The 491,197-nt window shown below is 39.4% G+C and overlaps 3 protein-coding genes across 17 annotated transcripts; all 3 read right to left on the minus strand.

The window, feature by feature from the left end:
- Positions 1 to 1,031: 1,031 nt before the first annotated feature.
- Positions 1,032 to 30,637, minus strand: BCLAF1 (BCL2 associated transcription factor 1). 9 transcript variants are annotated; one of them, XM_079939881.1, is made up of 13 exons: positions 30,492 to 30,637; positions 24,136 to 24,239; positions 22,261 to 22,374; positions 20,491 to 21,396; positions 18,545 to 18,691; positions 18,232 to 18,401; positions 15,762 to 15,867; positions 14,579 to 14,663; positions 11,925 to 12,100; positions 10,632 to 10,812; positions 9,402 to 9,548; positions 3,840 to 4,052; positions 1,032 to 3,685 (listed from the first exon to the last, which is right to left on the minus strand). In XM_079939881.1, exons 3-13 carry the CDS (start codon positions 22,362 to 22,364, stop codon positions 3,680 to 3,682), a joined length of 2,241 nt encoding a protein of 746 aa, XP_079796007.1. In that variant the 5' UTR covers positions 22,365 to 22,374; positions 24,136 to 24,239; positions 30,492 to 30,637; the 3' UTR covers positions 1,032 to 3,679. The 9 variants fall into 9 exon arrangements, 8 of the variants coding, with proteins under 8 accessions (XP_079796007.1, XP_079796003.1, XP_079796006.1 ...); XM_079939877.1 differs by having other exon boundaries at positions 18,545 to 19,210; XM_079939880.1 differs by having other exon boundaries at positions 20,491 to 21,402.
- Positions 30,638 to 72,762: 42,125 nt separating this feature from the next.
- Positions 72,763 to 239,906, minus strand: MAP7 (microtubule associated protein 7). Of its 6 annotated transcripts, none has more exons than XM_079939822.1 (18): positions 238,172 to 239,906; positions 136,308 to 136,409; positions 129,015 to 129,092; positions 113,360 to 113,523; positions 112,439 to 112,556; positions 108,440 to 108,550; positions 102,874 to 102,987; positions 97,958 to 98,085; positions 91,756 to 91,871; positions 91,137 to 91,420; positions 88,515 to 88,725; positions 86,969 to 87,140; positions 86,628 to 86,729; positions 86,179 to 86,229; positions 86,018 to 86,075; positions 83,439 to 83,541; positions 79,203 to 79,426; positions 72,763 to 77,402 (listed from the first exon to the last, which is right to left on the minus strand). In XM_079939822.1, exons 1-18 carry the CDS (start codon positions 238,236 to 238,238, stop codon positions 77,392 to 77,394), a joined length of 2,214 nt encoding a protein of 737 aa, XP_079795948.1. In that variant the 5' UTR covers positions 238,239 to 239,906; the 3' UTR covers positions 72,763 to 77,391. The 6 variants fall into 6 exon arrangements, with proteins under 6 accessions (XP_079795948.1, XP_079795949.1, XP_079795947.1 ...); XM_079939823.1 differs by lacking the exon at positions 238,172 to 239,906 and adding an exon at positions 237,741 to 238,144; XM_079939821.1 differs by lacking the exon at positions 238,172 to 239,906 and adding an exon at positions 215,710 to 216,031.
- Positions 239,907 to 244,084: 4,178 nt separating this feature from the next.
- On the minus strand, positions 244,085 to 457,466 carry MAP3K5 (mitogen-activated protein kinase kinase kinase 5). 2 transcript variants are annotated; one of them, XM_079938911.1, is made up of 30 exons: positions 456,905 to 457,466; positions 389,397 to 389,536; positions 375,321 to 375,344; positions 369,066 to 369,259; positions 368,128 to 368,296; positions 366,854 to 366,960; positions 364,406 to 364,573; positions 338,571 to 338,683; positions 332,769 to 332,928; positions 330,185 to 330,338; positions 317,358 to 317,465; positions 311,577 to 311,626; positions 308,932 to 309,027; positions 305,224 to 305,305; positions 291,630 to 291,763; positions 284,262 to 284,389; positions 283,477 to 283,613; positions 282,448 to 282,553; positions 277,914 to 278,071; positions 275,280 to 275,457; positions 274,543 to 274,563; positions 271,483 to 271,660; positions 271,224 to 271,392; positions 265,409 to 265,594; positions 261,910 to 262,015; positions 252,769 to 253,012; positions 248,320 to 248,432; positions 247,185 to 247,297; positions 245,566 to 245,642; positions 244,085 to 244,853 (listed from the first exon to the last, which is right to left on the minus strand). In XM_079938911.1, the coding sequence occupies exons 1-30, from the start codon at positions 457,326 to 457,328 to the stop codon at positions 244,793 to 244,795; spliced, it is 4,098 nt and encodes a 1,365-aa protein (XP_079795037.1). In that variant the 5' UTR covers positions 457,329 to 457,466; the 3' UTR covers positions 244,085 to 244,792. The 2 variants fall into 2 exon arrangements, with proteins under 2 accessions (XP_079795037.1, XP_079795036.1); XM_079938910.1 differs by having other exon boundaries at positions 364,406 to 364,576.
- Between the last annotated feature and the right edge of the window lie 33,731 nt (positions 457,467 to 491,197).

Consider the following 491,197-nt stretch of genomic DNA (forward strand, 5'->3'; position numbering starts at 1 on the left):
GTTAAAGGATGTATCACAATCTACTACTCACAGACTGAGTCTAGTCAAATACAATCCCATGAAGGTGAAGTTTATTTCTCCATGTCCCTTCCCTATTCAGCAACTTCATAAACTTAGGTCTCTGTACTTCTCTTTCTGAAAGTGAAAGAAATACTGTTCCATATGGAACAAAGTATTTCCCAAAGGGATTCCAGTTGAAAGCCAAAGCCACTGGCGGTCCAGTGGTTAGGGCATTGCGCTTCCACTGCAGGGGGCAAGGACTGGATCCCTGGTCAGGGAACTAAGATGCCACATGCCGTGCCCAAAAAGAAAAATGGAAGAAAAAAAAAAAATCCAAAGAGAAAAAGAAAAAAGCAACTAACTCTCTTTAAAAATAAATGTCCCTAATAAATAAAATAGCACATTTTTATGTAGGTAACTGGTACATAGTGTTAAAATTACCCAGTATAGTTCAGCATACATGTACAGAGTTCTTACTTCTTTAACAAAGTTTTGAGGAATAACTTGTCATTTGTATTAGTTAAAATGTATGTCTTAGCACACAAATTTCTGTGAAAATGCGAGGGGCATGGTAAGAATCACACCAGATCTAAATCAAAGTGTACAAAGACTAAGTTAAAAAACCAAAAAAACAAAAAAAAACACTTTTTAGTTATTGACTGACTACTATTTCTAGAAAGAAAGAGAAGTAATGCTGATTTCTCCATCATAATATTATGGCTGACAAGTTCCTGTATGAACACAGGAACAGGAAGGCTAGACTAGAAGTCTGAAATTCCTGTATTAACAATGGCTTAGAATTACCCACTGTAAAATTTCCCATTTTCCCGGGAGAAAAAATAAAAAATGGGGATTTGAGCAGTTTTATAAAGTATTTATCAACCCTCAAAAAGCCACATCATCCCTGTTAGTAATTTTACTAACAGATAAGCTGGTATTCTAAAATGAGACATAAGCCATTGCCATCAGTTGTACAGAACACGCACAGAAACAGTCTCAAAATCAGGTAAACAAACAACAGCTATTACCACTTATGACATTTTATTGGCATATGACAATTTACAAGGGTCCCTGTTGCATTATACATCACACTGAGTAAGAATCAGTTAGCCATCTACATTCATTCTTACTGGATATATTTTTACTCAAATTATAACTGAATTCCCAACACTTGATTTTAACTGTGACAAAAGGGGAAAAACAGTAATTCCTTAAAGTAGGCTACAACTGGAAAAACAAATTTTGCTTTTTTAATTAAAATTCCTACGATGTTGAAAGGTGTACACACCTAAGGACTGAGTCATGGCCTTCTTAAAACAGCTTTCTTAATCCCTTCTGGAAATATCCTTTGGTTCATTTTTATTTTCCTTCTCTAAGCAAAAGGAAGTGTGTTAATGCAGGTTATCAAGGAGTTACTATTTTCTAGCACTTGTAAACAAATATCCTTACCAAGAGGAACCATTCAGCTTTTATAACACGTCATGAAGTAGGGTGTTAAATTGCGGTTTAAAAAAATTCACACAGGCTTTTTATATGCTTGGCTCTAAAAAAAAAATAACATCCACAATGGCATTCTATTGCAGTGTTTTCACAATCACCCTTCCTACTGTATTCTAATAGGATACTCCTTCCTCAATTTTGTTTAATAAAAGTAACCAAATCATTAACATATTTGGGTTAAAGCAACGCATTTGCACTTAAAATATAACCTGCTGGTAGGACTTGGGTAGCTTTATTCCTACTCCCTAAAGTAATTTCTCAGTAGGTTCCCCTTTCCTGTTGTCTTACATGGAAAAGCAAAACTGCACATTTATAGACATGCATAGAGATTCAGTATCTAACCAAATAATAACTGTTAAAATAAAAGCTAAATTTATTTGTATAAAATAAAATGGTCGTGAAAATTCTCCTGTGTCAGAGATCAAATCCATGTTGCTTTAGCATGTAATTAATTATTATTCTGACTAGGAGAATATTAGTTATGCCCTGATTAATGCAACACATAGTTCCTTTGACAGTATTTCCTCTGCTCAAACAATTTCAGAAAGACAAAATAAAAATAATGATGCAATACTTAAGGATCTTAGGGCCATGAACATCACATATACTGAGTTTTGTTTTCATGTTTTTCCCTCATACAGCTCTTAGCTAATGCCTCTGACTGCAGTTAAGGTGCTAGAAGAGCACCTGTAAACAAACCATCAGTGAGGATGAAAGAGCCATACACTTAAGATGTTTAAAAGTTTACACTAACAGAATAAGCATTATCTCCTTTTAATGCAAACATAAAAACTAATTCAGTTGCTGAATTAACAAGTGAAATTTGACTACTTTTTTATATGCTCTAAGAGCAGACAGACTTAAACACTGAAATTTACTATTTTGGATTTTCATTCCTTCTAAGAGATATCATCATAAACATAAAGGCAATTCACATTTGAAAGATTATCTTCCTGAACAATAGAACCCTTGGGAAGAAAAAGAAAACCCATTTTACAAACTGCAACTGAAATATGGAAAAAAATAAAAAACAAGTTAGATCAATGCTGTGACAAACTTCCTGTCAGATCTTTTTATTGGTGACATATGAAAAACAAGTTACTTAAAATACCACTAATGAGCAGTATATTCTGTTCGCCTATTTTTCCTTATGGTTAGACTACAAACTAATGATTTGGCTGTCCAAAAGCTCAAATAAATATGTAAGGTATGACATCAGGTACATGTCTTTTTAATGTATCAAGTTACTCTGCAGAATAATCCTCTTCCATACCAATGCCAGGATTACAGGTTTTGTTCTGCTTTTTTTTTTTTTTAAAGTCTAAGACGTTCAGTAGGAAGGGAGTTTTTATTTGTACTATTGCAAACCAGTTTCCTCTCTCAAACAATAGCTGATATCTAAGACCATGACTCAAACTTTCAGGAAAGAATAGAAAGAGAATATTGAATTTTGAACTCAAATAGTAAAGGCTCCTAAGAATGGTTTGTATATAGGCCACTGCTTGCTTTCAGTTAAAAAAAGAAAAAAGAAAAATATTCTCATACTTTTCAATCTAACTTTTAACAGCTTGTACTTTTTTCACGATTGGCAAAGTTTCTTTTTCCTTCTTAAACATTTGCTGAGGTGTTAAACTAGCTTAGTTTACCAAAATAACAACTTTTTCCATGGTACACTTCAAAAATTAGTCACCCTACAATGTAGTGTGTTTGAATTAAGGAGAATGTTAAACAGATGTATACAGTTAAAATAGTTAGTGTGGTTTCTATAAACAACTGCTATTCAGGGATTTGTATGTAGAGCTAACGTTTACTTCAGAATAAACATTAACAAACAGGGAGGGAAGAGAATCATAACTTTCACAGAGCTGTACTTGACCATATCTTATAGACAAAGCAGAATTACAATGCATGTAACAAAAACAGTAAAAGTATTTTTTTTAAAAGTTGATAGTTACAAATATGGTACGTAACAATTTTCTACTTTATTTCAGTACAATTTCCAACATACAGTCTACTATTTTTCAGGATATTTGAAGACTTAAAACAAAATTCTCTAGACTACTACTTGCAAACAGTAAAATTTAAGTAAAATGCTTACATTCTTATTTGAAAACAAAAATCATGTAAAAAAATGGTGGGTGCAAGTTCTGTTCTCTGTTGCAATCTCACTTCAGATTTACTATTCCTAAAAAAAAAAAAAAAGAGAGAGAAAGATTAGCAAAGATATGAAGAGTGAAAATGATCCAAAATAATCATCGTTCCTAAAAATTAATTAACTGGCCCACCAAACCCATAACATAAGAAAATATAAGAATCACTAACAAGTTGGAAATTTCTACCTTTTCTTCTTTGCGTCTGTCCTTCTTTTCTTCATTATTTTCCATGGTCTCTTCTTCATCTTCAACAATCCCGTCCCCTTGATATTTGTCATGAGTCCATTTTGGACTGCTACCTGATTTTTTGAAGTTAAAGCGCCCTCTGCCACGTTGAAAAGTACCACGACCTCTTCCTCTTTTGGCCCAATAATCCACACCATCATCTCTGTCATCATGCTACAGAAAGGTTAAAAACAATCATCAATGAAATGTCTTTCTTGTAAGGAAGATGATTATATCCCCAATCATAAGTCATGGTATAAATTGTCTGAAGATTGGGTAAATGAGATTGGTACTGTTCCAAAACACGAAACAAAACCAATAAAACTGAATTTTTCAACAAAAACATACTCCATCATGAAAGCAAACAGTTACATCATTGCTTCGTAACCCAAGCATTTGAGAGCTGTCCAATTTTTTTGGAGAATCTCAACTGCTAAATTACTGCCAATTTTCAAAATTTTTATTTTTGCTTTCCGTTTTTATTTCACTCTAAGTCCACTTATTATTAATAAGTATATTATACTGTGTATAAATGATAAAATAACCGATATTTTTCCCCAAAAAATTACCTCAGTCATAAATATGCAACAAAGCATAAAAATATCATTACATTATCAGTAACATTTACTAAATAAAACAGGTGATAAGAATTATAGTTTACATATAGCAACAGATTTTAAAAATCCTACTGAGATTTAAATCTAAATCAATGTGTATTACACATCAGTCTTCTTGGCAAGGAAATTTCACAAGCCAAATCATGATGGCGTGGTCCCTAGAGTAATATCTCAACTTCTTTCTTCTTCACTAACCTAAAATACTGCAGTTATTACAGCCCAACCTTAATTTTCCATTAGCTGCATCCAAAAACAGATGTTCCCCAAGTTACAAATTGTTCCTTTAATCAAAACATCTGCAAAACTGAAAAGTACTTGACTTTGTCGACAAGCAGAAGAGTATTACATCCCAAAGTACAAAACAAAAAGCCAAAGTTCTCCTGTAATGTAATTTAACTGCTGCCCACCTCAAACTTACTTTTAAGTTCGTACCTACAAAAATGGGAGTGACACCCCTTTATGAGACAACAGGCATAATGCAAACAATGTTGCATACTGTACACAAGTACAATCTACATACATTAAGTACAACTTATGGAGTACTGATATTGATCAACTGTCCAAAGGTCACTAAAACTTTTCAAACACATAATATGAACACATTTTCAAAACATGCAATGTGCCTTTGTGCATATTCATGTAATACAGATCACCCTCCTGAATCACTTGAAAAGTTCACACATGTAATTAACAGACTATATGAAAGAGTCCTTACCCACTTCTAATAATCTAGCTTTATCAAACCAATAAAAGATGACTAGGCAGAGGTGTGCATGACTCAAACAATGAACTTAGGAACTATCAAAAGTGTAAATTTCAGTATGTCAGAAAGTTCAATTGTAAACCCAAAATAAACTATTTTAAAATAGTCTGCCACTCAAAATAATATGCACACACAATTACATAATTTCAGGCTCCCTTTTGGTATTAACACAACTAACTCTATATAGCCTTTATGCTTTCTTGTTTGTGGTGTTTACACAGTATTCCATGGAGTTGTAGGAAGAAGCAAACAGCCACTGAAGCCAGAGGCATAGGTTTAAATCTTAACAGAAACTGTGTGACTTTACTTCCTCATTTAAAAAAACCAGAGATAGCCTTGAAGAAACATAAACGATCTGATAAAAAGTGCCCAGCCCAGTGCCTGACAAGCAAGCAATCAGCGGTGGTGATAAAGTTTATATGGTGCTTATTACTCATCTAATTCTCACAACAACCCTGTAAAATACTGTTACTAACCCCATTTTAGATATAAAGAAACTGAGGCACAGAGAAATTGAGTAACTTGCCCAAAGCCACAGAGTCAATCTTTTCTACTGCCCCTTATGCCCATCATCCACAGAATACGTTTTCTAGGTATCTTCGTGACAGTAAATAGTTACCGTATGAGGTAGCTAAGAGCTGAAACAGAAAAAGCAGTGGCAAAGCCAGACACTACAGTTAAACTAGCAATTACTTTTAAACATACAATCATCTGAAATTAAAGAAAACAAAAGCTCCAAGATCACACTGTGTTTTTCAGAGGGTATCCCGGCAGATACATAAGTGACATTTTGATGCTAAGCACACTAACTTTTTAATTTTTCTTTTCACCGCGCCAAGAGGCATGCGAGATCTTAGTTCCCTGACCAGAGATTGAACCCATGCTCCCTGCAGTAAAACCACGGAGTCCTAACCACTGGACCGCCAGGGAAGTCCCTAAGCATACTAACTCTTAATCCTCAAATTCTTACATCCAAGATTTTAGTCCTGTTACAGACTAATTAAAATTAATTACTTCATAGATGACAAAGAGGATGTCAGATAGTTACAATACACAGCCAACAATATGTTAACAAAGGAGGCCATGTTAGAACCAAGACCTTCTGAATCCTCTGAACTCTTCTGTATAGAATGATCAAGTTTCAAAGAGTGAATTTATTAAAGCGCCAACCCAAACGTCCTTCCCCACAGGGATTTTCTCTTCCTCAGATGACTTCAACTCAACATGGAGAACTTGCCCATTTTAGTACTTTTCCACTTGCTCCAACTCTTCACGTACTCTCACCTCTCCAGAGAATTTCAGGTTCTAAAGACTATTATCTTTCCTGGAATACTTATTATTGAAAACATTACCTTATCTTTGCATAAATCAAACTTCTGAGAAGGTAAATTTCAGATTAAGAATGCAACAAATGTTACTATTACTCAGTACTGGAGGAAAAATGATACGAGCTGTAAGAACCTTTTGGAGCCCAAGGCATGGGTTCAAATCCTGACCCCACTCCTACTGGCCATGTACCTTTGGTCAAGCTGCTCAATCTCTGTACCTCTGCGTTTTCCATCTATACAAGTGGAATAATGGTCCTACCTCAAAAGGACTTCATGAGCATGAAAATAAATTCATATATGTGAAACACTTAGAATGGTGCCTACCATAATATATGCTCAATAAATGCTATCCATTATTTTTACTAAGTATTAAATGCTTCATTACTCTGGACAAAATTTCCATGTGTGTCAAAACCTAGGGGAATCTATAATTTTCAACTTCATTTAGTCTCAAATTTTTTTTAATATTTCTATTCTCAACACTAGCTGTCTGAAAAGTCAGACCTATTCAGACTACGCAAAATATTTTAAATTCCCAGGTAAAAACCAGAGTTGTCATTCCAATAGCTCATTAATTAACAAAATAATTAATTTTGGAAACTGATTTATAAGAAAAAATGTGATGCGTTAAGTTTACTTCTAGTAAGCATTAGTCTGTGACAAATGCACGTGTATGCCTATATTTATATAGAAATGGAGGTTTTAAAACATAACCCAGAATAGCAACATATAAAATGTTAAATAACACTCTTCTTAATTACTATAACGCCTAGCTGTATGACAATAAAAAATAATTATGTCCCAATTTAAGATAAAAACTATGATACTGGAGACTGAAAGAACACCATAGAAAAATGAAGGTCTGGCCTAAATTAAATATTCGTAAAATGTTTAAGGGTGCTAAACAATTACTACCTACTTGTTCACCTCTCATTTCCCTCTTAACTTTTTGTCCTTTCACATTTGCTCTATTTGTCTGGCATTTTTACAATCACTCACTCCTCACCCCTCCTTTGCAAGGTTGGCCTTTTAATCTCTTCTGACTGGATGATCTTACTGTGGCTTTGTGACTGAATGATGGCTCCTAGACTTTTTTCTCTCTCGATCTGCATTAGCAACTGCCTACTGCACACTTCCACTTAATTTCTGCCTGGCACTTCAATAACAGAACTTAATCTTCACCTCAAATTAGCTGCTTTCCCCTTTATTCCCTATCTTTGAGAGATTCCATCTTCTCACTACCAACACCCGACTAGTGGCTCCCTGAATAAGCCTTCATAAATGTTCCTTAAACTTTTCCCAAACCTATAGCCCCTTAGTTCAAACAATTATTTCCCAGATATGTTTGTCACAACATTTTCCAAACTCTGCTTAACATCCAAATTTATTAAAGTATTATGGCCTTCTAAAATTTGGCTCCCGCTTTTTCTTAATTTTCCCAAACTTACACCAATCATCTAGCCATCTGAGTATTGGAGTTCTCTATTTAAGGATGTTTCACTCCTGCTTTCTTACAGTACACCTGCTCATCTTTTAAGCTCAAGATTCAATCCAATATCGTCTACGAAGTCTCTTCTAATCAGTATCTCCTTTGCAATAATCCACCATATGTATTTAGAATGTTCTCCATTACTAGGTCTCGTAAGCCAAGAATTGAAATCATATTTATCTTTCCATCTACAGCATAAACAGCAGTCTATTCATAAATTCTTAAATCGAAAAGGAGATAGGTCTTTTAAACTTTTCTGTAACTGAATAAAATGCCTTTCACTTTCCAGACTGTCAACTCAAGCATAAATTTCTCCTCACATGAGCATATGCTGTGCAAACATTATGCTTAACTTTTTCAGACTCTTGGTCCTTAAAGTATCCCAAAAAGAGGCAAATGGAAATTAGTTTTTGAAACAGCTACAATGCCCATTCTTCAAACAAAATATAGATCTACTTCAGAATACAGCTCTATAACTCTAATTTAGCTGATGGCATGGACATTCAGGTTTATTCAAATATATTCATAAAAAGCCAAATGAAAGATACATTTCTATAAAATCCAGTACTATTTTCCTCCCTGCTTCGACAAAACAATTAGTCTTCAGAAATAGTCTCTAAAACATGACTTCCCTGAGAAGCTATGACAAAAATGAGTATTCTGGTAATAGTTTTTGGTGTTTCCTCAAGTTTCTATAATACAGGAAAAAACCCTCTTCTCCCATGCCAAAGTGCAGAAAATTTCCATCATTACCTAGAGAATCTTTCAGGACCCACCTCCTCTGGCTTCATCCCTTATAAAACTACTTCAGAGAGAAGAGCATCACAAGGAAGCACTAAATTAATGTGTATCTAGAAACTTTTCCATAATGTAATTTTTCATCTTCCTTTTACTCCAATAAAAGTTAACAGCCTCCTGAGAACCTTAATTACATGTACTGTGAAAGAATTCTTCTCCTTGTCTTTCAATTAAACAAATAGCTGCGATGATGAAAAGTAAATCTTAATTAGAAGCTTCTACAACTTTTACCGTCTTATAGACAGATACGAAACAAGTTACTGTTCTTCTCTGAATGTGGCTATCAAATCAGGTATATTTTTACTTTACCCTGATCAGCCCATAGGTGATATCAATAAAGTATAAACAGGACTAAAGGGACCCACATTTTCAAAACTTCAAAATCATCTGGGTAATGATTTATTTTAAAAGTTTCCTATATGATGGTGAAATCTTCTCATAGTAGTGGATACCTGTACTCAAATGTATTCACCCAGTATGCTTTGAAAATTAATGCAAACCAAATAAACAGAGATTTCTAACACCCACCAAGAAGTACTTCTTGCTCTTTGGGGTATATTCTGGATCCCATTCCTCTTCCTTCGGTCTCTTTTGAAAAGTAGTATTTGAGTTGTTTGGACCAGTATTTGTCCCAGCAAAAACTCCTCTGGCTCTTCCTCTGCCTCTAATTCGAAACTGATTAACATTAACAAAGTTGTTTAGTAGTGAAATCAAGAGGTATTAAGTTACATGCAAACTCTAATTTTACTGCAGTAACAAAAAACATTCCCTAATTTCTTTCCTAAATCTCAACTTCATGGCCACTGAGGCCAGTAAGGAGGCAAAAAATTCTGCCTACTGAAAGCTGAGTAGGTTAAGAAGAAATGCAGTCAACCTAATTAGTTAACAGTGCAGTCAGAATGCTGCACTTTCAAGGCCTGAACTAAAATTTTTAAATAATCAAGTTGGTTTGTTTCCCTTCTACTAGCCAAAAGAGTTGTCTAATTCCTAACACTAACATCCCAAGTGTTCAACTACACCTATCACCATACAGGCAAAGCTCTTCTCTTTCCCAAATCATCTAATTAGTGAACCCCACTAATAACAAACTGGATACTTGCTCAAGGTAGGAATCTGAATCTAGAAATTAAAGAGTCAAGAAGATGCACTACTATGAAGTCATTAAATTAACAATTGTAACAAATTTATGGAAACATGGGAATAATGCATATGCTATGTAGAATAAAAAGAAAAGATATAATTTCTATGACTGATACACGGATAAACAAGAACTTGAACATAATAGGCAAAAATGAAAATAGCTGTCAATACAGAGATGAACATATGGATTTTTTTGTTTGTTTCAAGACTTTTTTCAAGGACTAAGTGATTAAAGAAATGGATCTCAATCACTAACTTTGCTTGACTCTTGGGTCTCTAAGCACTATGTACAGTTACTGATTCCAATGTTAGGAAAAGTTATTTCGTTTATATAGATGCTTCTAAATCTCAAAATGGCATTTTATTCTTTTAAAATCAGGCAAAAACATTTATTTTTTACTTTATATACAAAGAAAGCATCATCCCAGCTCCAAGCCCTTCCTCACTCCCCCTAAATGGCATTTCTTAATGACGATATATCAAATACCATTTTATTTTTCAAGGCTATACGAGTAATGACTCACACAACAATGTCTAAAACATATATTTTACTTTCCTTATGTATAGTACTCTTAAGTAAAGTTCTACCAAATGATCAAAGATAATTTTATTACTTACAAAGGTTCCTCGTGGTCGGCTAACTCCTCCAAAGCCTGAGTATTCTTTCAGTTCATGGTGAGTTTTAAATTCTTCTTCTCTTTCCTTCTTACTCTCCTTTTCTTCTCGAGAACTGGGAGAAGAAGGTGATGCTGAAGAGGATGAAGATCGAGAATGATCTTGCTCTCTACTTTTATGTTTACTGCAAAATAAAGCAAACAAAAAATGTGTGCTATTTTTTAAAAAGATAAAAAGACCCCCTGTTGAATCTTATAATAAGAGGGATATTTTTCAAGTCAAAAAAACTATCCCCTATTAAAATTATTATGCAACTAAAATGATTGGGTGTTAAACTCTGACATAGTCTGTTTCCATTCTCCTTCAATATTTGTTTTACATGACTACTGAAAAACATGGTATGACATGCCAGTTAGAAACTAGCAGTCTGGCAACTTCAAGAATAAGGTTCAGTTCTTCAATATTTTAAACTTATTTTTATTTTAAGAAAAGGAAGAGAAGAGTAGGAAAAAGTAAGAATGGTCTTAAGGCCATGTTTCAACATGAATGCAGTTTGTACACCCTGGGTGAGAACAGTTGATATCGTTTAGGCCATAACTCCGTTATTGAAATAAAAAGCATATGACATTACAAATACCAGTCATAAATTAAAAAACACAAGTAAAATCCACCATTTACCTAATGAATAGCAAGGAAAACAATTATCTATAATACTTCTTAGTATTCCTGTTATTTATTTGACTCTATGATGAACAATTTTACATGATTCTAATCCAACACCCGAAAAGGTCATACCTGCGATAACTCTTACCACTTCTAACAGTATCCATGGAAACATTACTTTGAAAGACTAATACACATTGCTATTTCAAAAAAACTAGTCCTTCCTCCCCCCATCTCTCCCATGTTAAACCACTAGACATCAGTTTAAAATTCTTGTACTCTGGGTGTTATGAGTTGAAAAAGTGCGGAATCAAGCATAACGAACCAAAGTTCTTACACAAACTGTTTCTAGAAATGCACTGCATTGAAGTCCAACCTCCTGATGTAGCCTGGATAATAGGACACATTAATTTGTCATTTTTTTTTTCAGTGTTAGCTTGCTATTCCAAAGTTTTTGTCCTCATCCACCATAAGCCGTGTAAAAGACAAATATATTTTTGCTGTAAAACAAATAATTTTAATTGTTTAAATTTAAACATTCGATTACACAGTCAAAATTGAAAGCAATTAAGCTGACAATTATTAAAGGCTAATTAGAAGCTAAAACCTAACTCAGACAGTTTTAACAGTTACCTGTCATCTTTGTAAGATTTGTATTCCTTGTAATCTTTTGGAGTTTTTTCCTGCTTTCTTGATCCACTGGATTCCCTGGAGCCCTTGGAATCCCCCCGTTCTTTACTTCTTTCTTTTCTCCGACGATCAATGTCATGCCGAAGATCAGCAGAATCACACCTTAATTTTTTATCTCCCTATAAAAGACAGATATAAAATACAGATTTCAGGGAAACTATAGGGACAAAAATACGTATATATGTGCGTGTATGTATGTGTGTGTGTGTGTGTGTGTGTGTATATACACACACACAAAACCAAATTTTATGCCAATTTCTAAGCTGGCATTTTAGTATCAGAAAAGAATGAGTAACATACTACTTCCATACTTAGTTTTTGTTTAAAAATGTACTTGATGTTTTCACTAAACATTTGTGTACGCAAGTATAATGGGACTGGGGAAATTATTAAAAGGTAAATCATCTTGAAAATGTCATAGGTTTTTGTTCAAAGCAATCCATAATAAACTTTCATACAGTACTATGATACAATTATTTTTGTACTCAGCACATCCTCATTTATCATCCTTCAAAACGGTTTTTTATATAGTTTAACAATGATAGAGGTTATACTCAGTTGTGGGTGTAGCCATCTGCCTATAAAGCTAAGGGATCCTAAAGTAATGGTTCTCATTATTTAAGCCTCGTTGTCATCAAGCTCTTCCCATATAAGTTGACCAACCCAATAAAAACCGCTTCAAAAGTTAAGTATTCTGTAATTTCCATAACATGCAAGCGTAATATGATTAATGAAACCAACTGAGGTTGAACAAGGGTAGAAACAAAGCCAGAAAGATATTATTCCCAATCCTGTACTCAGTATCTGGGCCATATACTGCCCTTTCTCAATTCAGGTATTGCAACGGACATTAGTTTAACTGGGTCACAATTCACCTCCTTCTTGTTCCATTGCTTTTTCAAATACTATATAATTTAGGAAGATGGAAAGAGGCATCTAGGAATGAAGAAAAATTATACATCAGTAAGATGCTAAGCAATGTGGACATCCTTGCTACTATTCAACAATAAGAAGTACTCTGGGAAGTCTAGCTATAATGTTCATAAACATTCATATCTCCAAATGATACCAACTACTCACCCATTTGCTCCCACTGTAACAAGAAAAATCTAATCAAGAGCAAAAATCTTCCTATTCACCTAGTAATACATTATTACCAAGTCCACAAGTAACAATAAAAGTGAAAGTATTTTGTAAAGGCCAAACTATATATACACACACATATATATATGCATACATATATATATACATATATATAAACAACATAATACTAAATATATGTTAATTGTTCACTCAGATAGGAAGATAAAGGATAAAAAGCAATGTCATATCCTCTTGTCCTTCCATTAGTTATCACTATTTTCTCTCCTCTCGATCAAAATCGGTCTGAGTAACGGAGAGAAGGAAGATACTCACTCTGTCAGAGTACAAGAATAGACTAAATTGTGGGCAAAACAAAATTAACCAACATTGAACCCAAGGTATTGAAAGTAAAAGCCAAAATTAGCATTCACTTCTCAGAATCTGGTTTTCCAAGATTAATGTGCCCCATGCAAAGAAACCACTTTCTTCCTAAGCTCTAAATTTCTTATCTAATGAATTAATAGCATGCCTAATTAAAATGGTTATATACTACAACCATTAATAACAGCTTCTAGTAATAAAAATGCCAATGTTTTCATAACAGCCCAATTATTCAACTCTGCAAGATAGATGTATTCTCACTCTTCCTATTAGAAAACCAATGTCCAAGAAGCTAATTACTTTCCTAATATCACAGAGACAGTACTTGGTGATGGCCAGAATTGGAACCAAGCAATACGCTTCCAGGTTCCCTAGCCTTTTCACTACAACAGACAGTTGCTCCCTTTTAACCTTGCTCCATATTTCAACTAGACTTTTATGGACTGTCATATAATCTACTTTGAAAATGTCAATTTCAAATTATCAATTAATCAGAGTCCCTTAACGACTGAATTCCATACTCAGAGTCCTCCGACCCCAACGCCAGTAATTCCAGTCATTCAGACTCCTTTCTCAAGTTTAAAAGCATTCTTCCCCACAATCCACAAAAACTATAACACAGTTTTTGTTCCAAATGTTCATTTGTAAACCAGTTCTTAGAATGCTTATTTCTTAGTCCAGATCAAAAATGCCCAGTAGCATGGAGATTACTTCTTGTTCTCTCTGTGAAGAACCTAGAGATATTAATTTAGGCACACATAAATCAAGGAATATTCTGGCTCATCCATTTCACCTCTAACAGAAACCCTAATATAATTTATATCTTTGCTTTTATAATTTTCCTTTGTCTACTCATTGATTCTTTGCCCTTTTCTTAGAACTAGTTTCTTCCTTTCAGTAGCATTTAAAAAAATTATTCTTGGTTTAACTTAGATATATAGTACAAGTGTCAGCTTAATTTCTTCTAGGAAAGTACACTATATATGCTACCATAAATATATACATAATGTATTTACAAGTTACAGATGATATCCTTAAACATTTTGCCTAAACAAACTATGCTTATTAGTACAACATCATTAACTAAGCTGAAGTTAACATGAGAAAAAAAAAAAGCTCCATTCAAAACATACCTTTTGATTTTCTTCTTTAAAAACTCTCTCTTCCCCTGCTAAACGCGTGTGCTTCCTCAGGGCACTTGGAGAGATGTCAATTCTCCTTAATGTAAAATAAAGTCTATTTGTAGTCACATTAACTTTATGGTTCCACAAATTCCTAAAATTGTCCATTTTTGTAAAGGAAATACTAGACAGTTGTTTCTCTCCCAGTTGTCTAATTTAGCACAGCAAGATTATTAATCTAATTCCTAATAGATAATTAAGAAATAAAAACTATATTAAAAATGAATTAAAATGCTTCAACCAATTTTTTATATATAAATGAAGCCTGACCTTTTAAGATATCAAGCTTACTTTAACCATCAAAAAAAGGAAAACATGTTTTGATTAAATTGGACATTATCATTTTAAGTGTTAATCATCATACAATTATAATCATTGTGTATCAATGAATACACAAATAGGATTATTTGTTAAGTATCTCCAATATTTTTACAGATTCAGTAGATCTTTAGTTTTATTCTGTGCCTCTCCTTGCCTTTTTAAGCTAGTGTCAGTTTCACCTTCTCAGTGCCTCTTCAGCAGTGACCACCAAAACCATACCTACTTTGTATTAAGCACCGAACTAGATATTTTATAATCAATACTAATTGTCACCACCATCCTGCAAAACAGGCACTGTTATTCTTGTTTGTAGATGGGAAAAACTAATGTTAAGCGATTAAATAACTTTTTTATCACAACGCAATTAAGTGAGAGAGCAAGGACTGGAATACAACCGTCTGACTTCAACATTCACGATCTTTTCATGAAAAACAATTCTACCTTTCACCAAGCATTTTAATTTTACAAACTTACTGGAAGTAAATCTAATTCAAGGGTTACTTACTCTAGGCATCCAACCCCCTCCCAACATACAGATGTTGTAACTATTTAATTTCATACTGGCAAGTGATAAGAATTAGTGTTTTAAGTTCTAACAACCAGTTTAAACCAAATAAAACTGAAAATTAAAAAGAAACAGTAAATTACAAACTTTTCAAGATTGGAAATATATTTATTCAAGCTACAAATCAAAGTTCGTTTGTGTCATAACATCCACGTAGTTCCATATATCTTGTCTAAAGTTCCAACATAAACTTGTTTGAACAGCGTCTTCCTATCAAAACAACATTTTTACATATCCAGTATACATTACCTGTGTATCTCAGGGCTCTTTTGCCGGGCACTATGTTCTTCAGTGGCTTTCTGATACGAGGTGAACCTCTCGTTTAGAGTCACTGCAGCTGATTTGAAGTATTGCTCTGTTGATTTAGGAGAAACACTGCCCAGTTAGTTATCTTTACTTTAAGAGCGATTTTCATTTGTGACAGAAGGGCATGTAGCAGGTGAAAAGAAAAATAAAAATACTCAAGAAACCTAGCAGAAGAGAACCAAGTGTTACAAAGAACTCCTACCCTGTCCCTTGTAACTTCTTGTACCTCAACAGGTAACTGATGCAAAGTTCCTCACAGGTCCCTGTCAATATTTCATATAGACCAAGAACAATAAATATATTAAATTGAGTCTCTAATTCCATTTCAATAATGCACTACACTTCCTCAAACAGAACAAAAAGGAACAATATGTGAATGTCCTTAAGCCTTGCCAATATGAACCAATGAAGTTAACTTCAAGTAATCATTTGCAGGAAACAAAAAATGCTACGGTAACTACACAGCTAGTTTTAGTAAGCTAATCAAAGTATTTCAGCAAGAACTGTGTTGACAACAAAAACTGGATTTAAGAAAAAACTGAATACTGCCATTTCAATTGGAAAAATATTTTTTAAATCAATTAACACTAATTACTCCAAAACTCTGGCATCTTGGCAAACCTGACAGCACATTTGATATTATTGTCTTGTCTTTCTTTTAACAACTTTAAAATTAGTAATAGCAATACTGATTAGTTTTTAAACCATTTCAAAATATGCTGTAGATGTAATATAGAAAGACGTATAAAGTCATGAAATGTTACATTATGAAGCAAGCTATCTGCTTAACAGGTCAACATACATCTGTGTCAACTTACCGCCCAATATCCAGCACATGTCTCATAACCAATCATTAAAACTTGAAACGGCCACTACAAGGGTAGTGCCTCAATCATAATTCCATGAAACCCAGGAATTTGAGCTAGCAACTCAGTTTTTATGCCATTTTTGCCAGGAAGACAGAAGATTCAACTTTGCCTGTATCTTTCAACAGCTATTTTACTTTGAAACATGGATTTGCCATTTCAAAACATATTCCAGGACCTAGTTACAATGAAAAAGAAAACATCACTGGGCATTTTCAGCTCTATGTTAAGTAAGAGCTGTTCAGATCGGTTGCACAATACGAATAATGAAACATAACTACAATTCTTTTTCTTTTTTAAAAAAAAAAAGGAAAACGAAAAAGGAAAAATTTTATGAAAACCTGATCTCAAAATTCACCAATAAATTGTAAAATGTGGAGACAGGTCAAAAAAAGGTGAAAAAAGAAAAAATGTTAACGTTTCATATTCTATGCACCACAGTAATATGGTCATAAACTGGTTCACAAACCTAGTTATAGCCAAATAACAAAACTCTTTTGTTACTATGTTTAAATAATTACAGTCAAAATGAAATTCATTAACTAGTCACTGTTTTGAAATATCAAATGCATAAAGAATTTGCTAAAGGCAAGTTTCAGCTATTATCAGTTGTTCTCACATCCAAAGACAAACTTTTCAGAAAACGGCTTTTCAGAGCAACAGCCATGGAGATTCCTGGGTAAGAAACTATTTCAAAGTAAACTGCCTTTCAAACACAAAACCAAAATAATAAAAACAAGTTCTATTTGCCCAAAAAGTCACATGCTAAAACCTTTGAAAATTATTAGTAACTTTGAAACTAAAACTACGTACTAGTGAAAATAGAACATCACTACTCAGTTGAAACGAACACCCTTATCAACCCCAGGACCTAAAGAAATGTCATAATTATTATCCTAATCAGTCACTATTCACAGAATCACTACTTACCCAACATACCTATAAATTTCTTGAAATTCTTCCCCTTTAAAACTCCTAATAATGTTTTTTCTTGTTTATTTATCATATAAAAAAGCCAAATATTATAACAAGTTAACTAATACAAAATTAACACAGGAAATTAATACTGTTTTTCCCCACTGGTTTCAAGTTTCTTTAAAAGTTAAAAAGAAATTCTTAATAATAACAATACTGCCCCACTTTGTTATAAATCCAATGCCAAGAGTACATTAATACAAGTCCCATGCATGCAATCAAAGATAATCTGTAAGCACCCTGCACTTCAAATACAGTATTACGGTACATTTCAGAAAGACTTTTAGCATTGTATAAATCTACGTCATGTTTTATCATAATACAGATTTTTAGGGTATGTTTTAATTCTATTTAGCATTTTAATCACTTTATTAAATATTAAAAATCACTTTACTAAATAGGTCTTAATGTTAACCAGACTGTTAGCTCTTTCGTGTAGTGCTATTTTTCCAAAAATTTAATAGTCTATATATACTTGCTAGTTCTGGGGTGCATTAATCATTACACATAGCTGTTCATTTTTTTACTTACAAGATAACTTTAATTCACGATAAGAAACATACTAAACATACCTTTAACATGATGAACCAAGGACACAATGTGTTGAATAAATGACTCTGAAGTGCTTTTGCTGGCCTGTGGCAACTTAATGTGGTCAAAGATGGATCGGAATTCTTGCTCCTTCTTGACAGAATGGACAAGTGTACTAGCAAGTAGCCTGTCTTTAGTCAAGGAAGCAGGTCTGGAGCATATCGGTAACAGACACATACAAACAAAATATACCATTGGTTTGAATATGAAAATGGTAAGTACATTCAGAAAATAATTAACTGGATTATTAACTAACCACCCACAGATTATTTATTAGGTATCAGTGTGGATTACCTGTTAGAATCATCAAGAGGAACAGGTGCCATTTTGAGTTTGACTTCAGGACGATGAGAATCACTGGCTATCATTTTGATCCTAAGTGGACTCTCCTCTCTGAAGGTAGACTTTTCTCGTGCATCCAGATTCTTGTGTAGAGGGGGACTGTAATCAAAGAGGTCTTTGAGCTTTTCAGACTTTACCTGCTCAGGTGACTGAGTTTCTTTCTTTACTGTTATTCTTTCAGAATTTTTGTCGTCTTCCTTGTGCTTATCTTTTGTAGTGCTAGGCCTTTCCACTACATATCCAGTCTCTTTAAGTTTATAATTTTTTTCTTCTCTAAATCCATCACTTTCTCTATTGCCTTTCAATGAAACTTTGGACTTGTACTTGGGTCCTTCCTCCTCAGTATTCCGGTGAGATGTAGTAGCAAAATTTTTACCCTGATCTGCAAGAACTGACTTCCTGAACTGTCTATAATCCTCTGTCTCCTCTGTGTCATCCCCTTCTGAATCATTAAACTTTTGTTTTCCAGACTCTTTATCACTGAAGTAATCTAGAGCTTCCTGATCTTCCCATTCTCCCTCTGCCCTCCCTTTCTCTGATCCTTTCTCCTTTGGAGCCTCTTTATCCCTGGTATTACCCCTATCAAGCAGGAATACTCTAGACTCTTCATCTGTGAACCTGTGAATAAGCAAAGAAGAGGATGGTAACTCTGGATTGCATTCATTGCAGATCACTTGCATACTTAATTGTGCTTCCCAATATCACAGGACCAGTAATAAGAGGAAAAAATCCTACTGAAAAGTGCTTTTTCAGATTCCACTTTTAAAAAGCATTAAAAGCATCCATACAGCTTATGTACTGTTTTTAAATAAATTTACACATTAGACTTCCTAAAGTTTAAAAAAAGTAAAGCCATCTCAAAAACCTGTTCTATTTATAGTCCACAATTCTGCACTAACAAATCCAAATTTCCAGAGATTCTAGAACATACAACACAGCTTAATTTCTGAGGCTAAAAACCACTAATAAACAATATACTTATCTATTAAAATTCTACTTATGATTATACTCAAAATCTCAGACTATTTCACTTATCTAATATAAATAAGAGTTCAAAAAAGTGGACTTCAAGGTAATTAATATTAGATATTTAATAGTCTATCTAGACCACAAAATAGTTCATATATACTTTGCAGTAGAAAATGATGCTTTCTGGCAACATTAAGTAGAAACTATGTATCAGTCCACTAAGAAAATTAATTTTAGATTGTATAGCACTAAATCATAAATAGCATGCTTGCAGTATTCCCTCACTTGTAAGTCAATCACACTACCTTAGCAACCCATTTTCATTAAGCTTTTTAGTAACCTTTAGCAATGCTTGAAATTAGAATTCAAACCAAGTATCTCTCTGAAATGTTTACTTGAGTAAGAAATACCATTTATTATCTTTTCTACAGTCAGGCACATTCGTTAAAAACTGGTAGCTGGATTGTTTATAATACCACACAAGAACATGTAATATAATTGCATTATTTATGTAGGCCACTTTATAATGGTGAAGAGTACAAAATAAGCTAACACTTATAAAATTAATCTGTTTTTACAACATGTTAACCATTAGTTATATTGTTTTTACTGTTTTTACAACATGTTAACCATTAGTTATGCTTTATGCTACTCAATTTCTCATTTATACTCTCAATTCTGGACTGACTAAAAATGGCTAAAATGAAAAGGAGGAATATGAATTAGCTTCATAAACATTTATCAGAATACTTCACTTCCAAAGTTAACAAGATACGAATAAAACCAACTCGGAATTATCTTATAAAGAAGGAAGTCAGGAGTAAAAATAGCTAAATACACATCACAATGCAATTTTTAGCCTTAAAATCCAAAAAGAATTCAAAGATCAGAAGTATTAATATTATAATCTAAATTCTCTTAGTTCTTACCTTTTTAAGAATTTTCCTGTCTTTGCAGTTTCCTGATCCCCACCATCAGGATAAAATGAGGAACGTCCCCTAGCCTCATCTCTTGGAGCATTCTGTGGTGTGATTGTCTTTGCAGGGCTTCTTCGTGAAGGGATGTGATGAATTGGACTATTCTGAGAAGGACTGTATCTACTAGATCCATTTCCAACAGAACCAGACCCAGACCTTTCAGGACTATGCTGAATGGAATGTGAATGCTGAGAGGGGGTGTTTTTTGCAGAGTGTACTGTACTGAGCATGGGGGCATCAGAGCAAGATGAACTCTGACTAGGTGGTGTAGCAATTGGTGAAGGACTATGGGGTGATCTGGGACTATTATCATATGCTGAAAGGCCAGGCCAAATATCACCAGATGTGGCTGATGATTTATTAAACTCATCAATAGATTCAGATGGGTCATGTTCAAATGTATCTTTCGGTTCCTCCTGTGACTTGTTTTTCAAAGGACTCTCTTCTTGGGGCTCCCCTTCAGCTTTTTTGGTTTGTTTTTCCTGAGACCCTCGTCTTTTAGAGACAGGAGACTTGCTATACGGGGACGAAGAACGAGAAGAGGATGATCTTGGAGACCTAGATGATCTATATGACCGGCGAGATCTGCTTCGGGATCTTTGAGAAGAAACGGATCTTCTTTTTGGACTCCTGGAACGTGAACGACCTCGTCTAGGACTCCTGGAGTGTCTTCTATTCCAAACAGGTCTATATCCACCTCGATGATATCTACCTCCTCCTCCTTGATAATACCCTCTACCCCTTCCTCTGTACCCATAAGGTCGTCTCATTCCTCTATTATTTCTGTAATCTCGGCGATAATCTCTAGAATACATGCGATCTCTACTACGAGATCTTGAATATGTCCTGGAACGAGACCTAGAACTAAAAATGAAATAAATATCAATCCAAGAAAAATAAACTATTACATCCTACCATCCCCAAATACTTCTGGTTGAATATAACACGTAAATGAAGTGTCAAAGCCAAAAATGTATTATTTTTTAAAAAGCCCTCATTTATACAAAAGTAAAAGTTTACTGTTTTCAATGAAGAAAATCTCAATTCTAAGGTAAATATTGAGAAAATAAAGGGCTTAGGAATGAAGGCACAGAAAACAGGGGAAAAAATTGACAACCAACAACAGGACACACTAACAAATTACAGTACCTTTATGCAGGCACTTAAAGTGATAGTGTTAAAAGAAAATTTAATGCCATGGAAGAATATTCACCAGTGAAATACCATTGGCTAAATGCATGCATAATAAAAACTTAGGCCTAGAAAAATAGTACAGGAAAATCATAAACAAGTATTAATTCATAATGAAATTATGGTCACTTTTATTTTCAACTTGTGGTCTCTATTTTCTATGTTAAGTATGTATTACTACTTAAAGAAAGACAACCAGAGTTTATAATTTTTAAACAATAAACCTATTGAGACCTCAGAGTCAGAAATGAGAAACTATGAAACACTATGCAAAGACTGCTTACTGTCAAATAATTCTTACATTATCCAATTCATCTCTTAACATTACAGCAGTTCCCGCTTATCTGCAGGAAATACATTCCAAGACCCCCAGTGAACTAACTCTAAAACAAGGATAACAATAGATCCATTCACAGGGTTCTTTGAGAATAAAACATGTTAATGAATGTAGCACTCTGTGTAAGCACTTCATAAGTATTAGCTGATATGATTATTATCATTATTTAAGGAATTAAAAGCACAGTAATTCACCTGTATCTCTTCTTTCTAGAGTGTGATCTTGATCTTGATCGTGAACTAGACTGTGATCTAGACTTTGATCTTGAAGAGTGTGATCTAGAATTGGAGCGACCCATTTCTTTTCTCCTAGTCAAATGAGAGAGTGAAAAAGGTTAAAATCACAATACAAGTGAAAATGTTTCAATTATTTAACTTATTTTCGGATACAAATTGAATTTACAAGACGTAAGTTTCTCAAAGGATATTACTCATCATTATTCATATGAGTACTAAGACAGTCAATTATCCCTAACTAAAACTGTATTTTCACCTACATGACAGGTACTGTATAGTGAAGACACAACAGAAGATTTCTATGGACTGCCCCACCTATGTGCCTCAATCCAAAAAGGCAGCAGCTGCAGAAGCCAGAAAGAGCAATGATATCAGACTACAGCAGCATGTTAGATGTTATTCCATGCCCAATACAAATGCCTACCTCTCCTGTAAAAAAGATAAATAACATCAGAGTATTACAGATAACGAACCTGAAAAAAAGAAAGTACAAGTGGCGCAATACTAAAAAATACAGAATAAACCTACCCGACTGCCATCATAAGTGCTTTATGGCCTTGAAATGGGACTAAATTGACCACTCCATGTATACAATACTGCTTGGAATGGTGATGGATAGTCTCCTAGTAGAATAAAGGTCACTAAGTCTGAACAGCTGGAGCCATGGCTCTGCTTTCAATACTCATGACTGCAGAATAAAAATGGACTTATGTGACAATGCCTAGGTTCACCCTGTAGCCTTCTGGTGAGAAGATGAAAAAGGATAAAAGATGAATAAACTGAAGAGATTGCTGCAAGAAAGAGATAATTTGGAACTACACGAAAAAGAGAACTTGGGCACCAGTATTGTAACTTTTCTAAACACTACCTAGTATCTAATACAATAATCAGACCTCATAGAAATCAGTAACAGGACTAAATGATTTATAAGATCTACTCTTCACAAAATTAAACATATACATATGCCTCCCAACTTTATTCCTGCTACACTATTTCCAAATTTCCACTAACTTATACAAAATAAGTAATTTTTTCCATAAAAAACAACTCATTAAACTTTCTTAATAGCCTGCAATTGCCATATATTTAAACCATTTCTCCTACTACCAAAATGTTTTAGGGCACTTATTTGACCTACCTAGACTTTGCTCAGTATTATGAAATACTATTTGAAAGTACTAAGATGAGCTGAATTATAGAGGAGACAATGATGTCTGCATACTTCCTCACCAAAAAACCACATAAATGACAAATTCAAGGGGTGTCAAGTATTTATTTTAAAACAAAACATATCTATCTTCAAAGAGACAAATACCAGCTTTGTCTTCTCTCACTCTTAATTCCAAGTAACTTAGGAAATACATAAAGACAGTACTCTCCTCAGAGTTATAGTGAGGATTAAACAAGTTGATACATGTAATATACTTAATACAATGCTTAGCACATAATAAGCAATCAATTTTCATTACCTTAACACCCACATAAGGGGAAAAAAGCTAAGTTACAGACCTCCTCTTGCATGCATAAAGGAAGGTAGTTAAATAAGCAGAGTTATTTTGTCTTGTTTTATTTTTAAATAACTTTGTGTGTTCTGAGTCTTTAAGCAGATGTGTTTATAGAAGTAGAAGCAGGCACACAACCTAGAAGCAGAAGAGATAGACAATCTTTTCCTTAAAACTATCTTTTAAAATCTGGCTTACTTCATACAAGCCACCAGAAAGCCCCCAAGAGTTTCAGACCACATCACTTTTAATCAGTCTAAATCATGAGTTCAGAAGTCACATTTTCTTAAATAAGCCAAAACTGAAAACTAGAATAAAGGATATTATTTACCTTGGGTTTTACGCAGGATCAAGCAATCAAGTGAAGTCTTTGAGATACTGTAAAATTCTTCCTGGAGAGAATGTTCTGAGAAATTAAATTCTAAATTCAAACTCCTAGCAAAGATAAAAAAAATATGAATTTGAATTATGGTAAATTAAAAATCCACTGTTTACAAGGCATCACACTCAACACTGCTATAAAAAACTCTTAATAAAGGGACTAAATATTTCAGGGAATGGAAAACTGATTAAGGAAATAAATTTTTAACCACAAAAGCTTAAAGGAACTTAACTTTTTTTGTTTCAATCAAGCAGTGCATTATGAAACTGAAGCACCTTTAATTCAAACACCTGAATTCTAATTTTAGCAATTTGGGCTTTAGAAAACAGAAGCTATGCTGTCATCCTATCAGAAAATTCCAAAGTGGCTGGCATAAGTGGCCATCTTGGTATATCAAAACATGTCGTGTATCTATAGTTAGTATTCATAACGCTACAGTTCGTAACTTAAGTACAATATGAGTTTATTTTAGTGCTCTGCTATTTACCTTATTCTCTCCTGGTCACTTCCTTTCATACAGTTTAGTTTCATTTGAAGCTGTTTTTTTAAATTCGTGTAACAGCCATCACAGTAATTCTAATTTTGTCCCTAAAAGCATTTTGATACATGTACAGATGTTCCAATAAAAGAACAGCCAGTAGATGAAACAAGTATCTATTGGAAGCCAATGCTCTTCCTAATTTACCATTACTATGCAAATAAATTTAAATTCTGCACAGACTATTAAGCAGTTTCAGTATTTACTGAAAAACTTAGCCTAATGAATAACATTCAGTGATTATCAATTATGTGCAAAGAACAGTCAAAAAACACTAGGGGAGCAGAAACTAAACAATTAACATTGTACATGCCTATACTCAAGGAATTCATAAACCAGCTTGAATGAAAAAAAAACATTAATATGAAAATCTGTGAATCTTACCAAGTTATCAATCCAATGAAAAATGTAATAACAATGAAAATACAAAGTAGAAGAAATTAAAATTAAACTGGTAAATCAAGAATATGTCCCCTAAATACCCATGGCCCTACAGCTGAGGGGATTAAGAGATCTGAGCTTTCAGAAACTTAGCAATTAAGGGAAATACACCAAAATAAAAATTAGCAAAAACAAAAGGTCATGGATACAGAAACAAAAAGATTTCTAAAGTCCTTGCATGTTTAGTTTTAAAAATATCAAATCCCCCAAGTGGGCAGAGGAAACCTCTCATCATCTAAATTGGTGCGTTGTTATGAAACTTTATGCTGACCTAGAAGTCCAATACTACTGATTCACTGCTGGAAGTGATACAAGGCTCATTTTAGCTAACTCTTCCCCCAAACAATTCTAAAAGGCTAATTTTAATTTCTATATATCCAGAGAAGAACCAACTGCCAAATCTCTCTTTACTCCAAGTGATGATTTTCTGAAGTTCCAAGAAAATATACACTAGAAATAGCAGTGAGGAAGGAGGGGCTGTAGGCTGTTAGACTAGTAGATGAGACATACATTCTTGTTCACAATCTATGAATACATTCTCAAGTATCCATACCAAGAACTCAATGATCATATATAAAATGTCACACAATATACTTAATAATATATAATGTAAATTATATTTAACATTTAATAATATATTAATATTTAAGATAGTACAAAGACTGTAATCTGCTCCATTTTTTTTTAAATGAAATCTATGTACAAAGCACTGTGCTAAATATTATGGGAGACATAACTGTAAAAGGTCCCTGCCCTCCCAAAAACTAAAGAAGAACAGAAATCAACAAATTACAGCAAATTTAACTACCAACCATGTGCCCAGAACTGTGCTAGGTGACTTTAAATAAAATCACCTGATTTAATCCTCATAATCTTAGAAACTACATATTTAACCCCATCTTTCAGATGAATTTAAGCTTTCAGAATTCATATGAATTTACAACAAAGGTGCCTATCACAAGCCAGGCACAACTATTCTAGTGTAGGAAATATAACACTTTAAGTGAGACATTAAGTTCCCTACTCTCTTGGAGCTTATGTTCAAGCTAGGGGAAGAGAAAAAACAAAAAAGTAATATGTCAAGAGGCGAAGAGCAGGACTACTACGGTGGGTCCTTGAACCGTGTTTAAAGAGGTAACAGTTAAGCTAAAGACAAGGAACATTGCAAAGACCCAAGAAAAGAAAAGCATTCTAGGCAAAGGACACAAATGTAGCAAATTCAGGACAAAAGACCAGTAAGAAGGTTGATCAAGGAGAGGGTATAAGATAAAACAGGAGAGACAGGAAAGGAGCAAATCAAATAGCATCTAGTAAGTAGGCCAGAGTAAAGAGTCTAGATTTTATTCTAACTGTAATTGGAAAGCCCTGGAAAGCCTGATCAGGGAAGTCACACCATATGATTTAAGATGGCTGCTGGGTAGAGCATGAACAACTTGGAAAGAAGAACTTGGAGACAAACTAGAAGGTTGAAGTTCAATATAATGGTTGCCTGGATAAAGTGGTAGCAATAAAGAAAGAAAAAAGAAGCAAATCCAGAATCTGGTTTGGAAGTACATAGAGTCAACAGTACTTGCTCACAGATTGTTAGTGGTATGAAGCACAGGGAATTGAAAAAAAAGAAAACGAAAAATCAATGGTGCTCCTAAATTCTAAGTTTTGGGCTCAAGTATCTGGAAGAAGTGCAAATTTGGGGGCAAAAACAGGAGATTTGTTTGCCCTTTTAGGCTGCCCATGGTCACAGACTGTAAAAAGTTAATCCAGAACTTGACCAAGATCTCCTGTGCTCTCTCTGATACCCTGACAGGTGCCTGATGTGGCCATAACCTACATATATAATTCAAAATGTCAAATCAATCTTCCCTCTATTCTAAACAAGATCACTTACTAACACACTGTAAAAAGAGATAGAGAATAAAGTGCTTCATGCACCTTTATCCAAATGATTCACCAACCAGTGAAGAACACAAGAGAATGAGTCAGGCTTTATTTTTTTAAATAAAGTTCTTAAAGAGAGTTCCCTGGTGGCCTAGTGGTTAGGATTCTGGGCTTTCACTGATGTGCCCCAGCTCAATCCCTCGTCAGGGAACTGAGATCCCTCAAGCCAAGCAGCAGGTCCAAAAATAAATAAAGTTCTTAAATATCTTAACAGAGCATATCGTTTATGGAATAATAATAATAACATAATGATCAGCTAGAACACAAGTGATGGAAAGAGCAAAGACAACTGGGCTCAACAAAATACACAAGTTGAAGCTCCTCCAGAAGAGATTCTTTAGGTTACCCTATCAAGCATACTTGAGCTGTCTTAATTTGATCATACTCAGGGAATCTGGGCTCCAGATTTTGTAAACAAATTATTGCTATTCACATCTTCAATAATCCTAAAATTAATATCCCATGACTCTTACTCCAACTGACTAGGTTCAAAATTCTGGCTTGACCATTAACTAGCTGTCCAACACTGGACAAATTACCTTAATCTCTTCCAGCTTCAGTTTCCACATTTATAAAATAAGGTTAATTACGATACTTACTCATAGGTTTAAAATTAACAAACTGAATAAATGTAAGCAACTTAAAGTTTGGCACATGGTATGCATTCAAATGTTAACTATCATTATTGGTAAACCTGGTCTGTGACAGTCTTAACTGCAGTTTATTAATTCTGCTTCAAATGATTACTATATTTAAGTTTGATATTTTTGATATGGCATTAACCAGCATTACAAAAAAGTAATTTTGCTTTAAAACACTCCAGAAGAAATGAATCTGAAGAATGGGTATATGTATATGTATAACTGAATCACTTTGCTGTACACCTGAAACACAACACTGTTAATCACCTATATGCCAATATAAAATAAAAATTTTAAAAAACAGAAAAAAACAAATATTAAAATTGGTAAATGCTGATAATTATTTAACCTAGATAACAAACAGTTCACTATTCTACTTTGTGCTTGAAAATTTCCACAAGTAAAAGCTTTAAAAAATGATAGGTTTAGCTGCAAATTTTTAGTTCTTTGTCCAGCTCCTTGTCAGCCTGCTTTAAAAAAAAAAAAAAAAAAAAAAGGCGCACAGAACTGAGAAAAAGAAAGAATACCTTCATTCTAGACCAGGGTGTGCCAATCCCTGGTTCATGTAGCCCTAAAAAGTTTTCTACCTTTTTTGGCCTCCACCTAGTATAAGGACAAATACTGGATCAAGTAAAATTAAAGTGTTTGAAAATTCCAAAATAATACACAAATGTAGGCCTGTATTATTACTACATTAATGTTTGTAGACTGTTTCTTTCCCAGCCCTGAGGACAAATAAAACATTAAATATTTAAGACTCCGACGTAATACTGATGACCACTGTTTAAGAAACTGGAGTTGAAAAATGAACAAATTCCTAACCTACAACTATAAACAACATTTACACTTACTACCCAGAGATATAAGTTGGACTTCTTGATTCCCTTACCTACTTCTTGTTATTTAATAAATCACTGTAAGTTACACAGGAGAATTCAGCTAGTAGTCAACTAATGATTTCGAATGTAGCTTCTGGAAACTCCCAATCCAAAGCTCTATGTAGAACTGAAAAGACTTTCTTCGTTTCTGTTAAGTCGTGACTCACATAGTTAATCTAGTACAGCTAGCTGCCCACATTAAGTCATTCAATAAACTCAACTAGACCTGAGCCTACCAAGTGACAAGTTTTTACAGGTCTATTTCCAAGTACTAAAATACTATTGTTCTTCCAAGTCAAGAATCAGCTCTGCCTAAAAAATTTCCTTTGCCACCATTTTAATTATCTGAATCAAGAGGGATTTCAATGTTTACCACAATGTATCAGTGAAAGTGTGGTATTTAAAAAAAAAAAAGCTAACTGCCATCAGTAAACAGGCTTTAGGTTGTTCACCTAAAGTGAGTTATTTCAGACACACAAATCTTCGATTCGATTACCTACCCTAAATTGGCTAGGATCACATAATAATGCAAATAAACTGGTAGGGGTTTTTCCTCTGTAAAGGTTCTTTATTGTCTGACCTGCAGCCCAATCCTTCTTCCCAGCTACAGTCCAATCGGAAGGAAAATTCACATTGAGAGATAAGAAATTTTGTTTTGCTTTTTAATACCAAAAAAATTTTAAAGGCGCTGCTGCAAAAAGATACAAGTTGAAGCAGCTAATCTCTGTACATCATTTCTGGTCATATCTGCCTCCAACTTTAGTCTCAGTTTTTTCAATTCAAAATGATTTATAAAAAAAAAAATTTTGACATCGAAAAGTAGCTGCCAGTACTGCTAATTGATTCTGACGAGATAAACCTTAAAAGTAAATAAAGCCAACTACGGACTTAAATAAAATGAGGGCAAAGTCCTTAACCTCAACTCACCACTCCGCTCCATGTATACCACCAACTGTACCAACCACGGCTACAACATTTCTAACGAGGTACAAGGGGCTGAAACTCTCGAAAAAAGGACGTGGCTTCGCGTGTACTACACAACTGCCCTTTAGGCCCGGGGGTGGCGGGGCCGTTCTTAGATCCATCGACTAAGGCCCGCTGCCCAAACTAGGAAACCGTGATTAGGCACCAACTCCTACAGTCAAAAGTGCACTTTCGCTTCAAAGCAGAGTTACCGGGGGGCCCGATTAGATTAGCCCCGAAGACAATTTTCCCGCAACCCCGGAGGCGATGCCGGGGTCTGAAGAGCGGAACAGGATCCTAAGACAAAGTGAGGTAACCAAAATAAGGCGTAAACCGACTGGGAGCGTGAAGCCGGGGAAAAGGAGTTCAAACGACGCGGAAAGGGGTTAGCTAACCTACCCAAAGCACTTCGCTGCACGTCAGTGATCCTATCAAAGCCCCAAAGGCCGGGAAGAAAGGTGGCGAGAAGCGAACACAAGTTGTACCTCGGGCCGCCTCAGGCGCCGTAGGCGGCGAAGGGAGGGAGGAAGCGCGCGTGCGCGAGGCGAGCGTTCAGTCGGGCGCGAGCAGAGGTCCGGGCTGAGGAAATGGGGGAAGGGATTAAGAGAGAGATCTGCGCAAGCGCATGAGAAGGCCGCGCGGTCTGTGGGTATCGAGCCAGGCTCGGAGCCGCGTGCGCGCGCGCGCGCGCACACCGTTCTCGCTGCTCACCCCACCCCCACCTTTTCGGGCCGTAGTGCCTCGAAAACCTGAGGGAAGCTGACCGGGAAACGCATAAATAACGGCGCAAGGTCTCCTGGGTTCTCCTGTCGCCGCCAACCCGCCACTACCAACAAAAGGTTCAACAATATTCATTCCTCCTCGACATACACTGCCCTTTGAATGATTTGAATGCAACGCAAGGCCTACCTGACACGCCGAAGCACGGTTCCCGGGACTTATCTTCCTCGTAACTACACCGCGGCCATTTCCCGACTCAAGCACGGGAGGAAAAACCATAGAGGTATCTTCGACGCGCTAGCTCCTCTCCGTCACTTCCGATTTGGGGCGTGGCCTCCGGTGCCGCTAAATATATGGGCAGGCCCCGCCCACCCCCTCCGCCCTAAACCGGCTCCCTGGCCGTTAAAAAGATGTTTCCCGAGGATTTCTGGGAAGTCGCGTGGCTGGTCTCGCGCGATGATCTGGCGGCCCCGCCTTCCGGCCTTTAGCAGCCGCCTCCGCCAGGGTGGCGGTAGACAGTGGGCGGGGTCTTGTCGCTCGGCCCTGAGGTCGATGGTCCACACAGTTGGGTACGCTGGCCTCTCTGCCTTGCGTTGAGGGAACCCTCCGGACTTTTCTGTCGCCCCCACTTTTTGTTCGTCTGGTCCATGCTTTCTGTGGCGCCAACTCAGACCAGGCCAGAAGCAAAAGGATAATCTCACACTGAGGAAAAGACGCGGAGGCAAGGGGCTGCTCTGTTCGCACACTGCGTCTCTACGCCAGGAAGCGCCGAGTTCTCCGACGCCAACTGGAAACCAGGAAGTGCTGCTTATGTCAGACGCACTTAGAAAGGAGAAAAATGGCCACGATCTAAGTCCCTTTTTTGAGTGGCGTCACACCAAGTCTACCGCGCGTAGCGGAGTTCACGCCGCAGTGCTCCGAAGCGGCTTAGGCTTCTTGGCTGTTTAGCGTCAGAGGATGCTGCTTTTTCTCGGACGTGGTTGAAGCGTTACCACTTCGGAACCTAGGGACGTTGGCATGAGCATGAAAATAAAGCAGAGCACGAAGCTTAACGATCAGTTGTGCCGGCCGAGAAACACAGTCTAATCTGCCAAAAATATAAATCAGGTTATAAATAGGCAAGCCACATTTGATTTGGATAGAATTTCAGCAGGAGCCATATAGCACGTTTCCTATTAATACTTTGCTGCACTTACTTCCTTTGGGCCTAAAATCGTTATAACTTTGTTCTTTAGGCACGTAAACTGCCTTAAAGGATTTCAAAGTTGTAATTAGCAACCAGTCTTCGGTCAGTTAAATGTAGTCCAGTATTGGGCCCTAGTTGTGAATTTAACACTGTACTTAGGGGGTTCTCTCCTCACAATCCAATATACCAGCTCAATTGGAAAAAATACGTGATTTTCATGGGATGTATTCTCAGTTTTCTCTTGTTGTACAGCCTGCCCCTCACCCCATCACCACCATCAGAATGTGGAAACAGTAATCTTTGGCCTATGTGGTGCACTGATAAGTCCCAAGCATTTAGTAGGTGCTCAGTAAATATATGTTGAATGGATAAACTATATTAAAAGGGAAAAAAAAGAAAACCTAACCATTGATGGCTTAATACAAAACTCTACTATTCTGCAGGTAAAGGAGGGGGAGGGTGGACCCCTTAGGGCTAAAAGCCCTTATCCATTTTTTCAAAATACACAAAAATCTGACAGCAGTGCTTTGCAAGCTCGGATATTATCTTAAGCCTTTTTCTGCAATTCTATTGCAAATGCATTGAAAATGAAGTCACCTTTCAATGTGAGGTAGTATAACTGTGCTTTCAAATAACCTGAGGTAATTAACAAAGGAGACAAGACACATTGGAACACTTTAGCGGTATTCTTGTCATTACAATAATGACTGCAAATTGGTTTATACTCACCTTCTCTCAAGTAAAATCTACCGAAAATTCCTCTGTATCTGGTGTGTGTAAATTTTACTGCACTTAGAGTAAACATAAAAACTTTCTAAATTTAGTAAATAGTAAATACCTCAAAATACCTAGAGGTACGTCTCAACCGCTAGTGGTGTGAGAATTGTTTCAGCTCTCTGCTTTAGCGTCTTCAAATACATTTTCTATAACAGAATCTTCATTCCAAATTAATATCAGGTATTTCGAAATCAAAAGAAAAAAGATCAGTTCTATACCAAGATACAGGTGTTACTGAATACCTGAAGAATTCAATAAAAAGCAGTCCAGGCTTCCCTTGAATTAAATCCATTTGATTTGAGATACTTGCTTTTACCAACCTCCAAAATTAGAGGATCTTGAATTTAGATCATGTTTTATGTACTTCACTGTATTGTCTTCTTTTACTTTCAAAACCTGAAATTCCACCATTACAGTTGCATTCTTTGTTCCATTCTCTTGTTTCCTGTTGAAAATACAAATAATGTGGAGAGAAACATACGGGGAAAATCAAGAGCCCATTTAACAAAAAGACATTGAATAAAAATAGAAAATTGTTCCAAGAAGAAATATAAATTGTAAACAAATGACTAACCTTATTAATAAGATAAATGCAGGCCTTCCCTGGTGGTCCTGTGGTAAAGAATCCGCCTTCCAATACAGTGGATGCAGGTTCTATCCCTGTAGGGGAACTAAGATCCCACATGCCTCCAGTCAACTAAGCCCCCGCACCACGACTACTGAGCTCGCGTGCTTCAAACTACAGAACCCACGCGCTCTGGAACCCTTATGCCACAACTAGAGAGAAAACCTCCATTCCGCAACTATAGAGAAGCCCACGCACCACAGTGAAGATCCCACAGTGCAACGAAAGATCCTGCATGCCACAACTAAAACCCAACACAGCCAAAATAAACTAATTAATTAAAAGCAATTAGTAAATAAAAGGTCACTTAAAAATAAGATAAATGCATACAAAAGAAATACTGAAATATTTTACATCTAATAAATTAGTAAACTAATTTTAACTTATAACTCATTGACAATTTACCACAAATGTATTTATAAAACTCTTTCCTTAGGGTTTTGGTTTTGGTTTGTTTTGTTTAAGATAATTGAAAGGGAGAACAGGAAAAGACGTGATGTCTGAAAAGGACAAAGAAGATAGGAATGAAAATGGGGTTGGAAGGCTAGACCACTAAGGCAAACTCCCTCATTCTACTAGTTTTGCTTGTTTTATTTTGTTTGTGCTTTTAGGCTGAACAATATTGGAACTGTTTTCTTATTTGGGGAAATTAAAGTTGAGGGGGGATTTGGAGTCCCTGTCTCCTAACTCCCTGAGAATAGTGACGTTGCTAACCCAACAGTAGTAGTGAGAAGCAGGCAAAAGAGGAAATGGGGCCAACAGAGGTTCCATTAAGACTGGGGGCGGGCAGTGGGGAGGGGGTTGGCTATCGTTTCTGCTGCCTCCTCTGTTCCTATCCTTCCCAAGGATTTGCATTCATTCCTTTTTTTTTTTCTTTAGTCGTGGTAAAATGTGCATTGTACTTTGAGCTAGCTGATATCTTTCAGTAAATTTCTTTTCTGAGTGAGTTAACCAGAGTTGGTTTCTGTTGCTCACAAACAAGAATCCTCAATTGCATACTTTGAGTAGAGTCAGTTTCTGTTTATGAAGACATTTTTCCAACTGGTCTGGCAGTTTTCCCTATTTGTACTATTGAAATAAATGTTTCCCCTTGCCTAATCTATTTCACTTCCTACTGGTGAACACAAGTTGACTGGGTTTTCCATCCCCCACTCTTTCTATCCTCTTTTGCCTACTAAGAATGTGAAAGTTTTTTGTTTTCCCCCAAGATTTAAAATTACAAAAATTATTTATTCAAGAATTATTTATTACAGTATTGTTCCTTAATATTCATTTCTCCATTTTGAAAGATAATTAAAATATCAAAGTGCAACTGGTAACCATTGTTCGTAAGTCCCACCAAGATTAACGTGCATCTTCCTCACAAAGATTATTGCAACAAATGGAATATGTAATACTTTCAAAGTTTTCATAAGAAATCTTTGCCCCAAAATTATGCCAACTGCCTATTTAATGTAACTACTAAAGAGCAGAGAGGAAAGTCTACTTAAAATGTGGTAATGGAATTATGATTAGATTCGTCACCAAAAATCATTTCTCCCTTAAGAGAGGCTATAAGAGGAGCAGAGCATCTCCTTCTTTTAAAGCAGTTGTCTACACAACTGCAGACAAATATTTCTGTGTCTGTTCCCTAAAAGGTCTAAATTCTCAGTTCTACACATACAATTAAAAAAAAATCAATTGACATCACAAGCAGAGGGCTAAAACTACATAGAGGGCTCAAAAAATATGGTGATATGCAAAAATGGGGAAATATTACATTGGGGGAGGGGGACAATAACCCTTTGCTCTCCAGACTTCTTGGGGTGTTGAAATTTCACCCTCATTGCTTATGAGAACTAAAAATTAAGCCTGGTGTAGAGGAGTCACCACAGATATTGACAGGCAGTACCATTTTTTTCTCAAAGTGTGATACAAAAATAACCTGGGTTGCTTATTTTAAAAATAAACCATGACACACACTGAATTTCAGTTCACACTTACTAAGGCAGAATCTGTGAGGGCAGGCACACACATTGAAATCTGAGAACCACTGATTTATTGAGTACCTATAATCGTCCAGATATCATGGGAATAAGACATCGTTGCTTCTTCTCTGTTGGAACTCAAAATCTAGCAGAGATAGGGTATAACTCTCTAAACAAAGGAAACAAAAGGATAGCTTCATGGGAGAAGTGCCAGTGGTGAAAGAGGGAAGGCCTAGCTTTTAAAGAATTGGTGGGATTTCACCACATGCTTATTGATTCATTCATTCATTCATCCATTCATTTAACACACGAAAATGAAGTATGTGCAGTGTACAGACACTGAGCCAGGTACTTGGGACAGAGTGGTGACAAAGACTAACATTGACACTGCTCTCCAGGAGGCTGCCAATCTAATAAGTGGGACAGACAGAACACACGGAAACAGACATAATACAAGGTCTGATACTGGTAAGGAAGTGGCAGAGAATATGAGAGGGAGACTTACTTCAGAGAGGATGCTTCATCAGGAAAGTCCTCATGAGGAGACAAGATTTAAGAGAAGAACTAAAAGATAAGGAGTAGGAAAAATAGGAGGAAGAATATTCCAGTTAGAGAAACTGACCTGTGCAAAATACCTGGAGCAGAAAAGATCTCCTTATGTTTCTGGAATGGAAAAAATGGTACTGAGCATAATGAATCAGGAGGAAGGTGGTTCAAGATGAGGGTAAATAGATAAGTGCAGGTCATGCAAAGCCTGTAAACTACATAAGTGGTTTGGATTTCATTCCAACTGCAGTAGAAAGTTATCGAAAGATTGTAATCAGAGGTATGACATGATTTATTTGAAAAAGATCATTCAAGCTGCTATCTCTGAGAAATGGATTGACAGTGGGCAGGGAGACCAGTTAGGAGGCTGTTTTAGTAGTTTAGGTGAGGTAACAATGATCATTGTGAGAAAAGGAAAATGTAAATAATTGTAAATCTATTTTGGAAACGGATGGACAGATCTTGCTGCTTTATTGGATTAGGAGTTTAGACAAAGAGGAATTAGTGTTGCTATCTAGGTTTGGGCCTTAATTAACTGGATTTTGATACCGTTATAATAATTAGGAAGATTGGAGAGAATGATAGGGAAGGAAAGAATGAACAGTTTGGGAGAAAGAAAGGAAATTAGGAATTCCATTTTTAATATGTTAGGTTTAAGATGTCTGTGAAACGTCCAAGTAGAGAGGCAAGATACGAAGTCGAATATGTGGGTCTGTAGTTCAAAGGAGAATTCCAGCTCAGAGATAAAGCACAAAGATGATACTTAATATCATAGTATGACAGATATAGAGAGACAAGAGATGACCCAGGACTGAATCCCAAAGGATTTCAACCGTTATAGATTTGTTAAAAGAGGAGGAGGAACCAGTAAGGAGATAGAGAAAGACCAGCCAGGGAGGTACGAAATAAATGAAATCAAGTGTATTAGTTCTCTGCATAACAAAATTTAACAGCTTTAAACAACAGGTACTATTTCACAGTGGCTGTGGGTCAGGAATCTGGGAGGGGTTATCTGGATGGGTCTGGCTTAGGGTCTCTAATGTAGTTGCAGTCAAGCTGTCAGCTGAGACTGCAGTCATTTGAAGTCTGGAGATTCACTCCACGATCACTCATGTGGATGTAGGCAGGAGACCTCAGTTCCTCATCACATGGACCTCTCTATAGGATCCCTGAGTGTCCCCATACTATATCTGGCTTCTCCCCGAGTTAATGACAGAAGAAAGGGGAGCCCAAGACAGAAGCTGCAGTGTTTTATAAGCTAATCTCAGAAGTGGGACACCATCACTCTACTGTATTTTATTGGTCACCCAGACCAATCCCTGGTACAGTATGAAAGTAAACTACACGAAGGTGTAAATACCAAGAGGTGAAGATCATTGGGGACCATCTAGGAGACTGACTACCAGACCAAGGGAAGCAAGTGCTTCAAGTGTGTGAGGTCAAAAAGACAAGGACAGAATATGCTTATGTGCAATCTTGTCTGCAGGAATTACTACATGAATGCAGTAACTACACCCCACTGAACTGAACTGGGTTGGAATACTGAAACATACAAACACCTCCAACACCTACCAGCTACTTCAACTCACACTCATCCTCCGTTCATGTTACATCTTTCCTTCTGATTTCAGATTACTCTCCTTCTACCACTTGACAACAACTCACAACCCTCCTGATACCCATCTCTACAAGTAAACTTCAGGTATTTTTAAGATAAAATATTATTTTATTTTAGTATTTATGTATTTCTTAACCACTTAACATGTGTAAAAGTCTGCTACCATATTTGTTGGGTTCCTATTTTTTTTTCATGTGTAACTGATGAAGTTTTTGAGTATTATACCCCAAACCTATTTTTCCCAAAAGCCTGGTGGTTTTTATTGTGATTTTGCCTAGCACATTTATTTTTTTTAATTATTTTATTGTAGTATAATTGATTTACAATGTTGTGTTAGTTTCAGATCTACAGCAAAGTAATTCAGTTATACATATATATATGCGTTCTTTTTCAGATTCTTTTCCATTATAGGTTGTTACAGGATATTGAATATAGTTCCCTGTGCTACACATTAGGTCCTTGTTGCTTATCTATTTTATAAATAGTAGTATGTATCTGTTAATCCCAAACTCCTAATTTATTCCTCCCCCTCTTCCCCTTTGGTAGCCATAAGATTGTTTTCTATGCTGTGAGTCTGTTTCTGTTTTGTAATAAGTTCATCTGTGTCATATTTTAGATTCCACATGTAACTGATATCGTATGATATTTGTCTTTCTGTCTGACTTACTTCACTTAGTATGATAAACTCTAGGTCCATCTGTGTTGCAGCAAATGGCAATATTTCATTCTTTTCTATGGCTGAGTAATATTATATTGTATATATGCATATATATATATATATATATATATATATATTCACACCACATCTGTATCCATTTATCTGTTGATGGACACTAGGTTGCTTCTCTGTCTTGGCTATTGTAAATAGTGCTGCTATGAACATTGGGGTGCATGTATCTCTTCTTATTAGAGTTTTCATCTTTTCCGGATATATGCACAGGAGTGGGATTTCTGGATCATATAGTAATTCTATTTTTAGTTTTTAAAGGAACCTCCATACTGTTCTCCATAGTGGCTGTATCAATTTACATTCCCACCAACAGTGCAGAAGGGTTGCCTTTTCTCCACACCCTCTCCAGCATTTGTTTGTAGACTTTCTGATGATGGCCATTCTGACTGGTGTGATTGATTTGCAGTTCTCTGGTATTTAGCAATGTTGAGCATATTTTCATGTGCCTGTTGGCCATCTGTCTTTGGAGGAATGTGTTTCGGTCTTCTACCCATTTTTTGATTGGGTTATTAGGTTTTTTGATATTGAGTTGTCTGAGCTGTTTGTGTATTTTGGAAATTAATCCTTTGTCAGCTACATCATTTGCGAATATTTTCTCCCAGTCGGTCGGTAGGTTGTCTTTTCACTCTGTTTATGGTTTCCTTTGTCGTGCAAAATCATATAAGTTTGATTAGGTCCCATTTATTTATTTTTGCTTTTATTTATTTTGCCTTGGGAGACTGACCTAAGAAAACAATGCTATGATTTATGTCAGAGCATGTTTTGCCTATGTTCTCTTCTAGGAGTTTTATGGTGTCATGTCTTATATTTAAGTCTTTAAGCCATTTTGAGTTTACTTTTGTGCATGGTGTGAGGGAGTATTCTAACTTCATTGATTTACATAAGGCTGTCCAGCTTTCCCAACACCACTTGCTAAAGACACTGTCTTTTCTCCATTGTATATTCTTGCCTCCTTTGTCATAGATTAACTGACTATACGTGTGTGGGTTTATTTCTGTGCCCTAGCACATGAATTCTTATGAACAGGTATGTTTCATTACAGCAGAACTGACTGTATATAGTCTCAGTTTTAACAATAAGGAAATTGAAGCTTGGAGAAGTAGAGTATCTTGCCAAAAGTCACATGAAAACTAAGATTTTTTTTTTTTGCGGAACGCAGGCCTCTCACTGTTGTGGCCTCTCCCGTTGTGGAGCACAGGCTCCGGGCGCGCAGGCTCAGCAGCCATGGCTCATGGGCCCAGCCTCTCCGCGGCACATGGGATCTTCCCGGACCGGGGCACGAACCCGTGTGCCCTGCATCGGCAGGTGGACTCTCAACCACTGTGCCACCAGGGAAGCCCGAAAACTAAGATTTTATCAAATGTCCATCTGTCTCTAAAGACCACCTTCTTTCCACAGCAGTATTTAACCACATAAACACTTATAATAGAGGTAATATTAGATCAACCTGACCTCGTTTTGTTCCTCTTATATGCAACTTGGTTAATAGTTCCCATATGTCTTATTCTAGGTAGCAGGATATATCAATATATTCTAGCATGTGTACATATACATATATATTTACTTATCTGAACACTTCTCTTATTACCCCAAAATAAAGAAATTTAGAAATTTCACAGTGTCCAAGTAATGATTAAATTGTCTTGATAGATGAATGATGCACAATATAATTCTACCTTAAGTAATTTAATTTTAAGTATTAGTGTTTTCTGTCATTTCAAATTTCTTTTTTCATTTATGCAATTAAGGCGCAAGGTAAGTAATAATATTACGATTCTCCCTGCCGTACTGTGCTTTCCCAGCAATGACAGTGTTGGGAATATCCAGCTCTAGCTCTTACCTGGACCACTCATCTCATATACCACACACTACTGACGTTAGGGAAGGCTAAGTAGTCCCCAGATCTGGGCCACAATGATGTGCTGCACAAGGGTGTACAAAAGGATAGATGTGAAATGGAAATCTGTAGGGGGGTTTCAGGTCAGTGTATTCATAAATGCTGTAAGAAAAGACATGAGAGGTAACAAAATGAGCAGAATTGTCAATTCACTGGTCCAAGGGGACTATATGGTAATGATATCCTCATTCAAGCCTAGACAGCTCAAGGGTGAATTTAGTGTGCACATTAACTGGAAATTAAATGTTTAAAGCATTAGAAAAATGAGGCACTAAGGGTATACACAATGGAATGACAGGTGTGGGAAAGAAAGCAGAATTAAATAATCTCTCTGAGAGGCTGGCTCAGTTATAAATATATGAATTACCTGCATGGAAGGCATATGCCCTCCAACTTTCCAGAGATAAGCAATTGTGTCAATGCCAAAAAAATGATAGAATTTTGAAAAGTAGATGAAATCAGCTAGGTGAATCAGGATGCCATATTTTAGTGTGTTACTCGACACATTTTTCATCAAGACAGAAAATAAATTGTCAGTGCCATACCTGAATCCTCTATTCTGCCAAACCTTAGGTTATGCTTTGTTTATGAAAATGCCTGACTCTTGCCCCATGAAACTGAACGGATTTAAAGAGCAAATGTAAGGAAGGGGACTAAATCTTCATCTAGGCTTTAAAGTTACTGGGAGTCTTGAGATAAATCCAGGTCACATAAGCAAAATTCTGGCCATCTTTGCAGATGGCTTGTCTTTCCAGTGTAAGTTATATGATCTTATACAGGCTCATAATAATTTTACCTTGAATATTATCTTAGATGTTCTACAAGCATTATCAGAGACCCAACAGTTTAACTCTCCATCCTGTAGCCATTCATAAAGAAAACTGCATTAGAATTTTATAATGAACTAGTTATATAATGAGAATATACATATATAATCATTCTGTAACACAAAATTTTTTCTTTTTTTCAATGTAACACAAATTTTTTCTTTTTTTTTAATGGAAAAGACAAGGACTTCCCTTAACTACTTTATCTTATTTCTAATATTATGAGTCTCATGTTCAATAAATATTTATTTACCACAAGAACCAAAATGTAACACTTTGTTCTATAAAATAATTGTTTGTAGTATACTTCACCAAATCTAAAAAGCCAGTTGTTAAGATGCACTATTATTTTCGTACCAGTAAGAAAGAAAAAAATCCTTCACATGAATAGTGTTGCTCACTTCTAATATGCGTCTCAGTTTTAGAGTTGTTAAAATGTGCAAAAAAGCACATCTTAAAATAATGAAATATGGTTTTTGATTATATCATAAAGTTAAATTGTTAGTATCCATAACTACAGCGATTACAGATAGAGCATTCTCATAACAAATTTATCATGAGTTTACCTCAATTTATATATTTCTTTGACTTCGAATGAGTTTTCCACGTAAGTTAAAGAACCTTCCAATTAGTTCATAGTTTACTAAATGCTATTTAAAGAAGAAGATGAGTGAAAGAAGTGAGCCAAGGAGAAAGTGCCTGAACTGTGGAAACAAATGGCAAAAGTGACTAAGTCCATCTTAAAACAGAGTAACCAGAAAGTTATCAACTCATTCCACGCTTCAGAAATGGTAAGAAGTAAACAGCAAGAAATTAAAAAGCTACAAAATTAAGAAAACTGATCTTATTAAAATGACTGGGAGAAAAGAAAGTCTCTTAAGCCAAAGAAACAATTGGGGAAGTTACTTTAAAATATTTGAAGAAAAATTAAATAAATAAATAAAATAAAATATTTGAAGAGGGCTTCCCTAGTGGCGCTGTGGTTGAGAGTCCGCCTGCCGATGCAGGGGACATGGGTTCGTGCCCTGGTCCGGGAGGATCCCACATGCCGCGGAGCGGCTGGGCCCGTGAGCCATGGCCGCTGAGCCTGCGTGTCCGGAGCCTGTGCTCCGCAACGGGCGAGGCCACAACAGTGAAAGGCCCGCGTACCGCAAAAAAAAAAAAAAAAAAAAAAAAAAAAAAAAAAAATTGAGTTAAGTGGTTAGCTTTCCTTTGCTTCTCTAGAAAAGTGAAACGGTGTCAATTTGAACAGCCAATAGAGTTATCCTTAGCATTAAGGATTGGGGTTGGATTGATGAAAATGGAGGTAAAAGGGAATGATATCTATTAAATAACTACTTTGTGCCACATTCCGTGTTAGTAGTTTTATTCAATATTCACAAACAATCCTCAAAGAAATATATCCTCAAGCTCCATTTTATTGATGAGGAAACCAACATTTTTCAGTTTGACCCAAAGCCTATGTTCTTTCTACAACTTTTTGGTTGAGAATTTGCCGTATTGGAATGGGAGATTGTAATCTCCATCCTTCCAGATGTGTTTGAGATTAGGTCAGAAAACACTGTTGGGTAGTATTTTGTGAGCGTTATGCTTGGAAGCAGTCTGAATGGATGTCTTTCAAATTACTAAGCAGCTCTAACCTTTTGGAAAACTGCAGAGACAATTGTGTCTGTATTTGAGTAGTTTAGGAGAAATATCCGTTGAGCCCAAAAGGCCTGTTTTTTTCTCTTGTAGCTGAAGTTCATTTGCTCACTTATTTTGTTTGAAAATGGCTTATCTCTGAAGGCGAAGTTAGTATCTGTAAGTTGTTAGATAGGGGTTTTTGTCATGTGTGTTTTACCCTTTTCCTCTTCAACATCCTGATGTAATAAACTGGAGCAATAGTATGAACTTAGCTTTAAAAAGGCAAGGGTTTTATGGTTGCTCAACTGTAAAATTACATCTTAAAAAAGTACATTTGTGGAAACAAACACAAAAGTGAATAAGTCCACCTTAAAACAGGGTAACCAGAAAGTTATCAACTTGTTCCACACCTGGGAAATGGTAAGAAGTAAACAACAAGAAATTTAAAAGCTAAAAAATTAAGAAAACTGATCTTATTTTGCTATAACTTCTCAGGAAAACAATCACTAAACTTCAGAGCAAAAATAATATAGCCTTGATCCCAGTGAAAATCACAAAGAAATAAAAGACAATAATAACAAAGCATTTTGAAAAACTGTACAAAGACAAGATTGTCTCTTTTATCTATTAGTTAATCCAAGTGAGGATTACAATAAAAATCCCTAAAACACCCTCTGATTTAAGAAGTTATATGTATATTTGTACAGAACTAGGCAAGAAGAATAAAGCTCAAAATGATACTGTAATTCTATTTGGTTGCCCACATTATAGGTAATTTTTAAACAATTTTCTTCCTTTGCTTTTCCATATATTCTAACATTTCTACAATAAGCATTACTTTTATAATACAAATTTTTTTTAAATTTTAATAATTTAATTTTACTTGAATTGTATAAGATAATAAGGAACTAAGAAAAGATTTTTTTGTATGGGGTTCTTATAAATCAGGGCCAAAACTATACTTTAATAGAGAAAAATAAAATATTTGTTAGTAAATCACCGTTTTGATAAACCTAACTCAAAATTACTGCTAGGGGGATATTTGCTTCCAGAGAGAACCTTTGAGTTTGTTTCTTTTTCCCTATGTCCTATAGTACTTTTTTTGCTTAATGATTTTTTTTTTTATGATCTTTTTCCCCCATTTATTTCTAGTATCTTTTTTTAAAAATATTTATTTATTTTATTTTTGGCTGCATCAGGTCTTAGTTGTGGCGTGCAGACTCTTTAGTTGTGGCACACAGGCTCAGTAGTTGTGGTGTGTGGGCTTAGTTGCCCTGGGGCATGTGGGATCTTAGTTCTCCAACCAGGGATCGAATGCGTGTCCCCTGCATTGGAAGGCGGATCCTGGACCACCAGGGAAGTCCCAGCTTAATGAATCTTCTCGAACAATGAAGGGGAGTACTATAGTTCAGTGAGAAAACTATAAATGTTATATTGTTTGCTTCCATTTAAAAGGAATCTTTATACTGAATTCCAACCAACCATGATATATATGCCTAAAAATGGCTTGATCTTTGGCAAAACAATTATTTTCAAAATTCATTTTGTGATACTAGGATCTGGCTAGTTGGGTTTAAAGCTAACACCACTGCCTCGTTTTTAAATTCAGTTTTAGAAAGGATTGTAAAATTATGGACCTGACTTTGTTTTTCTAGTGGTGTGCCATTATTTTTTTTTTATGTCTATGACAAAACAAAAAAATACAAAAAACCCCATTAACATTGTACTGTAACTAGGTTAATTTCTGCCAACACAAACCCATCCAGTAGCTTTGCCTAGACACATTCAGTCTCCATTACTTATTCCAGGGAGATATTTCTGGCAATGGCGTATGGGATAATCTGTTGCCTCTATGATAAGATGCTCATGGTTTGAAAACAAGTTCATCAACATGCTTAAATATTATTTAGGAGCAAGGGTCATAAAAATATTTATCATTATTGGTCATTTACAATTTATTCATAAGGATCCAGCTGGCAACCATCTGGCGTAGAAAACTGAAAACTGGAGGAAAAAAATAGAGTAAAAGTCACTGGAAAAACATAATTTAGTCTCCACATGTCTTTGGTAAATATTAAGTTAGTGAACTAGATGTTAGTGGAATGAGATGAATCCTCTACAGTAGAGATACATATATGGAATTCAACACAAAGGTAAGTTGAAGTTTTACTCAAAAGTGTATGTTGAAGGACAAAATGGAGAAAGTAGTAATAATATTGTAATTAACTGGCAAATGTACTAGGGAGTCTAGGGTAGGCTGTAGTAAGAAATAAACTCTAAAATATACAACTACTTATGTGCAATAGAGGCTTTTTCTCTCTCAACAGTTCAAGACAATTGTGTTAGGTTGGTAAATGTTTCCTCAAGCAATGATTCAGAGCCCTAAGCTATCTGTGGCTCCCCAGCCTCATAGGGCCCATGGATAGAATTCAAGAGTCCACCAAAGGATTCATGGGTAGAATTCAGGGCTGCTGGTATACTTGTACGGGAAAAATTACATCCTGTTAACTTTGACCCAAGATTTATCATTTCCTTTAATTATGAATGTAGGCAAAAACTACAGAAATATTTGCAGTACTTGCACCTTTGTAGCAAACAGAAATCACAGATTTTTTTTTTTTTATCATCACTGTTGTTGCCAAGCTTTCAAAGAATCATTTATACTCAGCGCTCTTTCAAAGTTGCAGTGGTTATTAGACCCGCCTCTAGATCTTGTATTTTAATACAAAACAAAGACAAAAACAAAAAACTCACTGTGGTAGGCAGCTTTAGGATGGCCCCCAGCTTCCCGGCACTCATGCCTTTGTGTAATCCTCTTCCAATGAATAGAGTTTGGCAAAAGTGATTCGATGTCATTTCTGAGATTAGGCTATAACAATTCAATGGATTCTGTGCCCTCTCTCGGAGAGAGTGCTCTGGGAGAGGTCATGCTGCCATGACATGAGGCAACTCTATGGAGAGGTCAGTGTGACAAAGCACTGAAGCTGGCCAGCAGCCGCTTGAGCAAGCTTGACAGTGGATCTTTCCCCAGTCAGGCTTCCAGATGATTGTGTTCCTAGCTGTCACCTTGAATGTAGCCTTTTGAAAGACTCTGGACCAGAAGCTGCTCCTGACCCACAGAAACCATGAAAAAAAAGTTTTAAGCTGCTAAGTTTTAGGGTAATTTGTTATATAGCAATAGATAATGAGTATACACAGATAGGTTATCATATCACTGATTTTCTAAATATTCTGATAATTGTATTCACATAATTTGTTTCCTTTATAATTCTAGTATTGCATACATTTAAAAAACATTCTGTGAAGGGATCCAGAGGCTTCTAAAGTGTGCCAGAGGAATCCATGGTACAATGAAGATTACCAGCCTCCTTGTTGCCCTGTGCCAACTGTCAAAAGGAAAAAAGATTATGGAGGAGTATACTCGTTATATTGGCCTAGAAGAAGAAGATATCATTTCTGATCACATTTTATTGGTGTGAACTAGTCACGTGACCACCACTTGATGCAGCGGGGGCTGAGATATGTAGTCCTTGCTGAACAACCATTTGCTAGCCATTGCTCCATATAAGGGGAGGATATATATATACACACATATATATATATATTTATATTTTGACCACACCACGTGGCATGTGGGATCTTAGTTCCCTGACCAGGGATCGAAACTGTGCCCCCTGCCTTGGGAGCGTGGAGCCTTAACCACTGGACTGCCAGGGAAGTCCCAAGGGGAGGATATATTTTAATGGATAGTGCCAGAGCAAATGCCCAAAATATTAAGATAAGCAATGATAATAATATCTACTAGAATAGAATCTTAAAGCTCATTTGAAAAATAAACACAGAGTCAAATGAAAGAAGCAGATGATAATGACATAAACCATTTTCTGTAAAGTGATTTTTATTCCAAGTGATAAGACATCTATAAATCTGAAGATGTGGAGAACTAATTTGGGTCCAGCGCCTAGATCAGAAGATCAGAAATCAAATTCTTCTTTAGTGTACCTTAAGAATAAATTTGTGAGGTTATGAACACAGAATCTTAATCTTTCTGAAGTAACTGAACAAGGAATGGAATAGAATCATTGGTGTTTCATTCATTCAATAAACATTTGCTGAAGGCCTACTATATAACAGAGACTATAGGAAGTACTGGGGAAAATGAGATTACCAAAACTGAGACAAGACCCAGAGACCCTAGGATGAGGGAAATAGCTCAGCCAACTATTGATAAATCCATAATGTTCTCTGCTCAGTACTGTGACATACATAACCACAGGGTGCTAAAAGCGACGTGCTGACAGAAACATAATTCATAATTACTTGTTTCATTTCAACATGCCTTGAGCTAAAAAGATCAAATTAAATTGCAATGTCAAGCTCCAGTTGTTAAATAGGGTAAGATTCCTCTGGGGATTATTTATCGGGCCTTCCCAGGATCCCTGAATCCACAATGTAAAGCTGTCCATCAATGTTCACAGAAAAGAGTCCAATCCTCTGCTGATGGGGGCATGGCAAGAAAGAATTCTTGGTGGTCCACCATGGGGTTCCATACACGAAGCGTTCATGTGAAAAAATTAGTAATCCTATGTACCCTCCAACATGTACAAGCTGACTGATGACTAATATATGACTCCTGGAGAAAAATCCGGGCACAGGGAAGCTGGGCTGCCAACAGCTCATCAGTACCTTTGAGATTAGGCAAACCTACTCTTTCTTAGGCCCGTGGCAGCCCCATGCTCAGGTACATGCCGTGATGAGCTGAAGAACAGAGTGCAGGCTGGATCTCAGTCCCCTTTGACCCTCAGCTGCACATTCTGATGCAGACAGTAACCTATGTAACCAACAGTCATAGGCAGAGACCCTGCGGGAAGTTCCTCAGAGAAACAGCCCCTCTCCCTACTATGCTCTTCCTTCTGAATATCTCTCACTTTGTGACCCTCCCCTTAACACCTTGGAGATTTTAGCACCATGTCTATTCTCTCTGCTTAGCCGACAGGACTACACAAGAATTACACTCAGTTTTATAATGTTGAATATTCATTCAACAAATATTTATTGATCAACTGTTCCTTGGGTGAAGAAATGAAGTATTATACATTCATGACAAATAATGATAGGAAATGAATTATCTCATCAAACACAAGTAATTTCACATCAAGTAAAGAAATAGAAATGAAGAAAACAATAGCAAAGATCAAGAAAACTAAAAGCTGGTTCTTTGAGAAGGTAAACAAAATTGATAAACCCTTAGCCAGACTCATCACATGTTCTTAATAGAAGAAACACAAAGGCTATAATACAGTATTTTGAAGAACATCAAGTTTTTAGAGCTTCTAGAATTTTCCAGCTAGGAAGAATTCAAGTCCTAAAAAAATGCAAGGTAATAAAACATACTTCATACTGACTGAAAAAGTTTGGTCTTGGACCTTGTTTCGCGTGGGTAAGATTCCCCATTTATTAAGCCATTGATGTCTGTGTCACTGTTTCTGGGCTCTTTCTTTGGTCTTGAGGTTGGGCAACTACAAGGCTTGGGCCTGGGAGATGCAACCCAACAATTGGAGAGCCAGCCAAGAGGCCGAGGAAACTCCTGGGAACGCCGAGATGCCAGGAAACAAGGACGGGGAACAGAAAGTTGCAGCAGTGGTCCCAAGGTGGTCATCCCCTAGCAAGCAGTGCCCTGTGGCAGCGGTGCCCTGTGCCCTCTACTATGAGAGATGTCTTTCTCTTCCATCATACTGATGATATACTGTTAACCTAGGTCTTTCCAGTTTAAAAGTAGCAGCCCCACACTCATGGTTCATCTGATTGCACAAAGATGGCTGAATACAGACAAAACCTGACCTGGATTAGCTACAAAAGACAAGCATTCCCCCAACCCATCACCCCTAAACAATTACAGACCCAGACTTTAGGGACATTAACTCAAGAGCAGGCTTGTGAATTGGACTTCCCCAGTTACCCAGGAGGGCTGGGTTGGGGCCTGTAGCAATGGCAAAATAATAAGAGTACCTTGGGCTTCTGGCTTTACCTGTGGAAGGGGGCAGAGCAGTGACATACCATGATAGCTGTTCTTCCCTGTGCTGTCTACAGTGTGATAAAACAGGTGGAAGATATTACAAAAGGCCTACCTGAGTCCTCAAGCAACGCAAAAAGAAAAAAAAAAAACAGTTTGGGGTCTAGAACAGCTGTGTGTGACATAAGGACCCCCAAGACTGTAAGGGTTGTGCAGGATATGTAGGGATGGAGTGTAGGATCAGGCCACACAAGATTGCTGTTCTCATGCTCTCTGAGGCCCTGCTCGACCCAATTCCTGCTTCACCTATGTTCTATTCACATGAATGTGTTTGCCCTGTAGGCCGGAATGGCTCCACCTGCTAGTTTATTAAAGGGAAATACCTACCCTTGTGATGGTCATTAACCCGAGGAGCGACGAGGGATGTGTCCCAGCTGCTGGTTTCCCTGGTAGCTGATAAGCCAACCTGATTTCAATTCCCCCTATAAATTGTAGCCTCTTTCTCCCCCACAGATAGCGAAGACTGCTCCCATGTCTTGCCCGCCGTCTGCCACACATGGCGGGGTGTTGCTCCAAGACCTGCTTAAGGTATGTAAGGTCTCCCATCTATTAAGCCATCGATGTCTCTGTCCCTGTCTTTGGGTTCTTCCTTCAGTCTTGAGCTGGGCAACTACAGGGCTTGCAGGCCTTCGGGGTGCAGCCCAACATACATATACTGCTATACCCACTAGTTGATCCCTGCATTTTTACCAAAATACAATATCTACTTCTCCTTGCCTTTGTTACTACCTTAGCTTCTCTTTGAAACTGCATTTGTTTACTTTCCAAAAATATTTTTTTCTACTCCTTTGCCTCCTGACAAAAATGGTGCTGCCTTTTTGGCACCTTTCCTTCAATTGATGGTTTCTTACTACTCATACTAGGTGCTCATCTTGGTGCCCATCTCCAGCTGGCTCACCCACTTTCCTCATCCCCAGCCACTGACAATCAAAATATTTGAAAAAGCAGTGGCCTGTGGCACCAACTAGCCATAATATAGATCTGTAAGTCCTCCCCACCCCCACCTTGGTAATCAAGTCTTGTGGACCAGCCTACCTGAGGTACCCATAAGCACGATTTCATACACATGTGTCCACACACACATTTACATAGTCTGCTTTCTTTTTCTTTGAGACCAAACTTTTTCAGTCAGTATGAAGTATATTTCATTACCTTGTATTTTTTTAGGACTTGAATTCTTCCTAGCTGGAAAATTCTAGAAGTTCTAAAAACTTGACATTCTTCAAAATACTGTATTATAGCCTTTGTGTTTCTTCTATTGAGAATATGTGATTAGTCTGACTAAGGGTTTATCAATTTTGTTTATCTTCTTAAGGAACCAGCTTTTAGTTTTATTGATCTTTGCTATTGTTTTCTTTGTTTCTATTTCATTTATTTCTGCTCTGATCTTTATGATTTCTTTCCTTCTACTGATTTTGGGTTTTCTTTGTTCTTCTTTCTCTAGTTATTTTAAGTGTAGGGTTAGATTGTTTATTTGAGATCGAATTGTTATAAACTTCCCTCTTAGAACTGCTTTTGCTGCATCCCCTAGGCTTTGGGTTGTCATGTTTTCATTGTCATTTGTTTCTATGTATTTTTTAATTTCTTCTTTGATTTCTTCAGTGATCTCTTGGTTATTTAGTAGCACACTGTTTAGCCTCCATGTATTTGTGTTCTTTACAGTTTTTTTTCCCTGTAATTGATTTCCAATCTCATAGCATTGTGGTCAGAAAAGATGCCTGATACAATTTCAATTTTCTTAAATTTTCCGAGGCTTGATTTGTGACCCAAGATATGATCTATCTTGGAAAATGTTCCATGTGCACTTGAGAAGAAAGTGTATTCTGCCACTTTTAGGTGGAATGTTCTATAAATATCAATTAGATCTATCTGGCCTATTGTGTTATTTAAAGCTTGTGTTTCCTTATTTATTTTCTGTTTGGATGATGTGTCTATTGATGTAAGTGGGGTGTTAAAGTCTCCTACTATTATTGTGTTACTGTCAATTTCTCCTTTCACGGTTGTTAGCAATTGTTTTATGTATTCAGGTGCTCCTATGTTGGGTGCATAAACATTTATATTTGTTATATCTTCTATTAAACCCTTAGCCAGACTCATCGAGGCAAAAAAGGGAGAGGACACAAATCAATAAAATTAGAAATGAAAAAGGAGAAATCACAACTGACACCGTAGAAATACAGAGGATTATAAGAGACTGCTACAAACAACTATATGCCAATAAAATGGACAACCACGAAGAAATGGACAAATTCTTCGAAAGGTAAAATTTTCCAAAACTGAACCAGGAAGAATTAGAGAATATAAACAGACCTATCACAAATAATGAAATTGAAACTGTAATTAAAAATCGTCCAACAAACAAAAGTCCAGGACCAGATGGCTTCACAGGTGAATTCTATCAAACAGTTAGAGAAGAGCTAACACCCATCCTTGTCAAACTCTTCAAAAAATTGCAGAGGGAAAAACACTCCCAAATTCATTCTATGAGGCCACCATCACCCTGATACCAAAACCAGACAAAGATATCATACAAAAAAATTATAGACCACTATCACTCATGAACATAGACACAAAAATCCTCAACAAAATACTAGCAAACAGAATCCAGCAGCACATTAAAAGCATCATACACCATGATCAAATGGGATTTATCCCAGGGATGCAAGGATTCTTCAATATATGTAAATCAATCAATGTGATACACCACTTTAACAAATAAAGGAATAAAAACCATATGATCATCTCAATAGATGCAGAAAAAGCTTTCAACAAAATTCAACACCCATTTATGATAAAAACTCTCCAAAAAATGGGCATAGAGGGAACCTACCTCAACATAATAAAGGCCATATATGACAAACCCACAGCAAGCATCATACTCAATGGTGAAAAACTGAAAGCATTTCCACTAAGATCAGGAACAAGACAAGGTTGTCCACTCTCGCCACTCTTATTCAACATAGTTTTGAAAAACCTAGCCACAGCAATCAGAGAAGAAAAAGAAATAAAAGGAATCCAAATTGGAAAAGAAGAAGTAAAACTGTCACTGTTTGCCGATGACATGATACTATACATAGAAAATCCTAAAGATGCCACCAGAAAACTACTAGAACTAATCAATGAATTTGGTAAAGTTGCAGGATACAAAATTAATGCACAGAAAATTCTGGCATTCCTATACACCAAAAAAAATATATAAGAAAGAGAAATTAAGGAAACACTCCCATTTACCATTGCAACAAAAAGAATAAAATACCTAGGAATAAACCTGCCTAAGGAGGTGAAAAACTTGTACTCAGAAAACTATAAAACACTGATGAAAGAAATCAAACATGACATAAAGAGATGGAGAAATACACCATGTTCTTGGATTGGAAGAATCAATACTGTGAAAATGACGATACTACCCAAAGCAATCTACAGATTCAGTGCAATCCCTATCAAACTACCAATGGCATTTTTCACAGAACTAGAACAAAATATTTCACAATTTGTATGGAAATACAAAAGACCCCGAATAGCCAAAGTGGTTTTGAGAAAGAAAAATGGAGCTGGAGGAATCAGGCTCCCAGACTTCAGGCTATACTACAAAACTACAGTAATCATAACAGTATGGTACTGGCACAAAACCAGAAATATAGATCAATGGAACAGGATAGAAAGCCCAGAGATAAACCCACGCACATATGGTCACCTTATTTTTGAAAAGGGAAGCAAGACTATACATTGGAGAAAAGACAGCCTCTTCAATAAGTGGTGCTGGGAAACCTGGACAGTTACAAGTAAAAGAATGAAATTAGAACACTCCCTAACACCATACACAAAAATAAACTCAAAATGGATTAAAGACCTAAATGTAAGGCCAAGCACTATAAAACTCTTAGAGGAAAACATAGGCAGAACACTCTATGACATAAATCACAGCAAGATCCTTTATGACCCACCTCCTAGAGAAATGGAAATACAAACAAAAATAAACAAATGGGACCTAATGAAACTTAAAGCTTTTGCACAGCAAAGAAAACCATAAGCAAGATGAAAAGACAACCCTCAGAATGGGAGAAAATAGTTGCAAATGAAGCAACTGACAAAAGATTAATCTCCAAAATATACAAGCAGCTCAATATCAAAAAAAAAAAACAACCCAATCCAAAAATGGGCAGAAGACCTAAATAGACATTTCTCCAGAGAAGATATATAGATTGCCAACAAACACATGAAAGGATGCTCAACATCACTAATCATTAGAGAAATGCAAATCAAAACTACAATGAGGTATCACCTCACACCAGTCAGAATGGCCATCATCACAAAATCTACAAACAATAAATGCTGGAGAGGGTGTGGAGAAAAGGGAACCCTCTTGCACTGTTGGTGGGAATGTAAACTGATACAGACACTATGGAGAACAGTATGGAGGTTCCTTCAAAAACTAAAAATAGAACTACCATATGACCCAGCAATCCCACTACTGGGCATACACCCTGAGAAAACCATAATTCAAAGTCATGTACCACAATGTTCATTGCAGCTCTATTTACAATAGCCAGGACATGGAAGCAACCTAAGTGTCCTTCGACAGATGAATGGATAAAGAAGATGTGGCACATATATACAGTGGAATATTACTGAGCCATAAAAAGAAATGAAATTGAGTTATTTGTAGTGAGGTAGATGGACCTAGAGACTGTCATACAGAGTGAAGTAAGTCAGAAAGAGAAAAGCAAATACCATATGCTAACACACATATATGGAATCTAAAAAAAAAAAAAAAAGAAAGGTTCTGATGAACCTAGGGGCAGGACAGGAATAAAGATGCAGACGTAGAGAATGGACTTGAGGACACGGGGAGGGGGAAGGGTAAGCTGGGACGAAGTGAGAGAGTGGCATGGACATATATACACCATCAAATGTAAAATAGATAGCTAGCGGAAAGAAGCTGCATAACACAGGGAGATCAGCTCGGTGCTTTGTGACCACCTAGAGAAGTGGGATAGGGATGGTGGCAGGGAGATGCAAGAGGGAGGAGATATGGGGATATGTGTATATGTACAGCTGATTCACTTTGTTATAAAGCAGAACCTAACACAGCATTGTAAAGCAATTATACTCCAATAAAGATGTTAAATATAAATAAATAAATAAAAGGTGGTAAGGACTCTAAAGATAACCTGTTCCAGAGCCATCATCTTGCTTATAGAAAAACTAAGCCCTGGAAACTTTAAGTGACTTGTTCCAGATCACAAGTCAAAGCTAAAAAGTGTTCATCCACTTTTCTATCATATTGAGTCGTCTCAAATTAAGAGAGATATTCTACCTTAGAATTCAGTGCTTGGAATGTATAAAGCCTCACCTCCATTGGTTTTATATCTTTGGTCTAGCTCAAAGGTATTTCCAAATATTTCAGGAGTAATTTATTATGTAGATTTATTATGTAGGTAACCTGTAATTTCCCAAATTACTTGGTTGATGCAGGATTAATATTATCTTCATATATACAATGTATAGGATTTTAGGATCAACTGTTTGAAATTAAGAGAAGTCAATCAATAATTCTTTTGTTTATTCCAATAGTATAATGATGGAACTGAAATAATTACCTGGCTATTTTAGAAATTATATACTTATAGCATGCTTTTTTTTTTTTGGTTCTTTAGCTAGCTTTAACTTTAATTTAGCTGGTATTAACTTTAATGATCTTTTCTACTTTATCTCCTTTACCTTTCATTCTTTCTATTTATCTATATATCTACTTTTTATTATTGCTGTTGTTTTTGTTGTTATATTTACTAAAGAGATTTTGCGGTTTAAAAATAAGAGATTTATTTTTTCATCGTGTAATTGTTTTTTTTAATAAATTTATTTTATTTTATTTATTTTTGGCTGCGTTGGGTCTTTGTTGCTTCACACAGGCTTTCTCGCTTTCTCTAGTCGCGGCAAGCAGGGGCTTCTCTTCTTTGCGGTGCGCGGGCTTCTCATTGCGTTGGTCTCACTTGTTGCAGAGCATGGGCTCTAGGGGCATGGGCTTCGGTAGTTGCGGCTCATGGGCTCTAGAGCGCAGGTTCAGTAGTTGTGGTGCATGGGCTTAGTTGCTCCGCAGCATGTGGGATCTTCCCAGACTAGGGCTCGAACCCATGTCCCTTGCGTTGGAAAGCGGATTCTTAACCAGTGTGCCACCAGGGAAGCCCATCATCATGTAATTCTGAAGTTAAACTTTGCCATGCAGACTTATGAGGTTGATGACGTGTGAATTTGGACTTGTTGGTTATAATCATAGTGGTGATAGTGTTGCTGCTGATGTGTGTCCAAAACATTTTGTAATAATGGTATTAATAATAAAGAAATGGCATTTGTTGAGTGTTTATTATGCATAAAAAAAACAAAACAAAACAAGAGAACTATAAATACATTGCTCCCATCCTACCAAAAAGAAGACGGATAAACTACAAAACATTTAAAGCCCACCAGAGCTAAGGTTGAAAACCTAATGAATTCAAATCCAAAAAGTGAAAGTCCCTCCTAAGAGAGAAAAGTCCTAACAACTGCCTTCATCTTTGGCAGGGCTGTGAACTGGACAGGGAGGAGGAAGCTTCCACAGATGCAGGTAAGGAGAAAACAGCTGAACTTATAATGAAATTTACCTGTGGGTGACATGGCCTCTTTATATCCCTGGGAGACACAACTCTCTTCCATGGGATTTCATGCAGTACTCATGAGGGACTGGGGGCAAAACAGAACTGAATGTTACACTGGCTGAGGCACACGTCCCTGGGGCCTGTGGAAATCTGAGGGCAAAACCAGAGAATAACATAAACCCACAGGCACGCTCAGCCTTGTGATTCTTATCATAGTTTTCAGCTATGGAGAGACCCCCTCCCACTGAGGTACAACGTGGGGCCTGCCGCAGAAGGAGAGCAGGACAGAAGAACTAAAAAAACTCTTCACGCATACAGATCCCAAGTATGTCAGAAGATGTTTTGATAAAACCCTCGAATAACTTAATCTGTGGTGAGCTGAATCTAACTAAAATAACCATAAAGCCCAGGTCCAGCTCAACTATAGACTAGATTGACTCAGCCTCTCACACTAACATCCTGGTGGAAAAAGATGTGCCCCTTTCTGGATATAAAGTTTATTTCAGCCTCTTCAATTTTTAAACATGCTATATACTGCATTCCACCAACAATATGAGGATGCAAGAAAGCAAGAAAACATGGCATTTTCAAGAGAGGAAATGTCAATAAAATCAAACCCAGCTATGACTGAGCTGTTGAAATTACCAATTAGGGACTCTTCCAAAAAAAATTGATAAATATGTTAATGGGCCTAGTTGAATAGGTGGACAACATGAGTAAACAGATGGTTCATTTTAGCAGCGACCTGGCAACCAACAAAGAGCCAAAGGAAAATGCTAGAAATAAAAAAGAGTCTCAGAGATGAAGAATACTTTTGTAGGCTTATCAGTAGACTGAACGCAGCTAAGGAACAAATCGGTAAACTTGACAGGTCAATAGAAATTATAGTAAGCACAAACAGAATGAAAGATAAAAAGGAATAGAGCATTGATCTGTGAGTCATTGTCAAATGGCCTAACTTACTGGTAATTGTGGTCGCAGAAAAAGAAGAGACAGAATTGGGTAAAATAAGTATTTGTATTTTTTAAAATTGATAAAATAATCAGTCCACAGATCAAAGAAACTCAGGTACACACAAAGACAAAGATTCAAGAACTATAAACACAAAGAAAACCACACTGAGACACATCATCGTCAAACTGCTAAAAAAAACAAAAATAAAGGGAAACCTTGAAAGCAATCAGAGGAAAATACTCTACCTAAAGGGGAGCAATTATATAAATGACAGCTAACGTCTCATCAAAAACCATTGAGGGGCTTTCCAGGTGGCGCAGTGGTTGAGAATCCGCCTGCCAGTGCAGGGGAGACGGGTTCGATCCCTGGTCCGGGAAGATCCCACATGCCGCGGAGAAACTAAGTCCATGTGCCACAACTACTGAGCCCGTGTGCTGCAACCACTGAAGCCTGCGTGCCTAGGGCCCGTGCTCCGCAACAAGAGAAGCCACTGCAATGAGAAGCCCATGCACCGCAACGAAGAGCAGTTCCCGCTTGCCGCAACTAGAGAAAGTCCGTGAGCAGCAATGAAGACCCAACGCAGCCAGAAATAAATAAAATGAATAAATTAAAAAAAAAAACAAACATTGAAACCAGAGGGAAAAAGATAAATGCTTAGTCAAAAAGTAAATGCAATTGTAGTTTTATTAAATATTGCCAAAATGCCCTTTAAGAGAATTGTGCAAATTTGAAATCCCACAGGCAATGTAAGAGTGCCTATTTCCCCACAGCTTTGCCAAAAGGGTATGTTATACTTTCTCCAATCTGATCAGTGAGAAATAGTATCTCAATGTAGTTTTAATTTGATTTCTTATGAGCAAGGTCAAACACTGTTTTACATATATAAGGGTCCTTATTTTATTTTTGGATGAATTGTTCATATACTTTGTCCATGCCTTTTCCCCTTCATTTTTATGTTTTTAATATAGTAAACATATTGACCTTTAACTATGATATATTTTGGAACTTGTCAGCCTGACTTTGACTTGGTTTACGGTATTTTTGCCCTGAAAACATTGTGTAATCAAATGTGTCCATTCTTCTCTTGCTGCATCTGGACTTTCAGTCATAGTTGAAAAGCCTTTCTTCTCATTCAAGATAAAGATGAATTTACTCAAGTTTTCCTCCAGTCCTTGTGTGGTTTCGTTTTTTACATTCAAATCACTGGTCCACTTGGAATTTATTCTTAGATTTATGCTTCACACCACATATAACTTTTTCCAAACAGCCAACCAGTTCTCGCACCATTTACTAAAATTCCTTCTTGGTCTCAGTGACTTGAAATATCACCTTAAAGATTTCATATGAGCTTGGATCAACTTCTAGACTTTCTGTTCTGTTCCACTGGTATACCTGTATATTCATGTGCTATTACCACAGTTTTAATTACAGACTTTACAGTATATTTTTAGTATGGGAGGGCTAGTGGGCTAGTCCTCATAAACTTTCTTAGTTCTGACTGTTAACTTCATATGGAACAACATGTATCAACTTGTCTAGCTTCACAAAAAAGCTAGAATTTGGGGGGAGGTCTGAATTAAATCTATGAATTAACTTAGGGAGAACTGACATCTTTATGATGGGGAGTGATCCTATCCAAATATGAGAGATAGCCTTTAATCAAAATTAATTTTGTTTCTTCAGAGTTTAAAGTTTTCCTCATAAATTTGTACATTTTTGATTAAATGTATTTCTAATATTTTATCTTTCTTGCTACTAGGATTTTCTGTCATGTCTAGTTGTTTACTATTTGTATATATGAAGGCTAACGACTTCCACATGTTCACTTTATAAACTGCTACTGAGTTAGTTTTATCATTGATTGTCTAGGGTTTTCCAGGTATATCATCATATCATCTACAAATAGCTAACAAACTTTATTGTGGAAGGGTCACTGTGGAAACGGTCAAGTTGATTATAACATTTGTATGAAAATGCAGTGAACCTGGAAGAGTCAAGACAAAGAAACAAATATGGTGGGCTTTACATTACCTGATTTCAGGTTTCACTGCAAACCACAGTAATTATAGTGTGGCATTGGTATGAGGATATTTAAATAGATAAATGGAATAGCACAGACAGCCTAGAAATGGACCTATACATATATGGTCAATTGATTATCAATAGTCACCAACATTAAATGAGAGAAGTCTTTAAACAAATAGTGCTAAATAACTACATACAAATGTGGCAGAAAAAAACCCTTGATTATTATTATTACTTCCTGATCATTACTAATCTTTTGTTGTCTTTTATCTTCTGAAATATTTATAAGGTTCACAATTCCTTATCTGTAGTTCCAAAATCCAAAATTCTCTAAAAGCCACAAATTTCTCTCTAAATCTTTTGGTGCCAAAACCCAACCTAACCTGAATTTAATGTGGCCACAAACTGAATCTGAAATGTGTTGAGGCAATTTATGTAGCCACTATGTATTTTACCATACTCACACATTTCGCTGCAGGTATATAAATGTATTTGATTACAAGTTGTTAACAGACCCTACTAATTGTGTTCCATACTATATAATATATGCAATTCATCACCTTGCTAAAAACCTCCAAAATTCTGAATTCATACATATATACAAATGAGATAATACATGTAAAACAGTATATTATTGGGCACAGAATAACTCCTCAATATGTTTACTACTACACCACCACCATTATTATTACCATTATTATAAATTGTAGGAGTAGCCAAAAAAGTGTTGGCTTTTTACTAATTACACTAATTACTTTTAAGTGTTTAGTCAAAATAACAGCAAAGGTTAAAGGGCTGGTTCACGGTCAATAGGTGAATCAAGTCTCTGGCTTCCGTGGGCAAGTGGCATTGGCGATTCCACAGAGACCCCGTGAGGAGGAGGTGAAACAAAGCCAAATGTCTTCCAGGAAACCTACCTTCCCTTCCAAGGTGGAGATTCTTCCTGCCTTGCTAATTTTAGAGAACCTGCAGGGATTAGAGGAGGTGGCAGTAGTGGGATTGCTGGGTCACATGGTAGTTCTATTTTTAGTTTTTTAAGGAACGTCCATACTGTTCTCCATAGTGGCTGTATCAGTTTACATTCCCACCAACAGTGCAAGAGGGTTCCCTTTTCTCCACACCCTCTCCAGCATTTATTGTTTGTAGATTTTGTGATGATGGCCATTCTGACTGTTGTGAGATGATATCTCATTGCAGAGAAAACCATAATTCAGAGACACATGCACCCCAATGTTCACTGCAGCACTATTTACAATAGCCAGGACATGCGGGCAACCTAAATGCCCGTCAACAGAGGAATGGTTGGGGAAGATGCGGTACATAGATACAATGGAATGTTGCTCAGCCACAAAAAGGAACGAAACTGGGTCATTTGTAGAGACATGGATACACCTGGAGACTGTCATACAGAATGAAATATGTCAGAGAAAAACAAATATCGTATAAACACATATATGTGGAATCTGAGAAAATTGGTATAGACAATCTTATTTACAAAGCAGAAACAGAGACGCAGATGTAGAGAACAGATGTATGGATACCAGGGGGAATGGGGGGTGTGGGAGAATTGGGAGATTGGGATTGACATATATACACTATTGATACCACGTATAAAATAGATGACTGGCAAGAACGTACTGTGTAGCACAGGGAACTCTACTCAGTGCTCTGTGGTGACCTAGATTGGGGGGAAATCCAAAAAAGAGGGGATGCGTATATACATGTGGCTGATTCACTTTGCTATACAGTAGAAACTAATACAACATTGTGAAGCAACTGTACTCCAATAAAAATTAAAAAAAAAGAAAAAAGAGGTGGCAGTTTTCCCAGTAGAACATAATCAGGAAAAGATTGTTACCATTCAAAAAATATTTACTTTTCGGGGGGAGAGAGAGCAGAAAGAACAAAATTCGTAGAAGGAATAGGGAAGGGAAAGAGAAAAGAGGGAGGGCCAGAGAGGACAGCTCTTTTCCAGAAACAGCACCTTTTCATGGGTCAGTGATAAGAGTGAGTCATGACCAGTGAGTATAATTGTATGAACGTTAAGGTCCAGTGAAAAAATTAAAGAAAAAGTTAGCCATAGCAAAAGCTGTAAATATTTTCTCCCACCCCATAGTTTGCCTCTTCACTTTGTTCGTGGTTTCCTTTGCTGTACAATAGCTTTTAAGTTTGATTAGGTCCCATTTGTTTTTGCTCTTGTTTCTTTTGCCTTGGGAGACTGATGTAAGAAAATATTCCTACGATTTATATCAGAATGTTTTGCTTATGTTCTAGAGGTTTTATGGCATCATGTCTTATATTTAGGTCTCTAAACCATTTTGAGTTTATTTTTGTATATGGTGTTAGGGAGTGTTTTAATTTCATTCACTTAGATGAGGCTGTCCAGCTTTCCCAACACCACTTGCTGAAGAGACTCTTTTCTACCTTGCATATGGGGGTGTGGGTTTATTTCTGGGCTCTATTCTGTTCCATTGATCCATATGTCTTTGTGGTATTCTCTGAAGTCTGGGAGGTTATGCCCCCAGCTTTGTTCTTTTTCTTCAGGATTGCTTTGGCCATTTGGGGTCTTTTGTGGTTCCTTATACATTTTTAGGATTCTAGTTCTGTGAAAAATGTCATGAGTAACTTGCTATGGATAGCATTAAATCTGTAGATTTCTTTGGGTACTATGGCCGTTTTAACAATACTCTTCCAATCCAAGAGCGTGGGATAGCTTTCCATTTTGTCAAGTTGTCTTTCAATTCCTTTATTAATGTTTTATAGTTCTCAGAGTATAGGTCTTTCACCTCCTTCATTAGGTTTACTCTGAGATTTTGTCTCAATGCCATTTTAAATGGGATTTTAAAAAGTTTTTCTGATATTTCATTGTTAGTGTAAAGAAACACAACAGATCTCTGTATGTTTTGTACCCTACTTCCTTGCTGAATTCATTATTAGTTCTAATAGTTTTGTGTAGAGTCTTTAGGGTTTTCTACATAGAATATCATGTCATGTCATCTGTATATAATAGTCTTACCTCTTCCTTCCAATTTGGATACCTTTTAATTTCTTTTGGTCTGATTGCTGTGGCTAGGACTTCCAATACTGTGTTGAAAAGAAGTGGTAAGAATGGGTATCCTTGAATGAAAAGACAGCCTACGGAATGGGAGAAAATATTTGCAAATGATGCAACTGACAAGGGTTTAATTCCAAAATATACTAACAGCTCATACAACTCAATAACAAAAACAACCCAGTCAAAAAGTGGGAAGAAGACCTAAATAGACATTTCTCCAAAGACATACAGATGGCCAATGGGCATACGAAAAGATGCGCAACATCCTTAATTATTGGGAAATGCAAATCAGAATCACAATGAGCTATTGCCTCATACTGGTCAGAATGGCCATCATCAAAAAGGCTCAAATAATAAATGCTGGAAAGGGTGTGGAGAAAAGGGAACCCTCCTACGCTGTTGGTGGGAATGTAAATTGGTGCAGCCACTGTGGAAGAGTATGGGGGTTCCTTACAAATAGAGCTACCATATGATCCAGCAATCCTACTCCCAGGCATATGTCCAGAAAAGACAAATTCTAATTCAAAAAGTTACATGCACCCCAGGGTTCACAGAAGCACTATTTTCAATAGCCAAGACATGGAAGTGTCCGTTAACAGATGAATAGATAAAGAAAATGTAATATAATGGAATATTACTCAGCAATAAAAAAGAATGAAATGCCATTTGCAGAAACATGGATAGACCTAGAGAATATCATACTAAGTGCAGTATGTCAGAAAGACAAATGATATCACTTATATAGGAAATCTAAAAAATAATACAAATGAAATTACTTACAAAACAGACATTGGTAACCATAAGTTTGTTTTCTAAGGGGAAAGGGATGTGGGGAGGGAAAAACTAAGAGTATGTAATTAACAGATACACACTACAAATAAAATAGATGAGCAACAAGGATTTACTGTATAGTTCAGGGAACTATATTCAATATCTTGTAATAGCCTATAATGGAAAATATCTGAAAAAACATATATAAGTGAACCATTTTGCTGTATACCTGAAACAAACCATATTATAAATCATTGTACTTCAACTAAAAAAGACAAGTAAAACAAAACAAAAAAGCTGTAAAAGTTTATTGTCCCAGAACACTAAGAAAAGTAGGTGGCTTGGAGTTTGCAGTTTAGTGGACTAAATAAGCCCACTTAGTCATCGTGTGATTAAAATACTGTTTTAAAGGGAAGTTCGAGAGTAGGCAGAAGGAAGATAACAGATTTTTGAGTAAGAAGGGCCTTGATAAAGGAGTTCTCCAGTTTCAGGACAGATGGAACAGGACAAAAATAGGCTCAGATACACAGTGGAGGATCAGTGAAGAAAAGAATGGAGACTTGATCAGAAATGCGTCAATTCTCTTCATTTGGGCTGAGAGCTTCTACCACCTCCTTCCTGAGATCCTTTGCAGTTAGTTGTCATGGACTAAATGTTTGGGTCCCCTTCAGATTCACATGTTGAAGCTCTAACCCTCAACGTGATTGTGTTTGAAGATGGGAATTTGGGGAGATGAGGGTTAGACGAGGTGATGAGAATGAGGCTTGTGATGGGATTAGTGTCCTTATGAGAAGAGACACTAGAGAGCGCTCTTCCTTTTTGCTGTGTGAGGACACAGTAAGAAGGTGGCTGTCTGCAAGCTGGGAAGAGAGCTCTCACACCAGCCACACTGATCTTCAACTGCTCAGCCTCCAGAATTGTAAGAAAATAAATTTTCTGTTGATCAAGCCATCCAGCCGATGGCATGTTGTTATGGCAGGCTGAGCAGACTAAGTGTGTAGCAATATACCGATACTTACTTACATCTGTTCACTCATTCCAGCATGTGAGTTCAGTCATTTCAAATGAATCCTATTGTCATTATTCCAAAGCAAAAGAGCCCCTTAATGTATTTTTATATTTACATGGATTGAGTGCACCCTGAGTATTGAAGCCCAGACAGATCAAACCAGGAAAGCAGCATCCCTTACATAACGCTGCATTAGTTAAGATTATTTCTGCCTGGGAATGCTACAAGTAAGTGAATGAAGATAAAATAGCTAAATAGGCCAACTTCTCTGCACAATTCAAACTGGTAATAAGTGTTGGAAATCCTAGGCTGAAGTCTTTTTAGTGGCTCTCTTCCTCCACCTTCTGGACATTTGGAGATATAACAGGGCTGTTAGTTACGCATTTTTTTGCTTTTTAATTCTTTATCACCACCCTTATTGTGTACCATCTATTCATGGTAAAAGCTTCAGTAGACTTAGTAGTATGAGAGAACTTCCTTTATATGATAGTCTATTTACAAAATATCTACAGCAAACTCTATTAAGAATAATCACATGCAGACTACAGTAAGAACTCCTACCAATCAGTAGGAAAAAGACGAAACGCAAAAGAAAAATGGGCAAGAGCTATGCATATCGAAAGAGCCACTAAAAATTGAAGTGCTCAGTCTCATTAATAATCCAGGAAATGAGATAGCACTCTATACCCACGGGAATGACTAAAATTAAAAAGTCTAACAAGACCAATTTGGGGTGGGAATGTGGAGCAACAGGAGGTCGCATCACTGTTGATTAGAGTGTAAATGGTACATTGATCTCAGAAAATACCGTGGCATTGTCAACTAAATTTGAATATTTGCGTTTCTGTTATCAAGCAATTCCACTCCAGGTATATAAAATGTGTGAGTGAACCCCAAGACACTTGTTCAAGAGTGTGGATAACAGTAATATTTTTAATATCCAAGTGTCCATCAACAGCAGAAACAGTACAATACGTTGTGGCATATTCATCCAGTGGAATACAGAAACAAACAAAATGTGGAATCTTACAAATGCAATGTTGATCAAAAGAAATATACACACTGTACAAGCCCATTTATATTTGCTGTAAAAAGACAGCAAGACCGCAGTACAGTGTTTAGGTATGCTTAGGTTTAAAGAATAAAAGAGAGCCAAAAAGATGACTACATTTAAGTACAAATAGTGGCTACTTTTGAGGAGGGAGGGATTTGTGTTTTGGAAAGGGCATGCAGAGGTTTTCTGGGGTTCTGATAATATCCTCTCTGACCTGGGAGATTTACATGGGTGTTAAATTTAACATAAATCCTTGCACTATAATTTATATTTTACCTATGTTTCTGCATGTATATTATATGTCACAGTACAAAAAGGTTAAAAGATATATTTTCTTTTAAAACCCAAGGCAAAACCATCAGATATGTGCTCTTTGCCCAAGCTAATGAATCTTGCAAAATACTCCCACAAATTCAGATACTATATCTCCAGGCCTGGCACAGCAGCTTGAATCTTCCTTTTGCTGTCGTAATGATAGTAATATTAATAGCAAAAACAATAATGGCTAATATTCATGTCAAGCACTACTATTAATGCATTCCACATCTCATGTCATTTAGTCCCTATTCACCCTAGGATAATAATACCCTAGGAAGTAGGTATTACTTTTATGCCCATTTTACAAATGAGAATACAGGAACAGAGGAGTTAGTTGACAGCTTGTTAGTGGCACAGTTAGAATTCAAATACAAGGGTCAGAATTCCAAATCCTGTACTCTTAATCACGACAGGTAGCTTCAGGCTTCCTATGGCCTCAGTATCCTACAGGATGTTTATCCCTGCCGGTTTGATTCTAGGTTTGGAGATCTCTTAGACTTGCAGCATTAAGAACAGAGAAGGCTCTGAGGCCATCCTGCTGAGCTGATTTGGCCCCATTTGTATCTGAGTTACTGGTCCCAGATGGGGTGATATCTGCTAGTGAGAATTAGATGCAAGAGGCTTTTCATGTCCTAATAAGATCATTCCCTGGCCAGCTCAGAACAAACCACTTAAAATGTGTAAGCCTTAGTTTTAAGTCCTGAGTGAGCAAAAGGTTGGGTTTTCTTTTGAGGTGAAATATATTGTATCTTAATTACTCCATAGTGAGACTCACTTTCTTTGTGGATTTTTAAACATTGCTTTTGCAGTGAATTCTGAAAGTGTTTAGAGTTGTGCTAGATGTCATGAAATTTTTCTCCCTGAAATAAGGGTGAACATTTACATTAATTAAAAAGATTGTTTTTAGTTAGCCTGCAGAAAGTCTTAACAAGATATTCACTTGTGAGAAGATATAAGAATGGAGGGATGTAGGTAAATAGAACACTGGTGCAAACTACAATCAATAACTATTAACTACATGGTATAAAGGAGTTCAATAAAATTTGAGGGAGAAGAGAAAAAGGAGGAAGAAGAGAAGGAGGAGAAGAAAAATTGGTGATGATATGGTTGTAGGAATAAAAGAAGGACACAGACATTTCATTTGAAATAACCCTCAAAAAGCAATACATATTTCAAGGGACAAGCCTCCTCACAGAGCTGCTGAGAAACATTAGAGCCCATGTTGAACAGGCCTTTGGTACCCTGGGGTCCTATTAATGACTAGAACAAAACTGTGCTTACTTCAGAGTCTTATGGGTCCTCCAAATAGTACAGATCTGGTCTTTGAAAAATACACACATTTGCATAGCATGTGATTCGAAGCAGCCAGTATTACCTGATGTAACTGTGGAAGTTTGGTTGTTTTTCAGTTAGGCAGAAAGCTGGAATAACACATTCACCCTGTTTATATTCTTTCTTTCTACTTCTGCTGTTTGTCATACATTTCCTGAGAGGATAAATCTCAGTATAGAAGAAGCCATGACAAGGGCATCCAGTACTTAATAAAGATTATATGCTGTGTTCAGAAAATGCCCAGCGTTAAAATGAAGGTTAGAAAGGATTTCTTGGCTGGCTGTGTTTCCTTTAATCCCATTATCTGTGGCCTTGAATAGGATTAAGGCTCGGAGGAAGGGATAGGAGGAGGTATGGATAGAGGGGGAAAGCAGGGCAGTGAATGGTGTGTGGCAGTATTTGCCACAGAATTGCTCTGCCAGCCTGTAGTGAGAAGACTTTCAAGCCAATGCAGGTGCATGTTAAAATATATTGCAACAAGGCACTGAAATTCTTCCATGTATATATATGACCAAAAAAATGTACTTTGTTTAATTTTAAGCCCCTTTCTATTTATTTGAATAAAAATTTCAAAAAGAAGGGAAATAAAATAAAATAAAATAAATTGGTGGAAATTTCTAGTACAAGTCGTTACTCTCTCTGAGGGAAGAGGAACTAAGTTTCGTTTCACTCCTATTTTGTCCCAGGCACTTTGTCATGTTAGAAGAAAATCTTCCAAATCTATTCCCTTTAAACATACCTGGTTTTAAGGTTTAAAGAAACACGTTCACTGTATCACCATGTTTCTTATACTTTGGATGCCTACGTGCAGCAGCTGAGGGACAGCATGGAGTAGTGGAAAAAATATAACGTTTAGAATGAGATACACCTAGGTTTCAATCCTGCCTCTGGCTTTTACCAAACGTGAGATTGGGGTACTTTCCTTAATTTTTCTGAGCCTGTTTCTTCATTTGCAAAATGATAAAAGGCTCTACTATTGCCTATCTTGCAAGAACGCTGTGAGAATTCAATGAGAAATGCAGATGAATAGTTTAAAAGCCAGGCTCGTAGCAGACACAGCCAGTCTTCAGCCTGTAGAAGCTATGATTACTTTTTATTTTCCTATTCATGAGATATTCATATATGAGGTGAGGACTAAACTTTGATTCCCAACACTTTCCAATTTTAAGGTAATTTATTCTACAGGCAAGGCAAAGAAGGGGTAGGAACTTCAATCACAAATTCATAAAAGTCTTCTCTGTAGGTTTATGAAGACAAGAAAAAAGAGAGAAACCAAAAAGGAAAATGAAGATAGGAATGAATTATAGTTTTTTCTTCAAGATAATTCAATTTGACTTTTATTTATCACTGTCATTAGGTTTTGCCTTTCAACACTAAAGTTTTTTGTCATTCACTCGTCTATCAAGAATTTTTCATTTTCAAAATTTACTGAGTATTGACCCTTTGAGGGACAGCAAAATTTTTTTGGACCTAAGTTTTTTTCCCCCCATACCTGTCTTGAGAAACAAGAAAATAGCGCCAGAATGGCCAAATTAGAAATCTCACTTGAGATAAAAACACAGGGCGGCATTTGACAGCACGTTAGACCATCTGAAAGTGATTTTTTTTCTCAAGAATCTGTACTGTTTGAAGGGAATGAAATATATCTCAATGTTAAAATGGCAGCGTAAATGTTTTAATTAAGCCAGTGCCCAGTGTGGGTGTGGAATGTTTAATTAGACCCCGTGGGTATCAGTAATGTCTACCAGATCTAGGGATGGTTTCTACCCCTGAGAGGATAGCTTTGCAGAAAGGTGTCTGTAGGCTTGCCTACAAATGGCCGGTCACCATAGAGGTTTCTTTTTCTCCCTGAGAATGTTTACAAACGGAGAAGAATTTTATTGAGTCCATATCTCATTACAGAATCCATCTCACCATCAGTTTCTAATGAAAATGGGAAGGGGAGAAAGAGCGAGAAGGAGAGGGGCTGAATGAACTCAGGCAGGGGTTGAAGCTTTACACAGCGCCTCCCTCTTACTGGGCCTCTCTCAAAGCTCTCACAGTCACATCCCCTGGGCGGTTTGAATTCCAGATAAATTGAGGAGCTATGTCTCCATGGGAACAGCATGGAGAGAACAAAATGGGGAATAAAGTTAATATTTATAGCCCATGACTGTTGATTTTATGTGCTGGCTTTATTCATTAAGTTATCTTAGGGCTGCGATTGGCACAGGAAGATAAGCCTCATGGGTGCTTTAGTTCCCAAATCTATTTTTTCCATTCCTTTTCCAACCCATCCCTAAAACGTCAAGCCCAAATAGTGAGCATGAACTGTAAAGTTTATTTGCATAACTTTCCTTGGGCAGTGTTTTGTAGATGAAACATAGGCTTTGGAGTCAAGACGATGTGGATTCAATCCCAGCTCTGGCACTACCCTGTTTCTTCATCTCTAAAATAGGAATAACGATACTTACCTCTGCCAGCTGGTGGGGGGATTCAAAATGATGCGTGTTAAGTCCCTGAGTCTGTTGCAGGCAGAGTCAGCCCTTCACAAATAGTTGCTATTATTCATATTATTGACCCTCTGCTCACTTAAATAGCTCGTCACATTTTGATTTGTAAAAAAAAAAAAAAAAATAGGGCTAAGGAAGAGAAGGACAAATCATATTCTTTAGCAGAGTTCAATGTTACCAGGAGACCTTATATCTAGAACTGGAAGAAAACATTTTATAATTAAACATCTGGATTCTTCGGGCCTAAGAAGCTTAAATAATTACCTCTTTTCAAGGCATTATTGCTTTGATGTATGTTTAAAATGTATCTTGGCACTTCCCTGGTGGCGCAGTCTTTAAGAATCCGCCTGCCAGTGCAGGGGACACGGGTTCGCGCCCTGGTCTGGGAAGATCCAACATGCGGTGGAGCAACTAAGCTCGTGCGCCACAGTTACTGAGCCCGCGCTCTAGAGCTCGTGTGCTGCAACTACTGAAGCCTGCGTGCCTAGAGCCGGTGCTCCGCAACAAGAGAAACCACCGCAACGAGAAGCCTGTGCACTGCAACGAAGAGTAGCCCCCGCTCGCTGCAACTAGAGAAAGCCCGCGCGCAGCAATGAAGACCCAACGCAGCCAAAAATAATTTTTTAAAAAATCTGATATCGCCTGTGACATCTGCATTTTACTATTATTTCCAGGCTGTTAGAGAGGCCCATTTCATCCACCCTGAGAGTCAAAGGCACAGAGGATATATACACCCACATACAAAAGCCTCTGCCAGCAGAGTCTGTTTTGTCATGGAAACCCTTGTCATTTCCAGCTGGAGAGTGAGTGATGATGTCATTATCAAGAGAGGACCAGGGACCAGGCTGAGCACCCAGTCTGAGCTGCAAGCCTATAAAGAATTATATTTCATAGTCAAATGGTCATGATACGAAGACAAGCCATCGGCACGAGGCGCTTAGGCTTTACATAAACATGTACTGTCTTTGGCAAGGAAAGTATTGGGCTTGAGAATTTGACTTGATGAGCAGTATCTGTATGTATGTGATTTTAAGAGAATGCATGAAGCTCTGAAGGATCTGTACTGTGTTTAGTGAAACTATAAATGACTCCTGTGGTCTAGTGGTTCATTAAAGGCTTGGGGACAAAGTGCAACCTGGTCTGGTCAGAGATCCTCTGATTAGAGTTGGGGACAGACCGGCTGCACAGGAGACAGACTGCCTGTGAGAGGCTCTGACAGCCAGACCAGGAAGGAGGGCTTCAGCAGCCTGATGACAGGACCTGTGTCCAAACAGAGACCCTTGGAAGAGGAAAAAAGGGGAGCTCATAGTACCTTTCCCAGGAGGGCAGGCTAAATGAGGACTGTTCCAGCAAACCAGGGTGTGTGGTCACTGCACGTGAATCATGGACACGACCTGATTTTCTCATAGAGAGCAGCTCTGCTGTTTTAGCTCCAGAAGTGTGCTGTGCAGCAAAGGATGGCTGAGAGGGGAATACTGGTCACCTACATGCAGGTCAAAAGAAAACACCAAGCTAGGGGTCCAGATATCACCTCAAACAAATCAGCCCTGGCCGAGCCGTCACACACACACGACCCCAGCAAGTCTCATTCTAAGAGTCACCCAGGACACCCTCACCACCACACCAAAAGAATCACAGTCTCCAAAAAAGAAACCTGGAAATGTGCCTTATAGTATCTCAGGGCTAAAAAGATGTTTAGCAAGGATTTAGTGCAATTTTGTCTTTTTATAAACTAGGGTAGCAGAGCGGTTGTAGCCTGAGCTGTGCACGAGGCAGGCCTGAATTCAGAGCCTGCCCCTGCCCCTTTCAGCTGGGTGGGCCTGCGCAAGGTGCTGAGGCCCCCTGAGCCTCTGGGCTTTGTCGGGAGGATGTGTACTATGTATAAAGCGGTTTGGGCACTGTCTCCACGTAGAGTAAGACTTCAATAGATAGAAGCCACTGTTACTCTTTGACTCACCTCGCGGTCGTGGTGCTGGTTCAGGGCACAGCTGTGAATGAGATCTTTAAACTAGGTTACAGTTGTCATATTTTCTGTGCTAATGTCAGGCAGAAGGAACCGATATCAACCCAAAGTTATGTACATATATTTAAACATTTTTTCATTTGGAATAATTTCAAATTCTAGAAAAATTACAGAAACAACACAAAGAATGCCCACATACCCTTCATGGAGATTCCCCGGTTAACTTTTACATTTGCCTCATCACTGGGTCTCTATACGTACGTAAGCACACACAGATACACACCCACACACATATATAAAATGCCTATGATATGTATGTGATGTATATTTCCCCTCTAAGCTATTTGAGGTTTACAGACCTGCTCCCTATTACTCTTTAATACTTCAGTCTGTAATTTCTAACAAGAGTACTCCCCCACCTGATGACAGTACAGTCTGGAAATTAACGTTGATACTCACCACCAGTTATTTCACAGACCGCCCCCCCCACCCCGCATTTGTTTTGGCTGTTGTTCCAACGTTGTCTTCTTTAGACAAAGGAGCCAGTCAAGGAGTATATGTTGCATTTCGTTCTCAGGTTTTCTCTCTAGTCTCCTTAGATCTGGAAATGTTTCTGTCTTTCCTTATCCTTCACGGCCTTAACATTTTGAAGAGTACAGGCCTGTTACTTTGTAAAATGCTCTTTATTTTGGGATTGTCTGATGTTTCAGCACCATTAAGCTTAGGTTACGCATTTGGGGCAGGTATGTCAAAATGCCGTGTTTCCTCAGTGTAACATATGAGGATACATATAGAGATCTGGCCCATGAGTTGGACTAGTGTTAATGTTATCACTCACGGTGATATTTGACAGGTTTCTCTACTTTAACGTTAATAAGTATTTTTTAACTTTTTAAATGAATAATATTAGGTATTTTGTGGAAAGATACTTTAAGACTATATACGTATGCTGTTCCTCATCAAATTTCCACCGTTTGTGGTATTCATTGATGATTATTGCCTGAATCAATTATTATTATAATTGCAGTTTGATGATTTTAAGATTCCATATTCTTTCTATATTTATTACCTGAAATTTGACTGTGAGTTAGAGTTTTTTCTTCTATTTTTAATCAGTATGGCCTCATTAGTTTCTTTTATTTAATGGGTCACAACCTATGACTATCATTATTATTTTGATGCTCAAGTTGTCCTAGATTTGGCCAGTGGAAGGACTTTCAAACTGGGTCCTGTATCCTTTTGACATGTTCCCATAATTTTTAAGGCATTTGCCCACTTTATGGGGCATAAGATATATCAAACTCGTACTTTCCCTGCCCTTGCCCTGCAAGTAGCCGTTTCTTTAAAGACTCCTCTTTCCTTTTAGTGGAAGATGATATTTAGTAACCAATATCTAGGTCCTAGATGTGATCATTGCTAATAGATTGTCATTGCTACTAGGTCCTCTCAGGAGGCAGAGCTAAGAAATAAATGTATGCATATACATATATATGTACAGAAATCTCATCTATCTATCTATCTTAGATACTGTGCATTCACATCAATACCTCCAAATCTAGTTCAACACCACTGGGTTTCCATATTTGTAACTATTCTGAGAATGAAGAACCTTACTCCAATTATCTCCAAATATATTTACTTATTTTTCGATCTCTGTGTTTAATCAATGATAAGTAAGATGCATCTTCCTTTTTTTCCCCTCTTGAGAGTTTACTGTTAAACTAAAGCAGTAATTCCCTTCACACACAGAGCACATTGATTTCAATGAACTCATTTTAGAGGTCACAACATAGATGGAGCAGAGGATATGAACTTGGGCCCTGGAAGCAGACCTAGGCTCTAGTCCTGGCAGTGTACTTACCAGCTGTGTGATTTTCAAAGAATTCTTTACCTCTCTAAGTCTCCGAGGATAATAGTATCAACCTCAAGAGTGTGTTGTGAGGATTAAAGGAGTTAAAGGAGCTAATGTATAATAGCTGTTAACACAGTGACGAGCACATAGTAAATACACAATGAATGAGAGCTACTTTAACTATAATTGTATTTTCTACTTAATATAGGAAATTTTCTCTAACTTTCTAGGCCAGGATACAATTTTGGAAAGACAATTACCAATAAGCTTCAAAATTCATTAAAGCTTAGAGATAAGACAAATCGTAAAAACATTTTTATTACTCGTATCTCCATATGAGAGAAAGAAACTGTACTTAGCACATAAAAACCTATTCATACCTGACTTTCTTGGTCTCTGTTGAACATAAAGGGAAAAATTGTGCTCGATGTTACATCATCTTTTTCTGATCTGGAGTAATCATCTACCTTGAGTCAAAATCGGTTGATGAATTGCCTTTTAAAGACCTTCAGGGAATTCCCTGGCGGTCCAGTGGTTAGGACTCAGCGCTTTCACAGATGTGGGTCTGGATTCAATCCCTGCTTGGGGAACTAAGATCCCGCAAGCTGCGTGGCGCAGCCAAAAAAAAAACCCCAAACGAAAAAACCTTCATCAGCTTTTATGAGGAAACAAAAGCTTTTGAGCATGCTCCGTGCATTAGATATGAATGTGATCGGAGTAGAAATGAAGATGATGAGAGTAGGACCATAAAGGTAGACTTTATTTCAAAAGTAGTGGCCAGCAGTTAGCGGGAAATAGTGGACATAAGACGACAAATGAGTACGTACATACTTGTTCAGGTTCCCAGATGCCTACGCCCCGTATTTTTTATGTTCTCCCACTGATATGACAGAGGAATACAGGTAGCAAAAGGTGGATAACAGGCAAACCATAATCAGAAAAGCTTCCTGGCAGAGCTGTGGGCATGGGGGTGGATTTTTCTGTCTTGAGGGTCTGAGTGGGGACTAGACATGCATAATCCCACAACAGGCAAACTCAAGGAACGGGCAGACAAAGGCTCAGAGTTAAGACACTACTCCGTTGCTTTCCTTTTGTATTAGCCTGTGTGACATTCAAACTGAGTGAGCCTTCAAAGTGAGTCAACCGTGTCTGAACTTTCAATCTTCTGAGGCAAAAGGTGCTTCAACAGCAGCGTGCAGCCGCAAGGGCAGCAGCAAACAGAAAAGAAACAGTTCAGAAGTTGTGTAAGAGGGAAGCCTGGAGACTGAATGTGGAATGCAAAATAAAAAAAGAATATCTGATGTCTGAAGCGTGGATGATTGAAATGGTGGTGGGATAAAAGACAGGGATGTCTAGAGGTAGAGCTGATTGGGGGAAGGAATGATAAGGTTGATTTTAGACACGGTGAGTGTGAAGTACTGGCAGGATGCACAAGTGGTATCAGCTGACAGGCACATGGACCAAGAGAACAGCCTTAGGAGGGAGGGCAGGGCTGGAAATTAAGATTTGTAAATTGGGCTAGGAAATGAATGTGGGTATGATTGCTCTTCAAGGCAATTTCGGGGGAAAGGGATGATGATTTAGGGTAAAATCATATCGGGTGGGGTGCTGGGAAGAAAAGGAAGACTCAGTTAAGAGGACAGAGCTGGGGCTGAGGAGGGCCAGGACAGCGGCAGGGCCACAGGAACTGAGGAGGATCCTGGGGGCTGTCTTTTTTTTTTTTTTTTAACATCTTTTATTAGAGTATAATTGCTTTACAATGGTGTGTTAGTTTCTGCTTTATAACAAAGGGAATCAGTTATACATATACATATGTCCCCATACCTCTTCCCTCTTGTATCTCCCTCCACCCCACCCTCCCTATCCCACCCCTCTAGGTGGTCACAAAGCACCAAGCTGATCTCCCTGTGCTATGCGGCTGCTTCCCACTAGCTTTCTATTTTATGTTTGGTAGTGTATATATGTCCATGCCACTCTCTCACTTTGTCCCAGCTTATCCTTCACCCTCTCCGTATCCTCAAGTCCATTCTCTAGTATGTCTGCATATTTATTCCCATCTTGCCCCTAGGTTCTTCTGACCATTTTCTTTTTTTCTTTTTTAGATTCCATATATATGTGTTAGCAAACGGTATTTGTTTTTCTCTTTCTGACTTACTTCACTCTGTATGACAGTCTCTAGGTCCGTCCACCTCACTACAAATAACTCAGTTTTGTTCCTTTTTATGGCTGAGTAATATTCCATTGCATATATATGCCACATCTTCTTTATCCATTCATCTCTGGGGGCTGTCTTAACATCCAATCCACCATGAGTCTAGGATGCCTTTCTGCAGTGTTAAGACTGAAAACTACATTTCCCAGATTTCCTTGCAACCAGAGGGTCTGGATGTGATGCAGGTTCTGAGAATCGGGTGATGTGAGTGAGGCTTGAAAGATGTAGATAGCACTTTTGGGCTGCTTCTGCTGGCAAGAAGGTCATGGGACTGTTGGCTCCCTCTGCCCTTCCTGGCCAGTGTTCAGCATTCCCACATCAGCTTCCCGAGGGACAAGAGGCAAAGGCCTGGGAATCCATGTTTTGCTTGTGTGGCTCTAGCAGAAAGTTCCGTTGTGGTGGCTTCCTGATCTCTGGATCTCAGCAAAGGCAATATGTTCAGTGGTTCCAGAGGTGGCTTCCTGAATTCTCATCTTCCTGAGTGGAAGAGGTAGTAGCTCTCCTAGTGAGTTCTATCTGCTGTGATCTGGGAGTCATTCCTGAGGGCCCAGTCTAGAGCATGCTCTTCAGTCCTTCCAACAATTTTAACAGTGTTTAAATCCCCCTCTGCTGAAAATACTGTGGTGGTTTCTGTTGTCCGCAACTGACCTCTGATTTGATACAAAATCCACTGGAGAAAGGATATTCCAGAATAAAGGGCTAATCAATAATTCAAAAGCTGTCAAAAAGTCAAGATGAGGATTTCATGCATGCATGCCAGCATCCATCCATTATAACAATTAACATTGCTAAGTCCCTAATGGGTACCAGGTACCACACTGGACATTTGGGAATACTGTACAAAGATGAATAAAAGTCTTTCCCCTCAAGGATTCAGTCTAGTGGGGGAGAGAATCCTGAATATAAATGTAATAGATTGTGGCAAGCACAATGATAGAGGCATATTCAGAGAGTTAGCATTAGAAAAGAGGAAGGGCACCTAACCTAGAGTGAGACTCTGGGAGGAAAGTAGGTTTCTTGAAGGGAGAAACACAAGCTAAATATTGAAGGATGAGTCTTTTTATTTAGTTAATAAATACCGAACGCTTACTCTGGGTTAAGCATGGTGCTAAGATCTTTATATGCTGGACCTCATGGAATCCTCCAAACATTCACATGAAGTGGAGAGTATTATTAGCAGAGGCAACAGCATTAGCAAAGGCAGGGATGAGAAACACTGTTCCAGCTGACACCTGCAGATAGGGCCCCATCTCCCACCCTCTGCAAGACGGTAAGAGCCCAACTTTGATAAGACAACAAACCCAGATGAGTTTCACATGGACCAGCACCTCTCTTCCAGCTTTTTGTAGTTTTTTACCTCTCTGGCCTGCTCAGCCTCCTTATTCCCTCATTCTCCCCTTAAAACTCTGTTTTAGATTTGCTTTTATCATAATATACCACCAGGTACTGATGTTATGCAGGAGGAGACGTAGAGCCTTAGCTGCCAGCTTTTACCGGAAGGTATCTACCAAATGAACTTGTGACTGGTGATTAAATTGGCCTAAAACAGGCTGCAATGTTGTGGAAAAGGAAACTAAAAGCCCGTGCACCCTCATTCCGTGGAGAGGGTCATATTTGATCCCTGAGACCTTCCCTTAATGTAGTGCCTACTGAGGGCCTCTTTAAGATCAGTAGGTGAATACTGATCTTCAAGGGCTGGACAGAAAGCATTCTAGCCATCGTAAAGGTCAAGGTCATCCTCTGGCAGTGTAGTTAACAAAACAGAGTTAACAATTTTCTACCACTTCTAATTAAAACTTGATTACTTAGAGGCATTCAGTTTGCTCATGATTGCTTAAGTTAAATATAAATGAATAGAGGAAAACCTAGCCAAAACAGAACTCCTGCTCTAAATTTTAAATCAACCTATTCTGTACGCCTGTTCAGAGGAAGCTGGTTGAGGTTAAATGAAGAACAATTTGAAAACTCAAGAATCAACCTAAGTGAAGTTATAACATATGAGAAACCTAAAAGTAAAAATATGTCATACACATTTTATTTGGTGTTTCATGCTAGGTCGATTAAAAAAAAAAACAATTTGGTTGAACAGATTTTTCTTTTAATATGACTATGTGTACATGGACAACTGAGAATAGGGAAAAACCCCAAATTAATGTTTTTAACAAATTACAGCTGTTACTAAAGACGGTATGCTTGGATTTTAAGGAAATGGTCCAATAAATGAACAGTCCCGCATTCAATCTAGATTAATCAATCCCACTTTGAATAAAAACACATTCTAGTGGCAGAAGTTTACCTTTTTTAAACACTCCATAATAAAAAAATGCGTTCCCTCAGTGTTCTCTCTCCTTCAGTATTTAGTTATTAGTAGTCTCTCAAATGGTAAAATAAAATTGAATTTATATTATCAAATGAAAGTGCAAGTTTGTACAGCCAAGCTCAGCAGCGAAAGTGAAGAAGGATGAAGGGTGAAAGCTGATGGATGCCACGCAGAACAAGGACCTTCATGAAGGTATCATCCTGCCGTGTCCTGGGTGCCAAACACAGTCCACATTCCATCATTTTTTCATTGCTCTTAAACGAGCAAAACCAAATTCTCTTTTTTATTTAAAGAAATATTAAATCTTTATTCTCCCCCACCTCCAAATAATTTGTGATCAGGTAAGGCAAAGGTAAGTCCCACCATCACTGGGGACAGCAGCAATAAACAGACTTCAGAAATAGCCCTGAATCATCAACAACATTCTTTCATGGTAACATAAGGAATGCATCTCATAAATCAAATTCTGCAACGTTGTCACATTGTTCTAATTTATTTGATTAGTTTATCTGAAAAAAACTTTATAAATACATTATTTAAGAGGACAGTAAATTATTTTCTTGCTCTGAAAAAATAATGTTCTTTTTTTTCACATTTTAAAACTGTTGAGAATGTTTTGCAAAAGGAGATGCAAGAAGAATGGGACAGTGGGGTTTGCAGAATGTCCACGTACAAGTTGCATTTACAAGAACCTGGTAATCTGCTTCTACAAATAGAGCTCTTTGCAATATAATATTTAAACAAACAGGCTTAATTTAAACATCTCTCCTATTCACTCTACTTGTTGAACCAAGAGGTACTTATATTTCAAGTATTACACTGTAAAAGGTAAAAATTTTTGTGCCAATTTTACATGTTAGCTTTTAAAGTCCAAAATATCTATGTGAAAAATCATGCCTACTCGGCCCATTTCTTTTACAGCCAAATGCTCTCATCTTTTAGAGAATGCAGAAAAATATTGATTTCCTAAGAAGGAGCACACTGGAAAAAGCTATTTTAAAGTACTGAAGAACAAGGGAGGATTTCTTTTTCTCTATTGGCGAAAATTATTAGAAAAGCTATCCAGTCTGTTGTCTTTAGCTGGTTTTAATAAAGTCTTTCCAAAATGATGGTCAAGAAACCTTTAGAAAACGGGGGAAGGGGAGATGCTCCTTTGTAGCATGGAAGGAATTCCATTAATTGTAGAAATTCTTATTAAATTTCTGCTTTGGTTCTTTAGAAGAAATGCTCATATAACTTCTATATTAGGAGACAGAAAAAAGAACAGATTAATATGACATTTATCTAAAATCTTAAAGAATACTACAGTAATATCTTACATTCCTAAAACTTTACCATGCTTTTATATACATTGTCTTATATAAGAATAGGCAATTTTATCAGGATCCGTGGTCTTATATGTAAGTGAATTCTACCACTAATAGGAAAACATGTCCTTTTCTTTAACTTAGGCTATATATCATTTCCTTTTCCAAACTGCGTTAAGTCAACTGTACTTTTCTTTGAGAACAGGGACTTTACATTCGTCTTGAATCCTCAGTCCCCGATACTTCGGGTTCCAGCCATACGTTGGAGGTTACATAAATGTTGGTTGATAAGTAGTCATGACCACAAAAGAAACCTAACACCACTTAATATCACAGACACTGGACTATGTTCCTAGAGAAGGTATGGAAGAGTGAGAATGAAATGACAGGTACATCAAAAGGTGATTTAAAGCCTGGCGAATGAAGCAGGAAGTCACCTGAATGTTCCTTCCATCTCTCTGAACCTGTGACATGACAAAGCAGGAAGCTGTACCAGGAATGTTTCCACCAACACACAGGTAATCAGATTGTTCTCAAAGGCTTAAGAGTCAGAATGTCAGGCTTTATAGCTTCCACTCACAGCTGGACCTTCTTCCTTTTACAATCTAGAAAAGTAGATCACTAAAGGGAAGTTACACTCCCCAGGTCAGTATATTAGAGAAGGAAAAAAGACTAGCTTCATTTGGATAGGAGGTTCAAAGTTGGCTTTTTCAACCAGTTTTAAAGTGGGAAATATGTTAAAAGTGCACAGATGGAATCTAAATGACAAAACAATTTGACCACAAATAATGCTTTACTGACTCATCTATAAACATCCTGAATTTGCTTGGCTCTCTTCATAACAGTATAAAAAGATGCTGGTCAATACATGAAAGTGAGGTGCTGGGAGAGAAGCTGATAGAAATCAAAGAGGTTTGAAAAGACATGGAGCTGGATTATCCCACTTGTTCTTGACACTGATGGGACTGTGCTGTTGAGTTACTATGAGCACTGCACTGGTAATTTTTTTATGTTGCTATTTCTCTGGGTCCTGTAAAGCTATTGTTCTTTTTGCACAATGACTTCAGGTTAAGTGTGAGTTCCAGAGACAGGGTATAAGAGAGTCACTTGCAGTTTCAACAGCTACGGTCACTCAACAAGGGATGGAAGGCCCTTGGGCTCAGTATGCTCCTAGTCTGGAATATTAGTCGCATTACCTTAAATTGCAACTATCTTATTACATTTAAAAGGGACAACAGTATATCATCCCAGGTTGCTAAACCCAAATGAGAGAAAAATGGTGGGAGAACATGTTGGCAGTCTTAAAATGTCTGAAGAGCTGAGAAAGATGGAATAGAAACCAAATAAACCTTTTCTCTAGTGGACAGAACTAGGTTCAATGGCCACTCAGTTATGGTCTTCTGTCTTAATATGAAGCGTGATCTGGGCACACAATATGAAGCACTGCCACTGGGCAATGAGTGCCGCTCCGTGAGGAGAGGCCCATGGATACCCAGTGGGTGCTGCGGGCCGAATTTCTACACTGAGTGGGAGAACAAGAGCGGCCCTAGAAGTTGCCCAACCCAACTCAAAATCGAACTTCTAATGACCCATGCACAATCTCTTCCACGTGGCTTATTTGGTCCCTTGAAGGACAAAGTGTGCCACAGTCACACAGCAGAAGGTTCATTCCCTCTTGGGTGTCACATATTTATTTCTGATGATTACTGAAGGGAGTTCGAGGCAAGCTTACCTGCTGTTTGCTGTGTTTGAACACCATCTACCTGAGGCAGGGTCCCAAGTGTCCCTTCATCACCAAAGGCCAAAATAGGATTCAAAGGAATGTCTGGACTCTCGCTGTTGGTGACCTCTAATCTGGGTGGTTTAGATCCAATGGGTAAATTTATAATTTCTTCAAAATCTTCATTCTGAACTGATATTCCATTTTCATTTGGTTGTTTTTCCAAATTGGGAGTACTAGGGAGTTTGAAACATCAAAATCAAAAGGAGTTCATATTAAAACTGGAAAACATTTTTAGAACAAACTGTTTTATAATAAATACTTTTATAATCTTACAATCGAAATGTTAGAATGATTGACCTCATCATTACTAACAAAAATGGTGAATTCTGACATATTTGTACTTTAAATTCTTATTTAAAAAAACAGCTTTTAAAAATAAAACTTACCAAGTGGACCAAGTTATCAATTAGAATAGATCCTCATCATCAACAGTTCTACATATATTTAACATGCCTGTCTACTGCAGGCATTTTATATCTCTTTGTCTTATAAAGAATAGCCCTTATTAGGATCTGTACTTCAAAGATGAGGGGATTATGGGGGGGATAATTTGCACAAGTCACACAACTACTGGGAGACAGTCCAGATTGAACGCGTGATCTCTGGTCCTATGTTTTTCTCATAATGCCATTTTTTATAGTCCCAGCTATTCAAATTCCAGCCCTTCCTGGATGTCTCCAGCTTCCTAAAACATGTGCATAATTTTATAGGTAAATTGTTGAAGACCAACCTTCTCATCTTTGCCCCTTAAATATGCCTCTGACCTCACCTTATTCTTATTAATTCATGGTTAATATCTTGGATTTTTGAGCTACATTTTTTTTTAAATAATTTATTTTATTTATTTATTTTTGGCTGTGCTGGGTCTTCGTTACTGCATGCAGGCTTTCTCTAGCTATGTTGAGCAGGGGCTACTCTTCGTTTCTGTGCGCGGGCTTCTCACTGCAGTGGCTTCTCGTGTTTCAGAGCACGGGCTCTAGGCTTACAGGCTCAGTAGTTGTGGTGCATGGGCTTAGTTACTCCAAGGCATGTGGGATCTTCCTGGACCAGGGCTCGAACCCGTGTCCCCTGCATTGGCAGGCGGATTCTTAACCACTGTGCCACCAGGGAAGCCCTTTGAGCTACATTTAACTGGCCAACAAATTCTTAGTTTCTACCTATAGTTTCTCTTAGGGTTTTCTTTTTTGGCTGCGTTGGGTCTTCGTTGCTGTGTGTGGGCTTTCTCTAGTTGTGGCGAGCGGGGGCTATTCTTTGTTGTGGTGTGCAGGCTCAGTAGTTGTGGCTCGTGGGCTCGGAAGTTGTGGCACACGGGCTTAGTTGTTCCACGGCATGTGGGATCTTCCCGTACCAGGGATCGAACCCGTGTCCCCTGCGTTGGCAGGCAGATTCTTAACCACTGCACCACCAGGGAAGTCCCTCTCTTAGGTTTTTCACTCCCTTTACACACTCCATAACCAAATAGGCAGCCCGTTAGGTTATATGTTCATTATTATGCTTTACAATGCAGCAAAACAATGCCTGTGCACCAAATGAACGCTAGATTAATTTTATTGTTCACTTGATCTGACTGCAGCAGTAAACATATTTGCAAACTTCATAATTTGTTCAGTGGCTCATGTATAAAAAATGACCCTATCTGACAAAATTCTAGAGTTAAAATTTTCAAATGGAAAATATTAATAAGACTAAAAATGTGAAACAAAAATCATGACGGTTTTAACTTCTAATACACACTCATCATAAACAATGTTTACCTGCAGACAGAGATCAGAAAGTCAGGTCTCTACTGTCAGTAATGCCAACAAATTGAACTTTCGTAAGTTAGTCTTTTTCCGTCTCCTTCCCAAATGGTGAAAATGAAGCTAATAGACATCTAATCTTTCCATTTTTTTTTTTTAAGGAATCTTTGCTTTTTTTTTTTCCCTATTGAGGAAATAGTTTACTTTCCCCAGTCAGTGAGATACATTGACTTTGTGGAACATATTCTAAAACATTTCTGATTTGGGTATTATGGTATTTTTTGTTAATTATTAAACCCTTTCTTCTAGAAAAAAAATAAAGATGCCTGACCTAAGTGCTTCACAAGGTATTGCAGGGTATGTTGAAAATATTATTTGTAAAAGTGCCGTGGAAGAGAACATAAAAATATTATACAGATTCAGACTATAACGGTGCGTTTCCGCTATTTCACTAAGGAGGGGAGAAGAGGCTGGGCATCACAGTAGCCTACATTAGCGCGTGTGCACTCGCACACACACCCCGTCCTAATACCCGCCGTTATAGTGCTTGCGCTGCCACGCCCTTCCTCCTGCTCTTTCCCAGTGCCAATGCGCTTTCTGTAATCAGGGGAAGAGTTTTGGTTCCCATCCCAGAGAGATTTTTAAGTATAAGTTTTGGCAAAAGAAATGCATCTTCAAAGCCCTTGTTCCTTGACCATGTCAACTCCTGTCACCTTCCAGGCCTGCGTGTGCTGACAAGCTGTAATGGCAACGCCAACCCCAGGCTTGAATCAACAGCTGACCTCATTTCCCCTCCCACTCTTACCCAACCACCCCACCCATTCTTACTTGTTAGCAATTAGAGGAATAATCATGCCCTATGCTCTGGATGAACAATTATTAAATGTTCAGAGGACACTGTGACCAGCAGAAACTATAAAACTGAAGCTGAAGTTGCTGGGGTTAGGGTTTATGGATCTGTGTGTCCTCTTAAGATACAAGTATCGGCTTTTGAATTCCCCTTCTTTGGCTACTCTCTGGAGGTTGAAGTTGGATGCAAGACTCTTGAAGATATGTTTCAGGTTCTTATACAATGATTAATCACTTGATTTTACCACCGAAGAGAGTCAGCTAAAGTATAAACTAATTTAATTCCTCAGAGAGAATTATCAGTGGCTTAAAAAACCTATCCCTTGTTATAATAATGGGGTTCTCTGTGGTACTTTTTATCCTTTTCTAAAAATCTCTGACATCAATGAACTAAATGCCATAAATTATAGTAGTTGGAAATGAGTATTTTATTTGAAAATAAAACTATAACTAAAAAAATGAAATATCACTTAATATATCTCTTGGGTAATTATGACAATAAATTTATTAAACATAATCAAACGCTTATTAAAATCTCTCTTAGGAAAATTATTTTCTTTGGTATTATACTGGGCAAATTAAAAAAAATTTTTACTGTCCCAGACAGACATACATAGATACCTTATGACTTACAGATATCTTAGGATGTCCATCTTAGGACAACTTGTCTTTTCATGGCTTCCAACAATATAAAATGTTGTATAGTATGTGTTTTTAGATGGAGAAAAGAATTTATGTATATCAAATCATTATGCCATATGCCTTAAACTTATACAGTGCTGTATGTCTATTATATCTCAGTAAAACTGGAAGAAAAAAAGATCTTAGATCTTAAAAGACATTTTTCTATCTATTAAAAAAGTTAATGTGAGGAGCTTCAATTCTCTTATGGTAGCAAAGACTCTGGCATTAGAGACAGAACTCATAATTCAGTAAATTCTGATAATTAAAAAGTTGCAGCTGAAAAATTTGAACATTATTATAAATATTTCTACAAGTTCTCTATGACTGGATTTCTAAGCACAGGCTATGATTACCCTTAATTTTCAGTTTTGAGAGCACTCTTACAATGCTGTCAGTATAAATGCAAGGGAACAGGAAGGCAATCTTTCTTTAACCCACACTTCTTAACTATTGTTAGCAACCATCTGTTTCCTCAATAAGAAGCTCTACTACTAGTAAAAGAAATATTGGCATCTAAATTACTTTTACTAAGGAACAAACCTGTGACTCACTATAATATTATATACAGTGAAAATACAGCTGCTGTATATCATCAAAGGGTGTGAAGATGGTCCAGGGTCATGCCAAACACATACAAAGGAAAGTAACAAATTATTCCCTGTAATTTTGTTTGATAGCCACACAAAAACCTCACCATCATATTTAGAGATTCAAGAAAAAAAGACATTTTCCTTTTCTCAGATTACAGAGTTACTACTAGCTCTACCAAACATTAATGAACCTAAATAAATCTTCATGTTAAAACTCAAATTCTGTCTGGCCCCAGAAAACTCTGGTGGGATTGGTGAGGCAAAAACAGTCGTGCTTTGCTCTAATGTGCATCAGTAAGAAAGGCTGCAGTTGTCTAACTCACCTCTCCACAGTCACTTCTGATTGGTGTGAGGTAACCACATGGGGGCTAGCTGCTGGTTCTCCTTGTCCTGGAGAGTTTGTCATATTTGGAAGTGCAGATACCGCTGGACATGGCAAAGAAGATGGAACAAAGGGTTACTACTACTCTACTATCAAACCCAAACCCCAGGAGCCAGAATGCCTGGATTTATGTCCTGGCTCTGCTAGTTACCAGCTGTGTGACCCTGGGCAAGCCACAAACGCTCCGGGCCTCAGTTTCCTCATGGATAGTAATAGTACCTAACTCATAGGCTACTGTGAGAATTAAATGTATCAACACATGCAAAGTACTTAGAACACTGCCCAGCACATTGTAAGGGTGGAAATCAGTGCTGTGATTATTTCTGCTTGCACCACATTGACTTTGGACAAAAAAGTATGTAATACTGAAACCAAAGCAATTGATGAAGATAACAGTAAGTTGATTTGGTCAGGCCGATGCTGAACAAATTATTACTGAAGGCTTTGGAGCAAATCACCAAGAAATACCCTAAGTGATGAAAAATATTTTGGAAAATTCAGTTTTAGTCCCACTTAAGAATGGTAGGGATTTCATGCATGGAAGGCCAGTGAATTGTACCTAACTGTGCTACCTAGTCATTCAATATTCCCCACTGGAGTCTAGCGTGAGCAAACAATATGGATGACTGACTTTAAAATCTGGGCCAGGTTTACGTAAAATCTTAAGAAGAAGAGACTAATAACTTAAAAGCTGCCAACATTTGCAAAGCTGGTAATAGGAATCTTCTGAGAAGACTTCTGATAGGTCTGCAAACTTGCCTGCCTGCCCAGCCTAGAATTCTCTTGGGAGCACTGGTGATACCATTCAGTCCTCAACCAAATGTGGGACCAGGAGAAGAGGAACATACGTTAGATAATCCTCAGGCCTCGTTTTAGCACTATTAACTCAAACCAAATTTATTATGAGAGTTGATAAACACAGGTGTGATGACTGACAAGTTACACCTTCCTTCTGGCCATTGTTCATTCTCGAATTGAGGTACAAAGAATAATCGAAAGAATTGATAGGGGAAGAGCAGGAAGAAGACACATGGAAAAACAAAAAAACCAACAAGGAGCCCGGCCATGTACAAACTACAGCATCGGCTCCTCAAATAATCCTGGGTTGGTGTAATTTACATTCTAAAATGCTCATTCTGATGACTTACTGGGTGCCATGCCTGCTTTAAGCCTGAATGTATCACAACATTCTTGGAGGCAACCTGTTAAAAATGCAGTGGGGTTAATATGCAACCATTAGGCTATTCTCCAAACAAAGATAATTAGGGCATCTTTAAAAGAGAATGAAAAGCCCCACACTGAAGGGATTATGATGTAGAGGAACTCAGATAGCCTCTACTGAAGTAAAACCAAATCCCCAAATACCAGTATTTTACATTTGAAAACCCCAGAACAGAGAATGTTCTTGCACATAAATCATCTCATTTGATCTTTACTCCAGTCTACAATAAACAGTAAAAGAAACTGAGGTATCTCTGGTCCTTTCTTTTCATGTTGATACTGCAGATGAGGAAAGAGGAAGACTGAATAATGAATTATCGACCAACCACCTGTATGTACAATCATGAAGACCACGTGGAATCACGGAAGGAGCCAAATTACAAGCTGGTGACTTGGACTCCAGCTGTGCAAGCTGGGCCTGTCACTCAATCTGAGTTCTCCTCGGGGGTAGGGACCTCGGCTGACCTGCTCTCACTGAATCCTAGCACCTACAAAAGGGCCTGGCACACAAAAGTTTTCTGAAAATGCCTGCTTACTCCAAGATAAGGCATCTCCTATCTCACAGGCCTGCAATGGAAATTAAACAAGAAAATGTATGCAGATGTATCTGACACAAGGAAGGCATTTAATAAATATTAGTTGAGTGTGAGTACTAAAATACTAAGATAAATTTTACTTTTATATACACCAAATTTGGTTTAAAATCACCAAGAAATTAATCATCTTTGTCCAAAGCCTATGGCATATGAACAACTTTCTAATGAAATTTCAACAAATTTCAAATTTTAACTCTATTCTGAAGTCAGAACTAAAAGAAATAACATTTAAAGCCTTTTCTGAGAAATGACGTAAGTACAAGTTGTCAAAATGTTTAAATTTAATGTCCTTAATAGCAAATATAAACACAGATTCCTTTAGCAGATAGTAAATGACAAATGAAATTTAATTTTATAAACTCAAAGAAAATTCTTCTAATCGTGTGTGTATATACACATATACGTGTGTATACATATCTATAGAGGCATACATACACATAGATATATAGAGAGACATATATATGATATAAAATGACTTAAGATATTAAATACTCCATTAGAGTATAAACAAATGTGAAAAAAATCTGCTAGAAATGCTAGAGATTTTTAGATAAAGGGGATTATTTGTGGACTAGATGAGAAACACCTAAGCTTCTGTGAGTCAATGAGTATTTTTATTTTAAATCAATGTTTATCTTGACCTCCACAGAATAAATTAAAAAATTTTATATTTGTATTGATTTGAGTTCACTGAAATAAGTACCTGTTTCTCTAATGAGCGCTCCCTTGGTTATATCTCCATTTCTCTGATCAACGGTTTTCTAACAAAGAAAAAAAAAAAAAGACTTTTTAATGTTAAACTTACAAATGAAAGTTAAAAAAAAAAGCTATTAAGAATAGTTAAAAAAAAGGCCATCTCAGTACCTTATCTGAAGCTTCTGTTCTTCTGGTTCTTTTCATTATCTCCTCAAGCCGCTACAAAAAAGGCAGAATTGAGCAAACACATCAGATATGGAAAGAAAGCTAGCCTGGCGCATTTCACTGACTAAGCAAATAGCAGGGTATTGAAACATGTCCATTATTTTGGGAAAATATAATTGTCTTTGTCTTAACTGGAGTTACTCAAAGAAGTTGAAATTGGCTTAAGCCGCATGAATTGCAAGCAACTGTTTTTGGTGAAGCCTGAAACACCAAGAGCTATTTCTTTGGAGGAGAACATTAATACTGACAGCTACTTTAGTTAACCTGGAATGGGCAGGACACTTTTGTTTTCTGATGGCAGTGAGCTAGTCTCTTGGTCTGGAGCCGGCTTCAGTCTAGGCAGAATCAAGAGCAGCAAGGGCGCCAGGCTGCGGGGGCAGAGACGCAACTACCTTCTTCCTCTCCAGGCGCTCCTGCTCTTCTCTCTGGAAATGCTTCTCCCGTTCCTGCCGGACCCTCTCTGCTTCTTCCCGAACACGAGCTTCTTCTTCTTTCTGAAAACGGGAAGTCGGTATCTGCTTCTTACACACAGGCCGTCTTTGCCCGCTGCCCCCAAGGTCCCGGGGCGCCCGAGGACGGAGAACGCGAGGACCACGAGCGCACACGGGGGAGACACAAGCACTCCTAACCACACGCTCAACAGCTTCCTCTTCCCATCTGGGCTGCCCCTTGCCCCATCTTGAGCCAAGGCTGCGCCGACCTGCTTCCCGGGCGGGAGCTGGCCCCCCGCTACCTGTTTCTGGATGCGCTCCATCTCCTCCCGCTCGCGCCGGGCCCGCTCCTCCTCCTGCCGCCGCAGCTGCTCTTCCCTCTCCCTGGCTTGCCGAGCTTCCAGCTGGCGGGCTTCCTCCTCTCGGCGGGTTCTCTCTTCAGCCACCCTTTGGGCCAATTCTTCTCGCTTTTGTCTGGAAAAAGACAAAACAAGACGAAGATACGTGAGGGGACTTCCTTGGCAAGGCGCGATCGAGTTTGTGGTTACCGCGAGAACAGTTTGTTGGGAGGTCTGGCCAACAGCATCCACTGATCCACGTGAGGCTACCCTCTCTCCTTCCTCCTCCCCTTCCAGCCTCCCGTTGCCTCGTGGGAAACAGACGCAGAATGTATCCACTCATATTCTGAGGAGAGCTTGTTTTCTTTCTTTCTTTTTTTTTTTTTTTTTGCGGTACGTGGGCCTCTCACTGTTGTGGCCTCTCCCGCTGCAGACCACAGGCTCTGGACGCGCAGGCTCAGTGGCCATGGCTCACGGGCTTAGCCGCTCCGCGACATGTGGGATCTTCCCGAACCGGGGCACGAACCCGTGTCCCCTGCATCGGCAGGCAGACTCTCAACCACTGCGCCACCAGGGAAGATCCTGTTTTCTTGTTTTTTTTTTTTTAAAGGATCTGCAATATAACTATCTTTAAAGGCTGAGATCTGTTTAATCCAATAATGTGACTTTTTAGTAACGAATTTAACGCTCCCCTCCAAATCTCTGTAAGTAAATAAAGGTTATAATGTTCTGTTTCAGTACAGGGACAAGATGGACCATGTAAGCTCCCTGTTGGGACCAAGGGTAGGGCATGTCCAAGATGGCGGCCCAGCACTGGGGCTGCCGTCCTTTCTGGAGAGGCAGTTCTGCTTATTTGAAGAACAATTATATTGACATTAGCCTTATTAGCTCCAGAAGGAGGGCAACTAAGCAAACTGCCCCTGGCATACTGTCTGGCAGGCAGTCATGGGGCACTTAACTATCTCACGCAGCTACCCTCTGAGAGGAATACTATCTGGAAGAAAACATGAGCTGTTAATATGCAGCTTTAAGATAATGAGAAAGATAATGAGGAAACATGGAGATGAGAGATACGTTAAATAAAAAATTAAGACTGCACAACTGTACCTCTACTGTGGTTACAATTATGCAAATCTATGTGTGTATGTATATATTTATGCATGTATATACACCCACACACTGTTCAGAGACTGGAAAGGGTGACCCAAAATGTACACAATTATTGAAATCTGGTAAGAATATGGATGATTTTTTTTTTCTTTAAACCTTTCTCCCCAGTCCTTCGAAAACAAAACAAAAAACCCCTTCTCCATCAATTTTGTTGCACTGTCATTATAATAAGAAAATGTGGCTTACAAAAGTCGCTTAGTGCTCAGAGGAACACCAGGGGAGACTAATTCTGAAACAACTAAATAGATTCACCTTCAACACTACTATTACCTCTTCTCCCTGACTGCAGGCTTAATCCAAGGTGTCACTAGGGTGTCACTGAGCAGTGTCACTCCTTTACCTTTCGAGCTCTTTCGTCTCCCTCTTCTCCCTTTCCTCCTTCTCTCTCTGCTCTCGGGCCAGCCGCCTCTTCTCAGCTAGCAGCCTCGTGGCCTCTTCCGGGTCAGTGGTGCCCGCAGAGGTCTTCAGAGAAGCGATGGCAGTCACAGTGGATGAAGGGGCCGGAGTGGAGGCTGGAGCGGAGGCCGGTGCTGAGGCTGCCTCCGGAGCAGCTGTACAAACAAGTACAAGGAGAAAACCAGTTGGAAACAAAAGCCAAAGAACAACACAAAAACTAGCATCCCCCGCACCCCAGGCCTCGAATTCATCGCTATAAAAGAAAAGGGAATGTTTATTACTGCGCGTTCTCACGGTTTCACTGTATTCTATCTGTAACCGGGCAACAGATAACAAAAAGCCGCGTGTGTAAGTGAGACATCCGAAGCTGACACTCTGTCACCAAGCCTTATTTTTATACAAGTTAAATCAGTTAACAACATATATCGAATGTGTACTAAATATAGAGGCTCATGTTAGGTTCTGTGGGAAGTTATACCCCAGGAAAAAGGAAGATGAGATCTTCCATTTGCCTTTCATTACGTTAAAAAAAAATTCCTTCTCTTTAGTGACTATTCATCACTAGAGGACTCAAGCCTTTCTGTGACCATGCCCAGTGTCCATACCACTGAGCCCGGACTCAGGCGGGAAGAGACCAAGGAAGAGGCCTCTTCTGTCTACCCAGAGCTGCCTCCAGGTCTGAGGAGGGAGGAACCAAGAGCCTCTTCGGGAGATGGCACCTGTGCTCCTTAGACATTGCAGGTCTCCACTGCCAGTTCTGATGCCAACGTGCAAGATGAGAGTAGTTCTCTGACCTTATTTGGATTCAGGAAAAGGACCTAGGGAGCTGGGGCACCCCTGCCATAGGCACCATGGTGAGGTGTGATCCCTGACCACTCCAGACCCTCCTTTCAAGATCTGCATTTCTCCTGCTGCTCCCACAGATTTTTCTTTGCCCTCAGGACACTTTTTGGCCTTTCTCTTCTCCCTCTTTCCATGCAAACAGGTATTGGACTCGTCCATTCCCTTACTATACTATCATTTGTCTTGAGTCACTATTCTTTCTTTGCCCCCCACCCTGTATCTTCAAATTAAGTCTTAAAGAGAAAACTCTTGAATGAAGACAATTTTCAACAAGATACATTGAATTTCTAGTTCCAGGTGATTTTAAACTTCTAAACAGCATCTGGTTAACTTGGTAGAGATGAGATCCACTGCGTCTTTTGGAAAAAATTCTGACCTCTGTCAATCACATACGCTAAGCCAGTGGTCCCCAAACTCCAGTACACACAAGATAACTGCCACTCTATTTTATCTGGCAATCCTGCACAAGAGTCAACAGATGAGCTTAGTATCCTTCAGAGTCCTTGGACCCACCACGTATTCTGATTCAATAGGTCTGAGGTAGGGGCAGGGTTCTACAGTTTGAAACATTATAGATGTGGTTTAAAAATATTTCCCTAAATTCTTCGAAAATCCTCCCTTTAAAAGATGAAGGCTAATCCCCCCAACTTGAGTGTGAGCTGAAGCTAGTGACTTGCTTCTAACGAATAGTATGACAGAAACTGTGATTTCTGTGACTTCCCTGGTGGCACAGCGGTTGGGAATCTGCCTGCCAATGCAGGGGACATGGGTTTAGTCCCTGGTCCGGGAGGATCCCACATGCCGCGGAGCATCTAAGCCCCTGTGCCACAACTACTGAGTCTGAGCTCTAGAGCCCGCGAGCCACAACTACTGAGCCCGTGCACCATAGCTACTGAAGCCCGCATGCCTAGAGCCCGAGCTCCGCAACAAGAGAAGCCACTGCAATGAGAAGTCCGTGCGCTGCAATGAAGAGTAGCCCCCGCTCACCGCAACTAGAGGAAGCCCGTGGGCAGCAACGAAGACCCAAAGCAGCCAAAAATAAATGAATAAATAAAAAGAGAAAAGAAATCGTGATTTCTGTGTGTGTGACTTCTGAGACTGGGCATAAAAGATACTGTGGGCTCCTCGTGATTCTCTCCCCCAGCTCACTCATTCTGCGGGAAGCCAGCAGAGTGGACAGACTGTGAGGACATCCAACAGCCCTATGGAGAGGTTCATGTGTCATGAAACGAAGGTCACCTGCCGACAGCCCTGTGCATGAGCCATCCTCTAACAACCCAGCTGAGCTGCTCCCAAATTCCTGACCCAAGACTCTGCGTGATATAATAACTGTTTGTTGTTGTTATTAAGCTGCAAAGTTTTGGAATAATTTGTTACACAGCAATAGGATAAATGATAAAATGATTCTGATGCAGGTGCTCTGAATACCACATTTTGTCAAATTATTGGACTCGGCCAATGAAAGGACTCATAAACCACACCTGAATTAATATGCTGTGGCTCTGACCATAGGCTGTAGGATGGATGATTCTTTCTTTGTATGTAGGAAAATTATATTCAAGGAAAGTTCCCCAGATTAGCCTTAGAGTAAAATTTTCAAGTGCCCAACAAGGGAAAAAAAGAAAGAAAGAAAAAGCTAAGTCAAAGCAGTGCAGGAGGAAAAGGAAGAGTGAATAAAGAGAGCAAGCAACCCACACTCCACCACGAGTCAGTGGATTCCTACCAGGAGCAACCTCTGGTTCGACAGGTGTCCCCTCTTCAACTGTGGCTTCTTCTACCTTCACCAAAAGTGCCCTGCCCTTTAGTGAGGGCTCATTGGCAACTTTCTGAGGTTCCTTCTCAGGGTCTTTTCTCTCAGGTTCCACTCTGACTTCTCTCTTGATGGGGCGGATGTTGCCGGGTGAGGGGGGCCGGACCTGAGCAGGGGCAGGTTTGACTGGTCCAGGAGGCATGGAGGATGCTGGTCTGGGGGTGCCAGGCAAGTGGGGAAAGGACTTGGATGGGAGCCTGGGCAACAAACAAAGTAAAGAGAAAGGGGCACATGAGAACAGGCTTGCCAGAACCTTCCTTTCCCCATACCTCCACCATGTAATAGTCTTGGAACACCAATACGGAAGAGAAATGAAGATATTTAGCTGTGTGAATGTGTCTTTTATGCGGCAAATGCAGAAGTACTCACTTTAGAGGCTCATTCCAGGTTTCTTTTTTCTTTCCTTTGAGGAAAAATATTACTCTCCAAGTGAAGGCCAAACAGTGTGGAGAGAACAGTTTCTTTTCAGAGGACAGAGGCTCTTAATTCTCCAACATGGAACAACCCTGCCAGCCTCTTACATTTCACTTACCAAAGTCGGGAGGAAGCTGGTGATCTGGCTTTGGGATGAGATGGAGATAGAGCCCTTCGGATGCTGGGTGTGAGGTGGAAGGGTAAGTTTTCTCTCTCCCTTTCTCTTTTATAGCCCTAAGTTCAGAGGAACACAATAATTAGATTTTTCCATGAGCGGGACAATCACATTCACAGTATTCAACAGTGGAGCTGCAATCCATTGAATGGCTTTTGGGAAAATTTCCAAGCTTTGCCATGTATATCCATTCCACCCCAACAAAAGGCCTTTATTAGGTTAAAACTGAACATTATAATTGAATTAACACAATCTGACACAAATAAGAAGGTTCTGGATGTGTGATCTGGACTTACATTGTAAAAAAACAAAACAAAAACACACTTTTAGAAAGCACCTATACTTTGTATCTAAAACTACCCGGAGCAAAATTTCTCAGAGTCTGGTTTAGCCCACACAAATGTCAAAATAAAGGTCACTTTCAGCTTATTCCCCCTACCTTTATCTCTTTTAATTCTTAAGCAGTTTTTTTTTTTTTAACCCTGGAACACACTATAGCTCAGTTAATATATTTTTTTAATTTACATGTCTGCTATGTCAGACATTAATTCATTTTTCTCTTTATATGGGTGTTATACAAACAAGTCTTTCCTCACTTAGTGTCCTCTTGCCCTTGAAGGAAAAGTCAGGTTCAAGGTGAGGAATTTCAGCTATTTTTAGGCTTCCTCATTAGGGATGAAATGGAAATCTCTGAGGTTGGGCCAAAACATCAGCCCTCCTATGACTGCATACTAGGAATTCAGCCAGAGAGGTGACACCTTTCCTAGGTAGAAATGGGCAAAAGGAAACCCAGAAGTGTTCTGATAGTCTCAAGTCAACGAAGACAAAAATAAACAAACAAACAAACAAACAAACAATAAAACCCCCCAAACCAAAACACAAACAGAAACAAACAAAAAGACAAGGCACAGGGCAAGGGAGAAAGTACTCATTCCAAGTATCTGAAACACGGCCAACAGTGTTCTGGGATGGGAACAGATGCTGGCTGGAGGGACCTGTGTGCATGCCTGTCAGTCCTTCACTCTGTGGGATCCTTGCAGGAAAGCAGACTGAGGGTGCTAGGGAAGGGGCAGAACAACACCTAGCCTCAGGGCCAATAAGCTGGCGTGTACCTTCTTTTCTTTCCTTTTCTGCCTGGCTCAAACATCACGCCCCTTCTTTCTTCCCTCCCCTTTTGTTCCCTTCAGCGTCTCTTCTAATTGCTTCTATTTTTCTTAGTAGCATCCTAGTTGATGGACTGGGCTATAGGTGGGGGAAAAACATCTCAGTGTCAAATAATACTCAATGTCTCCCCAGAATTTCTAAATAAAACAAATGCAGGATGAGGCAGGAAAGAGCTTCACAGGGTGTGTGCCACCTCTATATCACTTGCAGCTGCATGACCACCCTTTGTTCCCGTCTCTGGTAGTAGAAGGCAGGAGGCAGGTTATTGGAGAACAGCTGCAGTGCTTGGGTAGCAGAAGCAGCAGCCACCATATGGAACCCTCTTGACAGGTGTACAGGATGGCAATTATGCCTCTGGCAGATCAAGTCCCCAGAGTGGAAGGTACAGGCCTCTTCCCGAGGGAGGGTGGGGTTAAGCCCTTGAGTTGCTTTTCTTTCTTTTTCTCAAAACATTTTAATTTGGCTAAAGTCAGATCAAGGAGAGACCTGAATGGGAAAATAAGTCAGGAAAGGTAATTTGTTGTGTGGAGGATTTGGGGACTAATGTCATCATCTATGTCTTGATAAGACAGGCATCTGGGAATAAATCTACATTAAAGTGTATAATCCTCAGAGTCTTCTTTTTGTTAAAGTGCCACTGAACCAATTCTTTCTTTCTTAAAACTGACCTCCCTTTAATCACCTTTAGGGAGTAGGGGGAACAGGGAGAAGCAGTTTGGAAAAATGCTCAGTATTTGACATAACACCCTCCCAGGCAGGTAGATAGATGCTTTTACCCTCTTAGTTCTTTTAAATATCTTTCCACTGGTCTTGGACCCAATCACCTATTTGAGTTCCACACATGTAAAGATGCTCCTGATTCTCATCCTGATCTGAGTTAACAGCCAGTGGTCTGTACAATAATCTTTCCTGTTAACACGTTCCACAAGGCTAAGGTGGAACACACACAGCAAGCCCATGTCAGTGGTCTAGGCAACTTACCAGCAGGACAAAGACTTTAGTTTTACAACTAAAGTTAGGTTTAGAATACAAATAACCCACAAGAGAGGCAATATAAACAGATATTCAAAGGCAGCACTGTACAAGAGAACAGTGATGATAGAAATGTTCTGCACCTACACTGTCCAAAATGGTAGCCACTAGCCACATTTGGCTATTTGAATTTAGACCTAAATTAATTAAAATTAAATGTTAAGTTTAGTCTCACAAAACATATTTCAAGTACTCAATAGCAGGCAGTTGAATTAATTAATTAATAGCAGGCAGTTGAATTAATTAATTAATAAATTAATCAATTTAGATTAATTAATTAATCTAAATTAATTAAAATTTAATAAAATTGAAAAGGAAATTAAGAAAACAATCCCATTTACAACAGCATCAAAAAAAGAATAAAATACTTAGGAATAAACTTAACCAAGGAGGTGGGAGACTTCTACAGAGAAAACTAGAAGGCATTGCTGAAAGAGATTAAAGAAGACACAAATAAATGGGAAGACATCTAAAGTTCACAGAATGGAAGACTTGTTATTACTAAGATGTCAATACTATCCCAAACAATCTACAGAATCAATGCAATCCCTATCAAAAGCCAACATCATTTTTTGCAGAAATAGAAAACTCCATCCTAAACTCATATGGAACCTCAAGGGACCCTGAATAAACAATCTTGAAAAAGAAGAACAAAGTTGGAGGTCTCACAATCCCTGATTTCAGAACATATTACAAATCTATGGTAATCAAAACAGTATGGTACTGGCATAAAGACAGACATATAGACCAATGAAACAGAGTACAGCATCCAGAAATAAACCCTTGTGTATATGGTCAAAGGATCCTTGACAAGAGTGCCAACACCATTCAATGAGGAAAAGATAGTCTTTTCAACAAATGGTGCTGGGAAACTGGATATCCACATGCAAAAGAATGTAGTTGGACCCTTACCTTACACCATATACAAAAATGAACTCAAAATGATTGAAGACCTAAATGTAAGACTTCAAATTATAAAATTCCCAGAAGAAAATGGGAAGCATCATGATACTGGATTTGGTAATAATTTCTTGGATATGACACCAAAAGCACATGCAATGAAAGCAAAAATAAACAAATGGGACTTCAAACTTAAAAACTCCTATGCATCAAAGGATATAATCAACAGAGTAAGAAGGCAACCTACAAAATGAGAGAAACTATCTGCAAATCATATATCTGATAAGGGATTAATATCCATAATGTATAAATAACTCCAACAACAAAAATTAAAAATAAGATTAAAAAACGGGCAAAGGACTTGATTAGATATTTCTCCAAAGATGATATACAAATGGCCAACAAACTTATAAGATGCTCAACATCATTGATGATTAGAGAAATGCAAATCAAAACCATAATGAGGTATTATCTCACACCTATCAGGCTACTATTTAAAAAACAAACAAAAAAAACAAAATGAAAAAACAAGTATTGGTGAGGATGTGAAAACACTGGAAGACCTTGTACCCTGTTGGTTGGAATGTAAGTAAAATGGTATTGTCACTTTGGAAAACAGTATAGCAGTTATTCAAAAAATTAAAAATAAAATTACCATAAGATCCAACAATTGGGTATATATCCAAAAGAACTGAAGGCAGCATCTTGAAGAGATATCTGCACACCCATGTTTGTAGCAGTGCTATTCACAATAGCCAAAAGGAAGAAGCAACTCAAATGTCCGTCAACAGATGAACAGATTAACAAAATGTGGTGCATCTATACATGTACACATGTGTGTGTATATATACACATACAGAAATATATATGTATAGACACACACACACAACGGAGTGTTACTAGCCTTAAAAAGAACAGAAATCCTGTCACATGCTACAACGTGGAAGGACAGACCTTAAGGACATTATGCTAAGTGAAATAAGCCAGTCACAAAAAGACAAATACTGGGCTTCTCTGGTGGCACAGTGGTTGAGAGTCCGCCTGCCGATGCAGGGGACATGGGTTCGTGCCCTGGTCCGGGAAGATCCCACATGCCGCGGAGCGGCTGGGCCCGTGAGCCATGGCCTCTGAGCCTGCGCATCCAGAGCCTGTGCTCCGCAACGGGAGAGGCCACAACAGTGAGAGGCCTGCGTACTGCAAAAAAAAAAAAAAAAAAAAAGACAAATACTGTATGATTTCATTTGTATGAGGTATCTAGTGTAGTCAAATTCATAGGAACAGAAAGTAAAATGGTGGTTGTCAGGAGCTGGGGGAGGAGGATGGAAGGTTGTTGTTTAGTGGGTATAGTTTCAGTTTTGCAAGATTTAAAAAGTTCTAGAGATTGGTTGCAAGACAATGTGAATACACTTAATACTACTGAACTGCACATTTAAAAACAGTTAAGATGGTATATTTTGTTGTATGTTTTTTGTCACAATTAAAAGTTGCTTAAAAGAAAATTAAATTTCAAATTTGATCCGTCAAGTCTCATTTGCCACATTTTCAAGTGCTCAGCTGAATTCCACAGTGCAGCTCTGGAGTATAAATGATTTGTGAGTCGTTTTCTGGCAGTAGGTATTTGCCTAAATATTTAATTGCAAAGAAGTGAAAAGGCAGCCAATAGATCAAATACAGAAAGAAGGCACTAAAAAGACAAAAACAAAACCGGTGAGAAAATATAGGTTTTGGATCGTATGATGACAAATCCCTCTCATTTAATCTGTTGGCCAAGGATCAGCTCTCACCCTTCCCTCCTGGAGTGTTCATTTTTGTTTTTATCCGTAACAAGGTATCTTTTTCTTTGGTACACGCTTTTCTCTACCCAATAAGTATCCAACATTTGGGGCCAAAACTGTTCTGCTTAACTACTGCTACTCGTCCACAGCTAGGATCTCTGAGGCACCAAAGTGCTAATGATGGAAGACTTCCCAGACATCAAAGGTAGTTTCACTTCTGGCTTGAAGGGCTGGAGGTCTGATTCAATCATGAATTAAACCTTGACTCCTGAAAGCCTGAAGCGCTTGAAAGAAAACTGCCTGTAGGCAAAGCCACCAAGCTCTCACAACCCTTGAATTATCCTCAAAGGTCTAAGCAAAATCCTTTCCGGTGTTCATCAGCTTTATAAATCGGAATTGCTCCGAGAAGCTAGGATTGAAAAAAATTGTTCCAGCCTCTCATGGGTCATGCTATTGCCATGAGAGAGGGGCAATGAGATCTTCTGGTGGACTGGGAAGTCCTTTAAGACTAAAGCACAACGTCCGAAGACCACAGAACAATGTCTATACATTTCAGCGGCTACCAAATAACACACAGTTTAAATAAAACAAAGAAGAAGAAAGATTCTTGGAGACATACAAGTGACCTCATTGCAGTTGTAGCATCGTGAAAATTAATGTTAGTTCAGCCACCTTGTCAGAAACAACAGGTACAAATTATATTCTTCACCTGCAAAACGTGAGTCTGTAACACAGCCCAACAGCCTTTCAAGAATTACTTAGTGAATAACTAGTGTTTTCTATTCTTTGTCACTATATTTTAAGACCTGGGCCTTGACACGGATGAGCTAAACAGACAAAAATTCCTTATCTTGCTTTTTAGTGAACCACATTTAGAGTTCAGCCAGCTTCTGGACGGGGTTGGAATAAAATGCAAAGGCAGCAGTCCAGGCCCACTTCCCCTTCAAAGGTTTTCTTACTTTCAAAAATAAAGTATGTTGGCATTGCACTTATTCGTGTGGAGGCACCCATATGGCAGTTCAGCCACTCAGACATGCTTGAACAAAGAACCATTTTCATCTTCAAATTCAGATTTTCAGGGGGGAGCAGAATCGCCAAGTGGGGAGGAAGTGTGGGGACAGCACCGCTCAGCCAGCCAGATTCAAGACTGGTGGGACGGATGGGAGGACGGATGTCACCATCGCCTGGCTTACATCCTCACTGCACCTCGAGGCGGTGTCCACTACGCACAGAAACAGTGCAGACTCGCCAGGCTGCTCCCAACAGCTACTCACCGCTGCGCCGTGAACAGTCCTCCTTCGCGCGGAGCCCTCCGGTGGCGTTACAAAGAATTTTGGTCGCTCCATCGGATTTCTAGAGTGTGCGGCTTTGTAGGGCATGATGTTGATGGGGCTGCAAGATGCTGAACGAGGACACATGGGGGTAACTAGGGTGCAGGTGATTGTTTTACACGCAAGAGTGCCAGAGGAGCAGTTGAAGGAAAGCCAAAAGCAGGATCAGGAAAAGTAGCAAAGCGGAGATAGAGAGAAAAGTAGGGAGAAGATGTTATTACCTAAAGGTGTCCAGACCATCATACTCAACTCTCCTCAAGGTCCTATTAGTTTACAGTGTGTCCAAAAGGAGGGCATGTCCAAATGAAAAATCTGGAATATAGAAACTATTTGGCTATTTAAATACTTATTAAAGATATAGATGTAAGCCAATAATTACAGAGAGCAATGGTCTTATAGTCCCATAAACAGATGGTTCTGGTAAAATGCGACATTAGTGACAGATAATTTTAAGATAAGGATTGTTTATAATTAGATTTTTCCTAATAGCTTTAAGATGGAACAAACGGTGGAAAGACAGCAAGTGAGCAAGCAGGCAAGCAAGATATACTGCAACTATTTTGGGAGTAAAATTCAACAACCACTGGGGAAAAAAAGCAACTGAAATTTTAAGATGTTAAATGACCAAGTCTTATCATAGGTATTAAGACCTTTTACAAGAATAACTAATAATTTCCAGAAAAAAAAATTCTGTAAGTGTTTTATCTACTTAAAGGCAAATCAAATGCACGCTTCTGGGTTTTCCCCAAAAGCCAAGGCATTTGATGGTTCATAACAAGCAGCAGAACGTATGGGGAAATGGGATGTCATCATTTAAAACGGTGAAGGGAACATAAATATGTTAGAATTGCCAAAAATAAAGTTGAATCACGAACAGCTGTTGCAGTTTTACTCAAGATAGAAATATTTTTTTGAAAACCACGTAGCTTCTGACCATTCACCTTCAAAGGAACATTATCATTAATCAAGTGATTCTGAGTAACAGTGGGTTTAAAGAAATTCACAGAACACTGCGTAGGTATCAAACATGTGGGTACCAATGTTCCAAGGTTCATTTTCAGATCTCATCTGGAAATCTTGTTTTCCAGCAAAAAATAAGACAATTAAACATGACTACTGAGGGGAATGCTATGTATTCGGACCATGTTATAAAATGACTTTACCCGACCCTAGCCATTGTAGTAGCAACCCTTTAAAGAGACTGTTAGGTAAACTGAATATAACAGTATTAATAAATTAAAAACTCAAAAGTTAACAGGACAAATTCAAGGTAATCTCAATTTCAGAATTATAGTTAAAAATATTTAAGTGCTTTTTTGGTTTAGTCTACAGACAGAAAGTCCATCAGATTGCATCTGTATTCCTGTGTTCTCTTTCATTAAATGCCTTGCAGTATCTTCTGGTTATCACTGCATGGTCAAGGTGGTGAATCGACTGGAAACTGCACTCTCTTCTCCCATCATCTGAAAACAGAACCCTTATTTCTTGGATAAGCTGAAACACTTTGCATTCCCTCAGTTCTCCTTAAAAGGTATATGTCTTACTTCCAAACTGACATAAAGCTTTGCCTCAGACCTTAATCGTGAAGGAAGTTTCCTTTGTGTTGTGAAGAAGGAGACCCTCTCCTCATTTGGCTTATCGTGATCACAGGGAAAACTGTTGGAAAACAACGTTTTTTCAAGTGCCACAACAAAGCAGTTGCCCTTCCCAGACAAAGAAAGAGCTCACTAATGCAAACCTCTTCCAAGCCAATCAAATGCCTTTAAAGAAGAACATCCTGGCACAAGGAACTTCTGTGGGATTAATGACCAAGAGCGGCACACACAGCCCAGGGCACAGCCAGAGGCCATTAACTGCTCAAGGATCAAGAAACCCTAGATGACAGCCCTGCTCTGAGGCCATGGGTCTGACACTGAAAAAGGAATGAAGCACAGAAATATGATTTCTTTTCCCTCTAGTGGAAAGTAATAATTTCAGGGGTATCTGTGGAGCACTTCCTTGGAGCATTTCCTGAGACCACCGTGGATGTAACCAATCTCATCATGCCTCTGGTTCATTCTTTATTATAGTGCTGAGTCAATGTGAAGGAAAGGGAAAAAAATATCCTTAAACCTACCTAATGTAGTCCATACAAAAATCCTCAAATTTAATTCTTCAAGAAACATCGTCTGGCTAATTCTAAGGATACTACATTTCATGGAATTCATCGCTGTTCTTAACAGCAACTACTGAAAACCCTGAAACCTTTAAATCAATTATTCTAATAATCTTGCCCTTCTGAAGAAATAGGAAGAGCAATATATGATGGTTGTTTTCTTTTCCCTCCTAGAGTGCCCTCCATAACCCAAAGTAGTTTTATTAAACATTTCTTTTATGGAAATGTCTTTGAGAAATCCTTCCACAATATCTGTATTTCTTTCTACTATTGGTAGCAAGCGTGCATTAACTTAACGTATTCAGGATTTTCTATGTGAAATAATGGCTGCAGAGAAAAGATAATGCAGTTCAAGTGGTTGGAGTGCAGCAGAGAGAATAATTACATAGTAGAATAATAACAACATTTATTGAGTGCCTACTATGTGCAGGTACTATTCGAAACATTTTATACATGTGTTAACTCATTTAATCCTGAGTTCTAATAATCACATGTATCATGAATGTATTTTTAAAAATGGGCAAGAAAAAAATCAACCCAAAGCAGTGGTCACAATGAAACATATGAGACTCTGATTTCCAATTTTCAACTGCTCTTATTACTTGTTCTGGGAATTTGCAATCACCAAACACCCTAGGAGTAAGGATGGCTGTTTTGATTTGCTACTGTAACCCTGGCTCTGGATGTAGGTCACCCTCTCGCCAATGGCAACTGGATATGAGGTGAACTCAAGGGACGACACTAAAATGGGAAGACAAGAAAAAATTATCAAGGAGACCAGATGGAAAAATAAAAGTGATGGGAAAAATGTTTTTGAGGAGATAAGTGTAAGAGACGTTTACATGAATAATTTCAAATGGAAATTTCTAAACACAACAGTTTTGGTTCATTAAATATAAGCTGTTATCAATGCAATAATAGGTAACAATGATCTAAGGAATGTATTAATAAAACAGGCAACTCAAATAAAGGCTATGTATGCATTGCTTCACACTAAAATACATTACAAAAATGTATCAATTTGTGAAGAGGAGAATGGAAAAGTTGCAAAGTAAAGAAGAGCCAGTTAGCAGATTAAAAAGCACCTTGGTTGAGCGCCAAGGAAGGTGGGAAGCTGGGCAAGTCGAATGGGTGGAAGATGAGGAAATGGTGTTGGAAGAGACTAGAGGAAGAGTGAAAGAATTGACAAAAGTTAGTGATGACAGAAATAGCAAAGAAAGACAATTTTTTAGCTGTGAGGCAGTCCTTTAGTATGAAACAACATACAATGTGGAGGTTCAGAAGCATGAGAACCATAAACTATTTAGATCCGATGAATTAGGACTGAAAAGCAGTTTTAAAGGTTTTTCAATTAACTGGACATAAAGAACAGCTTTCAGGACTTATATGAAAGTATGACAAAATGGACATAAAAATAAAGTATCTTGAAATAAACTGTAGTTTTTTCCTTCAGAAAATTCTCAGATGCAATGTGACAGCTGACAGGAGAGTTACTTTATAGAAAACACAGATCACTGTGGTCCAGCTAGTTGAACGCACAATGGTACAGAGAGCATCACGAGGGTGCCGAGGATAGAAGCACGTTTAAGACCTAGTCCACCAATTTTCTAAGCGCCTCTGGTATAACTCACTTATTGTCAATCTCTTGTTTTCCACAGGCAGGTGGTGGGAATGCCTGCACTTGCTTTCTTGACTGCCTCCCAGGGGTACTATGAGAATAAGGGTTGATACTAGCTCATTGGACACCACAGATGAAAGATATCATAAAACAACCAAGAATTATTATTTAAAAAGAGGGCTAGTGAACATGAAGTGGCTTGCAGAGGCAAAGCCTTTTTAAAGGGAGCTTTATGAAGAGGCTATGCAATTTCTCATGTGCCAAACATGAGGGCTGGTTACATAGATACACCAATTGTGCCCAAAGATATTTGGGAAAGTCAAAATCAACTCACCATGAGAGGGACACTGCCAAAAGCCTAACAGGTATCTTTCTCTCCAGCCAGATGTAGACTCTATACTAACTTCTCATTAAACTAATTGGCTCATTCAGGGGTGTTTTATATTTCAAAAAAGTAGAGGAGTTATAACTAATTATAATAACTAGTACTTGGCACATTTTACATATTTTCAAAGTATGTAACAAATAAGAACACTGTAATTAGCCTTCTCCACAACTCTTTATAGAGTTTTGAAAGGGTACTATTCCTCAATTACAGATAAAAGACTAGCCCAGGGAGGATAAGTGACTAGTCCACAGCTACATTATGAAACGCTACGCTTAAATTGGCTTGTGCTTTGAGTTTATCCCCAGGCCCACAAATTAGTATTAGATATTAAATTATTTCTACCTTTGATCATCTGCTCAGATGCAGGGGCAGAAAGAAAGGTGGGTAAGGGATAGGATTTTCTGGTAACACTATGAACAGACAGAGGCCTCTGAAGCCATCTGATCACAGGGAGGGGCATCCTTTACCTGCCCGGCATCTGGTGTCCAGATAAGATGCTAAGACGGATGCTCAGAGGAAACGATACCAGGGGCATGAAACCAACACCAACAGACACATTTCCAACGCCATTCCACCAGGAGGAGGAGAAGCACGCGATGGGAAAAGTTGAGATGGGATTAGATGAAAATGGGTGGCTTAGAGACGCTTCTAAAGGAGGACTTTACCTCACGGAGAAAGTTGCACCTTGACAGTTTTACCTGTATCTCCAGACAAGGCAGCTGTGCTTTTACTTCTGGCCAGGAACGAATGTGTGGGCGTCAGCAATCTGTTAACCACGCTGCTCTCCCATGGGCTGAGCTGCAGGCGGCGAGCTAAACGTCACCACATAAGTGAGATGTTAGAAGCATTCTTTCCAGGGGCGAGGGGGTGCAAGGCATCACCCCTATCGCTCCCACACGCCGGGCCTTCGCGAGAGACCTCGACAGAGACCAGGCTGTCTGGGGAGGAAGCTGGTGGAGAGTCAGGGCAGGAGGGACTCTGCTCAAAGGAGCAGCTATTCCATAAGGTGCCTCTCTTCAAGAGGTTAAGTTTGTGGCAGGTTCTGTATTAGTTTTATGGACACAGATTTTGCTAACCACCCTCCTATGGATCCAACAGGTAACAAAACAGAAGAACCATTTCCAGCAGGTTTGGCATGTATCTCTGAGTCTGTTGAACCCATCTGCCTTGTCAGGATGGGCGGTGAGCAGACAGCACACACCTCAGCCAAAAGGCGTCCTAAGTACCCTGAATGTCAACTTCAACAAAGTCGAAGCTTCATGCAAGACTGGAAATATGTGGATAGAGAAAAGGTCTCCATTACATTTTGCTACATCTCCATGAATTGCTACTTGGGCAACTGGAGGAAATTAGATATAATAAAGTGAAAGAGGACTCATGCAACGTTCTATGTAAGTTTTTCTTTTGACTTTCCCATTTAGCAAGCAAGTTCTTTCAGGTCCCTGGTTTGGCAAAAACATAAAAATTCTGATGGAGGATAAGGGTAAAGCTGAAGATAAAATTACGATAGAAAAGCCAAAATTCAATATAATCATAATGTCAGAAATTACTAGTGGGTGTGTGAAAAGTCAAGAAAATAAATTTAAAATGATGCAATGAAGTGGAGTCCCAAATTGTACTGGGGCTTCGCAAGACCACCGTTAGGAAATGCATACTAATTATAAATTAATTACTTTGCTTATACTGTTAGCTTCCAGTGATGGTCCATGAAAATATAGAAGCTACTTTCCAAAGATATCAGGAAAGAAGCTTGCAAAATCCTACAAATATCACTAAAATAAAGTGATCATATACACTTGACCCTTGAACAATACAGGTTTGAACTGCGCACGTCCACTTATACGTGGATTTTTCCACATTTTATATTTCCCAGTAAATATACCGTTGGCCCTCGGTGTCCATGGATGCAGAACCGGCAGATACGGAGGGCTCACTGTGGAACTTCAGCATGTGAGGACTTGGGTATCTGCGGCGGCTCCTGGAACCAACCCTCTGCAGATACTGAGGGAGGACTGTATCTCTATTTTAGAAAACACTTCCAAGTCGCTTATAAAAGTCTTTCAAACTGTCTAAACCTGACAAGGCCACTTCTGTTCTGCACCATAAACAGCAGGTGCAAGTCCTCTGGTCTCTGGAGCAACTGTCCTTATAATAAATTTTTATATATGTTATATTTTAAAGAAATGACTTCTGAATTCTAGGAAATTAGTTTTAGTTAATAGAAGCCATCCGATGTTAAAGGCTGTTGTAGAAAATATCCGCTCCTATTTGAAAGGAAGTACCAACCTCCAATAAGTACGTTAATTATCGGACTTTATTTCAAAAGAGTAGCTATTTTGATCAAGGGGCTGGTGAATTTAAGAACTAGTGAATTCTTTATTCGAATTTCTGTTTATTGGGAGAGTCTTCATGGTTAAAATCAATCTGCTGACAAATAAAAAGATCTGTTATAAAAACTATTGTAATAGTTACACAGTTAGTAGAATGCACAGTAGGATAAGTGCTATTATGAACTGTAGTATGGCAGTGTGTGTGTGTGTGTGTGTGTATGTGTAACAACAGCAGAATATAGTCTAACCTAAAATTAGAATACATTCAGAGAATTAAATCAGTGGGAAAAGTGATTAGGATTAAATTAAAATCTTCACTAGAATTGTATTTTCAGTAGATGATGAAGGGAAGAAGAGGTGAATGTTTCCTTTTCTTAGATAAACTCTGTAGGATAACTGGCTTAGAACTGTAGAGATGGTTTATCAATGAAAAGCCGTGTCTTTTTTTCCCCTTGATTGAGAAGCTCAATTACTTTATTTCTGTTGGTCTTTAAGGCATCAACCAAAGCATCTGCCTCAAATGAAGATCATTAAACACTCTCTTTGACTGGTGTTTAAAGCAAATCCACAGAGATTTGTTTTATAGCTTCGAAACTGTGAATGAAAGATTTTGCGAGGAGAAACGTTTCCACATCTATCACATTCATAACTATGCTCTGAGCAAGAGAGAAACAGATCTCTTCCATAACTTTTTAGTAAAGGTTAGTACAGGAGAGTTACTTTATTGTTTTTTTTTTTAACCTAGAGAGGCCTAATCGTGAGATGATAAGCTCCCGAAGGAAAGGTATTAATTCTCATGAAACAACTACAGTATTGATCCTACTTAAGCACTTAAAATGAGATATTGACAATTCCCATAAAAGACCATCTGGTCCAAGGACACAATCAAACATTAGAGATATTTGTGCTGCCCTGTTCCTTCACAAGCAGGAAGTCACTGTTCAGTCCCAGATGACGGGTGCCATGCAGAGATCAGGCAAGTGTTGCCACATCCTGACCTAAATGTCATATGAAATCTTACATTTTTAAATATGATGGCAATTAATTAGATCTAAAACAGGAACAAAAAACCCCTGCTCCGGTCAAACAGAACACGCGGGCAGGAGTCAGCTTTAGGTCCTCCACCATGTCCTCTAATCCAGATTCTGGGGAAAAAAATGTATGAACTAATTTTCAGCAAAGAGTAGCCAATTTCCTTCTTACTTTTTTCAAACGCCCTATTCTTCTTCCTTGAGAAAAAAGCTGGTTAAGCAGGAAGCTTAAGATAATATGCAATACACATTTTTAATGCAAAAATTTCCAGGGGCAATATTCTCTCTGTTGCAGCGATTACAGAAATCTTTGGTAATCAGGGGTTTCCTTTAACTCGGGCATTTTATCAGTTTATGTGACACTATATTCAGGTGTGATGATCAAAATATTTAAAAACTGGTGGGGCAAGGCACCAGTAGAGCTCTCCTAGTAGAGCTAGTAGATAACACTCTGTAGGGCCTGGGGAAGCACAGCTCGGGGAAGTGGATATTTACCAACTGGTATGGAAATATTCCAGCATTTTGAATAACCAGCAGAGCATTCCAGCTGAATGTCAACTTTAATAGTATCAGAGCTTCAGTTTAATATCAGCTTTAAGGCCTGTGCTGTAGGGCTGAGAAAGCTCAGACAATCTAGTAATGGTGTACACTATGATCAGACTGTAAAAGCCTCTAATAATTTGATAAGAATGCTCTCTACTTTGATAATAAAGCATAATCGAATTTAAAAAATAGCAGAAAAGAAATTATACTAACGAAATTACTTAAATCTCTAAATTAGAGAAGTTCAAATGCAGAAGATTTCTATTCTCATTAAAAGACAGAGCCCTCTCACTGTGCTAGGGTTCTGCCTAACTTAAAAAAAAAAAAAATCGCTTCCTGGACCACACGGGAGCCCCTGGATGAAGCGGATCTTTCTTCCAGGCTGACCTCGTCAGTAGACCAGAACTGGTTCACAGTTCTTTTGATAAGGGGGGAGGAGACATGGAACCCATAAATTTAGTGCTCTCCCCCTTATCCTTTTAGTCCAGCTTAGCCCTGGGTTTTATAGGCCTGCACCATAATTCAAGGGGCAATTTCCTGGCCCCAGCTATGAACCGCTTATTGAACTGCCCCTGGCCCTTAACCTCACCCAAAGGAAGAGTGCATGGAGTCAGGATTGATGTAAGGAAGGACATCCATGAAGGAGAGAACTACAAATGCAGCACAGCAGCAACACGGGTTGGGAGCTGGTGATCTCTGTTCTAGTCCCTCTTCTCCAGCGATTAACTTGTAGGATTTGAAGTCAGGCCCTTCACCTCTTAGGGACTCTATCATCCCAACTGAAGTAGATGAGCCAACCAACAAATTTTTCCCAGTTCTAAGATCCAATTACTTAAGGATATTCAATCAGATATTGTCATGCAGAGTTTACAAAACATCTTATTTCTAGTTGACACGGCACTGTCAATCCACAGAAGTGTGGACAGTACTCTGTTCGGTTTATTGCCCATCTGCCTACCCCCAACCTTGTCCCAGTTTCGGCTACGGGATTGTAGGAGGCAATAAGCCAAGGTTTAACTGAAAACTGCCGTGAGTCCCAGTTACAGTTTGTCTTAGACCCACGTTCACAAAAATATAAAATTCAAGTGCTAAGTGACCAATCCCAAAGAAAAGATGAATACACAACTGTTAAGAACAGCATGCTATATTTTACGTTATTTTAAGGGAATTGGTTTGAAAATAAAGGCTACTTATGAAAGGAACTTCAATTCATAATACTTTTCTCTAACATATAAAAGGCCATTAATTTGACTACATGTCTAATATCAACGACTTAGGCAAACTAGGTTAAAAAAAATGATTTAGGTTAAAAGGCAAGAATAGGCAGTTGATTCATTTACTGCTTTAAGAGATTAATTATAACATCAACGCATTATATTGTACATAACAATGACACCATAACTTTTATACAATACAAAATATACAAATACACATACACACATATAGAACATGCACACATTACATTCTTTTTAAAGACTATAAACACTTCAAAACCAATCAGTTTCTTAATAAAGGACTCAAAGTCACCACAGTTTGTTACTTTCAAAGAGTATGTGTTTTTATATTGCACAATAATTCTTTGGTTTTTTTAATTTAAAATCATTTCAGTTATGTAAAACAAGTAGCTTATCTTAAAAGCTCGATTTTTCATTCTATGATACGTAAATATGTAAAATAAAACTTTCATTTCATAAGTAACTCAACATTCATGTACTGTAAATCCATGGGATGAACAAAACTCAAAATTCAAATAAAATGTTAATTGGAGGACTATGAATATTGAAATTTTTAGGAGGCTTAAATAATGATGTTCTTGAAGTTAGGCCAAATCCCTTTAAATGAATGGACACCAGAAAACCAGTCACGCACATACAAGAAATGCAGTAAGAAAGGTTTGGTTAAAGGAGAAATAAATTAGCAAAATGAAATCTATCAACATGAATCATTTAAAAAGGTCTTTTAGAAAGTTAAAGCCTGGAATTCCCCAAGTACAGATGAAAAGTCAAAGACAATCTGATTGAAGTGAAATAAATGTTCATAACAAAGATTATTTGCATGTTGGTGGATAAGTGGGTGATTTCTGGAGCTGTAAACGCATGTACTAAAAACTTGAGAGAAGCACCGCTTTCATCACTGCTAAATGCAATCATTCAGCCAAGTTCTAAAATGAGAACCGTTCTTGTCGCAAGGAAAATGCTGCTCAGACGTTTATTGCTTTTTTACTCTGAAGTTTTTTTCTTCCTATTTAAGAAACGTAGGGAAAGCAACTTCAGATGCTTACTTTTATCTGTAAACATCCAGAAAAAAAAAAGCATTAAGGAAATAACAGAACACTTTTTTTGTTTTCCTTTTGACTGTACCTCTATCTGGAGAATTTAGTAAAGTTGCAGATGAAGAGGAGAGCCGCTTGCTAATGACGGGATCAACATGTTTCGAAAGATTCATGGTGGAAACTGACCTCCTGTCTGGATCTAAAACAAATGGAGATAATGCTAATTGACAGCCAGCATGCAGGATTGCAATTTCCTAGTTCACTGATGGAAGGAAAAACTAGGATTGGATGCTTTCAGCTCTATGACTAGATCTTTACTATAGCACAGTTTTCTAAGTGGACATTTTAAAGGTAACTTAAAGGCTAGAAATAATACTCATTTTTCTTATAGGAAAATAAAAATATAAAATAACTATTCAGCTCACCAGTTAGTCAGCTAGGGAAATTCAAGCATATTGTTATAATACAACAAATGTAGGAAGACCAAAGGAAAGCCAGCGGAGGACAACGAAAATAATGGAAGGGGACTGTGAAGCACAAAGGGGCCCATAAAAGTGAACGCCTTGGGCTTCCCTGGTGGCGCAGTGGTTGAGAGTCCGCCTGCCGATGCAGGGGACACGGGTTCGTGCCCCGGTCCGGGAAGATCCCACATGCCGCGGAGCGGCTAGGCCCGTGAGCCATGGCCGCTGAGCCTGCACGTCCGGAGCCTGTGCTCCACGACGGGAGAGGCCACAGCAGTGAGAGGCCTGCGTAACGCAAAAAAAAAAAAAAAAAAAAAAAAAAAAAAAAAAAGTGAACGCCTTCATGATTTCCCAAAGTGTGAACAATGGGGTAGTAATAGTGCTGGTAGGCTAGAATGCAAACACTAGAATAAAAAGAACACCAGGTTCTGTGCGTCTGCTGATACCTTTGCTTGTAGAGTCATTTTACCCAGGGCATTGAAGTTCATTATAGAAAAACAGATTAAAAAGGAAGAAAAAGAAACCCTTTAGGTGTGGGAAGAATGGCCCCCAGAGCAGTTCTTTTTTAAAGTACACTAATAACCACTCCTCTGTGACTATAACACAGAGTTTAGTGTGGTTTACAGATGTAGAATCAGCCCACAAACCTGCCTAACAAAACTGGCAGCAATGCAAAGAAAATCAGAATTCTTTCTCTTTAAGTTTATTAATAATATTCTTATTGCTGTTGGATAATTTTAGGGTAATTCTTAAAGTTCAAGTCAGAAGAGAAATAGTAGCTGTATAAAAGGCAAAAATCAGCTCTGATAGTTTGCTCTCCTTACAGTGGAACTAAGCTATAACCACACTCACTAGCGTAAATCACGTTCCCTGAATAAAACTGTGTATAAGGAAAAGTCTAAACATCTCATCATTATATTTACGTAGGATGCAGGGAGTTTTTCTGGCCTATAATAGCCAAAGTTAAAGAGGTTTTGCCATATTTTATTTTATTTTCTATGGTTAGCTTCTCCTAAAACTGAAAACAAACCAAAATATTCCTTGTGAGAGAGGCCTTCAAACCCCGTTCCCACTGGTCTAACTAACCCTGGCGGTAAAAATGTTAAAATTTCCCCCACAGAATAACCATTTGGGGCCATTATTTATAGTGTGCAGGAAATAAGCAAGTCTTCCACCAACATCAGACATTCCTGTCTTCTACAGGGACTCATCTTTACGGTTGAAGCAATTTAATTAAAATTTTTTTTTATTTATTTAAGTATTCTTGACTTACATGAAGCAATTTAATTATTAAAAGGAAAATAACCAAACATCATTTCTGTGACTCAAATTTACACTTCACTGATGGGCTCTTAGGGCAATCCTAACAAAGAAAAGATTTAGGGTAAAATGTCAAAAGGAACATCTTAATGATAAAATGTGAGGTTCAAGGGCACAAGGAAGGAAAATGAAAGTCACTTCTAGGAGATCTTACAGCAATATCTTTTCTGATATTGCTTTATATGTTAAGCTTCAGTTGGGGGGAGATTGTGTCTACATGCAGGCCTAACATGCATCATTAAAATTATGGAGATATAATATGTATTTATTATATTACTTAACATGTAAGAATTTTTAATCTTTTTCTTTTCCTCTCTGAACAAAACACAGATCCACAAAAGGATTCATGAAGAATCGGTTTAAAACGTATAAAGTTTTACAAAGCAGTGCGAGCTGATGTGGGAGCAGTGAGACAACACACTGATTTAATCTGGATGAAATTCAACTTCTAGGATTTGTTTGTTGTACCTACTACAAGTTAGGCCTTGTGGTGAAGTAAGGGGTACTCAAAGTGATCAAGACCTGGTCACTGCTCTCAAGATCTCAGCACATCATTCTGACCTTTGAGAATTTTGGCAAATTCCCATTATTTTCAAACTACTCTGTTCCAGTATAAGAGCAATTTTCTCTAATTCACAAACCTTATAAAAAAGGATTTTATCCAACAGCTCACAAATACAATGCTGGTTTCTCTTGCTCTGAGTGGCAATAACAAAGGTTATATATTGAACTGAGTGTGGAAGCAAGAAGTAAAGCTAAGTAACTTGAGTTCCCCTCAAAAATGTTTGAAAATCTGTAACAGGTTTACATGTGTAACGTGCACATGTAAAACAGGAAGCCAGGTAAAAGAAAAATAAGTAAGGTTTTAAAGTACATACCATGACAGCTTTTTTGCATGGAACAAATATGCAAAATTATCCCTAGAATGAAATATCACATGTAAATGATCCTTATGACCACAGATTTGATATGTGCCCCACAGCACATACCACTGGGTCATGAAGAACCAAGGGAAAAAAACATGCTTTCAAATTTGGTTCACTGCAAAGTTGTGGCAACATGCTTTTAGATCTTTTTAAATGAAGGGGTTATAGAAGACACACTGAATGTTAGGAATGAAAGAGAATAAAGCAAACGAAAATCCATAGTTATTCAGATTAAAACTGAAAGTGGCAGCAGCTGTACTGATGGGGCGGTTGGGTGGATAAAGCCACACTGGATGTACTTTGAGCCCTGGTGATGTATTAGTGAAAACACGTTTTTTTAAGGTTTTATCCAAAAGGATCATTTAAAAAGAAAGTAAACATAGCACATGTAATTACTTTATTTCAATACCTTTAAGTCACCTGAGTCATACTATCAACACTTGAGAAACACTGTGCCACGTCCCAGATCTAGGTCTATGCAACAGGATATTAAGCATGCATTATGACTAAGGTGGTGATGGTTCAGCTATTGATGAACTGGCCCTAGGTCTGAGGTGCTAGCTACAGGTCAGGCAATCAGCAAATCACAAGGATGTCTGTACCAGGTTTTCTAGTACCACCAAAAGTTGTGAAGTGGTGGTCCAGTCCTGCTAAATCGAGAAAGGTGAATGATGACTCAACAAAACCACCTGGGAACAGAATGTAAGACAATGATTTTCCAAAGTAAATTAAAAAAAAAAAAAAAGCTTATTAGACTCACACAAATGAAAAAGAACTGACACACTATATAAAATTCAAGGTGTATTGAATTTACAGTACAAAAATAAAGCCTTTCACTAAATCCAAATTTCAGTACGATTTTATGTCAATTGAAGAACAAGGGAACATCCATTTGCTTGGACATCTACTATTTCTAGCTTCAGAAATCTGTATTTTCTCTTGAAGAGCCTTAGTGTTGCATATACTTTAGGGTCAGAATACATAAGCTCATAGTATTGATTCTGATTGTCAATATTGCTATGGTTCTTCCAGAGAAAAGGACGAAACTGGTTAACCTGTTCCATAATCCTGAAACCACTATGCAAATGAATTACTTAAAATAATGTAGAGTTGAAAGTAGTTGTTTAGAAACATTGCATAGATTTCCAATTCTTTAAAGAATTTTGAAAAGGATGAGAAAATCAGCCTGTGTGGAGGGAGGGAACCTTATCTTCTTACCTCCATCACCCTCTTATCCTCAAACAGTAGAAGCATCGTTTAAGTGTAACTTAATTATTTCCGCAGGATTTTTGTTTTGCAAACACAGAATAAAGAAGCAACTGTGACTTGTACTGTCCAGAAAACAAGAGTGATTTTTGAAAGCGGTTACTGTCTGCTTACCTGCGCTGTGGGTACTGGGGCTCCCGTGGAGAGCGCCTCCCCATGACCACCGGTTATGTTTCTGTTTTGGCTTCTGGCTCCTCTCCATTGTACGTCGTACAACGGCTTCATGGCGTTCCTTCAAGGGAAGAGAGGAGCTGATGATTAGATTCCACCTGGATGTCTGAGGAGTCTTCGACTTCAGGCAGAGTGGAGAGAGAGGTACTACTTAAACTTCCTAAGTCCTACACCTTAAGGTGAGAGTAATATCAACCTGGGTGAGGGGTTACTGAAATTATTAGGTGTCAGTTGATAAAGCGCTTGGCATACAGCAGGTACTTAAATAAATGACGATTACTATTAGTACTGGGAGTGTGATGCTCCCATCAACTCACATAAGCCTGGTAGTGCAGGTCTTAGCTTAAACACATGTGGTACTGTATTTTAAAAACAGCATATGGAATCTACGGATGTGGGTAATCCTAACCCCACAACTTAATGGATTGTACGACTTTCTGTAACTTACCTATTCTGAGTCTAAATGTCCATTTTCACAAAAACTGACAACACTTACTCAAGGATTGAGCAAGAGTTAAATGAGACAATCTATGAGAAAACGTTTGTAAATGGTAAAGTCCTACAGAAATCCAATTACTGGGAGTAGTCTTAAGACTTCAGTATAGATGAAGTAAACATAAATAAGTTATAGGTCTAGACCAGAGAAATGAGCTTTTAAAGTTCCTGGGGCAACAGTGACAATCATACCATTCTCTACCTGATTTCCACACCACAACCTCCCTAGAAACTATGACTCTGTAAATCTGCTGCCTCTGAGACATTCTTGGTGTGCATGCCAGCACCTTAACGGGAAGCTTCACAGTAAACGTGCTGTGTTTCTGAAACAGACAAGCCTCCCACGTTTCCCCCAGAGCAGCATCTCACCTTGTCCTCCTCGAGCCTCTGCCTTCGCTTCTCCTCCACAGCAGCCCTCCTACGTTCCTCTTTCAGCCTCTGCTCTTCTAACTTCTTCTTCCGCTCCTCCAGGTGCTTTTCGTAGTGCTGCCTGGCTCGCTCTTCTCTCTCTAACCAGATTATTTCTCTTGCAGCTTCAGGAAGAAAAATGAGGGAAACCAAACACAGGCAGGTTTAAAAACTTAACAGTTAGGGCTGTAGAAACGGCCCACATTTAACAAACATGGATGGGGTCTTTGGTTTTAATTAACCAACCATGGCCTTTGCTTTTCTCAAATTTTCAGGAAAAAAATATTACTGTTAAATTTTTAGCATAACGTAATATGCAAACAACGAGGCCAAAGAAGATGCACTGAATTCTACTCTTTGGGAACTGGAACAGCCCTCTAGTTGGTATATTATAACTGCAGAAGAGTGCATGCATCACATCTCAATGCTGATAGCGATGTGATGCCCTCAAACCCACAGTACCATCTGTCTCTCTCTCATTAAAACATGTGATATCCTCCAGATCAGAAGTGTGTGCCTTGGGCTTCCCTGGTGGTGCAGTGGTTAAGAATCCGCCTGCCAATGCAGGGGGCACGGGTTCGAACCCTGGCCAGGGAAGATCCCACATGCCACGGAGCAACTGAGCCCGTGTGCCACAACTACTGAGCCTGCACTCTAGAGCCCATGAGCCACGACTACTGAGCCCACGTGCCGCAACTACTGAAGCCTGTGTGCCTAGAGCCCGTGCTCCGCAACAAGAGAAGCCACTGCAATGAGAAGCACACGCACCGCAATGAAGAGTAGCCCCCGCTCACCGCAACGAGAGAAAGCCCGCACGCAGCAATGAAGACCCAATGCAGCCAAAAATAAATTAATTAAATAAATTTTTAAAAAATTTACGGAAAAAAAGTGTGTGACTTCATTTGTTTCAACATAGCATTGGTTCTGTAAGTGTTAAAAGGATTTGGGAGAAAATCCCAAAGATTGATAGTTGATGAAAGATATGCCTCACAGGCATATCACACCGAATCAGTAAAAGGATGTCAGGGATCAAATAAGCAGCCGACCTTGTGTCTGAAGAGTTCATAATCTATTTAGGTAAGACTTAACAAAAAAGCCGAATGAAAATATACAACTCAAAAAATATGGTTCAGTGATGGAATGCTTCCTTCTTCTTTACATATATATGCTCCTTCCTCATTTCAGGGAAAAATAAATCCCACAAAACTTTAAAAAATATGATGCTTCCTTCAGCCGTGACAGCTAAACACATTTTTAATGTGAGCTATTAACATTGTTGGCAAAAGTGTCCAAACAAGATATCAAGCATAAACCTGGAGGACACTACGGTGGTATATCAATTAAAATGTTACTTTTTTAAGGGAAAAACAATAAATTCAGAACATTTTGCTTCCTCTAAATATTTGATATTAGAGATTCTGTATTTCTGCTACCATTAAATCTTTCCAGAGTTATTCATTTCAGGAGACAAATCTACTGAAATGGATCTGAACTGGCTTGACTTTCATGGAAGGAAAAGCATGAGGACAAACCCACGGTAAGTTTGTCCTCTGACATCACTCAGGGTGGTACACAGAGATCTGGGTTTTCCCAGCAGCTCTGCTGTTAACACATAGTGAGACCTGAACAATTTCATTTGGATTTCTGTTTACTCTTGCCTAAAACATGAAGAAATTGATCTTCAAGGTTCCTTCCTTCCAATGTTAAAAGCCCATGTTTTAAAGAAATTCTCAGGCCCAAGTTAAAAGTTTACTCAGAGAAAAAGCACATAGTATGTGCTCAATAAATATTTACTGAATGATTGAATAAATTAAAAAAATACTCTGAGAACACATATTAAAAGTAACAGATAGACAGCATTATTCACAATAGCCAAGATATGGAAGCAACTTAAGTGTCCATATCAACAGATGAATGGACAAAGAAGATGTGGTATACATAGGCCATGGAATATTACTCAGCCATAAAAAAATAATGAAATCTTGCCATTTGTGACAACATGGATGGACCTAGAGAATATTATGCTAAGTGAAATAAGTCCTACCTAAACTTGGCCTTAATATCTTTATTTGGTCTTGTTCTGCATTGCTCTCCAAAACATCCTCGTCAATCTCCCTGGAGACCTTTCTCCTTACTGTACCTCCTAAATAAACCGTACTTCCCCCATCTCTTTGCTCCTGTGGTTGCCTTGCTGGGAAAGTTGCTATCCTTTTTTTTTTATCCAAACAGATCCATCCTTTAAGGCAGTAGCCTCATGAAAACACAGATTGCTGGGCTCCAACCCTCATTCATTTCCACTTTTTCTAGGATGGGGCCCAGTAATCTTCATTTTAAACAAACTTCCCAAGTGATTCTGGTCCCAAGTGATTCACTGATGGCATATGGAGGAACACTGCCCTTAAGGTCTTCTCCAGAAGCTTCATCTCTTCAGGGCTCATTGCTGCTCTTATGACATCTACCACAAACTTTAGCATTTCTTATACTCTGATTTCTAATGTAGCAAAGGACTACCCCCCCCCCACTTTTTTTCCACTCACTATAGTGTTTTTCACAACTTGCACATAACCAAGGGTCTTACTAATTAATTACTTCCTGATTCATTGAGAACTACTTCTTGACTCATTTACCCATAACTGTCTGGTCTTAGGCAAATTACTTAACTTCCTTATGCCTCACTTCTGTCAGGGTAAATTCTGGCTACATATAGGACCTTCTCATGGGTTTACTGTGAGGATTAAAAGAATCATTACATCTAACACAGTTAGAATAGTCCTCTGCACTTTGTAAGCACTCAGTAAATATTAGCCATTATTGCTAGATTTGTCATCATCATAATTCCAATTCAGAAAATTAAAGGTAGCTCGTAACATTGTGTTATCAGTCACAACAGGGCTAGACATTATTACAACAATAATTAGTTTTATCCCAAATAATCTTTTAAAGGAAGAATATTTCTTTATCAAACTCTTGAGTTCCACTTCTAATTTTCTACCAGGACGTGGAGATCCTATTGCAGTGCCTTTTTAAACAACTGTCGTCTTTAAACAGCCATACAGAGAACAGGCAAACAATGGTGAAATAGCAAACAGCAGTTTCATATTATTGCAGAGTATGCTGCTGACTGCTAGGATTATTACCAAGTACAGATCATGCAATCTTTTAAACTGAAGGATAATGTAAAATATTTCAATATTTTAGTAAGAATTGAAAGTTAACTAATTCTAGGAGGTTTGGTTATTTAAAATATTCCCTGTGGATAATAGAAAATATCAAAGTTTTGTATTTTCTCATTAAGAAATGAGACTTTTGAATGCAAGAAAAAACATCAACAATTGCTATGGAGTGAATTGTGTCCCCTCCACTGCAATTCGTATGTTGAAGCCCTAATGCTCAATGTGACTGTATTTGGAGATAGGGCCTTCAGGAGGTAATCATGGTTAAATGAGGTCATAAGGGTAGGGACCTAATCCAATAGGATTACTGTCCTTATAAAAAGAGACACCAGAGAGCTCACTCTCCCTCTCTCTTCACGCTCAGAGGAGAGACCACATGAGAACAGAGCGGCCACCTGAAAGCCAGGAAAGGAGCTCTCATCAGAAACTGAAGCCTACCATAGCCTTGATCTTGAACTTTCCAGCCTCCAGAACTGTAAGAAAATAAAGTTCTGTTGTTTAAGCCATGCAATCTATGGTAGTCTGTTATGGTGGTCTGAATAGACAAATAAAACTCATTCAGTATTTAAATCATTAACATTCACTAATTTCATAGCGGCAGCTCTATAAAAGAATAACATGTCCCAAAAAAGGACCTGTGATGAATATCATTAACCTTTACTTTTGTGAAGTTATCAGTTTCTCCTGGACTCTGAGATCATAACATAAAAATGAAATGCAAACCCACTGTGGCCCCTGGACCTTAACAACCCAGTCCCATCCCTGAGCTGCTGCCACCAGGATTATACTTCAATGACACTGTAACAGTATGTCAGTGCCACACAAAGGGGAAATTCGCCATCAATCCGAACTCTGTTTAGAAACACACAGTGACTCGTGTACTAAAAGGAGTTTGAAATGAAAGGGTATAGGATAGAGTAGAAGCTCCGGCTTCACAGGAACCTGAGTCCACCCCCCACTCCTGCCACCCCCCAGTATGTGTCACTGAGCAAGCAGTGACTTCTGTGGTCTCGTTTCCTCGAACCGTCTTCCTGAAAGGGCTGCCAGGTGGGCTCGCGGTAACATATAAAGTGCTTAAGGCAGTGCCAGGTACATGGTAGGGACTCTGTACATGTAGATAATTATAATGAGTGAATCTTTATGATCGTTATACTAACTCCTGTCTTATCGCTACAGAAAAAAGGCAGCTAAACAGAAGAACACAGATAGGACAGAGAACCAGATGGTGCACTCGTGGGCTGGGTCAACTCCCGTCCCAGTCACATTCGACCATCTAGTGCCCAGCCTGGTCCTTCTGAGCAGGCTTACAACAGTGTGGGTGAAGAACGTGTTTCACTACCGTCTGAGGGAAAGAAAATGATGACGCTCAGAGAATAGAGCAATGTTAACACTGAACCTCTGAAACACACACAGCTTAGGTTCATGCTAGGATATGGAAGGATATGAATAGGTTACTGGTAACACTGGCTACCAGAACAGCCAGTAATATCATGAAAAGTCAGAAAATGACAAGTGATAATATCTGAGTTTGGATCTTGATTCTGCCGCTCATTCTGTGTGACCTTGGAAAAATTAGCTAACCCCTCTGACTTCTAAGTTAGAGTGTGTACAAAATGTTCTCCAAGGTCTTTTTCAATTCACTCCCATGACTCAGTTGTTTTTACCTTTGAGGACATATGAGGCATTACAATTAGGTTTCTTTCTGTTTTGATTTTGAGGGCTAAAAATTTAATTTTTGTGCTTTATCTCAATAATTATTGTGATTACTTACATTCAAATAAATTTCATTTTTATGTTGGTATGAAAACTGATTGTTTTGTGTGTGCTAAATATTAATAAAAAAACGGCTTAACTTGGTTAATCAACCCTGGGAAGGGGTGCTGTGGACTGAAAAATAAGAGCATCTGTGTAGGAAATACTAATTACTTTTATTTAATAATGAAGAAATGGGAATGAAAAGGTAACCACTAATAGTATGGAAAATTATAGCACAACTTCTAAATTAATATGGGCAATCATGGAATGAACAGTACTTGCATCAAACCGACGCCTACACCTCTACACCACCAACCCTACCCCTACCATGAAAAGGGAAAAAAACAAAGTTTAAAAGGAATGAAACTAAGCTAAAAGGAATAAAACTAAGCCTATTAGTTAAGACTGAGAGTTTTAGACCAGGCCAAAACTAAAAGCTAAAGGAATAAAACTAAGCCTATTAGTTAAGATTGAGACTTTTTGACCAGGCCAAAACACAAAACACCCAGTTACATAGTTTGAAAGAAACAAACCTAAAACAAAGTGTCAAAGAAAATAATGAATGAACAAATAGCTAGCTATCAGGCAAATGAAAATAAAATTGTAATAAATGTGGGAATAATAATCCCATTTTGTCTGGTAGTAAAAATCAAATGAAGAAAAAAACTCCAAAGGAGATAAATAGCTCTCCCAGGACCACATGGTCTAAAAGAGGTAGAGTTGAAATTTTAAGTCAGCTCTGATTCCAAAGCCTGTACTTTCTGTTACTACACACTATTTCCTCCGTATTCACAACTTCCTGCCTAAAATTTCCACTTGAATTTCCTGGTCAGATCCACCACATAACCTTACTCATATCTGCTTATTCATCCCTACCTCTGCTCTGCCTTCTACGTTCTGGTAGCAGATACACGACCTCCTGATGGTTTACAAAGTTAGACCCCTCGAGGTCATTCTCAATTTCACCTCATGGATGCTCCAACCTAACTCCACACTTCCACAATTGACTCCATCATTTTACATCAGAATTCAGTGTCTCCCCTCCCAACCTTTCGATTCTACTGTATTTAAGCCCTCATTCCCTTCTTATTCCTGGTGTTTAGTCTATCTCCTCTTCACATCTATCCTTCATACTGTTCTCAGAGACATCTTCCCCCCCACCCCCAAACAAACCCAATGTCACAGTCCTGCTTGAAAACCTGTTGGTTCCCCACTGTTCCCCAGTTCAACTCCTTAGATTGACCGTATAATCACGTACATTTTTGCAAGCTACCTCCTGCCCAAAACACCTCTTCCCACCTGGCAAACTTCAACCATCTTTCAAGTCCTGGGTCAAATGGCCCTTCCTCTGGAGGCAAAGTCACTCCCATAGCTCCTTCAGACTCCTACCTGTACTCTAGATCGTAACTACTCTGCTCTTACTGAGTTCTTCCCCATATAAAACTGTGTCTAGTTTAGCAGATGATAAAAGTAAGTATGATGAATAAATGAGCTAAGGAGTTAAAGGATTATATGACTTCCAAGCAAAGTGATTTACATTGAGCCTTAGTGTTAATTCAAAGCCTTCTCAACAAGTCATTTAAACTGTGTTTCTACTTTCCTCTCATTTGAATATTACACTGGAGAACTGCCTGGTAATAAGGATGACCCTGCAGATACCCACACCACCTGTGTCTCCTGCCCGAGGGGACTTCCTACTTTGCCTTCTCCCCTTGACATAGCGGTAGACTAATGGGACTGAGGTGCTGAGACAGAGCTGAGGTGCTTATACTTGTGAAATGTCTAGACCCTTTCTCTGGAGATAGGAAAGCAACACTGTGCCAGGACTTCTTATCTTCAGAGCTAGGCCTAAAGGAGGGTTTAGCCTCAGCTAAAGTAAACGGAGTTTTGCTAAAGCACACAGAGCAATGGTTGTCCTTGGAATCTTTTTGTTACTGCCTCGACCTTAATCCACTTTCACTCCTCATAGAATGTTGCCATCCTCTTCCCTGGCTGTCTTACTGAGCCCCAGCCTACTAGACCAGAAGCACAAACACCCCTCTATCTTTATCTCCCTGTAGCTCAGAAACATTAGGTTTCTCCAATCCCAGGCATCTAGGTCAGTCTCTGGGGTCACACGACCTGCCATTCTCGTCTCTATCACCACCATCATCACGGTGAGCTGTGCTCAGTCCTTTATGCTGACACCAAGTGATTTACAGGCAGTACCTTCATAGCTGATAGCTGCCAGTGAGGTAGACATTGCTACTAAACTTATTTTATTAAACTTATTCACAGAGAAGTGAAGTAACCTGTCTGATGTCTCAAAGTTAGTCAGTGGTGGAACTGAAATGCAAACTCTGGACTGTCTGACTCTAGAAGAAAACGAGGAACCATTACGCTAAAAGGCAGGATTTGGAACACCTCCCCATGACTAAAGCTCCTCCTCTAGATCGGGACACAGTGTTCATCCAATGTGAAGATCCTGATCTTCTAATGTCACTCTTGGCCTTCGGCATCATCTGTTTAAAAGACCATTTACTTTTCAGGCTTTAAGACCTTTGAATTGTCAGCTTTAAAGGCAAAGTCAACCTGGGAGAAATAAACAATGGCTGCTTAGTCACAATGATTCACCTTATGTCAAAGCTTCAGCCTCTGAGTTATCTAATCCATCCTGCAACAAGCATTTATTCTTTCCAGTCCCGAGCCTGACTCATGAGGCAGTGCTTTGGTATGTGCTCCTGTCCGAATTCCTCCCACTGACATGTACTCTGATCCTTTGGTTGTTCATAACCTGCCTGGAGGCCGTGGGAGCTTTTGTACACTTCATTCATTAAGTGACAACTTGAGGAGGTGGTTGACCACAGATCTGTCAAAGTTTTATCCAGTAAAAGTTTGGATTACAAAGACTTTCCCAAAGTCTGTTTTTGTTTTTGTTTTTTTGGTGTGTGGATAGTCTTATTAAAACCAATGACTGTCTATCAATGATAATAATGTGAAATGTAAAACCAGGGACAGTTTCACTTATGATGCTAATCAGAGTACGGCATCACTGTTTACTAATTAATGCTAACCTCTCTATCAACGTTTTTGAGATGAACATTCTAAGCCAGGTTGAAATGATCATTTATCTCTTGACTGCACTCTTATTAATACTGCTGCCCGAGGTGACAACACACACTGAGTAAGAAGGGTGGGGAGGGAAGCAAAGCAGAAAAGCTGTGACTGGAAGGGCAAGGAAGTCTGGTGAAATTATCTGAGAAACAATGCAAAAATAATTTAATTGAAGGTCAAAATCCTTTTCATATTATATTATTGTTATTTCTAATACAATACATTATGATAGGTCTCCTGTACAGCTTTGAACTTAGCTATAAAACCCAATATGAATGAACTGAATGAGAGATGTGATTAAGTTTATTTTTTCTTCATGAGCTATGAGTCAATCATACAATTCTCTGATAAGCTTCCATGATTATATAGACTCTCAGAAAGCCCCCAGCTGGGAATGTGACTCCATTTGCATCAATACTTCAAACTTTAACCTGTATCACCTTCAAAAAGGGAAACCTTATATCTTCCTAAACACAGAAGACTATTCACCTGCTAAATATTCCTTAGATCTTCCTTTGAATTTGTCAACATATCGTAGGACTATTAGTTTCATAACATATATGAAGACCAAGCAGTTTTAAGGCACAACTATTCTATAGATTACCTTTGTATCCTTGCTCGTCTAACTGAGAAAATGCTTAAGAATAAGAATTTCAGACTTGTTTGAGTGGACAATTATAAGGGTGGGTATTACCTGATAATCTGGTAATGTCTAACTAATTTGCAGTATACCTGCTGCATTCACCTCTACTTACATTGAAGCATACAGATTTACTATTCATTTACCATTCAACCAACAATTGTTAGACATCGACTACGTGCCAGGCACTATTCTAGGTACTAGGCTATAGAAATTTAAAAATGACACAAGTCCTTTCTTTTATTAAGCTTATATTCCAGTGAAAGCCGACAGACAACAAACAAATAAAACATATACATGCTTAGATACTGACAGTGACGTGGAGAAAAGTAGAGGACTAGTTTGGGGGAGCTGCAAATTTGAGTAAGATGGCCAAGGAAGGCCTCACTGAAGAGATGGCATTTAAACAATATCGGAAGGAGGAGAGAGAATGAGCTACATGCATCTCTCAGGACAAACATTCCAGGTGGAGTGCATAGCAATGTAAGTACCAGGAGGTTAGAAAATTGATGTTTCACTTTAAGAGCCCCAGGGTTCCTGGCTTAATAGTGACCGCACATCAAATATTACGTGAATGAATATTACGTGAATTAAAACAGCAGGAACTAGCTGTAAAAAAAGGTGGTGGTGGTAGTTAGTATTACTTTAAACTATCTAAAGTCAAAAATTTATACTATTGCATAAATTCTACATGCTTTGATTCTTGTAGATGTTTCTGAAGAGAAATTAGTAACCAGGATCGATTCCAAGTTCTTACAGACTCTTTTTTTAATTTTTAAAATTTTTTTTGTGGTACGTGGGCCTCTCACTGTTGTGGCCTCTCCCGTTGTGGAGCACAGTCTCCGGACGCGCAGGCTCAGCGGCCATGGCTCACGGGCCCAGCCGCTCCGTGGCATGTGGGATCTTCCTGGACCGGGGCACGAACCTGCGTCCCCTGCATCAGCAGGTGGACTCTCAACCACTGCACCACCAGGGAAGCCCACAGACTCTTAATGGACTCCAAGGCTAACAAATGGTCAATGCCACAAAATTTTCTCAAAAAGATATCAGAATCTGCTCCAACACTTACATTTACCCTCTGGTTCTGTGTCAAATGGACAGTGAGTACAGCACCCATGTACCTTGCTTGTGCATGAGGAAGCAGAATAGCTCTTCCTCCACGTGAGAGCTGGGTATGTGCCCAGCTCTGAAACTTCGGAAAATCTACCACCGCATCTGAAGCATAGGGACCACTCTCTACTTAACAGAATCACCACTTGTTGAAGAATGTAAACATTGATCTTGGTGATCCTGTCCATATTAAAAATATGCTTAGGGGCTTCCCTGATGGCGCAGTGGTTGAGAGTCTACCCGCCAATGCAGGGGACGTGGGTTCGGGCCCTGGTCTGGGAGGATCCCACATGCACGGAGCGGCTGGGCCCGTGGGCCACAGTTACTGAGCCTGCGCGTCTGGAGCCTGTGCTCCGCAGCAAGAGAGGCCGCAACAGTGAGAGGCGCGCGCACCGCGATGAAGAGTGGCCCCTGCTTGCCACAGCTGGAGAAAGCCCTCGCACAGAAATGAAGACCCAACACAGCCATATATAGATTTAAAAAAAATAAGAAAATATAGTTGATATGGCAGAAAGAAGAAAGGGTCTATTAACTATCCCATTTTTTAAGATTCAGTTCCTCCCTTGAGCTAAATTATCACAATGCACTTTTAAAATAAAATAAATGACAGTCCGTAAAATAACTTAACATCAGCAACTATGGCAGGCTCACACAACAAAAAGTACAACCGGGCTTCCCTGGTGGCGCACTGGTTGAGAGTCCGCCTGCCGATGCAGGGGACATGGGTTTGTGCCCTGGTTCGGGAGGATCCCACATGCCGTAGAGTAGCTGGGCCCGTGAGCCATGGCCTCTGAGCCTGTGCGTCTGGAGCCTGTGCTCCTCAGCGGGAGGGGCCCCAGCAGTGAGAGGCCTGCGTACCGCAAAAAAAAAAAAAAAAAAAAAAAAAAAAAAAAAAGTACAACTATTGTGTTAATTTGCACCTAAATGTGATAATACAGAGTGAAGTGTTTAGAACACTGCTTGGCCCATAGTTAGTGCTCAATAAACATTATTATTATTAATGAATAATATTAATATTATTAATACATAATTAAAGACGGGTAAAATCAGGAAAATCAGCAAATATTTATTACGCATCTGTTTTATATTTAGCTCTGTATATTGGGATAAAAAGAATTAGAAAACCATGGCCATACCCTTTAAAGTTTAAAATATATACAACCAGAAAGTTCTATAAAGTCCAAATAGAAAAAGTTCAGTAGCATATAAAGTGGCACTAGAATGTGAGCTACAATATGATAGTTATGCAAGATATAGAGTAAGAAAATGAGAGTTTCCAAAAGGGGAAAGATCATAAAAACCAGGAAGGCGTCAAAAAGAAGGACTGGAACTAACCGTGACCAAGCTAGAGGAATGAAGTACATCCATGGGATAGTTTTGGGTAACTAAAATCTAAATTTACTAAGGTGAACTAGGATGAGAGCAGAGGCAGCAAATTTAAAGGCATGGATCTGAGACCTATGTTGAAGACAGAGGCCTGCTGGTCTTGTGACTAAATGGATTCAGGGATAGTGAGTGTGGCAAATTCCACCTACAAACCAGGCTAGAGGTAGCTGAAGCCCCAGCTAGAGGACTAGGCTGAGTCCAGACTGACCACTGGTACCTACAAGTGGCTCAACAGGTCCGAGTGGAGACTAGGCAGTGCACAGCTCTGGACCACCACGTTTCATTCTGTAAAAGATGCGGTAGTTAAGGCTGGTAGAAAGATGCCAGTGCCTCCAGCAGCAGGAGAAAGCATCAAAAATAGTGGAAAGATAATTGGGCGGGGCAGGGGGATGCTGGTGCAATTGACTGAGACACAGAAATTCCTCAGAGGAGTGTTCTGGAGGGAAAGTTGATGGGCAATGTAGTTGTATAGAGCGGGGGTCCCCGACCTGTGGGCCACGGACCGGTAGCGGTCCGAGGCCTGTTAGGAAGCAGGCTGAACAGCAGGAGCTGGGGGGTGGGCAGGCGAGCAAAGCTTCACCTGCCGCTCCCCACCGCTCGCATTACTGCCTGTACCAACCAACCACCACGCCCCCACGGAAAAATTGTCTTCTATGAAACTGGTCCCTGGTGCCAAAAAGGTTGGGGACCGCTGGTATAGAGGCTGAGTTTCAGATGACAGGAAAGCATCTACTGCCTTATGAGTGAGTTGGAAATGTGAAACCCACATTATCAAAAAAGGAGGGTTGAAACCATGACACAACCCTCCTTTTTTGTACAATTAAAAATACAATTCTCCCACTTACCCCAGGAAGAAAACCAAAATTAAAGCTTAGAAGCGAGATGGTAAAAAAGATGCAGAAGTCAAGAGAGAGAAGTTTGAAGGAACGGCCTGAATAGAATCAGATGAAATAGTGGTTGAGGAGATTTCTTCATGGGAAAATCTTTTAAGGCAGAAAAATCAAGCTTTCAGAGTGCATATGCTCAACCAAACAAACAGAACAGTCCCGTACTTGAAGAATTATGCCTGATTTTACGTGATAAATTGAAGGATAATGTGGAAAGAGCAGGCCACATGATATAATCCTACCATAAAGCATTAAAGCATGACTCAGAAATTTATCCTACAGAAAGTTATTAATAGATCCTCCCTGTTTGTAGAACACTACAAACATGACATGCAGCCCAAAACAAAGACCTTTATTCTCCCTTTTAACTTGCTTTTTAAAAATGTGGATTACAAAAAAAAAAAACTTTAATGATTTCAATGTTAATTTCAACCTACATCCAACAGTGAATAATCAATCTCACTGGCCATTAACTTTAAACTTTGCTTTGTTGGAATTTCTGGAATGTATTTTTTTTCTAACTTGGAAAGCTTTAAAGTTTGAAAGTTTGATAATAGTTGATATTATCAACTGCTTTCGTGTTTTCAAAAAGCACACCCCAAAGACCTGCTATTAAGTGACAGCCCTTCCCCACCCCTCCCATCTTTTTTTTTTTTTTTTAAACTATTCTACTCCCATCATAGCTTCTCCACAGCACAGTTTATATTTATGGGTAGTTTATCAGCTGCACTTTTTCTTTTAGAAATAAAATTTTTTTAGAAATTACCCTTATGTATTCTAAGGCACAGCTTAAATTAGATGCTAGATTTTAGATGACTCTTTTACAAATGTACGTGTGCATGAATGTTTATTTGTGTATTTATGAAGATTAGTTTCTACTCTGACAGCTTAAAAGAATAGGCCAAAATTTAAAAGAAATTTTAAAAGAGAATGCAAATAATGCAGAAAAAAATAAAAATGAGTAAAATAAAACAGAAATATGATAGATAAAAATGTATTTCATTAAAATTATGACTGTCAATGACAACAAAAGAGATAATATCAAAATTAAGGAAAACTGGGAATTCCCTGGCGGTCCAGTGGTTAGGACTCCTCTCACTGCTGAGGGCCCGGGTTCAATCCCTGGTCAGGGGAATTAAGATCCCACAAACTGAGTGGTGGGGTCAAAAAAAAAAAAAAAAAAAAAGAAGAAGAAAAACTATGGTATTAAATACGGTAGGGGTAAGAAGAAAGAAAAACCATGTCTATGATACGCTAGCTCACCAACAAAGTAAAGCTGTGACCACAGGATAATACAATAATCTGAACGTTACTTTGACCCATATAAGAATCTGATGAGCAGGTTGGGTCTGTTACCAGATGCCCTTTTGCCACCTGTCTTGCGTCAGTGCTCTACAGTCCCCACCTCTTCTAGCTCCCTGGATGACTCCTCTTCATCCTCTAGTTGGACGTTCAGGTGGCCCCTGACATCCTCAGGCTGGGCTAGGTCCTTCTGTGGGGTTCTCGATGCCCCATGTGCATACCCCTTCAATACCACCCTCTATTAGAATTGCTGTGTGTTTATCTGTTCCCGCCTCCCCACCACTAGACGGTAGCTAGCCCTGGAGGGCTGGGCCTCAACCTTTATTCATCTTCTTAACACAATACCTAGCAAATAGAGTTTTTAACTATATAAACTAATAAGCCATGTTCTACATCATCGACATGAATTAAAATGGGGCCACATATTAAGAAGAAACCCAGCCACACAACAGATAAAGTTAGGCAACTTGTAGGGAGAATCTGCAGGCTCAGAGCTATACAACTTTATAGCATAAGAAGGGAAATGATTTTTGTGTGACTAGCATATTTATACTTTCTACAAAAAGAACTAATAACGCGTGGATGTGAAAGACAAAGAAACCCAAATGGAAAGGTGTGAGTTAAGGTGCAGAAGCTAATTCATGATGGGATTTAAATGATAAAGGAGTTGTCTCCTGACCCTAGGGAGCTACTTTTACTCAGGTAGATGTGAATCCGCACTGCAGTGCTAAGGAGACATTTAACAGTGGGAAACCTAACCCAACAGGGATGCGGTGGAGAGGGGAGAGGACACAAGTGCTTATCTTTGCTTGGATGGATCCAAAACCAGAGTGTAAATACTTATGCTCACCTGGAATCTCTTCCTGCTTTAGTAGCTCTGCCTTTCCCTCTCAGCTCTGATCCACTTGTCTAACTGACCTTTACTGGGGAGCAGTGGGCACAGTTCACAGAAGAAAGATATCTCCAGACTGCACAGCACTCCAAGCAAAGAGGGACCCGCCTCAGGGCCACAGGCAGCCCTGTTCTCCAAGAACCTACCAGCCCGAGGGAGACCTGATAGAGGCAGGGAACTTCAAGCCTGGGTGCAAACTCTAAACACAGAAACACGCAGCTTGTTTACTGCCAGCAAGTCATTGAAATCTGTGTTGAAAAAACCTTGGCAGCAAAAGAAATGACCTCACATGACCGTGATGGCAAGGGAGAGAAAGAGGACTGTGTTCAAAGAATGTAAACAATGTCAACAGACTTTTGAAAATCAGCTTCCAGTGAATTTCACAAATTTGGATTCTTGAATACAAATAATCAGAGATGGGATATGGGGCTGGGTTTTCCAACTGAAACATTAACGTTTACAAAATGCAGTAGAACTTTAGAAAAGTTATAGGTCATCCACTGGAAAGACTGTGGCAACCTAACTCAGCTCTGGTTTTAAAATATCCAGACGCTCTGGAAACAATGAGACACACTGACTAGACATTTCATCTTTCCAAGGCACATAAAGAGAGTATCCTGTTTTAGCAACTTTGCATAAATGGACATTAAAGGAGGAGTTGGCACCAACATCCTTGCTCAATGTTCTGGAAGACAAGGACTGCTGAGTGCTCGGATCTTGGCTTCCTGGTAAGCTCGTCCTGTGACCCAGCTCTCTAGGTGATTACGTGGCAAATGCTGCAGTTGCTAACCTTTTGCAAGGGCCTTAGATAACAAAAGAAAAATCAGACCCCTCAGCACAGGTCTTGTGTTTTTCCTGGCAGCACATTGGTAGCATCAGTCTATAAATTCAACAGCAGCATTATTTTAACATGGAAAGCAGTGAGTGCCCTAGCAGTGCACAGTCTCATAACTGTTCACATAAAAAGAACCACATGCTGACCCTCCTGGTATTTTTTTTTTTTTTTTGCATTACGTGGGCCTCTCACTGTTGTGGCTCTCCCGTTGCGGAGCACAGGCTCCGGACGCGCAGGCTCAGCGGCCATGGCTCATGGGCCCAGCCGCTCCGCGGCACGTGGGATCTTCCCGGACCGGGGCACGAACCCGTGTCCCCTGCATCGGCAGGCGGATTCTCAACCACTGCACCACCAGGAAAGCCCTAGTTCTATGTTTATATCAACATACTAAATTCTGTTTCCCAATCCATCTGCAAAACTCATAAAGGCATCCTAGAAAGCATGCTTATTAGAGTGATGTCTGTTTGTCCATTATCCTCGAGGGGAAAAAAGTAACATTTCAACAACGGTGTCCTTGAAAGATCAAGCGAGGGCTGCGGATACCTAGCTGCTTCTCCCGCTCCTCACGCCGCTCCCTCGCCAGCCGCTGCCGGTCATCAACGCGCAGCACGGGTGGAGGGTCTGAAAAAGAGAAAAAAAAACATGAGAAGAGGGGCAGATTTTAAGAAACTATATACACTGATAAATATCTTTTTGTCCAGTAAATCTGATGAATGAAATATTACTACATCTTACGTATAGTAACGTGACAACAATTAGTACATGTAACTCTACTTTCAGTGATACACTTTATTATAATTTTCCTGAGAATTTCCAAGTATTATCTTCTATTTAAAAATATTACATAAGAGGTTAGATTCTAAGAGATCTCATCACAAGGAAAAAACCCATTTCTTTTTTTTTTTTCATATAAGATGATGGATGTTAACTAAACACATTGGGATAAACATTTCACAATATAAGTCAAGTCATTATGCTGTATACCTTAAACTTACACAGTTTAATTGATGCTGTATGTCAATTATATCTCAATAAAACTCAAAAAAATAAAGTAAAATAAAAAGACACACAGTCCCCCCAAAATTTGTGTAAAACATAACTGTGCCTTTGGCTTGTATTTGTCAAACAATATATATGAGGTTTTGTGTCCCTAAGCTACTGAACCTCTGTTGTTTTTATGCTTCAAAAAGCCTGTTCCTTAACAACACATAGACTCCTAAGTGAATTTATTATACTAAATACATGTTCACCAGATAGATGTGAACAGCCCAGCTCTGGAGTCAGACGGGCATGAGATCACTTCTGGTTCTGTCACTCACTTGCTGTGAGATTTGGCCGAATTACTCACCCAGCTCTCTAAGCCTTAAGCTATGATATAGGGTCCATGGGTTTTTCACTTATTGCCTATGAGGATAAAATAGAACCTATCTATCTCACATCATTGTAAGGATTAAATAAAATAATGCTTGTAACAGCGTTAGCACAGTGCCTAGAACTTGATAAATCTCAATAAATTCACTCATTTACTGAACACACTGAATAGCTACTGTGCACCAGGCAGTGTTGTATGTGCTGAAAAGAGAGCTATTAACAAAAACGACAGAAATCTTTGCCCAAATGGGGTTTGCTTAGGGAAAATTTATAGAATAAATAAGTAAAATATAGAGAGTGAAAAAAGGGGCAATATATAAAATGTTAGACTGCAATAAATGCTAAGGAGATAGCAAAGCAGCCAAGGGGATTGTGAAATGGCAGGAAGGGGAGGTCTGACATTTTGGATAGGTGCCAAGGGAAGTCTAATTGTGATGGTAGCTTTTATGTGTAAAAACCAGATGGAAGTAAGGGAGCTACCTGTGCAGATATTCCAAGAGAGGAAAAGCAAGTGCAAAGGCCCTGAGGTTACGAGTACCTAAGGTGTTCAAGAAACGATATGAAGATGTGAGCCAATGGAGCAGAGTGAGATCAGTAAGTGATGGGGCCAGAGACCTGGGGGCCTGGTGAGGACTCTGGATTATGCTCTGAGTGAGATGCCACCACGGGGTTTCCAGCAGAGGGTCACATGAATACACTCACTCTGCCTGTTACTAAATAAAAGGAAAAGCATAGTAATAATAATGATGATGATAATTACACTTAAAATCAGCTTTGTTTTCCCTGCTACTTAATTAACATCACAATTTTAAGATCTCTTATTAAAAATAGAAACCTACCGGAATAATACGTTAGAGACAACTGGCAGGGCTTCATCAACAGGCTTAAAGGACTTGCATCCCAAATGCGTCTTAAACGTCACAGAATTTGTACATTTAAGGGAAATAAAAACTGTCTAAAAGTACATTAGGACCTGCATAAACCTGGCAGTGTGTATCATGGGCAGGACCAGGCGATGATATTTTATACTTTTCCTTTGCTTTAAGGTATGCTTTTTCAAAAAATTCATAATACGAACCCCTCACTAGCTCATACTCATTATGATAATTATTTCCCAGATTTACTAATCATTTATGAGGTCTCAAATATTTTTTATGTAGAAAAATGTGGCCTCTGGTCCCAGAAGGTTTTCCTCTGACACTAGAAGAGGGGCACGTGGACTCCCCTCAGGCACTTTGTTAAGGATCACAGACAGGGGAGTTCTGCTGTCATTTGTTTTTGGAAGTGACAGCCATAGCAAAATGGTATTTTGAAGAAAAAATGATCTGAGAACAAAAGCCAAAATGAAGTTAGAAGAAAGACTTCCAACAATTACTTATTGCTTAAAAGAAGTCCTTAAATAATGAGGTTTTACTCCCTCATGAAAACTTTGATTTTATTATGAAACTTGAAAATCAACTTTATTTATAAAAGCCACATAGGCACATTATAGAAAGTCTGTAAAACAGAGTCTATAAAGTCAAATTTTGTTCATGGAATATGGAGTATGTGACATTTCTAGCTTACTTTCAAGTACTTGCCAAATTTCACACAAAATTTTGAAAAGAAGATTTTAATAACAACGTATGGGACACGCACACTCATCCTCACCTACCTTCTTCCATCCAAACCAACCCTGAGAACTCTAAGTCAATAACTGATGTTCCCGCAGTCATGAGGCAATACTCAGTTATGCAATGGAATGCTTGCTTGCCTTTTAGATGCATAGTTGGAAAAGAGCAATGCAAGAGGGGGCATAGTTTACCTCTGATTTCTATGCTATCATTTCATATGAAAATTACACTCTTCACAAACTGTATCCTGTCTGGTAACAACTGTATACAACAACAGGCTGTATACAGTTCTATGCAGATATATCAATAAAAACTATAAATAAGGGCAATGCTTAAGAGTCGGATAATTCCCACTGGCCACCTTTATCACTTCAGTACTGATCTCAATCAGTATTTATTTAGAATTAGATTTGAGGAAGTTGAGAACAAATGCAACACATTTCTAAAGTATAAGATGCACACTGACTATGATATGCTAGACAATTTCGGTTGGTTTGGGGACCTGGCAATAGAAAATACTGTAGAGTGAAAAAGGTATTCAGTTTGAATTCTGTTTCTGCCCTTCTGGTCACATTAATAAAAAGCCACTTTGATACTAGAATGTTAATAAACACCCTGTGACAGATGAAAGATGGCTGTGAATGCAGGTAGGGAAGAGCAGAGCCTGGTCAGTTTTGTTCATTGTTATATTCCCCATTGCCTAGGACTATATTTGACAGGAAGGAAGGCATTCGATAAGTACTTATTAAATGAATGAATGAGGGGACTTCCCTGGCTGTCCAGTGGTTAAGACTCTGTGCTTCCAATGCAGGAGGCATGGGTTCAATCCCTGGTCAGGGAACTAAGAACCCCACATGCCAAGGGCATGGCCAAAAAAAAAAAAAGAGAGAATGAATAAACAAATGGGCCAACAGTTTTAGCTAACTTTCAGAGCCAGTACACTTCCATTAAGCATCACTACTGGGGCAAACTCACACCAATCTTGTAGTTGACAACAGACTTTTTAAAATGTAAATACTAGCGATTACAATTTTAAGATTTAATAACTAAAAACTGATAAAAATGGTCTTTAAAGGTAGGATTTCAGAAAGAAAAAATACAATTGAATAATTCCAAGTAAATAGTGAATTTTCTGTAATTTTTGTCTCCCTCTCATTTCTACCCTCATATCACTTTTCTCTGGAACAAAATGAAGGTATAGAAAATGATTTGACATCACGAACATTTCACATTGTTTCCCAACAGATCTAACGTTGTTAGAATAGAACTGAGTTACTTATTCTCAGATGGAGAAGTTTTAAGAGAAATAGGATTTCGGTGGCGGTAAGCTTGCAGCTACACTCTGCATCCAACCTCCTACCTGTGATGATTGCAAAGTAGAGGGACTACCCAAATGAGGGCACTTTTAAAAGTGAAAGGGCGTGCTGATAAGAGTCTGTCTGTGGCGACGTGTGTAAACCTGGACTATTCTGCAAAAATCGGAACTAAAGAGTGACCCTCAAAGATCAAGAAAATCAACTCACTTTGACAAGGCTTTTTTCCAAGAACTCAGTAGACCTTGACTCCTATCTGAACCACTACTGTTTATACAGTAAACTACTTCTGTTAGGGCTTTTTACAAGGACTTCCATATATATTATCAGTTTATTCTTCACAATAATCCTATGAGTTAGTCAAGCAGCTAGTCATTCAATGAAGAGTTATTGTGCCTATTTTCCAAATGAGAAAACTAAAGGAAATAAATGCATGTGACTAAGGAAGGTGGCACAGTTAAGTGTCAGAGTTAGGCCTTAAAATCCCATCTTTAACTCAATCCTGTCCCCCCTTTTCACAGCATGGCATCTACAGTGTCATTAGAATCAGAAAACAGCTGGAAGATTACAGGTCATGTTTTCCTCCATGAGGGAAATTTATTTATTATTTATAAGAAGAAAGTTCTACTGGCTCTTCTAAAGACTTGTGGTGGGGAATAGTAGAGGGATAGGAATTAAGAGGCATTTTTAATAAACTGGAGTTTCTGCTTTTCTCAGGTACGTGCCCAGTAGTTCATGAAGAAAATGCAATTTTCTCTTCTAATCAGGTCAAACTTTTACCATTTGGGTTACAATCAAGGACGAGGTGAAATGAGTCCTCTAAGAAATAATCGCTCGAAGCACAGAGGGAATGCATGGGAAGAAGATTCACAGCTTGTTCTCAGGAAAAGCTTCACAGTGGATGTGGCAACTGAGGAGGATCGCCAGAGACACACTTGCTTTAAGAAGTGTGGATGGCATGGGAGGAGGGTGTTACAGAAGGAGAACAATGTAAGCTTGGTGTTTCCCAAAGTGGGTGGAACAGTGGAGTCCAAGGCTCGATTTTAGGTCATACACAGACAACTTTTTTTGTTGAAGTGTGGTTGATTTAGTGTTGTGTTAATTTCTGCTGTACTGCAGGGTGATTCATTGATACATGTATATACTTTTTTTAATATTCTTTTTCATGATGGTTTATCATAGGATATTGAATGTAGTTCCCTGTGCTATACAGTAGGACCTTGTTGTTTATCCAGGAAATTCTATATATAAAAGCTTACATCTGCTAAAAAACAAACGAACAAACAAAACTTTTACCATTTGGAGGCAGCTGATGGAGTTCTGAAGAAGCATCTTGCACTTTCTCAGTTAACAGTAGTCATAAACAGACTCTGTAACTTTACAAAGTGTCTCTTTTGGACTTGGTTCAAGCATTCACAGCTGAGAGTACCCTTCCCTCTTGGATAACACAAGACACAGTGTGCACATATTTATAAAACACCATGAGGACCTTCCATTACATGTTTTAAACGTAAAATATTAACAATTTGAACGTGAATAGATGCTTTCTAAATCAGAGATATTCTAGAGCATAAGTATCAGAAAGTAAAGGAGGGCAAGAAATTTAACTAAAATTTACTGGATAAAAAGGGACCCTTTTTCATTGTCAGGATACTTGCATCTGGTTAGGGCAATACTCAAAATATCCCCAAAACAGCATGTGCTTCTTTTCTTTTTAAGTTCCTACAGTAAGAAAATCAACAAAAACCGCTTTAGACAGACATTCCTGTGACTCATATCCCATAAAATCTAAAGGTTTTACTCAAGCCTGGAACTCCAACTTGGAACCTCTTATGTCACCTTCAGAGATACTCAGGAAGATAACATGGTGGTTTTAAAAATAAGAGTCTTCTATGTATCTTTGCTATGTGTATACACAAGAAAGCAGATGTAATCTGAAATGAAACGTCTCCTCACTGAACTTGACTCTGGCAACATAAATCAAATGGCTCTATAAAGAGATGGCCAGTTGGAGCAGAAAAGATGTTTTTGGCCTCTATATTTCTATGCACTCTGCATATGTCTCTTCTGATAATGGAAATACTGTGTTAGAATGATTTACTCATATACTGGTTTACTCCACCATACTGTCAGCTAGAGGGTAGGAATTATGTCTTTTAATAATATTTCCCTTCTACCTATACAGTACTAGCACCAGATAAATAAACAAGTTATCGGGATATAAAAGTATAAATTGCACAGTAAAGAATGTAGGAATTAGAAGCAATGGTTGATGGGGAAAACAAGGGAAAACCAGTACAAACCATTTAGCTATGTTCAATTCTCATGGTAAAACAAACGGGATTTTCAGGCTAAAGAGCTTCTACTTCTACAAGGATGCTCACTGGAGTATAAGGAACAGAAGTCCACTAGAACAAGCTGCATGAGGACAGGGGCCCTGTTGATTTGCCCATACAGTATCTCTCACAGTCCCAGTCATAGGGCAACTACTCAATAAACATTAGATGGTGGCTGGGCTTTGGGTGGATAGATGGATGGATAAATGAATGAAAATGCAAACTAACTAAATGGGGAAATCTTTGCCTACAAATTAAAACTCCACTGAAACTACACATCATTTGCCAGTAATGGTTACTCATGCAATACCTGCAGTAGTACTGGTTATTTCTCTCCTAAACGGCAAGCTAGATTTACCTTCTCTGTTCAAGACCTTTTCCACATGGGAAAAAAAGCCCCACAAAACTAGGTGCAATAGGGAATGTTTTCTATGGGGCTAGGTACCGTTATTTCCATCTTTATTCTCACTGATTCACTGTTCTTGAGTGACTTTGGCCTTGGATGCAGCAAGAAGTACGCTTCCAAGAACCTCATGGGGTGTTCAATTTGCCTTTACCTTCCTTTGACTGTCTCTTATCATCAGACTGTAAGTTAGTCTCTCCCAAGGACCACGCAATGGTTGATACCTGGAAGCAACTGCATGGTCTATTCAGTTGTTTGTATTATGTTTACAGAGTGTTTGCTTCGTCGTATCACTGAGTGGAATAGACCATGAATCACAGGCTATCAGATGAAATTACTGTGTAGGTGTACAATCATTGCAGGGAATGGAGAACAAAAACATCATTCTATACCAGCTATGCTGTGTGTAATGATTTCCTTAAGTGGTTTTTGAAAAAGTCACAAAAGAGATATGCAACAATGCTGGGCATACAGGTACAGAAAATGGTGTCATATCTATCATTGCAGGCAGAATGGCAAAATTATTTCCTCTTACACACTGCTTGACAGTAAACAGTGCATTCACATACACCATCTCACTGACTGTCAAAATGATTCTGAGAGGTAAGTAGGGCATAGCCTTGAATCTCCATTTTAAAGAGAGAAAATCAAGGTGTGAGAGGTTCTCTGACATATTCATACGAGTCAGTCTGAGTGTGTGTTTTGGTGGCAGGACTGAAACCAAGCTCTCCTAAATTCTAGCATGACTAAGTCCTTTGGGTTAACCTTCCTTTTTCCACAGCAAAGGCAATGCATAGTACCTGGTTTATTTCCTGTGTGGTTGCTATTCTGTCCTGAAATAGCAGAAGCAGGCCGGTTGGTGGCCGCGGTTTTCTTATCTTGCACTTTGTTGCCATCAGGCGCTATACAAGTGAGACAAAAGAGAAAAGACATATTTAGTTTCTTAAAATTTATTCAGAAACATTCACATATTCAACATTTACTGTTAACCCTTGTATCAAATGCTAGGCTAGATTCAGGAAATATAAAGATTAAGCAGCCAACAACCCCTGCCCTCAAGGAGCACACTGTTCAGTGGGAAGAACACATTCAAAAATCAATAGCCTAGGGGCTTCCCTGGTGGCGCAGTGGTTGAGAGTCCGCCTGCCGATGCAGGGGACACGGGTTCGTGCCCCGGTCTCGGAAGATCCCACATGCCGCGGAGCGGCTGGGTCCGTGAGCCATGGCCGCTGAGCCTGCGCGTCCGGAGCCTGTGCTCCGCAACGGGAAAGGCCACAACAGTGAGAGGCCCATGTACCGCCAAAAAAAAAAAAAAAAAAAAAAAAAAAATCAATAGCCTCAGCTCAACTAACCAATCCTACAGTGGTGGCATGTTCAGGGTCCACGGATTTGTTCACCCTGGCTGTCCCAGTTTATACATAAAGCAACTGGGAAGAAATAAGACTGGGATCTAGAGCCTCTGATCTTTGTTCTTAAAAAGGTCATGCATTAGGAATCAAAAAATTCCAAGAACATAACCAAGCAGGTCACCAAAAGGGAAACAGGGAAATAATTTACTAGGATTTTGGAAACGCCTCTAGCAAATGTTCAATGACAAAGATTATTCAAGAGACTAAGGGAAATGTACTCTAGGAAGGGACCGAAGGGCAGAAATATCAGGCAATTCTCTGGTTATATAAAGTATAGGGTCCTTCAGGTAAATTGTTCTTCACACATATGACTTGAATATATTTTTAAAAGATATTTAAAGTATCTTTGCTACTTCTCACAAATCATGTCAAAAACCAAGCCCTTGTTATTCCCTGCCTCCTACCCTCTGCCTTAAAATCTGTTCCACCCAGTCTTCCCCATCCATTCAGGCAACTCCGTTCCTCCAGTAGATTAGGCCCAGAGCCTTGGAATTATCCTTGATTTCTCTCCTCCAATCACTCCCCAAATTTGATCCATTAGTAAGTTCTTACAGCTCTACCTTAAAAAACATCACCTCTACCACTACCTTTCTGATCTCCTCTTCCCTGTGACTGCAATATCCTCCTAACCAGTCTCCCTGACCCCACCACTGATCCTCTTCAGTCTATTCTCATCTCGGCAGCCAGAGTGATCCCATTAAATCATAAGTCATGTCACTCCTCGGTGCCAAGGTCTAACAGCCGCCATCCCACTCAGAGCAAAATTCAAGGTCTGTCCATGGCCTACAAGGTAGGTATGGTTTGGCCTTTACCTTGCACCACTTTCCCCCTTAATTACTCTGATAATACTGACTCAGATCATACTGACTGACTTAGTCCATCTCAGAGCCTTTGCATGTACCTGAAATGTTCTTCCCCCAGATGTCAACACGGGTCTCCCCTTCACTTCCACTGGGTCTCTGCTCAAATGTGACATTAGAGTCCCCTTGATCTATCTAAAACAGCACCTCTATCACGCATTACCGCCCACTCCTTCTTTTTTTTTTTTTTTTTGCGGTACACGGGCCTCTCACTGTTGTGGCCTCTCCCGTTGCGGAGCACAGGCTCTGGACGCGCAGGCTCAGCGGCCATGGCTCACGGGCCCAGCCGCTCCGCGGCATGTGGGATCTTCCCGGACCGGGGCACGAACCCGTGTCCCCTGCATCGGCAGGCGGACTCTCAACCACTGCGCCACCAGGGAAGCCCCGCCCACTCCTTCTTACTCTGCTTTGTCTGTAGCCCTCATCCCTGACATGTTACATATTTATTATCTCCTCCATTAGGCTGAGGGAAATGGCTAATAACTAGAAAACAGGACTCACTGGTTCAAGGTTTTGGAATCTGAAAGGGTGTGACAGTAGTTATGCTTCAGGAAGACTAAATTTAAAAATGGCACCTAAGAGGGACTAAAAAAAAAAAAGTTACTAAATTTACCTTTTACCTCTGAATGAAGAATATAGCAAATTATGGCTGTCTGTCAATTACATACAGTATTAACTAAAGAGTTAACTAAACAGACTAAACAGTAGAAAGCATCTTACATAGTATGTTTAATACTGTTTAACTGCCCAGTTTCAAATAATTTGTTGGCTTTCAATACAGGTTCAAACATAAACACTGATTGCTATAACACACACTCTCATCCTACTTGCCAAAAACAAGTTGCCACTCATCACCACGTGGCAGGTAAAGTCCATACTAGTTAGTATTGGCCTATAGTCTCACAATTTTAGAGGTAGCCCCTAACGACCAAAAATTGACTTAATTGGAACTCTGGTGCTCAATATGGATAGAACAACATTCTTCCATATTCTGCAAGGTAATCTTAAAACTGCTCACAAGGATGATTAACAGAAAGGAGGGCACACAGATTTGCAATACCTTTATTATTTTCTTTTTATTATATAGCCACCTCCAGCACATAGTAAATAAAGCCTTAACTAGTAAGCTGTTTAAGGGATCTTCTACTTATTACTTTTACTTAAATGAAAGATAATTAGGACCATTTGTTTAGAAAATATTTCAAATGTATTCGTTTCTTTCTTGCCTTGGCATATTTGACATAATTTAATCTGTCTCTGGTGATTGAATATCTGCAGTTGCCCCCAGGTCCTGACAACACACATCAATCCTAGCTAAATATTACGTTACAGTAGACCATGAAGGAGATTAAACACATGGTCAGTGCAAGTGACTTTTCCAAATAATCCTTGATTAATCCCTGATAAAAAGCTTTTTTTTTTTTTTTTGGTTGTAATTTGCTTTGTCTTGAAACTCAACTGTAAGCTATACATTTCAATTAAACTGCAGGTCTGGTTACTTGAATTCCAATTTATCTACATCTGACTTTTAACAGATCCACTCTAGTTGAACACCTATCTGCCCACTTTTTTGTTTGTTTGTTTGTTTTTTTGCAGTACGCGGGCCTCTCACTGTTGTGGCCTCTCCTTTTGTGGAGCACAGGCTCTGGACGCACAGGCTCAGCAGCCATGGCTCACGGGCCCAGCCGCTCTGCGGCATGTGGGATCTTCCCGGACCAGGGATCCAATCCGTGTCCCCTGCATCGGCAGGCAGACTCTCTACCACTGCGCCACCAAGGAAGCCCTATCTGCCCACTTTATTATCATTTGGATCTCAGGAATTCATTTCTATCACAAAAGACCTGAGTCCTATTCTTAACAAGACAAATTTAAAATTGATCTTAAAGTGTGTTATGTTCATATAAAACTGACAGGTTAAATTTAGTAAAATAAAGGTAATTTAAAAAGTTGTCAGGCTATTTAGCCCAAGATTATATACTGTTAATTTTTAACCATTAGGTTGAACATTTGTCTAAAGTTTTCAGGCTATGTTTCTGCTTTTCTATTGGTCTTTCCTTTCCACCAATGTAATGGTCCTTATTTCTCCAAAAACCATTTTGGTTAACACTCTATCATGGTAAGAGGGAAGAGAAACTCAAACAGACCTGGGTTCAGCTGTGAGCCCTGCTACTAACTAGCTCAGTGACCTTCAAAGTTTCTTGACTTCTCTAAGTAGGTAACACGGGGGTGAATCTGCCTAACTCACAGGGTCGTTGGGAGGATTAGTTGAAAAGATGTTAAGAACACGGATTGGCATATAGGAGGTGTGTAGCAAATATTCAGCCCTCCTTCTCTCAGCGTTTACGCCGTTCCTCAAGGTCCTGGGCCTCCCACACTCGGAGGTGTAGCTGTGTGTTTGAGTTTGTGGGGAAGGTGTGCTTTGGAGTCCGTTGACCTGGCTCTGCCCCTTAGAAGCTGTGAACCGGCCGCACATCACTTAACCGTTCAGCCTTCATTTCCCCATCTGCAGTGCAGGAAAACACTTTCAGAGTTGTGAAAATTAAATGAGACTGCCAGGCCCACTGCAAGGCTCAATACATGGTGGAAGGTATTTTAGGCTCTCTCCCTATTCCTACACCAATGTGGGAAACAAGGTTTCTAGTTCCTCTGGGCTGTGTTCGCTCATCGCTAACAGGGAAAGCAAACCTGTGTCAAACTGGGGACAGTGCTCCTGGGGAGCAGAGTCTGGCTCTGCTGCTGCTTTCAGAGGTTTTCAGCTCAGGTACAATCGCACCTCCTGGGGGCCTCAGGTTGCGGGACTTATTGGTACAGTTTCCAGGGTACAACCTGGCTTGGGAAGAGGTAATCATCCATCTTTCTGGGGCTTAGAGAGATGACAGTTTTCTGAGATTTAATACCTTTCAAGTTACCGTCACATTAAGTAAGTGTGAGCCTTAAAAAAAAAAAAAAGAACCCTCAATCATAATAGGAAAATAAAATCTTCTGAGGTATTTTTTTTTTTTTTTTAAACCAAGTGCAGGGAATTTCACTGTTTGAGAACATAATGAAAAGGGGGAATTTATTCGTTTTAAGATTTAAACATTTAAAAATCTGGAAATCCTAGATAACTAGCAGGTAGGATTACATACACTATTTTTAAATTTACCATTAAAATAATACCATTTCTAAAATGACCCAAGTGACTTTCCAGTATTATTTATTTGAATCTCTTTTCTTCTCATTTTTCAAAAAAGAAAACTAAGCCATATACTATGACGCTCAATAAGTGTTTGCTAGCCTTATAAAACTTTTATTGATCTTCCTGCTAGCTTGAAAGCTTTATTCCATTAGTGTCACATGTAAGTGTATTAAAGACAAGAGGAAGGATGGAGAGAAGCACCCTTGTGGTCTGGGACTCTGCCTCTAAATCACTCTGCAACAAAATATGCAGGCAGCAGACACTTGGAGCTTTCATCCAGTAAAAATTCTGCAGCTCCCGGAAGTGCCACCAAGGTGTCTCTGTAATCCATATCCTCTACCATTCATTGCAGTGTCTTCCCATAAAGGTCATGGGGTTCCCACTGCTTTGTTTCTATTTTTGGCTGGATGGTCCGGTTGAAGAGTCTTCTCTCAATTGATCAAGATAACTGGTCCAACAAATGCTTAATTTAGTAAAATGTAAGATATTTATGACTGCGACCTTAAGGACAATGCTGAGTTTAAACTCACTGAATGATAGGTAGTCTTGACCTCCACAAAAATTATGTACTTCTGTCACCATTATAAAGGGTGGCATGTGGGCTGGGAAACAGCAAAACTTTAGCCCTCAATTCCCAGCTCTGTATGATGGGTCGTACTCTGTGGAATCCAGCCCCACAGGCTACACACATAACTTTGGGGGAGTAAACCAGAAGACAGAACGAGAGGCTGAACTGCACACAACTGTCATTTCTGTAGTTAAAAATGGTTGAATTTTGCAACTTCATCTGTCTCAATCTCATAGTTTCAATCTACCCGCGCAGAACAAAAGTCAACATTGCAGGCCTTGCAAGCGCTGTCTTGCTTTACGTCTTCTTGCTACGATAAATCTTAGCCACAAGTATGACCGTATGCTGAGTCCTGAGCCTTTCTTAGTGAATCACAGAACCTGAATCATAAATAGCGTATTTGAAAATCTGGCCGCAGAATACTGCTCTGGCAATTGAAGAATGTACTGGTTTAAAATCACAACATATAAAGATCACAGAGTAACTCTCAGGTAATTCAGAGCGTTTCACCTAAAATGTTCTGCTTTATGAGATCTGTTTGCTTATTTGCTTGACAGTTAAAATTTATTCTAATATAGCTGCCAGGAGTATTGTAGCATTTAAGTCATAGCTATTAAATGTTTTATCCAATATTATTTATGAAAGTTGCATCAGGATAAGAAGGACATAATGCAATCTCGTAACTTCTAATGACTTTTCTGATTAACCCACATGATGGAGAGCTTTTCAGTTTAAATTCCTCATAATTGTATGTGAAGTTGTATAGGAATAATCAAAGCCCATGGGAGTCAGCATGAGACAAACCTAGGTTTAATTTCCCACTTCACTTCAGTTTTCTTCACATTTATTCAGTCAACACCCTACTCCGCGGAACACCTTGTGCTCAGTACTGGGAAAATAATATTAAGTGAATAACGCATCTTTTCTATCGCTTTTTCCTTTTCCAGACCCCTGGGAGCTTTTGATTCCCCCAATAATTTCTCTTCCTTTAGAAACATTCTTCCCTATCATGGCCTGAAGCACAATCTTGACCTCAGTCCCTTGCAAATCTGCATTTATAAACAGTCTTCCACCTCTAAGGAATATATGCTCATGTATCTCTGCTATCACTTGAAACTATGTCAAAATCTGAACTAACTGTCCTCACAAAATCAGCCAACTCAGTCTCCTTGTTACTATCAATGGAACCACAATACTCCCAGGCTCAGAAATGTTATGTGGTGTTTTCAATAAACATTTACAGACACTCCCATGGGCCAGCCACTGTGCCATGCCCTAAGAATATGAAGACTATAGGACGTAGCGTCCACCTGCAAGATGCTCATTATCCTTTGGAGGAGACAATATGCAAATACATGCAGTTACAAAACCAGACCAATTCAGTTTTCAAAAATCAATACACTATAGAGGACTAATAACCAAATAAATGGTATAGTATTACAGGGATTCAGAGGTGGGAGGAGGTGCTACAGGGGGTAGTAGTGATGGGAAACTTCACTGGATAAAGATTTTGAAGAATGGAGCGAATCTGTATAAGTGGTGGGGAAGCAGAGAACACGCCTGGCTGGGACATGGCATATGCAAAACTACCGAGGCAAAAAAAAAAACGAGAGAGCATCAGGGGACTGACCAGTCAGAATGGTGGGTTTAGTAAGGCAGGCAGTTGAAAATAAGACAAACAGGCCGAGGTCAATGTGTCCTCCAATTCCATGAGTTTGGACTTTATGATGAAGACAGCCACTTCACTATGCAAACTTACAGGTACTGTGCCATGGCAACGTCTGTAACTAGAGACACTGAAAAACAGTGCCGAGTCTGATGTGCCCCCCTGCACCAGGATAAACCACTTCATGGTACGGCACAACACCTGCCCACATTTAGCCTGGCAGCAATAAGAACCATGAACTATTTATTCAGCACTCTATTGCTCATTTCTTGTTGCAAAAAGAAATGCAATTAAATGAGAACATTTGGTAATAATGTGTATCCGAGTCATACACTGCATCTTCCTTACTCATTCTGTTGACAGAAACAATGCAATTAAGACGTTTTTCTTTGCATTTCACACACTCCAGATAGAACAAAAAGTAATGACTTGGCGGCTACACTAGACTACATTAGAGGCTTGTAAGACCCAGTGCTGCTCATCCAGCAACAACGAAGAGTGACTGAAAGTCACTTTCTGATAACTTCATTTCTTCATAATGAAAAACAAATTATGACAGTGATGGAAAACGATATTCAGCCAAAAAGCAAAGAAATTTGTCCAATACGGAGACAATACAAACCCAATGCAAAGACACTGATTTTCCAAATATAATCCAACACTGTGCCTAGTTATGTGATGTATGGGAACAGAATTCACCAGAAACATCACTCATCTTCAGAACAATAAGGCATGAAGAATGAAACAGATACATGTAGCTGTTTATTAACAGTTCGTCATCTATCAACTTCGTCTTTGATACTTAGCCAGGTGCAGAACTGTGATAAGTTCTACCAGACAGAGGAACTTGAGGGCAGGGATGGTGCCTTCATCTTTATAGCCCCTGTACCTTTAGTGTTTAGCCCACTATCTGGCATACAGGTGACACTGAATAAATGCCTGAAGAAGGAAAGGAGAGAGGAAGAGAGGGTAGATGATGTAGCCCAAACAAATTGTGGCAAAAGTCCAGGAATAAAACGTATTAATGACAAGGTAAGTAAAAAGAAAAGTACACATTCGCCCTTTTTTTTTTTCTATGACAAACTGTTTAATGTTCCATAATGTGCAGCTTCTAAGTGAAAAAGGCCCATTAAAAATCTACGAGCTGGGCTTCCCTGGTGGCACAGTGGTTGAGAGTCCGCCTGCCGATGCAGGGGACACGGGTTCGTGCCCCGGTCCGGGAAGATCCCACATGCCGCGGAGCGGCTGGGCCCGTGAGCCATGGCCACTGAGCCTGCGCGTCCGGAGCCTGTGCTCCGCAACGGGAGAGGCCACAACAGTGAGAGGCCTGCGTACCGCAAAAAAAAAAAAAAAAATCTACGAGCTGTACATTCTGGTAATGGGGCAGCCGGCCCCCTCCCCAGCCGTCCCTCCGAGAGGCAGGTCAGGGCAGGGTACAGGCGCCGTGAGAACATAGTCCTGGGTGTGCTCACCAGCAACACACGCGGGTCAGTGCCCAAGGGTCACGGGGGTGGGGGCATGATATTTACACAGGGGAGAACCACGGACACATGTGTGACCGGAAGACACGAGGGGCACAGGTGACAGTGGACCCGGGAGGCCCAATGCTCCCGTGGAGGTATACACAAGAGATGTGAGCTGGACGGGTGGGCACCACGCATGACGGGCTCAGGGCTCCTGTGAGCAGAAGAGGCTGTGGAGCCGGGAGACCTCGTGTGTCAGGGGGAGGGGCAGACGCGAGCCGGCCCCATGGGAAGTTGGGTGTGCAAACCAGTGCACAGGGGTGAGAACGCAGATGCTCCAAGGTGAGCGACGAGGGAGAGGACACAGACATGTGCATTAGACCCACGAGATGGGTCCGTGGAGACACGGGGCCACGGGAATCGCCCGTTTTTTGACGGCTGCTGAGACTGCAGCGAAAAGATGGCCAAAAGAATTGTCAGCTCACAGTCACATCACTCCACGTCAGAAAACAAAAGCTAGTTAGTGTCATCTTTGGATGGTTTTGACATTATGTCAGGCAAGACTCAAAATCAAATGACTGTTTTGGCAGCCACATGTTAGAAAGGTTTGCCCAGTATCACTTACAGTGAGTATCTGGGGAATTCCAGGGTCAGTCTCCAAATACAGAACACTGCGTATACTGCATGGGATAAAGCATGAGACCAGTATAGCCTTTGGCTGGAAGCATCAGACAGGCTACAAAACAGGCATTTCACCTTTGAGGGGTTTGTGAACCCCAAATTTTTTATCCAAAGCAACTTAATTTGTTTTGATAATCTGTTTGTTAAAAAGCCAAAAAAAGGTCCACCTTAGCTGAAATGAAGAAAAGCATTTCAGAAAAGCACATGTTCCATATATTTTGTGGAAACAACTGGGAATTAATTCTTAAGGTCTTTTGTTTACCACCAAAAGCAGCTTCTTGATTCGTGTTACAAAGTCCTTCTGATACATTTAGCTGACAGGAGTAAACACTACACGCTTTACATTCAACCCAAAAGGCTTTTATTTAAAAGCAAACAAAAAATAAACAAAAGCCTTCCTCCAGCCAGATGGCAACACTATAAAGAGAATAGAAAATGCTGTATTTTTCTCCTGTATTAATATAAACCAGATTAAAAGGCGAAAGCCTTTTCATCCCCATGGGTGACGTACGTTCCTGGCGATTTATCACCAGTCACAAGGCAAGCTGCTACACAAATGATCTCTGCCCCATAATATGAATAATGTTTATGATCGAGCAAAGTCCAGGTCAAAGTAGAGAAAAGAGGTGAAAACCCCAACCATATTGTTTTCCAGTCTCACTGAGAAATGGTAAATTACAGGTTGTAGTTCATTGTCTAAATTTCAACAGCTGGGTAGGGAGTTTATCAATTAGACCCAATTAGATTCAATTTAATAGAATTCAATTAAATTCAATGTGTAATTAAAAGCAACTGTTTAAATAACTTGGGAAAGAAAAATAATTAGAACTCAACTTTATTATCCTCGCCTTAATTAAAGTAACCAACTGAAAGAAGTTTTTACTTTTAACAGGATTACAACTTGAAAGAAAACTAAAATGGCTAATGCTAGTGTTTTACAACATGAGTTTTGGCCACAAAACAGAAAAGATTTTGTACTTAAATGCAAAATATAATTATCAAGGTAGTAAATGTACAGTTCTCAGAAAGAATCCCAAATAAGCAGTGGACTTAGTTTTGCAAAGAAACATGAAAGTAATTTCAATCCTTTGAGTATTAGCTGACTGAATGAGTTTAATCTGTGCTTCACATATACACATGGTTGCAGAAGATGCATCATTACTCCCTCCTCCTCGGCAGAAAACGGCAAAATACTTCACTTTAAATTTTCTTATGTTAACGCTGAAAAACTCAGTAGGAATGAGTGGTAAATAATGAAAGATTAAGTTTATTCCAATTCATTTCAGGTAATTATTGAACATTTAGCTTAAAGGTTAAGACGACGGGCCAACCCAGTTTCACCATGCTGTCTTATGCTGCAGTCATTTCTACATCTGTGACCTTATTTGTTTTTCTTCTCTCCTTGGAACATCAGCCTTACCATCTCTCCAACTATTTAAATCCAATCCATCTTTTTTCTTTTTTTAAAGAAAAATAGCCTTTATTTCTGAGTTTTAGGTTTACAGCAAAATTAAGCAGAAAGTAGAGAGAGTTCCCATGTACCCTCTGCCTCCACACATGCACACTCCCACCAACAACATCCTGCACTGAGTGATACATTTGCTTCCCTCGATGAAGCTACACCGACACATCATTATCACCCAAAGTCCATAGTTCACGTTTGTGTTCGCGTTTGGTGGTGTTTTGGGTTTGGACAAATGTATAATGTCACGTATGCACCATGATAGTGTCATACAGAATCCAGGCCATTTTTCGTAGTCCAGTTCAAGTCTCCTCATGAAATCTTTTCTAGCTATTCGTATCTCCAACATATTTCTTTCTTTTACTACACTCCAAGGCTTCCCTGCACTACTTAGCATTTGATTTCATTCTATCGTACATGAGGTTTTTTTTGTTTGTTTGTTTGTTTTGTTTTTTTGCGGTACGCGGGCCTCTCACTGTTGTGGCCTCTCCCGTTGGAGCACAGGCTCAGCGGCCATGGCTCATGGGCCCAGCCGCTCCGCGGCATGTGGGATCCTCCCGGACCGGGGCACAAACCCATGTCCCCTTCATCGGCAGGCAGACTCTCAACCACTGCGCCACCAGGGAAGTCCCGTACATGAGTTTTGAATGTTTATTTCCAAAAGGTCAAAATACTGATAATCTCATGAGAGGCGAGGCAAAAACTGTGCTTTATAGTAAAAAAAAAAAAAAAAGTGGGGGGGTGGAGGGAATGGTTGATGCAATATTTCTCGGTTGGAAATTCATACTGCAAACTTGCATAGGGAAGGCTCTGGGTCAATCCATGCTGGTTGCCCAATAAATATCTATTCTCTGATGCTTCTTTTCTAACAGAACCCCAGTTAGCCACAACGCACAGTTCTGGCCAAAACGTTGAAAACTGAAGTTGCTGGTGGGGTTTGTGGGAATGCTCCTCAGAGGAGAAGCAGACACAGGTGGGTTTGTTCCTTCCCGCTCCTTTTCCTCCTGCCTTGAACCTGGATGTGATGTTCAGGGTAGAGCTTCTGCCTTGTAACCAGGAGGCAATCACGAGGGAGAGGCTATGGGAATAATTGAGATCTGGCCCTGCCATTTTTAAGCTGCTGAACAAGTACTAGCAACGGTTCACTTCCATGTTTGATGTAGGTAAAAAAAAAAAAAATTCCTAATTTGTTTAAATCACTTTTTTTTTCTGGATTCTGCAGTCACCCTTAAAAGCAATCCCTAAGCTAACAGAGTTCTCACTAACTACAGAATGAAGTCCAAGTGTCTTAGCTTCCAAATATCTTCCAAACTTTGGCCCCAGCCCACCCTGCTAGCTTCCGCTCCCTCTATTCCCCAACAATCACCTCTCCCAACCCAGTCAGACATCACTGAGGGCTGAGGGGATGCTCCAAAAGAGCTCTGAAGGTGGGTGAGATTCAGAAAAAGCAGAGGATTTAATTTAGGTGGGGGAATGGGGGATAATAAAATGCTACAAAGGGCAGTGATGAACCAGAAAGGAAAACAAGGCACACAAAACTAGGTGGTGGTCAGACGATAAAAATATCTCATATGGGGCTTCCCTGGTGGCGCAGTGGTTGAGAGTCCGCCTGCCGATGCAGGGGACACGGGCTCGTGCCCCGGTCCGGGAAGATCCCACATACCGCGGAGCGGCTGGGCCCGTGAGCCATGGCCGCTGAGCCTGCGCGTCCGGAGCCTGTGCTCCGCAACGGGAGAGGCCACAACAGTGAGAGGCCCGCGTACCACAAAAAAAAAAAAAAAAAAAAAAAAAAATCTCATATGTGTGTCTTAGAGAATGGCTTTTCATTCAAGGCATTCACAAGCAGGCTCGACACTGGGGAGTCTGGACGCACTTTGGATTTCAGCACCGCCTTCATTTGGTACATCATAACTTACTCCAATTTCTTCCAGGAGTCAGAAAGCAAAACAGGGGCTGCTTCATTATATTAAAGCAGATCCGCATTTAGAATGTGAAAAACAGCAGGAGGAGCAAAATTAGCAGGAAAAAAAAAGAGCAAAAGATGCCAGATCAGGGTTTTGCTTGGTTTTTTAAAATAAATTTATTTATTTATTTATTTTTGGCTGCATTGGGTCTTCCTTGCTGCACGTGGGCTTTCTTTAGTTGCAGCGAGGGGGGCTACTCTTCGTTGCGGTGCGCGGGCTTCTCATTGCCGTGGCTTCCCTTGTTGTGGAGCACGGGCTCTAGGCACGCAGGCTTCAGTAGTTGTGGCTCACAGGCTCTAGAGCGCAGGCTCTGTAGTTGTGGCGCACGGGCTTAGTTGCTCTGCGGCATGTGGGATTTCCCGGACCAGGGCTCGAACCTGTGTCCCCTGCATTGGCAGGATTCTTAACCACTGCGCCACCAGGGAAGCCCCCAGATCAGGGTTTTAATAACATCATTTGTGATAGAAATCCATTCCACAGGAATTCAAACAATTTAGAAGCCAGTAGATTTCTGAAAAGAATGTAAAGGGTTCTCCCAGAGCAAACCTGGTCATCTAGAATAGCTCTTGATAATTTCTTAGCCACAATTCTCCTTTTTTCCAATTATCTAGTATCCTAAGGCCCTATATACAACTGCTTATTAACTGCACAGAAGCACTCACAGTTTGGCTACAGGACTAAATTACACTTATAGAATTGCTGAGAGAGAAGGTATCAGAGTAGGTATTAATTGTACACTTGCCTATAACAAGAAATAAAAATAAAAATTTCAATTGATTTATTTTTAAAAATAACATTAGCTTTTCTATATTATACAAAGACTATGAAGATAAAACTTTGAAAGCTCCATAATCCCCTCACCTGAATAACCCATTTATTCTTTTTATCTAAAAAAGAAATGTCTATCATATGGTTAGAAAATTCAAATAGTACATAAAGCTGTAAATTAAGAAGTAAAAGCCCCTTCCAAAAACGTATGCGCATATATATTTGCATTCAACTTATTCAAAGCATCAGGATACTTGCTCTTCTGTTCCTTTCTTTTCTCATTTGGTAGACAGATTTATTTATTTATTTGGGCAGGCTGTGCCGGGTCTTAGCTGTGGCATGAGGGATGTTTAGTTGTGGCATGCAGACTCCTTAGTTGTGGTATGCATGCAGGATCTAGCTCCCTGACCAGGGATCGAACCCGGGCCCCCTGCATTGGAAGCGCGGAGTCTTACCCACTGGACCGCCAGGGAAGTCCCTCAAGTTCACTCTTTAATTGCACTGCATTTCGTCATTTCTAATACATGCCTACAGTAATCAAATATCAGTAATCCCCTATCTCACTTTCTCTGTAACTTCAAGTTCTCTGCATCTTCATTGCTGTGTGAGAACACAGCCCTGAGTATAATTTATATTCAACACCAGCACTTGATCCCTTGCCCCAGAGTCGGTGTATTCATCTCTTGCAGTTTAGGTCTCTCTGCTTCTGTCAGCCTGGACTCTACTGAGAAGGCAACCACTCTCAAGGAAGAGGACTATCAAAGCTCCAAGACGACTTTACTTTCCTGGGAGACAGAGGAAAGCCAACAAAGGCAGGAATGGGATCTGCCAGGAGCCACAGTGTTCGGTCTCAATCAGAAGCTTACCAACTAGGTTTGCTCCGTGTGGGTACATCCACCACTTCCCCTCTCAGGTTTGCAAGCCAAATCTGTATTGGTTCAAGCTGTGGCTTCTGCCAGCTCTGATGGGAGACACTGCGGGCTGGGCTGGAATCGAACTGCTTCTCTGGCACCTTCTCCGCATAGGAAACGTAGCAGTGCAGCAAAAGTAGAAGAATACTTCCTGGCCACTTCTGTGCCCACTTCAAAGCCAGAATCATAGGCTGTTAAACGGGGAACTGCTGAGAAGAGCAGAAGGCTGACGACACCTGCAGTGACACAGCACTGACTCCCACCTTGGGAGCTCTGCACAGATGCTGTACTCGGACTCACCCTGCTAGTGACTTTCAGGGGTATGTGGCTTGTGATGTGAAAATACATTCGACTCTATTAGGTAATTAAGACTATCATCCTGGAGTGCAAAAAATGTGACTAACCTAAGACCTTGGTATGCTTAGAGCAAATGACCAGACTCAGTATCAGACCAAGGAAAGGGACTTGAATCGCAAAGCATCCCTTCAATCTTCTGCAGGAAAGAAAAAGTGAGACTCAGAACATGGTGTTCTGCTCTCTTTATTATCTTTCTACTAGACACGGCATTCTATCTGTTCAATTTCTTTGCAACACTCAAAACATCCCCAAATAGAGGATCTCAAATTTTGGAACCCATCCAATACCTAAAAGTAGTAACGAGCGAGAACAAAAACGAAAGGAAAGGATCCAAATCTGAAAAGAAACAGGCCTTTTACAGAGGACTGCCAACTCACAAAGGCGACTGGGTGGCCGGTGTGACAACCTGACAAACGGTATCAGGCCGGAAAGACTCTTTACAGGACACTGATGACTATTCGGTTTACAGGCTGCAACTTATATGCTTGTTTTCCCATACATATGTTCATTTGAAGGATGCTACCATCCATTTCAAACAAGAGAATCCAATTACAAGTTCTAAATCTGCCTAAGCTTTAAGGTCTTTCGGGGTCACGAAGAGCTAAGCCAAAACTAAGCTGATAAACTGACTCCTTTCTTCGAAGTGCCTTTGGAATGCATCTTATGAGGCCATTTCTTACTTGACAACCTCCATCTGGGAGTTGGGAGCTAGGGTAGCTGGAGAAGCCAGGAGGAGGGTAAATCTGTATAGATAGCTCCTCCTAGAAGAAAGGGAAAAACTCAACAGTTACCAAGTGGAGGTGGGGAGGAATGGAGCTGCCGTTAGCCAGGCTGCTCCCCTTCCATTCCACGGAAGACTGGCCTCGGTACTGGTCATTGGTCACCAGCCACCGGACTTGAATGTCTCCCCACCCTGTTCTTTAACCAAGAACCTGCTTCTAGACCACCAGCTCTGTTTTCAGAATTCCAGTGGAATCACTGTCAGAAAGGAAAATATTTAAAGAAATATCTGAGCTTTCTAGTGAGGTGTGAATAAATCTCAGTGCAGTCTTGGAGTGCCCCCTCAAACCTGCCACTTTGCCTAGATGTGCCAGGGAAAATCTAGGAGGGACAGAGAACCATGATTTCTTTGTGGTTTATACAAATGAAGCACAAGCTCAAGACTTCTGCAAACACTTGTTATTCTACCTCCTTTGTTTTATAGCAGTGAAAACGCTTGGAAAATTTTCAAAAGGGTGTGTGCTTTCTGTAAATAGCGAGGTAGGGAGAGGCTGTGATACTGTTTAGCCTTCATGTAGGCTAAGGAAGGAGAGCAATTATGGATGGGTGACGACAGGGCAGGGAGAAGGGACTGGGAGAGGGAGAAACTCAGCTTTCAAAACAGAATATGAGCAATGTAAGGGTAGATCATTGTACTATTAGAATAGATGTTTAGAAAGTGTTGAATGTATAACTGAGTTTTTTTTTTCATAGAGATTCTATGATAACATTACTAGATAATAGGTTAAATAGGCTTTTGTGGGTTATCAGTTGCACATGGAATATTTTTATAACGTGAATGTGTTCCAGCTTTCAAACAGCCGATTCATAAATAAACTCTGGAACACAACCCATATATCATCAGGAATTGCTACCTTTTTTTTAAGACACTACAGAAGTCTAGCAAATATGTATAAAGCAAAGGTCATAGGTGATCATATTTTAGGACTAGTTGAGAAAGGAAGTTCACTTAATAAGTGTAATTAGCCATTTCAGTTTTTTAAATGTCTGAAACAGTCATTCATATTTTCCTCAATTCATTACCTCTGGATATGCTATTCAGTTTTCTTTAGGCAAGATTTTTCGGGCAGGCAGGGCTGAACTTGACTTTGTAAACAAATATTCTGTGGCAAAATTATGGCAATTACTAATGCCTGACAAAAACTCCATTTTTCATGTGTCTAAAAGATAAACTTTTTCATCATCTCAAAACACCATGGATAAGCATTTACTCCACCTCAAAGCAGGAACGGGAAAGATGAGTATGGCTGACGCCCATCTCAGTGGGAGTTGTTTTCATACAAGGAAACACTTACCTTCTCTAACTCACCAGACTGATTTTAGAGCATCTTAATCATTAAAAAAAATCACATTGAAGTCATATGTGGGGCTTCCCTGGTGGCGCAGTGGTTGAGAGTCCGCCTGCCAGTGCGGGTTCGAGCCCTGGTCCAGGAAGATTCCACATGCCGCGGGGCAACTAAACCCGTGCACCACAACTACTGAGGCTGCGCTCTAGAGCCCACAAGCCACAACCACTGAGCCCACATGCCACAACTACTGAAGCCTGTATGCCTAGAGCCCCTGCTCTGCAACAAGAGAAGCCGTGACAATGAGAAGCCCACACATCGCAACGAAGAGTAGCTCCCACTCGCCGCAACTAGAGAAAGCCTGCATGCAGCAATGAAGACCCAACACAGCCAAAAACAAAAACAAATAAATAAATTTATAAAAATCATATGTGGACGTTGGCCTTCAGAATGATCAAATTAATGTGTGATCACATTAAAAATGAGCATCTAAGTCTTTACACTGAGTAACCAGTCACATACAATTTTTGCTGTATCTATCCTCTATAACAATACATCAGCCTCGGCAATGCAGGCATTGATGACATGATGGTATAACTCCACCATACGTGGAGGTAGGAATAAATACAAATGACGTCATTATGTTTCATCTTCATCACCTAGGCTGATTTTTAAATCCTCCATGTGTATGCACCCTGTGCTGGGCTACGACTAGGTGAGTTAAATGGGTTAAACAGGTGAACTTCTGAGACCTCTTGACTGCCTGAAATTCTACTTGTGTATCTGGTAGAGCAACATCTCTGTAACAAAGAAAAATGTTTTACAATGACATACATCGCTGTCAGAAACACTATTTCCTATGGCAGAAATACTATGGAAGGTACATTCTATTATCTTCAGTTTCAGCAGAGAACTGCCTCCTTGTCCCTTTCCTTCCTCCTCCACTGACTTCCAAGCAGTATGGGCTATGTTGGAGGTGTGGCTGCTTCCAGTCTGAGCGAGACTCCCCATGATGAGAGCCCAATAGTCCCCCTCGGACTCCTTGGTAATTGAACTGGATAAGGTCTGGCACCCACCCATGAGAAGCCTGTACCAGAGAGAGCATCTCAGCACTCTCCCAGTGTTGACAGAGGGTGGACTTCCCTACCTCCATCCTCAGAGCCCTTGGCTCACTCCACAGAGATGCCCAGAAGCCAAATAGCTTTGCTCCTAAGACTTCTGTTTGCGGACACATCACTCCACCCTGGAGGAAAGCCAGCACCATCTCTGTGAGCAGTTCCCTAAAACTCACTGCTACTTAGAGCAATTGATATAGCTGCTGCCTTTGCTGGGGTTACACAAATACTGACACTGGTCTGACTTACATCAATCTGAGGTCATTTAGCTAAATTTGCATTTAAGAATGACAGTTTCATCTAAAGTTTTAGGGACAGAGACAGAATTTAGTCATTTCATAGGAGCCTAAAATGAACACACAAATGGCAACACATTTTCATTTTCATTGATCTGGAGATTATTTTAAACCAGCTTTAAAAGTTTGTTGATTCTCCTTTCACTAGGAAAAAAAAATCTTAGCCCTTTTATAAAACTTGACTTTAAGAAAAAGCTTAAGCTGAGTATAAAAGCTAGAAAAACTATCCTAATAGTATGCAATGTCCAAAATGTTGATTATAAATCTTCACATCTAGGTTTTAGATTATTATAAACCTTTTTAGATTACTTAAAACCATGCTTCAAATTCTAATTAGAAACGTCCAGTTGAGTATGTGCTGCTTCTGCTCATTCCACTCTCCCCAGCAGGCTTCTGGTCTCTTATCTGGTATCGGATTAACTCAATAGGGAAAGAAAAGTAGCCTGAGGCGAAGCTAACAAATGAGAAAACACTGAAAACACTCAATGTAAAAAGGGAGAAACACAGACTGTTCATTATAAAAACCAAGCTCTAAAAAGTTAAATAAGATAGCACAACCACAGAAGAGGGGAAAAAAAATACATTAGTAACAGTAACAAAAGCAACAACTGTGAGAGCCATTTATCAAGCGGCATCTGATGTAATAAGCACTGTGCTAGAGACTTTACATCCATCACATCTAGTTCCTATAGGTACTGCGTAAGGTAGGCAATGAGCACCCCCATGTTACACTGAAAACACAGAGGCAGAGAAGAGTAAGTGGTCAGAATCGGGTATGGATCTGCCGTGGTTTGCCTCCAGAATTTGTGTAGTTTTCAGTCACCATGCTGATTTTTGAGAAAAGGGTTAGACAAACTCACCTGCTAGACTACCTGGAGAATAACTGAGACCTGGTCCTGGGGCGTGAGAAGAGCCAGTGGCTTTTTCTTGTTTATTTTTTTTATGATGAGAAAAAGCAATAAGAGGGCCTCATCCCTCTGATGACCTATCTTGACCCTAAGGAGAATTCGCATACCTGCTTTGTGAAAGTTCAGCCCTGCATGGGCAAGTACACATGAAGTCACAGTAGTTTTACTATTTCCTGGTAGTTCATAGTACTAATGAATTCATAATAAAGCCACAGTTAGTTTTAAAGAAAAAAAATGGTCTCCAAGACTACAGAAACAGAAGCAAGACCTTCAGAGAAATGATAGGAAAATCCACACGGGATGAAATCATATTTCTCTTTCTTAGCTCTTGCTCTCCCCATCCCTAGCTTAATTAAAAGGTATAAAATGGCGAGAACAATAAACAATTCTCATAGCAATCTGACAGTAGCTGCAAGATAAATGTTTCAACCCCTTTCTCTGCCCAAATTCAGGCTATAGAGTACAGCTGATACACATAGCTCAGTCTTAAATTGTACTAATTTGTATTTCATCCAAGTGAGAAGTTAATTTTATGTTCAACCGCACTGTTGATCAGTTAATACCTAAACCCACGTGGAGGACGCATAAGATCTTCGGGATGCATTCAGGAGCCTCAGGGCCGTGCAGCTGCTATTTTCCAGAAATAAAAGTAACAAGTCCATTGTCATTTTTTTTTTTTCCTTTTCACTTTTCAAAATGAAATGCAGCTGCTCTCAAACCCTCTATACAGTTGATCCTTGAACAACATGGGTCTGAACTGTGCGGGTCCACTTATATGTCTATTTTTCCCCAAAGTAAACACTATAGTACTACACTGTCCGTGGCTGGTTGAATCCGAGGATGTGGAGGAAACCTTGGATGTGGTTCCCACTAAATTCATTGAGCTGTCATAAGAAATTGCCATTTTCTAGTTCAGGATATTAATATTGGGGTTGGCCAAAAAGTTCGTTTGGGTTTTTCTGTAACGTGTTACGGGAAAACCCAAATGAACTTTTTGACCAACGCAATAATTGAGTAGACATTAAGTAACTTTAAAGAAAAAATAAATTTATTTTTTATTTTATTCATTTAAAAAAATTTTTGGCTGTGTTGTGTCTTTGTTGCTGCATGCAGGCTTTCTCTAGTTGCGGCGAGTGGGAGCTACTCTTCGTTGCGGTGCACAGGCTTCTCATTGTGGTGGCTTCTCTTGTTGTGGAGCACGGGCTCTAGGCATGGGCTTCAGTGGTCTGGCACACGGACTCAGTAGTTGTGGCTCACAGGCTCTAGAGTGCAGGCTCAGCAGTTGTGGCTCACGGGCTTAGCTGTTCCACAGCACGTGGGATCTTGCCAGACCAGGGCTCAAACTGGTGTCCCCTGCATTGGCAGGCTTGATTCTTAACCACTGCGCCACCAGGGAAGCCCTAGGTAGCTTTTTTTAAAGACAATATAGGCCAGGAAGAAAGGAAATCTTGCTAAGATAGTGATGAGAAGTTTGAGAGCCTGAAGCTAATGAAGACAAATAGGGAGTGGCTGGCTTAGTCGTCAGCTTCATGCCTGGTCTCGCTCCAGCTATGAAGGGTAATCTTGGACTGATGGCCAGTCTAAATATTGCTAGATTCAATTTGGACTCAGTTTACTGCAATGGGCTGCTGGTCGGGCCGGGCAGGTTCACTTGGTTGGCTAGAGCAGAAGTTTGAATGCCAAAGCAAGATCCACGCACTGACCTGGTGGCACAGAATCACAGGCGACTACAACAAATAATGGGTGAGAGGCATGAGTTGGGTGCTTACAGATGTAACTACTCAGCAAAATATTTAATGAGCAGGCATCATTCCAAGCATAATAACACAAGGATAATGGTAGCGAAGTTAACGTCTCTCAAGACAGATAGAAATAGATAATTAAAACATAACGAGGTAAGGGGCTTCCCTGGTGGAACAGTGGTTGAGAGTCTGCCTGCCGATGCCGGGGACACGGGTTCATGCCCCGGTCCGGGAAGATCCCACATGCCGTGGAGCGGCTGGGCCCGTGGCCACTGAGCCTGCGCGTCTGGAGCCTGTGCTCCGCAATAGGAGAGGCCACAACAGTGAGAGGCCCGCGTACCGCAAAAAAAAAAAAAAAAAAAAAAAAGTTGTTTTACTTTAATGATCATTTTGCTTTCGGATTTTTACCCTCAATAAGTACTCGATAAATTTTATATTCATTTTTTCCCTAATGTAGAGCATCAAAACCACTTATTTGCCACCCTATGATGTTGTGCCGTGTACTGCAAAAACAAAATAAACGTTTTTATTCCAGGAATTAATATAAAAATAATGATAAAATTAAATCATTAAAGTTCAATGCTTTCCTCATGGAATAAATGGTATTCTCATAACAGTCTCCTTAGTAGATCTAATAATTCTGTCTTTTGCTCACTTCATGATTATATTTTACTGTCTCAGTATATGGGAAGCTATTTTCTGCCTCTCCCACGCCCTTATTTAGGTCATGAACACCCTTGCAAATCTCAGGAAAGCCATTGGCCCCTGACCCTGAAAAGCTGTCCATGTAACTTCAGTAAGTTTCATGGCCCCCAGGGACGGATGGTCAAGCACCCGCTCACCTCCTGCCACAGCAAAAGGTGCCTTAGGTGGTTACGAGTTCCAAACTACAAAGTGAATCTTCCCCATTTCTTGACATGAATTTTTTCAATTAATCTTTAAAAACATGATACTTAAAATAGTTCTTATAGAACAAGCTTTCAAAACACTTCTCATTTGAGGGTTTGTAGGAAAACCACCTATGGGCCTTTAACACAGAGATGTCCATGTCTCACCCAGACCTACTGAACTGCAATCCTGAGGCATTAAGTCTTAGCTGTACAATTTTAAATAGCTCCCTTGAGGAGTTTGATGTACATGCCTGATCTAGAACCAGTGGATTAGGGAATTTAGACTAGGATTCGTCTCCCACAGGCTTAAGTGATTTTTCACATTTTTCATTCCTTGGCCAAAAAAAAAGCAAGTCTGGGGTTCCTGGACTAATACTTTAAGACAAGTTGGTGGGCTTTGGTCTTCCCCGGCTCAGCAGGCTTCAATCTGGGGTATGCATGCTCCTAAGGGTAACTGAAGGCTTTCCACAAAAGGATTTTAACCTTTTTTCCGCTTTGGATTCCTTTGGCAAAGGTCAGGCTAGATCCCTTCTCAGGATAATATCTTTAAATGAATAAATGAAAATACATAGCATTACAAAAAATACATATTTAAATTATATTTAGGGACTTCCCTGGTGGTGCAGTGGTTAAGAATCTGCCTGTCAATGCAGGGGACACGGGTTCGAGCCTTGGTCCGGGAAGATCCCACATGCCGCAGAGCAACTAAACCCTTGTGCCACAACTACTGAGCCCACGAACCACAACTACTGAGCCCGCGTGCCTAGAGCCCGTGCTCCACAACAAGAGAAGCCACCGCAATGAGCCGCCCGCACACTGCAATGAAGAGTAGCCCCTGCTCGCTGCAACTAGAGAAAGCCCGCACGCAGCAACAAAGACCCAATGCAGCCAAAAATAAATAAATAAGTAAATAAATAAATAAATTTTAAAAATAAATTATATTTAAAAGCTTATCAAGATGTTAAAAGGTTTGTACTATAGCTATATATGTGCTTCCTTATTAACCCATTAAATAACACGGTCTAGAGGCATGTCTCCTAACTGCCATGATTTCAAGCAGTTATGTGTTTGAACTGCCTTTTGAGGCATCTGAAACAACTGTAATGTGTAGAAAATATCTGACTTCTGTTAATGCTAATACTGCTGTAGGTTTTTTGCTCATATTCATAATGAAAGGAAATGTTCGGCTAAATCCGAAAAAGAGGGGATATATGTATACGTATAGCTGATTTACCTTGCTGTAGAGTAGAAACTAACACAACATTGTAAAGCAACTGTACTCCAACAGAAATTAGTTAAAAAAAAAAAAAAAGGAAATGTTCAATTTCCAGAAAAGGTTATTGGAAATAAAGATGCAATTATTTTCTTCATTCAAATTCACACACTCCAGGTTAAAGAACCCTTGTTAAAGGGAATACGTGTACATGGAGGGTTTTAAGGGAACCAGTTCCCAGATTCTTTCCTAAAACCTTCTCACCTTGCTTTTCACATTCCCCTTCTCCCACTATCATAAGAAAGGCACACCATTTATGCCTCTTGAATGTATGTGGCTCAAGGTCTGTGGTGTAAAAACTCTGAAGTGTAACCAAAGGAACAAGGAGAAGATGCACTGCTCCTGAAGAGGGGCCACTTGTGAACAAGGCAAGAAATACTACGGGAGCAAGGCCTTGATTTATACAAGTGAAGGGGGTCAGGAGATGCCACCCCCAAATATGCCACTCTGGCATATGGATTACTTTGAGCTGAAGGCAAATGAAAAACTGTGGACACAGGAAGCTCTCTGTCCTCCCCCTTTAGGTCTAAAAGCATTCCCTTGTGAAGGTGACCAGTTTCCGTTTTAAAGGCACTCTCCTTTCCCATACCAGAATTAGGAGAATGACTTTTATCACCAGAAACAACTTGAGTCTACATAGCAAATCTTACTAAATAACCCTTATCTGCCATTAGTTTCTCCCATATATTTACCTCCCCACAATTTACAGCCTCTAGAAACCCCAAACCCCTTTCCCTTGTCTAGTCACTTCTCCACAATTTATCACCTTTTGTTAAAATGATATATAAGTCCCTGGGTTTAAACACCTCTTTGGGTTTTTATATATTTTCTGTGAAGCCCTCAGGCATGTAAAAATATTAAGAAACATATTTGCGCCTAGAAATTAGAGCATTTCTCTGCAGTTATTAACGTTTTCCTACAGAAGACACTGAATTAACAAGATTTTTTCATTGAGGGGAAAAAATATTAAAAAACCAATGCCTTTTCTCCTGTTAATCTGTCTGTTGATAGGTACTTTAACTAAGGCCTGCAAATTAAACTAAGTGGGTAGAGGAAAAATTTTTCTACCCCTACACAAGTAAAAAGGTTTGCTTTGCCTGTCCGCCTATATTAATGTGTCATTTGTCATGGGGCACAAATTGATATACTTATTTGCATTAAAAAAATGAAGTCAGACCTTTTCTGTCAGACAGTAACAAGTATGATATGGCTGAGGGTTCAATCAACCACGATTTTTTGGATAAAATAAATGATTTAAGTCTGTAGCTTCAAAGTTTTGATAAAGGTGTATTTAAAGCATGTATACACCATGGAATTTTCTAAAATTAGAGCCTTTGAAACGATTTAAACTAGTTTTAAATAAAATAATTTTGGATTTCAATTTCTATGTCTATAAAGTAGCACATGATTTTTCAAATTTCTTCTAGGATTCACGCAAGCAAAAGTGTTTGAAGGCTGACCAATGTTTCTTAGAGTATGGCCCATGAACCTCTTTCATCAGAAACAGTGCGGTGTTTGTTAAATACCGATTTTTATGCCCCATCTCAGACCTACAGAACTTGAATCTGTAGGGGTAGGGCCTGGAGAATCTTCACTTTTAACAAACATCATGGTTGAACTGGATGTATACACCAAATTTGAGAACCACTGTACTTTATATTACTTTATATTCTTTATTGCTTTGTGGTGAAAACTTCCAGAAAAGATATAATAACGTTTGAACCATTTTTTGGACGCATATTTATTCTCTGACTCCATGGACAGGCATTTGTCACAAGCTACATTATATAAACTCAACACGGGCTACTGACTGATACTTATTTAGACTTGTATGGCAGAGTCAATGTCAATAGGAACCATCTCTTTAAGCATCACTTAGTTTTCAGTGATATAGAATAGTAGTGATGATTTCTTTAATATATATGTGCCTTAAAATTTTGACACTATTTTTGGATAAGCTATAAATAAGCCCATCAGAGAACAGAAAGGCAAATATTCCCTTTTATACAAACATGTGCCCTACCACATGAGCTAATGATAGACTTCAACATTGGCCCTACTATCTAATTGTTGTCAGAGAAAAACCCAATAAAGCTCAAGGGTTAAAGCTTAGGCATTTGGCATTCCATGGGTATTTTAATATTTCTGAAAAATTTCCCAGACTAAAATTCTATTAATCATGCTACTTGGAGCTTCAATTTTGGGCCTTTAAAGAATGACCCAGTTTTAAATTATTCTTGAAGAAGTTTGGCCCTGCCCACTGGTACTTTCTAGAGGTGAGATGTGCTGACTAATTGTTCAAGCCTACATCTTTGTTAGGTCTCTCAGTTTTCATGTGATCAGATAACTCTACTCCAAGGTCAACTGCTAGTTAAATCCTGTGATTCCACTATTAACTGACACCATAAAATGTAATCCAGAAATTTGCCAAGGAGTACAAGATCTCGTACTCACTGTTATTCAATAGCTAGCACAAGTTCAGGTTCAAGAAGCTATATTGTGGGCATATACGGTAGACGAATTCTTATATATATTCTAAAATCTACTCCTGTATTAAATAGGACTAACAGAGAACTGTGCAACGAACCACACTGTCCTCTATAAAACATGCTTTTATGGTTACTTCCCAACTTTAGCATCGATTTAATGTTTTGAATATTTTAATACTCCTTTCTATACTGAATAACAGCTAAGGCTAAAAAAACAAAAACCCTGATATATTTATATCAAAATCAGAGTATTTTAAACTAAAACACCCACCTCTCACACATATACACCCCAAACATAAATTTAAAAAAAAAACTGAAACTAAAGATTTCTTTTTCCAGAGATGTGTTTTAATATTATCAATATTTCAACTAAGATTTATACTTTATAATAATCTTTAAACTGTAATAATTAAGGCAAAATTTAAAGCCTCAAATATTGGCTGAATACGTATCATTTTGAAAAAAAATACTTAAGTACTCGGTGCTTTACAAAAATTGAAACAATATTGCTCTTTCAATATTAATTTATCCTGAAAGTCATCACCTAAAATTTTAAGCAATAACCTTCATATGGTACTGTGCTAAAATACATTTTTTTCTTTTCTTTTTTAAGACAAGGAGTTCAAGGAATTAGAGATAAGAAGCTGGGGCTTCCCTGGTGGCTCAGTGCTTAAGAATCCGCCTGTCAATGCAGGGGACACGGGTTTGAGCCCTGGTCCAGGAAGATCCCACATCATGCGGAGCAACTAAGCCCGTGCACCACAACTACTGAGCCTGTGCTCTAGAGCCTGTGAGCCACAACTAATGAGCTCTTGTGCCACAACTACTGAAGCCCACGTGCCTAGAGCCTGTGCTCCACAACAAGAGAAGCCACCGCAATGAGAAGCCTGTGCACCGCAATGAGGCGTATCCCCCGCTCACCGCAACTAGAGAAAGCCCACGCGCAGCAACGGAGACCCAATGCAGCCAGAAATAAATGAATAAATAAGTTTATTAAAAAAGAGAAATAAGCTGTTTTGACTTCTGAGGAAATAAGCAGGTTCTGGGTTCTATAATAATGCTCTGGGGTCTATGCTGGAAAAAATCTTTATAAATAAGCTTAAACTGCAATAAGGTCCTTTTGGCAACACTATTATTTAAAACTTTGTATGATAAGAGTCCAGAGTTTTAAAAAGGCCACAATTGTTAAAGGACAATGAATTTATCACAAAGCATTCCTATTCTACAAAATGGCGTTACATCAATGCCTGACAGATGAAGACGCAGGAAGAAGTAACCAAGCAATCCTTTCAAGCAGATGCCAAGAAAAAGAAAACACACTTTAATGTTATATGTCTTTTAGAATGACTAAAAGAATCCTTCCCCATTACTCCGTCCATCCACGGCTTACATTGGAGCGCCTACATCCAATGTGTTAGGTACCAGGGATATAATGGTGGGCAGAGGCAGGCACAGCCCTGCCCACATGGAACTTAGAGGCTACAGGGAGGTAGGCATTAGAAAAATGATCACACTAATGAATGTTACACTGTGAACCGAGATAACAGCTCTGAAAGGGAAGAACACAATTCTAGGGAGGAACAATACACAGGAAGCTGAATAAATGCTACTGTTTAAAATTCCATGTGGCTTCTTTTAAACCTTTTGTCCTTCCAGCTAACATAATTCAGGATACAACTCTAAGTAGAAAAATACTGTAACTAAAACAACTTAGAATCCAAAACTTATTTCCAAGGAGATTTCTTCATTTAATTAGTTTTAAAACAACACTTTCACCCCTACCACTTCATAAATGCAGATTTTTTAAAATAGAATGTAATTCCCACCATGGAATACTTTTACTTATCTGACTAAAAATCAAGAACTTAATACTTCAGTATAAAATCAGTATGTTAAGTATTGAGTTCTTATTTTTTTAACAGGGGCTTTTTGAGGTATATGACTTTTTTTTCAAAGTGGCTAAATTTTCTTGGAAGAGGAAAGGCTAAACAGCATAAATCAACATCCTGTGTTTCGATGGTTATACAAAACTAGCAAGCAACTGCAAATGCATGGAAGTAAAAACCTTTCTGTTTTTCTCATGGGTATAATTTCAAAACATTCTGATGACAGCTATTGGCTGTAAACCCTATGTACAATGTTCAGCATATTTCACAAAGTTTAATAATTAATAAACATCCTATGTCATTAATTTATAATAAATAGAAGCTGCTTCAGTTTTCAAATGCACTGCTTAAGATTCTACCCAATGGTAATTAGCTGATGGTGACAGCTCTAAAATTCCTTGATTTGCATGTGTCATATTATGCCTTCTGAAAAGTCCAGTGAACTTGGGTGCACTCACCCAATGGACAGCACAGCCAATCTGTTGACACTGTGGTAAAGGAAAGTACAGCATTTATTGTAGGGTGCCATGCAAGGAGAATGGGCAGCTTGTGCTCAAAAGACCCAAACTCCCCAATGGCTTTCAGGGAAGGGTTTTTAAAGACAGTGTGAGGAAGAGGGTTGTGGAGTGACTAATCAGCTCATGCACAATTCGCAAATTGCTTGATGGTGAGGTAACAGGGTGATATTTTGAGAATTTCAATGACTAGTTTTCTAGTTCCAACCAGTCTGGGGTCTGTGTGCTGGTGGTCAGCACATAGTTGACTTCCTCTACTTGGTAGGGATCTTAGTAACTGCTAAAAAAAAACCGAAAAAACAAAACCAAAACCTCAAGGATATGGTTCAGGTTATTACCTATAGCCCTTGAGGGGGAACTAAAGGTCCTTGATTTTATTTTATGGCTAAACTATTACCATTTTGTCTTAACTTGATTGCTTTCCTTTGTTTCTTCATTTTTTTCACTTTTCTAATTAAATTTGCTCTTTGGAACTCAGGGAGGGAAGGCCTAGGAGGCTAAAGCTTTTCTACAAATAAGAGGTGGGGGACACAGGGGTGAGGGTATCTGTCCCCAGAAAGGCCCCCATAGGGTCCTGCTTGGTTTCAGTCCCATTGGCAATCAAATGCTAATTTGGATTTAGAGCTGAATAACTCATGAAGATTTAACCACATTCAAATGATCTATGTGCAATAAAGATATCTTCAATTACCCCTCATCCAAAAAGGTCTCCTTGTGATTATTTGAGATGTTAAATTCAGCTGGTAGAAGGGATACCTGGAGACAAGCATCTGCTTCAGTTTATGCTACCCCCTTACAAACACAGCACGTAGCCATGAATATTGGAACCAGCTTCCCCGATGGTTAGAACTATCCCTTTCTGGATCCTTGGTCGGATGGTCCTCATTTTTCATCTAGTGTGGACCCTGAAAAGGAATACTAGACATGTGCTTCCAAATGTAGCACTGAAAACCCTGAAAATACATGGAGCAGAAAGTGGCAGCTTTAGAGGTGCAGTATATTGGCGTAATTCTAAGAAAGGAATTGAGTAATATGAATCTACTGCCATTAAAAGGTTTAAAACTATTGTCTCCCCAATTCTACTTCTGAGACTCTATCTTATGGAAATAATCTAAAATATTGGAAAAAGTCTTACATCTAAAGATGTCCATTAGAGTACCACGAAGGGCATCAGCATACACCACTCCAAAAGATGCCACTTTGGCATGATTTTCAGCTGAAGGCAATTGAGAATCAACAGATGCAGAAAGAATTCTCTGCACACACACCCCTCCCATCCACCTAAAAGCAGGACATAAATTTCCCTTGTGACAGTGTCCCCCCACCTCCTATATCAAAGAAAAAAAGCAACTATCAGAGGGGAGCAACTCATCCCCAGAGACAGAGATGAGTTTGCATAAACAAACCTTACTACATTAACCCTTATCTTCCATTCGCTCTATTTTCTAGCCACTTCCCCACAATTTATCACCTCTTGAAGCCCAAACCCCCTTTCCTTTGTTAAAATGGTATATCTTGAATCCAACTAAAATCCCTGAATGACACACTTGTCTTATTTAACTTGATTGTGACTGTTGGGTAGTGTTGATAGCACTGAATTATAAAACATCACACTTAAGTGCTCATATACTAAAATTATTTTGATTATCAGAAGTAAAATACAAAATTCAAATATTCAAAGCAAGAATTCTTAATAAAATGTTATATAAAAATGTTAATCTTTGACTCAGGACTTTATAACTGTGTTACAGAAAAACATGAGACCTATGTACGGTTAATATTAAATCAAGTAAGTGGAAAGCTTAAATATTAACTTTTACCTTCTCGGTCCTTCATCACATGTTACTTGCTATTCAGGTAATGTTATTTTATTCTGTCTGTGATAAGATATTAAGAATACATTTATGTAACCATACTATGATCCAGAAATGGATTATGGCATTATCTTTTCAAAGAGGTCTTATAGAAAGGTACCTTTTAATGGAGAATGATTCTCATGTATAAAAATTTTAACCTAAGTTTTAAAGTTGGTCTATGGTTCAACTGAAATTTATTTATTCATGTCACCTGGAGGTTCTGCTAAGAAAAATAAATTATACTGTCAACACCATAAACTGATGATTGTAATTCAGTACTAAAACGTCAGTTCAGAGGACATGTACTTCAATGTCTCAATGAACTGCTCTGAGAAAGGATTGGTGGTTTTCAATATATGATTTAAATCTTAGACTATGAGTAATGAATCTTGGAACTTAAACATCTCTAGGCTGTGGGACAATATGTGCTGCTACCCTGAGGCTCTTCTTATTGTTCACTAGCAACACACATTTCCTAGAAAGAGAATTTTAAACTTCTGTCTTCGATATGTCCCTGCCCCTGCTCTTTCTTTATGAATATCTGTGTGTTCTGTTATGGACAGGAAGTTAAACTCTATTCAACCTAATGTACTTTGAGATCTCCGGAGGGTTAGGTGAGTAAATGGTATTGGAAAGCTTTAGTTGTATTGATGCTTGCTTCAAAGACCACCTAATTGAAATAATCATCAGGCTCAGAAAAGTAAGAGCTCTGAAAAAATCGGAGAATCATTTTCCCTGGGGAAATTTCTAGCAGATTTTTATACGGAGTAATAGTGGCTAATATATTTTAAAAGTTTGGTACCATATCATTTAAAAGGAAAATCATATACCCAATGATATTTATAAAGAATTGAAATAACCACAAACACAACTGCCATTTACTGAATATCTATTATGTTCTAAACTGTACTAGATGCTTTAAGCATTTTGTCTCATTCAATTTATTCCTCACAGTAAGCCTGCATTTAGGTAATACTCTCCCCACTGTACAGAGATCAGGCTGTTAAAGAAATCTGTCTAACGTAAACGGCTAAATCATGAACAAAATCCACATCAATTTGACTTTAAAAGCTAGTATCTTAGCCACTGTGCTACAGTGCTTTCCAGATTTCTTTTTTTCAAATATGTCATTAAAAATTGTACCTTGGTCTTTTTTTTTACTGTTTTAGTGGGGTTTGCCCCCCCAATTAGTGATATTTTGACAAATAGTAGAATTTATATAAAGTCATAAAGCATTTAAATTCTCATTTAAGGAAAGAACTTGCGCCGTGTTTTAATATGTATTCAAGTAACACTGTGTAATTTGCTTAATGGATTATAAATCACTTTCTTGTGTATAATCTCACTTGACCATCTTAACTTGATTATGGCAGGTGTCACTGTTGCCGTTTTATAGGGGAGGGGACTGAGGCTCAGAGAGGGCAAATGGGATTTTGCCTGTGGTCATACAGACAGCCTTCGAGCTGAGTTTGAAAACCTGGTCTTTTGACTCTAAAGTGCAGCAATTTGTCTTCTCGATAGAGGTATAGATTCAGTGTTACTTTGAGAATGGCTAGTGTTTTGTGAAAGCCTTGTTTAACAAGCGTTTTGGCTTCTGAAAACTACACCTACGTAGAATTCCTGGTAAAGGAGTTTGGGTTTGCCGGACAGCGTGAACCTTCCTGAGTGTGTGGGAGGGACTAGTCCTCCCGAGCAGAGGGCTGACCTCGCCCAGGCTCAGGGGTGGAGCGAGCTTATTTGGCCTGTGACTTGGTATTTTATCACAGAATTATTTTTCTAGAGTCCTTCATTTACCTATTTTTCATGAAGGAAGTAAACTTTTTGGTTTTCTGTTCTTGACACGTGGTTAACCATCTGTAACAGAAGATAGGAACATTTCTTGCTAACTTTCTTTTCTTCCAAAAGTTGGAACAAAGCACTAGCGCTGTGTCAACCACAGAATAAATCAGCATGTTCTAGTGTAGTGACAGTCCATTTTATTTAAAACTGTCTTTTTGTTTTCGTTATTTTGTGTGTTTTATAATGAGAGTAGGCGTGGCCTTCTCTACTTTGTTGCCCTATTGAAGACTGGGGATTGATCCATTAATGTGATAAATTGATTAGGCGCCTACTGGTTGCCAGGCACTGTTACCGGTGCTCGGGATACAGTAGTGAACAAAAGGGCCAAAACTCCCTGGCCCCATGGAGCAAACATTCTAGTGTGGGAGAGCACAATAAACATTATAGCATCAGCTGGTGCTAAGTACAAAGGTGAGAACAGGCCAATAACAACAGAAAGCAGTTTTTGTTGGGGTGGGAGTGGGGTGTCACTCTTACACTTTATTATAGTTATTCCAGAGCAGCCTGACAGTGGAAATAGTTTCTGCTCCCACAGCGGGATGGACCTTCGTTATGCCCTGGGAAGTGTACAGAGCACAGTTCCCTTCATCTCCACCCCAAATGGAGTTTAAGGTTTTTACACTGAAATTTTAGTTTCTGGAAACATGAAGCTACGATGTTTTCTACTTTTCTAAGCTCTACTCAATATCAGATTAAAAGATGCAAATTGGAAAAGACCAAAATCCAGCATCTAAGAATAATTTAGTATTTTTAAGCCACTTATCTAAGATTTTTTGACCAATTTTCTGGATCAAAAAAATTTCCCCCTCAATATAAATTTTATTTATTGGATATTTATCCAATTTTCTTACTAAGCAACCTGTATTTCATTTGATTCAAGCAAAAAAAATTTTTTTAAATTTGGCTGTGTTGCGTGGCTTACGGGATTTTAGTTCCCTAACCAGGAATTGAATCCTCACCTCAGTAGTGAACAAGCGGGGTCCTAACCACTGGACCGCCAGGGAATTCCCTGATTCAAGCAATCTTATTTATCACATTTAAATAATTCACTATGAAACCCAATGCTTATTATGCATCAACTGTCTTATCCTAATATTTGAATACTATATGTAAATATGCTTTCTACCCAGAAAGATATGTCTATTTTGACTCATTAAGTGCAAAATGAATTTACTGATAAAAGTGAGTTAACTGAACAAATACATATAATAGTAACACCAATTTTTTTTCTGGGAAACCAAGCATTAGGGGAGGCATTTTGCCTCTTCTTTAGTGCATATACAGCCCTGAAAATTAGAGATTTATTCCCATTGTACAATGATGATACTGACATACTTATAAAGTATAAATAACTTGTTTGAGGTCACAAACCAGTGTCAGAGCTAAAAGGCAGACTTGGATCCAACTCCAAAGATATTCCTAATATGCCACTTTAACTCCATATTTTATCATCATAAAACACCAAAGGCAAACCACTTATTTATACCATAATCCATCTCCTTAATGGTCACTGAAACTACGTATCACTCACATTTCTTTCCTAGATGTATTTTTATTATAAAGTTTACAAATATTATTTATGAAAATGAAGATAGATAATATTTTAAAAGGGCAAATAATTTAGTGAATAAAGCATTCTATTACTCTTAAAAATTAAACCTGATAAAACATCTAGTATATAAAGAAAATTCTAGAGAAGAAAATACAGTGATAAAAATACCTCTCCAAAATGTAGGGCATAAGATTCCGATGACTATAGTTTTTTCTGTAAAGTGTATATGTGAGTTAGTTATTTACATGCCATGCAAATAAAAGCATTCTGGTAAGGAAAGATATGAGAGGAAAATGCATGCAATGTTTCTGATAAAGAAAAAAAAACCTAAATAAAAACCAAAGAGGTAAGCAAGCGAGGTATGACCTTTTTTTAAATCAGCAAAAAACCCTAGCACTCCTCAAATACACCCCTCGAAAACAGAAAAGCAATCATTTCTCAAAATCTTCATGATCTGATTCAGATACAAATATTAAGAGCAATAAGAAATCATCAATAAATTATGCGCTAAAATGTTCTTTGGACAGAGGCGCAATTGTGTGTATAGCCTGCTACTGCTACATCCAGCACTCAAGGAGACCCTAGGAGTTGTTTCAGGGTTTGCACATTGTTTTTTGCCAAAAGAAAAAAAGTGGGAACATGGAAAATGGAGTATAATATGGTTTGCCTTGAATTTTCATAGAAGCTATCACGTGGCTGTCGGACAATCCATCATCCACAGATCACAACAAAGATTGTTTCATTTAATTAAAATTCCACTTCTTTTTCTTAGAACATTAAAACCAAGTCCCTCCCCCCCAAAACAGAAGGACTTATTAGAAGATTTCCTACTCTGTACTTTCACCCCGTTAAGTGTTAATTTGTCAAAACTGGTTTAAAGATTGCCTGATTCCTGCCTTGCCTTATTGAGAGTTTCAAAACACATTTTAAGCCCAAGAACTTACAGGCCAGCTTAGTGTCTTCCATCCTAAAATCCTTCTTTCTTGAATATGCTGCAACATATTCTATCTTCCTGATTTGAGTTCCTCAGCCGGGCAAAGACCAAGCCATCAGTGAGGAGGCCGTTTAATCACCCCAAGTATCATCTCTCACACGGCTCGAGGTACACTCAGGAGGAAGGCAAGAGGGTGAGGAGACATACGACTCTACAGCCACTGTTTCTAAACAGTAACCTTGTTCACTGAACCAAGTAAAAACGGAGAAAGGCTTCTGTTCAAAAGAGCCAGTGAAGCTCAAATGGGTGTGGGCTGGGAGTAGCGGAGGCCTTTCCTGGCTAAGAAATGGTTGTTAAACACCAGTTCAATCTCAGGGATTCAAACTCAGCTGGGGCCCCAAACAGAATATGCATTAAACACATTAGAACAACTGTTTACCAAGATCATCTAAACGTTATTTACTGTTTTTCCAGATTCTTCGGCCTTTTGGTTTCCTGACGTATTAACAATGGCATTTAAAACCCTGAAGATTATGGCTCATTTTGTTCCCATACCAAATGCATCTGAAAGAGGCCATCGTTTAGAATCAGTCAAGCAGAGAGACCTCTGTTCTTTGACTCTCTTCACTGAGAACATTCATGGAGCCGTTGAGAAACCACATGAAATGAAGTTTCGCTGCCCTTCAGAGGGTCCAAAAGATTGACTCGCTTTAGCAAGTTTTGAAAAATTCTGAAGGTCTCCAGAGAGAAGAGGAAGAATAAATATAAACACTAAAGTTTTAGAGATTATTTCTGGATAAATTAAATATAGATCCTCAGAATTTTTTTCTTTTAGCCAGTGATGAATTGCATTATAAATTTTGAATTCAACATTTCTATCACAATTTTACCTTAGGCTTGTCTTTAAAAGGACTTTTTGTCTAAGAGCATAGAGGGGAAACTGAGGAAAAAGGATCCAGTCCTCACTGTGTCTTTAGAGAATTTTAAAATGTGACATGGGAGCCAGAATACTTTGCTTAAAACCAATGAATTTAATGAGTTTGGATGATCAGTGGGCCCAATCTGGAAAAGGAAATACACTGTTTAGAAGAAAATAAGTCATTTCAAGCCTCTCTGAGTAGTAGGACTCGACCCAGTAAAGAGACTGGATGCATAGGATTTCTAAGATGTAAGAATTCAAGCACCAACACATATATATATGGAATCTTAAAAAAAAAAAACAAAAGGTCATGAAGAACCTAGGGGCAAGACGGGAATAAAGACACAGACCTACTAGGGAATGGACTTGAGGACACGGGGAGGGGGAAGGGTAAGCTGGGACAAAGTGAGAGAGTGGTATGGACATATATACACTACCAAATGTAAAACAGATAGCTAGTGGGAAGCAGTTGCATAGCACAGGGAGATCAGCTCCGCGCTTTGTGACCACCTAGAGGGGTGGGATAAGGAGGGTGGGAGGGAGGGAGACACAAGAGGGAAGAGAGATGGGGATACATGTATACATACAGCTGATTCACTTTGTTATAAAGCAAAAACTAACACACCATTGTAAAGCAATTATATTCCAATAAAGATGTTTAAAAAAAGAAAAAGAATTCAAGCACCACCTAGACTTGGCAATTAACCTTTTTTAATGCCCTTGGAACTAAAGACTGCTTAGTAGGAGCCAGTGGAATGCCAGCTGCAGCCAGCACCATCCCAGCACCTCCAGAGGCCCAAGCATCACAGCTGCCTCAGTACCATCATTCCCACCCATCAGTTGCTTACATTTTCAAAAGCAGCCTGGATAAATACAGACAGTATCTCTAGTGCAGGGGTTCTCAGCCTTGGTTCTATTGACCTTGAGGCGGAATAATTCTTTGTTGTGGATGGGGCTTTCCCGTGCATTGTAGGAAGTTCAGCAGCATCCCCAGCCTCCACCTAATGTCTCTAATAGCACTGCCCCGGTCCGGGAAGATCCCACATGCCGCGGAGCGGCTGGGCCCGTGAGCCATGGCCGCTGAGCCTGCGCATCCGGAGCCTGTGCTCCGCAACGGGAGAGGCCACAACAGTGAGAGGCCCGCGTACTGCAAAAAAAAAAAAAAAAAAAAAGTCTTTGGACATCGCCAAAGACAATTGGGGTGGGGGTGGGGCAAAATTACTTCTGGGTTAAAAAAAAATTTCGTCTCTAGTGGCTCCAAATACTTCTCCTCTTGCTTGCCCTTCAAGCAGGCCTAGTGTGGCAGGGAGGCTGGATAGCCGGGCCTCATCCCCGAGGTGGGGGAAACAGACTTAAAGTGCTTCCAATCGCTCTGTCGTTCTGTTTTGTTGTTTGTTTTGTTGTTTTTCCGCCCCAGAGATCTTATTGCCGCAAAGAGGGACACGGAACTGACTCTACGGGAAAGGGAGGTCAAGAGTTCACAATGCTGGGACTGGAGGTCATAAACACGCCTACATATTTCTCTGTGCTCACGTTTGGTACAATGGCTGGGATATGATTAATACTCAAGTATTGCCCAAATGTCTGAAGAAGTAGAAGAATTCTCCAGTTCTGCCCAATTAAAGCAATGAAATGCATGACACAGGATAAGTGCTAGCCAAAGAAATATGTTGGCTATTAATTTCAGGAATTTTTTTTTTTTTTTGCGGTACGCGGGCCTCTCACTGTTGTGGCCTCTCCCGTTGCGGAGCACAGGCTCCGGACGCACAGGCTCATCGGCCATGGCTCACAGGCCCAGCTGCTCCACGGCAATGAGGGATCTTCCCAGACCGGGGCATGAACCCTTGTCCTCCACATCGGCAGGCGGACTCCCAACCACCGCGCCACCAGGGAAGCCCCAATTTCAGGAATTTTTGAGGCATGTTATTAAAATATCAACCTATTCCCACAATTCCACACCTGTATATTCAGTAGGGCTCCATAAGTGTTAGAACCGATACTCTGAGTTATCTCACAGCTCATTTAAACAGAACAAAGACAGGAACCATGAATTTATCAAACAAAAAATAACTCCTATTAGCAAAGTAAAAACAATCCTTACTTCCGTCCCTGAAGTAAGAATCTTTATATTCTTACTTCAGACTCAAATGTAACTAGCTCAGTTATCTAGCTCGCAGCTCACTGAAGATTAGAAGCACCCAGTTTTGAGGGGACAGGGGGGTGTTATGAGAATCTCCTAACTGTTCTGCGGCCGTCCGAATCCTGACCTCCAACACCCAGTCATCAACACAGCTATGATGTTTCTAGAATACAAATCTGATCATGTGACTTCTTTGAATGCCTACGTTCTCCTGGCTCTTCATGGTCTCACAGTTGCTTCTCTCACCACGTAGTACCTCCGTAGTACTTGCTTCTCTCACCGCACCTCCGATAGTACCGTAGTATACTATCCTCTGTAGTATCCTTACAGAGGATAGCATACGGCTGCGTTCTGCTGCACTCCGCTCTCCTCTCTCCATCAGTCGTGTACGTGCTGCCACTACTCCCTGAAGATTACCCTCCTCCCTTCATCTGGCTAACTCCCACAAGACTTTTCTCTCTACCTGCCACCCACTCCTCAGGAAGTGTCCACGCTGCCTCTCCTGCTGTGGACCCCTCCACACTGTGATCAGATGGGTGCATATCCGAGGGCTATAGATACGAAAGAGAAGGGCTAGTGGGAAAAAAATATCTGCCTTCTCAAGTACAGACTGCTATAGGAAATAATGAAAATAACAGCTTAAACTTGTTGACTGCCTGTTATGTCAGACATTTCTCTAATGACCCATCCCTGAAGGAATTGGTCTGACCTCACAAACCACCCTATTATGCTAATTTTACCGATGAGGAAACTCAGATATACAGAGTAGAGTAACTTGGGGAAGCCAGTAAGTGGCAGACTCTCAATCCCCACACTATGCTCTACTGTAGCATCTGCCCTCCAACTAGGTGACTTCTCACTTCTGAGCACCCAGGAAGCATCAGGCCAGTGTCGCCTGCTGATGGGAAACGACTGGTACCACAGGGAGAGAAGACAGGCGGGGAGAGACGGGAGATGACACGGTGGAGACAGTGCCCCACTCACCCCTTAGGAACAACAGTGTGTAACTGAACGGTGGTGCATTCATCCAGAAAAACAGCTGAATGCTAACAAGAGAGGAAAGAGAATAGAGGGTTTTGTTATGTGACTAGTGGCTCAAGGAGATTTCTATGTCCCAGTGCATGGAGCGGTGAGTACCGTCAACGATGTGTCATCTGAAACTGTAGCTGCACAGTAAGGACCTTAGAAAGGGGCACATTTCTAACTATATGCATCATTGTTGTTACTTTCTCAAGATTAAGGCCTCTGCTTATCAGTCCACTTTTTGGTTTCATTTTCAATATCCAGCAAAACTTTCAATGCAGAATTCTGGCAGGTGGATGAAGGCTGAACTGATGGGTTATCATTCAGACTTCCAGGAATGGAAATCACTTCGAAAACATAGTAGGTTTTAAAAACACATACATAAATCCTGAGAAATTAAGGGGAAATGAATTTGTTTATTAAACCTAAATTATATCATCCTTAACAAATATGAAATATAAATATTTTTTAATGGGAGCTGGTGAATTATAAACTTGACAGTGCAGTTGTAGAACTCTGAGGAATCCACCTTCTCCCCTTTTGTGTGTTCATTCATTACCCGCTCACTGACTGACTGTCTGCTATGCTCACAGGCCTCCTAAAACTGCTCTGTGGCTGAGATGATGATTCGTCAGCTCTTTACTCCATTCCGAGTCCCACTATGAACGTGAAAACTGCAGAGGCCCTCATCTTGACAGGGCAGGTCTTATCCATTAGCGTTTTCTCTTATCAAATCTGCTCATTTGCCACTCTGTTTCTTCCTTGTTCTTTTTTCTTTCCCATTTTTCTCTTTTAACTTTTGGCTACTAATAGAGAAACCAGTTCTTATAAAACAGGACCTTTTAAGCTGCAGCAAGAGTTCTATGAGATGATGAGATAGCTGGTAATGTTTCCCCTCCCCCCCCCTTTTTTTTAAACAAAGCTTTATTCCACAGAGAATTGTGTGATCAGCTTTGTTTTGCACTCCTTACGGGGGGAGGTGTGTGTATATCTGTGCACATGTAAAAATGAACATAGAAATATACACATGAAGATCTAGTTCTACCAAATAACTGAAAGAACATGGATAGGCTAAGCCCTTGGACTAAAAAGACATTGCTCTTATAGTGTATTCTCATTATTTATAAGAATTTAAAATGTTTACCTGCAGACTTTAATTTTTACAGAAAAAGAACCACATATACTGGATTTGATTACCACAGTTATCAAAATGGTACAGTTTAAAATAAACTCTTGGTATTTTGTAGAATTTAGTATTTAATATAAAATACCGGGACCATGGCTATTGCTATGTTAAGGGGCAAATGCTGAGAAATAGATTTCATTTATGTTTCATATTTAGTTACTGAAAAGTAAAAGCAGATTCATTTTATAAAGGAACTTATGCTTTTTGCTGAAATATTTAAAAGCTAAAAATCACAAAGATTTGTTATACATAATTCATTAAAAGATTCAGTTCATCAGCTTATTATCTTCTGCAAATTGGTTTTGATCACAGCAGGTCTTAACTTGAAAACATCTGAACTGCTTCTAACCCCAATGTCAATCTAGGAATATTGCAGCCTACCATTTTGTCCAGGACCCCTCTTTGTCTTAGTTCTTGGTTTTTCCTTTTCCTCTGGGTTCAAAAAGTAGTAGGTGTAGCTTTAGGAGAATATTTGTTAATTTCAACCTTTATAAAGCAACTAATACTCTGTTTTGCTTTCCTTCCCAATAGGTATCTTGGCCCAAACTCTGTATATCTGAGTTTCCTCATCGGTATCTCTTTTGCCTTTAGATTGTCCCCAGAGGCCACAATCTTTAAGATGCTGGAAAAGGAAGATTCTGCTTTTCAGCAGAAGGTCAGAAGATTCAGCCCCCCGTTTTATAGTACCTTGGACAGTGACAAAAGTTACAAGCGCTGGTTATTTATGAAAACGCACTCAATTCAGTTAAAAATGTACTCCACACGTGAATGTTTTCTTTAGGGGAGTAAGTTAATAACATGCTTGTCTGTTTCTCAAAATCCACATTTATATTTCCCCGGAATCTTCCATGACCTCAAATTGCAGAAACAATTTTCCTTCATGTCAACACTTCACAGAAATGGCCAAAACTATACTTATCAAATGAACAAGAGATATTTTTATTTACATTGAAATCTTTTCCCTTCTAAATCTTTTCCCTTCGCTGTCATCAAACCTGCTCAATCCTCTTCCTACCCCACTGTAGGCATGTCACCAGCTGTAACCAGTTTTCCTGTGGCACTTGTGAGGCACACTAGTTTAGGAATAATTATAATGAAGTTATTAGAAATTGCTATGCTTGAAGCAACAGTTCTCACTAAACATTTCAGCAAAATCAAGTTGTCAAGTCTGGATTATTGGGGCCGAAACTGCTAAAAAGGGTCAATTGCTTTTTTTCAGTGGAAAAAAATCTCTGCCAAAATTTTCTAAGCATTTTTTATGACTTCTCAAAGGTTTAAATGCCCACTTCCATGTGGGAAATCTGTAAACAAATATCATCGGAACTTTCCATCTTTTGCTGTCGATTCCTGCAAGTTAATTACAATGTATTTCAGAGGGGATTTCACTGACAGGGAGGATTAATGGGGTAGCCTGACAGCTGGAGTCCTGAGTTAGATCAGAAATTAAAATAAGGAACTTGACCTAGTTTCACAAGGGACGTTTGTTAATTTCCTCAACCCAAACCAGTGTTAATCTTTCAAATGCCTAAGGTTTTATTGCAGGGAACTAAAATATATATCCATATATGTAAGGAACCCTTGTAAAACACTTACAACTTTGACTTTAAAAAACACAATTTGATGTTTCCTTTTCCTTTTCTTGTAGAGTCGGCCTTCCCTATCTGCAGGTTCTGTATCTGCGGACTCAACCAACCACACATAGAAAATAGTCCAAAAAAAAAAAAGTCCAGAAAGTTCCAAAAAGCAAAACTTGAATTTGCCACACACTGTGCATTGTATTTACAACTATTCACTTACCATTTACATTGTATTAGGCATTAGAAGTAATCAAAGATGATTTAAAGTATACAGAGAATGTGCTAGGTTATGCAAATATGCCATTTTATATAAGAAAATTGTGTATCTGTGGATTTTGGTATCCCTGAAGGCGGGGGTGGTGGTGTCCTGGAACCAAGCCCCTGCAGATACTGAAGGACGACTGTATATTCCAGGCTATGAGCACTCACTCTTCTCTCCCAGCTACTACCCCCAGACATTACGCGGTGCTCAGGAGTAATGAATGCCATAATGAAGTTGGGGAATGGAGGGAAGTAAAAACGTCAAGTGTGATATATCCAAAGCACAAATTCTTATCTTATAACCTAATTTACATGCATGACCAGACTATAAGAGATTTATGGCACTGTGGCAAATCACTAGGAAACAAGAGCATTCAAGTTTTGTAGGGTTTTTTCCCATCAAACAGAATAGGGTTTAGCAGTCTACTTGACATATTGGGCAGACAACCTAGGCTCAAACCAGCATCACAACTTTGTTTCCACCTTCAGGCTGCAAGCTGGTCTTACCACTGTCAGTCTCTCACCTTTAATTCCTGTGATCTGTCTGATTAGTCACCTTAAAAACCAGCTCCAGGAGCTCGTCATTCCCGTGCTCAAGCACCTATCATGTCTCTCAGTTACCTGCCAAATTAAAGCACTGCAGTGTGTTTCCACCGACTTCGAGAATTTTTTTCCCACCACTCTCCCAGGTATCCCATGTTTTTACAGAACGGATGCATTTGCTATTCCTTTAACATGCCTCACGATTTCCCTTCCTTTCCCTTTCCTTCTTTCTTTCCTTCCTTCCCACTCTTCTTCGCATGTGGAATGTCTCTTCAGTCATCTCTGTCAAATCCTCCAAATACTTCAACAAGCAAGGCAAACGCCCTCGTCCTCCATGAAGTCTATCTTGATTCTCCCAAACAAAAGTGCTCGCCCCCTTCCTAAGCCACACACACATCAATTATACTTCTCTAACAGCATTACCATTGGAGCAGAGTTATCAGACTCATCCATCTGCCCCCTGAAAGGCTTTCTGGGTATAGTTGAAGCTCAAGAAACACACTAAATTGCAATGACCTAGCTTCTAGTATATGGGTCAATTTTCAGTGCTATTGGGGTGTATATTTCAAAAGGTTATAAATTAAACGATAAACATTAAGTGTAGAAAACAGAAAAAATAAATAAGTACAAAATATTTAAGATAAGCTGCAATGTCAAAATTCAGACATTACCACTGTTAAGTTTTTAGTTATATGTTCTTGCAGATTTTTTTTTTATTTTACATATATGTAAAAATCCAAAAAATGAGCTTTTCATGTAACTCTGTCTTGAAATCTACTTTATACTCTGGACATCTTTCCAGGTCGACTATGTTTTCTCAACGTTATAAACAAGGCTGCCTATAGAGTTTCACAAAGCTTAACAATGTCTGAAGAATAAACTCTAGAATAGAATTGCTGAATCTTTGGTTAGGGATATTTTAAAACGTTTTTGAATTTTTAAGTGATATATTTCACCAAAGACAGCCTTTTCCACTGTATCCTCAGATAGTAGCAATACATTCACTCGTTCATTTGTTATTTGACAAGTACCTGTGTGAGAATTACTACCTAATTGCACTGCATATTCTCGTTGAAAACAAACAAAAATAAATTTTGGTACAGTATGTATAAAAGGTTGTAAGCGTAAGTGATATAATTGAACCTACAAGGGGATTAGCATTTTTGGAGAAAGTACTAATAACAATTTAATATAAATACTGCCAGTACATTTTAGATCTAACAAAAGCATTTCTGTTGAAAATAGTAAGTGCTCAAATTATAGCTATTACTATGAGTTACTATTAACTACTGAAAACAGGTCAACTTTGATTTGTTGCTGGTCTTTAAATATTCTTTTAAATATAATAATAAATACACTGCTATAGAGCATCATGTTGAAGCTCCTGGGATTTAAATAATCTGCTACAAAATTAATGAGCCAGAGGTTTTGGTATTAAAAAATTATAATTACTATAAAAGGTATATGATAAAGCTGGTTTAGTTAATTTAATCTGGTACACACTATCAAAAGATCCTACTTTGCTTCTGTCACTAGCACCTAGGTGACATGAAGTCATTACTTTCTAGAGCTGCACTGTCCAATATAGTAGCCACCAGCCACGTGCAATTACTTAAATTAAAACTAAATCTAGTTCCTCAGTCACATTAACTACAGGTTAAGTGCTCACTAGCCTCATGTGACCAGGAACTGGCATGTTAGATAGTGCAGATCTACAACAGTTCTACCATTGTAGATGCTCCAGGTTATCTCACTGTAAAGTGAGGACATTGAAAGACATCATTTCTAAAGTAGCTTCTAGATCTAAATTCTAATGATTTTGTGGCTTAAGGTACTCTTGTGATTCCCTGAAAACTTCATGAAAATATTATACCTATAAAATCTTAAATTCATAGAATCACAGAATTTAAAAAATAGAAGTTTCTTTAAAAATCACCCTTTCATTTATTTCCTAAATTTTAACATGGAAAAAGCTGAAGTAGAGGACATAAAAGATTTGCCCAAGTTTTTAAGACTAGTGAATGGATGAGCAGAACCAGAATCTACAATTTCTGATCTACTACTACTAATCCAGTGTTATTTCCATGGTGCAGAAGAGAAAAGGAATCAGTTACATTAAAAACAAAGGCCACTTAAGTAAATAAATAAGTAAAAAAACAAACAAACAAGAAAACAAAAAACAAAGGCCACTGAGTGTGTGCATACGTTTCTTAGGTGTGTGTGTGTATATACCTATTTCACAGAGCTCGCCCTACTGACAGCCTAGTGGCAAAGATGCTCCTGTAGCCATGAGCACAGCTAGCACCCAGATCTTGGATTATAAAGTATTACTTTCCACTCTAAGGAACCAGGGCTCCTGAAGAAATGGCTGATTCCAAGGCTGAGTCAAGGAAAGTACAAGATGAGTCTGTAACACCTTGTGCCAGAAAGTAAGGATATGCTCAAAAAATAATGGAGACGCATCGAAAGGACACAGGAGCCAACCTCAAAGGGATCCCACTGTCCAAATCTGGGGGAGTTAGAGCATCAAAATATATACAGAAAAGCATTATAATCTACAGAGTAAAATAAATATCCCTGAGCCCACACTAATATAAACAAGAGAAAGGAAAAGTTCTTCCTTACAGTAGAAAGCTAACTAATAAATGTAGAGGGAATGATGAACTAGAAAATCACTCTTTGGCAACCAACATAAGACTGATTGATTCAGGCAAGAATCACTGATGCTAAAACTAATAGGTGAATATATGAGGAACAACAGAATATTTACATAGCTTCAAAGTATCTCCCCACAAGACACTTATTAGTTACAGAACAAGATGAGTAACTTGATAGTGGAGAAACCTGGCAGACAGCACCTTAACAGAGGAGTGATGGAGGATAATATCACCAGGAATGGGACCAAACAACATGTGACTCCTGATATGATACACTGAAGACAAAATATCACTCCTGTGGCATTCTTGCTGGAAGTATATAACCTAAATCCACTCATGAGGAAACATCAGGCAAACCCAATTTAAGAACATCCTACAAAAATAACTGGCCTAAATGCTTAAAAAATGTCAGTATCATGAACTACAAAGAAAGGCTCAGAGAGTGTTAAAGAGTAAAGACACATGGTAACTAAACACAATGCCCAATCTTGAATTTTCTTTTGCTATAAAGGACATCACTGGAATAAATGGTGAAATCTGAATAAGGTCTGTAGTTTAGATAACATTACCACTGATAGTGTTAATTTTGATAAATGTAATATGGTTATATAAAAGATAGTGCTTGTTTTTAAGAAGGGGAGAGAAAGGATTAAAAATAAATCTTCCAAAATGTTAACATTTGGGGAATCGGGGTTAAGGGCACGTGGAAATTCTTAGTTGCAACTATTATTGCAACTTTTCAGCTTTTCTATAGATCTGACGCTATGTGAGAAAAAAAAATTCTTTTTAAACCATGGCCACTGAATCCCTGTTTGTTACTGATATTAAAAAAAAATTAATCTAACTTTTGACTCCTTTACTCATAGGACCATTAATTAAAATTGGGAAAAACTGAATGTAAAACACACAAAGTTTTCTAAAAATATGCTCTAACATTTTCTCCGAATTAAAGTGTAAGATGTAAAGGAAAAGCAAGCATCTTACCTATTTTCTTCTCTATTCAAATTACAACTGTCTTGCTATAAAATGCAGAGGAAATACAAAAATCTATTCCTTTACATAGTGGCCCACCTTCAGGTATTTTTAAACTTTTTTTTTTTTTCAGAAGAAAAAAATCAATTTGATTTGACCAGATGGAAAAAAACCTTTCATATGCTTAATGTTAAACTGGCCAAAAATAAATACGAAAATTGAGCAAAGAGCAATTTAAGGGTGAAACTAGTTGGCTTCGTGTGGCAGAAGGAAATGGAATCTGGCATCTGGAGCATCAGGAGATGAGCTGGGGGAATTTCAGGGAGAAATTTCCCCACACCATGCGTCAGTTGACTTGTATTCTTAGCTCAAGCTAGGCCTTGAAAGATCCAGCTCTACTAAATCAGCATTCCCCTCCCAGGACCAAGACAGACTTCAAGTTCAGCAGCTCAAACCAAATTAAAAGCTGTTGTTAAACACAAGCCAAACAGAAATGGTTTTCATACTTTTTTTCCCTAAAGTAAGATAAAAGCTAACTAAATAGTCTCTTAAGCAGTAAAATATCGTGATTTTGAATCAGGGAGTAAAAGCCACTTTAGTTGGATCCTAGCATAATTTACCATGTTAACATTACCACAGCCTTTTGTAATTGCAGGAAAGAATATCCCTTTTCTCTCCCCATTTCCTTCTCTTCCCCAAAATGGTCATCTGGTATATATGGACTTATTTCTTTGCCAGCTAAATTAGCAAATCTTAGACTGAATTCCTCTGCTTTCTTTACCAATAACTTGCACATGGAAACATTTGGGCTGAGGAGGCATTTTCTTAGTCTATTAGGTTATGTTTTACGTACATGTATGCTTGAAGAGGGATGTTTATATACTTATAAATACTGGGAAATAAAGAAGTTTAACTATGTTAAACGATTCTTTAGTTGTTAATCATAATGCTGATATTCTTAACCACTTACTCAAAAGCTTACACTGTGGCTAAAGAGTGTGTCCTGAGTGATGCTTCTCCAACTGGGGTTCTGACGGTAAATGCATTTGGAAAATGGAATGAATTGTGTCTCTTATTTTGCAGAATTACAACACATATCATTATATCAAATGTTTTGAGGAATCCCTTAGTAAGTAAGCAATTTAATAAGGGTCTCCCAAATTTAACTGACCAAAAACTTTTTTTGTGCGATATTTGTTAATCTGGGGTAGGTCTGGGTTATACTCTACAAATGTCATTACAGTGTTTAAAATATATATTAAAGGGTTCTCTTCAAAAGACACACAAATAATATTGTTTCAACATGATATTTCTTTTAAAATTAAAACTATGTAGCAGTAAATTCTCTTTGTAGGTCAAACGTACTGGGATAAGCATATTGATCAGGAATTTAGGGGAAGTCAAATTTAGAGGTTACCTGATTGTCTTAATAGAACATAACTAAACTTGATGACTTACTGATCAATCCTACTGAAGTTTTTTATTATTATTCTTTACAATACGAATCCATGATGCATTTTTACAGAGGGCAAGAATAGACGTTAAACTCCATTAACAGGCTCCACAAGTCTGTTGTGGATGAACATTTTCTCCTCTTCCTAGAACCTTGTAAAACACCAAGTACATCTAATGGACCAATTAAAGTGATAAACCGTCACAGCATGCTCACTGCTATATCCAAACAAGCCGTTCTAAGAACAAGTACACCTGACTGCAAATGAAAATTCTCTCTAAATCCCGGATGTAGGAAAAACTGGGGCAGCTATCAGCTCAGTTCTCTAAAAGTCAATGAGAAAATCACCAAAAGTATGCAGAATTCCAGACGATATCTATCTGGGGGCGGAATGGGGGGGGGAATCTGTAGGGAGAAGGAAGGAAAGGGAAAAAATTAGATCTGAATCCTTCATAAAGTACTTTATTATGAAGCAGGCAAAATCATGACCAACACCAGAATAGAAGCTCTCTCCTTGGAAGAACAAGAACAGGACAGAGGCCACCATACTAAGATGCAGCAGCTGCCCCGGAAACAGAACCGCTGCTGGTATGATAGCTGAGGTCTCCTTCACAGGCCTTTAAGTCTCCAAATAATATGAATGTACCTACTTTGTTTTCAGATTAAATCCTCTGTAATAATTTCACTAATAGCAACCACATGGGAAGCATCTGTAGCTCTCCTCAATTCTAATTTTCATAGGCAGAAGAAACACCGACAAAAATAGTCCCACAGTCTGTCACGGAGCCACTGCAGGCTGACCTAGTTAGATGCAGCAGGCTGAGTGCATCTGAGCTGCCTTAATCCTGCCCCAGCTTTGAGGCTGCACTGTGCCCCAGAGCTCAGGCCTTAGAGTTCACCAGGTCTTCACCGTTCATGAGTTTATAGTTGAGAGGTCATACTTTCGTCTCTGAAACCTTTTTAGTGTGGATCTGACTGAATCACCAACAGCCATGCCCAAATCAACTCTTTGAAACAGGGAGATTTCTGAAATCACCGTTTGCAAAGACCGTAACAAAGACTGAAACAAAAATCCATAACAATATTAAATTGCAAATGCTAAAATGGGAAAATATCTGTAACATATGTGGCCATAAAAAAGGTGGGTATCCTTTATTTATTAAAAAGAAAAAAAACCACTCCATTAGAAAATGTCACAAGAAATAAACATATAATTCACAAAAGGAAAATGCTAACAAGCATATAAGAACTGTTTAACATCAGTTATTAAATAAATGCAAATTAAAATAACACATCATTTCTTTGCCTATAAAATTGACAGAAAATTCAAATAAGAGGATATCTATTATAACTGTTTTAGAAGGATGTTTCAAAAGGATGTTTCTGACACGAAATGGAAAGAAAACAGTTTGTAAAACCACATACGCAATGATATGACAAGTCTGTAAACACACACAGACACTAGAGTTTCTAAAGACTACACACACACACACGCCCAAAATGTTAACATAGCTATATGTAGATGGTAGGAGTACAGATGATTTAAAAATAAGTTTAATCCTTTTCTGCATTTTCTAAGTGTCTCACAATATTTATTACTTTTACTATCAGAAAAATGTATGTTATATTTAAAATATTTAGGCAGTAACTAGTAGGAGATGCCTGGAGACTATTTCTGTTCATGATTTTCTGTGCTCCAGTCATCAGTGATGGCAGAAAAGATGTTTGAATTTGGACTGCTAATATGGGTGCTCACTTCATATGCTAACGTGGAGAGCTGAAAGTCTTAAGATGCGTATTTATTCTGGGAAAAAGGCCTCCCCCCAAAACCAATCAAGAGGCAAGGCTTGGGGCTTCCCTGGTGGCGCAGTGGTTGAGAATCCGCCTGCCGATGCAGGGGACATGGGTTCGAACCCAGGTCTGGGAGGATCCCACATGCCGCGGAGCAACTAGGCCCGTGAGCCACAACTCCTGAGCCTGCGCGTCTGGAGTCTGTGCTCCGCAACAAGAGAGGCCGCGACAGTGAGAGGCCCGCGCACCGCGATGAAGAGTGGCCCCCGCTTGCCACAACTAGAGAAAGCCCTCGCACAGAAACGAAGACCCAACACAGACAAAATAAAATTAATTAATTAATAAACTCCTACCCCCAACAACAACAAAGACAAGGCTTGTGGGAAAAGGGTAACTTACACTTATTTATTTTCACATTATGTTCATATTTAAATAATGATAGCATTTCAGAAAAGGCAAATTTCTGTAACTGATTTCATTTTCAACATCCCTTTTTAAAGTTTTATGTAGCTTCTAGATAACATTCCTGTACAAGCTCTTCTACTTTGGAGAAAAACCATATGCTGAGTAATAATTTCTCTCACGCTTTTATTCACTTTTTAAAATTCAAAAGATGGTCTTTTTAGAAAGATTCATCTTTGGTATCATCAAATGTAGCAAAAGCAAACAATATAATTTTACATTTATTTTACCTACAGGATATATTCCCCAGAAATGATTATCATTAACATAAAATCCTACATTGTTCTTTATATAGAATATAATAGTGTCCAGTCAAACAACAAGTATTTATCGGTTCTTGCTATGTGTCATGTTAGGCACTTAAGTTCATACGTGCTTTGACAAAAATAATATATTGCATGTGAAAACACACGCAATATAAATTAGGGATTTTAAAATTTTAGACATGACCTATGTCAATCCCCACACAGCCCATGCTTACATTCACCACCCCTCTATTTTTACAACTTTTTTTCAGATTTCTGATTTTAATAGGAACAGACTCTAATAGGTGCTAATCTCCTTGAACAGCATCAAAAGCGATTCCAAATTAAGGCCATTTCTCTCCCTTCCAAGGGTAAACTCGTATTTTTTTCATGAAATTTCAGAATTCATCCCACAACCCATGGCAGGGTGGACGTGGAAATCAAAGCATGTCATACTGACAGGTAAAGAATTGCATAAATTCATTTATATCCTGAAAAGCAACTCACAAATCTTCAAATAGAAAAAGGCATGTTTCTTTAAGCTGGTATTAACCAGAAAATACCTGATTAACATCTGCCCTTTTCTCCCTAACGTTAATGATTCTGTCCTTTTCTCCTCCATTTTTGCCTAAGTCTATATCTTCATTTTACCCCTTCCTGCTATTCATTTTATTTGGCAACAGTATACTCTGGAGAATTTCTGGGTCATTCCAACGCTCTGTAACATCAGCTTCTTCTACTGGGGACCTCGAGGACCCTGAAGACAGATCCCCATGGTATTCTCCTGTCTTCCACCGTGAATGGATACAAATGCTTTTGTGTGACCGACTTAAAAACTGCCCGCACACCGGGAATGCCAAGGCAGACTAGGAGTGGTGGCGGCATCCCAGCGGAACTTTCTGAGCACCTGTGGTGTTTAAGATTATGAGGGAAAGAATAAGCAATGGGTAGTGGTGGGCATAGGGAAGGGAGAATCATCTGGCAAGGCAAGAAAAAGTTAAAACACTGAAATAGAAAACCATACAGAATTTAAAGGACTGTAAAGAAAGCTAAGGATATCAAGAGAAAAGCTGATCCGTGTAAAGCAAATTGTGATATTTAGTCAAACCTGAAATCTCAGGAGTTTCACAGTTATTTGAGAATAACATGTGACCTAAAATGAAATGCATGCTACCCTCAACTAAAATGGTGCATCCTTAACCAAAAGCCAGGTAAAGTGTAGTTCCCCCTGCGAATGCAATTTTCTAATCTGACGATTTTAAATATATTTTCCATATTACAGTTGTGAAAACCTACTCAGAGTTGCCAAGGCAACAACATTGCCCTTTATGAGAACAGCAAGCTCATAACACAAAACTTGTAGAAGCATCCATTATGGCACAGAGATTCACAAGACTCTTCTGAACTGGAGACAGCCAACAATGACATACGATTCCACTTCCATATATAATCGTTCTCATAAGCTGGCACAAGACAGACTTTGGCTAGTAAAAAATCCTTCTCTATCTAAATGCAAAGTTACAAACAGCAAAGTACTCTAGCCATTAAGCCTTCAACAATCACATGCTGTAATTATTAATACTATAGTTATTCAGTTCTGCTTTCAAAATAGAAATGGCACAAGGAACCCGAAGAGCCAAGAATAGAACATAACTATGAACATTCAAGACCATCCCACTTGAATGCCATCAGGAAGATTTCCTTCAGCAGCTAGATAAAATTCTAATAGTGTAATTCAGCTGTGTAAAATAAAAGATCCAAGGAAAAGCTACTTGATTATGCTTTACCATAACTTTTGTTTTAATGATTCAAATATGCTAAATGATGTCATTAAGATACGGCAGGACCTCCATTAATTAAACTTTACCTTTGTATACTGCAAAAGGCAAACATGGCTAGTTCTAAGAAAAATGGAAAGTCTGTTACAGTGTTCACACATTCTTCTCACACCTCATCATCCTGTTTTCAGATATCCAGTACCCTCCTTTCTCATTAACTCCCCATATCCAAACCACCAAAGTATCAAATGAGGCGTTTCCCCCCCCCTTAATTATTGAGTTGATTACAATCCAATGTTATCAAGCATGGCATGGATTGTTTCTTTCAGATATCTGTATTTTACTTTTCTAACAGCTAAGCAAAAACTGCATCCCTCTCAGATACATGATTTGAGGCATCAACAAACAGCATAATCTTTCAGGGTATGAGTCTGAATGTATCCTTTTGAGATAAGTGGGAAGCAGAAACTGTGTGCCTCCCTCCCTCCCCAGATACCTACCTGTGCTGCTTGGAAGGTGAGCTGACCTTGGTACTTTGGCATATTCCTATCATCAGTGCTTTTAAAGACCTGGAGTCCCATCCTCTCCCACTATGTCTGCCTGACAGGCCTCTGCCTGCAGACCCTCATTTTCTGCCTCTGCTGGGGAAGGTCATCAAGAAGATGCGATTGCCAGTTTGACCTGTGAGCTAGATTCAGGCATTTGGAGGCTGCTCACCCCCTCCCCTATCTTTGGAATGTACGTTCTGCTTGCCCTCCCCGAGTTAGAAGCTACCCAAGGACACAGCTTTGAGACCGTAATTGTGGTGTTGAGACTCCCTGGACTGTGCACGTGAGTGAACCCAGTTAAAGCCTCTCCGTAAACGTTTAAGATTCTGGCGGGAGGCCGTGGAGACCCACATGCCGTGTGGCAGCCTAAGACGAGCCTCAGAAGGAAGTTCCCTTGTTTATTAAACCCGCCAACTACCAATGTGTGGCGCTCTGCCTTTTTCTTGGGTCTTTCCTTGCCCTCTGTGTAAGGGGGCCAGTTTCAGATTTCACCTGGAAAGCCTCTGAGGAGGCTGTGACCCACCCACCCCCTCGGGAGCATCTGCCTTCCCCCTATCCCCTGGCATCCCTCCTCCCTTCTCCCCAAACCACTCCTCTTTCTGATGCACACTTTATGCTTCAGAGACCTCAGGCATTACTGTAGTTAGGACTCTGTGATGTTTTTGAACCTTAATTCTTTTCTCCAGTCCTAGAAACTACCCTCCTGTGAAATTTTTGCCATTAATAACACTGTTTCTGAAAGTGAAAGGTATTAACTGCATAAATTCTCCTAGACTACACAATGTGTCTTTAACAGGTAGTATTTTTTAATAAAAAGGCTTAAAATTACAGTGTAAGAGTCTGAAATTTAAACAGCTTTCCTTCACTATACTTTGTGTCAAGCTGAACAATGTGAAATTGTCACTTTATGTAAAGAATGGTCAAAAATGGCAATTTCAGGGCTTCCCTGGTGGCGCAGTGCTAGAGAGTCCGCCTGCTGATGCAGGGGACACGGGTTTGCGCCCTGGTCCGGGAAGATCCCACGTGCCGCGGAGCGGCTGGGCCCATGAGCCATGGCCCCTGAGCCTGCGCGTCCGGAGCCTGTGCTCCGCAACGGGAGAGGCCACAACAGTGAGAGGCCCGCGTACCGCAAAAAAAAAAAAAAAGAAAAAAAAAAAAAAAGGCAATTTCATATAGTTCAACTTAATACCTGAGCCAATTTATTATGCCAATGAGTTCAAGTGCCAAGATGAACAGTTTGCGCAAGACAGATGACAACCAGCAAGCGTCTTATTCCCGGGACAAGGCTGTGTACAACGAGTGACCTAGATTTCACAGGTGGCGCCTGCACCCAGTCTATTAAATGGTATCACTCAGTTTATCATGACAACAACTTCAAACCGTGGGCGGCCATTCCTCACACAACAACACAGATGAAGAGAAACAACCTGATGAGCACACTGCATCCCTTGCACAAGGTTAGCATCATCAACAAGCAAGGAACAAAGCGGAAGAATAAAATTAGAGATTTAATATCTCTCTCCTCTCTTTTCATATTTTTCTTTTAAAAGTCATTTTTATAATATAAGTCTAACATCCGTTTAGTGGGTTATATTATATATTGAATGGAAACCTGAGATTTAAATACTGAAATGAACCAAAAGGCAAATTCATCAAAATGATGCTCCTGTAATTTCCCCCCACATGATTGGCTGGCTCTGTTTGGCTTCACATTCTGATCTCAAAGAATGGCTTTAATGGGAAAACAGCAGAATCATCGTGCTGTCAATGCATTCCTTCTACACAAGAAATAACTACTTGAGAGGTTCTACATTACCAATCCTCCATATTCAACATTCAACTAAATTGCTAGGGAAATGGGGGGGTAGGTGGGGAGGAGGGAGAAGAGATCTTCTCTGTCTAGTTCCCCTACCCATGCACTTATATTCCAATAGTAGATGGTGAGGACATATAAACAAATAGCTATAATGCAAGACACTGTGGAATTTACACACTACAGACAGTAAACATAACACACATGCAATCATTTCCTTTAGGTTTTGGATCCAGTAATAGGAAACACAGTACCTCTAAGTCAGGAATTGCACCGAGTATCTTTACCTAGATGACTAAGCATTCGTGAAGTTTATATTCATCTTGCTTTAAATTCCTGGAACCAGGTACTGCCCCACCTAATCTTTTGATGAATGCAAAAAAAAAAAAAAAAAGGGAAATTATCTTTCAACTAACCATGGTTTGATGCAAATTAGTACATAAGCTTCAAAGGTACATATAACCCTCACTCTACTGGTTCTCCTTCTCTGAGAGTTCGGGAAAAGGCATCTATAGTTCTCTGCTGTCTGAGTTTTTTCATTTGAAAAATGGAAGATTTGTTCCGATCACTCAGTTATATCAGTAGGGATGAAAACATATGAGATAAATAATGGATTTAACTCATTTCAAAATTACACTGTTAAGGGCATTACCTCCATACAAGAAGTATGTAATAAAACAAAGGTAATGAAAATAAAATTACTCATCTTAATCTTGCTAGATGAACCTAAGACATTTTCCTGAAAACCAAAAAGACAAAGAGGAAATGTCAAATGGTATTTTCATTCAAAGTATCCTCAGAGAGGAGCAAGGGCAGTGGCTTACACCAAAGTCAGGGCACTATCAAGTAAATTACTTAATGTCTGCCTGCTTGGAAGGAAGAATTGCCACTGGACAGAAGGTAATGTCCATTTACAGAATTTTGTCATGTAAAGTTCACGGATCTTATGTTCTAGGACCAAAAATTCTGTTAAAGATTGAAAAAGGTCTTTTGAATGAGATCATACAAAGCTTAACACTATTATACTTCATTGTGTTACAAGCACCCTGAACATGACCTTTACCTTCAACTTTTAAAAATAAACATTTGAATAAACAAGGCTAAGGGACTTTCTGCTGGTAAAACTTCACCCTTAAAAGTCACAATTCTACAATAACTATCTTAATAAAGTTTTGCAAAGTTATTTCTATGAAACATGTTCAAAATCCATACTGAGAGTATCCTCTTTCTCACTGGATTCAGTTATTTTCCAAAACTCTGAAACACGTGAGATGAGGGCTTTGCTGCAGAAGGGTGCTAATCCCGTCTTCCCCATCGGTGGCTGTACCTCCCTGCGAGTCTAAGAAGGGCACTGGACTCAGTCTAGCATGCTGCAACATTCTATAAAGAGCTCTACTACTGTGATGCTATTATTTGAGTTTCAGACTCCATATTTACAAAATGGGGACGGTACAGCTTACCTACCTCTCAGGTTATAACTAGTTAAAATCTTTGGAGTTCTTAGTACGTTACCATTTTTTATTTGTAAGGTATAAAACCACTTTAAGAGGCTGCATTCCACGACATTGAAGAGAACTGGAGATAGGGTAACAGCATAATAGGCAATCAGTATCTGTTGGTCTGAATTGGGAGAACCAAGCATGCTGAGGTGGATGCCTTCAGTCTCGCAGCCAACCTCAAAATAGACTGTTGCTTAGGAAACAGAAAAGGGAAACATGAGGATTTGCCATAAGAAAGGCTGCATTCATAGCGTGTGATATACAGTAGCAAAATTAGAATCCCGACAGATTTAGTAACAGATTTGGTGGCAGTTGTAATATTGAGCCTTTATTTTATTGTGAAAACTGAGTTGATACACTCAGTGATTTTAGGAGACACGTTATTTCAGCAGACATGTTTTACTTATATTGTCCTTGGGGTAAAATACATGGTTTTCTGAAGGAGAAATCTCTGACTAAATAGAAATATTTGCACAGAAAAACCCATTGTTGAAAAATCCTATAGTTGCACAATAAACTACTGTACCTAATGTCCCGACCTATAAACTTAAAAATGGTTAAGATGGCAAATTTTATGTTACGTGTATTTTACCACAATTAAAAAAAAATCCTTAGTCACTATCCTCTCTCTAGTAGGTCTCATGAACGCCAAGGCTACAACTAATGCATAGAGTCCCTTCATTGTTGAGTCCTGTTTACATGAGATAAAAGTTCTATTGGCACGAGAAAAACTAGAAAAAAAGTAGTCAAGAGATAAGATATTTCTATCTTTAAAGCGCAGGCCTACAAAACAAAACTTGAGGCTGATGACAACCTCACATTGTCAAATCAGTAGACAGAATATTTCCTTGAGAGTCTCTGGATTCAGTAATATGGAACAAGCATTTCCACATCAGGACCATCCTAGTGTCCATGGAGACCACGATGCAAGGTCACCTCATGTACACACACACACACACACACACACACACACGAGCAGAGCAATGAGATAAGCATAACAGCTCATTTTATAAAGCTGAGATCATCACTGAAGCTTCATATACAGCAGCATCAACCTGATCAAAACATAAAGCCATCTGGCCAAGCAGAAGCTCTTTTGGCCCTAGAAATTACACTGACTCTTTATATTTATCATTGTTGCTTATCTTCTACACATAGCCAGCTTTTTCTACCCTCCCTAGATCTCTAAGACCCTAAAAGCTTGAGCATTGTAGAAAATTAAATTCAAGAATCCCCCAAGGATTGGAGAAAGACATTATTTAGGTCCATTACCTGACTTATTCCAGAAAAGTGGTTTCTAAAGTGTTTGTGTCACAGCTTTCTCTAAGAGAAGTCCATGAACTCCAAATTTCCTTAGAAAAATGCACACCCAAACAATCGTGTGTGGACCATTCCAATTTCGTCATAGCCCACCTAAGCTCATTTTTGAGTTCCTGTCCTCCAGATCCTGGGTTTAAATATATAAGCTTATCTTCATGACCAGTGAAAAGGGTATGTGAGATTTTATATATGTATATGCATACATACACACACACACACACACACACACACACACACACACACACATCCATATATATACCCTTACATACACACAAAAAATGTATTCCTGATTGGTACATCAACCTTTCTTAGAAATGTTCTTTCTACTGGGATTTGTATAGGTCCACATGTCCAAAGTGTGAAAAAGGACAGGTATTTGGATATAATCTATAGATATCTATATATACCTAAATTAAAATCTATTTGCTAGAAAATGACAGTTTCAAGTTTACCTCAAGATTGTCTTTAAGAATCACACATCTTGAATTTTTCCCTTGGATTGTATTTATAAGGATCAAAAAGTATTGTTATACTTGACAATAAGCTATAACAGTTTAAATGTTTCTTATGCTACAAACTGTAAAGGGCATAACTTACATCCCCAAACCAAGTATTACTGACAGATATACTTCTTTTGTCACATGAACACTCTCTCCCTACCCCAGAAGTGAGACCAAAAGGAAATTAACGGCTCATGAAAAGTTGGCTTTTTACCCTTCAAAGGAAGAAATATGCTGATGATGGGTTTCGGGACTCAGGCTTTGGCAGGGTGGGGCATTATTTAAGCTCCCTCATAGTAGCAGCTCCTAATTACTTGCTGTGGAAGAGAACAGAAGCTGAGTTGTCACAAAAGGAGAGACAATAGCGTCCTCTTACGTGTCCTTCATTCCACTGTCACGCAAGTAATAAATGGGTAGAACAGATTTCACAAAACTACATTAACTCAATAAACAATGAGAAAAAATATTACTATTTGTCAATGTCATGTTTCTCTGAGTCTCTTAATTTTTGCCTGGGAATACAATTCCTCAAGACCTCACCAATTTTCATGCATATGAGTAATCTCCAACGTATGAATAGCGTATTTAACTGGAGTTTAGAAAATAGTTCCCCCACAGAAACAATATTATATATGTTAACTCAGCTCCTAGGCTGATCTGCTAAAGCCCACAATCTAACCTACAATCTAAAGCTGAGAAGCACCTTCAGTGCTGCCACGGAGCAGTATTTCCATGGGCTGGAGTTTCAACCTGGAACACAGCTCTCCCCTGCTGCAAGAAGGCAGAACTTTCCTTACTTCCAAACAATAGCTGAGGCCGTCAGAACCTATGTAAGGAGGGAGGGCCTGGTTCCTTGAAGGAAGGGATTGTGGAACCACCAGGGCTAAACTTTTTGGCCAAGTAGCCTCTGGAAAACTATCTCAGGGCTAGCCCCTTTCTGATCTTGTAACCAACGCCCAAACATCAACCTTATCTTTAAAATATAATAATAATAGCTACCATTTACTGAGCCCTTAAAATTTCTATGAACAATCCCCAATCTCCAGGCAAATTTACTAAGTGCTCTTAATCTCATGTTTCAATTAAGAACACTGGGTTTCAGAGGTTATAGGGCATTGTCAGATGTCACAAAGTGAAGCAATGAACCACAATTCAAATCTAGATCTAGCTGTTTCTCACATAGTTCCAAAACCCAAGTGCTTCCCATCGTATCAGTAAGTGTTGGAGAGGATTAAATGAAAAATTAGAGCATGCAGCCCAGATTCTGGCACATGGAAGCTGCTCACTAAACGTTTCTCTTTTTTCTCTGTCTCTTGGTTGACATGATTCATTCTCCGTTAGAACCAATGGTTTCTTCTCTTCCCGGCCTCTTCCCTAACCTCATGCTCTGTACTAAGTACTTGGCAGGGCAACTCAGTATTATAGGTTATAAATTTTTTTTCTCCCGTATCTTTTCACCCTTTCCTTTGTTTCACTGAGATCTCATAGGGTGATGGACTTTAATTCTCTTCTTAGGTCACGTGTCCTTTTGAGAACCTCATAAAAGCTATAGATTTTCCCTCAGAAAAAAAATGCAGACAAGGACATATTCACACATTTTGTATATAATTTCACAGATCCATGAATCTTGAGGACCCTAGCAGTTTTAGGGAGTCCTTCTTAAGACACTATACCACCAAGGAAGAATTCTATATTCAGATTCTTATACTCTAAAAGGGAAACATCCAAGAGCTGCAGAGTTCATCATCAGCATGGCAATGGGATGGGGAGAATAAATAGGGCCTTTATGTGAGGTAATGCATGCAACTGAGGACACTGGGAATGCTGGGATCTGTAAGGACGGGGAGATGCGAAGGAGAAACAGTTACAGCATTTATGCACTTTTCTTTCCCAATGACTTTGGTCAAGATAGTACATACAATGGTTCTAGAATGAAATGAAATCTGGAGGCCTCTGTGTGTCTCAGGGTGCTCACATGTGTCTGTATCTATAGAGCATGCTTATCTGTCCAGAGGAAATGGATGGAGAACGTTTGGAGGTCGGAGGGAGAAGGCAGAGCCCCAGACATGACTTAAGAGGAAACGGATTGGTGATGGAGGAGATACAAAGTTGGGTGAGCAGAGAGGTCCTACAAATCATCCGGTCACTTGTCTTGGGCAGTTGTACCTGTAAGGCAATATATATAAAAACAGCTTTATAGAATTTGTATATACTCACATATTTTAAATTCTTTGTAAAGAATTTAAAACGTGAACATATACAAACTATACAAATGCCTTTTGAAACCCACAGTTGTTTATATACAACTCTGCATGTGCATACACTGCATGTGCATATATGAATGTGCTAGAATTTGATCTCTACTTTGATCAAAGGACCTCATTTATTATATATGTTAATGAAAATGCATCTAAATAAAGATAAGAAACATTTGAAGTCACCTAGAATATCAAAGATAACATTTTAATCAGTTTAGAAAAGATTTATTTTGCAACTTCTGACAAATATACATATTAATCTTTTCAGTCATTTATTTGCACAGCCCAGTTGAAGTTGGCTGTAATGATGTAGGCTGGACTTTCTCAATTACATGCTCCGAGGTGCAAAATATAAAATACAAACCTGCCGTTTAGTACACGTTTTAAAACAATGTATACATAAGCACACTCATAAATATATTCTGAAAAAAAATGCACATCTGCATACAAACCTGAATTACTTCCCCACCAGTATTCCATATAAATCACACTCCTAGAAATGCATCTGGGGTCCGTGAACATCAGCAGCTGTGGCACTGTGACAACAGCAGCTCCTCGTGATCTGTAACTTGTGTCCAGGCTCCTCTGCAATCTGACTTTGCCGCTCCTCGCACCAGGAGGTGGGCTCTCTTTCTCCACCCTTTGAATCTCATGACGTGTTTTGATCATGTACATGGCAGAAGTGACTTTGTGAGACTTCCAAGATTAGGGCAGAAAAGGACTTGGACCTTTCGCTCTCCTGGAATGCTTCCCTGAGACCACTAAATAGGTCTAGCCTACTAGAGGACAAGCGGTCACATGGAGGAGAACCCAGGTGCCCTGGTGGACCACCACCCAGAATTCCAGGCAAGTGAGTGAGGTCATCATGGACCTTCCTGCCCAGTTGACCCTTGAGCTCAATGTAGCCCACATGTCAGCCCAGGCAAAACCAGCCGAACTACCAAGCCAGCCCACAGAATTATCAGAAATAGTAAACTGCTATGGTTTTAAGCCATAAATTTTAGAGTGGTTTGTTACACAGCCATGGTTAACTGATCCAGTAATATTAAGTGGAATGTGAATGCCAGTGTTATGTTGAGAAGCTCTAGTTCTTTTAGGCCAGGCCTAATGTTTTCAGCCTTTCAGTCTCTTTCCTTGGACCTGAAATGCCAGCTTGACTATATGGTGATGGTACACTAGGAGGTACTGGAGACTTGCAGGTGAGGGAAATAACCCTCTGGACTGGTTTCAGTGTCATACCTCCTGGAGGCTCAGAAATATAGATGACCTTTCGAGAGTCTTCCTGGACTTGCAAATTCTAAAAGCAAATTCACTTAAAAAAATGATATAGCAAATTGAGAGGATTTTAGAAACTTCAAAATATATTGCTAATTATTCAGAAGCCTTAAAATAAGGAAAAAGCCCAAAGTTATCTTCTAAAAATAGCTTATGCTTGCACCTAGCAAGCTGCCAGATAATGATGTCTACTCTGTGCAAGGAACTCTGTTAAGGGCTGTAGTGGCCATCATGGCTCCCCTAACAGCACTCTAACCCTCCCTCACTGTATCCCCACCCAGGTCCACGGCTGGGTTCTGACTGGCCTAAACCAAAGCAATCCTTGCCACCGTATTATTTTCAAGAGTAGTGAATACACAGAGAATACTGTAAAAATCAGAACATGTTACGGGCTGAATTGCATCCTGCACCCTCCCTCCAATTCATATGTTGAAGTCTTAACACCCAGTACCTCAGAATGTGACTGTGTTTGGAGATAGGGCCTTTAAAGAGGTAATTAAGGTAAAATGAAGTCCTATGGGTGGATCCTAATTCAATAGGGCTGTGTCCTTCATAGGGAGATTAGGACACAGACAGGCAGAGGGAAGGCCACGTGAAAACAGAATAGACAGCCATCTACAAGTCAAGAATACAGGCCCTCAGAATCAACCAACCCTGCAGACACCTTGATCTTGGACTCCTAGCCTCCAGAACTTTAAGAAAATTAATTTCTGTGGTTTAAGCTACCCGGTCTGTAGAATTTTGTTATGACAGCCCTAGCAAACCAATACACAACACTTCCGGTTTAAGCGTTAGCAAACTCAGCCAAGGTGACAAATGATACAGAGGATTTATAGGCATTCATGACTGACAGGCCCCAAAGCAGAAAAGGCTTCAGTTTGATTGGAAAACTGACTAAGTCATCAGGAGAGTGGTTCCATTTCTCTGAGAAGTTTTTAGCTCTGGCCTCCCCTTACGGCTAGCTTTGCCCTCAGGCTGGTCTCTCCTATGGCCAGCAGTAAGACGGCCAGCAGCTTTTAGGCTGCGAGAGTCCTTCACCTCCAAGGAAAAAGAGGGTCCACTAATCTCCTCTGGACATGTCATTTGCATGGGGCCAATAAATCTCACTTGAAGTATCCTAACTAATATGAGGTTTCACAAGTATTCCCTCTTTTTTTTTTTTTTTTTTTTAACCGGTACGCGGGCCTCTCACTGTTGTGGCCTCTCCCGTTGTGGAGCACAAGCTCCGGATGCGCAGGCTCAGCGGCCATGGCTCACGGGCCCAGCCGCTCCGTGGCATGTGGGATCCTCCCGGACCGGGGCACGAACCCGTGTCCCCTGCATCAGCAGGCGGACTCTCAACCACTGCGCCACCAGGGAAGTCCAAGTATTCCCTCATTTAATCAAGAGATGCCTCTATGAGCTAAGTTCTATTATCATCGCCATTTTACAGGGCTTAAGAAAAGCAAGGGTCAGAGGTTACATAACTTTCCTCAAGTTGTTCAGCTGATGATAGTAACAGAGCCAGAAGTGAACTCAGGGCTCTCCAATTTCACAGCTGATGCTTTCGATCATGACACTCATCTTTCCATGTACAGAGAAAGACCTAAACGGGGTTCAATAAACCTTTTCTGTAAAAGGCCAAGCAGGAAATAGCTCAGGCTTCCAAGCTACATGAGAATGTCACATATTCTTTGTGTTTTGTTGCTACAACCTTTTAAAATATTTAAAAAAAAAGCCCCAAAGCCATGAATGTATTGAATGCCGCTGAATTTACACTTAATAATGTTTAAAGTGGTAAGTTTTATATTATGTATATTTTACCGCAATTAAAAAAATGTAGAAAGCCACTCTAAGCTCCTAGTATAAAAACAGGCCAAAGTCAGATTTGCCTGCAGGCTGCAGTTTGCACTATTGAGATTTACTTTTCTGAAGAACTCAGGACAGCTACAGGTTTCCTTGATTTGGAAAATAAACTCTGCAACCTCTATGGGAAAGGTCTGAAACAGAATCAACGGGCTGCCGTTCAAATTTACAAGCAAAAAAGTATTGAGGAGAGTAAGGTCATGGCCTCGGAGGCCTCCCAACCCTCCTGGGCTCCTCCTGTCTTGGGGAAGAACTTACTCTCCTAATCTCAGGAAAAATAATGTGTGAAACACTTTCCCTACAAGGACTATCAGTAGGAAAAGGGAAGATAACCTGGAGGTCCTTCTGTCACCAAAGATAAGAAGTCTCCCTTCATGGTTATTGACTTTGTTTTGTTTGGGATAGAGGGGCGGGAGTGGTAGAAGGGGAAAGGGCCACCCCTGAAGAACCATTTTCAGGATGTACAGGTCTAGCAAGTGGTTAAAAATCCCTTGGAGCTCAAATGACAAGACATTCAAAGACTAAAGAATTCCCCCAAGACAGGCTCACGTGCTTTTATTGTAGCCTAAAGCCAAATTCCAACTCTGGAAGCATATACAGTCGGCCCTCCCTATCCATGGTTCCACATGGGCAGATCTGAACAAATGGAGGATCGCATCTTGGGTGCCGGACAGAGAGTGCGAAGAGCTGCCTGTACTGCTCCATTTTATATAAGGGACTGGAGCATCAGTGTGGATTTTGGTATCCGTGGGGTTCCTGGAACCAATTCTCTTCAGATATCTAGTGACGACTGTAGTGACCACGTAAGTCAGTGTCTTAGCTAAAGAACTCTGATCAGGGTCTCGCCTAGAACTTAGAAAAGAAGTGCATGAGATGCAGCTGAAAGACACATCATGGAAATGATCCAAAGGGAAGGAAAAAACCCAGACACCTATAAAATAGGACCCATGTTGTAAAATATCAATACCAAGAGTAATGTTTAAGAATGTGGACTCTGGACAGATCTGGATTCTACTGCAATTCAGACTCTTGGCACTTCCTAGCTGTGTCATCCTGAGCACGGTACTCAAGCTCTCTGGGTCTCAATTAAGTCCCCTGTAAAGAGGATTTTAATAGTTATCTCTATTCATCATAGGATTATTGTTAAGATTAAAAGGACATAGCAAGTGCTCAATGAATACTGGCAACTGTTATTAAACAATTATTCTAATAAAAGTTCCAAGTTCCACAGGTTTCACTGGCATCCCCAGGCAGGAAAACTGTTGGTCACAATCTGCACATTGTTGATTCGAATGGGATTTTCCTTTTCAATTCCTTCTTTATGGAATATCCTGTTAATATCTGATTTGTTTTTCAGTTAATCCTAACATTTAAGTGCATTCGTAAGGAGAATCTGTCTAGCCATTGCCTAGAGCTGCCTCAAGTTTTGCAGAAGTCTTTTCCGCTGCGGAGCACAGGCTCCGGACGCGCAGGCTCCGCAGCACGTGGGATCCTCCCGGACCGGGGCCCGAACCCGTGTCCCCCGCATCGGCAAGCGGACTCCCAACCACTGCGCCACCGGGGAAGCCCTTGCAGAAGTCTTTCCACTGATCTTGAATCACATTGGAACTAACTCTAAATAAGTTAAATTCTTTCTGGGTTTTACAGTAATGTTAGAGCTACTACCTTCTTTTAATAATAGGGACGCTAAAGTAGCAAAGTGCTGTGCTGGTGGCTATATGTCTGACTGACTCCCACAGGGATTTGAACGGCAAGAAGAAACTTCTGATTAACAGCTTCTCGAAAAGCAAATGTTCCAGAAGCTGCTCTGATTTATCAGCAATCACATGCTCCAATCTTCAACATTTTTCTAAATTTCTGTTTTAGGAAGAGTTTAAGCTCATCTTTTACAAAGATTTTCTGGCACATTTTCTTAACACGAGCTTAAGAATATTTGGGGGAAAATCTTAAGTAACGTAACCACAGTAGATTTTAAAGCGAAACATCTACCTTCCAAATCATTGGGAAGATGGACAGAAAACAGACTGGAAGAAAACACATCCAAAAGTCAGTGATTTTTCGCAGATCTTCCTTTCGATTGCTTTCTCTCTGATATTATATATCATTTATTTTACCCCAATTACTTATCCAAATTCTCTGTCCAAATGTCCTTTATTATATACATATCAAAGAAGTTACAGAATGATCAAACCATAGTATGACTTAACTTTCATTGTACTTATCCTTCCAGAATACAGAAAACAAACAGATCCATCATGATTTGCTCCCATGCAGCTCTCACCTAAAGCACCAGTGAAAACAGTTAAGCTCCTATCACAGGTTTTCCATTCTTTACTCACTGGAACATCCCAATGAAGGGAAGGTCACACTCTGTGTACGAGGATGCAGAATAAAGACAGACCCCCTCCATGAATTCAGAGGGCCAGAGGTGGCCACGGCTTCATGGACCAGAGTCTGGCGTTCACTGACGTAGTATCTGCTTCCAGCTTCCACAGCAAGAACAAAAAAGACTGAGACACCTTTCTGTGCATTTTTCACCAGCAGCCAAGTTAGGTATATAGACCTCTGTTATGTAGCAGGGTTCTCAGTTGGACTTTGAGAGATTCAGACACATCAAGACTGGTCAGAGTACCTACCAGAAGCCATTAAAAAAAAAAAAAATCTAACATCCATTTGCAACGGACCAGCTCACAGCTTTGGCACCATGTGGTAGCAAATGAAGAATTTCCTTCAGGAAGCTTAGCATGCAGAGAAACACTGCAGAATTTCCTAAAGTGGTCCTCTGTGTGCAGCAGACATACACGCACCCCACACGGAACTATTCCTTAGTCAAATACGTCTACTAGATTCCTTTCTTGGTGATTCATAATAGCATATTAAACGCCCTTACAAGTCCTATAGTAAAGACATTTGCCTCAAGTGATCTGAAGTAGAATCACTCTTTTGTTGGCACGACCGTTAACATCCTGCAGAAGGAGTGGCCTGGAGAACGCCAGTTTGGGAAACACGACTTTACCATGTAAGCGCAGAGCACTGGCCGGCACAGCACGAGCAGGGAAGGTGCCTTATGGATGGAGGTGGCACCTATGCAGGTGGCCTTGTTTGTGAGCACATCAGACATCCCCTGGGAAATACCCAAAATTTTGAAAATGGTACTTTGTGGGGGCCAAGGGGTCCTGAATCAATGAGTTAGAGCAATGACCAAGGCAATTTTAAATTATAATAAGAATTATACTTCGGTTGATATGATTATAAGTACAGCCCTCCTCCCAGAAATGCAGAGTGATATAGATAGAAAGCACAGAATATCCCTTCGCCGCTCCGGAAAATAAGGCAACCGTACAATGTATCATGACATGTGGTTGAGCTGAGAGCATTACTGAAGTCTCCAGGCCAGCAGTCTACAAGTCTAAGCTTCCTCTTGTTACTAAAATAGCCTCCACAATAATAAAAGAAAACCCACAGTCATGTACAGCTAACTCCCTACCTTTTAATTATTCATGTTAATACCTTGTATTTGTAGAGTTTATACTTCATAAATGTTAATCAGACCCAAGGATTACATGAATAATGGAAACCTGCAAATAATTACCTAATCTGATTTTAAACAATGTTTTCAATACATGCTCTCCCCAGAAATCTCCCCCAAACACAGCCTTTACCCTCCCCCCCACTTACATTCTTCCTCCTAAAAGAAATATTAGTATAATTAGTCTCATCAAGAAAGCCAACTTAACTTTTATATACTTTGCTTCTTCTCTGGCAATGTAATAGTAGTGATACTGAATGACCAAAAGGGAGAAGCAATGAGAAGAGAAAACCAAAAGGCTCAGGCCTGCAAACAAGATGCACTTGTTTGAAAAGGGGAATCTGAAACCTAGCTCTAAGGCCCAGCCACTCTTTCAATGGAGATGATAATTGCCTTCCCTCCAGCTCTGCAGGGTGGTGGTACCATCTGCTTCCTCCCCCAGTGACTCAGTATACCTGCCAAGAACAATGAGCTTCAACCCAGATTACTGATGCAGTGGTTTCCCTGTCCTCCCTCGGCGGGAGGCGGGGGGGGGGGGGGGGCGCAGGGCGGGGAACCCCACAAACAATGCCATTATTTAAAAAAATCTACATTAGCCAATGTCTGATTTTGCTAATTAAAACCAAATACCATGTTCATACCTATCCAACTGGCAAAAATCAAAATGGCCTACTAAATCCAGTCTAAGTGAGGATATGCGGAAATGTGACTCTCATATACTGTAGGTGGACTTAATGCTGATAAAATTGTTTAGGAAAGCAGTTTGGCATGTGAAAATGCACATATCATTTCCAGGAATCTACAGAGAAACTTTTGCATATGCCCAAGGAGAAGTTTATAAATGGTTATTATAGCATGATTTGTAGTAGAGACAAGGCAAAAAACACAAAATTCTCATCAACTTCTCCATCGGTCAGTTGGGGAATAGTACACTGCAGTAAAGTCACATTAGAGAATTAAACTGTGGTAAAGTCACATTACAGAATTCTACTCAGCAGTTAAAACAAATTATATTGATCGTTTTTGGATAGCTCTTTCAAAATTTGAGTGAGGGGAAAAGTACGAGGTAGCAAACTGATACATTAATATGATTTATATAGATTTAAATACACGCACAATATTTATAGATATATACATGTAGTAAAAGTACAGAAACAGACTGGAAGAGTGCATGTTATTTCCCTGAAGGGGAAAAGGGAGGCAGGGAGCAGAAGACGACAGGACCATGGAAGGATGCACAGGAAACTATGACATTAGCTATAATACTTAATTTATATTTCCCCAAATTATGTATTTTAATATAAAACATTTAAATATTTTTTAAATGGTCTGGGATGGGTACCTGGATATTTATTATGTAAACTTACAACGACATGTAAGGTGAAAATGAGTTGGGCCGCCAAGCCAACAAGTAGTATCTTCCTGAGTATTGTTCTAAGAAAAATGCATTACATTTTGAAACACACTTTAGTGTCCTCATTTTTGTGCAGCTGACAGGAGAGCACTGAATGGCTAACAATGTTGTCATCAAGGTAATTGTCAAGGATAGCGAGTTTCAATAAAAATATTTGCTATAGGTATACATTCACTAGGTATCTGACATTATTTTCAAGTTATTAAAAAACCAAACGTAGAAGAAAAATCATCTTTAATTATATAATTAATTATCGGAGCAGATGCAACCTTGTTTTGACTGGTTCCGAGTCTCCCAAAATTTAAGAGTCTTAGCAGAAATGCTGGTTTCTCAGAACTATTAAGATAAAGCCATCGGGACTTCCCTGGTGGCGCAGTGATTAAGAATCCACCTGCCGGGCTTCTCTCGTGGTGCAGTGGTTGAGAATCTGCCTGCCAATGCAGGGGACACGGGTTCAAGCCCTGGTCTGGGAAGATCCCACATGCCGCGGAGCAACTAGGCCCGTGAGCCACAACTACTGAGCCTGCGCGTCTGGAGCCTGTGCTGCGCAACAAGAGAGGCCGCGATAGTGAGAGGCCCGCGCACCACGATGAAGCGTGGCCCCCGCTTGCCACAACTAGAGAAAGCCCTCGCACAGAAACGAAGACCCAACACAGCCAAAAGTAAATAAATACGTAAAATTAAAAAGTAACTGTACCATTTAAAAAAAAAAAAAAAGAATCCACCTGCCAATGCAGGGGACATGGGTTCAAGCCCTGGTCCGGGAAGATCCCACATGCCGCGGAGCAACTAAGCCTGTGTGCCACAACTACTGAAGCCTGCACGCCTAGAGCCCATGCTCCACAACAAGAGAAGCTCTACAATGAGAAGCTCGTACACCGCAATGAAGAGTAGCCCCCGCTCACCACAACTAGAGAAAGCCCGCATGCAGCAATGAAGACCCAACACAGCCAAAAATAATTAACTAACTTAAAAAAAAAAAAGATAAAGCCATCGAACTAAGAAAAATTTCCAAATAACCTTCGCGGCCACTCACCTGCCAGCGTATTAGTGCCAGGCACAGTTACGAGCACGTTTGACACATTATCCCACTTAATCCTTAATAACTCTATGAGAAAGGTGTCACTATTATCCCTGGTTTTTAGATGAAGCAAGTAGTCACAATATTAAGTCCCCTGCTGAAGTATACAGTTCAGAGGGGGCAAAACTGGCTCCAGAGTCCAAGCTATTAATCCTACACTGTGTTGCCTCCAAGAGAACATGACGACACAGCTCAGACGTGAGCGACCAACATTTGAGCAGCATTCAACTGCTCAATTCAACATTTACTTTAACATACAATCCCCAATTTAAAATTTCAGAGATGCTTCTAGGACACTGACACCTGACTAGCTCATTGTACCAGTCAGAATATTTGGTTTTCACCAGGGACTGCATTATCAAAGACCTGTCACACCACTGGAAATAGGAAGCATCCCTGCAGATGTAAGAAGGATCTCTCCATCAGCATCTGTAAAAGGAAATTAATTCTGCTCCACCTTTTGACGGACTGCAGTTCGAGAATGCTGAATTTCAGCACCAGCATATCCTGCCACCCTAACTATCCTAAGCTATGAACTGACCCATATTCTTGCTATGGCTTCATACAGGGATGCCTGCATTCTTTCAATCAACATCCTAGAAGAATGAACACTAAGCCTCAGGGCCACAGGGGTGGAAACAGACAATGCTAAACGCTACAGATTTGTCCAGGATGAACTATTAATCATAGCCCAAGACGGTTTTATTATTTATTTTTTCTACTTTAACTTTCACACTAAAACATCACAGTAAAGCGTTAAAATAAAATATGCTAGAGGGGGCTTCCCCGGTGGCGCAGTGGTTGAGAGTCCGCCTGCCGATGAAGGGGACGCAGGTTCGTACCTCGGTCCGAGAGGATCCCACATGCCACGGAGCGGCTGGGCCCGTGAGCCATGGCCCCTGAGCCTGCGCGTCCGGAGCATGTGCTCTGCAACGGGAGGGGCCACAACAGTGAGAGGCCCACGTTCCGCAAAAAAAGAAAAGAAAAGAAAAGAAAAATATGCTAGAGGAAAACTGATAGCCACATATTCAGCCAAGAAATGTCCTATTACCTAGAGTCATTAATCTTGGGGGAAAAAAAAATCAATCTACGACACTAGAAATGACTAGGTAGACCGCCACTGCAATGGTTATGAGAGTACGTCAGAAGAAAGGAATTCAAGAAACACTAAAAGCCCTGAATTAAAATTTGCTTATTTTATTGATGTACAGTTGATTTACAATGCTGTGTTAATTTCTGGTATATAGCAAATTGATTCCGTTTTATATATATATATATATATATATACACACATTCTTTTTCATATTCTTTTCCATTATGGTTTATCACAGGATAAAACGCTTTGCTTCTTAACAAATGACCTGCAATAGTATGGCCTCATTCTTTACCCTTGTCCTCTCGAAGTAATAAGGCATAGACCAGTGATTGTATTAACTTGCTCACGAGGGACCTACAGTTGTAATGATCCACAAGAAATGACCAAGAAATCCTCAGATGTGGCCTGGAACATTCAATTTATTTTCCTCTTACATATATAATGTAATGCCTCACCAAAAAATCATGCTGCTGGCCACATGGCTGAGTCATCCTTTGACACTCGGGATTTAGTTAAATCCAATGTTGGTGGGCAACAGCCCTTTTAAACTTTACCTTCTTCCTTCTTCAAAATCATATCAAATGAGGGGACTTCCCTGGCAGTCCAGTGGTTAAGAGTCTGTGCTTCCACTGCAGCGGGCACGGGTCTAATCACTGGTCAGGGAACTAAGATACCACATGCCGTGCGGTGCGGCCAAAAAAAAAAAAAAAAAATCAAATGAAAACAGAAGTTCCTTCTTCTTTTTTCTATTATTGAGTTTTAATCAGAATAATACAAGCTATATGCCTTTCTACTTACTTTCTCCCTCTATTCAAGACAGTAAATTATGATGTAGAAGCTAACATATTCACAGCAAAGTGGCAGAAAATGTTAGATGTTAAGAGTGAGAGGTAGAGTGGATGAGACACGGGGTGAATACCAGCTGTGATGTGATTTGACTAAAACGATTGTCCAGCAGCAATAAGGGCTCATCTGATGCTGAGAGAACAGGAAGGTGGAACAGACCTGAGCACTTTCACATAGCAGTCGGTAGCCCTAAAGAAGAAGAGGCCATTCAAGGATACTCAGCCGGCAAAGAAGGCCCAGGCATCATTGCAAGTGCATCGTTGAAATGGTTACCCATGAGTCCCAGGCTTGAAAAGAAGGCAAGTGAGCTGGAAGGGTACTAATAACTGTAAGGACACAGAGGGCTCGGGAGCGTAGGGGTCATGCAGGTGGTGACGGGTTTGGAAGGTGTGAGGCTGTGTGTCAGGTAGAAGGATGAGCTCACATATCTGGAAAAACCACATTGTCTAGCATCGGGTAGGCACAAAATCAGTGTTTGCTGAATCTGAAGTTCGTGGGTGCCTAGGGGAATTTCTGAGTTCATGATATTGTAGGTGGAGCGGTAACAAGTCCCAGCATAGACTTACACTGCTGGCTGGTTAGCTAAACGGAGTGAACTGAAGGCCATGGAACAAAGTAGATGTCCATGTCATTGCAACTTGTGGCAGTGGAGTGAAGATGGCTTTGAAGTCACCTGAATTGTGAGATAATGTAAAGTTGATTGATGACTGGAAGCATTGACTCAAGTGGCCAGTTTGGAATTGCATTCATAATTCATGCTGGGGTTAATATAACTGTATTCTAGACTACTAGATGGGTAAAGGGAAGCTATAGGGTAATGCACACCACCAAGCAAGAATTAGGAGAAAGGTTTACTGTAGTGTCACAGAAGAATCAGCAGTAACAAAATTGTTAAAAAAAAAAAAAAAAAGAGATACTGAAGCAAGTCAGGGTAAAAACCCAGAGCGCGGAGGTTTTGAATCCAAACGTCTCAGTTGCTACTTTGCATCTTCATATGTTGCTGACCGAAAGGTCTGCACCAGGAACCATCTACCCACAAAGAATCTGTTTTTCTGGGTCTTGCGGGGGCGGGGGGAAGGATGATGCAGACATGATTTATTTTTATAATAATAAAAGAGAGGCATAAAAGGATATTTCTGAGGACGGCTTAATGAGATGCACCAAAATGGGTCGGGGACCAGCAGGCACATGACTAGGAACACACCGGACTGCTAAGTTAACAGAGGCTCTGGTCTCTGAGATGTTTCCTGCTCCACAAAGGAGCAGGCACGAGCCGTAGACACTACTTGTCAAAAAGCTCAGGGAGGGTTTAAGTCAATGATGATTTGTTTCTTATGTCATTTCCCCCCGGCTTGCAACTTAGGCTTACAGTCATGATAGTGAATTTCAATTGTTCCAAAGTAAGGTAAATGCTTTCAACACTTCAAACGTGGCAATAATGAGTATATACTGCAAACTAAAATGAATTATTTTATGATGAGCTTTTGGCAGGTCAAGGAAAGATGATGGTAGAAGGTGCTTCTGGAATGGTTTTACACTGGAATTTGGTCCAAGTTAGCCACTGCAATAGCTGCAGACTCAGTCACAACTCTTAGTTGCCCTAGCAGAAAAGTAACAGGTCATTCTGCATGAAGGCTAGTGGACAAACGTCTTTAATACGAAGTCACTGTCTTATCACCAGGCAGGGTGATAATTGATCTGTTATCTCTGTTTGCCAGATTCAAAGCCAAGTCCTGGACCTCGGAATGTTCCGAGGCCTGAACAGACAGTCTCTCCCAGCTGTGCTCCCTCATTTTCTCTGGCTGGTGGTGCCAGTGTGTCAATCTCTAATCAGTCATGTGACAAATAGTTAGGGATCTTCAACTATGTACTAGGCCTTGTACAGGTGCTAGGGATACAGTATAAATGAAACAGTTACACTCACTGCCTGCTCAGAGCTTAGTCTAGTTGCGGAGACAGACATTAAACAACTACTTGGCAAACAATCTACAATTTGGTTGGAGCGAGAAAGGACAAGTCCCAGATCCTGCGAGAGCCTAGCACACAGGACCTCACCTGATCTCTTAAGGAAATGACATTTAAACTGAAGGACAGAAACTTCCCTGGTGGCACAGTGGTTAAGACTCCGAGCTCCCAATGCAGGGGGCCTGGGTTCGATCCCTGGTCAGGGAACTAGATCTGACATGCATGCCACAACTAAGAGTTCTCATGCCACAACTAAGGAGCCCTCAAGTCACAACTAGGGAGCACACCTGTCACAACTAAGCCCTGGCACAACCAAATAAATATTTTTTAAAAATTAAAAAAATAGGGCTTCCCTGGTGGCGCAGTTGTTGAGAGTCTGCCTGCCAATGCAGGGGACACGGGTTCATGCCCCGGTCTGGGAAGATCCCACATGCTGCGGAGCAGCTGGGCCTGTGAGCTGTGGCCGCTGAGCCTACGCGTCCGGAGCCTGTGCTCCACAACGGGAGAGGCCACAACAGTGAGAGGCCCGCATACCGCAAAAAAAAATAAATAAAATAAAAAAATAAACTGAAGGACAAGCAGGAGTCAACCAGGTATCGCGAAGTGGAGGGGGGAGGAGAAGCAGAAGCCACAACAGGTAGAGAAGAGGGCTCTGCCTCAACGCACAAAGACCCACCAGCAAGTGCATTTAGTAACAGCAGCCGTAACATCCAACTAGTGCTTTCACCAAACGTTCGCCACACTTACTGCCGACTGACTAGTGAACGAAACAAGACTACCACAGAGAAATAAAAGTATTAAAATAAAAGCAACCTAGAACAAGTCTTGCTACTGAAAATACGCATATAGGAAAAGAAAAACGACACACATAAAGCTGACAGCCCCACATGTGAGTTTCTACAACCTAAGTCACTGGTAAAAACCTGCCCACAAGTCTAGGACATTTCCATCAAGCAATTCACACACACACACACACACACACACACACACACATTGGAAGGAAAAATAAATAAAACTGCCAGTTATAAGGAAAAATTTTCCTTTTGATTGGTTTCCATGACGGCAGAGGATCATTGCTATTGTTGCCTTGAACGAGGCAGACCGGGAGCTTTCCACTGATCCTGATGAAGAAGGGGTACACACCCTCTTAATTGTATTTGAAATAATAAATGATCTGACATAATGGCAATTTACTTCCTTCACTTAACATGACAAAATTACAGGGTATCGCGATGAGTAATCTACCTAACATGTGGTATATCTGATCCACGTGAATAAACACAGGACAGTGATCCAGTCACATATGCCTATTGTGGGAGAGGGACTAAAAAGGCCTCAGAGAGGCAGGCCTCCTGGAAACTTTTCACAAGCAAGTTAAAAGGTAGGAGATTAGACTAGAGAAAATCTCTTTCTGATAGAGACTGATGAGGGTGCCAGAAAAGACAAGCATGATGGTCTTTTCGCTAGGCCATTCCCCCAAGAGAACATGTTGGTAGAAGTTACCAGAAAATGTGGGACATATGACTACAAATTACCATTTCTGTAACTCTCATTTAATGAGCCCCATTTATTTCCCAGAGAGTGTGCTAAGTATTGTACTTATGTCATCTCTAATCCTCACCACCACCTACGACTATCATTTTCTTTAACACCTTTATTAGAGTATAATTGCTTTACAATGGTGTGTTAGTTTCTGCTTTATGACAAAGTGAATCAGCTATACATATGCATATATCCCCATATCTCTTCCCTCTTGCGTCTCCCTCCCGCACTCCCTATCCCACCCCTCTAGGTGGTCACAAAGCACCGAGCTGCTCTCCCTGTGCTATGCGGCTGCTTCCCACTAGCTAGCTATTTCACATTTGGCAGTATACATAAGTGTGACTATCATTTTAATAATTTCACTTTACAGCTGAGTAACTGAGGGTTGGAAATAACGAGGTTAAATAAAAGTAACTTACCTATTTTCACACTTGATCAAAACTGTGAAAATAATTTGCCTTGGTCTATACTCCTAAGCTCCATTCTCATTTCACATCCCACATTGGACCTAGGATGGTAAATTCTTTGGAATCTGGGCAAAATCTGTTAGAATTCTCTCTCTAACAAATCAATGCTGGGCATATAGTCTTAAAAATAGGACTTGCACCTTATAGTCAGCAAAGATGTTCAGTGGTGCTCTGGGAATTATTTCAAACACAAGGTCTTACATCCACTTGTGATACACTTTGGGCCTTTGTATCTGGATCTGAAGTATAAGGGGGTATGACTTGCCTTTTGAAGCTGGCAAATCTAGAACATAAACCTAACACACAGAGGGTCTGACATAAACGGGGCTCTTTCTAAAAGCTTATAAAATCTGAGAATTAAGATGGACTCTCTCAAAATTACCTCTGCTGCTGTGAAGGTATTAGTTTCTGCTAAAAATCTGGTCAAGGTGCCTGCAAGTAACCTGGAAAATTTTTGGTAGCAAAGGATTAAAGTTGCTCCTTGAAACATGCTGATGTTAGTGGAAATGGATACTCAAGTCAACCTTCCAATAAATAAGGTCTAAGATTTATCAGCTGGGAGATCCCCACCAAATATGTGTTTACGCTTCCTATGGTTGGAGCAGTCAGCTAAATTTTAGCCCCACTGATAACAGCTCTTGAAACAGGCACCCAATTTTTAAGCCTATTAGTTTTATAGAGCAAAACAAATTCCATTATATGTAGTACCTCACTGTACCAAAAAAACGTGGTTAGGTACAGGTTAAGTTGTGTTCCACTAGTACGCAGTGATCCATATGTTAATTTCTACTTCTAGAACACAGAATACCTGAAAGACAGCTACTTACTCACAGATATTTATGAGAATCCAGTGTGTGCAAGCCATACATTGGATGTTGTGATCCTTGTTCCTGAGATCCTCTGTTCTTTTTTAGAAAATATAAATGCTTCGAATAAAACATTGTATTTAGGGTCTTTTAAGAAATACAAGTTATACCAATCAACTAAGATTTTCTCCTCATAATAGAGATCTTTGATATTATTGTTCTTCTAACCTATACTTTTGCCTCACTTGCTGCAAAATTCTATGGTTAAAACCTTTTGCCTAGTCTTGAAATGGCACAAATAAGGACACTGGGAACTGGACAAGGATCCAAGTCCTACGGAACAAAAGAGGAAAAGAAACGAGGAAGTGTGAGAATGACTCTTGAGTGGCATCCACACTTCGTAACACTCCTCCTTGAAAAGAAAAAGACTCAGGACTTAACAAAGAGGACATTACAAAGAGGGGCTAGATCACCACCTACCCAACAGGAATATAAACGGTAAATGGTACATTGTATTTCATTTGGAAACTTTAACTGGCAGAAATTCTACCTTTACAGTGGGTAAGTTAAAAGAAGAGGAGTCACTGCAGGCTCCATCAATACACATTTTAACCCAATGCGGGGGGTGGGGGGGAGGGAGAACATAGTCTGTCAGAACGACTGTGTCCTGATTTCAAGGAGAAATGTTTATTTCTTTACATTCTAACCTGCAATTAGCTAACAAAAGGGGCAGAAGGCATTAACCTAGTTATTAACAAAGTAGTCAATTGATTCCACCTTGTAAACATATACTTTCATTTTGTTCAAAGAAAATGATGAATACTATGATGGAAAACAACAGAACAGCAGAATCCCTAGTACACGATTAGACAAACGCAGTGTGGTAGAGAATAATACAATTGACACATCAGACACATCCAAACATAGCACTGTCTCTTTCAAAGTAGTTACCTTGGAAGGACAATTCTAATACCATCAACACTTCTTAAAATTCCTATGTTAGTAAGACCTTTAAGAACCAGAGAAAATTATTTCTGAATGTTAAATTCACCTCCATTCAATAGCTTTCCCTGCACTCTACAAAGTACTTATGAAGAGGAGTAGTCCTGGCCCTTAAGCAGCTTACAGTCTAGAAAAGGGCATGGACGTATGCAGAGATAATTTCATTACCCTGTCAACCCTTCCTCTGATTTCAGTTTATATTCTTGCATTATTTGTACATACCTATCTTCTCCTACTAGACAGTTAAACACTTCTGAGAGCAGAAACCATGTCAATTATCTTTGCATCACTTCCACAATGCCCAGCAGAGTAATCTGCACAGAGCACTTAACAAATATTGGTTTAGGGAGAAAATGTCATATTACTTAATAATCACACTGTACTCAGCAAAACTCATCATAAGGCAGGTTTGCCTTGACACCTATTCAATGGCATTTAGTCACTGCAATACCTAAACAATCTCTCCTAAGCAAGTTACACAGTCAGCATTACACTGAGGCTTGGGTTCCGAGGTATAAGAGCAATAGCATACGCCCAGCTCACTCTCAATTACTAAGTGTTATACGTCAATAATAACCAGGCATGTAAAACATTCATATTGCTACTGATCACATGGGAGAGAAATCTCTCCTTTGATAGTTGATCTAGTCTACCAGCTAACCAAACTACTGTCTGACCCCATCAGGCAATTTTGAAGCCACCGTTGGGAGTCCAGATGGTAAATGACATTTTCCTTCCCACTGAGTTCATTATGATGGTTTTCTAACAGTAGAGTACCTGGAAAGATGCTACTGTCATTAACCCAGGGTAATCCCGGATAGCAGCATTTAGCTTACTCAATTTAGATAGCAAGCTTCTCTATTCCTGGTAATGATAGAACAAAGATACTAAGCATGAAAACCAGGTTTGAGACACGGTTAGGTGATTAGACCATGGAGTGAGCAGGAAAAAACCCCAAATTTTTGATTGCTTATCTCAATAGTCAGACATAAAAGATAACCTGTATGTCATCCAGCTATGATGCTTTGGAAATAATTTAGAAAATAGGAGTTCATTAAAAGTTGCAAAAGATGGTATAGGCAACTAGTGACTGGTAAGAATAACAGAGCAGGCAATGACATCTAAGTGGAAAAGGGAAAATGAAATTGTCTGAAAATCCAGGTTAATGTGCTACCTTGCAGAGAACAGGCTGTCTGCTAGACGATGCCCTTCTTAATAACCTCATTCATTTCAGGACCGACCATATCTGGCAGCAGGAAGCAGTCAAGGATGGACAAAGCAAAGAGGACACAAATTCCGAAAGTCACAGCTCTATGGACTAGAACTGTGTTGTCCAATAAAGTAGCCACTAGCCACATGTGGCTATACTTAAATTTAACTGAAAGTAATTAAAATTTTAAAAATCAGTTTGCCAGGTATAACAGCCATATTGCAAGTGCTCCTAGCCACGTGGGGCTAGTGGTTATCATACTGGACAAGTGCAGACGCAGAATATTTCCATCACTGTCCTGATGTACAAAGCTAGACTTGAAAGTGAGCATTCCTATTGCTCCTATAGACCTGATGAGAAATTCAGAATCAAAGCCAATAGTCTTCACCATCAAGAATATTAGAGGGGCTTCCCTGGTGACACAGTGGTTGAGAGTCCGCCTGCCGATGTGGGGGACACAGGTTCTTGCCCCGGTCCGGGAAGATCCCACGTGCCGCGTCTGGGCCCCGTGAGCCATGGCCGCTGAGCCTGAGTGTCCGGAGCCTGTGCTCCGCAAAGGGAGAGGCCACAACAGTGAGAGGCCCGCGTACCACAAAAAAAAAAAAAAAAAAAAAAGAATATTAGAGATACCCAAGGTGCTTTATCTGCTTATTTTATTGAATGTGTCCATAAATTAGAGACATTTGGGGATATACAGAAAGTCTGGATATCCTTATCAGCACAGGGCTTTTTTCCCCTACTCTTCCGCCTCCGCCCCCCTGCCCTTGGTGTGGGGAAAGGTAGAAAAAGCAAAATGGTAGGGGATCATAAAACTCCTTGATTTAAGTCTTTTATCCAAGGAGTTGCATAAACTGTCAAAACCAAACAGATTTTTAGAAGCACCGACTCCCCCCAGCCCTCTTTCCTTAAAAAAAAAAAAAAAAAAAAAAAAGCTAGAGGCAACTGAAAAGAACCTTTCAGAGATAGAAGAGGAATTCAAGAGAATTACTAAGGACAAAATGGATGGCTATCCTAAATTACTGTTCCAGGACACCCAAGGAAAAAGTGCCTCAAATCAAGAACAATATTTCCAAAACTACACAGTGGCCAGGATTCAACAAATCCACATTAATTTTAAAAGTTACCAAGTCCTAGGAGGCCAAATGATTTGCTACTAACAATTTAAAGTATTGAGTTCTCATCAAGAGAACACCCTGGTTCAACATCTAATTCATAGGCAAATAAAAGAATCGCCTAAGTCACCTTCCAGTTAGAGCATCAACAGATGCCTGAGGTGGGTTGGTCCTCAGACAGAAGCAATGTCTGACAGTAAAATAAAATCAACTACAGTAATAAGATTCTACTTATTAGAACTTCCCTGTATACAGTCTTTTCAAAATGAAGTAAAAATATACTTTTGGATTTAAACTAGAGAGTTTCAATTATATTTAATAAAAGCAAACAGATACACTACAGAACCAGGAGAGAGAGAGAGACAGTCATCTTCAGACACTGCATTCTATGTAAACACTCATTCTATCATTGCTCAAATATTTGCTTGCTACTTTGCCATGCTACTGCTCTGTGCCACACTGAGGAAAATGGGATCTCTCAGTGATAGAACAATTTGAATGTGAGCTAAAATGTAATCAGCACGTTGGCAGCAACAAAACTGATAACCTATCAGCTTAAGAACAGCTCATATGTATTTTGGGAAGGGGGTTGCAAGAATCCGGATACTGGAAAACTTAAAATGTAAGCCTTAAAGCCCTTCTTCAAAAATGCATGACGTTGCTGATCATTGCAGCCCTGGCAGGGTGGCCATGAGACAGCGCTAAAGATGATGCAGTACATGGGGACCAGAGAAGCCGGCGAGCTGCTGCTGGATTTCACCCTCATGAAAGGACAGCACATGAAACGGTCCTCTCCTTCCTGTAGCCAGCCCATCTCCACCTCTATACAGATGTAGCAGAGTTGCCATCAGAAGTTATAAAACCTCACGGTCCCCTCCCTGCTCCCCAGCTTTTCCCCCCACAGTCGTGCTCAGTGTTTGTTTTCCTCCTCTCTCAGCACTTCAAAATAGAAAAGGGGGTAATATCTTGACCCACTGCCCATGGAAAGGCTGCACTCTTAGGTCACTCTATCCAACTCATCCCTCTTGAGGAACTCACCTCATTAAACAGAAATCACCTGATGCACCTATGGAAGGTGAGGAGAGGTTCATTTAAACCTTGATACCTCATATTCCCTCCTCCTGATGAGGACAGCCATTGGCAACTGTTTAAGTGAAGATTAAAGCTCTCTAGGCCAAGAAAGCAGCCTGGGTCAAAAAGGCAGCTGATCTGAAAGCTACCAAATCTGCAAAATCTGTTCCCCGTTTCATGCACACACAGCCCTACAGAGTGTATAAATACCACCAGCAAACGGTGCTAGGAGATCACCAGCACTCCACGCAGTGTGTACCCCGAGCATAGTTGAGAAAATGTGTTACAGAGAGCGTGGGAAACGGGGGCTGTCTCCGGCTCTGACCAAAGGGTAGGGCTAATGCATACCTTTTGGTCTTCTGGAATTCCCATTCTTTTGCTGTTCATCTTCCTCATTAATGGTGAATAAACCAAGGGGGACTGGCCTTGCATGGGTCTTCTTCAGTCTCTCTTGTCGGAAAGCTGTAGCTGATCCAGGCATACCGCTGCTACTTGTTTTTTAATTATTAGTACATCAAAACTATATGCTTATATAATTGCAGCTCCCAGGAAGCTGCTAGTTTCTAAGCTGCCGGTTCATTTGAGCACTTGTAATAGATCCCCTATGGGTAAACAGTGTGCAAACAGCTGACAGATACTACCAGCCTCTTGGCAACTGAGGCCCCACAGTTCCCCCTCACCTAGCAGCACCCCGCCTCCTCTGCAAGCCCCCTCCCACTTACCCCTCACAGGCACATGTGCTGGCTCAAGCTCGCTCACACACACACACACACACACACACACACACTCTGTCTCTCTGTCTCTCTCCTTCCAGAAAGGCACGCAGGTCGGATGCTTCCCCCCACTGCCTAACCTGCTCAATCAGATCCCAGCTTCTCCCTCCTGCTGCGGCACCTTTTCCCAATCTTCTTTTCCTGCTACGGCGCAGTAAAATATTCAGCACACACAGCACAGAAGGGAAAATAGGAGATGCTGCCGTTAACAGTTGCCCTGACAACCCTGACTTATCCTAATCAAGGAGGGCTGGGAGCGGCTCCATCTCCCCGGTGGAGCCGCCAGCCTGCCGGGATGCTGGTCCTGGGAACTTGCCAGCAGAGGGTTACAGCGTGAGGCGAGCAGCCCAGCCGCTGGGCAGCTCCCTCTTCCAGTCGGCGGCCGGAGTAGCAGGAGGGGTGGAAAATGCAGTTTTGCTTGCACAGGCAGCAGTGGACCCCAGCTGGGAGAAAGGGGCTCAAGGCAAGACGGCGTTTTCTTCTTTTGGGGGGCCAGGTTTTCCATCGTGATAATGATTGCGAGCCCCTGGATAAATGAAGGCATGGCTGGTACCCCACAGCTCGCTTCACACTCAGTAACACATCCCAGTTTCCCTGACATTCTTACAACCCCAGAGTCTGTATAAACGCAGGCTTGGTGGCAACTGTCCTGAGGACCAGTGCGGCCCTGTACCCAAGACCCTCCAGGGAAGAGAACTGTGCCTGTTCTCACAGAGACCACAATCTGGAATACCCCTTCTGCAAGTCTAGCCGAAAGGACAGAAATGAGACACTACGATCCTCCAATGGGAAAAAAGCTGCCTTGATTATATCCAGCAAACTCCCCCCAGTGCCCACTGCTCTGGGCGAGTCCCTAACAGCAATGCTGAGCAAGTCTCAACACTTGACCCAATTTTAGTTCTTTTCTGGACTGATTTCTCCAAAGCACACCATCAAGTGATTATTGTTTTCTCCTGAAATAAGCTTTCTCACTTTATAAGACTCTCCATTTCTAGGCTGCCTAAAATTTATACTGTGTGCAAAAAACCCTAAATATACAATAAATGACACTAAAAAGTCAACCTCCAAATTAAGAAAATAATCTTTGTTCTTTTTGTTTCTGCCTTTTAATCAAATTCAAGTCAGCTTAGAAAGTCCAAAGCAATCCTCTTGCTCCCAGCCCACTCTTATTTTTTTCTCAATCCTTAAACTTATCCAAGAGGGGACGCAGGGACTTTGAGGCGAGGTAAATATCCTCTCTAAATCCTTTGCATGGAAGAGCAACTTCAGACAATTCACTATCCTCTCGGTACCTCAGTTTTCTCTGTAAAATTGCGGTGATGACATTTCTCTCATAGGATTAGGGGCAAGGATTGAATGATGGTGGCGCTATCGCAGTGAGAAGTGCTTAATAAATACCAGCTGCTTTAATTACATCTTAGAATACATTGTTGTAACTAGTTCATTTTTGCTTCATAATTATTTAAGGTGTTTCCAGTTCAACTGTCAACTCCATCAAGGGACACTTGTGCTTTTTATCTACTTATACTGCCCAGTCTCGGACTGGAAAGGTACTAAACGGTTAGCAAATCCCTGCTGGAAAAAAATAGATAAATCTTCAGAAATCTTTCCCTGCAAAGGCTGGGAGATTTAATTAAGTCAACATGTTTAGATTTGTGGCTTAGAGAAACACAGGAAATTTCATATATGGAGTTTATTTAAAATCATGTTAACCTGTGATGTAGGCATTTGGGATAAAAGACTGGGAAACGAGCTGAATGGGTCTGAGAAGGCATCTGAATCAGCATCATTTTACACACAAAGAGGCTGAGGCCCACGAAGTGAAGTTTCTTGCCCAAGTCAAATGTTAGTTGGCAGTAAGTCTACGATGAAAATTTAGATTCTCTTCTTCCTACTCCAGTTCTTCTCCTTCTGACAAATACTTGGCCTACAAGGTTTAGAATCCTAGACCCCTCTTCAACTTCTACAGAGATGGCAAGATGTGGAGAGGAAAGGAAAGGGAGGATCCATGCCTTGAAATAAACAGTGGATACAAACTGGTTAATGTATTTCCATAACCTTCTGTAACTGGTAAACTTTTTTCTGAATTAAATAATTTTTTATTTCCTATTTATTTTTCTTTAATCAGATGATCAATAAACACAGGCCAATTATCACACATAAACATATTTATGAAATACTTTCAAATCTACTTTAGTTTCTTTTATTTCTAGAGAATCAGGCTAGCACTTACAAAAGCAACATACACACAAAGTATAGTTGAAACTACCTTTTGGTAGAGAAAATGAAAATCAGTGTCTTGGGCAAATAACAGATTTCATTCAGAAATATTCCTCATCCAAGTAAAGCTAACAGCTTCTGATCATCTCCATTGAGTTTAATAAAAGTATTACTGAAAGAAATCAAGAAAAAGGACCTTTTTCTCCACTTTCCAAATAAAAAAATGAAAATGATAATATTTATACATTGTCCTAGGATGACAACAAAAATCCTTCCCAAGAGAGGTTTCTGAAAAGCAAAGTGGGCGCTCAAATTCCAATGACCTCTGCAGAAGATGTCCATTCCATTACTCTCAAGGATGGCCTCAGTCGTTTTATGGAGAAATGCAACAGCAAAGCAAACACTACTTAGCGTTTAAGTTGTCCAGACAAGATTACAAATTTCGGGAAGGAGTGCTCCTTGAGGTCTGTGGCTGCACTCAAGGCACCCAGCAGAATGAAGGTCCCGGGGAAGAGAGATCACAGGACAGCCCAGCTCTACCACCCAGTCCAGGCAATCAATGGTTTTCCGCTTCTGTTAACTTCAGTGGAATACCCCTCAGTGACACAGACCGAATTTTTCATGCTCTAGCCTGAGGGTCTCCTGGAGAATTTTGATTTGTCTCAAAATCTGAAAACCACCAAAATGGCTGTTTTGCTTTGTTTTTAAAAGAATACGAGTTATACTTAAAATCACTTATTGGGGGAAACGAAAGGCTACCAAAGGAGGTCAGAGGTTGCCACCATCATGTAACCCATAAGGCAAGGAAGCCTCAAGAACAGGAATATAATAGCCCATCATCTGGGAACATGTTCAACTTTACGTCTGACGCTGTGCTAGGTGCGTTAGATATGTTATCTTTGTTAGTTACAATAACCCCAAGAGAGAGGAGTCACCACCTGACAGATCAGGAAACTGAGGCTTGAGAGGTTCAAGTTAACACAGCTAGTTAAATCACCGGGTCAGGATTAAACCTAGGCCCATCTGCTCTAACGCCAAGATGCTTTCATCCTGCTGCCCTGTCAATCCTGACTCCAGCACCAACTAACTGCATCTCAGTCACAGCTGGGACTAGTCACAGGGAAGCAAACAGCTCAAGATCAAATAATCATAATAAAGGATTCTTTTCCTACCCATGAAGTACACATTTCTTACCTCATTTAAGACATATGAAAACATTTGAGATTAGTTTCTTAAATGCTCAAACCCAGCCTTTAACAGATACAGGGGTTAAGTTATATAATTCCAGGACTGCTGTGGCTTGATCCCTGTAGGGGCAGAGCTTGGGGCTATAGTCTTCTCCTTTTTACACTCTGACCCCAAATAAAAGCAAATGTGGAAAGGGGGATAGTGACACCTTAAATTTAAATATCCCCAGAAGTAAAACGAATACCACTGTGAATTTCTTCACTGTTCCTCAGCACGAATAAGTGTTTTCAGTGTGGCACAATTGCCGTTGCATGCTGCCTGCAGATATAGGAGCTTAATTCAGTTCTCATGGGAACTGGGGCAGGTAGACTTCCTAGAGTCAACCAGGTTTTGCGACTGTTTTGTTTAAATTGTTAAAATAGCAAGTGATATAGTAACGGAGACCTTGTATAAACGAGAGAAATGAGACACTGCCTGGTGTAAAAGGGTAGATTTTTACAACTAGCCTGGCTTTGTACAGAAAAAAAAAGTTTCAGAACAATCACAAAATGTACTCACAATCATAGGTGGAAAGTGGTACCACTCATCACTGCTATGAACCAAACAGGTCAACAGGCCCTTGAGCAGCTGCTGTTCCCACCCCACCCACAGCCCCACTCCCTTAGTACACAATGAATTTATGTCTCTCTGTCCTTCTACCCTGGCTGCCTGGCACCAACCCATGCACATGAAACCGAGTTAAACTTGCTGATCTAGCAGGGAAGTCAGCTCATGACTTGGGCCTTGCTGTCACGATGTTAAATAAAGGACTAAATACATGTAGGCACACGCATCCGAACATACACCTTCAGGCTTCTGTTCACATTTATGCTTCCTAAGCTTTTATTTTGTGACCATAAAACTGGAAAATAGCATAGCCCCTGAGTGCATTTAAGAATATCCTCTTGCAAAGAGAAATCTGTTTAACCAGTGAGAAAGTATAGCATAGCCCCTGAGTGCATTTAAGAATATCCTCTTGCAAAGAGAAATCTGTTTAACCAGTGAGAACGTATACCTAGATTTTTCTTTCTACAAGCCTAGTGAGCTTTACAGAAACATTACTGAAATGGTAAAGAGGCTGATTTGTACTAATCAAGTGCTGTAGTTGAAAACAAAAATTATTACTGCTGGATTGAATGGTCAGTCACTAGTAAATTACAGTTCTATATCTATATTAGTTAGTTACTTTTCAATGGGGCCCAGGAGTACCAAAATGCTTTCCCACATTTCTATATTAGAGGAGATGATTAATTCTTCAAAACTACTGGACTTCAGTCATCTTTTAAATTCTCTATGCATCTCCCCCAAAGTAAGCTGCAATTTACTTCTAGCAGGAGTTTTAGAAATCCACGTGTTAACGTAATATTTATAAAAACCTCAGCATCGTTTGAAAATGACAAAGCCAGCATAGGTTGACACGAACTCAAACAACCCCTAGGGAACAAAGGGTCCCAGCAGGTTCTTTGCCATCCCCATTCTTGACGTTAAAGGGCTCCCTTACAGTTTCCTAGGATGACGCCACTTCCTGATGGCCTCTGTGGCAAAAAAGGCACAATATTCTGCCATCCTGCAGCATTATGCAGAGCTTCCGACAGGCTGCTGGACAAAGAAATACTCACAAAGGCAGACTGACACTTTGAAAGGAAAATAAAGCAGGTTTGCTTTGATCTTCCTTACCACCTTTTGTTAACAGGCTTATAAGAAAAACAGTAAACGCTACCCGGGTAGTGACGTGCCATGAACCAGGACGTACCAGGTCCCTGCCGTGCCTTTTATAACATTTCTATAAATCTTTGCTGCATGAACACTTCGTGGTGCTAGCAGAGCCCGCTTTCCCATGTCTGCTCTGCCGTTAACAAATCTAAAACCTCCAGGGTTCGGTTATCTGAATGTAAGGTGTGGACACTAAGTCTTCCTGAAAACCCTTTCCTAAACATTATGTATCACTAGCTAAGTTGCAAATATTATAAAAACGCCACATTGAACTTTAACCCAGTAACACATGCTAGAATGCCTTTAGGGCCTCCGGTTCATTATTCTCAGTGATAATACTTTATTAATGTACATTACATGGACTTCTGAATTCCTTGACCAAAGTTAAAATGTGCACAGAAGCTCCTTTCCTCTAATAGCAACATTCTTATTAGTTTAGTCATGCAACTTTACAGATTCAAAATGAGGCACAGAAACCAATCACTGGATTCAACAGAAGAATCAGATGCCCAGGGTAGTGTTTCTAAAAGTTACCTAATCCACCATTGGTCTGTGAGCAAGTTACATGTTTAATTTTTGAGACGCACAATTAGAAAGATAAGAAATGGGTTCCCTGTCTTGCTTTAGGACTGGTGAAATGTCAAGGATGCGAGATGGGGTGCTTTGGAGGATGACACTGGAGGGCAGGCAGCAGCCAAGTCATATAATTGTTCTGCCACCAAAGACAAGGAGTCATTGAGGGGTGTTGATGACTAAATGTGTGATCCAGACAGGCCAGTCTGGCAGCTGGTGTTGGATGGGTTGGAAGGGAGAAGGAGTGAGACTTAAGAAAAACTTGTCACATGATAACTTGGTCCAGGTGGAGAAAAGAGATCTCAACCGGTGGCTGGGGAGACAGAAGGCAAAAGACAGGAAGACAAGAATCATTCATTCACTCATGGCTTTTGTTGTTGTTTTAAACAGGTATTCCCCGGCATGTGGAAGACTTATTTCAGGGGAATGAGCGTGGATACCAAACGCCCTCAATAGTCCAAATAAAAGCTGTGAAGCGAGCAGTGGGAAGGAAAGGAGGTTAATGTTCTTATAAAAGATTCAGATGAGAACGAGGGCTTTATATCTGTAGATAAAACAAAGCTGAGAGATGGCTAGAATCAGGACCAAAATTATCTAACAGACTGAAATAATGGGCTATAGCTAAAAAGATTCATTTAGTTGTGATAACTACGAACACCTCTTATTACATTAAAAAGGAACAACTGCACAGGTACAAAGTGAAGACCTACCCAAGCTTTAGCAGATACAAGGAAGGAGGGCCCTCGGACAGTACACTCACTACACTTCAGTGTGATGAGGCAGTAAAAATCCTAACAGCACCATGGGCGGTATCAGCAGAGAGCCAGCGTGCTGAGTCAGCGGAACAAGCCTTCTTTATTTTTTGGTCCTCACATCACATGGTCTGAGCTAGACATTTCCAATGGGATGATAAATTAGAACATATTCAGAAGAGAACAACCTAGGACTTATCATAAAGATCCTAAGCCATAACACAGGAGGATTGTTTGAAAGAAAGTACATTTTCTCTAGAGAAAATAAGACTCTGGAAGAATAAAATAAATGAATTAAAGGTTAACTTTCAGTGTAGTTCAAGAAGAGAGACTGAGGTCCGGTGACTGGAAGTTACTGGAATGTAACGAGCTGTGCTTTCCATCACTGAGGACTGCCGTGCACAAACACTGATCTGGGGCGATGTGTTGGATTAACGCACTGTGTACAGGTTGGATTTTTAGACTCTAGAGTCCCTTCTGATCCTGAGATTCCGTGACCTGGTGAAAATGGAAACTAGAGTTATATCCCCACGGGAAAACAGTCAGGCAGAAAGAAAAAGCCTGAGAGATTCAGATAGCCCTTTTCCTTGCAGTCACTGTATCTCTATACTTAAAACTTCACAGGGCTTCACTTTGTGGGAAGCTCTGCAGTTGTATTGTTTTACTCATTCGACTGATGCCCCCCAGAGGTTTTAGACCTAAAGCTAAATAACGAAAACAATGGAAGCCCTGCTCGGTGGGTGTTTCCGTGGGTGTTTTGGATAGAAGGGGCCCACTCTACAATTTCTGCACCTGCAGCTTGCAGGCCTCTCCCCTCTCCTATCCACCCACAAATTAATGAAAACATACTGTGTGAAAAACGCTGGGGAAGAGGGGATAAAGGTGAATAAGATATACAGGTTTCCCTTAACGGCACAATTTATTATGGATGGCTCACTGTGGCTACATGACTTGAGAGATAAGATATAAAGGTTTGGAGTGAAAAGCAATTAAGTATAAACCAATTCAGTATATTACTTTATGGACATTTTAAGGAGAACGATAGTCCTAAGTCTTTCGGTCAGTAAAAACATACATCATAGTAATTTGTCGTGGGCAACATGCACAGAGAGAAGATTTTTGTCATGATTTTAAAGACACTGACGCGTTAAGTTGGTTAAATTTAAACATGTTTTACCTGCAGAAATTCTCTCACAAATAACCTGCAATAACTTGCCATGCATATCCTTTTGAACACTTCCTTATGTACAAATTAAAATGTTTGTTGCGTTCTCCAAAAATGTGTCCGTATATTTCTGTACCTGCAGTGTAGTAAAGGTTTAGATGAAACCCCATAATTATAGTGGCATACTGTCACGTAGGTTTCAAGCAGCAAAATAAACAGTGCAGCTCAGAAAAGAAAAAAAAAAATTGGAGAGGCCAAGAACAATGTGTTTCAGACTGTACTGAGACTTCCCTCCAATCCTTATCCTTTGCTGCTCTGCTGCTCTTCCCAATTCACTCTCCTAAAACTAAAACTGACATCAATTACGATTTTTTTCCAATTTAGGAAGGCTTAATAACCTCTTTTTACCTTTAGATTAAAATTTTCTCTCTTAAAAAGTAATCTAAGTGTTTTGAATATTTCTGGGGCAAACCCTTGATTTTCTTTCTAAGGGTCAACGTATCACGGTCAGGGTTCTCCAGAGACACAGAACACAGAATTAAAAAAAAAAACACAGAATAGTACTTTTGGTTCTGTGTCTCTGGAGAAAAATACATAAAATGTATATAAAGAGATTTATTTTAAGGAAAAATAGCTGCTGCGACTGTGGAGGCTGGCAAGTCCAAAATTGTAGGGAAGGTCAGTAGGCTAAAACTCAGGCATGATTTCTATATTATAGCCTTGAGGCAAAATTCCTCCTTCTCTGGGAAACCCCTGAAGGCCTTCAATGATTGGATCAGGCCCCCTAGATTATCGAAGGTAATCTATTTTACTTAAAGTCAACTGACTGTAAATGTTAATTATATCTGCAAAATACCTACACAGCAACATCTAGCCTAGTGTTTGACCAAACAACTGGGCACTGTAGCCTAGCCAGGTTGACACATATAATTAACCATCTCAGTCAGTGACCCCAGAGAGATCCAGACACTCTACCCCATACTGAAATCAACATGCTGCAAATGAAAGCATGCCAGTCAAAAGTCTACGTGTCAATGATCATAACCTTCATTGAATAGGCCAGATACTATCTACTCAAATCATTTCCCAATATTGCAATGCTCTGTTAAAATAATATTCATAAACTGGGGACAGGACACCTCAGAGTAGACCTATTAAATCCCCCTATATATTTTCACTAATGATCTGTCACTGAGAAGCCAATACCGTTTGGCTTCAAAGCATCAAATAAACCCTTTTTATCATTATAAGAACTAAGCAGTCTTGTTGTCGCAACATTAAATGGTTTAGAAAGTACAGATAAGAACGTTAAAAGAAATCCTTCCCACTGTTTCAATTAGAAGAAACTATAGTATGTAGATATATGGATGAGGGGGTGGTGAAATAAAACATGTTTTTCATGAGAAGGTAAATGAGGTACTAAACTTTATACATTTATTGACTTATTTGTTAATTAGAACCAACTCTGACTAAAGAAGAATTATACAATTCTCTGGCATAGTTCTGAAATCAACCTAGAGGAAAGAAGTGACTAACAGAAATGCTAAATTATATGATCAGGGTGGGTAGATTTGAGGTTTGGTCATTTTCATTCCGTGAAGGCCCACACTGAAAAGGATTAGCACATCCATTGTAACTGTCAGCAACCAACCAGAACACCAAAAACCTTAATCTAAATGATACAGGTAAGGAGAAGTATACTTGGGGTTAGCAAGCCCAGAAGCTTCTAATATTTGCAACTGCTAAGCCAAAGATGTTACTAGGGCAACAATAATCACTTTTTAATAAAAGATACGAAGCATTAATTTCCATGTAGATACTGCTAGCAACCCAGTTCATTTTTTGGTAAATACAGCTTCTTTTAATCTTGCCTGACCTAGGGCCATCGAGATTTTAGGGGGCTCTTATATAGAAATAAATAACATCTCAGAAGGATGAACATGTTGATAAGGACACTTAGGGCGCCCCAAACCTCATCTCTAATACCTTTTAGCTTTCACATTCGTGTGCTAAGCCCTTGCTTTAAAACTCATGTAAACTTCAGACAGGCAACTGAGGAAGGATTATAATGCCAAAGACTTGGCGAACTTCCTAAACCACCACAAATGGACCATTTTACCTTTTATCATAAGGCAAAACGGCTACACTTCCACCGCTGAAGGTACTAAAATCTTTGATGTGCTTAAAAAAAAAAAAAGGTTGTTCCAAACACATGCAATATTGCAGTAAAGGAATCAAAGTCATAATAAAAAATCTCTCCTCCCTCCCAATTTTTTTTTGCTGGAGACAGTACTAGCTGGTTTCCATACAGGCAGAGAGGAAAAGACTTGCCCTGAAACCCCTAAAACAAGAAGCACCCCCTCCCCGCTTAGAGCCCAGAGTCCGGCTGCTTCCCGCCCACTGGAAAAAGACCTTGTTCTTGTTTTCTGTTTACAAACAAGAAGAGGGTGGTTTTTGTTTAGTTTGGTTTAAACCAGAGCTGTTTGTTTTAAAAACAATTGCAACGATGCAAATTGTTCCATGAACAGGTTTCCAGATAGGTACGTCAATATAGAAAACGATTTGCTCTGTACAGCAAGAAGTCACTGCACACTTCACAGCTAGTGTGGAACTCGACTTCACAGGTGTCTAAAGGCTGTATGCCGAGTCCTACTTCTGAAACAGGAGCCAGATGTAGAACAAACACCCTTTTTCTCCTTCCTTCTGACATTCTGTGCTCCTCCTCTTCCAAAACCTTCTTCAATGAAACCCTGCCCGCCTTCACAAGGACACGTGATTCTAATCACATATATGGTTTAGGATTTGTGTTGCACAAGTTGGTGGATAACTGGGACCATTTTTTTTTTGCCTCCTTGCTCAGCGAGTAGCAGGCAAACGTTGAACCAGATCAGTTTGTAAATAAATGGGATGACATTCTCAAAGCTGAGTACTTCGGTTACAGCTGGACCACCAAGAATTCAATCAGAAATGCCAATCTAGTGTTCTTTCCTGTGAGGATTCATTGGATAAGATTATGGGGTTTTTCTATTCAAAGGCATTTGCCCTCTCATAGGTCTCCTGGACTAAAAATGGCTCCAGCTCCCTTTTCTCAATTTATTTTAACGCTTCCCTTCTACTGTAGAGCTATTTCTTCTACTTGTACTTCCTGATACTCTGCCGGGGACTTATGCAAAGTCACCGTACAAAGCATGAGGATGTATCTTTTTATATACACAATGAGGGCATCTTCACAGTTTGTGAAACTTCTCACGAAAGTTTGTGGAAGGCAAGCTGTATATGCTTCGTCTATTTTTCTCATAGAGAAACATTCAGTGAAGTGACAGTGACTTGTGACGGAAATAACAGACCTGGCAAGTCCATCTTTTTGGTTTAAAAAGAACAGAAGTCTGTCTTTCATTTAAAGTGCAATAATTCTGTAGCAATCATACTTTAAGAACTTAAAACTTAGAACGATGATATAGTAATAAAAAACACTTTTGAATACCATAAAAATGAAACAAAAATAAGGCAAGAAGGGCTGACCTGGGCGTCCAACTCAATTACACCAGAATCCACGAATCTCACAGGCCAGTGTGTAGCAAGCTACTACCGGAAGGTTTTGTGCATCATTTTGACAGGTGGAAAGCACCATTGTGCTTTGATGATGCTTCCCATACCAGAGCCAAGCCAATGGCCCTGTGATCACAGCTGCAGTCAGGCCTAAATCAGCATTACATTTGTATTCTCATTAAGGAGACTTACAATTATAAATAAAAATTTGCTTAAGGGAGAAATTTAGCATGCCAGGGTACGTCCACAGTTTCAGTGACGCAGTACCAATCCTTAATAATCAGGACCACAATAATTATAACACTTCATGCTGACGCTGTGTCAGGCACTTATCTGTGTACATTACATGCATCAACTCATTTAATCCTCACCCTGTGAGGCTGGTACCACTATCTCTGTTTTAAAAAGGAAGAAACTGAGGAAGACGAATGGTCAAATGACTTGCCCAACATCCCTTAGGTTGTGTGTCGGGAGCGGGGGAAGAGATTGCAACCCAGGCGGTCAGACCCCAGAGTCCCAGCACAAAGTAATAGTTTAGCATTATCCCTAACTAACTTGGTAGTCAATTTTTGAGACCTATAGCTTCACACGTGCTCAGTTTCAGTATAATCTTGAGGGGGGAAAAAAAAAGAATTAAAGATACTTTCTCCAGGGATCACAGCCATTCCATCTCCCCTACTGCCCTTTTCCTTTTGGTCCTGGATTTTTACAGCTGTGCAGACGCCAGCTGCAAGGAGGAGAAAAGAGGAAACCAGTTCTGCCAAAGGTGAGCTCTCCCTGGAAGGGCTTCAAATCACAACGGATGGCATCACAAAACCTCACAAGCACACACAGATGCAACTCAGAAGCGCGTCTAGACGTTCTGACACACAGAGCCAGAGCTATTCATGTGAGGTGATGTTCAAAGCCATAGATGTGAATAATACCGCTGAGAAAAAATGCAAAGTGAGAAGAGCAGAGGTTACCAGACTGAGCCTTCGGTAGAGTAATATCTAATGATGAGAAAGAAGAGAGGCGAAGGAAGGAAAGTTTAGCCCAGAGGGTATTAGCGTCAGTGCAGGCAGAAGGCGGAAGGGGAGAGCATCACGGTGAAGGTCATGCTTGTGTCAAGTATTTACAGACAGAAGAAACAAGGGCTGGTCTCCAAAGCCAGGCATCTGGTGATTAGAGTTCATGGGTCACCATGAAAATCTCTGGGAAAAGTATATAATTTTCTACGAAGAGAACCCTTTAATTATCTATCCGAAACTGACCTTTCCTTGTTTTGAGGAGGGGGAAGAGGAAGGCAGTGTAACAACAAAGCAAAGTAGACAAAAAGAAAGCTAACTACCTAACATTTTGTCTACCTGACCATATTCAGACATAAAAGTGCATAAATATGTCCTGGAATATATGTGTACATAATACTTGGCTATTCAAGTGGACTCACACCCATATTCACTTCTACCTTTCCTTCAAAAAAAATTACTGGGTAAAATAAGAGATAATGTGAGTAAACTCACTAGATTGGGGGCAGTAGCCATTACGATTTTCCAGGTGGTTTTTATAAGATATACTCGACACCTCCGAATCAAACCTAAGGTCAAATGGAAGAGCACTAAATAGGAAATGGATCTCAAGTAGTTTTCGACCTTGACTCCACACTGCAAACACCTGGGGAATTTAAAAAACACTGCCACCTGGCTCCCACCCCTAGAGATCCTCAGATAATTGCCTAGGGTGCGGCGCGGGCATCCAGAGATTTAAAAGGCCCCCAGGTGATTTTTCACTCACTGCCAAGATTGAGAAGCAATGATCTGAACCAGTGATGCTCCAGCACACGACCTCAATAATCGGTTCAACAACATAACCGTATGGCCAAGCAGAGAGCTATATTCAACTGAACCCACCAGGACTGCGGGGTGTACTAATTTAGAGCATCTACCATGAACAGAAACCAATCCGGGAGGAATGCAGGAAGCAGGCAACCAGGCCCTGCTTGGTGTCTCTGCCACACTAAAGAGTCTGGTCAGGAGCTTCTGGGAAACAGAGGCCTGGATTAAAATCTTGAAAAGCAGCCCGGTATATTTACTGTAGTCAATTATGCACATTGCTGCCACCAAAACAGGCCTTGTGTTGGGTTGTGGGAACACTAAAAGAAGGGGGGTTTCCTTCCAGAACTTCACCTTGGAATTTAAACTCTTCCTAGAATATAGCTTCTTTTCTACTTTAAACGGTGTCAGGGATACAAGTTTTATACGTGGAAGGTTAGGCCATAGTAAGTAGTAATGCTTCTGTTTACCAGAAAGCCAACTCCAAAAAGGAGGCTTTAACGGCATTAAAAAAGGCACAAAAGAAATTTTAACATATCCCAAATTTCAATACTCTATACTTAAATATACACAGTTTTACTAACAATGCTTGCAAAGCCCAGTTCACATATACCAAATGCATTTCACTCGGCTTCCTTTCTGCTTAGTTTTGCATCCCTACGTTCATCTGCACTATCCGGTCAGGTGTGTCCATTGTCGGCATTTTCTCACAATTCTCTCTCACAACTGCTTCTGTAGGAGCTTTCAAGGATGAGGAACTGTTGAGTGCAGTGAATTCTTGTCAAAAGTATATTACTCTTCAAATCAAAATTCAAAGTGGCACTTATTAAAAGAAAATCTTATAGATTTTCTCAACTGGCTATTTCTCAAATAAAGATACTAAGGAGAACGGTAAACAAATAGAGAAAAACCATCTGATGCCATTTAAATTTGTGAACTATAAGTCAGAGCATTTTCAAGAGTTAATGAAGAGGGGACTTCGCTGGCAGTCCAGTGGTTAAGATCCGAGCTTCCAGTGCAGGGTAAGCAGGTTCGATCCCTGGTCGGGGAACCAAGATCCCATGTGCTGCATGGCACAGCCAAAAATAAATAAAATAAAATGTGATATGGTTTCAAAAAATTTTTTTTAAAAGAGTTAATGAAGAGGAAGAAAGCACTGACCCACTGAAGAGCTAGACAAACTTTAAAGCTTGATTTTCTATGGATAAAGAAGATGTGATTATCTATCTACATATTATATATATATATCTACATACACACACAATGGAATACTACTCAGCCATAAAAAAGAACGAAATAATGCCATTTGCAGCAACATGGATGCAACTAGAGATTATCATACTAAGTGAAGTAAGTCAGAAAGAGAAAGACAAATACCATATGATATCACTTATATGTGAAATCTATAATATACCACAAATGAACCTATCTACAAAACAGAAACAGACTCACAAAGAGAAGAGACTTGTGGTTGCCACGGGGTGGGGTTGGGGAGGGATGGACTGCGGGTTTGGGGTTAGTAGATGCAAACTATTACATATAGAATGGATAAACAAGGTCCTACTGTATAGCACTGGGAACTATATTCAATATCATTGGGATAAACCATAATGGAAAAGAACATAAAAAAGAATGTATATATGTGTATACTGAGTGTGCTGTACAGCAGAAATTAACACAACATTGTAAATCAACTATACTTCAATAAAAATTTTTTAAAAATGGATTTTCTAGAAAAAAGTAAGCCTGAACATCATACACATTTAGCATATAGAACCTTAGACCATGCTCAGTGATTAAATGTCCAAAGACATTATCAAGACTTTTTACAAAGCTCTGCAAACACACTTCAGTAACTGAGAACAGATACTAAGTACCGGGTTTGACAACATAAATTCTGCCAACAAAGAGTAATCCAGACAATAAAACAAATTATACCATCAATATTTCCAGCTTCCTAACTGCAAAAAACACCAAAAAAGTTATTTCCAAATTCTGGAAAGCCGTATCTCAAGGGATTAGAAGACAGACATTAAAGAGGAGAAGAGAATTTGGATTGGCACGGGATGTGGTGGATGACAGCACTTCTGTTCATAATCAACTTCAGAATGCAGACTCTACAAGAAATAAATACTATGGGGATAAAAAAGAATAAAGAAGCCCATGACATTAGAGCCAAATAAAAGCTCCACATTATACCCGGGCTCTGGGAGCAACTCTACCTCCACAAGGTTTCCTAGTTTAAGTGAGCATCATTTAGCGTCCCTAAGGGCACTATTTTACTTTAAGGTGATTACATTGCTTTACTAAAAGAACTTGGTGAAATGGCTAAAAAGCAAAACTAAACATAACAACATCAAGTGTTGGCAAGGATGCAGAGCAAGTAAGACTCACATACGTTGCTTGTAGGAATGCAAGATTGCACAGCCATTCCAGAGAACAGTTCATCAGTTTCTTATAAACATACACTTACATATGAGTCAGCAATTCCACTCCCAGGTATTTACCTTAGATAAATAAGAAAAACCTGTACATAAATGTTTACAGCAGCATTACTTATATCACCAAAGCCTGGAAATAACCCAATGTTTCTCAATGGGTGGATGGATTAATCTGTGGGACCTTACAACTGGCAAACTGCCACCAATAAATACTGATACACAAAACGTGTCTGAATCTCAAATGCATTATATGCTAAGTGAAAAAAATTCAGCCTCAAAAGTCTATGCGAGAAGATGTGGTACATATATACAGTGGAACATTACTCAGCCAAAAGGAATGAAATTGGGTCATCCGTAGAGACGTGGATGGACCTAGAGTCTGTCATACAGAGTGAAAGTCAGAAAGAGAAAAGCAGATACCGTATGCTAACACATATACATGGAATCTAGAAAAATGGAACAGATGAACCAGTTTGCAAGGCAGAAGCAGAGGCACAGATGTAGAGAACAAACGTGGACACCAAGGTGGGGAAAGCTGGGGGAGGGGGTATGAACTGGGAGATTGGGATTGACATGTATACACTAATATGTATAAAATAGATAACTAATAAGAACCTGCTGTATAAAAAAATTAAATTTAAATAAGTCTATGTGTATGATTCCACTTTGATGACACTCTGGAAGAGGCAGAACTAGGATGGTGAACAGATCAGTGGTTGCCAGGCATTAAGGATAGGAGGACATGACTGCAGAGGGGTGGCATGAGGGAATTCTCTGGGGCAAGAGAACTCTTCTGGATCTTTATCATAGCGGTGGTTACATGACTATACATTCGACAAAACAATGAATTGTACACCCCCCAAAGCAGTAAACTGTATGCAAATTAGAAAGTTTTAATTAGAAAAATTTCAAAGGGGGACTTTCCTGGTGGCACAGTGGTTAAGAATCCACCTGCCAATGCAGGGGACATGGGTTCGAGCCCTGGTCCGGGAAGATCCCACATGCCGCGGAGCAACTTAAGCCCTCGAGCCACAACTACAGAGCCCACATGCCACAACTACTGAAGCCCACGTGCCTAGAGCCCGTGCTCCGGAACAAGAGAAGCCACTGCAATGAGAAGGCTGTGCATCGCAACGAAGAATAGCCCCCGCTCACCGCAACTCGAGAAAGCCCGCGTGCAGCAACGAAGACCCAGCACAGCCAATAAATAATAAATAAATAAATTTTAAAAAGAAAAATTTCAAGGATTTGACATTTTTTCCTTTCACCAGTGAACTTTATGTAGGGTCTTTTAAATTGGCTACCTTTACCTTCCAACTGCTAGTCTATTAATCACATAATCTGCTACATGCCCTGAAATGCCTCTTCTGGGGGTGATCAGTGACTACTCTGTAACCACGCCAATGGTTTTTTCTTTTCCTCTTCACTCTCTGAATCCTCAACCTCCTCGTCCCTCTCCCTTGGCAGGTATGGCATTGCTCAATTACGCTTTTCCTGACTTTCTGGCTTTTCCACCTTCTTTGCTGGTTCTTCCTCCTCCTGTGCTTGAAGTGTTGTCTCATCCCCTTTCCATTTTTCTTTCAAAACTCTCCTCACCCTCATGGCTTCAATCACGTTCCCCTTATGGAATGAATCCCAGAGTCCCAACCTGTTTTTCTCCTTATTCCCATCCTTCCATGTGCCCATTAGACATTTCTACTTACACGTCCCCCTTGCATCTCAAATCTCCATGTTTAAAGCAGAGATTTTTCCAGTTCTCCTACCAAAACCAGGTCCTCCTCATGACTATCTTCACGCCACCCTTAAACCAATGAGCCAAACTTAAACCTGGTGTATAATATTATATGTCAACTTTTTACCTGCATCCTTTGACACATGCCTCTGTAGAATCTTGAGTTAATCATTCTCTTCCCATTTCCACTGCCATGCCATAGTGCTGGCCCAACGCCTGCCCAGAAGACTTCTGCAGGAACTTCAAAGCCAGTCCGTATGTAGCTGAATGTGTTCTGCTTAAATCCCTCCTCTAGTCTACACTGCTACTTCAAAATGAGGATCACATGGGTAGAATACCGATCACCTCGCTATCACCAGAGATTTGGCTAATCTGCCTGGTTATGCCTTATGTTCCTCATACACTCTCCCCTTCCCCCGCCCCGTGATACCCTTCCCAAAGCAGCAAAAATCAATCAAGGGAATGACTTTCCTAGATGAAGGGACCATGCATTCCTAAAAGGCACAGCTGAGCTCTTCTGCTAGCCTTGGCAATCAAGCTTTCAAGATCCATGAGTAGAGAATTGCCTAATTTATCGCACTTTATTAAAGATATGTTATCCTTAGGAATCACCAACATTTCCTCACTGCCTGCAGAATCATGTACTAACCTCTTAAGCTTGATCACTCCACAATTTGGCCTCAATGTGCCTTCATTCCTAATCCACCTTCTAGACTCTTTCATGATGAGCCTCACACAGCTCAATATGACCAAAACTTTGCTCTTTTCCACATCTGCACCTTTATATTTCTCTCTTTCCTCCATTCAACTTTATATGTCATTTACCCATTTAAAAAATTTAAATTACTATGCCCAGTATGTTCTCCATGTTGAAAGACCACAGCTGGAAGTAATTCTTTCTTCACTTAACTCCTCATAGCCTGCAATTATTTGTTTGTGAGTGATGTTTTCCTTTTGAAATCCACGGACCATGTCCTCATCAACCTTTCAGCCACCATAAAGCTTTATAGAAGGTACATATTTCTGGGTCAAATTATGCTAAGCCTCAATATTTTCAATTCTTATAACAATATAATGAGACCTGAGTTTTAAAAAATAACCCATTTCAAATGATTTTCTGTCATGCACCAGGAGGCAAAGATGTTATTTTTTTTTTAGAGAACATGCCAATACGAATTAGTGTTTCATATACATGCCTAACTAATGATATCCAATAAATGCACTTTCCTGAGCACAAATGCCTCGTCTAATAATACTTTCCTCCTACTTCGCAAGATGCAAAGGTAAGAGCCAGCCAAAATATAACAGGAAAAAAGTTATCTATTCACTTGGAATGAAGCATTAATAGCTTTAGGACGTGACTTTCAAAACAATGAGTTTAATAACAAATTGTAGTCTGAACCCCATCTAACAATTTTTATTTGCAGATATTTGTAGACCCTGAAATCTAATACCTTAAATATCACTTTTTAATTTGGAAAAATGCAGTGAAGGGTCATGATCCAGATCACAAAAAAGGCCCATGTTGTTCCACTGCACTGCCTGCTAAAGAGAGAAAAAGCCCAGGTCCAGGTTCTATGTCATTTTCCCCAAAGGAATAGCAACAGAATTCACAGATTATAGGTATTAACTTATTCCCTGTGCATGAAAGTGTGCTCTTATGAGCTAGTCAAAAGCAGCTTTAACTTTGGTCTTAATTCAGTAGGCTTTTTAAAAGGAAGTTATTAAATTGAGAAATTACCTCTGCACACTTTCACAGCTCTGGGCACTAGCATAAGGTCAAGTACACAAAGCCTGGGCAGAGGCAATTTTGTGAATTTCAATCTGTTACTCAAAATAATAATTAAAAAAGGACTTGACATCCTCTAGTGGTGAAATCGAAAACTTGTTTCCAAGTCAATTATTCTTCTCAGTTCTTGCCTACCTTTTGTTATTGAAATATATGTGGAAAGAACTGTTCATTCTCAAGAAAAATTTAAAAAATCACCGTAAAGAATGTGACTTGACTACCTTTGAGTAGAAAATATATACTGACAGAAATAGCTTTTAAATGTTGAAATAAATATGATTTTTATATGCTACCTTTCAATATTCTTAACAAATGTCTCATTTTATAGGTCGTATACTGCCAATTTTCAACCCATCCTTGATACACATACATACATATGTATATGATTATGAACACATTACAGGTGTTATTCTTCTTATTTTTTTGTGGTACGCGGGCCTCTCACTGTTGTGGCCTCTCCCGTTGTGGAGCACAGGCTCAGGACGCACAGGCTCAGCGGCCATGGCTCACAGGCCTAGCCACTCCGTGGCATGTGGGATCTTCCCGGACCAGGGCATGAACCCATGTCCCCTGCATCGGCAGGCAGACTCTCAACCGCTGCGCCACCAGGGAAGCCCTACAGGTGTTATTTTTATAATCACCTGAGATTCTAAACTAAATTGCCCTAAAATTAGACCACAGTCTTTGCACATGGACAGAAAACCTAAGAGAGACATTTGAGAATGGGTCCTACCACCTAACAACCAGTTCTAAAAAGGGAATAAAATGAATCCCTCAACAAATGTTGCCATTTGAGGTGGCAATTTTCACCTGTTGATGGTAATAAAAGACAGAAATCCGCACCCCACCCCCAAAAAACCCACCTCAATACAATCCTGTAATTGTTAAAAAAAATAATGACTTGCAGCATTTGAATGTTATAATGTGCAATATGTCCATAAGAATGAAGTACTACATTGAAGTCTGATACTCAGGTATAGGTCACATGCCTTAAATATATGGAAAACTTCGTAAGTTGTTAAAATTCAAGCAGTCCTCACTTGTACACTCAAAACATCGTTACCTAGACTTAAATATATATATTTTTTTCACCTTTCTTCTTTCTTTGACACCTGCTCACACAGGTGCTCTGAGCACGAAAAACCTTAATAGTAATCCAGGGCTAGAAAAATAGGAAAAAGATGTGAGCCGGAAATAAGTTTTAGTTAAATTATAAAGTACAATTATTTGAAAGACCATTTATAAAATTTGTCCCTTGGAAACTGGAGTTTCTAGGTAGAGATGTGGAAGAATTGTTTTCTATGAAGGAGACGGCAGCCAATTAAATTGCTCTCTTCATAAAGAAAATATTTCACTGACAGCCACAGGGTTGATTTGTAGGTTAATTGTTAGAAGCATGACCAGTTCGTTAGTTAACATGCTTGGGCACTGAATAAGCTAGTTTGTAGTTCACTTACATCTGAACAACTTGTTCACGTGCAGATTCTAGGAAGTGTTTATTTATTTATTTGAGCAAAAACTACTGTGTACAGAAGCAGGTTTTTTTTTTTTTTCTTTGTGGGGATTAGGCACCAAACCATTTATATTCTCAATGAGGATGCTGCCCTCCTGCTGCCCTCTCTTGGGGGACCGTAACCCTAAGCACCCGGCTTCTCAAGTTCCCTAAAGCAATTACAAAGGCACGTCCTCTAAGTCACCCGTTCCCACCCCAAACGAAAATAATGACCTGCCAACCTTTCAAACATTTTAAGACAAGATAAACCACCCTACAGGAAATAGCGTGACTTCAAAGTAAACAAGTTCAAGATTCCTTGTCTTAACCTCAGGTATTTTCGCTGGAGGGATTAAGTCTTTAGTCTTTAGGCGCCCAAACTCTACCTAGCCGAACAGATACACCATTTGCAAATACTCTTATAGCTTTCTTGGACCTTTCACATTAAAATAAGCATACCTTCTAAGTCAATACCTCTTTTTTGAGGGTGGGGGAAGTCTTACATTTAGGTAACAATTGTTTCCAGTTATGTGTAAGCAGAAAACACAACACAGGGAGCCTGCAATTTGAATGTCTTTTTAAAATAAGAAACTGCCTCACCGCCCCCATCCCAAGTGTAGGAAGGTACCAGAAACAGTTTACTGGCCAAGAATAGAAGAGGGGAGTAGGAGACAGGAGTGGATCTGCAAGAAAAAACTATCGAGAGGGGGAAAATCGGCTGCATATAGTAAAATGGGGGAGGGGAGGACTTAATGCTCTTGGAGATGTGAGCTCCTGCCCCTGCCTCTGGCGTGGAAGTTGGGAAGAGGGGGTTCCTCGACACAGCGCCCTGATGAGCCGAGCCAACGTTCCTGCCTTGGGTTGGTGCACGGACTACAAACATGAACGCCGAGGACCCTTGTGTCAAGTCAACGAATCTCTGAGCCCTCCCCAGCACCTGCAGGCCCCCATCACCCTGCAACCAGCCCCTGCCTCGCGACCCCAGATCTCAGAACTCTCGTGAGCCGGTCGTTAACTGCGGACCCCAGGGCAGCGGGCGGGCGCTGCTCACGCGCGACCATCGCGCCGGGCTACCCCGGCACCCGGTGCGCCGGTTAAGGCCGGAGAGTTTGCGCAGAAAATGGTAATCCTGCTAGCCGTACCTGGCCGAGGATTATTCCGGCTGACGGTTTGGTTTGGGGGATACGATTTTCCCATTCAATTGAATCAGACCCAGCCCGGCAGGTGGGAGAGGAGCGGCCAGCGTCTCTCCACTTCCTCCTCCCGCCCGCGCTTCCACCTGTTTGGGGTAAGTCGAGCTGGAGCGCAAGAGGGGCGGCCGGCACTGCAGCCGGGCGCCGGCGAACTTGGGCGCCGGGGCCGAGCAGCCGACGCGCGGAGGCGGAGGGCAAGCGGGCTCCGAGCCGGGGTACGCGGCCCGCCGAGCTGGCCTTTCCGGGCCGCAGCCGGGCGGGGGAGGGGAGCGCCGGCGCCCCGCGCGAGTCCCTCCCCCCACCCCCCTCCCGCCCCAGGCCGGCTCGCTCTTCACGGCCCGAGCCCGCCGGACCACCACCTGCCCCCGCAGCTCAGTCACCTGTTTCGCTCTGCGCAGCGCCATCGCCGCCCGTGTGGCCGTCGCCGCCAGCTCTCAGGTCCGCCATGGTGCTCCGATGACGCTCCGGGAGAGCCGCTCCGCCCTCTTCCTCGGCTTGGCTCCCGCCGGCCAACCCCCCTGCCGGGCCCCCGGCCCAGACAGGTGAACGCCGTCAGGGAAGGGCGGAGGAAGGAAGGAGCGAGCGCTCACGAGCCCGAGGCGGCCTGGGCCCGGCGCGCGGGCGCGCCCCCTCGTGGGCAGGTGCGGCGTGGCAGCCACTCCGACCCACGCGGCTGGGTTTCCGCAACCAGAGAGCGGGCGGAGCCAGGCACCTGGGCCTCGAGCTTCAGGCCCCGGCTGCCCGCACCTCGAGGTCTGGAGGCGGGTCGGCGACGCTTGGTGGCGCTATGAACTGGGACGGTCTGAGGATCAGTCAAAGTGAGGCGAGAGCGTCCGGACGCTCTATTCGTCTCTGAGCTCTGAAGCAGCCAGGTCAATGTTACTTTCGCCAGGACTGGCGTTCGTGCTGACAGCCGCCAAAGAGTATGATGCCACGTGGAAAGCCGAAGTACACAAGCTGGATTCCACACTGCGGTCCGGTCTCCATTCTGCGCTTTAGGACGCCATTGTTGATGACCTGTCTTTTCACCAGGCTTCTATATCTGATGAACCCCAGGGCATACAGCTTAATGAAACTTGTGCCCAGTGATGTGGCTTTTCTTATTCTTGATTTCCGGTTAGCAACTACCCTGTGACTCCTGTCTTGCTCCGGAAGACCAGGAAAAAAAGTTTCTTTTTTTAAAGAAACATTATTAGCTGCGGAGAAACCAATTTCTGCTCTAATAAGCAAATAAACATTAAGCAACAAAATGCTGAGAAAAGAAAAGTAGCCTGTATAAATGGAAACATAAAGGAACAAAACTGAGGAGCGCTCAGTTCTGCCTCGTTACGCAGAGATGTACTCCCACAGACTCGGTCGGCTGAACACAAACGGCAAGCTCCCAACAGTTTTCAACCCTTTCAAGGACTTCAGCAGAATCTAGTGGACACCCAAGCGTGCCTGAGAACGGTGTTGGATTTCTCGCTAGGGTGACAATTCTTACCATCCTTGCATGCACATCCTGCCACTCTGAGCCCAGCAGTGGACTGGTTTCGTTTGGTTTACTGGGTCACTGGCTGACTAGGTAGAGGTTTTGCTTAAGGGACACTTGTGCTGTGGTTTGTAGTCATGGATTTTCCCTTAGTGCCATTTCTACAGTGGACAAGGCAAACTGATCATTTAGCAATATGAGCTTCCTAAATCACTTTCAAATAACTCTTATCACACTTCTAACCGATAAAAATAAAACACCAGGTGGGTGGAAGTAGTTTTAGACCTCAGCTTGGGCCCAAGCAAAGATATATTTTACTACATTGTCACCAGAGTTTAAGACACTTTTCCTGTGAACATCAGAAAGACCCCCTAAGCTGAATTTTGAGAGTTGAATTCTCTGGAAGAACCTTGGGAAAAGGAGGTGATTTGTTTTCAAAAGGAGGTGTTTGTTTTCTGCTATACCATTTACTGAAGTAAACCAATGAGTTCTTTCTTTGACTCCCCACCCCCAAAATATCGAAGACTAATTGGTGTTTTTATTTGTATGCGTGTTTGGTTTTGTGTGTGCTTATCCCTTCTCTCATTCTTTTGATAACTTATGTTTCAGTTTGTCACAAGTTACACAAAAATAAATGCAATAAGAAACGCACCAAAATTCTTCACTTGGGCCCTGTACAGACTTTGCATTCCAAACCTCACGGGGTGTCTGTAACAGGGTGGACTGTTGCGTGAATGCAGGAATGGATGACGTCTGTTAAATGTCACACACCACCACGTTGTGCTTTCTGTTGTCCTTTACTTAGAACATGGAAGCCATCTGTCCTGAGCTCTCACATCCATCTCGGAATCTCACGGAATCATCATGATTCCCTTTCCTGGGGAAGAGCTGAACTTCCTGATGCCACCTCCTCCGCTCCTGCCTCCTTTGAAACCTCATCCCTCCCTCCTCCCTACTCCTCAAGTGCCTCCATTCAAGGCGCTCTGCCCCCAACAAATACATTTAGGAGTCTTTGATTCAGAACATTTCTTCCTTTGACTTCCACCCTCCCAATCTCTTGTCATACATTTTGTTCACCAAAGGGTATACATGTGTGGACTCCAGTACCATCATCAACTTATCATCTTTGTTTAACCAGCTGTGGTCTTTCTTACCTGTCTGTAAAAACTTTCTAGGTCACAAAATCGAATAGCCTGTTACTACGTTTTAATCCGTCATTCCCTTAGACTTTCTGCAGCACTCGACCCTGATCGTCTTCCGCTTGACTTATACCACTGGCCTGGTTTTTTTTGCATTCCTCTGTGACCAGTTCTTTTGTCCTTTTGGGGACTTAACTCCTCCTCCGTCTCGACTTGTCCCCAAACTTCCCTCCTCCCCAAATCTTAGGCCATAACCTTTCTGCTCTACTCTGTTTCTCACCGTCCTCATTTACTATTATCTCCATCCAAGTGACTCCTAAATCCAGAATCAATACTCTTGACCTCAGTCCTGACTTCCACCAATACATTCTCAATGGTCTCCGCACATGCTAGCACGATGCCCTGCCATTAATTCAACATGTCCCAGACCAGCACTGCCCCAAACTTGCCTATTTTTGAATCCTTCTCTCACTCACATAGGCTTAACATCTATCCTTTCGCTTTCATTGTCATCACTGCCCAAATCTGTGTTTCCAAATCTTGTCAATTCATTGTTCTGATTCCACCTTCTCAATTCCTATTGCTCTAACTCCTACTAGACCCTCATTCACATCTGAAACAGTCTCTGAACTGCTCTGTTCAATTTCCGTTCCCCCTAATTTACCCAAGACAACTTCACCAGGTTAATCTTCTAATACACAGCTACTTTACACACACCCACTCCCTTGCTCAAAAAAAACTGAGTCCCCGTTTCTACGTAATTAAATACTAACTTCACTTCCCTCCCTGACCACCCCCAATCATATCCTGAGCTCTCTCCTATCCCATTTTCCACTTCTCATCTCTATAATTTATATTTCCAGCCAAGTAAGAATTTGAATGAGTTAAAATTTTTGTGTGCTTTAATGCAATATAAAAGTTGTTCACTTTCTCTAGAACACCTTGAAAATCTCTTTCTGCCTTTGTTCTTGGAGCTCTTTGCCCAGAGCGACTTCTCCAGTCCTGACTAATTTAATAATTCCTTCCTTCCAAGGCCTCCTCAGTGAAGCCTGTTCCACTTGCCCAGGCTCCCAGCAAGCCTGTCCTCTGAACCTGTCCAGGGCCTTCTGAGCTTGCCACTTGTCCAGCCTTTAATACAGACTAGATGTGATTTGTTACTGCAAACCTGTCTCTTCAACCTGATACGAATTACGTGGTGGCAGGGACTTTGTCTTCTCTTTCTCTATAGGTGTCCGTAAAGTCTGGAGCCATCAGTTATTTGATTTGTTGACAGACTGCAGATGTCCCTGATGACACACGTGCCTTACCTGCATTCTGAATTTGATGGGCTTCACGTATCTCTCTCCTGCTGCTACAGCGCCTCACACAGAGTAAGCATTCCAGTGGGTTCGCAGTGATTCCGCACTGTCACACTGTTTCATGTGACGGCTTGGGAATGAATGAAACAAAATATGCAATGACAGAATTGGGAGAGAGAGGTCAAAATGTGGTTAAAAAGAAACATTGGATCTACTTTTCCCAGCAAATTCCAGTTTTGTTTCTCTAATGAGACTGCCGCCAGCACCCATGCATAACTGTTTTGTTACAAACCGTCTTTCTGGGTTCAGCTCTGGACCTTCACTTCTCTGTAAAGCCTTTCTTGACCCCCTCTGGCAGTTAGATGTAACTATAGCACTTACTACATGTACTGTTCTTTTATTGTCTTGATTCCACGTCTGACAGTGAGCTTCAGGGCCAAGAACTGTGTCTTCTTCAGGCACAGGATGCAGTACCCAGTACGTATTTACTAAGTACTTTGGAATGAATAACAAGGTAACACTAGCAGGCGGCATCGCAGTGTTCACTATCTGCTAAGCATTGCACTGTGCACCTCACCTGCATTATTTTATTTAAATCTTACCACAATCCCATGTTATTTCCCCCGTTTCAAATGAGGAAACTGAGACTTGGAGAGGTTAACTAGTTTGCCCAAGGTCACCAGTAAGTGGTCGTTTTGCTCCAGGCCTGCGTACTTAGACTCTTGCTGCGCTAAATGAACAATGAATAGTAACCATCTGACGGCCACCTCAATGGAAAGGGGCTGTCCCTGTATCTCTCCAGGTGGCACTTGGAATTAGGAGGTGGGGCTTGATAGTTTGAAGTTATCTGTAGAGCTTTGTAAAAAGACCTCTGGGCCCTACCCCAAGCCAATAACAACGGTTTCTCTGAGGTGGCAGCATCGATGTAGTTTTTAAAGCATCCAGGTCACGACAGTGTGAAGCTGGGTTGAGACTCTCTGGCCTAGGTGGATGCCAAAGGCCTTTTAATGCAAACCTTTCATGAAGATTGGGCCATAATGGAATTGCCTTCTTTTGTGACTAAGACCCAGCATTCTGGAAAAGAAAAACAAAAACAAGAATTAAAAAAACCTAGTGATGGTAGTCTGGGAATGTATTATGAACCATGTAGGGAGAGTGGAATATTTGCCCATAGATATAGGGTAAGAGGAAGATCCCAAGGGGAGATTACATCATTAAAGAGTCGGCTGAAGATGGGTAGCATGATCCTATATACGGTCTAAAAAAAGCACTTTACCATTACAGGTGGGGATACGAACTGTGGCTTAATAAAGAAGTTACCCTGTGTTTCAATATGAGTGAAATGATATATCATTTAATTTATACCTCACCTCTTTGAGATTTCCCCACAGGACACAGGAGGCAACTATCTGTCCTCAGGATTGGGATGTAAGAAGAAGATGCACCTATGTTGTTGCAAGTATCAAATGAGGACATATCGGTGAGAACTTTTCGCATACTCTAATGCAATATACAAAAATTATATTGTATGCTGATGGGACTTCCCTGGTGGCACAGCAGATAAGACTCTGTGCTCCCAATGCGGGGGGCCTGGGTTCGATCCCTGATCAGGGAACTAGATCCCACACGCATCCCACAACTTAGAGTTCGCATGCCACAACTAAGGAGACTGTGAGCCGCAACTAAGGAGCTGGCAAGCCACAACTAAAGGAGCCCTGGAGCCGCAACTAAGGAGCCCACCTGCCACAACTACAACCTAATGCAACCAAATAAATAAATGAATATTAAAAAAAAATATATATATATATAGTATGCTGATTTTTACATAGAAGTAAAGATGCCTCCTGTTTTATCAAAGACTGTTCTGTATGGATCAAATCACGATACAGCTCTGATATTTCTATCTTGCATAATAAACAGGTTCCTCTGTATTTAAGAAATTTGTTTATGTCATTCATCCACCTAGGAGCTTCAGACTTCATCCTATTCACATGGTCAGGCTTATAAAATATAATATGTATCCAGCTTAAAATAAAAATATTTCCCTCAAATATGAGAACTAAAATTGAGGGAATAGAAAATGCAGTGTTCTCCACTGGGATGCTATTTGCAGCCCCTTTGAGGTACACAGTAGTCATCCATGGTAACTTGGGGCCTCGAGAAAAAGACACTGACTTTCTTTTATTCTGTTTTTCCACGTTCTCTCTTTTACCACTCTGTAGCCCTGAGGAATAACTTGGACGTCAGTTGTTCTTTGACTACTTGAAGGGAAGACAGATTCTATTTAACATTAGAGATGAAGAAATGGTTAGAATTTTGACACAGTAATTATCTAGATTGCCAAAACAAAACACGAATTCTTTAGAATTTATCAAAACAGTACGTCGAGAGTCTTTTTACTTTTTAGAGTAAATATGACACAAGGGGTAGCTTTAGAACAAGCTAACGTTACTAGGATTCAGGCAGGTGCAACTGGTACAGTTCAGTAGTACATAAATGACTCAAACAAATGTACTCTAGACCGGAAACTTAAGTTACAAAATATAGTCAATATTACAATTAATACAGGTAAGTAAAAACCATTGCTCTCAGATTCTGCACACTTAAAAAAAAACCCATAAACTTTATACAATAATCAAAATCACGCATTTCTACTCAAATTATTAGGGCATATTACAAACACACATAAGCCTAAAAAGTTATGGTCACATTTTGGTTTTGTTCCAGTGATGCACAATCACATGAAATGTTCTATCTGTTTCGTGTGAAATAAACATTTGGCTGAAGTGCTATAGCCGCTGAATTAACAATATTTCCATAAAAATGTTCAGACTAAAGTAATCCCAAACATCGCAGTGTTTAGGATTATTTTGAGAGTCCTTACAAAGAGTCCTTATGAATCATAGAAATAGAAGCAGTTAGGAAATTTCAGTGTATTTTGTCTGTTCTGTTTTTTCTAACACGAGTAAACAAATACTGGATTTAAAGTGCAGCTTCTTTCTCCTCTCCCTTCGATTCTCCCTCGCCTAGAAGATCAGGTCTGTATTCGTTTTTAGAATCTCCAAGGAAAGTTGGAAACAAATTGAGCGACAGTCAAGTCTGTTTGTCTCGAAAGTCAGTGATGGCTTTCCACAGTGTACACAGCATCCCTCCCCTGTTTAAAGACAAGAACATGGTGAAGAGATCACTTCATTTGAAACAATGCCCTTGAAATATGAAAGTGACTTCCTAGTCTTCAGTGGCTCTGATCAGAACATGAAGATCCCAAAGTCTTATCACTCATTATGTATTCTTTTTGTATATATTTTCTCCTCATCCCTCCATGCCTTTCCTTTCCACTCCCACAGACTACCAGGGCCCAAAGTGTCATTTTAGACGTTCTGCACTTTTGAAATGTGTCTTTCTAGAGGTGGGTCAGAGTAATCATTATGTATGTGCTTGGCCTGATGGAAAAAACAAATTATTATAAGAAACTATCAGATTATAGCAGGTATTTGGATGGCAAATCAGTACCTCATCCTGCTATTTCTATTAAGCATGATGCAATCACGAACCAAATTGGAGCATTTGTTTAAGGCAGCTTTAGAATATCTGTATGCTCTTCATCTGATGTGTTATCAAGAAAAGTCTTCCAGCTCACTCTGCATTTACTGATATAGACACATTGCTTATTAGAGCTCCCAATAATAGCCTGCTACAACTAACTCAGGTTTCTCAGAGCAGCTGAGAACTGGAGAGCTTCACCCAGGACTGTAGAGCTAGTTAGAGCTAGGTAGCGACCCAGGACGGAAGGGACCCGGGCTTCTTGATCTCAGCCCAGTGCTCTTTCCATCACGATGAAGACTGAACAGAAAGCAAAGTGGTACCTTAGTCTCAGGCATTTTAAATCGTCACGTGTAACGTAGTAGAGAACATCTGCTAGTGAATAATCCTCGGCCAAAAACTGTGGAGAAAGTAAAATATGCACAAAAGTAAGATGTTTTATGTACTTTCAATAAGTAGCAAACCAGCCATAATGTAAACATTGGCAAGAACGAAAAAAAAATCTAAAAGGAAATCCACGAAAGACACGATCTTTTGGAATTATTAGAAAAAAGGTCCCCCTATTACAAAATAATTACAAAGAAATACATCCATATGCCTTCCAGGAGCAAAAAGATTACAAGCAACACAGAATTTCTGATTGGTCTTCTGATGAATAGATAAGACTTGCTTGTAATTACACCTGCTGCTTAGAAGATAATGTTTTTATTCAGGGTTTACTGCTTTGTAGCTTTATTTTTCTCCAGTGGATAAAAAGTGTTGCTTCCACTTAATTTCTTATAAAAGATACTTTCCAATACTTACTACAAAATCAGAGTCCTGAATTTAAGTGAAGCTTTTAATTCTAAATCTTTTAAGAAGGGCAGTGATTTAGTGGATCATCAATTACTACTCCTTAATTTTGACTTGAACCTAAGTTAGAGGGAAAAATATTTTGATGAACTTGATTGGATACATTATTTCCCATAGGTAAGAGAGTCCTTTAAATTTATTTAATTTGTTATGCAGATTTCTAAGGAGACCCTACATTTTTATTTAGTGGTCCAATAAATTATCAAGTCAAGAGAAATACATCTTTATTCTTAGTTGTTTAAAAAATTTAAATATAAAACTGAAATCAATGTAATATTGTACTGAGGCTCTTTCTATAAAATAATAAAAATATAACCTCTTACTATGTATATATGTGTATACATATTATGTAATCTTAAAACATAAAGAAATGCTATTCATGCTGACTACAAAAGCTCCCCACAGGGAGCAGAGATGAATTAGGTTCTTATAGACATAATATAGTTTATATAGAAAGTGTCTGTTTCTGCCATAAGTTCACTAACTAGTCTAGTTTATTAAGTAGCAGTAAACAGCTGCTGCCAGTGGAGTCTAAGAATGTCACAAGAGAATTAAAAAGTTAACACACAAGAGAAAGAATCAGAAACAGAAGAACTTTTTTCTTTCAGTTCTGTCTTGATTTTTCCTACTCTTTTTTTTTTGTCCTACTCTTTATTTTCAACTGAAAAACATAAAAATCCTTAGGAGTTCTGGACCACAGAGCTTTCACCTGCCCTGCACATTCTGCACCTCTACCCCCAAATAGTTTTCCCTTCTCATCTGCCCCCCACCCCAGAACACCCACACAGATAGTGTATTCCTACATATTCCTTTAGACTTCAGCTCACTGGTCATCTCCAAAAACCTTCCCCAGCTTCTCCCTCCCTCTGTCTCGTAACACTTGATAACCTTTCCTTCACAGAATTGACCAGGACATAATTACACTTGTACCTATGGGATTATTTGATGATCATCTGCCTACCCTGGTCTGTGAGGGCAGGGTTGGGTCTGCATTTCTCACCAGTGTACCCCCTGTGCCTAGCACATAGTAGGCACTCAACACTATGAAACAAAGTGAAAGAATGCTTGTCCCACAGAATGTTTTCTTTACCCGACTTATAGTGTCTTCATCGGCTCCATTTTCTCTCAGCCATTCAGTAAGTTCGGAATCTTCAGTATTTGCGCCAGGAGAATTCAGGTGACACGCAGGCAACCCAGGAATATCTAGAACAGCATTGGGAGGAGGGAAGGACGTTCTTAGCTTCAGCTAACAGAGGTCATCTGAGACCCTCCTGGTCAACATTTATTGATACTTTAAAAGATTTTTGTCTATCAGAGTATAATTAATAGAAACCATTGAGATTGGTAGTCTACATGATCATATAAATAAAACTCTTTAACACTGCTTACTATACCAGTAAATGGAGAGTCAGTGACAATAATGAATGATACTCCCACCTTATAGTTTCATATCAATTTTATAGCTTCGTAGAATAAAATGGTACACCAGAATTGTACTGTGTGTTTTTCATGCAACAAAGATGAGCATGATTAGCAGAGCGCCATATAATTATAATAATCTCTTTTTCCACTATTTGCAATAATATGGAAGGACCATATATCTGAAGAAAAAAAATATGAACTTTATTTTCCTCTAAACAGGCTAAATAAGATTGTCTAAAGATTATCTTTCATACCCAATTTCTCACAGAATAGATTTCGTCAAAGTTCCATCTGACTTTTTTAAAAAATTGAGATAAAATTGACATATAACATTGTATTAGTTTAAGGTGTATCCAACTTATGACTTTTTATTACTGTATCTTGATCCTGTTTAAGCCTTGTCAAGTTATAAGGGGGGTGGGAACACTAGAAAACACAGAATACAAATGCAAAATGACAAAAAATATTATTTTATTCTAGTAATTTCATTGTGAAATCTTAAAAAGAAATAAGGACCAAAAAATGGGGAGCCCTACTTACTTCAATAATACATAATCTCAGGAAACAGTGATTATGAATCATCTTATTTTTACTGCACTTATAAGAAATGATAGCTTGCTACAATTAAGAACTGGATTTTTTTTAAGGCAACTTTTGCTTGTAGTTGTGGTACAAGTGACAGATGCTGATTAAGCCATGACATAAAGCTACCTGTTGGCTTCCTAGCTTTTTTTTTTTTGGCTTCCTAGCTTTTTGTGGCAGCCTGATTGAACAGTATTACTTTAAAATTTTCAGCTATTCACCTATTGGTTGGGACTTAAGCTTCAGGTGCTTAATTTCTTGGTCTTTTTCTTCAATAGCTTGATGAAGAAGTGCTTGTAATTCTTTCTCTTTCTGAACCAATTCTTCCAGTAATCTGCGGAAGGAAATCATATTGGTTGACAGGATAATAAAGCTAGAGCAGTCATAGAGTGATCTCCTAGGCAAGGGCTTCTCAAGCTGTCATGAACACAGGCACCCCTGGGATTGTATTAAAACGCAGATTCTGATCCAGTAGCCTGGGGCTGGGGAGCGTTAGGGGGAGGGACCTCTGAGCTTCTGCATTTCTAATGAGCTCCCAGCTGATACTCATGTTGCTGGTCCACAGACCCCCAGGTTGAGCAGCGAAGCTCTAGAAGGCGTGTTTCCAGACAAGAATTTAAAACTTCCACCCCCAGTTGTCTGCCAAAATCTTCAGAGCTGTTGTTCTGTTTCTTTTTATGACCGTAAATGGCAAAAAAGTTTATATATGATATTAACAGACCTATATTTTACATGTATGGCCCCTCATCAAAAACAGTGTGTCAATATGGGTAATACAACAGGCAATGCAAAGCAGAAAGGTAGTCACTTTTTTTAAACTATGAAAATCTGAGAAGTAACTATAGGTGAAGTCACCTATAGTACCTGGCATATAATAAATCCTCAATCAATGTTAATGGTGGTTGCTTGCGTTGTTGTGGTTGTTACTGTTATTTCTCTCCTTCTAAGGGGAGCAGTGAAGTGGGTGAAATGATAGCTGTGTTCCTGGTACATTCAGTTTCCAGTTGGCATCTGATGCATTCTCCAAAGAAACAAGGAGAAATATTATTACACATAGTTCTTACGCATGAAAGGTTCACTATACAACTGAGAGCCAAGTGGTAACCCACTCACCATTCTCAACACAGTTTTCTGGGAAAACATTCCAGGTTGTGAAGAGAGATGTTCTGATTTTTTAGAAAACCATCTTCAAGTAACTTGGATTCAGAATTATAACAATTTAAGATACATAATTATTTATAAGATCATCAAGGTACATTGTTGCATGCCCTATAGCTCTTAGCAAGCTGTATTTATTTTACTTTCTGAGTAGTGACAGATTTAACTCAGGGCCAGATTCCATTCCAAAAGTTTGTTTCTGCTTCAGCTGACATGGTCTGAAGACAGCCCAGCCCCGACAGAAGGCAGCCCTGGGCCTTGTATCCTGGTTCAGCCACCCACTTCCTGTGTTAACCTTGACAAATGACTTAATGCCTCTGGGCTTCAGTTTTCTCATTTGTCAAAAGGAAAAGTAGAACTTCCTGAAAGGATTGCTGTGAGCACTAAATGAGACAGTATAGGTAAAGTGCCAAGCACAGTGCCTGGCCTTTAAGAAGGGCTGTTTTGTTCCCTGCTGCCGCCTCAGGCCCCGGAAAAGAGGCCATCCAAGGCTTAATAGGGTTTTTTTCCCTGACCCCCAGGCTCCACCCCTTTTCCACACAACAGAGACACGTGAGGCCATTAGGTGCGAGAAAGGGTCACAGTAGAGTAGGTAGCAGAGGTGAGACAAAAGGAAAACACAATGAGAGGCAGACAGAAAGTGGTTCCAGGAAGACAGCGTGTTTAAAGACAATTGCACAACTGCAGAGTAAACAGTGTACAATTAGGTGGATTAAGCAGTAGGAACTGAAAGCAAGAGGGAAGCAGAGGATTAAGGGAGACTTTTATCTACTCTAATACGAATGATATTCAAAGAAATGGATAGCAAGCTCATTATGAATTTTTTTAAGTTGGCAACTTTTTGGTCTGGTATATATTTTTGTCTTTCTTGCTAATTTACGTGTATGGAATAGTGACAGCATATTCTTATGTTTTTCTCAAAGAACACAAGTGAAATTTTCTAGAATTTAACCCATGTTTACCTAGACTATATATTTCCTTTTTATCTTAAAAGCCAGAACGTAACATTGGAAGCAAAGCACTGACAGGCCACCTCATTTGTCCCACATCCAGCTCTCAAAATTATTTATTTTAAAGGCATATCCATCCAGTCCATCAGTTTTATTTTTACTTTGTCTTCAGTTAGTAGGGAAATCCTTTGAAACCAAGGCAAATGACTGCCTCTCTGTTCCAGAGACGTTTGCCAAGGATCAGCCATGAGATCAATTTTTTAACTCAGATGGGTGTGGGTGGGAAGCTGGGTTGACGGGTAATTCCAGAATTGCAGGAAAGGGAAATGAGTTCGATTTTAACTACCTCTGCAGTATTGTCCCGACTCCTTGTGTGAAGCAAATTATTGTCAGAACGTTTTCTGTAAGCATATACTTTAAGTAAAGCATACATTCTAAAGCTATTTTGTTATTTTCTGCCATTTAGTATTATCGATGATCCATTCATCAAGAGCTGGATAAACTTGATGTATCTTTATCAGTGATTATCCTAAATATAAGCTTAAGATTTCTAGCCCGAGGGTTTACAAGCTTTCCTAAAATCACACTAACATTTCCTCAATTTATTTTGCAATATACGTACATCTATATATGTATAGCAAGGAATATTCCACTGAAAGCTACAAGGACCAATATAGACATGACCAGCCCTTGATCAGCACTTGGACAGAAGCAGCTGCCCTTTCTTTAAATCCTAAGTGAAGTGAATGTTGTACCTGGTCTCACTTTTCTGGGGGTGATGGAGCTGTGGGAGATCCTACTAGAAAAAGAAAAAAGGAGGCCAACAACCATATAGATTTCACAGATACATGTGTAAATACACAGAGAAAAAACAAATGAGTGGGCCCTTGTAAGAACTGTTAACAACATACTAATGTAGTAAAGAAATGTGGTCAGTCTTGCGGGCAGACGTGGGAAGCAGGCCCTCAGCTAGCTTAAGACCCTCAGAAAAGAGATGTGAAGACCTGAAGAAAGCAGCCGGAGAAAGGCAGCCCTCAGGGACTACAGATGGATCGAGCATGGTGGACAGATGGCGGGGACGGGGTGTAAGTCAGGGTAACGCAAATGGACTGAGGAGAGAAGGAAAAGACTGCACTCAGGAGAGACACGTTCTAGTGACATAAGCCAGGATACGTAGACGGAAGGTTCAGGGGCCAGAGGAGCAAATGCACCAGCTCACTGGTAAATAAAGTAGCTCTACTGTCTGGACGGCATGGGCAGGGCAGGGTTGGGTGGCTGGACCCAAACAGTTACGAGTGCACTTTCCTCCTCCGAGGATCAGAGAAGGGTATGAAAAAGCAACTCCAGGACTGAGCGACAGACAGTAAACTGAAGAGAAGAGACTGAAGTCGACGGCTACTATAATGGATGGAGCATCCTAATGGGACTATTACTTGAGAAGAGCAGGAAGATTTCGATGAAGTCTTAGAAAAGGCTCCCGTTCTTTTCCACTAAGCAACAGAGATGCGAAGTAAAGAGCTGGGTTTCAGAGAACAAGACTGGGATAAGGAAGTCAGAAAGCCACTTTCCCTTTATTCAGAAAGATTTGTGTATGTAAATCATAGAAGATATGTATAGATTCACTTAATCATGCAACTAAAATTCATGTTTCTAAATACAGGATGAGGTTTGCACTACTCATACAAGCTTGGTATTCAAGCTTATCAAAAACCTGAACTTATGACTAAAAATAAAATGGTTTTATCTCCCCAGTGAACAACTTGGATTTTCAACTAAGGTTGCTAAATATTTGAACCACATTTATTGATTCACTCCAAAAAAAATAGTTTTCCCTGTCAAAACCCAAAGTCATAAAGTCAGTTGCCCACATGTCAACTGTAACCAGCACAGGAAGCTATAAATCATAAAGATTCAGACCTTGAACTGTGCCAACATCTGTGAAGGACAGGAAATATTTACTGTTCATTTAATAACCTGATCATGTGGGTTCTGTGTTATCAAATTCTCAAAGAAAAATTAAACTCCAGATATGACACAGCATATTAAAAATAAAGCAGAATCACAAATGTGGTCAACAGATCATCCTTTCAAAGTTTTAAAATGAAAAGCTTTTGAACCATTCATTTTATCTCCTCCAGAACAGAGCTCTTCCTCTCCTGAAAGAACCTGATATTCCAAATCACAGGCTCTCAAGAACAAAAACTCTCTGCCTGTCTCTCAGCTATCTGTTGGATGGTACACGCTGCTCTGAGTCTGCATCCCAGAGAGTCTATGAGGTTACAACTAAGTTACTCTGAAAATCTCAGTGCACTTGGAGATAAAGCAGTGATCAAAGAAGAGCTGCTGAAGGACTGAACTGGTAGAAGCAGAAAACGTATTTGACTAAAGAGACCAATAAATCTCTCATTTTAATGAATAAAGCATTAAATCAAGTTTATATGAATGGGATAAAGGAATAATATTTTGTATATTCTGCAGACCAATCTTTAAAGTAGACCCCAAACACAGGCACTTATATAAAAGTAAGAAAAAAGAACCCACCCATGTCAGAATAGGACTTACCTATTTGTTTCTATTTTCATCCTTCCAAGCTGTACATTCAGCGATCGGTGAGCACTCTGGGAGTCGTGGGATACAGTAGAACTGAGTGTGCTCACCCCTGAGGTGGCCACAGCATCTTCAAGGACCACATGAGGTCTTCGGACAGTTTGATTTGAAGGCTGTTCTTCATGGTCATCTTCTGCATCCAAGTCTTCTTGATCGGCGGTATCACTCTCAGATGCAAGGCTAAAATGTGGCCTCAGTTCTGTTAAGCATATGATCAACAACACTGTTAATGAAATAAGAATGATTGCCTTAATTTCTTAAGACATGAATGTCATCTCCCCTGCTATCAGTAAGAGATGTATTCCCAACTGCTTTTCCAAAAGTGATGATGGATTTCTGCACATTACTTCAGATTTGTTTTTCCAGTGAATTTGCAAAATTCACAAGATGTATAAACTCAGAATGATCTAACTCAAACAGAAGAGAAACTTCCACACTGCGCATAAGCTACGTGGGAAATATGTTAAAATCAGAAAGCAATTATATAAAAACCTGTTAAGAATATAAAAATTTGTTTACACAATTAAAATTCATATTTTCAATTATATAATATCTGGCAACTATTAACTCACTTAGAAATGAGGAAATTGAGATATAGAGAGAGTGTATAAACAAAAGTAAGAACACAGAATGCTTTTTGCTTGTAACATTCAAAATGTAAGGGGGGGGTGTGTACTGAAAATGCCACACAATGCTTATATTCATTCTAGAAGACGATCTGCTTTTGACTATTGGGTTAATTTTTGGTGTGTGTCCTACCCTAACCTGTTGACTAACCATTGAAATCTAAAGTGTAAAAGTTACAAGTCTCCAGCTTAAAAACACTGTATGACACGAGTTCATCTGCATGTCACTTCAGAACTGGGGTGATACCTTCCCATGGGAAAAACTATTAAATTGTGATTAGGGTCTCAAAATGGCCCCCCAAAGGGAATTACATTCATAATTTAAGTGAAATCAGGGTAGCAGAAATACTGGGTCTTGGTTCCATATGCTATGACACATGGAACTTTTTTTTTTTTGAATGAAAGATTCTTTAAATTCTATAGTCTTTTACAACTTTCAAAAGTTTCACACACATGATTTTATATAATCCCATAATAACCCTTATTTTCCCTCTACCCTCGCATTGCCCCTCCCCCCTTCCCTCTCCCCACTGGTAAACACTTGTTTGTTCTCTGTATCGGTGAGTCTGCTTCTTTTTTGTTTTATTCACTAGTTTGTTGTCTTTTTTAGATTCCACATATAAGTGATAATAATATTTGTGGAAAGTTTGTCTTTCTCTGTCTGACTTATTTCACTTAGCATAATGCCCTCCAAGTCCATCCATGTTGCTGCAAAGGGCAAATTTTCATTCTTTTGTATGGCTGAGTAGTATTACACACACACACACACACACACACACACACACACACACACACACATACATCTTCTTTAGCCATTCATCTGTTGACACCTTGGCAGTTGTAAATAATGCTGCTATGAACATTGGGATACGTGTATCTTTTCAAATTACTACTTTTGTTTCTTTTGGATATATCCCCAGGAGTGGAATTACTGGGTCATATGGTAGGTCTGTTTTTAGTTTTTTGAGAAACCTCCATACTGTTCTCCACAGTGGCTGCACCCATTTACATTCCCACCAACAGTGTAGGAGGGTTCCCTTTTCTCCACCTCCTCGCCAACATTTGTTATTTGTGTTCTTTTTTAAATTTTTTAAAATTTATTTATTTTTGGCTGTGTTGGGTCTTCGTTTCTGTGCGTGGGCTTTCTCTAGTTGCGGCGAGCGGGGGCCGCTCTTCATCGCGGTGCATGGACCTCTCACTGTCATGGCCTCTCTTGTTGCGGAGCAGAAGCTCCAGACGCGCAGGCTCAGTAGTTGTGGCTCACAGGCCTAGCTGCTCCGCGGCATGTGGGATCTTCCCAGACCAGGGCTCGAACCCGCGTCCCCTGCATTGGCAGGCAGATTCTCAACCACTGCGTCACCAGGGAAGCTCATGGTAGTTCTATTTTTAATTTCTTGAGGAGCCACTATACTGTTTTCCATAGTGGCTGCAGCATTTTACAGCCTCACCAATAGTGCACAAAGGTTCTAATTTCTCCACATCCTCACACTTTATCTCTTAAGGTTAACCAAGCTCCACCTCTACACTGCTTTTTTTTTTTTGCATTATCTCCTTTCTCCTTCCAAAATTCTATTTCCTAGATCATCTATAGTAGGTGTGACTCAAAATCAGGTGTTTAAGTTTTGTAAGCCTGGCACCTGGTATAGGGGCTAAGACATATTAGTCTCTCAAAAAATGTTGGCAGAATGGAAGTTATCCTACTAGGATTATTTGCATTTATAAGGGAACAAAACAGTGAAAAAAATCTTACTTTAGGGCTTCCCTGGTGGCGCAGTGGTTGAGAGTCCGCCTGCCGATGCAGGGGACACGGGTTCGTGCCCCGGTACGGGAAGATACCACACGCCGTGGAGCGGCTGGGCCCTTGAGCCATGGCCGCTGAGCCTGCGCGTCTGGAGCCTGTGCTCCGCAACGGGAGAGGCCACACAGTGAGAGGCCCATGTACTGGAAAAAAAAAAAAAAAAAAAAAAAAAAAATCTTACTTTAAAAATAATTTAAGAGAGTTCAATTCTATATTAAATTAGAGCAAGAGTAGGCCTTTTAAATTTTCTAAATTTTTTCTCATGGTCTCTAAACTGAAATTTTAAAAACAATTTATAAGTTTTATTGTCCTGCTGAATATAATCTCACTTTGGGGGAAGGAAAATTTCTGATATTTATTATTACATTTAAATGTTCCCTTACATTCCCCTAACTCTGTACACTTTAAATTATCATATATTATCATTTTACTTATGTGCAAGTGACTAAAAAATTTTCTCAGTAATTAGAAAAAGGTAGAAAATTGTAGGGACTTTTCTTGTGGTGCAGTGGTTAAGAATCCGCCTGCCAATGCAAGGGACACGGGTTCAATTCCTGGTCTGGGAAGATCCCACATGCCACAGGCAACTAAGCCTGTGTGCCACAACTACTGAGCCTGGGCTCTAGAGTCTGCAAGCCACAACTACTGAGCCCATGTGCCACAAGTACTGAAGCCTGCGTGCCTAGAGCCCGTGCTCTGCACCAAGAGAAGCCACCGCAATGAGAAGCCCACACACCACAATGAAGAGTAGTCCCTGCCCCCCACAACAAGAGAAAGCACGCGCACAGCAACGAAGACCCAATGTAGCCAAATAAATAAATAAATAAATTTATTTTTAAAAAAATTGTAAGTGAATGCAATATTTTGTTATTTTGGTCTTTCAATGGTGGCTCCCTGAGGACACATCATCGAATAGACATTGTAAAACATGCAAATGAGACAGAGCGTCTGGTCTTTGTCCTCAAAGAGATAAGAACCTAAAGGAGAACTAGGGCAAATATACAGAAGAGTCATAAAAGCATGTACAAAGATAACATGTGTCAGCCAAGTGTCAGGAGAAAGGCAGGGACCCAGGGGACCCTGGAATGAGTGGATGGCATTTAAGCCCATGTGTGGGAAATTAGAGCGGGTGCATGTTTCCAAAACAGCAAGACAGGATCAAACAACGATATTATTCCCACCTCCCTACCCTCCCACTCCACCCCAACTAGTTAATTCCCCAGAGGAAAATAACTAGACCAAGCTTCTTCTTTTTTTTTCTTTTTGCGTTACGCAGGCCTCTCACTGTTGTGGCCTCTCCCGTTGTGGAGCACAGGCTCCGGACGCGCAGGCTCAGCGGCCATGGCTCACGGGCCCAGCCGTTCTGCGCCATGTGGGATCTTCCCGGACCGGGGCAGGAACCCGTGTCCCCTGCATCGGCAGGCGGACTCTCAACCACTGCGCCACCAGGGAAGCCCTAGACCAAGCTTCTTTAACACAAGGTATTTCTGATGCCTATTAGGATCACAATACTTGTCAGAATGACGTATGATCCCTGCATCAAGCACTGCATATAGTTTACAATGCTGGTCATTTTACATTAATGTCTACATGGGGCACATGACTGATTCAGCTTCACAACTGGTAGTAATAGCAAGTGCTCTAGCAGTTTAAACAATTAGAGTTTCTATGAGAAGTGTGCCTTCACTGTCGATTCTCTCTACCTTAGCACTGCCAACACGATCTCACGCTCAGCATTTCTCCATCTGGTCACCCACAGCCAGACTGACCAGATGTTACTTGAGGAGTAACAACAGATACTTAACGTTGCCAGTAATCCACAGGCTGATCCTTGATGACAAGTGGGAAAACAGCCCGAGAAAAAAAAACTTTTAAGGGGCTTGCACTGTACTCTCTGTTCTGTGAGCTCGTTTTCAGAAGAAAGAAGATTGAACACTTTATTTTTTACTTTTCATTGTGAAATAGTTTTAGGATAACAGAAAAGTTGCAAACACAGTACAGAGAGTTCCTGTATATCCTTTAGCAGCTTGCCCTAAACTTAACATCTTACGCAACTTTGGCACTATTAACAAAACCAGGAAGTTAACTTGGATACAATAGTATTAACTAATCTATAGACATTATTTGAATTGCACTGGTTTTCCCAAGAATGTTCTTTTTCTGATCGGGGATCCCACAATGCATTAGTTGTCATGTTTCTTAGTCTCTGCCAATCTGTGACAGTACCCTAGCATTTTTTTCTTTTTAATAAATTTATTTATTTATTTTTGGCTGCATTGGGTCTTCGTTGCTGTGTGCGGGCTTTCTCTAGTTTCGGCGAGCGGGGCTACTCTTCATCGTGGTGCGTGGGCTTCTCAGTGCAGTGGCTTCTCCTGCTGCAGAGCACGGGCTCTAGGTGCACAGGCTTCAGTAGTTGTGGTACGTGGGCTCAGTAGTTGTGGCACGGGGGCTCCAGAGCCCAGGCTCAGTAGTTGTGGCGCATGGGCTTAGTTGCCCCACGGCATGTAGGATCTTCCCGGACCAGGGCTCGAACCCGTGTCCCCTGCATCAGCAGGCGGATTCTTAATCACTGGGCCACCAGGGAAGTCCTAACCCTAGTATTTCTTTATCCCCCATGACCTCCTTAGTTTTGAGGAGTACTGGTCAGTTTTTTTGGTACTGTGTCTCATTTTTATTCACTTATGTCTTGTCATGATGAGGTTGCGGCTCTGCACTTTTGACAAGAATACCACAAAGGTGATGTTGTGCCCTTCTCAGTGCATCATATCAAGAGGTACATAATGCTGATGTGTCTAATTACGAGTGATGCTTACCTTGATCTTTTGATAAAGGGGGTTGTCACTGTTTTCGCTATGTAATTAGTAGATATCTTGTGGGGAGATTCCCCAAGACCATTCAAATATCCTGTTTCTCAGCACACTTTTATCTACTGATCTTGACAGCCATTGATTGTTCTTGCTTGCAATAATTATTACTGTGATGTTTGCCTAACGGTGATTTTCTATTTCCCTCATTCCTTCTACATTTATTAATTGGAATTCTACTAAAAAAAAAGAGCTGGTGGGCTTCCTGGGTGGCGCAGTGGTTGAGGGTCCGCCTGCCGATGCAGGGGACACGGGTTCGTGCCCCGGTCCGGGAAGATCCCACATGCCGCAGAGCAGCTGGGCCCGTGAGCCATGGCCGCTGAGCCTGCGCGTCCGGAGCCTGTGCTCCACAGCGGGAGAGGCCACAACAGTGAGAGGCCCGCGTACCGCAAAAAAAAAGAAGAGCTGGCCCTTCTCCTCCATATAGTTATTTATTTAATTACTTATATCAGTATGGACTCATGGATGTTTAATTTATTCTATGGACTATAATCCAATACTATTATTCTTTTATTTTAATTTGTTCTGGCTTAGGCTTTGGGGAACTCCCTCACGCTGTCTCCAGTGTCCTTTGAATAAGCGTCCATCCCTTGGGGGCACTTCATTACTTTCTGCCATCACAGTATGTTCCAAGTTCATCTTGTATTTCCCCTGCCCTAGGCCTGGAAATCAACCATTTCTCCAAGGAGCTCTGATTCCTTTTATTAGAGAATGGTGTTTAGAAACCAAGATCTGGGTTCTGTCAACAAACACATCTAGGAAAATGTATGTATTGATGATGGTATACTTTTGAATTTGTTGATTTCTTTAGCATGTCTTTTAAAATTTGGTAAGTAAATTGTAGTATTTTGTCATCTAAAAGGAATTTTTATCAGGGGACTATAAAGAGAGACATTTTTAGTGTTTCTTTGAATCTTAATTGTATAACAAAATCTTTAGGGACATTTGGAAATTTGATGGAATTGTCAAATGCTTGAAATCAATTCCTCTTCTTCATATATTTCATCATTTATATGTTGGTGTACAGTGTACATTGTCTTCCCCTATCCCGAGAGGAATATAAAAAAATACTTTCTTAAGGTAATTCTCTAAAATTTCCACTTTTTATTTTATTTTAAAAATTATTACTATTATTTTGGCTGCACCACACGGCTTGCAGGATCTTAGTTCCCCGACCAGGGATTGAACCCGTGCCCACTGCCGTGGAAGTGTGGAGTCCTAACCACTGGACTGCCAGGCAATTCCTTTTTTTTCTTTGGTCCACTTTTTAAAATGCTTCCAAACAGTCATTTCAGTTGTCATCAGAGACCCCTAGTGGCCTCAAAGAAGCCAATTCAGTGGAAGGACAAATAACTTTCCTTAGCAAACCCTCTGCATAAAGAACGTGCCTTGCTCTGCACATGGCTGGGTTGAAGCAGTGCCCATCATGGGGACACCCATGCGAGGAGACATGCCTCGCTGCACTGTGCCTGTCACTCTCTCTAAACTTAACAGTGTTTCACCTACAGTGTGATAATCAGTGTGCTTTATAAACTTTATATTTTGGAAGAATTTTAGATTTACAGAAACACTGCAAAGATAATACAGAGAACTCCTGTATACCTTCCACCCAGTTCCCCCAGTACATCTTATGTAACTATGGTACCTCTGTCAAAACTAAGAAATTAACATCAGTACAGTATCAATTGTATTAACTAAACTACTGACTACTTTCAAATTATGCCAGTTTTTCACTGATGTTCTTTTTCCTATTCCAGGATACAATTCATTGCATTTAGGTAATCCATTTTAAAAGGATTTTTTTTAACAAAAATTAGATTAACAATTTATATGCTAGTTAAATTATTTCAAAGTATAATCCCTCGCTCCTCTCCTCATTTGAGCATTCTTAATTTAGGCTACTAGTGGATATAACTCATGGCCTATACCTATCGCTTTTACTGATACACACCTAATCTCTCTCACCTCTTGTATCTTTTGGGTTTACAACACCTCTTTGGTACATTTCCCACATCCAAGCTTATTCCAGTGATCAACCATCTAAACATAAGTATGTGCTGACTTCCTTAGAGCATTACAGTAGGTTTCCATCAGCTTTAGATTCCTCAGGTTCACATCCCACCGCTAGTCATGCATTTCAAAGGCTCTCTAGGATTTTTTTCGAAGTTCTGCAAATATTTTCACACTGTTTTGTTATAACCAGGTGAAACTCATTTACTTATTGTTTCAACCAGTATTTATCAGGAGTCTATTATTTTCCAGGCACCATGATGGACAGTGTGCTTAGCACAGAATAAAATAAAACAGACCCTCTGATGAGGGAAACAGCTATTAGACAAGAAAATAAAAGCAGTTTCTGATTGGTGCAAGTGTCGCCAATGGGGAAAAACCATTTCCAGGGAGAGAGAGTGATGGCGGAGCCTACTGTAGACTTCGGGGTTGGTCAGGACTCTGCAGAGGCATGCTGTAAGGTACAAGAATGCAAAGGTAGGTGGCAGGAGGGACGAGGGGTGCAGGTGCGCTCTTTAGAGGAAGAGCATGTTCAGGGACGTTAAAACTTCTTCCATTCCATCCTTTCATAAGAAAGAAAGAAGTTAATTCGTCACTCTCAAACCAAACAAGGTATTCTGAGAGAAGAGAGGGAATTCCACAACTCAGAAGGGTTGATGATAACTTAAAAGTTTGTGGTACCATTTATAAATAACATAAAATTTAAAATGTTTCATACTTATATTTTTAGATTTCTATTTTAGAACACTTTATAATACATGTAAAATTAGTACAATAGAACATGTTTCTAATTCGTATATCTAAATCAATCTATTTCTCTATCCATATCCACACATCACACACACACACACACACACACACACACACACACACACACACGTACGGTGGAAGAGCTCTGCTTAAAAGTTTTATTAATGGGTACACTATCAAAACACGTTGGGGGCTTCCCTGGTGGCGCAGTGGTTGAGAGTCCTCCTGCCGATGCAGGGAACACGGGTTCGTGCCCCGGTCCGGGAAGATCCCACATGCCGCGGAGCGGCTGGGCCCGTGAGCCATGGCCGCTGAGACTGCGCGTCCGGAGCCTGTGCTCCGCAACGGGAGAGGCCACAACAGTGAGAGGCCCGTGTACCGCAAAAAAAAAAAAAAAAACACTTTGAAAGATTGTCTTAGAATATGAATACATCTCTCCCTCACTGCATAAAACCTGGTTTCATGAACACTACCCCTTTTGTAGCTCACTGCAAACACAGCTGGGACCTGTCTAGCCCAGTGATTTCTAAACCTGGCTGTGTATCAAAATGACCTGGAAGCTGGATGAAAATCAGGTTCCTGGGCTGTATCCCCAGCAGATTCTCACCCAGTCCGGGACGAAGCTCTGAAAGCTGTAATTTAAAGAGCTCCTTACATCACACAGTTCATTACATCACTCAATGCACTGGCAGGTGTGGGAACCACTGGTAAAGGATGACATGGGAATATGTTTTGTGGGCACAGATATCTGTATATTGAAATGCATATGTATTTGGGTCACCTGTATAGTTTTCTCTTTGTCTTCATATCCAACTATGCTCTTTAAAGACAAGGAAGCAAGTCTTCCTCATTCATAGTAAACGTTTTGCTGGGTGTACCATTGCTCAGACTATATGCACTAGATAAATATTATTTGGTGGCGTTGAAAGATTAAAAAAAAAAGGTTAACCTGGTCTTAAAAACAGTGAGGAGACACCATAAATGATAATGAACAGTCATTGAAATTATCAAACACTAAATATTTACCAAGTAATTAAGTATTTCTGACCTGGAACCAGAATGGTAATGGCTGTCTGCACCGCCTTTCGGATGATACTGTCTAAGGCAAACATCCAGTGTGGCTTGATATTATGATTCCGAAGAACTTTATTGACCTGGAGGAAGAGAGTGACATTTGGTCTACTTTAATATTTAATTGCAAATAACCTAGCTGATGCACACATCTGGACGACATTCCATCAACAAAAATAACTAAAAGGTTTCTTTACCTTGAATGGTGGATAATTTCTTTATGTCAGCGGAAAACAAATGCAAAATTGCCACTTCAAAATGAAGTTTGGTGACCCTCATGTAAGCAAGTGAGATACACCACTTAAGTGAAAGGCAATCTGGTTAAATGGGAATGTTGCCTCTTTGGGACTCAGAACCTGTAGCTTCCGCCTTTCACGATGTCAGCAGATTGGATGGTGGAAGCGGTAAAGGAGGAAAAAAAGAGTCCAAGGGGATTTAAATAAAAGTGATTGCTATTCTTAAACGTTATAACTACTGTTTAACACAACCAACTGCTGCAGCATACTCTGGTGACTTGGAAACAACAGTAAAGGGGGAATATGAGCACATACATGCTACCTACAGATGTGCCACAGTGCACGCCTTGTTTTCCTTCCCACGCTTCCTTATATCTTACTTTTTTAATATTTTTATTGGAGTATAATTGCTTTACAATGGTGTGTTACTTATACCTTTTTAAACGGGGGAATAATCTGCCAAACTCTTCCAGAAAAGCTGTTCACATTAAAAACCTTTGTTGTCAGGCTATATTTTTTTAGTGACTAGTAATATTTCACATATTTAAGTAGACACTGAAGTAGATATATGCATTACCTTTCTTTTTCTCTTCAAAAATTATGGTAAAATACACATAACATAAAATTTACCATCTTAACCATTGTTAAATGTACAGTTCAGTGGCTTAAGTGCATTCACATTGTTGTGCAAGCATCATCACCTTCCATCTCCAGAGCTCTTTTCACCTTGCAAAACTGGAACTCTACACCCATTAAACAACTATTTCCCCTGCCCTCTCCACCCAGCCCCTGACAACCACCATTCCACTTCCTGTCTATGAATCTGACTATTGAAGGTATCTCACATAAGTGAAATCATACAGTATTTTTGTGTCTGGCTCATTTCACTTAGTGTAATATGTCAGAACTTCCTTCCTTTATAAGGATGAATAATATTCCATTGTATGTATAAGCCATGCACGTTACCTTTTAATTTTTATTTATTTATTTTTTAAAATATTTATTTATTTGGCTGCACTGGGATCTTTAGTTGCAACATGTGGGATCTTTAGTTGCGGCATGTGGGTTCTTAGTTGTGGCATGCATGTGGGATCTAGTTCCCTGACCAGGGATCAGACCCGGCCCCCTGCATTGGGAGTACGGAGTCTTAACTGCTGGACCACCAGGGAAGTCCCCACATTACCTTTTTAAAAATAACTTTTATCATAAGGCTAAGAGAGGCTTATCTAAAATTTGAATTAACTCCACTAATTTCTGGTTGACATGGGCATCTAAGAAAAGAGGCTCTTTTCCCAACAGGGCTCTGACTCGAGATCTAAGAAGACGCTGGGGAGAAGGGGACCTAGCTGTAATCTCACACCAAAAGCTGGAGCTCCAGTTGCTTATTCCTGCCCTTGGTCCATCTTCATCAAAATCCCCCAGTTTAGACAGCAGTCTGTCTGAGGAATTCCTCAGAATAGTTGCTCCTAAGGAAGCGAACCATTGCAAGGTTCCCACCTGTTCTAGGAAGTCCTTTCAGACTGATTTTGTCCTGGTACTTTCATAAAGGACTTGCCTGTTTATTTGACAAATGCCGGTATAACATTTAGTAACTAAGAATATTTCTCTCGAGGGTCACAAATAGTAAATGGAAGAGGGGTCCTTTATCACCACGACCAGCTTCTCATAGCCCTTCATTAAACAGTATATTATATCCGGCCCATTCTTTGGGTTCATTCCCATCCTGGACAGTGAGTGAGCAAGAACGGTGTGTGTGTGTGTGTGTGTGTGTGTGTGTGTGTGTGTGTGTGTGAGAGAGAGAGAGAGAGAGAGAGAGAGAGAGAGAGAGAGGGAGACCTGGCCTGTGGCCCAGGATTACAACTTACCCACTCTCAATCTGAATTCTACTCGCCTATTTGCCTTCCAGTCTCTAGGCTGGGAGCCAAATGTGTAGGCAAGTACAAAGTCACTAAATTATTTCATTTGGTTCGCAGATGGCTGGGGCTCGCTAGTTACAGAGTGAGTGTGCCTTTAGCATTTAATATTAGTGATAGGCTTTGCTCTCATTTTCCACGACCCCAATCGAGTCAGGAGCGTTGCCCTGCCCACAGTACAGCACAAGACTGAGCGGCTAACACAGAGCTCCCGAGAGCACAAGTAGCCACTGAAGGATTACAATTTGGTTTTAAATCAGGGATCATTTGATGCACCAAATGCAATTGTCAAGACATCGCCTATGTAGGAGCAATAAACACATTAGGAGTGAGTCAGTTTGGGGAATTTAAATAAAATCATGCAAAGTGCTTCCCTATTCACACGACAGGCACTGTCAAGAACTCTCTCTCTCTCTTTTTTTTTGAATTTTATTTTATTTATTTTTTATACAGCAGGTTCTTATTAGTTATCTGTTTTATACATATTAGTGTATACACGTCAGTCCCAATCTCCCCATTCATCCCACCACCATCCGCCCCCCCTGCCACTTAAGAACTCTCTTATTTCAGTCTCCCACACCTCGTAAGGGCCTTCCGGGAAGGACCTCAGGCTTTTTTTGGTACACAGTTCCACAAACAAGTCTCATTCAAGAATATCGCATATGGTTTGAATCAGGCTTCTGGAAAACTGGCTTCAAGTTTGTGTTGCATAGCAACTCAATATGAGAGAGAGGAATCCTCAGCGATCTCTCACCAGATCCTGTGAATTAATTTTCATCCAGTGATGCCTTGTGCTCTGAAGTATATTGCTGGCTAGGAAATAGTGAATATTTATTAAACAAGTATGTTTAAAATGTTCTGTATGGAAACCACAGCAGGGCGGAAAAAAATTACCGATCATTCCTGTCTGTACGGTTACATTTTTCTCAATGACCACTAGATGGCATGTCTCATATAGAATTAGAAAGTGCAGGACTAAAGTGTGCTCTGTTGCTAAAATCATCAAAATAAATAGTGACTGACTACATGATTTGATAAGAACAAAGTGCAGCCATGGGAGATGTTTGTGAGTTTTGTTATTTTCCATGGTGTTCAATTTTATGTGTATCTAATCTGGGGAGATACAAGATTACACACCAAACAACAAATCTGGTGCTTTGAGGCACACGGACAGGCAACCATCTCATACTTATTTATGATCCAAAGAGAACAGAATTGATCAAAATTATTAAAGAAAGAAAAGATAAAAACTTATGTTCTTATCCTATTTTTCTGACTAATTTTGGCTGGAGTCTGCGGGAAAACATGGGCAAAATATCATACTTACAGCATCTTGAAAACCGAAGAGCACCACCTGAACTTGACTAATGCCGTGGCTGTCAAAGTCCAGCTCCAGCTTCAGCTTGGACAGGGTGGTGGCTATGATCTTCCGGTCAGTGGACCTCACAAATTCTCCGAGGCTCGCGACGAGGGTTGTGATGTGCTCCCATTTTAGTTTAGGTTCTTCGGCCCCCTGTGAATAATAACCAATAATCTGTCGATCAGATGTATCTGTGCTGGATGTATCAGCCATGGGTCTGCCATCCCACAGCCGCTGCCAGAAGAACTGGGCTTAGAAATGCCCCCCTGCTAAGGGGAAAGACCATATTTGAACTATATGGCTCCTTCCCTGGCAAAAAAAAGAGAGAAATTATCAGACTTTGGGAGGAAAGGCACCTGCCCCATACATTGTCTAACAGTCATGTTATAGTCAGATAGACAAAGCTCTGCCCAAACAGGGACAGGCTGGGGCCATAAGATTCCACTCTCAGAAATTTTAACTGGGAGCTAAAGAGAGATTCAGCCGTAGGATCTCAGGCTCAAAGTCTGCCCAGAGAGATAAGTCATAAAATAGGGGCAATGGGACTTCCCTGGTGGTCCAGTGGTTAGGACTTTGCCTTCCAATGCAGGGGGTGCAGGTTCAATCCCTGGTCGGGGAGCTAAGATCCCACATGCCTCACGGCCAAAAAACCAAAACATAAAATAGAAGCGATATTGTAACAAATTCAATAAAGACTTTAAAAATGGTCCACATCAAGAAAACTCTACAAAAATATAATAAAATAGGGGCAAGAGTACATCCAGTTATAAGGAAGGAAGGAAGCAGAAACAACTGAGTAGAGAATGATGATCAGTAGGGAGAGAAGTGGACGGACACAGCAATGGCACACCAAGTGGGCCAACAGCAACCGAGCCAGAGGAGAGATGTACAGACTCCTGGGACTTGAAGGCCCTTGGAATCACACTCTAGTTTCAGCCTGTGTGAGGCGCAGCTAGGTGCCGTGGTTGGAATTAACCTGAAAAGGCCACTTCCCTCATTGCTACGTGTGTCTGCCTACATGTCTGCAGTCCTTCAACTGCCCTTAAAGCGCGTCAATTCCTTGCAGTCAAAAGGGGCTCGCTTTAGACTCCACCCGGGAAAACTTTCCCTACCCACTGATAAGGCAATTAGTTATAAGAACGGACCAAATGGATGACTTCACATATTAAAAATTAAATACAATATTTAAACAAATTCCCTCCCTCAAGTTGAACTCTTTTTTTTACTTTGAGCAAGGAACATTGCTTCCTTAAAGGAAACACAGTAGGATGTTATTTATCCTCATTTAACTTTAAGAAACAACTGGATTTTTATCATGCTCATTTCTATCTCATATTGCACATTTTGTTATTGCATCATTAAAATTAAATTCCTCAGCTGGGCTGTGAAAATTACAATTTCTAGGAGTCTACTAAAATAAACGAGAAATGTCCCATCAAGTTCTTTCTCTCAATATATTTTCATTTGGGAGCTCCCTCTCATGTTTATGTTTTGACGAGAAAAGATTATATTAAAAAGCTTGAAAACTGTCATTAAGGGAATATTTTAAAATCAGACTGGGAACAATTATAAACTTTGTTTCTTTTCTTACCACGAACTAAATTACAACCAAAGTAAAGATTCATAGGCAATATCACAGTAACGTGAAAATATGTTCAAAAAGAGAAATGTGAGTTATTCAGAAATTGGAAGCTTATCTTAGTGAAAAATCAGTTACGTGTTTGCCAGCAGTTTAAATAGCAATCATTTTTTGGACATTAGCTTTGTTTTCACAACAGAAAAACATGCTGCTTCTGGTTTTTGGTGCCACTGCCCTACAAAGGAATGCTGTCTACCCTGGGAAATGTTCTTCTGTCTGGGATATTTCATCACGTACCTAATGGTTATTTCTGTTCTCACTCCTGCCTCCCCGTGTGCACTCATTAACGTGCCTTCATGAACAAGCATCTTAGGTACCAGGTGAGACTGATTCAGTATCAGAAAGTAGCATCTGACAGTGAGCCTTTCCTGAGCACCCAGAGGACCATCACAGATTCTCCTGCAAAGGGGCTCTCTCTTCTTTATCCCTTAAACTTCCTTAAAAATGGTGAGTGGATTTCAGAAGGATGTTACAGATTGAAAGGGCTTTCATGGGCCGCTTTGAGGACCTGACCAACATCTACCTTTCAGTCTTGTTCTAAAGGGTAGGCTTAAATGTAAAGATGTATCTATTAATAGAAATATTTAATACAATGAAAAGACTTATCTCCATCTGGTAGTAGAAGAGAATTAAAGATACTAGGTAACTGTTATTAGCCTGCTTGATAATGATAATAATAACAATAATAGTTAACATTTGTGGAATACGTTCTATCATTATCTCAATGATTCATGATCTTAGTTACTCCTTATAGCAACCCTATGAGGTGAATACCATTGTTTCTTCTATTTTATGGATTAGGAAATTCAGCCTCAGAGAGGTTAAATAACTTGCTCAAATCACACAGCCTTTATGTGGTGGAACCAGGCCTCAAAGTCAAGTTGAGGCTGAACCCAAGCTCCTAATCATTACCTTCTATTGCCCCAATCAGCTGGATGAACCAGCAGTAACCTTGGGGCAGAACCTGCTCTATCACAAGATCACCATGGGATGCCACAGGAAAGGGTTCATAGAGTCCCCAGCAGTACAGTCAGAAGCACCCTGTCTATCCCTTGACGATTCTGGATTTACTAAGTGATTCTGACCTCAGAATCACTTCTGGTCCCCACTGGTCACTTCATGTTGGTGCACTGAGGCATGCCCTCTGACAGTCGCTTTTAAGTTTTTCTTTCCTTTCTCCTTTTTTTTTTTTTTTTTTTGCAGTACTCGGGCCTCTCACTGTTGTGGCCTCTTCCATTGCAGAGCACAGGCTCCAGACGCGCAGGCTCAGTGGCCATGGCTCACGGGCCCAGCCGCTCCGCGGCATGTGGGATCTTTCCAGACTGGGGCATGAACCCGTGTCTCCTGCATCAGCAGGCGGACTCTCAACCACTGTGCCACCAGGGAAGCTCCCCTTTCTCCTTTTATAGAGAACATTCAAGCCTGCTTAAAAAACTAGGGAGTCACAAACACTTGAATAGGATTAACCAACTCCAAATTTAAGAATTTCAGCATGGTCATGAAACCTGCCAGGTTCTTTGCTGAGGGCTGGGACAACGACACTAACCAAGGCAGTCCCTGCCCTGATGGACCTACAGTCCAGCAGGGAAGACAAAGAAAACCCCCAAACAAGCAGATACTTTCTGTATTAGAAAAGCACACTCATTGGGGATGATTACGAGATTTAAGCAATCCCTGCGTTCTGTGTTTCTGACCTAAAACAGAAGCCTTCATTCCACAGTGGCTGCTGGTGATTCCCTCCCCCAACCCAAACCCTGTCCCCTCCCCTGGTTTATGTTTCTCCCAGCACTTGTCACCCTCTGGTGTAGCAGTGGGGAGAGCAGTGTGGTACTTGACGGCACAGACCCTGGAGCCAGGCTGCCTATGTTCAAATCCCGACTCCATCACTTGGGGCTGCATGGCCTCGGTGAGTTACTCAACAACTCTGTGCCTCTGTGTCCTCATCTGCAAAATGAGGATACTAATAAAACTAGTGCTGTAGGACTATTATCAAGAGGATTAAGTGAGCAGAGACACAGGAAATACTAAGAACAATATCTGGCCCATAGAAAGTGTTTGCTAGTATTACTATATATTTACCATATATAGAAACATATATGTAACACACATAGTATGTAGCAACATATAACTATATATTTAACTATATTTGTTACTATATATTCAACTACATGTTTACTGTGTTTTTATTGCTTTTCTTCCTCCACTAGAATGTCAGCTTCAATGAGATGCAGATGTTTTTTCTATTTTGCTCACTATAGTGTCCCCAGCACACAGAACAGTGCCTGGCATCTAGTAGATGCTCAATAAGTATTTGTTCAATGAATGACCTCCAATTACTGCCCAGTTGTTCCTTCCGTCTAAACTTGATTCCCCTTCTTATCTTACACCATCCGATTCTCAGTCCTTGAATGACCACAGTGAACAGACAGAAAGGCAAGAGTGACAGCTGAAGGTTCCAGACTGCTCCTGTCTCCTCCACCTCTCCAGATTCTTGCATGGCATCCTCAGCACTCATTCTACCTCCAACTCAGAGGCCTGGCCGCCCCTCAGCCCAGAGCACCTCCCTTCTGGGCCTCAGAGTCCCTGCTCGCTGGAGGCAGCTTCCCTTAAGGACCCAAGTCAGAGTTTTCCCAGAACCTGGAAATTTCAGTTCTCCCTGTACCCAGAGACCCTGCTGACACACACATGGCCTTTCAGCTCCTCCTACGGGATCTAACGATGTGAACATTACAGAATTCCTAAGGCGATGGAATCAGCAGAGAAACTTAGTGGGGTTCTGGAGACAAAGACAAGCAGGGGCTATAGAGCAAGAGCTGAGAAAGAGAGAGCCTGGCTCCCTTTACATCCCAATAAAAGCTGAGAACAGGTAAACTGCTAGACTGAGACTAAAACTTGACCCAATCCCTCCAGCTCCATCCATTTTTGCAGGTATTTTCCTAGGACAGAAGGGAGGGAAGAAGTTATGTGTCATCCACAATGATCAGAGAGGGACAGGTGGTGGCCACAGGTGTTAAAGCAGGTACACAAGTCCCTGACGCCAACAGAACTGAAAGAGGATGCAAGTGTCATGTCTGGGCCAAGCATGTCTGGGAGGTTTACACCCACAGGGGGCCTGAGCTTCTGCTCCAGGCACAGGAGGCATCACCTACAGCTTGGAGGCGGGGGAAACCCTATTTCCACTGGGACAGAGTTCAGAGGGGATTCTTCCTCATTTCTGTAAACAGAATCCCAGGGAATACATTTTCCCAGGTATTATGGATGAAACAGTGCCATTCCCCCCACCCCCCAATTCATGTTTTTAAGCCTTAACCCCCAATGTGACCGTATTTGGAGACAGGGTCTTTAGGAGGTGATTAAGGTTAAGTGAGATCATAAGGGTGAGGCCCAAATCCAATAGGATTAGTGTTCTTATAAGAAGAGGAAGAGACACCAGGGGCACACAGAGAAAAAAGGGCAGGTGAGGACACAGCAAGAAAGTGGCCATCTGCAAGCCAAGGAAAGAGGCCTCAGGAGAAACCAAACCTGCCAACACCTTGCTTTTAAACTTCCAGTTTCCAGAATCGTGAGAGAGAAATTTCTGTTGTTTAAGCTACTGGGTCTAAGGTATTTTGTGACGGCAACTTAGCAAACAAATACTTCAGGGAAAAAGAATTTGACTGACCAGCTTTGTTTTTCCATAGCACGAATGGCCTCCTAGCACGCTAGATAATTTACTTATTATTGCCCATCACCTTCCATCTAATTGTAGCCCTCCAAGCACAGGGGTCTCTGTTGAATTTGTGATGTTTCCCAAATGCTCAGAGGAGCCAATGGCAGGTACCCTCATGCTAATATCAGAATTAGCAATTCACATGGCTCAGTGCATGTTTATTGACTGAATGAATAAACAAATGAATGAAGGGTGAAAAGGTGTGTAGGGACCAGCTGGAACTTCATCAACATGAAAATTTTGCTGCTGACTTAAAAATAGCTTATGTTCAAAAACCCAGTTTCTGTGTTAGGGATCTGCCTATCCCTGGGGTAGGTTTGTTTTATCATGAGGAGAGCAGCAGCTTCCTCATGTCTTCACATCACGTGTGACAGTTCCAAGTGGTTATAACACTGTTAAAATAGGGGAAATGAAGTCTCCATGAGGGGTTTTACCTGAGCCAAAGATTCCATTAAGTTTCTCACAACTTTGTCTTGGTCTTCCGTCAGGATCCTGTGAAGCGTGGCCCGTCTCTCACTGTCCTTCCTCAGCATAAAGAATCCGGAATCTTTTTCTTCAGGAGAAGGTGGAGCGCTGTGGTCTTCAAAATTTTCGTCAGGGATGCTGCAATAATTCAGACAGCACAAATCACAATTTTCTTCACAAAATGACACACAACATACTTCTCTCACCCAAAACAAGCCAGGTCTTTACCCAAGAAAGAGCGTCCGTATTCCTCTGACATCTTTTTCTCCGCAGGATTTGGCTCTTGTTTTGAAAGAGAAGGGATCCACCTTTAACTCCGTGTCTGGAGAAACTGAGCCGTACTCACTGCTACTGCTGGTGTCCTCCACCAGGACAGGCACTGGCAGGGAGATGCTCCTAAGATACTCTGCGTGTCACGAGAGGGGGAAGGAGACGATTAATGCTTCTAAGAACGTGCACACACGGACACACCTATTGAAAGACAGCAAGATTATTTGTCAAGGGTCTCGTTTCAGTGAGTAGCAAAATTACGCTTCGTAAGAGGCTGGTCGTGGGACCACGGTGCCTCCCAATGCTCAGTGTAACCCATGCAGGGGGTCGGCGAGGAAAGGGCCTCCTGGGCTCTGAAAGGAGTATCTCAGGGATGTGAAACTGGAGGAAGCACCAGGCCCAGCATTTCTGGGTTCTGAGCCCTTCGTTTTTATTGTCCTCCTATTTGGAAGGTCATTGATGAGTCTTAGTTTTCATATCTATAAAATAAAGGACCAGATTCATAATTTGTAAACTGTGTGCCTCAGAAGCTTAAGGTTCACCTGTTTCTTGGGGCTGCCTTGGATGGGGTGAGTGAGTAGGATTCTGTGATTCTAGAACAGAGGTTCCAGCCCTGTTTTTCCTGAAACAAATATGTTCTTTCAGTCATGTATCAGGGCTCTGCTTAAGGATTCATATTTAAAAAAAAGGTTCTTTACTAAACACAGATTTTGGAAACTAATGGACTAGATGATCTCTTAGGTCTTTCCCAGTTCTCAGACATTATGATTCTATAACAAATGTAAGCTTTTATTTTATTTTGATGGAGACTGAACTGGCACAACAGGAGGTGCCTACATTTCATCAAATACTGGTTTTAAAATAAGTAATTTTTGCCAGAAACATCTTTACCAAGCAAATCAATGTCTCAGGCCAAGAGGGCAGAACAGAAAGGGATGGGTCACTGGGAGATAAAAAAAACATCCAGAGAATTCAGGAGGCCTGGAAGAAGTTCTGAGAGAGGAGGAACAGGAGGGTTTTTAGGAAAAGGAGAGGGGAGGGCTTCCCTGGTGGCGCAGTGGTTGAGAGTCCACCTGCTGATGCAGGGGACGCGGGTTCGTGCCCCGGTCCAGGAGGATCCCACATGCCGCGGAGCGGCTGGGCCCGTGAGCCATGGCCGCTAAGCCTGCACGTCCGGAGCCTGCGCTCCGCAACGGGAGAGGCCGCAGCAGTGAGAGGCCTGTGTACCGCAAAAAAAAAAAAAAAAAAAGGAGAGGGGACTTTTGGACTGTGGTCTACAATAACCACCTATGGCAGTTGCTAAGCATCTCACATGTGTAATCGTTTTTAATAGTTACAAAGACCCATGGGCAGGTTGTCTAACTGAATCCACTGGACAGATGAGGTGACTAAGGGTAAGTCATTTCCAAGGTCCCCCAGTTAATGCATGAACCCAGCTCTGACCCCAGTGCCCATCCTCTTAATTCTGACTCTATAAAATCTTAAGATTCTAAAATATCTTTTATTTTGGCTGTGCAGCACGTGGGATCTTAGTTCCCCAATCAGGGATCGAACCTGTGCCCCGTGCAGTGGAAGCGCAGAGTCTTAACCACTGGACTGCCGGGAAGTCCTTTAAGATTCTAAAATATCTTAAGTTAGACTCTAAAGCCAGAGCAGAGTCCCCAGTGCTCTTGAGTCATCCTGAGTGCAGAGGGGGGAGGGCGCGTGGGAAAGGTGACCCAGAGTTGAGCAGGTGGACACCTTCCATCTCACGCTTGTTCTAAGGCACATGCTCACCGAGAGGGCTTGTGGGCAAAACTATCAGCTTAAATTCTCTCTCTCTAGCTCTCTCTTGCCAAGTGTGTATAGTTGAGTTCACATAATTTAAATATGTGCGTGATGAGAATGTTTCCTAAAACAAAAACCGACCCATATGGAAGGGATAAAGCTATCATGCATTGAGCTTCTGGGCATGGCTCCAGCCTCTTTTGGTATATATTTTTTATTTTGTTCTCAGAACTAAATCTGTGAAGTAGGTACTGTTCTCAACATAGAATGCCTGATGAAACAAGTAAATTGCTGCCTGTCACGTATTTAGAAAGTGCCTCAGTTGGGATCAGAACCAACTTCCAACTAAGTCCAAAGTGAATCAACTTCTGCTTAAGTCCAAAGTCAGTGCCCATTTTATGACACCAAAAACAGGCTGGTCGGGAGGCTGTGGCGCACCCCGGGTCCTCCTTGTGAAACGCAGTGACTGCCTTCCAGCGTCTAGGCTGCTTGTGGAGAAAGGAAGAAAGGGAGGGGCTTCTCTTCACAGAGTTCTCCTTGACTCTCAGAATTGATGGAGGAATCTGGAAAGGCTGTGGCCAAGAAACCCCAATTACTGGGCCTCTTCTCTGGCCCGAGGCACCTTAAGGAACCTTAAGGAACCTGCAAAAGACTGCCCCTGGCCTGTGGGAGAATGCACACGATGCTCACAGTGAACAATTAAGCCCCCTGCCTACGTGATCAACAGCTCATCCAACTTAGGAAAAGCCAAAGCCATGGTCATTTCTTTCCTGTTCCTTGAAATGCATTAGTTGATCTTCCTAGAGCAAATTTACCTTCCTAGTTATGATCTGCAAAGGCCAATATTAAAAATCACAACTTGTCCTGACCAACTAAATCCAGAGAGAATATAGGACGTCAAAGCTGACAGAGGAAGGTGTCTGGCATTGAAATTTTCCACAAGAAATCCATTAGGTGGCCAACTGGCTCCTCAGTAAGAAAGTATGGACTCCTCTCAAATTGAAGATTTCAAAAACAGTCACCATCTTCCATTTAGGGAGGAACAATGGAAGCCTCTCTCATGAAGGAGAAAGGTGAGGGGTTTTCTGAAGGAAGGAACCCAGCCAGGCCTGCAGCCACACATCCTTAGTACCCAGAGGAGCCCCTCCGTGTAAGCAAGGAACAGAGGATGAGGCTCTTTGACAGGCAATCTAGAGCTTAACTGTGATGCAGCAAGCTTCAGCTCAATGGACAATATAAAAATAAACTCACCATTCGATCCAGCTGAAAGAGCTGTGGAAAGAAAAGCAAACACAGCAACATAAGCACGCGTTGGGTGTGTTGTTGAACTAAGAAACCAACAAAACATGAAGTGAATGCTTGAAGTGAGATTGATGTCCTTTCCAGACATTCAGTCTGCCCATGTCATCCCACATAATCCCCCAAAATGCTAACAACAAACAAATCATTTGCTTGTTTTTTTTTTCTGAAATGAGTTATGGAAATTATTGCAAAAAGACAATTTATATTTTCACACTGCTATTTTATTTATAACTGGCGATCTTCTCCTTTTTTTTTTTGAGGGGGGGTTCATTATTCAGAAAGATAGTCTCCTCTAAGAGGCAATGAGTATTTTCTACTACCTAAAATTGAAAGAACATATTATCTAGATGGCTTAGAAGTTTAACAGCTCTGTAATAGCCCTATAGCCCATCTGTGGTAATTTGGAGTTTCAGCTTGAAAAGGCTACATTTCACCCCTTTAACTTTGATCTTTGTATCACCGATGCTAGTATATAGATGCTTATATTCTAGTTCCCTAGTAACCATGTGATGGAAGATTATTATGTGTGAGGCCCTAGCGTTTGTGAAACTGATGGTAACACTGCTTCCTGACCAGTTTTCAGTGATGTCTTTAAGCAAATTAGCTTACTTCTGGAAAAATCTTCCACCTTAAAAGTTTAGGATTTAGTGACTATGACCTATACCCCCTTCAAGGCAACGACATACCTGAAAGCTTAGGTTGTGTCTTTTTCTTTTTGCTTGAAACTTTTAAGAAATCATCCATAAGCAAGTCGTTAGCACAGTCTCTCTTGTCAGGGTCTGGTTCAAAACATTTCAATATGAACGCTTTGGCCTCTGCCGACATGGACTCTGGGATCTCCGGGTGGACTTTAAACATTCCCACCTAAGACACAGCACAACGTGACTTCTGAGTGACCATCTTATCCCATGGGCTCTGGGTTGCATAACCTGGTCACCTAATGCAACAACCTCCTTTATCATATACTACAAATTCATGGCTTTTCTCAAAGTGAGACAGGACTTGTTTTCTGTAGGTTATGGAAAGTTTCCAGAGCACTTTTGTAAGTTTATCAATGACACAGGCATAGTAATTAGCTTAAGACAGTAGACAGCAGCACTATAAAGTAATAATTCAGTCCTCAACGTTTTGTGCTTGGCTTTTCCATTTATGAGATTCACTGAATACTCCCAGCAACCCAGTGGATTAAATATTATCCCTGTTACAGCAATGAGAAAAATAACCTCACGGGTGTGAGGTTATATGCTTATGAAAAGGCAGATCTGGTATTTGAACCTTCATTTGTTTGGCTTAAAGCATATGTTGTTTCTACTGTGCCATGGTTTGTGAATGTTTTCCCTGTCTCAAATTGCCTACATTAAAAGAGATATTTAAAAATACTTAAAATTGGGACTTCCCTGGTGGCACAGTGGTTAAAAATCCACCTGCCAATGCAGGAGACACAGGTTCGAGCCCTGGTCCAGGGAGATACCACATGCCACGGAGCAACTAAGCCCATGTGCCACAACTACTGAGCCTGCACACTAGAACCCGTGAGCCACAACTACTGAGCCTGCATGCCACAACTACTGAAGCCCGCGTGGCTAGAGCCTGTGCTCTGCAACAAGAGAAGCCACCACAATAAGCCTGCGCACCGCAACGAAGAGTAGCCTCCACTCTCCGTAACGAGAGAAAGCCCGCGCAGCAATGAAGACACAACGCAACCAAAAATAAATAAATAAAATAAATACATTTATAAAAATAAATAAATAAAAATACTTAAAATTAAACAGTTTTTCTATAACAATGAGAACTTTCTTCTCATTGACGTCACTCTAATTTTCTTTCAGTAATGTTTTCATGTATTTAGTACAGAGAAAACTTCCTAAGGAAATCTACTTTGTTATTAAATAGCTTATATGAATTTATTATTATATAGATAATAAGATATAATTATCTGTAATAATTATAAAGCCTTTACTATGTGTCAGACACTGTTCTAAGTGCTTTGCACATATTGTCTTATCCACTCCTCAAAGCCCTTTTATTAGATAGGTACTATTTTTATACCCATTTTATAGATGAGGAAACTGAGACACAAGAAGGTTAAGTAATTTACCTAAAGTCATCAAATAGTTTGACTGTGTCAGAGCCTGGATTCAAACTGTGCCAGAGTATGCTATCTCATCTAAAGCATGTTGTATAATAATCCCGGCACCGTGTGGGTAACAGAGGAGCATTTCAGAGTGAAGTCCTAGAGACTGGTGAAAACTTGAAAGACTGGCCAAGAAGAGAAAGACATCCATTCAGGTCCAGAAAGGCAGCTCCCTGAGCAGCTCTCATTGTTCTTTCAGGTTTGGTTACACTACTATTTCTGTATCAGCAGTGGCCTATCATATTGTCTCTTAAAGTAAACCAAGCTTTGTACAAACACAGAAGGGTACGTACTACGTGGTCCCTCATAAGAGGCTATTCACAAACGGAGTAAGTACTAGAAACACGATCAGTGGCAGGGAAAGGAATAACAAATTATGATCAAAAGTCCGATGCCTTAGAAAATAGCAGACATGTGAGCTTTACTTCTTGGGAAACAGGTGTTCCGCTTAATGTTCCTCTGGCTTGGTGGAGTGGCAGGTGAGGACTACAGGGATTCATGGGCAGGTCATTGTTTGCCCAGGACCCGGATGCTGAAGCTGTGGCCCCTGGGCTCTCTCAGGCCTATTTGTATATCATGTGCTCCCTATTTGCATATCATGTGCTCCCTATTTGCATATCATGTGCTCCCTATTTTGAGAGATGGAGCTGCTTCCTTTCCCACCCCCAAAACAGTTACTAATGGGCAAATGAACAGGCTAGAAGAGTAGACAGATGAGAATAAGTTTGATGTACTTAAAATAGAAACTATGCCCTTTTATCTACGGAGCCTTCAAACTATTATGATAGAGGAGTAAAGGAAAATATGTCTTTAATACCTAAATGGAGAAAACATGTTTTTATATCTCCCTCAGTGGAAGATTTTTCAGACTGTGTTTCCCAAAGAGCTTAAATCATCTTCTGTGGAGTGATGTGTTATTTATACTGCATGGTGAAAGGGCAGTCACAGGAAGTTACACTGAATCTCACTTTATAGTTGGGAAAACTAATGTGGAGAGAGATGCTCCATGTGAGGCAGAGGTGCTGACCAGGGGGAGTGAATCTTGAACTTTACATCTTACATTGTGCTTACTTAGGCTCCTTCCATTTTACCTAAAAAAATATGACATACGCACATGGAACATCCAGGAGCTATGAAGAGCTTTAACCACTGGTTTTTAAGACATTTAAGACATATGAAATGTGACCTTGAACATAGCTGCTTGTGGTTCCCCCAGTTCATAAAAGGGTGGTTTTCCAGTGGCCATTTCAATGATCGTGCAGCCCAAAGACCAAATGTCTGCTGCTTTCCCGTAGCCTCTTGGTCCTTTATCTATTATTTCTGGTGCCATATACTGAAGGGTACCTGCACATAATTCAAACACAGTTACACGTTAAAAAGAGAAAACAGATGAACACCTAATGACAGTTTCAATTTCTTTATATAAATAAGGTAACTTTAAAAGCATGATTTGGAAAAAAAAAAAAGCACGATTCGGGTCTTAATAGCTCATCTTCTTTGGATTCCAGTTTTATATGCTGTTAATAAAAGGGGAAATAGCAGTTTTCATAATGGATTTCATTGGTGACATAAAAACAGCATAGTAATATTATCTGTTTACAAATAGATACTTTCTCCTTTCCTAGTTGATTATAATTGAGGCATCATTTCATTGGGACCTCTTAGAAACTTCTAACAATCACTTGAGAATAACAGAAAATATATCAACACACATTTTTCTGCAATCAGTTTTTCAAATACATGAAGACTCCCTTTATGTATACTTCTAATCTTTTCCAGGAAAAATTTAGGTCATTCATCCATTTCCTTAGTCTGTTATTTCTCAGTTCCTGATTGAATGCTCAGTTCTTCTGTTTTCATTCTCATTTCTTAACCATGAAAGCATGAAGATTCTGAAAGTCACTGTTAAAAATAATGTAAATAGGGGCTTCCCTGGTGGCACAGTGGTTTAGAATCTGCCTGTTAATGCAGGGGACACGGGTTCGAGCCCTGGTCTGGGAGGATCCTACATGCTGCAGAGCAACTAGGCCCGTGAGCCACAACTACTGAGCCTGTGCGCCTGGAGCTTGTGCTCCGCAACAAGAGAGGCCGCGATAGTGAGAGGCCTGCACGTCGCGATGAAGCGTGGCCCCCGCTTGCCACAACTAGAGAAAGCCCTCACACAGGAACGAAGACCCAACACAGCAAAAATTAATTAATTAATTAATAAACTCCTACCCCCAATATCCTCTAAAATATATATATATAATAATAATAATGTAAATAATTTTGGGTGTACGTTATTCTGTAAATCTAACATACGTGGCTTCTGCTGTGAGCCTGTGGTCCACGGATAACAGATTTAATGGGTCAAAGACAGGTCATGAGCCATCAGTATAGACAAACCACCAGAGTTTAGAAGAATAGAAAGAAAAAGAGAGGAGATTTAAAAGGCTTCACGGAATCAGAAAGTCATAGAGTGTGGTATGACGCAAAGAGCATTAAGTGGGGGCCAAGAACTCCGGCTCTAGTTCCGGCTTCGTATATCCCAAGTGGACACTCAATTGCAATTGTCTCATTGGCTCAAACTAGAGGCTAAATTTATACATCTAACCTGCAGTGATTTCTCAAAGTCCAGCAATGAGTCAGGAGTGTGAACAGGAACAGATAATTGCATATCCCTGGCTTCTGATATACTCACACAAATGATATAACCCATCCGAGATGCCATAATGAATTATTTCAAGTTCTGAGGCATTTGCCAAAAGAGCCACTTCAGTATTTTCTGATTCATAACCAAAGTGACAGACATTTTGATAAATACAGGCAACACCTTTTATGAATGCCCCATGCCTGATTTATAGGTGAAAACTGCTACACAAATTTCCTCTAAACAGTTCCTACAAAATCCACTATCAAAGGCTAGAAACTGGCTGTGTTTATAAAAATAAGGAGGGCTTCCCTGATGGTGCAGTGGTTGAGAGTCCGTCTGCCGATGCAGGGGACACGGGTTCGTGCCCCGGTCCAGGAAGATCCCACATGCTGCGGAGCGGCTGGGCCCGTGAGCCATGGCCGCTGAGCCTGCGCGTCCGGAGCCTGTGCTCCGCAACGGGAGAGGCCACAACAGTGAGAGGCCCGCGTACCGCAAAAAAAAAAAAAAGAAGTGCCCAGGGAAGGGCTGCCATGTAAACAGGGCAATCACAGGCCTCACTGAGATGACATCCGAGTTAAGGCTTGAAGGAAGTGAGGGACTGAGCCAGGCAGAGAGTTGGGAGAAGAGTGTTATAGAAGGAAAAGCATGTGCAAAGGCCCTGCAGCAGGACCCCGCCTGGTGTAATGAAGGAAGTGCAGGAAGGCCTGTGCAAGGTGGGAAGGATAGGAAGTGGGTCTAAAAGGTAACAGAATCCGAGTAGGTCTGAGCCTTGTCCATCATTGTAAGGACTCTGGTGTCTATTTACTCAAAAAATAGAAAGCCATTGAGGTCTTTGAGTGATAGGGCTTGAATTATGTTTTTACAGGATTGCTCTGGCCGTGGTGTTGAGGGAAGACCGTAGGGGCAAGAGTGGAAGCAGGGAGAACAGGCTATTGAGGTCATGCAGGTGAGGTGGGAGCTGTGGAAGGAAGGAGGAACTGGTCCAAATTTGGACACATTTTGAAGGCAGAGCCAATAGGTTTCCTTGGTGGATTGAGTTGAAGCGTGAGAAAAGAGAGGCACCATGGATACCTCTAAGTTTGGAGTGGCCAATCGAGACAGAGAAGAGGGTGGGTGGAACAGGTTTCGGGGAGAAGCTAATTCATTCCATTTGGCATGTTAAGTCTAGTTGAATTGCAGCTCTTTTCCTTACTAGATTTGTGACCTCAGGCAAGTTATTTAACCTCTTTGAACCTTAATTTTCTCACCATAGACTGGGAAAATGATACCTAAGGATTAGGGCTGATATATGAATTTCAATGAAATAACATATAATGCACTTAACAGGGATGCAGTAAGCGCTCCACAGGGAGTAGTTGCTGCTGCCTTCCCTCTCACCAAATCACGAAGAAGTCACACAGGTCACTGTCTTTCAACTCAGTTCATCAGAGATTGCCTACACCTGTGCCTTGGCCAGCACTGAGTTAAGTGCTGTGAGGTCTGCACACCCCAGGCCCTCGTGATCAGCGCTGGAGACAGACCCACGCATATGTGTCACACACATCACATCATGAGAGGTCAGTGCAAGAAGTCCAGGCAAAGGGGTCCTGGAGGACTGCTTTACTACAACTTCTCTGGCAATTAAAAAAAAATGTTTTAAAGATAAGCAGCAGATAGTAAATTAACACCTTGCCCAAATCAAGAGTCTGAAACTAAGGATTTTCTTTGCAGAAATTACTGAGTCTTGGCACCATCTAAAGTGACTCTTGCCAAATGGAGGGAGTATGAGGAAAAGAAATGTAAATATATTTAAAGTTGCTAGAAGGATGAAATTTATTTTGTTCAAAAAAATACATTGTAAATGTGTTTAATTCTGTGCCCTGAAATACCCACTGCCGTGAGAGTAGGAATGGGGTCAGAGAATTTGCTGATTGAATGTTCTGAGGCGAAGCCTTATAGACTTTCTCTCTCTCTTCCTTTCCCCTTTCCAGGCTTCCAGAACAGATTCTTCAGCAAGGTGGAGAGAAAGATGGACTGGGCAAGAAGATCAAAGCAAAGAACAAGGGGTAGATTACAAATCTGAGTTCTATCGTTTCTTCTGGGTATGAAGTCCCTTCTCTCTCTCAATCTCCTCATCTGCAAAATGAAGGCCATGCCACCTCCTCACAGAATTCAGAAAGGGGGACATCTGTCCATTTTGCTTTATATTAGACCAAAGATAATTCATTATCTTTTTTTTTTTTTTTGGCCGCACCATGCCACTTGCAGGGTCTTAGTTCCCTGACCAGGGATTGAACCCAGGGCCAAAGCAGTGGAAGCACTGAGTCCTAACCACTGACCGCCAGGGAATTCCCAATAACAAGAACTTAACATTTCATGAGAATTAGCAGAATAATGGAGTGGTAAAAACTTGGAGTGGAGAGCAGGATTGGAGTTCCAGATGTCCTCCCCATAACTGTTGGGCAGTCAATCTCTCTGAGCCTCTGTTTCCTCTTGGCTACTGTCACCTGTTTGGAAATCACTTTGTCTCCACCCTCCCAGGATTTTGCTCCAGCGGCAGCTCAGTAGCTGCATTGCCTAATTTCTCGGGGAAAGTTTTCTCCCCACCCTGCTTCTGAGTTAGTGAGTCACTTCCTTTTTCTGAATTGAAATCTTAGTTATTTATGTGCTGTGTAGGGGAACAGACCACAGGGAGTAAACAGATTAGGAAAGAGGGAACTCACAGTCCAAATGGGAAATGATTAAAGTATAAGTAAGAATCACTGAGAGGCTGGGCTAAAGAAACGTTAAAAAAAGGAATCTTGTCAGGATTATAGTGGTTGTAGACCAACCAGGAGAGAAGTAATGACATGAAAAGAAAAACAAATAACAAATTGAGAGTTAAAAAAAAAATCTTCAGCGGCATTAAGCAGGAGCCTGAGCGAGTCATATAAATACCAGGTAAGAAATGGGCCAGATCAAATTCTCTATAACATTTTTCAGGGCATCAAAAGATATCAACATTAATGTTGGTGAGAACACAGCCTAAATTTCTCTCTCACATTATGCTCAAATGCAGCAACTATTTCTTTAATTACATGAGGTCTCTATCATCATTGCAAAAACATACCAGTAAAAGTTTCAGTACATGGATTTATGCCAGCAAGCCTCTTTGATGTCCCGAAATCAGAGATCTTGAGAACACCACTATAGGTATTAATCAACACATTGTCACCCTAGAGAAGACAGAATTTTAATCAAAAATGTTATCTTTCTTCCAATATTGTTTGTTGTTGGCTTGAAAGTCTAGTAAGTAAAGGTGTCCTTACAGCAAAAAGGACACTGATTGTATACTCTTCCTTAATAGTTAATCTCAGTAGTGAATTCTCGACACCACTTTCGTTTACATATTATCAGTTCACAATTTGCTACTCAGGTCACAAGGTCAAACGAGGTTTACAGATAGTAGGGGCTATTTGTGTGTGATATGGGTATGATAACTTACAATATTTTTAACTTCTCAATCACTTTCCTTTCTTTTCTATGTTGTTTTACTTTTTTCCTGGAATATTTAGGGGCAGCACAAATAAATGGGTATTTGGGTTGGTTTTAGGGTAGTAATATTAACTTACTTTCAATAGTCCAGACTTTGTCATAAATTTACTAGTTCTGAATCTTCCCTTTTTAAGGAGAATTTCATAAATTATCTAATTTTAGTTCAACACATGAGTATATGATACTTGTGAGAAGTGGGGATTTTATTTTTTCCTTCTAACTATTCATCCATTAATTGAACAAATATTTACTGAGTAGTAAGTATACAAAGATTAACCAGCCTGTAAGCCTCTCGGGAGCAAGGACCGTATCCTGTTTAACTTTGTTCTGCTGAGCCACCAGTCCCACAGGGCACCTGAAACAGGGCCAGGCATATAGTGCAAACTGAATCTTTTTTGGTTGAACATGGTTAAGGGGTTTATTCCTTGAGTAGAAGAGATAAGACATGAATATCAATAACTGACTCAGGGCAGAGTGATATATTTCTGCTGTTTCTAGGATTTACTTATCATTCCAAATTGCTACCCATAAGACAATATGACTTTTGCAAATAAAACAATTACTCATCAGGGAACTTAGGAGAATGAATCCTAGCTCATCCTACCTTTATATCCCGGTGAACTATCTGATTGTCATGGAGGTATTTTAATCCTTCCAGTATTTGCTTGGTATAAAAGCCAATTGTTTGCTCGTTGTCTTTCAGTGGGCCCCATTTGGAACGAAGGAGAGCTGAAAGACTTCCTGTAAGTAGGGAGAGACAGTGGATAAAATCTTATCCAAATGAACTCTTTAAAGCACATTAATAATGTACCATGAATTTAAGCTAACATTTATTGGTTATTAACAGTGGCCCAGGTACCATACTAGATACAGTACTTGGGCTCAAATATAAATAGGAAAGTGTCCCTGCTCTGAAGATGGTCATTATCAAACACAGTCAAAGACCGCTCAGTTTGCTAACCTTAATCCAAGTCACGATGATTGATACAAAAACAGTTCTGATACTTATTTATTGTCCCCTGATAAACTGTAAGGTAATGTCATATGTCAAATTTTTCTGTACATTTAGACAAATTAAGACCTGTAAACTAGTAAATCCCATTCAATTTTACTCCTCTTCAAGGCCCTAGAAACATATATTTTTTTAAGTAAGTTGTTTTCTGAGGTTTTCCTATACTTTATTTATTTATTTTTATTGAGATATAGTTGATGTACCATATTATATAAGTTTCAGGTGTACAACATAGTGATTCATAATTTTTAAAGGTTACATTCCATTTATAGTTATAAAATATTGGCTATAATCCCTGTGTTGTACAATATATCCTTGTAGCTTATTTATACATAGAAGAAACTTACACTTTTTAAAGAAAGAAAACCATCTCTTACCCCCTGGGACCTGCTCCATGAAGATTTTAATGAAACCACTCTCACTGAAAGAGCCCAGATACTGAACAATATTTTTGTGCTTCAGATGCTTATGCAGTGCTATTTCTTCATGTAGGGGCTGGGAGTATCTGAAAGACATGCAAATGCCAGTGAGCTAATTATGTAGCCAGACTTTTGTGTAAAAATTTAAGCAATACAAATGGAAAATTCCCATATATGAAATCAAATATGACCATCTAAGGCCTTTATTTCTCATCACATAAATTCTGTGAAGTTGGAACCCTGGTAGGGTCTAAGGGGAAATGTGTCAGGTGTTCTGTATATATTAACTCATTTCTCACAACAAGCCCATGAGAAGGTACTACTAAGACGTCCATGTTACAGATAAGGAAATTGATTCACAGAGAGGATAACTAACCTGCCCAAGATCTCGAGGCTAGTAAGTGAAAGAGCTAAGATTTGAACCCAGGAAAACTGAAATCATCCACACAGCTCACTGTCCACATTAACATGACCTTCTATTCCACTGGCTTCATAAGTTTATTATTCCAGGAGATTCTTGCTCAGGAAGATAAAAATTGCAAATAATTTTAATATTCATTCCAGAACTTACTGAAAGGCCCAGCAACTCTTCAGTAGGAAACATAAAACCATTATATGCCAAGCCTCCTTAATTCTATTCTATCCAATTCTATTCTATCATAATTTTTTTACCCAATCCTAACCGAGCCTCCATACCGAAAGACCAGTTTTAGACCAGACCTCAAAATCATGTACTTGGTATATACTGCTTTATCAAATTATAAGATGAAAGTGTTTTGTATTTCTAGAACAGACAGAACAACACTTTTTTTTTTTTTAATTTTTGTTGGAGTATAGTTGCCTTACAATATTGTGTTAGTGTCTACTGTACAGCAAAGTGAATCAGCTATACATATACATATATCCCCTCTTTTTTGTATTTCCTTCCCATTTAGGTCACCACAGAGCACAGAGCAGAGTTCCCTGTGCTATACAGTAGGTTCTCACTTGTTACCTATTTTATATATAATATCAATAGTGTATATATGTCAATCCCAATCTCCCAATTCATCCCCCCCTTCCCCTTTGGTACCCATACATTTTTTTTGAATTTTATTTATTTTTTATACAGCAAGTTCTTATTAGTTATCTATTTTATACATATTAGTGTATACATGTCAATCCCAATCTCCCAACTCATCCCACCCCCTTCCCCCCACCCTCCACTTTCCCCGCTTGGTGTCCATGTTTGTTCTCTACATCTGTGTCTCTATTTCTGCTTTGTAAATAAGATCATCATACAGAGTGAAGTCAGAAAGAGAAAAACAAATATCATATATTAATGCATATATGTGGAATCAGAACAACACTTTTGATGATTATCTGAAGTACTATGAAGTTTGTAGGCTCTTAACAATCCTGAATATTAATATACCATCATATATTATATTACTATAATTATTGTATAACTAACTGTGGTAGGATGTCAGCAACGATAAACATAAACAGAGACTCAAAGCTATTCCCTAATTTTTTTCTGTCGTACAATGGAGGCTACAGGTATGAAAGGCATTAACCACTAAAACATAAAATACAAGTGTACTGCCTCATAATTTGCTTCAGTTCTACATGTAAGAAATGCTCAGATCTTATAATGGCAAATCCATATAAGGAGAATGGATTTTTTTTGAATGCCAGTAAGAAATACTAGAATCAGTTAGTATTGAATAATATATTAGTAGGTTACAAAAAACCCAAATTCATTTAATTAATTAATTTTAAAATATATTTTACAAATTTATTTACTTATTTATTTATTGGCCATGCTGCCAAGCTTGTGGGATCTTAGTTCCCTGACCAGGGATTGAACCCAGGCTCTGGCAGTGAAAGCGCTGAGTCCTAACCACTGGACTGCCAGGGAATTCCTACAAATTCATTTAATTTAAACAAACTTTTATATTCTGTGAAATATTACTCAGAAAGCTGCCAACAACAACGAAAAATTGACTTGTATATTAGATTTTTTACTAATTTTAGTTTTCTTTAGAATTGCTCTAGGAACTAAAGGCTGGTATTAAACTAACCCCCTTAACAAGGTATCAATTAGGGACAACACCATTTTGAATATTGCTTGAATGAGTTAACACAAGAAATACCAGTGTTACCAAGAAGATCCTTAGGTAATGACTCTCAACTATGAAGACATTTACAAGTTACTTTTTCCATGGAGTTTAAAACAATTTATTAACACTAATTACTAAGATTGCTCTTGCTATGCATGAAATAAAATAGTGGCAATATTGGGCCAATTCTATAGATTTGATAGATCAAGATGCCTAAATTATCTGAAGCAAGAGGCTAACTCAGTTTATGATAATTAAAGGGCTCCCACCCCTGACACTCTATTATATATCAATCACAAATGTTTAAATATAAGATCCTGGAGAAACAAATGTACTACACACACTCCTCCTTACGTAACCAAAGGATAGCTCAAAGTTCCAATAATAGTCAGGATTCATCCTGGCTAAGAAAAAGAACTTTTCTCCAATATGGAAATGATTAGTAACACCTAGCAATTCTCACTAAATGTAAGTGAAAGTTTAAGTATCAAGCACTGAATTAGCATGAAATTATAATTTGCTCAGGTCAATAAGCAATGTTCGTCTACAGGAATTACAAAAAAAATCCCGTTTCTTTTCAATTAGCTGTGACAATGGAAAGAAGAAATGGTACAGATAGAGATACACGCATTTAGTTTTGAAAAATTATTAAGTCATACATGTCTCCAGAGCACCTCTGCTGAGTCAAATTCCCACTACAACCATCCAAAGCAGTGGTTCCCAACCTCGGCTGGACATTTGTATCTCCCGGAAGGATTTTTAAAAATATCAATGCCCACGACCCACCCCAGAATTCTGAGGGGTAGGGCCTGAGTATCAGTAAAGTTCCCCAAATGGCTCTAGTATACAGCTGGGTGGAAATACCTGATCTAAGTTAATAGTTGAGGGGTGTGTAGAATGTTAGCGGAAGCCAACCTGAGATGAACAACTAGCTGAGACAGACTATGAGAGTGTCCGTAAAATGCACCAGCTCGCTCTTATGACGACTGTGATGCTCTAACGAAGCGTTTTTAGAATGTGAGGGAAACACAGAAGAAGCTGTTTTTGTTGCTATGATCCTTCACCCCAGATGGCAGTGGTTACTATATGCTGGATTACGCATTATTCATACCCATTCTACCATCTTAGCAATTATCCTTTGTAACTGCTACCAAAAGCAACCTGGAAAAACCTCTCCAGGTCACAAAGGTAGAAATACCTTTGTGTGCTATATCTCACGATAACATGATAGACTTCACTGCAATCTTCTTTTAGAGGTAACAAAAAGATGTCCCACACTAGTTGTTCAAGAGAAGGGCTTGTCACACAAGTATTTTCAAACAACCCATATTATACCAAACGGATCTTTATTGGTGTTGGTGTACTCTGTGTGTGCACAGTGGCAGCTGAATAAACTTAAGCTACAAAGATAGTTTTAAAAGTGGTTTCCTTCCAAGTACCTATTTAAATTTATCTGGTGGTGGGAAAGGAGGTGATGTTGCTGCAGATTAGTGAGCTTGCTGCAGCAATTTGATAGTGACAACACTTTAAAATCTTGTATTGCTTAAAAATCCACTCTATGTATATAATACTTAAGAACCTATAGGAATATTTAACAAAAATTTTAATATGACAAATTTATGTATATTCCCTTAGGTATTTAATGAATAGTTTCTATCACCATCCCGTAAGAACTCATATATATGTCTCATGAACTAACCAAGGGGAAACTGCAAAAATACCACAGAAAACATAAAATTGAATTTACTGTCTGCCTATCTAATATCTGTTCTTCCCTCTTTTTATGATTTTGTTTGGAGAAACAACTGGCCAACTTAAAAGCTATGGAGTTTCTAGCCTCCTTTGTAGTTATGGGTGTCCACTTTTGGCCAATGAAACAGAAGCGAAAGTATGCTGGACATTTCTGAGAAACTTTGTTTTCCTTTTTCCTCTTCCTGCCTGGAATGCAGATATGGAGGCTGAAGGCACAGTGGCCCCTTGTCACAGTCATGCACCAAGGATGGAGACTAAGGATGGAGAAGCAGAAAGAGCGCTGAGGCCTGGGACACTGGATGCATGGGAAAGAAAGGTGTTTTTTTTCAGCTTGGGGTAATCAGAGAAGGCGTCTCTGAGGGCCTGAGAATTGAACTGGGACCTAACTGATGAAAATGAGGCAATCCTGCCAAAATCTGGGGACTGAGCCTTGGTGGGCCTGATGGACAGAGAGAGGACAGCGTGGCTGCAATAGAGAAGGTGAGGCCCCAGAGGGAGGCAGATGTCTATGCTAAGGGTTCTGGAAGGGTGGAGTAGGAGTGGAGGAAAGAGTGAAGTGATCTTGGAGAGCCAGCAGTGAGTGGGCTTGAAGAGATCTTAGTTCTCTACACAGAAGTCGAACCTGGGTAGCCTGGATGAAAACCAGGAATCCTAGCTGCTAGTCCACCAGGGGCTAGAGGCTAGAAGCAAAGTTCCCCTGGTTCTTGTCCCCGTTTGAAAGCAAGAATGTTTCAAGGAGGCAAAAACTGTAAAACAGGCACAAAGTTTATTATTAGAGACACAGCACAACAAGTGGGAGAGCACACTAAGAACCATTTGTTTATTTAAGACAGAAGCAAGGCAGAAATACACACCCAGAGAGAAAGGGTACAGGCGTCCTCTCTAAAGAGGAGGAGTGCAGTAAAGAGGTGATTTAAATCACTCATATAGGACAGTCCTTCCAGGTCTTTGTTTACCTTTGGCCAATTACCTTGTTTCTTTTTTCACACCTGACCTGTTCCCCAACATGCGTGCACAATTTTTTGCTAAGATGGATTCCACTGCAGAGGCCTGTGGGTGCATGTCCACACTTATTATGGGGTGGTGCCCCCTCCCTTTTTGACCCCCAAGGAGGCTTCCTTCCTGTGCATGTGCAGACTGGGAAGTTTTCCCTGACCTTAGGAGTGGTCATCTTATCTCTTTACCTCAGCAGAGTTCAGCTCCGGCCACTAATTTTGTCCTTCGAGTGTCTAGGGAAAACAAGGCTTCAATTTTACTCCACTTGACAAACACCAGCTGTCCAGCCCAGGGGCCCATCTATCTCCTACCTCAAATGCAGAGACTAGTTATGAATCAGTTGCAGTAAGGAGTCTGCGTGGGAAACCCGAAGGCTTAGACTGGTGATGGGAAAGAGTGGAAAAATTCAGAAAGCATTAGAGGTTGAGACAACAGTAGAACTCATGATGGAGTAACATAAACTGAGACAGAGAGGAATCCAAATGAATTCTAGTAGCCTCAACACCTGGATGGGTGGGGTGAGATTAACTGAGATAGGGAATCCTGCAGGTCAAGTACATTTGAGGGTAAAAACTCCATGGTTCAGCTTGGGCCATGTTAACCTTGAGATGCCTTTTAGATTTACAAGTGGAGAGGTTGGGTAAACATAGGAGTGGCCTTTCTGAAGAAAGCCAATCACGTGACTGTACCACGGTGGCCAAATACCGTGAACTTGAGGGGCAGCCCAAATAAATCCATGATGTAGCCCAGCATTGAAGTTTGGCCGCATAAGAAATGTTGCAACAAGAGACTCGATCCAATTCTCTCTCTTTCAGAGTCTGAATCCACAACATGTAGAAAATGTAAATAATTGATTGTAGGAGCAGCTACCTTACAAAGAGAAGCCGTAAGAAAAGCTATGAGGCAGCAGAAATCATGAGATTGAGAGAAGAGAGAATCGTTGTTTGGAGAAACAAATGGTAGGACAGAGCACTGGAGCACGGGGCAGCAGATAACCCGGCCACCACAGCTGCCCTGCTCCCCGCACAACTTTCTTGTTCCTAAAAACCATTCCATCTTCCTCAAGGCCCCATTATGTGTGGTTCAAACCATTTCCTCAAATATTTCTTCTCCTTCTCTTTTCTTTCTGGTATTCCCTTTAGGTATGTCACACCTTTTATAGTCAACTCACAGTTTTTGGATGTTCTGTTCAAGTTTTTCAGTCTTTTTTTCTCTTTGCTTATCAGTTTCGAATGTTTCTATCGACATATCCTCAAACTCATTTCTGTTACAGAGTTTTTCACCTCTAGCATTTCTTTTCCATTCTTTCTTAGCATTTCCATCTCTCCATTTACACTGACATCTGTTCTTGAATGTTTTCTACTTTTTCCAGTAGAGCCCTTAGCGTATTAATCACAGTTGTTTTAAATTTGCCAGTCTGATAATTCCAACATCCCTGTCATATCTGAGTCTGGTTCTAATGCCTGCTCTGTGTCTTCAAACTGTATTTGCTGCCTTTCAGTATGCTTTGTAAAAAAACCCAAAACAAACAAACAAAAAAAGCTGTGGAAATCTGGACATGATGTATTAGGTAAAAAGAACTCTGCTAAATAGACCCTTAGTGGTATGGTGTTGAGGTGTGGGGTGAGGGGAAGCATTGTTCTGTGGTTTTGTGAATTAGTCTCTTGTCTTTTAGAGAGCCTGCACTGCCGAGCCGTGAACTTCACAAATGTTTCTCAGTCCCCGCTTCGGTGGAATAGGATGGCTAGAGGGGCCTGGGGTTGGGCATGTCTCTTCCCCTAGGTTAGTTAGGCTCTGATGACACAGAGTTTAGGCTCTGGTAGAATAGTTTCTCTTGAGGGCAGGCCTTGTTAAGAACAGGTGTATTTCCAAATGGTTATTTCCCCTCTACCTCCGCAGGAAGCCTGGGGAAGGGGACTTTCTCTGACATTCTTTGTGAGGATCTGATAGGGCTTCTGCCCTACAACTGTGTCTCCAATGTGGGGAGCAGTGGTTTGTCCTGTGACGTCGCTTTTCCAACGGCTCAGAAAAAGTAAGAGTTGTTGATTTCTCCGTTTGTTCAGCTCTCCACTTGCTGTTTAGGACGGAGTGCTGACTTCCAACGTCATTACATGTCTGACCGGAAACTGGAACCCCTGGTTCAAACCATTTCTGCTGGTGCTTATTCCCCATCTATCTAGATAATAAACCAACCATGATCCAGCATAACCTGAGCCCAACACACGCAGGACTATTCTCTTTTCTTCTCTTTGAAAGTCCTGTCCTTGTTACCTCGGAGATGCCATCCTTCCCCACTAAAGTGTTGTGCTTGAATCACTGAATGATGCAGCAGCTAAGCCTCACAGGGAGCTAACTAAAGCCATGGAGTTTTCAGACACAGTTTCATTAATTAGAATATTACCAAAATATTTTTTAAAATGCTATTAACAACCAAAATACCTTAGAAAACAGCTTTCATTAGTCACAATTACTGTACCTGCTATCTCTCTCTGGGATTTCCTTAATGGCGATTCTGACTTGGTTGCTCATATCTCGACCTGCATAAACTATCCCATAAGTGCCTTTTCCTAAAACGACTCTGTCACCATTTTCGTCATATTCATAGTCATACTACAAAAGGAAAAAGGGGGAGAGAAGATTGAAAATTAGTTGCAGTCCACATTTTAAACATCAACTTTTTCCAAGAGCATTTTTTCTTATTTTAGCAAATGGCTTTAACAAGGGAAAGAATAAGACGAAGTTCAAAGCAGCAGCTTCAAGAGCCAAAATACAGACTCAACATAGAGCGTAGTGTGTTCGTATTTTCACAACTGTTATGAATAGAGGGGGGACTGTATTTAAATCTGTAAAGGTGCTTCTCCAAAAGCCCACTTGGAGTTTTTCTACCCACTGAGTCCTGGTTTTCACTGATTCTGGAGGTGAGTATGATTAGCATCAACGTCTATCAATAGCTATCATATCTCATTAACCTTTCTTTTGTTTTTCAGCTTTTGGTACTATGAAAGTATTTCACACTCTGCCAGGGGAATAAAACCACTGAAAGGCTTTGCTTAAGAGGAAAATTTTGAGGTCCTACTGGTTGACAATAATAAAATAAGGATTATTTGTACTTCAGCCCCGATTCCCAATTCCCCAGATTAAAAAACATTTTAAAAATAAAAATGAAGGAAAAATTTCATTTTTGATGTAAAAAGGAAATATTTACAGCCCTAAACCCCAAAGCGTCAAGCGTGTCAGTTGAATATGGAAAATGGATCAAATGAAAGGGGTATAGTGACATTTCATAGGGAGGGACCTTCTCAGACCTGGAGGTGTCACCCAGAAAGGCACATCTTTTGTTGTTGTTTTGTTGTTAAACTACAGGATTCAGGGTCATCAAATGATCAAGCCAAGTGTCTGTAGAAACCCAATGTAAAACTACAAACCAGCAGGGGAGACCATAAGCACAAGCTCCTTCTTTTGTCTACATTTTGCTAGAGTATAAAACTGGCAGCATATAGCTAGGTTCAACTCACCGAAGAGTTTGAGTTAGCCATTAAAAAAAACCTGATTTCTAACATTCATAAACCTGCAAAGTTAACTTTAAAACAAAAAAATCATCCAAAAGAGGATAATGATCTGACACTCACTAACAACATAGCCTTAAAATATACAGAGCTGACAAAATTACAGAGAAAAATAGACAAATATAAATCACAATAGGTTTTAATAGAACTCTTTTAGAAACCAATATATCTAGCAGACAAATTCAAAATAGAGACCCTAATGGCACAAATAACAAGTTTGGTATAACAAATACAGAGAGAACCCTGTATCCAGATATAAATTCCTTTTGTGCATATATGAAAGACGTAAAATAATTAGTCACATATTAAGCCACAAAGAAAATTTAGACAAATTTCAAAGAATAACTATCATAAAAACCATGATCTTTGACTATAAGATATTAAAAATAAGATAGCCAAAAACTATGTTTGAAAACTGACTATTACAGTTTAAAATTATCAAGGGATTAAAAGTAAATGATCATGGGAATTACAAAATAGTTGAAAAGAATGACAAGGAGATGAAAAATTTCATGGCTTTAAAGAATTGCATTAGATATAGACACTATGGAGAACAGTACGGAGCTTCCATAAAAACCTAAAAATAGAACTACCATACAACCCAGCAATCCCACTACTGGGCACATATGCTGAGAAAACCATAATTCAAAAAGAGTCATGTACCACAATGTTCATTGCAGCCCTATTTACAATAGCCAGGACATGGAAGCAACCTAAGTGTCCATCGACAGAAGAATGGGTAAAGAAGGTGTGGCACATATATACAATGGAATATTACTCAGCCATAAAAAGAAACAAAATTGAGTTATTTGTAGTGAGGTGGATGGACCTAGAGACTGTCAAACAGAGTGAAGTAAGTCAGAAAGAGAAAAACAAATACTGTATGCTAACACATATATATGGAATCTAAAAAAAAATGGTAATGAAGAACCTAGGGGCAGGACAGGAATAAAGACGTAGACATAGGGAATGCACTTGAGGACACGGGGAGGGGGAAGGGTAAGCTGGGACAAAGTGAGAGAGTGGCATGGACATATATACACTACCAAATCTAAAATAGACAGCTAGTGGGAAGCAGCTGCATAGCACAGGGAGATCAGCTTGGTGCTTTGTGTCCACGTAGAGGGGTGGGATAGGGAGGGTGGGAGGGAGACGCAAGAGGGAGGAGATATGGGGATATATGTATACGTATAGCTGATTCACTTTGTTATAAAGCAGAAACTAACACACCATTGTAAAGCAATTATATACTCCAATAAAGATGTTAAAAAAAAAGAATTGCATTAGAAAAGAAAGAAAAATTTTAAATGATCAAGTTAAGTGGTCAGTCAAGAAAATACAAAAAAGAAGAATATATTACTATCCAAAGACAGTAGAATAAGTTTCTGGTTTTGGCAATACAGTAGGCTAGGTATGTGAAAATGTTGGGCTTCCCTGGTGGCGCAGTGGTTAAGAATCCACCTGCCAATGCAGGGGACACGGGTTTGATCCCTGGTCCGGGAAGATCCCACACGCTGTGGAGCAACTAAGTCTGTGCGCCACAACTACTGAGCCTGTGCTCTAGAGCCCACGAGCCACAACTACAGAGCCCGTATGCCACAACTACTGAAGCCCGTGCACCTAGAGCCTGTGCTCCACACCATAACGAAGAGTAGCCCCCACTCACCGCAACTAGAGAAAGCCTGTACGCAGCAATGAAGACCCAATGCAGCCAATAAATAAATAAAATATAAAAAAACATTATCATTTAAAAAAAAAAAGAAAATGTTCCTGTCCAAAATACCTAGATAAAATAAAATACTTTTATTGCCTAGCCAGGCTTATAAAAACATAAAGAAGACTTCAAGGAGCTAGAGATTAAGAGGAAAAGGAACACTAAAGGGATAATCACAAGAAATGATGTCCCTGCAGCCCAAGCGGTGGGGATGAGGGCAGGGCTTTCAGACTTATTAATCTAGGGCAGAGGTTGGCAAACACTTTCTGTAAATGGCCAGATATTGAATATTTTCAGATTTGTGAGCCAAACGATCTCTGTGGCATTGACTCAACTCTGCCACTGTAAATAGTCTATTCAAATGGGCATGGTTTTGTTCCAATAAGACTTTATTTACCAAGGGAAGTGGTGGGCTGGATTTGGTCTTTGGGCTCCAATTCACCAATTCCTTATCTGAGACTTTGGTCTTAATGGTCATTGGGGACAGGAAATGAAGCCTTGTGCCTATGCAAGGTGAAGAGATGGAACACATAAAACCAGGGTCCTTGAGGACTATAACATGGTGAGATGGTAGATTAGAAAAAAGTCAGCCCACTGCACTGAGAAACAAAAAGAAAGCTTATCTGTCTTAGACTAAGCTCTGAGTTGACAAAAACAAGTCTCCTCTGAATGCTTCCAACCATTGGCCGATCCTCATGCCGTCTGAAGTTCACATTTACACTTATAATTAATACCCGTAATTGGTCTTGAGCCTGGGAAATCCCTGGAGTGACAACAGAAACAAAGCAAAACATTTAAAAGGAAGACTCGCTTAATACAGGCTATGCAGGATTCTCACTGATAATGCACCACTGAAATTGAGCTCACAGTCCAAAATTTTAAAATATATAATGAAACAATTCACCATCAGTGAGTGTTGGCTGATTTGACAAATATCAATCCCTAAAATTTCACAAAATAAAAGAAATTGAAACTCTAAATTAAGTACATTTAACATAAAGATATAAAATAAGAAATCCAAAACATGAGAAAAGGATAAGACACTCTAAAAAAGGCCAGACAGATTTGAGACAGACTCAAACCTAACCTCCAGAAGTTGAGCCCTAAGTAGGAGAAATAAAAATAAATTCACACTCAGATATGATATAGGGAAACTACAAAATATGAAAGGCAAAGAGAAGATCATAAAAGAAAGCAGAGATAACAAGGACAAATTACCTACAAAGTAGGTAATCAGATTACTCGGTGAACTCTCTGGGGTATACACTCTCAACTTGAGAGACCACTGTCACAGAGGATGAGGAATATGGGGGCATACTGTTACCAGCTTGTTTATTTGTTTCCAATAGGTTTGACAGAAGGCAATCAGGCCTTGACAGAAGCCAATCAGGCTGTATGCTTTTGGGGAAAGCTATGCCCACATGCTAGGACCGGGTGAGCACTGGTCTCCCTGTTGTAGACCCTTCTTTGGCAGAGGAAAGAGGCCAAGCTTTGGAAGACAGGTGTCTACTTGCCCGGTGGCAACACTGTACCCAATGTACAATAGAGAATACTCCTAGCTACCTAATATATGGTTGAAGGCTGTCTTAGACCAGAGGAGAAAACTAGATATGTTTACAGGATGAGAGAATAGGAAACAGGGATTATTTAGCAATTTCCCCACACTAAGATAAAACTCCAGCAAAGAGGCAGTAAACATAGTCCAAAAATTCCACTTGAAGGAGTCCAAGTCTCTACACCCAACTCCTGTGGCCCGGACTTCCGCCATGCTGTACCATGCATGCCGGAACTCTACCAGCCAGGACCCAGGCTGGCAGGAGGCAGGACAGGGACCATCACCAAAGTAGCTCATCTTCGCCAGTGTGTCTATCAAAGGGACGGAAACCTGTACACTGAACCTAGTACTACCACCACCTTACATTATTATAATGCACTATAATTAAAAGAAAAAAAAAACAGCTTTCAATAACCTACCTCATTTGATGGTCATAATAAGCCTTTGTCATAGTAGGGAAGGTCTATGATTAGCTCCAATTTACAAATGATCAAAAGTATCTTCCACTGAAAGTATGTCAGAGCAGTGGTTTAAACCAGCTCATCAGGTTCCAGGTTTTCTGTTCCTTCTACTGCCAATGGTGAAGGAAAATCCTTTTACAACATGAGAGCTGCATCTTAGTCCTTAGTTCTGGTTCCAAACACCAGTACTGTAAAGATGTTCCAGCACATTGTCAATATCCAATGAACACCCATTCACTTATTCAAGCATACAGTAGACATCTCTTGGCCATCTTAGACTCCATTCTTCCCTTTCCCTTACTCCCCACATCAAACTGATTGTCAAATGCCACCAGGTTAATCCTCACTGCTCTTGCCTCATTTCAGGCCTTCCTTGCTTCTGTACTAATTCTACAGACTCTGAATTGGCCTCCCTGTCTTCTCCTCTCTTGTTGCCCTGTTCCCTAATTCATTCTCCATTAAGTGGACAGTGAACTTTCCAAAGTTCAAAGTTCCAAAGTGAGCTTTCCATGTTCATACCACTGCCTCTGCTTTATCCGTTCCTCATGACTTTCTGGATCAAATCCAAACTCCTTAGCCTGGCATCAATGCCCTTCAGGACCTTATTTCTGCCTCTGTGTCTAACCTTCTATCTCATCAGTGTCCCCCCAGAATTCCCAGGGAGGTTCCACAGATCTTTGTGCCTTTACACATATGCGTTTTCTACCTAGGTAATTCTGCCTTCAAAACAAGGAAGCTTTCTTGAACTATCCACCTGACCCTCAAAAGCTGGGTTAGATTCTAGTCTGATATGCTTCCAAGGCCTTCTGCCCTCACTCGCTCACACCTTTTTCACTCTTCTCTTACCCAAATCTGCATTCCAGTCTGTACTCTGAGCTCTTTGAGAACAGGACTTTAATTTCTCTGTCCCTAGTCTTAGCCATATCTGGCTTGTAGTAGAGGCTCAGTGATTATTGGCGTAATTAATCAATCAGGCTATAAAAAAATTGATGAGATCCTTTTTAAAAACCAGGTGCCAAAACAAAACATTTAATGTTGCTATCCATTTATTTTTGATTGAAAGGAGCTTTGCCACAGGGATACTTACTTAACATAGAGAAGAATATATAAGCCTTGATGAAACTGCTCAAGTTTTAGTTTCCCTAAGGAATGTAAAGCATCAACAGACTATTCCTTTTTAAAAAAACAAAATTAAGTATAGAAGTTGACTCCTGTTAAATGACGTGGTCATGGTAAAAATCAAAAGGGCTTTCAATAAAACTGAAAACCATTCCAATGGGTAGCTGCCGCTTGGTTTCTCCTTTTTTAACCCCTTTTTCCTATTCTTACAATATAGAGATATAAATTGAAAAAGCAGGCTTGAGAAAACTGCCCTGATCTACAAGAAGAGAGAATTATCTATGTGATGGCCAGAAAAAGTAGACCAGAGCATTGGCCAGAAGCCAAGGGAAGGCAGGTCTGTCAAATGACAAGTAGGTAGAAAAAGGAAGGTGGGGACAAGGCGAATTCAGTATTTAAAAAATAAAAATAAAATGACACTGCTTATATAGCTCACATTCTATTTCTACAACGAAGGGCTAGCAACTCAGGCCGTTGCTGAGGGAGACCACTGCATACTGAGGCAGTGATGAGGACGCTTCTAGAATCAGCCCTCTCTTGTTGCCTGCCCACAACTGCCTAAACTGGCACTGGGAGGAGAATGAGCGTAGGAAGACAGTCCTGACAAGGCCAAACAACGAAGTGATGACTCACTTAGTCCTTGCACCGTCCAGGGATCCACAGTAAAACAGCCACCTTCTAAAAAGCCATGTACTTCCCCCGGCACCTAATTACCTTAGCTGAGTAGTCACCTCAAAAAGCCAAACGACAGCTTTGCTGATTTTCAGTCTATATCGCCTTAGTAATATGTAAATGCTGAAAACATTAATAACTACGTTAATTCATTTCATAATTCATGAAAACATTAATGCTACTAATAGCATTAATAGAATAGGAAAAACGCTGCAGGTACAGATATCTAATCTCATAGCTCTCTCCTCCCTCAGATCTTTACTCAGACCTTCCCTTCTCAAGGAGCCTTCCCTGGCTTCCTTGTCTAAAATTATACATCCTGTTTCACTGTAACTTCCTAAATCCTTCCCTGCCTAATTTGTCTCCTTTATACTGATCATTATCAAATATAGCATGTATTTCACTTATTTATTATCAGTCTCCCACTATACTGCAAGCTCAGTGAAGACAGGGATTTTCTGTATTTTGTTCTCTGCTGGATCCCCAGCACCTAGAGAGTGCCTTCCACGGGTGTCCAATAAACATTTGTTGAGTGAACTGATGGAATCCACTTGGACCCACTAATGTGGTACCAAGATTATTTTAAGCTGAAAACATCTGAATAAATGGCAGCTGCAGAAAAAGCCTGATCTAAACTTTTTTTGCTGACTTAAGCAAAGTCTCTCGAAAATACAGCTGCCATGATCCCCTCTCCAGGAGGTTTAGGACCACTTATACCTGGATAAGAAATGACTAAACCAAACCTTTTCAAAACTTTCAGTACCTTCCACTTGTTTCTCATTAGTTTCCCACCATGTTGCTTTCCCTTGACGTCCTATTAAGAACTTTCCTCATTAAGATAAATAAACTCTTAACTCTAGTTGTTCAGGAATCACTTCTTTGCGTGTTCCCTCGTACAGAAATAAACTTTGTCTTTTCTTCTGTAATCTGTCTTTCGTCAGTTAATTTGCAGGCTCCCAATTACTGAACCTGAGGTGGTAGAGGAAAAAGGTTTTTTTCTCACAACAGAATAAATGAATGAGTAACAAACTGATATTCTTATCATACAACACCAGAAGTGATAGCTTTTCTCAGGCAGTGCAGTAACTGTGGATGTTCAACTTGAGATCTGTACAAAAACAGAAACAGGATGCCAAAGAAAAACAAACCAGTGTGCTACTGGATGACTCTGAATCGATTTAAATGAATTCTAAACCATCATTCACTGTTAATGTCTGTCTGTGAGACAAATCAACAGAAAAAAAAACGGTAAGGTATTTCATCATCCGGCAGATGTTTGAGTGAAAGGAAAACATTCCTTTTATCTTGCTTGTCCCTAACCCATCCCACAAGGGGGTAACTTCCTCTCTATGCACCCTGGAAACTACATATAAACAGGTTCACAGGGCCAGCTGCTATGATTACCTGAGGCTTGTGTCAATCATATGCCCATTTTGATAAAACAGTGAGGTAAATATTACAAATGCATTAAAGAAAAAGGACGAGGAGGGGAAAAGAGAGGGAGAATATATGTATGTTTGGGAGAGGCATGAGGAGGAAGACAACATATTCTATATTGAACACCAAAGTACCTCAGTAATTTATGGCTTTTTCAAGAATCTAAAAGAGAGAGAGAGAGAGAGAGAGAGAGATGAAGAGAATGGGTTGAGTGGCTTGATTATGGTATTCAGCTTGATTATGGACTTAACATTGATTAAACAATCTTCGAGCTCATTTCCCAGCATTTACTCTGCCCCCCTGCAATCCACATCCCCCTCCCCCCAGTTTGAGATATGGTTTAAACAGCTCTGGTTTTGTCACTCCCTAGCTTCAAACCCTTCTAAGCCTTCTGAATGAACTTCTGCTTGGATGCCTGACACCATGCAAGACTGTGGTAAAAAGGGAAAGAGAGCCACAGTCCAGCCTTGGGATGTAAACAGTCTGGCGCAGGCTACTGAATTACAAGGCAGTGAGAAGAGCTAGGGCAGAGGAGTGGGCAAAAGTGCTGTAAGAGCAGAGAAAAGGGAGAAGGGTGTTGAAAATGATTCAAAAGTAAAAATGATTCAAAAGTCAAAATGACCCTTGAGCTGGATCTTAAAAAATTAGGAAGCAGTCACCAAGTAGGACAAAGCAGAAAAAGCATGTGGAGTTGGGCACCTGCACGTTAAGCCCAGAGGCAGGAACAGCCTGGCTGTCTGAATAATGGAAGGGAGTTCGGCATTGCTGGACCGCAGAGTGCAAAGGAAAGCTAAGTTACAGCCAGGGAGGTAAGAATGTTCTATGGTGCGGAAATCTTCTACAAAGAGTAGCATCAAAGCTTTTTCATTTTAATTTTTAAATTTTTTTAATACCATTTGCAGCGACATGGATGGACCCAGAGATCATCACACTGAGTGAAGTAAGTCAGAGAGAGAAAGACAAATATCATATAATATCGCTTATATGTGGAATCTAAAAAAATGGTACAAATGAACTTATTTACAAAACAGAAATAGAGTCACAGATGTAGAAAACAAACGTATGGTTACCAGGGGGGAACGGGGCGGTGGGGGGAGGAGGGATAAATTGGGAGATTGGGATTGACATATACACACTAGTGTATGTATAGAATAGATAACTAATAAGGGTCTATTGAATAGCATGGGGAACTCTATTCAGTACTCTGTAAGGATCCATATGGGAATAGAATCTAAAAATGAGTGGTTATATGTGTATGTATAACTGACTCACTTTACTGTACAGCAGAAACTAACACAACATTGTAAATTAACTGTACTCCAATTTAAAAAAATTAAGAAAAAAACAAAACAAAACTTTTTAATTAGGGGAGTCACCGGATTAAATCTGCCTGAGAGATCTCTCCAGTGATGGCAGGGACAGTGTATTGATGGCAGGAGAGATATCAGGCTGCATGAGAGATGCTGAGGACCTGAGATGGGGGGCTGATGGAATGGGGTGAGGGACTGGAGAAAATGCTGGGGGTGAGGCTGGAGCAGAAGTTGCTCTGAGGTGTCTGGCTTGGGTAACAGTGTAGATGCCCTTGTTCTTAGTGAAGCTATGAAAGGCTGGGAGAACAAAAACAGGGACCACAGCTGATAAGTGTTAGAACTCTTACAGTTAACTGTAATTCATTGTTCAGTGATTTCAATATAAATTTATTAATACATTAAACTATTTAAGATATGGGTTCATAACCCTTCCATTTCAAAAGACAGCCTTGAATCAAAAAACATGGCCTTGAATCAAAAGAAGTTGTTTCTCTTTCTGTTTAAAAACAGAAAAGTCCACTGAAAGTGGTATTGAGCTATATTTAAAAGACCTGGTACAGTTTATACTAACCTTGAAAATTATAAAAAATGTGAGCTAGGAAAGGACATTTAAGATCTTCTTGTTCAACTCTCATGTAAGGAATGATATCATCTTAACCCAGCAGGAGTAAGAATTTTGTCCAAAGTTATAAAACTGGCTACTGGCAAAGTTAGAGCCAGAACCCAAGCCAGAACCACTGACCCCAGCACAAGGATCTTACTAGAGCAGAGTCCAATATGATCAGTTGGAGGAGGGGTCTGACCATGACCCGAAGGAGGCTGAATCCCTCCCACAACTATAATGCTTCAAAGAAACCTTAGTTTTTTAAATCAAAAAGAAAAGTAAATCTTAACTTGGGCTTAGAATAAGAAGGTTTTCAAACACCAGGAAGTCTAAGGATTAGCTTCCAATTTGTGGTTTATGGAACCACATTAATAGTTAATGTTTGCCAAATGCTGATGCCACCCCAAGTGAAGTTAAAACTTTTTAAAAGCATCTGATCTTTCCAACATTTTAATTTTGTTTTGGGCCAAGGTACCCAAAGGCTTCAGGAATAATTGGCACATGGACTGAAACAATTTTAATTCTATCTCAAATGAAGGTAAAGACCAGAAAATAATTATTCTGCATATAAATCTCCAAAGGAATCCTTCTTGTTTATACTATGAAGAATGGGAAGAGGAGGAATTATTTTTGCTACGTCATTGATGGGCTGAAGTTTGAGTTCAGTTTGTGGTAATGAAATTAAGGAATTCATTTTAATCAAATATTTAGAATACTGAAAAAATAATGTTAGTCGAGAATGTTGAAAATAGCTAAGAAATGTGATCAAGGGTATAATGGAGTTATCATAAGTTATGTAAAAATATAAGTTAAGGTTATTTAATAACTCATATTGTATAGGTGTTCTGGCTACAAAGGGACATTCCGTGAGAGGGAGAGCCAAGATGGATTTCATCATCTTCACAGCCCAGCACATCACCGTATCCATTCATTAATGTTATGCTAACAGAACACCCAAGACTACAACATCAGCAATGTCACTAGTGGCAAAATGGCAAACTAAGCCAAAATATTACTTCAATACTTAGAAGAGGTACTCTTGAATTCACTGTATAGACTATACAGTCCACTGGGAATACTGCAGAAGTCATTCTATGTCATAGACTTTAAATTATTCTGATAGAATGCAAAGGACAGAAGTACACGAGTGTTTTTCTAACATTAAAAGGATAATGGGACTTCCCTGGTGGCGCAGTGGTTAAGTCTCTGTGCTCCCAGTGCAGGGGGCCCGGGTTCAATCCCTGGTCAGGGAGCTAGATCCCACATGCATGCCATAACTGACAGTTCATATGCCACAACTAAGGAGCCCGCAAGCCTCACCTAAGACCTGACACAACCAAATAAAAAAATTTTTTTTTGTTATTTTTTAAGGAATAGTATACCTATGCTTTCTTGAGAAGTATGAGTTAGGAGCACTTTGATGAATTGGAGAGCACTATGGTATGAGATGGTTTTTGTAAGGTCAGTAGACCTACTAAAACTCTCTGGATATTCCTAGGAAGAAACCTAAGCACTTTCCTCCATCTTTGGCTGGTGAGTGTTCTCAGCGTTTGCAGGAGAACTGTCTGATCAAGAAGGGTGTCTTACAAAATCCACCCCATTTAGTACCACTGCACACAGATCAGGAGATCTTGACCCTGGATCTTCTTGACAGCTCTCTGAAAAGTGATCTACCTACCCCTTTTACATTATAGGAGACTGAGTCAGGAAAATCAGCTGGCCAGATTCACCACAAATTCTAAGGCAATTAAAGCCATGTTATGCAATGCACAGGGTTAAATGAGTTTCTAAAGCAGAGTCTCTCAACTGTTGATTCAATCAATTATGAAGACCAAGCTTGTCTAACATGGCTACCGTAGCCTGTCTGCGCTATGTGTATTTTTGGTAAGATGGATTTAGTTTTTCAAAGAAGGGTATGAAATAAAGGATAGCTATCACTGTTACTGCTTTTGTAAAACCAGCAATTTATGATATTGTAAAGTAACTTTATGGATTTTCAAATCTATCCACTTGCTAATTTATTACTAATGGAACTGTTTCATTTTCATTTTCTTTGTTAACTTTTACCCTGGCAGTTGCTATGTATCAAGTGATTCTAAATTTAACCCAAATAAAAACAGAGATAATGAGGTGCCGTCAAAAGAGCACTGATGTAGAAATCAAGAGATCTAGTCCCTACCCACAATCACTTAAATAAGAAAATATAACAGTGCAAAATATAAAGCATAACAAATAAGAAGTATTGTCTATTCTGCAGACAGCAAGCTAGTGCGTGGGAAGATTTCTTTTTTCCAAATTAGGTCTATCATCTTTTTATAACTTAAAGGAAAGAGGCTTAGGCTTAGCCAGGAATATCAAAAGCTACACAACTGCTAGAGAAGTACAGAACTTAACTACAGGCAGAATTAACCATTGGTTATTATATTTAAATTTCCCTCAACTGTTACCCTACTACTTCAACGCTTACCTAAAACTTCTAGCCTACGAGATGACATTATCCAAGTGATCTAATACACTAGGTATACCAGTCAGGTTGGTGTTCTAGTTTCTTCAATTTCAGTTTAACATTAGAAATGTAATTTTCATATTGCTTGGATTCAGAATTCAGTCCCAAGTCATACACTGGGAAAGGCTTGGAGGAAACAGAGGCCCACTACCATGCCTGGAGAAGCGTCAACCTTCAGACACTGAAGATGCTCTAGTGCGAGAGTCAGCTCTCTTGAAAGTCCCCAGCACTGTCCTCACTGTGGTGGAAGCCTGTGCTATACACAGCAGAAAGACATGATGGAGAAAATGGACACAGTCGAAAAATAGGTGTCTGCAGTGTACTATATCTAGGAGGCACAAGGAAAAGCACTGCGGTCAGAGCAACAGCACTGGGGTGATTGTTATCACCTCCTCTGTCTTTTTTTTTTCGGGGGGGGGGACGTGGGCCTCTCACCGCTGTGGCCTCTCCCACCGCGGAGCACAGGCTCCGGACACACAGGCCCAGCGGCCATGGCTCACGGGCCCAGCCGCTCCGCGGCATGTGGGATCTTCCTGGACTGGGGCACGAACCCGCGTCCCCTGCATCGGCAGGCGGACTCTCAACCACTGCGCCACCAGGGAAGCCCTCATCTCCTCTCTTTATTCTGTTAATCTTCCATTGTTTCAGGTTCTCTGCTTAAGCATACAAATGAGGACCACGAATGCTTCTAACATTCAGAATTTTCACTGAATTTTGCTTGTCTGAATTGCAACATAACTCAGAGGAGAAAAAAAAATGTGTAAGGGCACTGTGACTCTTGCATTGAGGGCTATCAGCCCCCTCAAAGGTAAAGCATAGTTACTCACATCAGAGTAAGACACAAAAAACTCAGTATTCCTGACTAAGAGTTCTCCAATGTTTGCTTTTTAGCCCTTTTAAACCAAAGGAATTCTAGAAGCTGCTTTTAAACATTAAGGGAAAGTTTACAGACTCTGGCTGAGCTCTCTACCCTTCGTCACTACTTACGAAGCGCGCGCGTGCAGGCGCGCGCGCACACACACACACACACACACCCCTTTCCCTCAGTAAAGCTTTAAATAGTTCATTCTAAAAAATTAGCCACAGAGAAATTTAGTAAAATGAACTCAGAAACCAAAGTCATTACCTCCAGGGAGTCACCTTCACAATCTCCTTCCTCTGTACTTCTCCCCTTCTCTTCAGTAATGGTGTTCACCATTTCAAAAAACCTGCAATGAAAATTGGTATGTGGTCACTCGTAATACATAAGATATTACATAGAAGCAAGCACGTTTCAAAGTGACTTCAGAGCAAAACAAATGGGACCTAGAAGAGTCAGGCAATAAACAAAATATCAGCATCAGTGCGAAAAAGATGATTTTTCATACTTTTGGTAGGATTTGCCGGAAATTTCTGACCTAATGCCTCAAGTAATAGTAACATGATATGTTACAGAATTAGAACAGTAAGGCTAGACAAGGTCACAGAAATGTTAAGAATGTGGACTTGAATATCATACCAAGGTTGCTAGTATTTGCGTGATTTGGGGCAAGTTTCTCCACCTCTCTGAGCCTCGTTCTTTAATTATAAATGGGGAATATGAGTACCTATCTTACAGGTTGTTGTGAAGATGACTTGAGGTAATACTTGTAAAGTGCTCAGCACAGGGCACTCATTAAATATTAGCTATTATTGTTTTGCTGCTGTTAATATTACTATTTTTAATGGGACATAACAGAAATACCCAGATTCTGGAATAGTGTCTCTAAATTCTGAGCTGACTCTGCGACACAGTGTTGGCCACTACATTTGATCTCAGTTACTGAATCTTCTGCCTGAGCACCTCAGTGTCATACACGTGGGGTCCCATATATACAGTCTGCAAAATACTGATGGAATCAGGAATGGCTAGCTTGTATGTTTGTGACAGAAGCCACCTTTCTGTTGGTGACAAACATTTTCTTCAGGAACTATTCTTGTAAAGTTCCTTTTTTTTTTTCTTCCTAGAGGTCATTTCAGAGCTCCCCCCAAAAATTATGGTAAGAAACAGATCTTCCCTCTGCAACGCTAGCTGTGTCTATCCATTCAGAAGGGATGCTAATGGTTTCTAGCCCAGAGGTGGAGTAAGGGAGGCACTGTGAACAGAACTGATGATCTCACAGGCAGGTGATGCTGTGCACTGCCAGCCCAAGGGAAGAGCAGGTTACTGTGTGACAAGAAAAGTCTCCCTAACACAACTCAGAACGTTTATGCTATCTCTGTACCTATGAGATAATAGAAAATAAATATTGGTCTCTGCCCCCCAGGTTCTGGCCCAGAACTCCTAAAACCCTTGTAAGTGATAAGAACACTACGAGCATCTCCTGTGTTCTAATATTTGTCTAAGACCCCATCTCTAACATAGGGCTCCTAAAACCTTCGTAAATTCCTAAGTGATACAGAACCAGGAGCATCTTTTGTTCTAACGAAGCGACTCTGGGTGGACTCCTGGATGGGGCTGGTCAAGACCAAGCCACGATCAGAAGCTTGGACTTTTCAGCTTCACTCCCCCACCTTCCTCCAGAGAGGGGAGAGGGGCTGGAAATAGAGTTAATAATTGTTCATGCTTACATGAGGAAGCCTCCATAAAATCCCAATAGTAGCGGGTTCAGAGAGCTTCTGGGTTGGTGGACATACCCATACAGGGAGGGTGATGCACCCCAACTCCACAGGGACAGAAGCTCCTGCACTGGGGACCCTCCCAGACCTCACCTTAGACATCGCTTCATCTGGCTGTTCATCTGTCTCATGTCCTTTAATAAACTGGTAAATGTAAGTAAGTGTTTCCCTGAGTTCTGTGAGCCTCTCTAGCAAATTAATCGAACCCAAGAAGGGGGTCGCTGGAACCTCTGATCTATAGCTGGTATATCTAAAGCACAGGTGATAATCTGGGCTTGTGACTGGTATCTGAAGTCAGGGGAAGAGACGGTCTATGGGACTGAGGAGCCTTTAACCTGTGGGATCTCACTCTATCTCCAGGTAGACTGAGTTCAATTGTAGGTGTCACAGAGAATTGCTTGTTGTGGGGTAAAACCTCCACACATCTGGGGACCAGAAATGTCAGAAATAAAGTGTTTTGTGTGAGGAATAAAGGAGACACGAAGGAAAGAAACACAGTAGGGAAGAACTGGGTTTTTTTCCTACACAGGAAGGAAAAAACCTTTTCTTATACAGTACCTCTTATCATCCATCCATCCATCCAACAAATACTCATCAAGTTTCCACTAGGATAAAAAACTGTTCTGGCCTTTGGGAATATGACAATGAACAAAATAGACAAAGTCCATTATGGAGTTGGAAGCCTCTCTATGGAGTCTGCGTGTGATGCCTAGTTCCTCACTCTTCCTTTCTCTATATATACATTCTTTGGAGGTTAAAGACAAGACAAGAAAATCCCAAACCTGATCAGAATGATGGTATGCTCCGATGAAGATTACATATCCTGATGAGTTACAGACAAAAGCAAGTTCAACCAAAAGGAAGAACATGAAAGACCTAAACAAATTCTAGGTTTAAAGATAGACTTTAAGATGTGAGGTAAAGATTTCCATCAGCTACTCACACAAAAATTTTCAACACCAACTTTTCTAAATAGAATATAACACTTCTAGTGGGGTGGGAGTACAGTGTAATTTTTAGATGCTTGGATTCTGGAGTAACATGTGCCCGGTTCAAATCCCGGGTTTTATGCTTTTTGGCTATATATGATTATAGGTAGTTAAACTCTCCAAGACTCTACTTTTTTTTTTTTTTTTACTCTTTTCAACAAAAATATTAATATTACCTACCTAATAAATTTTATTTGAAGATTAAAATAGATATGAGGTCTGAGGTCATTACTCCATAAATCTTAGCTATAATTATCACTGAAACAAATGAAGAGCCTTGAGAATTCAAGTGTAAGTAGAAAAGTCGACCATACACGTGCTAGGAATTCTTTCTTATTTCCAAGTCATTTTACTACACATTTTACAATAATAAAGATAAAACTTTAGCTAAGAATCTTAAATTAAACATACATATTTTTAGTACCAAGATTAAAATGATTGACTGTATATTGGAGCTAGCATATCAATCATTTATAATGGGGTCAAACAGTGATTATTTGAAAGAACCACCCCAGCAAAATCTTAAGTCCAAGCTGGCTTTTACCTGCATGTTGGTGTCTAAATTGTCACGCACTTCTATAGGTCCCCACAATTAGTCACTGTGTTCTAAGGGACCAGGAAGTACTTAGTCATTAGCCCAAGACAAATATTCCCAGGGAGGTTAACCCAAATATACAATGCAGTCCATGTATTTTTGGATTATCTTTTATGGGTGTAGATTACATCACTGGCTCTTAGCTCAAGTTGTTCCACCACCTAAAAATCCAATATAATTCGTCGAGGGTCGGGCTCAGGCACTTTCTAGAGCCCACCAGTTGATTCTAATATGAACCAGAGTTAGGAGCCACTGTTGCAGACGATGGTGAGATTATTCGAAAGAATTCAAGAATGAAAATTTTGGTAATCACATAATACATGACCACTTTAAAAATGAGTCATAATACTTGGCAACTAACTGGTAAATTTGGTTAATGTTTTGTCTAAGGAAAAATAAATTACGACTAAGAAAAAGGTTCATTTATTAAAGAAAGTTCCCCAAATTCTCAGTTAAACATGCCACATAATTATAAGATATCAGTGCAAATGAAATATTTATATAAGCACATGGCCATGAATTCTTTACAGGAGCTACATGTTCATTCATTAATTAAAAATAATGATCAGGTAAGAACAGTCTTTTTCACACATAAACAATGACTAATACGTACTTTTTACAATGAAGTTCTGTACAGAAATAGATTTGGAAATCATCAGAATTGTGAAGCACATAAAGAAAACAGCATCGTTCTTCAAATTTAGAAACACTGAAACAAACAAAGAATTATTCACAGTAATCAATACTTCCATGTACTGTAATGAAAAATAAATACTTTTTATATTCAGTCCCAATTATGATACCAGTGTTGTTTATACCAAAATGTTATAAATAGCACTTTAAAAAGTGACATTCCCTGTACCACAACACTAAAATTATTTAATATTCTGAGCATTATCCTCCTGCTTGTATTGGCAGATAATGTTGCTCTGGGGTGTTGTAGGCACACAAGCCATGTGTCCTACAACTTAGCATGGGGAAGGGGTCTTGCCTGCTGTAGCACTAAACTGTGTGCTTGAAAGAAAAGCGTAAATATCAACTGGCTTACTGACCTTGGTGATTCTGGTTCCGTAAGATGTGTCGAACAATAAAATGCTTCCGAAGTAGGAAGGCAATGTGTGGAGGCAGGTAAAGCACCTCATTATTGTAGAGATTATAAAGGAGTGAAGAAATATGAAACAGCAGTTGGTTTGGACTCAGCAAGTCCTTTACTTTACAGAAATTGAAACAATTTTGAGTTTACCAGTCAGGCCACGCTCTTTTTTTTTTTTTTTTTTTTTGTGGTACGCGGGCCTCTTACTGTTGTGGCCTCTCCCGTTGTGGAGCAGAGGCTCCGGACGCGCAGGCTCAGCGGCCATGGCTCACAGGCCCAGCCGCTCCGCAGCATGTGGGATCTTCCCGGACCGGGGCACGAACCCATGTCCCCTGCATCGGCAGGCAGACTCTCAACAACTGCGCCACCAGGGAAGTCCCCAGGCCATGCTCTTTTATGCCAAGGGTTGGCAACTATTTTCTGTAATAGGTCAGAGAGTAAATATATCAAGCTTTGTAGGCCACACTACTCAGTTTTGCTGTTGGAGCAGCCTTAGGCAATACATAAATGAATGAACATGGCTGAGTTCCAATAAAGCTTTATTTACAAAAACAGGCAGCGGGCCATATTTGGCCTGTGGGCTATAGTTCTCCAATCCCTATTTTATGCCTCTGCATCTGCTGTTCCTTCCATTTGGAATGCACATCATTTTTGACTTGTTAAAGAAATTCTATTTACCATTTAAGGCCCACCTTAGAGCTTACCCTCTCTCCCTTCACTACTTCTACCTGAAACAGAAAGACTTCCTCTTGTCCCTCTGGTCTTTGAACATACATCTGTTAATCTCACACTGTACTATCATTAGTTGTTAAATGTGTGCTGCTCTGCTGGGCTGTGAGTGCTTCAAGAGCAGAGTTCATGTCTTAGTCCTTTGTGTATCCTTAGCAGAACAGGACTCAACATTTGACAGATAGCTGCTGCTCAATAAATGCCCATTGGCCGAGCTGAACAAGTCCTAAGCTGATGCAAGACAAACTGCTGACAGCTGGATTTTCTTCTATAGTTTGTCTTCTATTTATAGAGGAGGAAGTCAAGAAAAGTTAGCTCTCTTTGAAGTCACACACTGGAACTCAAGTTTCTCAACATATAAACCAACAGTAGCTGCATATAATCATTCCATGCTGATAAAGTGAAATTTATGTTTACCATACTTTCCTAGATGGATGGCTTAAAAAGGCAGCAGTAAGTAATGAGTGTCTTGCTAATGACTGGTCTTAAAAATTAAATATTAAGAGAGTAATGCTTTATTTGAGAAGGCATGGATTGGAAAGATATATATTGAGTCAGTCTGGCCTGTTTCTGTTCACATCATTCATGAGGTAACAGGTGTTTTTACCAGGCAAACTCCAATTATCAGTGACCCAGACGACTCTGCCAGTTCATATGCTCCAACAAAACCAATTACTATTATGCCAAAAGCAACAGAGTATTGCATAACTGGCACACAGAAATCTGATTTTGCTCATTTCTGTTTATATGGGGCACACAGTAGTAAACACAACTAATTTGGTTTGAAATTTGCAAGAGCTGGTGTCTCATAAACTTCTGTAGAACAAGTATGTAAACATTTAACCAGTGGCTCTTGATTCTGAAATAAATCTCATTTCTAAACCCCAGGAATTGGCATTAGGATGGCAATGTCAGAACTGAAGGGAGCCACTGTAACCTCAAGAACACTTCATTAACGGTGACCTCAGGAAAAGTTGTAGAAAAATGAATTCCCATAATCTCACCATATTAATATTAGCTACAGGACACAATCTGGCAGATGGTATGTATGTTTTCAATACATCTAAGGAGAGATTAGTTCCTGGGATACCAAAAGACCAGAAAAACCATCCTCTAACATAAACCCAGCTAGAGAGGACCCCACACAGCTCACTTTTATCCTCACCTTGACTCTGGTCCACAGTTCACATTTATCTCTGTCACCACATTTTAAGTAGGTGACAAGTGCAAGTGCAGAGTCAGTTCAAACAGTGAAGGTTTTGTTGCAAATTTTTTGTAATGGAGATAAAGAGTCTGAAGAAGGCTGAGCATTTTCATCAACAGAAGGATTCTTGAAGTTCTTTGCCTTTTTAAATCATGACTACAAGTCCTATCCAAGACATTCACACTCTAGAAAAACATCTTCTAAGTAAACGAAATGCACCAAGGAAACTTACCTCACTCCCCTGACAGAAGAAGCACTAAAATTCCACTCATGTATACCTTTCTAGAACACAGGGGAAGAACAACAACAAAGGTTGAGTCATCCAAATGAAAATAACATAACAGTAATTTTGTTTTATTACTTTTAAAAAATATACACAGAGTCATTTTTCCTAGTGCATAATTCTCCACAGACAAACTATCTGGATGGAAACTGCAGTTCATTCTCAAGCCACAAGGGTGATATTTACTCTACTTAATAATTTCTGTACTTCAATAAAACAGCTTCCAAGAGAACCTAGGAGAATTAGTCTTATTAAATTCTAAAACTTGATTTTTAGCAGATTAACATAATAACTGTAGAGCCTGAAATTTTCAAGTAAAAAAACCCAGTGATCAAGGTAATTCAATTATAGTTGAGCGATATTTCTTTTCTGAGAAAGAAAAACATTAATTTGAATAAAATCTCTTCAAGGTTTAAAGATAATTACTTCTGAATTATCTTTAGTTACATTTTCTAACCAAAATGGTGGTTCTATTTCTTTAGAAAATAGTTCAGCAAGCATGTATGTGTGTAGACACATGTATACAGTGTCCATCGTTGCTACAATGTGTTGTTACCTAATTTATGCAAAAGTCAATACGCTAATAAAGTTTAAACATAAGACATTTAATTATCATATGATAAACATGGATGATTTACAGGGCCAAGATGAAAAAAAAAATGTGGGCATTTATTTCTTGAGTTTATTACTAAATCTGAGTTAAAACTAGTATTAAATTCATATGTATCTAAATTAAATAAATGACAAGCTAGATGGCATTCCCTATAAAAATATTTGTGACAATATACTGAATAGAATTAATAACAAATATTTTTATGGAAATAAAGGAGTTGATACATGTATGGTAGTTAATTCTGTATTGTATTGTTTTGTAGTCAATTCTGATTGCAGTTCAAATACTGTATTGTAGTCAATTTTGATTGCAGTTCAATTCTGTAAATGTAAAACAACCAGGGAAACAAGCTCTTATTCACCCACTTAAAATACTGCCAGAGGCTGAGGTCTTGGCTGGACTAGTGAAATGGGTAATGAAGCCCATGGCTCTGAGATGGCCCAGAACTCTCCTTTTGGCCAAAGCAACTCAAAAAGCCATCATTTATATCCATAGCACCTAGTTCTTTGCTAGGACCATGCAACTTAAAAATAGATCCTCTCAAATCCAAAGTAGATTTACTAAAAAACTACTTTCAACGCACATCAGTCAGGTCATGGGGATGTGACCTGAATTAACACAGAGCAAATGCTGCTGTGCACGAGGCCCAGAGAGGGCAGAGACCTCAGAAAGGTACTCATGGAATGCGGCTTTCTTAACAGGAGTACAGAGGGACTTAAATTAAAATAGCAGCCTGCAGCTTCAGCTGGTAATTTGGAAAGTTGCTTCTAAATCCTGTCGGCCTCAGGTGACCTTCTAAAAATATGTGACCCGAGAGCTGCAGCTGTTACCTGCACGCTCCTTGCACACAATGCCGCCTTATCCTCAGAGCCTGCAACTGAGCTGCTTTCTAAGGCCATCCCCAGGATCAGGAGGTGGGGGTGAGTGCCGAGCGGGCAGGGCAGTGTATAAACCTGCGACGGAACACAGCAACTGACAAACACCTGCAAGACAGCCCTGGTAAAATCTATCCTCCATCAGCCCTGTTCTGGGAACAGCCGAGGAGAGATTTCCCAGATTGACTGGGCTGGTTTTGTAGGAAAGAAGTAGAGCATTTTCAGAATTTTAGGTTCCTGGAAGGTTGTGAGTGCCGCCAGGAAATGTTCCATTTCAGTGGTGCAAAGCCCAGGGCCTGAGATGGAGTGATCTGGGAGGAGGAGTCCTCTCTCCCCACCTCCCTTGCCTCTCACCACAGAGAGGCGCTGGTGAGCTATAAAAGCCAACAGGTAAGGTAAAAGTCTTCCGGGTCTGTGTGGGAATCAGGGGAAAAGGGCAGAGCAGAGGCAGAACTGGAGTGATAATCAACCCCAACAAGCCCCAAACCAACACTCAACCTACTCCAGTCAGCACAAGCATCAATTTCTTGAAACTGGTTAGCCTCAGATGCTATGCCCCAGCTAGGGCAAGCATGAAGACAAGGAATTAATACTGAGCTAAGATGGCAGGAATGCCTGTGGCAGACACTGCTGGCTCCCCAGGCGACAGCCATTCCCGTCCTTCCTTGCTAAGAAAAAATGAATTTTGTTCAGGTTCAGGTGGCAAGGTTTAGGGACAGTGAAACTGATTCCCTAAATTGGCCATGGTAAGCCCATTTCCCTTGCTGGTGATTGCCTTAGGCATGGACATGTGATGTAACTTTTGGTCCAGGGCAAAGGCCCTAACCTTCTTTGGATGCTGTCCACATGAAGTGATGCTTGGAGTTGCTATTTAAGACCACAAGAGAAAAAACAAGAGCACATAGAGAAGCCAACCAGAATTCTGACACTGTTAAGCCGCTGAAGTTACCCCCAGAATGATCCACCTCAGAAGCTCTTGTAATATGGGACAATGTTTCCTTATTACTTAAGCCACTTTTGGTTGGGAATTTTGTAGTTAAAAACGTCCTTGATGGATGAGAGCATCACATCATCAAAATCTAGAATCTGGGATTAATATATTCCCCTAAGAAATTTCCCGGGTCTTCTCTGAGTGGCCACTGGTTGGAGCTGGAGTGAGGGAGGGGAGTCAACACTAAGTCCTGCACTGGGACCCTGCTACCTTGGCCTGACAAGCCACCAGATAGGCCAGGAGTGCTTAGCTTCAACCCTCAAAGGAGGGGAATTCTAAATAACAACGATTTAAAATATCTTGCAAATAACTTCTCTCTTCCTCATTCTAGGTTTTTCTTTCAGGTATTCATGAAGACTTTCTTCAAGCACCAACTTACTTTAAGCAGCAACCAGGGAGAGCTGTTAAAGGACTGGGATTTCAGTTAATTTGCCCCTGACCATAGAGTAACTCTCAAAGACTCCCTGAACTCTTGGGACTTGGTATAATGACCTTAAAGTTTTGAAAATTGCAATATAAAGTATATACTAGCTCGTATAACTGTTCATCCCACATTTTAGAATGAAAATACTGAGAGAGGGAGTAGAGAAATAAATATGATAAATGAAAAGCAACACTCTGTTTTTCCACTTTCAGAGGAAACAAATTAAACATTCCATGACCAAAAAATCCACTTTCTGTTTAACAGTAAGACCTATAAAACCTGTTGCTTATCTGTTATTTAATTATAGACATTACAGTTGCTTTAAACTAATAAAATAATAACAAAGTTATCTTCATTGCTTGTCCTCATTCCAGTTATATCATTTCTATTTTAAAAAACAGAGAAAATGGTAGTGGTAATGAACACATTATGGATAGAACTAGGGTTTGCAAAGAAACTGACAAAAATTTTAAATGGAAACAGATTGATTTAAGAAAGCTTACACTTTTGAACAAGGACTATTTTTAGCACTAAAGGTAATAGGCAGTGGGGACAATGCAAATGTAATATTTCTTGATCAAAAGATGGTAAAAATGGAAGCAGGACAATTCACAGCCTAAATCTATAAATCTTCTTAATGTACTAATTTATATCCTAATATACTTCTTAGCATAATATAAAAATTGTCTCTACAATTGTCACAAAACATAAGAGAATCAAAACAAGGCTAACTGTATTGAACATAGAACCTCCAGAAAAAGAAAATAATGACAACTGGAAATAGCACTCTTTTTCCAAAAATTTCTGGCTTACTTTCTCTTCTTTTTCTGTCTTCCAAATAACTTCTGGCTCTCCACTCACTCTCAGGGTCTGGCTAATCGCTAATTCCTTTAGCCACATTCTGTTTCCAAGTGTCCTTGGATAACCTTGCTCTTCCCAATCAGGCTTCTGAAAATCTCTCCCAGATAATAACGTTCATGTCTCTAACCTCTCTTGGTTTTGTAGTTTCAATGGATGGCTACTCTACTTCTGCTTATGAGAACATGTATGCATATAATTTAAAATAATGTAAATAAGACACTGTATACTTTAAAACAAGGTTAATGAGATGCATATAGATATATTAGTCATTATCAATTTCGTCATGAGGGCACGACTCCAAGTGGAGTAGAGACTGGAGGTTCCAAGGACCCCCTCCTTCAGTTCAATTAATTTACCAGAGCCGCTGTCCCCTCCCTGGAGGTCAGGGGTGTGGGGATGAAAGTTCCAATCCTCTAATCACCTGGTTGGTTCCCCTGGCAACCAGACCCCATCCTTAGGTGTTTTCCAAACATCACCTCATTAACATAACAAAAGACACCTCTGTGGCTCTCAGCACCTAAGAAATTCAAGGATTTTAGGAACTCTGTGGCAGAAACAGGGCCTAAGATCAAATATATATTTCTTACTATAAATTGCAATATCACAGTTCCCTAATATAACACGAACAACCTCCCAAATGATTGCTGCCATGTCATCTAAGGAGAAGAGCAGGGTTAAATTCTGGGCTTTCAATGTTAGGGTTTGTGTACTGCTGCAATTTTATTACTGTTGTTGTTACTGTTGTTAAAATACACTCGGTATTCATTATATGTCAGGCTCTGTGCAATATACTCTACCTACATTATTTTGATTAATTTCACAACTTTTGAGGTGGATATTATTATTCCATTCCACAGATGAGAACACCGCAGCTTGGAGATGCCATGTTGCCCAAGGGATTTGAGCCCAGGTCTGTTGACTCAAAGACATTTCAAAAAACTGACACTGACATTTTAAAAAACTGCAACCCCACACCCTCAAATAGACTTCCTAATTGCCTTTTCTGCTTTATTTCCCGCTTTTCCCCATTTAATGTGCCTATATCTTTTATTTATTTATCTTCTGGTTCCCTGAGTAGAAGGTAAACTCCTGGGCAGGAATCTGGCCTATTTTGTATACACTGTTTCCCTCGTGCTTAACACAGAGCCTGGTAGTGCCTGTCACAGACTAAGTGCTCCATAAAGATTTGCTGAGTGCACGGATGATGTTTAAGGAAAATGAGAAGGGTATTTTACAAAGTAATTAAAAAAACCCCACAAAACTACTTTGCCACAAGACTCCTCATTTCTGTGGTTTATCCTATGGACTGGAATCAGCTCTTGAAAAGTTTCTATTTTTAAAAAATAGTAGGATGATTTGTACATGCATTAAAACTGATGAAATATAGAAATGTAAGGATTATCCAAATGATGGTTATGAGTGGAAATGAGAGCATTTAAGATTCTTTTGAAAACCAGTGGCAGCGCAGCCCACCTCATGTTACACCCAGCACATAAGTCAGTGGTAATCTGAAATGTATCAGCTACTCTGATAACCAACCGGGGAGATGCAATTATAACTCTAATCGTAACACCGTAAGACTAGAAATAGCGTTATTCTGACAGGCTTCCTAGAATTAAGATATGCATCCTTTAAATCATATATTTTAAGTAACAGGTCTTTGGCACATAATTTAATTTATAGCATGAATTTGCAAAACAGAAACAATCCCATTTTGGGTGCCCTTTGGAGGACTATGCCATCTATAATAAAAATCCAAACAGTTGAATTATATTTTATTAAGTGAATGAAATCCATAACCAAAATCTAACAGTTTTTATATTACAGAATGTATTTATGCCAAGATAAATACACAGGAAGCTATTTCTTCTTAACTAATGTATATATTTGCTGGAATATATAAATGCCCAAAAGGTCTAAAGTCCTTCGCTACGAATACTCTTGTCTTAATAATTGCACAATTTACCTTGTCATCAGGAAGTACATGCCAGATAGATATTGTCTTTTCCTCCACTTCATTGTTGATAGACAAATACGAAGGTTGATAGATTTTGGTTGGTTCTAATATTAATACCTTGAAAATATAAGGCTAATATTAGTGACTTAAGATTTAAGCCATTTAGAGCTGTTATAACAACACTGCACTGACACAGGAGATTAACGGATGAGGCTGAGTCCAACGCTGGAGTAAAACCATTTTAACTTCTGATTGTTGCTACCTCTATGAGTCCTTTGAGCATTTTATGGTATTAAACAATTATTATAAATTCCAATAATGCATCACCTTTCATTGCTAAAGAAATTAGAAATAAATGTTTGAAATCCATATGTTGGGTTGCTATCCCCAGGGAATCTACTAATTTTATATATATATATATATATACACACACACACATATGTATATATATATTCAAAAACTTTTGTTTTATCTTATAATCAATACAGAATCTTTTATTTCAGTTTTTAAAAAAATTTTATTTTTTTATAGTTAATTTACAATGTTTCAGGTGTACAGAAAACTGATTCAGTTACACATAGATACATATCTATTCTTTTTCATATTCTTTTCCCATAATCTATTTCTATAAATATAAATGTGTCAAAGAAAGGCAGAAATGTGGTAAAACAAATAATTCTGTGCACAGAAAAGATTCCATATATAGAGTGTCACATACTTATTTTTGATTTTCTGCAGCCACACCTTACCATAAAGATGTAGTAGTATGGTTTTCATACCCTTATAAAGGGATTGAGAAATAATTTTGATTATTATTGAAAGAGTTTTATATATAAACCAAAGAAATGAACGTAGTTGCATGAAATAATAAAATGTTTTTGCACTGCCTTCCAGATAAGACCGGTGGGCTTCCCTGGTGGCACAGTGGTTGAGAGTCCGCCTGCCGATGCAGGGGACACGGGTTCGTGCCCCTGTCCGGGAAGATCCCACATGCCGCGGAGCGGCTGGGCCCGTGAGCCATGGCCACTAAGCCTGCGCGTCCGGAGCCTGTGCTCCGCAACGGGAGAGGCCACAACAGTGAGAGGCCCACGTACCGCAAAAAAAGAAAAAAAAAAGATAAGACTGGTATCTTTAATAATGATTTAAACTTTGTGAGAGAAAGAGACTTTAACTTTGCTCCTGTTTTGGAGATATATGAGGGATATATGACAAGTGAGATGAGAATCTCCATCAAAGGACTGGATGATGCATTATATTATTGCTAATATCTCATATTAGGAGCAAATAACATTAAAATGCCACACGTGCCCTGATTTCAAAGGTGCTACAGATATTACCTATTTGTACAAACACTTAAAGGCACCTATCTAGCTCAAAATTTCTGTGCAGTCTTAAGTAGAAATACTTGGAAAGAAAAGAAAATACTTAACACTCAGAGAAACTGGAATACTTTTTCTTTAAGTTCAGGTACAGAGAACTAGAGAAAGGGGATTAGAAAGACAAAATTTTCTTTACTTGAGCATAAAAAACTTTAAGGGCATAAAGAATTCTTGGTCAGGCTCTAGCTATGAAAATAAGATGACATGTATCAAAATAAACACACAGTAAGAGCCCACTGGGGAACATAGTCTGATTCAGAAACATATTGTGTGAATCAAGGTCCAAATTCCCATCAACAGCTAAGTGGCACCAGTGAATAATAATGAAGATCATTAATATTCAATCTGAATTTGGCAGAAATGGTGCTCTCAAATCTGAGTATCCCAGTGTTTGTGAAATTAAAACGAATAATAGGGAATAAAAGGTGGGTTTCCCAAAATCGCACCCAAGTCACTCCGCTGACAATGAGAACATACCTTGTTCCCTAATGACGTGGCCTGCTATCTAACATTAGAAAAGCAGAGCACAGGTTATCTCCTGTCTTCTTAAATGATGGTGGTATTGTCTCAAATATTTCTAATAGATATAATATGAACTATGTGTTTCTTATCTTGAGATACGGAATAAAAAACTGGTTGAAATTATTATTCTCTAATGCTCGCTGAGCCCTTTGAACTGGCCTTGAAACGACAAAATGTGAAGAATTTGTAGCACGTATTGTGGATGTCACAGAAAGCCTGAGAAAAGACAAGAAAAAAGGAGGCAATTTGACAAAACCAGCTAGATACAACTTGCTAGAGAGTATACACATTCTTGCTTTTAGTTTCTAGTCTTTTATATCGGTTAACATTACAAGTAACGGCTAACTTCTGAAGTGTGAATGAAGGAAGACAGCAAGGCCTGTGAACTCTAAAGAGCAGATATTAAGTAGAGGTACATATCTAAGCTCCTATAGCGTCTGTGAAAACACCACCTCCTCTTCTTCTTGCCTGACATTAAGTGATGGGTTGATGGTCTCCAATGTAGGAAGGAAAGAAAATATACACAGAAGAGAGGTCAGGAAAAAGAATAAATCAACCTGAACTCAAATAATAATAAATGATGGGACCTTTCATTTCCCAAAGAAACTTTTGCCTCTTTTCTTTTGCCCAGGGTCACACTTATTTCTTGGAAGCATGAGAATGGATATGGTAGTGAGATAAACGAAGACAATTAAATTAAATATTTTCTTTTTTTTTGTATTTTATTTTTACACAGCAGGTTCTTATCTTTTTTACATATATTAGTGTATAAATGTCAACCCCAATCTCCCAATTCATCACACCACCACCACCACCACCCCACCCTGCTTTCCCCCCTTGGTGTCCATATGCTTCTTCTCTACATCTGTGTCTCTATTTCTGCCCTGCAAACCGGGTCATCTGTACCATTCTTCTAGGTTCCACATACATGCGTTAATATACGATATTTGTTTTTCTCTTTCTGATTTCACTCCGTTTGACAGTCTCTAGATTTATCCACATCTCAACAAATGGCCCAATTTCATTCCTTTTTATGGCTGATTAATATTCCATTGTATATATGTACCATATCTTCCTTATCCATTCGTCTGTCGATGGGCATTTAGGTTGCTTCCATGACCTGGCTATTATAAATAGTGCTGCAATGAACATTGGGGTGCGTGTGTCTTTTTTTTTTTTTTTTTTGCGGTACGCGGGCCTCTCACTGTTGTGGTCTCGCCTGTTGTGGAGCACAGGCTTCGGACGCGCAGGCTCAGCGGCCATGGCTCATGGGCCCAGCCGCTCCGCAGCATGTGGGATCTTCCTGGACCGGGGCACGAACCCGTGTCCCCTGCATCAGCAGGCGGACTCTCAACCACTGCATCAAAAGGGAAGCCCACATGTGTCTTTTGGAATTACGGTTTTCTCTGGGTATATGCCCAGTAGTGGGAATGCTGGGTCATATGGTAATTCTATTTTTAGTTTTTTAAGGAAGCTCCATACTGTTTTCCATGGTGGCTGTATCAATTCACATTCCCACCAACAGTGCAAGAGGGCTCCCTTTTCTCCACATCCTCTCCAGCATTTGTTGTTTGTAGATTTTCTGATGATGCACAATCTAACTGGTGTGAGGTGATATACCTCATTGTAGTTTTGATTAGCATTTCTCTAATAATTAGTGATGCTGAGCAGCTTTTCATGTGCCTCTTGGCCATGTGTATGTCTTCTTTGGAGAGATGTCTATTTAGGTCTTCTGCCCATTTGTTAATTGGGTTGTTTGTTTTTTTAATATTGAGCTGGATGAGCTGTTTATATATTTTGGAGATTAATCCTTTGTCCATTGATTCATTTGCAAATATTTCTCCTATTCAGAGGGTTGCCTTTTCGTCCTGTTTATAGTATCCTTTGCTGTGCAAAAGCTTTTAAGTTTCATTAGGTCCCATTTGTTTATTTTCGTTTTTATTTTCATTTCTCTATGAGGTGGGTCAAAAAAGATCTTGCTGTGATTTATGTCAAAGAGTGTTCTTCCTATGTTTTCCTCTAAGAGTTTTATAGTGTCCGGTCTTACATTTAGGTCTTTAATCCATTTTGAGTTTATTTTTGTGTATGGTGTTAGGGAGTGTTCTAATTTCAGTCTTTTACATGTACCTGTCCAGTTTTCCCAGCACCACTTATTGAAGAGTCTGTCTTTTCTCCATTGTATATCCTTGCCTTCTTTGTCATAGATTAGTTGACCCAAGGTGTGTTGGTTTATCTCTGGGCTTTCTATCCTGTTCCATTGATCTTCCTGTTTTTGTGCCAGTACCATACTGTTTTGATTACTGTAGCTTTGTAATATAGTCTGAAGTCAGAGAGTCTGATTCCTCTGGCTCCGTTTTTTCCCCTCAAGACTGTTTTGGTTATTCAGGGTCTTTTGTGTCTCCATACAAATTTTAAGATTTTTTGTTCTAGTTCTGTAAAAAATGCCATTGGTAATTTGATAGGGATTGCATTGAATCTGTAGATTGCTTTGGGTAGAATAGTCATTTTCACAATATTGATTGTTCCAATTCAAGAACATGGTATATCTCTCCATCTGTTGGTATCATCTTTAATTTCTTTCATCAGTGTTTATAGTTTTCTGCATACAAGTCTTTTGTCTCCCTAGGTAGGTTTATTCCTAGGTATTTTATCCTTTTTGTTGCAGTGGTACATGGGAGTATTTCCTTAATTTCTCTTTCATATTTTTCATCATTAGTGTATAGGAATGCAAGAGATTTCTGTGCATTAATTTTGTATCCTGCAACTTTACCAAATTCATTGATTAGCTCTAGTAGTTTTCTGGTGGCATCTTTAGGATTCTCTATGTATACTATCATGTCATCTGCAAACAGTGACAGTTTTGCTTTTCCTTTCCAATCTGTATTCCTTTTATTTCTTTTTCTTCTCCGATTGCCGTGGCTAGGACTTCCAAAACTATGTTGAATAATAGTGGCAAGAGTGGACATCTTTGCCTTGTTCCTGATCTTAGAAGAAATGCTTTCATTTTTTCACCATTGAAAATGATGTTTGCTATGGATCTGTCATATATGGCTTTTATTATGTTGAGGTAGGTTCCCTCTATGTCCACTTTCCGGATAGTTTTTATCAAAAATGGGTGTTGGGACTGCCTTGGTGGTGCAGTGGTTAAGAATCCACCTGCCAATGCAGGGGGGCACGGGTTCGAGCCCTGGTCTGGAAAGATCCCACATGCCAAGGAGCAACTAAGCCTGTGCGCCATAACTACTGAGCCTGCGCTGTAGAGCCTGTGAGCCATAACTACTGAAGCCCGTGCGCCTAGAGCATGTGCTCTGCAACAAGAGAAGCCACTGCAATGAGAAGCTTGTGCACCACAACGAAGAGTAGCCCCCGCTCACCGCAACTAGAGAAAGCCCACGCACAGGAGCAAAGATCCAACGCAGCCATAAATAAATAAATTTATTTTTTAAAAAATGGTGTTGAATTTTCTCAAAAGCTTTTTCTGCATCTATTGAGATGATCATATGGTTTTTATTCTTCAGTTTGTTAATATGCTGTATCACATTGATTGATTTGCATATATTGAAGAATTCTTGCATCCCTGGGTTAAATCCCACTTGGTCATTGTATATGATACTTTTAATGTGTTGTTGGATTCTGTTTCCTGGTATTTTGTTGAGGATTTTTGCATCTATATTACTCAGCAATATTGGTCTGTAATCTTCTTTTCTTGTAGTATCCTTGTCTGGTTTTGGTATCAGGATGATGGTGGCCTCGTAGAATGAGTTTGGGAGTGTTCCTTCCTCTGCAATTTTTTGGCGTTTGAGCAGGATGGGTGTTAATTCTTCTCTAAATGTTTGATAGAATTCACCTGTGAAGCCATCTGGTCCTGGACTTTTGTTTGTTGGAAAATTTTTGATCACAGTTTCAATTTCAATACTTGTGACTGGTCTGTTCATGTTTTCTATTTCTTCCTGGTTCAGTCTTGGAAGGTTATACCTTTCTAAGAATTTGTCCATTTCTTTCAGGTTGTCCATTTTATTGGCATAGAGCTGCTTATAGTAGTCTCTTAGGATGCTTTGTATTTCTGCGGTATCCGTTGTAACTTCTCCTTTTTCATTTCAAGTTTTATTGATTGAGTCCTCTCCCTCTTTTTCTTGATGAGTCTGGCTAAAGGTTTATCAATTTTGCTTCTCAGTGAGCCAGCTTTTAGTTTTGTTGATCTTCGGTATTGTTATTTTGTTTCTATTTCATTTATTTCTGTTCTGATCTTTATGGTTTCTTTCTATCTACTAACTTGGGGTTTTGTTTGTTCTTTCTCTAGTTCCTTTAGGTGTAAGGTTAGATTGTTTATTTGAGATTTTTCTTGTTTCTTGAGGTAGGATTGTATTGCTATAAACTTCCCTCTTAGAACTGCTTTTGCTGCATCCCATAGGTTTTGGATCGTCGTGTTTTCGTTGTCATTTGTCTCTAGGTACTGTTTGATTTCCTCCTTGATTTCTTCAGTGATCTCTTGGTTATTTAGTAACGTATTGTTTAGCCTCCATGTGTTTGTGTTTTTTGTGTTTTCTTCCCTGTTATTCATTTCTAATCTCATAGCGTTTTGGTTGGAAAAGATGCTTGATATGATTTCCATTTTCTTAAATTTACCAAGGCTTGATTTGTGACTCAAGGTGTGATCTATCCTAGAGAATGTTCCATGTGCACTTGAGAAGAAAGTGTAATCTGCTGTTTTCGGATGGAATGTCCCATAAATATCAATTAAATCTATTTGGTCTATTGTGTCATTTTAAGCTTGTGTTTCCTTATTAATTTTCTGTCTGGATGATCTGTCCATTGGTGTAAGTGAGGTGTTAAAGTCCCCCACTACCACTGTGTTACTGTCAATTTCCTCTTTTATAGGTGTTAGCATTTGCCTTACATATTGAAGTGCTCCTAAGTTGGGTGCATATATATTTATAATTGTTGTATCTTCTTCTTGAATTGATCCCTTGATCATTATGTAGTGTACTTCCTTGTCTTTTGCAACATTTTTATTTTAAAGTCTCTTTTATCTGATATGAGTATTGCTACTCCAGCTTTCTTTTGATTTCCATTTGCATGGAATATCTTTTTCCATCCCCTCACTTTCAGTCTATACGTGTTCCTAGGTCTGAAGTGGGTCTCTTGTAGACAGCATACATATGGGTCTTGTTTTTGTATCCATTCAGTGCACCTGTGTCTTTTGGTTGGAGCATTTAATCCATTCACATTTAAGGTAATTATCCATATGTATGTTGCTGTTACCATTTTCTTAATTGTTTTGGGGTTGTTTTTGTAAGTCCTTTTCTTCTCTTGTGTTTCCCACTTAGAGAAGTTTCTTTAGCATTTGTTGTAGAGCTGGTTTAGTGGCGCTGAATTCTCTTATCTTTTGCTTGTCTGTAAAGCTTTGGACTTCTCCATCGAATCTGAATGACAGCCTTGCCAGGTAGAGTAATTTTGGTTGTAGGTTCTTCCCTTTCATCACTTTAAATATATCGTGCCACTCCCTTCTGGCTTGTAGAGTTTCTGCTGAGAAATAAGCTATTAACCTTATGGGAGTTTCCTTGTATATTATTTGTCATTTTTCCCTTGTTGCTTTTAATAATTTTTCTTTAATTTTTGTCAGTTTGATTACTATGTGTCTTGGCGTGTTTCTCCTTGGGTTTATCCTGCCTGGGACTCTCTGCACTTCCTGGACTTGGGTGACTATTTCTTTTCCCATGTTAGGGAAGTTTTCAACTATAATCTCTTCAAATATTTTCTCGGGTCCTTTCTCTGTCTCTTCTCCTTCTGGGACCCCTATAACGCAAATATTGGTGTGTTTAATGTTGTCCCAGATGTCTCAGGCTGTCTTCATTTCTTTTCATTCTTTTTTCTTTATTCTGTTCTGCAGCTGTGAATTCTACCATTCTGTCTTCCAGGTCACTTATCCGTTCTTCTGCCTCAGTTATTCTGCTAGTGATTCCTTCTAGTGTCTTTTTCATGTCATTTATTGTACTCTTCATCTCTGTTTGTTCTTTAATTCTTCTGGTTTTTTTTCTTTAATTCCTCTAGGTCTTTGTTAAACATTTCTTACATCTGCTTGATCTTGTCCTCCATTCTTTTTCCGAGGTCCTGGATCATCCTCACTATCATTATTCTGAATTCTTTGTCTGGAAAGTTGCCTGTCTCCACTTCATTTAATTGTTTTCCTGAGGTTTTATCTTGTTCCTTCCTCTGGTACATAGTCTTCTGCCTTTTCATTGGCTATCTTTCTGTGAATGTGGTTTTCATTCTACAGACTGCAGGACTCTAGTTCTTCTTGCTTCTGCTGTGCCCTCTGGTGGATGAGGCTATCTAAGAGGCTTGTGCAAGCTTCCTGATGGGAGGGACTGGTGGTGGGTAGAGCTGGGTGTTGCTCTGGTGGGCAAAGCTCTGTAAACCTTTAATCTGCTTGTCTGCTAATGGGTGGGGCTGAGTTCCCTCCCTGTTGATTGTTTAGCCTGAGGAACCCAGCACTGGAGGCTACAGGCTCTTTGGTGGGGTTCATGGCAGCCTTGAGGAGGGCTCCTGCCAAGGAGTACTTCCTGGAACTTCTGCCAGTGTCCTTGCCCTCATGGTGAGACAAAGCCACCCCCCTCCTCTGCAGGAGACCCTCCAACACTAGCAGGTATGTCTGGTTCAGTCTCCTATGGGGTCACTGCTCCTTCCCCCTGGGTCCTGATGCACACACTACTTTGTGTGCCCTTCAAGAGTAGAGTCTCTGTTTCCCCCAGTCCTGCTGAAGTCCTGCAATCAAATCCCGCTAGCCTTCAAAGTCTGAAGTCTGTCTCATATGCTTTCATTACCAGACTAGATCCAACAATAATATTTGTCCATATAGGCCAAGAAATAGTTATTTCAAACTGACATTGGATCACCCTTCGAACCCTTAAACTAACACTTAGCTGCAAAATAGATTACTTCTCAATAATATTCACACCAGTAGCATTATTTGTTACGTGGTCCATTATGGAGTTCTCAATATGATACATACACTCAGATCCCTACATTAACTGGTTCTTCAAAGGAATCTGGGAACTCCTTCTCCTGTTGCTGGACCCCCAGGTTGGGAAGCCTGACGTGGGGCTCAGAACCTTCACTCCAGTGGGTGGGCTTCTGTGGTATAACTGTTCTCCGGTTTTTGAGTCACCTACCCAGCAGTTATGGGATTTGATTTTACTGTGATTGCGCCCCTCGTACAGTCTCATTGTGGCTTCTCCTTTGTCTTTGGATGTGGGGTATCTTTTTTTTGGTGAGTTCCAGTGTCTTCCTGTTGATGACTGTTCAGCAGTTAATTGTGATTCTGGTGCTTTCGCAAGAGGGAGTGCTCGCACGTCCTTCAATTCTGCCATCTTGACCCAATCTCCCCTAAATATTTTCTAATATAAGTAACCTGGTCAAACCCACTTCCAAAGAAGGATAAGGTAATCACCCCAATCAAGACCTATCACAGCCTTCACAAGTGTGAGCTACAGAAGCTGCTACTCTAAGGACACGAAGAGTTATGGTGACTGACGCAGAACCACAGGCACTAGAAGCTTGCCTTTCTCTATGCAGTAGAGCATGGGCAGCAAATTCCAGTGATTTCAGGGAGTGAGTGGAAAAGGTGAGTGAGTGAAGCAGGATGAATGGGACTGTAATTGACGTCTTAAATGGTAGCATCCAGTTGGCTCAGGAGATTGCTGCTTTGGGAGAATGCAGTTATGAATTCCTCATCCCTTTAATTTTTCAAGAGTAGTTAAAGATCTGGAATTTTATGTGAATTCTCCTTATTTTTCATTTGACGTTTTATAAACTTTATTTTTCAGCTGAAATACTCCACCTTTCCATCCATTTTGTCCATCTTTTCCTTTATCTTCCTTAAAATCATATTATACTTATGTGACGTCCTTACCTGGGAACTACAACATGAGAATCACCTTGGGGAATACCTCTATTGCCTGGTTTTAGCTCTTATTATGTCACTTTTTCCTGCCCCTTAGAACGTCTAGTAATCTTTAATACATCTGAATGACACATTGCAGAGGCTCAGGATAATATCTTTCCAAAGTTTTTGTGTTTTTGGTTTTTTTTCACCTACATAACAGTTAAATTATCAGTGTATGATCTGGATCTTATCAAGGCATACTTTTATTGCAGCTTTGTTTTAGTTTTGCCTTTACTTGTAAAGCATGGGCTCTATACTCTCAACTAGATGCTTTGTGGACCACAGTCTGGGCTCAAAGTCCAACAACTTATCCCTGCATTATTTATTCTCTGGAATATCTGTAGACTTGTCAGCCTTCCAAAAGATGCTCTCTGCCACTTCTGGTCCTGATCTCCTAATCAGCAAGGGAACTTACCTTGATAAAGTTTATTTAAGCCATGTAGGTTTCATCCAAAACCCAATTTTAATCAAATATTGGGACTGGAACTTGTGTTTATTCAGGACATGCTTACTCCTCGTTCACATCATCGAGGAGGTGCCCTAGGGCTCAAGAGAAATACGCAGGCAGAATCCTGGGGCTCACTTGTCAAGGCACCCCTTCTCCAACACCCTGTCCCTCATATTCCAGCTGTCTTAGGATCCTGAACACTGATCCCTGCCAGTGCTGCCCAGGGAGAAGCCACCTCCTTGGGCTGCAGCCAGAAAAATGACCTTAGTGAAAAAAGAGGAGGTGAAGGTGGGACTCAGCTCTAGTACCTCCCCTCTCAAGGATGGCAGCCCTCACATGATTGCTGTTTAATGCCTGCAAACAGTTGTTTTATATATTTTGGTGGTTTCCTTTGATAAGTTGTAAAATGTGCTTTCCCAAGAAGAGATTATCTCAGATTTACAGCGATTTATAGCAGTATCAAGACCATTTACTCCCTCACAGCCAGCACAGAAGGTTCAACTCTCTTCATTTTTAAATGTTGGCAACAAATTCTTCTCTTTTTTTTTAAATCACTGAGTGGTCTTTTAAACATATGAACTTAATTATGTGCATAAACTCACGCATAATAAGAGAAATACTAACTCAAATGACCCCAATATGCCATTTTTTATCTATACGTTTAGCAAAAGTACAAACCTGATAAATACACTTGTTTGGAGAAACTTTGTGAAAGCAGGTAGTTTCATGTATTGCCAGTGGGAATGTCAACTGATATCATCCCTACAGAAGGCAACATGCAATATGAATCTATTCCACTTCTGGGAATTTATCCTATACATATATTTGCACACATGCAAAATGGCAGAGGTACAATGGTGTCTTGTCTTGTGTTAATTTGCATTTTTTGGCTACCTAGTGAGGTTAATTACCTTTTCATAGGATTTGACCATTTTTCTGTTTCTCTTGCTTATCAGTCTGTAGGAGTTGTTTTTGTTTGTTTGTGTTTGTTTTGTTTTTTTGCATATTTGACAAATTGATCCTTTTGCAGCACTAGTATTAAATATTCTCTCCCTACCTAGCATTTGCCATGTTTATGGTGGATTTTTTTTTAAGGTGAACAAAAACTTGAATTTTTAATGAAACCAAATTGGTCAATGTTTGCCTTTGGGGCTTATAGGTCCCTTTCTGGCTTAAGAAAGCCTCTCTTTCCTGGAGTATATACCTATATTCTCCTAGCTTCTCTCTTATTATTTTCTGGTTTTATTTTTTTTTTATATTCACCTTATGACAGACTAATTCATGTTAAAGTAATTTAAATTAGCTCAGAATAGCTGATATGAGTGGTTTCCTCTCATAGCCAACCTTCTTAGTCCAGCAACAGTTGATTAAATACTTCAGTTCTGTGCTGTCTTCTTTCACTACCACATTTACTACCATCAGAGCACCAGCTAAAGGCAAGCTGCCAGCTCACTCTGAGATAAGTATTTTCCTAGACTACACATTATCTAGGCTAGAAAATAGAGTGAAGTGTTTTAGTTTGAAAGGTTTTTCAACTAAAGATCCTGCTGAGCTTACGGCTTCATCTGGAAGCAAGAGTAAAGGAAGAGAGTTAATGCCAGTGATGGATTTAATTAAATGAAACATTTGATCCTACCAACAAGAACTAGAAAACAAGATTTTATAAAAAGAATTGAAAAAAAAAATTGAGAGTTGTCACCACCTCTGAGTATGAAAGACTGAGACAAAGAGAGCTAAAAACAGAGAGATTTATGGCATCACTTTGACATGGGAAGAGATCTGTGTACACAGTCAGTTGCCAGTACTTCTTGAATTGGATACTAAAGCTATATTGCTTTGGATGGTATTCCAAGAACTATCAGTATGGGGATGGCATCAGCTGAGATGGACAATATATTTTTAAAGTGTATGTGCATGTGTGTGTGTGTGTGTGTGTGTGTGTGTGTGTGTGTGATACATTTAAATATGTAAATTTGATAGAGACTAGCCAAAATGAGTTGCAGACCAGAACCTATAAGGCATCATTTCCCATCCTCTAAAGCACTGTAAAAAGTGACTGGGGACACCGCATCTAACTCTGACCCACATGGGTAGTAAGTGGTAGTGATGGAGTAACAATGCAGGTGAGCCTGACACTTTTCACCACAATAATGTTGATGATATTGATGTTGACAATGTCAACAAAACTGTAGTATGAATGAAAACCAGCCATTCATCTGGTCTGAAGAGATATCTTGACTTCCTGAGCTAAGAGATAATCTTTTCTTGGGGAAGCACATGTTACAACTTATCAAAGGAAACCAACACGTTTCATGGAAAAAGCATGAAAATGTATCTTATTTCTCGATTGTGAGAAGTTATTTTAAAAAGTAAGCTAAAGCAAACCAATTTGTAGAAAATAAATATATTAACCAGATGACCATTTTCTTTTTAGGGCATGAAAACCAGCACATTAATACAGTCACAATCACAAGTCCAAGGTGTTCTTCAAATAAAGGAAACAAAACATAAATGTCCTTAGAGTTAAGTGAAGAGTACTTACTGGAAACCTAACTACAGTGACATCTGTCTTTGTGGCCTCAACCAGGAAATCCATCCAGAAGTCCACAAGTTCCTGCTTGGCCATGGGCTGTTCTGAAGTCAGTTTCACAAAATGCTTATATATCAAAATCGTCTCTACAATAGACTTGAGGTACCTAAAAAAATCAAAAGATATAAGACACATAATAGGCAAATGTAGAACCACCTGTTCCATCTATCCCAGTCTTACTCTGTAAATGTAATTTAAATACGGCATTAATAATTATGCATGCCAAGTCACTAAACTTTATTATTTGTTATATGTCATGTACTATCACATGTTATCTCACTTAAATCTCACAAAAATTCAGTAAAGTAGGCCATTTTACCTCCATTGTAAAGATGAGGAAACTGAGGTTTAGACAGCTTAAGTAACTTGGACTAAACAATACACCTACTTAAAACATGACTTTTAAAGTAATGCCTATTCTATTCAAGAAAGTGGTTAATGCATTTGTTTTAAAATATGCTCCCTTGAGAGAGCTTTTCTAAGTAGACCGATCATAAGGGATATTATTTTGCTCTAAAGTAACTCAGCTCATATATATTATACAAATATCCTCAAACCTTAAGACAGATGGTGCCTCAAAGGAAAAAGTCAAGAAAAAATGAGGAGCAAGATAATTATATGAGATAATGGGTAAGCAAGCACTTTGTAAACTATAGACATGGACGTTAACATTAAGCTAATGGAAACAAAGCATTGTTTTGTGGTTGTTATTACTATTGCATAAAATAACGTCTGTTTTCTTGTCAACAGAGGCCGAGACACCTCAGACCAAAGCTCTTTATAAACATGCTTCAGTCTCCTCTTCAGCCGTCATCGGAATGGTCACATAAAGAAATAACCAACTTGGCTGCATGTAAACGTGTGCATTTATTGGTTCAGTTATTTTCATGCCATTTGCTGAATGCCTGCCGTCGACATGCTACTGACAGTACAGCCCTGTCCTCAAGCTGCACATGGTGTTGAGGAGACAGAAATGTAACAGGTATTACAGCACCATGAAATAAATGCCCACAGAGCTGTAACTCACAGAGATACGACTAACAAAAGTCATACAGTCAGTATCAATAGAGATATGACTGAAGAACGACGGAAACACGAAAGAAGAAAATTTCCGGAGATGAAAGAATCACAGTGTATGTAACAGCATCCACCATCGTCTCTCTGGGTGTGGGGAAGGGCTTTAGGCCAGCATGTGATTTATGAGCTGATGTGATTCGTGAGTGTTCCCCAGGTGGAGAAGAGGGCTGGAAGACGATGCTCAGTGTGTGCTGAGACACAATGGCATGACGTCAGAAACTGGCACGTTCAGAGTAAATAGAGAGCAGCATAAACCTAGGGGTGTGACAAGAGCTGAGGTTTAATGACTAAGGGCAAACCTTGTTTGCCACGCCAAGGAGGTGGACTTTATCCCTTAGGCTGTGGGGAGGCATTAAACTACGCTGATTTAAAGATTTCAGTGGAGGGGAAGGGTCAAACATGCATTTTAGAAAGATCACTATGAGAGCAATGCTGGGGAGGATTTGCTAATAAAGGAGATCTGAATGTGAGGAAATGCTTTAAGAATCCATGAAGGTCTACCATGGTGGGAATTTCCTCAAATGGTCCCTCGTGGCCTGAGCTCTGGGCGCTCTGAGCTTTTCTTGATATCACAGTTAACCTTTAAAAGTCTTTACAGCTAATGGTCAATCATTACATGTGATGCACGATAAAATTAGCATTCAAAAACAGTCCTGGGCTTCCCTGGTGGCGCAGTGGTTGAGAGTCTGCCTGCCGATGCAGGGGACACGGGTTCGTGCCCCGGTCTGGGAAGATCCCACATGCTGCGGAGCGGCTAGGCCCATAAGCCATGGCCGCTGAGCCTGCGCGTCCGGAGCCTGTGCTCCGCAACGGGAGAGGCCACAACAGTGAGAGGCCCGTGTACCACAAAAAAAAAAAAAAAAAAACAGTCCTAAATGCAGATGGAATTTTGTTTTCATCTCTCCAATTACCACATCCATAGTGATGAGACTTGGGTACATCCCAAGAAAAATTTGAAATTAGAAAAACACATATAATATAGGAAACATCTAAATGTGTCAGTAAACCCTGAGTAAAAAGAAGTGAAAAGCAAGAATGAGAATTCCAAAAGTGAGATTAGATCATGAAGGAAACAAAGGGCACATGTTTGGAGCGGAGGCTGGGAAGGCTGAGATGGAAGCTTGTGAATCTGCTGATTAGAGTTGCAGGTATAAAATTCGAGGCCTTTGCATGATTCAAGTGGGTGACCCTGCCCAACCTAGGCTAGCAGGTTGGTCAGTGTGATGGAAAAGCTAAGCTTGGTGGCTGGTGGACATACCTGTGTCCAAAGCCATCAGAACCTACATATAACACATTTTATTTACGAGCATCAATCACTTTTTCCTCTAGATTCTGCATTTTATTCTCTAAGCAAATAAAATCCCCCAATTGTCAGTTCAACAGATTTAACAATTTAGAAACAAGTGATAGGAGCTTTTATCAAAAATAACTATACGAACACCTAACAATTTACTATTACCATGCAGGTGTCTTCAGTTTAAAAAGCTTTTCAGATGCTTGAATGACTCTCAAGTGGTCATTGGCCAGGACACTTGCTCCCAGGAAAAATCCAACTTCCCAGTAGCTCTGGAGCTTTTCCAAGTTTCCCTTTTTACCAAGAAGGCTACTGAGCTTCACCCCTAGAAGATGAAAAGGAAGAATAACTTTACAACACATGGCAGGCAGGCAGAGCTGACGTTTTATTAAAAAGCAAAACTAAGCTTTCATTCCTCCTTTCAGATTAAAATAGTTTTGTTAAGTTTCTGATTCTAAAAACGGCTTAAGTTCACTGTAAAAAAAAAAAAAAAAAGAAAAAAAAAAAGCAGACTAATCAGAAAGGTACACAGAAGCAAGTGAAAATTTCCCTCAATTTGAAAACCACAAAATAACTGTCAGTGTCACACTGATGTACATCGTTCTAGAATTTTTATATATGCATATATGCATAAGTTAAAAGGTGATAACACTCAACCTCTTGCTGTGTAACCTCCTTCTTTCCCTTACTATATCATGGATTCTTAAATTACTTGAAAGGGAAATATACAGAAATTCTATCCATCAGGTGAAGTATAAATGTATACAGTACATATAGTTTACAAGAGTAAAATGTTATAATAATTACGCGAAAACACTTATACACTTACAAAGTTAAAGAAATAAGGAAACTGACAAATAACACTGTCTTGAATACTGTGGCTTTGTAACAATCAGGTCATGTAAATCCTCCAACTTTGTTCTTTTTTAACATTGTTTTGTTACTTCTGGGTTCTTTCCATTTCATTCTAACTTTTTATCTCTACTCTGCCTTGTATTATTTTTGCATTTGGAAGGATTTGTTTGCTTAAAAATATATATATCTCCGTAGAATTGCCACTAACATCCATAACATATGACAGGAAAGTTACTAAATGTCAGGAAAGTTATCTGAGATTTGGGAGTAAGGTAAAAATGTGGAACATGTCATTTCAATATCATATGGAGGCATAAGGCCACTCGAGGACTGTCTAGGGAAAGTGTAGCTAAGTTCATCTCACTATTTATTAACGATCTTAGAGAAGTTTACCTGTTAACTTGTATAATATGTTTTTGTTCAGGAGAGATGTAAATAATTTCTGCCTAGTTAAACAGTGAATCCCTAAGATTTATAAACTGTTGGACATAAACAAGCTTTTTAAAACAATCAAACTCGGATATCTGATTCTAACATTTCTTTCTTCAATTATGAATACCCTAGCCTTCTTAAATAAACTTTAAACGGGACATAGCCTCTTACTGTTTCCACGTTAACTGAATTAAATAGAGTAATATTTTATATTTTCTGAGAGTCATAAATTTACCTTTTTTGAAAATTATACTTTAACAAAACAAAACAACCTTTAAAAACCTTTATGCTGGGCCTCCCTGGTGGCGCAGTGGTTGAGAGTCCGCCTGCTGATGCAGGGGACACGGGTTCGTGCCCCAGTCTGGGAAGATCCCACATGTCATGGAGGGGCTGGGCCCGTGAGCCATGGCCGCTGAGCCTGCGCGTCCGGAGCCTGTGCTCCGCAACGGCAGAGGCCACAACAGTGAAAGGCCCGCATACCGCAAAAAAACAAAACAAAGAAAACCCCACAAACTTTATGCTGCTTTTTATCATATAATTCCACTTAAGCCAAGAAACTTTTAGGAAAAAGTCCATCTGGGAATTCTTCACATTTTGAGATGATAAATTAAAAAGAACGGCTTTGCCACCTTAAAATTTCATGAGATGAGAAAAATTACACATGTGTATGCAACAACATCCATGATCTCCTATCTGGACATAAAAAATACAACAAATACAAATGGAAGAAGAAAGTGCAGGGGGGAAATCAGACATTAAAAATATGTGTCTCAACCTCAGTTGAAAATGAATTCTCTTTTTTGTGTCATACTTGGGAACAATGAATGCAGAACTGATCTAGTGCCAAACCATTTAAACATTTAAATAGGGACTATGAAAGTGTTTAATAGTAAAATTACAACATTAGTTTTAAAATAAAATTTCAGGTTTATTCATGCTTCCCAGAAGTTCATTCTATGAGGGTGATATTAACGTTAGCCTTGGCATAAATCTGTCACATGATTGTTACCCTAAGCCATTCAGCATTCAGACAAAATTTTATTTTTAAATGGCAAATAGTATTTTAGTATATGGATGGATCATTTTAATTTCCCCAAATGCAGATGGTGGCTGCTTTTTATTACTATAAACATTCTTATACACGTCGCTTTGTGCACTTGTTCGATTACTTCTTTGTAATAAAGTCCTAAACCTGGACTTGTTAGGGACAGAAGGTATGCCCATTTTAAGTGCTGATATTACGGACACTATCATGTCCTTTCATCTTTGCCAATATGATGGAGGAAAAACGAAACATTGTCTTTTTAAACCACTTATTTCACATTCACCATATCAGGTGGCACACATCCAGCCATCCCACCATTAGGGATGCTGGTTGGATCACTGACAGCTGGATCCCTCGAGGGAATATATACAATGAATTGTATGGGAACGTTTGTTCCTTTGTTATTAACAAGCAATCTGTGGGTGAGCTTTGGTATCATGTAAATATGGCAAATTACAATTTAAAAAAATAAGCATCTTAATGGTTTTAGTTCTAATTGATGATCCTTGTCAGAATCATTATTTTAATATCACTAGCATTATCAACTTTATCATTCCTTCTACTTTATTAGCTAGCATTCTTTTGAAGAATACATTCTCCTGAAGAATATACAGTTAGTATGTAGCATGTCTTAAGAAGAGCTTTACCTCCTCAACTGGATGAACTATAGTATCCCTTTAAGAGGAATTTTAAATTTTGAATTTTTTTCCTTATAATTTTCAATTTTCTAAGAATTTGGTCACTTCCATAGATGGCAAGTGAGTTGTTTTGTGGTTGGTGACGCGTTTTGTTTTAGTTTTGATTTCTTTTTCTTGATTATCCTTTTAGACTCATGGATTTTTATATTCAGTAATACAAATTTTATTTTAATAGCTCCCTGAAAATAAGATTCAAATAGTGGTTTGTCTCAATTCCAATCACACTGTTCTTTTATTACATCATCATCTCATAAAGTGTCTCATGGTTGAAAAATTCCACAGAAGATGGGAGAATCATCTTTTATTTAGCTCAAGTTTGAATATTAATTTTAAGACTTGTGAAGCTGAAAAAAGGATAAAGATGTAAGAAGCGGTTCTGTGTTTTTAAATCCTAGTTCTAAACAGTACAAACATCAGTGATTATTCAAAAACTGGGAAATTAAAACACAGATCATTAAGCAATTAGTCACAACCTCAAACAAACACACAACTAGAATTAAGAGTCTTTGGGCAACAGATTATGACAGCTAAGAACTGTTCTTACATTAGAGTTCTTAAAGTGAAGATGATACGTTTGGAAAGCCTCAGATTTAGTGATCTTCTTATGACATCTTAATCTTTAATTGCTTATCCTTTATGAATAAATCAAATTTCAAAATACATCTAAAGAAAAGATTTTATAAATTAAAGTCTGATTACTATCAGAACTCAGGAACTCAGAATAATTTGTATATTTGCAGGGGACCAATAAAAAAAAAGTGGGAGAAGATATAAATTACTAAAAATTTTGATTAAAAAGAGAATGCAACTTATATTTTTAAATATGCCAGATATGTTATCAATCTTTTTTTATTATATACTATTACTAATAAAATTATTATATTAAAATATTCATTTATTTAGTCAAACTATTTTCCTTGAAAATCCCTTTAACTCTATTTTACCATATAAATATTAACTTTAGGTCAACCTATGTTGATTAGCATAATTGGTGATTGAGTAGAATCTAAATTAGTGAGTTTTAATTGCCTTTTAGTTTTTAAGGACATATAATTTAGAGTGTATATCACAGTATTTTAGAAGCCTAAAACTTAGCTCTTATGGGAACTAAAAATTTATCGTCAAGTCAGATTTTAAGTCTGTGTATGTTTTGCAATTTCCAAAATTAAAAATTCAACTTCATATGCTTTCAAATGTTTGTTCAACATGTATTATGAATCAGCTCTTCCTGGAAAAAATTGAAGTGTGTTTCCTTTACAAAGTTACATTAATCACAGTTCCTCAAACCTCAGAGTGCTGACCACCCTTTTTCTTTCCCCCAGCTTTTGAAAGGTATAATTGACATAGCATTGTGTAAGTTTAAGGTGTACAATGTGTTGATTCGATACACTTATATCTGGCAAAATGATCACACTGTAGCCTTAGCTCACACCTCCAACATGTCATATAATTTCCACTTCTTTTTTGTGGTGAGAACATTTAAGATCTACTGACCATTTTAATCTACATTTAACTTAAAAATGAGAATTTAGAATAGGTACATTTCAAACCACTATGTTACTGCTCTACTTACACATGCAAATCAGTGTCAAATTCTGTGATGATCTGCAGGCTTCAACCTCAAGTTCAAGAACAGAGCAATACAAATCATTTTTAGATCACTGATGCATAAGGAGTTTTGGCTAGTGTAGAGTTTTTAAAATAACCTTAGATGCAGAATTTTATTATAATTATAATTTAATTATAATAAATAATTATTTATAATAAAATAATTATATTTATGAAAAGTGTATATTTTACTGATTTCATTTTCCAACTAAAAATATTATTTCAAATAAAACTTTGTGCATTGAATACCACTGCAATCCAGCAGCAACAACCATTGTATCATTCTTTTAGTCTGCGTCTTTTAAAACATACTTAATACTCAAACTTTACTTGCCTCAAAGATTTCCCAGAACATCATATAAGGCCATTTTATTAGTCTTTCCCAAATAATGTAAAAAAAAAGTCCAGGGCTCATTTTTTCTTATGACAAATTAAACAAAACATTTCTCCAGTTAAAAATCTTAAAGGAAAAGTTTCTTCTACAATTCATAGCTTAACTAAGATAAATTTTTTTCCTCTACGAAAAATATGGTAAACTATTTCTATGTCTGTAGTAAAAACTCCTGCAAGAGTTGTAAAGGGTCTCTGAAAGAGAGGGGTTACACACTCAAAAGAGAGCAAAATCTGATTACCTTAGATAGTATTCAATATCTAGAACCTTAAAAAATGTTATCAAAGCCAGAACCAAGGAAATCACACAGAATTTGTTCACTGAGTTATCCTAATCTTCAAAAATTCCAAAGAAGGGTCAGCATATGAGACAATGTCCACTGATAAAAGGGAAAAAAGCACATTCTATCAATGGCTACAATTCAGAGATGGTCTCTGAGGAGACCAGTCACTGCCAAGACTGCCATCTGCTTGACCTGTTGTTCTAGGGGTTTGGGAGGCTCCACCTCCAACAAAACTGAAATCATACGGGCAAGTGTACAAGAAACAGAAACAGGAAATATCAGAGTTTCCTTCCTCCCTTTCTTTCTTTCTTTCTTTCAGCCCCAGGAAAGCAAAATCAATCTAAGATAGCAAACTTCCCTGATGTTCCACAAAACACTATCTTATTTGGCAGTTGAGGGCTGAATGCAGAGCCCATATTTTTAATTAGTTTGAGCTGGAATTAAAAATATCAGGTAAAATAAACTAAAAACTGAATTACAACCCAATGTCAGGATTTTGCACAACAATATGAAACATTAAATAAGGAGATGTAATTTGTTTTTTAGGAAGTCAGATGGGACAGAAAGCAAAGGGACTATCTATCAAAGATTCTTTTTCTTTGTATCGTTGGGTACAGTTTCTTGATTTCCATGGAAAGCGTCAAGCTGTAATTACCAACTTTTCGGAGCTCAAAGGAAGATTCGAACTGGTGCCCAGATGCCAGGAGGAGGACCGCATAATTAATTCCTGACTGTAGTGTTGGCTCAGATTCAAATGCCTTTTTGAACCTATAAAAAAAACACACACACACACAAATGTACGAGTTTACTTTTTCAGTCATGAAAGTTTGAGTTTGCAATAGCTTCTGTTTGCATAACTCCAAGGCCTGAGCAAGTAAAAATATTCCACGGCTTTCACCCCAGAATCTAGTGTGCTATTAGGATTTAATGCTTAAGTGACTATATACCCTCACCCTCAGCAACATGGCATTCCCCTCACTTAACTCAGCCTCGTCATAGCATCTCCAGTCTTTAAAAAAATCCTCTCTTCAAAGTCTTCCAGAAATGTGAGAGAGCGTGTGTGTGTGCGTAAACATGTGTAAACAGTGAAAATTTAAAGATAAGAACCCTGTACATATTTTAAGTAGTTTTTAAAAGATTCAAAAATACACAAAGCAAAAAATATATATATATATATATACACAAAACAATGAGGAAGATGATTTATGTAACATACTGAAACAATCACTTCCATAAGAGTGATATAGAAATGCAATAAAGAATGTCAGTTGCAGTAAGAAATTAAGGAAAACAGAGATTGTGCCTGTGCATACTAATTTTGGCTCAAAGAGAATGAGAACACTTTTCTGAATATGCATGAAACTGAATATCAACCTTTAAAAACGTTTCACAATTTGAGAAGACTTCAGTGTTTGTACATCCCCTGTATTTTCAAGGTAACACTTCCTAGGTTCCATTCAAGGGTCTCCTCACATACGTCATTTAACAGGCAACAATATTCAATATTATTTCATTTAAGAGCATGAAGAAGAACAAAATTAAAATAAATGCCCTAGTGACTAATAGAAACTGAGCCAAACATGAAAAATGAAATAGCTATTTAAAAAAATCAGATCAAGGAAAATATAAAGACTAAATACCTAATGAATAACCATTTAATGATACAAAAAAAAGGATACCTAGGGAAAAACACATTAAAATTCCAAGACAGAGGCATTCTTATTAAAATCATTAACTGTGAAACTGAAAGGTGTGAATTGCCAAAATGGCAGCCCCCACAATAATGTACATTAGAGTATATTCTTGGCTTTTATATACACCTGAAGTGTTCCATAATTTAAAATGGTAAGGTAAACTTCAGAAGAAAAGTACATCTTTTCTGAATATTGAGAATCATGTGCCCTTTTTAAGGGTCTTACTTTTTAAGCAAAAAAAGTGTCTCTGAAAGGAAACAAAACTCAAATAACCATTAATCTTAACTAGTTGGCTCGAATAGTTATATACGTGAAACAAGAAAAAAATATTTCTAACTGCATCACTGTTGCTGATTAAAAAGCATTTTTATCTCTCCAGAAGTACAGATGTTTCCCAAATCTAAAATGGAAAAAGCATGTACCCAGACTGCTGATATCCAAAGCAGGTCATATCAAGGAAAGACATGATTTGTAAGTCTTAGACTCATGTAAGACCCAAAGGTCTTTGTGTTTGTTCAGAGGCAAGTAGAAGGTCCCAGCAAAAAAAGATATAGGAGAAGAGAGGAGTTAATACCTTTCTTTCTACCAATACTTTATAGTTTCCACAAATTCATATCAAGATACATAATATTTTTCAACAAATACATTCTTTCATTTCTCCTGAAAGAAAAGAACATGGAAGAGTTCTCTTCAACATATTCAAAGGAAGATGCAGAAAGCAAGATAACACCAAATCAACCAATAAATATTGACTAAGTGCTCCCTATGTGTCAAACTAACCAAAATGAAAAATTGGGCTTATAGCTGTTTTTCTGTTACCATGAACAATACATTTAAGAATATTTTAACCAAAATATAGATGCAATAAATTAATAATTTACACTTTTTATGGCTCACAGAACTCCATAATAATAAGCTGGGTATCGAGGAGAAAGTCTTAAGGAAGTGGAAATTCTCACACACTGTAAAAGTACATTAGTATAGTATCTCTCAGCAGAAATTTGCCAATATCTATCAAAAATTGTAAAATATTAAAAAAAGCAATGCATACCTATTGACACAAGATTTCCATATCTATGGGTTTATACTAAGAAAAAACATTAAATATGTAATCAGAAATTTGGTTACAAGAATATTTGTTACAACATGAAACAGTACTTCCTAAGTTTTCCACAATATTATAAAATGGAATATGGAATAAAATGTATTCCGAATGTTGGAAAGCTATGTAACTGTTTAAATTAGAAGAATAGTCAATGTCAGGGGAAAACCTGAGTTTCCAGGTAAGATATAATAGTCTACTTGGGAGCCATCACTCGTGCTACAACAACTAGGTGGGAAAAAGGATACACATCAAAAACATATTTTTATAGATGCTGGAGATCTATGGAAGCAACAGCACAACAAAATCACTGAAATAAAATTCCGAACAGGGACGTGTCCTACCAAGGAGAGCTGAATTGCTTTTGTCACTATAGGGGCATTTGCTGATTCCAACCATAATATTAAGCATAGGCTTGGCACAGGCAGAGAAACTCTACCTATTTGAAACGCTACCAGGGAAAAGAGAAACAAGTGGATTTCCTGATAGTTGCATGGGCTGGCATGACAGGGTGAAACCTGGAGGAACCGCAAATGTGCAGCCGGTTTTCTCGACAGGACATTTGTTGAATGCTGGCTATATGAGCAGTTGGGGATGAGGTATGGCTGGAATGGCAGTGAAATATGAAGTCCAGCAGTACTTAGGAGTGAAGTGTTACTTGAGGGAGAGGCTGCAACAAATAGATGGCAATCTCCTCCAAAGTCTGGAGCTGTATAAGAGAATAAGCAGTCAAACTCAAAACCCCAAAGGGCAGTTATAAAATCTTCCACAGTACTTAAGGGATAAGAAGATAGAACCCTGCTTGGCTCTCAATCAAAAGCTGAGGGCGGTCACATCCAGGAAGCAGGAACAAAACAGAGACAGACAGGGTCAAATAAAACTGAAACCCAGGATGGCGGAGTAGAAGGACGTACTCTCACTCCCTCTTGTGAGAACAGCAGAATCATAACTAGCTGCTGGACAATCATCTACAGGAAGACACTGGAACTCACCAAAAAAGATACCTCAAATCCAAAGACAAAGGAGAAGCCACAATGAGACAGCAGGAGGGGCGCAATCACAGTAAGATCAAATCCCATAACTGCTGGGTGGGTGACTCACAGACTGGAGAACACTTATACCACAGAAGTCCACCACTGGAGTGAAGGCACCCCAACCTGGGGCTCCAGCAACGGGAAGAGAAATTCCTAGAGAATCAGACTTTGAAGGTTACTGGGATTTGACTGCAGGACTTCAACAGGACTGGGGGAAACAGAGACTCCACTCTTGGAGGGCACACACAAAGTAGTGTGTGCATCGGGACCCAGGGGAAGGAGCAGTGACCCCAGGGGAGACTGAACCAGACCTACATGCTAGTGTTGGAGGGTCTCCTGCAGAGGAGTGGGGTGGCTGTGGCTCACCATGGGGAGAAGAACACTGGCAGCAGAAGGTCTGGGAAGTACTCCTTGGCGTGAGCCCCCCCAGAGTGTACCATTAGCCCCATCAAAGAGCCCAGGTAGGCTCCAGTGTTGGGTCGTCTCAGGCCAAACAACCAACAGGGAGGGAACCCAGCCCCACCCATCAGCAGTCAAGCGGATTAAAGTTTTACTGAGCTCTGCCCACCAGAGCAACAGCCAGCTCTACCCACCACCAGTCCCTCCCGTCAGGAAACTTGCACAAGCCTCTTAGGTAGCCTCATCCACCAGAGGGCAGGCAGCAGAAGCAAGAACTACAATCCTGCAGCCTGTGGAACAAAAACCACATTCACAGAAAGATAGACAAGATGAAAAGGCAGAGGGCTATGTATCAGATGAATGAACAAGATAAAACCCCAGAAAAACAGCTAAATAAAGTGGAGACAGGCAACCTTCCAGAAAAAGAATTCAGAATAATGATAGTGAAGATGATCCAGGACCTCGGAAAAAGAATGAAGGCAAAGATTGAGAAGATGCAAGAAATGTTGAACAAACACCTAGAAGAATTAAAGAACAAACAAACAGAGATGAACAATACAATAACTGAAATGAAAAATACACTAGAAGGAATCAATAGCAGACTACTTGAGGCAGAAGAACCGATAAGTGACCTGTAAGACAGAACAGTGGAATTCACTGTTGCGGAACAGAATAAAGAAAAAAGAATGAAAAGAAATGAAACAGCCGATGAGACCTCTGGGACAACATTAAATGCAACAACATTTGCATTATAGGGGTCCCAGAAGGAGAACAGAGAGAGGAAGGACCCAAGAAAAAGGCTGAAGAGATTACAGTTGAAAACTTCCCTAACATGGGAAATGAAATAGCCAACCAAGTCCAGGAAGTGCAGAGAGTCCCATACAGGATAAACCCAAGGAGAAACATACCGAGACACATAGTAATCAAATTGGGAAAAATTAAAGACAAAGAAGAATTATTGAAACCATCAAGGGAAAAATGACAAATAACATACAAGGGAACTCCCATAAGGTTAACAGCTGATTTCTCAGCAGAAACTCTACAAGCCAGAAGGGAGTGGCATGATATACGTAAAGTGATTAAAGGGAAGAACCTACAACCAAGATTACTCTACCCAGCAAGGATCTCATTCAGATTCGATGGAGATATCAAAAGCTTTACAGACAAGCAAAAGCTCAGAGAATTCAGCCCACCAAACCAGCTCTACAGCAAATGCTGAAGGAACTTCTCTCACTGGGAAACACAAGAGAAGAAAAGGACCTACGAAACCAAACCCAAAACAATTTAGAAAATGGTAATAGGAGCATACATATCGATAATTACCTTAAACGTGAATGGATTAAACGCTCCAACCAAAGACACAGGCTTGCTGAATGGATACAAAAACAAGACCCATATATATGCTGTCCACAAGAGACCCACTTCAGACCTAGGGACACATTCAGACTGAAAGTGAGGGGATGGAAAAAGATATTCCATGCAAATGAAAATCAAAAGAAAGCTGGAGTAGCAACACTCATATCAGAAAAAATAGATGTTAAAATAAAGAATGTTGCAAGAGACAAGGAAGGACACTACATAATGATCAAGGGATCAATCCAAGAAGAAGATGTAACAATTATAAATATATATGCACCCAACATAGGAGCACCTCAATATATAAGGCAACTGTTAACAGCTATAAAAGAGGAAATTGACAGTAACACAATAATAGTGGGGGACTTTTAACACCAAACTTACACCAATGGACAGATTATCCAAAATGAAAATAAATAAGGAAACAGAAGCTTTAAATGACACAATAAACAGGATAGATTTAATTGATATATTTATAGGACATTGCATCCAAAAACAGCAGTTTACACTTTCTTCTTAAGTGCTCACAGAACATTCTCCAGGATAGATCACATCTTGGGTCACAAATCAAGCCTCAGTAAATTTAAGAAAACTGAAATCATATCAAGCATCTTATCTGACCACAACACTATGAGATTAGAAATGAATAACAGGGAAAAAAACATAAAAAATACAAACACACGGAGGCTAAACAATACGTTACTAAATAACCAAGATCACTGAACAAATCAAAGAGGAAATCAAAAAATACCTAGAGACAAATGACAATGAAAACACGACGATCCAAAACCTATGGGATGCAGCAAAAGCAGTTCTAAGAGGGAAGTTTATAGCTATACAAGCCTACCTCAAGAAACAAGAAAAATCTCAAATAAACAATCTAACCTCACACCTAAAGGAACTAGAGAAAGAAGAACAAACAAAACCCAAAGTTAGCAGAAGGAAAGAAATCATAAAGATCAGAGCAGAAATAAATGAAATAGAAACAAAGAAAACAATAGCAAAGATGAATAAAACTAAAAACTGGTTCTTTGAGAAGATAAACAAAATTGATAAACCATTAGCCACACTCATCAAGAAAAAGAGGGAGAGGACTCAAATCAATAAAATTAGAAATTAAAAAGGAGAAGTTACAACAGATACAGCAGAAATACAAAGCATCCTAAGACTACTATAAGCAACTCTATGCCAATAAAAAGGACAACCTAGAAGAAATGGACAAATTCTTAGAAAGGTATAACCTTCCAAGACTGAACCAGGAAGAAATAGAAAGTATGAACAGACCAATCACAAGTAATGAAATTGAAACTGTGATTAAAAATCTTCCAACAAACAAAAGTCCAGGACCAGATGGCTTCACAGGTGAATACTATAAAACATTTAGAAAAGAGCTAATACCCATCCTTCTCAAATTCTTCCAAAAAAATGTGGAGGAAGGAACACTCCCAAACTCATTCTATGAGGCCACCATTACCCTGATACCAAAACCAGACAAAGATACTACAAAAAAAGAAAATTACAGACCAATATCACTGATGAATATAGATGCAAAAATCCTCAACAAAATACTAGCAAACAGAACCCAACAACACATTAAAAGGATCATAAACCACGATCAAGTGGGATTTATCCCAAGGATGCAAGGATTTTTCAATATACGCAAATCAATCAATGTGATACACCATATTAACAAATTTAAGAATAAAAATCATATGATCATATCAACAGATGCAGAAAAAGCTTCTGACAAAATTCAACACCCATTTTTGATAAAAACTATCCAGAAAGTGAGCATAGAGGGAACCTACCTCAACATAATACAGGCCATATATGACAAACCCACAGCAAACATCATTCTCAATGGTGAAAAACTGAAAGCATTTCCTCTAAGATCAGGAACAGGACAAGGATGTCCACTCTCACCACTAATATTCAACATAGTTTTGGAGGTCCTAGCCACAGCAATCAGAGAAGAAAAAGGAATAAAAGGAATCCAAATTGGAAAAGAAGAAGTAAAACTGTCACTGTTTGCAGATGACATGATAGTATACATAGAGAATCCTAAAGATGCCACCAGAAAACTACTAGAGCTAATCAATGAATTTGATAAAGTTGCAGGATACAAAATTAATGCACAGAAATCTCTTGCATTCCTATACACTAACGATGAAAAATCTGAAAGAGAAATTAAGGAAACACTCTCATGTACCACTGCAACAAAAAGGATAAAATACCTAGGAATAAACCTACCTAGGGAGACAAAAGACCTGTAAGCAGAAAACTATAAACATTGATGAAAGAAATTAAAGATGATACCAACAGATGGAGAGATATACCATGTTCTTGGATTGGAACAGTCAATATTGTGAAAATGACTATACTACCAAAGCAATCTACAGATTCAATGCAATCCCTTTCAAATTACCAATGGCATTTTTTACAGAACTAGAACAAAAAAAATCTTAAAATTTGTATGGAGACACAAAAGACCCCAAATAGCCAAAGCAGTCTTGAGGGAAAAAAACGGAGCTGCAGGAATCAGACTCCCTCACTTCAGACTATACTACAAAGCTACAGTAATCAAGACAATATGGTATTGTCACAAAAACAGAAACATAGATCAATGGAACAAGATAGAAAGCCCAGAGATAAACCCACGCACCTATGGTCAAATAACCTATGACAAAGGAGGCAAGGATATATGATGGAGAAAAGACAGTCTCTTCAATAAGTGGTGCTGGGAAAACTGGACAGCTTCATGTAAAAGAATGAAATTAGAACACTCCCTAACACGATACACAAAAATAAACTCAGACCTGAATGTAAGACCGGACACTATAAAACTCTTAGAGGAAAACATAGGAATTACCCTCTTTGACATAAGTCACAGCAAGATCTTTTTTCATCCACCTCCTAGAATAATGGAAATAAAAACAAAAATATACAAATGGGACCTAATAAACTTAAAAGCTTTTGCACAGCAAAGGAAACCACAAACAATACAAAAAGAAAACCCTCAGAATGGGAGAAAATATTTGCAAATGAATCAACAGACAAAGGATTAATCTCCAAAATATATAAACAGCTTATGCAGCTCAATATTAAGAAAACAAACAACCCAGTCCAAAAATGGGCAGAAGACCTAAATGGACATTTCTCCAAAGAAGACATAAAAATGGCCAAGAAGCACATGAAAAGCTGTTCAACATCACTAATTATTAGAGAAATGCAAATTAAATCTACAATGAGGTATCACCTCACACCAGTTAGAATGAGCATCATCAGAAAATCTACAAGCAACAAATGCTGGATAGGGTGTGGAGAAAAGGGAACCCTCTTGCACTGTTGGTGTGAATGTAAATTGATACAGCCACTATGGAAAACAGTATAGATGTTCCTTAAAAAGCTAAAAATCGAATTACCATATGATCAAGCAATCCCACTACTGGGCATATACCCAGAGAAAACCATAATTGAAAAAGACACATGCACCCCAATGTTCATTGCAGCACTATTTACAATAGCCAGGTTATGGAAGCATCCTAAATGCCTATCGACAGACAAATGGATAAAGAAGATGTGGTACCTATATACAATGGAATATTACTCAGCCATAAAAAGGAACAAAATTGGGTCATTTGGTGAGACGTGGATGGATCTAGAGACTGTCATACAGAGTGAAGTAAGTAAGAAAGAGAAAAACAAATATCATACATTAACACATATATGTGGAACCTAGAAAAATGGTACAGATGAACCAGTCTGCAGGGCAGAAATAGAGACACACATGTAGAGAACAAACGTACAAACACCAAGGGGGGAAAGCGGGGGTGGGGTGGTGGGGTGGTGGTGGGATGAGTTGGGAGATTAGGATTGACATGTATACACTGATGTGTATAAAATCGATGACTGATAAGAACCTTCTGTATAAAAAAATAAATTAAATAAAAATTTTTAAAAAATAAATAAAGTAATTAAAAAAAAAAAACCAAAACTGAAACCCCGACCAACTCAACTCAGTTGTGGTTTTTGAGGTAATCATCTTCTCACCCTGCCTGGCTAACAGAGGAAAGTAAGAGCCTTCTATGAGAGAAAATAAAATCTCCTCAGTCTCAATAATTCTTAAATACAAAATATATGGCATACAATAAAGAATTATGAGACATGCAAAGAGTCAGGAAAATGTGACCAATAAACAAAAGAGCAAAACAGACAAGAGACCTGCCTCACAGATAATTCAGATGTTGGAGTTTGTAGACAAGAACTTTAAATAATTATTACAAATATGGTGAAGAAAATTAAGAAAGAAATGGACAAATGAATGAAAAGAGAAACAATTTTAACAGAGAGTTGAAATCTAAAAGAAGAGAATCAAATAATCTAGAACTAAAATGTACAATGCCTGAAAATAAGAATTCATTGTATGTGTTTAATAGCAGACGACGCAGCAGAAGATAGATTTGGTGAAATGAAAAAAACAGGTCAATAAAAAATATCAAAACTGAAACAGGGAGAGAAAAAGGTAGGGTAAAAAACAAAACAGAGCATAAGAGACATGTGAGATATAGTTAAATGGTCTAACATATGTATTACTGTAGCCCCAGGAAGAGAAAAGAGAGAATACAGAACACAAGAAATATTTGAAGACATAAGGCCAAAAATATTCCAAACTGTTGAAAACATGAACCCACAGATCCAAAAAGGTCAGCTAACTTCAAGCACGATAAAATAATAAGTACAGCCTAAATGTTGAAACCAAAGACATGGAGGAAAATCTTAAAATCAGCCAGAAAGAAAAAGATACATTACTTTCCAAGGAGCAATACAATTGAGAGCTGACTTTGCAATACAAACTATGGAAGCCAAAAGATAATGCAACAACATCTTAAGAGTGATAAAAGGAAAAAGAAAAGGTGTAAGAAAGATGTGTTCATACAAACAAAAACTGGCAGAATTGGTTGCCAGCAGATCCATATTACAGAAAATACTAAACGTATTCAGGCTGAAGAGTAGTGATTCCAGTTGGAAGCACTGAACTGCAGGAAGAGCATCAGAAAGGGTAAATATTTGACTATATATAAAAGATATTAACTAAACTATTAAATATTTACACTGCTCTAAGTTTCTTTCCTTGTTCAGGAAGTGGTAAAGTACAAATTTAAGGTAGACTGTAAAAGCCAAGGATGTGGATTGTCACCTCTAGGGAACTACTAAAAGCATAACATAAAAAGTATTACTAAAATGTTAACAGATGATAAAATGTAATACTAAATTAATCGAAAAAATGGAGGGAATGGAGGATTAATGGAACAAAGAAGATATGAAATAAATAGAAAATAAATAGCAGGATGGTAAGACATAAGCACAAGTACCAGTTACCACATTAAATGTAAATGACCTAAACATTCCAAATAAAAAAGACTTCTCAAATTTGATTTAAGAACAACAGTGGAAAAAATAAATAAAAAAAGAAAGAAACAACTATAATGCATTTAAAAGAGACACACTTTAAATATAAGGCTACAGTTAGGTTGAACGTAAAACGATGCATAAAGATGTATCACTCAACTACTAACCAAAAGAAATCTGTTGTGATTATATATTAATATCAGACAAAACTAACTTTAAGGCAAAAATGATTGCAAGATATAAGGAGGAACATTTCATAATGATAAAAGGGTAAGTTCAACAGGAAGATTTATAATCCTAAACACACTTGTTAACATGGCTTCAAAATACATAAAGCAAAAACTGATAAAACTAAAAAACAGACAAATCTACATTCATAGTGGGAGATCTCAAAACACCTGTCTCAGTGATGATCAAACAAGCAGACAAAAAATATCAGTGAAGATGCAGAAGATTTGAATAACATGATTAATCCAGTTAATCTACCTGACTTATGTGGAACACTACACCCAACAACAGTGGACTATATCCTGGGCTATAAAGGCGCCTCTCACAGAAATAGAATTAAACTAGAGAACAAGAAAGAAAGATATGTTTGTAAATTGGGCACCTACTTCTGAAGAACCCAGGGGTCGAAAAACTCACACTGAAAATTAAAAGGTATTTGATCTGAACAATATTGAAAGTTCAATACATCAAAACTTCTGGGATGCAGAACAATTTTTATCTTTAAATGCATATGCTGGGAAGGGAGCAAGGTTGAAAAATCAATGCTCTAAGCGTCCATCTAGAAATATAACAGCATATATTCCCACACAAAGTGGAAGGAGGGTATAATAAAGGAAAGAACAGAAATCAATGAAGTCGAAAATAGATGTGCAATAAAGAAAATCAACAGTGCCAAAAGTTGGTTCTAGGAGAAGATAAATAAAATTGATAAACTCCTAGGTAGGTAAACTGCTCATAAGAGAGAGAAAGAGAATACAAATTACTGTTATTCAAAAGTATCAGAAATGAAAAGTGGGACATTAGTATAGGTCCTACTAGCATTAAAAAGAAACTAAAAGTATATTTGGAATAACCTTATCCCAATAAATACGACAACTTAGGTGAACGGGAAAATTTTCTTGAAAATCACAGATTAGCATGACACAAGAAAAAGAAAGGAAACTGAATAGTTCTATATCTATTACAGAATTTATAGCAATCTGAAATTATTCTTTTTATCAGCTATCTCCCACTATAGAATGTATGCTCTCTGAGAGCAGGGACCTTGTCCGTCTTGTTGAGTACTAAATCTCCAATGCCTGATCCATCAGGATGCCTGACTCATTGCAGGTGAATGAAGGAAAACTGTATCCACTTCTTACCAAGAGCCAGGCTGAGACAAGTGATAAATACAGCAGGTCGTATAAACTTTGAATAATCTATTCACTTCCCTAGTAATGTAAATCCTGACCTTGTTAAGACCATAAGACCAGAAAGCTACATCCTTGGACCACATTACTAAATTGTGTACCATCTTCACCATATTACATTTTAATATTATTGGAATTCACTATTTAATAAAAAATATTGAAGATATTGTTTATATAGTTTTCATTGCTGCCTACTTAGAGTCTTACATGAGAAGCTCCTTTAATTTATTGCTAGGAGGGTATAGTCTCCTCTGAAGAAGTGTCATATGATTCACTTTTCATGCTGTTACTAAAAAGCTTATTTTAAAGAGCACGTTGATCCTTATCACTGGAGTATCTGTGTTCCCTGGTGCTAACTTTCCATATATATTTTATCATTTCACTGTTTTCTGTTTTTTGTTTTTTCCGGTACGCGGGCCTCTCACTGTTGTGGCCTCTCCCGTTGCGGAGCACAGGCTCAGCGGCCATGGCTCACGGGCCCAGCCGCTCCGCGGCATGTGGGATCTTCCCGGACCGGGGCACGAACCCGTGTCCCCTGCATCGGCAGGCGGACTCTCAACCACTGCGCCACCAGGGAAGCCCTCACTGTTTTTTTAAAATTCAAACTTGATAAAAATAAATATAGATGCTACAATAATGAAACCATCCATTTCACCTGAAGATGATAAATTAGTCATTTTAGGGTAAATGTGCCAAGTATCAACAGCAAATCCCAGTGGCTTGCAAGTTTCTGTATCAGCTGGCTCAGCTCTGCCTGACATTGTTCTCCCTCTGGGACCCAGCCTGAAGGAGAGGCTTTCCCCAGAAAATGGCTAAGGAAAAGTAAACCTGGCACAGCCACGACATAGCTTTTAAAGCTTCTGCTGATAAAGAGTATCAACCAACACACATACCTGAACCTGGTGTCATGGGGTAGGAATATATCATCTTCCTATGAACAGGGACAGTGTATTTCTAACAATAATACAATATAGCCCTGATGATATTCTCTACCACAGGAAGCTGTGGGTACCACCAGATAGTAAAGGAAACAATAACAATAGCTGCCTATCATGACTGGGCACCTACTGGGTACAGGCATTGTACCTGACACTTCGAGCATAATATTTCTAATTCTGACAACTCTTTAAGGTAGGAAGGATTCTCTCAAGTTTACTAATCAGAACATTGAAGCATGGAAATAGTCAGTCACGCAATTTAAAAGTGGTTGAGCAGGAACTTTACCCAATTCTGCTGGATTCCAAACCTGAGCCCTCTTCTCTGTTTGACTCTACTTAACCTTTGGTGTGTGTTTAAAAAAAATTTTTTTAGTCCTTTCTCATTACCTCTGCTTTTGTTTTTGCTTTTTAGTAAAAGGGAGTTGGGTGAAATAGGAAGAATAATAATGAGAAATAAAAATAGAACTGCTTTTATATTAAGGATAAAGCTTGGATTCTATATACTACAGAAACAGGTATTGATATATTCTTGGAAAGAATGGTGTTTGTCACAAAATGTATTTGATCAATCTTATAGACTATAGACTAATATTTTTAAAAGACTGATATGGCAATACTGATGAATGTGTCCATAAAAATGCACCAAAGACATTTCATGTCATTGAAAACTTTACAGTTTAACTAGCAAGAAGATAAATGAACATGAACAATATGTTAGCTCTTACATAAAGAAATCTATAAACAGTAATTAATAGTGTAAAACTATCTATAAAAATAGAGAAGTAAAATGATTAGAGGTAAGTGAAGCTAAATTAAGACTTCATGAAGGAAACAAATCTTAAGGATGGAACCAGGCATCTTAAGAAAATTCTAGTGAGTATATTTGAGTAACTGTATGAAGTTATTTCCACTATTGTTGATTTTTTTCTATTTTAGTACTCAATATTTGTTGAAAGAGGATAAATAATTTGTATTCTTCAACTCATTATTACATTGAAGACTTTCAAAGCTTTTGTTCAAGTTTTCAAAGCAGCAGATTTTTGTTCAAGGGCTGCCTTATATCAGCACTGTATTTGTCACCTGATTGTAAGCTAGCTAAGTGCTTGATAATGGAGTGATGAGCTCTTTATAATAAAGACATAGCTCACTTTTTGCATCTCTACTGAGCTGTTCAACAAAGTCAAGAAAAAAGAAAATATTCTTGAATCAATTGTTTCGAGCTAAAGAGCATCTACTTTCCATCAAAGAAGAAACTGAGCTCAACTCAAGCTCCTTCTCTTTAGCTGTCATTTTCCTTCTTTGCGATACAACAGCCGTGATTCTTTCTGTGAGACACACAAGTAATTAAATTAGAATTTCACGGTGCCTTACATCTCCAGGGATATTTCTGAAATTATCACTCATAAAATAACTCAGAGGTAAAGCAAGACAGCATGGGATGAAAACTAGTGCCAAATCACTGTTGATCTGATCTGGAGATGGGGGGGAAACCCTCTCCAATTCAAACTACTTATTTGCATATGAGCTTTATTATTAAAGAAAAGTCAGGACAAAAAATCTAAAAACTCAAAATTCTAACTACCTTCTTTCAGTCCTTTTACTATTTGCATATTTTTTTCCACAAAAAGAGAATCATGCTATTTTAATAATCTGTTTCTTAATTTTCACATGATATCATGAAGCATGTTACTGTTAAATATTTGTTTAAAACCACAATTTTCTGGACTTCCCTGGTGGTCCAGTGGTAAAGAATCAACCTTCCAATGAGGGGACACAGGTTCGATCCCTGGTTGGGGAACTAAGATCCCTCATGCCGTGGGACAACTAAGCCTGAGTGTCACAACTACTGAGCTCGTGCGCCTCAACTAGAGCCCATGTGCCACAAACTACAAAGCCCACATGCCCTGGAGCCCGGAGGCCACAACTAGAGAGAAGGCCTGAGTGCCACAACAAAGAGGCTATGCACCGCAATTAAGACCCGACGCAGCCAAAAAAATTTTTATAAAAAGAAGAAAGAAATTCACAAAACCCGAATTTTCTTCTGGGCATATACTCAAACGAATTGAAAGCAGGACTCAAACAGATATTTGTACACCCATGTTCACAGCAGCATTTATTCACAATAGCCAAAAGGTGGAAACAAACTCAAGTGCCCACTGACAGGTGAATGGATAAACACCATGTGGTATATACATAAAATGGAATATTATTCAGCCTTTCAAAAGGAAATTCAGACACATGTTACAACATGGTGAACCTTGAGAACATCATGCTAAGTGAAATAAGCCATTCACAAAAAAGACAAATACTATATGATTCCACTTATATGAGATACTTAGAGTAGTCAAACTCAGAGAGACAGAAAGAAGAATGGTGTTTTCCAGGAGCTAGGGGGAGGGGAGAATCGAAAGCTGTTTAATGGGTACAGACTTTAAGTTTTGCAAGTTGAGATGGCTGTGGGTGAGCAGTGGTGATGAGAGCACAGCAGCGTGAATGTACTTAATGCCACTGTATCATACACTTAAAATGGTCAAAATGGTAAGTTTTATTTATGTATATTTTTACCACCAACACACACAACTCTGAACGAATGATATTCCATCACTCGGGGACGTTATCCTTCCATTCAACATTTTCCCTACTGTTGGACATTTAGGTTTCTTCCAATTTTTCATTACCATACAATTCAGTGTAGGAACATTATAAACACATCTTTGTTTCCATATCTGCTATTTTTTGAGGATAGTTTACGAAGTACATAACTGGATTAAAGAACATGAATTATTTCAAGGCTCTTGATACATAATGCCAAACTGCGTTCCAGAAAGTTCTTACCAATTCACATTCCCAAGAGCAGTATAGGTGAGAGACTTTTATATCGCACCCATGCCAAATTAAAGTATTCTCGTCTCTTTTCATTCTTGCTAGTTGATAACAAGAAAGCACAGCTCAGGATTTTAGTGGGCACTTACCTGATTGCTCCTGAGAGTGAAGAGTTCTCATATGTTTATGACCAATCTAAACTCATCCTTCCAATAACTGCCAATTCCCTCAAATTAAAATGCAAAACCCATATTCTAAGAAGGCTGGGAAGATGGGAGGAGACAGATTCGGGAAAGCTCTGAAGGGGAGGTAGGGCCGGGGGTTTAAACTTATTCTTAAAAGATATGAAAAGCAGTGAAGGTTTAGGAAGAAGGGACTGACAGCAAAATACAGGGAAAGTCTAAACATTTAATAAAAAAGGAACAGTCATATTATCAATTATGGTTAATCTATTCAATAAAATGGATCCACTAAGCAAAATTTCCAGGGACAAAGAACTCTGCATAGTTGAAAAACTCCCCAAGCAATTCTGATATCCAGCCAGGCCTGGAAACAATTGCTTTGGTTCACTAAGTGAAATCACCCCTATTCTTCCAAATGCTCCTTCCTTTTCACCATAATGCCTGGCAAACATCTACTTCTCTCACTCATCCCTCTGACAACTGGGTTACAGAAAGCAAGCCTTAGCTTCTCTGCTTAGGTGCATAATGCTCATTAGCCACAATTAGAAAACCTCCACAGTGACTTATTCAATATGACCGTTCTTGGACTTCGACTTGGTCATGCCACAACAGAGCTTCACGCAATCTGTCATCTGTTGAATCCCATATTAAATCAAGGTCAAGGCCTGAGAGCAATGCACCAGGGCACTTGTTTACAAAGTAATCATGGGCACACTCTGTGTTTTACCCAAATCTCCAGGTCATCCCGGAACTGCTGGTCCCTTAAGAGCCATCTACATCTGGATACCAATGAGCTGGGTGTCACGCTGAGTTATGAAGAACTCTTCAGGTTTTGTGCTCTAAGGACAAAAATCATCCAAAATTTGGAAACTCACTTATAGAGACAACCAAGGACTAAACAAAAATGTCAGTGAAATAATGGTGAGATAAAACTCTGGGACGGGGGAAGAGGGTGGTAGAAATAGAGATACCACAGAGAAAGGTATCTCAAAACCAAGGAAAAAAAAAAGGGCTAATCTGGCAAATGGAAAATAGACATTGGTCTTTATTTGTACGTCGATTGGTTTGTTACATAACTCTTCCAAAGTAAAGCCAACCCCATTAATCATGTAAAAACTAAACAGTTATTAGGCCCGCATGACTGTTTGAATAGCACTGTCACTGACGTAAAAGAAAATTAGTCGATAAGGCAAAGCTGTCTGTTCTTTCCCAAGTTACTATGGAAAAATGAACGTATTAATGCTAAAAACAGACTAAATGCTTTTAATTTCCTGGCTACAGATCTTTTTTGGCATTACAACAGGGAGACATGATTATGCTAATACAGTATAGGTACCTAATTCCCTTTCAAAATTCTGAAAATGATTTCCTATCTCCCCTCAAGAATACCATGAGCTCTAAAACCAAATATGATTTCAAGCAATCAGTGCCTATCCCAGGTGACCCCATGACAGCTATGGTATTGATATATGAAATTCTAGCAAGTCCTATGTACAAAGTATACAGACTTTCTTTTCCCTCATTAGCTAAAATGTTCAACTAGATCCAGAAATAAGAGAAAGGAAACTCAGGCATATTTTGGGAAAAAGGAATCTAATCAATACCCATTAATCTAGTCAATGTCCATTTTGGACAGGGATAAATATCACATTATATAAAGAAATACAAAATATTTTCTCATATTATATACTAAGGATATAACTCCAAGGGCCTACTAAATTCCAGGACTTGAACATATGTTGCTTCATTTAATCTCTCAAACAGAGCATCTATTCCTCCTAAAGTGATGAGTTTAAACCATTTGTAATAATGCCGTCTTCCTTGCTAGTGACTTGTGTAGTGCTGCGGTGATGATGAAATACTAGAAGCATAAAGAAATGTAAGGAAAGTGTGGGGTAGGTTTTTATGAGTGTTTTCTTAGTCCTAAGAAAAAGATACAAAAAGTGATGGCCTACTTTTCTCCCATCTCAGACCTGGCATAGCTAAGTTTGATAACTGAAATGGCCACAGCCCCTTACAACTCTAAGAAGGCCAGACTGAGGGCAGAGCCACCCACAGCAATAACAAGGAAACAGACTTGGCTGACATTTTTAAGCTGCCGACTCAACCTAAACCAGACTCAGCCCTATCTCTGGACTTCATGTTTTAGAAGTTACATTTTCTTATTGCTTAAGCCCATTGGAGTAAGGTATTCGGCTACTTTTAGGATGCTAAGAACATTTCTAATTCATCTAGGTAGGTATTATTCTTATTTTTCAAATAAGAAAACTGAATTTCCTAAAGGTTAAGTAATTTGCCTAAGATCACACTGTTTCCAAGTCCTGAGTCAACATTTATTTCATGCCGGTCTCCCAAAAGTCCAGGTCTCCTCAACAAAACAGTACAGATATTCCTAGAAATGTTTGTTCCTAGAAATTCCAGGAAAGTGAGCCTAGGATGTAGTAAAAACAACACTGGATCTGAAAAAATTGTACTTGAAATATTATTAATCACAAAACATCAAGAAATTCACTTAAGTTCTTTGAGTTTCACTTGCCTTAGTTGTAAAATGGAAAGAAAAATGTCAGCCTTGCCTACTTTACAAGGTGTGTTAAGCCTCCAGTGGTTAATAACATATACAAAAACCTTCTGTGAACTCTAATGTTTCAGCGATTGATTATTATTTCTACCTATTGAATAAATACTGCATATATCAAAACGTTCTAAGTCATTCTACATATGAATTCAGCATAACTTCTTTGTGGTTATTTCTTTTTCAGATTAGGTTCAAAAAGAAGTTGTAGAGATAATCTTGACAATGAACCTTCCATGACCTCCAAGTCATGGTCCATAATATTGCTTTGGGTCATTCCATTTCAGTCTGTCACTTCAGAAACTCCGTGGGTTTTGTTTTCAGTGTTATTTTGGTTTTTTGGTTTTTTAGGATGTAAGTCTAGGCTCTTGGGTCACAATATTTCCTTTGAAAGCTGGCTATCCTCCCAGCTTCACTCTCTTGCCTTGCTCTTTTTTTTTCTTTTTTTTTGGCCGCACCTTGCAGCATGTGGGATCTTAGTTCCCCTACAGGGGATCGAACCCACGCCCCCTGCAGTGGAAGCTGAGTCCTAACCACCGGACCGCCAGGGAAGTCCCGACCTTGCTCTTGATTCTATAGTAGCCCCAAACATCCTCAAACCAGCACTTGTGACAGGTACCACTGCTGCTTTCTTTAACTTATATTTAACTTTATATTGACAAGCCATGATAAAAAAAAAAGCTACAACCGTTTAATAACTAAAAGTCAAACTCAGTTTAGTTACCTAAAGATCAAAGAGGTATTTTTCATACCTTAACTTGGATTATAGAAACTTACATACAGAAAAAAATTAGCATTATTTTAGCCATCCGCAAGAGCTTCAGTGACCAAAAATAACTAAGGAAGTGACAATGAAAAACATCAAATGTTAGAGAACTACTCTTTTTTTATACTTAAATCAGCAGGATGTGTTCCTTTAAGCCACTCACCCTCTGTCCCAGATAAGCTTCAACAAGTAAAGTTTGTTCTACAACATATTACTATTCTCCAAACTTAAAAAAAATCTAAACCATAAACTTTTCTCTTATTTTGTATTTTTGCATTCTGAATCCCAAGTAAACCGCTCAGAAAATAGACCTGCATTAGAAGATCTCCCAAAAAGTAAAAAAGTGCCCTGATAATAGTACTCATACCAAACACAATGAATGCTCAGAGGAGTGTCAAGCTTTCTCCCTGTGGTGTAAGTCAGGAACAGTAAACTCATTAAAGATGTTAAAAAGGGAAATTTCGGGACTTCCCTGGTGGCGCAGTGGTTGGGGGTCTGCCTGCCAATGCAGGGGACACGGGTTCGAGCCCTGGTCTGGGAAGATCCCACATGCCGCGGAGAAACTAAGCCCGTGCACCACAACTGCCAAGCCTGCACTCTAGAGCCCACGATCCACAACTACTGAGCCCACACACCACATCTGCTGAGGCCTGCGTGCTCTAGAACCCGTGCTCCGCAACAAGAGAAGCCACCATAATGGGAAGCCCGCGCACCACAACGAAGAGTAGCGCCCACTTGCTGCAACTAGAGAAAGCCCACACTCAGCAACAAAGACCCAACACTGCCAAAAATAATAAATAAATTTTTTTAAAAAAAGAAGGGACATTTCAAGAAAGAGTTCTATGTGCCATTGTAATCCCAACTGCTTGGGCCTCTTTTTCTATTGAGCTGAAGCTCTTATCCTAAACTTCCCATGCTCAGTAGATGACTGTCCATTCAAGCCAACAGAAAATGATTCAGGCTATGGAAACTGTCCATGGAAAGAAGCTTTAGGGACTGACTGCCTGCCACTCACTCCTTATCTCATCGCGGCACTTGACGAGTGAAAGTTCAGAGGATTATGGGTCAAAAAAGGTCAGTTGCAACAACTCTCTGGGACTCAGGAAATGCATAATCCTGGTAAGTCTGGCCAGATGCCTAATAACCTCGGTAATGCCCTCTTAGGTCAGCACCTTGACAACGTGCTTTTACTTCTCAGCTCTCACAGAAAGGGAGGTTACAGATGATGCCAACACACCAACACGAATGAGTGTGTCTGCAGGACTGTGGGAGTTGGATTGAAACACTAAGAAATACTGAAGTGGCTTTACAAGTGTGAGGGCATGAAAAAACACCCATTTTGAAATAGGGGGGAATTGTTCTTAACAACCTGTAGGACAAATGGGTATGATGATAATACGGCAGGTTATAGACAGATAATCTACAGTAGAAGTGACATTCTTATATTACTCGATAAATCAGTGAGTGACACACCCAGGTCAACTCCTAAGGCTCTTCCCATGAAAAGGCTTTGAGTTCTAACTGCTTTCACTGTTCTTACTAGAAAATTAATGAGGGCTTCCCTGGTGGCGCAGTGGTTGAGAGTCTGCCTGCCAATGCAGGGGACACAGGTTCGAGCCCTGGTCCAGGAGGATCCCACGTGCTGCGGAGCAGCAGTGCGCCACAACTACTGAGCCTGCGGTCTAGAACCTGGGTGCCACAACTACTAAGCCCACGTGCCTAGAGCCCGGCTCTGCGGCGAGAGAGGCCACCACAATGAGACACCCGCGCACCGCAGTGGGGGGTGACTCCCTGCTCGCTGCAACTAGATAAAGCCCGCACAGCAACAAAGACCCAACACAGCCAAATATAAATAAATAAAATAAATTTAAAAAAAAAGAAAATTAATGAATAGCTTAAAATGAAATAATAAAAAACGGACATCTTCAATTTGACCTGAAAACTTTGAACACAAAGATCTTTTGAGAGAGAGTTAATGTAGTTAATGTTCCTCAGCTAAATGGGAACCATTGAAAAGGAGCCAGAACTGGGAAGTATAGAAAGTTAAAACAAAAACACAACCAGAAAAAAAAACTTGTGTTCCTTTATTGAACTTTATGTGACCTTGAAAGCTCTCAGTAGTCTAAACTGTTTGGTTTTTCAAATGGGGAAACACTTCTATTTTATTCCTGTGCACGATGCACATTAACTTCATAAGATGTTTTCCATTTGAATCTGCTGACCATGAAAATCAGGCTTTTAAAAATTACCTATGCATTTCATTATCACTGCCAAATCAAAGCATTTATACCAGCACAGTGCTTCCAAATATCAGATTCTAATTCTCCTACAATTAAGAATCTTCTAAAAGTGGAAATCTTCTGGTAACAGAAAGGTTGCATAGTTACATTTCTCTTTTATAACATCAGGGAAAAAATTGGTTAAGAGAAATGGTAAAACTCTCTGAATTGCAGTAACAATTTATAATACAAATTTAAAAGTCCAAACCAAAGCCGTCAATGAAAATCTAGGAAGTTTTCCTCCCTTATTATAACCTATTATCCCAATTTCAGGCCACCATTAAACTGTTAAGGTGATACAAGATTTTGAAACGTTAAGATTTCTGTTTCACAATTTTAAAAAAGTTATGCTCTCATAACACCTGAACTAAGTCAACTTCCTTTTTTTTTAATTGAAGTATAGTTGATTTACAATGTGTTAACTTCTGCTGTACAGAAAAGTAATTCAGTTATACATGTATATATATGTTCTTTTTTATATTCTTTTCCATTATGATTTATCATACGATATTGAATATAGTTCCCTGTGCTACACAGTAGGACCTTGTTGTTTATCCATTCCATATATAATTACATCTGCTAACCCCAAACATCAAATACATCCCTTCCCCAACCCCCTCCCCCTTGGCAACCACAAGTCAGTCCTCTACATCTGTGAGTCTGTTTCTGTTTTGTAGATGGGTACCTGTGTGTCATGCTTTACATTCCACGTATAAATGATATCATATGGTGTTTGTCTCTTTCTGTAAGTCAACCTCCTTTAATATTTTTTTTAAATCAGGCACTCTTTGGGGAACATTTTAGAAATACTAAAAAGTACAGAAGGATAATATAAGCAACACTTCCCACTGATATACCCACCACTCAACTTAAGAAATAAAATGTTTAAATATTCTTGCAGCTGCATATGAAGCATTTCACGATCCCTTTTTACTCCTTCCCCACTGGTAACTATTCTACTGAATTGGGAATTTATGATGTGTCTCTACTTTTACTATATGTGTATGACTGTTTTTAAAGTTTCTATAGACGAAATCATACTCTGTGTATCCTGCCATTTGGTTATTTTGCTCAACTCTTTTAAGATTTTTTTTTTTTATGTTTTAACTTTTATGTAGAGAAACTTCAAGAATTTCTCTAGGGTATAAACTAGGAATAGATCTGCTGGATCTAGGGAAGGTTAACTGTCAACTTTCCTTGATAATACCAAAATCTTTAAGTAGTCATAAGATTTTCTACCACAACCGGCAGTGGACTAGGACTCCCATTTCTCAAACATCCTTGCCAACAACTGACAATGTCAAATTCATAAATTTTTGTTAATCTTCATAGTGTAAAATGGTATGTCTGTTTTAGCTTGTAGGTAGAGCATTTTTTGTATTTTTTAAAAATATGTTTGTTGGCCATTTGTGATTCCTCTTTTGTGAGTGATCTGTTCTTCTCCTATGCCCATTTTTAATCTTTTTTCTTTCTTTCTTAAGTATTTTTAGGAGTTATTTATATATATTGAATATAAATCCCATATTGGTTACATGCATTGCTCTCTGCCTGTGGTTTATTTTTTTACTTTGTTGATGATATCTTTTCTACATATTCATAAATACTTTTACCATTTTCAGTGCTCTACATGCCTTCTAACAGATCCATGTTTCCATCTGGTATCACTTCCCTTCAACCTAAAGATTTTCCTTTAACATTTTTTGTAGTAAAGGTCTGTTGGCAACAAAGTATCTCAGTTTTTTATTTATCAAGAAATATCCTTATTTCACCCTCACTTTTGAAAGACAATATCACTGGGTAGAGAAATCTTGGTTGACCGTTTTCTGCTTTAAGTACTTTAAAGATGTTATTCCATTGTCTTTGGCTTCCTTCTGATTAAAAGTCAGAACTCACTCTTTCCCTTGAATATAATGTATCTTTTTTCCTGGCTGCATTTATGATATGTTCTTTAATTTTGTTTTACAGGAATCTGACTATGAGGTGCTGAGGAATGGATTTCTTTGTATTTACCCTGCTTGGGTTTTTGCTGAGCTTCCTAGATCTGTGGGCTGTTTTTGTTTGTTTGTTTGTTTGCTTGATCAGATTTGGTTAATATTTGGTCACTAATTCTTCAAATATTTTTCCTGATATATCATCTCTCTTCTCTACTTCTCAGACTCCAATAACGTATGTTAGACTGCTCAATGCTATTCCACAGGTCACTGAGACCATTAATTTCTTTCTCAATCTTTTTCTTTTCTCTGTTTCAGTTTGAATGATTTCTAATCACCTGTTTTCAAGTTTATTGATCCTTTCTTGTACTGTGTCCTATTTATTAATCCCATTAGATGGAATTTTGACTTTGAATACTATATTTTCAGTTCTAGAATTTCCATTTGGTTCTTCTCCAGTTTACATTTATCTCCTATAATTCTTCACATTTTCACCCATAATATCCATCTTTTCCAGTAGTCTCTTCAACATATTTATCATTGTTATTTTAATATCCTTCTCTGCTAATTCCAAAATCTTTGTTGTCTGTGGGTCTACTTCTATTGACTGATTTTCTTTTTACTATGGATCATACTTTCCTATCTCTTCACAAATCTAGTAGCTTCTGATGGTGTAGTAGACATTTTGGACGATATGTTGTAGAGAGTTTGGATTCTGTTTTCTTCCTCTTAAGAGTGTTGAATTTTGTTCCAACACACAAATAAATCACTGGCAGTTCACCTTGTTCATGTGGAGTCTTGGTTTTAGGTTTTATTAGGGTGGCTCTGTTTTGGTTTTCCTCTTAATTTTCCTTAGTCCTGGGATGTAGTTTTTTTATTCTGAAGTCTTGGACCTTCTGGAGTTTCAGTGGAAAGCTCAAACTGTTTACCCAAGCCCCTTTGACTTGGTGAGGTTCAAACTCCAAACTCTGTCTCTCCTGCATTACACAACTGCTGAAATCTCTGTTCAGCTCCAGTCTTCTGGCTGCTATTTTCCACTGGACTCCTTTGAGTTTTACCCACATGTGCACATGTCAGGGGTCAGCCAAGAATGGAAGGGCAGTTTATACTTATATTTTGGGCTCTCTCTGTGGCTCCTTCATTTAGGGGGTCTATCACTCAATTTCCAGGCACTCTGGCAGCCTCAGACTAACTCCTCCAACCAGTGAAACTATGATTTTCATCTTAAATTCTAACCGCCCTATCTAATCTAGTACCCTTCATCTAAAGATCTAAAACTCTTCAGTTTCTTACTATCTTTAGTCACTCTTCGGTGCTTTCAAACTTTTTTTTAAGTGTTTTTACAATGTTTATAATTGTTATTGGCAGGACGATCAGTGCGATAGAACCTACTCTTTCCAAAAGACAGAACCTTGATGAGCAGATGCAAATTTTAGTGGACTCTAGTTTTCCCAATCTTTTATGGTTTATGGTATTAAAAATACCTTGTTTAAGAAATTCTTTCCTAACCCAAAGTCATAAATTCAGTTTGTATATTTTATTCTAAAAATATTTTTTCTAAAGGTTTTTTTTAAAAAAATTTTGATCTTTAATTCACTTGGATTTTATTTTCTGTGCATGGGTTAGACTAGGGATTCATTTTTATTTTACAAGCAGATAAACAAATTTTCCCAGTACCATTCCTGAAGAGTCTATTCTTTCCACTCTGGCTCATGAAGCATACCATGTCATAAATCTAGTCTCAAATCTATATATCTCAGTCTGTTCCAGCCTCTCTCTTCGGTTCCAGTGTTTTATTTGTCTATGCTTGCACTCATACTGCAACATCTTAATTATTACATTGTAGTAGTATGTCTTGTTATCTGGGAGAGCAAGTCCCTCTATCTTGTTCTCCAAAATTGCTTTGCCCATTCTTGGCTCTTTAGTTTTTCACATAAACTTTAGAATCAATTTGTTGAATTACATGAAAAGCCCTGCTGTGGAGAATTAACATCTTTAAAATATCAAGTCTTCTCATCCACAAACTTGGTATATATATATATATATAGATAGATAGATAGATAGATAGATAGATATTTTTTTGCAGTACGCGGGCCTCTCACTGTTGTGGCCTCTCCCGCCGCGGAGCACAGGCTCCGGATGCACAGGCTCAGCGGCCACGGCCCATGGGTCCAGCTGCTCCGCGGCATGTGGGATCCTTCCAGACCGGGGCACGAACCCATGTCCCCTGAATTGGCAGGCGGACTCTCAACCACTGTGCCACCAGGGAAGCCCAAACTTCGTATATTTTTCCACTCAGTTCTTCTTTCATGTCTCTTGAATTTTCCCCCAAATTTTATTTTTATTGTATTATACTTTAGAATATCTTTTAAAATTCTTTTTTCTTAAATCATTATCTTTTCAACCAATTTATCCCATTTTACTCTGCCTTATTAAATGAATTCCAACAAAATTATTTACTAAAGCTATAAATTGTGAGATTTATTTCATATACACAATCAAAAGGATAATAACAATAATTTAACACTCATTTGCAAACAAATTTTTATGTTATGGATTTATCAAGTATCTTATCCTGTGCACTTACCAAGAAGCTCCATGGTCTCTACTTTCAGAATCCATGAAATTAGAGTCCAAAAACATATCTTTGTAGATTCGACCAACGAGGCAATACATATCTGAAGCAACTTGCCCTTCACTTTGCACCAGGGGAATCATAATGTCAAGAGCTTTTGCTCTATCTCCAGGGAGATTTCTCCTAAGGTAGAGGAGGGAAACATCATTGTTTCAGTATAAATTACAGAAGCAGTTTAGGCCAGTTATCTTTTTAAAACTCTGTTTAATATATTGATTCACATTAGTGAAGTTTGGCAAGATAAAAACAACAATTATATTTTGAGAGTCTTCTGTAAATCTTTTTATCCTATTGCATGTCTACTGCGTTTAACAAGGATTTCTTTTGAGTTGCTTTTCTGCTAATGGTGATAGATTTGTGCTTATCCATCCATAGTCCTTCCAATTTCCCTGCAGTCTCTGTGCAAATTTAAGTTGATGCAGTGAGATTAGGAATGCAGTCTGTGGCCTTGAATGGGGTAGAGTCAAGGAATCCAAACAGAAACAAAACCCTGATGCTATAGGTTTCAATGGCTTTTACTCTGAAACACTGAGCAAACTAAGTCACAGACAATACCAACAATCCAACTTTAACCCAAGAGTCACTTATCTTCTACACGTGACCAACTGATTATCTAAGGAAGCTGCTTTATATAGCTCATTTTAAAATCAGCGAGTACATATAGATTGTTCTCAAAGATTAAAATTCTCTTAAGAATTATTTCTTGAACCTTGAAAGCATTGTGCGAAGTGAAGGAAGCCAGTCACAAAGACTACATGTGTATGAGCTCATCATATGAAATGTCCAGAGTAGGCAAATCTACGGAGACAGAAAGTAGATTTGTGGTTGCCTAGGTTTGGGGTATTTGAGAGGAAATGGGAGGGTGACTGCTAATGGGGAGGGGGTTTTTTTTGGTGGTGATACAAATGTTTTAAAAGTCTTGGTGTTCATGGTCACACAACTCTGTTAATACACTAAAATCCATTGAATCACAGTACACTTTAAATAAAATTGTATGGTATATGAATTATATTTCAATAAAACTGCTATATAAAAAGAGTTATTTGTATTCTCAACTACTATTTTAAATCCTTCTGTGCGTGAAATTCCTTTTTACACTTTGTACTAAATACCTTGAGTTTAGAATAATGCTGCATACAAATACATTTATCATTTCATTCTATTCTATTTTAGGAAAGACAGAGACAAACTATGGATAAAGGAAAATATAAGAGGCTCTATGGACTTTCATTTTTCATTTCAATATAGAATATATTTCATTCCATCTTTCATTTCATCTTTCAAAAAGGATTTATTTGAAAACCAGTTGGAACAGATAATCTCTGGAGGTTTCATCTCACTCTGCCAAATCTAAAGAAAAAGATGTTTAATAAACGGGGAGATAAAATAGACTTTCATTATACATGTACTGATAAAGTTAGCAATTTCTAGAGTTTGGGTAGATAAAAAAGGAAACACACAATCTCTGGTTAAAGAGCATGCTGACTTTTCTTTGGAGACAAAGGCAGGAGAACCTAGTGATGAAGAACAGAAATACCAGCATCAGCTAGATCTGGGTTTGAGCCCCAGTTTTATGATATGCTTACTCCACCTCTTCAGTTTCCTCATCGGTAAACTAATTAAGCCTTCATGGCAAATGAATGATAGATGTGAGGTCCCCTCCCTTTTTCTTTTTATCATTCTCTCCAGTTGTAGTAATTACATACATATTCAACTCTCCGCCATGGCAGAGAACAGCACAACTAAGTTTTGGACAGTTCAGTGCTCTAGGCCTCTCTATGGCCAGCGCAGGGATGATCCTCCATGGTGACTCTGGGTAGAAAGTGGCACTGAGGCAGCTGCCAGCCATGATGCCAACAGAAGGCGTGGAGGCAGGACTGGAAGCAGCAGTGTTAGTCCTGGTCCTAGAAGATTCATGGACACATGCCTAAAATGTGGCCCACAGAGTTTTAATTATAATTAGGTTATGTTCAGGGCAATCCCAGTGAACATATTCTCTGGTTAGGAATATGTTCACCTAGATATAACTATCCCTACTCTAGTTACTTTTTGTGTAAATAATCATTTGGTGTTGAGTATATTTAAAGATAACATCATATCCATGAAATTTAAAAAATCCTAAAAAATATATAAATAGCAAATACAAATTTTGACAGAGAAGAAAAAGAATTTTTAGAATTTAAATATACAAGCATTGAGGGACATTTTTTTACTGACAAAAAAGTCAGAAAAAATCAGAATGCATGCTTCCTATATTTTACATGGTTGAAGTAGAAATATTAACATTAAATTCTAATAGGGAGTGGTTGCAAGGCTATAGCAAAAACATACCATAGAAAGAATATGGAGGTTAAAAAATAAAATGTTAGCACGTTGTGGATGGAAACTTTTTCTTCTTACCTATTCAGTGCAAATGCATAATGAAACTTCACATGGTGATGGGAGGCCAAATCAAAGGTTGGCAGCTTTTCTAAAGTCTCTACAAGCTTCACAATAGAATCATAGTCCTTTTAAACAAGAGGAGAATAACATAGAATTAAACCATTGGGAGAAAGTCCTGACAATGAAATGCCTTTGGCCAGCCAGCTACCTGAATCTGAGAAGGGCATTTAAAAAATGAACTAGAACCCACGGAATACTCTGAAGAATCTAAAACCAAGAAGAAACTGTTTGTTTGTTTGTTTAAATAAGGGGTTTGGATTATATAGATAAAACATTAGAAATATTGAGTTACCACATCTGACCTAAAAAACAATAAACCATCTAACATGGTAATGCTACATTGTCTAAATATGGGTGGTTTACTTCTCCCTGGAGCCAGATTCCTGGTATGCAGGGTCTTATCCATTACTTTCAGGGAAATAATTTCCAAAATATCAAGGACATGGAGCAACCAATTGAACTTCTGTGATAAGTAACAGAACTATTCCGTTTCAACACAAGTAAGCTCTCTAGTCATGGAATCCTAAGTGCCACACTTTTTCCACGTATGTGAATCTTTGTTGTCCACATGAAGCTTTACTCGGGCCTGAAAGGTTGGGCATAAGAAACCAGAAGTCGCTTAAAGTTTACTGTAAAACTCCAATAGCAAATCCCCAACTCAGAGAGGATTTCATTCTACTTACCATAATTTAAAAATTTTAAGACATCCCGATAAAAATAATATTGCATGTTCATGCTTTACTTTATATATTTTTAAAGTTATTTTTATAATTAATCAATTGCACATTTCATACTTCTATCTAGTTAGGCCCAGCACTATTAATTTCAAGCAACACAAATTCCAAGAGTAAGAGAGATGTCTGGAAAGCTCTAAAAATTTCTGCTCTTTGCCAAAACAAAGCTTTCACTTATTGACTGATGGGTGTGCCGGAGGCTAATGGAATAGAACAGGCTGTCTGCAGATTAGCTATGCATGCAAATTTTTCTTTTTGTTCTTTTGGAGGAAAAAGTCAGACCTTTACCGTACAAGTCTTTCACAATCACTGATGGTTAACTTATATGAGTCTGTTTCATTTATCATAAAATCTCTGGATGGAAAGCTTAGGAGAGTCAATAAAAAATTACATGTAGTGACATGAATGACTTAATAGCTAACTAAAACTGGATATTAACACTCCCTCATTCTTCCAACGTGCTACACGACAAAGACGTGACTTTGAGCAGCTTCTCACCTGGATATCTCTGTAGGAAAGTAACAGATTTATGACAATATCTGCTGTCAGGACTTCAATATTATCCACTCGCTGTCGAATTCTTGCCAATTCAACTGCCAGTTCTTTACCAGTGTATAAGTTACGAGCTTTCCTGATATCATTGAGTATAGATTCCCGGAAATACTGGCTGGTGGGAAAACACACATTTTTTGGAGTTAATATTAGAAAGAATTTCAATGAAAAGCAATGATCTTACAAGGAAACGGATGACATCTGCAGCACTCGTACCTTTCAGTTCGTTAAGATGCACAGAATGAACACCTTATCTATCTGGTATTATTTAAAAACTGGGGCATCCTATTCTTTTACACTCTGCCTTGCTTCAGTAAGAATTAAAGGTAAAGACACTCCAAGATAATGAATTTTCCAAGACCCTGCAATGTACCACTTAAAATGCTAAAACTTTATTTTTCATTTTACTGTTTTGAGTAGAAATTGTTCTAAATAAATTAGGTGTGCCTGTGATTTGAACATAATATAACATTTTCCTTCTGATCCAGCATCATCATTTATCAGCCTAAATGACTGCTCTTAACTAAAATATAATAGTGCTTTCAGCAATTTTTAGAGAGTTCTTGTCCTTACACTAAAAGTCTCTGGACATTTATTCAGATAATATTTCTGTACTTTGAATATATTTTTAGCTCTACCATTTCTACAACACAGTTAACAGTCTTTTTTTTTTTTTCTGATTTCAAGTTGTTCTCCTCTGAATAAAGTGGACAAAATACAAGAGGTGGACTAGGCAGCATCTATTTTATCCACTTAGAGGGTTTTATATATTTTTCCCTGGTTCTTGGTTGAGCACTGCATGTAAGAAACATCTGATAAGTTGCACAAATAAATGAAGTAGATGAACTTCATTATCACCACCAAATAGCATTACTAAACTTTACCTGCAACTTGCTTGTGCCACCTTCAAAAGTTGAATGAAACGATCCACAAGAGGTAAGCAGATGGGTCCAAGGAGCAGCTCGAAGTTCGGCTGCATGAGCTCTGTCAAGCCCTTCATGAAGCTGCTGTCACAGCAGTAGACCTTGTTGTGTGGAGTTATCATGTAGGGAATAAATGTGTAGTTCCCAGTGCACATCTGTGGAAAGAGGAGGCGCCAGAAGGTGCTGAGCCGGCCTGCAGACTCCACACTGACGTAACCCTAAATCCTACTTTTAAATAATAATCCTGAATGTGAAGGTAAATTTTTAAAAACCTCATTTCCTATTTAATGACCTATGGAAACGGAAGTCTCTTCCAATTTCTTTAATTCCTTACTTCACATAATTAGGACTTTACAGATGATGAAAAAAAGCATGGCACAGTTTCTATCAATTGATTAAATATTTATTCACCGTTTCTCATGGCTAAGGAAAAATGATATATGCTGTAGGTAAAACAGGGTAGGTTAAAACACAGCCTTTGGCCTTCAGGGAACTTAAACTTTAGTCAGAGAGACACAGCATAAATACATGGAAATGATAAGAGCTAACATTTCAGGGCTGCCCACGTGACAGCAATGTGTGAGTGATGCCGGAATAAACTGCTCCCCTCCAGGCTGCTCTATCACAGTCGTGGCTCCATTAGTGTCCCAGTTACTAAATCTAGAGACCCTGAAGTTATCCTTGATGCTTCCATTTCCTTCCATAGCCTATCAAAGTCCTGTCTATTCCGCCTCGTACTGGTCCATTTCCCTCCATCTTCTCTGCCAACACTGCAGACCATGCCACCAACATACCTGGCCCGAGCCATTGTAATTGGCTTTTAGCTGGGCTCTCTGCTTCTCTTCTTGCCCATCAATCTATTTTCTACCCAGCTGTCAAAGTGATCTTTCAACAACCTATATCAGATGACTTCCCTCAGGTGCTTCAAGCCCCCTCGTTTGCTCCTGGCATGAAGATAAAACAGGTCACTGTAGCCTACAAGGGCTTGACTATCCAAACACTGCCTCTCTCTCCAGCCTCAGCCTGTGCCACTCTCCGCTCACTCAGCACCGCCTTCTGTCCGCTCCCGATGATGCCAAGTGAGGGTGCACTAGTGCAAACAAAAGTGGAGGTGGGAAGTGTAAAGGAGAAATTGAACTGGACACCCCTGAGTAAGCGAGTCTTAACCAGAGCTTAGGGCTCAGGGAAGGAGAAGTGAATAGATAAGGGTTTCAAACTCTATATGCTGGGCAGTGGGAATCATGGAAGGATTCAGAGCAGGAAAGAAAACATAAACAAAGTTGTGCATTTTGACAGTCTGGCCAGAAAACGGAAAGAACTGAAAGAGAAAGAAACGAGATTTAAGGAAATTAGGTGGGAAGCTACAAAGCATGACCAGATTGACAGCAGCAACAGTGGACGTGTGCACTTGACTTCAAGAAGAAAAAATCATGGAGACCAGCCAGCTGATTACAGATATTGAGAGAGATGAAGAGGAAGGCATCAAAGGTGACTCTACCGTTGTAAATGGGGCTCCTTAAAGAAGAGTGGGATCCTTAACAAAAAGCAAGAATTCAGGAGGCGGAACCAGACTTAATTATTTATGAACAGATTACACTCGGGGGCACTTGATACGTATCAGGTAACGAATTATACACAGAGCCTGACTTCCAGTTAAAATATGAGAAGAACTTCAAGTGGGTGAGATTTGATTTGGCGTGGGTAGGGTGACATGCACACTTTTGAAAGGTTGGGATTTAAGGGGAACAGGACATCTAAAGGGGTAATGTCCAAAACAGAGTTGGACATGTGTGATTGGAATGTAAAAGAGTTTCAAGCCAAAATACAGACCTGGTGATTCTCTGGCATGGCTGAATCTGAGGAAATGGGAGAGACCTCTAAGAGAAAAATCCAGAGAGAAAGCAAAAAGCAGGGGGCTGAAAACTAGAATGAGATGGGTGGAAAACTCTATTTATCACTGTTCTAGGGAGTCCAGAAGCCCAAATTATTTGTTCCATGTCAGAATTACAGAGAACGAGGCATCACTTCTCTTATCCTTTGAACTAAACAAATGAGAGCAAACATTTATTCACCTTGGCATGTGCCGGGGAATGAATGGCCATACATTCACAACAGCCCACTGAGGGAGGGGATCTTGTCTCCATTTTACAGGTGAAGGTTCAGGTAAGGCTTGGCAAGGTCACACAGCTGGGCTGTGATGTGTCTGGGACTCCAGTCCAGGAACTCCTTCTCCAGAGGGCCTGCCATTATGGCTTGGGGGCTGGGCACCCTCCCGCCTGGCCTTGACCTGCCGGCACATCAACCCCTTTGCCTCAGGTCACCTTGCACGGACCCCTGCAAGAGCCAAGTTACTGCCTTGTAGCAAACAGATGAGAAGTGTCAAATGCCCTTACGGCTAGGTTTAATTATTTATGAACATGTTATCCTTTGAGACACTTGTATTTCAGGTAATGAAGCGGAAACTGGACGTGACTTCCATTTAAAGTGCGAGAAGAACCTCCAAAGGTTGAGATTTGATTTTTAAATCAAGCACATTAAATTGTTCCTTTTGCAAGTTCTCCTTGATGGACCAATAATTGGAAGACTAGTGGGGAAGAGGAAAAATAAACATATCCTGCTACTAAAATGTTACCAAGATCCCACAGCAGGTCCACCATTTTAATCCTTTTACCCAAGCTACTGTCTAAACAGAAAAGAAAGGCAAGTATATCAAGAGATTGCTTTCCAAAGTTTCTGGAGCTTGAACTATGAGGGAGCTATATAAAAGAGCCACAGAATCAAATACTCTTGTTTTATATAAGCACTTGGACTCAAAATTACAAAGAAAGGCTCTGAATCTTCTAAGTCACAAAATAAGGACAAACAGATGAGAAGCCAATAAACCAGAAAAGCACTTTTAGAGTTTCTTCTGCTGCTGGATAAAGTTCTGTATCCTCAAAAGCCTTAATACCATGTGTATCTGTGTATAAGACATGAACCAGGACACATTATTACTGAGAGACTGGATATTGGGGGATAATGCATCTGTGTAAAACTAATTCTATCAGATGTCTGGGTGTGTGTTGAGCAGCAGGCAGGTAAAGAGAGAAAATGAGAGTCATGCAAACAGCAGAGGAAATCAGATTCCTGAAACTGTCTTCAAACCCCATGGGATGAGGTTTCAGAATCCTTGTTGAAGGTATTCAGCATGCTAAGGCTTTCCCAAGTTCCTGGCCTCACTGCTCTTTTTGGAGTCTCTTCCCTGTGCTTCTAAGGCAATATTTTTTTTCAATGTCCCATTGTTTATGACCAAAAAAGGGGGAGAGCAGTAAACAGCAGGAGACACATGGATGCTTCTAGGCCCGAGCTGAGAGCCAGCCCAGGGAGCATGCAGCAGGGAGAAAGTGTGCGTGCGGGGAGCGGGGAGCGGGAGTGGATTTAAGATTGTTTTTTTAAATTAATTAATTAATTAATTTTAACATCTTTATTGGAGTATAATTGCTTTACAATGTTGTCTTAGTTTCTGCTGTATAACAGAGTGAATCAGCTACATGTATACATATATCCCCATATCTCCTCCCTCTTGCATCTCCCTTCCACCCTTCGTGTTTTTTAAAAAGATAACAGCTGCTGAGAAAAGCACTTTTTCAAAATGATGAACACTAATAATAAGGGAACATTTATTTCCCAAGCTGGCTCACGTATAACTTAGAAATATCATTACTGCAATTTCTTTTTACAGATTGCTACCAAACCCCGAGTTTGAAATAAATAATAATCCAAAGCAAATAAAAACAATGACTGTGTGATCAAGAAAAGACATTTCAAGTGCAACAACTGTCTTTTATTAATAAGATACTAATTCTAAAATATTTAAACCTACTTCTTGAAAAAGAAAGACCACAGCACATTTCTTTACATTTCAAAATACTACGGCATGATCATAAAATAACAAGGCTGATCTCTCCGGCCCATGCTTGTTTTCATGGCCATAAAAACACAGAGCTCACAATCTAAGTGTGTTCTCTCCGATTACCTTCACTGCTTGTTTTAAAAAATAATAATGCCAATTCTGTTTTTCAATTTTTAAAGGTTACATAAAGGTGAACATAAGTATGTATGGAAAATGAATTAACCTGGGAAGATATGCTCTCAGCAGTCAAACATATTGAAACATATGCTCAAAATACTCAACTTTCGAGAAGGACACCCAGCACCAGAAACACAGCAGCTTACTCAAGTCAATGGGTGACTTGTTCATAACGTGCAGTATAGGGTCAACTTATAAACCTGCTTCCCCACACATCCAACCCATCACTGGGCATGATTAGCTCTTCCCTGTCATTCAGGTAAATGCCACCTCCTCTGAAAGACCTTCCATCCCCGCTTGAGGGAAGGGGCGCCCACTCTTTGGCACACACGACCTTATGTTAATTTCTAATTTGTTTGTTTGCTTATTTGCTTGACCTTCTCCCCCAGCAAGACTCTGGCACTTCTCAGTTGTTGTCTCCTGAGACAGTTGTGAATGGGCTGTCTCTACTTTCAGCCTTCACAGTGAGTCTCTTGTGGCACCAAGCCCAAAACCTGGCACACAGTTCATGTTCCATCAACATTTGCTTCACAAAATCTGTTACACCGAATTGACGCATGCAGCAGTAATTGTTCATTTCCTGTTGAGATGTGAAGAATGAGTTTATCATGGCAACATTATTTATGCTGCAATGAGTCTCTGATCTGAACTCTTAAATCTTTATCTCTTAAATTTCCAATCTAAGGGAAATTTACCCATTGTAATTTTAATCTTATCCTCATCTTAAATGGAATCACGTGCAGATCTTTATGTAGTATGTTATTTCCACTCTAAGTTTCAGAGATACATTCTTTAAGGTTTTAAATACTGGCTTACCTTCCAAAATGAAAAACCACTGGCATAACAAGGCTGATTTCAGAATATATTATAATTATCTTTCATGCATTTAAAAATTTTTTAATTTATTTTTATCACTTTTTAACTTTTGTTTAATTCTGTGTGGAGGGTAAGAACTTTGAAGTGTGGTTTCAAAGGTCTTAAAGTGTGGTTTACAAGACTTAGGAACTTGGACTTCCCTGGTGGCGCAGTGGTTAAGAATCTGCCTGCCAATGCAGGGTACACGGGTTTGAGCCCTGGTCCGGGAAGATCCCACATGCCGCGGAGTAACTAAGCCCGTGCGCCATAACTACTGAGCCTGTGCTCTAGAGCCCACAAGCCACAACTACAACTACTGAAGCCCGCACACCTAGAGCCCATACTCCGCAACAGGAGAAGCCATCGCAATGAGAAGCCCGCGCACCACAATGAAGAGAAGCCCCCCGCTTGGGCTTCCCCGGTGGCACAGTGGTTGAGAGTCCGCCTGCCGATGCAGGGGACACGGGTTCGTGCCCCGGTCTGGGAGGATCCCACAGGCCGCGAAGCGGCTGGGCCCGTGAGCCATGGCTGCTGAGCCTGCGCATCCGGAGCCTGTGCTCCGCAACGGGAGAGGCCACAACAGTGAGAGGCCCGCGTACCACAAAAGAAAAAAAAAAAAAAAAAAAGAGTAGCCCCCACTCGCCACAGCTAGAGAAAGCCCGTGGGCAGCAATGAAGACCCAATGCAGCCAAAAATAAATAAAAAATAAATAAATTTAATTTAAATAAAAGAATAGAATGTGTGTGATATTATAAAAGAAACAAAAGGACTTAGGAACTTAAGTCAGTACCAATATAAAGATGATAGAGGTATGTATATATCAATATATGGATACAAATCTCCGTATGTGTGTGTGTACATGTGTATATATGTGTGTATATGTATATTTATAATTTGTATATATAGTGTATATATAGACATAGAAATCTATATATGTATATATACAGATAGACATACATATACATATGTGTGTGTATCAGTGTATGTATATATGCTGCTTTAGTAACACTCATAATTACACAAAATTGAATATAGTATGGAAATTTTTTTCTAAAACATAATTATATATAGAAGAAAACAGGTATCAGTGTCATCTCCCATTAGTATAAAGTTTCACTATAAAGCAATATTTATGTAAAATAACCCATATTTATATTGATATGTTAGAAATTCTAAAGAGGAAAAAAAGAAATAGAAATTAATAATTGTGGAAATGGAAAATATACCAGAGATCAGTTTGATGGAAAAGAAAAGATAAAAAAGTTTCTGGAAGAGTTAAGTAAAATACTCACAGTATTCTTCTGGCAAATGATTTCCTGAAAAATGAGAAAAGAGAAAAGTAAAGCAGAAGTTAATACAAAATTAATTCAACTAATTAATTAAAATATTCTATGTAGAAAAATTTGTATTAACAATTTTATTATTTATTAATTTAGCAATTGGAAATTTAAAATATGAGCAGAAGGTGTAGAGTAAGCTTCTGCATCTAAGTTTACAATCTGATGGAGGAGACAAGAATGCACAAAGGTACCGTCTACAGTTGAAGGAAAACAGCATAAACACGTAGAATCCAAAACCCGAATAACAAAAACATCATTTCTGCAGCGTATGTATGTGCAGAATTATCTTATAGCTACAATCTTTTTGGGAAGAGATTTAAACGATTTTGCTTTCCCAAAGCACAATCTCACTTATGCCCTGGGAAGAAACGTAGCAGCATGCGTGGAATAAAGCTGGAAGTAAAGGGCATTGGCTACTTGTCAGAGTGGGCAAATCCACATGTAGACAATAAGAACATCTGACAATAACTAGTCATAAATATTGTTACGTATTGTTCCATAAGAAGTGAAATGTGATAAATACACTGCAGGCAGTGTCCCTATCTTCTAGGCTGTGAGAAATAAGTGAGATCATGCAAATAACGTGGCTATACCGTGTCTGGTGTATACAAAGTTCCCAATAAAGCTAGCTAACATATTATTATTCCTAGACTTTAAAATGACTAGAGACGTGGAAGAGACAATCTAGAAGAGCCTGTGGCATAAGGGCTTCACTGAGGTTGGGGAATCATGATTTAGGAAGGAGAGATGGGACAGTGTTTTGGAAAAGATGGCATGTATGTTGCCATGGAAACAGGAAATGTAAGGCATTCGTGGAGCCTAAAGGGTGGTCCATCTGGCCAAGAAGAGGAGCCAGCTCAGGGGAGGTAAGAGAGGAGCAGAGGAGGAACGCAAGGCCCAGGGGACCAGCTGTCATTCATCCCAGGATCAATATGGCGCAAAAGGGAACCTAGGAAGGCTTTCGCTTGGAGCAGCATGTAAGATTTTTGAATGTTTATGGGTAACAGATGAGGAAACAAAAATCTATAGAGGAAGGAATTGTGCAGCGTAATTGTGAGAGTCATAAAGATGTATATAAAATACTAAAAGAGACCCATCGATACCTCACAATCTTGCTGATGAAAAAAGAACATACACACATTTATAAAGAAACATTATAAGCCTGTACGCGCAGGCATGTATGCACACACATGCTACACCCAAAGAGCTATACTGTAGCAAGGGCTGGGGTTTCTAAGAGGAGGATGTTCCTAGAGTTTGAGGAAGGCTGAAAAGATCATCAGAGAAGGCGGAACTCAAGAGGAGCCAAGAATAGGTCACACGTTCCAAAGGCGAAGCAGGGAGGTGGAGATCCAGGCCAGAGGACTTAGGAGCCACAAAGGCCCATTTAGGGAACAATAAATATTATTACTGGGGGCTAAAGAAAACAGATCATTTCGAGAAGTACAGAAGAGAGAAATAAAGGGGTACTTGGAAAAGATCTTGAATTCAATCATTGGGCTAAAACAGAAAGTTCATTTTGGCACACATTGATAATATTAGACAGTTATCTGGGGCCTTATTGAAGAAGGCCTTGAATGTCAAAATAAAGTACTTTGTTGTGTGGGCATTTGGGCATATGACAGTAAAAGTGGTTCTTTTTAGGTGAATGATATACATAAAGAAGTATCAGCACACACAAGGACATTGTTTGTAAAAGCAAAGGTTTGGAACAACACGAATGTTCCATCAACTAGAAACTGGCTGAATAAACTATGGTCCCTCCATACGATGGAATACAATGCAGCTGAACAAAGGATGAGGAAGTTCTCTACAGAGTGATATGGAAAGGTCTCCAAGATATACTGCTAAGTGAACAAAAGCAAAGGACAGAATGGTTGTTACCCTATGCTCCTATTTATGTATATAAAAGGGAGAAAAAGAAAATTCTAATTTGTGTATTTCTAAAATCGCTCTGGAAGAATATACAAGAAACTATTAACAGTGGTTGCCAATGGAGAGGGGAGCTGGCTGGCTGGGGGACAAGGATGGGAGCATGACTTTTCACTAACATATCCTTTGCACTTATAAATTTTTGTATCAGGTGAATGCATTACCCAAGAAAGACAAATAATTAAAAGGTAAACATTGTTAAAGTTTTAAAAATATGAATTAGATAGTGGTATTTAGTATTGGATGGGACAAAGCACTTAGGTAGCTATTGCAAAGCTCAGGGATGCCAAAATAAGGACTTGGACAATGGTGGTGCCCTGGGGGATGGAAATTAAGAGACAAATGAGTGATGTTGTTGAGGAAGGTTGAAAGTGGCTTTTCCCACAGTGTTTCACAGGTGGTTAATGCATCTCTCCACCCATCCATACACACACACACACACACACACACACACACACACACACACACACACACGGTTCATGAAGAACATAAATAGGAAAATGTTGGATAATCACAAAGCCAGGAACATAGCATGCGGGATTTTCCAAACAATTTATGGAGCATCTCTCCAGAGTAGCAAACTACACCTTTTCCTGAGATAGGCATGTCCTTCTCTCATCTCTCTAAGTAAAAAAACAAAAGAACAAACAAAACACACCCTTATCTTCATCCTGTACCACACAGCATGCTCTGCGAATAGCATAAGAAACCTGTTCTCTGTGAAGCAGGCCTTGACTGCCTTCAATGACACCTAACCTCCTAACAGAAACAGGTGATGTCCTTATTTTTGCCCTCATGACCCCTCATACGGACCTCTATGAAGCACTGCATGTACGACATTGCAAATATTGCTTCATACAATTCTCCTATCCTACAGCATGAGTTCCTTGGATGCAAGAGCCTTGTTTAGTTCATATTTGTATCCCCACTGATTGCCTAGCAGATTGCAGGGCATATAGTTGGTGCTCAATAAAAGGATGAATACATTAATTAGTTAACGAATGTATAAAATACTGGACTATGAATTAGGATAGATACGTGTAAGTCTTGGCTCTTCTCCTGAGTGGCCACGTGCCATTTCACCTCTCTCTAATATAACACACGAAGAATTGGATTGAGTGATCGCTGGTCCCTTCCAACTCTGTATTCTATCATTTACTTTTAGCTAAAGGCCTATCAGAGTCAGCACTGTCCTTGTGCCAGTGGAAGGAGAGATGTCCTCATGCCCAGCACAGGAGCCACTCTACCATGATTTCTGTTTGGTGCATCTGGCACAGAAATGGAGGTGGTGATGAAGGGATCTGTGGTGAGGGCTGAGTGCGCTGAAGCCTCCCCTCTGCTTGGCACCATAGGAAATAACCACAGCTGCTACTGGCCTACAGCCAACACGTTATGTCTTCCTGAAGAATTGCTCACTGAAGTAATAACCCTCTTACATGTCTTCTTTGCTTTCATTTCAGGTAATGCGTGCATTATAACAAATTCTAAAACTATATTAAATCACCCCTATAGCAATCTACTGAATTCTTATGAACGCTTGCTCATGTTTTATAGAAGCTAACTGGATACAAATGGCTCTCTTGAAGGAGAGTTTACTTACAGCTTACGATGCAACCTTAAAGGAGGTATCAACTATAAGAAAGAAAGGTACTATTTGTGCATTTTAACTCAGTACAAATAAATAGCAAACAAGACCTCAGAAGGTATCTAACTACTGAGGTAGAATAGTGAATGTTTAACTTGTGCTAAATCCACTGAAGGAAAAAAAAGGACGAAGGGAATAAATTTAAGAGGCAACTGCAATATTTCACATCACTTCATGGAAACTTTTCACCTAAAGTGCCTAGAAATGAAAAAAATAAAAGTCAACATAAATTCCAGTTCCTTACCAGTGAAATGTTTCTGAAGATACATTACCCCACTACAACTTTGTTCTTGCCTAAAGTCTTTCGGGGGCTTTTGATCAGTGCGCTCACTGGCTGTAACAGAAACATCCTCAAATGTTTTTTCAATACTCCAGGACCCTCTGATAAGCAACCCCAGAAGCAAGACAAATGAGACAATCTAGCCTAGGTCTCATTCCAAGGGAAGACAAAGACAACTTTTGAGAGCTATTTGGGACAATGTAACATTGAAGAGGTCATCGTAAGGATAAATAAATGGAGAGTCCCCCAAACTGGAAAGTTTCTGTGACTAACATTTAGGTAATTACAGCCAGAAGTAGGAAGTGGGAACAGCTGGTGTGAGGTTGCCAAGTCAAATGGACTCAGGGTGGAAGAAACAGAGTTAGCAACCAGGATCTGTTTCCTGAAAGAAAAGAAAGGAGAGGGCTGGGAGTTCTTGGCCAGGAAAAAAGACCATGGCTCCCCTGCTGGTGACCTTCTAGGTCTTCTCTTCTGATATATCCTTCTGTCCCAGTGGAACGTGGCTAGTTTTCTACTAAAGTTAGGAAAAAAGGAATCTTTTTTGTACTCCCCACCTCCATCCTTTTACCTGATTTCAATGCTTCAAAGCTAAACAAAGAAATATCAGACGGGCTGCTGTGAACACCACGGGCCTCACTGAGAAGGCGGGACTCATCTTTACCCTTCCACATGCTGAGCGGGCTTAGGAAGAACACGCCAACACAGGTGTCACAGAACTGGCTCATCTTTAAAGTTAGGGAACTAAGTAGACTTGTGCTTACATGTTATGCTTACATAAAAGCTCCAGTTAAAAAAAAAATCTAACAACAACCTGGAACATCATATTTTTAACGGACATATGAAATCTGTGGACAGACTTAGAGGGAAATGTACCTGATGACAAGTCCAAGAATATGGCGCTTGTCCTGCTTTGACACTTATTAACTGTGTGTGCCTCTAAGTCATTGCATCCCTGTGGGTTTAGTTCTCATCTGTAAAGAAAGCATCTTCTATCTGTTCAATCTACACAGTAACTTGTCTATCTCATTGGGTCATTTTGAAAGACCAAATGAAATAAGTTTATGAGAGACCTTCAAGTGTTTTAAAGCCATAGGCAATATGAGGTATTAATACTATCAAAGCAGACAACCCCAACTCAATTCCCACCGTTATCAGATACAGAGGCATCTTGTACCAGTGTTGTTCATGATCATGGGGAAGAACACATCATGATCATGAGTAAGACATATGAGCAACTGTCAATAAAAACAACCTGTACCAAAAATCAGGTTAAATTATACCCAGGCTGGAAAGTAATCCTAAAAGAAATTCTAGACTTTCTTCTCCTCCTCTATTACTTTTGTTTCAAGTTAAAAATAATTTATCTTGGTGGGAGAACTCTACTGTAAGTAGATACATATCTTCAAACAGCTGAAGAGTGACATTTTATACGTTCAGCATTTGAAAGAGCTTCTTAACGCAAACTTCTTATAATGTGTTGTTATTATTAAAATCAACTTCCTCTTTTTTGTCATTAGCTGTTTCTTTCAGCAATGCCTAATTGGATCATATTATTCAAGTACAAGTATTTCTCAAAAAACAAACTGTATTGTTGCAAAGTTAAAACATAATGAATTTCGGCACAGTAAATTACATTTTACACATAGATTTCAGTAAAAATTTCAAGGATGCATTCTAAAAGGACTCAAATAGGATGATGGGTTGCAGTGCCACAAAGATCAACTTCCACAGAAAGAATCAATTATTTATAATGAACAAAAGGGAACAGAATCCAGCAAGCCTTGCCCCATTGGATGAGAGTTAGGAGGCTTTCAGACTCACACCTTCTGTGTGCAGAGGTATTCCTTCTTGCTTTTTAAGGTATTCAAACTCATGGTCCTGTGATGAAAGTCTCTACAGATGAAGAGAATACCTGGTGCCAACCCAGAGATATGACGTCATCTTCCATTCACTATGTAGCATAGATTCCCTTCTCCCTTTGACAAAATGAAAATAAGAGGCTAGAAACAATGGGATGGGGGAGGGTAAAGGAGGAATTAGGAAGGAAAGCAAGGGCATACTTTATCCAGTATACAGATAATTCCTTTGAAGATGTAATATTGCTAATTGACATCAAAGAAAACTGGATTTTCTAGTCTCAAGCCCTTTCCCCAACCTCAGGGATTCAACAACTGGAAATCAATTCCTGCTAAAGAAATCATTCATCTAGTCTGTCAGTTCAAGATCTTGAGAGAAAATCTTGATACAGCAGTGCTCACAGGTATTTCTTAGCTGTTCCTCCCCAAAATTGTCTCTTTTTCTTCCCCCAATTTGACATGGAATTATTATAGCTCAGGTGAAAGTTAGATAATTTCTGGAGTAAGTAAAACAAAAGAACAAGACTATTTTTTTCTCTCAACAGAAAAAAAAATCTTTCCATGAAATATTAAAAAGTGTATGTGGGGGTTTCTCTGGTGGCACAGTGGTTGAGAGTCTGCCTGCCGATGCAGGGGACACGGGTTCGTGCCCCGGTCCGGGAAGATCCCACATACCGCGGAGCGGCTGGGCCCGTGAGCCATGGCCGCTGAGCCTGCGCGGCCGGAGCCTGTGCTCCGCAGCGGGTGAGGCCACAACAGTGAGAGGCCCGCATACCGCAAAAAAAAAAAAAAAAAAGGGTATGTGATGGCTAAGTTGAACAGGGGAGATGCAGAATGCCATGGTTTACAAATCAACGGTTAGTTATCAAGTAAGCAAGACACTTGTGAAAATGTCCAGGAGCAGCGCTGTTATATGGGGCAGGGCCAACATTCACAAATCGTTAGACTACTTTATAGGATCATATTCTCAAATGACTTTTTTCCCTAATACTTACTGTGTACTTTGTACCACTGACTAAGTTAAGTGCTATTTTAGAGTGCTGAAAAGAATGCAGTAAAAATTCATTATTAAACTAAAGAATCATAAACCTTTGGGAAAATAACAAATTTTAATTTCATACGCAATTCAGTCTAAAACTAAACTCATCTTAGTTACTTATCTTGGTAAGGGAGATAAAACTTTAAGAAAAGGAAGCAGTGGTATAAGACGAAAAAAAAGTTTCATGGGTTTAAGAACACTCTAGAATCTGAGCAAATTTGCCAAATACATGTAAAAATTTAACTTAAGTTCAAGGTATTTATAACAAAAATTACCTTGATCACCTCACCAATTTACTAGAAACTGGTATAATCATCAAAATTTACAACATGGACATCACTGCCTGCTCTTTGCAAAACTATAACCATTTGCTTCAGGTGGAAATGAATGATTACCAGAAAAACAGACAATGTCCAATTTCTCATATATAAGCACTAAAGGAGATTGGGTCTCTCTGTATCTACAGATATACATCATGGGTCTAGGTACCATGGAACTGTTTGAATGAGCAACTATGGTAGTTCTCAAGGTTCATCCATGTTGTAACATGTGTCAGAATTTCCTTCCTTTTTAAGGCTGAATAATGTTCCATTGTATGTGTATACCACATTTTGTTTTATCCATTCATCCACTGATAGACATTTAAGTTGCTTCCATCTTTTGGCTATTGTAAGTAATGCTGTTATGAACATGGGTGTACAAATATCTCGTGTAGGTACTATATTCAGTGAGATCTTGAAGGATTAAGCATGTAGATAGACTGCTGTAGAGAACAGTTTATGAAAGCAAATCCCATCTGGAAAGTGACTTTTCAAGCAATGGCTACAGAGACTTCCCTGGTGGCGCAGTGGATAAGAATCTGCCTGCCAATGCAGGGGACACGGGCTTGATCCCTGGTCCGGGAAGATCCCACATGCCGCAGAGCAGCTAAGCCCGTGCGCCTCAACTACTGAAGCCCGCACGCCTAGAGCCTATGCTCTGCAATAAGAGAAGCCACCACAATAAGAAGCCCGCGCACTGTAATGAAGAGTAGCCCCTGCTCACTGCTGCAACTAGACAAAGCCCACGTGCAGCAACAAAGACCCAACACAGCCAAACTAAATAAATAAAGGATCCCTGGACCAATTAAAAAAAAAAAAAAGCAATGGTTACTCCCCTTTGAAAATACAACTAAATTTGTAACCATACAACTAAATTTCTTGAATAAGGAATAATCTCACATAATCATTAAGCTTCAACACAAGCTGTGTCACCACTAACTGATGCGTATATCAGTCTCTAGACAAAGATTTATTCTGCAATGGACAAAATGGGAATAAAGCCTATCCTAGTGCAGAAAGAAAGATCCAAATGCATGTGAGGCTTTCTAACCACAGCTAGAACATTAGAAAAAAGAAACTAAAAAAATATTTTGAGATTCAAATGCCCAAAATACATGTAAATTATCCTGATGGCTACAGGAAATAACAGAGTATAACAACTTTTTCATTTAAAAAGGTTAATTATGAAATATTTCAAGTATATAAAAATATAAAACTTAATCATACACTCCTTTAGCACAGCAAAGAAAACCACCAACAAAACAAAAAGGCAACCTACTAAATGGGAGAAGATAATTGCAAATGATATATCTAATAAGGGATTAATATCCAAAATACATAAAGAACTCATACAACTCAATATTAAAAAAACCTGATAAAAAATGGGCAGAGGGCTTCCCTGGTGGTGCAGTGGTTGAGAATCTGCCTGCTAATGCAGGGGACACGGGTTCGAGCCCTGGTCTGGGAGGATCCCACATGCCACAAAGCAACTAGGCCCGTGAGCCACAACTACTGAGCCTGCGCGTCTGGAGCCTGTGCTCCGCAACAAGAGAGGCCGCGATAGTGAGAGGCCCACGCACCGCGATGAAGAGTGGCCCCCACTTGCCACAACTAGAGAAAGCCCTCGCACAGAAATGAAGACCCAACACAGCCAAAATAAATAAATTAATTAATAAACTCCTACCCCCAACATAAAAAAAAGAACAAAATAAAAGATATCTGTAACTTTAAAAAAAAAATGGGCAGAAGATCTGAAATAGACATTTTTGAAAAGAAGACATACAGATAGTCAACAAGCACATGAAAAGATGCTCAACATCACTAATCATCAGGTAAATGCAAATCAAAACTACAATGAGATATCACCTCAGACCTGTCAGAATGGCCATCATCAAAAGACAACAAAGTGTTGGCAAGGATGTGGAGAAAAAGGAACCCTCATTCACCGTTGGCAGGAATGTAAATTGGTGTAGCTTCTGTGGAAACAGTATAGAGGTTCCTCAAAAGAACTACCATATGATCCAGCAATTCCATTTCTAGGTGTTTATCTGAAGAAAATGAAAACTAATTTGAAGAGATGTATGCACCCCCAAGTTCACTGCAGCATTATTTCCAATAGCCAAGATACAGAAACAAGATACAGAATCTAGATGTCTATCAATAGATGAACAGATAAAGAAGATGTGGTACATATATATGTTTATATATGTACAATGGAATACTACTCGCCATAAAAAGAATGAAATTGTGCCACTTGCAACAACATGGATGGAGCTAGAGAATATTTATGCTGAGTGCAGTAAGTCATACAGAGAAAGACAAGTACCATATGATTTCATTTATGTGCAGAATTAAAAAACAAAACAGGCAAACAAACAAGACAAAACAGAAACAGACTGATAGATACAGACAACAAACTGATGGTTGCCAGAGGAGAGGGGCGTGTGAAGATGGGGAAAATAGGTAAAGGGGATTAAGCGGTAGAAACTTCCAGTTATAAAATAAATAAGTCATGGGGATGTAGTATACAGCATAGGGAATACAGTCAATAACACTGTAATGTACTTTGTATAGTGACAGATGGTAGCTAGACTTATGGTGATCATTACTATGCTGCACACCTGAAATTAATACAATATTGTAAGTTAATTATACTTCAATTTAAAAAATTTAAAATAAAACTTTTTCACACACCTATGCATGTACCACCTAGTCTTAGAAATATAATATTACATACATAGTTGAAGACTCCTGTCATCCCCTCTCAACTCTATGCCACTCCTATCCTTCAAAGAGGTAACTATTCTTTATTTATTTATAATTCCCATACATACTTCTATCCTTTTATAATATAAATGTATAAAAAAATTGTCCTGCACGTCATTACATTTTGTATAGATGGCACTATACTGTACACAAGCTTCTATAATTTTTTTTCCCACAACACTCTTTATGAGATATATTGATAGTGGTACAGAAAGCTCTAGTTAATTCATTTTAAGTGCTCTATAAGATTCCATTAAATGACTATACCAGAAAGTAGTTATTCATTCTTCTGTTGATAGATATTTACCAATTCCTCTGGGGGAGAGGTTATTACAAACAATGTTAACATAAACATTCTTGATTATATCTCCTTATGCATGCTAAAGATTTTTTTTTACAGTATACATCTAGAGACAGAACTGCTGACTCTTGGTGATACGCTCATTTGATATTATAAGCTATTGCCAAATTGATCTTCAAAAGGTAGCGCCAACATACTCTCCCACCAGCAATGCATACGTTTTCCACTCTCTACAGCCTTGCCATTGGTATAATAAGGGCTTTTAATTGTTGGCTTTTAAGTGGTATTTCCTTGTTTTGTTTTGCTTTGTTTTTATATGAAACATTATTTAATGTGAGTGGGGAGTAGCCTAGAAAAAACAGAGGGAGCTAAACAAGGGAAAAGGGGGAAGAATCACAAGAATTAGAGCTGAGAGCAGTTGTTGTAAAGGAATTTCTGATGATAGAAGAAACGGTTCATTAAAACAACTTCCTCACTCTACACAACAGCCATTCATTTCTCCCAAGCCCTTTCTGATGACAGACGCATTCTGTGTATTGGCCCAACAACTTACTGGCCAATGGTGTCCAGACCTACTGTCCTGTTTACCGAGAGACCCCAAGGGAAGATCTGATAATTTCTCTGATGCACGAAATAAATCAGAAAACAACTGTTCCCAGCAATTTCTTATTTTCAAGCAAATGTAAATCTCAGCATTAAGAGTCTCACTAATAGGCACATAAGAAGTTTTCATGATACTTATCTAGAGAAAATTGTGAAAATTGTTATTACAATGCTAAGGAAAAAAAAAGAATATCTATCAACTTCCCTTTCTCAAAGTGCAACAATGATCTTTTTTTTGAAGAAAATTAAATATTTCTTGCTACAATAAGAGAGTACTTGTAATTTAAAATGACTATGAATCCTATTGCAAGTTCATGATTTGATTAGAATCTAAATATGCTTTCATATGAAAACTCAGACATAGATTTTAAGTACTTATATGGTTCCTAACAATGATTTTTCAGAAACTTAAACTCAAAAAAAATTTTTCCTATGATTTCTTACTAAGAATTTGCTGCTAAAGAGAAACTGTTCTCTTCAACAAAGAGCAGTAGATGGAAATAAAACTGGTGCAGCTGTACTTTCTAGATGCCCGAAGAATCAACCTAAGTGCAGCTAGGTATGGGATAAGAATAACATTCTCATTCTGTCTTTGCCCTGTGAAAATAGGAAGATGCTTCGTTTTTATTTGGTTAATCCATACATAATATATTATTTGTAAATATCTCTTGTTCTGCCTTATTTCACAGCAGTTTTCCTTTCTGTTGGTAGATGGCAGGGATAACAGTTACACCTATAACTACCTGCAACAGAAATAAATTTTAAAAATTAAAAATACACACACACACACACACACACACACACACACACACACACACACAGACTTTCCTCAGTAGCAGAACCTGAGGAACTTCCATTGCTCAGAGACTGAAAAAAAAACACTTTCTACCCCAGAACTTTGTCCTCTGCAACCACATACCTATTTGGGCCAGGAACAAACTAAATAAGAAAATGGCAAAAGCTTAGGGAATACAGTCAATAACATACAGTCAGTGGAAGGAGGAAGACAAAAGAAGGGATGGATGTTGCATGGAACAACTCGGGACGTATGCTTGATGGGTTTTTCTAAGTGAACACAGTTAGCAGGAATGTCTGATATCCTTCTAACTAAAAGTAACTGCAACCAAGTTTAGTGGTTAAGGGGAACAGGCCTTGGAGTCAGGCAGACATGGTCCCAAATTTTCCATATCACCTTGGGCAAATGATTGAATTTGTTAAAGTCTCAGTTTGAAATCTTATAATTTGGTGATAGAATATATAGAATATATAGAATATATATAACCCAGGGACTTCCCTGGTGGTGCAATGGTTAAGAATCTTCCTGCCAATGCAGGGGACGCAGGTTTGATCCCTGGTCCAGGAAGATCCCCCATGCTGCAGAGCAACTAAGCCCATGTGCCACAACTACTGAGCCCGTGCTCTAGAGCCTACGAGCCACAATTACTGAAACCTGCACGCCCAGAGCCCATGCTCTGCAACAGGAGAAGCCAACATAGTGAGAAGCCCGTGCACCGCAACAAAGAGTAGCCCCTGCTCACCACAACTAGAGAAAGCCCGCATGCAGCAACGAGGACCCAACGCAGCCATAAATAAATAAATAAATAAAATTTTTTTAAAAAAAGATTATATACCTCACAGGGATGTTTTAAGAATTAAATGTGAATATGTATGTGGGTAAAGCACTTAGTACCTAGCACATAGTAAGAGCTCAATAACAAGCAGCGATTATGTACAAGATAAATGAGTATATTTTAGATAGACAAGTCTCTTTAAAGAACTGTTTTATTCAAATACCAATAACACTTCTATACAAAGGCTGGCTGAAAGCAATTAAATAAATCAGTTTATTTGTCCCACACAAATTTCTGATAAGATTAGCTTTATCTCTTTCTCTCAAATGTAATTTAAAAAAATTTCCTTAGGAAAGGATGGCCATAAAATTAAATCACCAGATACCAGTAGGACAAGAATAAAAATAGTGTAGTGTGAAAAATGTCCAACACAACACTGCCTGCTGAAAATAAACAATGCAAAGAAAATAAAATAGCAGAATACAAAGAGTAAATAAAATAATCTCTTCATCAACTGCTAATATACGTTGTAAATAGTACCAAATCAAAATGTTTAATTAAAAATACGCCACCATGAAATGTATGATACATTAATTAAAGGGGTACATCTGGGGCAAAATTAAGTAGGGGGTGCTTAAAGAATTGTTCCAGGTGAAAGATAGATTTAGACGGAGTTGGGGAAAATCCCTTAGTACTATTTCAGAGTATTCTGGAAAGGGATAGCCTATAAATCCCCAGCACAATGCCTGGCATACAGCAAAGGTATTTGCTAAATGACACTCTGCAGATTTTTTAGAGAAAGTCGTATAAGCTTCAGATATTCAGATAAAAGCAAAATACTACTAAATTTTTTTTGGCTTGGATTTTGGGTTAGAGATCTTCATATTACCAATTCCTAAGCTACTGGAAGTATGGCTCTGGGTTTTAGGACTCCACGTTCCAAGGTTGGCTTTGATTTGGGAACTTGAAAGTATAGATGAGAAAAAGCCACGAAGAGGTAGATGGAAGTTTCGCAAAGGAAATGAATGATACCAGGTTCAGCATGAGTTATGTGCTGAACTGTTAGATGTTTTTCAAAGAATCACACAGTGGAGACTCACTTGGCCTTGCAAAAGCATTTTAGGCAATCTTTTTGGATGGAGGAAATACCCTCCTATCATTAAGTTCCTATAATGGAGAGAATGCCATGAGACATGCTGAATTTTGCAGACAAATACGGTAAGTTTTCCTTCCCCTTTTCCCACTTTAATTGAAATCATATCCCAGTGAAAGAGGATGGCAATTTTTGGTGATAGAGAATTTCTACTCAGAGTACTTTCAGTAGGCAGCGTATTTCTAGTTGGAGACAGGTGTGCCCAATGAAACCCCCAATGGTGACACAGCACGAGGGCTGTCCATACCTTATGCAATCTCCTCTTCTTTCTCCAGTGTGTACACTGACAACTTCCTATTAACAACAGTCTCCTCAACTGCAACTCCAATCACAGCTCAGAAATCAACACTAAGTTTTTCCCCTATCTGTGTATCATCAAATTTCCACATTGAATTCCAGATAAACCTCACAATGTAATTCGTCACTGTTACATACTTATTGGACTAACAAAAACATCCTTTCATAAACATACACTACTTGAATTTTTTTTTTTTTGGATGACGGAGAGTTATCCCTAAAACTCTGGTGCCTAGAGTAAATATTTAGTAAACAAGTGAGGTACCTTCAGGGACTGCAGAGAGTCTGAATTAGTATCACAGTAGAGGATGATGTTGTTGGCCATGCTGAAACTTTCTCTCACTCCAAGGTGGTAAAATAAAGACGGCTGCCGGAAGGCATCACTCATCTCCACCACGGCAATATCTGCAAACAGAAAACAAAGTCCCCCGAAAGGTGACACCTAAATAATGCCCAGTAAGCACTTTTCGGTTCCAGTTACTTAGTATTCAAAGAGGAAATGAGGAAACCATAGGGACTTTCCCTCTTCATTTACCACTGACTTTTTAATTAGCAGTTCTATCAGAAGTGGTTTTACAAACTGCAGCAAAACTGCACTTTTAAAACAATAAGGGGGTCATATAATTACTGGAAACTAAGGAGAGTCTGCAATGGTGGGAAGCAGGACTTATTCTCTCTGTTAAATTTCAACACTGAAAACAAGTTAACAAAGGTTCCAGAAGCAGATCCATGGGAAACAGAAGCAAGTAATAAATGTAAAATGAGATTTATAAAAGCAAATAGGTAAGATGACTCAGTTCAGAGCTGTATTTTATAATAATTAATATCTAGCAAGTCCTTAGCAAGTATAATCAAGAAAAAGAAAAATCAAAGGTATAGAAATTATGACTAAGAAGGAGAATATAATCACAGATACAAGTTCTTCCAAAGCTCATAGATGACTAACACCAGGGTGGCATAAACTTGATACCAAAATTTGACAATGTCCCAAAAATAAAATTCAGATTAGTCTCAAACTCATTTATGTATACAGACAAAAACATGAAAGAAAACTGAGCAAAATGCATCAAGCATTATACTATAAGACCACTAGATCATGGGTTTAAAATTTATTTTGGGAATGCAAGGATGGCTCAATGGAAAAAAAATCATCAACATTCCCAAAGATGCCCCAAGTATTGATACTTTAACTAAAATTCAAAATCCACTTCCATTTCTCATTAAAAATAACGGCAAACTGAAAATATAAGGGCACTTCTTTAAAGTGAATAATACATATTTCATAACAACTGCCAACTTTGTGCTTATAGGTATTCCCATGAAAATCAGGAAAAAGACAAGACTGTCAACTATTCTCACTACTAGTACACTTTCTGAAAATCCTAATTAATGCAATAAGATTTCACAAGGTATGGAAACATAATTCTATAAAATAAAATACATAATTATCATTACTCTCAGATGTTACAATTACCAACCAAAAAAACCCAGTAGAATCAATTAAACAACCACTATGAGCAATAATACAATTTAGTAAGGTGTCAAGATCCAAAATTATGAAAACCAAGAGCTTCCTTTATAATCATAATAAGCTTCTGGAAAATGTAATAAACAGATCCTACTCACAATTAAAATGAAAATGTTAACATACAGCAAATTTAACAGATGATGCTAATTTGTTTAAAATATGTGCAATACGTGACACATGAAAGGTTAATATCTTTATAAATTATCTCGATTGGTCAATTTAAAACAAATAAGAACATTACAATAGAAAATTCGGCTATGGACAGAGGCAGGTAAAATCACAAAAGTATAACTAAAATGGTAAATAAACATACAAAAATATTCTACATCTCACTACTAATAAATGCACATTAAACGAATAATAGTGTCAAGTTTTTTAACAAGTGGCCTAAGATATTTCAAAATACCCAATGGAGATGCAAAGAAATGACACTCTTACATGCTGTGGGGAACATTTTAGGAGACTTGAGTCCTTAAAATTATGCACACTCTTTGACTCAATAATTCCATTCCTAAGAATTTATCCTGTGAAAATTCCTATACATGTAGCAGATTTACTTGTAAGTATATGCACTGAAATATTATTTTTGCAGTAACAATGGAAAATGCCTAAATATCCATCAGTAGAAAAACGGCGACACACACACACACACACACACACACACACACACACACACACACTAATTCAATTAATGGCACGTTATATAACCATTGAAAACTATATTATAGAAGGACATTTAATATTGGGGTAAATTCAAGCTATATTAAGGAAAAATATTAAAATATATACATTATAATGTATAGCATACACATTAAAATATAATGTATACATTATAATGAATAGATTATTATATATATTCTATGTGTATATATGCACATGAATAAAAAAGTTTTGGAAAGTTGTATACCAAAATGTAAACTGTGATAAAGCTGTGTGATGGAATTATGAATTACCTTTTCCTCTTTCTATCTTCTATGTCTTTCACAATTTCTATTACGAACATTGATTACTTTTGTAATTTAGGAACCCACCAAAATACACAAAGAACATTGAAGCCCCGTGTGACTGAATGTAAAACCAAACTGCAGCACTTTTATAAAAGCGACACCGACCCTCGAGAGGCTGTTTGAGACAGTCGGCCTTATCTAATGAATGTGAAATTAGAGTCTGCATTCTGTGAAGGAGAAATAAATCAGATCAAATGGAGGCTAAAGACATAGAAGATTGAGTGAGGTTATAAAAGGGGAGGACAGGTCACAGGAGCGTCAAAAGATGTTTTCAAGGCTAACCATGACTTCGGGGCTCTTTAATACAAATGGAGAGCTTTCTTTTGGGGTCCTTACCATTTACACATCAAAAATCAACACCCGAACAAACTGAGTCACTGCATCCCACCCACACGCCCCATCTGCCTCCTGCGCCCACACGGCTTGCTCCTCCCACAGATGCCAGCCACTCAGTCAGCGACGCCGCTTTAAAATCAAGAGAAGGCATACAGTGTGGCTGAGAGAAACCAAATAAAACAGCTGCCGATGAAAACTAAATGAGAGATATACAAAGAAAAATGCTAAGTTAAAGTAGTGACAAGAGGGGGGGAAACGGGTTCTTTCCAGAGAACTGACTCGTGGAATTTGTTGCTAAAACAAAATACAAACGCTGCAGAAGGCTTTCAGATTAAGAGAGAAACGAGACATTTAAAATAAGTGGTAAAAGCAAACTGAGGTATATTCACTAGATCTAAACAGGAACAGACCCATTTGGGGATGCAATATAGAACATTAAAACTGCTAAACTGTATAGTAATTTTAAAATACCATAATACCATATGATAACTCAGAAGAAGACAGGCATTTTTCCTACCTCAAATTCAGATAAGTGATTTGTTCTAATGTATTTGTATTTTTTCTTAATATATTTCTTAATTTCCATAGAGGAAAATTTACTCTTTCATCTGCTTTGTAAAGTGTTAAAGCATGTGCCCATTTTTTTATTGTTGAGTTTGTTTTCTTACTGTGAGTTTTGTGTGTTTTTATATTATCTGGATATGTTTCCTTTGTCAGGTATGTTATTTACAAATACTTTCTCCCAGTTTGTGACTTACCTCTTCATTCTGTTAAGTGCCTTTAGGAGAGCCAAAGTTTTTAACTTTAAGACCAATTTATCAAATTTTTTTTCTATTGTGGATTGTGCTTTAGGTGTGGTATCTCAAAAAAATCTTTGCCTAACCCAAGTCACAAAAGTTTTCTCCTCTGTTTTCTCCCAAAAGTTTTATAGCTTTTACATTTTACATTTAAGTTTATGATCCGTTTTGATTTTCTCTTCCAAAAAGTTTTGGACTTTCTATTCCATTCCATTGATCTCTGTGTCTACCTTTTGCCAATACAGATGTCCCTCGATTTACAATGGGGTTATGTCCAGATAAGCCCATAAGTTGAAAGTACTGTAAATGGAAATACATTTAATACACTTAAACTACCGAACATCATAGCTTAGCCTAGCCTACGTTCAATGTGCTCAGAACACTTGAGGACTGTACCACTAGCCCGGGAAAAGATCAAACTTCAAAATTTTGAATTATGGTTTCTACTGAATGGGTATCATTTTTGTACCATCATAAAGTCCAAAAATCGTAAACCAAACTATTGTAAGTTGGGGACCGTCTGTGCTATGTACACTGTTTTGTCTACTGTAGCTTTATGGTAGGTACTGGAATCAGGCAGTGTGAGTCCTCCAACTCTTCTGTTTTCAAAACTGTTGTAGCTATTTGAGTTCTTCAATTTGCTTTCCTGTATAAATTTTAGAAGCAATTGGTAGCTGAGAGCTATCCGTTGATAGCTGCAAAAAATTCTCCCAGAATTCTGACTAGGATTATGATGACTATAGATCATTTTGGGGAGAACTGACATCTTAACAATATTGAGTCTTTCAGTGCATGAATATGGCGTATCTCTCCACTTATTTAGGTCTTCTTTGATTACTTTGCCCATCAGTATTTTGTAATTTTCAACATATAGTTCCTACACATATTTTGTTAAATTTATACCTGTTTCATTTTTGGGGTGCTATTGTAGATGGTACTCTTTTTAAAATTGCAAATCCCAATTGTTCATTGTTAGTACATAAAAATGGTTGATTTTTGTATATTGACCTTGTATCCTGAAGCTTTACTAATAAACTCACTTATTAGTTCAAGGAGCTTTTTTTTTTTGGTCCATGCTTTGGGATTTTCTACATGGACAATCATATCATCTGTAACTAGAAATGGTTTTCTTTCTTCCTTTCCACTCTGTATGTCTTTCATGGTTTTTGTTTTCTGGTTGGTTGTTTTGTTTTGCCTTGTTATACTGGCTAGGACTTCTAGTTACACAGCATTTTTTTACACAATAATATTTCATTATCTAACTAAAGAAAATATTATCTTATTATGGCTACCTTCTAACTCTGATGCATATCTTCTCAAAAGTAATAAAATAAACAGGTGAAAATTTTTTTCCTTGTGAAATCATCCTAAGACATGCTAAAAATGCATAAGATGATGTAATTAAAACAAACTAAATAAATGCCTGATACGCCACCATTTTTGAAACTCACTTATATGGGGTACAGTTTACCCACTTTATTTTATAAACATGTATTTAGTAATTACACGTGTCAGACATTCTGTGCTTTTCAAATATTAAATCACTTAATCTTCATAATACCCTTTTTGTGGTAGGTAATGTTATTATCTCAGGACATTGAGGTAGAGAAGGTATAAGTAATCAGCCCAAAATCAGTCTGAAAGCGGTAGCACCAGGATTCAAACCCAGGCAATCTGGCTGGAGAATCCATGCCCTTAATTCTTAAATGAGCCACATACTACACTTATAGGATATGGAGGTTCTAAAGATCAGAACAAAAATGAAATGCAAAACTAGATTTGGGGACTGACGCATATACTCCTGTAATGTATTTCATGAGTAAATGCACTTAATAATCGTCTAATTGAGCTTTTGTGGTAATATTGTGCGTAAAATTGCCACACTTCAAAATTTAAGGCTAAGTCAGTCATTTAAAAATATAGGCAAAGACATTAAAATCTCTCACAGTTGTATATAAGGTGTAGTTTCTTTCCTTCTTCCAATTCAATTAACGCTAAATGGAGCATCAAATTAGGTTTGCCAGGAGTTTATTAAAGCATAATAAATTTCTAGGACAATCACATAAGACTGTTGTGAGTAATTGCATTTTGGTCAGCAAATTGCAGTGGTTCATGGTCTGCGTTACTTTCTATTTAATTTTTCCTTGGTAAACCATATCTGTTAAATATCTCACAAGAGCTGCTGCTGCCGCTTGTAAAAAGCAGCATTGAAGGAAGACATGAATGTTTATTTCCATCTATTCAGCGTTTTTCCTTAAGCATCAGGATCGCTGATGACAAAGCAAGAGCCCAGTAGTGATTCAGCTTGTTCTGTAGTCTACAAGTGCTCTAAAGTTTCATAATCACTGGAAACTTCCCAAGTTATTACACAGAACTACGCATCCAGTCATGACGGATTAATCCCCACAATGACCCATTAGTTCCAGTTTAATTCAGCAAACATCCTGAGCCATTCTCTGGTAGGATGGATGACAGAAACCTATGTGGGTGAGGCATCAGCTGGCAACGGAGTCAGAAAGTGGAGCACCTCAAACAGCACCCCCGGCACATCAAAGGCATTATGGAAGAAGCCAAGGAAAGGAAGGGTACCTGGGACTTGGTTGAGAAATACAGAAAACCACACTAGAAAACTACGTCAATTCCCAATGGGATCCTTAATGGGTGAACCAAGAGAGATTCTCTAAAGGGCAGACACTAACCCCCAAATGATCATCCCTTCTTAATTCTTAAGGGAAGCATAACCTGCATTCTATTGATTTTTCTTTTATGAATGAATAAGGGCTGTTTACAACTAATCTACAATATGAAAATTACTAAAATGTTACTCATAGCCTAAAAGTAGTGCCCCAGGAGAGTATCCTGAAGTTTCTAAGTCAGTTTTCTAAACCCTGGCAGGGATACAATGTTGAGAAATTGCAAAACTCCTACTGTACAGCTAGAATTGCTGAGATTTTCAGGAAGGATAGAAGAATAATCCATCATCATTGTTGTTTGGAATTGGTCATGGTTTGGCAATTCCTGCTTTAAATTACTACTCATTTAGCTTCATCAGCACCCTTTTATTTTCTTGTATGTTATTTAGTTAACCCTGCTGTGTATAACGATACACATTTGTATCAACAGTAGATTTTGGCCCCCAATTTCCTCATCCCTAAACTCCAATAAATATATGCACAGTGATTCAAGCGTGAATCACTCATATATTGCTCAAGCAAATATATATATAATCTCCCCACCCCAGCCCTAATTTGCTTGTTTGATGTTTATTATACTGAGGTATGGGGGCGGGGTGTTTAACCTGAAAAGAAGCCTGGGAGCTAAGTGATCAGAGGGACGGTTTGCACTTCCAGAGGGTGGTCTTGTAAAAATATTGAGAGCCATTGCACCTACCAAGGGGGGTGGGGGTGCAGGGAGAGAAAAGGGGAGAAGCCTAGAGAGGAAAAAGAAACAGAAGAGAAAGAAAGAGGGGGGAAAGGGGAAGGAGAGAAACATGGAAAGAAGGAAGGAGGGAACAGAACCAAATAAGATTGGTGGTGTAAGAACTAAAGTCCCCTTGCCTGGGCAATAGCTGCAAGAGTTCAGTTCACGATGCGCCAGCTTGAGAGAATGCAAGGGGGAAAGAGCACACATCTGTAGGAGGTGCCCAGCCCAGAGCGGCAGGACCTAGAACCACAGCTCTCGGCCAGGAGGAGATGCAGCCTCAGAAAAGCACACCACAGAGCTGAAAAGCTGGAAAGGAAACCTCCCCATCTCCAGTGGCCTCGAGAGGAGTCATGAATATGCAAAAGGCAGGCAAGCTGTTTCATGACTTCCAGTGTCTGAATCCTAATTAGGTTTCTGGCTGGGTGACATTAGACACCTTAAATTCTCTGAGTTTCGGTTTCCTCAACTGTAAATTGAGGAAAGTAACACAGGTATTTACCATATAAAACTGTTGTAAGGGTTACATGTGCACTAGGCACAGGAAACTCTCAATATATGGTCATTATACGGAGCCACTACAAAAAATGTTCATAGGAAGCCCTTTGAGCAATTTATCATGTTATTGAGACAATGCGACTATATAACTCAGCACCACCTGATGAAGCCTCAGATGAATAATTACTCATCGAAGTGATGCTGAAATCAAATTCTGAAGGCATAGAAAGCCAACATAAAGAATTCTGACCTGACTTTACAATCAGTGGTGATCCATCCACGTCCATGAGTTTTGAGAAGAGGTGCGGCAGGATCAAATTTTTGTGAAGACAAACCTAGAATCTGTGGATGGATGAGTGTCACAACAGACTGGAAGGTGGGAAATCAGTTAAGTTAAGGAGTCATTCAAGGGACATGTGCCCCTAAACTAATATAGAGATAACATGGCGGGGAAATCATGGTGGGGAAGCTTTAGAAATTTGGTGGATGCAGGATAATCAAAAAAAGAATTAAAAATGATTCTGTTTTGAACTTGAATGTTTAAGATTGATGACCTGTCATTAACATAATAAATGACGAGAGGAAGAACCATTTTTTGGGTAGTAACTTGACTTTGGATTGGGACACACTAAACATTGTGTGTGTGTGTGTGTGTGTGTGTGTGCGCGCGCGTGTGTGTATCTGACAGCTGTCACTCTGTAACAAAGTGACAGCTGTCAGATACAGAAAGATGAGAATCAGACTGAGTGATTTAAGAGTCAGAATGATGGACGATAGTTCAAGTAGAATTGTAGATGAGATTATCAACTTAGTATAGAAAGAAGTGAGAAGGCAGCTTTGACTCAGGACATCCTTTCTTCATTATATATCCAATAGAAACACAAATAGATGTTCACCAAAAGACATGTAATGAATGTTCATAACAGCAGTATTTATAAACCATCAACAGTAGAAGAAATACCATGTGCTATATACAGACAATGGATACTATACAGCAATGAGAATTTTAAAATCTATAACCCTATGTGACAACACGGATGAGTCTCACAAACAGATTGTTAAAAGAAAGAATCCAGATACAAAAAAGTAGGTACTTTATGATCCTGTTCATATTAGGTTCATAAATGTGATATTCAAAATCAAAACAGAGGATTCTTTGGTGGGGGGCAATGGCTGAGAGGGGCTCCAGGGGTCTTCTGGAGAGCTAGTAAGGGTCTGCTTCCTAACTTAGGTACTGGTTACTCAGGCATGTTCATTTTGGTCAATAATTTTGTCCAGAATATCAAAAGAGGGCTGTATTTTGTTTCCTGTGGCCATTTTAACAAATTACCACACACTTGGTCCCTTAAAACAACAGAAATTTATCCTTTCACAGTTCTGGAGGCTGGAAGTTCAAAACCAAGGTGTCCGCAGGGCCAGATCAGGCCTCCTCAGAGGCTCTAGGGCACAATGTGTTCCTTGCCTCTTCCAGAACCTAGACGTTTTAAGCATTCCTCGGCTTGCAGTGTGTGTGCCTGTGGTGTCAGTGTCCTCTGCCCCTCTCTTAGAAGGACCCTTGTGATGGCATTTATGGCCCATCCCGGATCATCTCATCTCAAAACCCTTAATTTAATCACATATGCAATCAAATTTTCCAAATAAAGTAGATTCACTGGTTCCTGTGTTTTGACATAGATGTTGAAGCCTACGGGTGAGGGTCATTTTTCAGCCCACCGCAAGGATTATAAAGAAGCCACGTGATGAGGAAGGTGAACCCAGCAGAACCAAAGGTGTTGAGTAAGAGCTAAGGAAATGGAGGCAACAAGCACAGACATTCTCCAGCAAGGAAGAGGATTAACACCCACTAAGGTCCAGAGGAGAGATTTTCACATTCAATAAGGAAACTGAGACATCAAACAATGGAAGGGGATTTGAAAGGGCTAAAGGTGTTTAGTGTTAGGATGGTGTGCTCGAACGTTAGTAGAAAGATTAAGATTTTAAAGAGGGGGAAGTAATTAGTGGAGACCATCTCTACATTTTTGGATAAGACAGATGGGATGGGATCAAAGGTGAAGGGGAAAAGTCAACTTGGAAAAAAGGAGGGATACTTTTAAGAAAAAGGTAAGTAATACAAACCAAAGACTGAGAAATAATAAAGTGGAAGGGAGAATGCTGAGATCCTTCAATTCAGGTGAGGACTTTTTTAGGCCAGAGCTCAGGTGCTGGTGGCCAACAGAGAGGAAAGCCCAGCCCAGGGACGGCAAGAGCAAGCCTACAACCTGTGAACATCCCTGGAAACATGCCAGAAGGCGGCACTACCTCTGCTCTGGGAAGTCATGACCCCGGTACATTTCTTTTTTAGGAGAACTTTATGTCATTTGTGATAGTAAGAATGCTAACTATTGCAGTTACAGGAAGCAAGATGTGAACCCAAGCCTTATAAGAACCAAAAACTATTTTTTTCCTTACTTCTACTGCCTAAGATGTAGTAAAGGAGTATTTGACGAAAAGAGGGACGCCAATTTTATTCTGCTTACTGGCTACAGACAAAAACCTTAACCAGACATGAAAATCTCAATCTTACAAATGAGTATTCTGGGTCACAAGGAAGACTGGGCTAATAAGGAATCCTTCCTCCTTATCAGAGAGGAATTTCAAGCACACAATATTTTGATGGCGGTTTAGTAAGTGTCATTAAGGGAGCCCTGTAGATACTCTAACCAGATTCAATCTTCACGTGAATCCTTCATTATCAGTGCACAAGGAAAGGAGATAAATCACAATTTTTATCTTTGGTGAATAGCAAGTACTTTATGAAGTGATATTTCCTGGTCACAGGTATAGCAGTCCCCTACAATTCTGCTTATTAAAGAAATACAAATAGGTCCTACATCAAAAAGTATTAACTCTCTTTCCAAGTTAAAAAAGGGTCTAGGGACTTCCCTGGCAGTCCAATGGTTCAGAATCCCCACTTCCACTGCAGGGAGCACGGGTTCAATCCCTGGCTGGGGAACTAAGATTCTTCATGCCACGGGGAATGGCAAAAAAAAAGAAAAAAGAAAGTTGCATAGCATGTACAAAAAAGGGTCTAGTTTATAATCTAAGAATTATTTTTTAATGTTACGGCAATTACAATAGACTTGGACATGATCTATAAAGCGTATGCTATATAAGAAAAGTATGAATCAGAATTAAATCTAAAGATATTTATGTGACAGGGCCACGGTGCACCTTATATGCAGAAATGGAATACGAGGCTGTTTTGACGGCAAAAATGTCTATGTCACCGTTGAAAACTATTTTTCTCCTTGAAATTTTTCTATTTCCTGAAGGTATACTGGGTTTAAGGGTCTAGAATCACAAATTTAGATCTCTATAAACTCATTTTATGTACTAAATTTCAGTCCTTAAGTAACCAATCTATTTTCATTAGATACTGAAAGAGCTATTCAGAAAAATTTGAACAGGCTTTTTAAGAGTTTACTCTAGTTTTTATGGTGGTTATGATGTATGGCATTTTTTTTTTAGGTCTGTCATATTTAATTTTAATTAACTCTTCATAGCTGTCTGCATTTATGCTTCAGTGAATTTCCCAAGCACACAGAGTAGCCCTCTGTCACCGTAAGACTCTCACACAAGCACCATCCTTACCGACCGGATTAACTGGCGCTGGCGTTAAGTTGTGTGAGGTTACAAGAGTCCATTTGTGATCATTTCTGTAAAAAGAATCTAATTGTTCCTCATAGATGTGCATCCTGAGTGACATACTCTTCCCTAGTTGCTTTACACCTTTCCAACTTATTCACATAGAGATAACAGACAGTGACCAGAGAGCACCTGAACATTATCTCACGTAGCTCTAAAGCAAAAATGGCTGTGGCAATGTCATTCCCATTTAAGGCTGTTCTGATTAAGGGAAGATTTTTCTCACTCTGTCTAGGGAAATAGCTGTAGTAAATGTTTGCTATATCTACATAAACAACAATACTGATTAAAGGAGTGTAACACAGGGATACAATCAAGAAAATTCAGACTATGGAAAATTCTACAGGAAAAATGACCTGGTTTCCTCAACAAAAACATTACAGGAGGTGAGGGAGAGCGATGGAAGGAAAAATTAGATATTAAAAGAGACTTAAGGGATCCTGTCAATTGCAAAGTAGGGACCTTATTTGGATTCTAACTAAAATAAATGTTAAAAAATCATGACACATAGAAAATTTGACAACTGGCAGGATGATTGATGATATTAAGAAATTATTTTAAGTGTGATTAGAGCCTGTGGTAGGAGCATGGTAATTTAATCCTATATTACAAAAAGGAAAAAAAAAGCTAACTGCTGGCGTATGGGACCACACAACATATGTATTCTTTTTCTTTTTTTTTTTTAACACATATGTATTCTTTATCAAAGAGTGTTCTTCCTCACACAATACGGAATTTAATTGCAAGCAATAAACACTGTACTGTTCCTGCTGTAGAAGAAAGAACACAGGTAGTAAAATGAAAGAAGCCCAGCTTGCACAGGACTTGTTTGGCAGAAACAGTGACTCACCACGGTAAGCAGGTCAGTTTGAAAGAGTTTTTACTTCTTGCATATATGACTGTCGTCTGTTGTACTCATAAACCCAACTGGATCTAAGAAGTGTGGGTGAGTGCCGGGGAGCTCCACGGTGCTCCAGATTCTTAAAGTGCAGACGGGCAGAAACCCCCCTAAAGCAGGATTCATCTAGCATGTCTCTAAAAGACGCCAAGCTTTTGCTTTCCTTGTAAGCTGTCAAAGCTACTCCCAATACCTAATAAGTAATCGGCATCTAGTCAAAATGTGTGCTATTTTTATTCAAATTTACTTTGTTCTTCTTTCAAGAGTATCTGTAATTCTGTTCGCACAACAGATGTATAAATATGATTCCGCCAGCAATGATTTCACTCCACAGCTTACATGTTGATATTTCAGTAGAGTACAACAATTCATTTTGGGGTTTTTTAAACACTTCTTTCTGGAAGATGATCTATTAGAGAGAATGAGTAGAACTGAAACTATTCATTGTTAAATAATCCTTTTATTGCTGTCAGACTTAGGTTGCTGACCTTAACTGACTGTAACGAAATAGTCTGGGTCCTTTTTTTTGCCTTCTCACTAAAGTTAAATCTGTCAATCTTCAGGAGTTCACTTATGCTCTAGGAGAGTTACAGTTCGTTTGTTTTAATGCAACACATTCATGGGATGATAAAAATGTCACTGAGAAAAGGAGCTGTCGGTCCATCTCAAAGGCCAGCCACACTAGGATGAAGACAGGGAAGGAAAGACCGCTTTAGCAGCTCTGCAATGGGGAAAATGGGAGACACCTGTTCCATAGACACAGCAATAGGCCGGGCAGCAGATGATATGCAACCCCCTTCCGTGCATTACCCATTAGGTTATGCCCTCCTTAGAGCTTTCCAAGAGCTTCTTATCACACTGCATGGGAGGATCAGGTTTCTTAACCTCGCTTCAATCTCAGTCATCACAGCACCCTGGAAATGCTCCCTTTCCTCTTCTCCCACACTTGCTTATTTTAACAAGCATTTATTATCTGTTCTGTGCAAGGGACCGTGAAGAGGTCAAAGAAATCAGCACCAGCCCTTCAAGTGCATGTGAACTACAGAAGTCCAGGGTCAAATGAAACAGATGTGAATATTCCATTGATTCTGATGGGGGTCTCAGGGAAGGCAGTGTAGGGGCAACGGCGTTGAGGTAAGCCTTGAGAAATGGTAATATTTCAGTACACAGAGGCTGGCAAGGAAGGCCATTTCTGGCTACTCTGTGACTGCATAATTTAGGAGTTTCTCTCCGCCAGAAGAATTGCCCCACCACCTAAGAATGGACGTGGGCACAGCCTCCCACTGACCAAGGAAGGGCTTATTGCTCCATCTACCTGGTCCTCCTGCAGGAAGTTTACAGACAGTAAAATAAATTGCACAGATGTTGTGGGTTTTGTGTTTTTTTCTGGAATTCTTTTCAATAATAACTTTTTTCTTACTAGGAAGAGAGAGATTGCATTTTGCTCGTGCCTTTACACACTCTAAGTTGCATTACTAAGTGCATCCCCTTCCTTTATGTGTCACTGGGACGCCCATGTTATCCCTCTGCCCTACTTCTTGGTCCAAGGTGAGTTTCACTCCCTTCCCTTTTCAGAGCTCTCTCCGCTCACCATCCGACAGCCAGGGATCTGCTGTCTGTGCACTGGAAGGTAGCTGATGCCTACAAGCTGAACAGAAAACGCTGGTAAGGAGACAACTTTTAATTCACGCTGCTGATGCAGGAGAGACAAACAGAAACCAACCAACAGGAAAGACTTCTGAATAAGAGAAAAAAGTCTTCCGGGTAGTGCTCTGGCCGAAAGATATGTTTACCAAACATCACCACAGCCATGGAGAGCATTCTGAGGCAGTGGGGAGCACAAAATGTGTACTTGCTGAAGGCATTAACACAGTTAATTTGCTTCAAGGAGAGCGATATATCTCCCCAATTCTCAGCATTTGTTTCTATGTGTATATTAACAATGAGAAACAGAAAGAGCTAAAGAACTGAAATTACAGTGAGGAGAGTTCAGGCAGCACCTGCATGTCTTCTTGGAGCAGCTGCTATTGGACTCAGAGTAACCTGTAGCCACGTCAGCTCCGACACACTGGGTACCAGTTCAGCCATCAGTTCAACCCATCCCTGCCACGTGCCAGGCCCAGGGATACAAAAGTCAGACACACACACACACACACACACACACACACACACACACACACACACGCAGAGTTCCTGTCTTCAGAAAGCTTATGTTCTAGTGGGAGGACAGAAAATCAAATAATCATACAAATGCAAATGATAAAACAGAGGGCGTTTGGAAAGGTACAACAGAGAGAGCTAGTTAGTTGATGGGGCTCCCCTGACCAAGTGATGGGATCTGAAGGAGATGTGGAAATAAAGGGAGATCAAAATAAACGTGGCCTATCAGTAGGCAGTGCTGACCAGGTATTACAAACAGCCAGGTGTCCCTCCTGCCAGGTGAGGGCGGTGGGTAGCTGGCTGGGGTCAGGCTGCCCGAGTCTGCGCTTCATCTGTGTAGCCCTACGCTGGGAACCCACCTTCCCACAGCGGTTTCCTCATCTGTCAAATAAGAACAACAGTCCCTGTCCTAGAAAGGGCTGAACAACAATGAGCCCTCAATGCCTATTAGCCATTATTAGCGAGCGGGCCATGGATTGGGAGGTACCTTCACACCTTATTTCCACCACGGAGAACTGTCCACAATTTATAAATAGGTTCCTGTACTTTTCCTGTTTGATAAACAGGGCATATCAAATCCATAAAATGAGTTTCATTCCCCTCAACAGACTCTTGCTGCCTTGACAAAGACTCTAGTTAAACAACATCTTCAAGAGAGGCCCCAGACCATATGGAAACAACCAACATTTGTGGTTAGTATTTTGGGGTTTGAAGGAGGCAGACGAGGGCAAATAATTGCAAGGCCCCCAGAAGGTGCTGGAATGGCCAGCCGAGCCCATATCCTGTTTTGCTTCAAACAATCCCAGATGATGCCTTCTGTCCCACTGTAATTTCTAGTACAGCGCCCTTCACTCTGTCACCCTGAGCAACGGGGCAGTTCCTGTTCCACCGTGTTGTCACCTTCCATAGGCCATGGCAGCAGGGGCTGCAGCTGTCAAAAATCTCAGTAAGAACCGCCTCCCCTCGCCCCATTAAGCTTGGCCCTGGGTCTTTCACTAGACGAAGACCTCAGCCCTGGATGTTCTTCAAGTTACTTTTGGACATAAGCTGCTTTTCCAAATCTCCCAGACCAAGGTAATAGGGGAAACTGTGTAAAAGGCATGGAGTAGAATCAGACAGCTTTTAAACTCACCCTCTTGCTACTCCCAATGAAATGCATTTCATTTTGCGGGGATTTTTCTCCTTTTCTTTGGTCATTGTCTGCACTCATGCATGTGTGTGTGTGGGGTGTGTGTGTGTGTGTGTGTGTGTGTGTGTGTGTGTGTGTATGTTTCCCTCTTTTTACCTGGCCCCTCTTTCACTCTAATCTTGGTTTTCCTTTTCTGGAATCTGCATCTTCCTCCAAGAGCTTATATTTGTCCTCTCGTCTTTCTGCTGTTTACTTACCATTTCTACCGAAAATACCCAAGTCAGGTTCAAGTTTCTTTTAGACTCAACAAGCCAGAGCTGGTTTTACAACAGAACACGTGTCCCCTGAGTCTGGGACTAAAAGACCCAAGTGGTCTTTTGGGAACTGGTTTAAACCAGGCAGCCAGATTTGAAAGACCATATTCTCTCCAGCTATTTCTACTTCCATGTGATTTCTTTCAGAGCACGACTGAGACAATGAAAAAAAAACCAGAAAAATTACCTGAAATTCCACCACCCATAATCATACCACAATTAACCCAGATGCTATTTTGACTATGATTCCTGAATTATTTTTATGTTAGCTTGCTTTTAGAAAAAGTATGACACAAATTATTTTCTTAAACTGCAGATCTTCCTTTTGTACCTATTGTCACAAACAAACCAGACTTGTGAAAGGGAGCTTGAGGGCTCAATAACAAAGGAGCAATTTTCTGCCCTTTATTTGGAGCCTATCCCTCTGAAGAAGAGCTACATTTTTTCCTTTTCTTAGAAATGTGGGTTAAATTAAAATGGTAAATGTTTTTCACTTCTGGAGCCACTATTTACTTCTTCATGTTGAATTCCCAGTAACTGTCATCATATCTCATTAAATATGTACACTTGCTTTTCTATCAATATGACTGTGTTGGTTAAAGGTAAACAAACTATCAACATGACCCCATCAATGTGACTCTCTTTACTAAATTTATCAAACAATAAAACTATATACAGGTAAATGATATAAATTTAAATGTTGTCAACTCTCAGAAATATAGTGTATCTAGTCCTCAGCATTAAAGAAGTAAAATATTATGCATATTAAAATGATCTGTGGTTAAAACTTATCACATAGAGATATTAAGCGTTTTGGTGTATTTCTTTCTTGGCTTTTCCCTATACAATTATTACACGTACACACACATACGTACGTACACACACCCATATGGTATGGGGGCAAAACTGCAATTATTCTACATATAATGTTCCAATCATAACCACTTCTAATTGCTAAGGTTACATTTAGGAAAGCTTGAGTTTGATGTTCACAATTTGCTGTTGAATCAAAATACTAAAAGTCTGTGTTCAAACATATACAAAAAGCCCCCACTAAAGTTAACAGTACTTAAACGGTGAGAAACTTGAAATTTTCCCACTAAGATCAGGAATTGGGCAAGAATGCACCCCCTTCATCATTCCTTTTTAAGACTGTACTAGAAGTCCCAGCTAATGCAAAAAGACAAAAAAAGGAAATAAAAGGTATACTATTGGGAAGGAAGAAATGAAACTGTCTTTGCAGATGACAATTATCTATGTGAAAATCTGAAAGAATAAACAAAAAAACGACTAGAACTTACAAGTGATTATAGCAAGGTTTCAGAATTCACGGTTAATATACAAGTCAATCACTTTCCTATATACCAGCAACAAACACATGGAATTTGAAATTAAAAAGAAAATACCATTTATATTAGGACCCTACAAATGAAATACTTACATATAAATCTAACAAAATATGTAAAAGATCTACATGAGGAAAACTACAAATCTCTGATGAAAATCAACAAAGAACTAAATGAATACAGAGATATTCCATTCCAAGTTTATGGACAGGAAAACTCAATATTGTCAAGATGTCAGTTCTTTCCAACTTGACCTATAGATCCAATGGAATCCCAATCAAAATCCTGACAAGTTATTTTGTAAAGATAAAAAAAACTGATTCTATATGGAGAGGCAAAAGACCCAGAATAGCCAACACAATATTAAAGGAGAAGAACAAAGTTGGAGGGGTGACACTACCAGACTTTAAGACTTACTATAAAGCTACAATAATCAAGACAATGTGGTATTGGTGAGAGAATATACAGACAGATCAATAAAACAGAATAGAGGACTCAGAAATAGACTCACATATAGTCAACTGATCTTTGACAAAGAAGCAAAAGCAATACAATGGAGCAAAGGTAGCCTTTCAACAAACAGTGCTGGAACAACTGGACATTTGCATGAAAAACAATGAATCTAGACACACAAAATTAACTCAAAATGGATCACAGGCCTAAATGTAAAAGTATAAAACTTCTAGAAGATAACAAGAGAAACTCTAGATGACCTTGAATATGGCAATGTCTTGTTAGTTACACCAAAGGCATGATCCGTAAAAGAAATAATTGATAAGATGGATTTTATTAAAATAAAAAACTTCTGCTCTGAGAAAGACACGGTTAAGAGAATGAGAAGACAAACCATAAACTGGGAAAAAAGATCTGTAAAAGAAATTCTGATAAAGGATTGTTACCCCAAATATACAAAGAACACTTAAAAATAAGAAAGAGAACAGCCAGATTTAACAACAGGCAAAAGACCTGAATACACACCTCACCCAAGGAAGACATACAGATGGTATGTGGTATGTAAGCATATGAAAAAATGCTCAGTAGCATATGTCATCAGGGAGAAATGCAAATTAAAACAACAATGACCCCACACACAATTGGTCAATTAATCTGCAACAAAGGAGGCAAGAATATACAATGGAGAAAAGTCTCTTCAATAAATGGTGCTAGGAAAACTGGACAGTTACATGTAAAAGAATGAAATTAGAACATTCTCTAACACCATACACAAAAATAAACTCAAAATGGATTAAAAACCTAAATGTAAGACCGGATACTATAAAACTCCTAGAGGAAAACATAGGCAGAACACTCTGAAATAAATTGCAGCAATATCTTTTTGGATCCATCTCTTATAAACAAATGGGACCTAACTAAACTTAAAAGCTTTTGCACAGCAAAGGAAACCATAAACAAAACAAAAAGACAACCTATAGAATGGAAGAAAATATTTGCAAATGATGCAACCAACAAGGAATTAATATCCAAAATATAGAAGATCATACAGCTCAACATCAAAAAAAAAAAAAAAACCCACAACCCAATCAAAAAATGTGCAGAAGATCTAAATAGACATTTCTCCAAAGAAGACACACAGATGGCCAAAAGACATAAGAAGAGATGTTCAACATCACTAATTATTAGAGAAATGCAAATTAAAACTGCAAAGAGGTATCACCCCACACCAGTCAGAATGGCCATCATCCAAAAGTCTACAAATAATAAATGCTGGAGAGGGTGTGGAGAAAAGGGGACCCTCTTGCACTGTTGGTGGGAACGTAAGTTGGTGCAGCCACCATGGAGAACAGTATAGAGGTTCCTTTACAAACTAAAAATAGAGCTACAATATGATCCAGCAATCCCACTCCTGGGCATATATCTGGAGAAAACCATATTTTGAAAAGGTACATGCACCCCTGTGTTCACTGCAGCACTATTTACAATAGCCAAGACATGGAAACAACCTGAATGTCCATCAACAGAGGAATGGATAAAGATGTGGTATATATATATACAGTGGAATACTGGTCAGCCATAAAAAGAATGAAATAATGCCATTTGTAGCAACATGGATGGACCTAGAGATTATCATACTAAATCAAGTAAGCCAGTCAGAGAATGACAAATATCATACAATATCACTTATATATGGAATCTAGAAAAAATGATACAGATGAACTTACATACAAAACAGAAATAGACCCACAGACATAGAAAACAAACTTACAGTTACCAAAGGGGAAAGGGAGGAGGAGGAATAAATTAGGAGTTTGTGATTAACATACACACACTACTATATATAAAATAGATAAGCAACAAGGACCTACTGTAGAGCACAGGGAACTCTACTCAATATTTTGTAATAACCCATAAGGGAAAAGAATCTGAAAAAGAACATATATATATATATATATATATATATATATATATATATATATATATATATATATATATATATATCTCTGAATCACTTTGCTGTACACCTGAAACTAACACAACATTGTAAATGAACATTTCAATAAAAAATAATTAAAAACAAACAAAAAACCCCAACAACAATGAGATTCCATTTCACACCCATTAGAATGGCTAAACTTCAAAACACTGACAGCACCAAATGCTGGTGAGGATTTAGAGCAACAGGAACTCTCATTCACTGCTAGTGAAAATGCAAACTGGTACAGTCACTTTGGAAGAAGTTCCACAGTTTCATAGAAAACTAAAGATATTCTAGCGATATGATCCAAGCAATCGTGCTTAGTATTTACCCCAAAACGCTGAAAACTTATGTCACACAAAAACCTGTACATGGATGTTTATAGCAGCTTTATTCATAACTGCCAAAACTTGGAAGCAACCAAGATGTCTTTCAGTAGGTGAATAAATAAACTACAGTACAACCAGACAATGGAATATTATTCAGCATTCAAAAGAAATGAGCTATCGAGCCATGACAAGATATGGAGGGACTTTAAATGCATATTACTAGTGAAATAAAGACAATTTGAAAAGGCTATATACTGTATGACTCCAACTATATGACATTCTGGAAATAGCAAAATTTAGGAGACAGTGAAAGGGTCAGTGTTTGCCAGGAGTTAGGGAGGAGAGAGGGATGAACAGGCAGAACACAGAGTACTGTTAGGCACTGAAACTACTCTGCATGATAGTATAATGGTGGATACATGTCATTATATTTTTCTCAAAACCCACAGAATGTACAATACCAAGAGTGAACCCTAATGGACTTTGATGATGTGTCAGTGTAGGTTCAGCAATGGTAACAAATGTACTACTCTGGTGGGGGATTTTGATTGGGGGGAAGGCGGGAGTTATGCTTCTGTGGGAGCAGGGGGTATATGGAAAATCTCTGTACTTCTTGCTCTGTTTTGCTGTGAATCTAAAACAGCTCTTCAAAATAAAGTCTATTTTTTAAAAAGAAGAATCCTAGATCCCTCTCCCCTGCCCCAAAAAGGCTGTGTTCATGACATCAGATTTTATAAAGAGGGCTCCTTTCGCAGGAGCTCCCACACATCCTGAGATTGTACTGGAAGGCGGATCTAGTTCCCTGCCACCAAAGTGTGGAATCGGCTACTCCACTCCGGTAGCAGAAAGCGGATCCCTTCGACCCATCTGCCCCAATGTGCACTGGCATTCACACCCTGCACAGCCCTCACCAACCCGGCACCTGGGAGTCCTAGCCAGATGCAGGGCAGCTACAAGACCTAGTCATTTCAAGATGAGTCACAGCCTTGGATGCAGGTCGTTATCACCTAGGAGCTTCGAAAAACAGCCTGAGAACTCGCTCCGAAGATCCTGATTTACTCGCTGTGGGGTGTGGCGTGGGCATCAGAATTTTTAGAATCAGGTGATTCTAATTTTCAGCAGGGCTCAGAACCACCAATTTGGAAGCTGATTTAAAGATGCTCACGCATCCATCAACCACGCAACCTGCCTAGAAGCAAAGCACAGACTGCTTGTTTCAGCATTTTGACCCATTATTGTGCTCCTTAGAAATGGTACCAACAAATATTCATTTGCACCAATGAAAATAACGGCTCTTATAACGAAGACCTGGGTGAGCAGTGTTTGGATGGAACTCAATTTTTCCTGTTCAGAATGGTGACAGGGCAGCAGCTGGCATACACTTGGCAGTTATTAAATATTTTTATTTTGGGGGCAATTTAATTTTAATCGGTGCTTTTGCAACTGTTATGTATCCTGTTTGGAAAAGTTCCTTTAAACTAGTTGAATAATGACTACTTTTCCCTTTTCCTATATCAAATTATTAAAAATGGGCTAAACATAATTATACTCATGTATTCCACCAATATACAAATTTGGGGGAAGAAAACAAGTTTCCTTGCGTTTTCAACTTCCCACCCTCAGAGACACATGAACACACTTTTCAGTAATGAAATAACACTGATGTGGCCTAGAAAAGAGGTTTTTATCTGGGCACACAAAGCATTAAATCAAAGGTCAGCCAGCTCTCTCCTTCTGGCTGCTATGGGGAGGGAGGGAAGATGCTGGTAACTCTCCCAGCAAGTGGATCTTTCTCCCCCTTCTCTGAGCTGGGAGTACAGACAGGCCATGACCCCCAGGACACCTATACTCCTGACCATGAAAATCACAACACCCTATTCACAAGGTGGACTTTGAAAATAAAATCCCTTTAATTCATGAGCTAGGCTCCTGCCATTGCTTCCATCTGTTTTGCTGCAGGTATTCTGCATGTTTCTATTGATTGTTTCCTCAACACCTTCCAGCTACACACAGAGAAAAAGGGCGCATGCGCGTGCACACACACATGCACAAGAAGGGGGTGAAATCTGTGTGCTACTTTGCAATGTTTTCAATGAAGGCATGTATTATCTGTTCTTTTTTGAGGCAGATAATTTAATCTAGACAATTTCGAGGATAGTCAGTGTGATCCAGGGATGTCTTAGTCACATTTCAAGTTAATAAGTTGAAATCAGGTTGATCTCTAAAGTTTGCTTCTCGTTAAAACCTGGATTGATACTGGGAAGTTGGCTTTTGGGACTTAAGCTGTAGAGGATCAGCCAGCTGCTGTAGAGAGCACAGCCTAGAAACAGGGCAAGCAAGAAGCAGAGAAATAAGCCAGGAGGTACTTGCCTAAGTCCAGGTATGAGAAGAAGATGTTATTACAACTAGGGATATAGCAGTAACAATGGAAAGATACAAATAGGTTCCAGACACATTTTAGAGAATCACAGATGCTTAACATGATTTAATATCTAGATTATTTTTATCTTTAAATAAACAAAAAACAAGATGCAGAAAAGTAAAGTGTGTTATCATTTTCTGTAAAAAAGACATGCATTTCCTTGCTATGTATTAACAAATGTATCTATAGGATACAGAAGAAATTGATATCGTTGTTGAATCTGGGTAGAATAATTAGGTGGCAGTGAAACAATGGTAGGAGGGTGACCCTTCAGTGTACATACTTTTGTACCTTTTAAACACTGTAAATATATTACCTGTTCAAAAAAAATTTTTTTTAAAGAAAGAGGAAGATAACAGTGAAATGTTACCAATTTCAAAAAAACCCCTCATCTGTATCATTTTCTACACCTCCACCGAAGCTCAACTGGTATCCCAATAAAATCCCAATAAAATTTAGACTTAGTATCTAAAATTCTTGTCTTCTTCAATAAAGCAAATACCTGTCACAGTACATACAGCAGGTTTATGGCCTAACATTAAAATTAATAAGGTTTCCCTAGGTCTAAGTTATAAAATACTTGGCATAAGGGAATCAAATGGAAAAACATAAAATTTTGAGTGGCCAGAAAAATAAAAGCATGTTCATTTTTAGGTCTGTGACAAAGGATACACATAGGAGAACTTAATCTAAACTGTAATAAGATATCTGACTATGAACTGTTAGTTACAACATTAATTGTAATTTAGAGATGTAGGAGTTTCCAACTACTGTTGCCTGAAGATACTGGCCCCATGATCTTAGACTAAAATGACCAGTGAAGCACTGAACATCATAGAAAGAATACTAGATGTAACACTGAAAGTAGTTTGCATCCTGAAAACCATCCTAGTAGAAACCTGTGGCCCATCCATGCAGAGAAAGCCAGACAGGGTTCTAACGCCCAAGAAAGAAAGGCAAAATCTATGTATAATCACTGTTTAAGAAAGGGAAAAAAGGAAAGAATTTCAGAATGCACGATAATATTCTTTCTTTTTTGCAACAAGAAAAAATGAAGATGAGAAAAATTTGCAGAAATCACCTGGTTATCTCCCCCCCAAGACCCGTCAGTACTCCCAGAGACCTTGGCTTGAGCACCCTCTGTACTCCAAGGATGGTCAGCTTGCTCCACACATGTAGTTGGAAGAAATGCACTCCACTGTTGCTGGAATATTCAAATTCTATTTTAAAATTTGTCTAAGTGCAAAATCTGCTTAAATTCTACTTTTTGTTTCTAGTTCCGCTTTCCTAAAGCCACCCTGAAAAAAATTCCTCTTCCTCCAAATTCTTCTCCCTCCAAAAGGCTTCAGATGTTTAACAACAATCTTGGCATTTCTGACATCTTTTTTCCCCAGATTACATACATCTCTAGTCCCTTCGTATGGTAACAGGATTTCCAGTTCTGCTAACATGCCTGCTCTCTGGCTATACTCTGACCAAGGGATGTATAGGGAGCCAAGGACCAATAAATAAAAGGGTTTTCTGGGGTGAAATTACGTAGAACTACTTTTCAAAGTGTAGCTCCTAACGGGACTTACAGAACTGATTAGCCTTCAAGATGGCATGTGCTGAAAATGTATGACAAAGGCTGAGAAACGATGTGTGTCTTTAAACTACTGTCATTAGTGTCTTTCGTAAGACCAGTGGATTAAAGACAATAACTGGAGAATAAGTGGGAGGTTATGAAGTAAAAATAGTGAGTGAAGACCAGAGTTTTCGAATTTAACATGTACCTGAATCACCAGATTTTCTTAAAAAAAACAGATTCCGGGGACTTCCCTGGTGGTCCAGTGGCTAAGACTCTGTGCTCCCAATGCAGGGGGCCCGGGTTCGATCCCTGCTCAGGGAACTAGAGTTCACATGCCACAACTAAAAGACCCTGCATGCCGAAACTAAGACCCGGCACAGCCAGATAAATAAATATTTAAAAAGAAAAAAGAAAAGAATCTGCCTTCCACTGCAGGGGACAGGGATTCAGTTCCTGGCGGGGGAACTAAGATCCCACATGCCATGGGGCAACTAAGCCTGCGCACCAAACTAGAGAGCCCACGTGCCGCTACTACTGAGCCCGTGCGCCACAACTAGAGAGAAGCCCACGCACCATGACGAAAGATCCCACGTGCCGCAACTAAGACCCAACACAGCCAAAAATAAATTAATTAATTTTAAAAAACAGATTCTGATTCAGTTGTGGGAGGAGGGAGTGATGAGGTTCTGCCTTTCTCACAAGCACCCAGGTGATGCCCACACTGCTGGGACAGTGATCACCCTTCGAAGCAACAGGCATATTGCAAATCCATACACAGGATATAGAGGATGCTTTAGCATAAAATGAAACAAACTTTATCCAACACGGCAAACATTGCTATACAAAACAAGCAAAAAAAACAACTCCAGTCTATCAGATATATGGTAACTCTTTGGGGGCAATAACATCTATTACCATAATTTTAGAGAAAGATTTCAAAATGCCAAGTCTCTGAAAGAAACACATTTCCATTTTCTGTCCCAAAGTGAGAAATCCTAAATAAACCAGTACTCCTGGTCATGTGTAAAGCTGTGGACACATGTAGGTAGGCATGGTGTATGAGATGTTATCCTTCTCATACCCTTACCCAACTGTCTTAATCCACCTTTCTGCATCAGGCATGGAAATCTTAGCTGATAAGTTTTCTGAAATGTGTTCAGATAAAGGAGGCACTTGGAAAAATGTTAATATTTACCATTACATATCCACATCTGGGCCCTATAAGTATCCATAATGAGTACCAAACATGTCTATTTATGTGAGTTTGCACAAATATGTTTTTATTCAGAAAAAAATTGGAAGATAAATTTTTCTTTGAAAAAATAAAGAGGGTTCTTTATAAAACATGCAAAGAAAAGGAACAGGGCAAACAAAATCTGAGAAAATGTATTAAAGACTACATAAAAGGGGACCTTCAAGATGGCGGAGTAGCAAGACATGAAGATCACCTTCCTCCCCATAAATACATCAAAAATACATCTGCATGTGGAACAACTCCTACAGAACACCTACTGTATGCTGGCAGAAGACCTCAGACTTCGCAAAAGCCGTGCGGCTGACAGGATCTTGGTGCTCCGGCCTGGTGTCAGGCCTGAGCCTCTGAGGTAGGAGAGGTGAGTGCAGGACATTGGACCATCAGAGACCGCCCAGCCCCATGTAATATCAATCAGCAACAGCTCCCCCAGAGATCTCCATATCAACGCTAAGACCCAGCTCCATCCAACAGCCAGCAGACTCCAGCACTGGACGCCCCATGCCAAACAACTAGCAAGACAGGAACACAACCCCACCCATTAGCAGAGAGGCTGCCGAAAATCATACTAAGTTCACAAACACCCCAAAGCACACCACCGGCCATGGCCCTGCCCACCAGAAAGACAAGATGCAGCCCTACCCACCAGAACACACACACCAGCCCCCTCCACCAGGAAGCCTACACAAGCCACTGAACCACCTCACTCACTGGGGACAGACACCAAAAACAATGGGAAAAATGAACCTGCAGCCTGCAAAAAGAAGACCCCAAACACAGTAAGTTAAACAAAATGAGAAGATACAGAAATTTGCAGCAGGTGAAGGAGGAAGGTAAAAACTCACCAGACCAAACAAATGAAGAGGAAATAGGCAGTCTACATGAAAAAGAATTCAGAATAATGATAGTAAAGATGATCCAAAATCTTACAAACAGAATGAAGAAAATACAAAAAATGTTTAATAAGGACCTAGAAGAACTAAAGAGCAAACAAACAATGATGAACAACACAATAAACGAAATTAAAAATTCTCTAGAAGGGATCAATAGCAGAATAACTGAGGCAGAAGAACGGATAAGTGACCTGGAAGATAAAATAGTGGCAGTAACTACTGCAGAGCAGAATAAAAAAAAAAAGAATGAAAAAAATTGAGGACAGTCTCAGAGACCTCTGAGACAACATTAAACGCACCAACATTCGAATTATAGAGGTCCCAGAAGAAGAATAGAAAAAGAAAGGGTCTGAGAAAATATCTGAAGAGATTATAGTTGAAAACTTCCCTAACATGGGAAAGCAAAGAGTCAACCAAGTCGAGGAAGCGCAGAGTCCCATACAGGATAAATCCAAGGAGAAATCTTCCAAGACACATATTAATCAAACTATCAAAAATTAAATACAAAGAAAAAATATTAAAAGCAGCAAGGGAAAACCAACAAATAACATACAAGGGAATCCCCGTAAGGTTAACAGCTGATCTTTCAGCAGAAACTCTACAAGCCAGAAGGGAGTGGTAGGACATATTGAAAGTGATGAAAGGGAAAAATCTACAATCAAGATTACTCTACCCAGCAAGGATCTCACTCAGATTCGACGGAGAAATTAAAACCTTTACAGACAGGAAAAAGTTAAGAGAATTCAGCACCACCAAACCAGCTTTACAACAAATGCTAAAGGAACTTCTCTAGGCACGAAACACAAGAGAAGGAAAAGACCTACATAACAAACCCAATTCAATTAAGAAAATGGTAATAGGAACTTACATATCGATAACTACCTTAAATGTAATGGATTAAATACTCCAACCAAAAGACATAGACTGGCTGAATGGATACAAAAACAAGACCCGTATATATGCTGTCTACAAGAGACCCACTTCAGACCTAGGGACACATACAGACTGAAAGTGAGGGCATGGAAAAAGATATTCCATGCAAATGGAAATCAAAAGAAAGCTGGCATAGCAATTCTCATATCAGACAAAATAGACTTTAAAATAAAGACTATAACAAGAGACAAAGAAGGACACTACATAATGATCAAGGAATCAATCCAAGATGAAGATACAACAATTGTAAATATTTATGCACCCAACATAGGAGCACCTCAATACATAAGGCAAATGCTAACAGCCATAAAAGGGGAAATCGAAAGTAACACAATCATAGTAGGGGACTTTAACACCCAACTTTCACCAATGGACATGTCATCCAAAATGAAAATAAATACAGAAACATAAGCTTTAAATGACACATTAAACAAGATGGACTTAATTGATATTTATAGGACATTCCATCCAAAAACAACAGAATACACTTTCTTCTCAAGTGCTCAAGGAACATTCTCCAGGATAGATCATATCTTGGGTCACAAATCAAGCCTCAGTAAATTTAAGAAAATTGAAATCATATCAAGTATCTTTTCCAACCACAACACTATAAGACTAGATATCAATTACAGGAAAAAAACTGTAAAAAATACACATGTAAGCTAAACAATATGCTACTAAATAACCAAGAGATCACTTAAGAAGTAAAAGAAGAAATTAAAAAATACCTAGAGGGCTTCCCTGGTGGCACAGTGGTTAAGAATCTGCCTGCCAATGCAGGGGACACGGGTTTGATCCCTGGTCTGGGGGGGATCCCACATGCCGTGGAGCAACTAAGCCCATGCACCACAACTACTGAGCTTGCACTCTGGAGCCCGTGAACCACAACTACTAAGCCTGCATGCCACAGCTACTGAAGCCTGCATGCCTAGAGCCTGTGCTCCACAACAAGAGAGTCCACCGCAATGAGAAGACTAGACACCGCAACGAAAGAGTAGCCCCCACTTGCCGCAACTAGAGAAAGCCTGAGCACAGCAACGAAGACCCAACACAGCCAAAAATAAATAAATAAATAAATTTATTAAGGAAAAAAAAACCTAGAGACAAATGACACTGAAAACACGATGACCCAAAACCTATGGGATGCAGTAAAAGTAGTTCTAAGAGGGACGCTTACAGCAATACAATCCTACCTCAAGAAACAAGAAAAATCTCAAATGGACAACCTAATCTTACACCTAAAGCAATCAGAGAAAGAAGAACAAAAAAAAAACCCCCAAAGTTAGCAGAAGGAAAGAAATCATAAAGATCAGAGCAGAAATAAATGAAAAACAAATGAAGAAAACACCTGCAGACATCAATAAATCTAAAAGCTGGTTCTTCGAGAACATAAACAAAATTGATAAACCATTAGCCAGACTCATCAAGAAAAACACGGAGAAGACTCAAATCAACAGAATTAGAAATGAAAAAGGAGTAGTAACAACTGACACTGCAGAAATACAAAGGATCATGAGAGATTACTACAAGCAACTCTATGTCAGTAAAATGGACAACCTGGAAGAGATGGACAAATTCTTAGAAAAGCACAACCTTCTGAGGCTGAACCAGGAAGAAATAGAAAATACAAACAGACCAAACACAAGCACTGAAATTGACACTGTGATTAAAAATCTTCCAACAGGGCTTCCCTGGTGGCGCTGTGGTTGAGAGTCCGCCTGCCGATGCAGGGGACGCAGGTTCGTGCCCTGGTCCGGGAGGATCCCACGTGCTGCGGAGCGGCTGGGCCCGTGGGCCATGGCCGCTGGGCCTGCGCGTCCGGAGGCTGTGCTCCGCAGCAGGAGAGGCCACAGCGGTGAGAGGCCCGCGTACCAGAAAACAAAAAAAACAACAACAACAACAACAAAAATCTTCCAACAAACAAAAGCCCAGGAACAGATGGCTTCACAGGCGAATTCTATCAAACATTTAGAGAAGAGCTAACACCTATCCTTCTCAAACTCTTCCAAAATATAGCAGAGGGAGGAACACCTGCAAACTCATTCTACGAGGCCACTGTCACCCTGATACCAAAACCAGACAAAGATGCCACAAAACAAGAAAACTACAGGCCGATATCACTGATGAACATAGATGCAAAAATCCTCAACAAAATACTAGCAAACAGAATCCAACAGCACATTAAAAGGATCATACACCATGATCAAGTGGGGTTTATCCCAGGAATACAGGGATCCTTCAATATACGCAAATCAGTTAATGTGATACACCATATTAACAAATCGAAGGATAAAAACCATATGACAATCTCAATAGATAGAGAAAAAGCTTCTGCCAAAATTCAACACCCATTTATGGTAAAAACTCTCTGGAAAGTAGGCATAGAGGGAACCTACCTCAACATAATAAAGTCCATATATGACAAACCCACAGCCAACATCATTCTCAATGGTGAAAAACTGAAACCATATCCTCTAAGATTAGGAACAAGACAAGGTTGCCCACTGTCACCACTATTATTCAACATAGTTTTGGAAGTTTTAGCCACAGCAATCAGAGAAGAAAAAGAAATAAAAAGAATCTGAATCAGAAAAGAAGTAAAACTCACTGCTCTGCACTGTTTGCAGATAATATGATACTATACATAGAGAATCCTAAAGATGCTACCAGAAAACTACTAGAGCTAATCAATGAATTTGGTAAAGTAGCAGGATACAAAATTAATGCACAGAAATCTCTTGCATTCCTATACACTAATGATGCAAAACCTGAAAGAGAAATTAAGGGAACACTCCCATTTACTACTGCAACAACAACAACAACAAAAATAACTAGGAATAAACCTACCTAAGGAGACAAAAGACCTGTATGCAGAAAACTATAAGACACTGATGAAAGAAATTAAAGATGATACAAAGAGATGGAGAGATATACCATGTTCTTGGATTGGAAGAATCAATATTGTGAAAATGACTATACCACCCAAAGCAATCTACAGATTCAGTGCAATCCCTATCAAACTACCAATGGCAGTTTTCACAGAACTAGAACAAAAAATTTCACAATTTGTATGGAAACACAAAAACCCCGAATAGTCAAAACAATGTTGAGAAAGAAAAATGGAGCTGGAGGAATCAGGCTCCCTGACTTCAGACTATACTACAAAGCTACAGTAATCAAGACAGTATAGTACTGGCACAAAAACAGAAACATAGATCAATGGAACAGGATAAGAAGCCCAGAGATAAACCCACACACATATGGTCGCCTTAGTTTTGATAAAGGAAGCAAGAATATACATTGGAGAAAAGACAGCCTCTTCAATAAGTGGTGCTGTGAAAACTGGACAGCTACATGTCAAAGAATGAAATTAGAACACTCCCTAACACCATACACAAAAATAAACTCAAAATGGATTAAAGACCTAAACATAAGGCCAGACACTATAAAACTCTTAGAGGAAAACATAGGCAGAACACTCTATGACATAAATCACATCAAGGTCCTTTTTGACCCACCTCCTAGAGAAATGGAAATAAAAACAAAAATAAACAACTGGGACCTAATGAAACTTAAAAGCTTTTGCACAGTAAAGGAAACCATAAACAACGAAAAGGGAGCCCTCAGAATGGGAGAATATATTGGCAAACGAAGCAACTGACAAAGGATTAATCTCCAAAATATACAAGCAGCTAATGCAGCTCAATATCAGAAAAACAAACAACCCAATCCAAAAATGGGGAGAAGACCTAAATAGACATTTCCCCAAAGAAGATATACACATTGCTAACAAACACATGAAAGAATGCTCAACACCACTAATCATTAGAAAAATACAAATCAAAACCACAATGAGGTATCACCTCACACCAGTCAGAATGGCCATCATCAAAAAATCTACAAACAATAAATGCTGGAGAGGGTGGGGAGAAAAGGAAACCCTCTTGCACTGTTGGTGAGAATGTACATTGATACAGGCACTATGGAGAACAGTATGGAGGTTCCTTAAAAAACTGAAAACAGAACTACCGTACGACCCAGCAATCCCACTATTGGGCATACACCCTGAGAAAATCATAATTCAAAAAGAGTCATGAACCACAATATTCATTGCAGCACTATTTACAATAGCCAGGACATGGAAGCAACCTAAGTGTCCATCGACAGATGAATGGATAATGAAGATGTGGCACATATATACAATGGAATAGTACTCACCCACAGAAAGAAATGAAACTGAGTTATTTGTAGTGAGGTAGATGGACCTAGAGTCTGTCATACAGAGTGAAGTAAGTCAGAAAGAGAAAAACAAATACTGTATGCTAACACATATATATGAAATCTAAAAAAAAAAATGGTTCTGACGAACCTAGGGGCAGGACAGCAACAAAGACGCAGCCGTAGAGAATGGACTTGAGGATGCAGGGAGGGGGAAGAGTAAACTGGAATGAAGTGAGAGAGTAGCACTGACATATATACACTACCAAATGTAAAATAGATAGCTAGTGGGAAGCAGCTATATTGCACAAGGAGATCAGCTTAGTGCTTTGTGACCACCTAGAGGGGTGGTATAGGGAGGGTGGGAGGGAGATGCAAGAGAGAGGGGATATGGGGATATATGTATACATATAGCTAATTCACTTTGTTACACAACAGGAACTAACACAACATTGTAAAGCAATTATACTTCAATAAAGATGTTTAAAAAAAAGAAAAAAGATTATATATAAGATTTCATGATGTCAATACAACGGTGGGAAATTTTTTGGTATTTTGTTTTGTTTTGTGTAAGAATGAAGGTGAAATTAAACTACAGAACTTAACACGTGGCATAGTACAATAAGAAATACCTTTGATATTAAGAATTTAAAATTGAAGGCAAATCTAAGAAAGTTAAAAGGTGAAGTAGACATTTTGTAGAAACTGTGATAAAAAATGAGAGAACTAGGGACTTCCCTGGTGGTACAGTGGTTAAGAATCTGCCTGCCAATGCAGGGGACATGGGTTCGAGCCCTGGTCCACGAAGATCCCACATGCCACAGAGCAACCAAGCCCGTGCGCCACAACTACTGAGCCTGCGCTCTAAAGCCTGTGAGCCACAACTACTGAGCCCACGTGCCACAACTACTGAAGCCCGCGTGCCTAGAGCCCAAGCTCCGTAACAAGAGAAGCCACCACAATGAGAAGCCTGCACACTGCAACGAAGAGTAGGCCCTTCTCGCAGCAACTAGAGAAAGGCCGCGTGCAGCAACGAAAACCGAACACAGCCAAAAATAAAAATAAATAAAATAAATAAATTCTTTTAAAAAATGAGACAACTACTTCCAAGGAAAGGCCATAGAATAAAACAGCTTTAAATAGATCAACACCTGTTAAGGTTCTTAGATGCCTGCACACACACACACACACACACACACACACACACACATATATAATATATATAATACATATGTACACACAATTTTTATAATTAAGGAGGAAAAATTCAGCCAGTGGAAGAGGTTTCTTCAGTATCTTTCTTATACAGTTATAGGCAAATTATTGATCTTAGTTAAGAAATAAAAGTGGAACAATATAGAAAATTATATAATATGGCTGAAAAGTTGTAAAAGACTTTGCCTTAATAATTATTTGGGCCCCAGTAGGATACTTATGCTAAGGCAACCAGTGAAGATGCAATCACTCTATACTACCTGGTTGTCTAATATGAATCTAGACTAATATGAATCTAGACTTTAATGTCTCAGGACCATTTTCATGCCCATAGTTAGATGACCCCCTTCACACAAACAGAATGCTCACTCATCTTCCAAATGGCTGAGCTCAAAAATGACCTCCTATTAGATCTTCTGTCACCCACAGCACAAAGTCTAGTTTGCAATTACCATGAACTTAGAATCTGTCATTTTTTTATTAGTCTTGTCCAACAGGATGTGAGCTTCCAGGTAAAAACTGAGCCGAATTCATCAGCATCATATAAGCCTACATGAATGTCTATTGCGTGACTGAGTGAATAACGCTGGATGTTAGAGGCGAGGGATGAAGGGGGCTCATGGAGGCTGCGCTTTGCAGCACATCTCCATCCAGAGTTTAAGGAGCAACCCAGTACAGTTCATGGCAAGCAGCTGTATAGGTGAACCACCTACTGATGCACCTTTCAAACTCATCCTCTTCCAACTTAGCAACATGCAAACAACCGTCATTACACAAACACCCCTACACCAATATACTCATCAAAGCAGAAAGATGTGCTCACCTTCCCTCCTTACCCCACTGACTCTGGGAAAAGTCACAGCCCCTTGCCCTTCCATTTTTTCATTAGCCAATAAAGAATTGTTCAAAAGCACATCCTACTGTCCCTGAAAGACAATAAACACCTCTTCTCCTGCTACTTTGGTGTCTCGAAGAACTGTCGAGGACCACTAGTTCTCCTTAATGATGAAGGGATGAATTGTTAGAGTTCATGGTGCATCGAAGTATTTTTGTTGTTAAAAATAACTTGTCACATTACTTCCTCAACAAGCTTACATGGTATCTTAGGTAGCTTTAGAACATGTTGCTCTTAAAAGGTATTTCTGAATCTAGACTAAAAAATTTGGCTTTTTTTCTCCCCGATTTATCTTTGGTTTCGATTGATGGGAAGAAAAAGGGTCTTAAATTTGTCAAAAGCTATCATCTCAGACATTTCATTTTCTTCCCCTCTCTAAATCAAGTAGCTCTAAGTCCTCGTCCTGCAGTGTGTTTACACAATCGTCTCCTGCTTCTAAGGATCAACTACTAAATGCAAAGCTTTCCACTCATCTCACTTAGTGTTTCAGGGGATGCTAAAAATTCTGGATTTTCTGATATAACTTTAAAATTTTGCTTGTCAGAATGACAAGGAAAACAGAGAATTTGTTTCTCTCTTTGGGGACCTCGTTAGGTCGTTTTCTCATGACTTCCAACTCCAGTGAGTGCATTTCCCTCTTTTTGTTTTTTTTTTCCTTCACTCCCTCTTCTTCACGGTTTAATCCTTCCGGAGCAGCATTCCTTTGCCATAATTCAAGTGCTCTATAGAAATCTGCTCATAACCTTTGCTTCTCCTTGGGCCCTGCCTGCTCTTTTGCTTTGATTTTACCACCTTCGTTTTGGATGAGGTCAGCAAAAGACCCGTCATCCTACATTTTCCCAGGCATGTTAAGCTTTTATTTGGGGATTACAGCAATATCTTTCGGTAGTTTAAATCACAGATTAGTAAAAAGAACCGAATTCCAGATTGCATTATTATAGCCCATGGGAATTTGGGAGATGTGGAGTTTACTAGCACTAAAGAAACAGAAGCAAACGCTAACAGGATGTTCAATATAGTTGTGAGGACTTTGGCCAAATATAGTAATATTTTTACAAAGAAACATATTGGTAGACAATAACCTGCTTATTTCTTCCTTCTATCCAGCGAACATAAACATGCCAAAATGCCTCTAATGTAGAAATCTGCTGGTAAGTTACAGCCCGCAGGTGCCGAATTAAACAATCCTTCCCCACCCTTCTCAACAATCAAAGAGCCATGTTTTAAAACTGTGACCTCAGCCTAGAAAGGCTGTGAACAGTGCTTGGGAAGAAGACAGCGTGTTGTTACGGTTCTTGTTTTCTGGTTCAAAGTATTATTTCCCAACCCAGGCCGCCCAAGAAGGGATGTGGTTATACAGAAAGTAGATTCAGGCTTGCATTCTTGTAGTCCAACTCACCAAACATGTAAAATATCAAAAACACACCAACTTAAAAGAAAAAGCCAAGCTACTCCTACTTTTAGAAGGTTACCACCCTAGAAATATAGGTGAACCTTTAGGATGATTATGCTTGATGGCATCCCATTGACCACGGTAATCATTTGGGTTCTAGCTCAATTTCTTTCTTTCTTTCTTTTTTTAAAAGTTATTTTATTGAAGTATAGTTGATTTACAATGTTGTGTTAATTTCTGCTGTACAGAAAAGTGATTCAGTTATACATACATAGACAGTCTTTGTCATGTTCTTTTCCATTTCGGTTTATCATAGGATACTGAATATAGTTCTCTGTGCTGTAAAGTAGGACCTTGTTGTTTATCCATTCTATATATAATAGCTTGCACGGTTCTAACTCAATTTATAAAAACATCTCTAGTCTTCTTCTAAAGTCATCTTTATTTACTTTTAGTTCATCTTTTTCAGGGTGCTTCATACCTTCCGAGAAAGATTTGTACATTCATTCTCTGCGTCCCTTTATCCCTCCCTCTCCCCTTCCCTCTCTCTCTCACTCATTCAAATATTCCACAATTTTGTTAGCACCTACCATGCCCCAAGCATGGTTCTAGGCACTGGTGCTACTGAGATGATTAATCTGTAAGTCTGTGTTTTCAAAGGCTTACAGTCTAGAGGCGGAGGAGGATTTTAAACAAATCGACTGTAATTTGCATCAATAGGGTCTATATGATAGGGAGGTGTGCATGGGAGAGTGTGTGGGTTATAGATGACATTTCAGATGTGTTCTGAAGTGTGGTTTCACTCTAGACTGAGGAAATAACGCGAAGACATAGAGTTGTGAAAAGGGAGAATTTCAGCGTGGCTAGGACAGTGGCTGGTGGAAAGGGAGACAGAGGTCAGGCAGAGGTTTAAGGGTTTGAGGATCTGGGTTCAAGTCCGAGTGCAGGCTTTAGAAGGTGGGTTCTGCCTGCTCTGCCTGATACACGCTCCTCCCAGATCTCTGCATGGTTCCTTCACATCATTCAGGCTCTGTGTCTCAATACCACCTCCTCGTAATTCTTGCCCCTCCACCTACAATTCCTGGCTCTAGTCCACCTCTGCCCTATCCTGTCTTATTTTTTCTTCATGGTACTTATCCCAACAGGGAGTCATTATTTGTTTACTTGTCTGCTTGTTTATTGAGTGACATTTTCTTAAGACCTACTGGGGGACCACAAATGCTATACAAAAGAATGCCTACATTTTAGATAATTTTTCGTATGTGGGAAGCCTGTATTTAAATAAATCTGAGGGCTTCTCTGGTGGCGCAGTGGTTGAGAATCTGCCTGCTAATGCAGGGGACACAGGTTCAAGCCCTGGTCTGGGAAGATCCCACATGCCACGGAGCAACTAGGCCCATGAGCCACCACTACTGAGCCTGCGCGTCTGGAGCCTGTGCTCCGCAGCAAGAGAGGCCGCGATAGTGAGAGGCCCGCGCACCATGATGAAGAGTGGTCCCTGCTTGCCACAACTAGAGGAAGCCCTCGCACAGAAACGAAGACCCAACACAGTCAAAATAAATAAATTAATTAATTAAAAAAAATCTGAGTCATCAACCCATAAAACAGTAATAGAGGCCTTTTTGCTTTTTCTCCTATGAACGCTGGATTCTCTACCTTTCCTTCCTGTGAAATAATATGAACCCAGTGTTACGCAGCAACAGTGCTTACTACAGCTAGTACTGTAGGCTCTCTGTATCCATAGAGGCTGGCTAGGCACTCAGATGAATGGATGAATAAGGAGTAAGGAACCAAAGGTGACACTGAGGTGTCCAGTCTGAATGACTGGAGAGAAAATACAACCAGGGACACGGGTTTCAGACAGAAGATGACAGCATTAATTTGAGGTTAGAAGAGATGTTCATTCAGTAGATTGTTGGACACATGGAAATGGAGCTAAGGAGGGAAGAATGGGCTGCAAATATGTACTTGAAAGTTAACAACGTGGCTATGTCAGAGCACAGTGAAATGATCTTTTGGGATGTCTGTCTTTCCAACTAGACTATAAGCTCCTTAGGGGTACCATAAGCTCCACGGTTTCTTGCTGCTATAAACTGAAATTCACATGTTGAAACATAGTCCCCAAAGTGATAGCATTTGGAGAATGGGCCTTTGAGAGATGGTTAGGTCATAAGGATGGATCCCTCATGAATGGGATTAGCACCCTTACCAAAAAGACCTCAAGGAGCTCCCTCACCCCTTCCACCATTTGAGGGCATAATGAGAAGATAGTCATTTACGAACCAGGAAGCAGGCCCTCACCAGGCACTGAATCTTCCAGTGCCTTGATCTTGGACTTCCCAGCCTCCAGATCTGTGAGTAATACACGTTTGTTGTTTAAACCACCTAGTCTATGGTATTCTGTTGTAGCAGCCTGAACTGACTGACACCATCTTTTCATCCCAGATATCCTAAATAATGAGAGAACAGTAAGAAAGACAGAGGGAGAGCTGTCAGCCTCACGTACTTTCCTGTTAAGGAGAATGAAGACAAAAGGCCATATTATGTGATACTTGAAGTCTCTGTGGATTCATCAGAAGAGATGGATTTCTATTAAGTGATGGGGGAAAAGACAACCATAAGAGGTGAAGAACATGAGTCAGAGAGCAGAGATTACTTTTTCAAGAATTTTATCAGAGATGTTTCAGCCTCGCGGGAGCTGATGGTCCAGGACATGGATAAGGTCTCCTTTTCCTCTTCCAGCTTGTCAGGAAGAGTTACCCCAAAGGCACCTCCAGGAGACACTTTCTCAAGTGCATACATGGGCTTTCTCTTCAGAGCCCCTCTAGGCCTTGAAGCAAAGCTCCTTTTTGCTCCTCCAGCACATTCATGAACTTCCATCCAGTCAGGGTTAAGACCTGAGGAAACTCAGAGGTTTCAGAGCTGTGGTAGAAACTGATAGGAAGGCTCTTTGACCTGCTTTGGTTCCAAACCATTCAAGCCACCTAGCCCAGAGAAGGAGATCTTCAAGGGCTCCAGCCTAGCTCACCAGTTTTATACTGCGGCCTGAGGCCAGAGCCCCATGTAATAATCAAGAGATGCTTTGCTTTGCTACATTTTCTGGCCACATACCTACCTCTGGGATCTCTCAAGAAAATAAGTTCCAGGGCAGAACTGTCGTATTCCTTAGGAACCCAGCCAAATACAACTATAACAGCATCTCAATTTCAACACAGCTTACAGGAAGAGAGTCAGGGCTGGGTGTGCAGAGAAATAAGATCAAGGGAGCTGTTCAAATATTGCGAAGCAAGAATTTTTTTATAAGAGTCATCTGTCTTGTCAGATAGCACCACAGATCTGTGAAATATTCATATATTAACTATTAACAAGATCCCCTTTTGCTACTATTGGAAAAATTAGAAAAATTTTTACCTATTAGAAAAATTAAAAGTTCATCAGACATATTAATCAGAGAACTCATTTTATAGATCTTAGAGACTTCTTTTCATACCCTGAAATATCTGAATACATTTTAGATATAAAATAGAGAACGTAAAAATGAAACCAATTAAAGTGGTAAACTAGTCATGAGTGTTACATAAAAGTATTAGAACTAAAATAATAGCCTTTGTGTAAATAACTAATGCCTATTTTAATACAGGCACCCAATGTAAGGCTTTTATTTAAATATTTTGGTACATTAGGTTCTTTAGTAATTTAGGAGCAAATACTATTTTGATTCTACTTTCACTTAAATGCACTGTAAATTAGTGTCCTTACATCATACTAAAATTTAAAATTGGGACTTCTCTGGTGGCACAGTGGTTAAGAATCTGCCTGCCAATGCAGGGGACATGGGTTAGACCCCTGGTCCACGAAGATCCCACATGCCACAGCGCAACTAAGCCCGTGCGCCACAACTACTGAGCCGGCGCTCTAGAGCCCGCGAGCCACAACTACTGAGCCCGCATGCCACACCTACTGAATCCCGCGCACCCTAGAGCCCACAAGACACAACTACTGAGCCCGTGTGCCGCAGCTACTGAAGCCCACGTGCCCTAGAGCCCGTGCTCCACAACAAGAGAAGCCACCACAGTGACAAACCCACACATTGCAACGAAGAGTAGCCCCTGCTCACCACAACTAGAGAAAGCCGGCATGCAGCAACAAAGACCCAATGCAGTCAAAATAAATTAATTAATTAATTAAATTTATAAAAAAATAAATAAATTTTTAAAAAATAAAATTAAAGTAAACAATTTTCATGCACTTTAAAAGTTAGCTTCTTAGCCCCTGCAAAGTTTATTCTTACATAATATTTTAAAGCACTGCAAAAAAAATCATTATGCAATAAAGTTTTGGAATTTTTTGCTTTTATTACTCTAATTTTTAACTTTTATGATTTTTTTAAAAGCCTTATAACTTTATATGATGAAAATTTAACCAAAATGAAAACTGTCTCTGCATTTATGCTGCATTTACAGGTCTTTGAGACATTCTTCCAGGACTCTAAGCTACTACTATGACTAATAATACCTTTCGTTTCTCATTTTTAAAAAATGGGTTCTGTCCTCCCGCCCAACCATTTTCAACTGGCGTATCAAATAATTTTTGTAGTTAACGCCTTCAGTCCAGATCTGTAGATTCTGGAAGAAAAACATTTTTATTCCTCCCTTACCTGAGCTCTAGAAAAGTCAGTAAAATAGAGACCAGCAGGAAGCAATTCATAAGTGAAGCCTTTGTTTATACTTCAATAATTTATAAATAATCAATCATTAGGTTTAAGTGTATTCTGCCTTGATTAAAACTGTTAGTCCTTCTGAGAAAATAAAAATGTGTTTTGAGTTTCTGCACATCTTACATTCACAGTAGGAATCCTGTTTTTTGCCTATTTTTCTATGTGCCAAACCTTTGTTAAGTAGAGGCTTTTGAAGGTAAATTGGTCTTTATACAGCCTAATTTACTTGTTCATTCAATGAATATTTACTGAATAAACACTATACACCAGGTGCTAGGGTGAACAATAGGGACAAAGATGCATAAGAAGTTGATTCATGATAGGCAGGAATCAGTAACAAAAATCTATATTGTAACCTAAGAGTAACATGGTCCTGAGATCTTTAAAGAAGAAAGTTTCCTAAAATAGCCATTATACTAAAAACTATACATAAAGTACAAGTTGGACGATGTAAAAGACTACCCATACACAAACTAGTCCCTATTTTCAAAGACAGGCTGTATCTACTATCAACATGGGAAAAGTCCAGAGAACTTTAAAGGGGAAATGAAAATAAGCTAAAACAACATTTTCACACATGTTTTAAGTTACTGAGGCAGGGAATGGGTTTTGAAAGTCTTTACCTAGTTTTTTATATCTCCAAGTGCCAAATAAATGCAGTAAGCCAGGAGAGGGGGCTACAATCACTGCCTAACTTTTGAATCCTGTTCTGACAGACACTAGGGACAGCAGGATAGAAACCACATGAGATGATTCAATCAGTCCTCCCTCATCTTGTGGAAGAACGATGGTATTTTTAAAACGCATCCGGGGAATTCACTGGTGGTCCAGTGGTAAAGAATCCGCCTAACAATGCAGGGGACACACGTTCGATCCCTGGTCAGGGAACTAAGATGCCACGGGGCAACTAAGCCCACGCGCCTCAACTACAGCCCGCGTGCTGCATACTACAAAGCCCACGCGCCCTGGAACCCGTGCACCACAACTAGAGAGAAAACCCGCACGCCACAACTAGAGAGAAGCCCGCGCACCAAAACGAAGAGCCCGCACGCCACAACTAAGACCCGACGCAGCTAAAAATAAATTAAATAAATAATAAATAAATCTTAAAAAAAATAAATGAAACTTATCCAATTGTGATATTCAAATTGCCATAAAATGGCAAGAACATCTCAAGCCTAAACAGCAAAGTATAGTCAGCAGTCAGTAACATATAACTGTCACCAGCCTAGATTATTTTTTTCCTTCCCAAAACAATAAAGGACTTAAAGGCAGTTAAGACTAGTAAATCCTATACTAAATGTCAAGATACATGCCATTATACATATTGATCCGCTTTCATTTTAGCCATGAGCAACAGCTAGAACAAAAGGCAAAAGATTTTCTGAATAAAGCTCTTACATGAGGTATTGCTTATGAAAATGATCAAATCCTTAAGTCACATATGTTCAATGAATTTAATTAACAGCACTATTTATTTATTTAAGAAATACGTATCGAACATCTATTACAGGTGAGCACTAGGGACACAAAAATGAAGAAAACAGACCTTAACCTAACTTAAAAAACTAACAGTCTCAACGGGGAGGCCAATCATGAAAATTCGGTAGAAGCCTGGCAGCCGGCACTGTGGGAAGACAGAAGAGGGAGTTACTAACTGCCTGGGTGGGGATGCTTGAGGAACGGTTTACAGAACTGGCCTAGAGGATGCAAAGGAGCTCCCCAGCAAGGGAGGGAAGTAAATTCCAGGCAGGAAGAAGAAAGAAGTCTAGAAGAACTGGGTCCCATTTTCGAAATCATCGGGTCTAAAACCTATCATCACAGTAAAACTACAGAACTTGAAAGGGGGGAAATGGAAAAACAAACGGAAAATGACATTTGTACACAAAAATGGAGAGATCCCTGAGCTTGATTTATTAGGGAAACAGCCCTGAATCTGGGTCCAAACACAGGACTTGGGAGACGGAGTTGCAGAGGAGGCAAATGGACGCCCAACCTGGGCAGACTTTGCAAATGCTGTGCTAACAAGTTTCCTCCTGCAGCTGGTCAGGAGCCCGAAGCAAGAAACTGCACTGGTTAAAAAGCCATTTCTGGCGCTTCCATGGTAGCGCAGTGGTTAAGAATCCGCCTGCCAACGCAAGGGACACGGGTTCGAGCCCTGGTCTGGGAAGATCCCACATGCCGCGGAGTAACTAAGCTCGTGTGCCACAACTACTGAGCCTGAGCTCTAGAGGCCATGAGCCACAACTACTGAGCCCACGTGCCACAACTACTGAAGTCCGTGCACCTAGAGCCCGTGCTCTGCAACAGGAGAAGCCACTGCAATGAGAAGCCTGCGCACTGCAACAAAGAGTAGCCCCTGCTTGCCGCAACTAGAAAAAGCCCGCGTGCAGCAATGAAGACCCAACGCAGCCAAAGATAAATATAAATAAATAAATTTATTTTAAAAAAGAAGAAAAAAGCCATTTCTTAGCAACTACTCAGACAACGCAAAAGAGAAGTGATGGAGAAGGAAGGTAAAAAGAGTGAGCCACCAAACGGCCCTCTTGAGAGCAAAGACAGATAGAATGAATGCGTTTGGGGAAGACTGGCTCAGTCCGCAATTCTACCAAAAATTCAAGATTGCTAGTGTCTTCGTTGACCAACAAGGTGCTAGAAAAAGGAAACAAAATAATTTTAATATTAAGACTTCAACTTCTTTGAATTTAAAATCCATGACCTTAAAGGAAGGCAGGCATATACTTTCGGTTTCTAATTTAAGCAGAGGACAACACTGTCCATCTGGATCGAGGAACAAAAATAAGAAAGGAAAATCTATACTGATGGCTCCGCCAGAGAAGAGTTGCAAGAAAGAGGCAGGGCAGCAAATGGGGAAGGGAGTGGGTATGGGAAAGAACCAACAGAACAACAGAGCTCCTGACTTTGTATGGTTAACGCTGGACACACTTTGTTTGCCAAGTAGAAGAACCAATGCTTTTTCCAAATATAAACAGTACGTTTGATAGGATACCCAGCCAAGAACTGTCTGCCGATGTTTGCACGTGACTCTCGGGTTTTCTGTGGGCAAAGATTAGAAAGAGAGGTTGGCACATGCTCGTCACTGGTTCAGCCATCCATGGATGGCACCAGAAATAAGGCAGAGAGTGTGGGAGGGCAAGGCAGGAGGAGAGCTTAGATTACGGAAAGTACAAAAAGAAAAGTAAACTTCTAGTCGAGTTTCTAAAGCCACGTAGAATTCAACAGGTGGAAAGCACCAAGGGAAGTACCTCCTGTACTCTTGTCTTTATCGCTCTGGAAACATTAATGCTGGCTGCAAACCTCTCTAGGGATAGGCACGTTGCCTGCAGATTAAACCGGTCCATGAACCACATGTATCTGCACTTGACCCTAAGGGAAGGTCTCTCCCCCTTCTTATTCCCAGCCTCCTGAGGTCTCTTGGTTAATGGCCAGGCCATTGCTACCACCTGGTCCTCTCTGTGGCCCTACTCCTTCCTTGCCTTGCCTTTTGCACAGCTAGAGGGAAAAAACAACAAATCCTGTCCATTCCCAAAGCTGAGATGGGGTAGTAAGTCTTGGATGCATGTTAATTTGCATAGATTTTTGAAAAGCATCAATCTCTTTTTCGCATAACGAGTGAGTTAAGATCTGGAGTCTTGGGGAATTCCTTGGCGGTCCAGTGGTTAGGCCTCCGTGCTTTCACTGCTGAGGGCGTGGGTTCAATCCCTGGTCGGGGAACAAAGATCCCACAAGCCACATCATGGCCAATGAATGAATAAAAGAGATCTGGAGTCTTGGGGAATTCCTTGGCGGTCCAGTGGTTAGGCCTCCGTGCTTTCACTGCTGAGGGCGTGGGTTCAATCCCTGGTCAGGGAACAAAGATCCCACAAGCCGCAGCATGGCCAATGAATGAATAAAAGAGATCTGGAGCCTTGGATGTATAAACTGGATTTTCACCAAGTTGTTCACTGCCTTGTCCACTTCAAGCAGCAGCCAGGGCAAATTTTCAGCTGTCCAGTCTCTGTTCAACCATCTAATCCCAATAGACCCAAATATGTGGGGAACCAGGTCAGCTTTCAGACAAACCTTCTTCTGGTGGATAGCAAAAAGTCTCAGGAAAGTATTTTGACAGCAAATTTCCTAGCAGCCCTATCTGTAGAGAAAAAATAAGTTTTTTTATAGGGGAAAAATGTTTTCCATGTAAAGCATATTCTTGCTGAATCCATTCAGGTACCTTCCATTTTGAGTTTTAATTGCTTCTTTCTCAAAATTCAATGACTCTCCTTGAGGCTCAGGCCTTGGTTCTCTCCATGACTTAGCTACTACATGGAAGCGAAGCAGGCAGAGCACTACTGACTTGGGGATCAACCCCCTGCACATGTGCACACCCACATGGTGTGAAGTACACAAGGACATTCAAGCTTGGTGGATGTTTCCAAAGACCACCACCATCAATTCCTTACCCCTCGGTGTGCACGTGCCCACTTCCCCATTGAGCTATCCCCCTCCTCTTGAGTCTGGGTTGGCACTGTGACTGCTTTGACTGACAAAATGCAGCCAAAGTCCTGAGAATTTTGAGACCAAAGCATAAGAGAACTAACAGCTTCCACTTCCTTCTTCTGAGAAACACTCCATCTCAGAATGCAAACACCATGTGAGAAGTCCAACCTGGCCGTGTGGAGAGGCCACAAGAAGAGAACTGAGGCCACTGCAGAGAGCCCACACCAACATCCAGGAATGGGAATGAGCCTTCCTGGACATTCTAGCCCAGTCCAGCCCCTAGATGACTGCCGACCCAACCAACTACACATGAAACGGAAGAACCACCCAGAGGAACCTAGTCAACGCCCTAAGTTGTGAGGGATAATAACAGATTGTTGTTAGAAGCCACTGCATTTTGTACGGTTTAGTATGCAGAAAAGTGAAACACACACTTCTCAAAATAATAAATCGTCACTGTGAATATATAAATGTTGCCCGCTCCTTTCCTGTCTACTTTCTCGGTTAATCCTCAAAACGATGGTAACTATAGGCTTTCTCATCGCAGAGAGGATATGTGAGGCAGAACTGAAACTCAAAGCAAGCCTCCTAACCCTAAAGCATGTGTTCTTCCCACCATGTCTCGGGAACTGAAATGTGTGAACTCTGTGGGGTCACCTCGGGGCTCCCTGCAAATCTGTCACTTTGGGCACCACGACTGCCACACATCTGCTTCCAGGACTGCGTCGCTCTCCCAGCCCCAAATGCCCAGGCAATGGGGAACTTTTTAAACAGTATCTTAACAAAGTCAGGAGTCATCATTAGATGTCCCCACCACCATGACAATCAAATTTATAAGGCAACATAGCAACATAATAAAAGCGCATCTAAGAGCCTCTTGTTAGATTCAAGCATCAGATTAAGTACTGGATTAAATGGTCTCTAAAGTCCTTTTTATTCCAACAGTCTACGACCTGCCTGGCACTGTGCAAAGATCCTTGCCTGCACGATTCCATCTAACCTTCTCAGTAGATCTATAAGGCAGTGACTGTTTTGACCTCCGTCTTACAGACGAGAAAATAAAGCTTAGAGAAGAACACAGAACCAGTAAGTGGCAGGGTCAAAGCTCAAACACAGAGGTCTGTCAGAGCCACAGTCCATGTTTCCATCATTACAGTATATGGCTTCCCTCCCTTCATGAGGAAGACATGATTTTTTTTTCTAGTCCTCTGATCAGTGGAGACAGAAATCCCCAATGTGAACATTCCAAGAAACAGTCCCTAACCCTGATGAGCCCTCCCAGCTGTGCCACAGGTCATGAGGTGGGCAGGAATCTACCTGGTACAGCATAAAACCAAGGAAGCTGCAGGTAAAGCCAGAACCCCCATCCCCACCCCGGGGAGCAGTCAGACACTGTCCGCTTAAATACCTCACCCGCAAATCCACACCAACTGTTCTGCAGGGTGTGTTTCTGAGTTGAAGCTCTAGTTTCCCCTTCGAACAAGGCCAAGCAATAACTCAGCAAAGAATTGACCGTAAGGATGACCTCTGGGTCATCCTTCACAATTTAAAAACTAAAACAGCTGGGCACCACTGGTCTCATAGCCAAGTAGGTCAAGTCTGTGCCCTTGCTGTTCCGTACTTCCACACTCGATTTACCTTGATTCACCCATGGTAACGAACAGACTGATAGATTACCGGAGTTTTGACTCTTCCCTTCATTACCAGACACAGCAGTCAACAACTGCGTTTTAGGGTACTAGGTAGTAGGATATCTGGCTCAACAGAACTAGACAGGTTGGAATCTGTGGTTGGGGAGAGAGGTCATTAAGAGATTTACAGAGCAAAGAGCTTGTCAATGTGATTGCCCAAGTTAAGGCAACAGTTCAGAGAAGGTTTCACATTACACCAACATAAGACCATACTGGGCAGGTTAAACCTATAATAAACTCCATTCCTTCATCTAATATCTTAACACTAAGATGTTGTCTGCAAAACACAGAGTGCTAAACCTGGAAATATTTACAGACTGGGATTATTTTTAAAGAGAGCATGGACTAACAAGTATGTTATAGGAAAATTAACATTTTAATGTTTTTTTCTTATAAAAACCAGATTTTCTATTTTTTGTATAAGAAACCAAATCATAAGTTTATCACCACAATTCAAGAAATATTTGACTTTTCACATTTAAATATTTAAATTTTAAGTAATAAGCAGACAGAGGTAAGTAGTGATTCCCCATTTATTCTGAAGTCAGACTCTACCAACATCCCTAATTCTGATAAGTGCCAAACCCACAAGAAGGAAGGATGAAAGGAAGGAGGGAAGAAGGAAAAGAGAAAGGAAACAAAGAAAGGAGGAAAAGAAGCCAGGGAGGAAGTGAAATCTATCCAACCCTGAGTACGACAATGACAATAAATGCCCAAAACCTGAAAACTCTGCAATCCATGGTTCCATGATCAGTCCAATAGCCAATAAATAAAAAGCAAAAGTTGAGACTGGCTGTCACAAAAGCCAAGAAAGGCAAGAGAAACAGGAAGGGAAACATTTTAAAGAGAAAGGAAAGGACAGTTAAAAATAGTAAGAAGACCCAACTGTCTTTTTTGCAAAAATGAACGAGCTTAAAATTCATATGGAAATACAAAGAGAACCAAAATCGCCAAAACAGTCTTGAAAAAGAAGAACAAAGTTGGGGGCCTCATACTCCTTTTCAAAGTTCCTTCCTTTTCAAGACTTAATACAAAGCTCAAGTAATCAAGACTATACAATACTAGCATAAGGATAAACATACAGATCAATGGAACAGAATCAAGAAATGAACTCATGCTTTTATAGTCAACTGATTTTTGGCAAGAGCGCCAGAAAATTCAATGATGAAAGAATGAATGGTCTTTTCAATAACTGGTGCTGAGACAACTGGATATCCACATGCAAAAGAATGAAGCTGGACCCTTACCTCACATGTTATATAAAAACTGACTCAGAAAGGATCAATGACCTATATTCAAGAGCAAAAACTATAAAACTCTTAGAAGAAAATATAGGTGTAAGTCTTCGTGACCTCAGATTGGGCAACAGTTTCTTATGTTAAGACACCAAAAGTACAAGCAACAAAAGAAAAGATAGATAAATGGGACTTTATCAAAATTTAAAACTTTTGTGCTTCAAAAGATACTATCAAAAAAAAAAACCCCACAAAATGGGAGAAAATATTTGCAAATCATATATCTGATAAGAGACTTATATGCAGAATATGTAAAGAATTATTACAACTCAGTAAGATGAATTTTAAAATGGGCAAAAGATCCGATGAGACAGTTCTCAAAAAAATGATATACAAATGGCCATAAACACATGAAAAAGTGTTCAACATCATTAGTCATTAAGAAAATACAAGTCAAAACCACAATGCGGTACCACTACATATCCACTAGGATGGCTAGAATCAAAAAGACAGACAATAACATGCATCAGTAAGGATGGAGACAAACTAGAGCCCTCATACATTGTTGGTGGTACCAGAAAATGATACAGCCGTTTTAGAAAGTGTTTCAATGGTTCTTCAGAAAGTTCAGTTACCATGTGAACCAGCAATTCCACCCCTAGGTATATAATTAAGAGAACTGAAAACCTGTATATACCTGTTCACTGTAGCTTTATTCATAGTAGACAAAAAGTGGAAACAACCCAAATGTCCATCAACAGATGAATAAACAAAATATGTTATATACCCACACAGTGGAATAGTATCCAGCCAGAAAAAGGCATGGAGTATCGACACCTGTTTACAACATGGATGAAGCTTGAAGACATGATGCTAAGTGAAAGAAGCCAGACACAAAATGCCACATACTGTATGATTCCATTTATATGAAATATCTAGAAGAGGCGAATTCAGAGAGACCAAAGAGAGTAGTTGCCAGGGACTGAGGGGAAAGGGACATGGGAGTGACTGTTAATGGATACAGGGTTTATTTTTGAGGTGATAAAAATGTGTTGGAATTAAATATTGACGACGGCGGCGCACTTAGCAAATCTACTAAAAACCACTGAATTCGACACTTTTAAAAAGTGCATTTATGGTCTATGTTATAATCTCAATTTTAAAAATAGATTGAAAAAAATAAAAAAAAAAAGAAGAGATAAATATACAGAAGTGGGATGGGGAAACAGTAAACAGAAAAACAAATGGTGAGGAGATGGGAGAGTGAAGACCAACCACCACCTGAGTATTTTGTGGGCGAGGACTATGTCCCAGCCACTTTCTCTCTCCAAAGTCTGGCACACGATGCAGACCCAACCAATGTTTATTGAATGAATGAACAAATGAACGAATGAATAAATGAGGAAAAACGGGATGTTTGGAGCAGACGGCTACTACATACAGCAATAACGCTAACTCTAAGCACATCAATGTGCTACACTAAAAAGTAAATGACTTCTGTAAAGTAAAAACTAAATGACTATTACTAAGTTTGCCTCTTCCCCCAGGGGAGGGGAAGCCATGTAAGGGGTATCTTTCCCTCCGAGAAATGGGCTGGAGGCATTAGGTAATATTAAGAGCAAGAGACAAGGTCACTTACAGAAATAACGGATGTAGTTCAGACATGCATGAACAAACAGTAAGTGCTATTTAAAGAAATGTCATGTTGCTAAATTTCACTTAGCTCACAAGTTGTTTCCTTTTGTGAATCGCAGTACATTGGCATACAGACACATTACTTTTCCTACATCATTACAACAAAATTAACTCAAGATGGAGGAGGGAGTCAAGTGTAAAAGAAAGTCTTAAATTTTCTAGAAAAAAGTACAAATAAATAATTTTCAGATCTACAGATAAAGCAAGAATCTACACTTAAAAGCAACAGTAGAATTCACAAAAGATAATAGTTTTGACTATAAAAATATGTAAAGAATTAAGACAAAAATTAAACTAAACATCAAACTATGGAAATAAAGTAATACATTGGGAAAAACAAAGGACTGATATTCTTAACATGTATATAATTCATGATTATTTTAAAGGAATCTGGTTTTGAGGGCTTCCCTGGTGGCGTAGTGGTTGAGAGTCCGCCTGCCGATGCAGGGGACACGGGTTTGTGCCCCGGTCCGGGAAGATCCCACATGCCACGGAGCGGCTGGGCCCGTGAGCCATGGCCGCTGAGCCTGTGCGTCCGGAGCCTGTGCTCCACAACGGGAGAGGCCACAACAGTGAGAGGCCCGCGTACCGCAAAAAAATAAAATAAAATAAAATAAATTTAAAAAGAATCTGGTTTTGAAAATTGGGTGCCATTTTTCTCTCTTTTTTTTGGCTGCATTGGGTCTTAGTTGTGGCACGCAGGATCTTCATTGTGGCATGTAGGATCTTTCATTGCAGCGTGCAGGCTTCTCTCTAGTTGTGGCACATGGGCTCTAGAGCGCTTGGGCTCAGTAATTGCAGCACGTGGGCTCTCTAGTTCGGCACGCAGGCTTAGCTGCCCAGCAGCATGTGGGATTTTAGTTCCCTGACCAGAGAAGGGACCCGCGTCCCCTGCATTGGAAGGCAGATTCTTAACCACTGGACCACCAGGGAAGTCCCAATTGAGTGCCATTTAATGAGATGTTAGGAACTAGAGGAGGGGACCAATTTCTGTAGGGAAATGAGTTTGAAGGTTATCTGTGGGATCACAGCAGATGTGGAGTATACATCAGACAGTTAAAGCTACAGCTAGGGAGTTCTGAGCTAAAAAGACATAGTAGGGAAACATCTGACACCCAAAAAGGCATTTTGTTCATTTCACAGGGACTAAAGGAATGAAATCCACCTAATCCCCCATATTGTTACTAGAAACCTGTACAACTAAACCTTTCTACTCTAATCTTTTTATTTATTGTAATTACCACTATTATTATCAAATAATAATAATATTATTATTACTATTAGAAGATTCTGTACTATCTTGACAACACAATATTTTAAAATATGTTTTCTTTGGAAATGCTCTTTTAGAAAATTCAAGTTTCACCCTGAGAACTGATTTTCGAAACAAGTTTTTAAAAGATTGGGCTCTGTAATGGTTTTTTACTAAAGGAAAGAAAGAGAAAGGAAGAAAGAGAGACAGAGAGAGGGAGAAAGAAAGAGAGAGAGAGAGAGAACTTAATCCTTGGTAAAGTCATCCTTAGGTAAACGAAATGTTTCTAAGCAAATGTTTGTAAGTAAATGTGTCCCTTCTCTCTCCTACTCCAGTAAGTATTACACGAAAGAGCTAAGGGGGTATCATCAGAAACATGAGTCAACATCAGACACATGTGTCCTTCACTGGATGCAAAAAAGATAAGGCTGAAGGGAGATGATTCCAAGATAAGCCAGTAAAGCAATAGTAAGTATTCAGATAAGATTTTTTTTGAGGGGGGAGAGCTTCTTTTGGAATGGACAAACAGACAAAGAATACAAGGGAAGGAGCCTGTCTGGTAGTGAGAGCACCTTCAAAGTAATCCAGGGTTTATACCAGTACTGTAGTCAGAGCAGCTCTCCACTCAGGAGTGACTGGAACCTAAGGTGAAGAAAGCCTAAAAGGCAGTCAGAGTTTTTAAAAAATTTGTTTCCAGTGTAGGTTTACGAAGTGAGATGGCACTAAGTAAAAAAGATCTCTTTTAAAGAAAGAATCATTTTTACTTAAAAGTGGCCAGTGTTATATGCAATGAAGTGTTTCAAGTGGCTGAGGAAATAACAAAAGCATTTTTGATCTCAGTTCTTATTCTTTGAGCTTCAAAAACCTATGAAATCCAGCCATTGGAGAGAAAAGAATGAAAAACTTACCTAGCCTGAGCTATCCATTTTCTTAGTGAACACTTTCACCTCCTGAACAAGTCCAACACTTCTGTAAACTGAGTTCCACCAGTAAAGAACACTCAACTTAAGCTGTATCACTGTGAATTCAAATTTATTATCTAAGTTACAGAATTTCACAAGGAAAAGCAACTCTACTTTCAGCTAATTACAATTAGCCAAGAAAACAAGTACATTTACAAAGGGTCACACTCCACTCCGAAGTTCTTTCTGGAAGAAGGTGGTTGGGAATTTGTATTCCACATTCCCCCAGAAACAATGTTAAATAATACTTGAGCCCACAAAGGCTTACTGACCTCATCGTGTCTCTAAGGCATAAACACCGGCAGGACCAGGCAAGGTCCCTTAGCCTGGGAGCAGGGTACACTGCTGCCAGCAGCTGCCTTCTCTTTCTGCTTCTCTCACCAACACATTGGTTTATTTTTTTTAATTATTTTTATTTATCTATTTTTTTAAATTGAAGTATAGTTGATTTATGAAGTTGTGTTAATTTCTGCTGTATAGCAAAGTGATTCAGTTATACATATATATACATCTTTTTTCATATTCTTTTCCATTATGGTTTATCTCAGGATATCGAATACAGTTCCCTGTGCTAGATAGTAGGACCTTGTTGTTTATCCACGCTGTATGTAACAGTTTGCAGCTGTAAAACCCGAACTCCCGGCCCACCCCTCCCCCAGCCCCGCCCCGTTGGCAACCACAAGTCTGTTCTCTAGGTCTGTGAGTCTGTTTCGTAGACGGGTTCATTTGCAACACACTTCTTTAAAAACTACTCTTGGTCATACGCCTCCTGTTGTTCACCAGCAATCACTCAAAGACACTATTCCAGACAACCACCGCCACCTACTCTCCTGAAATTGCTCTGGCAAAAGTTATCAGGGGCTTTCTAATCTCCAAGTCCAGCTATTTCTCTGAAACATCCAACTTTACTGACTTCTGACCTCTTCCTGTCGCTCTCAGCTAGCTCACTCTTTTCCTCTCTCTTCTACTCTCTGAACTTTCCCCCGTCCCTTGTCTTACCTCTTGACCACTTTGCTTTCTCACGAGTTGATGCCTTCCTCTGTCCATCTTTAAATGCTGGTGTTGTCTCTGTTCCACCATAGGCCCTCTTTTTATTCTACCTCTTTCTTTTGGGGAGTCTCACTTATTCTCAGAATTTAAAATGCCTGGCATGTAATAAGTGCTTTCACTGTTATCCTTCAAAACCCAATTCAAATATCATCTTCTATCCAAAGCCTTAGCCAACCTCCTCCACACTCCCCTCTTCCCCAGAAGAATCCTCTGTCACTTATGTTCTCAAAGCACTTTAAATAAACTTCTAATATAGCAATTAGCAATCGGCAATCAGCATAGCTACTCTATTTTTTTTTTTTTTTTGCGGTACGCGGGCCTCTCACTGTTGTGGCCTCTCCTGTTGTGGAGCACAGGCTCCCGACGCGCAGGCTCAGCGGCCATAGCTCACGGGCCCAGCCGCTCCGCAGCTTGTGGGATCTTCCCGGACTGGGGCATGAACCCGTGTCCCCTGCATCGGCAGATGGACTCTCAACCACTGCGCCACCAGGGAAGCCCCTACTCTATCTTTATAGCTGGTCTCCTGCACTGGACTGTGAGCCCCTCAACAGAAGGGTTGATTTTCACTGAATTCAGTAAGTGCGGCCACTTCATGATCAAGCACAGATCTATAGGTCAAGTACAGATACAGAAGACCTGGGGGATGTCAAGTACCATAAAATGTGATCTTTGCCACCTAGGAACTTCACTCACACTTAAGTAGAAAAGACAGATATCAAAATCAATTCATAAACACCACTAAGGGAAAATGCAATATTCATTCATTCAATCCATCAATACGTATCAGGTGCCTATTAAGTGCCAAGCACTGTATTAGGTACTAGAGATGCAGGATAAACAAGACAGACAAGGAAAAGAGACATGGAATTATACTTTAACGATCCTTTAAAGTACCCGAAACTGCTTCTTCTATGTCAGACCTTTCTAACAAAGGATTTCTCATGATCCTCTAACATTGGACTTGACTTCTTCGGTTGTTCCTTCTTAGTCATTTCCCATATGATGCAACACTTACGGAGCAACAGTTTTTTTTTATATCCTCCAAAGAATCAAGTAAACAAATTAAGATGTATTTAATAGTTCTTAAGAGATTATTTTAAGAGGTAACAGATAGACTAACATAAACATCAATAAAAAATTACACAGATCTTAAAGAAGGGCTAAAAAATAGAAAGTTAAAGAGTTCCATGATTATTCTTAGCTTAAATAAAAAAGAATGCTAAGCTCCAGCTCATAAATAACTATGCAATATGCTGGATTTAGGAAGGAATTTCCCTGGTGACCACATATTATAGCTCAAATATTGGGCAATACTTTCTTCTGTGGTTAAAGCAGACAATTAAAAGACTTGAGAAGGTAATTCTCATAGACTAAATATAAAGTCATCAGAAGCTCATAGGCCAGTTCAAGTCTTAAGTGGAGCTTTCACAATTTAGACCAGGTAACTGAAAACTGAAAGCAGATTAGGGCCTTGGATTCTCCAATCATAGCTTTTTTTTTCTCCTTTAATGCTCTTAGAAAATCGTCTCAAATTAAGTTGGCTTATCCTCTGGCACAGAACTCTGTTTAGGGAACATGCCCTTACTCCCCTTACAAATAAATAAAGGAGAACCAACCCAAAAAAGTGGAATTTGAAAACAGAAAAATCAGGGCTGCTTCATACATCTGTCTCTGCAAACTTATTCCAACATGTCTAATGATATTTTCATAGGAAAGCACAAACCTATTAAAGAGTGGTGGTCTGGGAAAATTAAGGCACGACAACACACAAATATCATAGTACAATTTTGTTCAAAATTCCCAAGCAGTGTCACAACACAGTGGCAACGGCTTTTGTGTGAACAAACTTGCTGCTAAGGATGGTGTCTAGTCCCTCTTGGGCTATTCCAAGATTAACAATGAATGGAAAGAGGTAATAAGAAGAAGATACCAGCCTTGGATAATCAAGAGATTATCAATCACGAAGAATGTTCACTATATATTTAACAAGATGAAACCTGCTTCTTTAATAAAACAGAGTTTTATTAAACGCAGAGTCCTGAGCTCTGAGCAGCTTGGAAATTGTGAAGTAGCGATTTTCCATTACTTATCTCCCTTTCACCAAACAGTGAAAATATGATTCAATGTTGGAGGCAAACCAGAGAGATAGAGCAATATCTTAACTTTGGTTCCAAGTGTATAAGAGATTTGGCTGACACAGAAAAGTGTCACTCTCGTGCTATCAAGGTTTTACCTTCTCCGAGATTTCATAAATGGGCACCGAACGACAGTTATAAATGTAACCATAAAACTACACAGAGGTTACTTGAGCTCAGTCACCTACAATTCTTGTCTGCCTTTTTTCTGACTTCTGTTGCCTTAAACAAAGAATCGAGAACAGGATTCTGTCTGGACTTTTAAACTTCCTGTAAATCCAAGCAAGCCAAGCCTTAACCCTGTCATTAATGAACGCTAATGAATATTTACATGTTAGCAGCTTGGAAACGCTCCTGCAATTTACTTCTTCACTAGTCCATCTTTGCATCTAACTCATTTCTTCAAAAGAACCTTAAAAAGTGAGATTTGGAAACATACTATGTTCGTGATAAATATGAACTTTTGTCACTTATACCTTGGTGTGACATAAATCAATCCAAATAAAAACTTATGACCAAGTGCGTCACTCATTTGAATACACGCCATATGGACCAGGAAACACTACCAAAGTACTCCTGGAAATTAAATGTTAAGTCAAAAGCAGAGCTGACTGTGCAAAGATTTCATAATGCTGACAACCCTTAATTTTAGACATTGGAAACAACACAAATGCAGATTTGCAGGTTGACACTAGTAAACACAGCAGGATCAGTCCTTGGGTAACCCACTCATGTGGCATATTTAATGATCAAATAAATGTTCTACACTACTGAGTTATAAAGGAAAGAAGAGTCTAGGACTCTATTAAGAGTCTAGGCTAGCATTTCCTTTCCAACTTTATTTCAGATTTACCAACTGCCAAGTGTACTTTAAGCACGTAAACTATTGGCAGCACTAAGTTGCTGGGCAAGAAAAGTTAGGCCAACTATTGTCGTAACTCACGTGCAAGCTACAGCATTGTTCTCGAATTTCACTAGATCAAGCCAAGCAACTTACACCCCAACTCTGTTTTGCAACACACACACACACACACACACACACACACACACAGAGATACATTAGGTTTTAAAGCCAGACTCTGCCACTCTACATAGTCTAGAAATCTTTTCTTACTCTGAGTGTATATAAATAGTAAACAGTAAACTGACCAAGAGTTAGTTTTGAAAAGCTAAAATCCGACTATCTAGATCCAAAGATCTGAATTTTCACTGGATCAACCAAAGCTAGTTTCCCAAGACCAATTCCTAAAAATCTAGAAATTGTCTTGGTAGAACTAACATACATCAACTGTATGTATGTGACTCAAAAATAATTAGAGGACTTCCCTGGTGGTGCAGTGGTTAAGAATCCGCCTGCCAAGGCAGGGGACACAGGTCCAAGCCCTGGTCTGGGAAGATCCCACATGCCATGGAGCAACTAAGCCGTGCACCACAACTACCGAGGCTGCGAGCCACAACTACTGAGCCCGCGTGCCTAGAGCCCATGCTCTGAAACAAGAGAAGCCACTGCAGTGAGAAGCCTGCGCACCGCAACTAAAGAAAGCCCACATGCAGCATCGAAGACCCAACGCAGACAAAAATAAATAAATAAATATATAAATAAACATTAAAAAAAGAATTAGAAAGGTTACATAAAGTGTACATTCATAATGTTGCTTAGAAAGTTCAAAGGTCGCCCAGATTTCAACCTTAGTCATTTTTATGTATACCATAACACAGATCTGGTTCTGCAAGCATCAACAAGGTATCTAATACGTGTCTGCCATTTAGATTCCATTCTCTAAATGGAATTTTGTTTGTTTGTTTACGATCTTCATTCTTGCCCAGCCACTCAGTAACTTGGCATTCAAGCTGACTATTTTCTGTCAACCAAGGACCATACATAGGCCCCAGGCATTATCAACAAGCAAGTAACACAATTTTATCATGGACTATATGCCTAAGGAATCCTAAACTGATACTACATTGTTGGCATGTTGCAATTACCTAAAATAGCCTCAATTTTTTTCACAAACTGAAAGGATTAATACAAGAGAATTTAAATACAGATCAAATTCCACTACTGTAGAAACAGTATATAAGAAAAAAGATTCTAAGCCTCAAGTAATAGCTCCACTTGTTTCTATGAGTCATTATATAAAAAAATTCTTCCTTGAAGTCAATTTAATAGATTTTGTCAATATTTATAAAAGACCTTAAAGGTTTTTAATAAAATCTGGGTATTTATTTAAATAATTTTGGAACATGATACTGATTTCATATAAAAATAAAGTGAAGAGCCTAACGCGTAGTTTACAGGTGTGTAAGATTATTATTTTCAATGCATTTTCACATCTGTTATAGCAGTAATGAACATTGTTCTCATGTGTCCAGTTTAATGAAATCATCCATATTGTGAAGTCCTTAAAAAAATTTCCTTGGATGTTTCACTTATTCACTACTTAGAGCATCACCTTGCATGTGGTAGGCTCCCAATAATTATTTATTAAATTGTTGAATTCAATGGGCAGACTGTAAGACCATAAAAGGCAGAAATTGCACTCTTAACATAATTCTGTGCAGACCTTAGGAAGAAATCTTGCAGATTTTAAGTAGTCAACAAATGTCTACTGATGAGAAGACTGTAATTTAAATGTTCTCAAACAGAAAATTTATTTCTAGCAGACAGGAGAGCATAATTAAAAATGAACAGACTCTGGGATCAGACAGTCTTAGGTTCAAAACTTGGTTCTACCAAGTGGCACTGGGAAAGTGGATAACTCTGCAGGGTCTCAGTTTCCCCATGTGTGAAACTGATCCACTGGTATTATCTGCCTCATAAAGACTGAATAAGTTCAGGCATGTAGAGTGACTGGCACGGCACCTGGCACTCAGTAACACACGTGTTCATTTGCGTATGACTTGCCTTAAATTACAAGATCAAAGTAACATATTTGGTGTGTGGAGTCTTAGAGCAATTTGCCAGCCCTCTAAAATATTATATGCATTTTTTCCCTCCAAAAAATAAACCTGTTTGGAGTGATCTAGACTACTGAAGTTCCTGTTAGTAATGATGATTTCCTAGTATATGAATGAAGCTGGGTTTGCAGACACTGCAAGCAACACACTGGTGTATTTCTGACTTGTTTCTGGTCAAGGCATCCTCTGGGAACTATCTGATTTAAAAAAAAAAAAAAGCACCTTTGACTGTCTTTCTAGTGATAAAACCATTTTATAATGCTTTTGGGATAAACGTTAAGTTGTATAAAACTGATAGTAGAGTCATGTACCAAAATGTTCATTGCAGCTCTATTTACAATAGCCCGGAGATGGAAACAACCTAAGTGCCCATCATCAGATGAATGGATAAAGAAGATGTGGCACATATATACAATGGAATATTACTCAGCCATAAAAAGAAACGAAATTGAGCTATTTGTAATGAGGTGGATAGACCTAGAGTCTGTCATACAGAGTGAAGTAAGTCAGAAAGAAAAAGACAAATACCGTATGCTAACACATATATATGGAATTTAAGAAAAAAATGTCATGAAGAACCTAGGGGTAAAGCAGGACTAAAGACGCAGACCTCTTAGAGAACGGACTTGAGGTTATGGGGAGGGAGAAGGGTGAGCTGTGACAGGGCGAGAGAGAGTCATGGGCATATACACAGTAACAAACGCAGTAAGGTAGACAGCTAGTGGGAAGCAGCCGCATGGCACAGGGATATTGGCTCGGTGCTTTGTGACAGCCTGGAGGGGTGGGATGGGGAGGGTGGGAGGGAGGGAGACGCAACAGGGAAGACATATGGGAACATATGTTTATGTATGACTGATTCACTTTGTTATAAAGCAGAAACTAACACACCATTGTAAAGCAATTATACCCCAATAAAGATGTTAAAAAAAAAAAAAAGGGAGTTTAACAGGTGTAAAAAAAAAAAAAAAAAAAAAAAAAACTGATAGTAATGCAAATAATACTTGTCCACAGCGATACAAATGAATATTGTTTGGTAGAGATACAATTGATTTCCACCTTATAGAATAGATGACTCCAACATTTATACTTACAGACTTGCCTTACAAGAACACTCTATGACATAAATCACAGCAAGATCCTTTTTGACCCACCTCCTAGAGAAATGGAAATAAAATCAAAAATAAACAAATGGGACCTAATGAAACTTAAAGGCTTTTGCACAGCAAAGGAAACCATAAACAACACCAAAAGACAACCCTCAGAATGGGAGAAAATGAAGCAACTGACAAAGGATTAATCTCCAAAATTTACAAGCAGCTCATGCAGCTCAATAACAAAAAAACAAGCAACCCAATCCAAAAATGGGCAGAAGACCTAAACAGACATTTCTCCAAAGAAGACATACAGATTGCCAACAAACACATGAAAGAATGCTCAACATCATTAATCATTAGAGAAATGCAAATCAAAACTACAATGAGATATCATCTCACACCAGTCAGAATGGCCATCATCAAAAAATCTAGAGACAATAAATGCTGGAGAGGGTGTGGAGAAAAGGGAACACTCTTGCACTATTGGTGGGAAGGTAAATTGATACAGCCACTATGGAGAACAATATGGAGGTTCCTTAAAAAACTAAAAATAGAACTACCATACGACCCAGCAATCCCACTACTGGGCATATACCCTGAGAAAACCATAATTCAAAAAGAGTCATGTACCAAAATGTTCATTGCAGCTCTGTTTACAATAGCCAGGACATGGAAGCAATTTAAGTGTCCATCAACAGATGAATGGATAAAGAAGATGTGGCACATATATACAATGGAATATTACTCAACCGTAAAAAGAAACAAAATTGAGTTACTTGTAGTGAGGTGGATGGACCTGGAATCTGTCATACAGAGTGAAGTAAGTCAGAAAGAGAAAAACAAATACCATATGCTAACACATATATATGGAATCTAAAAAAAAAAAAAATGTCATGAAGAGCCTAGGGTTAGGACGGGAATAAAGACACAGACCTACTAGAGCATGAACTTGAGGATATGGGGAGGGGGAAGGGTAAGCTGTGACAAAGTGAGAGAGAGGCATGGACATATATACACTACCAAACATAGGGTGGATAGCTAGTGGGAAGCAGCCGCATGGCACAGGGAGATCAGCTAGGGGGTTTGTGACCACCTAGAGGGGTGGGATAGGGAGGGTGAGAGGGAGGGAGATGCAAGAGGGAAGAGATATGGGAACATATGTATATGTATAACTGATTCACTTTGTTGTAAAGCAGAAACTAACACACCATTGTAAAGCAATTATACTCCAATAAAGATGTAAAAAAAAAAAAAAAGAATTGCCTTACAGTACATTAGCAGTTTGGCATCTATCAGCAATTTCATTGCAGCATTCCTGATTGTGTGCGTGCGCGTGTGTGTGTGTGTATGTGTGTGTAGTATCTGCTCTTCAAATTATCCTTTGAACCAATTTTATTATCTTACTGGTTTTTTCATGGTTTTCTCTGTAGTATACTGGGGAAAAGCCTGGATTATTTGGGATTCAGAAGAGGTGAGTTCGACTTCCTACTCCACCAGTCGATTTATTCTGGCCAAGTCAAATACCCTTCTCCAAGGAGGAGTTGCCTCAACTGTGAAAGACAGAGGACTACACTGCCACATCTATTTGTTTTCTGAAGCAAGTAAGATAATCAAAAGAGGACTCCATTGCATAGAACAATATACATTTACATTATCATTCTGATTTAGCCACATAAAATCACCTACGCCCCAGTGTGACCCAACTATAAACTGGAAAACACCTAGTTGGAGGTAAAAGCCGCTGTGGCCCCTGGACAGCAGGAATCACACTCCTGGTCCTGGGTTGCCTTGGCTCTAAGCTGATACTTGTCACAATGAACTTATTAGAAAACTTGAATGTGATATCAAGAGGTATTTGACATGTAATAGCCTGGGTTTCCTTAATTCTTTGGGGATGATTTTTAAATAAGAAATAGGGGTAACTTAGATTTTGAAAGGAGAGAGAATTCTCTGGCTTAGGCAAATACCTGGTTTTATATGGTTTGGAGTCAGTGGTCAGATGGCCTGACATCCACTGATAATTCACTAGAGTAGTTCTCCTCCATGTTTCCGTTTCTTAAGAGTTCTTAGAAGAGACTAAAAGTATTGGAAAATACTAATGTAATTGGTCACAACCTCTTTTAAAGCCTTGCTGTACAAAGAAATATAACTTCCTTCCTGCATGAATCATATACCAAAGGCAATTGCTTTGCTCATTGTTGATTACCTACTGTAACAGAAATGGTTTGCTTGTAGAATGTTTACTGTTACCTTGTGCAACTTCTGAAGCATTCAAGTTACACAGATCCGCTCTGCTAGGATTTTCAGTAGAAGACGCTGTTAACATTTAAATTTTTTCTCCTCTCTTCTGTGTCCCCCTAAGAAAACTGCCACAATGTAGCCTGGGTTCTGTATCTTTTAGTTTTTATGTTTTCTTTTGGAAAAAAACAAAATTACAAAATAAAAAACATAAGATGTAAGTACTCACTTTCCAACTTTTTTGGAATAATTAGACAAGACTTTAAAAATCAGCTTTGTCTCATAGCGTCTCTCCTTCGCCAATAATCTGACACATATTTTGATGAGTTTCTTTTTTTTTTTTAATAAATAAAGTTATTTATTTATTTATTTTTGGCCACGTTGGGTCTTTGTTACTGTGCGCACATTTTCTCTAGTTGCAGCGAGCGGGGGCTACCCTTTGTTGCTGTGCGCAGGCTTCTCATTGCAGTGGCTTCTCCTGTTGCGGAGCACGGGCCCTAGGCGCGCGGGCTTCAGTAGTTGCGGCACGTGGGCTCAGTAGTTGTGGTTCACGGGCTCTAGAGCACAGGCTCAGCAGCTGTGGCGCACGGGCCCAGCTGCTCTGCACCACGTGGGATCCTCCCAGACCAGGGCTCGAACCCGTAACCCCTGCATTGGCAGGCGGATTCTCAACTATTGCGCCACCAGGGAAGCTCTTGATGAGTTTCTTAAGTCAACATCTCCAGCCAGAGATAAAAGCCAATATATTAAAGCAATGAAAGAAGTCAACATATTAGAATCACCAGTGGATTTTAAAATAAATTATAATTTTACTTTGCTTTCCTATTTTTCTTTTATGACACTAATAAAATTTGCAAATCTAATTTTGCTCCCTGAAAATAAGGGGTAGCTTTCTTAAACAGCCAGTTTCCCCACATATCTATATCCAGTTTATGGGACAGTGAGGCTGTTTTCTCAAGATATACCTTTCCCAAGGCTGTTGGTTACCGGTTTCTTCCTGATACTCACACAGCTGTAGTTCCTGCAACACTGCCCACTCCCACCTCATTTACTATAGTCTCAACTCTCACCTTGCCTCAGGCAGAGCGGAGTGCTGTTTGAAGGGTCCGCTTAGGGCAACTACTTGCAAAGCAAAACCAGTTGGTACCTGTTGGTGGAAACTTGCACATTCATTGGGCTTTGTGCTTGTCAACCTCCCACTGCTCCACAAAGAAGCAGTGAACCAATTTTATCCCGCAAACCAGAAACAGGAACTGAACGGGCCTCTAACCAGGCCTCCAAAACAGGAAGCAAGGGACAGTCCCTGCAGCCACCAGAGGGGAACTGACTTGTAGCAGAGAACTCCCAGAAGGCTGGCACCAGCCACGGCCACTGGTGAGACAAGGCCAAGTTGTGAGCCTATAATTAGGCTTCACCTAGAGGTGGAACCAACTTGAACTATCAACTGATGAACATACGAAGCAGACAAAAGGCAACCAAACTGAAACAAGAAACCAGGATCCCAGGAGCCTGGGAAGCAGGACCAGTGGGGACAAGCTGCAGTTGACTATCTGGGATGAGAAATGGGTGCTCTAAAAACAAATGTTATTTTTGTGCTTTGGAGTTTTGTTTTTTGTTTTGCTTTTTTCCAATTTTCTAGTAAAGCTCTTTTTGGAAAATTTTAACTTTGCCTCCAAGAAAGCAAGAGGAAGCACAGTGTTCTGAGCTCACAGGGGGCAGGCAATGATATGCCGGCAAAAAGTCAACAGCCCAGAGAAAAACCATGAGTGGGCCTCTACTGGGATATTTTTTTAAGCCCTTCCTAAACTAGACTTTTTCTTTATGAGTTTGCCTATGTTTGCTCTTTTGATAATTTTGCTAAGGCTTGTTTCTTGGGTGAAGAAGCAGTGATGAGGTAGGAAGGGGCTATAAGGTGGTTTAGACTAGAGGTTCTCAAACACTGCTCTGTTAATTGGCACGATAAAGTTTTCATCCATCATGGTGAAATGGGAAAAAGAATAATAAATAATGCGTTTTTCCACACATTTACTGTATGCAAAAAGCTATTCTTTACTCTAAAGTTATGCCTTCCCTAATTCAACATAAAAAAATGTGTTTTCTTTTTAAGAAGTCATGGCAGTAGCTGGCTGGTTGTCAAGTTTTCTTTTTCTCTCTTTATAACACTTACCTGGAAAGATAAAATGTTGACAAACTCATGTCAGTCTTCAATTTTTTTAAACCAGTTCATGGGAACCAATATTTAGGAAATACTGACGCCACCCAAGTATACTTCTCCCTCCAAGTATATGAGACAGTATATATGAAAGCCTCCCTGGATTTAAAAGCAGAAAATGCAGAATTGGGCTGGAAGATTCTCAGGAACTTCTCAGTCTGAGATAGAGAGGAGACAAAGGTTATGTTTGCTTTTGTTTTGTTATCAAATGAGACTGGAAGTCCTAAGGAGCTGTGCTGGAAGCAAGTGGAACCAAACCCAGAAAGTTCAGATGCCTGTCCAGTGACATGGCCCAAATGGGTGACTTTTATCACAAACCCAAGTAAGGCGGGAACACTATAGAGATGAAAATATAAAGGCTAAATTCTTAAAATTTCAGCCTCCATGTGTTTCCTTCCTGTTACCCACTGTTGCTAATGGGTGAAAGGCTGAGTAAGAGATTGCAATACAGAGAGCCTGCCTAAGAGAAAGGCCAGGAGAAGTTCTGGCCAGGGGCAAGGAAAGGGGAAGCAGGCAGCCATCCAATCCTGAGCCCCCAGAGAGGGAGTGAGGTGCCCTTGAGCAGAGCACTGTCCCTGGGTCTTACATCAGCTGCAAGTCAAGCCCCATAAATAGGTTTGGAGGGGACGAAGGTGAAAGTGTTTACGGATCCCCTGCCGTATCACTTCCTCCTTCGCTGAGCATCCTTCCTCCTCAGTCCCTGCCCAGGCTTCCTCCTCTCCCTAAAGCCACCCAATCCTTCCTTTGTCCCCTGCCTCACCAGAGCCCCTCTTCTCAACACCACCAATCCAAAGTGATGCTCGTACATCCAGCCAAGATGCTACCAGAAGCCAGATGAACGCAAAAGTTCCTGACTCTAACACAGGGAAGGATGTATTCAAAGTCCCAGTTTCAGGACTTCCCTGGTGGCGCAGTGGTTAAGAATCTGTTTGCCAATGCAGGAGACACGGGTTCGAGCCCTGGTCTGGGAAGATCCCACATGCCGTGGAGCAACTAAGCCCGTGCGCCACAACTACTGAGCCTGAGCTCTAGAGCCCGCGAGCCACAACTACTGCACCCTCGTGCCACAACTACTGAAGCCCATGTGCCTAGAGCCTGTGCTCCGCAACAAGAGAAGCCACCACAATGAGAAGCCCGCGCACCACAACGAAGAGTAGTCCCCGCTCACCGCAACCAGAGAAAGCCCACGCGCAGCAACGAAGACCCAACGCAGCCAAAAATAAGTTAAATAATTAATTGTTTAAAAAAGTCCCAGTTTTAGGTTGGCAGGAACATAATTTCCTGAATGTTTAAACAGATAAATGGGGTTCACACTTCAAGCACACTGAATTAACAAGGCTTCTTATAGTCTAGTCCCAAATTTAACCACCATCTATTTCTAAGAAAAAGTGTGCTCCTGGATCTAAGCAGCAGCCTTGAATCATTTAGCCTGAATGAACGAATATAACTTTTTTATGGTTCAGTTTTTCCATAAGCAAAGCAGGGGAATAACAAAGCCTATACCAGCCATACCTCACAAAACTAATGTTCATTTTTTCAAAAATGTTGAGACCCTGCCAGTTGGGGTCTGTCTACCTGAATGGAATAGTTCTGCATCACTAACATCTGTATCACTGACATCTCTTAGCTTTCACAGAAATTTACTGCCTGCAATGCAGGGAGCTGGGAAGGGGTGTTGTTAGCCTGGCAACTGCCATCTCTGAGTGACAGTACTGTATATGTAAGTACAATGAATTTTCATAAAATCTTTGATAGAACATTAGTTTCCTCTCAGAACGGGAATGAAAGAGCGAATGACAAGTGTAGTCAAAGAACAAACTCGATTACAGTTGAACGATAATCAAATAGGGAAAAATCAGTGAAAACCTTTAACTGCAATCTATTCTTTAGAAAGATACCAGTACACAAAGATAGCGGAAGCTTCTAAAAATGTAACCAAGCTTTAAGTTCTTATTCATTCTATTAAGCTGAGCTGTTCAAACACCAACATTCCCTTTGAAATGCTGAGGCCCTTGTTAAGTCCCTCTTGCTTACCATTCTATTGCAGATTGGGGTCACCTCTGAACCCCACTCCCCAGTTTGATTCTAGAGGCTATTTCCTGGAAGCTCAAGGCATTCCGTGTAGACCCTCACAACCAGGACATGAATCTGCGCTTCTCACGGACCCTGATCTCCTGGAGGTGGCAACATGATAGATATTAATACAAGCAGTTCATTCATCTCTGTGGACTGAAGTGATTCATTTTTTAATCAATACTGTCACAATTTTAAGGTTCAGAATTTGAGGGCTGGAAGGAATCTTAGAACCCAATTATTACAACCCTTCTCTGAGATTTTAAATTACTTGCTCCAAATTAGAGAAGAACCAGGACCAGATCTAGATGTTGAAACTCTTGTTCCAGTGCTCTGTCCCCGCACACCCTGCTGCCTTCCCTTTACAAACTCACAGGATTACATGAGGGAATCTTAGAAATTTTCTTCAATCTCCCCCTCTACTTCCATCCTTGGTCAGTTTTATAGGCCGCTGAAGGAGACAAAGGGCCTCACTCACAATTATGTGGTCCAGAGCAGAGCCAGGATGAAAACTCAGATGGAACTTGAGGGATGATGTTCTTCCCACTATATCATAATGGTTCAACTTTCGAGCAGAGGTAGTGGATGTAGAGCAATGGTCAGCATGGGGCCAAAACCTTGCCAGGCCTGTTTTTGTAAGGCCTGCAAGCTAAGATTGGTTTTTCCACTTTTAAATGGTTGGGGGAAGAACATCAAAAAAGAATAATACTTTGTGAATTACATGAAATTTAAATTTCAGTGTCCATTAACAAAGTTTTACTGGAATACAGCCACGATCATTTGTTTAGGTCCTCCTGAGTAATACGTGCAGAGTTGAGGAGCTGTGAGAGACACCTCCTGCAAAGTCTAAAATGTTTATGCCATCTGGCCCTTTACAGAAAAATCTGCTGAACTCTGGTAGAGGACGAGCAAGCGCTCTCTTAGAAATCAGAAGTCAAGTTCTACTACTATCTAACTTGGCCGCCCTCAGTTTAGAAAAACAAAGGGTTTGGACAAAACTGATACCATCCTTATTCGGTCACATCTTCAACATCTTCATGCTGAATGAGGAAGCTCAGAGATCATGTCACAGGCAGGGGTGAAACTGGGGCCTGCCCAGGTTGAACAAAGCAGTGGGATGGGACAGAGCTGGCCCGGAAACACTGGTTTTCCTAGAGCGTGTCCTCCTCCCCACTATTCCACATTGCACCAAGATGGCTCATAAGGTCCCTGCCAGCTCTCTGCCACATGAGTTTGATGCTTCCCTCTCTTGATTCTAAGAGTAAATTAGCCCAGCTAAATGCAGATAGCAAGGGTGAAGCCGGACTTTCTAGAATCAGGCACCCAAAGTGAAATCCTCCATTAACCAGTTGTTACCTATGACCTTGGGCCAGTGATGGACCTCTTGGTTTTCTCATCTAAGAAGGATGCTAAGTACTTTCTTCACAGGCTTGTTTGGAGGATTAAATGAGATACATTTCAAATGTCTGGTCCCTTCTAATCTTTCTCTCTCCCTTTCCCAGAGACAGTATTTGGAGAATAAACAGTACGTGAGCCTTGTTAGGAAACTCTTGCAAATTAGCTTAGAATTTAAGATTACTTTTATAAAAAATACCCAATCTATCAATGCAATAAAAACAGACTTCTTATTTCACTGGGTGTTTTCCTCACATACCTTTCAGTTCTTTGAAACTTCTTCTAAATTATAATCCAAAAATAAAAGTGCTGTAGTTTTTAGAAAAGTTATATTTCTTGTTTAGAAAAGCAAGCCACACAAAGAACCAACCTAAAATATATTATACTCATGTCCAGTTATGAAGACCAAGACTGTAAAATACACCCGAACCAAAGTCCTAGTTTATTTAGTCTGGCTTCCTTAACATGAAGTTCTTCTTGTTCTTAAAATATTCAGCTTTGGCTGAATTCCAAGACGGACACAAGCCTACTTAAGGTGTTTTGAAGAGACTGAAGAGAATTAGAACTGGAAACAAGATTGGATTATAAAACCTTCTATGTGATCACAAATGCAAGAACCTTATTGCTTGAAACCATCATTAAATCAAATTTTATGCCCCCACTTATAAAAAAAATAAATATGTATATATCCTCAACATTGGTTGTACAGGGTGCTAAAGGTTAATTTCAATAACATGCTTTCATCCCTAACATTTGCTAACAGATAGCAAATTGCTGCAGTCACTTGAATTGCAGTGACACTTTCTGAAATCTGTAATAGGTTGAAAAGATTTTTTTTCATGAATTATTCTAGCAACCACTTTAATGGGCACACTTTATTAGGCCAATCTAATCTTAGTTATTAAAATAGCATATCAGTGTTTTAAACAATGTTAAAATTATATACTTTCCAGGGGCTTCCCTGGTGGCGCAGTGCCTGAGAGTCTGCCTGCCGATGCAGGGGACATGGGTTCGTGCCCCGGTCCAGGAAGATCCCACGTGCCGCGGAGCAACTGGGCCCATGAGCCATGGCCGCTGAGCCTGCGCATCGGGAGCCTGTGCTCCGCAACGGGAGAGGCCACAACAGTGAGAGGCCCGCGTACCGCAAAAAACAAAACAAACAAACAAACAAACAAAAAATTATATACTTTCCAGCCCATCAGGGCATATGGAGTAATAAAAAACAGGCCTTGGTTCTTTCACCAAAATCCTAACAAAGATATCATACAAGTTTAGTGTAAATTACAAAGTTGCTTTTGGAAGTAATTTCTTGAAACTTCAAATTGGTAAGAGATGGGAAATCAAACCACTAAACTTAAGGTTAAGGGAGCTGGGAAGATCATGACATAACATGCAAATTCATACAGATCCGCTCTGCCTGCAGCTGGCTGAGTGGCAGAAGTCATGATTTCTGTACTCTCAAAAGTACACAGAAAAAATGAGGACATCATCTAAAACAGGCACAGGTATATACAGAAGGAAAATGTGGGCCAAACCTAACAGAACAGAAACCAAAACACTAAATGTAGAAAAGGCTGACTGGGGCAAATATCTCGCAATGCACGAGATCAGAAGTTCTTTAAGAGGACCACACGCACGCCGGGCTCCTGGTGGCTGGGCAGTCAGACTCTCGCACAAATACACTCTCCCCAGAGCTGCGAGAGGCTGCCCGGAGCAGTCACGCAGCGCGGCTCGCTGCCTCTAAGATGGGGCAAGAAGTAAATAAGTAGGAAGCACGATTGCTGCCCAGAAATTGTTTTTTCCTGCCCAGGAAAGAAAACAAAAAACATTTTTCCCCCTGCGGTGGCCTGGGAAAAAGTGAACCCTGACCGCGGCGGATGGGGAAGGGGTTGCACACGCACCTGCATTGTAAAAACGGTCCAACACCGCAGTTTCCCCAAAGTCCAGTTTCCCGAAATGCAGGGTCTCCAGGGTGGCGCCCACCGTCTCGCACGCCTGCCGCAGGCACTGCAGGGCCTCGCTCTCGGCCACCACCAGCTGCCCCTGGCTCGCTTCGTTGATGACATATGCCACCGTGGTCCGTCGGCCTCCTCCGCCACCAGAGTTGCCCCGGCACCGGGTGGCGCTGCTCCCGGGGGTGGCACTGGGACACGCAACACCAGGGGCGGCGGCACTCTCCACGTTCCAGAAGCTGCCCGGTGGCGGCGGCGGCAGCTGGTTCTCCTCGCCCTCGGCGGCCGCCGCCGCTCCTCCCCTCCGGTAGCTGCCGCCCTCGGCCAAGGGTGGCACAGAGAAAGTGATGCCCTCGCCCGCCTCCGCGCTCATCTCTCCCGGCCGGGCTGCAGTGGCGGCGGCGTCCCCCGCCCAGCCGCACCGTCTGGCCAGCCACAGCTCGGGGCTGCTCCGCGCGCGCCGGGCTAAGCAGCTGCCATCCCGTGTCGCGCCGCGCCGCCGCCTCCTCTCCGGCGCCCTCTCCCCCGAAGGGACGCCGCTGCCCGGCGGAGGCTCGCCCCTCCTCGGCGCCTCCGTGGCCGCGCCGCTCGCCCGCTGCAGGGTGTAGAGTACAAGGGGTGGGGAACCGGGTTGAGCGGGAAGAGACAGCGCTTCCTTTTCTTGGCGGGCGGACAAGTCGGCTAGCGAACCTGCGCCGCGGCGCGACTCAAGGGCGCCCCTCTCGGGGTGCGGTGCGCCCTGGCCACCCGGAGTGCGGTCCTGGTTCCTTCCGTGCCGGGCGCTCTGGGAGGGGTCGGGGAGGGCGCCCTCTGGGTGGGGAGCTACCTGGCCAGCACCTCAGAGGCGGGCCGACTCCCTGGACCGCGTCCCGGAACAGCTGCAGCGGCCGCCGAAAGGATCCGCCTTCTTCCTCGGCGGCGGCTCCCCTTCATCTGCTCTGTTTCCTCCTCCTTCCCCGGCCTCGTTTCTCTGCCGATCGCCGCGCCCGCTTTGGCACCAGCCTGGCCGCTCCAGTCTCACCGCTCCTTGCAGCAGCTCGCCCAGTCGGCCACCGGCTTCTTGGCCGCCCACTCGTCGCGGCACCGAGAGTCAGGGCCCGCCCCGGGGGAGGGCGCTGCTGGGAAGCTCGAGTCCGGACTAAACCGACTGCGCCGCGGCTCCCGGACCTCAACCCAGCCCCGAGCGCCGCCCGGGGCCAAGGTTCTGCACCGTCACCCACCGGGCCCCTCACCCAAGAAGACCTGGAGTAGGCAAAAGCCCGGAGCGCACGCGACGACAGGATGGCGCAAAAAAAGTCTCTCTTGCGAATACTCGGGTCTTCAGAGCCAGCGCAGGAGGCATTAGCAGCGTTCCCCTTAGCCAGGGCGCCCCCCTCCGGCCCCAGCCGGCCTAGCTCTGCAGCGCGGTCCGGTAAAGCGTGCGGCGCTGGCAGGACTAGGGCAGCATCTGGAGGCCAGCATTGCGCGGGGCGGGAAGACTTCAACTACAGTCCTGCAGCCGGCCTGAACTGGAGGGTGGTTTACTGGTGACAGTGGCTCTCCGCAAGTGGCAGGCTAAATTTATCGGGTCTGCCCTGGTACTTTTCATTTTCAAATTTTCAATAGCTCTGCTATCATGAATAATTGATTAGCTTCAAGTGCTGAACGGTATAGCGTTCCCATTTGGGTTCTTAAAATTTCCCCCAACATCGCGCATACTTACCTCAGATAGAAAACCGGTTCCATACTGGACTTGGCAACTCATCATCCGCCAGATGAAAGAGGGAAATTAAGTGATTACTTCTATTTTTTTAAATTGCACCACGGGAGGGCGGGGGGGGAATGCCTGAATTGCTTAAGAGCAATCAAAAAGTATCTACTTATTTGGGAAGCAAAAACAGATGTGTAAGTTCTCAGAGAACTCCAAAATGCTATAACCTCAGGAAAACCAGTGAAAGCTGCAGTGAAATAAAGTAACAGGTTTGGGCTTCCCATCTCCAGGAACCGAGATGAATGAGTTTTATGAAAAAGGTTGAAGAATATTGCAAATTACATGCAAGCTAGGGGGAAAAGGAAGGATAAAACAGTTGAGTAGTAAATGGTGAAAAGAAGGAAGAAAATAGTAATGTAGGAAAACACCTAGCAGCTGAACAATTGTATCTGCACAATTGTATCCTTAATGAAGCAAAGTGAGTTAGCTTTTTCTAAAGATTTGTAAAACGATAGAAGTAAATTTCTAGCAAGGAAACTGGATTCTATGTGATCCACATCTGTTTTTGAACTTGATATCATTAGGAAAGTAATTACTTAGTGAATCCGTGACCATAAGGAAACAAAACGTTGGTGGACTACTAATAGATGTGTATCTTTTAATACTTCCAACAACTTGTCAAACCTCCAAACTTCTGTGAAAGTGTATAATCCTCCACCCCATACTGGCCCAAAACAATAAACACAGGAAGGTCGTTGGGACCATGTCTGGAAAATTAAAATGCCCAAATTCTCAAAGAGCACTTGACTACACAAATAAGGCCCCAAATTATATAGAGAGCTATTTTCTTAAAACCATAATTTTTATACCATTTCACCTTTGCTTCCCTTCCAGATCTTTTCAGAGCCATTGTTCATATATAATTTTGTTTTATTTTACTCACTTTGTTTTACTTTGAATTGATTTAATAACTTTAAAGATGTTACTGATTACCGGCACCCAAACCCCAACGCAATGCTGAAAGACTACTTTCCTTGGTCCCAAGGCTCTCCCACCTAAAAGGCATGGTTTAGCTGATTAATCTTACACAACGTGTACCCAAATGAAATTTCCATTTTTATAGCTGATAAACAGTTGAAAGTATGTAAATTCAGATGGTTCAATTTACAACTCAACTTTGAGTCCTGTGCGGAGGCAGGGGCACCAGGCAGAGGGCATGGGCGTGGTGCTGAAATTCTGCCTGCCTTCAGCTTGCCAGGCCCGCCTCAGGGTGTCTGTCTGGAGGAATGAAAGCCTTCTAATTTGATCACCCAGCAGTTGTGCTTTTTGCAATTCGTCTGTATAGAAGGCGCACCTTTTTCTAAGCCAAAAGCACATCTAATATGGTAATGGTGGACAGGAGAAAAAGCATTGCCTATCTTGGGCTTCCAGGTTTCTTCTTGAAGATGCAACATGGTGAATTTTAAACCTGAAATGGGCAAGTGTCTCCTAGCTAACGAGCTTTTGCTTTAGGTGACAAGTTTGCCTCTCTCTGTATCCTCAGGTAAGTAGAAATATTATATACTCTTTTTTTTTAATACAGCAGGTTCTTATTAGTTATCAACTTTATATATATTAGTGGACATATGTCAATCCCAATCTCCCAGTTATTCCCACCACCATCACCCCCGCCCCCGCTTTCCCCCTTTGATGTCCATACGTTTGTTCTCTACATGTGTCTCTATTTCTGCCTTGCAAACTGGTTCATCTGTACCATTTTTCCAGATTCCACATATATGCATTAATATACGATATTTGTTTTTCTCTTTCTGACTTACTTCCCTCTGTATGACAGACTCTACGTCCATCCACATCTCTACAAATGACCCAATTTCATTCCTTTGTATGGCTGAGTAATATTCCACTGTATATATGTACCACATCTTTTTTATCCATTCGTCTATTGATGGGCATTTACATTGCTTCCATGTCCTGGCTATTGTAAATAGTGCTGCAATGAACATTGGGGTGCATGTGTCTTTTTTAATTATGTTTTTCTCTGGGTATATGCCCAGTAGTGGGATTGCTGGGTCATCTGGTAATTCTATTTTTAGATTTTTAAGGAACCTCCATACTGTTCTCCATAGTGGCTATATCAATTTACATTCCCACAACACTGCAAGAGGGTTCCCTTTTCTGCACACCCTCTCCAGCATTTCTTGTTTGTAGCTTTTTTGATGATGCCCATTCTAATCGGTGTGAGGTGATACCTCATTGTAGCTTTGATTTGCATTTCTCTAATAATTAGTGATGTTGAGCAGCTTTTCATGTGCTTCTTGGCCATCTGTATGTCTTCTTTGGAGAAATGTCTATTTAGGTCTTCTGCCCATTTTTTAATTGGGTTGTTTGTTTTTTTGATATTGAGCTGCATGATCTGTTTACATATTTTGGAGAGTAATCCTTTGTCCATTGATTCGTTTGCAAATATTTCTACCATTCTGAGGGTTGTCTTTTCATCTTGTTTATAGTTTCCTTTGCTGTGCAAAAGCTTTGAAGTTTCATTAGGTCCCATTGTTTATTTTCGTTTTTATTTTCATTACTCTAGGAGGTGAGTCAAAAAAGATCTTGCTGTGATTTATGTCAAAGAGAGTTCTTCCTATGTTATCTTCTAAGAGTTTTAGAGTGTCTGTCTTACATTAAGGTCTTTAATCCATTTTGAGTTTATTTTTGTGTATGGTGTTAGGGAGTGTTCTAATTTCATTCTTTTACAGGTAGTTGCCCTGTTTTCCCAGCACCGCTTATTGAAGAGACTGTCTTTTCTCCATTGTATATCCTTGCCTCCTTTGTCACAGCTTAGTTGACCATAGGTGCATGGGTTTATCTCTGGACTTTCTCTCCTGTTCCATTGATCTATATTTCTGTTTTTGTGCCAGTACCATATTGTTTTGATTATTGTAGCTTTGTAGTATAGTCTAAAGTCAGGGCATCTGATTCCTCCGGCTCCATTTTTTTCCCTCAAGATTGCTTTAGCTATTCAGGGTCTTTTGTGTCTCCATACAAATTTTAAGATTTTTTGTTCTAGTTCTGTAAAAAATGCCATTGGTAATTTGATAGGGATTGCATTGAATCTGTAGATTTCTTTGGGAAGTATAGTCAATTTTACAATATTGATTCTTCCAATCCAAGAACATGGTACATCTCTCTGTCTGTGCCATCTTTGATTTCTTTCATCAGTGTCTTATACTTTTCTGAGTACAGGTCTTTTACCTCCTAAAGTAGGCTTATTCCTAGGTATTTTATTCTTTTTTTTGCAGTGGTGAATGGAATTGTTTCCTTAATTTCTCTTTCTGATCTTTCATTGTTAGTGTATAGGAATGCAAGAGATTTCTGTGCATTAATTTTGTATCCTGCAACTTTACCAAATTCATTGATTACCTCTAGTAGTTTTCTGGTGGCATCTTTAGGATTATCTATGTATAGTATCATGTCATCTGCAAACAGTAACAGTTTTATTACTTCTTTTCCAGTTTGTATTACTTTTATTTCTTTGTCTTCTCTGATTGCCATGGCTAGGACTTCCAAAACTATGTTGAATAATAGTGGCAACAGTGGACATCCTTGTCTTTTTCCTGATCTTAGATGAAATGCCTTCAGTTTTTCACCATTGAGAAAGATCTTGGCTGTGGGTTTGTCATATATGGCCTTTATTTTATTGAGGTAAGTTCCCTCTGTGCCCACTTTCTGGGGAGTTTGTATCATAATTGGGTGTTGAATTTTGTCAAAAGCTTTTTCTGAATCTATTGAGCTGATCATATGGTTTTTATTCTTCAGTTTGTTAATATGGTGTATCACACTGATTGATTTGCATATATCAAAGAATCCTTGCGTCCCTGGGTCCCTGGGATAAATCCCACTTGATCATGGTGTATGATCCTTTTAATGTGCTGTTGGATTCTGTTTGCTAGTATTTTGTTGAGGATTTTTGCATCTATATTCCTCAGTGATATTGGTCTGTAATTTTCTTTTTTTGTAGTATCTTTGTCTGGTTTTGGTATCGGGTGATGGAGGCCTCGTAGAATGAGTTTGGGAGTGTTCCTTCCTCTGCAATTTTTGGAAAGAGTTTGAGAAGGATGGTGTTAGCTCTTCTCTAAATGTTTGATAGAATTCACCTGTGAAGCCATCTGGTCCTGGGCTTTGGTTTGTTGGAAGATTTTTAATCACAGTTTCAATTTCATTACTTGTGATTAGTCTGTTCATATTTTCTGTTTCTTCCTTGTTCAGTCTTGGAAAGTTATACGTTTCTAAGAATTTGTCCATTTCTTCCAGGTTGTCCATTTTATTGGCATAGAGTTGCTTGTAGTAGTCTCTTAGGATGCTTTGTATTTCTGTGGTGTCTGTTGTAATTTCTCCTTTTTCATCTCTAATTTTATTGTTTTGTGTCCTCTACCTCTTTTTCTTGATGAGTCTGGCTAAAAGTTTATCAATTTTGTTTATCCTCTCAAAGAACCAGCTTTTAGTTTTATTGATCTTTGCTATTGTTTTCTTTGTTTCTATTTCATTTATTTCTGCTCTGATCTTTATGACTTCTTTCCTTCTACTAACTTTGGGTTTTGTTTGTTCTTCTTTCTCAAGTTTCTTTAGGTGTAAGGTTAGATTGTTTGTTTGAGATTTTTCTTGTTTCTTGAGGTAGGTTTGTATAGCTATAAACTTCCCTCTTAGAACTGCTTTTGCTGCATCCCATAGGTTTTGGATCATCATGTTTTCATTGCCATTTGTCTCTGTATTTTTTGATTCCCTCTTTGATTTCTTCAGTGATTCTTGGTTATTTAGTAACATATCATTTAGCTGCCATGTGTTTGTGTTTTTTACATTTTTTCCCAGTAATTTATTTCTAATCTCATGGCATTGTGGTCAGCAAAAATGCTTGATATGATTTCAATTTTCTTAAATTTTCCAAGGCTTAATTTATGACCCAAGAGGTGGTCTATCCTGGAGAATGATCCATGCACACTTGAGGAGAATGTGTAATCTGATGTTTTTGGATGTAATGTCCTATAAATATTAATTAAATCTATCTGGTATATTGTGTCATTTAAAGCTTGTGTTTTCTTATTAATTTCCTGTCTGGATGATCTGTCCATTGATGTAAGTGAGGTGTTAAAATCTCCCACTACCATTGTGTTACTGTTGATTTCCTCTTTTATAGCTGTTAGCATTTGCCTTATGTATTGAGGTGCTCCTATGTTGGGTACATATATATTTATAATTGTTATATCTTCTTGGATTGATCCCTTGATCATTATGTAGTGTACTTCCTTGTCTCTTGTAACATTCTTCATTTTAAAGTCTATTTTATCTGTTATAAGTATAGCTACTCCAGCTTTCTTTTGATTTCCATTTGCATGGAATATCTTTTTCCATCCCCTCACTTTCAGTCTGAATGTATCCCTAGGTCTGAAGTGGGTCGCTTGTAGATAACATATATATGGCTCTTGTTTTTGTATCCATTCAGGAAGCCTGTGTGTTTTGGCTGGAGCATTTAATCCATTCACATTTAAGGTAATTATCGATATGTATGTTCCTATTACCATTTTCTTAATTGTTTTGGGGTTGTTTTTGTAGGTCCCTTTCTTCTCTTCTGTTTCCCACTTAGAGAAGTTCCTTTAGCATATGTTTTAGGGCTGGTTTGGTGGTGCTGAATTCTCTTAGCTTTTGCTTGTCTGTAAGGCTTTTGTTTTCTCCATAGAATCTGAATGAGATCCTTGCTGGGTAGAGTAATCTTGGTTGTAGTTTCTTCCCTTTCATCACTTTAAATATATCATGCCACTCCCTTCTGGCTTGTAGAGTTTCTGCTGAGAAATCAGTTATTAACCTTATGGGAGTTCCCTTGTATGTTGTTTGTCATTTTTCCCTTGTTGCTTTTAATAATTTTTCTTTGTCTTTATTTTTTGTCAGTTTGATTACTGTGTGTCTCGGCGTGTTTCTCCTTGGGTTTATCCTGCCTGGGACTCTCTGCACTTCCTGGACTTGGGTGCCTATTTCCTTTCCCATGTTAGGGAAGTTATCAACTATAATCTCTTCAAATATTTTCTTGGGTCCTTTCTCTCTCTGTTCTCCTTCTGGGACCCCTATAATGCGAATGTTGGTGCATTTAATGTTGTCCCAGAGGTCTCTTAGTCTGTCTTCATTTCTTTTCATTCTTTTTTCTTTATTTTGTTCTGTAGCAGTGAATTCTACCATTCTGTCTTCCAAGTCACTTATCTGTTCTTCTGCCTCAGTTATTCTGCTACTGATTCCTTCTAGTGTATTTTTCATGTCGGTTATTGTATTGTTCATCTCTGTTTGTTTGTTCTTTAATTCTTCTAGGTGTTTCTTCTTTAATTCTTCTACGTCTTTGTTAAACATTTCTTACATCTGCTTGATCTTTGCCTCCATTCTTTATCTGAAGTCCTGGATCACCTTCACTATCATTATTCTGAATTCTTTTTCTGGAAGGTTGCCTATCTGTCTCCATTTCATTTAGTTGTTTTTCTGGGGATCTATCTTGTTCCTTCATCTGGTACCTAGTCCTCTGCCTTTTCATTTTGTCTGTCTTTCTGTGAATGTGGTTTTTGTTCCACAGGCTGCAGGATTGTTGTTCTTCTTGCTTCTGCTGTGCGCTCTGGTGGATGAGGCTATCTAAGAGGCTTGTGCAAGCTTCCTGATGGGAGGGACTGGTGGTGGGTAGAGCTGGGTGTTGCTCTGGTGGGCAGAGCTCAGTAAAACTTTAATCTGCTTGTCTGCTGATGGGTGGGGCTGAGTTCCCTCACTGTTGGTTGTTTGGCCTGAGACGACCCAGCACCAGAGCCTACAGGTTCTTTGGTGGGGCTAATGGCGGACTCTGGGAGGGCTCTCGCCAAGGAGTACTTCCCAGAACTTCTGCTGCCAGTGTCCCTGTCCATGTGGTCAGCCACAGCCACCTCTGTAGGAGGTGGCCTCTGCAGGAGACCCTGCAACACTAGCAGGCAGGTCTGGTTCAGTCTCCTATGGGGTCACTGCTACTTCCCCCCCTGGGTCCTGATGCACACAGTACTTTGTGTGTGCCCTCCAAGAGTGGAGTCTCTGTTTCCCCTAGTCTTGTCGAAGTCCTACAGTCAAATCCCACTAGCCTTCAAAGTCTGATTCTCTGGGAATCCCTCCTCCCGTTGCCAGACCACCAGGTTGGGAAGCCTGACATGGGGCTCAGAACCTTCACTCCAGTAGGTGGACTTCTGTGGTATAATTGTTCTCCAGTTTGTGAGTCACTCAGCCAGTGGTTATTGGATTTAATTTTATTGTGATTGTGCCCCTTCTACCATCTCATTGCGGCTTCTCCCTTATCTTTGGATGTGAGGTATCTTTTGTGGTGAGTTCCAGTGTCTTCCTGTCGATGGTTGTTTAGCAGTCAGTTGTGATTCTGGTGCTCTCACAAGAGGGAGTGAGGAATATTATATACTCCTAATTCTATAATGCTACATACAAAACAAGGTATATATAATTTTAAATTATCAGAAATCAGTAAGGAAACCAGTAAAAGATATATCAAGCAGCTAAGATAAATTAAGAATTCAATTGATTGCTAAATTTAGCTCTGTGTTTTGACTGCCAAAATAAAAAGAAAGCACATGATAGTACAGACATTCATGTGAAGAGTCAAGTCTTAACCTGGCACTGAATTCTATAAAATAAAGACTTTATTACATAGAATCTGATACAGAGGACATTGGGGAATACAGTACAATTGAATATGGATTTGTAAAAAAATTATATATGTTCTTTAAATTTAATATTTTTAAAACCAAGAACCTGATATTAAATATTAATTCAGTGAAGGCATTATTTTAGAGGAATCTAAAATAGTATTCAGATACAATGCTTTCTGGTTATATTAACTTAATAAAAAAGAGGAACTGAGGGGATTATATTGTTCACTGAAAGCTCACAAGTTGGCATTCCACAGCAGGAAAAAAAAGAATTCAAGGAAATGGAGAAGTAACATATTGCTTGGATCCTTACCACAGAAGCAGGCTTCCCTAGAAGCTTTTGGCAAAGATTAAATCACAGTCAATGAATGATAGAATTCTAACTTCGTAAATAGTCTGTGACATCTTTACACTTTAAAAAGGCATGGCAACAGAACTGAAGTTCACTAGTCAAAATTATATCCTCCCTCAGAGTCCATTGCACTTCCACTTAGAGATTGCCCGTGGGGACACCTTTGAGAACACCTACAGGCAGGGCAAAGAATTTTCCTGATAAAGAGCTAGAGAAATATAAGGGAGAGATTTCCGCTTCTGATTACAACAGATTAGGTAATACTGATCAACCGTCTCACTAAAGAAGACTAAGAAGCCTGGACAAAATTTAAAATTTAAAATAAAGGCATCAAAGGACTAATGAGACAATGAGGAACTATCTGGCCAGCTTCTGAAAGAAAGGAATGGGATTCAGAGGGTGTGCCTACAGTTGGCGCTGCTTTGGGCCTGGCAACTTTTGTGCACAGGAATTAGGTGACTGGGAGGCTGAACTGCATTTCTGACACCTCAAAGGATGAAGAAAAAGTAAGGGTGTTATAGTCTAGTCTAGATGTATGTGTGAATTGGACGCAAAATGACCCTTTCATGGATAGCAACTCTTCCTTCCGAACATATGAGTAGCCCAGAAAAAAGTCTCAAACCCTGAAAGTGGATTAAGGTAACTCCAGGCATTCAACAAACAAAATTCACTCCAGAGAAAGACAAATCATCCTGGACCATGAATTATTTCACAAATATAAGATCCGTGGATGTAGACAAACATTTTAGTGCATGGTAGAATGGTAGAGTAGGAACAAGAATACGAATCCAATCCTGCCTTGGCCTGCTGTTCCTGAGTTCTCCCCTCCAGAACCACTCTCCATTCATATCCCCATAGACTCTGCCTCCGGAGGCTAATCTGTATGAATTAAATCAATGGGTTTCCTTGCTTTCTGTTTACCAATTGCGTTTGGTCAATGCGGAATCCAGCAGGGGTTCTGAGGAAGGAAAAATACTGGGACTCATGAGTCACCTCAGGCTGGCTGTGTTGCTCAATAGGAAGTCATTCCTCTTCTCAAGGTGGCAGATCCTAAAGGAAGTACAGGCTTTCATACTCATCCCTCACCTTGTCCTTTGGCACCTAGAAATGATGATGGCTCTGAAACTGCTGGCTCCGAGTTACTGCGCAATACCTTCAAACTTCCCTATAATCCCTCCACACCTTTGCAGTTAGTCTTTTTGTAAATAAACCCACCTCCCATTATCCTGTTTCCTGCTGAGACTATAATAACTACCAATGAGCCTTTAGAAATCAGAAAACTTAATTAACCTCTTTCAATTTATTTCTTCATCCATAAAATAGTGTTGAATTAAATTAAATTGAAAATCCTTTAAAGCCTTAATGTGCTTCGTTTAAGAATTCAGTAGTGATACCTGTTCTTATGCTGAATTGAAATGTGTAAAGAATCAAAGTACTACTGGGTAACCAAACAGTGGATGAAGGTATGTTATCTTTATAGAAATATTTCAGCTAATACATATAAAGAGTCTGAGATAGTTAGAATGTCACCATTTTGCAACGCAGTGAATTTGGATCCAGGTGTGGATAATCAATAGTTACTAACGTCACTAAAGGAGAGACAACCGATCTGTCATATGCCTCCTGATAGGAAAACAGACCACCACTTATGAGGTGGTCATACCAAAAACAGTAGGCGTGAATCTCATCAAAGCCCTGGAATCCAAAGCTGAGGTCCAACAACTAATTCCAGGAAATACAAAGAACAAAAAAACAGGTTAAAATACTCCGGAGATGCAATGAGTAAAATCTAGATGGGAAATTCTGCAAGCAAAGGACCCGTTTTAATTTTTGCACAAGTAAGTTACTACCACTGTAAATGATGCTAAGTTCATTTTCTAGTAATAACATGATCAAATGTGTCTGAGAGCCATTTCCATCTGAAAAAAATACAAGTGCCCATCACCATGCTAACTGCTTTCTATGCATATCTCACATCTCCCATCTTTATAATGAGAAATCCAGGAACCCAGGGGAAAAAGGTTACCCGATATCAGGCAAGGAGTTAGTAACAAGACCAGGGTTCCAATCCCGAGCTTGTGCTGCTTGTTATAATGGGAGGATAAGACCATTGCATCTGAAAATATCAAACAACCTGCTTTTTTCATTGTGGTGTGAGGACATACAACCAGTTCATTTAAAGCTGCATGAAGTTTAAAAGAAGGGTGATGAGAAGTTAAGACAGAGTCTATCTGCCAAATTTGGAATTGAAATATCATGTCCAAAGACTATTCTTTCTTCTTATCCTGGAAGCTGGGTACAGTAGCTGTGTTTCTAAAGTCCACAAGGGTGAATGTGGTTTGTGTTTGTTTGATGCTTCTGTTTTGTCTTGAAGTTTGCCATTTATTTCATAATTAATGCTAATTTGTTTTAATACAAAATCATGTTTTGGATTTCTTAATTCTCCGAGAAAAACCTGTGCTCGTGGAAGATGAACCAGGTTCCTTAGCTTCTAATTCTCCCTCCACCTGCTTCAGCAAACTCCTGGAGCAATGGTACTTAGCCATGGGCGCAGATCAGATTCACCTGAGGAATTTTACACACATAGAGACCCTCCCCCCAACTCCTAACCCCAGAGATATGATTTAAATAAGTTTAAGAACAAGAGGCTTTCAATATACCTATAGGATTTGATAAAGCAATTTTGTTATCTAGAGATCTTACTCTTGGGATTCTTTTCATCTTTTTTTTTTAGATCAGTAAAAATTTTATTTATATCTTTTCATCTTTAAGTGACTCAATAAATGCTTAAAAATGGACAGAATTGTCACACAGAGTGAAGTAAGTCAGAAAGAGAAAAACAAATACCGTATGCTAACACATATATATGGAATCTTAAAAAAAAAAATGGTCATGAAGAACCTAGGGGCAAGATGGGAATAAAGACTCAGACCTACTAGAGAATGGAGTCTAGGACACGGGGAGGGGGAAGGGTAAGCTGGGACAAAGTGAGAGAGTGGTATGGACATATATACACTACCAAATGTAAAACAGATAGCTAGTGGGAAGCAGCCGCATAGCACAGGGAGATCAGCTCGGTGCTTTGTGACCACCTAGAGGGGTGGGATAAGGAGGGTGGGAGGGAGGGAGACGTAAGAGGGAAGAGATATGGGGATATATGTATATGTATAACTGATTCACTTTGTTATACAGCAGAAACTAACACACCATTGTAAAGCAATTATACTCCAATAAAGATGTTAAAAAAAAAAGAAAGAAAGAGATTTGCCATAATACTTAAAAGGATTTGTACTCATTCATTTAGCACTACATTAAGCTTTAAGTATTAAACAATAAAGTATGATCTCAACTGAGTTCACTCCTATCTGGAGAGACAGATGTGTAAAGAGATTGAGCTGCGATAGAATAGGTACAGAAAGAGTAGGAGGAGGAGATATATCAGTCCAGCTGAATGGGAAGAAATTGTGGCCTATGCGAAAGCATGCAAAAATGTACTGACACGGGCTTCCCTGGTGGTGCAGTGGTTGAGAGTCCGCCTGACGATGCAGGCGACACGGGTTCGTGCCCCGGTCCGGGAAGATCCCACATGCCGCGGAGTGGATGGGCCCGTGAGCCATGGCCGCTGAGCCTGCGCGTCCGGAGCCTGTGGTCCGCAACGGGAGAGGCCGCAACACTGAGAGGCCCGCGTACCGCAAATAAAAAAAGTACAGACACGAATTGGTATGTTGAATTATAGAAAACTGCAAGCATTTCAAGTACTAATACGTGTAAAAGAGTCATAGTAGTAATAGCTTCATAGACATTATGGTCTTACCGTCCGCCACTACTAGCTATTGCTACTCATTTTCAGACAGGCTGGGACCTGGGACCTGAGACCCTTTGCTGCAGTGCTTGCACCTGGACAAACATCTCCTTGAGCAACAGAATACAAAGACACTGTAAGGGTCTAAAAATAATTGTATGCGCGTCCAGCATGCGCAGTTGGGGCATATTATGAACAACAGCATACAAAAAGACCAAACCCAGCTGACACTTCTGAGGTGCCGGAAGCAAAAGCAGTGTACTGCGTGCGATGCCTGCACACGGCCCCGCCAAGGGGGCGGGCAGCCCACCTAAGCCACCGCTCGGCCTAACCCGCCGCTCCTCCCCTCCCCTGGCCTCTCATCAATTGCTAAAGAGTCCAAGAACCCAGGTCAGTCACAATTATTTCTACAAAACTACTACTACAACTGCTCTATTGTTGTGCTACTACTATTACTAGGATGCATGTCTGATACGGTAGTTGTTAAGAAAGTACGGAAACCAAGGCTGAGGCCGGATTTTGAAGCATCTTCATGAAAGTCAAGTTTAATTTCATCCTATAAGGAAAAGAGATATTCAAGAATTTTAAGGAGAGGAGTAATATGACCCCATCTATATTTTAGAAAGAAAACTATGGCTTGCTGTAGAAGTTTAGGCCTGTAGCTAAACCCAGAAGGAAGCTAAGATGCTTCTGTAAGATTCCAAGCCTGGCCTCGGGAAGGAGCAGTGATCTTGTTGCCTCTCAGGTCTCCTCAAGCTGGAATTATTTTTGATGTCTTTTTTTTTTTTTTTTTTTTGCTGTACGCGGGCCTCTCGCTGTTGTGGCCTCTCCCACTGCGGAGCACAGGCTCCGGACATGCAGGCTCAGTGGCAATGGCTCACAGGCCCAGCCGCTCCACAGCATGTGGGATCCTCACGGACCGGGGCACGAACCCGTGTCCCCTGCAACGGCAGGCGGACTCTCAACCACTGCGCCACCAGGGAAGCCCTGATGTAATCTTTGATATGCTTCTTTTAAAAGTATAGTTGCCAACATTTTCATTTCTATTTCTGTCCTAATAAGTTAAAGCAATTTTAATGCAGAGAAATGGTTCTCTTCACTTTTTGTGAAAGGAAGACCAAGGCCCTATCTATTTAGTATTGTTCTATGTCCCACGCACACTCACCATTTCCCAGACTGTCAACGTGTCCCCTTCTTCCTCCCTCACTTCGACTAACGTTCTTACTGTTAAAGGCATCCCTTTAATTTAGATAAACAAATCATGGCAAATACGTAGATAGAGCCACAGTAAGAGCTTCTGTGTAAGAAATGGAAACCAACTCTGACTACCAAAACCAAAACATGAATTTTTTATGAGGATATTGGGGCTCACGCATCAATGCAAGGTTGGCGTCCAGGCTCAGAAAAGGCAGAAACCAAAAGCCTTCAAAGGCCAGGAGCTATAGCTAAGGTCGCTCCACAGGAACAATATCTGTGACTTTTTCTTTGTCACAGAAAATAACTGTGAATTACAGTTGTTAAAGACATACGACTTCTAAAATTAATAGTGCTACTTCATGAATAAATAGACAAATCAATCAGACAGAATAGAAAATCCAGAAATACATCAAGTTACATAGGAAAATTTAGTATAAGATAAAAACAACCTTTTAGAGTATTGGAAAAAAAGGACTTTCAAAAAAGTGGTGTTGGAATAACTGCAAAGCCATATAGAAAAGTTAAAATTGGATTCATTTCCCACACCATACACCAAGAAAAATTCCATATGGATATGAGATCTAATTATAAAAAATGAAACAATATGAGTACTCAATAAATATATGGGTATATTCTTTTCAGCTTAGGAGCGAGAAAAACTTTCAGGACTATGACTCAAAATTCAAAAACAAAAGGAAAAATAGATAAACCTGATAGCATAAAAATAAAAAGTCTTTATATGGCAAAAGATGTCACAAACTAGAAAGACAAATAGCAAACTGGGAATAAATATCTGCAGCTGATAGCACAGCTCATAAAATGAGTTTCTAAAAATAGAGACTAAAAATCCTATAGAAAAATGAGCTATAGAAAGCTACAGGCAATTCATAAACATGGAAAAACAGGTGTCCTTTACCCATATAAAAAATGCTCAACCTCATTCATAATGAGATAAATGCAAGTTTGCATTCCATCTTTCAGTTACTAAGTTGCCAAAAATCCAAAACTTTGACAACACGCTCTATTGGTGAGACTGTAAGAAAGTAGGCACTCATTCATATCTGGTGGAATAAAACAATGATAAAATACCTGCAGAGGGAAATTTGGCAATATCTAACAAAAGTATGTACTCACTGATCCCTGGCCAATCAATCCTACTTCTAAAAATGTATCCTGAGGTTACACTGGTGAAATTATGAAAGACATTTTTAAAGACTGTTCATTTTAGTACTATTTACAATAGCAAAAGATTGAAAATCACCCAAGTGTTCATAAGTCAGGAACTGGTTTAATAAACTATGATATAGTCACTCAATGGAGTACTATGCAGCTATAAAAAGGAATGTTGACTATCTTTACCATAACCATTTTTTCTAGTTTTCTGGTTATTTTCACTAGGATGATAATCCCAGGTGAATTCAAGAAATAATTTTTTTAAGTAATGTGTTATATTGCTACTGAATTTTGTAATATAAACTCATACATACACGTATATGTCTCATTTTCTTAATAAAATGGTAACACATGATATACAATTGCCTACTGCTTATGGTTTCAGGTATTAGACAACAGGCAGTACAGGACTGGGAACCCTGAAATAAGGGAAATGAATGAGGTGACTTCTGTCAGAAGGCATTTTCTGTACAGTGCTGTAAGGAAGGAGAACTCATACATACACGTATATCTCTCATTTCCATTAGGATGATCAAAGATTATCTTGATATCTTAGAATACTATATGAATAGCAAAGATGGATACATGTAAATATAGGCTGCCCTTGAGATAATCTGAAATCCTCTTTCAATGTATGGGCCAAAATATCATATATATTTCTACTATGTTTATCTTAATTACAGATCTCTAGTATAGAGTTCCAATTTATGAGACCTTTGAATAAATACAAATATTTATTGTCTTAATGATTTGTGAACTAAAACTTACAAAAGCCAACCAAGAAAAATTTGTTTAAATAACATTTTATTTAGATAATAACATTTAATTAAATTGATCATTGTGATGATTAATTTTATGTTTCAACTTGACTAGGCTATAGTGCCCAGTTGTTTGAGCAAACCCTAGCCTAGACGTTGCTATGACAGTATTGTGTAGAATGGTTAAAACATACAACAGCTGACTTTAAGTGGATTACCATCTGTAACTCATCCAATCAGTTGAAGACCTTTAGAGCAAAGATTGAGGTTTCCTGGAAAAAGAATTGTGCCCCAAGACAGAAACATAGAAATCCTGCCCTAATTTCTAACCTGCACTATATATATTAAAAAAATATGTCAAATGCTAAACATTTAAACTTTACCCACAATTTCAAAACAGAAAATTTTCTGTAGATTCAAGAAGTTATCAATTTTCCTAACTTGTGTTAGAACTAATTCACAAAATGTACAAGTGTTTATATACTTCAAGCACAATACATTTCATTTGAAGCCTCATGTTTTTCATTACATAAATTTAACTATTTAATTTTAGTACATGATTCTGAATTTGTGCATGCCATCAAACATATCATATCCCAATTCCCAATTTGGTATTTTTTAGTAACTGTGCTTGTCATTACTGAGAAAACCAATAAAACTATATTTCTTTAAAAATTAAGGTAAAAATTTAAATCTTCCAGACTCATTGTAGAATATTTTGTATCTTTAGGTATTTAAAATATGTTTAATATAAAATACCCAAATTTGGAGTGTTAAAAAAAAATCCTGAAATTCATAAATCATTTTTCTACCCAAAGGGATGGGAGGGTTGGTTTAATCCCTATCTTTGTAAAACCAGAGATTTTATTTAAAACTAGATAAAATTTAAAACTGTCATTTTTTTCTCCTTTATTTCTTTGAAGTTCTTTGTCTATTTCCTATCTTTGAAGTCCCTTTGAAGTTCCTATTCTTCTCCTGTGGCCTATGACATTTCTTTTTTACTTTTTTGAGCTTACCTCTGATTTCAGAAAAAAAATATTATTTTTAAAAGTTTATTTCACACCACTTTTAGCTTCATACAAATACATTCACAGTCCTACCCCCTTTCTGGATAAAAGCAATTTCAAGTACAATACTCAACCTCCAGTTCATTTTATTTCATATATTTTACCAATTAAAGCTTCCTAATTTCAATTAAATCATGTTTGGAATACACAAGTCTTAGATAATCATTCTTGAGCCCTGAGATCTCTGAATGCCATTTCCAGTTCAACAGACTTCTACTATGTTTGTATGATTCACAGCACTCCAAGCTCTTTTTGGATAGAATAGAAAATTTTGTCTGTATAACAGATTACCCCACACTGTAAAACAGAGTCTTAACATTTAGAAATATTTAAAATTCATCAACAGGGGACTTCCCTGGTGGCGCAGTGGTTAAGAATCTGCATTCCAATGCAGGGTACGTGCGTTCAATCCCTGGTCAGGGAAAAGATCCCACATGCATGCCTCGACTAAGAGTTTGCATGCCACAACTAAGGAGCGCACTGGACGCAACTAAGACCCAGTGCAACCAAAATTTTTTTTTTAAATAAAAAAATAAAGTTCATCAACAGCTCACTTACTGCCTCTGTTTCACTGGGATTCTTTATTTCAAACATGGACAGTTCTTTACTCTTTGTAGTCTAGGCTTATTCTGATTTTTAGTTTCTGAAATACTAAGCTTTAGACTATGAGGAAGTTAATTTCAGTACATCTGACCTCTTCTGGGGAGATGTCTTTAGTCCATTTAAGGTAGTTGGGGCAAACTCCACTGGAGCACAGCACTTTAATAAGGCCCATACCCTGGTAATTCTATTTCCATTATTTATAGGATATTCACTAGGATATTGCCTTTCTCAAATTGGAAGGCTGTTAGAAAAAAAGCGTCAGGGAATAACTAGTATGGCTAGGGTCATGTGTAGCTCCAGAATGAGACTATATCTAGATCAGAGGACTAGGAAAGGCTTGGCCTTGGTTTTAAACCCAGGCCTGTGGAGTGAGGGGTAGAGAGAGCAGACGTCAGCTATTACAAGAGAGGGAGCAAGGAGTGTGTTGAGTAGATAGGATTAATAGCCATGGCAGAGACTTTAAAGTCTCTACCTGTAGACTGAAAGGAATTACCCAGTCTAACCTGTTTTTGTGTGAATTCCATCACATTATTCCCATCAGCATTTCCTGGGACCTGAGCTCTGTAACACTGATACTTTGTTCAGTACTCAAGTGTCATAGTCACACAAGGGACTTTTTACCAATAGTCCTGCCACCCAGCATGAAAGGGATTAGATAAGAAATAGTTGGTCGCAATAATTGGAAAATGAAAGCATTCCATGTTTATTCCCAAATAAGCCGAGATATCTTTATCACACCACTTATGGTCCTTTATAACCAAATGCAGAAATGATAGTTTTGTCCAACGTGTGTGTGAACCTGATGCTGACTGCCTCACTTCCGAGTATAGGGGTTGCTCTGTTGAACAGAGTCCATATTGAGTCAAAGCATGCAGTTTCAGTGGAGAAGAGCCCTGAAAGTAACATACTTTGTATCATGTTGCTCACTTCTAGTCTTTCTGATTACTACAAATTTCTAGGGGAAAAAAGAGAAACTCTGAAATGTGGTTTTCCTCTCTTACAAATGTTCTCTTCTGTGCCCTCTGCAAATCCACCTTTGCTGTGCTGCTAGTGTAAAGGGAAGGGTTTCAGATTTTTTTTTTTTTTGCCTTTTTAGGAAGAAGTTGGTGTTTTCTTTTTACATGAACATTTAGTCAAACTTGCAGAGGAAACGTTTTTATTAACTGTCCCCAAAAGTTTGTTGGATACTCTAAATCCCTATTAATTTTACTTGGGCTGTCTATCATTCATCAATCATTTCTCTGCTCATTTATTATCCTTCCTATGTACCTTTAAATTTAGATTGGTTTAATGGGAATATGATATGAATTTCCCTAAAAAGAAGGCACTTACTATCATCAATGAACATTACTAGCTCCTCATTTACTAGTGGCCCTGACTCATTCTAAGCTTATGTCATACTCAAGAAAGGGGAAATGAACAAACGAAAAAAAACCCCAAAAAACCCCATTGTATTAAGCAATGCATTTCCAATGGCATTTTACTTTTTGTATTCAATAGTTATTTATCAAATTTAATTACAAGTTCATATAGCTTTGATCAACAATACTAGTCATCATACTAGTACTGACAATAAATGAATGATAACTAGTCTTAGAAAAAGACAATCCCCCAAACCATATGGTTATAGGATATTTTTTTAATTAAAAATTTAATTTACATGCATATTTTTCTTATGGTGATATATGATAAGGAAATCAATAAAATAATTCCAAGCATAAAAATATATTACATTAGAATAAGATTCAGAGGAGAATAATAGAATGGAATTATGAGTTCAAGGAGAAAAAGAAATGATAAAATTTCTAACAATTAAAGATGAATCTTCAAGCATTTTTAAAAATTGATAATAGTGATAGGCAGGCTCTATAAAATGGCCCCCAGTGATCCCTGCCTGCTGGGTTTTTTTTTTTTTTTTTCGGCTGTACTACTCGTGGGATGTTAGTTCCTCGACCAGGGATTGAACCTGGGCCCTCAGCAGTGAGAGCACAGAGTCCTAACCACTGGACCACCAGGGAATTCCCTGCCTGCTGGTATTTATACCCTTGTGTAATCCCATCCCTCTGAGAATGAATTGACCTAATGACTTACTTCTAACAAAGAGAATATACAGCAAAAGTGATGGGATGCATCTTCCAACATTAGAAAAAGACTGTGGTGACCAAAAGACTGTGATTTCTCTTCCAAAAGAGGATCTTGCTCATCGTCTTTTGTTCCCTCTCTCCCTCTCTCACCTGTTCTGAGGGAAGCCAGTTGTCATGTTGTGAACTGCCTTATGGAGAGCCCCATGTGGCAAGAAACTGAGGGAGGATTCCAGCCACTGGCCAACAAGGAACCAGGTCCTTAGTCCAACAGCCCACAGGGAACTGAATCCTGCCAACAATTATGTGAGTGAACTTGGAAGCAGATCCTCCTTAGTCAAGTCTTTAGATGAGACTGGAGCCCTGGCTGACCCCTTGATTGCAGTCCTGTGAGAGATCTTGAGTGATCTGACCCAGAGAATCTGTGAGAAAATAAATGGTTTCTTTAAACTGCTTAGTTTAGGGACAATTTGTTACATAGCACTAGGTAACTAATATAATAATTGTGAATCAAATGGATATTGTTTTTAGAATCTGTTGGACACATTTAGGAATGAGAAAATATTTTGAATTTTAAAATGACATTTTTCAATAAGCTTGAAATTATATCATTTGCAGCTATTTAAACTTATGAGAAAACATTTTAGAAGGCAACTTAAAACCTGTGTGGGGTTCATAATTTTTCTAAATTCTTTTAGGGAGTAGAGAAGTGAAAAATTAGCCAAGACCTAACAGCATTGGGAAACCCCATTCCTTGGTGATAGTGAAAAAGGTTAAGGGAGAGAATTAAATCTTAAATGGAATTAAAGAGTTCAGTTATCTGCCTTGAGGAAGTACCGTTAGTAATTGAGCCAAGCTAGATGGTGCACAACTAAAATAATAACCTCTACCAAATGAGGACTTAACAGTTACACATTTTACCTCATTTAATCATTACAACAACGCTTTGAGGGAGATTTTATCTTTATGGAGATTTGAGGAGGCCAGTTTTTCACACCCAAATTATTATGTTGAGTTGAGCCTACAGAAGGGGCACTCATTTATCCAGCCATTTCTCCATGCCATCCAATATCCATTTTTGGGATAAATCCACCCATTTATCTCATTTATCCTATGACTAATCCAGGGACTTTCATTACATGTGCAGCTCACCTAAAATGTTATACTGCCCCAGAGCTGAAAGTGGATAAAAAGATGTCAGACTCTCCTCGTTATACAAGTTAAAAAACACAAGGCCTGGGTTCAGTCCTAAGTCCCTGATTCTGAAGGCCTGTGCTCTTAACAGCTCTGTCTTTCCAGTAGATATGAAAAATGGTTAAATGCATTTTCTACTGTGTCCAGATTATGTCAATCATACAGATTTTTGCCTCTCTTTCTACATAAAAGTTCAGTAAATACTAACACTCTGGTTAAGATGCTAAAACTTTTTTATTGTAGTAAAATATACATACCATAAAACTCACCATTGTAAGCATTTTAAGTGTACAGTTCAGTGGCATTAAGTACATTCATATCGTTGGGCAACCACCGCTGCCACCCATATCCCAAACTTTTTCATCTTCCCAAATGGAAACTGCATTCCCATTAAGCAATAACTCCCTATTGCCCCCTCCTCTTACCCCTGGCAACCACCATTCTACTTTCTGTCCCTATGAATTTGACTGCTCGATGTACCTCATATAAATGAAATCATATAATATTTGTTCTTTTGGGGCTGGCTTATTTCACTTAGCATAATGTTCTCAAGGTTCATCTATGTTGTAACATGTGTCAGAAGTCCCTTCCTTTTTTTAAATTTTATTTTCTTTCTTTTAATTTTTTTTGGCTGCGTTGGGTCTTAGTTGCAGCACATGGGATCTTCACTGAGGTATGCGGGATCTTTCGTTGGGGTGAGTGGGCTCTTGTGGTGCGCGGGCTTCTCTCTAGTTGTGGCGGGTGGGTTTTCTCTTCTCTAGTTGTGGCACACAGGCTTCAGGGCGCGTGGGCTCTGTAGTTGTGGTGCGTGGATTCCAGAGTGCATGGGCTCTGTGGTTCTGCCGCACGCAGGCTCTAGTTGAGGCGCGTGAACTCAGTAGTTGTGGCTTGCGGGCTAAGTTGCCCTGCGGCATGTGGGATCTTAGTTCCTTACCAGGGATCGAACCCATGTCCCCTGCATTGGAAGGCGGATTCTTTACCACTGGGCCACCAGGGAAGTCCCAAGAAGTCCCTTCCTTTTTAAGGCTGAATTGTATGTATGTATATACCGCCTTTTGTTTATTCATTCTTCTGTCTGTGAACACCTGAGTTGCTTCCACCTTTTGGCTATTGTGAATAATGCTGCTATGAACATGGGTGCATGAATACTTGTTTGTCAGTTCTTTTGGGTATATATCCAGGATTGGAATTGCTGGATTATATGGTAATTCTATGTTTAATTTTTTGAGGAACTGCTATACTGTTTTGCACATTGACTGTATCATATTGCATTCCTACAAGATTTCAAGTCGTTAGGGATGAACAATGAGTAATACAGACAATTAGCCCACAATTATGGACTCTCGGAGCTCGAAGACACTTTACAGTACATTAGTCCAAATATCCTTCATATTCGAAGACAATGCTTAAAGTGTTTGGATGATGATTATGTTACCCTCTAGCAAACATTGATTAAAGGCTTCCTACGTGCCCAGCACAATGCTGCACAGAACTAAAAGGGAAAAAGAAATTACCCATCCTTTTCTGGAATTCTTTCCTATAACTACCATATGCAGCCTTAAACATAGCAACCTGTTCATTTACCTTGGATAATCGGATTCACCTGGGTGGAAAGACCATGCATTTCAATTATTTTACTTCCTGTCTATCTCCATGGGAAAGATAAACTAGTTTCAATAAAGATGTGGGTTGGTAAATATTTGCAACTAGAGTCTTTATGAGGTCACCATAGCAGTTATAAAAGCAAAACAATTTAAATATAATTGTAGATCCTTACATAAACCTGACATCTAGCCATGTCTACCTACATTATTTTACTCTTCCACAGCATTGGCCAAGTTTAGAAGTTACACAATTCTGATGTTTAATGAATGTTTAGATGAAAACAGTTTCTATCTCAGTTGTGAAAAACCAAATACCCTGAAATGATAATGAGGATAGGTAGTAGACAAGCATATTATAATAATAAAGGGAGCTCTGTATAAGTGCTGCTAATGCTCTAAGTGTTCTAAGTGCTGGAAATGGTCTCTCTGCTGGACCTTGAATGACCTGGTATCTTACCTCCTCTTCAAGACTTCTGTTAAATGTCACAATAAGTGAATACTATTCAGTTTTGAAGAAGAAAGCAAGCCTGTGATTTGGGACACTATGCTAAGTGAAATAAACCAGACTCAGAAGGACAAATACTACATAATCCTGCTTATATGTGGAATCTAAAATAGTTGAATACATAGAAGCACAGAGTATAATGGTGGTCGCCAGGGGGTGGGGTGGGGGAAATGAGAAAATGTTGGTCAAAGGACACAAAGTTTCAGTTATGCAAGATGAATAGTTCTGGAGATCTCATGTACAGCATGGTGACTATAGTTAACAATACTGGATCATATACTTGAAATTTGCTAAGAGGGTAGATCTTAAGTATTCTCAACACACACACACACGCACACACACACACGACTATGTGAGGTGATGGATATGTTAACTAGTTTGATTGTGGAGATCATTTAAAAATGATAGCAAAACATGTATAAATATATACAATTTCTATTTACACCTCAATAAAGCTTAAAGAAGAGTACCAATTACACCTCAATAAAGCTTAAAGAAGAGTACCAATAAGGTGTGCATGGCAGACAGCAAGTCTATGCCTTAGTTTTCTTGGCTGTGCAGAATCTTAGAAATCAACCTGTTTAATACCTATAAACCTTTTCTAAGTTTTTTCCTCCATGAGCTCCAGAAATGTCATGGTTTCATAAGCGGTTAATCAGAAGTTAATATCAACATCAGAGGATGAATGTAACCACCCTGCATTCATATAACCTCAGTCTAAAAACAAAGAAAATTAGAATTTTGTCTGGCCTTTGCTGCAGAATTATAAACGTGCAATTCCTATTTAACTTTTGAAATATTTAGATTAGTTTAATCTTGTTGTAGTCTTTGAAGACCTCCTAGCTAGAAATTATTGATCCAGTTGAAACTTTTCCATTTTACAGAGGAAGAAATAAAAATCTAGGGAAAGTATGGAATTGAGAATTAAAGGGCGAATTGAGATTAAAACGCAGTATTCTTTGTCCCATAGCTTACTTGCATTTAAAAGAGGAATCTTTAATTAATTTAAAAAGTCACAGGGAATAAATTCCTTTTTTAAAAAATAAATAAATACATAAATTTATTTATTTATTTTTGGCTGCGTTGGGTCTTCGTTGCTGCATGCAGGCTTTCTCTAGTTGCGGCGAGCGGGGGCTATGCTTTGTTGCAGTGCGCGGGCTTCTCATTGTGGCGGCTTCTCTTGTTGCAGAGCACAGGCTCTAGGTGCGCAGGCTTCAGTAGTTGTGGCGCACAGGCTTAGTTGCTCTGCAGCATGTGGGATCTTCCCGGACCAGGGGTCGAACCCGTGTCCCCTGCATTGGTAGGCAGATTCTCAACCACTGCGCCACCAGGGAAGCCCGGGAATATGTTTCTAGTACTGGAGTTTCAGGCAGTCTTTGACTCTACTTCCATCCATATGCCTAGCAAAGCTGGACTCCAGTTGGAGAGTACAGGTGCGGGGAGAGGTGTGAAGAGAGGGAAAGGGAGAGATAGGAGAAGATAACAAATATTTCATGTCTCTCTTATTCCTTAATTTTCCAATTCAACTCAAGTTGTCAAACATTTATGGAAGGCTTACTGTACATTGAGCATTCTTTAAGATTCTGGAGATTCAAACAAATTAGACCTGGACTTGACTTCAAGTGCCTAAAATCCAGTATAGGAGTGGGTTTATTTATGTATATGTTTGTTTTTATTCTAGAAAACCTAGCCTGTGGGATGAACTACAGTATTCTACAATGCTGTAGTCACGTATTACTAGGGAAGGAGTGGCTAATATCTCAGAGTCCCTCAGAATTTTTTCCATGGTCAGGATTATCATAAACAATTTATCCCAGTTGGAACCAGCCTTTGTCCTTTCCAGAGAGACCACACTATTTTTAGCTTAGACTGGAAATTTTCCTGTACCACTCTTGGCCAAGGTTCCAGCTGTTTTGTGTTTGCTCACTTCAATATTTTCTTAACTTCTCTTTAGCATTGCAAAAAACTCCAGAGATTTCCTAATTTACTCTTTGCACTATTACAAAAAATACAGTGAGGGTTTAGGCTTGTATTACGCTGCAATCACTCAATAATAATATTTCCTGAATGCCTATCTCAGGTCCCTGGGATACACCATTGAACATAACAGGCAAAGATTCCTGCCCGCGTGGAACATATACTCATTACTACATATAATAGAAATCTGAAATAATTAAGGCTCAAAATATAATTTTTCTCTCATATAAAATAAGTCCAGATTTAGTCAGTCCAAGGCTCCACTGTCACGAAGGATCTTGACTCCTTCACTATTCGTTCTCTCAGCCTTGTCTCATAGCTTTCATCCTCAGGATCACCTCATACTCAGAAAATGGCTGATGTAGTCCAGTCATCATGTCTATATTCCAGGCAGCAGGAAGGAGGGGAGTGCAGGCAAAAGACCATGACTTCATGCTAATCAGTTCTTTTAAAACAGCTTTCTTAGAAGCCTCGCCCAATTATATCCACGTAGAAAAGGGATATCTGCTAGGGAGCCTGGAAACTGTAGCTTTAAACATGGCAAGTATATGCAGCCAACAATTTGGAGGTTTTGTTACCAGGAAAGAAGGAGAGAATGGATGTTGGATAAGCAATAGCCTTTGTCACATATATCTTAATCTTCAATATAATGCGTGTGCACGTGTATGTATGTATCTATAAATAGAGAGATGATAGGTAGATAGACAGGTGGATAGACAGATGTACAAGGAGAAAATTTAGAGCATCATAAAGGGGACTCATCATATATATGTAGTACTTTGGGGGCTGTTTTTACCCTTGTAAAAAATAATATATATAAAACCTAACTTTAAATATTAGACTTCTACCCATCTTTAAATTTTTACAGTGATTATCCCACCTAGACAGCTATTGTTTAAGGAGTGTGGGGTACGGGCTGTCACTCATTTCACTGAGTGAAATCCACTATCCTTAGTTCTCAAAATAATCTGCCGATTCCTTACTGTATTTATAATCTGAGTCAAAAAGGTCTCCCTGATTTCGTAAATAAGAGAAAAAAAAAGGACTCCTCTGAGAGGTCCTGTATTTGGTTCAGGTAAAAGACTGTGTGTCCTTAAACCTTTCGGTCACATTGGGGGTTGGGGCTTGAACATATAAACTGGGGGTGGGGGGAGGGGGAACACAGTTCCGACCACCACAAACAGTAACACAGAGAGCCGTGCTCTACCATCATTTCTTGATAACTGTGGCAACGCAGTAGATGAAATACATAATACCTCTTAATGATGTAAGCGGGAGGTGAGAGTGCAGTCAGCTTCTCCCTTCCTCTCCTCTTTAACATGCCCTGTAGCCCCAGGAATGGAAGACACCTGTGGCTCTAAAGTAGTGGGTGTAATGGTAAGAGCTCTGTGCACCTGGAGTACGCTCAGTTCTGGCTCAGTTGTGGAAGAGCCGACTTCCTTTCTTTTGGCCTGAGTTTCCTAATTTGTAAAATGACAGTGATTAAGTTCAATTACTGTCACAGCATTTTATTTAACTGCTAGAGTAACAGTAAATAACTTCTTGAAAGATTCTGAATTTGTACTATATCTCTGGTTTGTTTTTGTTTTTGTCTTAGAAACACTTTTGATTGAAAGATTGACATATATATCAACAAAAGCAACAGCATATTTTCCAGATGTCTTGACAGGGGGGGAAATTCCTTCAGGAGTATATTAGTCTACACAGGATGCCATAACAAAACACCACTGATTGGGTGGCTTAAACAATAGCTATTCATTTTCTCACAGTTCTGGAGACTAGAAGTCCATGATCAAGGTGCTGGCAAATTTAGTTTCTGGTGAGGGGTCTCTTCCCGGCTTGTAAATGGCCACCCTCTTGCTTTACCCTCACACAGCTATCCCGCTGTGTACGCGCAGAGAGAAAAGAACTCTCATGTCTTTTCCTCTTCTTATAAGGACTCCAATCCTTTTGGATTAGGGCCCCACCCTTATGACTTCGTTTAACCTTAATCACCTCCATAAAGGCTCTATCTTCAAATGTGGTCACATTGGGGGTTGGGGCTTGAACATATAAACTGGGGGTGGGGGGAGGGGGAACACAGTTCAGACCACCACAAACAGTAACACAGAGAGCCGTGCTCCACCATCATTTCTTGATAACTGTGGCAACGCAGTAGATGATATACATAAGCTATATGTTAGTTTAATGTCTCAAATTGCTTCTTCATTTTGGGCCTAAATTATTCAAATTGGATAGCTTAACTGACTATAAGACTGGATAATTGCTCCATGCGCTCTCATTTCCCTGATTTAACTACCTGAAAAATAAAAAAAAACAAGCTTCCTTTCAAAGGGTACATGGTCTTAGATCCCATTTAATTTAACACTTACTCTTCAGAATTTATTTCTTCAGAGCAGAAGTCTACTACGAACACAAAGACAGAAATAGTTAATAACAACAATAACAACATACTTTTGTCTTTCTATTTCAGGCATTTAACTAACTTTTTCAAATGACTAAAAAGCCAAGAGAGAAAGAAATCTAAACTTCACTGAGCGCTTACTATGTACCTGGCATAATACTAGGCCCTTTGCATAAACTGACCACTAAATCCTTACAACAGCCCTAGAGGCTATTATTATATCCATTTACAGAGAAGAACTGCCCACAGTTGAACTGAGAGGGTGGAACCCGGATTTCAAACCAGATCTGCTTAGTTCCAAAGCCTGTTCTCAGCAATATTATTTGGGGTAAAACTGAATATACATAATGTCAAGTAGATTAAGATACTTCTATGTTGTTAAAAAGCATGGGATTAAGACTGTGTGTGGTTATGGAATGGTCTCCAAGATATATTGTGGGAATTTTTAACTGATAGTTGCATATGGTTTAAAATTAAAAGATTTAAAAAAAAATATCCAGTGACTAGCAAGTCTTGATTCCATCTTATCTCCTAGTGTCTCCATTACTGCTTCCCAGTGGCAACCACTATTACCAGTTTCCTTGTGTTTCTTTTGAGATATTCTGTCAATTGAATAACAGGACATCTACACACATACACACATTTTGAAAACACAAATGGTGGCATATTAAAGCCCTGTTCTGTACTTTATTTTTTTTAGTAAACACTATATTGCTCTCTGACCAGGGGCACTGAAAAGTTAGAGTGAGAAGGACACTGCTTCTCACTATATACTCTTGAATAATTTTTTTAACCACGTGCATGTATTATTTTTCTCAGTTGTAAAATGTACATACAAGAAAACGTCTGCATATTTTTAATATTTGGATAAAGATCTTAAAAACAAATAGTAAGATTTTAAAGAAAACTAACTCAAGGCCATTTTATGTCTCTTTTAATTTTGTGGCACAATTTCTTCTTCTTGAGGAGTACGATTTTCAGCAATATTTACTTTCTGAATTAAGCTTTGGGTTGTGATGCTACCTAAAATCAACTCACCTCTAACAGGAAATGTTACTCTGTTGTCTATGAAATATAGAATCCAAGTTTTGGAATAAAGTATGGCTACAGCCTGGTGGTCTTACTTTGAATTAAAAAAACCTTCATTTACAATCACTTTTCTTTAAGACAAATCTTGGAGTCATGATATTAAGAGATAAAAAGAGTCAGAATCTATCACACTTATTTTACACCTGAGAGAGAGTACCAAAATGTAAAGCAATGTGTCCCAAAACATAAAACAAAGATTCCTAACATTCAGCCCACTGCTGTTTCCATTAAAAAAAAAAAAAAACCTTAATAATCATTATCCTTATAAATATTTTATTCATTAAACTTGTCATAAAAAGGATATGACCTGCACAACCCCCCCCAAGAAAAAGAGAAAATAAGAAAAGCAATTACAATTCTTAAAAATGATATTAGATGAATGTTCTTTTCATATTCAGCAGTTAAGTTCTAGAGATGAATTAGAACTTCTGGAAGTATTCAACCTCGAGGGAGAATATGAAAGAGGACAGAGAGCTTGTGGGATAACAAAGCAAAGACTTTTCCTGCGTAGGGGGTAGCATTAAAGAACACCCAGAAAAGTTAGTGGGTGTAGGGAACAAAAGAATCTTTCAGAAGAAATCTGTAGGCAATCTGTGTTAGTGAGGTGGGGGAGGGGAGATTTTATTTTCTTTTTTAGCTTTTTGAAAGTTTTCTCTCTGAAGAGTGGTAGAGAATAAAATTAAATTATAAAACTTTTCAATTTACTTAGGAACATTAAAGTTTGTTTTTAATGCACCAGACTTTCTGTAAAATTAAGACTATTTTTTAGAGCTGTTTTAGGTTCACAGCAAAACTGAGGGGAAGGTACAGAGATTTCCTATACATTCCCTGACCCCGCACATGTGTTGCCTCTCCTACTATGAACATGTCCCACCAGAGTGGTACATTTGTTAAAACTGATGACCCTACATTGACACATCATAATCACTCAAAGTCCATAGTTTACATCAGGGTTCAGTCTTGGTGTTGTACATTCTGTGGGTTTGGACAAATGTATAATGACATGTATCCATCATTATGGAATCATACAGAATATTTTCACTGCCCTAAAAATCCTCTGTACTCTGCCTATTCATCTTTTCCAACCCCCTCAATCTCCAGCCCCTGGCATCCACTGATCTTTTTACTGTCTCCATAATTTTGCTTTCTCCAGAATGCCATAGTTGGAATCATACAGTAAGATTGGCTTCTCTCACTAAGTATTATGTATGTATAGTCCCTCCATATCTTTTCATGACTTGATAGCTCATTTATTTTTAGTGCTGAATAATATTCCATTGTCTGGATACACCACAGCTTATTTATCCATTCACCTATGGAAAGACATCTTGGTTGCTTCCAAGTTTTGGCAATTATAAATAAAGCTGCTATAAACAACCATGTGCAGGTTTTTCTGTGGATATAAGTTTTCAGCTCCTGTGGGTAAATACCAAGGGGCACAACTGCTGGGTTGTATTATAAGAGTATGTTTAGTTTTGTAAGAAACCACCAAACTGTCTTCCAAAGTATCTGTACCATTTTGCACTCCACCAGCAATGGATGAGAGTTCCTGCTGCTCCACATCCTCACCAACATTTGATGTTGTCAGTGTTCTGGATTTTGGTCATTCTTATACGTGTGTAGTGGTATCCCAGTACTCTTAACAATTCTCTAAGTCATATGGCTTCCAGATCCTTCACTGCTCTGCTTGCCCTTCTCAGAAGCTCTATATTATGAAAAACTGAGGCTCGAAGAGATAAGTTATTTGCTCAGAATCATACCGTCAACCACATCTGAGCTAAAATTTGTATTCATCATTATTTGCAATGGATTGACACACAATGCAGCCACTTTTTTTTTTTTTTTTTTTTTTACTGTGAATAATGCTGTACCGCAAATCATCACGCAGTCTGGGGACTATGAGAAGAATGCCAGACAACTTCTAAGATTTCTCTTTCACATGAAAGCATGCCTGCCTTTTTGCACAGGTTTGAAGGAAATCAGTGCTGTTTCTACTTCTTAGTTAATGAAAATGATAGCTTTTGAAGAATATGCTATTTTCCAGAGCTAAGAAATCCAAGGCAGGTAATGAACATACTAGGTTTTTAATGTCTGATACTCACTTTAAGATGACCATGTATGTTCCTTTTGTACTTGGTAAGTTGTTTCTCTATCTGAACTTATCTTTCTTAAGAATATATAAACACATACACAGTCCTGAGAAATAGCTTCGTACTATTGTGCATATTTGTCTGAGAGAATGAAATATATATAGTGACCTAGGTTTGTGTTCATTGTAAATGGTAAGATTTATGAATTGTCGAGTCAACCTTACAAAGAATCCTGGAAATGAGTGATCCTGATCTGACTGTGATTCCTTCTGAGGTCAGCTCTAGGACACCATATTCTGAGTCTTTATGCCACTTAGTCATGATGGGAATTATAGTTGACCTGGATTTCCCCATTGACATTTCCACTTGATTAGCTGTGTTTCATTCTAGACTTAAGTAGGAGGAAACTTCTGTTTTTCTTCTCAGACATATGCTCTCAAATCTATAGAAGTCAGAAGTCCTAGCGGAATCACACAACAGACATTTCTGGTATGTGATTCACCCATAGGGACTATGTGGGCATCAGTACAGGGCCTCCAGGTGTTACTTAACAAATTAGAGCCATTTCTTACTAACTCAAACTAATTGGACAAAGAAAAGTCTGAATTAGTAAAATCTTTAATCATATACTTAAGAAAACCTTTTAATTGTAATAATTTCAAACTTACAGAAAATTTATAAGAATAATACTTGAAGTGCCCATATATGTTTTACCCAGATTACCAAATTTTTAACATTTTAAACCACACTTGTTTTTATCTTTCTCTCTACTGTGCCTGTTTATATTATTTATTTTTTCTGCACCATTTGAAGAGTTATCCTTTTATAATTCCCTTTACCTCGTATTACTTCCTAAGTATTTCCTAAGAATAAGGGCATTCTCTTATGTAGCTACAGTACAGTCATCAAATTTGGGACACAAATGGATACAATAGTTTTTATCTAACTACCATTCATAGTTTTCAATTATCCCAATAAGGTGTGCATGACAGGCAGCAACTACATTCCTCAATCCTCTTGGCTGCACAGAACCTTAGAGATCAACCTGTTCAATATCTATAAACCTTTTCAAAGTTTTTTCCTTCGTGAGCTCCAGAAACATTACGATTTCATAAGCAATCAATCAGAAGTTAATATCAACATTAGAGAATGAGTGTAACCACACTGCATTCACATAATCTCAGCCTAAAAACAAAGAAAAGTACAATTTCAGGCTGGCCTTTGATGCAGAATTATAAATGTGCAATTCCTGTTTGGCTTTTGAAATATTTAGATTAGTTTATCTAATCCTGTTATAGTTTTAAAGACCTCCTGGCTAGAAACGATTGATTCAGTTGAAACCTTTCCCTTTTACATAGGAAGAAACAAGAATCTAGGGAAAGTGTATTACTGAAAAGTAAAGGGCAAATTGAGATTGAACCTCAGTATTCTTTGTCCTATAGCCTACTTGCCTTTAAAAGAGGAGTCTTCAAGTAATCAATCAAAAAACTCACGGGAAGGGCTTCCCTGGTGGCACAGTGGTTGGGGGTCTGCCTGCCAATGCAGGGGACACGGGTTCAATACCTGGTCTGGGAAGATCCCGCATGCTGCGGAGCAACTGAGCCCCATGCGCCACAGCTGCTGAGCCTGCGCTCTGGAGCCCGCGTGCCACAGCTGCTGATCCTGAGTGACGCAACTGCTGAGGCCCGTGCGCCTGGAGCCTGTGCCCTGCAACGGCAGGGGCCGCTGCGGTGAGCAGCCCGTGCACCGCGGCGAGGAGTGGCCCCCGCTCGCCGCAACTGGAGAGAGCCCACACGCAGCAGCGAAGACCCAACACAGACAAAATTTAAATAAATAAATAAATAAATAAATAAATAAAAACAACAACAAAGTACATTTCTAGTACTGGAATTTCAGACAGTCCTTAACAGGAAAAAACAGGTCACTGGTGGATCAGGGGGTAGGCGTGGGTTTGATTGAAAACGGGCACAAGGGAACTTTCAGGTTAGTTAGGCTCTGAAAATATACTACTAGGTTAGGCTCTCGTTAACTAGTTTTCCCTGAGACCAGGCCTTGTTAAGAAGAACCGAATGCGCTGGCTTATTTCAAAATGGTTCCTTTTCTCTTCCCCCTGCAGGAAGCACAAAGTGGTTTTTTCCCGATATTTACTGTGAGAAACTGGCTGGCCTCCTAGGCGTAAATCTCACAATACTGTAGAGCATGACTCTTTTCACCCCCATTACCATAATCTTTGTTTAAATTCTTATCTTTTGCTTGAACTATTGCTAAAGTCTTAACTGGCCTCCCCATTTCCAATCTGTTTTCCAGTTTGTGTTGCCAGAAGATCTTTTAAAATGAAAACTTGGTCATCTAATTTCTCACATTAGAAAACTTTGATGGTTCCCCATTGTTTACGTTACAGTATAAGTCAAATTCCCTTGGTATTGCACACAAGACTCTTCATGAACCAATACAATATTCTAGTCTCTCCGTCCAATACTCTTCACCATACCCCTTTCATCTGGGCAGGCTGATACCTGGCAGCCACAATCTCCTATGGGTCATGCTGTTTTAGGTCTCCTGTTATTCCTGCTCCTATAATGACCTCCACCTCCTTGTCTATTTAAAGAAAACCTTATCATCATTTACACAAACATTACTTGTTTTCTGAAGGTTTTTCTCCCATCCCCCATCTTCCAGCACTGACAATTCCTTTTAAAAATAGCCCCTATATATTTCTCATAGCATCTACAGTTTTTTGATTACACTTAACTGATGACACAAACTATATCTTATTGCATTTGAATCCCCAGTGCCTAGCACCGTCCTTTGTGTATAAAGTGGCCATATGACTAGGTTTGTACCTGTTGACCTGGCTTAATTATTAACTACACTCTCTTTTATTCTCAGAAGGGTCTTGTTTAGCAGATAAGCAATATATGGCCACCCTCTACATGGTATATGCCTGGTAAATATT

The sequence above is a fragment of the Stenella coeruleoalba genome (genome assembly GCF_951394435.1).
Source record: "Stenella coeruleoalba genome assembly, chromosome: 12".
NCBI lineage: Eukaryota > Metazoa > Chordata > Mammalia > Artiodactyla > Delphinidae > Stenella > Stenella coeruleoalba.

What these genes read in the sequence shown, in the direction of transcription:
- MAP7 (XM_079939820.1), bottom strand. Translation starts at nt 215,842, where the DNA reads ATGCCTGGATCAGCTACAGCTTTCCGACAAGAGAGACTGAAGAAGACC. An exon ending in CCAGCTTCCTCCCGACTTTG is followed by an intron (nt 91,421 to 91,755) that starts GTAAGTGAAATG and finishes TTTGTTGCCCAG; the next exon opens with GCTCCCATCCAAGTCCTTTC. An exon ending in CGAACCAGAGGTTGCTCCTG is followed by an intron (nt 88,726 to 91,136) that starts GTAGGAATCCAC and finishes TTGTTTGTACAG; the next exon opens with CTGCTCCGGAGGCAGCCTCA.
- BCLAF1 (XM_079939876.1), bottom strand. Translation starts at nt 22,364, where the DNA reads ATGGGTCGCTCCAATTCTAGATCACACTCTTCAAGATCAAAGTCTAGA. An exon ending in AAGAGCCCTGAGATACACAG is followed by an intron (nt 14,664 to 15,761) that starts GTAATGTATACT and finishes TTTTACATTAAG; the next exon opens with GAGAATTGACATCTCTCCAA. An exon ending in GCCGACCACGAGGAACCTTT is followed by an intron (nt 9,549 to 10,631) that starts GTAAGTAATAAA and finishes AATGTTAATCAG; the next exon opens with TTTCGAATTAGAGGCAGAGG.
- MAP3K5 (XM_079938910.1), bottom strand. Translation starts at nt 457,328, where the DNA reads ATGAGCGCGGAGGCGGGCGAGGGCATCACTTTCTCTGTGCCACCCTTG. An exon ending in ATCCCAGAGAGAGATAGCAG is followed by an intron (nt 284,390 to 291,629) that starts GTACAGTAATTG and finishes CATGTCTTTCAG; the next exon opens with ATACTCCCAGCCCCTACATG. An exon ending in TCTTCGGTTTTCAAGATGCT is followed by an intron (nt 262,016 to 265,408) that starts GTAAGTATGATA and finishes CTCTTCCTCCAG; the next exon opens with GTCAATAAAGTTCTTCGGAA.